This window comes from Eupeodes corollae, chromosome 3 (assembly GCF_945859685.1).
Source record: "Eupeodes corollae chromosome 3, idEupCoro1.1, whole genome shotgun sequence".
Taxonomy (NCBI): Eukaryota; Metazoa; Arthropoda; class Insecta; order Diptera; family Syrphidae; genus Eupeodes; species Eupeodes corollae.
This window is the reverse complement of record NC_079149.1, coordinates 24,078,956-24,523,132: the sequence shown is the minus strand read 5'-3', so window position 1 is coordinate 24,523,132 and position 444,177 is coordinate 24,078,956. Positions and strand designations below refer to the sequence as shown.

General features: G+C 33.8%; 12 protein-coding genes, 2 long non-coding RNA genes and 2 other non-coding genes across 21 annotated transcripts; 6 read left to right on the top strand and 10 right to left on the bottom strand.

Moving 5' to 3' along the window:
• Window positions 1–17,696: 17,696 nt before the first annotated feature.
• Window positions 17,697–47,663, bottom strand: LOC129950133 (hyccin). 3 transcript variants are annotated; one of them, XM_056061965.1, is made up of 6 exons: window positions 47,626–47,663; window positions 46,888–47,066; window positions 43,834–44,094; window positions 43,261–43,747; window positions 37,894–38,013; window positions 17,697–18,934 (listed from the first exon to the last, which is right to left on the bottom strand). In XM_056061965.1, exons 2-6 carry the CDS (start codon window positions 47,035–47,037, stop codon window positions 18,198–18,200), a joined length of 1,755 nt encoding a protein of 584 aa, XP_055917940.1. In that variant the 5' UTR covers window positions 47,038–47,066; window positions 47,626–47,663; the 3' UTR covers window positions 17,697–18,197. The 3 variants fall into 3 exon arrangements, with proteins under 3 accessions (XP_055917940.1, XP_055917941.1, XP_055917942.1); XM_056061966.1 differs by lacking the exon at window positions 47,626–47,663 and adding an exon at window positions 47,569–47,623; XM_056061967.1 differs by lacking the exons at window positions 17,697–18,934; window positions 47,626–47,663 and adding an exon at window positions 34,725–36,738.
• A 4,011-nt stretch (window positions 47,664–51,674) lies between these two features.
• Window positions 51,675–52,400, top strand: LOC129949748 (NADH dehydrogenase [ubiquinone] 1 beta subcomplex subunit 11, mitochondrial). The gene has a single exon (XM_056061383.1). It carries the CDS (start codon window positions 51,759–51,761, stop codon window positions 52,194–52,196), a length of 438 nt encoding a protein of 145 aa, XP_055917358.1. The 5' UTR covers window positions 51,675–51,758; the 3' UTR covers window positions 52,197–52,400.
• A 7,998-nt stretch (window positions 52,401–60,398) lies between these two features.
• On the bottom strand, window positions 60,399–62,773 carry LOC129951342 (Golgi reassembly-stacking protein 2). Its single transcript, XM_056063439.1, has 4 exons — window positions 62,605–62,773; window positions 61,451–62,528; window positions 61,231–61,388; window positions 60,399–61,173 (listed from the first exon to the last, which is right to left on the bottom strand). Exons 1-4 carry the CDS (start codon window positions 62,665–62,667, stop codon window positions 60,916–60,918), a joined length of 1,557 nt encoding a protein of 518 aa, XP_055919414.1. The 5' UTR covers window positions 62,668–62,773; the 3' UTR covers window positions 60,399–60,915.
• Window positions 62,774–64,659: 1,886 nt separating this feature from the next.
• LOC129951787 (arf-GAP with dual PH domain-containing protein 1-like) lies at window positions 64,660–91,079 on the top strand. The gene is made up of 4 exons (XM_056064106.1): window positions 64,660–65,088; window positions 76,272–76,497; window positions 76,556–77,334; window positions 89,794–91,079. Exons 1-4 carry the CDS (start codon window positions 65,007–65,009, stop codon window positions 89,856–89,858), a joined length of 1,152 nt encoding a protein of 383 aa, XP_055920081.1. The 5' UTR covers window positions 64,660–65,006; the 3' UTR covers window positions 89,859–91,079.
• Window positions 91,080–93,131: 2,052 nt separating this feature from the next.
• LOC129951612 (uncharacterized) lies at window positions 93,132–94,607 on the bottom strand. 2 transcript variants are annotated; one of them, XR_008782206.1, is made up of 4 exons: window positions 93,990–94,606; window positions 93,758–93,810; window positions 93,432–93,544; window positions 93,132–93,242 (listed from the first exon to the last, which is right to left on the bottom strand). It is a non-coding gene; the product is annotated as an uncharacterized LOC129951612 (long non-coding RNA). The 2 variants fall into 2 exon arrangements; XR_008782205.1 differs by lacking the exon at window positions 93,132–93,242 and having other exon boundaries at window positions 93,250–93,544; window positions 93,990–94,607.
• Window positions 93,884–93,954, bottom strand: LOC129952995 (small nucleolar RNA SNORD31). The gene has a single exon (XR_008782426.1). It is a non-coding gene; the product is annotated as a small nucleolar RNA SNORD31 (small nucleolar RNA).
• LOC129952996 (small nucleolar RNA SNORD31) lies at window positions 94,133–94,199 on the bottom strand. The gene has a single exon (XR_008782427.1). It is a non-coding gene; the product is annotated as a small nucleolar RNA SNORD31 (small nucleolar RNA).
• Window positions 94,608–97,268: 2,661 nt separating the features above from the next.
• Window positions 97,269–98,844, top strand: LOC129950908 (lysosomal aspartic protease). The gene is made up of 2 exons (XM_056062848.1): window positions 97,269–97,407; window positions 97,475–98,844. Exon 2 carries the CDS (start codon window positions 97,525–97,527, stop codon window positions 98,671–98,673), a length of 1,149 nt encoding a protein of 382 aa, XP_055918823.1. The 5' UTR covers window positions 97,269–97,407; window positions 97,475–97,524; the 3' UTR covers window positions 98,674–98,844.
• Window positions 98,845–101,144: 2,300 nt separating this feature from the next.
• Window positions 101,145–102,355, top strand: LOC129950377 (uncharacterized). The gene is made up of 3 exons (XM_056062320.1): window positions 101,145–101,374; window positions 101,567–102,102; window positions 102,174–102,355. Exons 1-3 carry the CDS (start codon window positions 101,145–101,147, stop codon window positions 102,353–102,355), a joined length of 948 nt encoding a protein of 315 aa, XP_055918295.1.
• A 3,577-nt stretch (window positions 102,356–105,932) lies between these two features.
• Window positions 105,933–108,317, bottom strand: LOC129952329 (lysosomal aspartic protease-like). 2 transcript variants are annotated; one of them, XM_056064864.1, is made up of 3 exons: window positions 108,231–108,317; window positions 107,312–107,481; window positions 105,933–107,244 (listed from the first exon to the last, which is right to left on the bottom strand). In XM_056064864.1, exon 3 carries the CDS (start codon window positions 107,210–107,212, stop codon window positions 106,052–106,054), a length of 1,161 nt encoding a protein of 386 aa, XP_055920839.1. In that variant the 5' UTR covers window positions 107,213–107,244; window positions 107,312–107,481; window positions 108,231–108,317; the 3' UTR covers window positions 105,933–106,051. The 2 variants fall into 2 exon arrangements, with proteins under 2 accessions (XP_055920839.1, XP_055920840.1); XM_056064865.1 differs by lacking the exon at window positions 108,231–108,317 and adding an exon at window positions 107,752–107,770.
• Window positions 108,318–115,495: 7,178 nt separating this feature from the next.
• Window positions 115,496–115,923, top strand: LOC129950324 (uncharacterized). The gene is made up of 2 exons (XR_008782100.1): window positions 115,496–115,579; window positions 115,635–115,923. It is a non-coding gene; the product is annotated as an uncharacterized LOC129950324 (long non-coding RNA).
• On the bottom strand, window positions 115,908–117,504 carry LOC129950323 (putative nuclease HARBI1). 2 transcript variants are annotated; one of them, XM_056062217.1, is made up of 5 exons: window positions 117,247–117,504; window positions 117,013–117,188; window positions 116,730–116,963; window positions 116,516–116,654; window positions 115,908–116,456 (listed from the first exon to the last, which is right to left on the bottom strand). In XM_056062217.1, exons 1-5 carry the CDS (start codon window positions 117,275–117,277, stop codon window positions 115,936–115,938), a joined length of 1,101 nt encoding a protein of 366 aa, XP_055918192.1. In that variant the 5' UTR covers window positions 117,278–117,504; the 3' UTR covers window positions 115,908–115,935. The 2 variants fall into 2 exon arrangements, with proteins under 2 accessions (XP_055918192.1, XP_055918193.1); XM_056062218.1 differs by having other exon boundaries at window positions 117,013–117,184.
• An 8,308-nt stretch (window positions 117,505–125,812) lies between these two features.
• On the bottom strand, window positions 125,813–127,561 carry LOC129951270 ((Lyso)-N-acylphosphatidylethanolamine lipase). The gene is made up of 2 exons (XM_056063353.1): window positions 127,265–127,561; window positions 125,813–127,133 (listed from the first exon to the last, which is right to left on the bottom strand). Exons 1-2 carry the CDS (start codon window positions 127,313–127,315, stop codon window positions 125,994–125,996), a joined length of 1,191 nt encoding a protein of 396 aa, XP_055919328.1. The 5' UTR covers window positions 127,316–127,561; the 3' UTR covers window positions 125,813–125,993.
• A 3,344-nt stretch (window positions 127,562–130,905) lies between these two features.
• Window positions 130,906–159,527, top strand: LOC129951317 (serine-threonine kinase receptor-associated protein). The gene is made up of 3 exons (XM_056063412.1): window positions 130,906–131,448; window positions 158,253–158,918; window positions 158,986–159,527. The coding sequence occupies exons 1-3, from the start codon at window positions 131,331–131,333 to the stop codon at window positions 159,183–159,185; spliced, it is 984 nt and encodes a 327-aa protein (XP_055919387.1). The 5' UTR covers window positions 130,906–131,330; the 3' UTR covers window positions 159,186–159,527.
• A 6,130-nt stretch (window positions 159,528–165,657) lies between these two features.
• On the bottom strand, window positions 165,658–166,595 carry LOC129950309 (eukaryotic translation elongation factor 1 epsilon-1). The gene is made up of 3 exons (XM_056062204.1): window positions 166,386–166,595; window positions 165,985–166,287; window positions 165,658–165,913 (listed from the first exon to the last, which is right to left on the bottom strand). Exons 1-3 carry the CDS (start codon window positions 166,464–166,466, stop codon window positions 165,770–165,772), a joined length of 528 nt encoding a protein of 175 aa, XP_055918179.1. The 5' UTR covers window positions 166,467–166,595; the 3' UTR covers window positions 165,658–165,769.
• A 9,655-nt stretch (window positions 166,596–176,250) lies between these two features.
• On the bottom strand, window positions 176,251–431,348 carry LOC129950062 (streptococcal hemagglutinin-like). Its single transcript, XM_056061850.1, has 12 exons — window positions 429,483–431,348; window positions 194,019–194,411; window positions 181,816–184,478; window positions 181,640–181,757; window positions 180,338–181,574; window positions 180,086–180,280; window positions 179,855–180,022; window positions 179,285–179,792; window positions 179,050–179,224; window positions 178,790–178,983; window positions 177,393–178,720; window positions 176,251–176,710 (listed from the first exon to the last, which is right to left on the bottom strand). Exons 2-12 carry the CDS (start codon window positions 194,067–194,069, stop codon window positions 176,637–176,639), a joined length of 6,711 nt encoding a protein of 2,236 aa, XP_055917825.1. The 5' UTR covers window positions 194,070–194,411; window positions 429,483–431,348; the 3' UTR covers window positions 176,251–176,636.
• Window positions 431,349–444,177: the final 12,829 nt, after the last annotated feature.

The following is a 444,177-nucleotide window of genomic DNA, read 5'->3' as shown; positions in this document are numbered from 1 at the left end:
TCTGCTTTCTAGTCCCTTACATACATAATACATATGTCGTGTGAACCTGCCCAATCTTGGAAAGAAATGTTCCTAAATAATCTAACGTTTTTTGACCTATAAATTTGGCCTAACAAATTATTTTCTTAGCATCTTAAGGGAGTGGTAAGCACCAACAGATTGTACATTACCTACTAATATTTGGAAAAAATTGTGAAAAGTATTTTTGAAAATGTTTGTGCGTATTCAGTTGAAGCGGAGTGTATATGTATTTATTCAACTGAAATACAGTAGGCTCCATGAAATCTTACCTTACTTTGAGAAAAACTACAGCGACTACACACGACTTCATTTTTATTTTTGTGGCATGATCTTCTTTTTGCGTAGGATTGTCATGCCAGAGGTCTTAGGTTTAATCCCAATCTGTGGTGACGAATTGGAAAATCTTTTTTTTAAAGTAATTCTTGTAACAAAAGTGCTTTCTCAAATTAGCCGCTCGAAGTTGGATAAAAAGTGTTGGTCCCTCTATCCCTGTCATTAATCACCCAGTGTATAAGTTGCCAGTTGTATCCAAGTCACTATAGGTCCTGGTTTTCTTCGAGCTGTTGCTCTACATGATTTTGTGTGCATGATCTTCTTTGGGCGCATGCATATAGTTAGTGACTACGTTGTCAAAATCCAACTAGCTTTATGAATGTAAAACTACACTACAAAGCTAGTCAGTCTGGAACTGTCATATTATTGACAAGTGCAAATATTGACTTATTTATTATGTTTTTCAATTCAATAAAATCAAATTTAAGACACAATTTGAATGATTTATATTTGTATTTAAATACTAAACGTTTGATTTCATTTTGAATTCGTGTGTCTTTACCGAGCAGCTGATTGTTGAAACGTCAAATTCATTCTTCACTAACTTTTTAGCCGAATTTTTTACACTACGTCGCACAGTGGGGAAAATGCGCAAAACCTATTTTTCTGAAAGTAGGATTTATTTTTAAACAAAATGTGTTTCTTATAGTTATTCATTTTTCAAAAATCAGACCTGTAGATTTTCGCTTAAAGTTCAGATATCGTGAAAAATGATAAAATATTAGTATTCCTTAAATGATCAATATATTGTGAAAATTGGAATTTTTTATCAATTTTTTCTGTTTACATGATTGAAATAAATAGGAAAATAATACCGTATGTTATTTTTTGAAAAAAAAAATTGTATAAGGTATTTTTTGACGAAGAAACACTCTATTTCAGTTATATTTTTGATCGCATAATGGTTTTAACTACTTCCTCTGTTTGCAAAATATTTTCAATAGATAGTGTACATTTTCCAGGTGCGGTTTTTAGAGCAATTTTAGTTTGGGAAGTCGTATAAAAAAAATAACAATGAATTAATAATTTAGATTATGCAATTTTATATTTATGCCTTTTAACCAGTTCTGACGATCTTCTATGGTAAAAAGACGGTTATGTGAATAAACCCTTAATTAAATCAGCACTGAGTTAACAGAATTATATCAACAAGTTTCGTAAAAAGTACTCCGATTTTCTGAAATTGAAAGTGAAAGTGTCTCGTAATATGATATAAAGGGTGTCCCAAAATTAGCGCAAGATTTGAATTTGCCGCCATTTATGCAGTTAAGTGTTGGTAACCCTGAAAAAAAGCAATTTCACAGCTAACAGTATAGGGTTATTAAAACTGGAGCGTTACACGATAGAACAACGTGTCTTCATTATTAAAGAATATTTCAAAAATAGTGAAAGTATGGCGGCTGCAGTTCGAAAATTTCATAAAAAATTTGGTCGGAATAGAGTTTTAACTTCCTCAACTGTGAAGAGATCCGTTGGAGACGCCAAACACACTGGTCGTCCAAAAACAAGCCGTTCAAATGTGAATGTCGAAGCAGTGTGTGAGAGTATTGCTGACAATCCAGGAACTTCAATTCGACGTCGTGGACAAGAATTGCAAATTTCAAGAACCTCTCTACAGCGTATACTCACCAAAGATCTGTTTCAATTAACACAACAATTGAAGCCTAATGGACAGAGAAGAGAGTTCGTTGAATGGATTATTGAACATCAACAAATGGACCCTGATTTTTCGAGCAAAATCATCCTAAGCGATGAAGCACATTTTCATCTTGATGGCTTTGTCAATCGCCAAAATTGCCGCATTTGGGGTTCGGAGAACCCACATTGTGATTGTCGAAAAACAAATGCATCCACAACGCGTGACTGTATGGTGTGGATTTTGGGCTGGAGGCATAACTGGGCCATATTTTTTTGAAAATGATGCTGGTCAAGCAGTGACTGTTACTGGTGCTCGATATCGCGACATGATTACACAGTTCTTTCTGCCAAATTGATGATGTTGATGTGTCCAATATGTGGTTTCAACAAGACGGTGCCACATTTTGCATTTGGTCTCTTTCTCTTTACCTTAAAGCTATCTATATATGGACCGAATTCGAACTAATTTTTGGTTTATAAAGAAAACTCTTAATAGAAAGCAATATCGCTTATTGTTTTTGTTTTGAAAATAATAAAACACGGCTAATATTTAGAAACTTTAAAATGTCAAATTCAAACCGTTATTTTTATCATACTCTGTTAGCTTTCATCTATTTTGGTTATTTCCAAGAGTTTGCAGTCCCAGTTCTTTGTAAGACAATGTCAATAAGTATTTTCCAATTTTGGTATATAGGTTTTAGTTTCCTTTTTTATTTCCGCAGTCAGTGGGGTATGGTATTGTATGATAAGTTGCATTGACCTGAATTTCAGTTTCTCAAAGATTCAGAATTTCAGCTTTAACACGATCTTTGTTTTTTCTAACTTCTTCCGGAGTTTTTTCCGAAAAGGAAAATTGAAGAGCTGGTGAATGATCGGTTAATAATGGTGGAGTATTTTTGCAAATTCGTTCTTCATTTTCTAGTTGAACAAGTTTTAATGGTACCAAAGATTTAAGAAATAAATGTCCATCAGAAATACCTTCCATTTATTCTTCATAGATTTGCTCACATCAAATTAAGTTTATTTGAACTAATTTGAATTTAGTTTATTTGAGATAAGATAGCTTAATGAATTTGTTTTTATTTTATTTACTTGAATTATTTTTTTTATTTTGTATTTAATTTTTAAGCTGATTTTATTATAAATCAAACGATAAACTTTGAAAACACCAACTATCTACAAATATCATTATAAATGCAATCTGTTATCCTTGGAATTGCAAACAAAAAAAGGCTGGGATGCAACCCACACTGATAACTTCCCATCCCGTCTGTCGATTTGTCTTGCTTAAAAGTTTGTCTATATGTACTAGTATCAATTTTACCAAATTTGCGTACTATTTTTTATAGATTTTATTTTTTATGAAGAACCGGACTGTTGGATTTTTATATAAAAATCACTGAATATCGAAAACAATATTTTCTGTAAAATAAAATAAGTTTGAAGCCAATATTTTTAATTTTTGAAAAGCTATTTGATTCGAAAGTTTTAGTATTGTTTTTTTTAGAGTTTTATTTTTTGTAAAATAACCGTCAATTCGATTTTCTTAAAAATTCTATCGAATGTTGAAAACATTATTTTCTATAAGATAAAATTAGTTTGAAGCCAATATTTTATAGTTTTGAAAAGATATTTGAGTCGAAAATCAATTTTTACCAACTTTTGTTAATTTTTTTTTTGGTATTAATTTTTTGTACAAAAACTATCAATTTGATTTTTTTCAAAATTTTACTAAATGTTAACAACAATATTTTTTGAATGATAAAAGTAGTTAAAAGCCAATATCTACAAGTTTTGAAAAGATATTTGAGTCGAAAATCAATTTTTACCAACTTTTATTAATTTTTTTTTAGGTTTTTATTTTTTGTAAAAAAACTGTCAATTCGATTTTTCTCAACATCTTTCAGAATGTTGAAAACAATATTTTTTATAAGATAAAATAAGCTTGAAGCCTAAATTATAAGTTTTTGAAAAGATATTTGAATCGATATTTAATTTTTAACAACTTTGAGTAATGATTTTTATTTTTTATAAGAAAAACTGTCAATTCGATTTTTCTCAAAATTTTATCAGATTTCAAAAACATTATTCTTCGTTGCTCAAAATTTTTTTGGAGATGAAATCATATGTTAGTCATTAAATTTAAGAGGTGACAAATTTTTTTTTTCAGTTTTTTTGATTAAGAAAAAAAACCGTTAGATAGATTTTTTTCAAAAAATATACTTCTTTGAGATCACGTTACAGTTTATTATATAAAATTTAATTCAAGTCTCTAGCGTGTTTGGTTCGTAAGATATTTAGGGTTAACCAAAATTTTCACCTTTTTTTAACTTCCCATAGGAAGTTATTGTAATGGGTCCGATTTGTCAAATTGAAAATTTTGACATTTCTCGACGTTTCAAGGTCCCTAGAGTTGAAATAAAAGATTTTTAGAAAGATGTCTGTACGTGCGTGTGTACGTACGTTTGTACGTCCGTACGTCCGTACGTTCGCGACGTTTTTTTCGTCGTCCATAGCTCAAGAACCAGAAGAGATATCGACTTTAAATAAATTTTGTTAAACAGATAAAAAGGCAGAAAGATGCAGAAAGGGCTCTCAAGAAAATTGCGTGGGTGGTTTTTTTACCATAGCAGTTTAAAAAAAAGGTGAAAATTTTGGTTAACCTTAAATATCTTACGAACCAAAATCGCTTAAGACTTGAATTAAATTTTATATAATATATTATAACGTGATACCAAACAGGTATATTTTTTGAAAAAAATCTAATTTTATCTTATAAGAAATATTGTTTTCAACATTTGGTAAAATTTTTAAAAAATTCGAATTGACAGTTTTTTTACAAAAAATAAAACTCTAAAAAAAAAAAACAATACTAAAACTTGGTAAAAATTTACTTTCGGCTTAAATAGTTTTTCAAAAATTAAAAATATTGACTTCAAACTTATTTTATTTCAGAGAAAATATTGTTTTCAATATTCAGTAATTTTTATATAAAAATCCAACAGTCCGTTTTTTTCATAAAAAATAAAATCTACAAAAAATAGTGCACAAATTTGGTAAAAATACATATAGACAAACTTTTAAGCAAGACAAATCGACAGACGGGATGGGAAGTTATCAGTGTGGGTCGCATCCCAGCCTCTTAAACTGCTATGGTAAAAAAAAAAAAAAAAAAAAAAAAAAAAAAAAAAAAAACCGCATGATGGTTAGTGCGTTGGACTGTCATGCTAGAGGTCTTGGGTTCGATCCCTGCCTATGCCATCTAAAATCTTTTCACGGGTACTGCCTCTTGCGAGGAATTGACAACTTCTCCAAGAGTAACTATTGTCATGAAAAATTAGCCGTTCGGAGTCGGCATATAAACTGTAGGTCCCCTCCATTCCTGACAACATTACTCGCACACAGGAATGGTTGAGAGTTGTAAGTCACTAGGCCTTGGTTCTCAATGGACTGTCGCGCCACCCAATTTATTTATTTTTTTTTATGGTAAAAAAACCACCCACGCAATTTACTTGAGAGCCCTTTATGCATCTTTCTGCTTTATTATCTGTATAACAAAATTTATTTGAAGTCGATATCTCTTCTGGTTCTTGAGCTATGGACGACGAAAAAAACGTCGCGAACGTACGGACGTACGGACGTACGAACGTACGTACACACGCACGCACAGACATCTTTCTAAAAATCTTTTATTTCGACTCTAGGGACCTTGAAACGTCGAGAAATGTCAAAATTTTCAATTTGACAAATCGGACCCATTACAATAACTTCCTATGGGAAGTTAATAAACATAAACATTTGTTTTACACATGAACCATTCACTTGTACGCATATTAAAACTGAATTTTTAGTAATTTACAATGCTTTTTTTCGCTATTTATTATTTTATTATTTATTATTTTATTCTTAATATACATACGTTAAATTTGGTAAACAAATCTTAATTTTTATATATGTTCTCCGAAAAAAAGCTATTTTCTCTTTCAGTGGGCGGGGAAACGGTCAGAATTTTTTTGCTCAGATTTGTCTTCCTATTCGCTATCATTCCTGAAAATTTCATCAAAATCGGTTCATTACTTTAGATTTAATAGAGTTTTGTCCGCTCTCCCATACAAGGTGCCCCACTGTGCGTCGGAGGGGAAATTTTAACTACTTTTGTAGTTAGATTTAGCCAATCAGAATCCTTTGACTACGTAGCCACTAGCTTTGTGAATGCGACCTTTGTAACGATACAAACCATATATTCTATAAACAGTATGAATGTTTTGTTTCTATTCTTTCCATAACTTACCGAATTTGAACATCTGTTTGTATTTCTCATAACATTAAAACAATAAAGTTTGTTCTTTTAAAATCAAAGTGTGTTTTATATATTTTGTTTTTATAACTTTTAAATAAAATGGATTCTTTTAAATATATATATATACTCGTATAATACATTATAATTCCCTCTTAGTTTAAAATGTAATAATACAATAATTATTATTATGCATGTTTAGAACATATTTTTAAAATGGCATTCATCCAGTGTACTTTTTCTCTACGTCTACTGCAAATGACAAAATTATGATTTCGACTGTTTAACAGTTGATTTTGTTTTTCTAATACAACATCTCCAAATTGAATATAATATATATATCTGTTTGTTTTCATTTAAAATACAACAATAACATAATTAACTTGATCATTTCATCTGAAATTTGTTTAATAATCATAAGAGATATGATTGTACAAATATATTGCAAATAAATTATGCTACAATCATCAATCAATAAAAAATAAAATCAAAACTTAAAATCAAGTGTTACACATATTACATTTTTATAATCTATCTAAAAGTGCTTTACAGAGAGTATCAAAAACTATCTCTCATAAAATAGATAATTCGAAAACATCAAATCAACTTTTGAAGTCTCATATATGAGGAGTTCAGAATAAAAGCAATCCTATCCAATTCCATTAGCTTCAATTTAAGTGAGTTTTTTTCCAATGAAATTCCAAAATTTTGTTTGTTTTATGTTTCTTCAAAAACAAATAACTTTGTTTTCTAAAAGCTTTAAGATATTTTTGTTCTGAACTCCTTATATATGTATATGTTCACATGTAAGTATTAATAACATTTTTTTTTTTAGAAAATTTTGTAATAAGTGAAAGGTTTTTACACTTGTGAAACAATATTGGATAAAACCTTAATTTTTGTACAGTGTTATATGGTTTTTTTTTTCTAAAATTGTTTGTACTCTTTATAATACATTTAATAACTTTGATGAACAAATTATTTATTTCTGTGTGATAATTTATTTTAACGTTAATGACTTTAATGTGTGGGATATTTTGAAATCAAAATTGTATCAATCTTCGAAAATTGGGAAAATGTTAATAATGCCGAAACCGTGCTTTTGTGAACTACGGTTGGTTTTTATTTCAACTATAAATATAAATTCAGTGGAAAGTGACAACATTTTTGGCGTTTCCAATTTTCGAAGATAACAAAAGTTTTATAATGAAATTTTGTTCACGATAGCTTTGAAAGTTTTCACAAAAAGACTTGAATGTACATACGTTAACAGTTAAGGTGAAGTTAGAAATTGCATTAATTTATGTACAATCTAATGTTTCTATCATCTAGGTTGCCATCAAAACATGAAAAACTCTTTTAACTTTATAACTATTGAAAAAAAAACTTCAAGCGTTTTTTTTTTTTAGAAAAAATAAAAAACGCATTTTGCCAACTTTTAAGCTATAGACGGTTGGAAGATCTTCTATCATTAGCACATTTTTCGAAAAAAATCTATATGTTCAGAAGACATAGGGGACTTGACTTATTTCTAGCATCTGATTGACCAGCTTCCAAAAAAATTGCTTTCCAATTAAGGCAACTTTATTGGAAAGCTGAGTGGAAAGTTAGACAAGAAAAATCCACCTAAATATCAAATCGATTCCAATTATGTCAGAATGACAGCTAAACATTATTTTTCATTCAACTTAAAGCTGAACTTTATTGCTCTTTAATCAATTTATTTTCTGTGTAAATTGGCTCCTTGTCAAATTGAAAAAGGAATAATTAATATCCAAAATACAAAATTCAGGCCGAGATGGAATTGTGACTTGCCTGAGGAGTGATTTGTAGACAGTCATGTTTTTGGTAGTTTTAGCTCGATCAACTGAAGGTAGAGGTTAGTGAAGTAAAGTTCTGAGTTTGAAGTTTATGACACTTGAAAAATTTACTGCAAATGGAGTACCTACATATGTTGTTTGAACACGCCCAATTTTAACCAATTTTCTATCAACCATGTAAACACACAATTTTATGTCAAATGTAATAGAAACAATTGTCACACAATCGTTGGCAAATTTTCTATTAAAAAATTGGCCGGCTTCTTGCAATCGTTTGTATAAGTCTAAACATACAATGGCTTGTATTTTTGAATAATTAGACGATTGTCCACTAATTGCATCCAATTATAAATTGGCAGAAAGTTTTTGAGCAGGAAACAAGCTACGAAAATCGAAATAAATAAGAAATCATTGTTCGGTAAAATAACGAAAAAAGTTATACACAAACATGTTTATAAGGATGGGACACATGAACAAATTTTGGGCTGACTTTCCATTACACGAATTTCCTTCAGATTTTTTTTACCGTTAGGTAGGGGTCCCTGTAATAAGCTAGGTAATGTACACATACCTTAATGTAAAATAGTTAAGATTAAGAATGCAAGCATAATGTTAAGATTAAGAACGCAAACATAATGTATTCCTACACCTGAAAGAAGAAACTACTTTCTTGCTCTTGTCTGGATTAAGATCATTCTATTCTCGACCGCTGTTAAGATAAGATAACTTAAGATAATAAATTTGTATTTTATAATTAAATTATTAGTGTTTTATTTCATTAACAATTAACATAACTGTTACAGTCCCAATAGAACATGGTTTAAACCCACTATTTTATATTTCGTTTTTTTGAGCCTAAAACAAGTTTTTTTGAACTGCACGGCCGGCGCGGCGTATTAACAGCTAGGTATGTAACCTGCAACTCCCTGCTTGAGATCAATATAGGATTTGGGTTGGGTGCAAGTTTGGGTATATGCAAAGTACTAAAATCAAAGAAATCCCAAAAAATAAGTATGGCAAAACTGAACAAAAAACAGGGAATAAATGTCAAAAACAAACATTTATTCGTGTTTTGTATGTGAAAAAGTGAACTTTGAAAATGAATTTAAAATAGAAATAAATGTTTCCTCGCTCTAAAATTGCTATATTTATTATTTATTTCCTTATATCTATCAAATAAAAAAAAAAATAATGCCGAAATTCGTGCTGCGGTAATGGAAAGTTAGGCTCAATTTTTAAAAGATAGTCTTTGTTGCCTATTAAAGTAGTCTTCTGGCCACCCGTAACTCGGGAGGATCTCTAAATTATAAAATTTGAATAAAATAATGTAAAAAATAAAACTTTTTACTATTTATTTATTTGTTCACCTTTTTATCTTCAGACATTTTATTTAGTTTCTTGATCTATTCGCCTGCTTGATGGTAAGTGATAAGTTTTGACATTTGAATCGATGAACTTATCGACTTTCAAAGATACAGAAACCCATTTTATCACATTTTTCCAGTATTTCTATTCCGTTTGTTTCAGTCGATAAAGCTATCGACTGTCAAAAGGTACAGAAACCCGATGATGCGATAAATTGACTTTTGTACCGATTCTCACCGTTTCTCGAAGAATTTTATCGATGCGATAGTTACAGAACATGGGTTGCTTCGTTATTGTTTGACTTTTTTTATATTTTTATATTTTTTAAATGTTTTTCCACGACCTATTGTTTTCATTTCTAAAATGAACTTCCACATTCTCTGTCATCTGCAGTGGAAATTGTCTTCCAATGAGTCTTCCAATTTTATTGTTTTCTATAAAGCATTCCAACCGTGTAAACAGACAATTATTAACTAGAAGGTGAAAAACTGTCTAATATTTGGATAAAATAAACCAATCGTCATCAAGAATGTTCACTTGATAGAAATTGGCGAGTGTGAACTAAAAGGACGTTATTGAAAGACTTTCGACAGTTCGGCCAATATGGGGTTACTTAATGGCTGCGTTCAATCTCGTGCTCGATGGGGTATCTTGGATTGGTGGATTTTTGAACGAGATGGATAGCTGCATTCAGATAGCTGTCAAAAAATAAAAACAACTTTCAGCTGTTCACAAAAAGCAGAGAAACATTTAAGCTTCGAAGTCAACATGTACTCAAATAACAACTTTCAACTAATTGTATCTTTTTGTTTACCAACAAATACAAAAAGCTGAAATCAATTTTCAAGTTTCTTGAAATTCAACCATGTGTTGAATCTGCTGTTCTGTCCGATACCTACAAACCGAAGAAATTCTTGGATACCTTTCGATTTGGATTCCTTATTTGACATCCCACCTGTTTTTGATCAGTTGGGGTGGAATCGGCTAAGGTAATTGTTGACTATCAATTTTTTGATAGTCAAATTGACTATCATTTTCATTCCGTTTGTGTAAGATGATTCAACTCAATTCGATTGAACAATTTCAGATTCAAATTGTCAAAATTCGTTGTTGCCTTGGTGAAGTTTTAAATTTATTCTTATAAAATATCTCAATAAAAGTATCAAATTGGCTGATTTTGAATGAAATTCTTACTTTTCTTCCTTTTATTAAATGTCGCAAGCGTCTGGTAGCTCTATACGGAATAAACATATTTGTTTCGAAAACGACTATCACATTTTTTGTGACAGCTTTTTAGGTATCAATTTTATTATCACCTTATGTAAATCAAATTCGATCATTTTGATTGTCATTTATCAACAATCACCTTAGCCGATTCCACCCCTGTTATTTTACACGTAAAACACTAACAAAAAGGTATCCGAATACCCTATCTGTCTGACATTGAACGCAGCCAATGGGTAAACTCAGATTTCTGTCAAAAATTGATTTTTTGTTCGTGGTTCATGGAATACTATTGGAATTATTTTATTTGTTTGTCAGTTGCCGAAAATCCAAATCTTCAGATTTTAACTAAATCAAAAATAAATCAATTTATTTTGCCCCATGGAATGCAAAAACAAGGACATTTTTTGTTTCGACAGATCTAGTTCAAAAATAAATGAATGGGTAAATTACCATGGAAAATTCCATTAGCTTCAGTTGTGGCGGAGATTCATAGCCTTAAAATTGCTCTTTTATATTTCTAGAGCTAGTTGAGCTGACAAAAAACTTTTTTAAATTAATATCACATCAATAAGTAACGAAAATATTAATGACTTTGGAAATCTATTTTTGCTAAAATGTTATCGCTTTGCGGCTGCGAGTTTATAGGACATCAATTTTAAATAAGACCTTGGTCTTTTTCCTGCCATATATACTTTTGTAATAAAATTTTCAATTACACCATGAAAATCAGATCTTCCACACAAATATTCCTCAAAAACTTCAATTTTATATGTGCTTATTTTAGTTATATTGACATCTAGATATCCCATCCCATGGAAGACATCGAAAATTATCCCCATCCTAAAACAAAAAAAAAAGAAGGAATATAGACCGGAGCTATCCTATCTTTTCTATCTAAAGTTTTTGAAAGTCTGAAAAGTAACCAGATAAAATATTATATTAAAGACAATCAATTATTGAAACCTTTGAAAATCTGGATTTCGGTCTGGACATAGTTGTGCTTCAGCTTTACTCAACGTATCTATTGACATAAGACATGCTTTAGACAATATATTTACAACTGTGATAACCTACTCGTAACTTGACTATTCAAAGGCATTTTATTGTGTAAACCATAATCTTCTCTGTGATAAATTGTCGACCCTATTAAGCTTCTCTGACACAACTAAAAAACTTATTTACTCATATTTGACCAATCGTATGCAAGCGGTGTCTTGTAATGGTAGAATTCCCTCGTTCCTCCCTGTTAATAATGGTGTTCCTCAAGGATCACTCCTTGGACCTTTACTGTTTTTATTGTTCATTGATGATCTGCCCTCTGTTTTGTCTTACTGTGGAGATGATGTCCAAATATATATTAGTTTTCCTATGATGATGCTTAGGGATGCAAAATCTAAAATGAACATTGATTTACAGGCTATATTTGATTGGTCGACACTGAACGGACTTAAACTCAATCCTGAAAAAACGAAAGCTCTTCCAATCTCAATAAACAAACCAAACCCAGATAATTTCCCTTCCGTTATGTCGAATAATTGTATTATTGAATATGTTGCCCAAGTTAAAAATTTATGTTTGGTCTTTAACAACAGGTTAACTTGGAATAACCTTCACTTAGAGGACTATCTATTACTAAATCCGTACTACCTACCCTTATTAAATTAATGCTGGTAAAAGCACTTATCCTACCTATAATAACATACGGGTGTGAGCTGTTTGCTGATCTTGATTATCAATCAGCTCACAAACTAAAGGTGGCATTGAATGCAATAGCTCGGTTTGTTTTTAACCTACCTAGGTTCGATCATGTCTCTTTTCAAGCTCGTTAGCTTTTCAATTGCGATCTGGTATCATTCTTCAAATATCGTTGTTGCATTTTACTCTTCAAATTAATTTTTAAAAAGACTTCTTGTTGGATCTAAAAGCCAACGTCCAAACTTTTTTATAACTGAAACAATATCTTTTTGGTTTCGAGTTACAAAATCCTTTATTAAATAGAAATAGAGTAGATATAAAATAGAAATAAAAATTATAGGAATAAGTACTCACATCTGTCTGGATTATAATTTTATTACTTAGTTAGCTTGAGTTTGAGAATAAACTTAATGACAACCGGAAAAGGTTCAATTTAAACATGTGCAAATTAGAAAATTAAGAAAATGGATACTTAAGGAGGAAAAGAGATAATACAGGGTGGATATACATTTGAACGTGTAGGTTTACACCTGACATCTGCTAACACTTCTAGTTATCTATGTGACAGACCTAATTTTTGTGTTTCTAACCGTTTCATTTTATTGCGCTCGTCCACCTTTACGTATTTGACATCGAGCAGCTGATTTTTCGTTAATGCCGTTAGACTGTAGAATAACCTTCCCAGTCACATGAGGTCTGGAATCGAAAACAGAAAGTTTCAAAATATTTGTTTTAAATACTTCTCAAACTTGAACTGAACATATTTTGGGTCTTGATTCAGATAACTTTTAATTAACATGTCCTTTGTTTTTGTTTTGTTCTGAAATCTTTAATACTTAATTTTTTGCTAATTTTGTTCCCACAGGTTTGTAAATATTTCTTTTGTTAATTGTAAATTAAATCAGTGTTTTATTTCCTGTACTATTTTTAAGTTTTACTTGACGTACAGCTGACATACAAATAAATAAATATCAAGGGTTTACTTAAAAAAATATATATAAATTGTTTGATCGATGGCAACCCTAGAAAATAGATTGAATACAAAATATAGATACTTTTATAACAAAAAATATGAAATGATTGAAATTTTTAAGCAAACCTTACAGTTTGATTCTAGACTATAATACAAAAGAAATGTTGTTTTTTAAATTAATTTACAAACATGAATAGTTTTTATACTTGTTGTTGTTCAGATTTACATTGGTACAATTGTTTGATTAATATACATACATAAATATTTGTTTAGAATTTTATTTCATTTAAGTAATTGTTATTAATTTTATTATTTAATATAATATAATATAATATACACAACATAGTAATACATTGCAACAGTTCTTTATATATAACATTACATACAATTAAGTTAAAATGAGTTAATAATATAATTATGTCATATTATGTTATGTTATTGATAAACTGGATATATTGTAAAAATTATTGCCACCAATAAAATATTATTATTTTTTATTTTTTTAGGAATTATATCTTAAGTCTGAAGGTCGAGAATAAGGTTTTTCTTTTCAGGAAGTGCGATTATGAAATAAGTAGGAACAACAAAAATAGGAAAATTTAACTTAGGAATATGTTGGTGAATTATAAAAAGGTAACAAAGTAAAAAAAAAGTTTGTATTATGGTTTAAAATGTTATGAAGATTAATTATTAATATTATTAGAAAAAACCTTAAAGAATGAAAAGTTACCTACATTGAAATTAAAAAAGAACTTAAATTATTCAATAGTCCCCAAAAACTTCAGTACAAGTTTTCAAAATTCATTTATCTGGCTACTTAAAATATTGAAATTTTTCGGTACGTTTAATTTTTGTTAATGAACTGGACAGGAAATTTAAAATAATTTAAGAGACTTTTTTGAGTATAGGGCATTTTTCCAGACTTCAAATTTATGCTTCCCAATTTTAGATCCTTAAAAGTATTAAAAATGTAAGAATGTAAAATTAAAGAGTTACTTGATTTAGGGTATGATATATTCTGAGCTCCAATTTGAATCACTACTTAACAGTATTAGATCTAATTGTTTAACTTAAGTTGTTATTACAACCAACTAGGGCTACCTAAGAAAAGAATAAAGATCATTATTGAAATATTTTTACACAAAACATTTAAAAAAATAGTATTTTGTTGAGAAAAGTGTATAGGATTTCTTTTGCACAAACTAAATCGATGACAGGGAAGTCACTTAACTCAGTCTTTTAAAGAATTTTGCTTTGATCTACTCTGTTCTCAACTAACCAAATGGCCCAGAGTCTATTCCAAGTAAGTTAACACCAGATACCAGATAGAAAAGTAGGATAACTAAACATTGTTCGTATTTAAATTGATTTCCATTGAAAATACCTTTCATAATTACTTTGACATTTATTTCAAAATAAAACAATTTTTTTAAAGTCTCGAATTAATTTCAGGTTCAAGTCAAACGCCAGTGAACCAAAAAAAAAGTTTTTCAGTTTGCTTTTTTACGCTCTTAAGTTAAATATCTCTGTAACTACACACATAAGATCTATTAAATGTTAAGCACATTAAAAGTTTATTATTTTATCTTTTATAGGCATAACATTTTAAATTATTTAGACACACCCGTTAAACATAACATTTTAAATTATTTAGACACACCCGTTACTAAAAGATTGTAATAATGATAAACAGTTCATACACGACAGCCAAAAAAAAACTTGTACACTGTTCCTTTTGTCCTCTTCTAAATACCGTTATGAGATAATTGTCAATGTTTCAATTTTTTTTACTTAAGCTCTCAGTGTCTTCTTCTTTTTATTAGTTATGAAAAGTGTTTTGGGTAGTTTAAAAAAAAATAAAATGGAAAACAAACAAACGTCAATTGATTTAAAGAAACTAATCGTGAAATTGTGGCAAGAAAAAAAAAGTTATAGGAAAATTGGAGACATCGTAAATAAACCACATTCTACAGTGCAGTACATAATAGATAAGTACAAAAAAAAACAGACCTAGTGGAAGTGGATGCCCCAGTAAGATCGCGACTCAACAAACTAAAAGGCATATTATCAGAATCATCAAAAATAATCCCAAAATTTCAGCTGTTGAAATTGCGGATAGCCTAAAAGAAAATTAAATTGTTGAGGTACATCCACAGACTGTTAGAAACTTTCTACATTCGGAAGAATTCAGAGGTTTTACACCTCGAAACAAACCGCTTTTGTCCTCAAAAAATATTAGAAAACGTCTGGATTATGCAAAAGAATATGTACGAGGGGCGTTCAATATATTCTCGGTATCGGGGTGAAGCTGCGGTTATATATATAAATTGAATTATTTATCAAGTAATACTATTATTTTAGTGCATTCATGTAAAATTTCATATAAATGTGATTATTATTTACCGTTAAATCTCTATTTAAACAGAATCATAATGGCAACTGAGACGATGATGGTGAAAATTGAGCATCGCGCTGTAATTAAATTTCTTACTAAGCAAGGAAAAAGTAAAAAAACTATTCATGGCAGTTTACCAGGGTTCCGCACCTTCATTATCAACTGTGCAAAAGTGGTCAAGTGAGTTCAAGAGAGGCAGAGAGAGCATTGAAGACGACCCCCGCTCCGGCGCTACGGCTTGTGTTTGTACGGGAGAAAGCATCAAAGAAGTCGAAAAACTTGTTCTCGAGGATGCCCGAATAAAGGTGAAAATGATGGCAGAGATCACCAAGCTTTCGACTGGTACCATTCACACCATCCTTCATGACCATCTTAACCTTTCAAAGGTCAGTGCAAGGTGGGTGACACGAATACTCACAGCGCCTCAGAAAAAAGTGAGAATCGCATGCTGTAGGGAACTTTTGGAGATGTGTAGTGAGAACGCGGACGGTGTTATGCATCGGATTGTTACTGGGGACGAAACATGGGTTCACCACTATGACCCTGAAAGCAAACAAGAGTCCATGCAGTGGCATAAAAAAGGAACAGACCCCCCGAAGAAGTTCAAAGTCACTCCGTTAACCGGGTAGCTCATGGCCACAATTTTTTGGGACTCAAAGGGAATCTTACTCAACGCCAAATCCTACGCTTCCACTTTACATAATTTGCGGGAGGAAATTAAAAAGAAAAGACGAGGTAAACTCGCAGCGGGTGTGTTACTTCTTCATGACAACGCTCCTGTTTACACGGCGCGAGTTTCCAAGGCTCCTGTGGGAGACTGTGGTTTTGAAGAAATTCAACATCCACCCTATAGTCTAGACCTTGCCCCTAGTGATTACTTCCTCTTTCCGGATTTGAAAAAATGTTTTCGTGGAAAAAGATTTTCGGATGATGAAGAACTCAAGTCGGCAATAAATGGGTATTTTGCAGGGAAAGAGGAAACTTATTTTTTTGAGGGTTTAAAAAAGCTTATCTCAAGATGTAACAAATACATTGATGTTAGGGGAGATTATATTGAAAAATAAAAACAATTTAAATTGAATTCGCATTTTCCTTCATATCGATACCGAGAATATATTGAACGCCCCTCGTATAAAAGCCCACAGAGTTTTGAAATTCGGTTATCTTTACAGATGAATCGAAATTTAACATATTTGGATCGGATGGCCGACGTTTTGTATGGAGAAAGCAAGACACAGCTTTAGATCCAAAAAAATTGAATTGTACAGTAAAACATGGTGGTGGAAGTTAAATGGTGTGGGGTGCCATGGGAGCAAACGGTGTTGGGAATTTGGTGTTTGTTGAGGGAAACATGAATAAAATGGATTACCTCAACATTTTAAAAAATAATCTGCAATCAACAGCCGTAAAATTAGAAATCTTCGTTTGTTGTAAGAGAATGGCTGCTGTACAATGTAAAAAAGGTACTTAATCACCCTCCCAAAGCCCAGACCTTAATCCTATAGAGCATCTGTGGGCTCATATGGAAAAAAAAATTGAGAGAAAGGACGGTTAAAAACAAAACTGAACTAAAAATCGCATTACAAAACATATGGAATGAAATAAGTCCAAATGTTACCAAAAGTTTAGTTCTAAAAATGCCTAGAAGGTTACAGGCAGTTATAGATGCTAAGGGACACCATACAAAATACTAAATTTTGAAATCTTTTCACAAGATTGTGTTTTTTTTACCAAAAATAATGAAGTGTACAAGTTTTTTTTTGGTTTGTTAAAATCGACTATTTTTAGTTTTCTGTATTTTTTTCGTCAAAAATTGTTATGTGTTTGAAATTTGATAAAATTCCTTTTATTTGCAATAAATTTCTTTTCGCTGTTGCATATAGTTTTCGACATTTCTGTAAGCACTAGGAGAACAACTGTACAACATTTTTTTGGTTCACAGGTTCAAGTCAAACGCTTTTATTTTTAGAAAACGCAAAAAACTGAAATGTTTCTAGGAATACTCGTAAATAAAAAAACATAATTGATTAAACTTGAATTAAAAAAGTTTAATTTTAGTTAAGCTTAAAATTTATATTGCCATAATTTTTGATCTAAAGACCAATAAAGTTCAAACTTAGAAATTATATTGGCACTACTTATAGTATACATTTTTTCTAAACTTTTTTTAAAAATTAATTCAAAAACAAATCGCACTCCCTTGCCAAAATGAAAAATTAAAACAAAAACAAAAAATAATTTTATAAATATCTTAACAACTTACCCAATTACACAATTATACGTTAATAAGTGGACTTTTGAAAGCCTATACCGTGGAAGAATTTTATTTTTCATTTATATTATTCAGCAACTATTATGCCAACAACCTGGACGAGCACGAGATGAGACGAGCCTGTCTTACCTATGATGAACATTGATATAACATAAAGGAGCTTACAGTTGACTATTTTGCACTTGGTCACCGATGGCACTGATAACTGGCAAAATTGGTCTTTGCTTAGACAAATCTATGCTATTTCCCGAGTGTAATGAATCACTTGCATCACAGGTTGTGTCTATGGAATCGTTGGTCATATCGCTGTCGTTATTGAAATTGCCATTGGTAAGAATTGTTTGCATTGGAACCATTTCGGCGGTGGAGGTAGTGGCTGATGAAGCGGTTATATTGCTCAAGCTACTGCTGGAATCGAAATGTTTGCCAGCCTTGATATTCGGACCGGGACTCTTGTCGAACGAATCGACAGTCGTTGAGGAGTCCTGAGAAACTTGAATAACCGAGCTACGATTTACATGTTGTTTATCTTTGCGAATTGGAGGTTTGGGTACTTCCTTTGGTTCGGCATTGATATTGCCATTTCTATGCAGGGCACCCTTACCTTCCTTATCTTTGTCTTTATCCTTGTCTTTTTCCTTATCCTTCTCCTTTTCTTTTTCTTTATCCTTGTCTTTGTCTTTGGATTTTTTGAAGCCTGCAATTAGAGCTTTGTGAGCTTGAGCCTTGATGCCTTCTTTGCTGGTTCGTATAATCGAATTTCGACTGCTAATAGGTTGCTGTACTGTTTCGCCACCACCGCCGCCGCTCTCTTCGGTAATGCTCGACAAAGCTGGCGGCTGATTTTGTGTTTGCGACTGCAAGAGATGTGGATCATCACCCTGGATTGGTATGTCGTCTGGAATAGTTTGTTTTGTTTTTATTTTCAAAAAAAGAATTGCGACAGATTATCGTCGAAATAATAATAAATTCAATTGTTTGCTTGGTTTTGAGAAAAATAATTTTGAAACGCGTTTTGGGTGAAATTAAGCGCGCACAGAGCAACTTTGCATATTTAAGAAAATAGTTCTTAATTTTTAAAAATGAAATTAATAAAATTTTGATATAAGCTTTAAAATTGGTATAACAAGTTTTTGCTTTTATTTATTAGAGGAAAAATAAATTATTGTAACGTGTCATTATGTTTTTTAAAAAAAAAGAAACAATATTGTGAACTATTGAAAGATTAAAAACAAATATTTTGGAGCTTTTTTTTTAGAAAATGTAGATAAAATGTTTGATACAAAAATCATGCTTAGCAATTGCAAAATGTTTAAGCTAAACTTAAGCTGGTTAAATTGGTTTCAAGGTATGAAATAATAAAATATAATGAAAAGAGGCATCCCATGGGTGTTTGATTGTGTATTTCGATTCATTTGTATCTAGATAGCGTTTCAGGCATAATCAAAAAATAAAAAATAAACCATTTAGTCAAAAAATTCAATTCAAAAAGCAAACTTAAAAATGTTTTTTTTTGGAAAAGTAGCCTAAAAACAAAAACATGGATATGGTGTATCGAATATTAAAAATATACTCACTCTTTTTATTTCGATAGCTAAAAAAATATCAAACTTGTGGGGCTATATAAAGAAGGTACATAAGTTTACCTTAAAAACTTGTAGGTTTGGAGGGATTTGGACGTAGAAACTTTTTGAAGAAGGCCAGGTCGTTAATCGATCCCGATGATTACGATTATAAAGAATACTACTACTTCAGGTGTAGACACACATTATTCAATAAATAAAACTGATATTTTTAGTTTAGTGTTTTTATGAACAATAATGGAAAAACTAGAAACGAATTGGTAGCAATTTAAAAAATGCTTTTCGAATCTCTTCCTTTAAATTGTTAAAAAACAAAAGACAATTAAGAAAAGAAAAACAAGGAAGTATTTGCATTTATTTTGCCTCCTGGAAAAAAAGGAACTCATCTTTAAACCATCATCAATGTTAATTGTATTGTTTTTTGGATCATACAATATCCCCATTTTTGGACTTGAAAAAACTTATCTCTCTTTTAATTTAATTTCAAAGATGTTCCATTATGTATTTTGCTCTCTAAGGCGCCAGTTATAGCTATCATTAAAATCGGTTCTGAATCAATATTTGACGGTGTTTCCTTTGATAAGAAATGAAAATTATATACTGATCGATCGGAAATCACATACAGAATTTTTTTTTTGATCAAAAAAGTGTAATTGCTCATTTATTTTTTCTAAAAATGTTTTTTTCTATTTTTCGGACGGAAAATTATTTTCCTGAACAGCTGATAATTTTATGTTCAAAAGTGAAACGAATCTTTCCACTGATTTGTGTGGAAATTTTGTGGATTTCAATCAGGAAATTATTTTAAATGACAGACATTTTTAATGGTAGCTTAAACGACCTGCCAAAAAATGCCAATGTTTGATGAAAACCAACGATAGCTATAACTGGCGCCTAAGATCAAGCATTTTTTTTACTCCTACCAGACAAAATTGTGTTTAGAATGTTCTGCTTGAAAACAGTGCGTTTATTTAGATTTTAAAATTATTTAAAAGCCGCCCCAGCAGTTTATCAAAATGTAGCCTTGTTTTTCGTTTTCTTCTTCTATTTTTTGGCTTTCAAACTTAAATTAAGGATTGTGAGAACTTGCTTTTTTTGAAAACTTTAAACCTACGAGTAGACGGTATATTTTGCGGTTCGGACGTCATTTTTACATCATAATACGCGACTATCGACGCTTATCATCTAAACACCCTTTTGGTGCAGTCTTCACATGCACGCAAATGGTTTGGTAGTGAAGCAGTCCTGATAGCCAAGAAACGAAAGACTATATTAGTCAGTCCGAAGCGGGAATAGTTGGTCGAATTTTTGTGCTAGTTTTTTTCGATTCTTGGCAATATTACGCTTAGTAGATCAACAAATTGATCGGCAGACATTCGGACGAAACTGTGGTATAATTGTGCTTCATTTCCACGCAGTTCCAGTAAGAATTTCGTGCGGAATCCTTCTGCCTGGCGATGCAGAAGTCAGTCATTTGTTCACACACTGCGCACCCATAATTTCTCCACTCCAGTTTCTGTTTGACGTTCATTTTTGTATCTTCTTTAATCAATCTTTCCGACATTTTCAATTACTTTCACCAGTTTATTAATTTAATGACTGTTAGTTTTAAGCTTCGTCAATCAGAAACCTTGAGCAAAGCAATTCCAACGTAATTGCAAAGTTTTACCAATCCCGAAATTAGTATTACCAAAAATTCATAAGGAAGGTCTTCCTCCCGACCAATATGTTCATCGACAAAAGTACCTTGCTACAAATTGGCTAAATATTTGATAAACATTTTGAATAACATCGCCTTTAATTCGAAATATAATGTCAAGGATTCTCTCTTATTTAAATCGAAGCTCAGCGGGTTGAGCATTGACAAGGGCGAAATTTTAGTATCTTTTGATGTTGTTTCCCTCTTAACTAATATTTCTTGAAACTGGCACTCGGACCTTATAAGTAAAAATTGGGACACAATTAAAGTACACACTACAATAAAAAAAATCTATATTTCTTAAGCTAGTACATTTCATAATGGTAATAAAATATACCAACAAAGATGTTGGCAATACTGCCACAACATCAAAAACGCCACCAAGCAGCGAAACCTTGAACCTCCAGTTGATATGATGAAAAGAGACATAAGATTTGATGAGAAAGAGGGAAAATACGAAAATTTGTCCAACGATCTTTTCTGTTTGATATTATATTTCGACGAGACCCCATCAGCGGAAGAAAAACACAAAATTCAAAGTCTTCGGTTTTGTATTTTTTTTAAATAAATAAATAAGTTGAAATTATAATTGCGAGTTCTATTATTTTTGTTAATTTCCGGATAAGATTTTTAACAAAAGGGATGGAATGCCGATGGGAAACCCTGCATCTCCGATTATGGCAGACATCGTGTTCGAAGAACTTCTTGACAATACTCTGGACAAACTAAACCTAAAATTCTCACAAAATATGTAGACTACATGTTTGTAAAAGAAGAGGACGTAGAAAATACATTAGCCACCCTCAATAGTTTTCATAAAAAGCTTCAACTCACTGTTGGAAAGGACAAAAATAACCGACTACCGTATCTTGACACAATTATTATCAGAAAAGAAGACAAATGGATTGATTTCAAAAACCAACTTCATCAGGAAGGATCGTTAACTTTAATTCAAAACACCCAAAACAAACTATCATAAATACTGCTGACAATCTTATAAGAAGAGTTTTCAACGTCAATAAAAAAATCACGATCAACAACTTTTTACTGAACAAAAACTTATAACCAACCTGATAAAACAATATCAACACCAAAAACCTTAGACAAGTAAAATAGATGATAAATTGTAAAGGCAACTCGGACGAAGAATGCAACCATATTTAGTAGAGGGACACCCCTAGGTGGTGTTCTATTCCCTCTCCTCTGGAACCTAGTGGTGAATGAAATCCTAACTAGTCTGGACGCGGAGGGTTTCAGAGTGATAGCCTATGCGGATGAAGTTGCTATAGCAGTTTCAGGAAAGCATCTTAATATCCTAAAAGAACTCTTACAAAATGCCTTAGACAGACTAATACTTTGGGCTAATCGGTGTGGACTGGGTGTTAACCCACACAAAACCGATCTGGTCTTATTTTCGAGGAGATACAAAATTCCATTTGTCAACCCTCCTTATATTAAAGGAATCCACTTAAAATTCTCAGACGAGGCTAAATATCTGGGTCTTGTCTTAGACAAAAAACTAACTTGGAAACGCAACGTACAGGAAAGAGTCAAAAAAGCTACTGTAGCTCTCTTTTCTTGCAAAAAAGCTATTGGTAATAAATGGGGTTTACAGCCCAGAACCAAGCATTGGCTATACACATCGGTAATCAGACCGATATTAACGCACGGTGTGGCAGTATGGTGGACTGCTTTAGAGAAAGGTATAAACAGGGATAAGTTAAATAAAGTCCAACGTTCAGCCTGCCTATTTATAAGCGGATCGCTTCGCACGACCCCGTCTGCGGCACTGGACACCTTGCTCTACCTTACCTACACCTCTTGACATATTTAGTAAACAAATAGCTGCAAGCTCTGCTATTCGCCTCAATGCTTCGTCGCAGTGGACTAACAACAACATTAGCCACTCCGTAATTCTAAGGTACTTAGAATCAATTCCAAACCACACAGACTACACCATCCCCCAACTACAATTCGACAAAAACTTCCAGATTTCTGTACCTACCAGATCTTTTTGGGAGGATAGGACATTCTTGGAGGATGAGTCAATCCATTTTTACACAGATGGGTCAAAAACCAAAGAAGGGGTTGGTGGAGGTGTGTACTCTGAACGACTGAAATTAAGTCTCTCATTCCGCCTTCCCAATCATTGTAGACTTTCAGGACATAAATCAGACTAAAAAAGTAATGACTCACAGAAGACAGCACTGGCATCGCACTGTATTACTCTTAATCACTCTCCTGACTTTGAAAATGTAAAATTAATGCAAAGAGAAGACAACTATAATAAGAGAATGATAATCGAAACGTTGCATATCATCAACGCCAACAACACCATGAAATGAACCAAAAAACTGACGTGGAACGTGGAAGAGATAAGCCCTCAGTAAAAACACTTGTTAGAGAGTACGAGAATAAAAACCTCTAATATGCTCTTTTGACACTAAATCTTCTCTAAAAAGGTGGCTGCCAACTCATGTGTAAGGGTTAGAGCCACCTCTCAATGGACCAGTAACAATACTGGACATACTTATTCTAGACAATTTCAGATCTATCCCAGATCGCTTAGACTATACCACCCCAAAAATGGTATTTGGTAAAAGATTCCATGTGTCCATCCCTTGAAGATCCTCCTGGGAAGAAGAGAGACCCCTGGAAGACCATGCGGTACACTTCTATACTGACGGTTCAAAGACCGATCACGGAGTTGGAAGTGGTATCTTTTCAGAACAACTGAATCTCAGTCTATCCTATAGACTTCCCAATCAATGTAGTGTATTCCAGGCCGAAGTAATGGCAATTAAAGAAGCACTATCATGGCTCAAAGAAAACGTTATATCTTGTAAGGATATACGAATCTTATCAGACAGCCAAGCCGCTCTTAAATCTCTCGCGTTTGTCTCCACAAACTCTTAAACAGTCCACGATTGTCGATCATCTCTGAATGAGATGACGGAACAGTTTAACATTCACCTCATTTGGGTGCCGGGCCACAGAGACATTCCGAGAAATTGTAAAGCCGATGAGCTCGCCAAAAACGGAACACTTCTGCCTCATGTTAGACAAAAACATAACATAGGAACACCACTTGCTACATGCAAATATCTTCTCAAGCAATATGCTCTAGAAACAACAAATGCTAGATGGTCACAAAGTACCACCTTTCTAGCAACCAAGCAAATATGGCCAAGTTTTGACTTAAAACGGTCAAAAGGCATCACTGAGCAGACAAAGTATAAGCTCTACAATTGGAGTAATAACGGGACACTGCCTCTTAGGAAGACATGCTCTGAGGCTAGGGGTCTACACAAATGACTTCTGCAGAAGCTGCATGGACGAGGAGGAAGAGGAAACGGTCCAACACCTTCTATGTACATGCCCAGCACTCTCCATTAGAAGAAATTACTTTCTCGGTAATCCCTTCTTCGATAGCACCAGTGAACTGGCAACGATTGACACAAAACGTCTCTCTAACTTTATATGGACAGCCACTCCAACCTAACCTAACCTATAGTTTTTCAATGTTGAGTACGAGAATAAAAACTTCTAATATGATCTTTTGACACTAATTTTCCTACGCCTGTTATTTTTAGTTGAACTTTGTGTAGTTAAGTCCAATTTTTTTTTAATTTTTGTAAAAAGATTTTAGATTTTGATGTTCAAATGGTAGACATGTGCATTCAAGAGGACACAAGCGTCCACAGGTTTTTCTCAAAACCCACCTCTGTCTATCAACTCCTACTCTCACCTCCCCGTGGTGAACATCGGGTGCCTAGTACCTCAACTGGAAATTGGGTTCCAACCCCAGGGGAAATTTGTTGGGGGCAGCAAACGAGAGAGGGGGGGGAGAGGTGTTTCCACTAAGGCACCTCTCCTTATCCAGGCGGCAGCGGACGAATTCTCGAGATGGAATCAACGGTGGAGTCTACAGTTCCAGTAAGGTTGAACTACTTAGTGAACACCTTATAGGGCTTCTTCGACATATTCGGAGCCCAGGCCTGTAAGGAGCGGTTTATCCGGCTTCCCTTCCTTGGAGTTATACTAAGGATCTGGCCCTCCAGGTTGGGGGTTGTGCCGTCGGGGTGACTTCCTGCCCACGTAAAAAATACCTTAAGTTTCGAAGCACCAACAAGCCTCGGATACGGACGGATTCACTGTTGACAACCCACGCAAACGAAATAAGGACAACGAACTTCGGATATATACGTGGAATGTTAGCGTGGAATGTTAGCGGAAGCCCTAAACTGCTGCAAGGCAGATATTACAGCCATCCAGGAAGTGCGATGGAATGGACCGGGCAAACGCAAACTAAAAGACTGCGATATCTACTAGAGGGATGTCACAACAGGAATGAGGTTTGTAAATTTTACCAAAAGGTAAAAAAAAACTCCCAAGGGTACCAGCTACGAACCGAAGCCTGTAAAGACGATCAGGGGAACATCGTAGTAGAACCGCAGTCGATGCTGAGAATATCACTTCTCCAAATTATATAACGGCGATGACGAACCGAATTCCGCTGTAAGGGAGATACAACGACTCAACCTCGGCGACGCAGATCAACAAGACGAAGTGAAGATGGCTATATCTAAACTTAAGTCAAACAAAGCTGCTGGAGCTGGCGGCATCGCTGCCGAACTATTCAAAGCAGCAGGCGATAACTTGGTAGGGAGCATACACCAACTCATCTGCAAAATATGGTCGGAAGAAAGCATGCCCGATGAGGGGAATCTCAGCATAGTGTGTCCGATACATAAGAAAGGAGACCCTCTAAACTGCGCCAACTACAGAGGCATCAGTCTCCTTAACATTGCGTATAAGATCCTCTCTGCCGTATTATGTGAACGTCAGAAGCCATTCGTCAACAACCTGATTGGTCCTTATCAGTGTGGCTTCAGACCAGGAAAGTCCACTATCGACCAAATATTCACACTACGGCAGATCTTGGAAAAAACCCAGGAACTTCAAATCGATATCCACCATCTCTTTATCGATTTTAAAGGCGCGTATGACAGCATCTATAGGGAAGAGCTCTACCGACCAATGTCTAGTTTTGGCACCCCTGTCAAACCTATCCGTTTGTGCAGAATGACGATTTAGAATGCACGCTGCTCTATCAAGGTCGGAAAAGATCTCACCGATGCATTTGATGATAAAATTGGTTTTAGACAAGGCGAGGCACTGTCATGCGACTTCTTCAACATCGTTCTGGAAAGAATTCTGCAAAATTCAACCGTCAACACTAGAGTCACAATCTTCCAAAGGTCCATCCAATTACTCGGATACGAAGATGATATTGACATAATTGGAAGATCAAAGCGTGATGTCAGTGGAGCGTTTTTGAGCATTGCGACGGAAGCAAAGAAGATGGGTTTAGTTTTCAATGAGGGCAAGACCAAGTATATGCTGTCATCAAAAAAGGACACGGAACGACGACGTCTTGAACAAAACGTCACCATGAACAGCTATAACTTTGTGGTAGTTAAGGACTTTGTCTATCTAGGCACCGCTATTAATGCAGAAAACGAAACCAGTGCTGAAATCAAACGAAGAATAACTCTTGCAAATCGCTGCTTCTTTTGACTTAGAGTAGTAAATTCCTCTCTCGAGTATGTAAAATCACCATCTATAAGACACTCATCATCCCGGTTCTCATTAATGGCGCTGAGGCCTGGACCCTGTCAAAGAAAGATGAGAGCGTCTTAGGATGCTTCGAGAGAAAAATTCTTCGGGTGATTTTTCGTCCCGTACGCATAGATGGAGAATGAAGGAGAAGATATAACGACGAACTGTACGGGCTGTACAGCGACACTGACCTAGTTAGCAGAATTAAAGTCCAACGGCTTAGATGGCTAGGTCATGTAGAGCGGATGGACATCAACGCTCCAGCCCTGATTCTGAAGATCATTATAATTAAAATTTACCTTTTCCATTGTTGTTATTTTTTTTTCAAAAACATAAAATCAAACCCAAATTTTCAAAATACCAACCTCTCATTCAAAAATATCTAAAAGCCTTAACAAAAATCAAAAGAAATCAGCAATTTTATGCAATCTTGGAATAAATTAATTATAACAGAAATGACAATTTAGCTTCACTACATTAACAAATAATCTAGCAAAAACTTATTTTGTAATAAATAAAATTAAATACAAAAAAGAACCCAACTCAAGCCCAGCTCCAATAAAATATAAAATTTGATTTGAATGTCAATGAAAGTTGTGGATGTGGTGCACATTTTCAAAAGTCATTTTATCAACAAAAAAAACATAAACAGAAACATAACCAATTCATTAAATATTAAAAGTTTAGAAAAAAAAAGAATTAAAAAAAATATATTTATATAAAATGTATTAAATTTTAAATATTTACCCATCCAGTCTTAGATTGTGCTGAGAAGTTAACCCATTTTTGCTTATAATGGAATCAATTCAATAGTTCAATGTTTTTTTTTTTTTGTTTGGTTTGATTTGTTGTATTTTTCGTGTTTAGAGGTAAGTTTAATGTAAATAATTATGTAGGTATATTAATTTAAATAACTTCTTAACATGCGTTTAATATTTAATTATTTAATAATTACTAAATTAAAAAGAGTATATAAATATAAGTTAACTTTGTTATTTTGTACAGCTTTTGTTTAAAAAGGGATAAGTTTTGGAATTGGATTTCAAAAGTTAATTGTTTTTAATATTTTGTTTTTGGTTATTCTGATTGGACTGATTTCCCAACTGCTTTAGTAAAGAAATTGTGTATTTTTTTTTTAAACTAAGAATTTTTATATTTTGTTTTTAGTTTAAGATACTGATTAGTTTATGTGAGTGAGTGCGTTTATATGTAGGCATGTATTGCTATGTAATGTTTTTTCTTTTAATTTTTTGTTTTATAAACTTTTTTGTTTGTATATGAGAATATAATATTTACTCTTGGTATAAACAATAAACTCTTATGGTCTTAATCTTATTTACATAATAACACAAAAGATTTTTTTATTTTTGATTGCTTCGTTTAATTCGTTTTTTTTTCTAATTTGTACGATTCTTTTTGTTAAATTTTATTTATCTACTAATTAAAGAGGATTTTCGATATTAAATGAGTAATTTATATTCAATTTGGAATGTCACCTTGTTTTTATTTTTATAAGGGTCTATCTAATCTGAAGGATATAAAAAGTTAACATTTATAAATGCTGGTAAACACTCGGCGAATCATCAACCTTACTTTACTTTTAAATCGAATGAAACCTAGAATCCAGTGAATAATGTAGATTTATCTTTAAATCTGAACTCAATTGGTTTGAGTCCAAAGAAAACGTACCTACAGCTATGGCCAAAATAATAGGAACTAGCAGTAGGTGCAGCGAAGCACTGCACTGAGATCGCGAAAGTAGACCAAAGTTGTGAAAGAATGTTATTTTATGTCATTCGAATTTAAAAAAAAATCAGAGGCAGAGCAACTTTAATAAGAAAATCTAGAGCTAATATATTTATCGGCAATGAGATTTTGATCCACATGTCAGTTCTAGGACAGCTTTTCTTATCATGCTAACCTTAAATCAGACGTATTGTTAAGCGGACTCATTTTACAAATATATATAGTTGTATTCATAAAAATAGCAGTGCTGGTCACACTTTATTAGATTGTCAATTATTTAAATAACGGAAATTCTTAGAACAAAAATGAACATGTTACTTGCATATAACGGTCTTTCGTTTTCATATTAGAGACATATACTCTACTTTTCCCGATGAACACACATTATTTCAAACTCTCTGGATATGGAGTGTTCATAAAAATAGCAGTGCTTTTGATTTTATTATTTTTTATTTTTCGATAAGTAAATATTTTACTATTTAAAGTTTTAAGTATTTGTAACATACTAGCATATACAAAATTAATAAATATTAGTTCAAAAATAAACAATGGATAGGTCAAGACACTGCACAGAAGAAATTCGAAAACTTATTCGAAAACTGCGTTTGGATGGAAAAACCTACCAAAATATTCAAGACATCAAAAATGGTCAGTAACGCCTTAACCCTAGTTTACAGCCCCAAAAAACTTACTACTTTTCTTGCCTGGGGTGTGTTACACCCCAACAATTTCAAGCGACTCGAATTGTTTAAATTAGTGTTCTGTTGCCTTGTTTACGTTTTTTTCCAATCGAGTTGGCATTGGAATAATTGTTACTGTTTATGAACACGTGTATTGTTCTGCAAAAGTTAAAGCGATTTTGTAGAGAAGTGCAAAAAACTTTGGAATTTATCAAAAAGTAAGTATGAAAATATTGTTTTATAACACAAATGTTAAAAGTTAAAGAACTTTGTAAATGTATACCTAATTTGTTTTAGTGTCTAATTTAGATGAATTATTGAAAAAATATAATAAAGGTGATGAAGAAGAAAGGGCAATAGCGTTGAGAGCAATGCTAGACTGGGAATCAGATGAAGAAGGCGAGACTGATCCATTTTATGCTGGCGGTGATGACGAACAAAATGATCCAGATTTTTTGGCAAATGTTGAATTCGATTGTATTTATTTTCTTTTAACATTCTGTATAAATCGTTCTTTGAATAAATTTCGATGAAACTTCGGCAGAGATGTTGGGACCAATTGAAAGTTTGCCTGAACCTGATGAAGTTGAAAGTGATATTGATCAAGAATCAACGACTCCAGTTTCAAATGACGTATGTTTTCTTGCTCATAATGGTCGAAAATGGATGAAAGATCCGGAGACAGCAGCTCTGTCTCGTGTTCAAGGAAGCAATGTTTTCAAGCCTGGTGGAACTGTTCGACCTACGATTAATTTGAAAAACTCGTCTCTTATCCAAATTTTTAATCGAATTTTTAACCTGGATATGAGAAACGAAATCATAAAACGGACAAACGAAAAGGCCAATGATAACTACGAAAAATTAAATGCAAAGCGAACAAAGCAACGTTTTTGGAAGCCTTTAAATATGAATGAACTGCAGGCATACTTTGGGGTTTTGCTTTACATTGGAGCAATGAAAGATGGTCACCTCCGTCTGCGTACACTTTGGGATCCAATACATGGCCATACAATTCTTCGCGCTGTGATGTCATTTACACGCTTTGAGGAGTTGAATTTATTTTTGCGATTCGATGATTCAATTGGCGGTCGAGGACAATCAGCCGCAAAAAAAAGCAAACCTGCTAAATATGGTATCAAGTTTTGGTGGCTCAATGAGAGTTCAACTGGATATCCATTGCAAGTTTCAATATACACTGGCAGTAGTGATCAAAGTGTAGGCCTTGGCCGTGGATACGATGTTGTGATGTCATTGATGCCGAGATATTTTCACACCGGAAGGAATCTTACAGTGGATAACTTTTTTACTTCTGTAAATTTGGCACTAAACTTATTGGACAAAAAAATTACTCTTCTTGGGACTATTCGCAAAAACAAACGCGACATTCCCAAACCATTTGTTGTCAAGGAACTCCTAAATGAGTATGATGTACCAATCAAAATAAACAACAAAAAACAATACCGTCCACTTTATTCTTCACTTTTTGGATTTTCGGAGAAAATGGCATTGGTTTCATATGTTCCAAAACCCAGGAAACAAGTTGTGCTGCTTTCAACACAGCACATTGTTGAAAAGGTAGTTTTCGGACCTCAAAATAAACCTCTCATGATATTGGACTATAACAGAACAAAAGGAGGAGTCGACGTGTTTGACCAAATGGTATCTATATACTCATGTTCTCGTCAAACCAATCGGTGGCCCATGGTTGTTTTTTACAATTTGTTGGATGTTTCAGCTTTAGCCACAGTTATTATTTTTCGCCATTTTAACCCTCCTTCAAAAAATATAAAGGTATTTAGAAACGAAAAGCTTATCCAACTTGCACAAGAACTTATGGAAAAGGAGTTGGATGATCGTTCGCATCCTTCAATGGAAAAAAGGTTATCCAAAGTTAGTCTTGATGCTCTCCGCGCTATGGGAAGACAGTTGCAGGTTTTTCGTTCAGTTGACGAGAAGCTTCCACGAAAACAGGTATTGATTATTGTAAAAAAAAAACAAAATGTTTCTAAAAAGCTTTTTTATTTTCAGGCCAGATACCACCTTTGTCCGAGAGCAGACGACAGGAAATCGGGGTCAACTTGTGATGTTTGTGAAAAACACATTTGTCATCGTCATCAAAAAAGTTACAAGCATTTAAAAGTCGTCTGGGGTGTATCACACCCCAGGATGTAAACTAGGGTTAAAATGACAAAATAAACCGAAAACGCGAGGCCCAAAAAGGATGACTATTGAAAGAACTGACAAAAATTATTCAGTTAGCAAAACAGAACCCTTCCATAGGCTCTAGGAAAGTAAGAAATGGTTTTCAACTGTCAATACGAATCCGTCTTTTATAACCGAAGTTACCATCCAGAAGTCCACGCAAGGTACCATTCTTGACGAAAGGCATGTGGCAAAGAGAATGCAGTTTGTTAAAGCGCATAGAGATTAGACAAGAAAAATGGAGGAATGTTCTGTGGAACGATGAAAGCAAAGTCGTCCCTTTTGGGTCCAGAGGTCGTCGAGAATATGTGAGAAGACCCTAAAATGCAGCATACGATCCACGGTACACTATTAAAACCGTGAAGCATAGTGGAAGAAAAATTGGGCTTACTTTTCATACTACGGGGTCGGGCCTATTTATCCCATCGGGGGTATAATTGATGCAACCGAATATACTCGTATGAAAATTCTCGAGGAGGTTATGCTAAAGAGGAAATGCCTTTAGTTTGGGTATAGGTAGGTAGAAATGGCGATCTCAAGGCAACCTAGCTTGAGATCCAATTAAGGCTGAAGTGCGCCGTTTTGATACCAAAAACTCGTTTGACCTTTGATTGAAAGGGATATATTAATAGAGAAGCTTCATAGCGATTATGTTAGAGCCATTTTGTCGCATTGAAAAAAAATTAGGTCTCTAATCTTTGTCTCAGATAGCTCATCAAGTTCTTGAAAGAATGCTCTTCCAAAGCATTTCATTCTTGTGTTTGCCAAAGCAGGACATTTGCAGAGGAAATGGATTATGGTTTCACTTTCTCTTTGGTCACTACAACTACGGCAAAAGGTGTTGTAAGATATACCCAACTTCTCTGCATGAACTCCTATAGGCTTTGCTGGACCAATTTAGATGAGGATATAGCCGAGTTAATGGCTTTGACAGCTGCCTGACTGTCTGTAAAGATAGCCACATTTCGGTTTTGGGTTTGGAGTTTGTTTAAGTATCTTACATGCCTCCCTTATTGCCAGCAGTTCAGCCTGAAAAACGCTAGCAAAGTCAGGAAGCCTAAAGGATTTGGCTACATTTAGGGACTCAGAAAAGATCCCAGAACTAACTCCGCACTCCATCTTTGAGCCGTCAGTAAAGATGGTTGTGTCGAAACCTATCGACACGATGTCATCCTCCCAATCTTCTCTCGATGGGAAAATAACCTTAAAACCCTTACTAAGTTTTAAAGTAGGAGTGCAGTAGTCAGTGTCTACCGAGATAATATCTGAGGGAATTAATTTCGTAGTGTTGCTGTGACCGTAAGGTTTTGACAACCAGCTATTTGATTCCTTCAGCCTAATAGCGCTGCAGGAAACTATGTATGTATTTAATAAAAAGGTCGATTGATTGGTAGAAGATCCAAAATAACGTTTAAGGCGTCCGTTGGGCAAGTACGCATGGCCCCTGTGGTGCCCACGCAAGCTGTTCTCTGAACCTTCTTTAGCTTATTAATTTTATAGGCTTTGCTAAGAGCAGGCCATCACACAATGGAACCATATGTTGAGATAGGGCGTACTACGGCTGTGTACGTCCATAAAATCATCTTCGACTGAAGTACCCACTTTTTGCCGAAAGTTTTGCTGCAGGCGTAGAAGGCAACACAGGCCTTCTTAACCTGTACTTCAATATTTAGTTTCCAGTTTAGTTTAGGGTCGAGTATAACTCCCAAATATTTTGCACTGGAAGACAATGATAGGATTTGACCATTGAGTCGAGGTAGCGTGAAGGGCGGTACTTTAGTTTTGGTGGTAAAGAGCAACAGTTCAGTTTTACTTTGGTTAACTCCTAGTCCACAACTAGTGGCCCAGTTGCTAACTTTCTTCAAAGCTGACTCCGTGATTTCACTTATCACAGATTTGTACTTTCCTGACACCAATGGCACCAAATCATCCGCGTAGGCTACCGCCTTCACTCCACATCTCTCTAATTTAACGAGAATTGTATCCATGACCAGTAGCTATAGAAGAGGCGAAAGAACACCACCCTGGGGTGTTCCGCCACTCCCGTGTTTTGTTGCGATTGTATTGCCTAGAGAGGCTCGAATATTTCTACCACTGAGCATGGAAATAATCCGTTCTCGAATCTTCCTACCACTGAGCATGGAAATAATCCATTCTCGAATGATAGTTTGGGTATACCAACAAGACTATGACTCAAAGCATAAGTCAAAAAAGGCAATCATGATTTGTGCAGAAGAAGTTATCCGTTATGGAGTGGCCCGCTCAATTCCCCGACCTTAACCACATCGATTTTTGAAATTTGTGGGGGGATGTTAAGAACGCAGTTCATAAAGCAAACATACAACATACATTTAGAAAACGGTTTTTACTGTGACAAAGCTAACGGTAAAAAATCTATAGTACTTACTTATTTTCTATTATTATGAGTAAAATATTTTAGTTAGTTATTAGAAGTTTAATGAAATATATTATAACGTTGATATTAAAGACCTTTTTGTTTTATTTGGAGAGCACTGCTATTTTATGAACACAACTGTGCTCCATAAAACATGAAGAAGGGGGGTGGGAGCACTTTAATGTATTGAAACAAACTTTAATTTATTTGGAATGCATTGGAAAATGATTGCCCGTCATCCAATCGAAGATTCTATCAACCCCAATAAATTCATAAAACCAATGTTCAAACTTGCAACAGAATGCATAGTACTTAAAGTTTACTTCTCTTGAGTTTCTAAGGTTTACAATATTCGTTTTGAATGGAATAATTAAGATAAGTCGTATGTTTTAACACGCTATAAAAAATATGGCTCCTAGATAGTTTTTTTTTCAGCTGGAACGTAATGTTTACGAAGCTCTGATTTCAAAGGAACAAAATTTGTGGTACACGAACTGGCATTAAGTTTTGTGAAATGTTGTTAAAACATATTCAAAAATTTAGTAAAAATCCCCAGACGTCCAACTTTCAGCTTTCCTTCCAGACATCATTTAAGAGGCAGGGGGGGGGTAAGAAATTCTCTTCTTTTTATTTCTATATACACATAATCCAAAAAGTCTCCGTACAGCTGCTTTTCATTTTGTTGGTTCTGAGATAAAATATTCATTATTAAACAAGTATTTTGAAATTCATTTTTTTTCAGTGTTTCCACTTTGGTTTTTACATAAATTCCTAATACTTAAAACAAAAAAAAACACTAAAATTAGGCTGCTGTACGGAGGCTTTTTGGATTAAGTGTACAATATATTTGTTGCCATAAATTCTGTTACAAAACGTCAAGACCTTGTTGCTTAACCAGTTCAATATAATTATTAACGAAATATTAACTATAATCTATCAACAAATAAAATTAATTGACTTTTCTGTCGAAATGCATTTTTTGAAATTTTCAATCAAATGATCCTATTTTTTGGCTCTACTTTTATGAAGCGTGCGGCAAACAAACTTCAACATTTTTGACAACAAATTTTACTTTTTAAAAATCATATATTAAGAAACATTAAACCAATATTTTAAATTTTAGATTTGTTTCTTTAGAAAAATTACGTTATGTTCATATTATTTTGGGCATAGGTGTACATATTTAGTCTTATAGCTAAAGATTTGGAAATTTATTCAAAATATTATTAATCAAACTTTCTTCTAAAATAAAATGCATACAAGAGAATGTTTTTTTTTTTTAGTTCTTATCTAATCATTATATAAAAGTTTGCTTTTAATTCAAAACAAAATGATAATTATAAATGTAAAAATTTAAAAATATGATAACATGTGGTAAACATGCCAAGTAAGCTTTGCCAAACTTGGTCAGTTGGGCGGATTATTTGAGGATAAAAACAAGGTTATTAAATACACTCGACCCGCATTGTATACAGTAGAGTTACACGAATTTTAGTCAGCTTTCAATAGACGTGAACTTTTGGATCAAACTTAACAATTAATTTTTATATATTTACATACGTATACCTTTTAAGACAATTTTTAATTTTCAAATTAAAATCTACTTATTAATTGACTGCAAACAAATTTAAATGCATTTTACAAAGAGTTTTTCACATTCTCAGATTAGATAGAACCTTTATGATTACATAGATTTGATTTAAATTAATAAAGTTCTGATTTTAAAGACAAATCATATTCAAGATTTCCTTCGTTTTCTTTTTGTAAAAATGAATGCTCAAATAAATATCAATAAAACAATAATAAATTATAGTCAATTAAAGCTAACGCTCACATTCAATTCCTTAGGCGGCACAAAGCATCAATTTAATTTTGTTCTAATAGATATTGAATTCAAAAAAAAAAAAAACAACACGCAACAGGAATTACAATAATAACAATTAAAATATGAAACCGATCTCGACAAGAGCGTGGATAAGTGATATACATAACATAAAAATAAAATGTAACAAACAAATTGTGTACATACTGACAAAAATATCAACTTCACCTTAAATTTTTTTGTTAATACTATTGGCGCGTGTTTGTAATTGTTGTTGTTTTCTTTTTGTTTTGATTTTTAAAAATGTATAATTTTTTATTCGTATAACAACTATTTATTTATGATCGTGTAGCCAGATGCTGTTTGTATAATATGTATACTGGCCGGTCGACCGTTTGATAGCAAAGCATCTTTCTCATCAGCCGAATCGCATGCATCCTCAAGTTGGCTTATCAATCGAGCACCCGCACTAGATCTCAGTTCGGGCGATTGTTTGGCAGGCGATGAGGACTTTTTACGGCGAATTGCCGCCACCACTGATGAATTGGTAAAACTGTTTAAAATCTCTTCGGTTGATTTGGTCGAGAGTTGGGATTTTCGTATTTTTGGCGATGCATTTGGCGATGAGTTCTTTGACGATGATACAGATTTTTTCGGTGAGTCAGGTTCTTCTTCAATGCTGGATGTCTTACTGCCAGGACTGTATTTCCAGCCCCACGTTTTCCATCGCAATGGATTAATAAGGCTGCCATCACCACCGCTGTTATTATTGCTATTATTATTAGTCTTCTTCGAGCCGTCTCCTCGATTTTGTTGATTTGTCATGGTGGTGGGATCAGGATTGCCATCTATTTGCATCATTGCATCGGGATTGTTGTTGTCCAATGTGCGATACTGATCATTGGTATTGGGCTGATGGGGCAAACTAGCCAGAAACTCCATGTCCAAATCGTCTAACAAAATTTTTGACACACAACACAATATACACATGGAGATTTTATTATGCAATAAATATAGTGATTCTTTTAATTTTAATTTTAATTTAATGTTTATTGTTTTTAAAACAGATAAGATTAAAAGACAGAATACTTTAAAATACAGTAAGTATTATATTTATGAAATAAAACAAATTGGAAAGAAGGGTTGTTTATTTTTTTTTATCTTTTGGGGGTTGGTGTGGTGTGGGGTTGGTGAAGACAGAAGAAACAAAATTTGGTACAAACAACAGTGAATATTTAAAGTTTTGCTTTTATTTTTGTTTTTTTTTTTCACAGAATAAAATGAGGGAGAAGTATCAATAAAAAATATAGTAGGTTTTGTATAAAAATAATTTATATTGAATTATGTACATTACATCTTTACTAATACAATTTCTTCTGTTCTTATGTACTAACGTTTCTAGAATTTTAGTTTTTGGTTGTTTTTTTAAATTATTTATGGTCAAAAAGTCGTTATAAATTGTTTTATATATATATAAAGTGAAAGCAGTTAGGATATTAGATTTAACGGTTTGTTTGTGAGATTAGAAGACACAAAAATCATAAAACAATAAAATATATTTGGTGTGCTTTTTTCAAATGATATATAAACTTAACGATAATGAAATAACATGCAACTAATGAAAAATAATAATATTTAAGCATCTATGTAAATTGGAAGGGGAATTTGCAACATGCTACTTATATAAAACTTATTTTGTCTATATACACTAAGTACACTAAATTTTATACTATTTTCTAGATGTTTTCTATATTCTATATTTTTTTATCAACAAAAATACGAACGAAACAAAAAACAAAATTAAAGGGTAAATGATATATCTTTAATGTGAGAATAAAAGCTAGAAGGAGGGGGATCAAGAGAATTGGTTTTTGTTTGTCTGATTAGAAACAATAGAAACTAATATTTTTATATAATATATTATATATATCTAGTGCTCTGAACCTAGTATTCGAATCTTTTTTTTTTTCTTCTTTTAGATAAAAACAATTATAATTATTTTTGTATTATTTATATCATAATTTGAAAAAAAAAAATAGTAATATTGATTTTAGAATAATCAAATAGAGTATAAATTTTGCGATAGGAATTAAAACTATAGAACTCACCTGGAAGTTTCTTGGTACGAAATGATGCATTTGTGATCATTGATTTTGATACTATAGGCGCTGCATTTGTTGAGGGTGTCAATGCCACGCTAAGTCCCATTGGGCCATCGCTCGGTTGGCCTGCAAAATTGTTATTAATTTTTGAGTATAATTTTTTTAATTGTTTTGAAACTATGATTTTTTTTCTCTGAAAATACGTAAGTGGCAGTGTCTGAGAAAATGGACCCCTTGTGTGTCAAAAATTGGGTTTTAACTATAAAGATTGTTTTGGTTCCTAAAAGTGTGTAGAATGAGTTATACTTGTGTATACTAAGGTTAGGTTAAGTTAAAGTGGCTGTCCAAGATGGAAACGGACACACTTAGGCCAGTTCAATGGCCCATTGTGATACCTCATGAATCTTGAGGCTTCCTCTTAAGTTCAATGGAACCCGTTTGAGTCCCTTACGAAACGTGAGAGGCTGATTATGCTGATATGATTTAGATCGTTTAGATCCTTAAAGAAGAATTCTCCTAGGTTATTCTTGCCTTTTATAGCTAGAGCAGTATATATACAGAGAAGATGAAGAATTTTTTTCTCCTTTTCCTCGTCCATACAGCTTCTACAAAAGTCATTTGAGAATACGCCTAGTCGCGAGGCATGCTTTCCTATTACACAATGTCCGGTTATGACACCTATTATCGAGCTTATATTGCTTAGGGATATCATCACCTTGTACCTGCCCTACTCACAGCGTCTTGTATTAGCAACAGTTTACTAAAAGGTAGATACATTTTAAGGGCCGATGTTGAATGTGAATGGCAATAGTAGATGATCAATTTCCGAAGAAAATCATCTTCAGTTATGAGACATATTTTCACCTGAGTGTATTCGTCAGTAAGCACAATTGCCACATTTGGACGAATGATAATTGAAGAGTGATTGTGACTGTCGAAATATCAATGCACGGAAAAAGTGACTATTTGGTGCGGTTTATGGGCTGGCGGTATCTTTGGACCGTATATTTTCCAAAATGAGAACGGTCAGGCAAGATCATGTGATTTGACACATTAGACTTCTGCCTTTGGGGTAATTTGAAATAATAAGTGTACGTAGATAAGTAAACAATAATTCAAAAACTAAAGGATCAGATAGTTCAGCACATTAATGGCAAAAAAGCTCAATTATAGCTCAGCGTCATCGAAGATTTGGAACATCGGATGTAGGTGTGTCGTGACGCCATTTGGATGTTCAAATGATAGACATGTGCATTCAAGAGGACACAAGCGTCCACAGGTTTTTTATTCCAAACCCACCCACCACCACTAGCAACTCCTACTCTCACCTCCCCGCGGTGAATATCAGGTGCCTAGTACCTCAACTGGAGAATGGGTTCTAACCCTAGTGAAAAGTTGTTGGGGGCAGCAAACGTGAGAGGGGGAGAGGTGTTGCCACAAAGGCACCTCTCCTAATCCAGACGGCAGCGGAAGAATTCTCGAGATGGAATCAACGGTGGCGTCTACAGTTCCGGTAAGGTTGAACTACTTAGTGAACACCTTATAGGGCTTTTACGACTTATTCGGAGCCCAGGAGCGGTTCATCCGGCGCCCCGTCCTTGGAGTTATACTAAGGATCTGGCCCTCCAGGTTGGGGGTTATGCCGTCGGGGTGACTTCGTAGCCACATAAAAAAATCATGTTTGCGAAGCACCAACAAGCCTCGGATGTGGACGGATTCACTGTTGTGAACCCGCGCAAACGAAATAAGGACAACGAACTTCGGATCTGTACGTGGAATGTTAGGTCCCTTAACAGACCACGTGCAGCCGAACAAAACAATTAGCGGAAGCCCTTATCTGCTTCAAGGCAGATATTACCGCCATCCAAGAAGTGCGATGGGATGTACCGGGCAAACGCAAACTAAAAGACTGCGATGTATACGACAGCGACTGCTACCGAGAACAAAGACAGCGTCTATTTGGGTGTGGATTTGTTGTTGGAACTAGACTCAGGCAAAAAGTCTTGAGTTTCAACAGTGTGAGCGAGCGCATCACGACAATCCGCATCAAGGCTAAATTCGCCAACATAAGCCTTATATGCGCGCATGCCCCAACAGAGGACAAAAATGAAGACACCAAAGACATATTCTTCAAGCTCTTGGACAAGGCTTATGAGCAGTGCCCTGGCTATGACATAAAATTATCTTAGGAGATTTTAACGCCAATCTAGGAAGAGAAGACATCTTTGGTGGCACAATCGGGAGATACAACCTGAGTACATGGAAATCTCTTGATCAATCAACTGTCAACCAGATTGACCACATTGCGATCGACGCACGACACTTCTCCAGAATACAGGATATCCGAACTTTCCGAGGGGATATCCTGGAGGTACGGCTACGGATATCCCGGTCCAAGCCAAATAAGTACTGTGAAAAGTTTCGACGTTAGACGGTTACAATCGCAAGAGACTGCCATGTCTTTTCCGATCGAGTCTTTAGTAACCTTTTAAGGAGTCCTACGCTGCCTGCATTAAGCATTGAAAACCAGAGGCAACATTGCCTTGCAGCCATCAGAGATGCGGCCTCTGAAGTGCTAGGTTTCAGACGGCCACCACAGCGAAACCCCTGGTTTGACGACGAATGCCGGCAAGCGCACGCAGCGAAACAAGAGGCATACAAATCGGTGCTGTACAGAAGGACCAGAGCTGGTCGCGAGCTCTACGAGCAGAAGAGGAGAGAGGAACACCGGCTTCTTAGATGGAAAAAAAAGAGATCATAAGAAGCACGCGATCGAGGAGAAAAAGGGGTGGCACAACAGGAATGCGGTTCGTAAATTTTCCGACTAGGAAAGTCCACTATCGACCAAATATTCACTACGGCAGATCTTGAAAAAAAAACCACGAGCTTCAAAGCCTCGTTTGACAGGATCTATTGGGAAGAGCTCTAAAGAGCAATGTCTGAATGCAGCTGCTCTATCAAGGTCGGAAAAGATCTCACCGATGCATTTGATGTCAAAAAAGGTTTTAGACAAGGCGATGCACTGTCATGCGACTTCTTCAACATCGTTCTGGAAAGAATTGTGCAAAGCTCAACCTTCAACACTAGAGGCACAATCTTCCAAAGGTCCATCCAATTACTCGGATACGCAGATGATATTGACATAATTGGAAGATCAAAGCGTGATGTCAGTGGAGCGTTTTTGAGCATTGCGACGGAAGCGAAGAAGGTCAATGAGGGCAATACCAGGTATATATTGTCATCAAAAAAGGGCATTGAACAACCATATATTGGACAAAACGTTACCATGGACAGCTATAACTTCGAGGTAGTTAAGGACTTTGTGTACTTAGGCACCGCTATAAACACAGACAACGACACCAGCGCTGAAATCAAACGAAGAATAACTCTTGAAAATCGCTACTTCTTTGGACTTAGAAGGCAATTGAGAAGTAAAGTCCTCTCTCGAGCATCTAAAATCACCATCTATAACACACTCATCATCCCGGTTCTCATTTATGGTGCGGAGGACCCTGTCAAAGAAAGATGAGAACGTCTTAGGAGTTAGGACGCTTCGAGAGAAAAATCCCTCGGGTGATTTTTGGTCCGGTACGCATAGATGGAGAATGGAGAAGATACAACGACGAACCGTATGGGCTGTACAGCGACACTGACCTAGTTAACAGAATTAAAGTAAAACGGCTCAACCAACTTGGCGTGCGAAACAGAAAACAAATGTGTGTTTTATTCATAATCAACAGTGAAAGCTCTAGTAACAGAAACATCTCATACGATGTTTTTTTACGACCGTGGATTGAAATTCCATTAATTCTATATTCCCTTAAATTTACACTGCCTTACCCGAATACAGACTGGGACATAGACCTCATGTTAGTAAATTTAATTCTCTTAAGTGAAAAAAAGCTGATCAGAAAACCTTTCATGTTGCTTAATTTTGTTCAAGGTGTGTAGAATATAAAAATAAAAGAATATTACTTAAGGAACTATACAATTAAAATGGTAAAGTATATAACGCTGCAGAAGTACAAGTTTAAAACATCGTCAACATCGGCAGCACCTCTAAAAATGGCGAAGTTTCAGAGGTATTCGCATGAAATAACAATCCTCTCATTTGGTAAAAAGGAAACAAAGATCTTTTTGATGGCGCCGTTTTATATTCTAAACTTAAAAACAAGTGGCGTGGAAAGAAGCTAAGCTAAATACTTAGTGTCAACTTGTGAACCCAAACGAATTATGTAATGATGCATTTTTAAACCTCAAGTGCGCTTTTCTCGAAACCTAATTTTAGCACACCACTGGGCCTCTTTTTTCGGAAACTGCCACATTCAAGTTATAAAAACATTTTTTTTTTAAAGAGGCTTTCTTGTTTTTCTCAGCACAATGTATTTTTCCCAACCACATGCATTTTTTCTTAATTGCAATTATTTTGCTTGAATACGAAATTAACTATATTTAAATAAATACTTATTTACAGAGATACTGCAGAATTTATATGTCAAATTTTAATAAACCAGACGAACAATAGTATTGTGATTAGTGGAAATATAGTTTTCCGTTGGCTTTTTTTGTCGCTGTAGTTTTTGCAATGAAACAATTAAGTTACATTAACTTTCCCAAGGTTTTGGCAGGATTGCTGCCTTCTTCAGGGGAACTTTATTAACACAAACAAATATATTTAATTAATAGTAAATAAAGAACCTCTGCAGAAGGCAGCAAACCCTACCGAAGCGTTGGGAAAGTTAATGTAACTTAATTGTTTCATTGCGAAAACTACAGCGACCAAAAAAGCCTAAGGAACTATACTTCTACTAATCACAATAATTACACAAATTGGTCAATAAATTAACTCGACCAATATTATATCTCCTTCAGTAGTAGAAGATTCTATTTAAAAGTCAATAGCAAACCAAGCTGAAACAAAAAATAATCATTTAAAAGTCTTGCGACTTTGCTAGTAAATAAATGTTTGCCATTTCATCGCTGGAACAATTGTGGTCAATTCCTGGATTAGGTAAACTGCCCAAGATAGATAATTTCTGTAAAAATATCGACATTGACTGCGTACAGTTTTTAATTGAAGCGTCTGTGAAGTCACATTTTTAATTCATTTATATTTGTATAGTTTATAAAGGAACTGGTAAATATTATTTACACATGTTTTTTTACTAGCATAGTATTTCAATGGAAACTATTTATGAGACACGTACAAAACTTCTAAAACATTTATATCGATTAGAATTATATGTATGTGACCTAATTTTGCTACACACTTAGCGCAAACATATAAATGTACACACATGGTTTTAGTTCAGCATAAGTTAGAGACGTTTTTTTTGTTGTTAAAGTTCAAAAATAATTTATTTTTTAACTCACCTGATGGATTTGCATGTAATGAATTCTTAACAGCACTTGTGACCAAAACAACATCAGAATACATTTCAAATATTCCTCTATTATGTATATCCTCTAAAGTTTGTATAGCAATTGTACCAAATCCATTGAACATTGCAAAATAAATTGCATGTACCAATTCAACAAGAAAATTAGATGATAATGGAATTCGCGGTGGGGGTCTCGGCACAAGTACATTTGTTGGATCTGATCCATATGAGGTTCGATGGGCATGACCGGGTTTAGTGAATCCCTGATTGACAATTTGTGATGCCATCCGGCATAAATGCAGCAAAGTATTTTTCTGTGTTAAGCTTAAGTGATGGTTGTAGGAGAATAACAAAGCGGTCATCACTTTCATTCGACTCTGGGCGTTGATTGATTCGATTTGTGAGAAAGGTCCCCATTTTATTTCTCGATTACAATTCTCTTCCCATCGTCGCAGATCTGTTAGGGGAAGATTTTTTTCCTTAAAATGAAAAAAAAAAAAAAAAAAATATATATGATGTTTAGTTTAATTATTATAATTATTTTTTTTTAAATAGAAAAACTTACTTCATGATAAATTGATGCATGTGCCAGTAATGGCAATCGGAATGAAACTACTTTTGGAGTGCCATCTTCAGCGGTTATTTCAGAATTATATATGCATATGAGGAGTGTTTCAACACTCCGACAGCCTTTCTTGTCGCCCATTGCGACTGAGTTGAGATACACGTAAATAAGAACGGGAACAAATTGCATTGGGAATTTTTTCAGTCCATCTTCATTTGATCGATAAAAACTCAGGAATTGGTTACAAATTCCATGAATTAACTGTGAAATAAATATAGAAAATTAGTTAAGCTAATGTAAATTTGCATTGTTTTGTTTTCAGGTACTGGCCAATCCTCTTTAAAAAAAAAGTCAGTCAGCTTCAAATTTCTTATTCTATTTTGTTATAAATATACATAAATATTATTTTAAAATTCATTCTAAATTTGATTGCAACCTCTTGGATAATCGACTTAAACCTTCTCCTCTTAGTTTATTTCTTTTATAAACTCAAGAAATTAAAATGATTGTTGAGTGGTTGCGAAGCACATTTTGGTTTCAAACCATCGAACATTCTGAACCCATCAGTAAACCACCTGATGGCAAGTAATAGATTCAACAAACTAACTCTATCCCGATTTCTAACACCAAGTGCATGTATTTGCCTCAACTTGATCACTCCAGCGGAGATCAGATGTGCCTTCGGAGCTTCGATGTTGATTTGCTCAACATGCCCTAGCAATCTTGACCGTTGAAGACAGTTTACTGCTCGTTTGCTTTTTTCTAAAATGTCGAAGTCATCGGCATATCAAAAATACTGTGTGGATTAGCCGTAGAATTAAGCACCACTATCTGGAGAACTGTAATGAAGTATCAACATGACAGCTCATCACCTTGTCGTAATCCTCTGGTGGTTTTGAAGGTTTCTATTTAATTTCTTTGAATTTTGACGGTGCAGCGAGAAATCTCCAACGTCATTCTGATATCGAAACTTGACATGGCATACTATAGTTCGTCCTTATTGACAATGTCATAGGACATACTATCTCTAAGCAGATCGCATATAAGCTCGATAATAGGTGTCATAACCGGACAGTGTCTAATTGGAAAGCACGCCACGCGACTAGGCGTATACTCAAATGAATGGTCCATTCAATATTAGAATTGTCTCTTGTAGAGTGAGGGAGAATTTTTTAAAATATGAGAATCTCTTGTATCTAAAAATTGAACATACGCTTATAAAATGGAAGCAGTCTTCTTTGGATTTATGATTGCAGAGTGTACAGAACTGTTTGAAATTCCCATTGTATGGTCTACCGTTGAGACATAAGACTTCGCATCTAACTTTGAAAATCAAAGAAATATCTTTGTAGCTTAAAGATTCATTGAAATAGTTATTGTTATTTAGATTAAATTGTAACTGGCTATATAAAATTCGACTTTCTGATTCAATAGCTGTTTTTATAAATTGATTCCGAACCGAGTCTTCCTTAAGCTGGATAATTTTATACATTTTTTCCTTAACATCAAGAATGTTACTTGTATTAATTTGCATATCTTCACCAAATGAAGTGGCAATTCGATGCCATTTGTCATACCACCAGTCTTTGTTCCTTATTTCGTAAAGCAGCATTATTTTGCTCAGTCGCTCATCTGGAAAACCTAAGACTTTAATAATATAATCCGCTTGTAGTTTCAATGTGCTTGTAAATAATTTTGGTAAGCCAGTTTCGAAGTAGATCGCATAGTTCGGCGTGTTGATTGGTAAGTTGAAAATTTGTTTGATGAAACTCCTCTGAAATTTCTCAATTTCCTCATACTCTTCCATTCCCCAAACTTGAGCTGCATAACATAAAGTGGACTTCACAACTGAATTAAAAATTTGGTCTTTGGTAGATAAATATACAAGGTTGTTTGAGAAGATCTTTCTGCATGTTAAGTTTATTAGACTTTGACTGATGTTTTGGCTTTAATGTCAAGGTGCTTACTAAAATTCAGCCGTGGGTTGAGGTTCACTCCAAGATATCTATATTCGTTTGTCACCTCCAAACTTCTTTCTTTGTACTTCCAATTACTTCCAGCTTCAGTCCGATTAAATCGCGAAAAGATCATTATTTTTGATTTTTCTGTATTGATTTCTAATCCCCATTTATCGCAGTATGCAGACAGTCGGTTTATCATCAATTGAAGATTTTCTTTCGATTTCGATAGTATGACCATGTGGTCAGCATAAAGTAAAGCATTTATCCGGATTCCGGCCATTCTAATTCCTCCAGGTAAGTCGTTAACTATGTCATTAATGAATAGTGAAAATAAAAGTGCACTAAGCGGACATCCTTGTTTGACACCAGAATCAGTACTAAACCATTCAGAAAAATGCGCTCCATCCCAGACGTTAGCTTCTGTGTTTGTATACATATTCTTGATGACATGTACAAATCTGGTTGAAACACCGATCTGCGAAAGTTTGTATATTAAAGCTTGCGATTTACCAAATCAAACGCTGCTTTGAAGTCAACAAACATCGAGTAAAGATTCATATAGTATCACAATGGGCCATTCAACTGGCCTAAGTGTGTCCGTTTTCATTTTGGGCAGCCACTTTAACCTAACCTAAACTAATACTTCTACATTTGGTGCAGAGAAGCCGATCACGTTTTTTATGAATCGGGTAAAAGTTCAAGTTCTAACTGTGGGGCATACTTTATTCCGAAACAATTTGTACTACTACTAGTTGCTATATGCTCTTTACCAAACCAAGGCAGATAAATCTCTTACATCTTATTTTTCAGAACAATATACAATATAAGTCCTAAAAATTTCAAAACTATAAATATATACCTAATGAAGCTGAACTATTTATGTCTTGAAAATTGAATTAACAAGAAAGTAGACATTTCAGAAAAAGTTGTTAAGCTGGAGGTTAGCCTTGAAACACTCGCTTGTGTCTTAAATGCAATTTTAATTTTAAAAGCAATATACAAATTTGTATACACCCACTTTTAAGAAAATAAAACTTCCCAATCATTAAGGATAACCATAAGAAAGAATTAAAACTGAAATATCATAACTCACCTCTGGATACTTAAGCCTTTCATTAAATATTGTATATATTGCTTCGGCGATTTCTTGGTTATTTTCGTGCAAACTTGCAAACGATTGCATCTCAGATGGCTGCAGGCTTTCATATTCAGCCAACCAATCTTGAACTATTGCTTCTGCCATGTTGCACTTTTAAATATCACGATGATCTACTGTAAATAGAAAATATAAAAATTAACATTGACACATAAAAATTCCTTATCATTCAATAAGAAACCGAAGAGAAAAAGAAAAAACTACTCGGGGTGAGGTAATCATTCAAAAACACAATGCAAACTGAAAATGAAAACTATGATGATACATCAGAGTAAACTTGAACAGACAACGTTTCTTTGATTAATTGGTGATTCTTTTTAAGGAAGTCCGGAAAATCCGACTTCTTCACCCCGAAATTGACCTTTTGCACTCATTTTTATAATTGAATTGAGAGATACTAGTTTTTTTTTTTTGCTTTAATTTAGCCTTGAAATAGGGCCTCGGCGCTGGTTGGTTGGCCTTTTCCTATCGGTTTTGTATAGTGAAGTGCACTAAGTTGAGTAGTTCTTTATTTTTCACTGAAACTTTGTGAGGTGATGGCAGAAGATAATTTATATTTTTTTCCAATCAATTTGCACTTTGAATGTTGTTTAACTAATTGGAATTGATTTAAATTACCAGCGATATCTTTAAATTGCATAATTAACACAACTTTATCAGACTTCGGATACATACCATACAAAATAAAATTAATGTTGATGTTTTGACGTAACTTCTTTGACTGAAGGCTGGAGTGCAAAATTGATTTTGGCTGGAGTTCAGAAATGAGACTTAGAGGGATATGTTCGTAAGGTAGAAAAATGCCCAAGTCACGCGAAGGTGATATTTTGACAATGAACTAAGAGTGACAGAGCTATTTTTTTTTCATCCTTATACGTTAGACCGTGCGGTAATAAAGTGACAATCAACTTTTAGATAACAAATATAGATATACAAAGAAATGTTGGCTTCAATTTGAATAGGCGGATTTTTGAAGTTGTCATTCTTTAACATTTGACATATTAGAGAGGTAAATTCTTCAACAATTTAATAAATCAATAATACAAAAAATAGCTCTTCATGCCACACAACCAACGAAATCACAATTTTGTAAGAAAAGTTGTAAAAGTGTATGATATAAATTGACCGTCGAGATGTTGTGATTTAACACCTTCAGACTTTTTGTTGATGTTACGCAAAAGACAAGTTTCATTTAAATGATCCCCAAGCTAAAAGATGCAATTCTAGTTATAAAAGATATAAAGCCGAAAATATGTGAATGGGTTATGGAAAATCTCTAAATAGGATATTTTGCTCCAACTTTAGCTGATGTGGTCAATCAGCTGACATCGTTTTTCTTTATCTTTAGAATGAAAAAACATAAACTTATTTCTTTTTTAAACTACTATTTTTTTGTATACAAATTACAGCCTCTTAGGCTAGGCGCGCACATGCAACTTTTTCTAAACCAAATAGTTTGATCGTCAGTTGCCCAAACATCGCGCACATAAGCAACTCCAAAAGTAATCAACGAAATAAAGCAATACACAGAAAACATTTATTCACTATTTCTATCTCATATACACGAAACAAAATAGTTTCAAATTTGTCCTACTCTTTTGCTTATGAAAGAAAAGAGTAGAAACAAATTACAAAATTATATAAAATATATTTTTTGTTAATAAAATGTTCTAGGCATGGATTTTTACGAAATGGCACTGATATGTGCGTTTGAATTAAAAAGAAGGGATAAACATGCAATCAAAAGGCAATATTGGGTTCACCCGTTGAAGTCACAACGCCTTCTAAAAGGACAATTTCAAACAATTTATCTAGACCTCCGCTTTTTTCTACTGCGATGAAAATGAAACATCTTTCAATTTTGCTTTACTTATTTATTTTAAGTGATAGAAATATAATAGATCTTTAGTAACTAACTTTATACTTATATATATATATGGAAAGATACATCAAATAAATGAAATTCTTATCAAACGAATTATAAAATGACCTTATTCATTTATTTATTATTACTTTTAACTTAATAAATAATCGGATTAGAATTTCTTATTTTACATGAATATTTTAGGCCAACTGATTACTGAATCACTTATTTCATCAATCACTTGTGAGGCATAATCAAACTGCTCTTAAGCGTATATGTACGTCCTTCCACAATTGGAGTGGCAGGAAACCCAACTCCAACAACCGCTACCTTACAGAAATTTTGTGTACGACCTACAAAAATAAAATAATAAAATTTATATAATTCACATTTTACAAATAAATAATCAAATAATATTCGACTCAAAGTGAAAGCTTGGGATAACTAATATATTCTAGAAAAGAATTATATTTGTTTATTATAAACCAAACATTTAGCAGACCACCAAGAAAAAAAAAACAAAATATTTAAAAACAATGAATTTGTTTTGGATACGATTGGCACCTATTAATAAATCTTTACCTTTGTTCCAGCAATAAAACCACCAGCACTGCCAAAGCTCCTTTTAAATTTTGCCATTAGAATATCAACATCTTTCGGATCGGAGCCATAATAGTCGACAATACCGCGACCATTTGGCCCCATCGCTACCACACTATGCGTCTCATACAAATACAAATAAGGTTTGTATTTCTTTTTCAATGCAATAACTTCGGACAATCGAACACTCCAACATACTTCACAACGGGGACTGCCTAAAGCCAAGCCGTCTGTTCTGCAACGCTGTTCAAGCATCTTATTTCTTTTAAAGTGAACTCAAATGTCCAACCGTAATCCTTGGTAATGCGATCTGCAAATTGAGAAATTCCAGCAATCTCGGACCTTCCGATAGACATACCCTGAATAGAAGCCCTCGGAGGCATCGTATAGCGTAACATAGCCCTGGAAAAAATGGAATTTCAGACTCAGTCTGTCAGTTCATGAATTTCAAATCGATTCAAATCGTCATCTTACCTCTCGATTATTTTCTTTAGCTACTTTTGGGGCACATATCAATTGATTGATGTAGCCCAATATCATGAGCAGGTAAAAGCCAAGATATACTAGGAAGGCTATGTGTAGAGGAACCTTTTCGAATGAAGATTTGCTCCGATTAGGATCATCATAGAATCCTCCTCTTCCTGATACTGCTGCTCCTGTGGGTGCTTTTCCGTTTCAGTGTTGTTTATGTTACTCTTTATTGTATACATTTCCATTTGCAGTCTGGTTGATAGCATTCGACGGCGACAGCGTTGTTTTACTCTTGACATTCCCATTTGTGAGACGCGAAACTTCATTTGAAATAATTGTGCTAATAATAATAACCATCTCCATTCAGTGCATAAATACATTTGACGTTTAAAAAGAAGCAAATTAAATTATGAAAACAAACTTACGAGGAGGATATATTATTCTGCGCGTATGGAAGTATCCTACTAGCCTCGTCACACTTTAAAGAATCATTCGACTGAAATGCACTAATATATGCATACCAAAGAAACTATTTAGTTGCATGTGCGCGCAGTTACATGTATCATAGTAGGATACATACATTTTTTATGGGTTTAAGCAACTAATAAATTTTCGCAATTTAGAATTAGAAACCAAACAGTTTCGAAACTTATAGTTGCATGTGCGCGCCTAGCCTTAAGCAGCATTCACATGAGCGCGACCAACGAACGACGAATGAATTACAAAATGTGAGTTTGAAGACATATATCCACCTAAATTCTTAACAAACGATAGCAATATAATTTCTATTTGATTTAAAATGCATACTTTTACTTTTCAATATCATATATTAATAAATTGTAGTATCCGTGTCGTGATGGTTATTTCGTTGTGGCACCTAAAGTTTTATTCTGAAAGCGAAATTCTTGTCATGAAAAAGTGCTTTCTCAAATTAACCATTCGAATTCGGCATAGTAGGTCCCCTCTGTCCCTGTAATTACTCGAACACAGAAATCTTTGAGAGTTGTAAGGCACTAGGCCTGGTTCTCTACGGATTGTTGCACCGCCTAATTTATTTATTTTTATATTAATAAATTTAAGAAAACAAATTTATTCGTGGCAAAGTAGTTGATACGAACTGTCAAACTTTATTCGCACTCTACATTATCCACACTCACAACGAATAAAATAACCGCTCGTACTTAACCTAAAAAAATCATTCTTGTTTTATTTTCGGTGGTGAATGGTGTTTGGCTGAGACCGTCACCATCAAACTTCATTCGCGATCGCGACGAATTAAAAACTCTCATGTGAAAGAAATGTCAAAATCGACGAATGCTCTTTCATTCGTTGGTCGTGCTCATGTGTATAGTGCTTTATTGAGAAACTTTACATAAATATTCAGCAACTAAAGGAATATTCAGAAAACTTAAGTTGCATTTCATTTTTTTATATTCTTTTCAAGTTTCCTTTCGAAAGTCCAATTCAATATTTACACACAAATCTGTCAAGAATCCACATTTTACGATTCCCTGAAAGATAAGTTATTTCTTGGCAGAAACCGTAAATTTAAGGAAACATGCTTCGATATTAGCGATTTCGCATTTGGACCCCAGTGCATAGAAAGAATTTTAATTATATTTTTAAATTGAATATCTTGGAATTTAAAGAAAAAAACTGGTATTTAAATTACTGAATATTGGGGTTATCGAATTTTTGTTCAGATAATGTGGTTGAACGCAGCCAATAAAAAGACGAAATTTTCAAACACTTCCTTTCAGAATGACGTTTTTCTATTGTCATTTTTGACACTTATCAACTGTCACTGTCACTGTCCTTGTTCAGTCGTAACAAGATTCATTTTTTTTAGAAAATTAAAATCTTTTTTCCAAAAATGTCGGCCCTAATCCGATTGAATAATCGCGCTGTCTTGCGAAACATCATTGCCCAAACGCGTTCCATCAAAACATCTCCAAAAAACCGTGAAACAGCTGCTGCTTCGCCAACTTTAAATCAAGCCAAAGAAGACACAACCACCAAGAACAAAAATTGGGTTAGCTGGGGATTCGATCACCACGATGAAGCAACCGATCGCAGCTCAACCAAAGCTTCGTTCTTCTTCTCTGTAACATTGTGCATTGTTTGGGGAACATTCTTTTGGGCCTACTCACCCGATAGCAGATACCGTGATTGGGCGCAACGTGAGGGATTCCTCGAGTTGCGTCGTCGCGAGAAAGCTGGACTGGATTTAATAAGTCCTAATTACATTGATCCCAGTGCTATGAATCTGCCATCGGATGAGGAATTGGGAAATACTGAAATCATTATCTAAACGTGAGAAAATAAATGCCTTTACTTCGTGAACACACCGACCTTTGTGGTCGGCCTTCCGATTAATGTATTTCCCTCAGCTTGGTAGTGAATGTTATGTAATTGGATTTTAATTTTAACGAAAAAGCCGAAAAAACACTGTTGAAAAGAATGTATTGCTGGATTTGTAAATAAAAAGTGCAGCTTATGATACATAAACGAATAAGTTTGAATTTTATTTAATGATTATATTTGTTTTAATAAAAAGTATAGAACTACAAATTGGGTTTTTGTAAAGCAATATTTACAATTTTGGAGAAATTAATTTTAGCCTGTGTCCTAACAGGCGCCGTTCGTCGAAAGCAATTTGTGATACGAATGGCAACAAAAAAGTGCTCTAGCGCTCATCCAAACAAAAACATTTTAACCATCAATTGAAGTTCTTGAAAAACGGAGTCTAGTCTGGAACATAGTGTCAATATTTTAATTACCACTGAAGCTATTATAGTTTTTTTACCATTTGTAGTACAAATCTGTTTTAAGGCCGATTAATGCATAGAGTTTGCTTAATGGTGAAAATATTATTGATTAAAATCAGTTATTTTGTATACTGGTATTGATGCTACATTACTGTTAGACCTGCAAACTATCACCATGAATACAATTTTTATTATTACATTTCTTCCGCAGTGATAACACAGATAATTTAGTTTACCGTTAAAGATCTATACGATAGCGTATAAAAGAAGCAAGTGTAAAAAAAAATTGCAAAGCACAGATCTTTATTTTCTAAATACAGTTAAAATAACTTTTGTATCACGCTTAATTTTCGGAAATATAAATTCTCATTAGTTATGAGATGACTTATGAGTTTTCATTTGACTCTATTTGAAGTTTTGAATGTTTTTGTTTTTTGGACGCTGATTGTAGCATAAATATACTAATAGAAAACCTAACTCGAATTTTAACAAAGTATATAAAAATATCCGTTGTACAGTCCCTAGCCATATTATTAGACGCTTTGCAGAATTTTTATAATTATTAGATTATACGCAGTATTCTTAACGTTCAAGAATGGTAAATGGTTACATTTTTATGCAAGATGGAGCTCCATGCCTCACAGCCCGGTCCATCAAAACTTATTTGAGGGAAGAAATTATCCCTCTGTAGGACTGGCTGGAAACAGCCCCTTTGCTATTAAAGCAACAAAATATTGAAAAACATTACAAAAATTAAAAATATTAATTTAAAAAAAAATCTTTAGATCTGTTGCTTCATTTCGGAAGTAGTTTATATTCTGCATACAAAATAATTTAAATGCCTTACAATATTCGAAAACCTGATTTGCCATAAAATCTTAAGTGCGTCTAATAATATGGCCAGGGACTGTATATATCTATAAACTTATTCATACGACGAATTTATTTCAAGAAGGAAATTAAAATTTTATTACGTTTTTGTTTTTAATTTTTTAAAAGCCGTTTTAGCATAAATGCATCAGTGTTCCTTTGTAGGATAAATAAAGAAAAAAAGACAAATCTAGCAAAGTTCGATTTGTAACAGAAAACTGGTTTTGTTTAATTTATTATCCTAAATCGCGTTCTTGATTTGAAACAAAAATTTAAAATCTGTTGACTTTTGAGACTCCACATTATCTAGCTTATATTTAAAAAATAAACTATAAAACTTATAAATCAGCGTGATCTAGTATACCGACGCTCGGTGAGTTGTATAAATCATTGCGAAATAAAGTAGTTCAAGAGGTAAGACACGCAAAAGTACATTTCTACTCTAACCGTCTAGAACTAAAATCGGATAGTCGTAAAATATGGAACAACCTCCGTAAGCTAGGTATAGGCAAACAAAGAAATAATTTTCCAGCTGAATTGAATATTAATGAGCTAAACAGTAAATTTGTTTCTACACCCATAATAACTATAAGAGACCATGTATCTCTTAATACCATACCTCCACCTTCTACAGAAACTTTGTTCAATCTCGATTGTGTGAACGCCTTAGACATAGTTGAAAGTTGCATAAGTATAAAGTGCTGATGATTTGAATCCTATTTTCATTAAAGCTATTCTTCCTTTGCCTCTATCCTATTTTACACATGTAATAAATTCAATCCTTAGGACTGGCATTTTCCCACATCAATGGAAAAAAGCAAAAATAATTCCCATCCCCAAAAACTCGCTTTGCAATGAACTTAGACCAATTTCAATACTTCCATTTCTGTCTAAGGTCTGTGAGAGGATAATGCAAAAACAATTAAGCAACTTCGTCAGTCGCAACAACCTTTTAGTCGATGTTCAATCAGGTTTTCGTTGCCACCATAGCTGTATAACGGCACTAACTAAAATAATTGAAGACATAAGGACTGAACTCGATATTGATAATGTAACTTTTTTAGTCCTATTAGACTTTTCAAAAGCATTCGACATCGTGAATCACTCGATACTTCTGAATAAAATGCGTCACAGGTTCAACATATATTCAGAAGAAACTATTTTCTTCCTTTTTGAATGATAGACAGCAAGCCGTTTTCTTAAATGAAAATCTCTCCGATTTTCTTCCGGTTCAACAAGGAGTTCCTCAAGGATCAATTTTATCCCCCCTTCTATTCTCATTGTATGTGAATGAAATCGGTTTTATTATAAATGAAGCATCAAAACATTTTTATGCCGATGACATTCAAATTTACAAAAGCTGTCCGTTGGGCTTAAGTGACGACTGCGCTTTCACCCTGAACCAAGAACTAGAAAAGATATCCTACTGGGCGTGGTGCAATGGGTTGGTTCTCAACGCAAACAAATGCAAATGCCTGGTTATATCAAGAAAAGAATTAGACTTAACATACTTTCCTTCCATATTTCTAAACCAGAACCTATTAGAATTCGTAAATTCCAGTATAAATCTAGGAGTAATCTTCAATAAACCATTGACCTGGAATGACCACATCAAGCAATTAGTAGGTAAAACTCATGGAACGCTTTGAGCGATGTGGACCGCCCAAAACATCACTCCATTTAAAACCACACTAATGCTTGCAAGGACCTTGGTAATACCTGTTCTCACTCATGGATGCGAATTTTTTTACAACTGCGATTCCATCAGAAAACATAAATTAAACATAGCATTCAATAGTATCATTCGATACATCTTTTGCTTAAGAAGGTACGACCATATTTCACATTTGCAAGAGATTCTGCTTAGTATGCCTTTTAATAACTTCATGAAGCTTCAAACATTAATACTGTTTTTTTAAATCTTGAAAACACGCCAACTAGCTTATCTGTTTGAAAAAAACCAGAATGTCAACATCGAATAGATCGACATCGGTAATTTTGCCACACTTTTCGTGATTGACCTCAGAAGGCAATTTTTTATCGCTGCATGTCGCCTCTGGAACTCACTTCCAACTCATTTGCGGGATATAAGTGATATACATACACTGCCCGACAGCCGATTAGCGCCCCCTATGATTCTTATCTTTGAAGCTTAATATCAGCCAATCAAATAAACCATTTGAAACGAACTTTTTGCCCATGAAAGTTTGTAACATTATCCTCGAAAATAAATGAAAGTTTCGGTACGATCTCAATAAATAACATTTTAACAGAATTTTAAAAAATTAAATAGGAAAAATCATCTTTTTTCCGGTAATTTGATTAGAACCCCCACTTGAAAATGCCAAATAAGATAAGAAAATGGGCAGAGAATACTTCCAAGTTTTTTTTTTTTAATTTGAATTCCTTATATTTACAACTTATTCCTAAAAAAAATAATAATGCGTTGTAAATTTAGAATGAAACAACAACTTGTGTGTGCTACCACCAAGTTCATAGGCTGGAGTTATAGCTATTTCACGGGGACCAACCCGATCATCAGACTCCTTTAGTGGTGCGGGAGGTTTTTTGCTTATGCTTAGCCATTTAGAAAATATAAAAAATATGAAGTGATGCTTTTCCTTGATCACATAAAACAACTTTAAATAGGTCTGCCCATATACCCTGAATTTCCTCCGTAATTTTCTGGCCTTAGAAAAGAAACAAATCGACAGAACAAAGGGTTAAAAAACCCTGAAATTCTCTGTAAACAAAAATCTTAACTTTTAAATCTGTTTATTCTTAATGCTATTCATGCTAATTGTAGTACCCGTGGCATGATAGTTAGTGCGTTGGACTAGAACGGCCCGAAAGGTTGAGGTTATTAGAATTCTCTTGCAGCGTGATTTCGACAAGATTCAGCGATATTGCGACGACTGGAAACTGAAAATAAATGTCCAAAAGTCGGAGACAATTCTGTTCCGGACTCCGTTGGCTGGGGCCACGAGGGATACGTGCAAGAATTGGCGCAAGATGGTCATCGTTGATCTTCATGGGCAGCCATTAGCGAGCAAAAGTGTAGTGAAGTACCTCGGTATCTGGTTAGATCAGTATTTATATTTCGACAGGCATATAAATGCTGCTCTGACCAGAGCCAGAGGAGTCTTTGCTTTGACGAAACGGCTGTTTTATAGCAGTCGGCTTGACCCCAGAGTGAAGGTAATTTGCTACATGGCCCTCATACGGCCAATGATCGTTTATGGTTGTCCTGTGTGGTTCAGCGTTGCCCCTTCCCAGATGGAGAAGTTTCGGGTGTTCGAGCGGCAGTGTTTACGACGCTGTACCGGCTTATATCGAACAGCCGAATCTTCTTATGTGCATTACTATTCCAACGAGGTCCTATACAACGGGGCTCGAATCAACAGAATTGACAATTTCGTGATAAAACTCGTTCGAGGTCACATTGCAAGAGCTATGTCTTCGACCAACAATTTAATTTTCGGGGCGTTCTATCCGAACGACGAGTATTTTGAAAGTGCACGCTTGAGCGGGTTCATTCCACCAGAGGCATTCCTCTTTTTAGACAAATGCGGTCTGATGCAGGATAGATTGGCAGTTCCGTTAATCTACCACGTCAGACGAAGAACCGTGGATAGGCGACTCCTGTACAATCGGGACGTCATGGCACAAGGTGGAGCAGAGCTCCTTCGGTTCAGTAGGGCTGTGTCCGAACGGGACCGAACTGATAGGGTGAAGCAGGAGAACCAGTTTTGGTGGCTTCAATCGGCACTTGATAGTGGGTAGTCGGGATGGGGTTTTAAGCCTTGGCCGGCTTACATACTTGTTTAATAGTATTAGGGTTTAGTTTTAAGTAGAATAGGCATGGTGGCACGAAAAGAAATAGAAAAAAAAAATACAAAAAAAAATAAAAAAATAAAAAAAATAGACAACAAAATATGAAAAACAAAAATGTTAGATAGTTAGATTAGCTGCTGTGGTTGTTCTAGTTTTAAGTAGTTTATAGGTAGAATAGGTAGTTTTAGTTAGTTTTAAGTTTTATTTAAGGACCTTATTTTAAGTAGTTTTTAAGCAAAAGTAAAAAAGGATATTGATATTAGTTTTTTTTTCTCAAACTTTTCTAATAAATACAAAAATAAATAAAATTTAAATTGAAGTAAAATAGATCTTAGGCCCGAAAGGCATTAGTATTAAGTGTTATAGTTTAGCTTAGAGTGTCCGTATGGGACCATTAAGTTAGTTGTAAGTTATGGATAATTAGGCTAGTTTTATGAATTTTTGTCTAGCTTTAAGATAGGTTTAAGAATGAATTAATAAAAATTAATTAAAAAAAAAAAAGTGCGTTGGACTGTCATGCAAGGGGTCTTGGGTTCAATCCCTGCCTGTGCCACCTTAATTTAAAAAAAAAATTAATTTTCGCGGGTACTGCCTCTTGCGAGTAATTGACAAATCCTTCAAGAGTAATTCTTGTCATGAAAAAGTGCTTTCTCAAACTAGCCGTTCGGATTCGGCCTAAAATTGTAGGTCCCTTCCATTCCTGACAACAGTACTCGCACACAGGAATAGTTGAGAGTTGTAAGTCACTAGGCCCTGGTTCACAACGGACTGTTGCGCCACCCCATTTGATTTGATTCATGCTATAATGCTATAACTTTGCCCATCATTGAGATGATCTTCAAAAGTTGTCTAGATCTGGTCTATGTACCTCAGCAATGGAGAGAAGTAAATGTAGTTTTCATTCATAAATCGGGCAAATGTTCGCATGTCAACCCTAAATATCTAAGACCTATTAGCATATCATCATTCATTCTCAAACCTCTGGAACGATAGATTGATATCCATACGTAATATCATTGATAAGAGACTATCGATGTCTCAGCATGTTTACTGCAAAGGGAAATCGGTAGAAACTAGAAATACTCCCTAGAGCAAAAGGAATATACTATGGTGGCCTTCCTGGATATTGAGGACACATTCTAAACGTCGAATCTAACGCTAAAAGCATAATCATCAACTCTAAGTTGTGGGATTTTTGCTGTCAGCAGAGGCACACCGCAAGGTGGTGTTCTGTCCCCTCTCCTGTGGAACTCAGTGGTTAACGAACTACTAATATCCCTTGAGAGGGAAGGCTACATAGTGGTTGCGTATGCCGATGATATTGCTATTGCCGTCACAGGAGAACATCCTAATACACTGACAGACCTCCTTTAAAACGCACTCAATATGCTCACTAGATGGGCTGATCACTGCGGACTTAGTATTAATCCTCAAAAAACGGACGAGGGTCCTTTTTACACGGAAATAATGAAGATCCCAGTAATTGTACCTCCTTCAATAAAAGGTGTACCACTAATTTTTACCAATGAAGCCAAATATCTTGGTCTGATATTGGACAAAAAATTAAGTTGGAAACCTAATATTCAGGAAAGAGTTAAAAAAGCTTCAGTAGCTCTTTTCCTTTGCAAGAAAGCCATAGGAAGCAAATGGGGCTTTCAACCTCGCATAACCTACTGGCTATACACATCGGTCATCCGACCAATACTTATGTACGGGGTTGCACTGGAGAAAGTCACATAATACGACAAACTCAGCAGAGTCCAACGCACTGCATGTCTCTGCATAAGCGAGGCATTGAGGACCACACCCTCAGTAGCGTTAGACACTCTCCTCCATTTGACAACCCTCGACATCTTCAGTAAACAAGTAACAGCGAGTACAGCTATAAGACTCAACGCCTCATCTCAATGGACCAACAACAATGTGGGGCACTCCATCATTTTGAACCTCTTTGGTTCTATACCAAAGTACATAGACTACACTATTCCTAAACCCCTATTTGGAAAAAACTTTCAGGTATCCATTCCATCCAGTGATGAATGGGAAGACAAAAAGCTCCTGGATAACAAAAAAAGTATTCATTTTTATACAGATGGATCCAATAGAAATGAGGGAGTAGTGGTGTGTACTCAGAAAAGCTTAATCTAACCATCTCATTCCGCCTCCCTTATCATTGTAGCGTCTTCCAAGCGGAAATTTTAGGGATCAAAGAGGTTCTTTCCTGGCTAAGATAAATGTGATATCAACTCCTGATATCCGCATCTTCTCTGACAGTCTGGCCGCTATTAAATCTCTTGACGGTATCTCAACCAAATCTCAAACGGCCTTCGATTGTCGATCGTCTCTTATGGAGATGGCGTAGTAATTTAACATTCACCTTTGTTGTGTGCTGGCCACAGAAACATCACAGGAAATTGTACAGCCGATGAACCCGCTAAAAATGGAACCGTGGAGATGGGTATACCTATAGCCAGATGTAAACTTCTGCTAAAAGAAACAGCTCTTACGAAAACAAACTCTAGGTGGCACAATTTACCAACATGCGCAGACACAAAACTCATATGGCCTTCACTGGACCTAAAGCTCTCTAAAGACTTATTGTCTCAAAGCAGACTTCATATTAACTCCCTAATAGGTGTCCTTACGGGACACTGTTTTATAGGCAGACACGCAATACGACTTGGTGTAGCCTCAAATGACTTCTGCAGGAGCTGTATGGACGAGGAAGAAGAGGAATCAATCTCTCACTTTCTCTGCACTTGCCCTGCTCTTCCACTAAGACGCAAACTTCATTTGGGAGACTACACTTTTGATAATTCCAGTGAACTAGCTAAAAAGAATATCAATTATCTTCATCGCTTTATAAAAAGCCGAAAATGGTTCGACTAGTAAGGAGTAATTTTCTAGATTTATGTGGTATCACAATGGGCCTTTTCTTTTACCTAAGTGTGTGGATTCTAAATCCGCAGCCACGTTAACCTAACCTAACCTAATGCTATTCAGCTAAAAATATGGAGCTATACAAAAATAAAACAAAAATATTTTAAAGCAAAACATGAAGAAAAAACATAAAAAGAAATTTTCCTCTAGCATAACAAATTTATTAATATTGCATCTATATAATGTTTGTTTTGATTCTTTCCTTTTGTTTGTTTGTTATTCGCTTGTTTTATTATTTAAGTAATATAGTCTTTAGTTTAGTTTATACATATTATATTATATTATACATTATAACATTTGTTTTTGTTTGTTTATTTTCGAATGATTTAAAATTTATTATACTTTGTAATGAAGGAAAATAAATTGGATATTAATTTACCAAGCTTAAGCTGGGATATGGGACTTAAACGATGTATTCTTGTTTTCTATTCGGTCCCTTGTCTCGATCCATGTCTCCAATAAAAATCATTCTATAATTAATTTTTATTTAGATTTGTTTTTGGATGTTGCCGTTATTTTAAAATACATTGAACCACGTTCAACAAAATAAAAAAGAAAAACAAAAACAAAATACAATCTACCTACAACCGGGTCGATATAGAATTAAGATTATAAAACTCAATTGGAAACGGGTGGATATCCTGAAGTTGGTTGCACGTTCAAGCCCTCGAGCGCCTGTGTGGGTATGGTTGTGTTAACGGTAAGTGGTGGCATACCTGGTAATGAAATCGGGGTGACCACAGATGTTTGCTGTACCTGAGGGTAGGATGCGAATGTCTGCATATAGGGTAAGCTAACGTTCGAAGAATTAGTTTGATAGCTAGTTGGTGGTTGACTTGGGACAGGGTAGTTGTTCGGATTATAGAACTGCGGTTGCTATAACGGCAAAATGATAAGACAAATTTGGTATGGAAATTAATTTAAAAATATTACTTGTTGAGATGCAATGAATGAGTTTGAAGCCGAGGGTGCAGTTGGTTCGTTATATTGTCCGGTCATATTTCCAATCGATGCTGGTGGAGGTACATTTGAAAAAGGTGACTGCTGGGCGAACATCGGAATTTGACTTGGTGGTGGAACTGATGATGGAGCTGGAAAATTTTTAAGGAAATTTAATATTTTCTTCAAACTACTAAACTAAATCAAAACTCACCACCAATGGGATACTGATCTGGAGATTTTTGTAGAACTTGTTGGGGTTGCATTTGTGGTGGAAATTGTGCTGCATTCACATCGCTCGGCTGCTGAAAGAATGTGCTTGCACCGCCGGCAACTTCGGGCATAACTGCACTCACACTTGACGATGGTGGTGGTGGTGGTTGCAAAGCATTTTCGGGAACTGCACCAGTTTCTTCGCTTGCCTTTGGTTGCTCCGCATTAGGTACTGTAGTGGTCGAGGTCGACGACGTTGGTGTTATATGAAGATTCGCCAAATTGCTAATATCGCTTGGAGCTGTTGTTGCCACCGCTGCTGACGTTTGTGCATTGGCATTAGTCGGCGGCAAGGTAAATGCATTTGTTAGAGGCGGTATGTAGGGGAAACTGGGATTAACCGAAGTCGCCTGAGACACTGCCGGCATCGGTTCTGTGGGCCTAGCAGCCTGCAAGGCCACATTAGTGTTGACATTAGCGTCGGGAGTTGGTAATTTTAATGCTGATTTGGTTTCATTCGATACAGCTTGAATAGGAATACGATGGAGGTAGCCAAAGCCGATGCCACAACCCAAACTGCCATCGCCTCCCCATTTGGAGTTCGGTTTCAAAGATACCTCACGACAAGCGTCGTCTTCGACGTTGTACACATAGATTTTCAGAATTTGATTTTCGTGTGTCTCGATCATGGTAAAGAGGTCGTCGGTCTCATGACGAATTGCATCAGCTCCTATGATGTAGTCTGTGAAGGCTCTCAAACCAGCAGCTTCGGCTGGTGACGATGGATGCACTTCGAGGACGTGCCAAACATTTTCGTTTGCACCTTCGAAAGAACAAAATCGAATACTCACACCCAAAAGACCTTGTCCACCCCACGAAGTACTGGGGGTAATGGAAATATCGCGTACGGTTTGGGTTTTGCTGCTGTAAACTGTCATTTTCGTTACTTTGTCAAGGTTTTGCTTGAGAAGTTCCTTTAGGGTGTCATTATCCTGATCTAAACGAGTGTTTCCGATTGCTACTATAAAATCAAAAAAAGCTTCCAGACCAGCTTTTTGTCCCGGTGAGTTGTCTTGAACCTGAAGAGCAAGAAAAAAATTGTATAGACAAATTGTTATTGAACATTTTGGGACATTTTTAAGGTATTCTGATTACCCTTAGAACATGATAGCCTTCGGTACCACCTCCGGGAACTTCTACACTATGTCCGGCACCCATTATTTGTTTATATTTTAAAGTTTTTATACAATTATTTATTAAGAGAATACAAAAAATACGTGGCACTAATTACAAAAATTGAAAATTTCTAGCAAAGTGTATGAGAATGACATTTGCCTTGACAAAACTGACATTTTAGAATAGGGATGACGTTGAATCGGCGTTGAATGGTTTCATTTTTAAAAGTGTATAGTAAAAACAGAAAATATGATCTCCTACTTTGTATGGTACTAACGAGCAATGTGCTATAATTTTTTTAGAATTCCAAATTGATCAATCGATTATTTTTGTCACAATCCGAATCAACAATTTTAAGTCAAATTGTCTGTTTTATTTGATCAGCTAAAAAATATCGTATTTATTTAATTTATATATATAAAAATAATATATATTTATTTAAATTATTTAATAAGGGCTTTTCAAACGGCCTTAATTTTTGGAAGCTGCCACTTTTGAATCTGCCATCATTTTATATTTGAAGAGTAAAACTACGACATTACTAAAGATTATTGAATGAACTATGCACTTTTCAAGTACGCTTTAAAATTATTGAAAATAAATAAAATTAGGTGGCAGAAGAGTCCAATAAGAACTTGGACCTAGTGACTTACAACTCTCAACCATTCCTGTGTGTAAGTTATGCTGTCAGGGATGGAGGGTACCTATAGTTTTAAGCTGAATTCGACGGCTTATTTAAAAAAAAAATTAGGTCGCACAACAGTCCATGAAGAACCAGGGCCTAGTGACTTACAACTCTCAACCATTTATGTGTGCTAGTAATGTTGTCATAGATGGACCTACAGTTTATATGCCGAATCCTAACGGCTAATTTGAGAAAGCAATTTTCATGACAAGAATTACTCTTGAAGGATTTATCAATTCCTCGCAAGAGGCAGTACCCGGGAGAACTTTTTTTGTTTTTTTTTTAAATTAAGGTGGCACAGGCAGGGATTGAACCCAAGACCCCTTGCATGACACTCCAACGCACTAATCATCACGCTACGGGTACTACGGCTTATTTGGGAAAGCAATTTTCCATGACAAGAATTACTCTTGTTAATTTCTCGCAAGAGGAGTTGGCGCAAGCAGGGATTAAACCCAAAACATCTGGCCTGAAAATCCTACGCACAGTCACGCGACAGCTACTACGTGTTGAAATTTTCTTTAAAAATGGCGCTACGTGCCATAGAGGGAAAAATTCGTGATTACGTTTGTCCATATTTTCATTTGGGCCACAAATTAGTGAAAGTTTAGATCTATACCTATGCTTCACTTCCGATTTAAGATAGAATTCGTTTGTGACCTATTTGCAAATTTGTGAATAGGTCTTGGAAATATCCATGAGGAGAAAATGGCGCTGCTACCGTAGTGACAATTTCACTGATATCCTTCCAATTTTAATCACATACATATCTTCCTATTTACAAAGAAATAAGAGTGCAATGATTTCTTTTATTAAAATTCTGAAGCTTTTATTTGAGAAAGACAAGAATTCTATAAATCATTTCTCTTTATCTTTAATTGTAAAAACACGATATAAAATTAATGTTATCTAACCTGTAGCATAATTCTGGCAGCGTATGTTTTTCTGTGTTCACGTCAAACCTGGCTTTTCTTTCAAATTGAAGTTCCATTTTATTGACAGTAAACATATACACTGACAGACAATTTTGTTCTCATATTTTTTAGGACAAAAGTTTGAATGCAAAATGATTCCTGTTTGCGGGTGTTCGAAACAAAATAAACAACATAATCTTTATCATTAGTGTACACAATTCTTATCAGAAATTTTAGTACACACAAATAGAAAAGAGTAAACCAAACATCAAACAAAATACATTCTTTCCTTTTCTATACTCCATCATATTTTTGTAAATCAAAAAATACTACTTTCTCTCTCCCTCCAACAACAAAGGCTCATTTGGCGCACTTACCAAACATCCAGCCATCTCAATCTACGATCCACTTCACGAAACGGCAAAATGAAATAAACAAAATAAAATACAATCGTTGTCCTCGTCGTTGCCGTCGGAAATTGGAATCGCTCATTGTTGCTGTCAAAAAATTTATTATGTGATTTTTCTTCGTGCGTACTTTTCATCGTTGCGTTGTGCGTGTTAATTTATTTGTTACGAATTTTTTAATCATAAAGGAAATAAATAATTTTCTTTTTCTCAATTGGAATTGGTTGTTCAAGATAAATAAAATCGGCTCCCTTGGGGGCAGTGTTTTTTGTTTTGTGTGTATTTAAGAGGAGTCGTGAGTAAAATCAGGATTTGACTGTCACAACTTCAACTTCGTCTAAGCACAGAATAAAAAGTAGTCCTTCATTCTGCAGAATGGCCGAGCAAAACGAAAAATTACTCCAAGAACTTTTGCGTCTTAATGGGAATAATAAATGCGCCGATTGTGGAAGCAAACGTAAGTGTTGTTATAGTTGGGCTTTACCTAGAGATTACTATATGCAAAATTATGGTTAGCAAAACTAATTAATTAATTTGTCGGAATTCAGTATTTTTCTTGTGATATTGACAAAGCACACCTAGGGGCGGGTTTTGGTTCGCTCACAGTTTGTATTCATATCTATTTGTCGACATCATCCGACAATTTATAGGCTTACGTTTAGGTTTGTTTTTGAATGTGATGTTGATGTGCATGGGTCTGGGGCTGGGACATGGGACAGGGGTTTTGATCGAGCGGTTGTTTTTGTTGCTGATGTTATTTATTCATCCCAATGTGAATGCCTGGTTCTTATGATCACATCGAAACACAAACGCCACCCTGCCGCCTGTCGTCTGCCACAAAAAAATTAATGTCTTGGCACAAAAACAAACTAAATTAAATTGAAATTCTCTTCTCGCCTCGGTTGACGGAGATGTTTTTGTTGTGCTTTCATTCAATTTACAAGGTAAACTTTATTTTGATTTTACTACACATCACGGAACGAAGGAAGAGTGTGGTGTGTATAGTGTAAAGTGTACCTACCTACCTATTTCTTTCTTGATTCGTGTATTTTTGTTTGGATTGCCTTTTACAATTTTACAAATGTTCATTCATAAATTTCCGTGGTAGTGGCATTGGCAGAAAACTTTAATCAATCATCTGTGCGAGGGAAACAGTCTAATGGTGTATGGTCAGAGGAAAAAAGAGAAATAACTATATGTTAAACGAACGAAAAAGGCTTAACAAAATACTAGAGTAGAGATAGAGTACAACTTAACTTGGTGCAACTTTATGATAGGTATGATGATTATGTGGATGAGCAATGGGAAGTGAAGAGAAGAGAATAGGATAGGCAAGAGGCGGTTAGAAAAGAAGAAAAATAAAATATAATAAAAATAAAGTTTTGCCACAGAGATTTTGTTTTTATTTTGTCAATGCTATGTAGGTCGAATGTAGCCGCCCTCGTGGGATTGCTTAAAGTGTAACACATTGCGCTTGATTCTGGGTATCGTATGACTTGACTATGACAAATAATAACTGCAGAAGTGCAGAATGAATAGCAAAAGGTTAATGCACTTTTCTATTATAGATGGGTTAGGGTAGTTACCTACCCACATAGATAATGTTGTGATGTTTTTGACATATTTCATTGAAATATTATATACTTACTCTGGTTGCTATTTAAGAATGGAATTCTTGAAATGTGTATTTGAAGATTCTATAGATATTTGATTGATTTGTGCATTGAAACATATGAAATTATATCTAATTTTTATATTTTTGAGACCAAATGTTGTGGTTTACCCCAACCATGAAATTGGAATACCTACCAGCATAAGACATAAATCACGGTTTTTGTTTATAAGGGGTGGGCCAAAAATCAATTTTATATCCAATAATGCAATCAAATATAAAATGAAGACAATCAATTATGTTTCTGTGCAGGTATTATGACTTTATTAAGTAAGAGAAAATATTGTTCTAAATTTGTCCACTAGTCAAATTTCATTACATACATAGGTACTAAGTTGAGATTCTACTAATTCTAATGTCAAGCCTGTGCTATTATACGATCGTGAAACCGGGAACGTCTCAGCTACCATCTCGAAAAAGTTGCAGGCTTTTCTTAATTGCTATCTACGTCACAACCCACATTCCGCTGTCAGGCAGGATGATCCATTCAACATAGACGTCGAAAGCCAACAATCCTGTTTTCCCGACTTAGACGAAGTAAATATTGCCATATCTAAGCTCAACAAAGCCGCTTGAGCAGATAGCATAAATGTCGAGTTTTTCAAAGCAGCTGGAGATAATTTGTTTAGGAGCATCAAAGTATCTGTAAGAAAGCATGTCCGATGAATGTAACCTTAGTATTGTTTTGCCGATTCTAAAAAAAGTATTAACTGCGCCAACTATAGACACATCAGTCTGCTTAACATCGCTTACAAAATCTTCTCTCCAGTAATATGTGAACGGCTAAAGCCCATCGTCAACAACCTGATAGGTCCTTATCAGTGTTGTTTTAGGCCAGGAAAGTTCCAAAGTTAGAAACAACTTAACCGAATAATATTAGGTTTTTATTCTTAAAAATACTTTTGGTGTTTTTCTCATAGTAAAACTTGAATTTAGGTTAATTATTTGGTTATTTTATAAATTAATATATTATTTCCAAATAATTTCATTAAAAATATGGTGCATTCACTTAACTGCATTAAGATATACGATGCACAACGAAGAAAGGACACATGTAAGTGCTTCATTAATATTCGTTTTTTTGTTTTCTTTGCTGAGTTTGACATTTGCCCCGATTACCAGTTCGTCTATTTAAGAGTACCGTTAAAATAAAGTGTTCACTATACGTTTGCATACATTTTTAAAACAATTAAGTGTAAGATCGTTTGGTTTTATTTAAAAAGTTAATCATGTAGCCTTAAAAAAAGAAACCTTGTTATTTTTCACCATAATGAGTTTTACTTTCATACAAAAAAATTGCTGATATTTTTGATATGAAGCCAAACACTGTCGGTGATATTGTTCGAAGGTATAAAAGAGAAGGAAGGATCGAACCAAAGAAGCAGATGGGTCAACCAAAAAAGTTAACCACGAAAGAAGAGCGGCTTATAGTAAGAAAAATTAAAGCAGATCCTCGTTTACTTACTTACTTAAGGTGGCGCTACAGTCCGGGGCGGAGCTGGGCCTCAACCAACAAGCGTCTCCAGCCAGCTCGGTCCCTAGCTAGCTGTCTCCAGTTTCGCACGCCAAGTTGGTTGGTCCTCTCCCACCTGCGTGCGCCACCTGAGTCGCGGTCTTCCTCTATTGCGCCGTCCCTCGGGATTGGATTCGAAGACCTTCCGGGCTTGAGCGTTAATGTCCATCCGCTCTACATGACCTAGCCATCTAAGCCGTGGGACTTTAATACTGCGAACTAAGTCAGTGTCGCTGTACAGCCCGTACAGTTCGTCGTTATATCTTCTCCTCCATTCTCCATCTATTCGTACGGGACCAAAAATCACCCGAAGAATTTTTCTCTCGAAGCATCCTAAGACGCTCTCATCTTTCTTTGACAGGGTCCAGGCCTCAGCGCCATAAATGAGAACCGGGATGATGAGTGTCTTATAGATGGTGATTTTAGGTGCTCAAGTGAGACGACTTTGCTTCTCAATTGTCTTCTAGGTCCAAAGAAGCAGCGATTTTCAAGAGTTATTCTTCGTTTGATTTCAGCGCTGGTGTCGTTGTCTGCGTTAGTAGCGGTGCAAATAAACAAAGTCCTTAACTACTTCAAAGTTAAAATTGTTTATTGGGACGACATCGTTGTTCAATTTCCTTTTTTGATGACAGCATATACTTGGTCTTGCCCTCATTGACCACTAAACCCATCTTCTTAGCTTCCGTCGCAATGCTCAAAATCGCTCTACTGACATCACGCTTTGATCTTCCAATTATGTCAATATCATCTGCGTATACGAGTAATTGGATGGATCTTTGGAAGATTGTGCCTCTAGTGTTGACAGTTGAGTTTTGCACAATTCTTTCCAGAACGATGTTGAAGAAGTCGCATGACAGTGCATCGCCTTGTCTAAAACCTTTTTTGACATCAAATGCATCGGTAAGATCTTTTCCGACCTTGATAGAGCAGCTTGCATTCTCCATCGTCATTCTGCACAAACGGATAAGTTTGACAGGGATGCCAAAACTAGACAATGCTCGGTAGAGCCCTTCCATATAGATGCTGTCATACACGGCTTTAAAATCGATAAAGAGATGGTGGGTATCGATTTGAAGCTCCCGGGGTTTTTCCAAGATCTGCCGTAGTGTTAATATTTGGCCGATAGTGGACTTTGCTGGTCTGAAGCCACACTGATAAGGACCAATCAGGTTGTTGACGAATGGCTTCACATAATACGGCAGAGAGGATCTTATACGCAATATTAAGGAGACTGATGCCTATGTAGTTGGCGCAGTTTAGAGGGTCTCCTTTCTTATGTATCGGGCAAACTATGCTGAGATTCCACTCATCGGGCATGCTTTTTTCCGATCATATTTTGCAGATGAGTTGGTGCATGTCTCGTACCAAGTCGGCAGCGATGCCGTCAGCTCCAGCAGCTTTGTTTGACTTAAGTTTAGATATAGCTATCTTCATTTCGTCAAGGTCGGGTAGGCGGAATTGTTGATCTGCGTCGCCGAGGTTGAGTGGTTCTATCTCCCTTACAGCGGAATTCGGTTCGTCATCGCCGTTATATAATTTGGAGAAGTGATCTTTCCATATTCTCAGCATCGACTGTGGTTCTACTATGATGTTCCCTTGATCGTCTTTACAGGCTTCGGTTCGTGGCTGGTACCCTTCGGAGGTTTTTTTACCTTTTGGTAAAATTTACGAACCTCATTCCTGTTGTGACATCCCTCTATCTCCTCGATCGCGCGCTTCTCATGCTCTCTTTTTTTCCGTCTAAGAAGCCTCGTTTAAGTGCACCAAAAATTGTGCAAGAAGTGTTAATGGAATGCACAAACAAAGTATCTGCATCAACGATACGCCGAACCATTAATACAAATGGCTACAATGTTCGAGTTGCCCGAAAAAGCTATGTATTTATATGCGCAACAGGCAAATTCCAATCAAATTTGGGAGGGTACACAAAAATAAGGATGCAACTTGGTGGGATGATGTAATATTTGCTAACGAGAGTAAGTATAACCTCATTGGATCGGATGGAAGAGTTATGGAGTGGCGCAACACCAAATGAAGAGTTTAAAAGCGGAAACTTAAAGCCGACAGTGAAGCATGGAAGCGGGCACATCATGGTTTGGGTGTGCATTTCGGTAACAGGTATGGGAAATTTAGTATTCACCGACGGTATATTGAATAGGGAATACTATTTGAGGATCCTTAAAGAAAATTTAAGGTAAAGTGCTGAGAAAAAGGGCATTTCAAGGAATTTCAAATATTACCAGGACAATGACCCGAAGCACAAGGCGTATGATGTTAGAAAATGGCTTCTGTATAACTGTCTAAATATTTTCGAAACACCTTTACAATCTCCAGACCTTAACCCAATCAAGAATTTGTGGGATGAATTGGACCGTCGAGCTCGCGAAAGCCCTGTCTCGTCAATAAGTGCACTCAAGACACGGCTTCTAGAAAAATGGAGCAAAATAGGCATTGAATACGTGCAAATATTTATAAAAAACATACCCTGGACGGAGTTTTATCCAATCAAGGGTATCCAACGAAATATAAAAATCATTGGTGAGAAAGATTAATTAAAAAATTAATATACATAAGCATTAAAAAAAAACGAATATTAATGAAGTGCTATTTTTTGAGTTATCGTATTCTTTATTTATTTTATTTTGTTAATTTGCTATTTTAATTGAAAAATTTGTATACAGTTACTCACAAAATTATTGGGTCAAAAATTATATTTCAAAACAATAGTCCATAAAAAATATACACTCAGAATTAAGTGCAACCAGTTTGCATTTTATTTTGTTGCTTGCACTATTGTGATATTAATTGTGTTGAAAATAGTTCTTCTCGTTCTTTAATTTACCGTTACCTTACTCAATGAACTTCACTATACGAAAAACAACATCACATAATTATTGGGTCAAGTATTCATTTGTGTATTTAACAGCATCAAGTGAGGATAACAAATTGAGCGCAGGAAAAAAAAAAAAACTACAGTTGTTCAAGTCCGTTATATTAGTCGATTGAATTGATTTGTTTGCATTTTTTAACACGCATTTTCTGCAGTAAGGGACGAAAAGGCAAAAATACTTTTTTCGACAAGAGGCTTCTTGTTACTTTTCACGATGCCAACGGGAAGACGCAAAGAGAAATCGCTGATTTGTTGAAAATTGGCTACTGAAGTGGATGATTATTGCGGAAAAACTGTTAACCCAGAAACCATACCCCGCGTTCTTAGAGAAAAGGGCTATAACGATAGAGTGGCTAGAAAAAACCATTCATAAATGAAAAAAATAGAAAAAATTTTTAGAATTTGCTAAAACCATTAAAAACAAGCCAGTGAATTTCTGGAAAACACTTAAATGTATTCGGATCGGACGGCCGAGGTAAATTATGGGGCAAGGTAAATACCGAGATAAAGAAAGAAAACATTTTACCAACCGTAAAACATGGTGGAGGTTCGGGGATGGTATAGGGCTGTATGTCGTATGCACTCCTACTTTTAACCTTAGTAAGGGTTTTAAGGTTATTTTCTCATCGAGAGAAAATTGGGAGGATGACATCGTGTCGATAGGTTTCGACACAACCATCTTTACTGACGGCTCAAAGATGGAGAGCGGAGTTGGTTCAGGGATCTTTTCTGAGTCCCTCAATGTAGCCAAATCCTTTAGGCTTCCTGACTTTGCTAGCGTTTTTCAGGCTGAACTGCTGGCAATAAGGGAGGCATGTAAGATACTTAAACAAAACCCAAACCCAAAACCGAAATGTGGCTATCTTTACAGACAGTCAGGCAGCTGTCAAAGCCATTAACTCGGCCATATCCTCATCTAAATTGGTCCAGCAATGTCGCGATGAGCTTGCGAACCTGAATATTAACCTCGGTGTCACCCTGATCTGGTTTCCGGGCCATAGTTGTATCGTGGGAAATGAACGGGCTGACGAGCTAGCCAGGCAAGGATCGGCCCCTCAAAGCTCACTGGCGGAAATGGCTAACATTCCTCTTGGTGCTATGAAGGGTAAAATCTTTTCTATCTACCTAACTGAATCAAACCGAAGGTGGAGCAATTTACCCAATCTCTAGGAAGATATGGCCCACCTATAACAAAACCCGTACAAACGATCTTCTATGCAGGCCAAGGCAAGACATAGCCAGGATTGTTTAGTTTGTACCGGACATTGGCCTATAGGAGTTCATGGAGAGAAGTTGGGTATCTCTTACAACACCTTTTGCCGTAGCTGTAGTGACCAAAGAGAAAGTGAAACCATAATCCATTTCCTCTGCAAATGTTCTGCTTTGGCAAACACAAGAATGAAATGCTTTGGAAGAGCATTCTTTCAAGAACTTGATGAGCTATCTGAGACAAAGATTAGAGACCTAATCTTTTTTCTCAATGCGACAAAATGGCTCTAACATAATCGCTATGAAGCTTCTCTATCAATCTATCCCTTTCAATCAAAGATCAAACGAGTTTTTGGTATCAAAACGGCGCACTACAGCGCTAATTGGATCTCAGGCTAGGTTGCCTTGTGTTCGCCATTTCTACCTACCTACCATGTCGCATGCGGGGGTTAGTAATTTGGTTTTTATCGAGGGGATAATGGATCGAATGGTGTATTTAGACCTTCTAAAGCAAAATTTACGACAAAGAGCTGAAAAAATGGGTATTCCAAGAACTTTTCAGTTCTATCAAGATAATGATTTGATTTTTTTGTTTTTCTTTCTTAAATTTACATTTAACTAAATAAATACATTTGACACAATAATTTTGTGAATAACTATATTGAAATTATGAAATAAGAAATATGTTGAAGAGAAACTAGTTTTTAACTTTTTTTAAGTTTAAAGTGAAAAGTAAAGTGTTTTTAAGAAAGAAACAAAAAAAAACGAATATTAATGGCACTCACTGTACATAGTTTATAGCCCTATTGAAGCTTCAATGTAAACACTTTATAATAGCTTCAACTTAAGTTCAAGTATAGTCTGAATCATCAATAAATTATAGTTTCAAGCAACGCATGTACATAATAAAATTTGTCTTCCAATATCTATTTTTCTACTCTTTAACAAAGAATTTTTCAAAATTCTATATACGACATGATGTAAAATCTAGATGTTAAATTTTTGACCGTTAAAAATGCAATCCGGAACATTCTTTAAAGAAACAAAACAAAATGTACCTATTAATATCTTAAAACACACAACAAAAGCAAAAATAAAACAATATTTTTCTTTACGACCATCCTAATATGCACACGTAATATGTTTACCTTTAGTTTTCAATAAATACATTAATGTTTGTTGTTGATAGGCAAGTGTCGTCTTATGGCAAATGTTTTTAAAAAACAATAAAGAATAATTCAATTTGAATAGAAATAGAATCGAATTGCTTATGGCGTATTTAGGTATTTTATATAAAAGTAATGTAATAAATAAGGGACGTACTTATAAAAATGAAACAAATTGGTTTTGTTGTTTGGGATTTTGAAAAAAAAATCTACTTTCACATAACATTTTCCGGTGTTTTCCGACGACAAATAGAATTAAGGTCAATTGAGAATTTGTTTAGATTAAAAAAAAAAGCAAACAAAAATATTTTAATCTTCGTCAAGAAACAGACACGATGACGGCCCACGACACCAGACAACAAGAAAGATGAACGAGGACGAGTGATATTGTTGTTGTTTATATCAAAAATTTGTTTCCCGTAGACAATTTAAAAGTTGATGTTGGTACATATAGTTTCTTAGCAGACCAAATAAATTGCTTAAAGTCATAATAATATATTTAAATGTCTGCATACATATAAAATGTTGGCGTAGGCGTTGAGAATTCTATTCAGTAGATAGTGTAAAACGTTCTTCATTCATCATGTTTAAAATTGCTATTTTTCAAATGGAAATGTGGAGCGTGTACTAGCCCGATCAAAATGATTTTTTAAGGTGTCTTTGGATAGAAAAGAACATTTAGTTTTTTTTTTACAAATTTAGTAAACCAGCATTTTAAAACGAAGTTAGGTTCGAAAAATAGTAATTAAGTAACAAATTTAAACTCAACCCTCAATGTCGGGAACATCTTAGACAACTGGCACACGAGTCTTTGATTCTAAAACCAAACTCAAAGTATCGATAGGAGAACTTACTGGCGTCTTCCAGGCAGAAGATAGTCTTTAAAGACTAAGACAGATAGCCAAGCTTGCTTTAAGCTCCAAACTGGTTTAGCCATGCGTGGGTAGACTGAATGAGCTAGGCTAGCAGAACAATGTGTAACTGCACTGGGTTGCCCCGATGTTGGAGTCCAGCAAAAACGGGACTAACAGAACTTTTACCGGAACCCTTTTGATGTATAGGATCAAAAACAAGATTAAAAACAAGATGAAAAAAGATCAAAACTTTTGAATAAACTCTCTTTTTTTTATAATAAGCACACACTCAAGGGGATATTACTTCCCTTATTATACAGAGGCACAGTGTGAGCACTAGGAAGAAGAGAGGGGGTTTAAAAGGAGATATCGGTGCACATTGGTTTTTAATTCCTGAATATTGCAATGACTAGAAAAGACAGAGTGTGTTTAGGCATTCCACATTCGCGTAGTACGGCTAAAGAACGAATCTCTGTATTTAACAGTACGACCAAAGTTGGGCTCGAGGGTATACTGATGAGTATCCCTAGAAGCGCGAGTATTACGGTTGAACTGTTTAAGGGGAGGAATGCACCTGGTAGAAAGGGTCAGGCAAGAGACCTTACGACGATGTTCAAGCGAAGTTAATGAACTTTTGATGATATTATCATTTATCAATTTAAATGCTCTACGTTCAATACTACTCAAGAGGCTTAAGTAAGTTGCAGCAGCACCAGCCCAGAGATGGGAGTTATACTCAAGCTCTTTGGACGTGTATAAGTCTTTTAGATAACAGCCAGATCAGAAGGGGTGAAATATTTCTTGCATCGCCTAAAGAAACCCAAACACCTTGCCGTATTTTTGGCGACATCGCGTATGTGATCATTCCACAAGAGGTGGTTGGTGACACACATACTGAGAATATCGAGGTGTTCAGTCTCATTGATGCAAGTGCCATCCATGGATAATGGCAATGGGGATTTATCTCGCTTTTACGATACAAGAAAGCATTGCGTTTTCGAAGCATTAAATTCCACGCGGTTTTTTAATCCTCATTGAACAATGCTGTTTAGGTCGGAATTTAATAAGCTTATCATACTTTATCGTTGCAGTTCCACATCCGCAGAAGAGGGATGTGAGTCTGAAAACGAATATGAAAAGCTAAGAGTACTATCGTCAGCGAAACAATGTAGAAGATCATTAATAAAAATGAGAAAGAGTGTTGGAAATAAAACAGAGCCCTGGGACACACCAGCATTTATTTTATGGTTTTCAGACTTGAATCCATCCAATACTTCTTGTGTTGAACGATCCGAAATGTAATTACTAATCCAATGAAGCAGGGATTCATGAAAACCGAAAGCACGCATTTTCGATAAGAGAGCCTGATGCCAAACCCTATCAAGAAATAATCTTATTTGCTTCAAAGCGATGTAAAGATTTGCTCTGCTGTTCGGTGAGAAGAACCGTGAGATGACCAGTGGACCTATTGCTTCGAAAGCCGTATTGCCGGTCATTAAGAAGCTTTCGATCTTCCAGAAGGGGCGTAGGTGCAATAGGTCGGTATTTATTTATTTTGGAAACATGCTGGACAAATGCAGTTTTCTATACGCTCGGAACGAGACCTGAGGAGTAGTACAAATGAAAAATCGTACGCAGTGGTTTTGCCAGCGTTGAAGAACACCTCTTCAGAACAATTGCGGGGATACCATCCGGATCAGCGGATTTATGTGTGTATAGATCTCTGGCTAAGACAAGCCGAACTACATCCGTAATTGGTCCCAGTCTTTGTATCATTCTTAGTAGAAATAATCTAGGATTAATCACAAGTCTTCTCAATGGTCACTGCAAGATGAATAGACACTTAAGCATTCTAGATCAGAGATTCTGCAATGAGTAATAGGAGACACATGTCATATAATGTTATGTCATCATTCACATAGATATCTGGACATAACTTAATAAAAGGAAAGGGACAACTCCATCTTAAAATACTCCAAATATTGAAGTTCTACAGAGGAATTCGTTTGTAGGGAGTCCCTTTGAGTGGCACCGTAGATACCCCATTAATATTAATTCATTCAATCCAACAATTTAATAACCCTCTCTATTACTTAAGTCTTAGAAGAAAGAGCCATGCACTGCGTAAGAACTAACTTTTTTCAAATCTAACACGGTTGGAGTCCATTCTCAGCATTTTGCTCATCAATTTTGTATATAAAAAGGTATTTTTGAGAACTTGGAATCGATACTTAGCTATATCTATGTCTTCCGGAACCTCCTTAAAGAAAGATAAAGCTTTATTCAATTAAACTATACAAATATAATATGATAGCATTTTTTTTCTTCTTTTATAGATGTCGAATGGGCCTCATACAATATTGGTATATTTCTGTGTACCCGCTGTGCAGGTGTGCATAGGGCTATGGGTGCACATATTTCCAAAGTTAAACATTTAAAACTCGATAAATGGGAAGACAGTCAATTGGAACGAATGAAAGAAGTCGGCAATCAAAGAGCGAAATTAAAATACGAATATCGAGTACCGCCCTGCTATCGACGTCCATGTGAAAACGATCCACAGTAAGTTAAGACTAAGAACAATTTAATGACCACTTTTGTAATGTATTTTTGTTTACAGAGTCTTAATAGAACAATGGATACGAGCTAAGTATGAACGTCTTGAATTTTCACAAAATGGTCGACCAAGTTACATATCCGGACATATGGAAGGTTTTTTAATGAAGCGTGGCAAAGAAGACAGTCGCTATCAGCCGCGCAAATTTATTCTTTCCGAATCCGATGACACCCTAAAGTATCACGTAAAAGAAAGCAAAGATCCCAAAGCTGTGCTTCGAATATCCGAGCTGAATGTTGCATTTGCCCCAAGAAAAACCGGTCATCAGAATTCATTGCAATTTACATACATGAAAGACGGTTCAACGAGGCATATTTATGTGTATCACGATGAACCAGAGGTCATAAACAACTGGTATATGGCAGTTCGATGTGCTAAACTACATCGTTTGCAAGTTGCATTTCCAAGTGCATCTGAAAATGAACTAACCCCCCTGCTAACAAGAGACTTTGCCAAAGAAGGTTGGCTATTAAAGACCGGTCCAAGACCCTCGGATGGCTATAAAAGACGATGGTTTACTTTGGATAATCGAAAACTAATGTATCATGATGATCCAATGGACGCGTATCCAAAGGGGGAAATTTTCTTAGGTCATAATTTGGATGGGTATAGCGTGAGGGTGGGTGTTCCGATCGGTGCTAAAGAGCAACGATATAGCTTTACATTGTTTACACCTGAGCGAACGTATAATATGTGCGCGTATAGCGATAAGGAACGAGAGGATTGGATGAATGTGATTCAAAATGTTCTAGAAAGACCACTGACGCCGCAAGATAGTTCAAGTAAGTTTATTGTTAATAATTTAATTGATGGACATTCAGTAGAGGATCCAAGGGGGGAGGGGGGTTGTGGGTAATAACACCTAAACCGTAATGTTCATAGAGTTTCATGTATAGATTTGTTAGTGGTTCTAAGATAGTTTTTGAAAAAATGGGTTTGTTCTTTTGATCTTATCAAAAACCACTAAATTTGTGTAAAGACACTTAATGTGTTTCTAAAATTCAAAGTATAGAAAACACCAATTAATATTTAAATACTTCAATCAATTTTTGTTCTCTAATAAATATTTTGATAACACATCGTGGATGTGATGTAATATAATGATTGAGGCTTTAGAAAATAATGCGGTCTTTTGTAAATGCAGTCTTTAAAAATTATTTATTGGATTCAATTAAAAGATTGCATTAATTGATTTCATTTTGGGTCTTCAAATTATGCAATCACCATTCACTTGTATTTTTCACTCTTTCTTAATTCTTTTAAAACCCTGATATGTTTTAAGATTTGGAACTTATGTTGGTTAGATATCCTGATAAATAATAGGATCACTTTGGATTTTCTTTACGAAAACTGAAGTTGGCCTTAAATGCAGTTTTTACTCTATTCCAATTTCCGAAATTTACGAGTATCTTCTTATTTTTAAAGTTATTGGTTTGCATTAATAATGTGGGGCTTTTGAAATTTCTATATTGCTATAATAGATAAAAAATAAACTCTAAGTATCTTGAAAAGCCCTAGCAGTGCAAAATTTAGAAAAATATTTGTTTTCCTTTTTTCGAAATATTCAAAATTATTCTCTAACAATTTAAAGGTCCGCTATTCTGTCCCAAGTTATATAAAATGTAATATTTGGATATGAAAGTAAAATGAGAAATCAGAAAACACTGCATATTCTTATTTGCGAATCATTTAATCTCTTAAGGAGTTTCATTCTTGCCTCATTTAGGAACTAAGCTCCACATTATATTTTTCTCCTTGAATTTGAACCTTCCGAAGCTATTGTTTGTTCACCTTTATGTTGATATTTTAATAAAAATTACACTGTCGCTCATCTGAAGGTTCGCAAATATTTTCACCACACTGATGGCCTCCCTTCATATTTATTGCAATGACACATCTTTTTATATGTAATGAAAGAGCATCATATCATTATGTGCTTGTTTTGGGAGTACATAATTTGTCTTAAAGCTTACCGTTATTCTCCCACGGTAGCTAGACTAAATGTATTCTTAGAAACAAGCATTTTTTGTCTCATCTGAATACCTTCAACAGCAAAAATTGCAGTTTGCGTTGAGTTGCGTGTTAATTTTAATCGAAATTTTATCTGTCAATAAATTTAGTGTGTTTTCCTATTATTTGTGAAAATGGGTAGCGGAAAATCTTTAAGCGAGGAAGAAGAGGCAAAATAAAAGCATTTCGGGAATCAGGCATAAGCCAACGACTTATTGAGAAGAAAATAAAAAGAAGTCAAAATTTGGTAGGCAATTACTTGCAAAATATCCAAAATTATGAAAAAAAAACATGAAAGGAGGAACTTATACGGCCACATCAATGGCTGATAGACGTGCTATCATCAGAGCAGCTTCTAATCCTCATTATTCAATTGCAGTTTAGCTACAGTAAAACGCGTTATTAAAAGTGGTTCTTATTTGAAAAGAACAAAAATCAGAAAAAACACCACTTAACGAACTAGAAGAGAAATTCGTCTCCAATTCTGTAAGAAATACATGTCGTGGAAGTCAGAGTGGCAAAAAGTGAGGGCCCTGACGGCTATAATTATTGTTTTCATGACCTTCGAAAAGAGGAGTATAATTGAAGGCCGCTGTTATGATGTGGGCAGCTATTTCCTTCTACGGAGCCTTGGAGCTCCAATTTGTTACATCGAGAATGAATGCAAATTCTTATAAAGGTGTGCTTGAAAAGGCCTTCCCACTGTATGACCTGTTTAGACCAATATAATGGACATTCCAACATGATAATAACCCTATCCTTAGAGCGTGGACAGTAAGGCAGTGGATTGAGAGTCAAAATGTAGAGATGCTGGTGTGGCTGCCATACTTCCCTGACCATAACATAATAGAGAATGAGGGGACTTCTCTCACGTAAAGTATACGAGTTAGGTAGGATATTCGAAGACATTAAAAAAAGCCTGGTCAGAAATTTCTCTTCAATACCTGGAAAAATTGTATAGTTCCATTCCAAATAAAATTTACGAGACTATATTAACTCGCCAATGGTGACCTACTGGTCTGTGCGAAAAAATGCGAATAAATTTCGTATCCGTTATTGTTTTTTGTTGAATTTGAATTTGTCTAATTTAATAAAAGAGCTTCTGTTGATTTAATATCACTGTTTTATTTTCAAGGAACATTTATTTAAAAAAAGCGAAATATTAGACACATTTTGAAAAATCTTTAGCTGATAAACCCGGTCCATGAGACCGGCGTCACCATTGATCAAAGTCAAATTTGCGTCACCAATGGCGGGTTAAAAACAGTGGCAACACTCATTAATAACTTCCGTTAAGTAATCATACAATACAAAAGGGTAAAATAAATCTTTGAATTCAAATAATTTGTATTGTTTTATTCTATTTCATCCGTTGAACCTATTCAGAGCCAAAACAATGGTTGATTTTATGAATACATTTACTCTAGCTACCGTGGTAGAATAACGGCAAGCTTTAAGACACATTTTTTGTATAATTGTGAACCTATTCAGATGAGCGGCAGTGTATATTAACAAAGCATATTTCTTTCAACTTAAATTGATTTGTTCCTCATTTCATTTTGTTGAATTCTTTTTGATCAAAATACAATTAAAACCTGCACGCAAGAAATACAAGTTTTCAAAAACAAGTGAATTTTTGATATCCCTTGATAAAAATGTGCAACGAAATTGTAGAAAATAAAATTCTCTACAAAATACTTTCTATCATTAATGACAAATAAATAAATAAATAAATACTAAATTCTATCATTAATGACAAATAAATAAATAAATAAATACAAGTTATTTTATTTGTTTTTATTTTAATTTTTAATATTACAACTTATTTTTATTTAAATATTATATTTGCGACGCGTTTCGGAGATGCTTCTCCATCATCGGGCGCAATACATTTCCCTTCTATAAAGGTGCGTGTCCATTTGAGAGTACTTCTGCTAGTTAAATCTCGAGAGCAGCACTCGGGAGAGTGTCCATTTGAGAGCCAAATTTTAGGAGTTTTACTATCGCGAGCTCTCTGCTAGTAAATTGAGTTTTCTTGCTGAGAGTACTCATAATCGTGTCCACTTGATAGATTTCTTCTTCTAGCATATTATCGGTTGGCCATGTATTCTATCCACACTGATAACTTCCCATCCCGTCTGTAGATTTGCCTTGCTTAATAGGTCTGTAGGTTTTCGTGTTTTGTTAAAAAAGTTGACAGTTGAATTATTCTAAAAGATTTTAAAATTACCAACAACATTTTGCATTTTATGACATAGTTTGATATCGAAACCTATTTTTGTAAACGAGATTTTAAGTCGAAAAACAATTTTTACTAATTTTAGTAGCATTTGATTTTATTTCTTAAATAAATAAATACATCTTTAATGAATGAATCTAATTTAAAGTCAATATCTTATATTGTTCACGAGATATCGAGAACCGAACATCATTTTTTACCGAATTTGCGTACTATTTTCTGTGAAATAAAAAAGTTTGAACACAATATTTTTAATTTTTAAAAAGCTATTTGAGTCGAAAGTAAATTTTTACCAAGTTTTAGTATTGTTTTTTTAGGTTTTTATTTTTTGCAAAAAAAACTGTAAAATAATTTTTCTCAAAATGGTTGAAAACAATAATTTTCATAAGATAAAATAAATTGGAAGCCATAATCTCAAATTTTTTAAAAGTTATTTGAGTCAAAATTCCATTTGTAACAACTTTGAGTAATGTTTTTTAGATATTTATTTTTTATAAAAAAAACTGTCAATTCGATTTTTCTCAAAATTTGTTAAAAGAAGTATGTTAAAAACGTTATTCTTTGTTGCATAAAATTGTTTTGGAGATAGAATCATTTTTTATTCGTGCAGTTTTTTTTATTTATAAAAAAACCGTTCATTGTTTTTTTTCATAAAATATACTTGTTTGGTATCACGTTACAATATATAATATACAATTTAATTTTGTTTGGTTTTTGGTTCGTGAGATATTGATATTTTCACCTTCTTTTTAAAATGATATGGTAAAAAACCACCCACTTGATTTTTTTGACATCCCTTTCCGCAACTTTCTGTAGTCGATATCTTTACTAGTTTTTGAGCAAAGGACGACGAAAAAACGTCGGATGTACGAACGAACGTACACACGCACGCACAGGCATCGTTCTTAAAATCTTTTATTTCGACTCTAGGAATCTTGAAACGTCGATAAATATTAAAATTTTCAATTTTACAAATCGCACCTATTACAATAACTTCCTTTAGGAAGTTAAAAATGTATATTCAAATCAAATTTATATGCAAAAAAAGACATAGTTTCCACTGTTTGACATGTATACTCTCGACAGCTACTCGCAAAATACGAACTGTGTTGGCATTCCGCGAGCTTATCTCGGATAGTGGTAAACACATGTGTCCACTTGCGAGTGACTTTCAAAAAGATCGATGTCGAGAGTAATTAGTCAGCTCTCCGCGAGCTACTCTCCAGACTATGTCCACTTGCGAGATCGATCTCGAAAGCAGCTTGAGCACGTTTACTCTCAAATGGACACCCACCTTAAGTTTTCTGACTCATTTCTATCGTCTTAAAGTTACAGGACATTTTGGTTCAAAAAGTATTTTTTTGATTCTGTATTTTTATTCGAATCAAATTTGTTCTATGTACAGTTGTTGTGTTCATAAAAATAGCAGTGCTTTTAAAATAAAACAAAAAGGCCTTTAATGTCAACGTTATAATACATTTCATTAAACTTCTAAAAACAAACTAAAAATGTATATTCAAATCAAATTTATATGCAAAAAAAGACATAGTTTCCACTGTTTGACATGTATACTCTCGACAGCTACTCGCAAAATACGAACTGTGTTGGCATTCCGCGAGCTTATCTCGGATAGTGGTAAACACATGTGTCCACTTGCGAGTGACTTTCAAAAAGATCGATGTCGAGAGTAATTAGTCAGCTCTCCGCGAGCTACTCTCCAGACTATGTCCACTTGCGAGATCGATCTCGAAAGCAGCTTGAGCACGTTTACTCTCAAATGGACACCCACCTTAAGTTTTCTGACTCATTTCTATCGTCTTAAAGTTACAGGACATTTTGGTTCAAAAAGTATTTTTTTGATTCTGTATTTTTATTCGAATCAAATTTGTTCTATGTACAGTTGTTGTGTTCATAAAAATAGCAGTGCTCTCAAAATAAAACAAAAAGGCCTTTAATGTCAACGTTATAATACATTTCATTAAACTTCTAAAAACAAACTAAAATATTTTATTCATAATAACAGAAAATAAGTATTATAGATTTTTTACCGTTAGCTTTGTCACAGTAAAAACCGTTTTTAAACTATATAGCTGTAAGAAGTAAGAAAAATTGTAATAAGTTATATGAAAGTCTACAAATAATGATAGCTTACAATTAGTATTTTGTTGCATAACCATTGTTTTTTATGATGCTTCGCATCTACGTGGCATCGAGTCCACTAAAACCTGACACCTTTCGACTGGTATTGCGTTCCACGCACTGCTTCGCACAATTATTTTGAATTCTGGGGTTTTGCTTTATAAATTACGTTCTGATAAACCCTCCACATATTTGCGATGGAGTTTACGTTGTGGGATTGAGCGGGTCACTCCATAACGAATAACTTCTTCTGCGCAAACCATGGTTTTGCTTTTTTTGAGGTATGCTTTGGGTCATAGTCTTTTTGGTATACCCAAACCAACGGCATTTCGTCCTCAGCATAGGGTAACATAACCTCCTCGAGAATGTTCACATACTCGGTTGCATCCCTTATACTCTCTATAAGATATATAGGCCCCACCCCGTAATATGAAAAGCAAGCTCATATCATAATTTTTCCTCCACCATGCTTCACTGTTTTTTATAGTGTACCGTGAATAGTATGCTGCATTTAAGGAACTTCCCACATATTATCGACGACTCTTGGACCCAAAACTTTGCCTTCATCGCTTCACAGAACATTCCTCCACTTCTCTTTTGCCAAATCTTTATGCGCTTTAATAAACTCCATTGTCTTTGCCACATGCCTTTTCGTCAAGAATGGTACCTTGCGTGCACTTCGGGCCTGTAGCTTCACTCTTATGACGTCTTCGTATTGTGACGGCGCTAACAGACAGTTGAAGTCCATTTCTTATTTTCCTAGAGCCTATGAAAGGGTTCTGTTTTGCTAACTGAACAATTTTTCTGTCAGTTCTTTCAGTAGTCATCCTTTTTGGGCCTCGCGTTTTCGGTTTATTTTGCAAATTAAAGGCGTTACTGAACATTTTTGCTAAATATTTTGGTAGGTTTTTCCCTCCAAACGCAGTTTTCGAATAAGTTTTCGAATTTCTTCGGTGCAGTGTCTTGACCGCCCGATTGTTTATTTTTGAGGTAATATTTATTAATTTTGTATATGCTAGTATGCTACAAATACTTTATATAGTATAATACACTTTTTAATTATAAAATCAAAAACACTGCTATTTTTATGAACACTCTTCAAGCTAAAAGTCTCTAATATGGAAACGAAAGACCGTTAGATGCAAGTAACATGTCAATTTTTTTTTTTGTAAGAATTTCCGTTCTTAAAATAATTGACAATCTAATAAAATGTGACCAGCACTGCTATTTTTATGAACACAACTGTAAGTTCCAAAAAGCTTTATTACTGTTTTCAACACAGCAAAAGCTGTATTTATTGCAGTTTTGTACATTTTTCTATTATTTTGTGTTTCAGCAAATTCAGCCGCTTTTAAAAAACAAAATAGTTGACTTTATGTTATTAATATATTTTTTCTTACTAATATACTACAAAATTACGAAATTTAACTAAATGCTGTTCGCGTATTTTAAAATTTCATAGTTTTTCGTAAAAGAGAGCGCTCACGAGAAAGTAAAATATTTCCCCAACATACGAATTTTATTCCCAGAAATTTCTTTGAGCTGATTTGTGAAAAGTGTCAAATTTGATAGAACTTCAAACAAATAAATAATTTTCTCGCTTTTGCTGTCACTTATAAAATTAAAAATTCAAGTTTCAATTTAATCAAGTTTTTTTTTCATAAAAAAAAACAATGGACCAGCATGATGTTGCTTGAAATTTATGTTGCCTTAATTTATTTACAAAAAAATAAATAAATGCTAAACACAAAATGAAACGATTATGTTTTAAAATGTATAGTTTTTTTGACAGTCAAATTTTGGGAAACATTTGTTGTTTTCCCGTTCGCTTACTTTTTTGTAGTTTTGTCTTTTTGTGACAGAATTTTACACTCACTCTTAAAAATATCTCTTTTTACAAATATTAGTGCAGAAAGTAAGCGAACGGACCTACAGTGGGTCACAGCTTATTTGACCCACACCTCATATATACTTTTAATCGAGTATGGCTCCTTAACAATAAAAGTTATTTGGAAAATACAAACACAGAATGGTTTATTAGGTTTTTAATTTGAACATGACATTTGAATAAATTAAATTTATTTTAAAACACCATGATTACCTTGACAAAAAAAAAAGAAATAAGTACATTTTTTAGTACTTCAGCTTATTTGACCCACAGTGTTTAAAGATCACCTGCATCAGAAAAAATATCGAGATAACGGTGATTTTTGCATCTTTCTCTTATTTATTTTATATTAAGATAAAATTACCAGTTTTGGTTATTTTTCGCAAAAGCAACACGTGTTACGAATCTAAGAAAACGAACAACATTTGAACAGCGTGAATTAGTGCTTCATCATCATAAAAATGGACAGCGAAAAATAGCCGAAATTGTTAACATACCAGATGACACGGTCAAAGCTATTATCCACCGTTTTGTATTCGAGAATCGAATTGGAAATAAAGGTAGAAAACTTCCGAAAAAAATATTTAGTGCATCGGATTAACGATATATTGTGCAAAGAGTAAAACAAAATCCAAAGCTATCGGCAATAAAACTGGATAGTGAGATGCCGCCGGGTCCTTAGAAATAATGATTTGCAGAGTAGCACGGAAGAAACCTATTATCAATAAAAAAATAGAATTAGTCGTTTTCAGTTTGCAAAGGAGAATATAGCAAAGGATTCCACGTTCTGGAAGAGTGTTATATTCGCGGATGAATCCAAATTTCATATATTTGGATCCGATGGGAGGTCTTATGTGTGCCGAAAACCGAACACAGAGCTCCAACATAAAAACTTAAGAACAACAGTGAACCATAGAGGAGAACATGTCATGGTATGGAACTGCATGTCTGCAGCTGGAGTCGGCAAGTTGCAATTTATTGAGAGTACCATTGATAAATTAGTGTACCTCAATATTCTCAAAAATAATTTGCTCCAAAGCGCAGCAAAACTAGGCATAAAGGATACATTTCGATTTTATCAAGACAATGATCCGAAACATACATCCGGTAATGTTCAAACTTGGCTAATTTACAACTGCCCTCACGTTATTAAACCGCCGGCACAGAGTCCAGATTTGAATGTCATCGAAAACTTTTGGTCAATTTTGGACACAAAAATACGCGAGCGCCATATTTTTTAACAAAAATGACCTAAAGATGGCTTTAGTTGAAGAATGGGCAAGAATACCTGTGGTGGAAACGACAAAAAAATTGGTGGATTCTTATCGAAATCGACTTGAGGCAGTCATTAATCAAAAGGGAGGACATACCAAATACTAAAGTTATGGAAACGTGTCTTTTTGTTAATAAAAAGTAATCATTTTACTCGATTTTTAAAATAGGTCAAATAAGCTGTTACCCTGAAATAAAATAAATAAATTGGGTGGCGCAACAATCCGTTGGGAACCAGAGCCTGTGTGCGAGTACTGTTGTCAGGAATGGAAGGGGCCTACAATTTTAGGCCAAATCCGAAAGTGCTAATTTGAGAAAGCCCTTTTTCATGACAAGACTTACTCTTGGAAGGATTTGTCAATTCTTCGCAAGAGGCAGTACCCGCGAACATTAATATTTTTAAATTAAAGTGGCACAGGCATTGATTTTTCATGACAGTCCAACGCACTAACCATCATGCCACGGGTACTATTTACTTACCCCGAAATATTGATTTTGTTATTTTTTTGTCAAGTTTTAATTAATTTAAATAAATGAAGTTGTTATGTTTTAGTTTAAAACTTAATTAACATTCCCGCGTTTTTATTTTGTTGATCACTTGCTTCGTTAAAGAGATATTCTCTTTTAAAGTTGTGAGCAAAAGGTGGGTCAAATAAGCTGTGATCCACTGTATATTTAAGACGAACACTACGGAAATTATTGTTTTTGCATATGGATGGGTAAGAATATAATCAGTTGTAATAATTGAAAACCGAAGCAAAAATGTGCAGTTGTAGATCTTTGAGATGTTTAACAAAAATTTAAAATACACAAAAATATCCCGAAAACTTGAATAATAAAATTGGTTATCCAAACTCCAAACTTATTTAGAGCAGAGGAGTTAATTGTACAAAACAGTTTAAAAGTTCTCTTTAAATAAATTTGGCTTAAAAGTACCCGAAATTTATCTAAGTTGTTGTATGTAAGCATTGACGCTTGAATGGGGCATGTACAAAAAATAGTTGGGGAATGCTTTCATGAGAAAGGAATCAATGGCGGATCCAGGGGGGGGGGGGGTCGTAGGGGTCATGACCCCCCCTGGGAGATAATTTGTTTGCTTTTTCGTAGGAATTCCCTTCAATTCAAAACTAATCGTATTGCATTAATGGATATGACCCCCATTATATTGTGAATTATTTATTTTTTGGATATGAAAACAACATTTTTATTTTACTTCCTTAAATTTGTTGCTAAAAGTACTACTTTTACAACTACTTCTACTGAAGATTGGACCAGGAACATAATATGAATCGGATATTCAGCCCAATTTCATGAACACAGCACAAATTCATCAACTTTTTACCAATTGACGATCTAGGGGGGGTCATATGTGCCAAAAAGCTTATACAGTTAAGTTTTATAACTAAAGATTTATTAGTAATTTAATGACACTCACCAAAAAGTGGTTTGCTGTCATAAACAACTCAAATTTTGATTTTCGCTTAATTTACAACTTGAAAAACTTTATTCATGCTTTAAATTATTTTCATAAAAATTGTTTCTAAGAAAAAGAGCAAATATTCAGGTTCTTAAGAAGAAACCTTGAATAAGAGATCATCAATTTTATATTAAGTTGCCTTTGAATTCCTTAAACTAGCCTTCAATTTTATTATTACATTTTTTTGACACACATAAATAGTGAACATTGAAGTGATTTTTACTTGTGACATATAGGAACTTTATAGCAAGTTTTGCATTAGTAAAAAATTTCAAACTGGAGTTTTTAATCAAATATGACATTACCACGGTAGAGAAGTCGAAAAAAAGTGGGTACCTCGATTCCTTCCGTCTGTCCGTCTTGGCCGCTACAGTCCAAACAATAGTTCTGATTGAAATTAAGATTGTCAGCTGATTATCATTTTATTAATACAAAAAATAACAGCAGTCCCCACACAAATTTTTTGATTCAAACACGTGAATTTTCTAAAACTATCTCAAAATTTTCTGTTCTTAATTTGGCTTTTTTCTACAAGAAAAACGTATTTTCGTATTGCTCCAGAAGGGAACCCCTCAATAATGGAACGATTTCAAAATTCTTCTCTTTCTGTGCAAGCTCTTGTCAATGATCAAATTGATGATGATTTTTTATTATCAAAAATGTATTTTTTTTTTATTTTTAATACAACACTAATTTTGTTTACAAAACTCAATATCTCAGAAAGGGGACAACATTTTCTTACGAAATTTAAATGTAAAATGTTCAAATATTTATAAGTCTTTATTTATTGCTTATACCAAAAATATTTTTAAGACAAAATTTAAAATGATTTCCGAAAAAAAATATGTAGGTTTTGACATATAAAATGGCATTGAAATTTTTGAGAAGAACTTATTTTGGAGGTACATACATTTTTATATCTTAAAATATAGACAATATTTTTAAACAGACTTTTTGGAAGAAATTATCAAGTCCTTGTGACCCAGTCGTGCATTTCATTTCTTGCAAATTTGGTTTTCTGTTGAATACAAAAGATCTTAAAAAACTTAATAAAACTACTTTTGAAGTAATTTGCTTTGGATGCTCTAGAACTGAGATTCAAACATGAATTTCAATAATACAAATGTCCCAAAAAATCAAGTAACACTTTTGTTAAACTAATGGCTAAATGAAAAACATAATAAACGTTTCATATCTATTAATATAAAAGCTTTGAAACGTGTAATTTGTGAGTGCTACAAAACTTTTCTTCCCAACTTATTTGTTTACTTACCTTACTTTGTTTTAATTTAAATTTTTTAGATAAATTATGTTCTTAAATACAACTATTTCCTTAAGTTCAACAACCAAACCTTTTTGTCTTTACAATTTTTAAGTTTTGTTCACGCTTTTATAAGATCCAAATACGAGTAAGCAGATTGCTAACGATAGTAATAAGTGACTCCCGGAAATTGAGTTCGAAAACACTACGTCAAAATAAGCCCGACATGTTTACATTCAGATCCTCTCTCATTTTCTAGATTTTTAAATTTTTACAGCGTTCTTCGCATTCATAGAAATGAAAACAAGAAAAGTGTGTTTTGTTTTTGGAAAAAAGCAACGTTTCAAAACAATTTCCTACATTTCTGCGCGAAATGCAACAAAAACCCTATAAGCTATTGTATTTTAGCTCTTAAATATGGCATATTTAGACAACTGTTCAAATTAAATAGTTAGACCATAACTTGCTGGACAACAGTGTTCTAAATAATTTGACAACCAAAGTTGTCATTTTAGCAATTATTAAATTTTGTTAGCATCCTTTACAAAACATTAGAGAACATTTTTAAGCAGATGGAAAATCTGGATCCGCCCCTGCAAGGAATTTACCCAATATTTCATTATTGTGATCTGGGCGTAGGATCAGATCGTCTAGTTTCCATTTATGTAACTATCTTTTCATAAGGCACAAAGTTATAAACCAAAATCCTTGTTCAAGCTTTAAAAAGCTGTATGTCGGTAAATACGACTTTTAAAGTTGTCAACACTTGAACTCGTTAATTTCATGGCCTATGCCAACAAGAGGGCTGAAATAAAAAATTCAAGCATACTAAAATTGTAGTAAATGCTTGATCTCCTCTTTAATACCTGAATATACCCTTTTATACAGGCTCTAATAAATAAATAAAAAGTTTTTTTTGTCAACTGGTCTAATATAATTTTTTTTCCATTTGCAGTGTCTGCTCGATTAATACGAAAGCGAACTGGAACCCATGCGATGAGCATGTTCTCCGGCAGATAAAACCAAACTCGCCTATAAATAAACATAAACAAAAACTGAAGCTACCACTACCACTCAATAGCAATAGATTTCGCTTTTAAATAATAAATTATTTTGTATAAACAAATAAAAATACATTTTCAATATAAAAACAATTAATAAAATAAAATAATAAAGTTAAGGTCACTTCAACTACACCACTAATAATAATATAATAAAACATACCTACATTTATATATATAGATTATATACAAAAACAAAAGTTTGCATATTATACAAATTGATTACAAATCGTGTTCGTTATACCTATATACCTATATTATATAATAAATAAAATTATATGTATACAAACATTAATATTTATATTTAATAACAAAAAGAAGAAAAATAAACAATAGCGAAATATTATACATCTGTCCCAGGGCTAAGACGGATCATATTATACTATTAAACAAAGATTTAGAAAAAATAATAATAAATAAACAATTTGCAGAAACCCAAGAAATATAAACAAAAATAATATTATAATAATATGTTTGTTTCTTTCTGTGCTGGTTTGTTTTTTTTTTTGTAATTGAAATGTTAAAAATTAAAATAAAAGAAAAACAGAAGAGCTTTTTCATTGTTATAAAAGATATTTTGTTGTTCCATGTTTGTTTAATGTTTTTTTGTTTTATAATTATCTTGAATTTGTACATTAAAAAGGAGCATATCAATTTAATTTCAACAAAATATTAAGTTTTCATTAGAAAAAATATAATAAAAAAAAATTACATTTAAGATTAGAGTAAACAAAATAAATGCATTAAAACAAAACTATTGATACATTTATAGTTAGCAAATACCTACAAAAACAGCACTTTACAGGAATATTTATACAATTTAAAACAAAAAATTAAATTAAATATAACATTTATAGCGTAAAATACCTTTGATACGTTAATGAGTGTGTTGAAAATAAACTTGGTTTGATGAATGAATACCAAACCAAGTGTTTTAAAAGTTGTTCAGCTAAATCGTTAGAAAATAAAACCAAAAGGCATAAAACGTACACTGCCCTTAAAGTTAAAATCCATATAAAATACGATATATATTAATTATTCTTTTATTTTCATTTTGTGCAGAATTTTTTAATAGTAAAATATGTTTTAGTTTTCGTATTCAGATTGTAACGTACCTACCTAACTATTGTATTTTTTATTAAATAAACATCATCGCTGTTTTGTTTACATACCATTGAAATAGTCTTTATATGTTTTCTTTATAAACAAAAGGAAATTATTTATCCACGATCCATTTATTGACGTCAATGGTCAAACGAATTTAATGTTTTAACCGCGGAAGGTTAAGGGTTTGCCATGAGAAGTATTGCCAAAAAAATAGACCGAAGTGATCATGTTATAAGGAATTACATAAAAAACAGTGCTTCATATGGAACGAATTACAGGGGACGGACAAAAACCGCTTTAACTCCTCTGGAAAAAAGAAAACTTATAAGAATTGCGCCAAATTCAGCTGCCTCCACCAGCAAAATAAAGGAAAAAGCGAAGCGGGGATAACTGCAAGCATATCCACTGTTCGGATAGATATTTTGATCGCAGACCATCTGAAATTAAAAAAAAACTTGAAAAAAACCTCCACTAAACGCCGTACGAAAAGAACAGTGGTTGGAATTCGCACGCCTTCACATGACGTGGGATACCGAACCTGGAAGGGTGCTGAATTGGCGAAATGTCGTTTTTTCAGATGAAAACAAAATTAATTTGGATGGCCCTGATGGGTATAACTACTATTTCCATGATGTAAGAAAAGAGGAAAAGTTTCTGACACGTTACCATTCGAGGCAAGGAGGAGTAATGGTTTGGGGAGCCATGTTGTACTATGGGGCGTTCGATTTGGTGTTCGTTTCTAACAAAATGACAGGACTTTCCTACAAAGCTCTTTTGGAATCAGCCTTCCCCGCTATGAAAGAACTGTTTGGACCTATACCTTGGATTTTTCAGCAAGATAATGCGCCAATCCACAACGCTCGTGTTGTCAAAACCTTTCTGGCCGTCGAAAATGTGGAATTGTTGTCATAGGAACATCTTCTTGTGTAACTCACTAATTTTGCCATTGGAACTGTATGTTTTCTTGAAACGGTATTCCATTTCTTCATAGCCTAAACTGCCTATTCAACCCTATTGCAAAGTTCTCTTTGGATTTCAATTTTTCGTTCCAAACCGACGTTACAAGTTATGCTTTTTCGCGGCTTTTTTGTATGACGAGGAGTTGAAGTTCTGTTTTCAATGTTCAGCTGGGAGTCTAAAAGTTAAGCCCCTGGGCATTCTTCCACCGATTTTCTTAAGGCACAAATTCGTATTATCGTTTCCTCCAAGGCACTAAATTTATACTCCTTGTCTTTTGTTTTCAGACATTTTCTTACTCACGCACTTTTTTTATTTTTATTTATTGTTTAAGAACAAAATCATGGTTATCAACTTATCACCTTCTTTCAGAAATAGATTTTGTTGGTGGGCCCAAACTGTTAAGTTCTTTTTCTATTTCTTTCCAAAATTTTGAAAGATCCTAGACCGATTTGTTGTGCATTAAAATTTGATCTGAATAAAAATTGGACTTGGCGTGTATTTGTTGAATTCGGCCTTAAAAAGATATATTTTTGTTAAGAATTGCTTACAGTTTGCTCCGCTTTCAATTCCGACAACTAACAGGATTTTCCATGAAAAAAAAAGTTGGCGATGGGTATTCTTCAATTATAGGATTTTTTTCCCAAAAAGTATGGGAACAAATCTATGAGAAAAGAAGTTTCCGTTAACCCCAAGAAAAAGAGAAACCAAATCGAGTTTGAAGCGATCATTATATCAATGAGGCATTAAAATGAGGTTCATTTTATATGCCATAGTTTCATCAAAGAGCGACGCTTTCCACCGCAGACTCGGTCGGAACGTGACCATTGCTCTCGTTCATGCGTGAATCACGCTTTGTGCAATTGAAAATCTCATCCATAAGTTCACCTCTCTATTTTCCCGCTCAAATAGAATAAAGATGTGCCAAGCACGTGTGACGGCGCAAATATCATTAACAACTTGGTGCTTCGTTCTACAAAAAAAGCGGGTAAGTCCAAAAAAGAAAATATTTTTGTTGATGACTTATAGGTGTTTCCTCGACTTAATATTGAATATATGTTCTATTGAGACCCCTACCTAACTGTAAAAAAAATCGGAAGGAAATTCACGCTGCGGTACTGGAAAGTCGCCAATACCTTACTCTCAAAATAAAAGACCACATATTTTCATTGAATTAAATTTTTAATTACTTAGTTTTTGAACAGTTTCTCGTTACATTTTTAGTTAAATATCTTTTAACTGAATATTTTGTCTTCCTTCGTAGGTAAGATGCTCAAATCTGAAACAAATTAAATAAAAACTTATAAGTAATATGTCCATTGAATAATGTCAATTTAGAAAAGATTGAATGAATTTTCAGAGTAAACATTCTCATCAACTTTGTGTATGACAGGGATAACTGTTACAAAAACATTCATCATTCGCTTAAATAAATATTTTGATATTAAAAATTATTAAATTTTATTACCTTTGGCATTATTTCTACCGGATACTGGGTTTCCCGGCGCCAAACACTAACCAGCAGCGTGGTTTTTGAAAAATGCTCCCGACTATGAAACAATCATTTTTAAGATTCTTTTCCTGAAGAAGAAAAACAATTATTTAGAAAATTGTTGAAATAATTTAAAATAAAAGTAAATTTTTTTTGGTTAAATCAGACGTAAGTAATCCACACAAATATTCGGTTATATGCTTGTCTACTTAAGTATCATCATTAAATACTGCTTAGAAAAGTATTGTTAACAAACTATGTCTGAATTTAACGCAAAGGGCTCAAATCTGTAGTTAACTTACCTTTTATTTAAAATTCCATTTGAACACGTGGTTTGACTTGCAGAGGAGTCATTCTGAAACAAAAAAAAAGTAAATTTGTTAAAATTAACTAAAGACATCTCCCACACATGTGGTGGCTTTAAATTAAATTTCAGAAATTATAGAACCAATCGTCACAATTATCGGACTGGGGCGGTATCAAACACATCATGAAAAATTATTTTAACTTTAATAAAGAATTATCGAAACTTACCACCAGATTTTACAACATAGCTTTCCAGCAACACCAATTGGCATCGAAACATGAAATGTTCCATCTAGAAAAGAAATTATAAAATATACAAGTTTATTAGTTGTCTTTAATTTATTACCTAAGCAAGATAAAAAGAAAGAATCTTCAGATCTTAAAAAACCAATCGACATAAACGTTCAGACTGGGGCGGTAACTAATCATCATTGTAATGAATTGTTTTGCATTAATTGCATTTACTTTAATTTAATTACCTTTGTGTATTGTGTTGATTTAGCAACGCTTTATTATAGTTTTATTATTTAGTAGACCACGAGGGCTTTCGCAATGAATATGCACGATATTTAAATGAAGAACCTTTTCTTTCGGAGTTTAAAATTGAAGTGGCAGATCGAATGTCCAAGTTCGAAGCAAGTAGAAAAATTAAATAAAATATGGCTTCATTTTGGCGCCATTTTATTTTGTATGTGCTGCCAGAAGTTGATTATAATAGTAAGGCCCCCATCACATTTAGTCAATATGATGAATTAGTTCAGGTCTGAATTAACTGAATACGGAGGTCAGTATGAAACTCGTTTTCAAGAAAGGAACTTGTTTTTACTTTTATTTCTGATTTCATTCAATAATAAAAAATGTTGTCACTCAGTCCCAAAAATGTCGTGGATTATGTGCAAATAAATAATCCTGTTCTATTGATACCCCTACCTAACTTGAAAAAAATCAAAAGTATACTCGTGATGCGGTATTGAAAAGTAAAGAAAACTGCACTTTTTACTACATCAGTAGGAATTGGATTAAAATCTGGTCAGAATCCTTCATTTTCTTGACAAAAAAACTAAAATCAAATGATAAACCATCTTTTTAAATTATAAAAAGATGAATGAAGAAACTTTTAACCTGCTTTTTATTGAAAACGACATTAAAAAAATAAAATTTTGAGAGACAGAAAAGTTGACTTTGTTTCACTTTGTTTCAACGGTTGAATCATTCCAAAACTTAAACTACCAAGCTAGATTCTTTTAATCATTCCTTTATTTATGGCTATCACTTTGTTTCAACGGGTGAAACATTCCAATGCTTAAACTACCAAGCTAGACTCTTTCAATCATTCCTTTATTTAATTTCATTATAAGGTCTTTGCTCCACTTGAATTAGTCCGGTGGAATATTTCTAGTTTACTAGGTAACAATAGAAAGAATAACAAAGCAACGCCAAAAAAACAAAGAAAGGAAAGAAAGAGAAACGTCAAAAACCATCGAAGAATCCTGAACCCAAAACTCTGTGGGTTGAGACTTTTTAAAGTATTTCTATTTCAACTTCTTTCTCTTTCGCACTTATATGTGTCTTTCCAAAAACGTCTGAGTGTAATAACACACATATTCTCGAATATGCATAAATGCGGATTTGATTGACTCGAATTTAGGTATGAATCAATTATCAAAAATGTAATGGCTTGAAAGCTTATCCAATCTGAAACAAATATATTTTTAAAGAAAAATTTCAAGCTGTACATGTCGTAAGAAAAGGAATGATTATTTGTATTGTGCTGGTGAGAGTGATATTTATTTACTTTTGCTGTGGACATCTTTTAAAATTGCATATATTTCGTATCGTTCAAAATTTAAAAAAAGAAGTGATTTTGAATAATGTGATCGCTAATGGATCAAATATTCATCAAACCATATTTATCAAAGATATTTGAGCAGTTAAACCACCCTCACACTGGAGAATATCACTAAGTTGCTAGCAACTTTAAGTTGTTGCTTAGGTAATTTATTTGAAGACCAATAGATTGGGATCTGTCATTTGCTTAATTAAATTTAATAAATTAGGTGGCGCAACAGTCCATGAAGAACCACGATTGCTCGTCCTTTTGACAGTCCCTCTGGAGTTCTGGGGGACAATTGAGGATGCCGCTTTAAAAATGCATAATATCAAGTTTTTTTTCACGGAAGACCGACTTTAAATGGTGTCGGTTTTTGTCCTCCAATATGATTTTTGAACGGTGCTTAAAGTTGCTAGCAACTTTAAGTTGTTGCTCAGGTAATTTATTTAAAGACCAATAGATTGGAATCTGTCATTTACTTAATTAAATTTAATAAATTAGGAGGTACAACAGTCCATGAAGAACCAGGGCCTAGTGACTGACAACTCTCAACCATTCCTGTGTGAGAGTAATGTTGTAAGGGATGGAAGAGGCCTACAGTTTATATGCTGAATCCGAACGGCTACTTTGAGAAAGCACTATTCATGACAAGAATAAACTTTTGAAGGATTTGTCAACTCCCCGCAAGAGGCATTAACCGTGAAAAAAGTTAGGTGGCACAGGCAAGGATTCAACCCAAGACCTCTTGCATTACAGCAGTCCAACGCACTAACCATCACGCTACGGGTACTACTCTGTCATTTACTTACTTATCCAAGCCTTAATTCAATTCATTGTGATCCGAAAAGTAGAATAATAAACAGAAAAGCAAATCTTTACTTTAAATTGACGCCTCAAAGCAAAAGCAAAATCAAACTTAAAAATTTCAAGAAAATAAATAATGAAAACGACAAACAAAATAAATTAGTAAGAAAAAAACACAAACATTCTCACATATTGCAATTCATTTGATTTACTGTCAAACCAAAGCAAGAAATTAAATGAGATAAAAAAACAGAAACGGGAATAATCTCAATAAATCCCTGTGGTCATGTCTGATGTCTCGTCTCTCTGGTTTCAGTGTGGTTTTGTATTTTGTATTTGAAAAATATGATGTTTTGACAGTTGAAGCAGAAGTCTTTCAACAACGTTTATGAAGTGTGTGGCGAAGCATCAATTTTGTTGACAACTAAATTGAAAATAAAATTGAATCGTGTATGGAGTGCATTAGTGGCACAGAATTACACTTTTACACCGAGCGTACATTTATCTCTTTGCGTGAATACTCGTTCTTTACGTCTAATTATACAGTACACAGCTGTGAAATAAATATAATAATAATGTAATATAAATGTCCACACATTTTCCTTCAAAATCTACTCAGTGCATTTATTATTAAAAATAGAAAGATTTATCTTTATATATAAACTCAAAAAATTCAATTCTTGCAATAAATTTTTAATGCAAATTTAAAACTTCACGAAGTAAAATATAAAACTAAACATATCTATTGTTAAATGTTCACAATAATTATTTAAACAACCTTATTACAAAAAAGTTGAAGCGCGAAAGCTATCTAGTGCGTGCAAGACCTAATCGAAGTATTCGAGTCTCGTTTTATTGCAAGGTGCTGCACTGCACTTACACCTGATTAAAAAGAAAAAGCTTTTTGTATGAAAAGAAGAATTCTCATTTTCTCAGTTGATTTTGATTCAATCATAGGCCGTCTTTTGTCAGAAAAAGTTATAATATAATTATTGAATTGTCATATAAACGGTAAAACATAATTGTCTATACGCCATCGGCCTTTGTTTAATCAATATTACTTTCTTTTTTTTATCAGATTCTCATACTCAGAAAAACAAAAAGTGAAAACTTTTTTTTAACTACACTATGCTGAAGCTTGTTTTAGCTGTGAGCTGCCTTCTTGTGGTGGCAAATGCAGATTTTGTTCGAGTCAAACTTCACAAAGTCCAAACTGCACGCAATCATTTCCACGAAGTGGGCACTGATATCGAGAGACTAAACAATGTAGCTGGGCCAACACCGGAACCCCTATCCAATTACCTTGATGCTCAGTATTATGGTGTTATCAGCATTGGAAACCCACCACAAAGCTTCAAAGTTGTCTTCGATACTGGTTCCTCCAACCTCTGGGTACCCTCGAAGAAGTGTTACTTCACCAATATCGCCTGTTTGACTCACAACAAATACGATGCTAAAAAGTCGTCTTCTTACATTAAGAATGGCACTGAATTTGCAATTCAATATGGATCGGGATCTTTGTCTGGGTATCTTTCAACCGACGATGTAAACATCGGAGGATTGGACATCAAGAAACAGACTTTCGCCGAGGCACTTAGCGAACCTGGTCTGGTCTTTGTCGCAGCCAAATTCGACGGAATTCTCGGTTTAGGCTACAGTTCGATCTCAGTGGATGGTGTCGTTCCACCTTTCTATAATCTATTCAACCAAGGATTGGTGCAATCCCCAGTATTCTCATTCTATTTGAACAGGGACCCTAGTGCGTCAGAGGGAGGAGAGATCATCTTTGGAGGATCCGACCCCAAGCATTATAAGGGTGAATTCACCTACCTGCCCATCACCCGCAAGGCCTATTGGCAAATCCAAATGGACTCTGGATCAATTGGCAATGTGACTTTCTGCGAGAAGGGTTGTCAGGTAATCGCCGATACCGGCACCAGTCTTATTGCCGGCCCCACCTCCGAGACTGCAGTGATTAATAAGGCCATTGGTGGCACAGCATTGCCTGGTGGACAGTACTTTGTGAGCTGTGATCTCATTCCCAATTTGCCAGTTATCAAATTTGTTCTCGGCGGAAAGACATTCGAGCTCGAGGGCAAGGACTACATTCTGCGTATTGCCCAAATGGGTAAGACAATCTGCTTGTCTGGATTCATGGGAATCGATATTCCACCACCAAACGGACCCTTGTGGATTCTTGGAGATGTTTTCATTGGCAAATACTACACAGAGTTCGATATGGGCAACAATCGTGTTGGCTTCGCTGAAACAGTTTAAAACAAAGAAGAGAGGTCTTTAAAAGTTATCATTGTAGGTATTTTGCTATCAATCAGTCGAATGGCTATTTGAGTGCATAACACCAGATACAGTCATTCCAGTTGTGACTTATTTTTTTGCTTCATTTTGTGTTTGTTTTGAAAATAAATATTGAGATTGACCTATCTTAAAGGGTTATCGCGTTTTATTGTTTTTTCCCCCAGATCATTTTATAAAAGTTTAATGAAAATAAATCTAAGCTCTATATATTGCAACCATTGACAGGAGGAGCTTGTGAATTGAAGCTTTTGTTTATTTTATGAATTATGTACGAAACAAAGAGAAAGTGAATCATATATAGAATGACGCATATCACACCGTCCTCCATCTCATACAATGACAGTAGAGTACTTAACACTTATAACAACACTTAAAATTAAATGTAAAATATACCTAACTTTAAAATATGTACCAACTTTCTTAGCTACCGATCTATTGCACTCAGGAATCTTGTGATTTGCGAAAAGAGGGAACGAAGCATTGCACATATTACAGAAGAATGAATAGGTACATAGGTTGGTAAAAGGTTACCATTATGAGAAGGTTAGGCCCTGTTCGTAATGCGTTTACATTTCCTTCCACTAGTTAAATTTTGACGTTTGGTGATATTTGCTCTCCGAACTGGATTTAACTAGAAAAGGTTAAATGGTTTTTTTTTGTTAGTTTTGGCAGTGTCGCTCGGATGCACTAAGCTTTCCCTAAGATCAACCAGACTGGATGGAATTGGGGATGAAACAGAGCTTGAAATATAAACGACGAGGAAAAAAGGGGACGTAGTCGGATCAGACTCTGTTTCTTGGGGTGAAGAAACTGCCTACTGTTGAAAAATGAATTCATAAAAGAAGATAGGTGATGTCATGTGAGGTCGGCCAACTCCAGTAGTCGGCCACCAAAATTTAGATGTAAGTTTAATAGGGAACATATACATAGAATTCATATTAAATACTATTTTTTATATTAACGGATCACAAAAAAATGTAGACAAATCAGCTGCTGCTATTGTTGGACAAAAATTTCATTTGTGTTGAAGTTCTTGCAGGAAGTGTACACGTTAATTTAGTTAAGGAAAAAATAGTGAAAGTATTCTGCAAAAAGGTAGTACCCGCGGCATGATGGTTAGTGCGTTGGACTGTCATGCCAGAGGTCTTGGCTTCGATCCCTGCCTATGCCATCTAAAGTCTTTTCAGGGGTATTGCCTCTTGCGAGGAATTGACAAATTCTCCAAGAGTAACTCTTGTCATGAAAAAGTGCTCTCTCAAATTAGCCGTTCGGAATCGGCATATAAACTGTAGGTCCCCTCCATTCCTGACAACATTACTCGCACACAGGAATGGTTGAGAGTTGTAAGTCACTAGGCCCTGGTTCTTCATGGACTGTTGCGCTACCCAATTTATTTTTATTTATTTATTCTGCAAAAAGTGTTTTTATTAATAAAATTATGTATAATAATATTTTTGTTAATTGTTTTTATGTTGTTTATTGCTTGTTTTTTGCATAAAAATATGAAAAAAATCTTTATTTTTCAATAAACAGAGGGGCCGACCTTAGAAGACATTTTTGTACAGTTCTTCTATAGTCGGCCGCCTTGGCCGACTGCTGAAGAATATCAGCCCTATTACGGTTGTCAATTATCAATACGCTAGTTGACATTTTTCAATAAAATTGATGAATTGGTATTATCGCGTTGTCAGCAATCAAAATTTTTGATAAACTGAAAAAAAAATTGAATAGCACCATCAGTTTATTGCAAACTACTTACATTTTTAATCCAAATCAACCAAAATTCGTCACACGAAACAAAAGCCAATCCTAGTCCGTTAAAAAATTGTAAATGAAATTGAAACGTCAAAAGTAAAAGTCACTATTCACAATAGATTTTTGATCTTTGTTCACAATGGACCAAAAAATGATCAACTCGCGTTCATAATACCAATTTATCAATTAATTGACAAAATGTTTCAATTGTCAATTAATTGATCTTTGACAACCGTAATAAGGCTGTATGATTTTTTTTGTTTTGCTTATTTTCATATGAAAATCGAATGCATACATACCTAAATCACTCTTAATTTTTAACACAATTTTCGAGTCTTTTTTCCTATCTTCAGTAGTCGGCCCCCTTTTTAAGTAATGATAAATAATTAGAAGGACGACTATAAAAGAATGGTTTTCTAGTGTCGGCAGTGTGTATTTGAGATGAAAACGAACAAAATTTACTAAGAAACACTTATTAAGAAATTCCCAAAACATATTTAAGGTTTTAATACAAACAATAAATGGATGGTTCTAAGCTCGTTTTTTATAAATATTCTGAAGAGGCGATAAGTGAAGCTCTTTAAAAAAATGGGAAGACAAATGGATAACAGTATAAAGTCCCAAGAACAACACTGCAGGACAGACTTCATTGTCGAGTTGCTAAAAAGCCTAGGTGTATGGGCCCCGACACGGTTCTTAGCAAAAATGAGGAAAAGTTCTTGGAAGATTGGATAATCAACCTAGCAAAATGTGGATTTCCACTTAAGCCATCTGACCTTCTGAACACCGTTCAAAAAATCATATTGGAGGAGAAAAACCGACACAACATCCTTAATTGTCCCCCAGAACTCCAGAGCGACTGTCAAAAGGACGAGCAATCGTTACGGAGGAAGTACCTCGAAAATGGGTTTGAGATAAACAGGGATATTTGCAGGAGATAAATGCTGCAGAATCCTTCCAGAATCTTTAATAGAGACAAAACGTCATTTTGCTTGGCTCCAAAAACTGGTGCAGTTTTGGCTCCTAAGGGATGGAAAAATCTCTACAAGGTTAATGCAGGAAATTGAAAGGAGACAATAACCGTTCCATTTTTATTCAGTGCTGATGGTCAAATTCTACCGCCTTTAGGCGTGTTCCCATATGTGCGCTCTCCACCAGCTTTGGTGAAAAGCATGCCGGACAAATGGGTATTGAGAAGATCGGAGACTGGTTGGATGCGATCCGAATCATTTTTCGAAAATGTGGCCAACAGTTTCGTTGACTATCTTTCTGAAAACAATATTAAGCGGGTAGTATTATTTTTGGTCGATGGTCATAAATACCATCTTACCATGGAACTGAGCGACTTCTGCAGGAGTAGTAGGATAATTTTATATGCACTTTATTCAAATAAAACACACATTACTCAGCCAGCTGATGTGGGTGCATTCAAGGGGCTTAAAAGTGACTATAAAAAAACGGTTCACAAATGGCAGAGCATTCCAGCAAATGAAAATAAGGCTGTGACGAAGACCAACTTCTGCGAACTTCTAAAAGCGGTGCTGAACAGCACAGACACGACGGAAAGCATTAAAAACGCTTTTAGAAAGTGTGGAATTTTTCCATTCAATTTAGATGCTATCGATTTTGCTGAATGTGCCCAGAATACGCTTGAAAAAATCCAACGGAAAGAGTCACAGCTTCAAGTTTTTACGAAACAAAAAAAGGTCTGGCCTTAGCAAAAACTTATTTTGAGGCACAGGGAATCGACTTTGCATCTGTGATGCGAATTATAGACAAAGTTCAGAATGAACAGCAGCCCAATCAACCGATTGCTAGTATTGAAGATGGAACAGCCGAATTTCAAGAATTGCTAGATGAAGCCAACATGAAAGTTGAAATTCCCTAAGTCAAACCCCTTGATGAGAGCATAACCGGAACTTATGTTATAAACGATACTGGAGAACTCAACAAAATTTCTGCGACAGTTTCAATACCAACTCTATCACCAGTTAACGAGGAAATGCATTCTATAACTGATCTTCTAAAGGAAGCAGATGAATTCTTATCTACAATTGACAAACCACCAATCAGTGGTAGGACTTGACAGACATTTTATTTATTTTATTTCATCTAGTTTTATTTTCCTAACAGGACCATCATGCACCCGAAGTTACTCGAAATCCTTGACAGTGATAGACAAACTGCTGCAGAACATTAATGTCCACACGGAAAATTTACTCATTCAGAGCTCACCAGCGACTTCCTCTGCATTAAGTACTGCAGAAATAATTCCCAAATCCTGCAAACCTCCACGCGATGATTAAGATGCACACATTTTATCGAACGAAATTTCGAAGACATACAAAATGAAGTATTCTTCTGTGAAGCATGTGACAAGTGAATAAATGTACCTGAGTACCTACCTATATATTTTTACTTTTAGAGTTATTCTTTTATTTTATTAATACTACACATGTACCTACCTGTATGTCAAAACATACAAACTGTTGATGTTGTTTTTTTTTTGTTTTTGGAAAGTGCAACATATTCTATGTACGTAAGTTGCAATCAATTTTGAAATGAATGTTTAATAGTTTATGATGGTTTTAATTATCTTGGTCAAAAGAGAACAAAATAAAGAACTTACAATTTGGAGCCGACTACTGCAGACTTAGATGGCCGACCTTTGGAGTTTAGGGGGACGACTTCACAAGATTCATGGTTTTATTTAAATTTTTGAGAATATTTTCATTTTCATGGCAAATTCACTAGGTTAGGTTAGGTTATAGTGGCTGTCCAAGATGGAAATGGACACACTTGTGTTACCACATGAATCTTTAGGTTTCCTCCTAAGCGCAATGGAACCAGCTTGAGTCCCTTACGAAACATGAGAGGCTATTTATACCGATATGATTTAGATCGTTAAAGAAGAATTCTCCTAGATAATTTTCTTGCGTTTTCGAGCTAGAGCAGGCATGTGCAGAGAAGATGAAGAACCATACAGCTTCTGCAAAAGTCATTTGAGAATACGCCTAGTCTCGTGGCGTGCTTTCCTATTAGACAGTGTCCGGTTATGACACCTATTATCGAGCTTATATGCGAACTGCTTAGAGAGAGCAAGCACCTTGAACGTTTTAAATCCAGTGCTGGTCAGATGTTTTTAGTGACTTGACACGTAGTAATGTTGTTCCACCTGGTGCCTGCCCTCCTCACAGCGTCTTGCATAAGCAGCAGTTTACAAGTAGCGATTTGTATGCCAGTACTTGCCAAACGTGGTAGAATGGGCTGTACTGTACCGTTCCTGGCGAGTTCATCTGCCATATAGTTACCTGGAATGTCTCAATGGCCCGGCACCCAGCAAAGGTGAATATTAAACTGTTGGTCCATCTCCATTAGATATGATCGCCAGTTATGGACTGTTATAGAGTTTGTAGAGACAGAGTCCAGAGATTCACTAACAAAATAAGATAAACTATGTTTTGTTAAAAAGTTAGATGGCCGACTACTGGCTCCATCACCTTCAATAATATTTATCTTCCTACTTAGTATTTGCATGCAATATTTTTCCTGACTTCGAGTCAGCTTTTATAGCCTCTTATTGCGGATCTTCAAAACATTCTCGCACACCAATCTGAAATTTAATCATTTTTGAACAAACCACCATCCATCATGCATTTTTTGATGTAAAAGATGATCGAGCTCGATTCTTATTTTTGCACGTCTCGACTTTTCTCCTTCCGACCGTAAAGAAACAAGAACACAAAATATTCTTGATCTAGATCTATCAAAACATAAAACTCCCCTGTTTTTGCATTCCATGGGGCAAAATAAATTAATTAATATTTCCTCTAAGATCAAGTCTGCAGAAGTTCTTGGTTTCCTTGTTTGTAGGCCCATTGTTGCATTTTCTTCAAATTTTCTCTCTTCCTTGAGAAGCGTGAACATTTAACAGCTAATGAGCAGGTTCAGTCAACATTAGCGACTTCATTTGCAGTCCACTGCATTTTCTGAACGTACATTTTGACCAAGACAACTAGTTAGTTTTTCAACTGTCATAATCTCCAAACTTGGAACTTTACTTCACTTACCTCTGCCTTCAGTTCATTGTACAAAAACTATTAAAAACATTATTGTCGCTCCTCAGGCAAGCTACAAATCCATCACGATTTGTATTTTGTATTGTAGAGAAATATTACTTATTTCTCTTCCAATTTGACAAGGAACCCTTTTACAGAAAAGATTAAATGAAACTGTGCAGAAAATAAATAATTCATGGAATAATTAAGTTCAGCTTTCAGTTGAAATAAAAAACATTCAACTTTCCAGTCAACTTTATAATAAAGTTGCCATAATTGGAAGGAAATTTTTTGGCAGCTGGCCAATCAGATACAAGAAACTTGCTTTACTTTCAAGTCGCCTGAACCTGCCCAATGTTAAATTTAACCAAACGTCAAGTTTTAATCTACATTTTAAACACAGTTCGTACACGGCCTTGTAAATAAAATGTATAGGCCAATAATGTTATGCCGAACGTATAATTTGAGTTTAGTTTTTTACTATTAAAATGGTATGTGAAAAATTATGTATCAGGTGCTAATAAGTCTAATGACTGAGGTGGCTTTGTCACGTAGAACGAATACAAACCATTGTTCCGGCCCGGAAAGTTTTCGAATCCACGCATCCAGGAAGACTTTGGTTCAGGTGGCTCTCTATAAAACAAGTTAAGAAGGAAGAAAACAGCTGAAAAGGGAGCTCTATAATAGTGTATGATGCAATAAGTTACATAAGACAATGGATAGGCTCAGAGAACATAAGGGACTTGAAATTAACACAAGTTTCTAGTATCTGATTGACTAGCTGCCAAAAAATTAGTCAAGAAAAATCTCCACAACTATTAAGACAAGTCTACTTATGTCAAAAGGACAGTTGATAACGCTTTTTCATTCAACTGAGGGCTGAACTTTATTACACTATGGTTTATTTATTTTCTTCACAATTCCATTAAATGTTTTGTGTGGAAGGCTTCCTTGTCAAATTGAAAAAGAAGTAAGTAATTCCCTAACAACATACAATCTAGCATTTACAAACAAAACTAAATATTGGAGGAATCTAGCATTTACAAACAAAACTAAATATTGGAGGAAACGTTAAAGGAATGCATTTAACTGCGAATGAAGTCCCTTATATGTGGTCTGAACCTGCCCAATGTATTGACATTTATTTGGAAGACTCATAATGTCCTTAATAGCTTCAAACTGTTTTACCTTCCCCAACAAGAGGGAGGTATTTTTTGTTTATTCCTCCTGCTGCATCTTTTTAAGGCCATTACTCGTATTCTTAATTCATTCAGTATTAGTTCTAAATCTAAAAGAAACTTTTTAAAAATTTGAATTCGATAATTTTCGATGAAAAATTTATTTTCCAGTCTTTTTTAATTGTAAAGACTTATTGATTTTTTTTTAGAGTAAGATAAAAAATGATAATTTCAAATGCAAACTATGTAACTTAGTTTTATTTTACAAAAACTGCAATTACTTATATGTATGAATAAATTCTTCGACTTTTCGGAAAAACTTAAATAAAAACAAAACAGAGTTTCCTCTTAAACAGCTTCTGCGAAGCCAACACGGTTTTTGCCTAAATCAAACTCAGTGTAGAATTTTCCAATGAAAACATCTCCAAGAATCCACATTGGTTGGCCTAGAGAATATTGATCCATTGCACTGAATCCCGTCAAGCACGTTCCATTAGAAATGTTAATAACATAGTCCTTGCCTTCTAAACTAAAGGTTTTCCCACCCAAAACAAAGTGAGCTACAGGCAATTCGGAAATCGATTCACAATCTATAACGTATCCTCCACTTAATGGGATTGCTCCTAAAGCCTTGGTGATAGCATCGATTTCAGTTGTTGGACCAACAATCAGACTGGTTCCGGTATCAGCAATAGCCTGGCAACCATTTTCACAGAATTTCACATCACCAATTGATCCTGAGTCCATTTTGAACTGCCAATAGCCTTCTTCAGTTACTGGCAAATATGTAAATTGACCTTTGTAATGTTCCTTATCAGATCCTCCAAAAATAATTTCTCCTCCTTCTTCGCCATCTGGGTTTCTGTTCAAATAAAATGAGAAAACTGGTTCTTTCACCAAGCCTTGTTCATAAAGATTATAAAATGGAGGAACAACGTCATTCTCAGCAATTGAACTATAACCCAAACCAAGTATTCCATCGAATTTGGCTGCAACAAAAACACTTCCGGGTTCTTGTATGGCTTCAGCAAATGTCTGTTGCTGGATTTCCATTCCTCCAATATTTACATTGTCAGTAGATAAAAAGCCAGTCAAGGAACCAGTACCATAAGCAATGGCGAATGGAGTGCCATCTCGAGTGTAAGTGGACGATTTCCTTGAATTATATTTATTGTGTAACAGACAGGCAAAATTTAAGATGCTACACTTTTTCGAAGGAACCCAAAGGTTGGACGATCCCGTGTCAAATATTACTTTAAATGACTGTGGTGGAGTTCCAATGGTTATTTCACCAAAATACTGAGTGTCAAAATAATTGGTAAGTGGTTCTCGGTGAACACGGCCTGATGCTCCTCTAGTAGGGTGATCCAATTTACGGATCTCAAATTCTGTACCGACTTCAGCAAAATGTTTACGTACAGATTTGAATTTCTGAATTTTTACACGAAAAAGATCAGAAGAACTTCCAGCAACTATTAGGCACGATAAAAGTACAATAAATTTTAACATTTTGGTTGTTTTTATCGAAATATCCTATTATCCTATATTGAAAACAAATATTTTATATTAATGAAATTTGTATACCCAAAACTATAAAACCGAACTTACCGTTAACGAGTTAAAAAAATTGAAAATCAACGTTTATTTTTCGCAATATGAATTGCAACTGAATTCGCTATTAGCAGCTGTGGCTATTTAAATGAATTTCGTTTAAAAAGTTATTTAAACTGTAGCCAGTTTGATTTTACATCAAAATTATGCCCTTTGTACAAAATAATCTTTAAAGATAATATCATTTGTTTTTGTTATTAAATCAAGAACATTATGGGAACTTTAAGATATGGTTTTGATTGATGATATTGTTTTTTGGTAAACCCAGACAATATGTCATGTTAATTCAAAATTTGACAATATCATAAAGAACTTATTGTGGTTTTGAGGTTATGCCAATAAACTTTAAATAACTACTTGAAGTCTGGAAACTGCACTCATTTCGTAAAACATTAAAAATTAATAAAAGAATAAAAAAATAGACTCGAGGATTGAACCTAAATACAGTAAAATATATTTGATTGTAGACCACCGAACTTTGTCTATTTGAAAAAGAAGCACTTTTTAAAGAGCTATTATTATTTTTAAACAAATAAAATTTGAACTTATTCCAGCATTAACAAGTACTTTAAACTTTAAACAAATTTAACTTATGAACAAATTCAATTTTACTTTAATATAGTTTAACTTTATTACAGTGACAAAGTTAGTTTTTAGAATTTTTTCCACACGTGAATTGGGAAATTTCGGTGAAACATGGAGAATGCATGATTTAAGTTATTAAATATGTGTCTGTTAATACTCAACTTAACTTAAGTAAATTATAATTAAATAATTTTATCATGCACAATTAATAAACTTTGCTTTTCAATAAACATGCAATTTATTTCAAGTGTGTTTTGTTTACAGTAGACTTAAGGCGAATTTAAATGAATTATTATTTTTTTAGTGCGAAGTTTTATATCCTTGGTCTTACTTGAGTTTAATTTAAAGCTTAGTGTTTAAACTCCTAGTCAACGAGAGACTTAATATAACTGAAGCAAAATGAGTTAGTAAAATGTGAAAATAAAAATTGAAATCAAAAATAGAATAAACAAAATAAATTAATATAATGTAAACCTAAGGAAGTTTGAAAATTAACAATAATTCCTATAATCAAAACCAATTAAGAACTTTGTTTAGAAAAAAAGGTATATTATTAAAGTAAAAAATATATTTTTATGAGTTCAGTGCCCTGGCACTATGTCTTTTCAACGATACTAATTCACTTCTATTGTAACCTTCGCTATAAGTAAGTAAATATTTATTGATGTATATCAGATATCAACTCCTACTCTCACCTCCCCGCGGTGAACATCGGGTGCCTAGTACCTCAACTGGAGATTGGGTTCCAACCCCAGTGAAAAGTTGTTGGGGGCAGCAAACGAGAGAGGGGGGAAGAGGTGTTTCCACTAAGGCACCTCTCCTTATCCAGACGGCAGCGGACGAATTCTCGAGATGGAATCAACGGTGGCGTCTACAGTTCCAGTAAGGTTAAACTACTTAGGCCTGCAAGGAGCGGTTTATCCGGCTCCCCTTCCTTGGAGTTATACTAAGGATCTGGATCGGGGTGACTTCCTGGCCACGTTAAAAATACCTTTAGTTGCGAAGCACCAACAAGCCTCGGATACGGATGGATTCACTGTTGACAACCCACGCAAAGGAAATAAGGACAATGAACTTCAGATATGTACGTAGAATGTTAGGCCCCTTAACAGACCACGTGCAGCCGAACAATTAGCGGAAGCCCTAAACTGCTGCAAGGCAGATATTATACAGCCATCCAAGAAGTGCGATGGGATGGACCGGGCACACGCAAACTATAAGACTGCGATATCTACTACGGCGACTGCTACCGAGAACAAAGGCAGCGTATATTTGGGTGTGGATTTGTTGTCGGAACTAGGCTCAGGCAAAAGGTCTTGAGTTTCAACAGTGTGAGCGAGCGCATCACGACAATCCGCATCAAGGCTAAATTCGCCAACTTAAGCCTAATATGCGCGCATGCCCCAACAGAGGAGAATGATGAAGACACCAAAGACTCTCTTGGACAAGACATATGAGCAGTGCCCTGGTTTACTTACTTACTTACTTAAGGTGGCGCAACAGTCCTGTGTGAACTAGGGCCTCACCCAACAAACTTCTCCATCTAGCTCGGTCCCTAGCTAGATGTCTCCAGTTTCGCGCTCCAAGTTGGGTGAGGTCACTTTCCACTTGTGCCACCTGATCCGCAGTCTTCCTCTACTGCGCTGTCCCGTGGGTGTGGACTCGAAGACTGTCCAGGCTGGAGCATTGGTTTCCATGCGCTCTACGTGACCCAGCCATCTTAGTCGTTGGATTTTTACTCTTCTGGCTAAGTCTACGTCGCTGTACAGCCCGTACAGTTCGTCGTTCCATCTTCTCCTCCACTCCCCTTCGATGCATACGGGACCGTAGATCACACGAAGAACTTTTCTCTCGAAGCGACCCAAGGTGCTTTCATCCGCTTTTGTCATGGTCCATGCTTCTGCACCGTATAGCAGGACGGGGATGATAAGGGTCTTATATAGCAACACTTTGGTCCCTCGAGAGAGGACTTTACCACTCAATTGCTTTCTTAGTCCAAAGAAACAGCGGTTAGCAAGAGTTATTCTGCGTTTGATCTCAGCGCTGGTGTTGTTTTCTGCGTTTACAGCGGAGCCTAGGTAGACAAAGTCCTTGACTATCTCAAAGTTACGTCTGTCGATTGTGACGTTTTGACCAAAACGTCGTTGTTGTATGTCCTTTCTAGACGACAGCATGTACTTTGTTTTGCCCTCATTAACCGTTAAACCCATTTTTGCCGCTTCTGCCTCAATACTCACAAACGCCCCATTGACATCACGCTGAGTTCTTCCGATTATGTCAATGTCATCAGCATATGCCAGTAATTGGACAGACTTTTGAAAGATAGTGCCTCTAGTGTTGACGTGTGAGCTTTGCACTATTCTTTCAAGCACGATGTTAAAAAAATCGCATGACAGCTCATCAACTTGTCTAAAGCCTTTTTTGACATCAAAAGGTTCTGTTAAGTTGTTTCCAACCTTTATGGAGCAGCGTGAATTCTCCGTGGTCATCCTGCACAAACGGATGAGTTTGGCAGGGATGCCAAAACTAGACATGGCTCTATACAGCTCGTCCCTGTAGATGCTGTCATATGCGGCCTTGAAATCGATGAAAAGATGGTGGGTGTCGATTTGGTGTTCTTGAGTTCTTTCCAGGATCTGCCGTAATGTGAATATTTGATCAACTGTGGACTTTCCTGGTCTAAAACCACACTGATAAGGACCTATCAGTTTGTTGACGATGGGCTTTAGACGTTCACATATTACGGCAGAGAAGATTTTATAGGCGATGTTAAGTAGACTTATTCCTCTATAGTTGGTGCAGTTTAGAGGGTCTCCTTTTTTCAGGATGCCCTGGCTATGACATTAAAATTCTCTTAGGAGATTTCAATGCCAAGCTAGGAAGAGAAGACATCCTTGGTGGCATAATCGGGAGATACAGCCTGCACGACACTACCTCCGACAACGGATTCAGGCTGGTCGATTTCGCTGCGGGGCGAGACGTTCTGCTAGCTAGTACGCAGTTTACGCATCTTAATATCCACAAGGGGACATGGAAATCTCCTGATCAATCAACCGTCAACCAGATTGACCTCATTGCGATCGACGCACGACACTTCTCCAGTATACAGGATATCGGAACATTCCGAGCGGCCAACATTGACTCGGACCACTACCTCGTTGTAGCCAAGGTACGGCTACGGATATACCGATCCAAGCCAAAACAAGGAAGTACTGTGAGAAGATTCGACGTTAGACGGCTACAATCGCAGGAGACTGACATGTCCTTTTCCGATCGAGTCTCTAATAACCTCTTAAGGATTCCTATGCTGCCTGCATTAAGCATTGAAAACCAGTGGCAACGTTGCCTTGCAGCCATCAGAGATGCCGCCTCTGAAGTGGTAAGTTTCACACGGCCACCACAGCGAAACCCCTGGTTTGACAACGAATGCCGGCAAGCGCACGCAACGAAACAAGAGGCATACAAAACGGTGCTGTACAGAAGGACCAGAGCTGCTCGCGAGCTATACGAGCAGAAGAGGAGAGAGGAACACCGGCTTCTTAGACGGAAAAAAAGAGAGCATGAGAAGCGCGCGATCGAGGAGATAGAGGGATGTCACAACAGGAATGAGGTTCGTAAATTTTACCAAAAGGTAAAAAAAACCTTCGAAGGGTACCAGCCACGAACCGAAGCCTGTAAAGACGATCAAGGGAACATCATAGTAGAACCACAGTCGATGCTGAGAATATGGAAAGATCACTTCTCCAAATTATATAACGGCGATGACGAACCGAATTCCGCTGTAAGGGAGATAGAACCACTCAACCTCAGCGACGCAGATCAACAATTCCGCCTACCCGACCTTGACGAAGTGAAGATAGCTATATCTAAACTTAAGTCAAACAAAGCTGCTGGAGCTGACTGCATCGCTGCTGAACTATTCAAAGCAGCAGGCGATGACTTGGTACGGAGCATGCACCAACTCTTCTGCAAAATATGGTCGGAAGAAAGCATGCCCGATGAGTGGAATCTCAGCATAGTGGGCCCGATACATAAGAAAGGAGACCCTCTAAGCTGCGCCAACTACAGAGGCATCAGTCTCCTTAACATTGCGTATAAGATCCTCTCTGCCGTATTATGTGAACCTCTGAAGCCATTTGTCAACAACCTGATTGGTCCTTATCAGTGTGGCTTTAGTATTCCCACTACGGCAAATCTTGGAAAAAACCCAGGAGCCACCATCTCTTTATCGATTTTAAGGCCGCGTATGGCAGCATCTATAGGGAAGAGCTCTACCGAGCAATGTCTAGTTTTGGCATCCCTGTCAAACTTATCCGTTTGTGCAGAATGACGATGGAGAATGCACGCTGCTCTATCAAGGTCGGAAAAGATCTTACGGATGTATATGATGTCAAAAAAGGTTTTAGACAAGGCGATGCACTGTCATGCGACTTCTTCAACATCGTTTTGGAAAGAATTGTGCATAACTCAACCGTCAACACTAGAGGCACAATCTTCCAAAGGTCCATCCAATTACTCGGATACGCAGATGATATTTACATAATTGGAAGATCAAAGCGTGATGTCAGTGGAGCGTTTTTGAGCATTGCGACGTAAGCGAAGAAGATGGGTTAAGTGGTCAATGAGGGCAAGACCAAGTATATGCTGTCATCAAAAAAGGACACTGAACGACGACGTCTTGGACAAAACGTCACCATGGACAGCTATAACTTTGAGGCAGTTAATTACTTTGTCTATCTAGGCACCGCTATTAATGCAGAAAACGACACCAGTGCTGAAATCAAACGAAGAATAACTCTTACAAATCGCTGTTTCTTTGGACTTAGAAGGCAATTGAGAAGTAAAGTCCTCTCTCGAGCATCTAAAATCGCCATCTGTAAGACACTCATCATCCCGGTTCTCATTTATGGCGCTGAGGCCTGGACCCTGTCAAAGAAAGATGAGAGCGTCTTAGGATGCTTCGAGAGAAAAATTCTTTGGGTGATTTTTGCTCCCGTACGCATAGACGGAAAATGGAGGAGAAGATATAACGACGAGCTGTACGGGCTGTACAGAGACACTGACCTAGTTAGCAGAATTAAAGTCTAACGGCTTAGAAGGCTAGGTCATGTAGAGCGGATGGACATCAACGATCCAGCCTGGAAGGTCTTCGAATCCAATCCCGAGGGACGGCGCAGTAGAGCAAGACCGCGACTCAGGTGGCGCACCCAGGTGGGAGAGGACCTCAACCAACTTGTCGCGTGAAACTGGAAACAGTTAGCTAGGGACCGAGTTGGCTGGAGACACATGTTGGTTGAGGCCCAGGTCCGCCCCGGTCTGTGGCACCACCTTAAGTAAATAAGTAAGTTTAACCTCCTAGTCAACCAGAGACATGATATATCTGAAGCAAAAGGAATAACTACTACAAAATAAGTTAGCAAAATGTGAAAATAAAAATTGAAATCAAAAATAGAATAAACAAAATAAATTAATATAATGTAAACCTGAGGAAGTTTAAAAATTAACAATAATTCCTATAATCAAAACCAATTAAGAATTTTGTTTATAAAAAAAGGTATATTATTAAAGTAAAAAATATATTTTTATGGGTTCAGTGCCCTGGCACTATGTCTTTTCAACGATACTAATTCACTTCTATTGTAACCTCCGCTATAAGTAAGTAAATATGAATCTATATCATATTAAAATTAGTTGTTTAGTTCAACAGGTAACTATATATTTTTTCTATTTTAAAAAGATTAAAAATCTGAAATATTTTAAATATTATTCATAATGTATATTTAATAAATGAACATCACGGGCAGTATACAAATATGTATGTAAAGGGTGGTTAAATTTGAAGGGCCTTTGTTGAATGTAGACCACACCTAAACGTCAATTTTTTTTTTTGCATTTTATTTGACAACTTCTAAATTTCAGACTAATTCAATATCAACTTTGGAATGATACACAATCGAGCAACGCACTTCGTGATTTGAAACGGTAATGTAGGAAGAGACGTCCACAACAACTCGTCGTTTTGTCCTAGAATTGCAAAATTATGCATAAAGACTTGCATTTACACGCTAACAACGTAAAAGCTTTTTACCATTCGGTGGCAAGAAAAGTCAACAGTAGATGAACAATTTTCGAAGTTGATAAGGCATATTGTTAATGTTTGTTTCCTCCGAGGCACTCTGCTCACCCAAGAATTGAAGGCGATAGAGTGTGGCGTGTAACGGAAGAGGGAAGATAAGGCACATTTCCACGTTAGTGATAAGGCACATTTTCACCTCAGTGCCGCTTTTTGGCGAACGATAATCCAAGAGTGATTGTCGAAAAATTCACAAAGAGTGACTGTTCGGTGGGGTTTTCGGATTATTCCATTGTGAATACGTGTACATTTTTAAAATTTGAATATGATCTTCAAATACGTTTGTTCAATAAACACAATGGATACTTTTTTGACAAAGATGAGGAGTTAAATGATCCCGTTTTTGTGGAAATGGCTAGACTCCCGAAATATCTCAAATGATGAATTTTCCATTTTAGATCGATTTATATTCTCCGCTCTGAAGTTCGTTCTGAACGACCTAAGCTGTACAGAATGTTTTTCCTACTTTGTACTAAATTCAATGTCATGTTATATCATTGAACAATGGTAGCATTAAGAGCATTCACAAAGCTAGTGGCTACGTAGTCAAGGGATTCTGATTGGCTAAATCCAACTACAAAAGTAGTTGAAATTTCCCCTCCTACGTAGTGTAAAAAATTCGGCTACAAAGTTAGTGGAGAATGATTTCGACGTTTCACAATCAGCTGCTCGGTATTATAACACGAATTCAAAATTAAATAAATTGTTCAATATTTAAATACAAATTTAAATCATTCAAATTGTGTCTTAATTTTGATTTTATTGAATTTAAAAAAAAGAGAAGTTAAAGTTATCAAATCAAAAATGTTACTTATTTTATATATTTTCATTTGTCAATAATATGACAGTTCCAGATTGACTATCTTTGTAGTGTAGTTTTGCATTCACAAAGCTAGTGGTCGCATTCGAAAAGCTAGTGGCTACGTAGTCAAGGGGTTCTGATTGGCTAAATCTAGCTACAAAAGTAGTTGAAATTTCCCCTCCGACGTAGTGTAAAAATTTCGGCTAAAAAGTTAGTTGGCACTGATTTTGACGTTTCACAATCAGCTGTTGAAAAAATTTAAAAAAGATACAAACATTTCAAAATGTAACTTATTGTGCAGTATTTAGAAATAAATTACGAAATAGAGGCAGATGAAGAAATTTGCAATAAAATCTTAACAGGTAATGTTTTTTAAGTGCAATAAACAAAACAATTCACTTAACAATTTTGTTTCAGATCCAGTGTATGCCGCAGCATTCATGGAACAAAATTTGAGTGCACAAAATGCAGAACATACGGAGGAAGGTAAATTTGAGTTATTTTGAAAAATCTTAAATTATTTCAATGTAGTAAGCTAAAAAATATATCTAACAATATTATTACAGATTCAGTGTCTACTCCAACAAATCTTGATTATGCACAAGAAAACACAGGCAATATAGAGAAAGGTAAAATTAAATTGTCTCTTATTTAAAAAAAGAATTGAAGGAAATGCGAGTTCTAAAACAGAAAAGGTTGGAATTCGAGATGCTTAAATACAAGGAAGAAAAAGAAAATAGAACAAGTAAGTTAATATAATTTCTTAAAATATATTCTCCTAATATCATTTTATTTTTTAGATAACTGAGAACTTTGCAGAGATTGGATGGAGAGTTATCGTGTGTATTTTTTGTTAATGAATTTTATAATTTTTGTTTTTAACTGTGATGAAATACTTTTTTTTTAAATGAATTGTTTTTTTTTTTGTTTAGTATTAAGTGTGTTATTTTTATTTTTAAGAAAGCTTATAGTTAGGTTAAGATTAGTTTATAAGTTTAGTAATAAGATTTTTAGTCATGAAGACAAACTGAAGTTCCTTTTTTTGTAAACAAAACAAAGTACAAATAAAAAAATTAATTGAAAAAAGTACATATTTTATTTTTAAAAATTGTTCAACAAGAAGTTTCTTTTTCTAGCACAGCTGCTTCTTTCTTGGTTTTCCATGTTTTGACTTGAATTTAAATCATTTCCCAGATCGTCATCATTTTCAGATTCGATGTCAGAAAAATTTCCAGATTCATTAAATAAATGAATGTGGTTGTGCAAAATGCAACTAGCTGTTATAATTTTATTGGCCAGCATAGGACTTGAAACATCCAAATATTTCAATCGACGAAATCGGCCTTTGAGAAAACCAAAAGTTTGCTCTATGGTTATTCTGGCACTGCTAAGGCGTGTATTGAAATTGATTTGCCTTTCGAGAAGGTGTCCATTGTCACGGAAGGGAGTTATTAGGTTTTGACCTAGAGGGTAGGCAGCATCTCCTACAAGATGGTAGTCGGCAGGCAAGAATTGAGCCAATTTATCAGAGAGAGGGCTATTTCTAAAAACTCGAGCATCATGTAGTCGACCAGGAGCGCCTACATAAATATCGATGAAAACAGCTCGATGGTCACAAACTCCTTTTAAAGAAATTAATATGTAAATATATTTGTTAAAATTAATATAATATTAAGTGTACCTTGTAAAATAATCGAATGCGTATTTTTTCTGTTGTAGTAGTCTATAGGGTTCTTGACCGGCTGTTTTATTTGAATGTGACACCCATCTATCGCACCAACGATCCCGGGAATATAACCTCCTGATTTTTCTCGAAATACCTTCATTAGAATATTTATGTATGTGTTATTTCAAAATGATGAACTGAATTTGTCAAAAATTTTATGTACACATACCCGGGATATATCATTATATTGGCTTATTGATGGCCACTTAATGTATTGAGCCAAAAGGGAACACAACAAATCCAGAATCTCACAAAATGAATTGTGTGCTGAACTTGGTGCTAAATTGAAACGATCGCCAGATGACAAAAAACTCTCTTGTTTGCTTAAAGTCCAAATAGTATACAAAAGTTTTTTTTCCAACTGATGAACACACTTGAGATTTCCAATCTTTGTCATAAGATCCTTTAAAGAACTAATTAATAACATACTTATATAAACAAAAAAAAATTACCGAAAAACAACTTCGACTCATTCGAAAATGGCACCGGAATTCTTCTAAACTGTAATCTGGAATTACTACTTCATAATAGTTCGTATTCCTTACGCGATCTTCTTTAATGTTTTCTTGAAGTTGGTCAGATAAGGAACCCACTGCGAGGAGATCGTTTACGACAATCACAGCTCTAGCTATTTGGCAAATATATGAAGTGTCTTAAATTGACCACAATTAAACTATTTTACATACCTATGACTTCATCTTCTTCCGAATCGCTCATTTTATCTAATTTTTTGTATTTGTTTTTATTTAATTTAAAAATATTGTTGTTATTTGTTTAAAATTCTTAAAACTTTCTCAAATGTTTCCGATTTTGCGTTTGTTTACTTTTGCATCTGTCATTAATATGACAGCTCAGGATTGACTAGCTTTGTAGTGAAGTTTTGCATTCACAAATCTAGTTGAATTTCGACTACGTAGCCACTAGCTTTTCGAATGCGACCAGTGGCTACGTAGTCAAGGGATTGTAATCGGCTAAATCAAACTACAAAATTGGTTGAAATTTCCCCTCCGACATAGTGTACAAAATTCGGCTACATAGTGGAGAATGATTTTCACGTTTCACAATCAGCTGTTCGGTTAGGACACACGAATTCAAAATGAAATAAATCGTTTAGTATTTAAATACAAGTATGAATCATTCAATTTGTGCCTTGAATTTGATTTTATTAAATTTAAAAACACAAAAGATAAGTTAAAGTTATCAAATCAAAAATGTTTCTTATGTTATATATTTGCATTTAACAATAATATAACAGGTCCAGATTGACTAGCTTTGTGGTGGAGTTTTGCATTCACAAAGCTAGTTGAATTTTGACTACGTAGCTACTAGCTTTGTGAATGCGCCCAATGGCTTCGTAGTCAAGGGATTCTGATTGGCTAAATATAACTACAAATTTAGTTGAAATTTCCCCTACGACGTAGTGTAAAAATTTCAGCCATAAAGTTAGTTTACACTGGTTTTGACGTTTCACAATCAGCTGCTCGGTAAGGATACAAGAATTCAAAATGAAATGAATCTTTCGGTATTTAAATACAAATATAAATCAATCATATTATAAGGAAAACTATTTAAAGTTCTGAAAACACTAACGTTTCTTATTTTATATACATATTTGTATTTGTCATTAATATGACAGTTCCGAATTGACTAGCTTTGTAGTGTTGTTTTGCATTCACAAAGCTAGTTGAATTTTGACTACGTAGCCACTAGCTGTGAATGATTATTGTAACTTTTTTAAAATGAAAGTTGTTAATATTATTTTTGTAATATTAAGTCTAGCCAGCTAATGATCACTTTAAAGATCATTTATTTTTTCCAAAATTGAATTTAAATTAATATTTGAATTCGTTAGTACCTTGTCCGGAAGTAAACAAAGTATACATTAAATACTGCGTTTCTTATTTATAACCCACTTTTCAACTTAAATTTTAAGATCTACTAATGTTGGATTTTTCGCAAAACATTTAAACCAATCTTCTAGCTAATTTGTATCTGTCAAAAGTAACAGGAAAACAATTGTCAGACTTCTTGCAACCGTTTGTACTCTTCTTAATTCCCAATTTCTTGTATTTTCAATAATCCACTAATTGGAAAATCATCCAATTTTTAATTGGCAGAAAGTATTCGCGCAGGAAGAAACAACAAAAGTTTACAGAATTGTAAAAGAAACTACTAAAATCGAATAAGAAATCACCGTTAGGCAAAGTAAAGAAAAAGAAGCTATTCAAATAGGGTCAAAAAGGATTGGACGCATAAACAAGATTGTCGTCATTACCTGCTTCATTCACAGCAATAAACATGCTTTCTATTTCCACCAAAAATAAGCTGACGAGATTCAAATTTGCTCGTGACCACATCAATAAGAACGTTAGAAAATGGAGAAACGTACCCTTTTTGGACGAGTCCAAATTCAATTTTCAAGGGTTCAAGCCAAAGAGGAACTAAATCCACTTTACACCAAAGCTTCACGGAGGAGGTAACGTAATGCTGTGGATATGTTTGTCAGGGCATGGACTGGGACCGATTCATCAGATAGATGCTACAATGGATCGTTTTATGTACCTTGACATTTTGCGAAATGTAACACTGCCACACATTGAGGATCAGTTGCCTTTGAAATTGATATTCCAGCAGGACAGCGACCCAAAGCACACGTATAATACGGTTAAGACGTGGTTTTAAGAAAACCGGATTAACGTATTACAATGGCCAGCACAGTCTCCAAATCTCAACCCCACAGAAAATGTATGCTGAATATTGTAGATCGACGAATTATATGGACTAATTCAAAAAAAAAAACAATGATCTCATTGATAAAATTTAATTGGCTTGGGAAAGTATCGCAAACAGCAAAATAAGCAATTTAATTGACTCCATGCTCCAGAAGATGTGATGAAGTGATTAAAAACAAGGGGTTTGCTACCAAATAAAGGGTGTCCCAAAATTAACGCAAGATTTGATTTTGCCGCCATTTGTGCAGTGAAGTGTTGGCAACCCTGACAAAAAAAAAGCAATTTGACAGCTAACAGTATAGGGTTATTAAAAATGGAGCGTTACACGATAGAACAACGTGTCTTCATTTTTAAAGAATATTTCAAAAATAGTGAAAGCTTGGCGGCTGCAGTTCGAAAATTTCATACAAAATATGGTCGGAATAGTGTTTTAACTTCGTCAACTGTGAAGAGATTAATTGAAAAATTCATGGAGACTGGATCCGTTGGAGACGTCAAACACACTGGTCGTCCAAAAACAAGCCGTTCAAATGTGAATATCGAAGCAGTGCGTGAGAGTGTTGCTGAAAATCCAGGAACCTCAATTCGACGTCGTGGACAAGAATTGCAAATTTCAAGAACCTCTCTACAGCGTATACTCACCAAAGATCTGTGTCTTCATATCGATATCGCGACATGATCACACAGTTCTTTCTTCCAAAATTGGATGATATTGATGTGTCCAATATGTGGTTTCAACAAGACGGTGCCACATGTCATACAGCCCGTGAAATAATTCAATTACTGCATGAGACATTTCCAGGTCTCATGAATTATAATGCAAATATTTAAATTGCAATTGTTCAAATTACACTCCTCGCCACATAGTTCCATAGTTCCCAAACCAAACTGAGACCTATTTTTTATTTTCAGTTCATTGTTTTCATTTCACCTAAAAAAAACATTTAATGATTAGGATTTAAATATTAATGAAAAATTATTGATCAAAAACACGCAAACTGCGAGGTCCAAATTTCGCACCACATGAATAGGATACTTTAATAAAAAAAAAAACATTTTAGAGTATTACTGTTCTTTTTATTACGAACGTTACATTAAATGTAGGTAACTGGAGTATTTTATTTAACAAACAAACAAATGTTTTAATAGTGAGCCAAAACTTCACACATCCTGTTTGGAAGGGATGCATACAAACTGTCCAAATAATTTAGCGAAATCGAGCTCCAAGCCAATTCGATGGCTTGAGTTGGTTCGGATATATTCGGTATAGTTGAATATTGTTTTCCTGATTCGTATACTTGACGTGTCAGCCATCCCCAAACATTTTCTATAATATTCAAGTGCGGTGAGTAGGGCGGGCAGCTTAATAGCTCCACATTTTGGCTCTGTATATATGATTTGACAAACCATAAAGGGTTTGAAAGTATGAAAAGGCCTCTTTCAATATAGGTACCATTGTAAGACAACGCATTCATTGTGTTTGACACAAAATGCAGTTTGCAGGTGCCATAATAGAGACCATTATACCTCCAACTATGCTATGCAGTCGGTCTAGATAATGAGTTTCTTTGCGGAGGTCATGGAAATAGTAGCTATATCCATCGGGACCTTCCAAATTATATTTCGTCGGAGAAGACCACTCGATGCCACTCAGAAGTCTAGGTAACATTTGCGCGGCAAAAACTGAGGCGTTCCTCTTTTCGAAGGTTAAGGGGTGGCTTCTTCTTGATTTTAAGTCTTTTTATGTGTTTAGCTTTCGAAATAACACGACGCTTGGTTGTTAGACTTGCTTTAACACCACATTTTTCCCTGATTTTTGCCAAAGTGTCGTGAGAATTTGACGCTTTTCTTAATAAAAGCCGCCTTTCCGCATGCGGCCTTTTATGTTTTCCCATATTTAATGTCATTATCTAAAAAATTGGATATCACGTGTCGGCTTCTCTCGAATTTTTTAACTATTTTGGCAATAGATAAGCCAGCGTCCTTATATGCTTTGATTTGTCCTTTTTCCACCTCAGTCAAAACTTTTCCTCGACCCATTTTACGTTTTTTTTTTAAATTTAATAATGAAAATTTACAAAATAGTTCGATCAACGAAAAATACAATTCCGCGTGGCAAAGATAACGAAACGATTAAACTAAAGAGGGTTAAGGTCTAAAACTTCTGCCGTCTTTAATAACTCCCAAAACCTTCCTTATGACATATTTGCTCTTACCGAAACCAACCTCACACCTGATATCCTTAGTACTGAACTCTTCACTAAGGACTATTCCATCTATCGAATGGATGTCGTGGAATGTGCAAGTAATACACACGGTCGTGGTGTGCTTTTAGCTATCGCTAGTGTCATCAAGCCAACGCTTTTTTAACATCAACTTACTTTTTTACTGTATTTCAAAAACACTTTGCTTAATTTTTTCAATCATTTTTAATTGCTTAAATTTCATTGTTTTTTCTAATTTTTTTGATACAATATTTTCATTTGTTCATCAACTGTTTTCAACAATCAAACAATATTTCAATTCCTGTTTGTTTCGCCCTTTATAAAATACCAATTTGTAAGTTTTATTTATGTACGTATTTTACTTTTATTAATTAAAGTATTTATTCTGTTTAGAAAATAAAATTGGACAATTCCAAGAATATTTCTTGTTTTTGCGTTTTGAATTTGGCCCGATATTTATTGTTTGGAAATCCAATCGGCGAAGAAACAGCTAGTAATTTTGAAAGTTCATTACTCCGTATTCCCACTTCAATCGAATTTGAAGGTGTATCAGCTAAGGTTACACTCCCTAAGTTTTGTCTTTTTGTCCTTTGTTGTTATATTCGACCAGCCCAACAAATTAAAGCATACCAAGCCGCTGTTAATGCAATTGATTATCTGCTTGAACTAGTGCAACCTAATGATTTAATCATCGTTCTAGGTGACTTTAATCTTCCCCATCTCAATTGGTCCACCTCAGATGATCAGACATCCTTCTTTCCAACTAACGTCTCTTCTGAATCTGAATCGCTGTTCATTGATCGTCTGTCTGAATGTGGTCTTTTTCAACTAAATGGAGTAGCAAACTTTATGGGGAGACACCTCGATCTCATATTCTCATCTGATTGCGATACCTGTGTTGTCTCCCCGAGCTATCATCTTCTTTCAACCTTGGATCGCTATCATCCACCCCTTAATCTCTCCTTCCCCATTGAATTTGAAGACAACTTTTTTGAAATGGAAAATTACTGTTATGATTTTCGTAGGGCTGATTTCTCCAAACTTAACAATCTTCTTAGCTCAGCCGATTTTGAATTAAGATCCCTCCACTTAACAGTTGAGTCCCTTACGAATTGGTTTTATTTGATTCTTTCGTACTGTATTGAAGAATCATTACCGTTCTCTCGTAGAAAAGATTTCACCTCTGCTCCCCCTTGGTACAACAGAGAGCTCCGTAGCCTAAGAAATACCCGTAACAAGCTTTGGAAGATCTTTTTACAGTCCAAATCTGATACTGATCACAACAACTATCTTCTCGCCTATAATTCTTTCTCTGAATTAAGGGAATCCCTTTATAACCAATACCTTAACCAAATGGAAAATAACCTTCTTTCTGATGCAAGGACATTTTTCAAGTTTATAAATGTCAAACGAAAATCTGATGGGTTTCCACCTTCAATAAGTTTCTCCAACATAATCTCCTCTGATCCAAAAACCATATCAAATCTATTTGCTAATTACTTTAGCAAATCGTATACTGAACATCTGCATGATCCTGATCCACACTACTTTAGTTATTTAGATGGTTGCACTCAAACCTCCCTTTCATCGTTTACAATAACTGAAGAAATGTTACTTGCCAAAATCGTAAGCCTCAAAGAAAACTTTAGCCCTGGTCCTGATGGCGTCCCATCAGTTGTTCTAAAAAAATTCTCTGTCAAAGCCTCTAACTGCACTCTTTGAACTCTCTCTTTCCCAAGGTGTGTTTCCTCATATATGGAAAGATTCATTTATATTTCCCATTCATAAACAAGGCAATAAAACTGAAATTAACAATTATAGACCTATTGCTAAACTTTCATGCATTCCAAAACTTTTTGAAAGCTAAGTTTATGATTCCGTTTATTTCCATTGCAAGCCTTTATTCTTCCCCGCTCAACATGGTTTTCTTATAGGTAGATCCACTACGACTTACTTAATTGAATTTATATCCAAAGTTTTGTCAGCCCTTGAGAATGGCAAAGAAGTTGATGTCGTATACACTGATTACAGCAAAGCCTTTGATAAATATCCCATAACATAATTTATCTAAAACTAAGAGCTCTAGGCTTTCCATCTATATTTATAAACTGGATAAGCTCCTATCTTGCGAATAGAACTTATAGAGTCCTTTTCCGTAACTCAGTCTCCAGTCCTATACATGCAACTTCTGGAGTCCCACAAGTTAGTCACCTTGGCCCCCTTCTCTTCGTCTTATCTGTTAACGATGTCTGTCTTAAATTAAAAAACTCAGATATCCTAATGTTTGCGGATGAAAAGAAAATGTTTAAGATGATCTCTACTCCATCTGATTCCTTACTTTTACAAAATGATCTTAATATCTTTTTTGATTGGTGCATGCATAATTTCCTAGAGTTAAATGTAGGTAAATGTAAACAAATGACCTCTTCGCGCAAACAAATCCCATCTCATAGAGTATACTACTTCCTTAATGACGCCGTCAATGTAGTCGATTCTATTAGAGATCTTTGTATTATGGGTGACAAACACCTGAATTTCCATTCCCATTTTGACCAAATTATTAATAAAGCTAATAGATCTCTCGGTTTTATTAAGAGATGGTCAAAAGAATTTTCTAACCCCTATGTAACTAAAGCGCTTTACATTTCCCTAGTCCGTCCTCATCTTGAATATGCATGCCAAGTATGGTCTCCCTTTTATGAAAACCATTCACTCAGAATTGAAAATGTTCAAAGACGTTTCGTTCGATTTGCCTTACGTGGCCTCCCCTGGGATGATACATCCAACTTGCCTCCTTATGCCGATCGACTAAAACTGATAGGTTTGCAGCCCTTATATATTAGACGCAAAAACGCTGATATATTATTTGCTCACCAATTGTTAATGGGCAATATAGATTCCCCGGCACTCCTGAGTGATATTAATCTTAACACTAACCCTCAAAATCTGCGATCTGTTTCCCTTTTCTATATCCCTCATCACCGCACTAACTACGGGCACTTTGAACCAATGTCCAGAATTCTTCGTCACTGCAACGCTGCTATGGTAGTTTTCGATTTCAACATTTCCAAATCCCATCTGAAAGATACCCTTTACTTTTTCCCTTTTTGAGTCCGAATTCCCCGTCCCCTGTAATTTTAAGTTAAATAAAATCAAAACTGTTAGTTCTTGTACATTAAAGAGCTTTTATGTGGGCCTTAGGGCCACACAAAAAGATAACGGGCAATGTACCATTATTTTGTCATTCCGCTTTTCAGTTGTAAGCAAAGTAAAAAGAGTTTACAGGGTGTCCTATTCAAGTGGAGATGATTGTAATAAATGTATAATAAAATAATGGATCAGGTCACCCAACTGAAGACATCTAGCTAGGGACCGAGCTAGATGGAGAAGTTTATTGGGTTAGGCCCTATTTCATTCAGGACTGTAGTGTAAGTAAGTATTTTTTTTGGTTTGTCTGAGTCAAAGATGTTCATTTAACGCTTTTATTGAAAATTGTATCTTTCTTGTATGTTCAATGAAGCTTTGGATAAATCGACAAACTAAAAAACTAAATCTTGGACTGTACCATTAAAGTAATGAAGTACAATTCCTTAGTACTTGTAGTTGTAAATTTCAAGAAACAAGTACGGGCCATTACCTACTTGTATGCAACATTTTTAATGTCTAAAATATTTCAATTCCTTTTTTAACTACAAAAGTAAATGCGTCTCTTTTTAGATTATTATAATTTTGGTGTTCTTTAATCGCCATTTAATCATCGATTTCTGATAATCAATCAAGTTGATAATTCTTTAAAAAAAACGTATTGAATGATATCTACAACTGAGCTATGTTGAAAACTAAAAGCTCTGTATTTTTTTAAATTAAGAAACTAAAAATTGTTTGCTGAAAGTGACCGTTAAATCAAATAGAAAACCGTTTCTCTCAAGATTTATTCAAATTACTTTGATTTGATTACTCATCTCAAATTCGACAGAGATAGAGCTATAAAGAACTCATCTAATCGGACACAGAATGTAGATACCATGTTGTTGTGAAATAATCTACAAACACAACAAATGTTGAGTCATTCAAAATGCTTATGTATATCCAACGAATCGATTTCTAGCTGATTTCATAAATAATCGAAAATTATGGAATTAAATTTCACTTGACTGACTAAATTTTATTTCGTTTTAGATTCGATTCACTATTATTTTCTATCAATCAAAATATTTCTGGAGCATAGGTATTTGAATTATGAGATTCTGTCAGTAAAAAAAAATTCGAAGAATATTATTAAATACATAATAGAATATTTTTGTGTGTGTTTTATTCAAAAGGTGAAACAAATTATAAATAGGCATCAATCTATCTAATACATTGTATAAAGTAAATAGTTTGCTTTCAATATTTTTCTCTTATTTACATAAATAAAATAATAATACAAAGGAAGTTCTCACAGTTTAGGCCATAACCATAAATAAACTGGCAAACCTATTTTCTCTTCAAACTCGGTTGTGCGGCATTTTCGTGTTCCTCATCTGACTCTGTCGACTCTCGGATCTTATGGCTCTGTTGGGCTGCTTCGGCTTGTGCTCTTTTAGTTGCGTCACAAGCTTCATTTACATACCTATTGAATACTTCGGGTTTGTCGGCATAGACGTGGTGTCCGGCACCGGAAACTACTTTTATGTCCACAGAACTGTTGATCCTTTGGGATTTTATCAAAGGTCCAGACGAACTGTCCATCCAAGAGCGAGACCCGTAGATGAATGTTATGGGGATGTCTTCACGAATGTCCTTCAAACGTTTAACCATGGGATTCTTGGCCCAGCCAAAGCCTTCCATCATCGAGTGGAATGCACTCTCCCCACTGGGGGTTTGAGCATTACACTGGTGGATGTATTGTGCTAGGAGACTGGTTTCTTCCTCAACAGCCGATGAGAACTTTCGCATAATGTCAGGGCGGGTTTTCTGGACTACCCACTGGCCAAATGGACCAGCAGCTCGAAGAGCCCAAAGAGGATTCAGCGGTGTGAGCACAAAAGCTATTGCACGTACCCAAACGGGAATAGATTTCGCCGTAGTACTGTCAGGACTCGGTCGTTCGGGGAATCCCCACGGGTCAGCCAGAACAAGGTGCTTTACTCTATCGGGGTAAGATAAGGCGTAGCTAGAGGCTATGTATCCACCCATCGAATGACCCAGCAGTATCATATTAGGAATATTCATTTCTCGCCGCCATTCTTCCACCGATTTAACAAATTGTTTTTCGCACACATAAGCATCAGTCGAAAACTGCGGCCTAGAGCTCCGGCCAAAGCCAAGTATGTCCATCGCATATACGGGTCGTTGTTGGGCCAGTGCATCTAAATTCATTACCCAGAGAGCAATTCCAGCCCCCAAGCCATGAAGCATGACCAAAGGCACTTCTTTCGATTCGGTATTCATCTCGACTGTCCATACCTTATCGGATTCCCCGATGGCTGGGCCAATGTCTACATAAAATCCACGGTATGGCTTTTGGAGGAACGAGAGGATCCTCTTCTCGACGGCGCGTAACATGTTCGGTGAACTTTGTGTCCAATTAAAAACCCATCCCCAGAGCCACGAACCAACTCCCTTATGTTGTTTCTAAAAGATTCGTTGTTTCAAGAAATAGAACAAAAGATTTAAATTTCTCTAAGACTTCGATTTAATTGCAAATTGATTAGAATCTTAATTACAGAATAAGTTAATGCGTAGAGCAAGATTTTTCAACAGACCTCTATTACGTCCATATTAGCCTGACAGCTGCGATCTGTTGCTAATGTCATATTTGTGTGTGTCGTCAGAAAACTATCTATACTCTCAAAACATAAAATTAAACTTTGGTTTTTTGATAAGCTTGATAAGACAAATGATATTAATAATGATTTGCGAGAATACTTGCTTAGCTTACTACTAACTAGCAAGAGCAAGTAATTTATTATACTAATGAAATGAAATGAACTACCATTTGTATTTGTTTCGTTTTAGAATTAAATCGATGACAACACAAAAATGAAAACAAAATGAAAAAAAGGGTTGTTGTCAGATTTGTGTTTTGTGTTGTTATCACGAAACGAAGACGGAGCTCGTTTTAGGTTTGTTCGCTTTCAGATTTAAGGAAAGATCTTTTTGTAAATATGGTAATTTATGGTTCGATATTTAAAAATTGTCTTACATTACCTGCTTTTCAAATATTGCAGAAAAGTTGAAGGAAGCACATATTATGTGAAAACCCGAAAGTTGGGAGAGAATGCATCACTGTTAATTCATTTTTACTTCCCATATAAATATACATTTTTGTCACAAGACTTCTAGAATGCGTAATGAAATAAATCAAAGTAGTGTAAATGAGAAAAAAATATTTAATTTTATGTATGAATTTCGCAATTAAAAGGAATTTTGAATTAAATTCTTGAAAAAGTGTAACAAAAAGTAAATAATATAACATAGTAACAAAATTAAAAAAATAAAGCAAAAATGTGCAGCTTTTGTACCACTAGTTACTTTGTGGCATCACTAATGTAGACGAAAATGCTATAAAAAAGATGAACATGTTTGACTTCAATATACTCTTGTCTTTTGCATTTTATTTAATTTCCTATAATACAGAAATATCTTCTACATTTCGCGGTCTTTTCTCTCTATCTCTCAAACATGGTTTTTATGTAGCAGAATAGTTTTTTTTATTAGTACCTATGATATTTTCATGAAAGGATTTTAAATATTCTTGTATGAAAATCAGGTTAAACCAGCAATACACACCCAAAACAGCAGAGACAAGGCATAAGTCACTTTTGTATTGATACTTTTTCTTGAAAAATTATGAAATCCACGTTTTATATAACCAAATATACTCCAATTTTCTTAAAAAAAAAAGAATTGAGAGTAAATTTTGTATAAAATGATACAACTATTGCAAAGAGTACGAAAGTGAGAAAGATAACATAAGCAAGCACGTAAGCAAGAAATATCAGTGCCACATAGCCAAAGTCTAATTGTTGTCAAACATGGACCTAATCTTCTAAACCTGTTGCTATCCTATAAAGTTTCTGTAAAGCAGCTCACATAGCCCAGATCCAAAGGAATACAAGCCGATCAAAAATCGAAAGTGTGTTAAGAAACTGAGGTGGCTCGGTTTGACTCTGCCGATTCAGTTGGGCTTTCAGCAAGTCAAAAAAAGCTTGAAATGTTTGATTTATTTTATACAAACCCTTTTTTATATTTGTTATTATCTAGATATACATTGAATATTATGTCCAAATGGCATGGATTCATTGTCATTGGTATTGAGCATTTAAATATTTTATTAAGTTCTTTTATAATACTTCGAAAACGAAATCTATTGAGAAACTGGCGAACTTTTTAAAACCACAATTGTAAAAGATCTTAAAATTTGTTCGAATTCTTGACAGTTCATAACAAATCTTATAGTAGATTTCATGACAGATTCGTGTATGATAATTTGTTATATTATTAGATGGCGCAACAGTCCGTAGAAAACCAGGACCTAGTGACTTACAACTCTCAACCATTCTTGTGTGCGAGTAATTGCAAGGGTGCTGAATACCTAAATAAATAAAAAAAAATAAAAATAAAAGAAACATTTTGACAATTCATACACGACAAATTATAGCGTAATAAGCTTTCCACACCAATTCCAAAACCTGGTTTTCACAAAATTATCGGTTTTGGTCGAAAACCTACATCGAAAACTCAAGTTTTCGTAAATCACAAGTTTTATATAAAACCTCTCGAAAACTAGTAGCAATTCAAAGTTGAACTAAACAATTAAACCTTTCGAAACATTCAGCGCTCAAATTAATGTAAACAAAACAGCTGATGGCTTATTCACATCTTTTCTCACAGACCAGTAGGTCACCATTGGCGGGTTAAGCGAGGAACCGGAAATCACTGTGGCTACTGGCGTGACAACCCCAAGAACGAGGAAGACTTGCTTACAGTTCTTAATGACGTTTAAAAGGGATGCGTCTTCGAACTCATAACCATAAATCTGGATGAGTGTGATTTTGGTACGAATCTGGAACTAGGAATTTACCTTTTCTGCTCCCGCCAGAAGGACCTACGCGAAATCGTTCAGAATCTTCTCAAGCCCGCCTAAAAAATGCTCGGACGGATACAATATATGGCGATTCTAAAGGCACATTTGGACAATAGAAGCAATAGTCATAATCTTAGTATTTTGGATTGAATTTGTTATGAAAGAAGAATAAAATGTTTTAAATAAAATTAATAGTTATTGTAACAGTTTTGTTTTTGTTAATTCTATATTATATTGCCTACACAATTAGCTTAGTGAATTGTTTGGACCGGTTGAAGTGAATAAAGAGGATAGCTGCAGCCAAAGAAGCTTGTAGTTATTATTGGTACGTGTTGGGCTCAGGAGCCCTCTCCCCCCGTCCCCAGAACTTCCGTTGAAACTCTTCTTCGAGACGAGCTAGTGTTGCGGCCTTGTCTGCGCTGATGTGCTGCTCTATCACAGCACAGGAAAGGATTATGTACTTATCGACGGCAAAGATAAATCCGAGACGGCCGGCGCGTGGTGATATACTGGGAGTTTTTTGTATGTTAGTATCGAAATGTTTGTTAAACCACTCAATGAAGGGATCCCATTTTGGACCTCGTATAGATCTTTGTCTTCCTGAAAATCTCCTTCATAAGTACCTAAACAAGGCTTAAGTTTGTATCTTGCATTTCTAGATTCTTTAGTTTATTGCAGAGTATATCAAAAGTTCTTCGGTTCATTCTAAAATGTTGTTTAAAATACTCATCATCGTTTACTAACATTTTACGTTCCCAAAAAGTGCTGGTACGTACCTGCATAAAATATTAAAGCCTTTCTTTACATTTAAAGTTTCAGGATTTGCAAAAGAAAACGACGTTTTTTTTATGATAGAGGCTTGAGATAATGAAACAAAGTTAAAAAAAATCTTTATATTTTGTTCAACTTTCTTTTTATGTATTAATATCAATTTAAATTGGTTAGAATTCATTTTATTTTCACAAATTATTTGAGAAGAACAAAACTCCCAAAATTTTTCAATACAAAATTTGACAGCCGGTGTTAAACAAATTTAAGTGTCAAATGAAAACGTGTAAATGTTCGTTGTGATTGATTTTCGGGTTTTTCAAAACTTTTTGGCGAAAATTTGGTTTTTGGTTTGTTTTGAAAAGGCTATAACCAACAATATCGTCAAATAAACCCAATTGTCTAGAAATCGCAATGTGAAATCAGTTGGCTTAAAATATTTGTTTCTAAGCACTGAACTCTTCCCATCCTCCTTCACTAAACACACTCCATCGCAGTGCTACCAACACAATTCACAACTATAAAAGTCAAGCTGCTTTCATTCGAGTTGTCATTACTGTCATTTCGCTTAACAGATTCGGTTCGATATTACTGATCGTCCGTCATCAAATATTTTTCCTTTTATTTTTAAAATTTCCTTCACATCATCTCAAAATAAAAAGTGTAAAATCAATTTGAATTTATTAAATAAAGAATTTCCATGGCACTAGCATAAATTTCCATCTAATCATAATAACCAAGCAAACGATTTTACAGTATCAAACAAAATACAAGTTTTAGTTTCGGCAAAAAGAAAAGTTCCTCCAACCAGAACCGTGACAAAAGAAAACACCTTTCCAATAATTTAAAAAAAATATAAACTAATCCAACTTATTACCTTTATACAAATTAAAAACAAAATCTACAAATTCCAATTGAATTTTATTTTTTTGTAAAGTTTGTGATAAATCGTTGCAACTTAAAACCACGCAAACATGTCATCAAATCTCCGGCAAATCCCATTGACCTGCAGCGGCCATACCCGTCCAGTTGTTCACTTGGATTTCAGCGATGTCTGCGACAGTGGATATTTTTTAATATCAGCATGTAAAGGTAAGTTTCCATTGCTATTGATATCTATTTGGGATTTAGATGAATTCACAGAATTGTGTCCTTAAATGGATCTTTAGTTAAGTGTTCATCCGAAGGAGAGAGAAAAAACAAAAACAGATTATCATTGAGAATTCAGAATAAAATAAAATAAAATAATAAAAAAAGACAACGACTACGACGACGACAGCTTTGAACAAGACCTTGACCCACATATAGAAAAAAAACTAGTGTTCGTAAATGATTTGCGCTATTCGCGTAAATCGTGATTGGTCTTTGTGCTGCAAAGCGCTTTCTCGCAATCAAAACTTACACTATACTCGTACACTCTTTGCACTTGAACAAATAATATAAACTCTGATCCAAAGGCACAAAAACCAAAAAAAAAAGAAACATTGAAATCAGGTTGTGCTATTGTTTTGTATTTTTAAACTATGAAGAATAAAACTACCACATATTGAGGCATTCAGGAAAAGGAAACACCTTGACACTTCGATTAGGTTGTCCATTGCTTTGCAGGAAAGGAACATGACCAGAAAGCGATGGGAGAACAAACAAAAGAGTGCAGCTCAGTGCAGCGATTGAACAAGCGAAACTTTTTATGTTTTCATATTAATTTTCATTTTCACTACTAACTGAGAAGCTATAACCAGTTTTTCGTTGATTTTCTTTTGTAAAGTTGTTGCAAGTAGGTAGGTATACTATTTGATATACCTATATGTATATTTAAGTTTTAGGAAATCGCGTGAATTCGGCATTCTACCTGTAATGCGTTGCACACTCAGATTCAAGGTTAGAATGCAACGCGCTGCCAGGAGGTCATACATGTAATTTTTGTTTTCTCTGTTACTTTTGTACATTAAAATTATAAATAATTCATCAAGATAGAGATTGCTTTTTTAATACGATCATAATTCTTAGGATTTTAAGTAAAAATTATGAAAACCAGGAAGCTCAGTGATCCAGTAATGAAACCGAAATTTTGTTAAAAAAGACTGTTGTGGCTTCTTGATAGTTCTTTTTTCTCAAACTAATTATTTCAAGTTGAAAATAGTAAATTTGGGTTTTTAGGATAGTAATATTTATGTGTCGCATGCTTCAATACTTCCACTATGATGAAAAATGTAAAACCCTCATTGTAAATAGAGAGCAACATCTCTGTTGGAAAACCTTTGCCCTTTGAAGCCAATAAATAAATTCGAGCTTCAAAATTAGTTATCTCAACAATATTCACTTTCATTTGAACAATCGACTTGCGATTCATAAATGAGTTCCTTAAAAACTTCGTTTGTCTACTCAACCCAAAAATAATTAATGAACTGCTACTTCGCACGCTTCTTACTGGCTATCATAAGATTCGGTGCTGAACTGGTTGGGAAGAAAAATAGCGAGTGGATGAGCAAGTTAGAAGAGTTATTAACGGTACTCATTACAGTTTTCTCACAATTAACCGACACCATCAAAAACAAAGAGCTTCTACATTAGAACTACATATTTATACAAAATTGTTCTTTCCAAAAAACGGTTCTCTTGCTGTTGCATTTTTTTAAATTTGTAGGTTTTTTTTTGTAAAGAAAATATTTTCTTATTTTACTATAAAAATGCAAATGCAATTTATCAAAACTATAATAAGTCGAAAAGAAAAGGAAAATTGTAGTAGGGGAGCCCAAGAGGGGTTTTTGGGATTTACTAAAGCGTGGCAGATTAATATAAAGGGAAGTACCTAGTACCCTATTGAATACCTCCACAAAGTATTAGCCCCGTATATGTGGCCGCGCGTCAAGGATTAAGGATCAGATTAGTAAAAAAAATTGGTCATCTGAAATTCTCGAACGCGTCAGATAAAGGTAGGGTAAGTTAGTTATATGGTAAAAAGTGTATATTCCTAATCTGACAATTTTCGATTGCCAATAAGAAGTAGGTGGTTTACAAATTTGTAAAAAAAAGAGGCTGGGATGCGACCCACACTGATAACTTCCCATCCCGTCTGTCGATTTGTCTTGCTTAAAAGTTTGTCCATATGTACTCGTATCAATTTTTACCAAATTTGCGAACTATTTTTAGTAGATTTTATTTTTTTACGAAATAACGGACTGTTAGATTTTTATATACAAATTACTTAATATTGAAAACAATATTTTCTGTGAAATAAAATAAGTTTGAAGCCAATATTTTTTATTTTTGAAAAGCTATTTGAGCCAAAAGTAAATTTTTACCAAGTTTTAGTATTTTTTTTTTTAGAGTTTTATTTTTTGTAAAAAAAACTTTCAATTTGAATTTTTTAAAAATTTTACCAAATGTTGAAAACAATATTTCTTATAAGATAAAATTATTTTGAAGCTATTATTTCAAAGTTTTTAAAAGATATTTGAGTCGAAAATCATTTTTTATCAACTTTTGTTAATTTTTTTTTCGGTTTTTAATTTTTTGTAAAAAAACTGTCAAGTCGATTTTTTTCAAACTTTAACTGAATGTTGACAACAAGATTTTTTGAAAGATAAAAGAAAATTAAAGCCAATATCTCAAAGTTTTGAAAAGCTATTTGAGTCGAAAATCAATTTTTACCAACTTTTATACATTTTTTTTTAGCTTTTTATTTTTTGTAAAAAAACTGTCAATTCGATTTTTTTTTAAATTTTACCAATTGTTGAAAACAATATTTCTTAAAAGATAAAATTAGTTTGAAGCCAATACTTAAAATTTTTGAAGAGTTATTTGAGTCGAAAATCAATTTTTACCAACTTTTATAATTTTTTTTTAGGCTTTTATTTTTTGTAAAAAAAACTGTCAATTCGATTTTATTCAAAATTTTTCCTAATGTTGAAAACAATATTTCTTACAAAAAAAATTAGTTAGAACCTATTATCTCAAATTTTTGAAAAGATATTTGAGTCGAATTAAATTTTTACCAACTTTTATACATTTTTTTTTAGGTTTTTATTTTTTGTAAAAAAAACTGTCAATTCGATTTTTCTCAACATTTTTTAAAATATTAAAAACATTATTTCTTATAAGATAAAATAAGCTTGAAGCCAAAATTTCGAGTTTTTGAAAAGATATTTGAATCGATATTCAATTTTTACGAACTTTGAGTAATGTTTTTTTTAGGTTTTTATTTTTTATAAAAAAAAACTGTCAATTCGATTTTTCTCAAAATTTTGTCATATAATAAAAACATTATTCTTCGTAGTACAAAATTGTTTTAGAGGTGAAATCATATTTCAGTCGTAAAATATTGCAGGTCACAAATTTTTTTTTTCAGTTTTATTGATTTATAAAAAAAACCGTTATATTAATTTTTTTCAAAAAATATACCTGTTTGGTATCACGTTACAATATATTATATAAAATTTAATTCAAGTCTCTAGCGTTTTTGGTTTGTAAGATATTTAGGGTTAACCAAAATTTTCAATTTTTTTTTCAAACTGCTATGGTAAAAAAAACCACCCACGCAATTTTCCTGAGAGCCCTTTCTGCATCTTTCTGCCTTATTATCTGTATAACAAAATTTATTTGAAGTCGATATCTCTTCTGGTTCTTGAGCTATGAACGACGACGTACGGACGTACAAACGTACGTACACACGCACGCACAGACATCTTTCTAAAAATCTTTTATTTCGACTCTAGGGACCTTGAAACGTCGAGAAATGTCAAAATTTTCAATTTGACAAATCGGACGCATTACAATAACTTCCTATGGGAAGTTAAAAACGTCATCTTGACTTTTTCGAGCGTGGCTAATTTTTGTTTTATTTTGAAGGCAATAATTCAAAGTTCACGAATAATATAATCGATAAAGTTTAATGCGTGCAGGAGCAGGTACATGATGCTGGTATTCCCCTTCCCTCGTTTCTATTGCTCTCTCACTCTTTCACTCTCTCTAACTATGGCTCTCTCACTCCGTCCCCACTGTGGGTTCTGTTGCCATGATAACTGATCCCGCAGTTGTTTTTTCGTTTACAATGTTTTTGTGACGCCTAAAATAATTTTGCGATTTTGATGCTTATTATGTAAATTAAAATTTAAAAAAAATTTAACTAATTCACAAAAAACCATTAAAATTACGTTAGATACATTACAAAAATCTATAAATGTATTAGAATATCGTCAGAGTAAGCCAGTTCTCCGAAAATCCCTTACAGGATATGAGAATCCGAGGCTTACAAAAGAATCTTCATTGAATAAAGTACAAATACCACGCGCAGTGCTACAAATTATTTACAGCAATAAAAATACCGCGAGATGTTCAGTATTTACAACAAAATTTATACTTTTTGTACTTATTTTCTCATAAATAAAAATTTTGTACTTCAAAGAATATAACTGTTTTCTTTGCATGCTATTTTTTCAGCTCTTCAATTCGTTAAGTTAAAAGATTTGAAAAAATACGAACAAAAATTCTTGCCATTGTCAGATTAGGCGAATCCCTCCAGATAATCGTCAGATTATTAGGCAGCACTTTTAGGGTATATTAATGAACCATATATATCTTAATGTGACGCGCTCGAGCATTTCAAAATGACGATTTTTTTGCAAATTCTAATTTTAAAAATCTGACGCGCTCGATTAAATTTTTTTGTTTTCCCTTTTCAACAATTACTAGAATAAAATTAAATTGGTTTGAAATATTAATCTACGATTAGACTGTCGACGTGAATATTCAATGTGTTGATTACTTGACATCACCTTAAAATCATCAATAATCACAGTGCTATCTCTAAATTTATTGACGTGTGATGTGTGTTAGGACTCGCCCAAAACCAAAGCGAAACATTTGATGCGAAAACAAAACTTTCGTCATTGGTCGGGTTTAAAGGCTCTCCCAAACCAACGCGAAAGTGGCACATTTTGTTTGTTTGTCATTTTTGTTATCATTGTGAATGATTCGTCCTGATTCGCTTCGCGTCAGTTATCGCAGTGTAAGTTTATTTTGAGAAGAGAGTTTAAGTGTGGCGCTGAATGTTTCGCTTTGATTTGTCCCCTTTCACACAAGAAAACTGAGTTGCCAGCTACTGGGAGCTTGTAGGCAAGACTGGCTACTGGCTTTTGGCGTTTTCGGATTTTTTAGTGCCTCTCTACATTGGATTTTTAATGCTGGGTTTTATTATGTTCGTTGTGTCCATACGATGAAGAGAAAATCAATGTGCACATCCCTATATCACACCCTGGAAATCTATCTATCTTTCACTCATACAATACAAAATCTTTCATGTTGAATCCAAGAATATTGTTTGCATTTGGGCTGTAATCTACCCACCTCTCTCTTTTTCACTCACATATAATCTACCTATCCCACTGCTTGCACCTAACAATAAAAATTTAATGTGGACAGCCACTCTTATGTCATTTCAATCGTTCAATTCTCAATGTTATTCTGACTGGACGTGCATGAACACATTAACTTGAACTCTTATTCAACTCTACATAAAAACAACGATACTTTTTTAACACATCCTTTGAGTACGTATTTAAAATAAATAGAAAACGCTTTTATATTTTTCAATAAATAGTTAGATGAACCAACAAGTTGTTCACCTATCAATTTCTCTACAGTTGAGGGATTCAACATGAAGTGGGATTTAAAATCGGGCTCACTATAATCCTTGATAGTTTTCATAAAATTCGAAACGCTTGCGTCCTTCTCATAAGATGAAGAATCATCAAAGCTCATTAAGCGATCAAGTTCTGATGATGAACTGCATTCTTCACTGCTTGATGATGAGTCCAATAAATACTCTAATAAGATCTTAAAAAAAAAAAATTTCAAGAAGTTTAACATATAATAACTTTTACTTTTTTTGTTTCGTTATATATTTTAATTTTTTTCTTTCAAGTAATTATTCTTTTTGTTGACAGCTGATTTTGACATAAATATGATTGCGCAGATACCAACTTGGAGATATAAAATAAGAGTGCATATAATAGTGAACATACGTTTTATGCACACTTTCCATTACTGCATTTACTTTCCATTACTGCACTAGCTATAATTTACCAATAAAATACGCCTAGTGTATCAATTTCATATCCGTATCCCTTCAATAAAAAGTTTAAATGTTTTCCTCATCCAAAATGACTTCAAGTACAAAAGTAATAACAAAGTGCAAATTAGGCACGTTCATGGTTTATATATTTTAAAGGTTTTCTATAGTTAGTACAATTCATTTTGCTTGAATAATTTAAAGAAAAGAAAAAACTACAGTAATAGTGGGTCAAATTCGTCTCAAAACCCTGTTTTAATCAATTAAAAAATGTGGCTTTAATATTTTGTAGCATAACCTTTGGAAGTAATTACAGCTTTTAATCATTGACCTTACCAATTTTTCAGTTGTTTCCGAGGTTATTTGTGTCCATTCATAGAGAATTTTCTCCTTAAGGTTGTTTTTGTTCTTAATAGTGCATTTGCGGATTCTGCGGTCCAGCCTGGCGGTTCCTTCTTAGTATTGTTTTCAGCAGTTAAATCGGTATTTACTGTGTTTCTGGGTTTGTCTCTAGCTGATTTTTTTTTTCTTCTGAACTCTTGGAATTTTTTGGCAACTGGGCAGCCTCTATAGCTTGCCGGGTGATTACCCTGGCAGTTCACAAATTTTGCTTTCTGATCTTTGCTCATAGGACATTTTTTAATTGCATGTTTTCCTTCGGACTTTACACAAGCAAACTCTCGGTTGCAGTATTTTTGGGTATGACCAAAAGCTTGGCAACGTTTGCACTGCGGAACAACTTTAGATTTTCGGAGTGGTTCAATTTTAATAGCTATGCTCAAGATTGATTTTAATTTATAAATCTTCTCGAGACTTTGTTTGATGTCAAAAGTAAGCATGAATAAAGGTAGTCACCTCTTACTTGGTCATCGATTCTCCAGAGGAGTTTTTAATTGTCTCATTCTTAAATATATTGACTGCATCAAGGGCTTGGAAGGCTTTTTGTACGAGATCTTCTACTACTTCCTCGGGAGAGCACGAGGAATGAAGACCTCTGGCTACTACTTTTATTGACCTTGTAGCTTTGTTCTCATATGAGTGCCATTGTATTTGGTGTTTGCTCAGTTCTTCAGTGATAGATCCATACTCGTCAGCTTCTTCGACTGTGACTTTCCAGTTGTCTTTGTTGTACGATGTGCAACCTTTTTAGAATGTTTTTTTTATTATTTTCTTAAGATCTCCAAAAATTGCAAATCCTGAGATCATAATTGGTGGTGGTGTAATTTTTTTGCTGACTTTATCGTGAGATATTGATTTAGCAAGAGCTACCACATTATTCGCTTCTTTAGTTCCTGTAATCAACTCTTTGTTATTTTCGGTTTTAGAGCTTTTCTGATTTCTTGAACGAGTCTCGGGACTGCGTTTACGTTTCTTTGTGGTATGCTTATTTTTCTTTTTCTCAGTTTCAAACAAGAGCTCTTCTTCATCAGTTTGATATTCAGTTTCAATATATTTTGGACTTAACTGAAGCGTGGACTCTGAATCTTTCTTGTCAAGCAAGGAAACTTTCTCTTCGAGTTTTTTCACTTGCAGCTGAAGACTTTGGACTAGAACTTCAAGTTGTTTTCTTGCCGCTATTTCAATTTGCCATTCTTCAAAGTAGTTCTTTGATTTTGATTGGTCTTTCTCTTTGACTTCGTTGGAACTCTGTTGATCTGTGATGTCGATCTCTTCATTGATCTTGGTTCCTTTTTTGCTGATGTTTTTAACATCTATAGTATTGTTTGAGGTTGTCGATGATGGAACCCCTGAAGTAAATTTGTTTGGGGGAGTTCTTTGCATCTTTGAACTCCGTCTCTCAATATTTTTAAGCAGTTGGTCCAGAAAAGCATTTAGCATTATTTTAAAATTTCATAATGCTTTTCTCTTCTCTATAATGGTAGATCTAGCATTAATAATGCCGCTATGGGAAGACTGCATGCAACTGTTTTTCCTTACATTTTTGAAAATTTATAGCCGCTCCCCCCACTCATGAAAGTGTATATATATGATATGACATTTTTTCTACATATCATCTAAGCTTGGCAATCCAAAAGGTCTCTTTGGCGCTCGAGTACATTCCGATTTAGCACCATGGGCTCCCCTACTATTGGGTCCATAAAAAGATATATTTAAAAGTCAAAGAATATTGGAAAACCTTAAAATCTAAAGCAATTATCGATCAAGATATTTATTAAAATTCTTTTTTCTCCAGTACCTTATAAATTCATTAACTTACAACAAAAGGAGTTCAAATTAAAAATAAAGCTTTTATGGAAAATAAATAAAAACTTTTTTAAAATCAATTATTTCACGATTGTTTAAAATAATATGGTTTTAAAAACTATGAATGTTTTTCCATTTTTTAAAAATCATCTTTGAGGTTAGATAATAAATGAAAGCAATTATTGTGGTGGTATCTGTTGCGTGAATGGTTAATCTGTTATGTCAGAGGTCTCGACTCAATCAACGTACATACATATATGCCACCTAACAAATTATTCCACGGGTACTGCCTTTTGCGAGGTATTGAAAATGTCTCTAAGAGATTAAAAGAGCTTCTCAAAATTATTGGATCCGATTTTACATACAACTTTAATGAATGCTCTATTACTATTCGTCCCGAAGAATGAATTTCATTAAATTTACGTTGAGCAGTTGTTACATTCCCATTGTCTTTGAAGGGTGAATTAAGTCAGTCAAGATATGGATATGCTGAGTCGCCAAGCAGAAACGAGTTAAAAGGAAAAAGTTCTTCTGTCCTCTCGCATGCGTCCTTGTAAAGATCGGATCTACGTAGAAGTCGGCTGTGGTGCAAGCTCCCCGGTTCTCTACAGAAAATATATATACATTTTTTCTTTGCATTAACAACACCTTGCAGTAGAATGCTATGCTTTCTGTTGAAATAATCTTCTTTGTTTGAAACCGGGCCTTGATTCTTATATGTGATCCGTCAATGCATCCCAAAATTCCTGGCATCTTTGTTTTTGCTCCATTCTAGCCATATTTTGGGCAATTTCTTCTCTGCTTGGCCACTTCACATATACTTCACATATGACCGATGGATAGAAGCCACAAAGTCACCCTCTTCACAATACTCCAAGCGTTGGAACGTGATATGCCAAATAAATTCCCAATTTCACGAAAAGTATTTGTGTTCGCCATATAGGTACCACAGAAATGTATGTATTTCTTTTTCAGCACAAGTTTTCGGCAGCCCTCTTCTTGGTGTGGTAACAAATCGTGGCAATAATTCTAGAATAAATTTTAATATTTACATGTAAACGTTAATATTAAATAAGAAAAATTTTGTGTATACCTATCAAAATGTGGACAGTTGACCTATGAAGCCGAAAGTGGTTCTTAAAATCTGCGTCGCAAAACGTATGCACAGTTTCCAAAAAATTTGTTATTTTATTCGGATGATTTGGAGGCGTATTTTCGTCTGTTGAGGAATTGGAACTACTCGTATCATCTAGTAGTTCGGACAAATTTGACGAGAGTGATTCATCGCTATCATCGCTTTCAAATAAGAACAACAAATATGAACGTTTATTATAAAAAGACAAAAAAATAAAAATAAATACTTCCATCAACCACAGCAGCTTCCATTTTCGGGTTTTGATTGTTTTTTTGCTTTATTTTGAAATGTCACTTTTGAAAGAACGAATTTGACACTGCTACCAAACTTTAAATAATAAAAAATATGATGATCCAATGCCGTTTTAATAAGTGCGTTTTGTTCGCATTTCATATATAGTAAAGTGAGAAATTCCCAACAAAACGATCCGCAGTGGCCAGATTTTTGTATTTAAAAATTGGTACAACTGAAAGAAGATCTGTCAAAATAATAATACAAAACTTCAAAAAGGGGCTTTGTTCGTAGACTACCACATTAACATGTGGTGTTGAAGCGAGCCTCAATTCTTTATATACCTGAATCGAGTTGAGATTTATCTATTCTAAACTGAGATAAACCTTTTTTGAAAACATAGCAAAACATAAATATCTTTTCTATTGCTTTTTCTTGCAAAATAAGCCCAGTTGGTCCATTTTCACTAACAAAACTAAACAATAACAGTAATAGATTCGTTTTTTCCGCAATGAAAAACACACATGATTCCAAATTCAGAACTACTCAACGAACACAGCCATCGGGATACAAATGCAATATCAATCGTACCAACATTTAAGAACGAAATGACATAAGATCCATTCGAGGCTCGTATAAATGTCAAAAACCTATCCATAGTGAGATTCTACTCTAACTTTTATCGGTGTTATTCTCACTATGGATATTGTTTTTGTTATTCGTTTAAAATCTTACTTTACTATGGATAGATTTCCCAACAAAACACGGATATTATCATGATTTGATCCGGATCAGATCATGGTGATAATAAAACGCGGCTATTATTATTTTCATAGGAGTTTAAAAAACTATAAAATGTAAATTAATTACAGAAGAGGCTTTAAATATTTAAATGTTATTAAAAAAGAATCTAAACACACTAGAAGTTGTCCTATTGTTTTTTCCGTCAATATAATATACAGATGAGAATTTTGATTTATAATTTGCACACGCTAAAAAGATTATAATTACAAATATCATTATTTGAACAGAGTGTGAACGTAAGGGAAATAAGGAAGCCTCTTAAAGATATAAAACATTTTTAGAATTTCCCTCAAAAAAAGTGGAGACTACACGAGTTTTGACTTCTTATTTAAAGTTGATATTATGTACATACATATGTATATTTAAATAAGAGAATATACGTTTTAATAGTTTGAAGATTATAAAAAGAATAGAGATTTTATTTTATCAGTAATAAAATTAAATAAACAATTGATATGCTGGTGAAAATCTAATTCTTAAGTGTATAGAACAACAGTTTTTTTTTAAACACTCTCATTGAATTAGATAAAACCAGGAGAATATGAACAAGTAATATGCTTCGAGCCAGTTAGAATGTAGTCAATAACTCAGCTGCCATTTCTTTAGTGCTGACGTATTTCAAAATAATCGTCGCTTTGTCAATTGTTTATTATGTTTAACACCAATGTATTTTTTCTCTCATGAGATGTGCTGGTAGTAACTTTATTATCACACCGAATGATAGTTAAATCTGGAGAATTTAGAATGAGCTTTGTGTAAGCCTATCAACCAGGTTGCTTCTTAAGTCACTGCAGTTAGTGTCATATATTCTCTTTCTGTCGTCGAGGTGGCGACTGATGTCTGCTTTTTCGAATTCGTGCGCAGTCTTAAAGGTTTTCTAGTTCGAGCTATATATTGACCCCAAACTTCCAGGAATCCCAATTTTCACGACCTTTAAGTTTTTGGATAGAAGGAAGCGCGTTATTTAATACCAAGAAAACTGCAAAAATATTCAACTTCCAATAAAAAATAATGGTTTTTGAATTTTCTGAAATTATTCCTTTACTTACTTACTTAAGGTGGCGCTACAGTCCGGGGCGGACCTGGGCCTCAACCAACAAGCGTCTCCAGCCAGCTCGGTCCCTAGCTAGCTGTCTCCAGTTTCGCACGCCAAGTTGGTTGAAGTCCTCCCCCACCTGGGTGCGCCACCTGAGTCGCGGTCTTCCTCTACTGCGCCGTCCCTCGGGATTGGATTCGAAGACCTTCCGGGCTGGAGCGTTGATGTCCATCCGCTCTACATGACCTAGCCATCTAAGCCGTTGGACTTAAATTCTGCTAACTAGGTCAGTGTCGCTGTACAGCCCGTACAGTTCGTCGTTATATCTTCTCCTCCATTCTCCATCTATGCGTACGGGACCAAAAATCACCCGAAGAATTTTTCTCTCGAAGCATCCTAAGACGCTCTCATCTTTCTTTGACAGGGTCCAGGCCTCAGCGCCATAAATGAGAACCGGGATGATGAGTGTCTTACAGATGGTGATTTTAGATGCTCGAGAGAGGACTTTACTTCTCAATTGCTTTCTAAGTCTAAAGAAGCAGCGATTTGCAAGAGTTATTCTTCGTTTGATTTCAGCGCTGGTGTCGTTGTTTGCATTAATAACGGTGCCTAGGTAGACAAAGTAATTAACTTCCCCAAAGTTATAGCTGTCCATGGTGACGTTTTGTCCCAGACGTCGTTGTTCAGTGTCCTTTTTTGATGACAGCATATACTTGGTCTTGCCCTCATTGACCACTAAACCCATCTTCTTCGCTTCCGTCGCAATGCTCAAAAACGCTCCACTGACATCACGCTTTGATCTTCCAATTATGTCAATATCATCTGCGTATCCGAGTACTTGGATAGATTTTTGGAAGATTGTGCCTCTAGTGTTGACGGTTGAGTTTTGCACAATTCTTTCCAGAACGATGTTGAAGAAGTCGCATGACAGTGCATCGCCTTGTCTAAAACCTTTTTTGACATCAAATGCATCGGTAAGATCTTTTCCGACCTTGATAGAGTAGCGTGCATTCTCCATCGTCATTGTGCACAAACGGTTAAGTTTGACAGGGATGCCAAAACTAGACATTGCTCGGTAGAGTTCTTCCCTATAGATGCTGTCATACGCGGCTATAAAATCGATAAAGAGATGGTGGGTATCGATTTGAAGCTCCTGAGTTTTTTCAAAGATCTGCCGTAGTGTGAATATTTGGTCGATAGTGGACTTTGCTGGTCTGAAGCCACACTGATAAGGACCAATCAGGTTGTTGACGAATGGCTTCAGACGTTCACATAATACGGCAGAGAGGATCTTATACGCAATGTTAAGGAGACTGATGCCTCTGTAGTTGGCGCAGTTTAGAGGGTCTCCTTTCTTATGTATCGGGCACACTATGCTGAGATTCCACTCATCGGGCATGCTTTCTTCCGACCATATTTTGCAGATGAGTTGGTGCATGCTCCCAACCAAGTCTTCGCCTGCCACTTTGATTAGTTCGGCTGCGATGACGTCAGCTCTAGCAGCTTTGTTTGACTTAAGTTTAGATATAGCTATCTTCACTTCGTCAAGGTCGGGTAGGCGGAATTGTTGATCTGCGTCGCTGAGGTTGAGTGGTTCTATCTCCCTTACAGCGGAATTCGGTTCGTCATCGCCGTTATATAATTTGGAGAAGTGATCTTTCCATATTCTCAGCATCGACTGTGGTTCTACTACGATGTTCCCTTGATCGTCTTTACAGGCTCCGGTTCGTGGCTGGTACAATTGGGAGGTTTCTTTTACCTTTTGGTAAAATTTACGAACCTCATTCCTGTTGTGACATCCCTCTATCTCCTCGATCGCGCGCTTCTCATGCTCTCTTTTTTTCCGTCTAAGAAGCCGGTGTTCCTCTCTCCTCTTCTGCTCGTAGAGCTCGCGAGCAGCTATAGTCCTTTTGTGCAGCGCCGTTTTGTATGCCTCTTGTTTCGCTGCGTGAGCTTGCCGGCATTCGTCGTCAAACCAGGGGTTTCGCTGTGGTGGCCGTGTGAAACTTCGCACTTCAGAGGCGGCATCTCTGATGGCTGCAAGGCAACGTTGCTACTGGTTTTTAATGCTTAATGCAGGCAGCATAGGACTCCTTAAGAGGTTATTAGAGACTCGATCGGAAAAGCACATAGCAGTCTCTTGCGATTGTAGCCGTCTAACGTCGAATCTTCTCACAGTACTTCCTTGTTTTGGCTTGGATCGGAATATCCGTAGCCGTACCTTGGCTACAACGAGGTAGTGGTCCGAGTCCGATCGCAATGTGGTCAATCTGGTTGATTGATCAGGAGATTTTCATGTCCCCTTGTGGATATTAAGATGCGTGAACTGCGTACAAGCTACCAGAACGTCTCGCCCCGCAGCGAAATCGACCAGCCTGAATCCGTTGTCGGAGGTAGTGTCGTGCAGGCTGTATCTCCCGATTATGCCACCAAAGATGTCTTCTCTTCCTAGCTTGGCATTAAAATCTCCTAAGACAATTTTAATGTCATAGCCAGGGCACTGCTCATATGTCTTGTCCAAGAGCTCGAAGAACATATCTTTGGTGTCTTCATCTTTCTCCTCTGTTGGGGCATGCGCGCATATTAGGCTTATGTTGGCGAATTTAGCCTTGATGCGGATTGTCGTGATGCGCTCGCTCACACTGTTGAAACTCAAGACCTTTTGCCTGAGCCTAGTTCCAACAACAAATCCACACCCAAATAGACGCTGTCTTTATTCTCGGTAGCAGTCGCCGTAGTAGATATCGCAGTCTTTTAGTTTGCGTGTGCCCGGTCCATCCCATCGCACTTCTTGGATGGCTGTATAATATCTGCCTTGCAGCAGTTTAGGGCCTCCGCTAATTGTTCGGATGCACGTGGTCTGTTAAGGGACCTAACATTCGTTGTCCTTATTTCGTTTGCGTGGGTTGTCAACAGTGAATCCGTCCGTATCCGAGGCTTGTTGGTGCTTCGCAACTAAAGGTATTTTTAACGTGGCCAGTAAGTCACCCCGACGGCGTAACCCCTAACCTGGAGGGCCAGATCCTTAGTATAACTCCAAGGAAGAGAAGCCGGATAAACCGCTCCTTACAGGCCTGGGCTCCGAATATGTCGAAGAAGCCCTATAAGGTGTTCACTAAGTAGTTCAACCTTACTGGAACTGTAGACGCCACCGTTGATTCCATCTAGAGAATTCATCTCTCCCCCCTCTCTCGTTTGCTGCCCCCAACAACTTTCCACTGGGGTTGGAACCCAATCTCCAGTTGCGGTACTAGGCACCCGATGTTCACCGCGGGGAGGTGAGAGTAGGAGTTGATAGACAGAGGTGGGTTTTGAGAAAAACATTTGGACGCTTGTGTTCTCTTGAATGCACATGTCTACCATTTGAACATAAAGAAAGCAATAAAGTTTTTGATAGTTCAAAGATTCTAAAAAAAATAAAGAATTATTTGTATCAGTAATAATAACAAGTAAAAAATGATAACCGATGAAAATCTTATTTAAAAGTATTTAAACAACAACTATGTATATTTAAACACTTCCTTCTGTCGAACCTAAACATCTCCCACCTCTCTCTGTTCCAAAAAGAGTCAACAGCCTGAAAAATGGTTAGTTTAAGGTAAAGACCGTGCTTTGAGGCCCTATCTTTCATTCAAACATATACATAGGTAGTGTTTACTTTAAACATCATACTCGTATATCCACATAAAAATACAATTTCGTATGGGAAATCCACCGCATGGAGCGATATTAAAGAAAAGTAGAGCTCCATTAACCTTAACTATTGGACAAATAGTTTCACTACAAAAAAAAACACTGTTTAACCGACCAACTCATCTTGACAATTGAAACTACAGGTACAGCCAAGGTCAAAATAATGGAAGACCACACTCCAAACACAAAAAAGAGAAAACAAAACTATGTCACGGTTTTCGAACTTCATATTTATTATTCTTTTTCGTTGATCCTAATAAATGATTTTAAACAGAAACTTAAATATATTTTTATATAAAAATAACTTAAGGGGGCCATCCCATGTGACGGTCCGTATTTTAAGGAATTTTTAGGATTTTGTTTAAGACCAGTAAATAGATACAACTTTATTAAGTTTATTATCATTTAAAATTATGAATACAATTTTAATTAAAAATATTGTAAAGAATACGAGTTACACCGGTGCATAGTGTTTTGTCCCTTAGTAACAAATTAAAAGATGAGCTGTCACGTACAAATTTTGTCGATACATAAACTAGATTATCACTTGTCAAGTCATATTAAAACGGTATTTTTCCAAAGAAATTCTTATCACTGGATGAGATCTAAGCTCTGGAACTTAGACACAAAGGAGAAATGGAAAACACAAAGAAAGTTGATGCCGATGTTTTAGTAGTGTTCTTTTCATAAATACCAATTTTTTTTTTGTTATAAAATGTTATATTTATTTTAATTGTGTTAAGCTATTGAAGTAATAATAAAAAAATAAAGATTTTATAAGAAAATGGGTAAGTTATAAGCCATTTTTCGGACGACTTTAAAAAATTAGTAAAACTGATAATATTTGTATATTTTGTTGCCTTAACCTAATGCTTGATGTTGGCAAAATTTTTTTGCGTCTGTTTTGCGTTTTCGTGATATAGGTATTCGCTTTTTTGTACAGTCTTTCAGGTACTCGAAAACAGAGCTTGTTTCGAGAAATGGCGGTTAGTTAACTCCAAAGTCAAGAGTACACCCGTTTTCGATTTTGTTTTGGATTTTTATAAACTCCATGATGCTCTAGATGTAATTAAAATAAGTATAAAAAGATCCGTAAATTTATTTACTTTAAAAATGTTCAGTTATTGGAGGTCAACAGGAAGAAATGTCAAAAAATGTAATACAAAATATTGTGTTTATTTAAATAAGCCTTTTAAGATGAATGAAGATGTTTTAAAATTTTTTAGAAAATAGAGCAGCAGAAATTCAAAGTTCCAAACGAGGTAGACCACGCAAAGATTTTGAAGGCCTTAATCTCTTGTAGAAAAAACGAAGAGTGGCGGATTTACTTCATGGCACAGATCACAATGAAATCAAATTTGCTGCAACTGTATCAAGTAAAAAGGATGATATTAAAAAGTCTTTATCATAATTAGACGCTTTAGCTTTGTTCATCGATCTTGATCTTTCATATCGATCATATGAAAGGCTTAGAAAGGTTATAAATAGCATTCACCTTGATACATTCCCGAGTTACTATTCCATGATGAAAACCAAAAAGGATTTACTACCTCAGAATATGACTACTGATGGATCAAATGCAGAAGAAAATCTACAAGAGCTTTAACATAAAACTGCTTCATCTATAATTCAATCAAGCGAAGAAATACATTTCAATTCTTCTGCTCCCCTTAAACTTATCTGTAAGTGGGTTCTTCGGGTCATAGCAACTAAACGGTGATTTTTTAAGAGCTTGAGAACTTTTTTTTTAAAAAAAAACCATAAAATTTGCAAAATCTCATCGATTCTTTATTTAAAACGTTAGATTGGTCCATGACATTTACTTTTTGAAGATAATTTCATTTAAATGTTGACCGTGGCTGCGTCTTAGGTGGTCCATTCGGAAAGTCCAATTTTGGGTAACTTTTTCGAGCATTTCGGCCGGAATAGCCCGAATTTCTTCGGAAATGTTGTCTTCCAAAGCTGGAATAGTTGCTGGCTTATTTGTGTAGACTTTAGACTTGACGTAGCCCCACAAAAAATAGTCTAAAGGCGTCAAATCGCATGATCTTGGTGGCCAACTTACCGGTCCATTCCTTGAGATGAATTGTTTTCCGAAGTTTTCCCTCAAAATAGCCATAGAATCGCGAGCTGTGTGGCATGTAGCGCCATCTTGTTGAAACCACATGTCAACCAAGTTCAGTTCTTCCATTTTTGGCAACAAAAAGTTTGTTAGCATTGAACGATAGCGATCGCCATTCACCGTAACGTTGCGTCCAACAGCATCTTTGAAAAAATACGGTCCAATGATTCCAGCAGCGTACAAACCACACCAAACAGTGCATTTTTCGGGAAGCATGGGCAGTTCTTGAACGGCTTCTGGTTGCTCTTCACTCCAAATGCGGCAATTTTGCTTATTAACGTAGCCATTCAACCAGAAATGAGCCTCATCGCTGAACAAAATTTGTCGATAAAAAAGCGGATTTTCTGCCAACTTTTCTAGGGCCCATCCACTGAAAATTCGACGTTGTGGCAGATCGTTCGGCTTCAGTTCTTGCACGAGCTGTATTTTATACGGTTTTACACCAAGATCTTTGCGTAAAATCTTCCATGTGGTCGAATAACACAAACCCAATTGCTGCAAACGGTGAAGAATCGACATTTCACGGTCTTCAGCAACACTCTCAGAAACAGACGCAATATTCTCTTCTGTACGCACTGTACGCATTCGTGTGGTTGGTTTAATGTCCAATAAAGTAAAATCGCATTAATTGTTTGCTCACTTGGTCGATTATGTAGACCATAAATCGGACGTAAAGCGCGAAACACATTTCGAACCGAACACTGATTTTGGTAATAAAATTCAATGATTTGCAAGCGTTGCTCGTTAGTAAGTCTATTCATGATGAAATGTCAAAGCATACTGAGCATCTTTCTCTTTGACACCATGTCTGAAATCCCGCGTGATCTGTCAAATACTAATGCATGAAAATCCTAACCTCAAAAAAATCATCCTTTATAAACAAAGATTTTCGGATTCAAATTTATTAGTTTTTGTTCATTACCGCCTTTGTCCCTCTTAAATTAGACTTTTGGGAGACATTTAAATTTTGAATTTTGCGTTTTTTTTTTTGTTTTTTGTTTTGCTATAAAAAAATAGAAATTTTTGGAATTTTTGCTAGTCGGTACTTCATTCCATGCGTTTACATGTGCTGAATCCAACTCATCAAATTTCAAGTCATTCGGTCAAGCCGTTTTTGAGATACGATGGGTTAAAGTTTGAAAAACACAGTTTTGAGAAAAACTCGTTTAAAGTTTCAAGTCGTCTTAACTATGAAAATATCAACTTACCTTCCAATCGGCCTGGTTCATACAGTATTCCTTCCTCTTCTTCTTGAAACTCTTTCAAAGCAGATTGTTCAGCTCTTGAATCAATTCTGGCTTGTTTTACAGCATCATTTACGCGCCACTCAGAACGTAGGATTCGCTTTTCATCACGTTTCTCAACATACATAAGTATGGGCTTCGCGGCCTATAGGGCATCCCATAACCGGCATTACTTTCAAATTACCTTCAAAACCTTCATTAAAGATTTCCTGAATAACTTTATCAGTAAATTTACCTGGTCCTTTTTCACCGATTCCTTTATTTGTTTTATCTTTTTTAACAGCCCGAAGTCGTATCTTTAAAACGACTTCGAATTTCGAAAAAACCGTATTCTAGACATATTAATCTAGCAATTTAAAAAAAAAATCGGTTTTTTGAAACCATCACATGGGATGAACCCTTAAAAAACTCATTGTGACAGTTTAAAATTTATGAAAAGAGAATGTTAAGAAATGTACATCATCATAAAAATTATTTAAATAAGATATTTAAAACCTTAATGTTTATTTCCTTCGCCACTTATCACAATATTATTTAAATATTTTTTTAAGTGGTGTCAAAACTTCACCCAGCGAATACTCAATATAGTTTCCTTGAAGGAAGCGGATACTCTCAAATAAATACATAAATAAATATAAAAGATATCAAGATAGAAATACTAAAAACTGCTACCTAAACAGCAGGTGCACTATGTTATTTTATTATTATTATTTTTATTAGTGGTAACAATAAAACATTACTTAGAGATTTTAAGAAAAAACACCCAATGGTCAATAATATAAAATATAATAAAAATAAAAATTCGCATTGTATGTTCATTTATTATTCATAACAATTGTTCGTTGGCTAGCTGGCTGGCTAGCAGGCTAGCTGACTGGCTACTAGGAACGCAGCAGTTATCCCAATCCCAACAACAAAGGGGAGGGTGGCAGCGTTGGAGGTGCAGGCACTCACACAATTTATGGCCGCAAGCGCTCTCGTTTACCTTGATTTCGCTTCATTTGCAAAACATTAATATATACAAAAACCGCTTCAGTTCTATAGAGTGGAGTCTATAGGTACACTTACACTACACTCTAAATAATCAGCTTTAGCTAGCTGGCTATGGCTTGGCTAGGCTATAATGTATTATTGCTGTTGTTGTTGTTTTCAAGTTGTATTCGTGAATTTTATATAGTACATACAAATATATATATATTTTTTTTTGTATTTTCAATTTCAAGCTCATTGACGATCGACGTCGACAACGACGACGACGACGGGTTGAGAGCTGTTGCATTATGTGTAATAGCTTTGTGCGTATGACGGTATGAGCAAGAGCGCTTTCCTAGAGCTGTAAGAGCTATATGCGAACAACAGCCGGCACTTTGCTGTTCATAATAGTCAGGCCCTGACTAGAGCAGCAAACTTCCAGAAAGAACGCCTTGCTTTTTAACATTCACATTAGCTTAAGCTTCAGCTTCAGCTTTAGCTATAGGATAAGATAAATTCGTGACGACGATGATGCCAGAAGGGTATATCTAGTCACATATTATACGACTTATAGAACTACTTAAGAGAACAAATCTTTTCATTGAAAGCATAAGAGAGATATATATACCTTTGTAGGAGATAAGTTAGCAACCTACTGTAGATAGGTATAAGCAATCTATAAGTTGCGTGCATTCGAATCAAATCAAATCGATTCGGATCAAAATCGGAATGTAATTCCTGTCAGTGTGTCGTGCAGTCTTTTTGTTCGCTTTGAAGCACCAGTTGCAGTTGCTGTTTACAATGCTGCTTGGTTGGCTGGCTGGCTGGCTGGCTTGGCTACCCGATTGTGGCAGGTCGTTGGCATTGGTGCAGTTATTGAGTCAAGGTTCCTTCCGCTAAGTTGTTGCAATCATGTGTGCACAACTCGTTTTATTTTTCTTTCTTTCGAGCTTTTGCTTCTGCCTGTCTGTCTTGTCTGTCTGTCTGTTGTTGATGCTTGTTTCTTTTTGTTTGTGTTTTTGTCTTTTCACAGCTTCTTTCTAGCACAGTTGAATGTTGTTGTTGTTGCAATTCAATATTCTATTTAGAATTAATTACATTTTTATTAATGTTGAGATTTTTTCAGACAAAGAAATAATACTATTTCTATTCGCTATCCGCCTTGCGGAAGCATTATTTGATTTGCATCTAAAGGAAGGAAGGTGTGTAAATGGATTGGTATCTTTTATAAGTAGCTATTAGTCTGTATAGCAAATAATATGCTTTTTTAACATTGGAATTAAAAATCAATGAATAAACTTAAAAATTGTAGTGCCAAGAAAAAATAAAACTGATTATAATATTTATACATTTACTTCATGATTTTTGATATGAAGGTACCTTCTCTTACCTAGCTAGCTACTCTAAGCTAACGAGTATAGAACAAAAACCAAATGATTATATTATTTTTGTGACATGTTTACGTATATTTCATCAACTTGTAGATAATTAACAATAAATAAGATAGTGCTGAAGAAAATAAGTTCAGCTTTTACTTCCGCGTATGCAATTAGATTAATGGCGAAGTTTCAATGTCGTTTATTTCCTTTGCTTAGGAAATATAAATTATTATTATTATTAAATTGATAAAATATTTATGAACGCTTTTGTATCGAAAGACTTTTATTTAATTTAGTTTTATCTTATTTGTGATGTATTATTAGTTTTACGTAAAAAAAAGTATTTTTATATTTTAATGAGTTTTGGTGAAGTTGTTGAGAATTATGGCTGAATCACAAACACGCTTCAGCGTGGGCCTCGCCTGACGTTTACGAGTTCAGCCATAGGAATTCAATGCATGCTATCACAATTCACAATGGAGAATTCGACCTCACGTTTCGTTTGACAATAGTAAGGAAAAGAACGTAATGTAACGTAATGTGACTCCAAACGGAAGCCCTAGTTCATTTATATGAACATTTGCTTTGTCTGACAGCTCAACAGCTGTAAAAAATATCAACAAACAAAATATTTGCTCTTTGGAGGGATGAAACAATAGAAATGTCATTTAAAGCAACCTCGAAGCAGGCCCACCGTAACGCAGACGAAGCCGAAGCTGAAGCGTGTTTGTGATTCAGCCATTATGTCTCTTTAAATTGAGAGTTAGGTGGACTTTGCTTTTATTATTTATTTGATTAGAATCAAAAAGACTCAGACTGGAAAATAATTTAGAACTTTACCGGCAAATAGTTTTACATTAATTGCAACAAGATTCGTTCTTTCAAGAATTTTGGAAAGAAGTCAAGAGTATTGGTTAAAGAGGAGATTCTTCTATATCCGATGACAAAATTGATTTAGAGGAGTTGAATCGAAAGTTCTCTACTCCCCCAACCCAATTCCCAACTGGCAATCTGGTGTTTCGGAAAACGATAGCTTTTTTTTTTGTTCAGTAGATGAATATCAAGTAGGTAAAGCAATATTTTCTACACCCAGACCTTTTAAAAATCCTTCTTCCTTTCATACTTCGTCACAAAACCCATACTTTCAACACCATCATAATGACCGCCATTTATCCCACCTCCTTTAAAAAATCTAAAGTTATACCCATCCCTAAACGAGGAAAGAAAATGGAATACAGGCCAATAGCTATTTTTTCTTCTTTATCTAAGGCTTATGAAACTATCTTAAGTAACATTGAAGATACACGACTTCTTAACCCTCTCCAATCGGGATTTAGATCTGGTTACAGCTGCATCTCAGCCCTTTTAAAAGTTTCTGAAGATGTAAGACAAGATTTAGACTATAATTATATACAACTGTGATAACCCTACTTGACTTTTCTAAAGCATTTGATTGTGTTAATTTTAGCTTTCCCTGTGTTAAACTGACGACTTATTTCAATTTTTCTGACAACACCAAAAATCTTATTTATTCGTACTTGACTAATCGCATGCAAGCTGTATCGTGTAACGGTAAAATGTCTTCGTTTATTGCTGTCAATATAGGTGTTCCTCAAGGATCTATCCTTGGTCCTTAACTGGTCTCTTTGTTTATTAATGATTTGCCATCTGTTTTATCTTACTGCAAGTTTCACATCTACGCTGATGATGTACAATTATATATAAGCTTTCCTATCGGTATGATTGAAGATGCGATCGCAATGAACTTGTACTTAATCCAGAAAAAACAAAAGCTTTTCCAATATGTAAAAATAAACCCCACCTTGAAAATTGTCCACTCCTTTACTTAAACGCCTGCCAAATTGAATATGTCACAACTGCAAAAAAAACCTAGGTATAACTTTCAACAGTAGGCTAACGTGGGACACCCTCACCCATATCGATACTGTTATCTCCAAAATGTTTGCTTCACTCCGAGGACTATCTGTCACTAGATCAATTCTACCTGGTCCAACTCGCTTCGTAAGCTAAAGGTAGCATTCAATGCCATTGCTCGGTTTGTTTTCAACCTCCGAAGATACGATCACGCTCGTCAACTTTTAAATTGCAACTTGGAAGCTCTTTTTAAATATCGGTGTTGTTTGCTTCTCTTCAAACTAATTTTTAACAAGACTCCAAATTATTTGTTTAATGAGCTTGATTTTTGCTCTTCAAATCGCTCCCCCAGGTTTACCTGTTTGACATCACGGAGGCAATTTTTCGTTTATGCTGTCAGACTGTGGAATAATCTTCCCAGTCACATGAGGTCTGGAATCAAACATAGAAGGTTTCATTAACTTTTTTGTAATTAGGTAACTTTTTTGTAATTATTGTAATTTCTTCTTCTTGCGACTTTAGTTTTTGATTTTGTTTTTAATTGATTCTTTATTATTTGATAAATTATTAATAGTTTGCTTAAATTGTTTTAAACATTTTGCATATGTCCTTTTAAAACGATAATAAATTATTCTTAAGATGGACTAAATTGTCTTCAACAAAATCATTTGAATTATGATTAATGTGCTGTTAAAACTGAATTCCAAAGTACATATTGGAAAGGGGCATATATAGGCCAGAAACTTCAAAATTGACATCTACGCTTATCATATCAAGTCTTATAATAGCTGAAACGCAAACACGCTTCGGCTTCGTCTGTGTTACGTTAGGCCTGCTTCGAGGTTGCTTTGAATGACATTTCTATTATTTCATTCCTCCAAATAGCAAATATTTTGTTTGTTGACATTTTTTTACAGCCGATGAGCTGTCAGACAAAGCAAATGTTCAGATAATTGAACTAGAGCTTCCGTTTCGAGTTACATTACGTTACGTTACGTTCTTTTCCTTACGATTGTCAAACGAAACGTGAGGTCGAAGCTCCATTGTGATAGCATGCATTGAATTCCTATGGCTAAACTCGTAAACGTCAGGCGAAGCCGAAGCTGAAGCGTGTTTGTGTTTCAGCCATCAATTATCTGAACATTTGCTTTGTCTGACAGCTCATCAGCTGTAAAAAAATGTCAACAAACAAAATATTTGCTCTTTGGAGGGATGAAATAATAGAAATGTCATTCAAAGCAACCAACCAAAGCATAACGTAACGCAGACGAAGCCGAAGCTGAACCGCGTATGTGTTTCAGCCATAAATCGTTTGAGGATTTCTGGGAACAAGGAAGTGAATGCGTTCAGAAAGAGTTGACTTGGTTGAATTTTCATAATTTTGAATTTTTCAGTGAATGCATTCAGAGTGAGTGAATGTGGTTGAGTATTTAAAATTTGAATGCATAAGGCTCAAAATCACCAAAGTGCAGAATTTTGTATACAAAATCTAGTTTTAGAAAGGATACTAAAATATTATTTATTTTTAGCTATAAAAATGCAAAAATAGTTTGTCCGATACCGCATAAGTCATTTTAGTGAACATATCGAAAATCGATCAAAAATTATTATAAGTAAATGCAGCCATTCTTTGTCAAACGTCATTCGAGGAAGAGAAAAACAACAAAGCCGGCTGTCACATAAATTACATCTAAATTTTTAGTTCCTTTCTGTTCATTATTGAATTATTCGTAAAGCGTACATTAATAGTATGTCAATTCGTGAACGTATTTATTACATTTAATTATTGATGAAATTCTTTTTTACGGCTAGAAATAAATAAACCTCAAATATGTTCGTATTGACAAAGTCAGATCGCATTTAAGATGGCCGCCGAATAAAACTAACGAAATATTTGCCGTTACTTACATTCTTTACGAGTCAGTACCGCTTCGTCCTTTTTGTGGTTGTAAGAATGATTTTAATAATTCCCGCTCTTTCTGCAACCAAACAAATTTAGCTGCACAATCTGCCCGACGCTGACGAAAGTCTGACGTCTATGAACGGTAGGTACTGCAGTTTGACTAGGTAAGTTCGATCGAAAATCAGACTTTATGAGTGCAGATAACGCAGGTCTTAGTTAGGCTGACGTTTATGAATACACCCGTACTTTGCTCTGCTGCCTACATCAGGGGTAGATTTAAAAAGTCATAGGGCTGGAGCGGCGATGTTCTTTTTTTTTAGTACTATAACGTGTAGTACCCGTAGCGTGATGGTCAGTTTGTTGGACTGTCAAGGAAGGGGTCTTGGGTTCAATCCCTGCCTATGCCACTTAACTATTTTCACGGGTACTGCCTCTTTCGAGTTATTGACAAATCCTCAGAGAGTGATTCTTGTCATAAAAATAGCTTTCTCAAATTAGCCGTTCGGATTCGTCATATAAACTGTAGGTTCGTCCCATATCTAGCAACATTGCTCGCTCGCAGGAATGGCTGAGAGTTGTAAGTCACTAGGCCCTGGTTCTTCATGGACTGTTGCGCCACCTAATTTATTATTATTTTTTTAACGTCTACTCAGCCAAATATTGCGCAGTAGAGTGCTATTTTTTCGACGAAACGGTTAACTGTAAACGTTACAGGTAAACAAATTTGTACTGTCGGAATTAGATCGAAAGATGACACTAAGCAAGTTTCAGCCAGCAAGGGTCTCTGACCCTTTTCCTCATTTTTATAAATGATCTCCTGTCTGCTACTTCTAATACAATACATTGTTTCGCTGACGATAACACTCTTAGCTTTTCATATTCGTTTGCAAACTCATAACCCTCCTCTTCGGATGTGGAACTACAACGGCAAAATATGATTAGCTCATTAAATTCCGACCTACACAGCATTGTACAATGGGGAATAAAAACCGTGTGGAATTTAATGCTTCGAAAACCCAATGCTGTCTTGTATCGTTAAAGCGGGATAAACCCCCTTTGCCACTATCTATGAGTGGCATTTGCATCAACGAAACTGAAAATCTTGGCATCCTCGGCATGTGCACCAGCAACCACCTTTTGTGGAGGGATAACATACGCGATGTCGTCAAAAATGCTGCAAGATGTCAAAGTTTGTTTTAGACGATTCAATTAATTTTTCTCTCCGTCTGATCTGGCTAGAATCTACAAAACCTATATTCGTCCGAAACTTGAATATAACTTTCATCTCTGTGCTGGTGCTCCAGTAACTTATTTAAGCCTCTTGGACAGTATTCAAAGACGAGCTTTTAAAATGATTGATGACATTAACATCAACAACTCGATTACGTCACTCGAACATCGACGCAAGGTTTCTTGTCTCACCCTTTTTTACCGTTATTTTAACGGACTATGCTCTAGAGAAAAGGCCAATTGCATTCCTCACCTTAAACAGTTTAACCCAAAATTTCGTGCTTCTAGGAATGCCCATCAGTTTACCCTTGATCCCAACTTCGGGTATACTATTAAGTACAGAGATTTATTTCTTAGCCGTACTACGCGAATGTGGAACGCCTTGCCACGCTCTATCTTTCCTTATCATTCAGAAAGTCAAAATCAATGCACACCGACACCCCCTGTCCACCCCTTCCCTCTTTTCCTAATGCTCACACTGTGTCTTTAGGATATTAGAGGTACATATATAAAACCCTTTAAGTGTTCGCTAATAATAAAAAAAATAAGAAGGTGAAACGTGGCAAGTAATTAAATTTCTTGTACAAACTACGAACATTTTGTGTAACGTTTAGGTCAATGATGGAAAATCAGGGCGCTCATCTGAATGATGTTATTTTTAAAACCCAGAGCTTTCGAAATAAATGTGAATATATTAAGATTCGTTTTTCTATCCCAATTAGAAAATGAATCCAGGTGGGGCAAAATTGGGTTATAATTTTTTAAAATCTCTGACGCAGAACCATAGTCGTCTATATAAGCAAATTTTGTAATGATAGTTAAGTTGTTTGGACGTAAAAAAGCTTTCTCATTTTTAAAATCATTTTTTTTTTTATTTTTGAATCTGTTTTGATGCTCCCTCATTGTTTGACCATACGAAATATTACAAAACACAAGTTATTCTCTTACTTCATTCAAACTCTAACCTACAATTCTATTTTCTGCTTAAATTTTAGATGGAAGTCCTATGCTTCGGCAAGGTGATACCGGAGATTGGATTGGTACATTCGAAGGCCATAAGGGGGCCGTCTGGGGTGTTGCTCTAAACAAAAGCGCAACCCTAGCTGCATCTGGTGCAGCCGATTTTACCGGAAAAGTATGGAATGCCGTAACTGGCGGCGAAATTCATAGTTTCCAACACAAACATATTGTCAAGACGGTTGCATTCGATCAGACGTCCGAAAACATTGTCACCGGCAGTAATGAGAAACTAGTACGAGTCTTTAGTTTACAAAGTCCCACCGCCGATGCTGAATTATATACTGGTCATACGGGGGCTGTTAAAAGAGCATTGTTTTGCCGTGATGACAAGTGCATTATAAGTGCGGCCGAAGATAAGACTGTTAGGCTCTGGGATCGTTTGACTGGCAATGAAGTGCAGCGTTTGAATTTCCCAAATAATCCCAATAGTTTGGAAATCTCATCGGATAATCATATTCTAACAGTAACACATGGATCTAGCATTAGTTTTTGGGAAGTTGATACCCTTAAGAAGCTTAAGGAAGTCAAAATGCCCACTAATGTTGCTTCGGCTAGCTTGCATCCCGATAAGCATGTCTTTGTGTGTGGCGGTGAAGACTTTAAAATGTACAAATTTGATTACATAACAGGAAATGAAATAGGTATAACTTTTGCTTTTAAAATTTGTTTTTGATTTTCTTTTTAACTGATGTTAATTTGTTTTTATAGAATCTTTTAAGGGTCATTTTGGGCCGGTGCACTCAGTGAAATTTAGTCCTGACGGAGAGTTGTATGCAAGCGGTTCTGAGGACGGTACATTAAGATTATGGCAAACGACTGTTGGCAAGACATACGGCCTCTGGAAGTGCACGGAACCTGGTGAATTGAACAATTCTCTAAATTCTCCACGCGAAGTTCATGCCAATTAAATATTTTATTGGTTTTTAATATTTAAAAAAAATGCTGATCGTGCAAATGGCCACAAAGAACTTCAATTTTTCTCGATACAACAAAAACATATAATGCAAAAAGAAAAGAAAAAATACAAACAAAACAAAACATCATCGTTAACATTTATATTATTTTGTTCGTTTTATCATTAATTCATCATAAATATTATTATTTTTTTTTTACAAAACAATATTTTTTATTTTTGTTTAAATTGTGTTGATTTATTCAATTCAGTTTTGCGAGTAGCTGCCACATTTTTCAATTTTTAAATTGTGACTTTTAAGAATAAAAAAGAAATAATTAAGGAATTTATAAAAAAAATAACTATATTTTATTCTTTTATTTAATTGTATGGATGAAGGAAATAGACATGGCAGATCAAAAGCTTGAATTCAGTTTTCGAAGAAAAACTAAATTCCAATTTAAATTTAGAAGTTGTGACACTTCTTAGCGTTCTAATTATTAGTTTCGATTTCTTATATATTGTATGGTATATTGTTTCTGCAAGCGAAAAGACAATTTTTTAACGTTGAAAGAAGAAGAATCGGATCCCTTAAGTTACGCCAGAAGTTTTTATCAGGTTCAAATAAAAAAAAAAACAGATTTGTTTTTTTGGAAGTAACTAGGCAAACCTAACGTAATACCGCGGGGGGGGGGGGGGGTAGCACGCCTCCTTGGACACAACTCTGAAGTAACAAAAACTCGCACCTACCTCAAAATTACAGCAAAAGTTGGCTCTCTATGTAACGTAGCAACCGTAAGGGTGCTGAAGACGGCGCACAATGGGGCAAAATCCAAAAAAGCTGGCATTTAATCAAATTATGAAGTCGAGCTTTATTTTAAATAACCGTTCTATTTCTCTCCGAGATATAACAAAGAATTAGAAATGAGACTTAAAAAGTTCACATCGTCATAATTTACCGGTTTGCGTTGTTTTACTAAATTGTGTATTTTTTTATTTATTACGTGTATCAAATTAAATCTTGTTGCAATGGAATCAGTAAGCTCAGGTGCATTTTTATATGTTAACTTTTTTGAGAAAAATATGTTCGTGTTGTTTTAATTTGTAGTTAAAAATGAAAAAAAAAGGAAAAATTGTGTATTTTTTTTTTTGCTTTTTTTTGATATCTTTATGCGAATAATTGTGTTTCCCTTGGAATCCCAATGTGATCTATACGTCATTTTATTCTGTGGTTTGTCTTCTTTCAGAATATGTTAAATTTACTTGCTACATTTTGCTCCCCTGTGTGTAGCGTTCGTTTTTTGTTGGTGACGTCATGATTTGAAAATATATGTTTCTGGCCAGAGTTATAATATTTTTAAAAATTCTTAGGCCGAACAACATCCAAAACGTTATCGGTAACGAGGCAAGACCATTACAATATAATGAGGACGTCAGGTTGCCAAGGATTGGATAGCCAGATAAAGTTTTTAAAGGAAGAAGTTGTTAGGCGGACTCTGGTACCTTTGAAAACGATATAAACGTACAAATTTACAAATTCAAATGGCAATTTAGAGCGCGTTGGGAAAAGTCTAGTTGTGTAGAGCCAAGATTTTTAAAAACCAATAGAATTTGGCTTAACACTCCCATTCTCTTCAAATATAAATGTCCCTTAAAATATAAACATGGTCGTCCGTCTGTGTCTTTTGAAGAAGGATCAGAAAGAACAAAACGACAAAAAACTGAAGAGCTGAGAAAATCAAATTCTCTTTCTTAATTAACATTTACGACCGAAATGAGTTTGCGACCATCTGGGCAGTCGGGAGTTTCGAAACTAATTCACGATATAACCACAAGTCCTTTAAAAGTTAAAACGTGCAGCAAAGCTTTAATAGAGTCCATTGAACCTACTTCAATGACTGGTGAAGAAGCCTTAGCTTTAATTATTAAAGCAGACTTATCTCGCTTCCAATATGAAATAATCAGCTCCTAAAGTATTTCCTTCGTACAAAATAGTTCAGGAGTGCAAAAAAACTGCTATCCCAATCCCGAATGTATGAGTGTTTCGGAGACTTGTGTGAGTACAGATTTGCAAAGTTTGCTAAACCTAACAGTTAAGCGTTTGGTAACTGTCCAAAAAGACGTGATTGAAACACTAAATACCGAAGAGTTGCAAAGTTTGTGCTTGTTCTCTAAATGGGGCTTAATGGAAGCTCTGGGCACGGCTCATATAAGCAAGCCTTTCATGGATTGAACGCAGATGATTCCGCTGTTTTTCTTAATTGTCTAGTTCCTTTTTGCTTAGTATCTGGTGCAAAAATCATATGTCAAAATCCTCGTCCAAGCTCAACCAGGTATTGCAGGTTTTTAAAGATTGAATTTTTAAGAGAAAACTCATCAGTATCTGTAGCTGAAAAGGTAAGAGTAGACAAAGAAATTAACGAGGGAAAGTGGCAATACAATTTCAATTCAACACAATTTGATCTTCACCATGGTTGACGGAAAAGTTTGTAATTCCATTTCAGGAAACACATCTTCAAAAAAATGTTATATTTGTAATGCCACACAAAAACAATTTAATCTTGTAGAAGAAATGATACAAAGGCCCAGTAAAAACGGAGCATTTACAATTTGGTTCATCCGTGTTGCATGAATGGATCTGGTTTTTTGAATGTCTTCTTCATTTCTCATACAAATTAAAGATACAAAAATGGCAAATTAGAGGAGAAGAACATAAGAAAATAGTTAATTAAACAAAAAAAAGAAATTCAAAAAAAGTTTCGAGAGCGTTTAGGTTTAATCGTGGACAAACCAAAGCCTGGGTTTAGAAATTCCAATGATGGAAATACGGCCAGAAGATTTTTCGAAAACGCTGAAATTACTCAAATTGATTGATAGTTTTAATTAAAAAAATCATACCATCATAATGATAGTTTTTTCATGTGTGAAATTTAGAAATTTTTCCCATGAAACAGCAAAGGAAAAATAGCAGAGAAAACGCTAATGCCGATATATTTAATTTTTTTACTATCATCAGATCCAGTTTTGACAAGTATGCAAAAGCTCCCTAAAAAAAACTACAACATCTGCCTCAGGAAGCCTTTGAATTATTAATATCTCCCTTACCAAATGAAGATGAAATGTTGGAAAGTGATGAAGAAATCTAAGTTCAATCTATCAGAATTGTATATTTGTAATTATAAATGTGTTTAAGAATTAAAAAGTTGGTAACAACAATAATACAAACCAAAAATAAAAAAATCTCATAAGTGGCAATCATTTTTTTAATTTTATTAGAAGAATTTGCATTGCAATTAGTTACAAAACACCTAGAATAACAATAACTTATAGTACAATAAGTCTTATTAACATTTTGGAGCCGTTTATGTAAATTTCGAAATCTGAAAACATTTTTGTATGGGAATGGCCATTAGAAACTTTGACTATTTCAGCTTCCTAGCTCTGTTGGTTGATTTATTGCCAACTTTTCGTGGCCCCACTGTGCGGCCGGCGCCGCCGCGGTGGCGTTAACCATCGGTTCAGTGTATGAATAATGAAAAACTTTACCCAAACCTTGTCGAAGGATGCCAGGAACGGGGCCCGGTTATCAAGCTCACTGTGAATTTATCACTTTTTATCTTAGTTTAGTCACCGTTTCACTAATCAAGTCGCGGCTCAGGTCAGATAGCCTACGGCACTTGAACCACCAACGGCAGCAGTTACCTCAGCGGATTTTGCATTTTATTTTGATCCGAAATCGAATCATTAAAGAATCAACTTCTAGTGATTTTACTTGAACGATTTATGGAAGGATTTAAAATCAATTCATTGAAAACAATTTTACTCAATTGAAAGAACCTATTATGTAAGGCTGCAATTTTAAATAGCTGTGCATTTCAAATCCTTTATCTTTTTTAACAATTTAATGACCACATAATCGATGTTTGGCATCGCTTATGACGGAAAAAATAATTCTCTCTGTAATTCTTCCATTTAATTTCAATTTTTGCCGGGAAGGTGAAGTCCAATTTTATGAAGAACAATAATTATAATTTTAAAATTAGAAAAAAGTTGAAAATATAAGAAATTGCTAAAATACTATTTTTAGAACGTTGAGGAATGAAATATTTAGTAGACAAATGCATAACCCGAATCATAAATAACAATGGTTGCCTTTACAAAGCTAGTGGCTACGTAGTCAAGGGATTCTGATTGGCTAAATCCAACTACAAAAGTAGTTGAAATTTCCCCTCCTACGTAGTGTAAAAATTTAGCTACAAAGTTAGTGGAAAATGATTTTGACGTTTCAGAATTAGCTGCTCGGTAAAGAAACACGAATTCAAAATGAAATAAATCGTTCAGTAATTAAATACAAATATAAATCATTCAAATTGTGTCTTAAATTTGATTTAATTCAATTTAAAAACACAAAGTTATCAAATTAAAAATGTTTCTTATTTTATATATTTGCATTTGTCAATAATATGACAGTTCCAGATTGACTGGCTTTGTGGTGTAGTTTTGCAGTCACCGTTAAATTATATACGGAGATATAGAAAAAATAAAAGAAACAAATTTAGTTTTTACTGATCCAGCCATGTTATAACTCTTGTATAAAATATTAACTCATGTGCCCTACTGTACATAAGTGATCGAAACGGTACTTTACGAGGGTTGCCACTTATATGCCTAGCCTAGGTAACAGTAAGTGTTGCATTTTCGTGATATTATTTTTCATAACTTTTCACGTGGATTATTAAGATAAGAGTGCAGCGACAACTTAATTCTTTCTTCAACAATGAAGAACTATCCTACAGCACTGTAAAAAACTGGTATAACGAACTCAATTATGGTCTTCGTTCGCTCCAGGACGAATTCCATGAAGGTCGTCCAAAATCGGTTGTTGTGCCACAAAATATCGATGCTGTGCATGAACTGATAAAACAAGATTGACATGTTACATATCGTGAGATATAGTCATCTTTGGGCTTTAGTATGACTAGCATCAATAAGATATTACATGAACATTTGGCCGTGAAAAAGATTTGTTCGCGTTGGATCCCGCATAATCTGACAAACGCTCAAAAGATGTGTCGATTGGTGCAAGGAAATAGTGAAAAAACACGGTCAATGTGCATCAAAGGCTGTTTATAATATCTACACAGGTGACGAATCAAGGATCTATGCATTTGAGATCGAAACAAAACAGCAATGGACTGTATGGGTCTTCCAAGATAAGCCAAAAGTTGTTCACGAAAGAAGCACATCGAAGCAAATGGTTGCCTGTTTCTTCGGCATTACAGGTCACGTGGCGACAGTAGCGTTAGAGCAACGCAAGTCGGTCAATTCTGAGTGGTATACGAAAATTTGTTTGCCAGAAGTCATTGGAGAAATTCGAAGAAAGCAGAAGAAGTTGCGAATCATTCTTCATCATGACAATGCAAGCTCTCACACATCGGCTCAAACAAAGGAATTTTTGACTAGCCAAAACATCGAAATAATGGGTTATCCGCCGTACAGTCCTGATTTGGCACCCAATGACTTCTTTTTATTCCTACACATTGAACAAAAAAATGCGCGGATATCGTTTTTCGACCCCTGAAAAAGCCGTTGATGCATTCAAAAACTATGTTTTGGAGGTACCTCAATCGGAGTGGAAAAAGTGCTACGAAAATTGGTTCAAACGCATGAAAAGTGTATTGCTCTTCATGAAGAATATTTTGAAAGACAATTTTAATCGAAATTCTTTGTTTTTTCATAACTAGACCAGAAATATAAGTAGCAACCCTCGTATTATGCTATAGCTTTTGAAAACAATTCATAACAACCTTCAAAGTTTCGATGCCTTATTGGTTCGTCGGAAGACTTAAGCTAGGAGCTAAGTGCACCAGTCACAAGCCGCAAGAAAAGTTTCACTGCAAGAAAAGTTTCACTGCCCAGACCAAGACATTTCAAAAATCGAATCACTTTTCCGAACGAAAATTCAATGCAAATTTTTTTGGTGGGCAGACGAGAAAAATATTAATTTTTTTGGATCCGATGGAAAACCCAAATTTAGGCGCCCTAAAAACACTGCATAGATACGATACCAAACATTCGATAAAGACCTTTAAGCACGATGGTGACAACATAATTTTTTCGGCTTCAGGTGCGGGACCAATTTATTGTATTAACGATGTTTTGACGGCCAAAGTTTACGTTGATATCCTTAAAAATGCGTATGCACCACAATAACCCCAAACATTCATCCCGATTTACAAAAAACTGGTTAAATGAGAACAGGGCTTTGGCTAAAAAGCATGTTTTTTGCGCATTTATAGTTGCATTCGGTTTCTACTTTGAACTTTTAAGCTTGGACCACAAATGGAAAAACTTTTACGGAAAGCAACTCACAAGCAGTCAGCATCTTTTAGCCTTCCTTCAAATAAAAAAACATCTTTTAATTCTACAAATAATTTTTTACGGATATAGGAATATGAATTTACTAATATAAATTAAGACGTCTAAAATAATTGTTTGTATGAAACATCTATTTTTCTTGTCATCGGAATACAATCATCATATAATTAAATGCTTTTCAAAGAACCATGCGTGTTTTTTTTAATGATTTTTCAATGAAATCTATTTGTGTGTTGCGGATCCATGGAGGTAGACAGTGGTGAAATTAACTTCACTACCTTGATTAACTTCTGGTCTATGTTGGATGTGATTAAACCATCTGGAGAGATTCAAGTAGTTCTCTTTCTCAATAGGCGATAGCGATTTCTAGAATTTAAAAAATGAAAATTTCAGAAATTTTCAGTGGTTATAGTAAAAGAATTAGAATTTTTACTCACAATGAGATCAGTAATGGCCACAAAAACAGCCAAATCAGCTAAAGTAAGAGTATAACCAACCAAATAAGATCTCGACACAAAGTAGTTATTGAAGTCCTTGAGTAAATGCTGTGCTACATGCTTGTCCTTAGATCCGGGAGCTACATAGAGGATGGCATATTCAATCCATTGCTGGACTTGAGCTTCAACTTCCACTGAAGCTAAACTATTCTTAGCAGCTTCAGAATTACTTTCCTTGGCTAATATCGATAGAATGTTGGCAAAACCAGTTGCTGTTTCATTGTTGTTAGTTCTGGTGACAATCTATTTTAATTAAAATATTCAAATAAAAATATATTAGTAATAAATTAAAATACGTTTCAAAGGATAGGTTATGGTTTTGGCTTATGGTAGGCACTTACTTTTTCGCTATTGTACCCGACTTTTCCAATTGGAACGCCAAGGCAAGAAGCTATTTTGGTAACAGCTTCAACGTCGCACATTTTAGATGATATTTTTTTAAAACTACTTGTTAATTTAGGGTAATAATTAAATAAATGTGAAACTATCACCGGAATCGGAAAAGAAAAACAGTCTCACAACTTAACTTTTCGGTTTTGACAGAATCACAAAAATAATCGATATGACGTTCGGATACGTACCATTGCGTTACGTTTGGAGCATGTGCATTTTGGTTGCACAGTACGGGCCATACAAATTGATATAAATAAATGAAAAAGATGAAAGTTAGAAGTTGCAATAACACCCGTACTTCATGAGAATTCTTTAAAACGGCTGGCGTACATTTTTCGATATTTGGAATTATTTTGGTTTTTCTTTTAAATTGCTTCTCACAAAAGAAAAACTAAAATACAGAAAGTGACAGCATGTTTCGAACTGTTTGAATTTGAGAATTCAAACTTCAAAAGAATGTGTTAATAATTTTCTACAGTAATGCGTTAAATATCATAAGTGATGTGACAATTTGCAGACTAGATACACCTTTGACGTTTGATACGAAAACATATATTGTAGATAGAATTTCTTATGAAATTCTCATAATAAAGATCAATCTTTTTTAACTTCAACACGTCAAAATTATTACTTTTCCTTCCCGTATGTGAGCAATAACGCACCGAATATTTATTTTCCAAGACGTCAATCGCCTCACAGTTTATCTCAATATACAAGCGATATATGCCACATGCCCACGACACGAGATAATATTCTTTACGAACAGCTGTCAAAAAGACGAACTCTTAAAAACACTAGTCTAAAAAACAACAATTTGACTCCTTCCGCTCTAATCAAATACTGTAATCGACTTGATTATTTTAATGAGATTAATACATTTGTGTATAAAAATGGCATTTAAATTAAGTTTGAACTTCCTTTTTTTCTGTCAGTGGCGGTTTTCACATTGGACAGGTTCAGACGGCACAAGTGACTTGAAAGTAAGGCAAGTTTATAGCATCTAATTGACCAGCTGAGAACAAATTGCCTTCCAATTAAGGTAATTTTATAGAAACGTTGACTGAAAAGTTTGTCAATACAAATTTCCCTTACTATCAAGTCAATTCGACTTATGTCCAAATGACAGCTAATCACGATTTTGCATTCAACTGAAACCTGAACTTTATTAATCTGTAATTAAATTATTGTCTGCACAAATCCATTTAATGTCTTGTGTAAATTGGAATTGATAATACAAATCGTGATGGACTTACAGCTTGCCTTAGGAGTGTTTTTTGACAATAATGTTTTTGTATTTTTTGCTCAATCAACTGAAGGTAGAGGTTAGTGAAGTTAAATTTCAATTTTGAAATATATGACACTTGAAAACATCACAAATTGACTGCAAATAAAGTACCTTATTTTGTTTTAATCTGGTCACTCTTTTCAGACGACTCATTTTGACTTTTCGTCATTTTCTCTCAACTGCTGTTAATTTTTCTCAAATTGGAAAGTAATAATTGTGAGTTATATAGAACTAAAATGTATATTTATATTTTAAAAGATTCTTAAAATTCCAAATAGATTGTTTCAATGACATAAAATAATGACATTTTAAATTTATCGTCAAAAAGCCTTCTGAACACCACCAAATGACAGTTCTTCTATTAGATTTAGATCAGCCCGAAAAAGCTCTCAAATTCTCTTTTCTTTATAAAACGTGTACTTGGGGATATGATTGATCTAAGATATTTATAAATTGTTAATTAATTTATAAAGAGCCTAGCACATGAGAGCGAATGAACGAATGGACGAACAAACGTGATTTTATGCATTTCAAAAAGTCAATTTCAAACAAAAACACATTTTAATTATAAGGAACCAATTCAAATTTATGTTAGGATAATAAAATTTGCTTTTTGTTTCCTATAATAAGAGAATTTTGTAAAAACAATTTGGTAGTAACGAATTGCACTGTGTTTGCTACGAATTGTCAAATTCTATTCGCGTTCCACATACCATCCACACTGCAACGAATAAATTGTTCGCGCTCACCTTAACCTCAAAATTATACCACTCTTGTTTTGTTTGTTGAAAAGGGTAATTATAAATTGACACTTCGTCGCTGTCGGCGAATAGATATAAGGCTCATGTGAAAGGAAAGTCAAAATATGCAAACATCCACAGCTCGAGGAGTGAAAGTTGTCACTTAAATGATATAACCTTCAGCTTCAGTGTTCTCTTCGTTCTTCACACCTCTTCAAACTAAAGTGAAAATCCACTTGTTAAAAAATCAATTATCGCATCTTCTAGTTTTCGAGGGCCTTTTTATGAGGTTTGCTGCGGATCGTTTTTAATTCGACCTTTTAAGTTCGACTCTCGTTTTTTTATATTTTTTTATGGATTGTGGATAAATTATAAGAAAATTAAAATAAAGCTAAATCAAATTTGTATGTAATTACAATCAAGAAAGAATCCACGAAATCGAACAGTGAATAATAATAAACACTCTTTCACCTATGAATCCGCAAAAAAATAAAGCTGTCGGATTTTAACTCGCCAACAAACATTATGACATTTTAGATTCGCCTTCGAATTCGTTAATTGGTCGAATTCAAAACGAAGAATGCGAAAGCGAAAGCAATAATTGAAAAATGGCAAACTCGCTAGCAAAACGATCCGCCGCGAACCCCATAATCACGCCCACGATTGCCACATGAAAAAAAAATTGCATGACCAAAACTGAAAATAAAAATGACCAATCGCACAAAAAAGGACCAAAATAATTTGTATCCGCAGCGGTTTTTAACTTCAAATAAGAAGTCATTGCAATCGGTTCGATTTGTCGAATTGAAAATTTGAGTGGGTGTTTTCTTAACCGCAACAATTAAAAAAAATAGTTACCCCAAAATAACTCACGAACCAATAACGCTACTTGAATGGAATATATTTAAAAGAAATTATGTAAAAACAATATTTTTTTTTTTAAATTTTTGAAAAGACATTTGTCGAAAGTAAATTTTTACGAACTTTTAGTAATTTTTTTTAAGTTTTTATATTTGATTTATAAAAAAAACCGTAAATTGTTTTTTTTTTTTGCAAAAAAGTAAGTCTTTTTTATCACAAAAATTCCATTCAAGTAGCGTTATTGGTTCGTGAGTTATTTTGGGGTAACTATTTTTTTTAATTGTTGCGGTTAAGAAAACACCCACTCAAATTTTCAATTCGACAAATCGAACCGATTGCAATGACTTCTTATTTGAAGTTAAAAACCGCTGCGGATACAAATTATTTTGGTCCTTTTTTGTGCGATTGGTCATTTTTATTTTCAGTTTTGGTCATGCAATTTTTGTATAAATTGTATTGAGTAAAATGAACATGTCAGAATTTTGGGTCGGTTATCATCAAAACGGTTTAAATGAATATTGTTTTTGAAATGTAAGTAGGTTTGTTTATAACTTGATGTTACTTCCTCACAGCTGAGCTGCTGCTTAGTGGACATTTTTTTAAATTAATTAAATTAAAACCAAAGATAGACCTAATTTCGATGCCATTATAATATAATGCTCATTGGCAAGCATTATATTATAATGGCATCGAAATTAGGTCTATCTTTGGTTTTAATTTAATTAATTTAAAAAAATGTCCACTAAGCAGCAGCTCAGCTGTGAGGAAGTAACATCAAGTTATAAACAAACTTACTTACATTTCAAAAACAATATTCATTTAAACCGTTTTGATGATAACCGACCCAAAATTCTGACATGTTCATTTTACTCGTAAGATTATGATGATTTTGAGATGTTGAGCCATCTGTCAATAAATTGTGAAATGAATGCATTCAGCGTGTGCATTCAATGATCGTGCATTTGTTATGGGGTGCATTCAATTAAATACATTTTTATACCGTTTACAAATGAAAAGTACTTTAGGCTTGCATTTTATTTTTAAGAATGGAGTGAGTTTTTTTCAATTTCTTAAAAAATAAGAAGACCATGCAACCAAGAAAGAAAATTATGACCAAATTTGGTGGTAAACGACCAAAATAGAAACCGTGATCACGCCCCAGATTCCAGTTGCTTTGAAGAAACGACATACGAAGAAAGAATGTTTTGATTTTTGTAGTTCATCGGTTGAATGCATGCACATGTATGAGAAATGGCGCCCAATGCCAGGTGCAAGTCATCTTCCACTCTCATTAACGTATTAAATCGTTTGGGGATTTTTTAGATTCTTAAAACACCGCTAAAAATGTAAAATGGAACTTTATAATAGTCAGCCTTATCACAGGCCTAGTCATAGTAGATTCGTAGGACGAACCCAGAAAAAAAGTATCATAGCTTCCGTCGTACTAAAAAACTTTGCTACGAAATACGAAATTCGAATGAATAGGAAGTTTTACAGTCTTTTCTAACAGTTAAATTGGTAGGAGTTTAATTGAACACGAAAAAAAAAATTATTTAACGTCTCAAAACGGCTGCCAATCTGCTGAAAGGGTTTGATTGAACTCGAAAAGACGCTAGGGTCGAGTTCTTGATTCAGGATCTTCAATATAGTATGTATAAACGCTGCCTTATTCTACCGAAAGTTTTTTTTAAAACTGCAAATCAATTTTCTTTGTAAGCAGTGGAATGTTTAAAATATTTCACAACACTTTGTCATCAAGAACCAAGGGCTTAAACGCACCCCTTAAAGTTTTGCGCTGCGTTTTTAGTGTTCGTCGTCTTCGTGTATTTTTGTGGCAATATTATCCACTTTTAAAGACAAAAACAAATAGAACTAAATCGAAAGATAAAAAACGAGCTTTTATTCGGCCCTATCGAGGTAACCGTCGGAGCGGAACTTTCTCCGCAACTCATCTCTTTTCGGCGATTGAATTCCGGTTTGAGGTAGCTGTCATCGGAAGAAATTTTACGGACATGAACGACGCAATGCGATGGATATAAATTTAAGGCAGAGATGTGCAAATTAACCGATATATCGAAAATGCGATATATTCTCGATAATATGTTATAAAATAAAGACAATAAGCGTTTTAAACCATACAAAAATTGGTGACAGAATGTAATATATTGCTTATAAAAAGTAATTTTTTCAATTATAATATGCTAGCATTTTTAAGACATTTAATTAGATGCAACGATTTTTAAATCAAAACTATCGAATAAAGTCCCGTCCCTATTTCAAACATATAGTGTCGAGCATAAGTCATGGTACTCAAAGTGCCATGTCATTAAAAGCTTTGAAAGAGAAGAAAACTTAAGGACTTAATTTTCATGCATCAAGTTATTTATAATGATAAAACGTTATTCTTTGTTTTACCAATAGAAAAAAATCAAAAACACTTTACTAGTTTAGTTTTTTTTTTACATGAAGCTTGTAATATGACATGTGTGTGTCAATCAGTACAAAGCGATCGGTCGTGCAGGTTAAAGAAATGTTGTTTTTTAAAACCAAAAAAGCGATGGTTAGAAAAGAATTAACGGTAAATGAGCGTCAAATTATTTTTAATTGCCATGAGCAAGTTAAAAGTTATGCGGATACTAATAAAATAGTTGGACGACCCAAATCTACCATACAAAATGTGATTAACCGAAAAAGAAAACCGAATCAAAAATAAAGTCAGGTCTGGTCGTCCGCGCAAGCTTACAGAAAGATATGAACGAAAAATCGCGAGTATAATAAAAAAAGAACCATTCAAAAGTGCTCCAAAGATTGCTACCGATATACAGATTAGTTTAAATAAAACAGTTTCTCCGTGGACAGTTGCAAGATCGCTCCAGAGATCTGGGTTTAAGTCGTGCACACCTCGTAAAAAGCCGTTTGTAAGTGAAATAAATAAAAAGAAAAGACTGGACTTTGCAAAGGATTATTAAAATAAATCAAATGAATTTTGGGATAACGTAATATTCTCAGATGAGTCGAAATTCAACATTTTTGGTTCAGATGGGAGGATTATAGTGTGGAGAAAACAAGGCGAAGCCTTGAATCCTAAAAACGTAATTAAAAATGTGAAACACGGTGACGGTGGTGTAATGGTATAGGGGTGTATGTCATCCAGTGGTGTCGGGAATTTGACAATAATTGATGGAATTATGAATAAGGAAGTTTATTTGAACATCTTAAAACAAAACTTACAACAAAGTGTAGAGAAACTTGGGATCGTAGACACATATTACTTCCAACAGGATAACGATCCCAAGGCTACAAATGTAAAGTTGTGGTTCTCCTACAACACGCCCCACATGCTAGTTACACCCCCCCCCCCCAAATCTTAACCCAATCGAACATTTATGGGATTTCTTAGAGAAACGACTTCGAAAACACAATATAACGAGCAAAACCCACCTCAAAGAGCTCCCGGTATCAGAATGGCAATTAATAGGGTCAGATGTCACACGAAAACTTGTGAACTCTATGCCAAATCGTTTAAAAGAGGTTATTTGGCTCAAAGGTTTTCCCACAAAATATTAGGTAATTATTCTTAACATAAAACATTCGAAACCGAATTAAATTCTTTTGTCCTTCTAGGGTACCAAGACTTTTGCACTATTGTTGTTAGGGACTAATACTTTTATTTTAACTTTTTTGAGATCCTTGAAGGATATTTTTCTGTTTTTCTTGTGTTAATTTGTTAAATAAACTTAAACTTGAATAAATCAAAACATAAATTGAAAATTGTGTCTTTATATCATTTACACAACCCATTTTTCAAGAATACCCACACGGGTACCAAGACTTTTGCTCGACACTGTATGTTTTTGTTCCCATTTGAAGTGTCAAAGAAAAAGATTAATTTGAAAAAAAAACTGTTGAAACATAAGTTTTATTTATTTATTTGACTTTATACAAGCAATAATAATAAGAAACGTATAGTGTTGGTTTATTTTCGGACGCTGAATCAAATGAGATTAGGGCACAAAATAAAGAAAATAGGAGAACATAGCGAAATGAAAGCAATATAAGTAAACTATCTGACGCGGTGTAAGTAAACTTATTTTCTAATCTAATTATTATCTTCTAATAATTCTAAGATTCTCTTCCAGATTCAAGAAAAACTTTCGCCTCAATAAAAATGCGTTTGCTTTTGTTTTTGAGCAGATTCAACACAAATACAAAACAAATCATCGGTCTGATTGTGTCACTCCGGAACATAAATTAGAAGCTTGCCTCAGATTTTTTGCCGTGGGAAACTACTAACATGGTGTTGGATTTTCAATGTTCAGTTGGCCAGTCGATGAGAATAAGAGCCGTTAATGCTAACTACCAGGGAGCAAACCACGACTCTCATGTTTGGGCTTTGAGTCCTGAACGATGGTATTTCGAAAGAAATCATTTAAGTACAAGAAATAGCTGGTTGCTGGGTAAACATATTTTTTTTTACAACAATACAGACCATCTGAATTTCTTTCATTTTGTAGGTGATTCAGGATATCCATTGGAGCCCTGGCTTATGGCACCATTCAGGACTCCTAAACCGCAGAGCGCAGAGAGCCGTTTTAATATATGTCATAGAAGAGCTCGTAACAGTTGAACAGTAGTTGAACATTCAATAGGATTATCGAAAAGCAGATTTCGTTGCTTGTTAGGTGCAAGACAGTTGCACTATGCACCTTTGAAATCTGCACAAATCGTTAACGTTTGTTGCGCTTTACACAACATATGTTTACATTTTGATTCAAGTTATGAAATTTTCGAGCATGAAGATTTAAACAATACGGAAAAAGAAATTTATGAAATTCAGACTAATTTGCTTCGAAGCCAAGCAGCTACAATTCGAAATGAAATAGTTCAACTCAACTTTGATGCATAAACATTTATTAAAAATAAATTTATATATTTGAAAACAAAAATATCACAAGCCTTCATGGTGTTTCTCTTTGGTTCTTAAAACTATTTTTAAAAAAAAAAGAAAACACTTTCCGCAACAAGAACTTGTCGGAGGACTTCGAAAAATTGTATGTTTGTATCTGTCAAGAATAAAACATAACAAGTACTTCATCGGAAAGCATGCAAATTGCATGCGTTGAATTTTGTCGGAGAGAATGTCCGATAAGCTGATCGGACAACTACCTTGAAGTAAAATGTCTCCGATTGGAGAGAATTCCGCTCCGACGGTTACCTCGATAGGGCCGATTTTGACTCAAATCAGCTGATTTTAACACTTCGAAATTAGTATTTCTGTGTTGCAATTCTTTTTTGATTTCGTTCGTAGCGTAACAACATTTTCGAGGACACGCTAGGAGGGACTCTGTGAAAGGAGTGAGTGTCATAGTTCCTTAGATATCATCCGCCTAAGAGTTCGCTTTCAATTAAAAGTTCCAAGATACAAATAAATAAAAGATGCTTACTTTTGTATTTTATATTATATGTATTTCTAGGAAAATTTTAAATTCCTTATTATAATTCTAATGTTTTTTGTTGTTGTTGTTTTTAATAAATTTGTAATTACTCAATATATATATATATATTTATATACTCCACATGGTATTGTTTTTTTTGTTATCAATTACATGAGAGAAATTTAGTTTTGTTCATTTAAAATAATAAAGTTACAACAATAATTAAAAAAAAATAAAAATAAAATAAAAGTATGTATAAAAAAAAATGAAAACTTAAAATGGATTTCTTAAACAAATAATTAAACAAATAAGTTTACTATTTTTTTTCTTTTAAATACCTTAATTTTTTGTCTGTTTGTTTAAAAATAGAAAATAATACGTACATACTTAATAGCGCGATAATATTCATATTTTGTTTGTTTTTTTTTGTTGTTGTTTAATATATATATATATATATTATTTTTATTATGTGTAAATAGTATTTAGAGTTTAGCTATATATATATATTAATTCGAAAACTTATTCATTTATTTGATTGATGAATATAATAACACTCAAATGTATGTATGTTTGTTTTACAAAATTAACTTACATTTCTTTTTATTTATTTTATTATTATTATGTACTCGTATATTAATATACTATATATTTAAATATTTTCATTTTTTGTTTTGTTTTTCTTTTTTTAATTATACATAAATTATTATGTTAATATATATTTGCCTTGTATAGTTTTATTTTTGTTTGCTTTTGCTTGTGTGTTGTTTTCTTCTCTTCAATCGATTTAAATTTTATATAAAAAAATAATTACATATGTTTATTTAATTTTTACACAGAAATTTACCATAATTAAGGTTTTTGTTTTTTTTTTTTTAAAGATTTTATCTATACTATTTATATATGCGTTCAAAAAATGTTACTTGTCAGCTTCTCTACTTCTCTACTCTAAAATAATGAATTAACTTAGGTTTTTATTTTATTTAAATTTTAATTTGTTGTTTTTAAATTTACAGTTAAGTTAATGTGTAACCCTACGATACTAAATAAAATAACGATTTCTTTCAAAAGTTAATTTTAATTTAATTACTACATAATAATTATAAAGACAGTTTTCTTTTTCCTTTTTTTAAATTGTTTTTCTTGTTAAAATTTATTGTAATGTTATTTTGTTTGTTTATAGTAAATAGACACGATGATTTATAATTATTATAATATTTACTGAGATATATACAGTTAGTAATTAAAGTTTATTAAATTTCTACTATGTGCCATAGTTAAATAATTTTTGTATTATTTTAGATGTTTTTTTTTTGTAATATAAGTAAAAAGGAGAAAACATTAATAATATTTTTAATTATTTTTTTAATTATGGTAGTTTCAAATATTATTAATTAATACAATTTCTACAACATTCATATATTTATATATTTAGAAAATGTTTGTTTATTTTGTTTTTGTTTTCTTTATTTGCATTGAATTGTATAAAGCTCTCTCCGAGTTACGAGTTTATTTTATTTAATTATAATTAACTTACTTGTTCCTTATAAAATAGTGTTTTGTATTAATTATTATTCACAATTACAGTCAAAAAAAATAAAATAAAAATTATTAAATTAATTTAAAAAAAAAGTTATATCATTTCCCAGATGGATTTTGAGCGCAACTTATTCTGTTGGTTGCTGCTTTGTTTGTTTTTCTCTTTCTGTTGTTGTAGATTTTTTTATTTTTATTGTTGTTTTGTTCGCATGATAAAAATCGTCAATGAAGTTTAATCGCCATTAATTAATTGTTTTAAAGGTGGTAAGTGGTGGTTTTTAATGGCGATTGAGGTTGATGTTCTTTTTACTTCATGTATGGATTCTTATCACTTAGCTGATCTCATTTAGTGGGTCCAGGCGGGAATGGGTTTATCACAGCTACGGCGGCAGCCTGTTGGCTAGCTAAAACGGCAGCTGTTAAAAAATAAATTGAACAAATTGTTTAAATTTAAATTGGCTTTAGTTTGTTTTTACTTATTTTTGTTTTTAACTATTATTACGGAGGGTCACAAGTAAACAAATTAAAATAAGCTACTGTAATAGAAAAACAACAAAGGTGATAATGTTTAAATTAACTAAAAGTTAACCGGATCAATTAATTTTCTCAACTTTACAGAGACTTTTTAAGCAATCAAAATTAATCGGTACTGGGAACTTTTTGGTGGTTAGATACAAATTAATTTGACGTGAATTATCTACTCAAGTTTTGATATACTGAACTTTAAGATTTTAACCCACTGGCTTCAATGGAGTAACAGAGGTTTGACCTGGGTTCAGGTATGTAAAAATGGACTTCCCTTAAACCCTCGTAAAACCTCTCTAAAAACACGGATTCTGATGGGTTAAAATCTTAATCATTTGCTCAACTTTCTTTAGCTACACAAGTCCTTATCTTATGAAATTAATTTACTTTATAATCAACTGATTTATTTAAAATGAAAAAAACAAAGGAAACAAAAATAAAAGTAATTAAAAAAAAATGAAACATACATGACCGTTATTTTTTGTTAATATTATTTTTTTGACGTTGAGATCGCGCAAGTTTGTTTTTTATTTTTTTTTTTTTAAACTGAAGCAATTTAAAGCTAAAGCTCACCTCCATAGGGCGCCGGATACATAGGATAGCCAAGTCCAACATGCGTATGATGGTGTGTGTGCACATGTCTCTGGGGTGGCGGACTTCGACTATCGGCTGGATTACCACTGCCACTGCCAGGTATACCAGCAACACCGCCAGGTCCCTGCTGCTGTTGTTTGCTTAGCAGCGGATCAACAACCATTGATTTGGTGTTATCACCTTTTTGTGGCGGTCCCAGGCCACCACCACCACTCAGGCCTGGAGGCATTGAGTTTGAGGGTGGTTGTAGGTTTAATGGACCCGACGGATTGGCCGACGGTATCCCAAGTCCTGAATTGGGTCCCCCTGTCACGGGATTATTGCCGGGCGATGGGCCCATATTGACTGGCCCACCCGGCCCTCCGGGTGGTAGGACACTACCGCCCCCACCAACGCCACCACCACCGCCGCCGCCTTGTTGCGACACATTCGGACTAGAAACACTGACTTTGACGTTGCCACTTGTTGGACTCTTGAGAGCACGCTCGCTTAGCTCGTGAATCTTATGCGTTGTGTAATACTGGCTGGCGGCATGATGCAATGCATCGAGGGCCTTAGTACCGGGATTCCGGGAGAGATCTTCGGGAGCGTGGTAGCGCGCCATCGGTAGATGATACGGTGGTGTGTTGTAGGGCGTCGACATTAGCACGTTCCGATACATGGGATGACTTGCATCGAAACCGAAGGGACTCGGACTGATGTACGATGGATGCAAGAAGTATTGCGATGTTGGCGGAGGAGGTGGACCTTGCGTTTCCATTGTGGGCTTTTGTCCTTCCTGCTTGATTTTCACATCCTTTTCTTCCTTGATCGAGTCCTTTATGAGGTTTGTTGCCTTTTGACCCATCGATCCTGACGACGAGCTTGACTTGGAACTCTTCTGACTACTTGAGTTTTGTTGTTGCTGCTGCTGCTGTTGTTGTTGTTGCTGTTGTTGTTGTTGGTGCTGCTGCTGTTGTTGTTGTTGATGTTGTTGCTGTTGCTGCTGTTGGTGTTGTTGCTGCTGCTGCTGCTGTTGTTGCTGCTGCTGCTGTTGTTGTTGCTGCTGCTGTTGTTGCTGAGCTTGTTGCTGGGCCTGTTGTTGAGCTTGCTGTTGAGCTTGTTGTTGAGCTTGCTGTTGAGCTTGTTGCTGTGCCTGCTGCTGAGCCTGCATTTGTTGCGATTGCTGGTGGCTAAGCTGCTGCTGCTGTTGGGCCGACATTGGTAGATCCTCTGGCTTCATTTGTGAGCCAGGTGGCGGTTGATGTGACCCAGACTGAACTTGTTGCAGAAAATTGTTACGTCTCTGCTCCGAGAAGATATAATACCTACAAAACAAAGTGTTTGATCATTAGAATATATATATAAGTGGCTCTTCTAAAGTTATGATAATTTACCTTCTTAGTTCCTCATTCTGCGCAAGATGCGGTGAATGCTGGTGCGGCATACTCAACTGCTGTCGCTGATACATGCCCGGATAGCCGCCAATCGATTGCACTGGAGGATCCTTAGGATGCATTGGGTGGCTGTTGGGTTCCTGTTTGATCTCCTTGGTCACTGGCTCGCTCTTTATCAACTTCGATGAAATCATCTAAAAGCAATCATAGCAAGTTAAGGTCAAGTCAAAGGCTTATGAGATCAAAAACAAAGAATTTACCTGCGTCGATAATTTAGCATTCTCGTGAGGGCTTTGACTCTCCTTGATGCGATCGTCCTTCAAAGTTGGTGGTGGATTTTGCAGAGCATGTCCGAGTTTATTTTCATCGGAGACCATGGATACAGGTCCATAATTTGGCTCAACATTGTAAGGATATCCTTGGGCAGCCATGTAACTGTAAAAAAAATTGTTAAACCTCTTTCTTTGATAGTTTTCTCTTTTTTGTTTCACTTACTTGAAAGGATAGAAGTGCGTAATTGGCTTTGCAGGCGAAGGATTTGGCAGCGAACCTGGTGCTCCAGCTCCTCCTGGAGCATTGCTGGACACTGGATTTGGTCCACCACTAGTTAAACTCATTCCAGATCCAAGAGTCTGCACACTGTCTTTGATATTCTGTTCTTGTTGCTGCTGTTGTTGATGTTGCTGTTGTTGCTGCTGCTGTTGTTGATGCTGCTGCTGTTGTTGTTGTTGCTGCTGTTGTTGCGGCGAGGGCTTTGTCATCAAGTCCAATGGAGGATCCTTATTCTTAGTGTATTCGATTTGCGGCGATTGTGGAATAACCGATGGTGGTTGACCAGGTGCTCCATGCGGACCTTTAACCTGCTGATGCTCCGAAGGAACCAAATATTGTTGCTGTGGATAGAACTGATACATTCCGTAGTTGCTCAGAGGTGGTATCGGAGGTGGAGCACCTTCCTGCGGCTTCTTTATATCAACAACATGCTTGGGAGCTTGAGATTTGTCTAAAAGGAAGAATAAATAATTAACAATTGTTCCAATTGTTCGACTGAAAGAAAATACTAACCAATCATCTCTGTGTCTACAACCGGTGTAGAATCATCAGATATATCACTGTAGGCGGGACTTTGGACGTCGTCTCTTGACATGGAATTATCAAAGTCGCCTGGAAGCGGTGATTTGCGGTTTTTCTTTTGCTTGCCAAATGGCTGCTGGGATTTGCTCAATGGAATGCCTAAGAAGATTCAAATTTGTGAGATGGCTTCGTTTTTTTTTTTTTTTTAATTAAAAATCATACCTTGTTGCGATGCTTGAGAAGGAGCACCAGGATAGCCAACAGGTTGGTGGGCTGTTTCTGGTGTACCTGGAGGTCTAGACTGCGGAGCCATAGCAGGAGTCGGGGTAGGTCTCAGTGGACTCTGCACTGGCAGTGGGATTGGGTTGACCTGAGCATTATCAGTTTGAGGACCAAATCGAAGAACTCCTGGTTTAACTGTTAAAAAAAAGATTAGGAGTGATTCATTAAAAACTGGTAAATGGTAATCCTTACGTGGCCCAGAGTGCATCTGCTGCTGTTGTTGTTGCTGCTGTTGTTGAGGGGATGGCTGCTGTGGTTGCACGATCTCGCCCATAATTTGATTAACAATCGAATGCTGTTGGTGCTGAGAAAGAGCCTGTCCTGAAATGCCAGCAGTGATGCTGCCACCGGGAATCGCGTGCTGTGGGGGTAATTGCGAAATTGGAGGCAAGCCAGATAGTGGTTGGTTTGCAATGCCAATTGATGGGGCAGATGTCTGGACTGCGTTGAGGAGGCCACTGCCACTAATAGTAACCGAAGCAACTGGTGCCGGAACTGATGGGACACTTATTATAGGTGGCGCTGGTGGCACACTAGGTGTTGGTGCTACCGAGACCGGCGCCACAGGCAATGTTGTCTGTGGCGGCGCCTGTACCTGAGTGACTGCTGCTGGTGGCGTTGACGGAACAGCAACTGCTACGGGCGAGGGTGGCGCAGCTATAGGTGTCACAGGAAGAACCCCACTTGTGGGTGTTGGCGGGGCGGTGATTGGCGCAGCCGTTGGGATTACTTCGGGAGCGTCTGGTGCTGCTGTCGCTGTTGGTGTAGCCGGTGGCTGAGGAGTACCAGCGGGAGCTGGTGAAGGTGTTGTCGGCGGAGCCGAACGCACCGGTGACTCTGGCAACTGCAACGAGTCTTCGTCCATCGATCCGGATCCATGAGCGTGGCTCTGATGATAGCGCAGACCATTGGCGTGCTTGAACTTCTTGCTGCAGTCTTGTTCCGGGCACTCTAACAACACCGGAGAGATCGCGCACGGCGACGCAGTCTTACATTTCTTCGTGGAGATTTGAACATTCAATCCGGTTACCGGATTGACAAGACTCTGAGGCTGTGCTCCCAACAAACCTGCGCTTAGAGCGGGCGTTTGAATTCCACTGGCATTGGCCAAAATAGGAATGGCGCCATTGCCACTGGTGCCGCCGGAAGCACCACCACCACCCGCACTTGCAGCTGAGTCGCCATTCACTGGGGATGGACTCTCGTCTTTGGATTTGAGCTTCTCTGGCCGCGGAGGCAGGAATGCCGTCGGCGAGGTCGATGGCGTGTTGGTTGAGTTAGCGTTCGATGACGACGTCGACGATGTGGACGACGTCGATGAGGATGCAGTGCTGTTGGTAGTGGTATTGGTGGTTGCTGCAGCACCAGCTGTTGTGACTGCACGACCGCCACGACCTTTGGAACCGCCATTGCGGAGTTTGGAATGAACCTGCAAAGATAAAAATGTCAGTTAGCAACGGAGGGTCTTGTGTTTTGATGTTACTCAAGACTCACAGAGCTACGAGTCTCGGTGAAGTTGCTGAGATCCGGAGCAAGGACTGAACTACGTCCGCGCTTGCCACGCCCTTTCGGAGTTCGTGAATCAAGCTCTTCAGTTGGTGAATCACAGAATCTGTTAAGAAAATATAAAAATCATTTCAAATGCACATTTTTCAAATATTTTGACTTACCTTGGAGGAGCCCAATCGTGTCTGGTGCAATCCAACAGTGTTCCGACGTAGGTCTTGCCACGCCAAGTGACATTAACTACGAGAACGCCACCCTCTGTCTCATGCCAGACAATTCCTTCGAGAGTGACCGAAGTGCCCGGTTCACATGGACCCAGGCAGTCCGGTTCGGTGATCGTGCCTACAGAAGTGCCCACACAGATGTCGATCATGTCCTTGTTGTCGCACTTGGCACGTTTAGCCGGAGGACTCTTGGTGCCGTCATCAGTTGCAGCAGCTGCTGCTGCAGAGTTCGCGGGTACCGAAATCGTGTGGTGAACTGTGGCTGAGATCATGCCGGGTGCTGTCGCTGACATCGACTTGACGATGGCACCGGGATTGCCGGCGGAGCTGGTGCCACTATTGCCACTGGCATTAGTTTGTGCAGCCGAATTGCTATAGGATGATGCGCCCGTCGACACTGAAGCAGAATTCGAAAGCTGGGAGTTGCTAGCACCTAGAAGTCCCGCCGATGACATTTTTGTACTGTCTTTTGGGGGCCCGGGAGCGTTCGGTGACCCACTGTTCGATGATTGAACATTTCCAGCGCTGCTGTTCGTCGAGGGTGTGAACACTCCGGGGGGAATATTTGAACTGGTTGTTGAGCCGTTGTTGCCACTGTGGGAGTTGGAGCCATTCCCACTGCCACTATTCATTCTTTGCCCTAGTGCATCCATACCGCTGGTTCGGTTACGGATGCAGGATAGATTTGTGCATGGCCCTTGAATACTTCCGCCGCCACTTATTTCGTGGCCACAGTTGCAGGATGACACTGAGTTTGATCCTCCTCCTCCAAGAGCCCCAGATGATGAGTTCGCTACTGCGGATAGGGAAGAAGATGGTGTTGAGCTGGACGACCGATCGTTGGTCGAATTGCTGCTGTGAGAGTTTGAGGAATTGTTGGCGTTGCCGCCGGTGCTTCCATTGCCACTGCCATGGTCCGATTTGTCCCGGGAGTGTGGCGTTTTGTCCTTTGTCTTCTCGCGACGGTGGCCGCTGCTGCCACGCTTAGTGCCTTGCTGTGCAGGCACCATTTGCACTGACGATGATTGATTACTCTGACTTCCAGAGCTACTGCTACTTCCGCCAACGCTTCCACTTGCAGCGTTGCTATTGTTTTGATTATTACCACCACCACCGCTGCCGCTGTGCTTCTTGCCTGACGACGAAGAAGAGGAAGACGATGAGGATGACGACGATGAGGAAGAGGATGACTGAGATGTGGAATTAGTGCCTGGGGAGGCGTCTTCTAAATTAGGTGTGTTGCCGTTTTGCTGTTCGGCCTTGACAATTTCGTGTTTTGCCTCTGAGGTTTTTGTACCGGGTTTGGTTCGCTTGATTTTCATTTTTAATCCTTTGTCCAATGTAGCTTGATGGTCTATTGACATTTTTGTGGCTGATTTTCCAGCACCTTGTCCACCGCTCGGCTGTGATGACATGCTGTTCGCTTGTGCTTGCAGCAGGGATTGCGATGTGGCAACCGATGGCTTGTTGCTACTGCTCTTCGGGCCACTAAATGTATTTACGCCGGAACCGGCTGACTGATTCACCAGATTCCCACCTTTGGAGAATCCGGCAAATGTGGATGTGGCTAACGAAGTTGAGCTACTGCTATTGCTGCTGCTGCCGGTATTGTTGCCGCTCCCGCCGCTAAGTGACTTACTATTGAGCTGTGCCACCAGCGATGGTTGCTGCAGCTTCAGACTTTTGCTACTACTATTCGTGGATTTCTTCTCCTTGCCCGATCCACTGATAAGGGTATTCCGCAATTGGGACAGGGTACTGTTTTGTTTTCCCAACTGCGGTGGGAACACCGACGATGGGGATGACGATGAAGCTGACAATGCTGCGCTGTTTGCGGATGTATTTGCCGATAATGAAGACGAACTTGACGAAGATGACAATGCTGCACTTGAAGACTTCGCTGTTGCATTTAATTGACCTACTGTCGCTGTTGTTGTTTCTGTTACTGTTGCTGTTGCTGTTACTGCCACCACCGTTGTGGGTGCAAGATTGTTTGTGGAAGCAGTGGTTGTTATTTCACCACTACTGCCACCACCACCCGAAGAACTAGAAGAAGCTACTGCTGCGGCCGCTTCTGCGGTCGATGAGGACTTTTCAATATCTGCGTCCAAGTCGATTATTAATTCTGGTATACCACAAACGTCCCACTCGTCTTCGTATTCAAAGTTTGTGTCTTTAGATTCGGTACTCGATGCCGATGATGAGGCTCCTGATGATGATGTTGATGAAGTCGACGATGAGGCTGACGATGATGACGTCGATGACGACGACGATGACGACCCCGATGACGAGGACGTTGTTGACGCTGATGATTGCGAGCAAAGGGATACAATTTGTTCTGTTGTATTGTTAATCCCTTTATTTATAGATTGCGTCGTCGTTGATACTAATATATTATTATTGCTTGATTTTGTACACGTAGAATTCGATAAACTATTTGCTTGTTTTACATTTGTTGCTGATGCTGTTGTGGTCACAACAACCGCTGCTGCTGCTGCTACTGTCGCAGAATTATAATTCAATTTATTATTATTGTTCAATTGTGATGAACCACTACCACTCGATTGTTTATTGCTTTCCGTTGCTAAGCTGTTAACGGCCACCTGAAATTCAGAACAAGAAAAAACAAAAATTACAACTTACTGTAAATATTATATATGTCGATTTAAATATAATGATAATAAAGTCTGATTTTTCCGAGAAAATCCCCCGATTTTCGGACTAAAAAAAATAATGTAAGCCGAAGTTTTAAAGGATTAAAAGGGTGATTGATGTTTTGATTTATATTTAAATAGTGGGGAAGATTTTGTAACAATCCGATTGACTGACAGACATTAAACGTTTTTCCGATTGTACAGAAACCCAACCCCAAAGTCTCCATAATCTTCTCAATGCATTTTATACTTGCAATCAAAGACAAGAAGAATGAATGCTGGTGAATAATAATTACTGATTTCAAGGTAATTTAGTTTGAAATCAATGGTTCCCTTTTCATAGGAAATATGAATACAAAAAATACCGAACAGCTATTAGAAACACCCTCACTTGGTTTATAACATTTCAATGTTCATGAAATGCATATAATTTGAAAGTTATTTACATCTAACAACAGGAATCGATTCGGAGTACTTCTTCTTAGCTATAAACAAGTCTTTTTTTATAGCTACTTGTCCTATACTTTCGACATTAAAAAAAAAGGAAAGTACCGCAAAAACATCTGAAAAGACTGGCTTTGGAAAGTCAACAATGATAGCTGAACGGAAAAGAAATAATTTGGAGTCTCCACGTGATTTGGAGGACGACCAAGAATTCTGACGGATAGTGACGCTCGTGAAATGGAACGGTTGCTTCGTAAAAGCTCCAAGCTTACACATAAAGAAGCTACACTGGCCAATAACAAACCAACAAGCGAATAGACAGCCAGAAGAGCATTGAAGAGAATAAGGTTAATCGCGTCTATAAAGCAGAAAAAACCTGCGCTTTACAAGTTAACATATCAGCTCGATTACAAAAAACTATTCATGAAGAAATGGTGGCAGTTTACCAGGGTTCCGCACCTTCATTATCAACTGTGCAAAAGTGGTCAAGTGAGTTCAAGAGAGGCAGAGAGAGCATTGAAGACAACCCCCGCTCCGGCGCCCCGGCTAGTGCTTGTACGGGAGAAAGCATCAAAGAAGTCGAAAAACTTGTTCTCGAGGATGCTTTCGACTGGTACCATTCACATTATCCTTCATGACCATTTTAACCTTTCAAAGGTCAGTGCAAGGTGGGTGCCACGAATGCTCACAGCGCCTCAGAGAAAAGTGAGAATCGCATGCTGTAGAGAGCTTTTTGAGATGTGTAGTGAGAACGCGGACGGTGTTATGCATCGGATTGTTACTGGGGACGAAACATGGGTTCACCACTATGACCCTGAAAGCAAACAAGAGAACATGCAGTGGCATAAAAAAGGAACAGACCCCCCGAAGAAGTTGAAAGTCAATCCGTCTGCCGGGAAGCTCATGACCACAGTTTTTTGGGGCTCAAAGGGAATCTTACTCATTGAGTACAAAAAAAAGGTGAAACCATCAACGCCAAATCCAACGCTTCCACTTTGCATAATTTGCGGGAGGAAATTAAAAAGAAAATACGGGGTAAACTCGCAGCGGTTGTGTTGCTCCTTTATGACAACGGTCCTGTTCACACGGCGCGAGTTACCAAGGCTGCTGTGCGAGATTGTGGTTTTGAAGAAATTCAATATCCACCCTATAGTCCAGACCTTGCCCCTAGTGATTACTTCCTGTTTCCGGATTTGAAAAATTGTCTTCCAGGAAAAAGATTTTCGGATGATGAAGAACTCAAGTCGGCAATAAATGGGTATTTTGCAGGGAAAGAGGAAACTTATTTTTTGAGGGTTTAAAAAAGCTTATCTCAAGATGTAACAAATGCATTGATGTTAGGAGAGATTATATTGAAAAATAAAAACAATTTAAATTGAATTCGCATTTTCCTTCATATCGATACCGAGAATATATTGAACGCCCCTCGTAAGTCTTATTATTGGCACCGACCCGGTGACCAGTTTTAGCAACACAAAGTCAAATAAACTATGAAAGATGGCGGCGGTAGTATAATGGCGTGTGCATGTTTCACTTGGTGGTTCGTCGGTCCTATCCATAAAATAGCAGGAATAATGAAGAAGGAAGACTACCTTAACATTTTGCATACATATTTGCCTGAGTTTGTTGATCAGTGTGCATATCCAATTGAGGAAATTGTATTCCAACAAGACGGAGAACCCAAGCATACCTCAAAAATAGTAAAAGAGTGGCTTAAAAACCAACCATTTAAAACATTAAAATGGCCTGCAAAAAGCTCAGATCTCAATCCAATTGAGCATTTGTGGGCAATTGTTAAAAGAATTTTGTATCAGCAAATTTGAACGAGCTATGGGATTGAGTCCAAGTTGCCTGGACCAATATACCAAACACAACACTTGAAAATTTAAGGAAAGTATGCCGAGGAGAGTGAAAAGTGTTTTAAAAAGGTAGGGTCTCTGGTCCAAGTACTAAAATTTTGTTTAAATCGTTGTTTTTTGCATGCTGAGTCTTGCGTGCAAAACTGCACGCATTGACTTTTTTTTTCTAAGACATTTGTATTTTTATGTTTGTTTAATTACTTTTTATGTTATTTAATGATGAGTGTAGTAAATAAAGAATTAATAACTGAAAACCGAAAGCAAATTGAGTATTTTTTACAAGTTTAACAGTAATATGAACTTAGGTTTAACAAACATCCGACCAGTTTTGGCCGCCACTGTACATATAGAGTTATATTAGACCTCCATTTTTAATAATATTTGATGTGTATTTAAGAATAAGTTCGTAATTTAGTCTTCCATCAAACAGAAAAACATTTTAAAATCATTAAAATTTGCAATTTTGTTGACCTTAACTGAAGTTAGGTATGTATAGGGTCATTCATTTGAATTTAGGAGCGCTGATATTTGACTACTTTCAAACTGAGCTGTCATTTAAAGTATGACAGTATTATTTAAATGTTTGTCATTTACGATAGTGAATGACTTAAAAATCCCAAAATTCAAATTATTAAAACTTGCTTCAGGGTGGTTAAATTTCAAGGGCCGATTTTGAATGTAAACCACATCTAAATGTCAAGTTTTTTCTGCATTTCATTTGAAACGTCAAAAAATACACAATCGTTTAAGTTATTCAGGTTTATTTTAAAAATGAGCGTTCATATAAAAGTATATTGTGAACTTCTTGATTTTTTCGTCAATTTCATCGTCTAAATGTGCTTAAAAGGATAAAGCTACGATTGTTTCACACAAATGTCGAATCTGTGCTTCTTTATCAGTGCAGCACTTGGAACGTTACTTCACCCAATACAAGAAAGCTGCAAAACTTCGTGAATAGATGTCTTCGTAACATCTTAAGGATTTTCTGGCCAAACCGTACATCAAATGAGGTCCTTCATAGGAGGACAGGCCAGGAACCAATAGACTCTTTAATACGAAGGCGTAAGTGGCAATAGATTGGACATACATACGCTTCGAAAAGGTAACGACTGCATTGCAGGCCAAGCAATGCAGTGGAATCCACTCACACAAGAAGGAAGAAGAGCTGGACGTCGAGGAAACACATATCCGGAAACTGTATACGATGGCGTTAAGGGGTTCCTAACGGACTTAACAGGTTTGAGGACCTAACTAAGTAAATGTGCTTAAAACCGGAAAATCGTGCAAACATTTAAGCAAACCGGATTGGTAGGAGATTTAAAAAACCATTTGACTCAAGAGTAAAAGCCCCTTGGTCATTTCAAGCGTCGTCAATAGCCAAGAGTGATTGTCGAAAAACCAATGCACCCACAAAGAATGAAAGTTTGGTTTAAGGTTTATGGGTATTAGGGATCATTAAAAATAAATAAATTAGGTGGCGCAACAGTCCGATGAGAACTATTGCCTAGTGACTTATAACTCTCAACCATTCCTGTGTGCGAGTAATGTTGTCAGGAATGGATCATTGGGCCGTATTTTTTCCAAAATGAGCCCGGTCAGGCAGTTAGTGGGAATGATGTTAGCTATTGCGAGATGATAAAAACATTTGTATGGCCCGAGTAGAAAGATTCAGTGATGATTTACTGAACGCGCAAGCAATTTGTGAAATTGGGAAGAAGGACAGTAGAAACATTACTGATGATTCCAATTTATCGATTTACCGGCGATTACAACAATGGACCGGCTATCAAAGATCATGACTTGAACAACTACAATCCGGCGCAACAAGCTACACAATACGACCAATCCTATGGCTTTATTCTGTGAGAAGTTTTTAGGTCGCTTTATTTTACGTTTTAGCGATGTCATTTGGTTTCCTAGATAATGCGATTTGGCACTATTAGATTATTTTTCTGGGGGATTACGCAAACTATAGTAATTTTGCAAATGTAGTCACGCTCGACTCAAACAAAAATTGCTCAAGTTGCGACCGAAATAGCGAGAAAAGGCGAGGAAAAAGCGTTGAAAGATTCACTCAAATCAATCGCATGTTGCGTAAACTTCCAAGGCGGCCATTTGGATGTTATTGTTCTTCACACTTGAAGACAAAGTCGAAAGTAATAAAATTAAATTTTAATCAAAAAGCATCGTCATATTTGTTTTAGTTAGATTAATTTTCGAAAACGAAAAATTAGTGACACGTACCAACTATGTACAGTGGTGGACACGAATTTAGCACATTGAAAAGAGTACAAGTATTTTTCTACTTTCAATTATTTATAACTTGTAAGTAACGGTTCATTTTTAAAAGATTGAAAAGTAAAATAAATTTAGCCCGTTCTGCAATCAAAGAGTGTATTTTTATTTTTTGTGTTTTTTTTTTTAAAAAGAAAATAATAAATACAAAAAAATGAATTGGTCATGGCAACAGGAAAATGGTGCTCAAAGGAAAAAAAGAAGTCTGATCTTGAAAATTAAGTCAAAAGGACGGACGGTAACAGACATTTCTAAGTTGTTAGAATGCTCCACGAAGGTGGTTTATAATGCCCTTCGTCATTGGAGTGATTGATTGTTTCCTCAAGGACCATAAGACGTCGATTAAATGAAAACAATCTAAGTGGGTACGTTGCTCAGAGAAAACTGCTTGTATGAAAAAAAAAACTGAAATCTAGGTTACAGTTTGCCAAAGCCCACCTAGACAAACCAATTAGTTTTTGGGAAAACGTGTTCTGGAGCAATGAATCCAAATTCTGCCAGTACGGATAGGATGAGAAAAAATATGTATGGCGTCCGAAAAAACAGGGAATATGATCCAAGGTACACCATAAGACGGTGAAACACGGTGGAGGCAGCGTTATGGTCTGGGCTGCTTCGTAAAAATTGACACCAAAATGGACCAGAACGTGTACCGAGATATCCTCTTGGATCATTTGATACCCTACGCAGAAGACAATTTGCTGTTATTATGGCGCGTCATGTACGACAACGACCCTAAATACACTTCAAAGTTAGTGAAGTGTGCCTCAGGAGTGAATAAAATCGCCGTTTTGAAGTTGCCAGTAAAATCAACCGATCTTAACCCCATTCAGAATTTGTGGAATGATGTTAAACATTACATTGAGTAAAAAAAACAACCTCTTTAACACAATTGTGGCAGGAGATTCAAAATGCTTGGTATGCAATTCCAAAGTCACGATGTGAGGCTTTAGTTGAAAGTTTGCCGAGAAAAATTGCTTCTGTACTGCAAAATAAAAGGTTCCCTACCAAATACTAAGAAAAACTTTGAACTGATAAAGCTAAGTAAAATTTTATCAAGAAACTTTTGAATGTGTTAAATTCGTGTCCAGGCGAAAAATTGATGTTTCTACATTCCATACTTTTTTCTTCTTACAGATGTTAAACATATTTAACTAATTTTTTAATAAGAAAACAAATTGAAAATTAAATGGTTTTTATTTTCTTTAACAATTGTGCTAAATGACGTTGAAGAATGACGTCGCCATAATTTTTTAGTGAATTCAAAATAATAAAATATTTATCAATTCTTAGAAAAAACCATGGAGATCGGCATGGATGGGAATGGGGACTAGAAATGAGAGAATAGGAATGAGAAATAGGAAGCGTAGACATCTCGGTCAATCAGGATTTTTCTGTTTAGAATATTTAATTACATACATTGTATGTTCTAAAAAACCTTTTGTTTATAATTTAGCCTGAAAGATTTATCACCATTCAAAACATTTAGAAAGACATAAGCCGTTCATTTTTATTGTTTTATAAAAATAATGAATTTAAAAGCTATAGCTTTACCTTCAGTATCGAGATATTTCGTATCGCAGAAGTTTGGAACTGGGTGAAGTGTCTCTACGAGTTTAGAACCATAAGAATCTCGACAGTATTGTTTCTTATTTTCACTTCTTATTTGTTATAACAATTACCCTAGTCTGATCTGGACTGTACCAAACAAGAGTTATACCTACTTATGTATACGTTAAAGAAGTAGAGATAAAAGGTCCTGACAATTAATTAAGTTATTAAAGTTGTTTAACTTTTCGTCAAAAACATACATACATATGCATTAATAAAGTTCCAATGTTATGCATCTGTTCATAGAAGACACGAAACCCAGGACCTGGCATCTACTCAAATAAGTTGAAGTAAACAAAACCACTTCGTTAAAATTCGAATTGTGTGGAGCACCCACAAACACAAATGACCACACCATGGTTAAGTTAGCTTGTTTTATTAATTACATTATAACTCAAGTGTAAATTTGTAAAATAATCCCATTGCATTATAAAAATTAATAAAACCATAAAATTTCCTTAAATAACTTTTATTTGTCCAGTTTTTGTTTAATAAACAATTTCATGAAATTCATATCAATAACTAAACTATTAATTTACCTTGCAATCTTCCATCCGAAATAAGCCGACTTGTTTTTATTGTAATCTCAAGCATCACATAAAAGTTCGGCATAAATGCTTTGCTTGATTCAAAAAACAATAAAAAGAAAACACAGAGAAATAAAATAATTTACGTATTTCCCCCCTGCGCGATGGAGTATATATTATTTTCTTTTTTGTTATTTTTCGACTCACTCACTCACGTTTGTCGATATATTCAATTTTTCTTGTCTCCCTCATCCACTATTGTTATATTTTCATTTTGAAAATGTTTAAAAGTTTCTCGTTTTTCTTTTATGTATGTTCCATGATTGTTAACTCATCTACATTTTGTTTAATATAATAAACAGATAATGGATTATTAAGCAAAATAGCAACAAACTTATTTAATAAATAAACACAAAGTAAATACATCGTTTCGTTTCTCTTATTTTATTTTAATTTTTTTCATGGCGGCTTTTGCAACTGAGTACAAAAGAAAAAAAGATGTGAACAAAATTCACTCGCACTGGCACTCGCTTCGCGTTCGCTCGCACTCACAGCGGCGGTATGGTATGTTTTGTGTGTAGTGTAGTGTAGTTCAGTTCTTCTCGTCTCGATTTTCTTTCTTGTTTCTTCCCCAGAACCAGAACGAACGAACGAACAAACGAACAAAATGACGCATTTTTGACAGATGCCTGTTTCTTTTTTTGTGTTTTGTTGGTGTGTTTCCAGAAAAAGGTTTGTTTGGTTTGTCAGCTGCTTGTGCGCCATGTATTCATTGGTTTGTTCATTCGCTACTGTTTGTTCGCTCGATGGTTCATTTGCAGTGTTAGGTGAGGTGGTTAGTTTGTTTTTTGGAAGAATGTATACCCATTAGGGTGAAGAAACAGAGTTGGATGTTTTGGAAATTGAATAATTTTTAAAGATAAAATAGTCCATACTTGAAATATAATTCTTATTCCAGAGAAAGTCTACAGTATGGAAAACATTATGAATAACATATGAGGGGGTAAAAAGTAACTTCTTTTTGATGATCCAGAAAATACTATGAAATGAACGAACTCGTCGAAAAGTTGTTTGAATTTCGAAAAATTCTATCAATATTATTGATGCTTTTGATTTTAAATTTAGGTTTCGTGTCTTCAAGTAATGCAATAAACTACTTCGTATGTGTTTATTCGAAACCAAAGATATTGTATAAAATCAATACCGAAAAGTATGAGTTTGACATTTTTTATAATGTCATTTTGATGTCATATGAAGAAAATTCAAAATTGAAATCAAGTTTAAGAAAAAAAAAACATGAAAAACAAACAGGGATAGCTAAAAATGTATTCTAGCTTGTACAAAACTGTCGAAAAGCAATAATTATACCTAATGTTAATTATATTAAATAGGATTTTAGAGAAAATACCTTACAGCATATATCTGTGTATTTATAGCTGTTAAAAACTAAACGACCTACTATAAAAATGATGTTTTTTTTTAAGTTTGAATTTCATTTGATTAAAGGTTTTTATTGTCGTCATTTTGGTTCAATATAATTATCAGTTTTATTTAACTGAAGCTAAGCGAGTTAAAGAACTGAAAGAAACTTATATCATAATTTGACAGCTAACATACGATGTCCTTATAAGTGCACATTCTAAAATTATATCTGTACTTCATTCCTGTTTTATCTCTGACTTCAAATTATTTTGACTTTTATTATATATAGCTTCATATTTTTTTGACACGTAGGCAGGAAGAAGAGTAGAACAAAAACTTGAAAGCTCACTCAAGCGTTCAATAATTCTTCTAAAATTCAAAATAACAACTCGTCGTATATTCTTACATATTTTACGCAACATTTCAATTTTTGCTTTTAACACGTTCAAAAACAACCAATGACCCAATTTAACAAAAGGATCTACCTATCGTTTCCTTTTGCGATTCCAATCGACCCTTTTTGCTTTTTTTTTGTATTTTCATTTAAATTATCATCCACTTTTACCCTCGTTTGATTTTGCCTGTGTCTGCTGCTTTGTTCACCCCATTTGCGTTTCGGTTATTAAAACCACTTTAGAGGAGAATCTTTGTTATATGGCAGAACGGAGCACAGTGTTTAGAAAAATATACACAAAGTTACCTTCGAAAATACTACAAAGGAGATTAAGAGTAAAAAAAGATCTATGGTAATGATAGAACTTGGGTGCAAAGTAAACTATACTACGTAGATATACGTCAACAATCGACATAACCACGTTTGGTAATTTAACCGAATGTGAACGACAGCAGCAGCATCATGGGGAGGATATTATGAATTTAAATGTTTTATTTGAACTATGGACATAATCCCAATGCGTGGACAAACGAGTTATTGGGAAATTTGAAAAAATAACAAAAGGTTTTGTTTTGATATGAACGCGATAGATTCAACCCTTGTCTTTACCCATTCCTTCTTAAAAATAAAAACAGGGACTACAAAAAGGTATGATTCCCACTTCGAAGCGGGACGTCATATAATTGGTGTAATATAGTTCGGTTTCGTTCTTATTATAAGGTAATTGCAGGTTGTTCATTTAAAACGACATCAATTATTTATCTTTTACCACCATTCAACTTTTAATTTATAAACGGACACAATTTTTGAAGTGAGAAATCTTCAATTTATCCTGATAACCCTAAAAATGACGTTTATTGTCTGACATTTGAGTTCGAATGATGACAGAATTTAAAAATACACGTAAAATATTAATAAAAGAAAGTATTATACTAACCTTATTCGGGTGGTGGCTACTATTCGCCTCACTACGTCTCATTGACTCCATGCAGACAAAAAAGATGGGGCTGCCGCACAACGCGGGCCCACAAAACTCAACACTTCGTTGCCGTTGACTACTAATTGCTCAGTTTTTATATTTTTAATATTAATTTCTAAGCGAAACAACAACGACGATATAAATCCAATATTAACAATATTTTCAATTGATTTAGAATGAATAAACACCAATGATCGAGATGTTAAATTTTTATATAATTTTGATAAAATATGACTTTGAGCAAGAAGTTGTTTTGAAATAGTTGTAAGAATGTTGTTGTTCAAAAATTTAAACAGATGGTGGCGGGAGACACAGGGCCCCGGCCCTTGGGCCAAACCGTTCATTTTAAAACTGTAATGATAAAAAAGAAAATTTTGTTGAAATAAAGAAAATATTATTTTAAAAAGGATTTTTTTCTATAATTTATATTTAGTTAGATTGAAAACGTCAAAGTTAAACCTTTTAAAACGTCAAAGTTAAACCTTAATCTAAGTGAAGTGTTTTTGTTAAATGGCGGCCAATCAACAAACAACTTAACTTTCGGACTGTTTAATAGTTTTGGTATAAAATCTCATTCAATTATTCACCGACTGCGAAAAACTGGACCTTAAACTAAATTCAGACATGGCATACATTTTTACATGATAACTTTGAACTTTATTAAAATGTTACATTTCTATTTGTATTATTTTCTTATGGGTACATTTTGAGTCGACCCGTCTTGTCAAAACGTATTAAAATTGATAGACTCGATAATTATGGCAAGTAAAACTTAATCAGCGGAAGCAGAGCTGGAGGCATATTATTTTATAGTAATGGGAGTCTGATTAATGGTTTAATGAAGTTTTCGTTTCGATTCGTTAGATAAGTAGTACACACAAAAACACATACATCATACATATGACGGGATTTTTCTGTGTTCTTTTTCTGATAATAATATACCATTAAGACGTGGTGAATAATTCAATTTGTGGTTGGTTTTGAGATGTTTTATGTGGCGCCATTTCTTAATAAATATAGCAAGTATGGCAACTTATGGATATAAGTTTACACTATATAGATAAACCAATTGTTGAGATAACTATGTATGTCAAGTTTGAAATAGCCATAGTTACATTATTTGAAGTATTCACAACTTTTCCAACAAGTTGTTCCACTCGCTATCTTTTGAAACCAGTTCAGCAACGAGTAATTTAAAAAATCCACTCGCCGATGTAGCCTCGGGTTTAGGATTAAGGAATGAAAAAGAAAATGATTTTCATTTCTGTAGTGCGTTCAGATTAAACATTTCATTGGCTGTATTCAGCAAACACGAACGACACAATTTGAAGGTACTTACTCTATTTTTTAATCCGCTCTTTTTGACATTTACTTTGAATAACGTCAATCAAAGTTAAGCTTTTAACATTATGTTGTGTTAATTTATTAGAAGGTACTAAAACAATAATTTGAAAGTATATTCCATTATAATGTTTATAAATATTCTGACAGTGACATAAGGTAAACGCTTATGAAAAAAGACATTGAAGTGATTTAAAAATGTATCACATCACGTCATAAACGCTTAAATTTTTCTTGTTTTACATAAATTCACAACTCATACTTCAGATTGAATTTAAATTTGTTCACATAGGCACTTTTTTGTATATTTTTGTTTTCTGTATGTACCTAGATACTATTCATATTTTATTATGTAAATTTCCCAAGCTCACTGCGAGATAATTTTAACTTTGCGGCTTGCCATACTGTGGGGTATATTATAGGTAAGATATAAAAGAGAACACGTGTTTGGAATTTTGTATTGTTTTTGTATAGAGGGAAGTGAAAAGTGATTTTGAATTTTCCCATTAAAATAACAAAAACGTTCAGGATTTAGGTGCTATAAAATATTAAAATTAATGAATGCCAAGAAAGTTATTGTATCATATAAGATTCAACGTTTTAAAATATGTATGAATCTATCTTTGTACATGTACCTATGTCTATTATCAGAAGAATATTCATTGTTTTCAATATAATTTTACACAATGGTTGTGTTGTGAAGTTAGGTGTAAATGTCAACTTGCTGCTGAAAGAGATGCAGCTGTGACCTTAATGTTTTATAGTAATTTTATGACCATTTATGGAGTTAAATCTTTTAGCATTTTCGGTGTGATTCCTTTCAGGTGTTTTTTTTTTTATAGTAAAGAGATATGTAAGATTTGTATAGTGTTTGAAAAATATTTACAATAATGTGTTTAAGAACATGATGTTCTATCCACTTCAGATTTGGTAAGATGTATGCTAAATTTTGTAGGAGTCGTAAATGTTTATTATACCAATTTGAAATAAAGCTTAATCAATAAACAGAGCTAATTTAATCGTTAAATGGAAGTAAGATTAATATTTAACAAGCTTCATAAACTTGTTTTGGTGTGAGCAAGGTAAAGTATTAAGATCTTATAAAAGATACAAAAAAATCAACTAAATAAGGTAATTTTATGTACATAACATTAACTCTTTGATGTAGATAAAAAACAACAATCAAACTAATGGCAAATGCTTGAAACTATAATTTATTACCTCTTAACGATTAACTTGTAAATTGATTGATTTTAAATATATTTACGATGTTGCGACTCAAGCGCCATTCAGGCCAAACCGACACAAAATGAATATTTAGCATTTGATTAAAGATGAGTGAGTAAATTGAGCTCTTAAATGTGTCTATAAGTAATCAAATTTGTATAGATATTTCTTAATTCAAGAAAAGTAAAATGATTACTATTTCCAACCCAAACCTAGTTTACATGGGTTGAAATCTATCCATACTCTGTTTGGAACTTATACTCTATTTAAAGTTAAGATGGTTTTGGTTCTTTTAATTGAAGCTGTCAAAATGATCAATATTCCTTGTGGTTAGATTGTTTCTTTTATTCATCGATTAAGATTTCAGTAAATTTTCGTTTCTTATTTTAAAACAGAATAAATCCAAACTGAATTTCTTAGAGTTTGAATTCTAAATTATTTTAAAGTTAACTTTACACTTGTTGAACTCGGTTTGATTCTCTTGAATAAAGTTTGTAAACTGTCCTAAGCTTCAATTCGAAATAGCAAAAGATAACCTCCTTTTCTCTCTCCCATGTACAATCTTAAGTGTAGGTTACATTTCTATTTTTCTTGACTTTGACATTATCATATATAATGTTATGATAAATGTTAATTTATTTATCTCGAAGTTAGTGAAAAATACAAAGTATTAAATCATTTTAATTAACCATTAATTTCTCTTCTTTTCCTTCTTCTTCATCGAAGAAATCTCATTCATATCTATGAATACCACCCAACTTATAAATATCATCTAAAGCCTATACTTATATTGTTATACATAAATCATCCATTGTTCTTCTCAACACACAAAATACAAAAAAAAACGTGTGTTTACGATGAAAGCAATTTTTCATTAAATGAGTTATGGCGTCAAAAAAGAAATAAAAGAATTCTCTGCGTTCATTTATTATAACAGTGTGTATTATTTTCTGAATATTTTTTAAAAATTATAATTAAATACAATTTCTAAATTTCACGCATGTATTGTTAAGAAAAAACAAACAAAACAAAAAAGTTATTAAAAATTCATTAACGAGTAGTGAGAAAAAATAGTTACTTGAAATTAATAAAGTATTCGTTCAATTAAAGTGCTTTCATGTGTTTTCAATGAGTTTTCACCCACTGACTCCGATTTGTTCAAGTTATAAATTTATTTATAAATTAACTTAATTGTTGTTGAATGCTGCCACTTTAATCCAACGGCGTGGTGTTAGTGACAGATAACAAGCATGTTAATGTCAATTATTCAGATTAATTTAAGATAGAAATTTGAAAGCTTCCAACGTGCTATAATTTTGATAGACTTTATAGGAAAGAGCACCTTATTTTTGACGTCACCTCTTTAAATCAAGAAACGATACCTTATTTAAATTAAATGTTCACATTAAGTTAAAAGAAGCAAAGAATTATAGGGATTTTTAATTTTACACTTTAAAACGTAATCCTTTGACAAAATAATTATAGCAAGATCGAAAGCATGTTTGTTTTAATTATGCATGTTATTTTCTTTTATATAATTAACAACACGAAAGTATATTCAAATTCAAAGAGTATGACTTAAAGTTCATTAAAAACTTACAACAAACCCATTCATTTATATTTTATATATATTCATATTATTACACACATGAAACTTTATTTTGCTCCCATTCATCACCAGCGCCATCAGCATTTTTTTGTTCCCAAACAAATATAAAAAGCCCTCTGCCACCACTCGCGCTTGATATCGCGTACTTACACTATGCATAACTAAACTCCCTTTTTTTCTCTCTTTTCCCAATGACAAATTGTTGAACAAAACAGCAGTAAACTGCAGCAATTTACCATAATAATTTATTTACCATCATTGAGCAACAACAGCTCGTTTACAATTTCAATTGAAATGCAAATGCGATCCGAATAATTCCATTAGAGAAGCCAATTAACATGGCTTCTGGTTGCTTTTTATTTTTGTTTATGTTCATTGCTTTATTTTCCCGCTATATACGAGTATATTCCTATACTTCCATCATTATTTATTTAATGTGTTTTTTTTTAAAGCTTTTTCTGTTTGCATTTATTCGCAACAATAATTGTATGGATTATTTTTCTGAATCATAAAATAAATTATTTCTACAGCTCTTTTTTTATGGTATCGCATCTGCATTGTCATTGCATGTAATGTGTAGTATAATGCAAACTCAGCCTTAATTAAATTATTACTTTTATTATTGCTGCTTATTTAGTTTTTGAAGTACATGTCATTTTATATTATATTTATTAATTAATTTTTGCGTGTAGATTTGTACTAACTAATTCCAAAGTATCGACAATCTAAATTGATGATCATATTGGATTATCAGAAGTTATAACACACAATTGTTAATTGGGGTCATATAAAAATGTAAATATGTACGTATGTTTTAACTAATAGAAATAAACGAGGATTGTTGTAAAATTAGATGACATTTAGTTTTGTGTTTTATAATAACTTTGACGTCTAAACTGAAGTAAGTAGTCAACTCAAATTATTCATTAGACATCGTAACGTAAGGAACTAGGTTCTACAACGTAAACAAACTTCAGAATCTATTAGAACAGTTTGTAGCGTTGTACAAGTAATTTTTCTTTTGGATTAACAATCAAAAACAAAATAAGACTGTGTATTGGCAGTCACTTGTGACATGGGAGTTTTGAAAGTTGTTATTAGTTAATTCGATTATTTTTCTCCGCTCCGTTTGTTTGATAAAAATGAAGTAGGTACTCAACTCAAATTTTGCATCAGACATCGTTACGTAACGAACTAGGTTTTCAAACGTAAACAAACTTCAGAATCTATTAGAACAGTTTGCAGCATTTTATGCGTAATTTTTCTTTTGGGTCACCAATCAAAAATAAAATAAGACTGTATATTGGCTGTCATTTATGATATGGGAGTTTCAAAAATTGTTGTTAGTTAGTTCGATTGTTTTTATCCGCTCCGTTTGTTTAAAAAAAATGATGTAGGTATTCAACTCAAATTTTGCATCGGACATTGTAACGTAACGAAATAGGTTCTAAAACGTAAACAAACTTCAGAATGTATTAGAACAGTTTGTAGCGTTCTATGCGTAATTGTTCTTTTGGATAAACAATCAAAAACAAAATAAGACTGTTTCGAAAATTGTTGTTAGTTAGTTCGATTATTTTGATCCGCTCCTTTTGTTTAATAAAAATGAAGTAGGTTCAACTCAAATTTTGCATCAGACATCGTAACGTAACGATCTAGGTTCCGAAACTTAAACAAACTTTAGAATCTATTGGCTGAATCACAAACACGCTTCAGCTTCGGTTTCGTCTGTGTTACTGTGGGCCTGCTTCGAGGTTGCTTTGAATAACATTTCTATTATTTCATCCCTCCAAAGATCAAATATTTTGTTTGTTGACATTTTTTTTCAAGCTGTTGAGCTGTCAGACAAAGCAAATATTCATATAATTGAACTAGAGCTTCCGTTTGGAGTCACATTACGTTACATTACGTTCTTTTCCTTAAGATTGCCAAAAGAAACGTGAGGTCGAAGCTCCATTTTTATAGCATGCATTTAATTTTAATGGCTGAACTCGTAAACGTCAGGTGAAGCTGAAGCTGAAGCGTGTTTGTGATTTAACCATATTAGAACAGTTTGTAGCGTTATATGCGTAATTTTTCTTTTGAATAAACAATCAAGAACAAAATAAGACTGTTTCGAAAATTGTTGTTAGTTAGTTCGATTATTTTTATTCGCTCCGTTATTTAATAAAAATGAAGTAGGTATTCAACTTAAATTTTGCATCAGACATCTTAACGTAACGATCTAGGTTCCGAAACGTAAACAAGCTTCAGAATCTATTAGAACAGTTCGTAGCGTTATATGCGTAATTTTTGTTTTGGATTAACAATCAAAAACAAAAAAGACTGTATATTGGTTGTCACTTGTAATATGGGAGTATCGAAAATTGTTATTGGTTAGTTTGATTATTTGTGTCCGCTCCGTTTGTTTAATAAAAATGAAGTAGGTATACAACTCAAATTTTGCATCAGACATCGTAACGTAACTATCTAGGTTCCGAAACGTAAACAAACTTCAGAATTTTTTTTTTGGATTAACAATCAAAAACAAAATAAGACTTTATATGTGCTGTCACTTGTTATATGGGAGTTTCGAAAAATGTTGCTTGACAGTTGGATAGTTCGATTATTTTTATCCGCTCCGTTTGTTTATTTATTTTAGTAATGTAGACAAATAGTGAAATGCATTGACATACTATACCTGAACTGCTAGTAGCCAACTTCACGATGGTCCCACTGTTAACGGACAAAACACTAGCGCAAAGAGGGCTATGCGGAAAAATTATGTAACATTTACATTTAATACTCACAGTCTCAGCGCACAGCCTGCTTCTGCTTCATTTTGCACGAACTGTCAAAATTTTCCAATAACATACAAAAAAACATGGCATCGTTTGTCTTCAACAAATTATACTAGATGTCAATACTTTCTATGTCAGAAAAAGCTTATCTCAAATAAATACAGAAACAGATGTCGCTAAATATTTAATACCTTTTTTTGCCACAAGGCCTAGGAGGGCTAGTGTAGCTAATTTGAAGTGGAATCATTTTTCTTAAAATTTTGTATGGAAAATTCACACCACTAGCAGTCAATGTATATATGAAATGTAACTTAAAAAGTCATGCTCTAGAATTTTAAATCGTTTAGATTAATGTTAAACAGTCATGCAAACGATTAGAAACCATATTTCACCACACCTTGATTATTAGTGTTACAGTTGTGTATTATTACCTTCCATCAATTTAAATATTGTTTTACTATTTTAGATCAAACAAACGTCAAACTTGTACCGTAAGACTAAACTCTATACTATTCTTACTTCTTTGGAAACCTTAGCGGAGTTAATTGTTTTCAGGTCAGTAAATTCAAGCCTTCAAAATAATTGTTTAAAATTGCTGTCATGTTTTAACAAAATTTGCCTGAAGGCCCACTGGGTATTCAAAACCCCTTTCAAATTGATCGAACACAAGAGACAAGACTCATTTCTTGCTATTTTTGTTAGTTTCATATGTGGCTAGTGAATTGATTGCTTTTTCTTTTTTTAAAATTGCAATCAAAAACTTATAGTTCGCAATAATACATAGTATCGAAATCGATATTGGTCAGTGAAATGTATCACGCAATTGGGCGTATCAATTGCTTATCATCAGAAAGCAAAACAAAAAAAAGATACAACAACACAAAAAGACAACAATGCCTACACAATGTGTGAACGAGGGCAGAAAAAAGATTTATCCCATATACACGACTCAACGACTCCACGAGTAAAACGTATCTCTACAATCTACATAATTGAGAATAATTGCTACAATATCGCCACAGCAGCACCAGCGCCACCACCACAACTACCACCACCAGCAAATACCCATGGAAATGGAATTGGAATTGGTATAAATTGTGATGGAAAATAGCCAAAAAGGGTGACAAGCCGGCTAATTGATGTTTCAAACTGACTGTCAGTTTTTATTCTCTTCAATACACCTATCACATTCGTTTTTCTTGTATAAGGTTTGTGGTTAAATGATTGTTTTGGTATACGCAAGCTTACATTTATTGGGCGCCATTTTGCTCATGGTTTTAATTAGTTACTTTTTGAGATTTGATATTACTTTAAAGTAAAAGCGATACTCATATAATTTAATCGAGTAATTAAAAAATTGAAATAAAATATACATGTACTTTAATCAATTAAGGTGACAAAAATGGGCTGTTATAGTTGCTTTGAAATATAATTACACTTGATAAGGTTATAAAATGTGAATGTTGTTTTGATATTTGAAATAAAATTAAAGTATGGCTAACAATCTACTTGAAGGTTTTTAAAAAACAGCCATATTGAATTTAAGTTACATGTAAAAATGTTGTTGCAATTCTTTTGAGTTGAAGTTTGCTTTTTTTTCAAGTCATAACAATATTCAATACAAGGAAGAAAACTCCAAAACTCAATCTGTCCTAAAATGACCAATTCCATGGACAAATTTGAAAAAAAAAACTTTCTGACAGCCACATCACTTGGTAGAGGAGATAAGGCTTTTTGATTGGCCGTCTAGAAGACATCTTAAACCTCATGAGCAATAATTGACAGTTCTTCTGACAGATAGAAGTTGTGACAAAACTTCAGAATAATGGGGAAATCATTATCCAACAGCTTTGAGCTAATAATATGGCATTAATTTGTAGTTAATTAAAAGTTATGAGAAGTTTAATTATACATGTTTGACCTTAACTTGATGGAATCACTAGTTCCTATCTACCAATCATATGCCCATCTCTTTTCATCTCCAACCCTACATTATACAAAACAACATCATTTTCTTAATTAATTGTCACGCTTAGACTCAATCAACACAAATAAAACTATAAAATTTATCACCACAACTTTTAATCGCAGCATTATTAAAAGATCTCCAGTTCAACTACTACTATAGGTTTTTGTAGTCAATATGCACAATATTTTATTACACCCAAAGCTCATATGCCATCGAGATACAAAAAAAAGAAAGACTTCAATGCCAATTATTAAGATTTATTAGACTTGTCTCTTTAGCTAATACGTATATAGATTTTTATGGAGGCAATCAAACCATATGAAAATAAAGTCATAAACATTATAATACGAGTAGTTACTCTAATAAAATATAGATGTCTATACAGTAGGAACTTCAAATGCCAACATTTGACGTTAAAAGATCAGTCTCTAAAGAAATGGACATACATCAAAATGGATGTGGATATATGACAGTTACTTGTAGAAAGAAAATTATTTATTTGTTTTTTATTGAGTTTTTTAATTAATCAATAGACAAAATAATAAACTTTTATGGAATTACGTAACTACAACAAAATGTTTAACTTTAAATTCATCCTCGTTAAGAAGAAGATTGAGTTTCGTTAAGTTATCTAATTTGAACGATATGAGAGCATGAACTGTCAAACTGACAGATGCAAATTAAAATGGAAGTTTCTACTTAAAAATAAACAAAAATTACTCAAATTTATACAAATTGATTAAAACATAATATTAATTAATTTATAGCTACACACGTTACATTTTGTATACAACAATCAATTATTGCTGATGGCTATTTTCTTGCCGCACACAGTTATTATAAACTTCGAAAATTTCCGAAAGGAACGGACCCAGCTCGAAAACACTGATTCATCATCATATCCTCCTATTGACAATAAAATATAAGCTATCTATAAATTTGATATAATCGAATCATGTAATCGCATTAAAAAACACAACAGCAAAATAAGAAGTGGACAAAAAAAAAAGAACACACATCACGAAAACAGTGTGTCCGGTCTTATTAGGCTTTCGATGAGTGTAGTAAAAGGCTTAAAACAACAACAGTTGGAACCAAACTAATGGCTGCTTTTGCAATTGACGCTGATGAAGCAGCCATCGTCGTTGGGTTGTAAGCACAATTCACCGTCTATAGTCGTCGCGTCGTCGTCATCGTCTTGGTCCTCATCGACGCGACGTTGCTGTCGAAGTCCACCGTCACCATCGCCGTTTGTGGAGGCAAATTGGTTATTGGCTATGGTCTGACCGGCCGGCCAGGCCAATGGTTTAGCTTGTTGCATGAATACAACACAACACACAAACATGTACATATATGTATAATGTATATACTTTATCATTTAGTTCCACATACTTTCATGCTCTCCATTTTTAGTGTCGATCTAACACGTACATGTTGTGAATTACTGCCAAATGCTTGTAAAGCATAATGCAGTTAAGCTCTGCCTGCACTCGCTCTTGGCTATCATCAAAATCTCGTGTGGTGCATTTTTATGGCATTCACATGGTATATACGAACACGATAAACATAAAAGCAGTGTGTTGATGTTGATGATGACACGTTGAAGTTGCACCGCTATAATATACCTGATGCTTGAACTCTGTTGTTACTAAAAGGAGATGGTTCAATGATTGTTGTTTTGTCTGTTTTTGGCTTATTGAATTACTGAATTGTAGATATGTACATATATACACTAAATTAAATATAAGTATTAAGTATGATCAATCAAGAGGTTTCTTTGAATTTTGTTTGTCTTTTATTAATCGGTAAAAACCTACAGTGTGAACTGCAAAAGAGAAACTTTAAAACATTTCAATCGGAGTTCGATTTTTAACATTTTAAGAGAGTTCTAGTTAAATGGCGCCCAACGTAGTATCAACAAGTTGTTTTCAAATCAAATATCTTCAACGCCAGTCATTAAGGTAGTTTTTAATGTAAATGAAAGGGCATAAAACCAACAGAAAATAAATCAGGCTTCTTTTCATATACATTAGAGAATCATAATTTAATTAATTGGCGCCCAATGTAAGGACTAAGAGTGTTAATTCTACTTCGCATAAAATATACGAACATTAAACAACATTTTTAGGATCTATCGCACATAGTTCAGACGAAAATTCAAAATCAATTTTCGGAGTTTTTCATGACATATCAACTAAATGGCGCCCAACTTAGGAACAAAATAGTGTTTTACCTCTTTTCTAGTCTACTTTTTATAAGAGAATTCTTCGTGTGTTTGAACAGATAAAGATACATATTTTAATCTAATTATATATTTAATTATAGTTAAATGGCGCCCAACGTAGTACCAGCCAGTTGTTTTCAAATTATTATCTTCAACACCAGTCATTTAGGTGGTTTTTTATATAAAGTGAAGGGGCATAAAACCAACAAAAAATAAATCAGGCTTCTTTTCATATACATCAGAGAATCATAATTTAATGAATGGGCGCCCAATGTGAGGACTAAGAGTGTTAATTCTACTTTGCATGCAATATACGAACATTAAACAACAATTTTAAGATTTATCGTTCACAAGAAAACTCAAAATCAATTTTCTGAGTTTTTCATCACATATCAACTAAATGGCGCCCAACTTAGGAACAAAATAGTGTTTTACCTCTTTTTTGTCTAATTTTTTTGAAGAGAATTCCTCATGTGTTTGAACAGATAAAGATATATATTCGAATCTAATAATATAGATTCTTAATGATTGAAATTCATAAATGGCGCCCAATTTAGGATTTTAAAGAAATCCTTTTAATTTTGTTTTACAATGTCAGAAATGTATATGCTTTAAGTTCTGTTGTGCATTTAATAAAAATGCGGCACCAAAAAACCCAATTGCATAAACTCTTTGTTCAGTTAAGGGATTTGATTTTTTCGAAGGATAATAGAAAAAGTCCTCGATTGACTATAACAATCTCTTTTATGTATATACCATATCTTTTATATATCATACTCCATAAAATCCGAGAACAAATCGAAAATCCAGTTTCAACGACTCTACGAAGAAGAACATCGCAAGCCAACAAAAACAGAGTAGCTCGTCTATGAAGGATCCAGCAACAAAGAAAGAAGAATAAAACTTGTGTATATATATTTCTGTGAATTTACTTCTTCGTTTCGTTTCAATATCAGTTTAATTAAAATTGATTTTCCATTTGTGTGGATATTTTTTTTTTCTTCTTCCTTTGATACTTTGGATTTTCTTCTTATTTTTGTATTTTTATTTCATTTTCATCCACAGCACTGCAGCACTGTAATAATCCTACTGAGATAGATATTTTTTTTAATACTCCCAGAAAATAGAATAAAAAAAGATTACAAAATGCAGAATGTAGAATAAAAGGGAAGGACGTGATTTCAAAGAACTTGTAAGCTGCATCGTTTGATAGAAAGTGGAGGTACGGGGGAAGTTGGTTGTTTGGGGAAGACGAAGACGAAGCAAGTGAATCTTAGAGTCAGATACATACATATTCTGTTTTCGTGTTCGTACTTTTTGTGTAGATACGAATATGCCTTAGAGATTCAACTGAATATTGCAGTTGTTGTAAAGGAACAACGAAGACATGAAACTTTACCTTAGACAATAATCAATCGCAATGTTTTATTTCGTTTTAGGTAGCAATGCAGTAGACAAAAAAATAAAAACATCAAAAGAAGATTTGATTTGATATTTCTTTTTCAAAAATAAACAGCGATGTACTATTTATTTATCTTTTTACCTTAATCAAACAACGGAGTTGACCATGGTAAGTTGCACGAAACTTAGGCAATAATAGAAAAGAAATTGATTTTCCATCAGTCATGGCCACACACAGTAAGTCATTAAAGCGATGTAAAAGGAGCTTAAAGATGCAGTAACAGTGACACCTTTCTATTAACCAGCCTTTTGATTGTGACATTCCTACGTTTTATACATATCCTATTATTCAAATAATGTCAATTTTCTGAGTAACTAATGTCATTATTGATGACAATTTTCCATCAGTCATGGCCATACACAGTAAAGTATTAAATCGATGTAAAAGGAGCTTAAAAATGCAGTAACAGTGACACCTTTCTATATACCAGCCTTTTGATTTTGACAGTCCTACATTTATACATTCTCCATTATTTAAATAATGTCAATTTTCTAAGCAACTAATGTCATTATTGATGACAATTTTCCATCAGTCATGGCCACACACAGTTTAATATTAAATCGATGTATAAGGAGCTTAAAGATGCAGTAACAGTAACACCTTTCTAGTCCACCCTTTTGATTTTGACATTCCTACGTTTTACACACACCCTATTATTTAAATAATGTCAATTTTCTGAGCAACTTATGTCATTATTGATGACAATTTTCCATCAGTCATGGCCACACATAGTAAAAGCTATGTAAAAGGAGCTTAAAGACGCAGTAACAATGACACCTTTCTATTAACAATCCTTTTGATTTTGACATTCCTACGTTTTACACATATCCTATTATTTAAATAATGTCATTCTTCTAGGCAAATAATGTCATTATTGATGACAATTTTCCATCAGTCATGGTCACACGCAGTAAGTCATAAAAACGATGTAAAAGAAGCTTAAAGCCTAGTACATACTTCCTCGTGAAGTGAACGTTCGCCAGTGGAGAAAATGAACTTTTGACATTGCTCACTGGTACACACTTGTGAGTACACGTTGTGAACATTTGACTTCAGCTTCACCAACAGTTCCCGTACATTTTGCACGTGAATTGCCCGTGAACGAAAACTCTCCACTTTGTTCTCCACTCAGCTTCACGAGCAAGTTCACGGGTGAACCAAAAACTGAAATTTGTATGGGTTCACGAGATGGTTCACAAGTATGTACTAGGCTTAAAGATGTAGTAACAGTGACACCTTTCTATTAACAATCCTTTTGATTTTGACATTCCTACGTTCTACACATGCCCCATGACAATTTTCTGAGCAACTAATGTCATTATTGATGACAATAAACGTTTTCTAATCTGTCAAATGGTCAAATGTCACTCAATACAGGGTAAACATTAATATATGAGCACTAAAAAATATAAATTGAAGTTTTATTATAATTAAAACAAATATATAACATAACAAAGCAACGAACGAAATGCACTCAAATTCATTTATTAAAAACAAAAAAAATTAATGATGTTTATTAATGCGATAGAATAAGTAATGGAAACTGCATACCATTTGAATAATTTATAAAAAGAATGATAAAACTTTCATTCAAATATGCATTAAGGTACATTTCAAACATAAAACGTTTCTGCTACTTGGGAGGTTTTTTGCTTTGTGATAATGTTTTGCATAAATTAAAAGTTAAATGTAAATTTGAATATTTAAGATGAGATTAATGATTTTTAAGCGTTTAAACAAACAAAAATTAAGTCAAAACTTGAAAAATGTGTATGAGTTCTTTTGAGATTTTAACACAATTCAATCCTAATACATTCTTGTTTTAAAATGTCATTGGAGACAGAAGAAAAGATTTATATCCGGATAACTTTGAATGCTCATAAAATTAACTTAGTCATTCTACTTGATTGCATGGATTTGTCATTCTGACATTTCTCCAAAGTCAGCGATTTGAAGTTTGGAAACGTCAAAAGGGCCATTAAATAAGAAGAGTGGCATATATTCATTTGTAAAACAATGATATTTGAAATTACGCTTTCAAAATGATGTTTGAATCTCCTTGTACATTTTTATTATTCGGTTCTTTTGAATTTAAATTTTGACAGTTAGTGAGACATGTATTTATATACAGATTGACAGAACTTGGGACTAAATTAAAACAGATAAATAATAGCAACCACATATAATCTACATAAGGTCTACAGAGTTTCTAAATAAGGTCTTGATTACACTTAATTAACTAATATAAAATTTAAAATATGTAGGCAAGTATTTACATAACTTACGATTTTTTAAAATCTTCTTCCAAAACTAACCTGTAAAGAAAAGAACAAACATTAGTATAGGTTCAAAATGCAAAAGATAAGGTAATTCTTAACTATTTATAAATATTTCTAATTTCCTTCTAAATCTTATCTGATATTTAAACTTTACCTAAATGAATCACATTAAAAATACACAAAAAAAAATAATAGTTATAAATTGAAAAACAACCTCTTTATTATATCGATAACGACAACACCTCATTTTATAACCTGTCATTATCATTGTCGTTCGTCTGCATTGATTAATGAATTATTCATATAGGTAATAATATTATTTTTGTTTTATATATATTTACAACTGACATAAAAATTGCCTTGAGAATTATTATTTTCAACGTGTATATTATCGTGTATTAAAATTTAAAACAATAGAACATGAATTCAACTCTTATAAAGATTTATAAAAACAACTTGCTTGCTTGCCAAAGGAAATCAAATTCAATTAAGACAAAATTGAGTTTAATTGAACGCGCGAGCGTACACACCCAAACGTCATCGGTTGTCATTTTCATTCGTTTGTTTTGTTCGTTCGTATACCTATTCCGTTTTCATCGTCGTAAATGTCGTTCATGTCAACACCATTATTGCCAGAGTCTATTGAAAGTTTGTTATTTTTTCACATCGAACAGTCCTCATTTTGTTTACACAAGCAGAACAGTTAATGGTACGACGACATGATTGATTTTTCTTAAATTGACAAGAGAGTTTGTTGAAATGAAGTTTATAATAAAGATCTGTTTGTTTTTGAAATAAATTGAAAATGTTATATCAAAAACTGTCAACCCCTATGAATTTAAAGCTCAAGTTCAATTTAATTTGTGGTCCACCGCCTCGTTTGTAGATCTAATAATCCGCCGACGCCGACACAATTTGAAATCTGATTCCGTAAGCAACGGTAGCAACTACATAACGTGTAAGCTAAATACACCGCACCGGTTATAAACACTGTGTCTGTGCGCGCATACTGTAAATTTATCTGCGATTAAAGTCTTTCATGTGTACCTAATAACTTTTTTTAAGTTGAAGCCTATGTGTATTTAAAGCTGGAAGTTCTCCGAAACAGCGCTGATCTAAAGTAGAGATATATTAGTAACTATTAAGCAAGGGAATCATTTGCGATGCATGAGAACGCGGAGTAACGTGGCGGCGGCGGTGGCGGGCATTTGACGACGTTAATTATTCTTCTTGTGCTTTATATATTTGTGGTGTCTCGTAAGATTTTGTTAAGCCAAGTAATTTACGACATGGATAATTGTCTACCGCAATAAACATACAGACACTGGAACCCTGGGGCTATTCAAATACGCTTTTTGCAAGTCAATATGTTTTATGACTATCACGATTTAGATTTATTTATCGGTAAAGTAGTCCGCTTCGATACGATAGTAAAATAAAGCAGGGCGATACTATACATCAACGAACTTATAAAGTATTATTGTGGTTGAAATAAATGTTGAAAGACTTCCAACTTTGCAGGTTTTGGTGTTTGTTCGCATTTTGATTCAATTGAAAAACACCTCATTATTGAAAATACATATTGTTTCATGCTACTCGAGTTTATGATTTATGTACAAGTCAAATCGAATATTCAAACTTTAATATTTGTTTTTGCATTGACTGATTTAGCATTTCTTTGATCTTTAAAAAATGTGTCATAAGATTTGACATTTCTTACGAGTGTCACACACGACTGTGACAATGTTTTTGATTTGTAATCCGGAAGAAGAAAATCAATATACTACTCAAACAGATCTAATGGAGTTTTGTTTCATTTCGAAATTCATATTGCAATTCCCTGATTCTGAAAGTGTTTTGGGTTAACTCTGTTTTGAAATTTAGAAGTTATTTCATTTTTATTTACACAGAAGAATAAATTTCCGGATGGATTAGACTTTTCAGGCAGTGTAGAATTTCAAAAATTGAGATAAAAGTTTGTCAAAAAAGAACTGGAATTACACATAAGTTGGTTGCAGTTCCTGAAATTATGGTTGTTGCCAGATGAACAAAAACAAAACACTCCTCTAGAACCACAACGAGATTAATAAAACAAAGTACAAAACATATACCTACTCATGACGAAGAAAATAAATGCACTCTATGTTATGTGTATATAGAGGGCGCTACTTTCGAATGCAACTTGTGCAAATTGAGCATCTTCACTTCTTCAACATCACCAACCGACAATATAACGAATAACGACGACGATGAGGATGAAGATGAAGTACAACAACTCAAGACTATGATAATAAATCCCTAAGCAGATGAGAAACATGTTTTCTTTCTTCAGCAGCTCAGCTCCTCATCACAATTCACAATAGCAATCACTTTCCGTCCGTGCGCCAAGGATGAGAGGTTATGTTACGAAAAGTCTGAATGCTGATAGGTGGCGTTGGTAGGTCGTGAAATATGACGTTGGAGTTTTTGCATTTTTGTTCGTTTTTGTTGTTGTCTGTTCATGCCTTGTCTTTCTCCATCTTTTTTATATTTTTTTTCTTCGCTTTTAATTTAACATAGCTAAAAGTATGCATGAAAAATAATATCAGTTTATGCGCTGCGCATGCATTTGCATATACGAGTATGTATCCACTCTTTATGCAAGAAAAATTTCCCATAGTCTTCCGTTTATGTTTATGTTTTTATGTTTTTTTTTTTTTTTTTTGTTAAAGAAATTGTATTCTTTTGTTGTAAGCTGTTTTTTTTTGTGTCATGAAAATGTTTTCATAACGAAAAGCCATCAAAAGCAATTTGTTATTTTGTGCTGCATGCTGTGCTTGTGTAGTTTGCAGTGTAAAGATGATGTAGGCACAGCTTTAAGGTATATTCATAAATGCGATGTTACATGGTGTGGAAGAAATATGAAAACAAAAAAATGTATGGCGTTTAAGAGTGAAGAAAGACTGTGAAGTACATTCATTACATTTAAAACATTATGTAGGCAGTTACATAGGTAGGCACCTAGGTAGGTTGGTATAGTGAATATGAACATGAATATAATTATTTATTTGCAAAGCTACATTGAAGATTGAATGGCTTTTTGGTTTGATGAGGAGGTGGTCGAGGTACATATAGTATGGTGGTGACTTTTTAAAAACCGCTTATGAGATTTTAATTGAAGCATTAGCCTCGTGTTAATTATGCATTTAAGAAAAAAAAATAGAAGGTGTTGGCGTTGAGGAAACAAGAAATTTAAAGTATGTAATTAGTCACTAAGATTAGAATTATTACTGTACCTATTGTATTTTTTTACTGATGTCCCTTTTTTCTGTTTTAAGTCATTTAGGTTTTTTACACATGTGAAACATTAAAGTTAACAAAAAGTTATTGGGAAATTGTCTTACTAAATTACACTAAACTGTCAAATGTCAGTTTGATTTTCGACGAATTGACTGGTGTGAATGAAATGTCAAAAATGTTTACCACAAAATGTAGTCAAATTTCCAATTAAATTTGAATTCTTTTGAAATAAAAAGAAACAACCCGAAATGATGCATTGTGTGTAACTCAAACTTTCCATATTTATTTCACTGAGTTCCTCTATTAGAGTTAAACAATTCAAAACAAATAATATAAATTAATTTAACTCATATAATATCTATTAAATAAATTGACAAATTGTCAATTTTAATGTTTTCAATAATAATTTCGTTTCGTATTTGTTTGCACAATAAAATAAAATAAAAACAAACTAAACCAATTAACCACTACTCAATCAAACAGATCACAGAGCATCAACCAATCTGTCAAAGTAAAACAGTGTTCTTTATTTTTGTTTTGTATTGTTAAAGGCATGTACACATTTTAGACACATAAATAACAATGTTGCAGTTCCGATAAATAATAAACTGTCAATGCGCTTAACGTGGACTTCGATTTGATTTGTATAAAATAAATTTGATTGTCATAGAAGGTATTTTCAATGTTATTTTTTTTTTCATACACATCAATAAACTTAAATGTCACATTTAAATTGATTTTATATAAATTTGAGCAAGAATTGATAAAATTCTATAATTAATTTGAATTTTTCTCAAACAATATTTTACGTTTGTAAAAATGTTCACAAAGTCAGAAATTAAAATCAAATTAGCTTCTGGTTCAAGTATAATAAAGCAATAAACACGTGAATACAAAACAGATAAATTACTTTAAACTTTATAAAATATTCAGTATATGGATCCATTAGAAGATATAAATTTAAAAATAAACATTTTATAATTCTCTTAATTGATTATCATAAAGTTATAATGAAACTTTCAAACTAAAATAGATTTTAAAATTGTATCTCTTTAAGAAGGTGGGACTATTGAATGACAATAACTTTATAATGTGAATTGGATATGAGTTTTAATTTAAGATTTATAAATTGAGTAAGAACAAAAATATTCGCTATTTTGTCAGCTGTCATTTTTGAGTTTGAACGCGCAAGCGTACATACCCAAACGTCACCGGTTGTGATTTTCATTCGTTTGTTTTCTTCGTTCGTATATACCTATTCCGTTTTCATCGTCGTAAATGTCGTTCATGTCAACACCATTATTACCAGAGTCTATTGAAGTTTGTTATTTTTTCAAAACGAACAGTTCGCATTTTGTTTACACAAGCAGAACAGTTAATGGTACGATGACATGATTGATTTTTCTTAAATTGACAAGAGAGTTTGTTGAAATAAAGTTTATAATAAAGAACTGTTTGTTTTTGAAATAAATTGAAAATGTTATTTCAAAAACTATCAACCCCTATGAATTTAAAGCTCAAGTTCAATTTAATTTGTGGTCCACCGCCTCGTTTGTAATACTCGCTATTTTGTCAGCTGTCATTTTTGAAGATGACATCTTTTTGACATTTGACAAATAAAAACTCTATTAATAAAAATGGAACAATAAAAGCTTTAATAACGCATTGAAATTGTTAAAATTCACTACAAAAATGGCAAAAAAACACACCAAAGCCATGAAACAATTGCAATTCTGCAAGACAAATTTCCTGACACTAATTTTTTGAAGATGTAATCATCCTTTAAAAACATATCCTTATGACATTTAAACATTATCTGTAAACATTTTTTTTTAATTTCACAACTGTATTTTGACAACTAAAATTTTCCGATTGACACTTCAAAAACATGTTCCAATTCTATTTATTCCTTTAACGATTCGCTTCCTTATTTATACTCTCAGAAAGAAGTGTGATAAAAAAACAAACAAATTACGGAAAAAGACATTATAGCTATCATTAGTTTTCATCATTGAAAAGAGACATTGGAATTTTTTGACAGGTCGTTTATAGCTATAATTAAGAATGTCTGTCATTGAAAAAAATTTCATGATTGAAATCCACCGACAAATTTTTACTGACAGAAATCTGTCATTGGAATTGTGTGAAATTGGAACACAAATCTGTATTTTGACAGATCAAATTTTCTCCTTTCACACGTCAAAAACATTTTCCAATTCTATTTATTCCTTAAACTATTCGCTTTCTGATTTACACTCTTAGAAAGAAGTGTGATTAAAAAACAAACAAATTACGGACAAAAATATTGTAGGAGCCAAATCTAGCTATCATTAGTTTTCATCATTGAACAAAATTCGTGATTGAAATCCACTGAAAAGTTCTTATTGACAGAAATCTGTCATTGAAATTGGAACACAAATCTTTATTTTGACAGATAAAATTTTCTCCTTTCACACTTCAAAAACATGTTCCAATTCCACTTATTCCTTAAACTATTCGCTTCCTGATTTACAGAAAGAAGTGTGATAAAAAAACAAACAAATTACGGAAAAAGACATTTTTAGGCGCTAGTTATAGCTATCATTAGTTTTCATCATTGAAAACAGACATTGGAATTTTTTTGACAGGTCGTCATAGCTGTCATTAAAAATGTCTGTCATTGAAAAACTTTCCTGATTGAAATCCACCGACAAACTTTTACTGACAGAAATCTGTCATGGGAATTGTGTGAAATTGGAACACATATCAGTGAAACGATTAGTCTCACTTTTGAATATAAAAGTTTAGGAAAATGAATTTTCATCAGAAAAATAGAAAAATACATTTTTATAGAAAAATAAATGCGAATTGTAGTACCCGTGGTGTGGTATTTAGTGTGTAGAGCTTTCACTCTGACGAAATGGCAGCAGTCGGCTTGTCCCCAGAGTGAAGGTAATTTGCTACATGGCCCTTATACGGCCGATGATCGTTTATGGTTTTCCTGTGTGTTTCAACATTGCCCCTTCAAAGATGTAGAAGTTTCGGGTGTTTGAGCGACAGTATTTACGACGCTGTACCAGCTTATATCGAACAGCTGAACCATCTTTCGTGCATTACTATTCCAACGAGGCTCTATACAACGGGCCTCGAATCAACAGAATTGACAATTTCGTGATAAAACTCGTTCGAGGTCACATTGCAAAAGCTTTGTCTTCGAATAACAATTTAATTTTCGGGGCGTTCTATCTGAACGACAAGTATTTTGAGAGAAACTTCATTCCACTAGAGGCATTGCTCATTTTAGATAGATGTGGTCTGATACAGGATAGATTGGTAGTTCCGCTAATCTACTACGTCGGACGACGAACGAATCGGGACGTCATGGCACAAGGTGGAGCAGAGCTCCTTCGGTTCAGTAGGGCTGTGTCCGAACGGGACCGAACTGATAGGGTGAAGCAGGTGTACCAGTTTTGGTGGCTTCAATCGGCACTTGATAGCGGGTAGGACTTGGCGGCTTACATCCTTGTTGTATAGTTTTGAGGTTAAGTTTTAAGTAGAAAAGAGATGGTGGCATAAACAAAAAATTATGAATAAAAATGAAATAGAAAAAAAAAACAGTGCAGGGCTGTGCCACCTCATTTAAAAAAAAAAACACAGGTACTGCCTCTTGCAAGGAATTGACAAATCCTTCAAGAGTAATTCTTGTTATTAAAAGTGCTTTCTCAAATAAGCCGTTCGGCTTCGGCATAAAACTGTAGTGCCCCTCCATTCCTGACAACTTTACTCGCACACTGGAATTGTTGGGAGTTGTAAGTCACAAAGTCAATATTGAGATAGAAAAAAACAGATAAGAAATATTGGTATGATTCTGAAAAAGCAACAATGTTAATTCAAAAAATAAATCATCTCAAGTCGACTTAAGATATTTTCCCATTTCAGTTGAGATTTGAATCTTCTTTGGTGTCAATTTTGAAAAAGAATTTACATAGATGTTATAACGTATTAAGAGATGAACAAAACTGAAATGAAATAAATGTCTTATTCAAAGAATATAAAATCGGGGAAGAGGGGGGGGGATGGTGTACTCTCTTAATGAACTGATGAATATTTTCCATTTTCTCACATTTCCTCTAAAATAGGAATGCTCTGTATGATTGTATATATTGATTATCCAAAATTTGAGCCACAAATTTTGGAAAATCCATTTCAGAAAACAAAATCTTGCCCATGCAAAGCACACACATAAACATACATACATAATTCAAATGCAAGGAAATGCATTCATTTTGTAGATGCTTTCTACTTCCATCAAATTAAGAATGCTCTAGTTTGTTTTTTTTTTTGGTTATTTCCTATCAATGCCAAAAAATATTCAACTTCTTACTTGGCAAGGTATCTATCTATCTAAGAGTTCACTTTGCCTACTTAAAAATGGGAACGAAAATAGAGTACAACATTTTTGGCTGAGGTTTCAAAAAAAAAAAAAAAAAAAATAGTTTCTTTCCATAGGCAGTGATGGGATTTTTTTTTGAGTGTGTGGGGCAGAAACTAGTGATGGGATCTTACGTTATTTTGCCATGTTAATTAACCTTAAATTAAAATTTGGTATAATATCCTATTGCCAAAAACACATGTTCTCTCCAGCTTGTTGTCCAAACTTCAACTCCTACCCTGATGATTAATGATTAAAAATAGGTTTTGATGAAATATCGTCCCTTAAATTAATTGATCGATTTCTCGGTATAGCCAAAAAAAAAATAGGAAATAGTTTGGGTAACATGTCATTCACATTCACCTCAAACATCTCCACCCAACAAAACATAACAATCTCATACCTAAATAGCTACATACATACAACATACACAATACAGTGTATCTATATCCTCTCTCTGTAGTTGTGTATTCTATAACATCGAGACTAAGTTTGAGCTCATTCCTAGCTGATGTAATTGAGTTTACCTCTCGTCTCTATCCCAATTGCTATTGCATACATAAACACATTACTAACGGAGGTGTGGTGTTTTGTATGAGGAGCATGAGTATGATGGGAATGATGTTGGGGGTTGGGGTCGTGTATGGTGGTATGAAGGTGAATAGGTTTGTTCAACATAAAAGTCCTTGTCATCCTTTCCCCAAAGGCGAGGTGATGTACTGTATCGTTCATTTACCATGCACAAAGTTAAGTTGGATATAAATGGGTTTTGAGTTGAGGCTGGGGGAATAGATCCAGAATAGGTTGGTTAGAGATGGGAGTCTTTTTCGTTCATACATATGTGCATACAATATATACATAGTTGGCCGACTTGGGACGGGTTCGTTCACTCGTATTTATCTGGCATGTTAAATATGTCTACCTGTGTAATTAATTTCATCATCCAGGGAGTAAAGGACTACGAGCATAGTATAACTTAACCTAGGTGGGGGTATAGCTGAAAATTGCTTGGAATATTGTGGTTGCAATGGAAGCGACACCATCAGAGAATTGCCAAGAATTATTGGATTAGAATTTAGATCAAAGTAGGTTTGTGTATTAAGCTGTATAGAGTTGTATTCTGTGTATGAAGATAGATATAGGAAATGCTTGCTTACTAGTTTTGCTGAATAATTAATTAAAATGTTAATTACTTGAAATCGAGTGTATGTAGGCAAAACGTCATCGCAAGAACAGTCATCAAAATCACTATGCTCGTAACTTCTCTACCATCTAATACCTATATAGAGTCTAAAACTAGAACTTTTGGTTTAAGTTGTAGATGGAATCATCATTATACTATTATAGTCTATCTTCCATCATATAGATAGAAACCTGCCTTGATGGTTTATTTTTGAATGTTAAGAACAATATTTACTTTCATTGCTTTTATGTATGGGTGCCTACCTACACATGTCTGCAAAGAACATATGACAGTTTTATTTACGTTTATTGATTAAATCGAGATTTCAAGTGGAAATTATAGACACTTAGAGGCAAAAAGCATTTGCATGATTTTAAGTTTATTGTTTATTTAAGTTCCATCATAAACCCACATTGAAAATGAGTGAATATCTTCAGATAGTGCTTATGACTTTGTATATGTGGTTCAAATTAAGATTGATGTTTAATTTAAGATAGAAATGTATGGAAGGATGATGTTATTTGGCAATAATTTGATTTTTTATTTATTTAAAATTGATTTGATTTAATTGTGACATGATGAAGACAATAACGTTACCAATTGACAACAATAAGTTGGAACTTTCTTTAAAGGACACTAACAATTCCTAAAACATATAAGCGATTTTAATGCCAAGCTAGGAAGGGAAGACATCTTTGGGGGAATAATCGATAACACTTCCGACAACGAATTCAGGCTCATAGATTTTGCTGCGGGGCGAAACGTCATGGTAGCCAGTACGCATTTTCCACACCTTAACATCCACAAAGGAACTTTGAGTTTACCAGATCAATCTACCGTCAACCAGATTGACCATGTTGCTATCGACGCCAGACACGCTTCCAGCATCGTGGATGTCCGAACTATCCGAGGAGCGAACACCGACTCGGACCACTACCTCGTTGGAGCCAAGGTAGCACTTCGGGTGTCCAGACCCAAGGCAAAACAGGGAGAAGCTGGGAGAAGGTACAACGTCAAACGGCTGCAATCGCAAGATAGCGTCAAATCGTTTTCCGACGGAGTTACAAGTAACCTCTCTCAAAGTTCTATGCCGCCAACACAATGTATCAAAAACCAGTGGCAACATTGCCAAGATGCAATCAGAGAAGCCGCCTCTGATGTGCTGGGTTTCAAGCAGGTTTGAAATTGGTTTGATGAGGAATGTCGGCAGGCAAATGCAGCCAAACAACAGGCACGCAAAGCGTGGAAACATCATAACGGAACCGCAGTCAATGCTGAGGATATGGAAGGACCACTTCTGCAGATCAGGAAGGATCATCCATTTAACATAAACGACGAAAGCCAACAATCCCGTCCTTCCGACTTAGACGAAGTAAAGGTTGTCACATCTAAGCTGAAGTCTAATAAAGCCTCTGGAGTGGATAGCTTTAAAGCAGCTGAAGATAAGTTGGTTAGGAGTATGAACCAACTTATGTGCAGGATATGGTCGGAAGAAAGCATGCCCGATGAATGAAATCTCAGTATTGTTTGCCCGATATTGAAAAAAGGCGACTTAACATCGCCGTAATATGTGAACGTCTAAAGCCCATAGTCAACAACCTGATAGGTTCTTATCAGTGTGGTTTTAGACCATGAAAGTCAACAGTCGATCAAATATTCACATTACGGCAGATCCTGGAAAAAAACCCAAGAACACCAAATCTACACAAACCATCTTTTCATCGATTTCAAGGCCGCATATGACAGCATCTACAGGGACGAGCTGTATAGAGCTATGTCTAGTTTTGGCATCCCTGCCAAACTCGTTTATGCAGTATGGACCATGGAGAATTCACGCTGCTCCATAAAGGTTGGAAACAACTTAACAGAACCTTTCGATGTCAAAAAAGGTTTTAGACAAGGTGATGCGCTGTCATGTGATTTTTTAACATCGTGCTTAAAAGAATAGTGCTGAACTCACACGTCAACACTAGAGGCACTATCTTTCAAAAGTCTGTCCAATTACTAGAATATGCTGATGATATTGACATAATCGGAAGAACTCGGCGTGATGTCAATGGGGCTTTTGTGAGTATTGAGGCAGAGGCGGCAAAAATGGGTTTAACGGACCTACAACACCGACGACGTTTTGGTCAAAACGTCACCATCGACAGACGTAGCTTTGATGTAGTCAAGGACTTCGTCTACCTAGGCTCCGCTGTAAACACAGAAAACAATGCCTGGGCTGAGATCAAACTCAGAATAACTCTTGCTAACCGCTGTTTCTTTGGGCTAAGAAAGCAATTGAGTGTTAAAGTCCTCTCTCGAGGGACCAAAGTGTTGCTATATAAGACCCTTATCATCCCCGTCTTACTTTACGGTGCAGAAGCATGGACTATGATAAAAGCGGATGAAAGCACCTTGGGTCAGTTTGAGAGAAAAGTTCTTCGTGTAATCTACAGTCCCGTATGCATAGAAGAGGAGTGAAGGAGAAAATGGAACGACGAGCTGTACGGGCTGTACAGCGACGTAGACTTAGCCAGATGGGTAAAAGTCCAACGACTAAAATGGTTGGGTCACGTAGAGCGCAAGGAAACCAATGCTCCGGCCTGGAAAGTCTTCGAATCCACACCCACAGGACAGTGCAGTAGAGGAAGACTGCGGATCAGGTGGCACAAGTGGAAAGTGACCTCACCCAACTTGGAGCGCGAAACTGGAGACACCTAGCTAGGGACTGAGCTAAAAGACTGTAGCGCCATATTAAGTGAGTAAGTTTTTAAACTACATTGATTCTTCCTATAAAATAACCTAAAAAAAAATATTTTTGAAGATAAACCCGCCAAAGTTGATCAAACTACCAAAAACCGATAATGGCTCATTGATACACTATTAATGTTTAGAATAGTAAGCTATTCCCATAATACCAGCCTTCTTAGCAGTTTTAAATGTTGAAAAAGGGAAGAGAAAAGATCTTTTCCTGACCAACACAAATGGCGCCCAACGGGGAATCTCTTCAATCTTAATTAAATAGCGTAAATAAAAACTAAATATTTCTTACAGTCTGTTATGCCAAAAATTTAAAGTCTTAAAGGTGACCAAACAGCCATAAAAAATAAGTTTGAAAATTTTAAAGTTGACCAAACAACCAGAAAAAAATGATAAAGTCTTCCTGACTCACCATTAAAGTTTATAATATTAAGCTTTTTAAAGTCAAGGAAATAGTCATTCTCTTGCTACCAGCTTTTCGCAGATCTGAAGTGTTAAAAAGTGAAAGAAAACTGCTCTTTTTTAATTAAACACAAATGGCGCCCAACGTGGAGTCTCTCAAATCTACCTTAAATAGCTTACAAATAAATAAAATAATCTTCCAAACCACCATGCTTGAATTTGAACCAAACAGCTACAAGAAATAACATTTTCTCACTGACTGACTCTTAAAGTTTATAATAATTTTAAGCTATTTGGGGCTTAGAAATAGTCACTCTTTTGCTATTATACTCTCCTCAATTTTAAGTGTTAAAAAGCCATTAACCTTTTTCTAATTCAATCTACTTTAAATATGTAAGAAAATAAACAAAACATTCCCACAGAAATCAAGAAAGAAATGTTAAGAAAATCTCTCCAGAAATGTCAAGTCTCAAAATTCGCCAAACAAGCATAAAACGACAATATCTCACTGGCTGACCGTAAGAGTTCTGATTATCAAGCTGTTGGGGGTCTAGAAAATAGTCATTTTATTATTACCATTGAAAAAAAGACAGAAAACAGCCCTTTTTCTGATACAACATAAATGGCGCCCAACGTGGAGCCAGTCATTTTCAGAAGAAAAAAAAAACGAAATCCCTTAATCTAAAGCTTACAAAATTTAACGAATAAAATATAACAACTTCTTCATATAAACACCATCCACTTCCACTTGTTAGGAATCACAACTCACATTTCACAGTTTTTTTTTTGTTCTTGGTTTGCCTTTCATTCAAACAACCATCATGTTTTTTAATGCATATTAAGTGCGAAAGAAAAACAAAAAAACATCTTTAAATAATAATCTAACCGAAAGGAATAAATACTGCTGCATGAGGACGTAACACCTTTGTTCGCTACTCATCCAAAACACCATCATCCACCATCAGAAGGCCTCATGGACGACATGGTCCCTAACCCAAGTCAAAGCCAAACTTCGTGTTGAGCATCAATCCAAATTTTAAACACTGACATCTCAGACCATAGTTATTCTAACTGGAAAAAAGCAGAATACTTCTGCTCCTGCTGCCTGCTTGTCCAATCTGCATAATTAATGAATAGCAGAGTCCACTGTATCTTCATCACCAGTGGATGTTCATAAAATATATACCAACTGACTGTGTTTCGAAGGCTGATGGTGAAATGTTGGAAAACCAGGGACTGAATAGTGAGGAAGTAAAGAGGATGACTTCCACTTTAGTAACTCTTTTCTGTAGTTACATGCACAACACCATACATTTTGGCTTTGGACGAGTAGAAGAAGAAACAACAACACAAAAAAGTTGTGTCTTGTCAGAATGAGCTGAGGCTATTACTTCTGGAGTTCTGGAGTTGGACTTTTCTACTCCTAAATAATATAGTTATAGCTTATAGAACTGATGTGTGTGCAATTTTGCAGTTCTGGGAGGCTGTCGAGCGAAGTTAGAAAGGAAAGGTCCAAGAGAGGAGACCTAAAAATACATTAAAACTTTTGCCAATAGGAGAAGCCACTTGATGGTATTCCTTCGTTTGTCATACATTCAAATGGAAGCAGAAAAGCAACTTTTTCGATCCAATCCCTTCGTTTGCAAAATAATTTTGTTCCTTTTTGTCTCGCTTGACTCTTGTGTATGGAGGAAGGTCTAAGCATTTCTAGACAACTTATGTACGTATACATTGTAACACTCTCTGTCGTTCGTCTTCTTGCCAACGTCTACGACGACGATTTGAAGTGAGTCTGAGTACATAGCCCGAAGCACGAAAGGAGAAGACACAAAACAAAAAAATATGTTTCAATTGAAAAAAGGACTACCTTTGGATTTCTTAAGATGTTGACTCCACTCTTAAGGTAGGTACATATATCTGTGACGCCGAGACGAGTGTGTCACTGTTAGAAATTTACTTACGATAAAGTTCTCGTGAGGATTCAGAAAAGATGGAAGCAGCGAGCGGTAGCAGAGTCAGCGGCAAAACTATGTCCTTTCATATATAAAAATAAACCATGCGTTCCTTTAAGTCTCGTTCTATCTAAATCAGACACAAATCCATTCCACCCCTCGCTTGGTTCGTCCCTTAAACTTAATAACCAGAAGTTTAATCAAAGGAAACATCAAAGTCAAAACCACACTCGAGATGGAAATGTTGTGTGTTGCTGAGGGTTTTGAAATGTTTGTTTGTGGCATTTAGAGTTCAGAGGAAAAATATATTTAATTCCTCTTTTATTTCTTACTGGTTTGGTGAGGTTGATGGGTTAGAAGATAATTTTATTCCCTTCGTCATGTGATTTATTTTAAAGTAAAAAGAATTGGTTTTACAATATTTATGCTTATAGATAAAAGGAATTTGCAACAACAATTCTTGCAACTTTAGGGTTTTAAAATGTTCAAATTTTTTAGGGGTGATGAGTACACTTCAGATGATTGAACCCTGAACACTGCCACAATCTGACAAATTACACAATTGGTTCTTATCATTGTGATTTGGTCTTACAATAAAAGATAATTGTGAACAATGAAAATATAAAACTGTCAACGATCATAGTACGTATTTTATTTATTTAAATGAAGAAGAACAAGTTAACTCATAGATTTCTTCCTCAATGAAAAATATTGACAGTTCATAAAAGAAGATTCTTAGTGTGTATTCCACTTGTGAGCGGTTCACAAATATCATTGTCATTCCATAAAGGTAATTTTTGCAAATGGCGGCAAATGTCAAATCAAATCAAAATCCACAAAACAACTGACAACTTTGTGAGCCACTTTTTAGTCAGGAGATAAGGCACCTTTTACATGAGCAACGCTAAAAGTCTTAAAATGACAGAAGAAATGCGTTGCACAAATGTCATTTAAGGCATAACATTCATTTTTGTAAATGGGGGGAGATGTCAAATATCTACTTTGACATTTGTGTAAGAAAAAATTGCGAAATACACGTCAACAAAACAAGTGTCAACTTTTTGCACTACTTTTTATATGCTTTTCACATTGACAACACTTAAAGTAAAATACTTGAACTGATAGAAGAAATGCGATATGAATATGAATATGAATATGAATATGAATATGAATATGAATATGAATATGAATATGAATATGAATATGAATATGAATATGAATATGAATATGAATATGAATATGAATATGAATATGAATATGAATATGAATATGAATATGAATATGAAAATGAATATGAATATGAATATGAATATGAATATGAATATGAATATGAATATGAATATGAATATGAATATGAATATGAATATGAATATGAATATGAATATGAATATGAATATGAATATGAATATGAATATGAATATGAATATGAATATGAATATGAATATGAATATGAATATGAATATGAATATGAATATGAAATTGAATATGAATATGTAAATGTCAAATCAAATCAAAATTTGACATTTGTGTAGAAAAAAAAGCAAAATGCACGTCCATAAAACAACTGACAACTTTTTGTGCCACTTTTTAGTCAGAAGATAAAGCGACTTTTACATGAGCAACGCTTAAAGTCTTGAAATGACAGAAGAAATGCGTTGCACAAATGTCATTTAAGGCATAAAAGTCATATTTGTAAATGGTGGGAAATGTCAAATATCTAATCTGACATTTGTGACATTGACAACACTAAAAGTAAAATACTTGGAGTAACAGAACAAATGCGAAATAATCTCAGCAAAAATATTTGTATGAGTACAAAAGTGACAGTTCAATAATAAAAAGCTGTGTTAGACGAAGACAATACGCATAGAAGAACTCGAAACATGTGATGAAAGTTTTTATCTTTCAAAATTGTATACAAAAATGATAACCTCAGCTTAGAAGACTGATAATTTACTGTTTTTACGTTATCTTTATAGATATGTGTCTAACCGTTTACCGAAATAGATTGTCTGTTATCAAAAAATCACAAGTTGAAGTGCGTATAAAGGTATACACGCGGATAACCATTAATTTATTGTGTTTTAATTAAGATTGTTTGATAAAGAATATATACGGACACTTAGTTTAATCTTTTATTGAAGAGTTCGGTATAACAAGTTGTTTGTATTAAAAATGATTTATAATCTAATCTACACTTTAAAACGTATGCTTTTATTTTACTTGTCACTTTAAAATCATTAAAACTTAAGTGTCAAATATTCTATTATGTTTTTTTTTTATTTCATAAGCTCGGTAAATTATTTTCGAACATTAGCCAAGCGGATTTGTTGTTTTATTTCTCTAAATGTGAAATTTTATCTTAACGTCATTTTTAGATTTCTGCAAATAAAAACTGAACAAACTGTCACTTTTAACAGAGTGAAGAATTTGAAGTTCTAAAGAGATTTTAAACATAAAATTCATATTTTTGTTGAACAGAATTAATTTGATGGTATTTAAAAAATATCCTTCAAAATGTCAATCTCAACAAAATGGCGGTTACCGAGTTCCCATTGGATGATAAATAATCCATCTTCTGTCAGCCGATGTCAGATGACAAGCAGTTGACAGATGATAAGAACTTCAAAGCGGTTAATCCCAAACAATCTATTTTATACTTAGATTAATTGATGTTAAACTTCAGACCAAAATGTTCATTTCTAGAAATCATTAAGTCTTTCCAACAACAAATCAAATGGTAGGTATAAAGGTTAGACAACACAAAACAATAAACATTCTAATGAACTATGCACCAATCAAAAAATTCGATTGAAAATATGTGCAATATAAAAACTATTTATAGAGATAGATGTAGCGTAAAAATAATGATGTGATTTTAAATTATTATCTCTAACTAGATTTCACAAAATCATGCCAATTTCACTCTTCCTATAAATTTTCCCCTTCTATTATAATATTTTTACCATAATAGCTGTCAGTTGGCTATAGTTGGATGGAGTGGCGCTGGCGGCGGTGGCAAAATTGTAGATGAGGCAATCAAGCGTCAATTGATTTTCAATAAATTAATTGGAACAAACTTGCTATCAATTTTCTAAAATATTAATAATAATTATTTTCCGCAATCAATTTTGTTTTTGTTTTATTTTTTTTTTGTCTGTGTAGTTTCCTTCATAAATAAATAATTTTCTATAGATTGAAAGATAAATAAATTCAATAATATGGGATTACGTGATTTATATTTAATATTAGATTATTTTTTTTTAATATTATAAAATACGTAATACATTTTGTGTTTTATGGTAAAAAATATTTTGCGGTGGAAATAGATAGAAGAAACTTCGTACTGGAGTAAAAACACTGAATTGAATCGAAAATAGATACATGTAAACATACCCTAAGTAATTGGTATTTCGTTGAGTTGTGTGAGAGTGATGGATAGATAATCGAAAATTGGTGTTAAAAAGCTGGAATGACATCAGAAAGTGTCACAATTGCTGTCAATTATTTAAATGTACTTTTAAACTACCTAAAGCATCATTCACATGAGCACGACCAACGAATGAACGAATATTCGTCAATTTTGACATTTCTTTCACATGAGAGTTTTTAATTCGTCGCGAATAAAGTTTGACTTTGACCACCGAAACCAAAACAAGAATGATTTTTTTAGGTTAAGTACGCGCGATTATTTTATTCGTTAAGAGTGTGGATAATGTGGAACGCGAATAAAGTTTGACAATTCGTATCAACTTCAATTTTTTTATATAATGCTGTGCTATCAAAGCAGAATAAGCTTGTTCAGAGCATGTTTTCATGTAAATACAGTTCAAGAATTCTAATGAGTCTTAATTATCTGTCAAATAGACAATGCTGTCAAATAACTGCTAATTTTAAAGTTTGAAACAGTGCTGCCAATGTGAAAAGAAATAAGTATCAATACAAATGTTGATAGAAAATCTAAGTAGGACACAGCAGACGCGGTTTTCACATCTTTATGTGTCTGTGTTATCAACACGTCATAAAGAATAATGAAAATAATTTGGACTATTAAGTAAAATTAATAGTTTTTCTGACATAAACAAGAATTTGTTAAATACTTTTGTTTATTTTTTTTTTAATCAAACGGTCCTTAAAGATTAAACAAAATAAAAATAAAACAACATTTTTTCTGACAGTAATATTTTGTGTGTTGGATGATGGATTTCTGTTTTTAAAATAAACACATCTCAATGTATAAAGCATTACCTTATAAAAATCATTTTAAGAAAATATAAACTCGTAAAACAACCAAAGCGGAAGTTGTGTTTTGGTTTTTGTAAGCAACTTTAAATTCAAATTTTCCGCACCTCTTTTTTGTTGCATTTCCCGCTTAAGTTTTTTTTTGTACTGTATGCCCATCACTATGCATATGCATCCATTTATTCATGCTCATGCAATGCACATGCATTTTCATGTATGGCATACATTGTGGGATTGAAATAGAACATGTATGAAGGAAAAAATTCATTTTTGAAGCTTCTCCCTTTTGTTGTGGGAAGTTTTATTTTTTATAATTCTGGAATTCAAAATTCTCTCCAAAAAAATAAAAACGTAATATGCTTTTACGGTATGTTTTTTGTGTAGATTTGTCGTGTATGCAGGTTGTTTTTCAGTTTTCTATATAAAGGATAAACCTTTGCCACATTGGGAATAAGGAACGGTTGGTTGGATCAAATGGAAGATAGACAGAGACGGAAAAGGGAGTGCTTGGGGGAGCTTGGATGTTTTTATGATTATGATGGTTGGCAAATTGAACGAAGCGAACATAAAAAGTTAATACAAAGTGGTTTTTGTCACGTAAATTGTTATTCCTCGTTTCTGTTTTTGTTTTTTGTATTCAGAACGTATTTTGTGCTTCAACTTCACTTCGTGTCAACAATGAAAACGTCAAATAAGAAAACAACAAAAATGTCATCTGTCAGTGCATTTGGATTTGTTTGTATTCAAATAAATTTGTTGCAAAATATTTTCAAATTTAACACTGTTCGAATTTTCTTGTCGTATAAACAATTTTAGCAACGTTTTTGTTAACACGTAATCATATCGAATGAAAATACAATAATTGATGGAAATTGTATAATAAAGTCAATAAAAATTTGATTAACTATATCCTCGCATACCCCCTACAACAAGACGATGTTTTCATCCTTGGTTTGGAATTGTTTACAGAAAATAAAAATGAACAAAATTGAATGGTGTGTTGTAAAGCGCGAGGATTTGTTATGGTTTCACTTTATGTACAGTTATACTCGTACATATATAAGCAGACATAATAGAATTTAATAATTTATTTTTCTTATGATTGTTTTATTTGGAACAACGACGTTGACGTCGTTGATGATGAGATTATGAGACGATGAAGGCAATGAGTGTTTTAATCATACGATATTATGTTTGTTTTTTGTTATTTTATATCCAGCTCATGATTGAGTTATTATGGTATATATTTTTGGAATTTGTAAACAATCAAATATTCATAAAGCGTTGAATAAATAAACAAAAATATATAGTCATAAAATGTATATGAAATTGACAGAACAAAAAATGGCTGCCAATTTCAAACTCTGAAAAATAACCCCAATGCATGTGCAAACGAAATTAAATGCCCCAATGAATCACCATCTTGTTTCCTGTAGTTCAAATGTTCAAGGTAAACATAGAGACTACGAGTATTTGAAAACAATTATTGGAGTATTAGAAGATTGTGGTTAATTTGTATTATGGGTGTTTTATTTAATTGGCAGCACTGTTTTTCTTTTTGGAAATTAATGTGACAGATGAATAGAACTACGAAGTGTCAGAATTATAATTAGCTGCGTTCAATCTCGTGTTGGATAGGGTATCTTGGAAAGCGGGTTTTTATTTACGTTGTTGAACAAGTTGAATATCTGTATTGAGATAGCTGTCAAAAAATAAAAACAACTTTCAGCTTACCAACAAATACAAAAAGCTGAAATCAATTTTCAAGCTTCTTGAAATTCAACCATGTGTTGAATCAGTTGTTCTGTCAGATACCTACATACCCACAGAAATTCTTGGATACCTTTGTATTCCGTTTTTGACATCTCAGCTGTTTTTGATCAGTTGTTATTTTACACGTAAAACACTAACAACAAGGTTACCGGACACACTATTTGTCTGAGATTCACAATGTTTACAGAATCCAATGAGAATGGTGTGGAAGAAATCAAATGTAAATTTTGACATTTGTACCGAAGTAAATATGTCAAAAAACTATGGATGACAGATTACGATGTCAAATGGAATTTTAATTTTGATAGCACAATAAAACCGTAAGTTCAATTATTCTGAATCAATCTGAATTACTGTGTTATTGTCAATTAATTTTGTAAAAGTTTGTTAATGGACCAAAACTGGATCCAGATAGTTAATGGGCTATTCATTTTTTGGTTCAAAAATTAAAGAAAAGAAATACAGCGGTGCTTTTTTGAACAAGTTATTATTTAGTAATAAATGGACCTTGCAATTAAGTTTGAGAAACACTACCTTTGGAAGATTCGCAACTTGTTAATTGTTTGAGGTAGTGTTTAGCCACTTCTTCGAACATTTTGGTAAGCATGGTCGACATATGATAATAATGAGGTCTAAGAGTAATGAAGAGTTCTTTCGCAAAACATCTGTTCGGATTCGCATTAAAATATTAGGTCCCCTTCATATGGAACAATATTTTCTCACACAGGAATGGGTGAAAGTTGTTAGTCACTAGTACCTAGTTCTCAACGGACCTTATTAACTTCCCATAGGTGATTATTGTAATGGGTCCGATTCGTAAAATTGAATTGACATTTAATCTACGTTTCAAGTACCCTAGAGTCGAAATAAAAGCTTTTTAGAAGGATGTCTGTGCTTGCGTGTGTTCGTGACGTTTTGTTCGTCGTCCATAGCTCAAGAACCAGAATATATATCGACTTCAAATAAATTTTGGTATACAGATAATAAGGCAAAAAGATACTGAAAGGGCTCTCAAGAAAATTGCGTGGGTGTTTTTGTTTACCATAGCAGTTTAAAAAAAAGTGAATATTTTGGTTAACTCTAAATATCTTACGAACCAAAAACGCTAGAGACTTGAATTAAATTTAATATTACATATATATTATAAAAAAATCCAATTAAAAGTTTTTTTTATAAATCAACATAACTGAAAAAAATGTGTCACCTCGAAAATTTTACGAATACAAAATGATTTTATAACCAAAACAATTTTGTACAAAAAAATAACGCTTTCAACATTCCGTAAAATTTTGAGAAACATCGAATTGACAGTTTTTTTGTTTAATTACTTAAAGTTGGTAAAAATTGATTTTCGACTCAAATATCTTTTCGAAACTTTGAGATATTGGCTTAAAACTACTTTTATATTTTAAAAAATATTGTTTTCAACATTCAATCAAATTTTGAGAAAAATCGAATTGACAGTGTTTTTTACAAAAAATAAAAACTTAAAAGAAAATTTTACAAAAGTTGGTAAAAATTGATTTTCGACTCAAATATCTTTTCAAAAATCAAAGATATTGTCTTCAAATTCTTTTTATTTCTTTTTATTATGACGTCCTTATCACCACGAAATACGAGAAAAGTGGCTACGTTTGAATCACCAGTTTCTGTGGTGTTTTAATCATTTTAACGCGTTGTTAAAACATTCAACTAATAAATATTATGACACTTTAAATGACAGCACAGTTTGACAGGTGTCAAATGACAGCGCTACCACCTAGAAAGTACCAAATAAATGATCATATAATAGTAGTAGTTTAAGGAAGCATTATAAATTATAAAGATTTGATTAGAGAACCAACGCGGAAAATAGCGTATTCATTAAAAAACCCTTTTTATTGTTAAAAGACGTCTGCTCTAAAATCCGTGTCCCATAAAATTAAAAAAAAATATTTTCCCTGTCATTTTTCATTCTAGATAAAAATAGACGAAGCAAAAGAAAAACAGAAAAATAATCAAACTTCCCATTAGGTCATTTCATATCTGCAATAAAAATTAGTATAAAAATAAATTTCTACACCAAGTCTAATACATATAAGTTTATGAACGAATAGTCTGGCGTTTTTTTTTTTTTTTTTTTTTCTGAAAAGACCAAGTACTCTACTTGTGGTTCTTAATTTCGTCAAAATCTACCCAAGCGAGTTAGCATTATATTATGTTTATGGGAATGAAGAGAAGGCGGTAGCAAAGCGCCACCACAACTCAACTCTGTGCTGATACTATTTTGTAGATGCCGTTGGCATCGTATAGTGGATAGGGTAACACACAATTTTCTACGGATACTTTTCGCATAATAATTGTGGCATATAATAATTTTTTTTTTTTTAAATGTACCTACAGTCGTATATAGTTATATCTTATGGTAGTCATGATCCACCTAACCATGAAATACTCGCTATGTTGGTTTTCAGATAAAGATAAAGCAGAAAAAATGTAGATTTCAGCAACAAAAATACAAAATAAAAATCTCTCATCTTGTCGTCGTCGTCGCAGTCAGTCGTTTGGAGTGGCGGATCGGCGGCAAGTTTTGTTATTTAAATGATTTTTTATTATTTAATTTTGTTTTTCAATTTTCTCTGCCTCTTTTTTTGCAATGTGCTGATTTTGTTCATTTTTTTTTCTTTATTATAATGTGGTTTTCTTTTGTAATCAAATCGCATTAAAGCGCAAATTAGACAAGTTTGTGCGGTTGGTTTTTCTTGATTTTTGTTTTTATTTTTATATTTTTTTATTTTAAATTTTTATTATTTTTTAAATGACGACCAATTCACTTGGAGTTTTGTTTTATTGTTTTTGTTGGGAAAAGTGTTGCCACATTCTCAGAAATTTGTTTTTGAAGCAGTCTTCAAGTTCTTACCTCATTTTATTAAAGTTTGAAAGATTTGTAATAAATTCTAGTGCAAATATTGTTGAAAAGAGTATTATTTCAAGTCCCTTTAGTCCAAAATATTGATAGTTTTAAAATTGAATACATTTCATGTTTTGAATGTTGGGCGCCATTTTGCTTGAAATTAAAAAAAAAAAACATTTCAGCTCACTTTAAACGAAAATACTTAACTCACTTAAATGGAGAATTTTGAAAGTTTTAGAATTAAATACATTTCTTGTTTCGAACGTTGGGCGCCATTTAAGTTGAAATTAAAAAAAACTTGTACTTTAGGGGGTTTTAACATTCTAAAAACTGTGAAACTGTACCTAAACCCTTTAAGAAAATAAAATAAAAGTTTTGAACTCCTGAAACTCTTTATCTGGCAACCCTAGATGAGGCTTAAAGGGAGCATCAGAAAAAAAAGAAAAATATTTATAATAATTCAGTTGGATGAGAATGATGTTCTTGCTGCGGAATGTTTTCAAATGCTTTCACATACAAACCGACAATAAAGATGATGATACTGGGAGGATGTCGTTGCTTGATATGGAGGATGATGGTGATGGTCGGTCGAGTGTTTATATATAGGGTCGAGGAAGAGAAAATCTGGTTTAGTCAGGGAAATAAATTCAACAAAACTCTGAATGCGAAGATACACAAATAAAACAGAGTATTAAAAAGGAATAGAAAATAAAGAGAAACAAAATAAAAAGTTCAGAAGAGGATGATGATGGTTTAATGCTACCAAAGCCTTAGTCAGTGTTTTGATCGTATCTTCATAAGGTATTTATATGAAACCACTTAGTGAGAATAAAAACAAAAATCTTTTGATACACAAAACAACCCAAACATAAACAGAAAAAAGATTTAACAAAAAAAAATAAAAACAAAATATTAAAAGATACCAAACCAAGTGGGAATCAGGTTGAAAGTAACTTGTTTCTTTTTTTTTTGTGTTGTTGTTGTTGTTGTTGTTGTTATTTTTGTTATCTCATCATCGTTCGTTGTCGTCGTCGTTGAGATTCTTTTTCGATTTAATTTCGTTTTTTTTTTTTTTGGTTTTATTTTTTCAAGTTAAAACACTCGTTGTGGGTACTGCGTATAAATACATATGTATATACACCAACTTCCTACCTACCTGTACCTACCATAATAAAGGTATATGTATATTCAATAATAAAGTTAACAAGCGACATGTTGTCAGAATAAATTTGAAATTAGCTTATAAGATAAATACATACCTTACCTACCTACGTATCTTTCAAAAAAAAACAAAAAACATACAAATTTCCACTTGAGATTCGTAAATATGATTATTTAAAAGCTACTGTAAAATTAGTGATGTGTATATAAAAGGCGTGTTACGCCTGCCCCACCATGCCACCGGAGAGTTTCTCTGTAGGCAGGATTTTATTTTATAAATCTTCTGCTGTTGATGTTTTATTAAATTGTTTTTTTTTTTTTTTTTTTTTTTGAACAGTCTTATTTATGATAAGATATTGTTGTGTTTATTAAAATGGTAAAGGAATAATATAGTCTTTATTTTTTTTTCTTCAAAAGAGAGCCCTTGAGCAGTATAGGTATATGAAAGGCGAAAGGTGGTTTTGTTATTTATATAAATGGCGCCCAACGTCCAATAATGCTTTAAATGGATGGAAGAAATTTTGTATACTTTTTAACTCATCTTCTTGTGTATATCTATTTATTTAATCTTATTAGATAAAGTCAATTGTGCACAACAGATTGTAGTAAAAAATAATCAATTTTCTCACAGACCGACACCATAGCAAAAATGAAACTATAATGAAATTAAGCGATAAAAAGGGATTAATTTCAATTCCAATTTTATTTTATTTGACATGAAATTAATTCTTGCAAACTGAATTTAAGTAGATTCATTTTGTTATTAATTTTATTACGTTTTTTAAAATTTCAGCAATTTAGTTTTAAGTCACCTTTATGGCTTGTTCAAAAAGTTTTGAATAAAATGGCGCCCAACGTTCGAAACTTGAAATTCAGTTTTGAAACTTTAAATGTTTTAGACTAGACATTGCATAATATAAGCTTCTTCCTGCAACATTGATATCAAAGTTTTAAGAAAAATTAAAACCATTAAATGGTACTCAACGTTGAAAAACTTAAAGTGCAAATGGCGCCCAACGTTGTGACTTGAAATTCAGTTTTCAAACTTTAAATGTTATAGACTTTACATTGCATATATAAGCTTTTTCCTTGAATACTTATATCAAAGTTTTAAGAAAAATTAGTATAGTTAAATGCACTCAATGCTGAAAAACTTAAAGTCCAAATGGCGCCCAACGTTCAAGACTTGAAACATAATCACTTTTAGAACTTATTATTTTTTCGACTGGATTGAGCAGAATTCATGCTCTTTTCTATAAAATGCATACATTTTTATTATCAAGTGCATTAAAGACTTTCAGAATTGTTAAATGGCGCCCAATGTTAAACACCTCAAAGTGCAAATGTAGGCCAACACTTTCAACACTTGAAATATGTATAACCATTTTTAGAATTCTTCATATATTCAACTAAATTGAGCTGTAATCATGCTCTTTCCCATAAGATTCATACGTTCTTAATACCAAATTCGTAAAAAAAATTGAAAATCCGTAAATGGCATCCAACGTTTAAAACTTGAAATGTATTCATTTTTAAAACTTTTAATGTTTTCAACTAAAATCATGCTCTTTTCAACAATATTTATATCGAAGTATATATAAAATTTTGAAAATCGTTTAAATGGCGCCCAGTGTTGAACACCTTAAAGCACAAATGACGGATTACTTTCCACACTTAAAATGTATTTAGTTTTAAAACCTATAATGAGCTAATATCATGTTCTTTCTAGCAAATATTTTGTATCAAAGTTTATACAAACAATCCTTAATCATTAAATGGCGCCCAACGTTACACATCTCAGAGTGCAAGTAACTCAAAACGTTCGACACTTGAAATCTAAATTCTCTTAGAACTTTTTATATATTCGACTAAATTGAGCTGAAATCATGTTCTTCCCTACAATATTTAAATATTTTGATTATCAAATTCATTGAAAATTAGTTAATGGCGCCCAATGTTCGATATATAAAATGTATTCCATTTCAAAACTTTCAATGTTTTTAACTAAAGTGAGCTAAAATCATGGTCTTTGAAACAATATTCATATCAAAAAGATATTAACCTGGATTATGACCAAACCGAAAAGCACCTTGGGTCGTTTCGAGAGAAAACTTCTTCGTGTGATCTGTAGTCCCGTATGCATCGAAAGGGATTGGAGGAAAAGATGGAACGACGAGCTGTACGGGCTGTTCAGCAACGTAGACTTAGCCAGAAGGGTAAAAGTCCAACGACTAAGATGGCTGGGTCACGTAGAGCGCAGGGAAAACATTACTGCGGCCCGGGAAGTATTCAAATCCACACCCACAGGCCAGCGCAGTAGAGGAAGACCGCGGTTCAGGTGACGCGCACAATTGTAAAGTGACCTCAACCAACTTGGAGCGTGAAATTGGAGACATATAGCTAGGGACCGAGTTGGATGGATAAGTTTGTTGGGTGAGGCCGTAGCTCACACAGGACTGTAGCGCCACCTTAAGTAAGTAAGTAGGTTAAATGGCGCCCTATGTTGAACTCTTTAAAGTGCAAGTGGCGCCCAATGTTCGACAATTGGAAAATATTTGAGACTTCAGTGAGTTGAAAAAACTGTCTCTCCTACAGTTTGTTTTTTATATATTTAATACTAAGTTCATTAAAAATGCCAAAAACCTTTAAATGGCGCCCAACATAAAACACCTTAAAGTTAATTTATGTTTTAAAAGTAATTCTATTGTTTTCGAATAAGACGAATTATTATTAAAGCTCTGCCGATGGTATATTTAAACTGTGGATTTTTACAGATTTTCTTATTTCGGAAAATGGCGCCCAACGTTCATAGAACTTCAAAGTATTATTGAATTATTTATTAAATATTCAGTAAATGCACTCAAAGCTCTTCCAAATAAAAAGATCAATTTAAAATACCCATAGATTGCTTACTCAATAAACAACAGAAAAATTCCACCTTGTGATAATTAAATTAAAATCCATAATAATTATAATATTTAAACATTCATGAAAACAAAACAAAAATGCCAACGCCCTCATTAAAAATGAACAAATGATTTTATAATTTTTTTTTTCCAGACAGAACAAATATAACACTCACCCAAAAATACAACAGAAAAATAAAATAAAAATAGTAATAATAATGAAAAACAAAAAACCAAAAAAAAAATATTCAAGCCAATCGAAATGAATTTCAATTAAATTCGAAATATTTCTACAAATATTTGCATTAAATCGAAAATTTTAATTTATCATCATCAACATCATAGCTTATAGATTTATGTATATGAAAGTTGTCGTGTCAATGATGCAGTAGGTATACGACAAATGACATGACTATGAGTATGAGTACAAGCATAACTCCTCGAACTGGACGGGACGACTCGACTAGCTCCTCTTGTCAAGCTTTTCATTTTCATTTTCTACCTTACTACTACCACTACTACTGTTGTTGCTGATGAACAGCAGCAGCACCCTGTTTTCCTTGATGGCACTTATAATTGAATATTTACCTCTGCATGACTACAGCCTCGCCCAAACTTTCGAGTCTCAGAAAATGGCATTTGTATGAATGCTATGTTTGTCCTCTGGGTCTGGGTTATTGTGTAGCACATTCAATATGCATGGAAAATATGTATCTGATGGGAAGGACGAAGAGCATGGGACAGAGGAGAAATGCAAATTTACATCCGGATGTAAAATATTTTACCAATATTCAATGATGAATGGGTATTTTGGAAAATTCCTGTTTAAATATGAACAGAAAAAAACATAGAATTGAACGTACCATTGGATTGCCTCAATTTATTCATTGTTGTCATTCCGAGAAAATTTCTGTTCAAATATTTAATTAATATGGCAAATATAACGAGTATAGAAAGCAAAATAATAATCCAACTATGTATTGTATGTACCTATAAGTAAATATTTATGATGGTTTGCATTGTGATTTAATTTACAATATTCCCAGAATCGATTTAGTACATTTATTTATTGAGAAGTGAATATATTATTCTAAAGACATAATTTTTGTATTAAGGAATAATAAAATAAGTAAAAGCTTGAAAACATTCACTTTTAATCGTCTGAATGAATATAAAACAATTTATTTACTTAGAGAAATGATTATTTTGTGTTTTTAAGAAATGGCGCCCAATGTGAAGACCAAAACAACTTTTATTTTTTTAGTTTTATACAAATTTAGGTGTGAGTTTCCTTTTTTTCTTTCAAAAGTCTAACGTATAACCAATGCTTTACTGGAAAAAAAACTTTATACCATACAAACTTTATACATGAAAAATCAAAGACCATAGTTCCATTTTTACATCTTTTAGAGCCGATAATTTAAGCTATACTCTCTGATGTTAATGTATTTTTCATTTAAACTCAAATCTTATCCTAATTAGAGCAATTAATTAAATTTCCATTGAGTGGCGCCCAACGTGGGGAACAACGTCAAATGGTTTTTAGCTTTTATCTTCATGAAGGGTGGTTACATTTTAAGGCCAATTTTGCATGTGAAACACATCTTAACGTCAAGTTTTTTTCTGTTTACCATTTGACATTTCTCAAGTTTAGAATAACTCAATTTGAATAATGGAAAGATACAGAATCGAGCAACGCGTTGAAGTTATTCAGGCTTATTATGATTTTTTATGATTTTTTTGCTAAAATTAACAATCCAAATGTGCGTATAATGGGAAAATCTTGCGAAAATTTAAGCAGACCGGGTCTGTAGAAAATGTTAAAACACTAGTGCATGCTCTCTTACAGCTCTGTTCGCCATAGAGTGGCTGAAGAGCCGGCCATCTCAATTTTTCGTAGTATCCAACTATTGCAACTCTCACGCTAGTCGTTGATGAACATGATGTATAAAGACACGCTAACAAGTTGTAATTGACTTTAGAAATAAAGCTACTTGACCATTTCAAGCATCGTCGTCAATGGTTATAATGGTGGCAAGATATGGCAACAGTGGATTTGTCATCAAGCAGAGTTGCCAATGATCCAAGAGTAATTGTCGAAAAAGCAAAGCACTCACCCAGAGTATCTGTTTGGTGCGGCTTATGAGCTGTAAATATCTTAAGTTTGCTTTCAAATCCACATTTAAATGATATTTTCCTTTAAACTCCAATTGTAGCTTAATAGGAGCAATGAATTCAATTTCTTTTAGTGGCGCCCAACGTGGGAACTAACACCAACGCTGCATTATTTATCGTGTTTATCTTATGGAAAATATTTGACATTATATACTGAGTTAAATGTGTATTTGGCAAATAAATAAATGAATAAAATATATATAAGCTCTCTTTTCAAACAAAAGTCCTCGATGTAAATTCGTTGGCAACATTTTTAGTACATTTGTGAAAATACTTCCTAGCGAAATATAAACATTTGCAACTCAAACCTTTTCCAGTGTCCAATTTGAGTTGAATTTTGATTTATTGTAACACAAAGCAATTGAGAAATACATATTTATAAAGATCTGTTTTAAATGGCGCCCAACGTGAGCTTCAACAAACATAGCTTAGAGAATATAATTGATGCGATTTTTGCAATAACTGTTCCTGAAACTTAATTATTTTCTTTACACAGACTCAAATCAAATGAAAACCCACTATTTACTTATTCCCTGGAAGCAACAGAAAAACATAAAAAACACGAAGTTCTAGGTACGTACTTCCGTGAATAGTGTATACTCTACGATTTGTCAAAAGAAATAAAAACAAACATAAAATTAGCTACCAAAAGGAATTCCAACCTTTGCATAGTCTTTGTAGGAGAATGTACGAGTCTCCATCCTAAGGTAGGATTCCCTAAATTGAAAGCTAGAGAGAGATAGGAATATCATCGTTGTCGTTTGTCTGTCGTGTCGTGTAAATTTGAATTCAACTAAACCAAGGGAATAATTAATTTCGTATAACGCTTTCATCTATTCCGGGCACGTACTAAAAATATTTATATAATTCCATGCATTCACTAGCACTCTCTTCTGTATGTCGTTCCGTTTGCCATTGCCTTTCAAATTCACCGTTGTCGTCGTCGATGTTGTGTCAACGAAAAGGACCATGGAGGTTGTTTTTTTTTTTTTTTTTTTTTTTTTAAATAGGGTATCTTTCTATCTTCAGCTACAATTCATGAATCTTTTTTTTGAGTTTGCATTCGAAGAGAGGAAAAGAATATCGTCCGTTTTGTGTAGTTTTCTTTCTTTGCTTACTTTTTTTTTAGCAAGTGTGTTCTTATATGCAAAAGTTTTTTTTTTTTTTTTAATTTTACTTTTTTCATCATTCATTCATTCCAGGAAGAAAGTCAAAGGGATGGAGGATTTCATTTTCAACATTTACATTTTGCCCTCTAGGAACGAACACGTTTCTAATGTAGCATTGATAGAATTTTACGAAACTGAATAATAATGAAGGCAAGAAACTAGAGAAGAAGAGAGAGATAGAATAAAACAAATAAGATACCTACAAGGACATGAAAAAGAAATCCAATGAACAAAAAAAAAAAAAAAAACAAACATAAAATAGAAAATGAATGTCCTTTTGTGAAATGAAATGGATGTAGCGCATCAAGGGAGGAAAAAACGTCAGGATGAGGAAGAACTGGGATTTGTATCTATCTCAAGCGATCGATATGATTTTGCTCAATTTGAGAAGTTTCTAAAAGATAAATATATTCATCCACGTATGAGTATATGTTTTATTATAAATCTATAAATAGATACAAATTGATGAAGAACTTTGACGACAAAGCAAAAAGGATACAGTTTTGTCAATAAATCTCATCTTTCAACAATTCTCTTAAGTTTATGATTTGATTTATAAATAAGATGGATTTATTTATTGTTCTAGTTCGCCCACTTTTTTAAGATTGTCAAAACCATTTGTTTCCATTTTTAGTGTAAGACTTTCATTAATAAAGAAGTCGACTAAAAAAATAGAAGCTAACTTTTTCAAGAAATCTGCTGAAAAGAACATCGAAGCATAGAAAAGTTTCAATTACAATGAAGCTCTGTGAAAACTCATTAGAACAAGTGCTTTGTTGTTAAATTATGGAAGTTATTTCTTTCTTAACGCTTCCTTCATTTCTGAAGAACTTCTTTTAAAGACTGCTCTCAGAAACTTTCAACGAACTCACTTGGCAACATCTCTAAACTTGCATTGATCGAAAGTTTGTATTTTCAAAAAAGCTTTACTTCCGTAAAACTTCTTTTAAATTTGCAAACTTTTACCAACAACAGTATTCGACTTAAGAAAATTAGAAGTTAGATCGTCTCCAGAGATTTTCTGAAAAGCACATCGAAGCATAAAAGAGCGTTTGTTATAATAAAGCTCTGTAAAAATCTCCATAGAAAAAATGGTTTGAATTTGAATAATAGAAGTTATTTCTTCCTTAATACTTCGCTTATTTACTAAAAGAATCTTTTAAAGCCTGTTTTCGGTAAAAAAGCGTATTAAATGCTTCTAATATGAAACTCTCAACGAATTACATTTGGAAACATCTATAAACTTGTATTGACCAAAAGTCTGTATTTTCAAAGAAGCTATTACTTCTGTTTAAACTTTAATTAAGTTTTGCAAACTTTTACTAACAATGTGTTCGACTTAAGAAATTAGAAGCTAGGTCGTGTCTAGATTCTCCGAAAAGCACATCTAAGCATAAAAGAGCGTTAGTTACATTAAACCTCTGTAAAAATCTCCATTTATAGAACTTACTTCTTCCTTAATACTTCGTTTATGTCCTAAAAGTTTCTTTTAAAGACTGCTCTTGATAAAAAAAGCATATTCAATGCTTCTTATATAAAACTCTCAACGAACTACATTTGGGAACATTTCTAAACTTGCATTCATCAAAAGTTTGTATTTTTAAAAAAGTTTTACTTCTGTAAAACTTCTATTAAATTTGCAAACTTTTACTAACAACATATTCGACTTAAGAAAATTAGAAGCTAGATCGTGTCCAGAGATCTCCTGAAAAGCACATCGAAGCATAAAAGAGCGTTAGTTACAATGAAGCTCTGTTAAAATCTCCATAGAAATTTATTTAAAGAGGTTATTTCTTCCTTAATACTTCGTTTATTTACTAAAAGTTTCTTTTAAAGATTGATCTTAGTAAAAAACGCTTCCCATATGAAAATTTTAACAAACTGAATTTGGCAACATCTTTAAACTTGCATTCATCAAAAGTTTGTATTTTCAAAAAAGCTTTACTTTTGTAAAACTTCTATTAAATATGCAAACTTTTACTGACAACTGTATGCGACTTAAAAAAATTAGAAGCAAGCTCATTTCTGGAGATCTCCCGAAAAGCACATCGAAGCATAAAAGAGTGTTAGTTACAACAAAGTTCTGTAAAAATCTCCATAGAAAAAATGGTTTGAATTTGAATTATAGAAGTTACTTCTTCCTTCACACTTCGTTTATTTCTTAAAAGCATCTTTTGAAGACTGTTTTTGGTAAAAAATCCCATTAATTGCTTCTGTTATGAAACTATCAACGGATTGCATTTGGTAAAATCTTTAAACTTGTAACAGTCAGTTTTGAATCACCAAGAAAGCTTTAACTTCGATAAAACTTCATTTAAGCTTGTAGTTTCAATTTTTTGTGACTGTTGAGGGATCATAATTCAAATAAGACTTCTATGAAGCTTGTAGCATCAGTTTCCATTGAGAGCTCCTTAGAGGAGTATATTATCTTAAGGCTTAGAAAGCTTAATGAAATCTTCTGCTATTTAACAGTTAACAATTTGGCTTTCATTAAGTTTGTAGTTTACATTTTTTGTGGCTGTAAGGACCTTCTTATTCGATTATGACTTCCATTAAGCTTGCAGATTCAGTTTTCCGTGACAGCTTCTTAGAGCAGTAATTTATCTGAAGGCGTAAAAAGCTTAATGCAATCTTCTGTTGTTTAACTTTCATCAATTTGGCTTTCATTAAGTTTGTAGTTTAAATTTTGTGTGGCTGTAAGGACCTTCTTATTCGATTACGACTTCCATTAAGCTTGCAGATTCAGTTTTCCGTGAAAGGTCCTTAGAGCAGTATGTTATCTCAAGGCTTAAAAAGCTTAATAAAATCTTCTGTTATTTAACTATCAACAATTTGGCTTTCATTAAGTTTGAAGTCTAAATTTCTTGTGTCTGTAAAGACCTTCTTATTCGATTATGACTTCCATTAAGCTTGCAGATTCAATTTTCTGTGAGAGTTCTTTAGAGCAGTGCGTACTGTTAGGCTGTCAAAAGTTTCAATTCCGAATATGCATGAGGAAATTAAGATAAGCAACATTTTGGAAGATGTTTTGGACATCAATGAGGAAGATATTACTTCCATAAAGCTTCCATTGCTTTTCTTAAGCATAAGATGATGAATTTCTATTATGTGTTTCTTTCTACTTCCATAGATATTTATAGAAAATATACATATGAATAAAAATGGCAACAAAAATTAACTTGATCCCCATAAACCTAACGTCGCAAGTGCATTACCAACAAATCCACTTTTAATCTTAAAATAGTACTTAATTAAATTTAGCAAAAAATGTGCACATTTCATTTGTCATCTATAAATTTTTTATTTAATTAACCAATTTATGACAAACGATTATATTCAATCATTATAAAAAAAAAATTATATATCCAACCACATTAAATCATTTATAAAAGTTCGGTCATATCTCCCACGAACCATCATCAATAAAATTTACTCAAACCCGGCAATTATTATAAATAATTAAAAATAGCAATATAATGACAAACCAAAATAAAATATCAAAACAAAACAAATATCATTCTGCCAGTTGAATAATTTAATATTAATTGCACAAACATATTGTCCAGAATATAAAATAAAAGTGTGGATATTGATGGGTGTGGGTGGGTAGGTGGGTGTTTGGTGATGATGGTTTAACCTACCCTTTATATACGCTTTTCACCCTCACATCCCTCACGTCTATCCAATTGCTCAAATAAAAATATACAAAAATATTTTTAAAATTCAAAACACACCAAAAATATACCAAAGATACGAGTACTACGGAAATATTTGCATTTTGAAATTCATAGATAAAAGTTGGAGATACAGTAAAAAAGAGAAATATATGTGCACAAAAAATATATAAATATAAAATTCCGACATATTAAAATTTATTATTTATTTATTTGCTCGCCTCTTTGTGTTTAATTCATTGCATTTTATAACTTTTAACGAATTGATTCAAATTAATAATTCAAAAAAATTCGCACAAAAAAATAAAACAGAGAAAAGAAAATATAATTTGTAAAATAAACAAAATCCCATAATGCTACTTTATGGGTTGACCAATTCCACGTATAAATATCTACCCTCTCTCATACCTCTGGGTTTATAGTTTGTGCAGCAGGGGGGCTTTTAAAATTCAATTTAAAATTATATCCTTCTCTCGTATTCAAAAAAGACCAAAGAACGGTGGCGCTGCGGCGGCGATACGGATGTCGGACGGGTGGCGGACATGCAAAGCAAACACACACACACAAAAAAACTGCTAAAGGGCAAACAAACTTATTGAGACATAGGCTGATTTAGCAAAGGCGTGCCGGGTTGGGCGAAATAAGTTATTTGACAGCTAATGTCAAAACGTAATACCCGTGGATGGGGTTTTGACATTTATACGAGTCTCGAATGGATCTTATGTGATTTCGTTCTCTGATGTTGGTACGATTGATATGGCATTTGTATCTCAATGGCTGTGTTCGTTGAGTAGTTGTGCATTTGGAATCATGTGTTTTCCATTGGGGAAAAAATCAATCTGTAACTGTTGGTATTATTTAGTTTTGTTTTGCTATGTTACCACCACAGTTTAGATTAAATAAATCTTCATGGTGTTTCCACCGCACAAGAAGATTTAAAAATGATTAAGTTTGACAGCACTTTCTAAAATGCAAATGGTGTTTTGATGTTTCTTATGAAGGGTGAGTGAGATAGTTTGATTCGTGTTAAACAATGAAGAACTGGATACTTCTGCACCATATAAGAATATGCTACCTACTCAATGTGCAATTTTCTTTAATTTGATTAAAACAAAACTATATTTTTTGTGCACAAATAAACCAACTTCTCCATACGGGGTTTTCTTCGCAAATTTTGATTAGACTCCAATCCCTGACAGGAGTCGAGTCGAATCAAGCTTATTTCAGCTCGATTCAGGAATAGAAAGAATTCAGTAAAGCTTCAAACTCGATTCAACACGTAGTAGTCTACGAACAAACCCCCTTCTTGAAGTTTTTATTTTATGTCAAAGCTGCAGTTATTAAATGAACTTTTTTTATAGAATCTCAATTTCCGGATGTTTTCTTACCATTTCTTCTTGAAAATTGTCCACTTCATTAGTTTTAGTTTAGTTTTTTTGCTAAGTTAATTTTAACTTTTGATTTTCACAAAGCTTTCTTCAATTTTTGTCTGTTTTTTTTTTATTATTATTCTGACAGATCTTCTTTCAGTTGTACTAATTTTTAAATAAAAAAATTTGGCTATTGGCAGGGCGTTTATAGCTGTCATTAAAAATGTCTGTCATTTAAAAAAATTTTGATGAAACCAACCGAAAAATGTATACTGACAGAAATCTGTCATTGGAATTGTGTGAAATTGGAACACAAATCAGTGGAACGTATCGTTTCACTTTTGAAAATAAAAGTATCAGCTGTCCAGGAAAATTAATTTTCATCCGGATAATAGAAAAATACATTTGTTAAAGAAAAATAAATGTGCGATTACACTTTTTTTTCTCAAAAAAACTTCTTTGTGTGATTACCGATCGATCAGTATATAATTTTCATTTCTAATCAAAGGGAAACATCGTCAAATATCGATTCAAAAATATTTTCGGATCGATTTCAATGAGAGCTATAACTGGGCCCTTAGTCGGTTTTTAATCGGGGGTAAAGTAACAGGAAAAAGCTTGTTGACATTTATCTATCCTAAATGGAAGGAAGGTAGATATCCCAACGGTTTTTAACAGGTTAAGTGGAACCCAATTATTCAGGTCAAATATAATCCAAATCAAATTGGACTTAATTTTCTTTTAATCGGGATATAAACGATATTAAATGGAACATTTGTTCTTCCAAAAATCAACGGAAGATATACGGACGAGGAATAAGAATGGCAGCCATTTTATTTTGGTGACATCTGTCAAATCTTTTGTTTATTATTCAGTTGCTTTTTCCAAATCATCATAGCAAGTTACGCGATTGAACAGCACGTTCAAATGATAAAGCTTTATTATCAAAATAAGTGTTTGTTAACGCAAACGTTGCGCGCATTGTGTCCATTTTACGTCGACTCTTCAACGTTTGGTGGTCAAATTTGAGACGACCGTAACCGATTTAGTAAACAATCAACCAACACCCGTACTTTCAAGGAGCACAAGATCGGCCGAGAACATAGCCGCAGTCCTTGAAAGTGTACAGCAAAGCCCGAGGCAGTCTATTCTTTGCCGTGGACAAGTACTCGGTCTTTTGCGGACTTCAACTTGTCGGGACTTGAGTCTACACCCGAAGATACAAGATCTAACTGACCCTAAAGCTAAAATTTGTACGACCATAGACAACGCCATTTGTTCACTGGTCTTGGAATCGTTTGGAAGAAGAACCTGTACTTTTTTTAAAACGACGTTAGTCACAGTCCACAGCGAGTCTTACATCACGATGATAACTAATTTATTATGGCCCAAGTTGAACCATATGGACCCAGACGACATGTGGTTCCAGTAGGACAGTGCTACGTGCCACACAGCAAACGCCACTGTTGACGTTTTGCATGAACGATTTGAGGGTAAGGTCATGCGATTTGTCCCCGCTAGAGTTTTTCCTCTAGGGTTTCTTGAAGTCCCAGGTCTATGCAAATAAACCACAATCGAACTATGCCCTAAAGGTGAACATAACACAGGCCACCATTCAAATTCAGCCGGATCTATGCGAAATAGTCATTAAAAATTGGGCAACTTGGATCCGTGCCACCGTAAGAAGCCAATCTCATTTAACACACTTAATGGCGTACAATCTACCCGCCCTTATTGAAAATCCTTTCATGGGATTAACTCAGGTCAAGGTCAAATCAGGGTTAGTGTAATCTCAAATCCTATACTAAAAAAAAGAGTATTTTTAACAGAAATTAACCCCAAAAAATATTTGCCAAATGGTGGCCACAACTGCGGTTACAAGACCAATTTAAAAATTTATGGCTATATGTCCTCGATACATTTAAAAAAGTCAATTTTTAAGATCTTGAATTTATTGTGGAGAATTAGTACAAATTTATTCTTCCACGTGGCCCAAAAGTAAAAGAAAGTCTAAGACCTAGTGCACACAAGCGGCATTTTGGTACGTGCGGTGATGCTACCTTGTGCCCCAATAGTTCATTGCAGACATGTGGTTTTTTCTTATAGGAATCAATCTGTAGTTCGCGTTTGGTCTAAAGCAAAGAAGGTTTATAAGACAAAAAAAAACCTTGTTAATAAAAACTATGTTCCAAGTGCCATTTTGACGCGCGGAGACACTACTGTGTTGCAATTCTTAAGTGCGCACAAGCGGCCTTTTCTCAATCAGCAGTACGCGTTTGTGTTTAAAGCAATGAGGGTTTATAAGAAGAAAAGGGTAATTTTTATGTACCTCGTTAAAAAAAACTATGTTTCTGAAAGGAAACAACGTTATTGGGTGCGTCGTTTATAATATTGTTGCGAAAATGACTTAGTCCACCATAAAAATAAACAACACAAACAGATCTTTTTTTCTGATCTCATCAGAAACAACGTTGCTGTGAAGTGTCAGATGAAGTAGAATTGACGATTAGTTGAGATAGAAAGAGACACCTGTTTATTGCAAAGAAGACGACTACAGGATTCAAAAGGGAATTTTCGTGGAGACTTCAGAAGGCGCAGCTAGCACACTTTCGTAACATCAATCCTACAAACCAATATCACAATTTATCCATAAAAAATACACCTCTCCGGAACCAAAGGCTTTAAACAAAAATATGACAATTTTAAAGGTGACAGCTGTCAAAAGAGAGGGCTTTTCAAAATGAATAAAACCACTTATTGGAAAACAACTTAGAGATAGTTGTTTATATCGAAAATTTGTCACTACTCGAGCACAAAGTTCCAATCTTAAAACTGACATAAGGTCGTTATAAATAATTTTGTTTTAGAAATCCACCCCTGTCATGAGAAAATCAACAAGAGGCAGGCAGGCAGAGTAGCAGTTTGATGATTGAACAAAAAAATGATATCATGAGGTTTTATAAAAATAAAATCATATTTCTTTCCCATCGTTCGTGTCCGGGTCCGTCCAACCAACCAGCCCAACCCAACCCAACCGAACCATCCATCCACTCTTTCATCTATCTATCCGTCCTGACCTGAATGAAGATTAATAACATCAAAGCGTTTGCCCCAATTAAAATAAAATTCATTGTAGCGAAAGAGGAGCAAAAAATAAAAAAATAAAAAACTAAAATAAGTTTGAAGGAAATTGGGGGTGACTGACTGTATATGCGGGGATAGAACGATGACAGTTGGGGGATGGATGAGGTATACCTTTTAGCACGAACAGATCTATATACAGTGGCGATGATGTTGAAGTATAGGGGGATTGGGGGCTTGAATGCTGATAGAGCAGTGGCTTAGTTTTATTGTAGCCCCCTCCTTTTCTCTGTGGAACAAGGACATAGGTATGCACTACTTCTCTATGCCATAAACTATTAAAGTCTTAAAAAAAAGACTGAAAAACTAGGTACAATTTTCTTTTAATTTTTACTTTGTATTTTAAAATTACAAAAATAAACAAAACAAAAACAAACCAAGAGATAAAAAGAAAAACAAATGAAATTGATTTTTATTTTTAATTTCAATGAAAATAATTTAGAAAGCAAAAATGAACATCACTTTATTTTATTTTAAATTAATTGAAATAAAATTATCACTTGTGAAAATAAAATAAATTTGTTTATTTTTTTTTATTATTTTATTTTTCAAAAGGATTCCGGTGGTGATGATGGTTGTTGTTTTTGAGTGTGGGGAGAGTACTAGAATCTGGCAAAGGATGGTAAATGAAGGGTAGGTAGGGTAGGACAGAGTGGGCTAGGAAGGTATTCGAGGAAAAATGATGATGTTGAAACCTAATAGGAATTAATGTTCATATAAATGGAATTAGATTTTTAATTAAAAAATTGTACGTTTAGCCTGAATTTTATAAAAGCCAATTGTTGGTTTAAATAAAAAGCCAAAAGCAATATATGTAAATGGGGTTGATGATTTTGAGCCTGTTTTTGAGGAAGAGAGAAATATATTTGATTGGGGCGGTTTAACTAAACGCAAATTATTTGATTTTAATTTAGTTACTTTTACAAAGGGAATTTTTTGTTTATATTTAAAATAAAATTGTTTGTGTTTTGTTTTTGTGATTTGTTTATAAAAAAAATATTTATGTTAAATTAATTAATGGCTTACCAAAGTGACTTTATTATAAAATTCCCTATATGATGCTTACCTGAAAATAAAGAGGAAAAAGAATATTTTATTAAGTTTTTGTATTGTTGATTAAATTATGTTTTAGAAAACTAATTAAAAAGTTTGTTGCTTAAATTCTAGATTTTTTATAAATAGGTTAAAAATAGGGGCCAATGCTCTTGACGGAGTGAAATCATCTAAAAAAGAGGCTGGGATTTGACCCACACTGATAAATTCCCATCCCGTCTGTCGGGTTAAAAAAGTTGTCAGGTAAATTATTCTTAAAAATTTTAGAATTACCAACAATATTTTTTATTTAAGGAAATAGTTAAGTTTGAAAATCTTGTTTTGTTAAATAGATTTATAGTCGAAAACAAATTTTTACCAATTTTATTAGCATTTCTGAAATTCTTACAAATTGGAAAAATGGAATTAATTTGAGAGATATCAAGAACCGAACATAAATTTTTACCAAATTTTCTTGCTATTTCTTGTAAATTTTATTTTTTTTTTGATAAAAAATGGACTGTTGTACTTTTATAAAAAAAACAACTGAATATCGAAAATAATATTTTCTATGAAATAATAATTTTACTAAATGTTGAAAATAATATTTTTTAAAAGATAAAAGTAGTTGAAAGTCAATATCTCGAGGTTTTGAAAAGATATTTGAGTCGAAAGTACATTTTTACCAACTTTTATTTATTTTTTTGTTTAAGTTTTTATTTTTTGTAAGAAAACTGTCAATATTGAAAACAATATTTCTTGTAAGAAAAAAAAAGCTGGAAGCCATAATCTCAAAGTTTTGAAAAGATATTTGTGTCAAAAATCAATTTTTACCAACTTTTGTAAAAAAGTTTTTAAAGTTTTTTTTTTGTAAAAAAAAACTGACAATTCGATTTTTCTCAAAATTGTACTGAATATTGACAACAATATTTTTTAAAAGATAAAAGTAGTTTAAAGCCAATATCACAAAGTCTTGGAAAGATATTTACGTCGAGAATGAATTTTTATCAACTTTTATTAATTTTTTGTTTAGGTTTTTATTTTTTGTAAGAAAACTGTCAATTCGATTTTTCTCAAAATTTTACTTAATGTTAAAAACGTTATTTTTCCTTGTACAAAATTGGTTTTGTTATAAAATCATTTTGTATTCGTAAAATTTTCGTTTTTTCATTTATAAAAAAACCGTTTATTGGATTTACGCCCACGCAATTTTCTTGAGAGCCGTTTTTGCATATTTCTCCCTATTTATTTGTATAAAAAAATTTATTAAAAGTCAATATCTCTTCTGGTTCTTGAGCTATGGACAAATTAAAAAACGTCGCGAATGTAAGGACGTACGAACGTACGTACACACGCACGCACAGACATCTTTCTAAGAATCTACTATAGGGACCTTGAAACGTCGAGAAATGTCAAAATTTTCAATTTGATAAATCGGACCCATTCCTATAGGAAGTTAATAAAAGCTTTAACACTTCGAGCCACTCAATTTCATAAAATCGATTTCATTTTGAAAACCGTTGATTCAAAAAAAATTTTCTATAAGAAATTGAAGAGTTTTTATGTTTTTTGGTTGACCCTAAATACCGAATAAATAATAATATCGATGGCAATTGAGTTTTATTGTTCACATTTTGACGTCACATAAATAAATTTAAACAAAATCAACTACCAGTTTTATAAGGGTGATTTGTTTGTTATTTTCTGTTTTGGAAATACTGGTTTTGACAGCTGACGTTCATACGTATCGCGTTTTGTGTCACTGTCAAACATCTTCAGTTTGGTCCAATGAACAACCCTTTCAAATTATTATCGAATTTTATTAGAAAAATACGTAAGAGAGTCTAGTTTAATCGACCTACTGAGGCGGCTATTCGGCCAAATTTATATTGTTGGCTTACGTAAAAAGCGAACTGAGAAAAATATTGCAGCTGCATCAGTGCCGCCATTTTGCAATATGTGTAAAATTTTGTTTAAAATTGTATGTGGAGCCTATTTCGGTAACATTTACAATTGTGACAGACGACAATTTTTTAATTTACAACTTGAACAATTGACAAAATCAATTCCATTAAAAATTTGACAATTCGTTGAATTTTTCGAAAATACCCGACAATTGTCATCTTTTTGCTTTTATAAAGAAACTATCATGACAATGAACTGTCAAGAATTTTTTCACAAATGTCAGGAATTTTCCGACAAATTTGTATTAACAATTCTTTTATGAAATGACAAAAAAGTACAATTTACATATTTTTTGTCAGTATTTAAATGACACTTGCGACAGGAAACTCAGAAAGGGTCAAGTCTTGGAATCTGGGCCCTATTTCATAAACATTCACAATTGATAAAGATGAAAATTGTTATTGTAAGTGACAATTTTCAAAATCGATTCCATTAAAAAAATTTGACATTTTGTAGACTTCTTCGAAAATAACTGACAGTTGCAAACTTTTTGTTTTTATAAAGAAACTGTCATGACAAATGTCAGGAATTTTCCGACAAATTCATATTGACAATTCTTTTGGGAAATGAGAAAAATGCATATTTGCGACAGGAAACTCAGTTAAAGTCAAGTGTTGACAGCTAAAAGATCAGATATGATAAACGATATATGTATTTTCATGTGAAATTGAAAGTGAAAGTAAATGTGATTACGATTCTCAATTGGGTCTCCGTGATTACATACACCGTCGTGCGTCGAAATTTAAAACAAAGAATTGGCCTTATTTTGAGAATGTTGTCCATTTTAAAACTCTAGATTTCTTTATTATGGTTTATGCACTTCACTTTTTAATAATAAAACACGATTTTACAAACTGTGGCATTTTAAAATTTTAAGGATGACAACGTTCTGATTCTTCTAACATCGAAAAAGTTGGTTGAGAAACGATGAACATTAAAACACAATGCAGAGATTTTGAAACATATTTTATTGTTTTTCGATCACAACACATTTCAAGATATACACGACAAGTATGTCATTATACGACAGTGACAAAATTATCATTACAAATTCGTCATTACATTTTTCTGACAAACTTGTCACCTGTCAATATTTTATGAAACATTGAAGTGTCAAAATTTATAGAATTGTAAAACCTGTAAATTTTTTTGAAATAGGGCCCTGATGCCAAATTTGTGGTTAATAAGCTCTTGGAAAGTTAGGCGAAGATCCACTTGTATATACAAGAAAATTGTGTTCAGCGATGAATTTCAGTTCTGGTTGAAGGCAAAACAGGCGTTTTTGGCCGACTTGATCGCATGTTCTTCTCTGAACGTCTGAATCTTAGTTTCTCATTCCCCTTCCTTATCAATCTAGCGTGTTCCAGACAGAGCTTTTGGCGATAAGAGAAGCCTTGTCCTGGCTTAAAGAAAATGCGATATTTTCATCGGATATCCTTATTTTCTCAGATAGTCAGGCCGCTATCAAATCTCTGGAGTCTGTCTCTACAAACTCTATAACAGTCGATAACCATCTATGGAGATGACAAAAAAGTTTAACGTTCACCTTTGCTGGGTGCCGTGGGTCTTTAAGACATTCCAGTTAATCGAAAAGCAGATGAATTCTGCAGAAATGGTACAGTACAACCCATTCTACCACTTTTGGCTAATGCTGGCATATCAATCGCTTCATGTAAACTATTGGTAATGCAAGACCCCATGAAGAAGGCAAAAATCAGGTAGAATAACATCGACAAGTGTCAAGCCACAAAAAACATCTGGCCTAAACTAAATTTAAAACGCTCAAGGTGCTTGTTATCTCTAAACAGATAGCTTATGAGCTCGAGCTCGATAATAATCAATGTCATAACCAGGAGCTGTCTTATAAGCACGTCACATGGCCAGCTGTATTCTCACATGCCCGCAGCTCTAGCTCAAAAATGCAAGACTTACCTATGAAAATTCGATCTAAATAATCTCAATCACATCAACTTATTCAGTCTTTCACCTTTCGTAAGGGACTCAAACTAGTTTAATTGAACTTAGAAGAAAGGGCCATTAAACCGACCTAAATATGTCCTACACTATCACGGAAACTTACTTATCTTAATCCATGTTAATGCTGATGTCTCAGCGACAAGCCCCCTTCCATGGGCGAACTAAAAACGGCCGAAATTTTAGAAAGAGTTCTACAAAATTGGACTATAATGCAGATTTTCCATTAAAGGCTCAGCCGCAGCCATCTTCTGCTTGAAATAATCATCAACCATTAAATTATTTTAAACAAATAAAGATTTCATGCATTTTCTTGAATTATATGTTTGTCAGGTCCAAAATTCAGAAAATTCCAAAAATTCAGAAAAATATAATTAACAGTTTTTTCACAATAAATAATAAACTTTTAAAAAAATTAACTAAAAATTTGTCAACATTGATTTTCGACTCAAATATCTTTGGAACAAATAAAGGTATTGCTCTTAAATCTTATTTTAACTAATAAAAAACAACTGTTGTTAACATTTGGAGAATTTTTAAGAAAATATCAAAACCTTCTTGAATATATCGACGAAAAATTGCTACTTTTGGCTTATTACATAGTTACGAGTAAGAATATTTTTGTTTAAATTGAATCTTAGTAATCTGACGTTTATTTTTTTAAATAGTGGATAACGCAGTGGACATTTTTGATACGAATTTAGTAACTAAACTAATTCAATTTTCTTTAGTATAATTTTACTGCACAAAAATTATGAAGAATTGTGCAATAAAAGGTTGCACTTAGAATAAACCACTATTTGACAGATGTCACTTTTCAGCTGACTTCTTTTGACATTTGATAAGTAAAAACTAAACAATTATAAAAAATAGAAAAGTAAACGCTTTAAGAACGCGTTCAAATTGATAATGGCTGAAACACAAACAAGAATCAGCTTCGGCTTCGTCTGCGTTACGTTGGGCCTGCTTCGAGGTTGCTTTGAATGACACTTTCAATGTGACATTTCTAAAATGGCACTTCTTTCAAAAAATATGAGTTTTGAAACCGAAAAAACTAAAGCTTACACAGTCTATAATAACCAATGGGAATCCCTCCAAAAGCAAATGTATTTTGTTTGTTGACCTTTTCACAGCTGTTAAGCTGTCAGACAAAGCAAATGTTCAGTAAATTTGAACTAGAGCTTCCGTTTGGAGTCACATTACGTAGTATTACGTTATTTCCTTAAGATTGTCAAATGAAACGTGAGGTCGAAGCTTCATTGTGATAGCATGCATTGAATTTCTATGGCTGACCTCGTAAACGTCAGGCGAAGCCGAAGTGTGTTTGTGTTTCAGCCATAAAACTACCCACCAAAATGGTGAAAATTTTTGCAGTCACAGTTCGCAATTTTACAAGAAATGTTTCCTAAACGTGATATTTTCAACACTTACCAAAAAATTGTAGTTTATTTAGACTCAAAACGAAGAAAAATATTTATATCTTAAACTTTTGTGTTTTCAGTCCAAAAAAGTCTTGAAAAATACAATATTTTACGATTGTAATAAATCTTCATAAAAGAAATACTCGGCTTTGAGACAAAAATGTCGTTAGTTTTCTAACTTTCATATATCGGTGTTGTACTGTAATTTCCCTACAAAAAACATTTTCATTTTCTAAGATTTTAATTTTAGCTCAATTTTTTTTAATAGATTTTTGTTCGTTGTTCTTTTATTACATTATTGTGTACCTACATTTGTACAATGTACACTAAATGTACTGCATTTATATTTAAATTTATAAAAACAGAAGACAGCCAAAAGTAGGACCACAAAGTTATTTAAAATGTTTACAGTTTATCCTGGCAGTGAACCAAAAAATGTTGTTTTTTAAACTTAATGATAGATGTTGAGGGCATTAGAGATGAACATAATAAAATGAAATATTTTTGTTTTCTACATTCTGTCAAAATAATTAACTAAATAAATAATTTTCGTCTATGAGTGTTCTAGTTCATTTGACAGATTAGACAATTTAAGCCTAGCATAATATAATTATAGAAATTATAATAAATAAAACATTGTTGCGTGTGTGTACCTAAAAAATGTTTTAACAAACTAAAATAAAACAAAAAAAAATAAATATTTTAATTTATTCATCATCAGATTCGTAAAAAAAACAACAACAAATTGCAATCCAAAAAGTGTGATGGAAAAATAAATCATGTGGGTGTTTTTTTTTGTGGTCGGTGCTCTTGTGTTTAGGGATTTAATTTTTGTTTTATTTAAATTGAATCTTTTATTTTTTTTTGATTTTATGATTGATGAACTTTTCAACTCGGATGTTCTTATACAAATAAATGTATAATTATATGAATAATACATCAAAAACAAAAAATGGAATTGAAAATGGAGATAAATTGTTTTATTATTTGTGGTTTTTATTTTTTTTGGTGCTAAAATGAAAATTATGTTGAAAATTAACTGAAAGGAATTATCTATTTTTTTTAAATATATAAATGATTACAAAAATGTATAAATAAATTCCATTGAAATGTATGTTTTTACGTTTGAGATAATTAAAATAATTGATATATCAGCGTAATTAAATTTATTTAATTGATTTAATAGAACAAAAAAAATGTAGTATTCATTTCAAATGCCTACGCAAAGTATTTCGCAAACTTTTTATACAATTTTTTAATTGTAATGTTTTTAATTTAGTGCATTTTAATATAATACAAATTTGCAGAAAAATGGGAAATTCTAAATTCATAAAAATGTTATATTAATCTTCTCTCGAATTTAAAGGGAAATGACACTAATTTTGTAAAATAGCGTGATTAACCTCTGTGTTTCAATATTAATTGTATTTAAAAATATTAAATAACGTCTATGATATTATATTCTCTATAAAAAATCTAGCATACAAAGTGCCTTTATTTATTTTAAGGGTTATTCATTTTGGGGCTTCAAAAGTAAAGAACTGGAATTTGACATCTGTCAAACTAAGTTGTTAAACTAATTTTTCTGTTTCAGTTAAAACTCTTACTTAAGCCGTGTTTTTTTTTCGTTCAGTGAGAAATTGCCAAAGAAACGATCCGCAGTAGTCCGGTTTTTATAATTGAAAGTTGATACAAGTGAATATTTGCCAGAATAATTTATCAAACCATTCCAAAAAAAGAGGCTGGGATGCGACCCACACTGATAACTTCCCATCCCGTCTGTCGATTTGTCTTGCTTAAAAGTTTGTCTATATGTACTCGTATCAATTTTTACCAAATTTGCGTACTATTTTTTGTAGATTTTATTTTTTATGAAAAAACGGATTTTTGGATTTTTATATAAAAATTACTGAATTTCGAAAACAATATTTTCTGTGAAATAAAATAAGTTGAAAACTAATATTTTAAATTTTTGAAAAGCTATTTGAGTCGAAAGTTAATTTTTACCAAGTTTTAGTATTGTTTCTTTTTAGAGTTTTATTTTTTTTAAAAAACTGTCAATTCGATTTTTTTCAAAATTTTATCGAATGTTGAAAACAATAGTTCTTATAAGATAAAATAAGTTTGAAGCCAACATTTCAAATTTTTGAAAAGATATTGGAGTCGTAAATACATTTTTACCAACTTTTTTAAATTTTTTTTTGGTTTTTAAATTTAAAAAAAACTGTTAATTCGATTTTTTTTCAAAATTTTACTGAATGTTAATAACAATATTTTTTAAAAGATAAAGTAGTTTTAAGCCAATATCTACAAATTTTGAAAAGATATTTGAGTCGAAAATCAATTTTTACCAACTTTTATACATTTTTTTTGGTTTTTATTTTTTGTAAAAAAAAACTGTCAATTCGATTTTTCTCAAAATGTGTCCTAATGTTGAAAACAATATTTCTTATAAGTAAAAATCAATCAGAAGCTATTATATAAAATTTTTAAAAGATATTTGAGTCGAAAATCATTTTTTACCAACTTTCGTTTATTTTTTTCGGTTTTTAATTTTTTGTAAAAAAACTGTCAATTCGATTTTTTTTAAAATGTTACTGAATGTTGAAAACAATATTTTTTGAAAAATAAAAGTAAATTAAAGCCAATATCTCAAAGTTTTGAAAAGATATTTGAGTCGAAAATCAATTTTTACCAACTTTAATTAATTTTTTTTTAGGTTTTTATTTTTTGTAAAAAAACTGTCAATTCAATTTTTCTCAGTATTTTTCAGAATGTTGAAAACAATATTTCCAGTAAGATAAAATAAGATTGAAGCCCAAATTTTAAGTTTTTGAAAAGATATTGGAATCGATATTCAATTTTTACCAATTTAGAGTAATGTTTTTTTTTGGATTTTTATTTTTTATAAAAAAAACTGTCAATTAGATTTTTCTCAAAATTTTATCAGATGTCAAAAACATTATTCTTCGTTGCACAAAATAGTTTTGGAGATGAAATCATATTTTAGCCATAAAATTTTAAAGGTGACAATTTTTTTTTCAGTTTTTTTGATTTATAAAAAAACTGTTAAATGGGACTCTAGGGTCCTTGAAACATCGAGAAATGTCAAAATTTTCAATTTGACAAATCGGAACCATTATAATAACTTCTTATGGGAAGTTAAAAATAGCAAAATTAAAACATCGTCTAAGCAGATTTTTGATAGATGACTATCACTTCGTAAGAAACATCGAAGCACCATTTGCATTTGAGAAAGTGCTGTCAAACTTAATCATTTTAAATCTTCTTCTAATCTGAGATAAACCTTTGGTGGAAACATAGCAAAACTTTATTATCTTTTCCATTGTTTTCTCTTGCAAAATAAGCGAAGTTAGTCCATTTTCATCAACAAAACTAAATAATATCACCAGTAACAGATTGTTTTTTTTTCCCCAATGAAAAACACCTGATTCCAGATGCACAATACTTAACGAACACAGCCATCGAGTTACAAATGCATTATTAATCGTACCAACATTTGAGAACATTTGAGAATTAGCGTTCCAAGATATTAAAGGAGCTTTCAACAACGTCAGTTACCAGGCGATCACAACAGCAATGGATAAGTCATAGATCTTATAAGTCTCATGCTCAAAAGCAGGACAATAAATTCTAGCATGAGAAGTTTTACTATTATCAGATCGGTGAATCGAGGCACCCCCCATTACATTCATTGGAAGCAGATGGTTTCAAGGTGATTGCCTATGCTGACTACGTTGCAATCCGTATCTGGGAAGCACCCCCAAGTTCTCTAGGCTAACGAAATGGGCTAAGCAATGTGGCTTGGACGTAAATCCACATAAAACAGAATTAATACTCTTTTCGAGAAGATATAAAATTCCTCAGATTAGCCCACCCAAGATAAGAGGAATACCATTAAGCTTTTCCGACCAAGCTAAATATTTAGGCCTCATTTCAGACAAAAAACTAAATTGGATGGCAAATATTGATGAAAGAGACAAAAAGGCTACTGAGTAACCACATTAGTGGTATCACAATGGACCCTTGAGGTCTACGTGCGTTAATGACATCAGGACAGCCACTCCAACTTAACCTAACCTAACATTTGAGAACCAAATCACATAAGATCCATTCGAGACTCGTATAAATGTCAAAACCCCATCCGTAGTAAGATTCTTCTTTAACTTTTATCGGTACTATTTATACTGCGGATATTGTTTTTGTCATTCGTGTAAAATCGTACTATACTATGGATAGATTTTCCAACAAAACACGGGTATTTACGAAAATGGTTCGTTTGAAAAGCTATGCATAACGCATACAAATTGTTGAAACTTACTGCAAAAACGGTGATTCTGCCACAGCAAACAAATTTTAATATATTGGAATGGTTAAAGATATATTAAGGGCAGTGCATCATCGTTTCGCTGGTACCATTGAAAGTGTCGCTGATGTGAGTGAAAGGGTTGAAGAAGAATATTATGGCACATTATGGCGTATTTTTCATTCGGATCTATACCTACATCGATACAAAGTCCAATTCACACAACAACTGAAGCCAGCTGGCCATTCACAACGTCGTTGTAAATACGTCGAATGGGTGCTTGAACAACGGGCTTTGGACCTTAATTCCTCGAAAACGACGATGAAAAGACTGTCACTGTCACTTCGGAGCGTTATGGCTACCTGATAACCAACTTTTTTGCCTGCTTTTGAAGAATACGACCTGGAAAATATGTGGCTAGAATTAGCCGGTGCCATATGTCACAAACTCGAGCTAATATGGCTTTATTGCAAGAGACACCAAGATCAAGCGTTTTGACACCACTGGACCGAAAGATAACCTTGTATAATACAGATTTTTCAATCAGCTATCACTAATGGGCAGGTTTAGACAACATACTCGTAAGGGACTTGAAAGTAAGGTAAGTTTCTAAGTTTCTTCCAATTAAGACAACTTTAATGGAAAAATTTTCCTAACTATCAAGTTAGATTACTTCTGTCAAAATGACAGTTGATCATGTCTGTCATTCAGCTGAAAGTTGAACTTTATTACTCTTTGATTTATTCAGTTTCTGCAGAACTTCATTTAATGATTTCTGTAAAAGGGTTCTTGTCAATTTGGAAAAGAATTAAGTAATATTTCTTTAAAATACAAAGTTTGCCTGAGGAGGATTTTGTTGACTAATAACTGAATCACAAACACGCTTCAGCTTCGGTTTACCAGTTCAGCCATAGGAATTCAATGCATGCTATCACAATGGAGCTTTGACCTCAAGTTTCGTTTGACAATCGTAAGGAAAGGAACATAATGTGACTCCAAACGGAAGCTCTTGTTCAATTATCTGAACATTTGGTTTGTCTAACAGCTCAACAGCTGTAAAAAAAAGTCAATTAACAAAATATTTAGTCTTCGGAGGGATGAAGTAATAGAAATGTCATTCAAAGCAACCTCCAAGCAGGCTCACCCCACCGTAACGCAGACAAAGCCGAAGCTGAAGCGTGTTTGTGATTCAGCCATAATGGTTTTGGTAATTTTTGTACAATGAATTTATAGTAGAGGTTTGTGAAGTAAAGTTCAGAATGAAGTTGACTGCAAATGAAGTCCCTGATGTTGTGTGAATTTGCCCATTGGTAGCTGTCACTTTTGAAGATGTCATACTTCGATATTTGACAAGCAAATACCAAGTCTACTAAAAATGCAAAGCGGCGATGTCAACTGGCCACTTAAATCATGTGATTTGACATAGCTGGACTTTTTTGTGGAAAGACCGTGTAACATTTGTTAAGTTATGGATGAGATACCGTACAATATGTGTCAAGAACCTAAAAAATCATTTAAATGATGAAATCAAAGTTCAAACTATAAAATAACAAAGAAATATCATAAAACAAATTTTGTATACATATGTGTTTTATTTACGTTTACTTTTGAAACCTCAAAATGGGTAACCCTGTTTAAATTAAGTTCATTTTATAGGCGTTGCTACGTAATTGTTTGTATTTTTACCTCTCACCTGATAATATTACCTTACAAAGGTTTTTTTAGACTTAAATATCTTGTTTTTTTTTTTTAAATTTATTTATAATTGATCAATTATCGTCACAGCAATTAAATACTTAAACAGGTCTTTGAATTTTTATTTTTATATCTGTAGGTATTTAGGTATTCTAATGAGCTTATCAGAAGTCCATGTTAATTGTCAACTTCACTTTTAATTGAAATAATCTGTTTATTCTTTGTGCAATGCAAATATTTTTTATTGAAATGATTAAGCATTTATTATTAATTATTATGTGTATTTCTATATCAAGTAATTTTTCTGATTAGTGACAAGGGCTATTGAGATTCTAAATGGTAGACTATAATTGACAAGTTGTAAAGTTGATTTTAACTTGGTATATACCGAACCTAAGCAAATAAAGTTCTTAAGTTCGTAATTTAAAAAAAGTATGTATATAAATGTTTAAACTAAATTAACACAATAAAAAAGTTGGGTAATTTCTTATCGGTTTTGGTTCAAGGTAGTTGTTAAACTTGTAACTAGGAAAAACATAATTCAACAATAACTATTGAACAAAGATAAGGAAAATATTGCTTAACAAATGTGTGCAGTTTAAATTATTAGTAAAACATATCTTTTGAAGTTTCTTAAGTCAATCATTGGGAATTATTGTTTTACAAAAGCATCAATTTCGAACATAAGGCACATTTGAAATTTCCTCAAAATCTTTGATATTTCTTGAAGTTGTATGGTCTCTAGAACTATAATCCATAATTCATAATTTATTAGATTATTAAGACAAAAGTGACAAAATTGGTTGACTCCAAAAATTTGATATTTTTAATGTTTTACGAACAAAGACTGATAATACCTTTGGAATAATTACCACGAAGAATAAAGTTTTTGACATCTTGTTAATTTTTAGTAAAATATTATTGACAGCTTTGAAAAAAAGAAAAACCCAACAAAAAAAAACTACTAAAAATTGGAAAAAAATAATTTTCGACTGATATATGCAGAAAAAAAATTGGCGCAAAAAACTGATTTCTAAATATTTATCAATTTCTTAAGCGACTCCATAATTTTAAACCTTTTTTTGAATTTTTTCGAACTAGTAAATTCCTAATTCTCTTTTATTAATAGCTGGCATCTGAACATGTCTAAAAAGTGACAGTTCGTGAAAATAAACAAAGCAAATACGCCTAAACGGCAATATTAATTTTAATTCTCAACTATAGACTGGACCATTCCAAAGAGTGTTTTTAGAAGATTAATTGCACAGATGTCATGTGGATTTAATAAATTTCCAAAAGTTAAAATAGTCATTTCTGGATTTTAACTTTAGAAAAGCAAGGCAAGACATGGCTACGCTCTCAGTCCTGGCATGTTCGCACTATTTATAAATGACATCACTGATGCATTACCAGGAGGTGTTAAATATTCTGGAGAGGTCATTAAAGCCTTAGCCTTGATAAAGTCTTGCTGGCAAACTCACATCAATCCTTACAACTTATGACAAATCGACCTTCGGAATACTGTAGACGAGGGAGCTTGGTAGTAAACCTGAACAAGTCGAAAGTGATGGTTATCAAGAAAGGTGGAGGAAGGTTAAGCTCAAGACAACAATGAGATAGAAAGAGTGAAAGAATACAAATACTTAACAGTATATTTTACCCAAAACTTGAGTATGAAAAAACACCTCAACGAAAAACTTCTTAAGGTTAAAACCGCGATTAGAAAGTACTGAAAATGCCCAGCAATCGCTTACCAAAAAAAGCAGTTTTACAAGTGATACAAAGCACAACAGGATGACTTAAAGAGTGGATTGGGCTAGCAGAAGATACAGGTGTAACTTTAAATCTCAGTGAACAGAGTATATGGAATCGTCAATTTTAGAAATGTGTTTACAGAACAGGCATCCAGCTCACTTCATCGGTTGATCTACAGCAGGCTAAATTATAATCTTACTGAAAGAAACTTCTTCCAGGAGATAAATACTGTAGAGCAAATCTCCAACATGTTTCGGCTAAGAGCTGAACTGCTAAACACGTTCCTCATCGCGAAGATCTTCCACTGCTATGTGATATTTGCAACATGACTGAACGAGAGGATATTTTTAATTTTGTCGGAAGGTTTCCAGTCCTGAGAGAAACTAGAAGAAATGTACTTGGTAGAGACTTTTTATCAGAAAACGAAACTTTAGCTCTCTTAAATGAAGTAGATGTATCTAAAATGCTTATATATTGCAAAACAGCACTTATTTTTAGAAAAGAATTAGAGAGGAAAATTTTTAGTTAACACAACTGCAACTTCATTAATTACAAAACTTTAATACTGTTAAAAATTTGTCAATCAGGCAGGCACAAAACCTTAAAGATTGTTAATGAAATTACAAATAATTGCAAGTAAATAAAAATCTATCTAAATCTAACCTAAATCTGTAAACAATTGGGGGCTCCCCCCAACACCAAATGTTAATGTAGTAGTCTACGAACAAACCCCCTTCTTCAAGTTTGCATTTTATGTCAAAGCTTCAATTGTTAAATGACCTTTTTTTATAGAATATCAATTTCCAGATGTTTTCTTACCATTTCTTCTGGAAAATTGTAAATTTTATTAGTTTTAGTCAGTTTTTTTGCTGAAGTTAATTTTAACTTTTAATTTTACTAAACATTCTTCTATGTATTTTTTTTATTATTATTCTGATAGGTCTTCTTCCAGTTGTACAAATTTTTAAATACAAAAATCTGGCTACTGCCGATGGGTTTTCTTGGGAATTTTCTACTATACTATTTATAGAATGCCAAAAAACCACGGGTAATAACTTAAGATCAAATACGGACATTGACTTTATACTTATTCTGTCTTATAAAAATATAATTTTGTTGAATATTGTAAGACCTCCAAAAAAAGAATACAAAACTTGGTAAAAATTAATGTTTGGCTGTTTGGTAATATCTTGGGAACACATTTAAATATTGACTTAAAAATTATTTAATCTTTAAAAAAACTTGTTTTTTTTTTAAATTAGGACATTTTTGAAAACATGTACATAAAAGCTTTAGTTTTTTTACAAAAAGAAAAGTCAAAGTCGTAACAAAAACTAATTCGGTTTTATGTCCCCAATATCTTGAAAATGGAACAAAATAAAAATAATACTTTTTTTAAGGATTAAGAAGTCCCGAATTTGAATCTTGCTTTTGAATTTTTCTATCACATGAGGTTTTTAAAATACGCCATTTCAAAAATGGTAAACATAACTTAAAACCGGTTTTATAAATTGTATCATGATCTTGGAAAGCACAAATGCTTATCGTTATTAAGCTTTAGTTATGAGAACTTATTGGTCTTCATTTGAATCTATGTATCTAAAGTTTTAAAAAACCTTGAATGTACATAATTGCTTAATTGTTTTGAATAATTCGTTTAAGAGTTTATTTTTAGTGTTCATTTCGACTCCAAACTCAGATATGTGTTCAAATTAAATAATACCCGTTTTCAACACTTCAAAAACTTGATGTTTTAAATTAACCATTAAGAATTCAAAATAAAGTTGAGTTTTTATGTGAAGAAGTGATTTAGCATAAATAGTTCAGTGTCTTTTTAAGGTAATTGAAGACTTATAAATTCTGAAATTTTTTTGAAAATCAAAAAGACATTGAAAACATTTAACTGGAATTCTGAAAATCATTACAAATTTCAGTGCCAAAAAAAAAACAACTTCATGATTTTACATAACACCAAAATACCTAACATAAGGTTTTTTTCAAATTATAAAACGCCGTATCTCTTAAATCTGACGTGAAAGTTGATTTTGCAGTCGGATTCTATCTGGCATAAAAACCCTTAGATAAAGTATAATTAGACTGCCTTCTAAATTACCTTCTTGACCAGTGTAACCATTTTAAAGGGCACAAATGGGTTATCAGTCTGGGTCGCATCGCAGCCTGTGTTACAGATACCTAATTTGCTTGAGCCGCTTTTTGTGGCCGATGTTGAATGTGAACCACACCTTTACTTCAAGTTTTTCTACATTTAATTTGACATATCTCAATTATAGACAAACTCAATTTAAACAACGGAAAGATACATAAAGCCTTTTGACTATTTCAAGCTTCGTATCGTCAATGGTCAAGAAATAAAAACAGTGGACGATCAATTTTCGAAGAAAATCATCTTCAGAATTGTCGCATGGCTCATTTAGGTAAATGATAATCTAGGAGCGATTGTCGAAAAAGCACAAAGAGTGACTGTTTGATGTGGTTTAAGGGCTGTTGTCCATTTTTTTTTTTTTTTTTTCAAAATAAGGCTTGCAAGGTATTTACTATGAATGTTGTTCGTTATCGTGGGATAACGAAATGGCCCGAATTGAAAGACAAGGACGTAGACGATATGTGGTTTCAACAGGACGGTGCCACCTGCTACACAGCTAACAAAACAATGGCTCTTTTGTGCGACAGATTCAATGGCCGTGTTATCTCACGTGGTGCCGAAGTCAATTGGCCGTTACCGAACTCGCCTCTCAATAAGTCCATTGTTGCGCGTGCTGTGTGGCCCCCTTTTGTTGAAACCACATATCAATTAAGTCAAGCTCTTGCATTTTGGGCAAAAAAAGTTAGATATCATCACATGGTAGCGCTCCCCATTCACAGTAATGTTACGATTTGCATCATCTTTGAAGAAGTACGGTCCAATGATGCCACCAGACCATAAACCGCACCAAACTGTGACTTTTTCTGGATACATTTGTAGCTCTTGCAATGCTTATGGCTGATATTCAGTCCAAAATCGACAATTCTGCGTAATTAGGTACCCATAGAGCCAAAAATAAACTTTTTAGCTGAACAAAATTAGAATGAAGGAAGCGCGCGGTGAACTTTCTTAACAGAGCACACATTTTGATAATAAAATTTGCAAGCGTTTTTCGTTTGTAGAACGATTCATGGTTAAATTATATACCAAACTAAAGATGTTTGACAGTGAAACAGCATACGAAAAGTGCGTCAGCTGTTTAAACCAGTGTTGCCAAAGAGATAATAGCTCAAAAATCACCATACGTATAGCCTAAAACATCCAGCTTAAAAATTAAGTATATAAGCTTAAGAAAGTTTAAACAATTCTTTGGCAATCATTATATAAAACAATTTTATTCTAAATTTTAACAACGACTTGACGTTTTAAAAAGTCATTCATTGACATATCCAGCTGTATAATTGTAACAACGACTTGACGTTTTAAAAAGTCATTTATTGACAAATCCAGCTGTCAAATTTTAAAAAAGACTTGACGTTTTAAAAAGTCATTTATTGACATATCCAGCTGTCAAATTTTAAAAATTAATAACCTACATATAACTCATATATTTGTGTAATAAACAAACACACAAAAAAGAAAGAATTAACTTCAACTAATTACAAAACTTAAATCAAATATTGGCCAAACAAAAATAACTCATAATTCACTCTAGTACCAAACAAAATTTATTTTAGTAGTTTTTTTTTTTAAACAACTGTTTCTATAGCTATACAAAAATGGAGGAGATGCAATACCCCCCATCACACCAAGTGCGGCATAGTGTCGTTTTACTTTTTCATTTTTTAAATGTTCAAAACAAAAAAGTTTCCTGTTCAAACATTCACCCTATTCCCCTAAAACATTGTAAATATATGCGAAAGAGTAAAAAAATGAACTAAAATGTTTAAAAATATGAAAAACAAGAAAACGCTTTAGAGAAAAACACTAAATCCTACATATAGAAAAACCAAAAAGCAAAACTCTTTTAATACTAAAATTAGCATATTTTCCAAGCTCAGTTGAAAAACTACAACAACAACAAAAACACCACTAGTAGCACCATACTCGTATCCAGCACCCTATGCCTTGCATGTATTTTGCATGCAGTGCAATTTTTGTTTGTCTCCTCTCTGTCTCTGTCTCTAGCCCCTGCCTTTTTTACAAAGTACATTGTGTACAACTTTCAGCTCAGATTGCACTTGTAACACCTATTTCGCCTTCAAGCTACCTCTCTATGGCTTGTTTTTGTTGTTTTATGTTCTGTTATAGCAATAATAGCCGAAATAACAACAAAAACAAAAAACCATTTGCATTTTAACATCGGATCGTTTGGTGTCGCTGTTGTCGTTGTTGATGTTGACGTTTGTTTTCGTCATCAGCAAGTAAAGTGCACATGAATCCGGGCCGGCTACCATAATACGATACGGGAACAAACCTTATACCTAGAGAGAAAGAGAGGGAGAGAGTGGTTTTGGTGGGAATTTACGGGCTCTATAGTCTATGTGCCTATACTGAAAGTTAAAAAAGAGCGAAACAACAACATGAAACTCAAATGCAATTTAATTTTTGTGTTTTTATTTTTATTCTTTTTTAGATGAATTAAGGCCAATTTGCATTGTGATCCTTGGCGCGCACACACAATTGCTAATGCAATTTACTTTGTCGTCGGCTTTTTGAGCTATATACTCTTCTAGAGGTATGAGATGGATAGTCAAAGGTATAAACAAACATACCTTATGATGCTGAACGAGTTCATTTTACACATAAGGATAGGTATAGAAGTTTGTTCGTAGTATGAACGTAGTTTGTACATTAAAAATTAATGTGGCAGAGTGGCACTGGCACTGGTGATTAAAATGTGTGCATCTTCTCTGGGCTTTTGAAAAATATATGGTGGTGATATGTGAAATGTGAAGACAGATAATTTAGATATAGACAGCAGCTGTTAGATGAATTCATTTGGCTTCAGTTCTTTCTTGTTGATTGATTGAGTGGTGGTATTTGTAAAATTTTTTAAATACTTTAAATAAATTTCGATAGAGGTAAAAGTTTATTGCATTAACCATGAGACTTAAGTGAACACTTCAAATAAGTATTTTTTTTAGTGAAAGCTATAATATACCTGAAATACGCCCTCAGCACTTATATCAGGTGTTTTAAAACAAAAATCTCAACCGAGTGTTTCTTTAATTTCTATCGAATGTCAGTAGATGGTTTTTAATCAAGAGGTTTCATTTTGAATAACCAACTTTTTTGGCAGCTGTCACTTTGTAGCTGTCATCTTTTGACATTTGACAAGTCAATTACGAACATTTCAAAAAAGGGGAATATACACGCTTCAACGCATTGAAATTGTTAAAATTAATTAAACAAATGGTGTACATATTTTAATTTAAGTTCGATAAAGTAAACCACCTTCTTGTTTGTCCTGAAGCACCTTCCTGGCCGGCACTTTTGAGCTTTTGAGGGAATTTAGTGATTTAAAGATTCTAAACTTCGTGTGTAGCTCAAGAATAACTGAGAAGACTGATTCTGTAGCTCTGGTTGTGTCGACGAACACAAAAGTTTGTTGTTGTTTTCGTTGATCTATTATTTAACTAATTTCACATTAATACGAATTTCGCATCGAAAAATTAGGTTAATTTAAGTCTTTTAAAGTTAATTTAATACATAAACTCAAGCCGGTTGGTCACCAGCAACTTATTGTAACATTTTTTTCCCTGGATCGGCCTTTGAAATATATAAAAATGATCCGTATCTTCATCGTAGACAAAATTTATTCAGAGATCAATATTTAGGTGCCGTGAAATAAAGCCAAGCCCAACAAGACCAACCTTAAGAAACTTGGCCTGATTGCCCTTAACAAAGGTAAAATAAAGCCAATTTTCAGAAGTAAGTCATATTGCACTTTGACAAAGTGAAAAAAAGTCACATTTTTTGAGAAATAAGACCATCTTGTTTTCGTAGAGAGTATAAATATTGAGGTATGTGCATCCTGCTACACCCCTGGTTGGGTCAGCGCGAAGTTGAGTGTATTTAAGGCCCGTTTCACACTACACGGTTTTGATCGTACGGAAAAAACCGAACGGCGACATTTTGTTGAAGGCGCGATGAAGAGCATATACGCTTTCATATTATACGGTCACGGCAAAATGCCGGCGCCACGCCGCGCCGCCATGTAGCAACCATCACTATAGTATACGGCAGCCGGAGACGGCGCGATAAGCTTAGTGGCTTACGTGAAGAAATGCATGTTTTCACATCATACGATTTTATTCGTGCGGCAGAGTTCGATCAGCCACTTCAAGACACTATGAAAAAGTATACTAAGCACAGGAACCCTGCATATATAGTGTTTTACCGTAGGGATAAAACCGTATAATGTGTAATTAGCCATTGATCCGGTTTATGCCGTACGGTCAAAAGTGTGTAACGAGCCTAGACCATATTCTTGCCAATATGGCTTCTTTTTTTTTTAGTTTAAGTAATAAGACCAACTGCTTAAAATTGGCTCTATTGTACTTTACAAAAGTGAAATAAGGGCAATATCTAAAAGTTGTGCTTATTTTAATTCATCAAGTATTTAGAAGATTTGTGATATTTGCAGTTCGGAACTTTCAGAAATTATTGTACAAAAGTTTCTCCATAATCAAAGGTATCACTATTTTGATGCGTTTTGGGCTGAACGGAGTTATTTGGACCTCACTTATTCGAACATTTAGCTTGTATAAAGTTAAGGAACCAGAATATATTGATGAGGAGCTGTGATAATTGCCACAATCAGAGTTCTACTAAGATAATGCGACCACAATTGACAAACGAGAACTTGTGATTTACTACCAACTTTAGACCTTCTCAACAGATTTGAGCGTAAAATTCATCAATTCTTACGAACTTTCGGAAACAATTTTTGTGAATTATATTTTTTTACAAAAACTTCGAATTTGATATTTTGAAATTGAAAAAAAAAACTGATTTTTTCCAAAAGCCCTGTCTGCACATTTTGATTTAATAATATGTACATAGTCATGCCATAAATACTGTTTCAATTTTTTCAAGCTGCAAAATTTTGGCGTTAAGCATAAAAATAATTGCTGTAAAATAAAGAACTGCTATAAAATAAAGAACAGTCTTAGTTCTACTTAACAATGCAAAAATGAAAAGAGGATTGGAGTTTTTGTGCTGCATAATTCTAGAAAATCCAATTCCTTTATTTGCAAGCCTTGAGCGTAACAGATAAGTCTCGGCCGGGTCGTCAACGAAGTGTGAGGACAATAAATTCCGATAGAGTAGTGGCAGCTCAAATTTGTCGAAATACTCTCCATAAGCTAAAAATCATGCCACGATCAATGTATATTTCAACAAGAACTATGTAGCGGCTTATTAAAAATAATTTTGATATGGGTGCCTATCGCTGAGTAACTGGAAAGAAATTAAAGACTTGAATAAAACCGGATAAGAAAGAGTAAAAGTATTGCTCAAGCCAGGCGTAACGGTGATAGAAGCTATCATTAAATCATATTTTCGGATGAGAACATTTTTACAATTGAAAAAAAATTCAATCTCCAAAATGACAAGGTGTAAAGTCAGAGTTCATAGATAGCCAAAGAAAAAATTGACAGAGTCAAAAGGGCTATTACCTGAGTCCGGTCATGGTTTGGTGGGGAGTGAGATACGAAGGAATTACAAAGTTAAGAACTAAATCAAAAACTACCAAGAAGAGGCCTTATAGAAATTGGTGAAACATTTCAACAATCCCTTACAGCAGGACTCAGATTTAGCCCACAAAACCAAATCGGCCCAGCAGTGACCGGAAAAGAATGTTCCTGAGCGTCAGGTTGGCTCTCAGGCAGTCCCGATCCCAAACTTCTCAATCATTCCTTTTTGACAGAGTTGGAGCTGATGGCTTGCTACAGAGGACATCCGAATTTGGAAATACTAAAATCAAGTCAAATGGTGCCACTTGCCACAGATGATTGGCCGAAGTGACTTAAGGACTGTGTTAAGTTTAAGGGTTTGCTACTTTGATTAGCAAGTCAATTATATTATTTCGAATGCTTTTTATATCATATTTAATACTTTTTTGATATTTTTAAAAAGAATGTGTAACAGTATTTAAATCATGACTAGGTTTTTGATATTTCTGCTAATTGAAAATTAAATGACGAAAGAAAGTGTTCAGAACCTAAGAAAATGCGTACAAACAAGATATCCTCAAAAACAATAAATTTAGGCCCCAGTTTTTTTTCTTTTATAATTTGTAAGAAGTCGTTATTTAAATTTCGTAGTTTTTCACAAATTTATCGATTTCTAATATTTTTTTTTGATTCTGAACTTATTAAAACACAAAAATCAGTAGCCATTCATTGTTGTGTGCACCCAATTGTAGATTCATATCTTAGATACAAATCGGTTCAAATTAGTTTAAAGTTTGTTCAAACTGCATTCAAATCTCTAAATTAGATCTTTAAAAATTTCAAAGTCTATATGCTAAAAATATTTGAATAAAATCTTGTTAAAAATTAACATATTTATACAAATTGAATGTACTATACATAGAAACGCTAATGGATATTTAAAGCATGTTTACACTACTTTTTTGTAGTTCAATTTCAAGCACAAAACTCCTTACGAAAAATGTTTCAATCAGATTATTGCTTGTCGTCGTACGTTGGTTATAAAAACTGTAACAAACTCTAACATGTGTGTACCATAGAATCTTTAAAAAAAAGTTCAACGAAAACCAAAACAAAGTCAATTTATTTAAATTTTTAGATGTATTTGTTGTTGTTTACTTCTCAAAAACATAACTTCTATAAACGAGAGGATAAGAGGCAAGTATTGGATTCTTAAAAGAGTCAAACTCAAGTTTTTAGTCAAGTTTTTTTGAACGATTATGGAGAAAGTGATAAAAAGTGGATGTGTAAACTGTGAATTTAAACCCTACCATCCTTAACCTAAAATTTAAGACTTTTTAGAGTAACTCCTTAAAAGAGAAATTGATAATAACTTAGATGATAACATGACACAAAGCACACGTCACATGCCACAATGCAGCACAACGCACACATTCTTAAATGGAGCAACCTTGCGCATCTCTCGCTTTGACATTTCATTTCTAACTCGATTCTTATGTCGTGCTCGATTGGTATCACTAACACTCCATATACTCCATTCTGAAGTTTACTGTCAGTGTAAATTAACAGTACATTGATTTTGACATTTGATTTAATTTGACATTTAACGTGTACATGATGATTTTAAATCTAGTAGCAAAGAACTGTCAAAAAAAATGAAGAAGCCTTCTGAGCTTCACTCGGTACTCGCGAAAGGTTTTAAATTACATTGTCACCGGTCTGACCTCAATTTCCTAATCAATTTAAACCATGACTAAACATTCCTTACAAACCGTATATACTATAAACCTTCTATAGACTTGAAAGACCCTCATTTATAATAAATTAATGTCAAAAAATTTAAATCAAAATTTTGTTCTCTCGCACATTCACAAAATAAGGCAATATTATGTCAGGTGGTGTTGCATGCTTATAAAGAGCTAAGTACTCCAACAGCAGCAGCCTATACCTACCATACCCCTTACCTACAGAAGCCAATCAGCTTTTCTATAAAGCAGAGTTAGATAGGCAAAGATATACGTAGATAGTATGTACCTTTCATAAACAGTAGCTGTTTGCTTAGGGGCCAACCACACTATGCGGTATATTGCTGTATAGCTTTTTTGTTTTTGTTGCAACACAAATAACACACAACGGTATACGTACATAGTTCCACTCAATAAAAATGATGTAATGAAAAATTGTATTGTGATTGCATCGCGCAAAAGATTCGTTTGTCGATACGGCAGTGAGGCTAAAAGTATGGTACAGTCGTCGCCGTCGTAGTCGGGTTATCGGTACAGAGGGGAATTGTGTCTGGTTTTGTTATTAAAAAAATAAAAATATGTTTTGTTTCTATATTTGTGCAATGAAATTGACAACAGCAACAACAACTACTATACAAAAATATTGTTGAAACAAGAGATTGCAGCACACGCAGAGTAAATGATGGTTGTTAGAAGTTATACATATTTTTTTTCTTTACAGGATTTGAAATTGAATAAAAATAATGTATACTTTTTTTTTGTTGAAATATCTACAACGAGTGTATTAATTGTTCAGATTTCTAATAGATAAATATTTAGACAAATAAGTTGATTTGATTGTACGAGTATGTACTTATTTATACTCGCAGAGGTCTATAGAATTGTGTAAAACAAAAATTAATTGCAGGTGCATAGGTGCTAATTGGATTGTTGGCTTAAGCATTTAGGTGGGTGAATTTTTCAAATTCTTTTCTACTATTGACTTTAAAGAACAGTGGAAAATATAGTTGTGGAGAGAATGCAGTTTGTAAATATGTACATAGTTTGATTTTGAATTGTTTTAACTTTTAACAATACATACATTTATCGAATAAAATGAGATTAGACCGACCAATATTGGGTTTTCTAGAATAAGTTGAAAAATATCACTCGTAGAGAAAAAAGTGTTAGGACTTAATCCATAGATAATTAAGTTCTTAACGTTTTTGTGATACACGTTTTTGGTCCTAAGTTGAAAATAAAAGAGATATTCAACAAAAACGAACATTTTAAATGGCGCCCAACGTGGGTCTTTATAAATTATTGCTCAAAATTAATGAAACAAAATTAAAGAATGATCAATCGGCACACAGATCAAATGGAGTACCAATCTTACTAGTATCTTATGTTTCTAAGGACAAAATTTAATGAATGCAAGAGACAATAAACATGCTTTTGAAAATATCACTTTTCATATGTTATACACGTTTTTCGTCTAAGGTTAAAAATAAAAGAGTTATGCAGTAAAAATAAAAATAGTGCACAGCACTTCTTTTGGAATTTATCAATCGATAAAAAAAGAGAAAAAGTGTTCAAGACTTAATTTATGTTTATAATATCTCGTGGCATGATGGTTAGTGCGTTGGACTGTCATGCCATGGGTTCGATCCCTGCCTCTTGGAAGAAATTGACAAATTCTTCAAGAGTAATTCCTGTCATGAAAAGTGCTTTCACAAATTGGCCGTTCGGATGCGGCTTAAAACTGTAGGTCCCCTCCATCCCTGACAACAGTACTTGCACACGGGAGTGGCTGAGGGTTGTAAGTCACTATGCCCTAGTTCTCAACGGACTGCTTTGGAACCCAATTTATTTTTAATATGTATCCTTTTCATCGCTTGCATGTTTTTTTTCTAAAGTTCGAGTTTTTCAACATAAACGAAAATTTAATATGGCGCCCAACGTGGGTCTTTATGAATTATCGATCAAATTTAATAAATTATAGTGATCGATGCAGAACCAATCTTTGTAATATCCTGTGTTTGTAAGGAAGGAATTTATTGAATAAAAAAGATTTAGAATAACCTTTGATTTTCAAGTTTAAGCCTAAGAGGCTAAGAAAAGTAGAAAAATATCACTATTAGTGAAAAAGTGTCAAGGTTTATTATACAGAGAACTAAATTTTAAACGTTGAAAGTGTTAAATAAACACGTTATAAAACGTTATTCAATAAAAAAATTGTAAATGGCGCCCAACGCTTCAGGATTTTTTTAAATCGCTTAAAAAGAACAAAAACTTCATGACTAAACTTATGTAAAATTTAATTTTTAATGTTTGTTATGAACATTTTTAGTTTAAAGTTAATATTAAAACAGTTAATCCATAAAACGAACATTTTTAACTGCACCCAACGCTCTTGAAAACCATTTTTTTATATTTTTTTTTAAATTTTTCTCAATCGATCAGATAATAGAAAACTGTTTTAGAATTAATTTATAAAGAATTTAATAATCATCGCTTTCTATGAACGTTTTCGGTTTTAAGTTGAAAATCAAGGGGGATATTCAACAAAAACCAACAATTTGAATTGGCGCCCAATGCGGGGCTGTTTGAATTATCGATCAAAATCAATGAAGTAACATGGAACATGAGAGGAACTCGGACTTCTCAAAAGTAAAAAAGAGAGAGCGTGAAAAGCGTGCGGTCGAAGATGTTGAGAGGTTTAAAAACAGGAATGAAGTTCGAGAGTTTTATGAGCAGGTGAAACAAAATACACAAGTACATAAACCTAGAACCAAAGGCTGCAAAGACGAAAGTGGAGTTTTAGAATAGGAAAGTCCACAGTCGATAAAATATTCACATTATGGCAGATCCTGGAAAAAAGTAAGAACACCAAATCGACACCCACCATCTTTTCATCCATTTCAAGGCCACATATGACAACCTCGTCCGTTTGTGCAGGATGCCCTTGGAGAAAGATAAAGGTTAGAAACAACTAAACAGAACATTTCGATGTCAAAAAAGGTTTAAAACAAGGTGATGCGCTGTAAACGCAGAAAACAACAACAACGCTGAGATCAAACGAAGAATAACTATTGTTAACCGCTGTATTTTTGGACCAAAAAAGCAATTGATTGGAAAACTCCTCTTTTGATGGACCAAAGTGTCGCTATTATCCCCGTCCTGCTTTACGGCGCAGAAGTATTGACTTTCACAAAAGCGGATGAAAGTTCTTCGCGTGATCGCGAAGGGGAGTGGAGGAGAATATGGAACGACGAGCTGTACGGGCTTTACAGCGACGTGGACTTAGCCAGAAGGGTAAAAGTGCAACTACTTAGATGGCTGGGTTACGTAGAGCATGGAAACCAATCTTCCAGCCCGGAAAGTCTTCGAAGCCACACCCACAGCCAACTTGGAGCTCGAAAATGGAGACATCTAGCTAGGGACCGAGCTAGATGGAGAAATTTGTTGGGTGAGGCTCTAGTTCACACAAGACTGTAGTGAAACCTTAAGTAAGTAAGTAAGTAAGTAAAGTTAAAATTAAACGCATTATTTACCAAAAAGAACATTTTAAATAGCGCCCAACGCTTGAAAGTCGTTTTTTTTTTTAATATTTTCTCGATCGATCAAAAAAGAGAAATATGTAAGTTGAATGCTTATTTATAGAGAATTAAGTTTTCATCGCTTATTATGCATGTTTTTATTTCTAAAGTTTAAAATAGAAGAGCTTTTCAACCACAATGAACATGTGAAATGGCGCCCAACGCTTTTGTAAATCTATTTTTTTGTTTGAATTTTGTTGAATCGTTAAAAAAGAGAACAAAATTTAAACTTTAATTTGTAGGTTATTAAACTTTAAATAACTGTTATGTATGTTGTTGGTTTAAAGGTAAAAATGAACGAGTTATTCAATAAAATCATAAATCAAAAATGGCGCCCAACGCTCTTGGAAATAAATTTGTTTTGTATTTATCTAAACCAACTGAAACAAGAACATTTTTAAGTCCAATATGTATATTTTCGGTTTAAAGTTGAAAATGGAGGAGTAATTCAACAAGAAAAATTTAAATGGCGCCCAACGCTCTTGAAAGTCGAACATTTTTTGTTTGATCTTTATGAACTATCAGTACAGCAACATCGACTATTAGAACAAAATATTATATCTCATGTTCCTAAGGACGTAATTTAATTCCTTTAATAAATTATAAAGACCCCGAAACGACTTTGATTACTTATGTAAGTCTTGCTGAAAGCTGCTAAAAAGTAACAAGGTGTAGGTAGGTACGTCAAAAAAAACTCTTTAACCTAATGCTGCATAAGTGACTTAAATTCTTCTATATACTAAATTATTCTCCATTCTACTTAAAAGCTTCTTAATTAAATAAAACACAAACCCTCTGTTGTTAAACAAGAGCAATTAAATAAGTAATTACATACCTAACCTTACTTTTTATTGCCTTAAAAAAACACAAGTAAGGTTCCCTAGTACGAAGACGACGTTCCGTACCTATACCAAAAACCAACTTGCAAAGCCCCAAACCAACATTCCGTCTGTCAGGTTAGGATTTTTTCTTTGTAATTGTCAATGTCCTTGTTTCAATCTTCACTAACAAGCCAAAGAACTTAAGTACTTAATTTGTTTGCGATTATTTTCAAAACAAAAAAAAAAGTAAAATATAAAAGAATATTAAACAAACTTAAAGTCGACTCCCTGCTGAATGCACATTTTCATAGCCACAGCAATGCCACTGTCTGATGTCCATCCTTTTTTCAACTGAATTTGTTGTGCAATCAAAAGGAATATAATACGCAAACATACAGAATGAAAAAAGAAAAAAACTAAGACTCCATTGGACGGCACTATTTTTCGATTTATGGCTACTAACCACGCGACCTGAAAAAGGACGACAACGACAGCGACAACAATTGGAACGACCCATGACGCTACGCCCAACCAACCGACCGAAGACGACGACGACGACGGCAACGATGATGACGATGGCAACGACAGAACACCATCATCAGAGAGGCAGAATGGACAATGACGACGAGGACGAACACGAGGACGAGGACGAGGACGACGACGAAATGAACGAAACGACAAAATATATCGCGACATAACCCGAAAGGAAGCAGCACCATGCCATTTTGAATTTTATTTTCGCCTAGGTTCCGGTCGGTCCCTCTGGACTCGCCATACGGATGGTCATTTTCTTGTTCCCAATCGTATTTGCCATCATTCGCATATATGCCCAAGGGGCTTTTTCCGCCGTGCGTCGCACTCGTCGTCGCGTCGTCCGCAAAAACTGATGATACACACAGGAACAACGAGAATAAAAAAAGCTAAATTAATTTATGGATATTCCTTCAGTGTTGTTGTCGTACCTGCCATGCTTGGCTTGCTAGCCTGGTATAGTAGTTAAGTCGGACGAGCCTTAACCGAAAAAGGAAGGCATTACCATTACGTGAACGAATGTTGGGAGGAATATGTTGGGACTGCTGGTTGCGAAGGTTGCGCTGCTGCTATATGTTATGTTAATGATAATGATGATGACTGAACACAGGGAATTGTATACCTCTGGACAGGACAGAAAAGAAAATACTTGAAGCCCCAACCAAAAGGTGTGCGCACCCTTTGGAGCGTATAGACCATCACAGCGAGCCAAAGCGAAGCTAAATAGGGTGCGGAGCAACATTATTTAATTCACTCTTCATTTTATTTCTTTTTTTTTAGTTCTTCTACATCATCATCATCATCATCATCATCATCATCATCATCATCATCATCATCATCGTCGTCGTCATTTCCTTAAAAAGGGGGCGTTCATTTACATTCACAGCACCTTACATTGAAAGTTAAGTGTGAGCTGAAGGACACCCTAAAGGGTATAAACAATATACCTACAACACCGTCGTACACGAGTATACATGCTGTGTATGCTGCAGTGCATGGCTATAGGGTAATTATGGGTCCGGTGGTGTAATGTGTATAATTTTCCAAAGTGAAAAATTTCAGGTGAACATTATAAAAAGCCGAAAGTAGCAGCGGCAGCAACAGCAACAGCAGCGCTAGCTTATTGAGGTAAAACACTCAACGCCGTCTTCATCCTCGTTGTCGTCATCATACTCAATGCGCACAGTGAACGTGTAATGATGTACGTACAAGTGAAATTACACTTTTATCACCCCGAACAGGAAAAACGATATAATAATACAAAAAAACAACATCAATCTGAAGAGAGTGTAAGGAAACTTAATGTTAAATGAGGACAATTATAATGATACCCTATTATGTTTTTGTGTTTCGTATACACATACACATTTGCATGGGAATCAATCTTGAATGTTAAAAAAACGCCCACCAGGATTGGGAGGAGTGGTCGTGGTCAATCTTTTTGGTTTCTGTTTTGAATTATATTATTTAAAGATTTCTGTATAAAGCTGTCACTGTATAAGCTGTCACTTTTAAAGCTGCCATCTTATGACTTTTGACAAATACAAACTATGTCATTTTTATAAATGCTGCGACAATGCATCAACATTTTTAAAATTCAATTCAAACATTTTGAACACTTTTCAGTGACATTTTACAGTTTATTTAGAAAAATTTCTTGACAGTGTTTTTTTCTCAAAAAGGTGACACAATTTTCCACCGAGATCTTGTGATTTGACACTTTAAGACTTTTTCTTTGGGCCGTTTTTATTCTTGGAGGATATTTGGCTGATATCGTTTGTCATTGTAAATGGCATACTTTCATCTTTACAGTGAAAAGAAACACTATTTTTTTTAAATCTAAGTGAAACCTCACCCGTGGCGTGATGGTAAGTGCGTAGAACTGTCATGCCAAAAGTCTTGAGTTCGATCCCTGCCTGAGCTATCTAAAGTTTTACTGCCTCTTGCGAAGAACTGACTAATTCTCCAAGAGTAATTCTTGTCATTAAAAGTGCTTTCCATTCGCATACAAGAATGGTTGAGAGTTCTAAGTCACTGGGCCCTAGTTCTTAACGGACAGTTGCACCACCTAATAATAATTATAATAAGTGAACCTTCTTAGTGGAAATTCGAGTAACTAGAGTAGTGTCAAAATATCAACGCATCTTATTTATACAAACTCTGAGGGTCCATATTATTTAACCAGGTTGGAAGATTCTCTGATCTGACTGACCAAAATTTGGTCTAAAAGCGCCCTAATGCTGGCAGCAATTCTAAGTTGTCTTACATAAGTGAGTAATTTCAATAATTTCTATAAAACCAATCTCATTTAATCAAAAAAAATGTTTCGGCAGCAATCTCAGTGCGATACATGATAACGTAGAAGTCGAATTCAGACTTAAATCTTTCCAATTTCAGTTTAAGTTTGCAAAACTAAATTCAATCAACTCACCAAATAATTGACAAGGTTTTGAACTGTTGCAATTTGAACTTGTGAAAGTTTAACACTTTTTTTTTTTAATATTGTATTTTAAAGCAACACAGAAATGTCGGAAATTCAAAATGGCTATTTTAGTACACTACATAAATTGTAACTGCGTTTTCGATTACTAAATCTGAAAGATAAGTGCGAATGGACAATTAAATCGATTTTGGAAATTATGTATTTATAATCTGTTTTGAAATTTGGTTTCATTTCACAAATGACATTTCAATATAATTATGCGGTTCTATATTTTAATCTAAAACGCATTTATGTTATTCTGTTAAAAATCTTCTTAAGCGACCAATCGAAAACGCTAATAAGTTAACCGTTTTTCAGCATTGAAAACTACAAGAAATTCAAAATGGCTGTTCAAGTTACAAACTGACAGCTGGACAAAAACAAAAATACATTGAAATGTGACAGTTATTTGGGCAATGGCGGATATGCATTTTTCTTTTTTTTTATCGAGGATGTTCTGCGAATTCTCTGAACACAGCTCGTTCTGAGCGCACAGAAGTATTTTTCAAACACAACCAAGAACTTAGTTGTCATTATTTGACATTTGTCAATTTGTTTGTCATTTCCTTCAACAAAAACAAGAAATGAGAGTCAAAACTTATATTTAAATAGAAAAACCAATAAATCATCAAACAAGCCTTAAAATTTGAAGAAATTGAGAATGTTGCTTGTGTTCAGCATTAAACTGCGTCTGATGCTCAGTTATTTTATTCTAAGCTCATAAAGCCCGCTATAAATAACCACAGAACACGTTTAGAATGAACAAAGACACACAAAGTTAAAGCTCTGAATTTTCGGGGAGAAAGAAACACAACTTTTTGTTTGACAGTTCAAACTCTGATTTGAACTAAAAATGAAAAAAACAACAACTTATATCCGATTATTTGTTTTGCTTTTAAAACAACAATGACACATTTGGAATAACAAAACGCCCATCACTTAAGGTCTGTCAACACCACTTAAATAGACGTACTCTTTTTTATCTCAACAGAAAGACGAATTGAGTTCATATCAACTGTCAAACTAGTCACTAGTTTTTGCACCTTAAACAGAAGTGGCAACGAGTTGCTTAAATTTAATTTTGACGTCGAAACGAACTCAAACCAGTTTTAAAACCAAATTCAATTCAAACTAATGTACATTTTAGTGATTTTGTTGAACTGCGATCTTTAATTCTAGTTCAAGTAAAGTATTTAAGCGGAATAAGGAATGACAGCTGAGTAAAGAACGAATATTATCATTTGAAATGTGAACGGACCCTTAATCCTCATATTGCAATGTGCAATAGGGTGGGCAACACTTGTATCGAGAAAAAAAGTTTGATTTCTTTACGGGCACAGTGATGCCAAATAATGAGTAAAACAGTGGTATTCAGTTTCGCTATCATCAGACTTTATCTTATTCCTTCGGTTTAGTTGTAAAGCTTACTTGAATCGATTAAAAATCGATTATTTTCCAAATGTTTGTATATTTATTTAAGAAACAGTGATATTAAGAATATCACATATTCGTAACTCAAAAATAATAGACCAATTTGATAAATTAAACTAAAACTGACTGAAGCTTCAGTCACAACTTTTACAGCCCGTTCAACAGCTTGAGTGTGACAAGGAAGGCGCATCCAATCTTAATTTCCATCTCCTTTTTGTTCAACAAACATTCTGAGACTTTCTTTGGTTATGGATTTTAATATCGGTGGCTCAGTAATTTGGTCTTGCCAACTCAAAAAGTTGTAATATGTTGAAGCATTGAAATTTACTTTCGGGAGTTGGAACAGGCGGAATTTTTTTGAAATTGTTGATATATGTAGCTATTAAATTCGACGATCAGCTAATTCATGAATATATAGCTGGGGATCTGTGATCACTGCAAGCAATAAGTTTTCCGGATGTGCGAAATAGCTGTTCTTTTGAATAACTGGGTCGATAACAGCTTTTGAATTTGTTGGCAAATATCTGGTATGGAAAACCATACAGTAGCGTTAACCTTGACGATGTACGTTGCAAGGTTGATAAGTGCAGAAGCAGACTCTGTTGAAACATAAAGCCGAAGAATTCTGTTGGCACGAGTTAGCCATCGTGCATGGTACATTTTGCCTGGTGATTTGTTTGCTAAATGACTTGGAATTATGCCGGATGCAACTGCTTCAACTATTCTGTACAAGTATTTTTTGTCTGTGCTAACATCATCAGCAGAAAGTGCAGGTAAGGTCGTTGGAATAGGTTGGAAATAAATTACTGGTAGTTTTCACATTTTTCGAGTTCTTTACCAATAATGCCTGAAAACGTCTTTGGCCCAGAAGTACTGCCATCAACATGTTGAAACAGATGCCTAAATGTTAATTCATTCATATGCAATAAACAAATGATCCACTGCAATGGCCTATTAAATCTTTTTTCCAGCATCTGTATGATTCCGCCGTTTTTACCAACAATTACATTTTGTCTTTCTCGACGCAGCTTTTAGTCTATTATTTTATCTGTCAATGCATGCAGAACTGCTGAAGATTGCTTCAGCAGCTGCTCCCGCCCTGTCTCACTCCAAATCTATCGCATGTTTTTGAAAGTAAAGCGAAATCAACTGAAATTTTCGCTGATTAAGTCACTGGAGTCACCAATTCAATTTGAAAATTTGGTTCCTCGCAATCCGTTTGGACACATCCGGGTTCAAATGTGCTACTCAACCTTTCCGTACATAGTTAACTACTTTTTGTTGTTTTTTCTCTTCTCGTAACGATTTTCTTTTCAGCGCTTTTGTCATCTATTCTGTTGTATCAACGTCAATACCACCTATCACCATTTGCCTAGCTATTCGCTGGTCTATTATGAAATTGCGTTCCCTAGTTTTTAGAGCAAGTACATTTAAGTTAGTTTTGGCATTTGCCAGCCGAAATATCAAATAAGACAACTTCAACTTCTTTTCCGGTATTTTTGGGTGAGACTTAAGAAGGTTCTTGCACTTTGAATGGTACTCGTATGTTTGCAGCAATAGAATATTTCGCCTATACGTCAGCTTATTTTGCAACTACCACAATTTCAGAACGATATATTATAATACCAATATTATTAAGTCTTGGAAAGGTTTTACCAAAAAATCAGGCCTCACTTCTAGTGAAATGTGAGATTTTAAGGCAAAGTTCAGCTTTTCTTTAAACCTTAAACAACTAAGAAAAAATAAAATGAAACTTCACGTATAAGCTTACGGGACCATTTAGCACCTTTTATTGAAATTCGGCCCACCCTAATGTGCACCTAATTCTGATTTTGACATGGTTAGTTGTTACCAAGTTACTTTTTAAAATTAGTCCAGGTGAAGTATTTTAAGAATGTCTGTACTTTATAGTACACCCAACCTAGTGACGGACGAAAAAAAGTGATATTTGACAGACTGCATCCAAAGCGGAAAGGGAAGAGAGAATAGCCTCTAATGAAAGCTGAAGACCATCGTAAACACTAGCGCCACCTTTCAGTCTATACACTGTTTCTCTTAGTGTTTAAAATCCAAACAACAAACCAAATTCACACTAACCAACAAAGCACTAATAAAGGGTGATTTTTTTGAGGTTAGGATTTTCATGCATTAGTATTTGACAGATCACGCGGGATTTCAGACATGGTGTCAAAGAGAAAGATGCTCAGTATGCTTTGACATTTCATCATGAATAGACTTACAAACGAGCAACGCTTGCAAATTATTGAATTTTATTACCAAAATCAGTGTTCGGTTCGAAATGTGTTTCGCGCTTTACGTCCGATTTATGGTCTACATAATCGACCAAGTGAGCAAACAATTAATGCGATTGTGACCAAGTTTCGCACTCAGTTTACTTTATTGGACATTAAACCAACCACACGAATGCTTACAGTGCGTACAGAAGAGAATATTCTGTCTGTTTCTGAGAGTGTTGCTGAAGACCGTGAAATGTCGATTCGTCGCCGTTCGCAGCAATTGGGTTTGTGTTATTCGACCACATGGAAGATTTTACGCAAAGATCTTGGTGTAAAACCGTATAAAATGCAGCTCGTTCAAGAACTGAAGCCGAACGATCTGCCACAACGTCGAATTTTCAGTGAATGGGCCCTAGAAAAGTTGGCAGAAAATCCGCTTTTTTATCGACAAATTTTGTTCAGCGATGAGGCTCATTTCTGGTTGAATGGCTATGTAAATAATCAAAATTGCCGCATTTGGAGTGAAGAGCAACCAGAAGCCGTTCAAGAACTGCCCATGCATCCCGAAAAATGCACTGTTTGGTGTGGCTTGTACGCTGGTGGAATCATTGGACCGTATTTTTTCAAAGATGATGTTGGACGCAACGTTACGGTGAATGGCGATCGCTATCGTTCGATGCTAACAAACTTTTTGTTGCCAAAAATGGAAGAACTGAACTTGGTTGACATGTGGTTTCAACAAGATGGCGCTACATGCCACACAGCTCGCGATTCTATGGCCATTTTGAGGGAAAACTTCGGAGAACAATTCATCTCAAGGAATGGACCGGTAAGTTGGCCACCAAGATCATGCGATTTGACGCCTTTAGACTAGTTTTTGTGGGGCTACGTCAAGTCTAAAGTCTACACAAATAAGCCAGCAACTATTCCAGCTTTGGAAGACAACATTTCCGAAGAAATTCGGGCTATTCCGGCCGAAATGCTCGAAAAAGTTACCCAAAATTGGACTTTCCGAATGGACCACCTAAGACGCAGCCGCGGTCAACATTTAAATGAAATTATCTTCAAAAAGTAAATGTCATGGACCAATCTAACGTTTCAAATAAAGAATCGATGAGATTTTGCAAATTTTACGCGTTTTTTTTTAAAAAAAAGTTCTCAAGCTCTTAAAAAATCACCGTTTATAACAAAAGTATCACAAAAGAATTACTTGCAACGACACGAGACGCGACGCAACGCACACGCCAGGAGGGAGGACCATCCAACCACCATCATCAGGCCAGGGTAGTCGAAGTGAGTACATAAATTGCAAATGCCTTCGGCTTTAGCATATAGCATGTCCGATGGCCGTTGACCATGGAACACATGCAATTCCCTCATGTTATCGAACTGTGGAATGTGTTAAGATAAAATGTGAACCAAAGCTGAGGATTGACACCATGCCTCGTAGAAGCGCCGCCGCCGCCGCTGCTGCCACCACACCACCATGACCACAGAGCCGCTGCTCCGCACAGAGCTGCTGAGTGAGTTAAGTGAGTATATAAGTGTCAGGGTGTTATAGTAAGTTTCAAGCTGTGCTGTTGATCTGGTTTTCCCCCTTTTAGGTGTGTGCTTTTCTTTATTGGTTCTTTTTTTTCCAACCTCCTTTTACAGCATATTTTCATATTTTCCTAACATCATTCCAGTTTTCATTACAACAAAAACTACACACAAAGATAGATAGATACAAACGTGCGTGGTTGGTGAAATTAATTAGGGAAATGATAGCACGAACAGGATATTGCTAATTATTATCAGCGCACTCTACATGTGAGAGTATACAAGTAAAATCTACGATTATGTGAAAACTTAAATGTAGACATGAAAATGAAAATTGAGAAAAAATTGATTTGTTGTTAAGTTATGGACATAGTTTGGTGAGTTTTTTTTTTAAATTGACGATTTAATCCAACGACTTCAAAAACAACCACAAATAATAAGAAGTCGATAACGTGAGCTAAATAGTAAAAGTGATAATTTTATTCTTCTTCTTTTATTTTTATTAATTTTCATTTAAATAGGATTTATGATAAAAGTTATTAGGTACATTTATAACCGACAAAAAAAAATATATAAAATGGAAAATTGACTTTTAACACGCGCGCTATTAAACAAGTTGTTTTAATAGTTTTTTGTTTTTATTTCTTTCTTGTTTTATAGCTTTGACTAATTTAATAGTGAGTTGAATAGATAACGTTTAAAAATAAGCCCGGCGGGGGTTTTGGTTTTCGGTTTTCTAGTTTTAGTTTTTGGTTTAATGGTTTTAGCCTGTTTTGTGTTTTATATCTTTACTTAAGCTAATAAGTTTTGTCTTTTTGTGTTTTTATGGTGTTTAGAAAAACCAGCTTAAGTATTAGTTATAAGCATGTCATTTTGCCTAAGGCTTTCGGTAATAATTATAGAGCTTAAGCATATGTAATGTATGTCATCAATTATGATTTAAATAAATCGATGTAAGAAACTATTTTTAAAAAAATAAGTTGCAAATCTGATTTGACAACAGAATTTATTTTGAAACTCTTTTGAATTTAAGATTTGGTTAAGTGTTGTGTGAAACGACTTTTTTATGTTAAGGAGTAGCTTGAATGTCTTAAACTTTGAGACACTTCAAAATGTAATAAAATTCGGGTAATTCAATTATGGTTTTAAATTAAGATTACGATACTTAAATAACCGTTTTTATTATTATTATTACTGTGGAATATGTACACAATATTAAATTTTTGTATCAATTTGTTGGCCATAAAATATTATTTAATAGAAATATAATACAAATGCAAAAAAACAATATTTTATAATACTCGATTTGAGAATATTTTTATTTAATTTTATAGCAAAAAGTTATATAATAAACAAATTAGACATAAAAGCTTAGTTTCGTAATTCTTTTTAAAGTTTGTAGTTGGTGGCGCTGGTATCTGTACCTGGTACCCGTCAAACTCAAGTGCAGAGTTGTAAAAACTGCAGTCTTTTTGGGACTGCAGTTAAGTCACTACTTAAACTTTTTTCCTTCAGTCTTTTAACTTACAAACGTACTTTAACTGTAACATAACAGTCAGCAGTTAGTACTTACTTTCTGACTGGACAGTTAAAAGAAGCAGTTCATTGACTAAAAGTTAAATAACTGCAGTTCTTTTAACTGGTTTTAGTCAGTAGAAAATTTCTTTGTACTGGGGTATCCGAATTTTTAGTAAGTAAGTCTTTTCACTGCAGTTAACTAACTTTAAGTCAATTAACTTTTTTTTTAGTCTTTTGACTTCTTTTAGTCTTTATATTAAGAGTACGTCTACGTTGAGAGTATATTGAAAAAGTTTGAATATTGATACGTTTTGAAAACGCCTTTAAAAATGTTTTTCAGATATGTCATACATTCTATAGCAAACCTCATTGTTATAAGCCAAACAGCATTGTTACCTCATTGCAGTACCCCTGTAGTATCTTAGTCAAAATACTAAAAGAATTTAATTGCCTTAGAGTTAATTAACTGCAGTAAAAAGACTTACTGACTAACGCTTCTAATACCCCAGTACAAAAGAATTTCAACTGACTAAAAAGACTAAAACCAGTTAAAAGAACTGCAGTTAATTAACTTTTAGTCAATTATTAGCTTTTTTTAACTGCCAAGTCAGAAAGTAAGTACTGACTGCTGACTTTTGTTTTTGCAGTTAAATTTACCAGTCGCAGTATTAACTTACATTAAAAAAATTAGTTAATTAACTGCGACTTAACTGAATGCATTACCCAAAAAACTGCAGTCTTAACAACTCTGCTCAAGTGTCACTTGAATTGTCATTATATCAGTTAAATATTTGCTATGTATTTTAATATATCGTTTATTATAGAAAATTTAATAACGTTATTTATTAAAACTTATTTCAAAACTGGTTGTTCAAAAGTATTTTGGTCGTCATATAAATCATAGTCGACTTACAACGTAAGAAATCAATAAAATTTTGAAATTATTTGAAGGGAGTGAAAGCGTTACTGATGTCATTTGGAATCTGCATAACGGTAACGCACGATCAGTCGAAAATATTGATCCAAATTTTATCAATTTTCCGGCATTTCCAAGAATTGACCTTTTTGCATGCGTTTTAAACAAGAACTGATCGCGAAATACGATCTGGTCACGAAATCTGACGTTAAGCGAAGTCATTAGTCAACAAGATTATGCGATTTGACACCTTTGAAATTTTTTCCGTGAAGCTATGTAGGCTTCTATTGAAACCAGCAAATAAATGATCTTCTTAACTTCCAATAGGAATTTATTGTAATCGGTCCGATTTGTCGCATTGAAAATGTTGGCATTTCTCATCGTTTCAAGATCCGTAGAACCTAAATAAAGTATGTTAGAGAGATGAGAGATCTTATTTAGAACACTTAGAGATATCGTTTTTCCGACTCTAATATCTCGAGAATAAATTAACCTATTCAATATAATAATTAAGTGAAGCAACAGACCGTTAAAACAAGGGCCTTGTGACTTACAAATCTCAACCATTCCTGTTCCAGTTTTAGGCCGAATCCGAACGGCTGATTCGAGAAAGCAGTTTCCATGTTTTCATTAGTTTACTTCGAGTTTCAATAGGGATAAAGTATGCTGAGGACCAACGTTTACGTAAGCATCCATAAATACGACCAATGACATAATTAGTGTGTCTATAGCTTGACAGATGACGCTTAATAATATATCCAAGGATGGTGCAATGATCCACTACTATACTTAAACGATCACTTCAAACTTTTTCTTTGAAATTGGAATAGGGTCTTGAAAGGATTTAAGAATAGGCCTTTTGCAATGGACCACGCATTAATTTGGTTAAGATCCTCGTTGATAGAGAGGGACAGTTTATTGAGCTCACGAAAAGGCCTGGCAAGGTGGAGTTGACCATCGTCAGCATACAGGTGAACCGAAGATTGCGAACAATATGCAGGCAGATCATTGATGAACATACAAAAGAGTATTGGACCAAGAATCGAACCCTGTTGGACTCCTTGCGTAACAGGTCTGAGAGCTGAACATTTCCCCCAAAAAAAAACCCTTTGTGATCTGTCAGATAGGTAGTCACCAATTAGCGAGCATGCAAACTCACTGAAGCCAAATAAGTTTACTAGTTTCCACTTTTGAATACTGTGATTCACTTTGTCAAAGGCCTTTGTAAAGTCGAGTAAGCAGAGGAGATTTATTTGTCCCTTATCATAGTCCACCCTTACATCTTCAAGAAGATTAACCATTGCAGTAGAGCAGCTAGGATTTGCTCTGAAACCCGATTGTTTTTCAAACAGCAAATTGTTAAGTGAAATATGACTTAAGGTCTGCTGCTCAATTATCTTCTCAAAGACCTTAGAGATGATAGGTAGGATGCTTATCGGTCTAAAATCAGTTGGAGAATTAGAGTCACGCTTCTTAACCGTTGGAAGAACTCTTGGAATTTCCCAAGAGCGAGGGAAAGTAGAAGTGACAGTGCACCAGTTTATAATATTACGACTTCGTGCAGCCGAACAATTAGCGGCAGCCCTAAACTGCTGCAAGGCAGATATTACCGCCATCCAAGAAGTGTAATGGGATGGACCGGGCAAATGCAAACCGAAATACTGTGATGTATTCTACGGCGACTGCTACCGAGAACAAAGGCAGCGTGTGTTTTGGGTCTGGATTTGTTGTTGGAACTGGACTCAGGCAAAAAGCCAACAAGGGGACATGGAAATCTCCTGATCAATCAACCGTCAACCAGATTGACCACATTGCGATCGACGCACGACACTTCTCCAGTATACAGGATGTTCGAACATTCCGAGTGGCCAACATTGACTCGGACCACTACCTCGTTGTAGCCAAGGTACCTCTACGGATATCCCGGTCCTAAGGCTACCATCGCAAGAGACTGCCAGGGCCTTATCCGCTCATATCTCTAAAAACCTCTTAAGGAATACTATGCTGCTTGCATGAAGCATTGAAAACCAGTGGCAACATTGCTTTGTAGCTATCAGAGATGCCGCCTCTGAAGTGCTAGGTTTCACACGGCCACCACAGCCAAACTCCTGGTTTGACGATGAATGACGGCAAGCGCACTCAGCGAGCTACGAGCAGAAGAGGAGAGAGAAACACCGGCTTTTTAGATGGAAAAAAGAGAGCATGAGAAGCGCGCAATCGAGGAGATAGAGTTATGTCACAACAGGAATGAGGTCCCTAAATTTTACCAAAAGGTAAAAAAACCTCCCAAGGGTACCAGCCACAAACCGAAGCCTGTTAAGACTATCAGGGAAACATTGTAGTAGAACCAGTCTATGTTAAGAATATGGAAAGACCAGCTTTCAAATTATATAAGGGAGATAGAACCACTTAATCTAGGCTACGCAGATCAACAATTCTGCCTACCCGACCTCGACGAAGTGAACAAAGTTGGTGGGGCATCAGCATCGCTGCCGAACTATTCAAAGCAGCAGGCGATGACTTGGTAAGGAGCATGCACAAACTCATCTGCAAAATTTGGTCGGAAGAAAGCATGCCCGATGAGTGGAATCTCAGCATAGTTTGCCCGACACATAAAAAAGGAGACCCTCTAAATTTCGCGAGCTACTGAGGCATCATTCTCCTTAACGTTGCATATAAGATCCTTTCTGCCGTATTATGTGAACGTCTGAAGTCGTTCGTCAACAACCTGATATTTCCTTATCAGTGTGGCCTAAGACGGGGAAAGTCCACTATCGACCAAATATTCACACTACGGCAGATCTTGGAAAAAACCCAGGAGCTTTAAATCGATACCCACCATCTCTTTATCGATTCTATAGGGAAGAGCTCTACAGAGCAATGTCTAGTTTTGGCATCCCTGTCAAACTTATCTGTTTGTGCAGAATGGCGATGGAGAATGCACGCTGCTCTATGAAGGTTAGAAAAGATTTCACCGACGTATGTAATGTCAAAAAAGGTTTAAGACAAGGCCATGCACTGTCATGTGATTTCTTTAACATCGTTCTGGAAAGAGTCACAATCTTCCAAGGGTCCATCCAATTACTCGGATACGCAGATGATATTGACATAATTGGAAGATCAAAGCGTGATGTCAGTGGAGCGTTTTTGAGCATTACGACGGAAGCGAAGAAGATGGGTTTAGTGGCCAATGAAAGCAAGACCAAATCATGCTGTCATCAAAAAAGGACATTGAAGAACGACGTCTTGGAAAAAACGTCTTTAAGGTAATTGAGGACGTTGTCTACCTGGACACCGCTATAAACACAGACAACGACACCAGCGCTGAATTCAAACGAAAAATAACTCTTGCAAATCGCTGTTTCTTGGGACTTGAGTAGTAAAGTCCTCTCTCGAGCATCTAAAATCATCATCCCGTTACTCATTTATGGCGCTGAAGCCTGGACCCTGTCAAAGAAAGATGAAAACGTCTTAGGATGCTTCGAGAAAGAAATTCTTCGGGCGATTTTTGGTTTTGTAAAGATGGAGAATGGACAAATTGTAGGGGCTGCACAGCGACACTGACCTAGTTAACAGAATCAAAGTCCAACGAGTTAGATAGCTGGGTCATGTAGAGCGAATGGACATCAACGCTTCAACCCGGAAGGTCTTCAAATCCAATCCCGAGGATTGGCGCTGTAGAGGAAGACCGCGACTCAACCAACTTGACGTGCGAAACTGGTGACAGCTAGCTTGGGACCGAGCTGGCTGGAGACGCATGTTGGTTGAGACCCAGGTCTGCCCCGACTGTAGAGCAACTTTAAGTAAGTAAGTAAGTAATACTTGCCATTGCTTATAATGTCGTAGGCAAAAAGTATCAAACGAGGCACAAGTACTTAATAAAAACCAAATTTACAAGAAACTACAGTTATAAAAAAATAACTTACAATTTATGCGTCTTTGTTGATTTGACAGAGTGCTTACCTAGAAAGAGATAAAATAGAAGAAAATATTAATAAGGAGTTTAAGTAAAATTATATTTTAATAAAATAAAATTAGTAATCTAAAAATATTTGTGCATCCCCATGTATTTCCAAAATTTGCATATTCAATTTTTGAACGATCATTTTCAAAACTTATGTGCTGCCATATTTTTTAAGACTCCAACTTCGAGTAAACACCTTTTGTGTTTTTCAAACCCAAAGTGAACAACATGAATCATAATTTTAAAAAAACATTTGTTTGAAATTGAAATAATTTTGATTTCAAAATTTAAACCCACGCAAAATATGTTAACTTTTCAACATATTTTGAAAAACAACTTTCTTTTTTTCACCAATCACTCCCACAAAATCCAACATTTAATTGAAAAAGTTTAACAAAAAAAAAAAAAAACAATAATAATTAAAATAATAAAACAGCAACAAAAACAAAAATAAAAACGATTTTCATTTCCCAAGCAAGGTACACAGTGGCAAAAGGATTCTCAAACAAATTAATTATGACTTTTCTCTCATTACTTTTTGTTTTCCCTATGGAAAAACATTTTCTCATTATTTAATCTCTTTCCTTTTTTATTATTATTTTTTTCTTATTTCATTTTATTTTACTTTTTGTTGTTTTTGTGTGTGTTTTGTGTTTTTAGTAAGGAAAGGAAAGGTAAGTTTCCTGTAGTCTTTATTTTTATTGCCTTTTTGTTGGGAGTTTTGGGTTGTGTCGTTTTTATTTTTCTTTGCAATTATTTTAAGGTTCACCTGCTGCTGTTTAACCTTCTTCCTTTCTTTTTTTGTTGTTGTTTGTTTCTTTGTTTTTATTGTGTAGAGAGTAAAGAAATGAAGAAAAAGTCGTAACTTATTCTAGAAAATCCTCTACCTATATATTCTATTTTAAGGATGTTACCTTTCTATGTATACAATATATAAGAATTCAACCTTTTATCCTTTTGGCTATTAGGACAAGAAAAATAAAAAGGATACAAAAATCATTTAAAAAAGGTAGCATCTGTTGTTTGTACGTTTAATTTCAATTTCAATTCCTTTGCTATGCTAATGAAAAAAGGGAAAATAGGTAGGTTCAAGTCCCTTCCTTTCGCAAAATGACGAAATATAACATTTTCCTTGGTATCCTTGTTTTTCTTTTAATTTTTTGAAACATATTTTTTTATTTTTCTTTAACTCTTTGACAGTCACAAAGAAAAATGTATGTAGGCCCCAATGACTATGAATAATCTTATTTTATTATGGAAAAGCAGAGAATATATAAATATTTTCATAAAACGGTACTATACACATTAAGGATCCTCCCTTGTGAGTATTTTTGTCTGTCTACCTATAAAAGGGTCCTTTAGAGTTGTAAAATGAAACCGCCCCATTAAACTAATGACAATGTTAGCGCAAACATTAATTTGAATGATTTCAATGTTAATGAAGGGATGAAAGGAAACGACGACGCAACGCCAGGGACACACGTGAGTCAAGTCGTTGCGTCGCGTCGTTCGCGGTAAGTCGTGTATATATGGATGGTTTCTCCAAATAGCTTAGAGAAACAAAAAGAAGGGAATGAATGACATTTCCCAGTTCAAAGACCAAAGGAATAATCAAGTGAAGATTTCCATATTTCTCTATGAACTTTAAATAGGGAAGTACCTTTGTAGCTCGCGCTAAATCATCATCAACAGCTTAAACGCATAAACGCACAAACTTTGAACCCAATATCGACCTTATTCTTATAGTCGTTGGTATGGTATTAATTTTGATGAGGGTTGAATTTTTGCTGAGTTGACTTAACTGGCTGAAGAAGTATATTTTTGTCGTTGTTCAAAACCTCACCCCGATCTTAAGCAAAACCAAACCAACAACTCAACCCTTTTTTGGAAAATGTTCATAGTTTCAAGCAATCACTTAAGCATAACCTTCGTTTTATGTATATTTTTCACAACCACCTCCACCATCACCTCCTCCTTGAACCCTTTTTTCTTTTTCTCATAAAACAAGAAAAGAAAAAGGATCTTAATTTTTCACAAGAGGAAAGGGTTTTCTCAGAGAATGAAATTCATTGCTTTTAACGACATTTTTTAACGTCGTCGTCGTCGTTCAAGGGCTGTTTCTTTCATATCCTTTTTTTTTTCTTCTGTACACTTTTCATAAGGATCTGTACTCTACGCAGAATGTACACTTTCGAGCTGTGTATATGTGCTGAACTGCATAAAGGACACTCTTTGCCACAAAGAGTACACATTCTTGTTTTATTTTTAAGTGTACCTACTTCACTGACGATGGTTATATTTATGGTTGTTTGTTTGCGTGTGCGTGTTAACTTGCTTCCATTTTATTTCCCTTTTAAAGTGCTTTACAAAGAACAAAAAAAAATGGCGCGGGCTAACGCGGCTAACGGTTGACAGGAATTTTATATTCTTTTGCGTTTTCCACCCACAGCAAAACAATGTAAATGAAGAGAGGTCCTTTATTTTTATATTTTGTTGCTTTAATTTTTCATCGTGGAATGTTTTGAGTGTGTAACTGTTTTATCTCTACCCTTAACATGCACACAAGAAGGGAAGGAGTATTATTATTGATGAATTTTAATTAGGTGAATAAAGGATATAAAGGAAGTGGTTTGTTACACGCCCATGATTTTTTAGAATTTGTGGTGGTTTAATTTCATTTCTTAAGTTATTTTTGTTTCATATTTTCATTGTTTGATTTGATTAATGGTATTTTACTAATCCCTGGTTTTTATTTTTTAGGCGTTTGGAGCTTTAAGTTGGCAACACTATTTTAGTGGCGGCCATTTTGTCATCTGTGGTTTGACACTTCATTTTAATTAGCAGCCATTTTGTCATATGTCAAGTGATAAGTTTGGTTTGACATTTCAACATGAATAGACTTCCAAATTTTGCAAAATTATTTTGAAAATGATTGCTCTGTTCGAAATACTACATACTCAAATTTTTAGCGATAGAGCCCACTTTTGATTGAATGGACACATCAACAAACAAAACTGCCGAATTTGAGGTGAGAATAATCTTCAAGAATGTATTGAGACACCGTTACATCCACAAAAAACTTAATTTATGGTGTGCCTTTTGGCTGAAACACAAACACGCTTCAACTTCTCCTGACGTTTACGAGTTCATGCATAGGAATTCAATGCATGCTATCACAATGAAGCTTCGACCTCAGGTTTCATTTGACAATCGTAAGGAAATAACGTAATGTGACTGCAAACGGAAGCTCCAGTTCGAATTTGCTGAAAATTTGCTTTGTTTTACAGCTGTAAAAAAAGGCAACAAATAAAATACATTTGCTTTTAGAGGGATTCCCATAGGTTATTATAGGCTGATGTAAGCTACTTTCGGGATAAATTTAGTTTTTCGATTTCAAAACCTATATTTTTTGTTATTTTGAGAAAAAAACAGCTGCCAATGACAGAAGTGCCATTTTAGCAATGTCATATCGAAAGTGACATTCAAAGCAACCTCGAAACAGGCCCAACGTTACGCAGACGAATCCGGAGTTGAAGCGTGTTTGTGTTTCAGCCATTATGGGTTTGTGGTTTAATTGGTCCTTACTACTTGAGAAACGATGCTGTCCAGAAATTTATAGACAATAGGGACTGCTCTAGAGCCATAATGATTCACTTTTTCAATTAATCAATTGAACATCCATAAATGTGCGGTAATTATGATTTTAAGAGGACGCAGACAACGACGCAACGTGTTACACAGCTCGAGTAACATTTGATTCATTGCATGAAACGTTTAGTAACCGTAAAGTTTCACGTTACGGACCCGTGAGCTGGCTTTCGACTACTTGGAGGACAATATTCACCGCTTCAAAAGTATCGAAAATTAAACTTTTAGATTAGACAACGTTCTAATCACCCGAGGTGGTCATACGCCAGAAAAAATAATCAAATTATAATCTCAGTCCTGCAGTTTTCGAGATAATAACAGAATTGTTTGAAAAATTGGTTTATTGGACTGCAAAATTTCAAAATTTAAGTCTTTTAGTGACTGTAGTTAAGTCATGACTTTGAGTTTTTTCAAAATTAAAAGTCATTTTGACTGAGCTCTCTTTAAAGTCATTAGTTAGTTTTGAGTTTCTAAATATTGCAATAATTGAAAAAGACAGAGTGTGGTTAGGTATTCTACATTCACGTTGTGCGGCTAAAGAACGAATCTCTGTACTTGACAGTACAAGCGAAGGTGGAGCATTCCTAGGAGCACGAAATTTATAGGCTTTGCACACCAAGTCCAAACCCGGTTTTCGCGAAATTATCAAGTTTTTCCATACTTTTTTGGTAAACCACAAGTTTTAGTAAACCACAATTATTTACTTACAAAATAAGAATTATTGCTTTTTGTTTTTTATTTACAGAATATGAAAGGGAGAAAAAATAAACTTTGGGGGAGCTGCATGGCAACAGAAAAAAATATGTTAACCGGAATTCACTATGGCTACTGGCGTTACGAACCCCATGGACGTGGAAGACTTGCTCATAGTTCGTAATGACGTTTTCAAGGAATGTGAACTCGTCGCTACAAATATGTATGACGCTTTTACTTACTACCTGAAGAAAGGCTTTCCGGTAACTCCGTTCAATCACAAGGGTTTGGGAGATGTGAGAAAGGCGATAAGTTTATTTGTGGAGGAGAATACGTATGAAAGAAAACTCTCGTGGAGGCTTAGTCGCAACGGGCTAGGAAAATTTGCACCAAAACATTCCAAAACGTGGGAATCGTTTTTACAGTGAATAAAACCACACTAGTGGTATAACGCCCCTAGATGGACAGCGATGCCAACATCAAGAAGATCCTCAATGCTTTGGACAAGTCAGGCGAGAGATAGTCATGAAGCCCTTCATAACAGCTTCAGTGTGATTTTGGTATGAATCTGGAACTACGAATTAACCTTTTCTGCTAAGGTTCTGGGTTTGTTTGTTGTTGATTCTATTTGAAGAACAAAACTTTTTACTCACAAATTATTTCATCAATACAAGATTTGACAGCCGGTGTTAAGCAAATTTAACTGTCAAAAACTTTTTACCGAAAACCCGGTTTTGGGTTTGGAGTTAAAAGGCTATTAGGGTTAAACTGTTTAAGTTGAGAAATGCAACTGACTTTTTCTCTAGAGCATAAACTCTTCAAAACGGTGAGATAAGATACTTTACTACAAAGTTTTAACAACGTAAACGAATCAACGATGATTATCATTAGTCAATTTGAATGCTCTGCTTTCAATGCTGCCCAAGAGGCTTAAGTAAGTCCCAGGAGCACCAGTCCAGAGTTGGAAGTTATACTCAAGCTTTGGACGTACATATATAAGGCTTAAAAATGACAGCCAGATCGAAAGGAAAGGCAAATTTCTTGCATCAGTTTAGGAAACCTAGAAACACTTTGTGGAGACTTAAATCAATTGAAATAAGAAATTTAGGGTTGGTAAATTCCATCGTAATCGAAACTTAAAAGGATACCCAAAGAAACTGTCACCAAATCCACTCTGATATGAGGTCTTCTACCAACGTTTTAATTAATAGTTGTTTATCGGAGCCTTAAAGTTTCCGATAAAATTTGTTATCATATTTCTTACGTCAACGCAAATTAATTTAAGAGGAATTAAAATGACTCACTGACTTTAAAAATCAAGTCACACTTAAATTTACTCTTTAATGACTTTGAAGACTTTAAAAGTCAAAGACTTTATTCTTTACAACTCTTAAGCAGTATTCACATAAGCGCCCCCAACGGACGACGAAGGAATTACAAAATGTGAGTTTATATACGTTTGAAAACATATTTCCACAAAAATTCTTAACAAAACGATAGCAATATAGTTTCTATTTAATTTATGATGCATAAAATAAATTGGGTGGCGCGACAGTCCGTTGAGAACCAAGGCCTAGTGACTTACAACTCTCAACCATTCCTGTGTGCGAGTAATGTTGTCAGGAATGGAGGGGACCTACAGTTTATATGCCGACTCCGAACGGCTAATTTTTCAGAAAGCACTTTTTCATGACAATAGTTACTCTTGGAGAGTTTGTCAATTCCTCGCAAGAGGCAGTACCCGTGAAAAGACTTTAGATGGCATAGGCAGGGATCGAACCCAAGACCTCTAGCATGACAGTCCAACGCACTAACCATCATGCCACGGGTGCATACTTTAACTTTAAATATCATATATATAAATTATTATAACGAATTTATTAGTCGCCAAAAAAATTGTAGTTGATTCAAACTGTCAAACATTATTCGTGTTCCACATTATCCACACTCGGGCATACTTAACCTAAAAAAAACATTCTTGTTTTGGTTTCGGTATTGAATGGTGCTCGGCTGTGGCTCTTTGAAAAAAAAATATGGATAAAAAGGTAAAGAAAATTTGATTGATAATAAAATTCAAATGAGTATCATAAATATATAAAATAATTCCAAGAGTTTCATGAACGGTTTTTCCGATTTGCATTAAATGGATGCACATGAAATCTTTTTCTTGTTTTGTTTGTTAACAAGGACACCAATAACTTTTTTTTTAAACAAATATAGCTTCGACCGCATTTTCTTAATCGTTTGTTTTCAAAACAAAACACAACAATGTCAAACCCAAAAAAAAACAACTGTCAAAGTCAAACTTCATTCGCAACGAATTAAAAACTCTCATGTGAAAGAAATGTCAAAATCGACGAATATTCGTTTTCATGTGAATAGCGCTTTATGGTCTCTTACTATCCCTTTGCTGCATTTAAGTTTGAAAAAAAAAACTTCAATAGGGAGCGAAACTTTAAAAAGTTAAAGAAAGAAGTTCAATTGTCAAGTGTATTTCGTATGGAAAGCTTGAAATGCCGAGTAGTAATGATTTTTTAATCGATGTGAACAGATTAAAAAAGACAATAGGTTCCACAAATCAAGGAGTCTGGTGATGCCGAGTTGGCACCTGTGAAATTGGTAATTCTTACCCATGCAGTAACACAATCAAGCTGTTCTTATATCATGCAATTCTTTTTTAATATTCAAATTAAAATACGAATTACCCTCGGTAAAAAAATAAAACTGTGCTCATCAAAATTCCAGGAAAACTTACCCTATGGTTTTTTCAGTATCAAGGACCTTTTGGCATTTATTGAAATTTATAAACCACCTCAAAAGATAATCATTTTACACCCTACAAAATGTATGCAATAAATAATTTGAGATATATAAAATCCCTTGTTGGGCGCCATTTACACCCTAACTTCGCTCCTACTTCAAAAAATGCCCTTGAATAATAATTAAATTTTCAAAAACTATATAAATACATCATCTGCATAATCTCATCCATAAAATAAAAGACCAAAAAGCAATAAACTAATTTTCCACGTATTTTTGTTTGTTTGTAAAGTAAAAGGGCAAATGGTCAGCCCCTCAATTGTTCGTCTTTATTCCTTTCTATAAAACGTATTTATTATTATTTTTCACTAAATACTTATGTATATATGTATATATATATGTATTGGGTCAACAATGAAAATGAAAAAAAAATGAAAAAGAAGAAAAAACCAAATGAAAAATTTAATGGAAAACTATTATAGGAAAATCCATTCAAGTTTATTATTTTTATTTTGAAAGTTTTTTTTTTTTATTTAATTGTTTTGTGGCATAAGTTTTTTTTTTATTTTATTTGTTAAAGTTGAACAGTTCAGATTATACATAAATATATTTATTTATATGCACGTATAAGTTGTTTTTTTAATGGATGAATATATTATTAAGTAGAATTTTGTGGCAGCGAAATAAAATTTGGGGAGAAATGAAAATGATGATATTTTAATTTAAGTGAGCGCAGAGATAATAAAGTTCATTTTTGTTAATTTGTTGTGTTTTTTTTTAGTTTGATAATATGTTTAATGGTTTTTGTTTTTTTTTTTTTTTGAGTTAATAAACATTTATATATAAATGTATGTACGCAGTTTTGAACTAAAGGAAACAAGTATTATTAAAATGAAATGGTGTTAAGTAGTATTTTATGTGAGGATATATACAGGGATTATAAATTCCTCAAATTAATAATAAAATACGTTAAGTGGATTTTTGTTTTAAATTCCTACTTGTTGAAATCGATTTACGCCATCTTGGATTTTTATTTATAAACTTAAGAACTTAAGTCGTAAAAAAACATCGTCGTATTGAATATATTGGTTTTATGAGGCCAAAGAATATCTGCTAAATATGGCTAAAGAGTTCGTCCTGGATGGATCATAAAAACTTGGTGGGTGTTAAATAATAATTTTCTTCTAGCTGTGAAAATTTGAGACTAAGTTTTATTGGATATTTCAACATAAAGAATTTTGATCAACTTCAATAAGGTGTCTAAGTTTTATTATTTTTTCTATTTGGCTAGTTGTCATTTTTAGAGCTGTCGTTTTTGACATTTAGCAAGGAAAATTTGCATCATTACTTAAAATTGAAAAATACAAGCTTCTTTAATGCATTAAGATTATTAATTTGCACAGAAAAACTATCTTAACATTTTGCTGTTACAGTTCGAAAGACTCGAGCAATCTGGATGATAGTGATATTAGTGGAAAAATTTGAGCTGATAACAATCAAAACCGCTCAAGAATAACTGAGAATATTGCAACTGCAACGAAAACTTTGATTTGTCGATCTTAATGGCTGAAACACAAACACGCTTCAACTTCGGCTTCACCTGAAGTTTACCAGTTCAGCCATAGGAATTCAATGCATGCTATCATAATGGCTGCGTTCAATCTCGGACAGTTATGCTATTTTTGGTAGTGTTTTACGTGTAAAATAACAGCTGATCAAAAACAGCTAAGATTTCAAAACAGGAATCTAAGAATTTCTGGGGTATGTAGGTATCTGAGAGAACAGCCGATTCAACACATGGTTGAATTTCAAGAAACTTGAAAATTGATTTCAGCCTTTTGAATTTGTTGGTAAACAAAACGATACAAAATATAAGTTGAAGTTGTATTTCAGGATGTTCTGTACATAATAGACGATGATGAAGCTATTTGTGTCCGAATTTTAGAACATTATCACTTATTTATTAAATTGTTAAATATCAATTCATCATCGTCCGACGAATCAGTTGTTTTATCTTACAACAATTTTGACCTCGAAGCCTTAATGTTTCTCGGTTTTGCGAACAGCTGAAAGTTGTTTTTATTTTTTGACAGCTATCTCAATACAGCTTTCCAACTCGTTCAAATAGGTATCTAAAAATCCACCTATCCAAGATACGCCATTTAACACGAGATTGAACGCAGCCAATGAAGCTTTGACCTCACGCTTCGTTTGACAATCGTAAGGAAAAGAACGTAATGTTACATCATGTGACTGCAAACGGAAGCTCTAGTTAAAATTTGGTGAACAAACAAGTCAACAAGTCAACAAACAAAAAACAAATTAGATTCAGAAAAATTGAAAAGGTAAGTTATTGAAAATATACATAGAATAAATATTCAATTTTTTTGAAAACGTTTTATTTTTGTAGAACAGAAAATTAGTTTCCAAGAACTCCTCACAGATCAAAGAACTCCGTAGATTGAGCTCCCGGAACCACCAAAGTCTCTCAGTCTGCGTTTTTTCTTGCTCCATGAGCTGAATATACCAAAATTCATATCTTTTACTGCACGAAAAATCAAAACAAACTTTTGAGAAAAAATACCAGCTGCTAATGACAGAAGTGTCATTTTAGAAATGTCATTCAAAGTAACTTCGAAGCAGGCCATCGTAACGCAGACGAAGCCGTAGCTGAAGCGTGTTTGTGTTTCAGCCATAAGGATCAGACCATAGTAGCCTTCTAAAAACGTTAAAGAAATTGTGTCTCGTTCTTGTGGATCTCTTTAAAAGGAGTCCAATCTGGAATGCATACTCAAGATGGGGTCACACCAAAGTGTTACATAAAGCGAGAGTAACATAAGTATCCTGAAACTCTTTAGACCAACTTTTAACAAATCCTGACATAGAATTGGGCTTGCTAACGATCGAATAACTCCGTGAAATCAAGATTAGAATTAAAAAGAACTGAAAGATCTTTAAAACTATCAACGCAATATTTTAAAATCAATCAAACTAGAAGTACGATTTTTATTGAAAAATAAAGCCTGACATTTAATTGGGTTAAGGTTAAGCCAATTCTTCTTGCAACAAATAACAAAACTGTTAATATTATCTTGAAGTTGCAGTCGATCGGTTACAGATTTTATGCTTTTGAAGATTTTCATAGCATCCGCATAGATTAAAATGTACATCATTGATAGTTAAGATAAAGAATAAAGTTCCTTAATGACAACCCTGAGGAACTCCGTTTTTAGCAATGAAAGGCTAAGTGAAAGAATTTTTGAGTTTAACTTGATAAGACCTTTTTTTAAGATTAGATGGAATCCATGTGATAAACTGAGTAAGCAACCTCATTGCTCTTAGCTTAAATGTGATGATATCTTGAGAAAGTTGGTCAAAAGCTTTAGAATAATCAGTGTAAGCATTTTGTTGTTATTTTTTTTTTGTTTGAGGATTTTTTTTTTGGTGCAACTCTGACTGTCCCTAACCTAATCCTTAAACCTTGTAAACCTGCCAATTCTCAATTTGAAGCTACCAAAACTGGTTCTCCTGCCTCACCCTATCTCTTTGGACTCTATCAGAAACTGTCCTACTGAACCGAATGCGCTCGGCTCCGTCCAGTGCGCGGACGTCTCAACTGTAAAAGAGTCGGCTATCTATAGTTTTACGGCTGACATAGTAGATTAGTGGAACCGTGTAAATAGAGAAAAGCTGCGGGCGGAATGTTGCCACTTAAACGTTCACTTTTGTAGTACTCATTGTTGGGGTAGTAAGCCCCAAAAATTAAGCTGTTAGTTGACGTCATCGCTTTCGCAATGTGAACCCTATCAAGCTTCAGCAAGAAATTATCGATTCTGTTTATGTTGGCTCTCTTGTAGAGAACCTGGTTGTACTAGTAATGTTTGTACTCCGACTCTGGTGTTCTGTGTAGTACAAGGCAACGTCACAGACATTGTCGCCCAAACACCCGAATCTTTTCCATTTGAGATGGGCAACGTTGAACCATATGCACATCAAATCACCTTCACCCTGCTGTCAAGACGGCAGCTAAAAAAACAACTGTTTTATCAGGGCAAAAGCTCCCCTAGCTGTGGTCAGAGCAGCTATGTCTGTCGAAATACAAGTACTGATCCAACCAGATGCCAAGGTACCTTACTACACTTTTATTCGCCAGTGGCTGTCAATTTGGTCCAACGATCACTTAATCTTTCCAGTTTCAAGAATGCATCAAAACTGTTAAAATGCACATTTATTATTGAACATTTTGCAAGTCACAATTGTCACCCTTTTAGGCCGATTATAGTAAATTTGGTGAAAATATTTGAGATGTTGACTTAATTAAACAATCGAGCTCATGTGCGTCAATCAAAAACGATTGATCTTTGAAATGACACATTGCAGAAAGGAAACTTACACCATATTTTGTATAAAGGTTTTTAAAATACTAATATTACAAAAACTCAAGAAACGTAGTAGTGGGGCCTATTTTTACTTCAGAGCTTACGTTGTTATCAGAATTGCTTAACAGATGTAAGAAAATTATTGATAATGTCAATTCCAATGCTCTACATTCAATTCAAGGCATGAAACATACAATTTGTGAATTAATCGAGGACTTATAGCCTCAAATTTGTGCTTCGATGAAAAGATTATGGTGCTCTAATGGTATCTGTGGGTGCCATTTTGAATATATCCTGACAACGAGAGTCAAATACCTTTGACAGTGTACCAGTAATTTTTTCGAAGATTTATTTTATTAAATTTCGTATTTTCGAAACTATTTTTGAAAAATGGTCCTGGTGAAATTTTGTCCGTAGTCCAAAATGTTTGATTGGAATTTTTGCAGATTTGTGTTTCGAAACAAGTCGAGACTTTGTGTTTAGAAGCTTGTCGAATTCTTATCTCTTGGTTATTCCTCTCTCGAAATTAAGTCTTTTCGAAGACTTATTAGTAGCTTTGTCTTTGTAACCTCTGTTGTTAAGATAAACGCCATTCAAGGTTAAAACTTATTTCTGTTTTTGGTATTATTTTTATGTAAAGATGGACACATTAGAGGAAGGTGACTCAGTCTCTGAGATATTACCAAATCCAAAATTGAATAATAAAACTTTTGAGTCGAAATTTGACACAAATTTAAAATTGGTCAAGCTTCAATTTTATTTCTTTATCATACTAACGGTCATCCTCTAGTTTTAAAAACTTTTCAACTTTTAACATTGATTTCAACTTTCTGTTTGTTATACTCAAATAGTCAAATTTTTATATTTTTAATACATCCATTTTCTCTTGAGTTCTTTTTACTTTTTGTTTTTGATTTTTGAATAAAATCTTGGAAACTTATCCCAAAGTTTTTTATTGTAAATATGTAAATCAATGAATTTTGTTGTTTTGCAAATTCTTTGAAAAAATTTCAACAAATAAAAAACTTTTTAAAAGTTACAAAATGGCAACTCTAACCACCAAAAGCTAAAACCCTAAACTCACTTAAAAGAAGAAGAAGAAAGGTAATTCGTTTACACACATACATTTATAAAAATTCATATATATATTTCTATGTACATATGCATGAATATATGTCGTACGACGTTTGAAACAGGAAAACTTAAGACTTTACACCAAACTACAAAAGATTTAGGTATAGGAAGGTACACAGGCAAGACCAAGGACCAACGCCAACGCAAATGCCAATGCCATCGTCTTCGTTGTTGTCCTCGTCTTCATCGTAGCATCCTCGTCGTTGTTCGTTGTCGACAGGATGGGAATTCTTGAAACGTGACATGTAGTTAAAATGTAACAAATTTTCCTCAAACACACAATTCTACACAAAACTTTTATATATTCATACAACGAAAACTTTAGCTGATGCTGCTGGTGCCGCTGCTGCTGATGCCGTTAGAAGGACTCTATTCTATATTCGTTTTGGAGTTCAGAAGTGGGATATCTACACAGCAAGGAAAAATAAAACAACAACAACAAAAAGAATAAGAATAAAAGCAAGGAGTCTTCTCTGTGGAAAAACACTGTGAAAAGACGTTACATAAAAAGCAAATCTCGCTCCTTGACGCCATTTTCTTTTTAACATAAAACGAAGTATATACAAAAAAAATAAGAAAAAGATAAAAAGGGAAAAAAGAACCAGAAAAAATCAACAAGGAACAGAAAACGAAAAAAAAATAAACAGGAAAAATAAAGGACGACGAGCAATTTTTAATGTATTCCCTTCTTCTGGCAGCTATTTTACCGCTTCACTGTAGCTTTTTCTATTATTTCTGTTGTTTTAACTCAGAATGATGCTGATGAAAGAGATAGAAAGAGAGTGAGGACATGGCAGAGAAAGAGAGAGAAAAAGGATGGTTTTGGCATCAGGATGGAACCTTTTTGAATTTTCTCTAGAAGCGCAAAAATGCTTAGAAAACTTTGTTTGCACTTTGAGATAAATCTACCCAATATCAGAAACGAGAAAGAGTGCGGAAGGGAGGGCTAGGAGGGTGTGGGGGAGGATAGAAATAAACTTCCAGATGGTTTTTTTTGTACAAAAGGACCAAAAAGGGCTTTAAGCGCGCGAGACATCAACGACAACGACGGCAACGATGAGGACGAGAAAAGGGAGAGAAAGCAAATCAAAAGAAGAAAGTCTCTTATTGTCTTTTTTTGTGCAGTTTATTTTCGCCTTTGTATGGTTTTTTCCACTTTTCCATTTCATACAACCCCTCCCCCTCCCCACATCACCACCCTTCCTTCCATCAAACATTCTCAATTTATAAATCCGGATGATGCACATACTAGCAAAGACAGCTCTAGCTTTAGCTATACACAGGACTCAGGGCAGGACTTTGAGTGCAGAGTAGAACGAGAGGAATTTTCAATTGTGGGGGGTAGCAAAGAAAAGGGTGTTTCTGACAGTTTACTTTGGGAGGGTGGAAGAAAATGACAACGACAACAACAACGACGACGACGACTCAGCAACGATGGACTGACTACAAGGATGCGGGCTGACGAAAAAGGGACGAGAAGCAGATTTAAGCTTTAGTTTTATACTCTGGGGTTTCTTAACAGCGTTTATGGGGATACTCTCTACCCCAAGTCCATATGTACATCCAATTTCAAACGCAGCAGGATATACCCATTTTGCTTTGTTTGAATTTGTTGTTGTCCTTGTTGATATTTTTGCTGTCTTTTGCAAAAAGAAAAGGAATCAAACAAACAACAACAACGACAACAGACCTTTAGCTTAATATTACACAAAAATTGGTATTAATGCTTAATGTTGGTACCTACATATATTTTTACAATCTGGCAATAAGACTACACTCTAACTCTGACTCTAGCTCTAGGTTCTAAGATTACGACGAGTATATCGTTGGATGTGTATAAATGTCATTGGAAGGTCAGTCGTGACAGTTGGTTTATAGTTAGTTGGGTGGTTCTACAGTACAGGCTCCTCTATTAGAGTTCTATGGTTGTAAGTTTATCGACCAACCTTATAAAACAGAAGATATTTCTATTCGACCAAAAATTCAAAGGACAACGAAGTGAAATGGGTAGGTAAGCTATAGATACTGTTATTTGTATAGAAATGTGTATAAACATACCTAAGAAAGTATGTGTAATTGAATAAGGGTGATAAAGGATGGCAACGGAAACGGAAACGGGCATGGGATGGTATGGTATGGTATGGATACCGTTGTAAATATAGAATGGAAGAACATTGTTATAAAATACAAAGAAAAGATATTTATTTAGATTTTATGCTTCAAACACAATGGCAGTGACAGATTTTCCCTTAATTTTAATTAACTTGGATTTCGTTTTATTTTAGGGTGGGATTTATTTTCTATGAGATGTTTTATATAGTTATATCTTATATATGTTATGTTATATGGGGTTTAAGCTTTCCATCAATGTTAGGGGTGATGTGGTGAAGTCGAGTATAATGTTGAAGAAAGACAGAGGGTGAGATTTCGTTTTTGATGATGGATTACAATGGAATTGATGGAATGAAATCCAATGAATATGTTTAAGTGTAGAGAATTGATATGGAAATGGATACTGTAAGGAAGGCGGTTTGGAGGGAAGGTAATGAACCAAATTGACATAGCAATAAATTAATCCTATTTTTATAGATTTTATTTTTCAGATTTGATTAATGCAGCGGACAACAGTGGTCTTAGGTATAAACAAGTTTGGAGTTTTTAAATTCTATTTTGTCAAAAGATTTGTTATGACTGTTTTTTTTAGCAGTATTTCAGCCATAGCTTTGTTATGTTGGTTTCAAAACGTTTTGTATGGAAATTATTTGTGTAGGCATGGGACTTCCATAGCCTCATAGAGAACAAGTCTAAAGGTGTTAAATCGCATGATACAAAGGGTGATTTTGTAGCTGTTATCTTTTTTGGCAACACTGGTTAAAAGAGCTGACGCATGCTTCGTGTTTTGTTTAACTGTCAAACATCTCCAATTTGATTTATAATTCGACCATGAACCGTCTTACAAACGAACAAATCTTGCACATTTTTGAATTTTATTATTAAAATGTGTGCTTTGTTAAGAAAGTTCATCGCAGGCTTTTTCCATTTTATCAGTCAGTCATCGACGAAGCTCATTTTTGGCTCAATGGGTACGTAAGTAAGCAGAATTGTCAAGTTTTAAGTGAATATCACTCAGAAGCATTGTAAGACCTACCAATGCATATAGAAAAAGTCACAGTTTGGTGCTGTTTATGAGCTGGTAGCATCATTGGACCTTATACTTCTTCAAAGATGATGCGAATCATAACGTAACTGGTGAATGGTAAGAGCTACTGTGAGATGATATCCAACTTGTGGTTTCAACAAGACGGTGCCACATGCACCACTGCACTCGTAACAACGGACTTATTGAAAGGCGAGTTCGGTGAACATTTTATTTCACGTTTGGGACCGGTCAATTGGCCACCTAGATTCTACGTTTTAACGCCTTTAGACTATTTTTTGTGGGGCTATGTTAAAGCTCATGTCTATACAGACAAGCCCGCTTCAATTGACACTTTGGAAGACTACATTAAGCATTTATTCGTGAGATACTGATGACCGAAATGTTGGAAAGGGTCAAGGTCAATATTTGCATGAAATAATCTTCAAACATTTGATAATAGGGACGTATTATTGATTCAAATAAAGATTTCATGAGTTTTTCTAAATTGTATGTGTTTTTTTTTTAAACTTTCCTATAGTTTTAAAAAATCACCCTATACGAGGTCAATTGACCATGTTCCAGCTTTTTAAAATTATTTTTTAATAACTTGTAGGCACTCAAGTGATAAATTGTATTTAAAAACACAGTGCCAGCGAAATAAGGTTAGGAAAAGTTTCAAGCTTAGAGAATTGGTCTTCTGAATATCAAAATGAGAGGAAGAAAAAGACTTTAACAAAGTATTCCACATTCTCGACGTGCGGTTAAGAAAAGAATCTCTATACTTGACTTTACGTCCGAAATTGAAGTAAAGGGTAAATTGATGCATTCTTGCGACTATTACGTCTGAATTTGTTTAAAAAGTGAAATGCAATTGTTGAATTCGACAAAACAATGTTTGTAAAAATATCGGCAAACCAACTAAAGGCATGAAACATTGCGTTGGTATAGTTTGATAGATGTTAATAATATTTCGTTTATAATTCTATCGCATATCATTTTCGAAGGTCTTTTTTGGATTCTATTCAAGGGATTTAAAGTTGATTTTGGAGCACCTGCCTATATTAATGAGTAATATTCAAGCTTTGGACCAATAAAGGACTTGTAAATTATTGCCAGATCAGAAAGGGTGACAAATTTCCTGCAAAGTTGGAAAGATCCTAAGCACCTAGTAGCAATTTAGGCAATGTCGAATGTATTGAAAGGTGATGTGTGATATACTGAAAGTTGATAAGTTGCAAATACTACTCAACGGTCATAACGGGTGGGTTACGCTTTAACGATAGGAGACAGCATCGAGTTTTTGAAACATTAAATTCTACACGGTTCGTAATTTAATTTCCCTTTGGACAATGCTGCCTTTGAAGTTCCACATACAAAGAACAGAATTGTAAATCTGCCAGCAAAGATCATTTATGAATATAAGAAACAGAACTGGACACAAAGTGGAGTCCTGAGGGACACCAGCATTTAATTTATGAATTGGAGACTTTAACCATAAAATACGATCGATAGATAATTCGATTCGATATGCACATTGCTTACAAAAAAAATTTAGTAAAATCGTTAAGGCTTGGCTATACCGTCTGCCGATTGAATTCTGTTTGAAAATTAACAATGTTCATCTAATTGAAGTTTTTTTTTGTTTGAAGTAGCATTTAGAATATAAATTAAAGAAATTATAAATAAAATAAATAAATTGGGTGGCTCAACAGTCCATAGAGAGAACCAGGTCCTAGTGACTTACAACTCTTAACCAATCCTGTGTGCAAGTTATTGCAGGGATGGAGGGAAGATACGGTTTATATGCGGAATCCAAACGGCTAATTTCAGAAATCACTTTTTCATGACAAGAATTACTCTTGGAGAGCTTGTCAATTCCTCGCAAGTGGCAGGTTCCGTGAAAAAAAAAACTTTAGGCGGCACAGGCAGGAATCGAACCCAAGACCTCTCGCATGACAGTTCAACGCAAAAATAATCGTGCCACGGGTACTATTAATTGTAGAAATTACTGTTTTAAAAGGATTCGCTTATACTTTGATTGCGGTAAGACATTGTAGTTCGATAATAATTAAATAATTGATTTACTTTTCTTTCACAGTTGAGGAGGCGAATATTTTTTTAGGTGACTTGACTTTGCTGCCGAACAAATTTCTGCGTAATTCACATAAAATTGGATAATTTCCTACGAAATGGATTACATCTTCCCTTACTCTTAGGTTACAAAGACTGCAATTGATAGGCAGGCCCTCCCGATGTGGTATTTAATTAAGATATATCATTTCTTCTCTCATTTTGAAAATTGGTGATGTGAGCTCATGTTTGTTCCCGTTTTGAAAGTAGCTACGTTCGCAAAATCTGTGATGTAGATGGTTGTACGTTGATCTATGCAATAACGTTGACTCTCAGTTTTTCATCTAAATTTGCAATAAGATTCCGGAGGTCGTCATCGCAGTATTTACCATTTTCATCAAATATTCGAAAGTCCGTTCTACAGTAGGCAGCATGGTCTTCTAGCTTCTTATAACAGAGATTTTTCTTCTCAATTGTTTTCAATGCCAGAATTTTGGGGAGTCTTTCATCTGGCTTCTTAAAAACTTTTTTGATTTAATCAACTTGACTTTTAATAGTTTTGATGAAGAGCGGTAATAGTGCTGTCTCATTTGAGATCATTATAGTTTGGGGGTCTTTTTTGGAAACAGAAACCATCTTTTAATGAAGAACCTTCTGACGTTTTTCGACAGTATCAAATTTCTCCCCTCCTGCATACATCATAATAGATTCCGCCACTGCAACACAGACCTTACATTTTACACATTATTTGTTATTGACTGGTTTGAGAAACATTTCTTCCATGTTGCGAATATTGCACTTTTAGATTTATTAAGCTTTTCTTTAAGGTGTTTTTAAATATTAAGATTGCTGGTTATGGTACATCCTAAATATTTGTAGGCTTAAACAATCTCGATTGGTTCTCTGCCATAGTGCCATTTCTCATTCCAGGCTGTTCTACCAGAACCATTCCGGAATATCATTACCTTGAATTTGCTAAAATTGACTTTCAGATTCCATAAACTGCAATTCACATTTAGTCGGTTAATAATCAATTGTAGGGTTTCGGGAGAGTAAGCAAACAGTATGACGTCATCTGCAAAAAGCAAGGCTTTAATGAGTGTCCTCGATATTTCAATTCCACCAGAAAGTAAATCAATCAGGTCCTCTGTGAACAAATTAAAAAAATTTGGGCTTAAATTGCATCCTTACTTGACTCCCATCTTCGATTCGAAACTCTCCGACTTTTCGGCGCCATTCAATAACGCTGCCTTATGTTCGTCAAAGATGCTTTCTAGTACCTGCCCAAATTTGTCTGATACCCCATAATTTAAAACTTGAAGAATAATGATCGACGTTCAACGGTATCAAAAGCGACAAAACAAACGTAGAACTTCTTTTTTTCTTTAATACAGGTTGCCGCTATGATTTGTAGTACAAAAATATTGTCTAATAGTCCAGTAGCCACTTCTAAAACCTGATTGAAATTCCATAAGCAACTTATTATCATCAATCCAACGGTCAAATCGGTTATTTAATAATGATGCGACTATCTTGCAGGTGGCGTTGAGGAAGGATATCCCTCAGTAGTTGGATGGATCATCAATGTTGGTAGTATTCCAGTATCCAAAATAGTATTGAAAGCCGATGTTAAATTTAAAGTTAGCATTTCTGTTAGATTTTTAAAGAATTCCAGTGTTATACCATCAGGTCCTGAAGCTCTTCCGTCCTTAAATTTCACTAATACGACCATAGTTATAAAGTTAGTTTCTGATCCAACCAAGAAGAGATTAATCAAAATAAAAAGCAAACACTTTCGATAAAAGAGTTTGGTGTCAAACTCTATCAAATGCTTTCGAAATATCAAATGCGATAATATTAATTTCTCAAAAATGATTTAAAGATTGAGATGAGCTCACCAGTAGACCTATTGCTACGAAAACCATATTGCTGGTAATTAAGAAACTTTCGTTCTTGGAGTTATTTTTTAAGCTAATAATCAATCTGCGTTTTCATCATGACTTTGGAAAGAAGGGACGTGAGGAGTGCTATTGAACGATAGCTAGAAGTGTTAAACTTTAAAACTACCAACTTAAAAAATTGCAGAAACAATCTTTTAATAGTTCATCACACGGTAGAAAAAATTCTGGCAGAAAAAAGTTTGATAGAATTTTATGTGAACAATTTTGAACCGAATTTTCCTTCACCGAAATAACTTTCTAAAAGGCATCCCCTTCTGTATCCTTGATAATGATAACGATTTCAGGGCCAAATTCGTAAATTGTTTTTGAAAGCAATGACAAATCTCTTCTGATTTATAAGTTTTATTCCAAGAACTTGTTTAACCAATGTCTTGCCATAATTTACCATAAACCAGCATTTTCCCTAATTCTTCAAAGTATTTTTCTCGAACTCTTTAAATTCTAGTTTTGGAGATTATTTTTAAAAAAGCTTTACTAAAAGTACACCAAAACCTTGAACTTTCTATTATTCAACTCTCGGTCCTCTCTTTCGGAGCCAAAAACCTCGACCAAAAAATCTTACTTGACACATGCTCCTACGCCTTCCACATAAATTGCTCTTATCTCATATTATATTCAAATAATATAATTTTCCTACAACGTCAAGCTAAATTAATGGCTACTTCCTGTTTGTGTTGTTTCAAAATAACAAATACATACGTACTTCTTTTTGTTTTCTCATATAAATCAATCCAAATCCCAGATAATACCTATACCTAAAAAACATTTTCACACTTTGTCAACTTGTTTGATGCCTTAACAAAAACCTCTAAATAAAGCTTTTTATACACACCTTTGAAGCCAGCTACATGTAGGAAGGTATAAAAGCAAAAATGCAAATCCATTTTAATGGCCAAAAGGTAATCCGTTTTCAAAAACGAAAAGTCTTGTTCACCAATTTTATGTGTAGCACACGAAAGTTTGTGTTTTTGTGGGGCTTTTAATATTCCGAAGCCACGCATTAATAAAACACATTTATTATCGTTAAAATGTCGTAATTTGTCAAAAGAAATCCCCTTTAACGGCCAAGGCGAATCGAAGCACCTACAAAAGTATAAACATTTAAAAAAAAAACCAACTAACTCATCTTTTTGGAATGAAAAGTTCGTCGTTAGTCGCTCAGGCTATACAAAAAAATATGTTTATTTGTTTGTTTATAAAAACACAATAAATATGCGTGTTTAGCAAATTTATTTTTTGAAATTCGTCGTAAATAGTTTTTTATACAAATAAAATGTTATTAATAAAATATGATTATAAATTAATCGTTTGAAAGAGAGAAGTTTAAAACTCAAATTTCATGTGTTAAACGTCATCGCCGCTAACCATTATCGTAGGCTCACGAGGCCTTTCAACCCGAAAATTATCAAGACATCATTATTAAAGCTCAAGCTTTTTTGAGAAATTGATTTTTGTTTATATACTTCGCAAAAGTAAAAACTGCGCCACTGATTGACGGGTGATAAAATTAAATTAATTTACATTTAAAGTAGTTGCTAAAATACCAACCGCGGATTGTGGTTTTCTATAAATATAAACTTAGCCATTTCGAAAAAATCTTTGCTGCAATCTTGATTGCAAAGTGAGACGAGGTATAATCGGCAATCGTTTCAAGGTAATTTAAGCTAATCGTTTGTATTTTTTCGTTTTTTTTCGGTCTTTGTTGGCAAACAAAAGTAATTTCATTCGAGACTATTGGCAATGTAATCGGACAAAAACCAGATTGTTTAAAGTTGCGACTTGCGCGAGCTAGTAAAGTCTTATAAACTGAATGTGAAGTGTTTGAAAGTTCGCACCTTTTGGCAGTTTTTCGTTGTTTGCTTTTTTATATTTACAATGTGAAATACACACACCCCCGCAAGTCTGTCTATTATTTTATTTGGGTTTATATTTATACGTGCTTTGAATTTTATGATGATCTAAATTGATGTGAGCCATGTGCTTGGAAATTTTTATTGAATAGTTCTCGAGAAATTAAAATTTTTTGAAGTAATTTTTGGGGAAATTTATAAGTTCAATATTTACACAAAAGCATTTTGGATTCTAGGAATAATATAAATTAGCATATTTCTATAAGTAATTTTTGAATGAAAACTACATCATTGAAATTCATTGTTTCCTTTGAAAAATTCGAGGAAAATATGAATTTTTATGGAAACGTTTTTGATTTCAAAGTAAAAAGAATTACTTAGGTATTTATGTATATTACTAAGGTACATATTCCATTTGTTTGTTTCATGCTAAATTTATTTAAGAATTATGAATGAATGACTTAAAGTTTATTTTAGTGAAAAGTGGGTGTATAAGAACTTAACTTTATGGGTTCAAATTTCTGACATTTTGCAATTGAAAATTAAAAGCTTAAAATGATTCTACGAATAAGATGTACAGTACATTTGATTAAAGCTTAAAATGCAATTTTTAGGCCCACAATAAATCGACTTTATTAACATCCAAGATTTTTAAAGTCTTTACAATTTGCTTCTATCACAATGATGTTCAAAAAGACTTTTGAAGTGTTATTTTTTTTGTATGTTAAGAATATTTTTCCCAAAATCATTTATCAAGTTGTTAACTTCAGAAAAATTAAGATTCTTTAGAAGATTCCAAAGACACTAAATTAATGACAAAAAAACACTATTTTCTAGAACAACTAATATGTTCAAATAAAACAGACATTAATTCAGTGATTTTAAGATGGCATCGCTGGGATTTCACACCTGTCAAACTCCGCTTTTATTTGATTTTATGACGTTCGCAAAAATCGCCGTACACATTTTTTTTGGCCGGAAATTGAAGATCTTGATTTGGTATTGTAGTCCCAACAAAGTTTTAAAAAATGTCACAGTGAAGTTACCTGGTGGAGTATACTTTTACGTTTTGACAACATCAATAAGCTTCCCAAGTAATCATAACCTTCGATTTATCTTTATTTACTATTAAATTCCATAGCTGACAATACTGGTAAACCTCATGAGCTGCAGAGTTTTCAATGAATGCGCAAACATGACTATATCGTCTGCGAAGAGAAGTGTCTTAATCCGCATCCCTGCGAAATCCACTCTACCCGGCAGGTGGTCTTAAAGGTCGTGCAAACAAAATAGGGCTAAATGTACAACCTTGTCTCACTCCCGATGAGGTTTCAAACCAATCTGAGAGTTCTTCACCTGTCCACATAGCCGCCCTTGTTCCTCTTTATAGGTTCTCAAGAACGCCGAAAGCGACCAAACTTCAATGATATCCCAAGACTATACAACTTATATAGAATAGTGCACCTCTATTGATTTACCAAAAAGCTGCTTCAAAATCGATAAAAAACATACAGTTTTTTTTTTTGTTTCAAAAAATTCTCTGCCAAGCTCCTGAATATGAAAATGTTGAATATCCTGTCTAAATCTAGCCTGGAACTCCCTCTGCAAGTTTTCGGTCTTAATCAAACTAACAAGACGCTTATGCATTATCGTTGTAAATATCTTGTAAGATGCATTTAAAAGGGAAATCCCTCCGTAATTAGCTGCATCAAATAACGATCCTTTTTTGTGAATTGGAATATAATAATAATCTAGAAATTCACCAAGCGACAATTCTTCCTCCAAAACTGTATTACAAAATTACACAGGTTTTAACGGTGCTCTTTGAGCATGACAGTCCCATATTTAAAAAATTCCACTGTAATACCATTCGAACAGGCTGTTTTTTCATCTTTAAGCCTCTCCAGCGTTTTTTTCAACTCGCTAAATGTAAATGCACAGTCCAGACAGTTCGACTACGAATCCATGTGCTGCGAATTGCCACTTTGTCGGCGTTATTACAGGATTTAAAAGATCCTTGAAATGGGAAAGCATTACATTTGAAGACTGTTCTGTAGGGATAGTAAAACGTTTTCCATTCAGCTCCCTAGCCAGTTTCCAAAAATCAGCGGAGTTTTTACAAGATGCTAATCGTATTGTTCCCGTATTTTTAGACTTTAATATTAAAAGCTATTTATAGATAAAATGGTATAGATAGAGAGAGGACTACGTGCCGTTTGCATCGCGAATTTGTCGTACGGGAATATATCCGTAATAGTGGTTCTGCGATTACTATCGTCTGGCCGCAGCAGCCCTTGGATTGTCTGATGGGAGTGTAAGACGAATTTGGCGCACACATCTTCATATGCATCCCTACAAAAAGATGATCGCACAAGAATTAAGAGAGAGAGATTTTGAAACTCGTAGAGCTGCTTGTGAAGACATTCTTCAAAACATTCCCGTTGGTGCTGTTTTAATTTCGTCTGACGAGGCCCATTTCCATTCATCGGTTACTGTAAATAAACAACAGAAAACCCTCAAGAAATTCATCAACAACCACTTCACAGCCCTTATGTGACAGTTATGAGTGCGGTTGCTGAATTTGGTGTCCGTATTTTTTGAAGAAAATGGGCAAAAAGTTACAGTTAACTTAAATCAGTTTACAAGGAACAACAAAGAAGTCTAGTTCCAACAAGATGGAGCCACAGCACACACTTCACAGCATTCACTACCCATTTTGAGAGAGATGTGTCCAGGGCATCTTCTTTCTTTAAGAGGAGACATTACCTGGCCACCAAGGTCCCCCGATTTATCACCTTGTGATTTTTTTCTTTGGGACATTTAAAGGCCCAAGTCTACACTCATCGCCCAACATCTTTGAAAGCACTTAAAAAGGCAATCACTCAGGAAGTGGCAGCCATTACACCACAAATGACTCGACGAGCAATGGAAAACTTCCGGCAAATGCTTCGTAAATGTATCAATAATAGAGGACAATATTTAACGGATGTAATGTTTAAAACTAAGTAATTATTTTATTTAATGTAACAATAACATTATTCTGTTAAATTGTTTATTTATTTGTCATTGCCTTTTAAAATATGGTAGATCTTTTTGCCGGACCCTGTATATCACGTAAGGTTTTTGAGATACAACTTTTTAAAATTCGAAAAAAACACGTGTAATATGCTTTTTGAGGCTATCTTAATTTAGTGAATAACTTTTGTTTTCAATAAAATTCATGATGGTTTACCAAATCTATAGTCTTTTTCTTTAATACTCAGTTGAAAAACTTCAAAAGTTGTTTGGTTTCACCAGTTTTACAAAACTCGAAAAGAAACGCTTAACCATTTTTACTAAGATGCTTTTAAGTCGTGTTTTTAAGGGAAACACGAATTGAAATCTTTTATTTGTTCTTGTTAGGAATGTGGTATCTTAAAAATTCTATCATATCAAGGTTTTCAAATATATTAAAAAACCTAAAAATAATGTTAAAAACGGGTATTTTTAAAACATGAGTAAATAATTAAAATTAAAGTTTGGATTCATAATCAACACTAAAAATTAAGCCAAAAACGTATTTTCCAAAACTATTAAAGCATCAAATTTAAGTGTTTCTCGAAACTTTATACAAGTTTAAAAAAAAAACTAACAACTAATGAGATAAATAAATAAGTTAGATATTAAAATGCTTTAAATTGTAACTAAAAGAAAAAGACTTGTATTTTTTAAAATCATCATAAAACTTAGTGTTAAGAGTTTTTTGATTTTTTTTAGCTTTTCAAAATGATGATAGCCCTGGGGTAAAGAACACAACACGAATACTAAATTTCTCATGTTCTTGCTCATCTGTCCAGATTTGACAAATATGGCGGGTTATCTTATACCAATCTATGTATATTTCTAGTTTCTTTTATGGTCACTCAAAATGCTGTTAAATCCTAAATTCATATACTGAAATGCACTTTCTACTATTATTAACAATTGATTTCAATTTTGTCATTGCACATTTCTTCAACGTCGCGTCCGGTAGAAAAATTCTTCACTTGATACAAATAAAGCCCACTCTACATTACCGACGCAATATATAAATTGTATTGTTTATTGAAAACAAAGCCATACAATTTCATATTTATGTTTCTTATAGAAACTAAAACAGCTTCAAAGTCTATTTTTCTTCTAAAAATACAATCTATCGGTTCTCATGGAAGCAGCCTTATTATTTCCCACCAAAATAAACCCACTTAAACTAATCAAAGTTCATTTCGGCAAACAAATACAAAAAAATACCACCAATCCAATTGCCAATGTCCAATAGAGTGTATATTCTAAGTCGCGTAGCTCAAAGTCGTTCATGTCGTCGTCGTCGATATCTCTTCAAAAAACTCTTAAGCATTATCATTTTAAGTTGTCAAGCACTGATGAAGTATCAAGTAAACAAAAAAAAGAAATAAATACAAAAAAAAAATTACGATTAAAAATAGCACCTTAAACAAAAAGAAAAATAAGACAAGAAGAAAGCTCCATACTGTGCGACTTGAGCACTTGTCAAAACAAAAGAAATCTGTCCAACAAATGACGCACAGGGTGGAACTCCATTAATGAGGGGCGTTTCAAAAAATAAAAAAAAATATAATCAAACGAATAATAAAACTATCAATCTTATAAAAACGTATAAATTTATTCTATAAAGTACCAAAAGACGAGAAAAAAAAACATAAATGAATTCAATGACTGCGCTCTGCTGCTGCTCTACAATGACCACTCGACCCAAATGGAAGGAAGAAACCCCCTGCTGGTTAAGGCTGTCAACCACTTATCTTCTAAGTAGCTGGAACGAAGAGCAAACCATATCTAACTAACGAAATATACATACAAGACACAACAGCACAGCACACCGACTTCAAAGTTTGTTTGACTCTATATATGTGACTTTGACTTCGACTTCAACTCCGCCGGCAAAACCAACAAAACAACAACGGACAACCGACACTCCCTGGCGGCAGTCAATAACTTTTTTTTTGTGTTAATTTTTGTTTGTATCTTTTCTCAAAATGAATATACAGCAGTTAAACGAACAACAACCAAATAACACACTCGACATGAGTTGAGTATCATAAAAGTAGATATCTAGATATTGTATCTTTTTTAGCTTTGCGAGCTCTCTCGCGTATCTAAACAACACATTCATTTCTATATTATGTATGTAATAATAAGATAAACACTCGTAGATACGATAGACACTCGTTTTCAATTTGGAAGCACTACTTGATGAATAATTCTGTTCGTCTAGTATTTTGATTTTATTTGTTAAATTTGTTGGAACAAGTATCTATGTATCTTTTGGAATTAAAAAAAAGCTACTTGATCATGACAACCTCAATTTTAAAATCTCTAAGCATTTAAAACGAAACGAAGCGAAATTAAGAAGAATTATAATAGGTACCTAGGTGGAAAAAAATATCTCACACTGAATTCGTATCTTTTTATGTTAGATACACTTAGACAACAATTTTCACTTCTACAAGTCATCATCGCTTCGTCGTCTTAAAACATCTATACACAACTAATTGGCTATCTATCATTGTAATCTTTTTGTGTCGCGCACGAGCACTATACAGAAATTTAGGTAGGCACCTATAGATAGATAAGTAAGCCGCAATAGCAGGTATAGATACAGGTTCACCAAAAAAAGATACAATCCGATAGAATGTTTAGATAAATGTCTTAATGTTGTTACTTTTATAGAAATAAAGAATATTTTGCCATTTACCTATGCTAGAAGTTATTAGATAGATACATTATTGTGATGATGATGATTACGATAATTTTGTATCTCAACATCAGAATCTGATGCGATGAAAAGGGAGGGAGAGAGCTTAATTCATAAAACGGTCTTGAAACGGTCTTTGGTGTTTTAAAGTTTTTTCTTTTAATTTGTTTGTATTCACACAGAAGGTGCCCAACTGTGCGAAGTAAATTTATGGTGTTGCACATTTTGATTTATTACTTTTGAAAGACATTAGGCTTCAGATGATTGCGGTGGAAAAAGAAATATAAGAGTTAGAGATACACTAAACACGGCGGCGGCGCACAGAAGTTGTGTGATAGTTGTTTTTTTTCTTAAGTATCATTGTAAAATGTTTTGATTACCATTTTTAGAGAGCCAAGTGTATAAAAGAGAGTTGGTTAATATGAGAGGCCGTCGGGTATTTTATTTTTCTTATAAGACAAGGCTTTTTATGGTGGTTGATGATAATAATGCGCTTATAGCTGTCAAACTTAATATTGTATTGGGAGACTTTAATTGATTTTGAAGGGGTTTTTAATACTCAACAAGTTGTATTGCTTAAACTGTTTGGATGTTAAATGGTGATTACTGCTTAAGTAAAAATTATGATGTGTAGGTATACAATATAAATACATATATTTGGATGTTGTCAAAAATAAAAATAGTGTTAAATATTGTATAATTGAAACTGATCCGATTTGTGGAATTGAGAATTTTGACATATATTTAGAGATATTGAAGTCCGTACAATCTAATGTCATCATCGATTTGTATGGTTTTTTCCAATAAGAGGTTTCATTTTGAAAATCTGATATTTTAGCAGCTGTCAGTTTTAAAGCTGTCATTTTTTGACATTTGGTAAGCAAAAAATACGCCATTATTAAAAATTTAACAATACACTTTTCAACAACGCTTTGAAGTTGTTTAAATGCACAACAAAAATAGTGAAAATTTGGCAGTCAAAGTTACCAAAAAACAGCGCTTTTGAGTCGTTGTGAAGCACCTTCTCAAATGATCAAAAGCTTTTCCATTCACAACTTGCCACTGTTTTGTTCGGTTTTTAGTCTGGTATACATTTATTCAGAAATGAGATTGATGCAACTGTTACGGTGAATAAATTGGGCAATTAAACTATGATTAATAACATTGGTCGAAAAGGTTATGTTTATGGCAGACGAATAGAACTTTTTTGGTGAGTTTTGATGGCCTTAATTCAAATCCGGATTTTAAATGACTCTATCACTTCAGGGTCTTGAGATATTACTTTACAAAATTGAAGGAAAAAACTTTATATAACGTTCTTTGTGAGGCTTTTAATTTTTTTTGTCAATAAAATTCATGATGGTTTTCCAAATCTAAAAATCCTAAGCTTACATTTTCAGTTTTGGTATTTATGGTATTTCGTTAAATGTTCGAAAAATATTCAGAAGTTTTTGGAACTTATCTGTCTTACATTAATCCTAAAAAAACGCTTAATTATTTATGCTAAAACGATTTTCAATGGAAATAGGTAAAACGGTTTGAAACTAATTTTTGTTTTGTAACAACAAAATCGTCGTCTTACGATTCTATAATATCAAATTTTTGAAATATATTTAATTAAAACATATAAAAATAATCACCACTAAAAATTAATTCTATAGCGTATTTTTTTAAACCATGAAACCTTTTTATTTATTGTTATTTCTCAAAACGAAACAGAGCCAAATAAAGATCCATAAAAAACAAAAAATTCCAGAAACTAACAAAGACAGTAAAATGATAAAAATTGACAAAGACTTTTAGGGCTGAAGTTGATTTTGAATGAAACACAAGTTATTTAGGAAATAACTGTCATTAACACCAAAAAAGAATTCCTAAACGTCAGATAAAACCACCATTGAATTTGTCATGAATAAGAGCCATTGTTTCGTAAGCTGTGTGACAGGTGACAATTGGAAAGTAGCACCGTACCGTTCTGTTGAAATCACATATCGTCTACATCCATATCTTTCAATTCGGGCCATAAAATGTTAGTTATAATTTCACAATAGGGATCACCATTCATAGTAACTACCTGACTGGCTTAATAGTGAAAAAAATACTGCCCAATGATGCCGCTAGCCCTTTGGGGGTGTATTGGTTTTTCGACAATCATTCCTGGATGGATGAGTCAATTTGGCTTTTTGACGATTTTGAATTTTTTCGAAAGTTTATCATCCACTGTTGCTATTTCTTGAAACAATATTCTGACTATTGACGACTCGATGCTTTAGATGGCCAAGAGGCTTAAGTTTTTGAATTAATTGCACCTATACGGATGAATAGGCCCACAAAATTACGAACGCCCATTTCCATCAAAAGCTTGAATAACTTTAACGCTTTGTACATCTTTCCATGGATCAAATTGAGTGAGTCTAAAATTGAGAATGTCAAATGCGATGTTGGAAAAAAGCTTGACGTTTAGAACATCAGCTCTTTAAATGTAACCACCCTTTATTAAAAAATAATGTAGCTAAGTGCCACACAACCAACGAAATAAACATCCACAAAAATGAAAGACCTTTTAAAAATATATACAGTCAAACTTCCCTATGACGAACATTTACATAACGAGTATCTCTTTATTACGAATTGATTTTGAGTTCACATCTTTTTGGTTACTTTTTTGGTGTGCTTTGATCTCCTTATAACGAATTTTCATAAAGCAAATTTTTCTCCGCAACGAAAAAATTTTGTTGCTGAAAATCCAAATCTCAAACATTTTTGTTTCCACATAACGAACTTTTTGAAATTATTTTCTGTGAGAAAAAAAAACGTATAAGGGAATTCCCCAAGATTTTAAATGTTAGCACTTTATGTTCAGGCTTCAGTGGATATAATTGAAAAAGTAGCATTTCTCTTGAGAAAAAGTTGTTGATAATTAATAAAGTTGAAGAAGAAATGTAGAAGACGAGGAATTAAACGCAAAAGACTTTGAAAATGTCATTTCGAGGATATTGACGAAGCAATGCTGAAATGGATAACCACTGCTCGTGGTAGGTATCTTCCTATCTCTGGACCATTGATGAGACAGAAAGCCAAGGACTTTGCCAATGCAATAGGGCGTGAAGAATTCGAAGCAACTAAAGGACGGTTGGACAAGTTTAAGAAACAGCACGGAATCGTTGAAAAAACCTTATGTGGGGAAAGTGCACAGATGTCAACAAACAGGATCGTGATAATTGGGGACATCTTTAGTGGTTGTGAGACTGGCTTGTTTTCCAAATGCGTACCCAATAAAACGCTGGCAATTAAAAATAAGAAATGCTTTGGTGGCAAACAGAGCAAAGAGATAATTACTGTCCTTGTATTTTAATCAAACATGATATTACGATGGTAGAGAAGTAAAAACAAGTGGGTCCCGCGATTCCGTCCGGTCTGTTTTGTCTGTCTGTCCACGCTCCTACAGCCTAAACCATTGGGTCAATTGAGTTCAAACTTATAAGTTAAGATTTTGAGCAGATTTGCGTTGGGGGCTTTTTTTTAAATTATTTTTTTAAGCTCAAAACTAATAGTGGCCCCCGTACAATTTTGTTGTTCAAAAAACGATATTGCGAATTTGCTCTAAAATTTTATTTTCCAACTTTGCTTCTTTTAATAAGAAAAACATATTTTTGTATTGCTCAGAAAAGGTACCGTTCCTAGAACCCATATTTTGTTTCTTGATTTTCTCAGCAATATATCAACCGATTTCAATAATTTTTCTATGACTAAGCTCTTATATTGCCTTAACAATATTTAATTGTCAAAAGAATAATTTTTAATTTTTTGGATTTTTAAAAAAATATTGATTTTTTTTTCAAAATTCTATATCTTAAAAACGGGTCAACATTTTTCTACGAAATTCAAATTTACAATCACTAAACAACTGCATACCAAACATATTTTTAAAACAAAATTAAAAAAAATTATATATAAACAATTAATTTAAATAAAAACCGCTCTAACGATTTTCAAAAAAAAAGTTTAAAAACTTAAGGATTTTTTTATTAAAAAAATGGCATTTAAATTTTTGAAGACAAACTTATTTTTCAGGTAAAATTTTGAATGCTAAAATAGTTTTTTTTATTATTATTTTAACTGTGCATGAGCCCGAAAGATCGCATTATTTTGACAAAATTGTGATTACATTCCTAACTTTTATCCAAATTAATGCATTTGGTATATATTTATGTATTTTTATAACTTTAACTATTGTAAATACCAACGACTTTAACTATTGTAAATACCAACGAAATTTCATAAACATTTCTTTATCTACCTATCTGCATAAAGCTGATCACACCAATCAACTATTCTTTATTCGTTTTAGACACCTACCTAACTATACAACCAATAGGCGATCGCCTTACAATTTACATAAGCATACATGTTCTGCCTCTTTCTTATCTTTAGATAATTTACTTTCCATCCTGTTTCTTCTAATATGAAATTAAAATAAAGCTATCCAAAGGAAAAAGCTTTGGACGAAATAGTTGAATACACAAACAATTGTTTTCGTTAAGTATGCTTACAAGTATTTTTCATTTCCAGGATGAGGTGTCCTGGGATTTGTTGTGTCTTGGGACCAATCGCCCGGTTTTTGGGACAAGTCAAATGGCATTCATATGCTTGAAGACAAACAAAAAGATGCAAAAAGATAAATTGAGAACCATTGACTTCTTTACTTTAGTCAATGGACCGAGGCATTATCTAAATACAACTTACAACAAACATTACTAACAACGTATTTTGACGAACATATTGACACAAATGGACGAGAGCAATCCTGTTTCGGTCATAGACTTGCTACAAGTTGCTAAGCAAAGTATGGAATCTTAAATGGAAGAATGTAATCCAAGCTAGAATCACTTTCGTCTTTAAATAAAAGTCAAAACAAAACATTTCTTTATAACAAGTTTTCTATAAAATGAAATAATTTTCTGGTACCGTTCAAATTCGCTTTAGGGAAGTTTGACTGTATATTCAAATATCTATAGTAAAAACATAGGGTAACGTCTCAAAAACACTGACAGAAAAGTGATTAAACTAAAATGTTTGATTCCATACTTTTCAGTTTTTTTCAATTAAAATGTTGCTTATTAAAAAAAAATCATTTGCAAGTTTGGTGAGGTCTTTTTTATTGTAAAGTCGTATCCTAATTAGGCTGAATATTTCCTACAGTTTAAGTAAGAAAGGCACTAACAACCTTGTTTTCTTTTTGATTTTATTATTTTTAACAATACTTTTCAACAAAAAAACAAACCAAACGTCAAAAAGTCGTAATAACTAAATTATACGTAAATAATATGCAGATTTTATCCTTTATCACGAAAACCTCGTAAAAATCTTTCCCTCACTTAAAAAATAATACACCAAAAAAAAACTCAGTAAAAATATGAACAAAAACAATAATACATAAAAACAACAAAAAAAACAAGTAAAGTCAAAAAGAGTACAAATAAACAAAACGAAATTATTATTATTTTATTTCCTTTTTTTATTTGTATAAATTGTCCCGAGAAATAATTTTTACGACAGTGATTTATTACGGACATCCAAATCTAAGCCACAACTTTTATAACTTTTAGCTGTGTGATCACGTAAAAATGCGTACACAATATTTTTAATATCCAACCCAAGTAGTACCCCCCCCCCATAAAAAAAAGTGCCGGAGGGTAGGTTAGTTATGTATTTAAAGGTAAAGATATTTATATGGAGAATATAAACGAGAGGAGAAAAATAATATTAACGACAACGAAAAATATAAAAATAATACACAAAATCGTAAAAGTAATCGTTTTCCTTTTGAGTTTGGTGTTTTCATAATTCGTGACATGATTGCAAATTATAGCCATTAATGTATATACGGTACGGAGAGCAGACCGATTCCAAATCACGCCGCATGTTGCGCCGCGCCGCCACCACCAGTCGGACTGTAGAGCTTGTACTCATAAAATTCCAAGACTTCGTTTCGTTATAAAGTCTTGACAACAAAATCGAGTACATTAATTAAAGCTGTTAATTTACAATATTTTTAGCTACATACAGTTTTACTTTTTTTTTTAATAAATTAATATTATTTTATAGATGAGGAAATATTATTAACATGCTAGAAGGTTTTATTTGAAACGCAAAGGAGAGATAGAGGGAGGATAAGATTGCTGACAGAAGGTGTTTGACGTATCATGAAGTTTATTCGTGTTTTCACGCTTGTTAAGCTTATATAATTAATTTTACATTAAAAAACAATAATGTTTCTCTAGGAGTTAAAATTAATTGATATTCAAATTTTATTTATTCCACAAATCTTTGACGAATGAGAGGAGATTATTTTAAGATTAAAAATGTTTAGTTGATTTTTGTTTACAAAAAAGAAGAGATTTCGTACTTAATTTGTGTCTAATCAAAAACAAATGAATTCTTAAATCTCTTAAGAAGATTATACTTATTTACTTTTATTATTATAAAAAGTGTGTATTTTTTGTTACTAACAAATTGTACAAACGTAAATACATAAACATGTGTTTATGTGTGCACAGGCTATTATCACAACTTGTATTGGTTTTAATTGTTTAAAGTGGCGCCCAACAAAAAACATGATTTTGCGCTTATAAAATTAGACATTGTTAGTCAATTAAGATTAAATTTTTAATGGCTTCATTTTGTTTGTTTTTCTTTTAAATATTAAAACTGATTTAAATGCAAAATGTTTATATCTTTAGCATTGAATTGACGCCTTACAACGAATAATGAGATTTAGGCTTTTAGTTAAGCTAAAACAAAATTGTAATAGAGTTATTTTATTACTCTAGTATATATTAAAGTACAAGTTTCTATATGAAACTCCATCTAATAAAAATGGAATGAGTAGACGCCAACCGTTATCTCCATTCAGAACACCTAGACATTCTTCAAGTGATAGAAAACTCTTGTTAAAATAACGACGAATTTCCTGCAAGATTGGCCACAATGCAACAAAGTGGAAAATGTTTTCAACTTGAAAAGATTGCACAAAGTGCAGTTTGGGTTGTTACCAGTTCTGTGTGGTCTGTGATTAAGCTCTAACATCTCCGTGCGTGCTTTTGAATAAGTGATCATCAATGGTAGATATACAGTCGTAGAAAGCGCTTCTCCACGTATCTAAACTATCAACAGATAGAGACAGAGGAAAGTTGTGTGCCGAGGCCAAATCATAACAGTCTTTAAATGGTGTATACCAGCATCTAAAACAACCTGATAGGACCCTATTTTGCAAACTGTTTCACAATAAATATTGGAGCAAGTCCCGATTCAATATGTATAGCTAGCATAATTGGGCGTGTTAGTTGGGAGTCTAAAGATACGCTTGAAAAAATATCTTTGGACAGCTTCGATATCTTCTATTTGGCTGTACCCATAGACTTGGTTGCCATAACACAAACAGCTTTTGATGGTTGCTTCAAACATTTTGAATTTAGACATAGGATCAACAAGTTTGTTATTAAAAAAGTTTAACCACATTTTTTGCAGTTTTTGCAACTCTCACCTTATCTTTTATGTGAACACCAAAATTCAGGTTATGAGTTAATGCCTAAATATTTAAATTCTTTCACCACTTCTAAATTGGAACCATTGGTCCAGTTGCGGTCGGTTCTAATGCTACGATGTTGGGACCTAAAGACCATAATCTTCGACTTTGAGGTGTTTATTTGGAGATCCCATAGATCACAAAATTGTTTTAATTTGTTTATTTGAAGCTGAAGTGTGACTGCATTTTTTGTTAAGATCACTAAGTCATCGGCGTAGAGCAAAATTTTAATAGATAAACCACCAAAAGTAACACCACCAGGGATATAGTCTTCAATATCATTTAAAAATAGTGAAAAGATAAGCGGGCTTAAAATGCAGCCTTGAGGCACACCTGTATTACAACTAAACGATTTCGATTTGCTACTACCATTTGAAACTACAGCTGTCATATTTGAGAGCAGCTGCTCATAGATTCGGATAAATTTTGTCGATAGCCCGATAGCTGCAAGTTTAAATAGTAGAGATCTTCTGTTAATGGTATGTCAAATGCTGATTTAAAGTCAACGAAAAAAGAGTAAATATTTATTTTTTCACTCGTAAGAGTGAAAATTTGGTCGATTGTCGAAAGATTAGCTCGAAAGCCCGCCTGAAAAGAACTTATTTTGTTGTTTTGTTCGACCCATCTTACAAGCCTGGAATAGAGAATCTGGCTGAATAATTTCCTTAGAGAACTCAACACAGAGATAAAATAGGGTAAAATAGTGTCACCTTTTTTAAAAATTTCAGAGATAGATGAGGACTGAAAAATTCCTGGAAACTGCTCCTCCTCAAACATTTTGTTGAAGAGCACTAAAATAAATTCTAAAAACTGCAAGGTTGCGTTTTTGTAGAACTCAGCTGGTATTGCGTCCAGCACTGCAGCCTTGTTGTTCTTCATTTTTTTAGGGCAACAACCAGTTCTAACATTGAGAATGGAGCGGCTTATTCTTCAATATATATAAAAGGCAGTGCAAAGCTTATATACTTCTGGCATGGATCAGCTATGAAAAGTTGTTCAAAGTGCAATGCCAGTATATCCACTCCAATAGGATTTATAACTGACCTATTACTGTCACTCAAAATGTGCACATTGGCCCAAAAATCTTTAGAGTCATGACTACCAACCAAATTTTATGCAGTTTTTTTTGTAAAGCTCTTTTTTTTTGCTTACACAAATCTTTATAAGCGTTGTTATAATGTAGATATAAAGTCTTATAAAAAACATCATTTGAGTCTCTGAAGAGTTTCAAAAACTTAACTCTCCCTACTTTTTCTTCATTCGTTGTCATACCAGCTAGATTTAAAAATTGTTCTATTATTATTTGAATAGCTGACCGAAGACAGTCTTATAGCTTGAAAAACAAAATTTGTAGCTAAACGGTGATTTTTTAAGAGCTTGAGAACTTTTTTTTAAAAAAATGCATAAAATTTGCAAAATCTCATCGATTCTTTATTTGAAACGTAAGATTGGTCCATGACATTTACTTTTCGAAGATAATTTCATTTAAATGTTGACCGCGGCTGCGTCTTAGGTGGTCCATTCGGAAAGTCCAATTTTGGGTAACTTTTTCGAGCATTTCGGCCGGAATAGCCCGAATTTCTTCGGAAATGTTGTCTTCCAAAGCTGGAATAGTTGCTGGCTTATTTGTGTAGACTTTAGACTTGACGTAGCCCCACAAAAACTAGTCTAAAGGCGTCAAATCGCATGATCTTGGTGGCCAACTTACCGGTCCATTCCTTGAGATGAATTGTTCTCCGAAGTTTTCCCTCAAAATGGCCATAGAATCGCGAGCTGTGTGGCATGTAGCGCCATCTTGTTGAAACCACATGTCAACCAAGTTCAGTTCTTCCATTTTTGGCAACAAAAAGTTTGTTAGCATTGAACGATAGCGATCGCCATTCACCGTAACGTTGCGTCCAACAGCATCTTTGAAAAAATACGGTCCAATGATTCCACCAGCGTACAAACCACACCAAACAGTGCATTTTTCGGGATGCATGGGCAGTTCTTGAACGGCTTCTGGTTGCTCTTCACTCCAAATGCGGCAATTTTGCTTATTTACGTTGCCATTCAACCAGAAATGAGCCTCATCGCTGAACAAAATTTGTCGATAAAAAAGCGGATTTTCTGCCAACTTTTCTAGGGCCCTTTCACTGAAAATTCGACGTTGTGGTAGATCGTTAGGCTTCAGTTCTTGCACAAGCTGTATTTTATACGGTTTTACACCAAGATCTTTGCGTAAAATCTTCCATGTGGTCGAATAACACAAACCCAATTGCTGCGAACGGCGACGAATCGACATTTCACGGTCTTCAGCAACACTCTCAGAAACAGACGCAATATTCTCTTCTGTACGCACTGTACGCATTCGTGTGGTTGGTTTAATGTCCAATAAAGTAAACTGAGTGCGAAACTTGGTCACAATCGCATTAATTGTTTGCTCACTTGGTCGATTATGTAGACCATAAATCGGACGTAAAGCGCGAAACACATTTCGAACCAAACACTGATTTTGGTAATAAAATTCAATGATTTGCAAGCGTTGCTCGTTAGTAAGTCTATTCATGATGAAATGTCAAAGCATACTGAGCATCTTTCTCTTTGACACCATGTCTGATATCCCGCGTGATCTGTCAAATACTAATGCATGAAAATCCTAACCTCAAAAAAATCACCCTTTACATCTATTGTGGACGTTTTTTGATTTAGCAAATTAGCTGAATACTGATTTAAGTTACTTTTGTAAACTTCACATATTTTTTCGTTCCAACGAAGCCTTGTATTAAAATTTCCTTCGCGAGTTCTAATAATACTTTCTTGAGATTTAAACTCACATGAGACATAGATAGGCAGGTGTATTGAGTATTTGGCAGGCAATACTAAAAAATCTTTAACGATATTCAGCCATTCACCTTTTGAAGTCAGTAGTCAATGACAGAGCAACCCTATCACGATATTAACGTGAAATTCCCATTAATATCCCCGTGCGGTATTTCAAAGTTGACTTTGAACTTATTTGATTCGCAACACTGATACTGATACAGAATAGTAGAGGACCCAATATCGACTCTTAAGGAACACCGGTTGAAGAAAAACTAAACAAACAGTAAGAATTTTGAACTGCTTGTATTTTGTTAAGCAATTGAGAATATAAAGGGTGATTTTTTAGTTATTATCTTTTTAAAATACTGGTTTAAGCAACTGACGCATGTTTCGTGTTTTGTTTCACATCTTCAGTTTGGTCTATAATTTAACAATGAATCGTCCCACAATCGAACAACTATTGCAAATTATTGAATTTTACTATCAAATATGTGCTCTGTTAAGAAAGTTTATTGCGCGCTTCTACCGTTTTATCAGTCAGTCAGCGACGAACCTCATATTTGGCTCAATGGGTACGTAAATAAGCAGAATTGTCGATTTTGGATTGAATATCAGCCAGAAGCATTGGAAGAGCTACCAATGCATCCAGAAAAAGTCACAGTTTGGTGATGTTTATGGGCTGGAAGCATCATTGGACTTCTTCAAAGATGATGCGAATCGTAACGTTACTGTGAATGGTGAGTGCTTCCTTGAGATGATATTCAAATTTTGTTTTTGACCAAAATGCAACATCATGATTTGCATGACGGTGAATGGTGCCGCATGCCACAGCACGAGCAACAATGGACTTATTAAGAGGCCAGTTCCGTGAACATTTTATTTTACGTTCGGGGCGGGTCACTTGGCCGCCCAGATAGTGCGATTACGCTTTTGGACTATTTTTAGTGAGGATATGTTAAAGCTCATCTCTGTGCATACGAACCTGCTTCAATTGACGCATTGGAAGACAACATTGAAGCATTTATTCGTGTCGAAATGTTGGAAAGAGTATGCCAACATTTGACTAAGCGGATGTACCATTTAAGACGCAGTCAAATTTAACATTTACATCAAATAATCTTCAAACATTAAATTACATGGTCTGTACTATTGATCGAATTAAGATTTCATGCATTTTTCTCAATTTTAGGTGTTTTTTTTTTAAACTTTCCTAAAGCTTTTAAAACATCACCATATACAAGCTAATGGGGACTTGCAGACAAAAAATTAACTTCTGCATAAGTTTTTGACAGAAAACGTTGTGACATATGGCAAAAGTCTTAGAAAAATCAAGCAAGACTAAGAAAGTTACATCGTCCTTATCCTTTTTTATGTGTCCTATTTTTTCAGTCACGCAAAGGATAGCTGTTGCTTAGGTGTGCTTTTGCCGGAAGCTAGATTGGTTGGGTGTGAAGAGTTTGGTGAGATTTTACTGTACAATTATCGTTGATTTGTATCTGATTTGTATTTGGAACCATCAAAGATTCAACTTAAAGTTTGTAAATCATAGACCAATATGAGAAGTAGGTCTGCAACTTGTAAGTTCGTCTTTTTTTATTTTTCTTAAGCAAAGCAACATTTCCAAATAGATGGAAACACTCAACAAAATATGAAAAACTTTAAATGAACCATGAAGACGACAAATAACGTATACAGTCTTTCAAAATAGCAAATAGCATACAAAAAGGACCTGTTATTTTGAAATAACGTCTACAAAATTGAGTTATAACCCTTGGATCGCGACTTGAACAAAATGTTCTTTTATTATTTAGAATATTCCAAAAATGCTATTGTAGATTTCTTCCCTCTTTCTGTACGTTATTAAGATAATTTAAATTTCAAATTCTGTTGAAAATATCTTTTGAATCACAAAAACCATGCAATTTATTTTCAGTTTGAGAAACTTTGAATGCTGACTACAATTTTTGTCTTAGATTTTTAACACTTTTGATAACACACTGATAACACATTTAAACATGAAAAAAAAGAACTCATTGTTACATTTTGCTTCATTCTTTATTTATTAAATTTGTTTTTCAAATTGAATAAAGAAATTCAACAGAAAAACTCTAATTTTCTTAAGTGGCGCCCAACGTTTTTAACTTTTTCTTTTTTTTGTAACAAATGGATTTTTAAAAATTGATTTAATCTTGTATAGTTTTCGACACATGTTTATCTCTCTTTATTCAATTTCATCATATAACTTTTCAGGGAGGGACAAAAGTCTACTCCATATGTAAGAAGTTAGTAAAATCAATTTGCAAATAATTTCATTAGTTTTTAAATGGCGCTCAACATTTATCTTATTTTCATTGTGTTTGATTCTATCTGCAAGCCACATTTTTCAAATTCATTTCACAATTTCATTTATCATATGCATATAAAATAATTGTAATTTATTATTTGTGAATTTACATTCATTTAATAAATAGTTGACCAAATGAAATTTTCCACATTATCTATACATCTACAAGTAAACCTCATATGTTTAAGGTCCTTTTCTCAAATATAATAACATTTATTTGAATATTAATACAATTGTAAATATATACTTTGAAAATTTCGTAAATATTCTTCGTATATTGTTAAGATATATTCATAGTTATGTACAAATATTCAAAATCAACCACTAAAATAATTTAAATTCCAATTATTACTCCTTTTCAATAATATGCATTGCATATCCAAATGTGTAAACAATTCTTATTGCATTTGGTATTTGAGCATTGTTTGAACGAGCATCAGAAAGGAGAAAACATAAACCACAGATATACAACCAACAACTAACATCTAGCCTTTTGTATTTTGCTGTTTCAAAGCATCGACAGGGTGTTGCAGTTAAAAATTCAAATTGTGTTTTAAATAATTACAAACAAATATTATATTTTCTCAATTTTCAAAGAAAATTCTTAATTTTTGAACCATGTTTAAAAATTGTTCCTGGCGTTGGGCGCCACTTTTCAGAAATAGTATACCACCTTTCAAAATTAAAAAAAAATAACTATATTGAAATTAATTTTTGTACAATTAACATCTCATGAAAACTTCTTTTTTGAGAAATTTATACAAAATTGTTCTTCGCATTGGGCGCCATTTTTGAAAAAGTGTACAATCTTTTAAACTGAAATAAAAGAACCACCTACGTTAAAATTTTCTTTTGGACAAAGTGCATGACATACAAAACTTGGCTCTTGAGCCATGCATTCAAAAAGAGTTCTTCACTTTGGGCGCCACTTTTGAAAAAAAACATGGACAATCTTTCAAAGTAAAACAAACAACATTCAAGTTAATTTTTCTACAGTATATACAAAGAAAATTAAGGAATGAGTCCAAAAAACTAAAGCCTTCTGAAGCCAAAGAATATAAAGTTGCAATCTTATAAATATGTTCAACCCTGTTGAACTAACTCTCCATTAAAATTTTCAAACTCTAAAACTGTGCAAATATTTATTCCAACTTACAATACTCCGAAACAACACAACAACTTTGTTGTGCCTCCTCATGATGATGCATACGCCGCTATTGAAAAAGATTGAAAAATGAAAAAGGAAAATAAATCATAAATAAGCGGTTATCAAATGGAAAGGCAATTTCCAATTCTATCCTAACAAGACCAGAAACAATTTTCCAAGTGGGCAATAAATTTCGTTTAATGACTTCTCTCACTCTTTTTTTTTTTCGTTTTTCGTTTATTTGTGTTTGTTGCGAAAAACCTTATCGCCAAAGTGGCCCACTATTCTACGTCTCTTTGAAATTTCCCATCCAGACCAAAGTATAAGCCAAGCACAAAGTGTATCTCTATCTCTCAATACTAAAATGTGTGTTTCTATATCTATAGGTACACATACTCGTAGTATATTTTTGAGCTACAATCGGATGATGTATCTTTATAGATACAACATAACGTAAGCAGAAAACCTACACACCTCTATCTATATAGTAGATGTGTACTTACTCTTGCAAGCTTAACGGTTTATGCATAAATAATAACTTGGATGGTCCTTTTTTCCTAAGGCTATGTTTATGTATGTATTGCATACAGATCCATTTACATTTTAAACATAAAACAACAAAAACAACAAAATAACTATTCATTTTCATTCGTACTCGTAGCGTAATCGTAAGCTAAATGGCAGAAGGCCAAAGCTTCGTAATGAGACGAAAAACTCATAAACATTTCGCTTTTAAATATAAATTACTATTACCACGCTAAAGCTTTATGACCTCCCATATACAACGTGATCCTAAAACGAGTGTAAAACGACAGTGAGTGTGAGTGGGTGCGAAGGGTGAGAAATTATTCGATGCATGTTCGTTGTTTCGTTGCTTGTATGGTCGTAGGGATGGGATGGGTTTTTATTTTTTTTTTGTGTATTCTGTTTCATTTGGGTGGGTTTTCTTGTGTTGGCACTCAAAACTCATTCACCACACTATACACCACACATATAGTCATTAAAGTCACTCTGACAGTTATATAGCGCGATGCCGATGTTGAGGACACGACGACGACGACGACGACGCAAAGAGGGGTTATTTATTCTCTGTTAAAGGAGATGACCCCATTTCGGAGTCATTCAATTTAATTGAATAATTCATTTGCACATGCAACATAGCTGCTGGGTATGTGTATTATGTGCTGTGCGCTGTTGTCGGTAGCGGCGGCGGCTGCTATCATCATCAACAACATAGCGTTGCAAAAATGATGATTTATACATTAGTCTATTCCATCAACTGACAGGTGTCAAGAATTCCACCACACAAATTCACCCATCTTCTCTCCCATCACTGCTATTATTATATACACGAATACGATTATGAATGATACGCTACTTTCTGTTATTCAAGTATCTATACTCAATGTCGATATGTGTATGTGCATTGGTATTATGTAAGTATTTTAGTTGAATTGACATCTTAAGTGTCATCGATTGCGGTTTTTTAATTAAAGTGTCATTAGGCAAATGTCAGTTGGTGTGCACGGAGTGAAGGTATAACAGATACATTATGTGATGTGAGTTGTTCAAATGTAAGTGGCAGTAAAAAATAAAAAAGACAATCTCTCAATACATTTCGCATTCTGTCATTAAGGTACGTTTGCATCGATATATTTATGTTTTATTTTTAATATGATATTATATGAGTAAATATGTAACATTTATGTGTCAATTGATGGGAAAATATTTATTTTTCTGATTTATTTGGAGAGAGTGATGGTTTGATTTGCAATGTAAATATTTATATTATTCTTTTTTCTTGGAGACGTACTTATGTGGAATTCTTTTTTATTGATAGTAAATAGATTTTTTTAAATTGAAATTCATTTTAACATACCTTTTGTGTCTTTAAGTACATTATTTATATTTATGTTTTAATACTTATAAATTTGTCTGTTTTTGCTCACCTGGAATAAAAGAAAAAGAAGAATATTAGTAAACAAAAATTGACTATTTCAAGGAACGTGAGTAATAATATAATATTAAAGGTTTTCCAATAAGGGATTTCATTGGTCAGCTGTCACTTTGACATTTGATAAAGAAAAACCTGCGTCATTACTAAAAATGGAATTATATACACTTCAACAACTTATTGAAATTTTTAAAGCTTACTACAAAAATGGTAAAACATTTGCAGTCACACTTCGTTAATCTTTTTACTTTTGTACTTGAGTAGTTCGTGAGACATATTCATGGCGAAAAACGGTGAAACTGTTAAAAAAATTTGAGCTGTTGGAACAAATAAGTGAAATTAAAAGTCAAAATCGTGTGTCACAGTCCAAGAACAACTGAAAATACCAGAATTTGTCGATTCCTCATTGATATTTGAAATTATGCATGCCAAAAACACTAAACTCCAGTGTATTTGGCATCCAGTTAAAGCTTAAGGCTTTTAGAATTGAGTTAACACAAGAATTTAAGCCATTTGACTACCTTTTACGGTGAATAAATTTTGCTACCAAGCTTTGATAATTGATTTTTGTATGTCCAAAATCGAAAGGACATTAAACCTATTATTTTATATTTATAAATAAGGGAATGAATTCCTGAACGAATGCATTCGATTTACTATTTAAAACAGAAGTTAGAATGAAAGCAATAAATTACACTTGTCGACAATTGTCTTATCTTACGTAAAAAACAAGACTTTTTTCAAGGGTTAATTCAAATTTTGCCTTCAAATTGTTCTATCACATCAGGATTTCAAAATATGCAACTTTAAAAATGGTAACATTAAATTGTATAATGATTTAGCAAAGTACAAATCTTTGCCTCCTAGATACAGTCTTATCAGTAGTTAGTATTTTTTATCTAACGTTTATTTGAATCTTTATCAAATTTTGAGCAAGCCTTGAGTTTAAAGAATTCACATTTAAAAAAAAGTTTTGGATTTACTTTTTTGTGTTGATTGCAAATCCACACTTCGATTTTAACTCAATGCTCAGATTTTAAAAATACACGTATCTTTCAAAAACTAGATATTATAGAATTGTTTAGACTTTGAGTTTGTTACAAGCACAAAAAGTACTTTCAAACCCTTTTCTGTTAAAAACGGTTATAGCACAAATGCTTCAGCGTATTTTTTATCCAGTTTTTATATTTTAGGTCCAGTGAAGGCCGTATAAGTTTTGTGGCTGCGCATGTTGGTAAATTGTGTTACCTAGAGTTTGTTATAGCAAAAGCTGTTTCTTTTACCAGAAGTTTACATGTAGCTATCGGAAAACCCCAATTGCTTCCTATGGCTTTCTTGCAATGGAAAAGAGGTACTGTAGCTTTTTTAACTCTTTCCTGAATATTAGATTTCCAACTTAAATTTTTTCACCGATATCAGACCAAGATATTGGTCTGATATTGGTAAAAATTAGTGGTACACTTTTTATTGAAGGAGGTACAATTACTGGAATCTTGTGTTTCCATGTAAAAAGGACAAGGTCCGTTTTATGAGGATTAATACTAAGTCCGCAGTGATCAGCCCATCTAGTGAGCATATTGAGTGCATTTTGGAGGAGGTCTCTCAGTGGTATTAGGATGTTCTCCTGTGACGGCGATAGCAAAATCATTGGCATACGCAACCATTCTGTAGCCTTCCCTCTCAAGGGATATTAGTAGTTCGTCCTATGTTCCACAGGAGAGGAACGTTTTTTATTTGACGTTTAGGGTAATCATAGCAGAAGTGATAGCGGATGGGTCAACGTTGTTGAAAGCAGCCTCAATGTCCAAGAAGGCCACCATTGTATATTCCTTTTGCTCTAGGGAGTATTCGATAGTTCTTACCAGAGTGTTCAAGGCTGTTTCTACCGATTTCCCCTGGCAGTAAGCATAGTCTCGTATCAATGCTATTACGTACATGGACATCAATCAATCATTCCAGAGTTTTGAGAATGAATGATGATAGGCTAATAGGTCTTAGATCTTTAAATCTTATCCCCGCCTTGGGAATAAAAACTACCTTTACGTCTCTCCATTGCTGAGGTATATAGACCAGATCTAGACCACTTTTGAAGATCATCTAAATGATGGGCAAAGTTATGTTAATGGTAAGCTGTAGCTCAGCTGGTACGATTCGATCTAGACCTATTGATTTATAAGGTTCGAAACTATTCAGAGCCCATGTCAATTTTACTTTTGTAAAAAGACCTTGGGGAAAAGTTTTGTTAATACTCGGTCCAGGACGGTTTGTTGTATTAACGGATTGGGAGCTATTTGGGAAGTGCGTGTCTAGTAGCAGGTTTAGCGTTTCTTCGCAAGAGTTACTCCATGTACCATCTGAGTTTTTAAGATAACTAAGCAGGGTTGGATTTGTCGAGGGAATCTTCCTTGGATTCTTCTATTGAGCTACAGAAGGATCTCCATGAAGATCCTTTGGCTATTCTCAATTCTTGTTTATACTTTTTGAAGGATTTCTTATAGAAGTCCTAATCTCGGGGGTGTCTAGTATTTTTTGCACGATTGAAAAGCCCAACCAACCAATTAACAACTTGAGAAGGTTTTTCGAAAATTTTATGAAATACTGTACATTTGTTAACTCAATATTGGAGCTAGGAATTATAGATTTGTAGAACCAGTAAGCTATGTCATTAAGTTAAACAACTTTAAAAAAAACTTATATGCGTGTTTTTTTTTTAATTTTAAAAAGAAATATCTCAAAAACCTTAAGTAATTTTAAAGCCTCATATTAATAATTTGATTGCCAGGAACAAAACCTCATCGACCAGTATTAATTATTTCAATTCAATAAAACTTCATTAATTGATTTGCTTATTCAGCAAATTTAAAGAAAGAGAGCAGGTCATACGGCACTACCTTGTGGAACACCATTTATTTTCTATTTAAAGCTATAGACATTGATTGATTGATAAAGAAGTAATTTATAATTTTATCAAACAAATGTTAGAAGTGTTTGATAAAGTAGACATAGGACTTAAAATAATCACAATTGGAAGAAACTTTGAAGTGTTTCTTTAGTTTCTTGAAACTTAATATTGAACAATTTACAAATATCTTTGTTGATAAGAACACCTTCATACTTCTTGAGGACTTTTAAATATATTCTTAACAACACTTCAGCATACAAATTAAAATCTTAGATTACTCGAGCACTAAAAAATGCATTAGTCATCATAATTTAATCGCCTAGCCCCTTTCTTAATTTAAATATTTGTTTCCACTTAAGTTTGATATGCACTAAACTTATCTTGTTTTTAAATAAAAACAACTACCAACTCGTTAAGCTTAAGGAATATAAAAGATATCAGAGAAAAAATAATAAATATTCAATTAACATTAATGTTTAATCCAATCGTGGATGAGTTGATATCTTCATCAAAAATACTTGACCCCTATGAGTTTGCATTTTATCACCATCGGTTTCCTACCTTAACATGATAATAAAAAATGTTAACACCATTTTTAATTTACTACTTATGAGTTAACAGAAATGAAAAATCTTTATTTTTCTTCAAGGTATTTCATTATTCATGAAGTGAAAATTAAATTTAATAGAAACAAAAAAGATATCCCAAGAAGAAAAAAGAAGAAGAACACAAAAACGAACTAAATTATTTTATTAATTTATAAAAAGAAACTAAAAAAAACTAATTAGCATCTTTATAGGAAAACGGTGTCGAGCTCGGATATATTTTTGTATAAATTTCAACTCGACCATGTTTCATTCGTTTTTGTCTCGTACGAAGTTGTCCGTCCTCATTGTATCGTCCGTTTTTCAGTTTCTTTGGATGTCTTTTTGTTTAGATACGAGTTTGTGGATTTATTTTAAAAAGAAGTTCATTTCACATTATAATAAACGAAAAATGCCTAATGATTTCTCAAAAGACGTGATAATTGAATGAGAAATATTTGAATTTAAGATTAATGTGAATAATTAAAAAACAAATAAAATAATGGGAAGATAAGTTTATTTTTTCTCATTTTGTCGGACACAGCTAAAGCAATGGACAACGAAGACGCCGACGAATGGCGTTTGATAGAGACTACAACGACTGAGGTATAGGGGCAGCGTTGCGTCGTGCGTTGGTCCGTCGTCGTTGGCGATATGAGATGAACAAACAATGCTGGCTGGGTTAATTTTTAGGTTACATTTTTTTTCTTTTGCTTATGTTTATGCTAAGAGGAGCTGACTATAAGATTTATTTGAGTTTCTGTTTAATTTGAGAATGTTTAGCTATGCTTTTTTTTAGCGAAAAATTCAATAAACTAAATGAAGTATACGTTAACTATTTTAAGAGTTTCAATTTAAGAAAAAATATAAAAAAATGCATAGAAGATTTTACGTCAAAAATACCATATAGAAAAAAGTGATGAAACGTTGGGCGCCATTTAATATGCTCTTTTTAATTTGGATTCATAAACTGCGTTAAATGTTTTAAACTAATGCCTTTCCACTATCATCAAAATTACTTGTTTTTCAATCAAAATAAATTTAGCATTATAACATCACGTGCACACCAGCAATCATGTAAAAATTGGCTATATGCAAATAAATACACAAACGTTGGGCGCCATTTCATATAGCTACTTCAATTTTTTCTTCGTAAATTTAAAACGTTTACCTTTTTACTATTATTATTAAAAATAAACATTTTTTTAACATTATTGATCACTAATAAAACGGTATTTGGATAATAAATTAGGTAACGTTGGGCGCCATTTAATATTGTTGTTTGAATTTAGCTTAATATTTACTTAGAAGTTTTGAAATCAGCAATCAATTAAAGCCGTAATATCTAAACGTCTAAACCCCATCGCCAACAACCTGATAGGTCCATATCAGTGTGGTTTTAGACCAGGAAAGTCCACATTCGATCAAATATTCACATTACGGCAGATCCTGGAAAAACCCCAACAACACAAAATCGACACCCACCATCTTTTCATCGATTTCAAGGCCGCATATGAGAGCATCTACAGGGACGTGCTGTTTAGAGGCCAGTCTAGTTTTGGCATAGAATTCACGCTGCTCCATAGAGTTTGGAAACAACCTTACAGAACCTCTCAATGTCAAAAAAGTTTAGACAAGGTAATGCGCTGTCATGCGATTTTTTTAACATCGAAATTGAAAGAATAGTGCCGAACTCACACGTCAACACTAGAGGCACTGTCTTTCAAAAGTCTGTCCAATTTCTAGCATATGCTGATGACATTGACATAATCGGAAGAACTCAGCGTGATGTCAATGGCGCTTTTGTGAGTATTGAAGCAGAGGCGGCACAAATGGGTTGAACGGTTAATGAGAGCAAAACAAATTACATGCTGTCTTCAAGAAAGGACCTACATCACCGACGTCTTGGCCAAAACGTCACCATCGACAGACTGAACTTTGAGGTAGCCAAGGACTTCGTCTAGTTAGGCTCCGCTGTAAAACGCAGAAAACAACACCAGTACTGAGGTCAAACGCAGAATAACTCTTGCTAACCGCTGTTTCTTTGGACTAAGAAAGCAATTGAGTGGAAAAGTCCTCTCTCGAGGGACCAAAGTGTCGCTATATAAGTCCCTTATCATCCCCGTACTACTATACGGTGTAGAAGCATGGACTTTGACAAAAGCGGATGAAAGCACCTTAGGTCGGTTCGAGAGAATAGTTCTTCGTGTGATCTACGGTCCCGTATGCATCAAAGGTGAGTGGAGGAGAAGATGGAACGACAAGCTGTACGGGCTGTACAGCGACGTAGACTTAGCCAGAAGGGTAGACTAAGATGGCGGAGTCACGTAGAGCCCATGAAAAACCGACGCTCCGGCCCGGAAAGTTTTCGAATTCACACTCACAGGACAGCGCAGAAGAGAAAGACCGCGGATCAGGTGTCGCACACACTTGGAAAGTGACCTAACTCAACTTGGAGCGCGAAACTGGATACATCTAGCTAGGGACCGAGCTAGATGGAGAAGTTTGTTGGGTGATGCCCTAGTTCACACAGGATTGTAGCACCAGCTTAAGTAAATAAGCAATCAATTAAAGCATCTCTATGGAGTATAAATGTACAAATGTTGTGCTCCATTTAACGTGCTTATTTTAATTGAGGTTAAGGAAGTTAGTTTAATACTTGAAATTATTCTCCTGTTATTATTATTAAAGAAGTATTTTCATTAAAAATAATAATTTAACATTATTTATTTGTTTCTATAACAACAATTATGTAAGAAAAACCTAATTGGGGAATAAATGACCAAACGTTGGGCGCCATTTTAATATGTTTAATTCAATTTAGGTTGATGCATTTAAAACTTTTACCTGTTCACCGTTATTGCTACAAATAGTCTTATTGTTAACACAGTTTTAACATTAAATTATTCTTTGTAAATCAGCAATCACGTATAAAATGCATTTTGAAGAATAAAAGACCGATAGTTGGGCGCCATTTAATAGAAATATATGAATTTAACACAATGAAGTGTGTTAAAAATTGGCAACAATTACATTTTCAGTTTTATTTAAATAATTAGTTCAATAAAGAATAATAATGCAACATTAGTTACCTGGTCGTCTATCAGAAATCAAGTAAAAAAGTGTTATGGGCAAACGTTGGGCGCCATTTAATGCGGTTATTTGAATTTATTTTGAGAAAGTTACCTTTATTTCAATAACTAGTCTTATTATTTTAACATTATTTAATTATTTCTACACCAACAATCATATAACAAAAAACTATTTGGGGAATAAATGACGAAACGTTGGGCGCCATTTTAATATGTTTGATTCAATTTAGATTGAAAAATTTAAAACTTTTACTTTCACCATTATTGGTTTAAACAGTCCTTTTGCAAATACAGTTTTAACATTATTATTACTATATTATTGTTTGTAAATTAACAATCATGTAAAAATGATTACTAAGCATTGGGCGCCATTTAATATGGTTAATAATGTTTAGCTTCCAAATTTAAAACTTTTACTTTTTCATCATAAAAACAGGCTTTTTAGAAATATTGCTTTAACATTATTTAATTGTTTCCAAACCAGTGTTCACATAAAAACCTATATTTGGAAAATAAATGGGAAAACGTTGAGCGCCATTTAATGTGGTAATTGAATTCAATTAAATGAAAAAGCATAAATATTTAAACGAAACAGCCTTTTTTTTATTATTAAAAAAAATAAATTTTAGTATAAATACTGTTTTAACACAATTAAGTTGTTTGTAAATAAACAACCACGTAAAAAATACTGTTTGGAGAACCAATTACAGATCGTTGGGCGCCATTTATCACAGATATTAAAATTTAGTGCAAAATAAAACCACAATTTCCCTGAACTGAGTGTGTTCATAGTAGATTATACCTGGGGAAATGATTTACACAAAATTTCAATCAGATATTCTTTTTTAATGCCTAACATTACAATCTATGTCTATGTGCTTTAAATTGTAAATTGTAATTTTCTTCTCGAATAACCATTACTTCCACATTTAATTTAACTAGCCAATAACAAGCCAACTATAGAAATAGGTATACCCGTTCATAATCAAGCCAGTAGCATTTATTATAAATAATCATCAACCAATCTACAATTGCTACTTTATTATCCATTTTGTCCCAAGTAAATTGATCATAAAGAAAAACAAAAAACAATCTCAGATAGCACAAGTATAGTTAGGTTTTTATTCCATACTTATATACATTTGTGTGTATATTTTGTAGGAAAATATAAGTTTTCCATTTTTATGAGAAAGTGAATTGAAACCGGTCCCGGTCAAGATTCAGATTCAGATTGAAGATAAATCTAAACTAATTTGAATGCTTTTAAGTGTGCAGCGCCAGTGATGTTTAAGCGCACACACCCTTTAATGGAAAGCCATGTAGATGTCACATGCAGTATATTTAGTATTTGGCTTTGTAGCCGACAGACGACGCTGATGTCGTTTTTATCATTTAAGTATCAATAATTTTGAAAGTAAGGAAAGTTAGGTTAGTTCAGAAAAGAGCAATTTCATGTTAAAATATGGAAGTAGTTTTAACAGTCTGTAAGATTCAGCAGCTGTTAAAACATATCGATGGCAGTTAACTGAGGGAATAATCAATCGTAAATTTTGATTCGTTACAATCATGGCTTAAATAAACAGATCATTCGTCAATAGTAAAACAATTTGAGCGCGTTTACGACTTTTTAGACCTTGAGCCACTAAAAAAAGGGTTTACAATTTATTTATCAAAACATTTGTGTTCTATAAAATGCGTTTAACTTTAAAGAGCAATTTCTGCTATTAGCAATGGAAAACGCTATAAGTCACAAGTCCGTCACAGCTGATACCAAAGATCAAAGATTTCATGACCAATGTCAAAATATTGACATCTACATATCCCATCCTTTGGAAGACATCGAAAATTATCCCCATCGTAAAACAAAGAAAAAAGTAGCTATCCTATCCTATCTTTTCTATCTAAAGTTTTTGAAAGTCTGATAAGTAACCAGATAAAATATTATATTAAAGACAAGGAATTATTAAATCCTTTGCAATCTGGATTTCGGACTTTAGACAGTAAATTTACAACTGTGATAACTTTATTTGACTTTTCATAGGCATTTGACTGTGTAAACCTCAATCTTCTCCGTAATAAATTTACGACCTATTTAGCTTTTCTGACACAACTTAAAAACTTATTTACTCATATTTGACCACTCGTATGCAAGCCCAGTCTTGTAATGATAGAATGTCTTCGTTCTTCCCTGTTAATAATGGTGTTCCTCAAGGATCAGTCCTTGGACCTTTACTGTTTTCATTGTTCAATAATGATCTGCACTCTGTTTTGCCTTACTGTCAGTTTCATATCTATGCAGATGATGTCCAATTATATACTAGTTTTCCTGAGATGATGCTTAAGGATGCAATATCTAAAATGAACATTGGTTTACAGGCTATATATGATTGGTCGACACGGAACGGGCTTAAACTCAATCCTGAAGAAACAAAAGCTCTTCTAATTTCAATGAACAAATCAAACCCAGATAATTTCCCTCCCGTTATGTTGAATAATTGTATTATTGAATATGTTGCCCAAATTAAAAATTAAGGTTTGATCTTTAACAACAGGTTAACTTGGAATAAATATGTCGAAACAGTTGAATTATCAAGGAGAAAGAGGTGAGCTTCCGGTGTTTTAAAGCCAACCCAACTGAGGAAAACCGGAAAAAGTCTAAGCAAACCATGAAGGCCTGCCACGCCTATATTCGAAGGACCAAATTTTTACATGACCAAAAATTACGGCAAAAATACTGTAATGTCCCAAAGGCAGTAAGAATTTTTGGTCATTTGCAAAAAACATGAGGAATTCTTCCTCTTCCTCGGTTCCTCACTTGTTGTCACTGACACTCCTTTAGTTAGCTCTATTGATAGAGCCGACTTATTTGCAAGGCAGTTCGCCGAAAATTCCATCTTACCAGATAGTGTCATGACCCCCCCAGTTCTTGAATCGTAAATGATTCTATGGGACCAATCTTTGTTCTCAGCCGAACTGTGGCGAGAGTTCTTAAAGATCTCAACATTCATAAATCCGCTGGCCCAGATGGTATCCCCGCTATTATTCTGAAGAAATGGTCTTCCACTCTAGCAAAACCACTGCGTTAGCTTTTCCATCTATCCTATTCTTCTGGGCTCGTTCCGAGTAGTTTGAAAACTGCTCAGCCAATCCCAAAAAAAGGCGAATCTTCTTCTTATACAAATTATCGACCGATAGCACTAACGTCCCTTTTCTCTAAGGTCATGGAAACGCTGATTAATTATCAGCTTAAGAAAAATTTTGAAGAACGGAAGCTTCTTAATGACCGGCACTACGGCTTTCGTAGCAATAGGTCCACTGGTGATCTCATGGATCATCTCACCAAACAGTGGAACAGATCTTTATATAGTTTTGGAGAAAGTAAAATTATTGCACTTGATATTTCAAAGGCATTTGCTAAAGTCTGGCATCTTGCTCTCTTATCTAAAATGCGTGCTTTCGGTATCGACGAATCTCTTTTTCGTTGGATTAGAAATTTTATTCCGAAATGTTCAATACAAGTTGTTTTGGACGGATTCAAGTCTGAAACTCATGAAATAAACGCTGGTGTGCCACAGGGCTCCGTTTTGTCTCCGACCCTCTTCCTTATTTTTATAAATGATCTCCTGTCTTCTTCTTGTAATCCAATTCATTGTTTCGCTGACGATAGCACTCTTAGCTTTTCATATTCGTTTCCAGACTGCTTTTCGCATGTGGAACTGCAACGGCAAAATATGATTAGCTCATTAAATTCCGACCTACGCAGCATTGTACAATGGGGAATAAAAAACCGTGTGGAATTTAATGCTTCGAAACCCCAATGCTGTCTTGTATCGTTATAGCGGTATAAACCCTCTTTGCCACTATCGATGAGTGGCACTTGCATCAACGAAACGGAAAATCCTCGTAATGTGCATCAGCAACCACCTTTTGTGGAGCGACCACATTCGCGATGTTGCCAAAAATGCCGCAAGATGTCTAGGTTTTTTGAGACGTTGCAAGAAATTTTTCTCTGGGCTGGCGCTTCAGTAACTTACTCGTATTTAAGCAAAAATTGCGAACTATAACTGCAATACTTTCGACATAGTTGTAGTAAATTTAACAGTTTCAATATATTGTGAAAGTGCGTATTGTGCCATTTTCAGAAATGGCGTAGTCGCTACTTGTCAAATGTTAAAAGATACCAACCTTGAAAGTGACATATTTTTGATGCTTTTCCCAGAAATTCCACTGCAAAAAATATCAAACAGAATTTAAGTTTATTTGAGCTATTTAAATCAACAGCACGTGTCAAAGCTGGCCCTTTTATTAAAAACCTAAGAATGCAGTTATTGCGTTTTCTTAGAATTTTCGAATCACCAAATTAAATACTCAATAAATAAACGTTTGACTTTTGAATTTTTTCTCAATAGATATTAGTTTTTTGTGATTTCCATTCAAACATTTACATGCGTCAAAATATTATTTTTTATTTTTTGTAAAATTGACGGATGCACCCAGAGAAAAAAATTGTCAAAAACTGAACATGAAGCGGACAAAATTTACATATCCATGTGTATAAAAACATCATTCAAGTCAAATATGTAAAAAAAAAATATATGTAGATACATGTACTTATACATGTATCTAATTATTAACGGCTAGAATTACATATATCCGTTAATATCTATCTATCTATCTATCTACAGTATACAACTTACATATAAAAGCAATTTCAAAAATGTCTCTAATGCACAAAAATCAATCATACGTTGCTTGTACGCACACCACACACCGTATATACAACATAGATATTCAAATCACTAGAATTGCGGACCGCAAAATTGTGGGTTTAACGTTCAGTTGCAGTTCAAACCGTACAGAGATGCGGGAGACGGATTGACGTTATTTTGAATTTCTCGTCTAACCGTCAACCAACAAACAAAAAAGATACATTTTCATTTTGGTTCGCAACGAATTCGGATTGAGTGCGCTTTCGAATTTTTACGTCGTCGTGGCTCGTCCGTCTGGACAAAGCTTTTGTGTGACTTGAATTCAACGGCGGCAGCAGCGTTACCAGCAGCCGCCGTATTAATTGAATGTGTGTGCCAATTTTTTGTTTGTCCATACTCGTCGCGTCGCGTCGTCGTCCGTTCAATATCCCATTTTAGATATTGTATATTTGTATCTACGAATTGAGATAAGTCGTAGCTGTATCTATGCTGCAGTTGTTATATTTGAAAATAGACAAAAAGAAAATTATAGTAAAATTGAGAGGCAAAAACCAATCCCCTAGGATATGTTGCACTGCCGTCGCGTCGCGTCGTCCGTGTCCAGTCCACAATGTGAATATACGTTTGCATTGCGTTGCAGAAATGTAGACACCACTCGCTACTATTATTATGGTGATTGGCTTGATTCGGGGGCACTTTGACAAATTATCGATCCGTCAGAGTCACTCGCTCGAATGAGCGCGTTGCAGCGTTATTCGAATACAGCAAGAGACAGACGCGCTGTTTGCTTGCTATACACACAAACGGACACCAGACGTCGCGTCCGTCGCTCGTTCGTCATCTGCATTATGCGTATTTGACTATCTATAGATAGATACTTCTTACAATGACGCCGTTATAGATACACATAGGTTTGGTTTGGTTTGGTTAGTTGGTTGGATGGTTTTGAAGGTAGGTAGGTACCTATTCGTCTATCTCTTTGAATCTATTCATGTTTGCTTTGGTCTCTGACAATTGCACAAATTAATCGCATGCATTGTTACGTATATGCGCATAGACGTCAGATCGCAGTTAGACTACGTATACTTTACTTTACAGTACATAGCTGCAAATGTACTGTACTGTATGCTGCTATGCATATGCAACGGCATTCATATCAATCGTCTATATGGCATCAAGTCGAAGCGGAGCTATTCACTATTTTACGACTTATGCAACGCTTTTATGGCATGTCGACATGGCGCACTGTCAATAGGTAGTAGGTACCTACCTCTAAAGTTTTTCTGATTTTGTTTTTATAAATTGCATTTTATTCGTCGTCGTGTCGGTTTGCCGGTCTGTTAGCTGATTGTATATATTTTCCTTTAGTCAAATTGGTAAATGGTGAATTCTACACAGAAAGAGTGACAATTTGCATTAAATTGAATGTTCTATGTTCAATGAAAAAAATCTGAAACAAATGATGTCTGTATACGAAGTTTGTTTGTACACATTCAAGTCTGTGATTGAAATTGTTCATGAATTTTAAGGTAAGTTGAATTTTTAGACAGTTTAGAGCCGTTTCTAAAATTACACACGAAGTGGCGATGAAAGGTATAATGGCTAATGGAGACATAAATAGAATAGGTACTCAAAAAGCAAAACTGCTATAGTTTTACACAAAGATTCAGTATCGTTACTTTTAGATAGTGGAAAGCTAAATATTGACAAACAAATGGTATCTTACCTATCCACCTTGAAGAATAGGCGTCTTTTAGATGAAAAGGAAAGAAGTGATCTCTTTAACCTTTCCTTGTATTTTTTTAATTGGACCTTTCAATTTCTTAAAGTTTGCAACTTTAAACCTACATCGTGCAAACTATTACCAGAATATAGGAAAAGAAAGTCGGTAATGTCTATGTTGACAAAATTAATGAAGCTGTTCAATAGGAATGGACAATTTACTTTTAACTTTTTTAGATGTCTTGCTTGACTTTCATTTGTCTAATTGCCTCGCGTTATAAAAAAGGTATAGATGTTTGAGAAAAAATAGCTTGAATTTTGTAAATTTGAAAGGAACTGAGGTAAGGATACTTTAATTGGCCTTTTCTGGATCCTTTTCAGCTTTTTTTTTAAACTTTATCAAATCAATCAACACATGAATTTGTCTACTGTGCTGGAACAGGCTATCTGTCGAAAATTTGGGTTAGAGATGAGCTTTAGCGTTGCATTGATGTTATCGAGCTTCAGCTTCGAATGCTATTAACATAAAATTGACGTTCGGAAGTAAGAGAAGAGTAACGTGGGCTGATAAGTTGACAAGATAATAAGAGACAGCTAGGTGTCTGTGAAAGTAGGATATTAGAAAGCTCAAAAGTGGAGCATGTTTTCAAATGACATCTTTAGAATATGATTTGAAATTTCTGAGATGTAATCAGATCTTCGAAGACCAATAATATAGCGGGCAATATTTTTAAATGCGAATGTAAGTTTTCGTTTACATTGGTTACTACAAGAATAAAAAAATTCGCATCCATAAGTAAGAATTGGTATTATTAAGGTTTCGGCAAGTAAAAGAAGCGTTTTTATTTGAGTATACTTTTAGTCTTTAAAGAATTTAGTTGAAGCCTATTTGCTGTGAACCAATTCTGAATCCCTTCAAGATCCTCATTTAAGCATTCAACGTATTGTTCAATCAAACCGAGGGGAGAATTTAAGTAAAGTAAATTTCATTGAGTTTGAAGTTGAATTAATGTACATTGAAAACAACAATGGACCAAGAATGGAGCCTTGCGGAACACCATTTGAATTCAGAAGGAAATCTGATAGTGACCTAATTTATTTCCACAACTTGTGATCTACCTGTAAGGTGAAAAAATTAAGTTTGCTGCCGAAGAAGAAAAAATTAATTAATTAATAAGTTTATTGTATAATAATGTGTGGTCAACTGAATCGAAAGCTATCGAAAAATCTAAGAGCATTAAAAATGACACATGATCTTTATCCATTCACATTCTCAAGTCTTCAATAACATTGATTAGGGCAGTGATACAACTATGTGTCTTTTGGAAAGTAGATTGCATAGGAGTAATTAGATTGTTAGCATTAAGAAAATTATCTAATTGTTTTTGAATGAGTCTTTCAAAGATTTTAGGCAAAAAGGACGAAATAGAAATTGGCCTGAACGTTATGCCTTTGGAATTTTTTGGTATAGGTAAGATTTTTGCTACCTTCCATTGCATAGGATAGTGACCAAACATGATGATAAGGTTAAAAATATGGGTTAAGTATGGTAGAAGAATAGGCAGTACAATTTTGAGAAATGATGGATATATATCATCAATGCCAACGGCTTTTGATTTAATTGAGAGAATTGATTCAACAACATTGACAGAGTAAACGGATTAAAAATCGAAACCAGAGACTGCAATTGGTTCTATTGACGCAGGCCCAGCAACTTAATGTTAATGAGAATTTGAATCACTTGAGGTTTCAAAAGAAGAGCTAACAAATCTTTCTTTTGGCATATTTTTATCTATTTCAGAGCTGAGGCACAATTTACTCTTGCAGAAATCAAAGTTTTGCAGACTTGCCCATAATTTTTGACCTCCTTGCGAGTGGCTTAGGTTATTTGAAAAACAACGCCTTTTGGCATTTCTTTAATTCGGTCACCACCTTGTTACGAAGCGAGTACTAAGTGGGCCTTAGTTCTAATAGTCGATATCGTACCCAAACCTTATATGCAAGATCACGCTTTTTCATAAGGGAACGGATATACAAAGTTAACCAAGATTGATATGCCGCTTCTACGATTTTTGGTCGTATCATTCAACCTCTTAACATTTTTGTTGAGAAAATCGACTTGAAGATCTGACGAGGGCAGGTTATAGATGGTATCCCATTTTGGTAACTTTGAGTAACGACCTGTAAGTCATAGCCATAAGTTAAGTAGATTAAATCATGTCTAGAAAAGGCTGGGGCAGATAAATGATCTTAAAGTACAACCTTTCTTAAATCACTTACCCAGAATAGGTCTAAAAAGAGTAGAAAAATGAGTAGGTAGGATAGAGTTAACGGGGTGTAAACTGAAGGTGCGTAAGCTATCCAGTAAATTGTTTTGGGTTAGCAAATTACTATTAAAGTCGCCACATATTAATATATCAGGACATGACAGAGTCAGAACTTCGAGTAATGTCATAAGCGGCAGAAAATGTATATTATTATAAGCCGACCCAACCAGAATTTTACTTTGAGAGCCTACAATTTCTATAAACAGATATTCAATTTCACTTCCTTGTTCTGAGTTGTAACGAGGTTTAAATTGTATGTCACAACGAAGAAATATTGCAACACCCTCAACACGGTTAGCACTGTCATATATAAACGGTTTTTGATAGCCTTTTAATGAGCACATGCTTCTTTTTTTTAGTTTGTAAATAAATGAGGTCCAATGATCCAGCCATGCAGTTATCCGAACCAACAAGAGCCAATCTTTATGGATGGATTATTAAGGTTTTTGAAAGTATTCGGAGTGTTCAACAAGTAAACTTTTGGCAGTCTTTAGGCTTCTAGCTTCGATTTTTGCATCTGTTTAATCTTATAAGACTATATTTCCAGTAATAGGCTTTATTGTGGCTGTAACTTTTGAACCTGTCCTCTTTTGTCACTGCAAAGTAAAAACTACACCAATACTAAAACTGATACAGTAAGTGTTCTAGAATCTTATGAAATTGTTCAAACCGATTCTTGCAGTTTTGAAGAAAAAATTTTCCTGAATGTTATATTTCCGAAGAGGTGATCACAATTGCTCACAAAAAATCTTGTGATTTAACAACTTTTGACTTTTTTTTTGGGACCGCCACTTGAAAAAATGAAACTCTTAAAGTCAAAGAAGATTCTATTGGAGAAATCTTTTATCGAACTCGTATATTTGATAGAGTAAATAATCTGCACATTCACAAATTTACTGGAACAGATAGTATCCCCGCTATTGTTCTGAAGTGTTGTTTCTCAACGCTGACAAAACTACTGAATAAGTTTTTCCATCTGTCCTATTCTACAAGCTTCTTTCCAAGTTGATGAAAAAAGCATTTGCCCAGCTTGTCCCTAGAAAAGCCGAATTCTCCTCTTCCTCTAACTATTGTCCAATTGCACTTACGTCTCTTCTTTCCAAGGTCTTGAGAACTCTGATTAATTATCAGCTTGAGAAATATTTCGAAGAACGAAAGCTGACTTGTAGTTTGACTTTCGTAGCAATAGGTGTGACCTCACGGTTTATCTCAACGAACAGTGGAACAACATCGTTTTGGAGAAAGTAAAATTATTGCACTTGATATTTCAAAGGCAATTAATAGTGTTTTTTTGTAGTATCCGTTGCATGATGGTTAGTGCGTTGGACTGTCATGCCAGAGGTCTTGGGTTTAATCCCTAATCACGGGTACTATATCTTGCAAGGAATTGACAAATTTTCCAAGAGTAATTATTCTTGTCATGAAAAGTGCTTTCTCTCAGCCGTTCGGATTCGGCTTAAAACTGTAGGTACCCTCCATCCCTGACAAAAGTACTCGCACATAGGCATAGGCGTTAGTTCTATATGGATTTTTGAACCACCCAATTAATTTATTTATAGATTTGATATACACAAAATGAATGATGGTGTGCCACAGGGCTCCGTTTTGTCTCCGACACTCTACCTTATTTTTATAGATGATCTTTTGTTTTAAACTTCTGACCCCCTTATTGCTGAAGACAGTTCCCTCAGCTTTTCATATTCGTTTTTAGATTCACATCCTTGTGGACTTTCAATGGCAGCATATACTAAGCTCATCAAATTCTAATCTTGATAGAATTGTTTAATGGGGATTTAAAAACTGTGTGGAATTTAATGCTTCGAAAATTCAATGCTGTCTACTGTCGCAAAAGTTTAACCCTTCCCCAATACCACTATCCATGGGTGAACTTGCATTGAGGAGACTGAACAGCTTTTTGTTCTAGATATGTGCATATCGAACTATGTCTTGTTTAGTAATCACATAAATCAAGTCTCTTAAAGTGCTGCTAAGTTTTTTTACCCCTTTTGAACTGGCTTTAATTTACAAACCATTTATTAGCCCAAAACTCGGGTATAATTCTTATATTTCCACTGGCGCTCTTATAACACACTTGAGTCTCTTGGAAAGAATTAAAAAAGAGCTTTAAAATTGATAGGTGACGGTTGTTTAACTAAACCTTTTGTATCTCTTGAGCACTGCCGGAAGTTTTTATCTCTGTCATCGCTATTTTCATAAACAATGCTCTAGCGAAATAGCCAGTTGTATTCCTACCCTCAAACAATTTAAAAGTAATACCCGTTCTTCAAGGAATGCCCATTAGTTTACCCTTGAGCCCAATTTCTGACGTAGAGTAAAGTACACAGAGTATTTCTTTAGCCACACTACACGAATGTGGAATGAGTTACCAGACTCAATCTTCCACACTCATTCTTATGTGAAGACATTCAAAACCAATGTGCTAGGTATCTCCTTTCTAATCCTGTCTTTCCTTTCCTAATTAATAGCACTGTTTTCAATCATTATAAGGGTATTCATAACCCCTTTAGTGCGTGCTCAATATACATACAAAAATAGCCTGTGATTAATATTTTATGATATTTTGACCTCCATTAGCGTGGTGAAGGCTTTACTGAGTACCTAATTGAATAATATGACAGCTAAACGTCATTGGTCACTTTGACATTTAATGAAATGTAATGGTTGACAAAAAAAACTACAATTGCGCCATCTATATAATCACCCTCTAAAAATTCATAGTCTTAATGATTAAAAATAAACATACCGACAGTAATTTATATACCTCTTTTTATTTTTAGAATATCTTAGCGTTCAAGTTTTCTACCTCTCCAATCAATCTAGAAATACTTTTACCCCTAATGACACTTTATTCAAAATGTCCTCGTCTACACTACTTTTGTCACGTTTCAACTATTCTCGTACAGCTTAAAACTATACACTTATTTTTTTTATTTTGTTATAATCTAATTAAAGAACAAAGGTTAATTAACATTTTTTAGTGTTCAACTGCGATAACTCAGCTCTGAAATGCGTTTTGTAATAATACAAAAACAACAAAAAATCAATAGCTCATAAAATTAATCTTTCTGTAGGGTAAAAAGATAATTATTATTATATAAAGAACATGGGTTGTGTGTATAGGAATTCATGTCGTCTCGAGGCGAGGGTAAGACTCAGGTTATCGCTAGATTTCCAGAGACTTATGAATGACTTTTTCAAGTGCTTACATATAAAAGACTATAAGAGCGAACAACTTAAGTATACTTAAAATAATAAATTATCATTACTATTCAGGAATGCTTCTGTAAGTTGGGTGCTTTTTTGGAATAAGAAGATTAAAAATAACAAAATGAGGAAGTAATAAAAATTAAGCACAACAAATGAAATAATAACCTTTAAAAATTAATTAAGTTTAAGATTTATGGTTAAACCATTCATCTTTTTCTTTAATATTCTCGCTTTATAACAAATAAATTTATGACCGATTTCAATGAAATACTTTAACCATGTTTTTCGCAAAATTTTAATAGCATTCCCCATCTTCTTACAACAGTTAAATTTTAAATTGATTTTTAGATTAACCTCTATCTCGGGGATAACTTCTTCTTTTTTAGTGACTTAGGCTTTCTCGGCGGCCGGTTTATCACATTGATTTATTTTTAAGAACCCTTTTTTTTAACTGCGCCACAACATTTTTATCAGCCTTTCGTGCGTTTTTCTTCAAATTTAACTGAGTAAATTGTTAAATTTAATGAAATGAAATTTATGTGTACCCTCGTAAAAGAAAAAATCCAAACGATTTTATCTTTTATACATTTTTAAAACATAAAAATCACAATTTACAAAATACACGTCGTAGTCAGTTTGCCTTAAGGATAAGTCGTATTTATATCTACTTTATGGCAACCCCAATAAGAAAGCAGAAGAAGTCAACAAAGAAAAAAAAAAAGAAACCCTTTTTTATTTTTATAATTTTCAGGAAGCAATTTGGGTAGAAATTAAACGACCCTATAAGAAATTGGTGTTGAAAAATCGTTAAAGGGTTTGACTTTAGTCAGTTTGATGACTGTTTTCCAAATGACTCCTAAAGCTAAGGACAAGGGACAAGACGTAAGAAAAAAAAAATAAGGTATTGAATTACGAGGATGTTTCCGTTTTCTAAATTAGTCATTCTATCACTGAAACCCTTCGAGCGTTAAATTCCCCTTAAATAACAGCAACAAAGCAAAAAAAAAAGAAAAACAATAATAAATGGAATGACACCCTTAAGGGTTATTCTTTAATTCACTGTCCTTTGGCTACACTACGTAAATCCTTGTGTGTGCCAATGTGTGTGTGAGTTTGTGTTTCAAAGGAGAGAAAGAGTTGCTGTGCCACTTTTGCCGCCTGCCATTGGCATTTTAAAGGGTACTTGGTTTTCAAAACAACATACTTTCCTTTCAAATTTTTACTGCTGTTCAGTTCACTTTACAAAGCCTATAAGTTAGCAAGGACCAGGGAAAGGCTTCATAAAAGAGAATTCCCTTTTTCGGTGTGGCGGTGGGTGATGAAAAACAGAAACCAGGAAAGAAAAATGCGCGTTAGTGCGTGCTAAAAACATCGTAAACAGACTATACCCGTATAATATTTATAGAGATATACCTTCTTCATGGAAAAACAAGGATAAAAATGAAAACTGATGGTAACCCATTGCATCACATCGTTTGTCGTCATCTTCGTCTTCGTCTTCATCGTCATCGCCTTCATCTTTGCCTTTGTCGTCTTCATTCCTTTTTGCGTTTTGTAATTTTTATGGTGAACATCGTAGAAGAGTCTCCTTCTTCTCTAAGAGTTCAGGAAAATGGTAGAGGAAAGAGTTGTTTATGATTTAAGATGTGTTCTTTTTTTATTTCAATATTTTTTTTTTACGATCCCAACAGAAGCCCATAAAGAAGCTTACCTACCATCTACTAAATATCGCATCAAGACAACTCTAAAACCGCCCCAAAAGGTATAACCTAACCAACCTAGAGGGGTGCCATGATGTTGGAAAATTTCAATACGGTTCGTGTTCTCTGGCAAAGGCAGACTTTTTTTTTGTTGGACTGTGTGTTTGTGTAACGATGCAGAAATAATAATTTCAGGCTGAATTCTTTTGGTGTAATAAGCACACCATATGTCGGACTAATGTCCCTTTTTTTCTTTTTTTTGCTTTTGGTTAGCTTCCTCTTATATTAATTCTTTGAAAGTACAGATATGGGTACACTGTAGACTCCATGCATGCGAACTGAAGTGATGATAATTTCACAGGGTGTATTTGGATTGAATAAAGTCGACAAAGTTGTAAAGAAATGTTCCAGAACGATAAAAGGCTTTGATATAAGAGATTTCAATACATTTCTTAAATGGCGCCCAACGTGCGATTCAATCAAAATGTTCTTTTATGGAAAGAAATGTCAATATTTTCTTTTTTACTTAAGAATTGAAACGCAGAAATGCTATTCGAAGTATTAATACTGCCGAAATCTGTAGATGTGTTTGTTTTTAAATACAGGGAAATCATTTTTGAGTTAAATTGTTGATTTTTGTGTTTTGAAAAGCTGTAAATGTGATTATTCTTGTTTATGTAACGATTTCTATTACTAGTTGAAGCTGTAACATATTTATTTCAATGAGAAAAGTGAGTATACTTTGATATAAGGTTTCTGATTGGGCGCCACTTAAAGGTTTTGGTTTTCGTTGACTTAAATGACTTTTGATATTTCCTTAAATATCGTTTACTTGAATTTAAAACATGATTGATGAAATGTGATAAAGTATGGAATTCAGTTTACAGAATACAAGCCATTTAATGGTTTCTGATTGTCTGTTAACTTATTGCAGTGAAGTAAAACGCCTTATTCAATGAAATTTGCAAATGGCGCCCAACGTGAGATTTAATCCAACTACTTTTTCATGGGAAGAAGTGTTAATATGACTCTCTTAACTCAAGAAGTGACACAAAAAGTAGATTTCAATGAAATTCTTAAATGGCACCCAACGTGAGGTTCAATATAAATGCTCCTTTACGAAAAGAAGTGATTTTATTTATTTTTTAAGTCAATAAATTGTGCACATAAATTTTAACCGATTTCGGCCAATTAGTTTCTTTTCAAATGTTAGGAAGCCATTTTCAGGCTGGATTCATGCATTTTGTGCGTTAAAAAACTTTAAAAGTCAATAATACTAATTACAAACAGTTTTGTGGTAATAACTGAAGCTTTAACATATTTTTTGATGAGAAACTGACATAAGGTTTCTGATTGGGCGCCATTTAGAGGTTTTTGGTTTTCTGTTGACTTAATTCACTTTTGCTATTTCTTAAAACATCGTGTACTTAAATTTGAAACAAAATTGATGAAAAGAGATGAATTGATGACTATAGTTTACAGAATAGGCCGCATTTAGTAGTTTCTGATTTTCTACTTACTTATTTACCTGATAAAAAACTTCTTATTCAATGAAAGTCTTAAATGGCGCCCAATAAAAAGAAGTTTCAAGATATTAACTATACACAAAAATGCTACTCGAAGTTGGCATAACACCAAATTCGGTCAATGAGTTTGGTTCAAGATACAAGGAAATCATTTTTGAGTTAAATTTGTATTCTGTTTAGTCTGTTTTCTATCAATAACTGAAACTACAACGTTTTTGTTTGTATGTATATTGGGAGCCATTTAGTGGATTTTGGTTTCCTTTTAACTTATTTCTGTGGTATGAATGAAATTCCTTAAAGACTTAAGATTCAATTTAATGCTCTTTTATGGAATGAAATGTTTTAATGAAATTCTTAAATGGCACCCAACGCGAGATTCAATAGAAATCACCTTTTAAACTAAGAAGTGCGGAGGCCATAAATAAATATTTATAAATAGTTTTATATTAATAACTGAAGCTCTAAGATATTTCTTTTTGTATGAAAAGTTAGTAAGAATGGCCATAAGGTTTCTGATTGGGCGCCATTTAGAGGTTTTTGTTTTCCCGTTAACTCAATTCACTGTTATTTTTTCTTACGACATGTAAATTTTAAATTTGAAACAAATTCAATTAAATATGAAGAGTTACCAGAAGGTATACACATGAGAAATGATGACTAAAGTTCACAAATTGGGCGCCATTTAGTGGTTCCTGATTTCCTTGAATCTTATTTCACTGATATTAAAATCTTTGTACAACGTAATAACTTTTTAGTTATTTTACATACATTTGATATAGTTAAAGCTTATAACTCCCCATACCTAAGGGATCAAACAAAAAAGTAACTATAGAAACTAAAGTTCACTTAAATTAGTTTAAAATGTTCAAAAAAAAAAAACATTTTATTAGAAAAACTTTCTCAAATTATTTGAAATTCTGTTAACATTTTAATTACTTCCAAAAACACCCTGCACTATCTATCTACCTATTATATAGAAATTCATATAAGTACTCAACTTCTACCGATAAAATTTCTACCAACTCCAGGTTTAACAATTCTATTGCCCTTTGGGATGAACGAACATGGTAGAGTAGCTATAGCTGTTAGATTGTTCCGCATGTAGTAACCTCTAACTATACCCCTCGCAACCTTGTTTCCAATTTGTGCCTCGTGTCCATTGTTTGAGCAAAGGCACACAAAAAAAAGAACACGTAAAACAGCATGACTTCGTATCGTAGGTATAATGTAGCGTAGTTCGTGTCCGTGTTTGGTTTTCAATTCACGTTCCATGCATTATTTCAGGACCAACGACGACTGCAACGACCGACGACGGTGACGGTGAGTGTCATGGTTTCGTTTTCGGGGGTAATTTTGTTGTTTCATATTTTTGTTTGCTTTAAGTTCTTGTTGCCCTCATAGAGTCCTCCTGTGATATGGGGATGTGTTCTCCCTTTTATTTGCTCTTATAAAATGTATACACTTCTAAACACATTTTGACAATTAAGTGGAAGGTATGAAGAAGATCCGTTCTTTTTGCCGCGTTTGCAGCTGGTCTAATGACACTTCTAACCCACCACCACCGCCGTACTGGAAAGAATAGATGTTCTCATTGTGATGTGGTGTAAAACTTAAAACGGTGAATATGGTGTCGAATTAGAAATTAATAATGGAATATGCAACCCGACAACAACCAAAGATAGACCTTTTGTGCGGTTTGGTTTTATGACCGCAAATATTAACGACCCAGGTCATTCATAATAAATCTATCTACATATCTATACCGACCTAACGATATACCGACTCGAATGCTATATAAACATCGACAAAAACATAATAAATTAAAACAAAACAAAAAAACACAGAACACGTAAACGATAAGCACTTAATTTATGAGCCGTATCCATGTGTGGGCTTTGGCATGAGACAGATAGAACAGAGGGAATAAATAAAATGGTACGAGTGTGTATATTTTTGGAGTCAAATAGGGGAGGTGGTTTTATTTTTGTTTTATTTTTTAACATTTTTGGGTATTCACATTTTATGGAGGGTCCCTCCGAGGGACCAAAGGAGTGTTTTATGTTATTCCATCGCTTTGTTCTTTATTTAGTTTGATTTACCTCTTTAGTTATGCTTACTTGTTAATTCGAATTACCCAAAGCAAGTTTTAACCTAAGAGAAACATGAATCCAATGAAAAGGTAGCAGAAAACTCAACGAAAAGGTGAGATGTACTTTAAGTGGCGCCCAATGTGGGAATTTGTGTAAGCCACCTCAAGAAATGTGACTTATTCCTTCTTGAACAGTTAAGTATATATTTTCAATTGATCTAATGTTAATTAGTTGTGAAAATGACGGTATTTAGATAAAACTTAAGTGGCGCCCAATGTGGGAATATGTTTGTATTGCTATTTTCGTTGCGAATCACCCCAAGAAATGTGACTTATTCCTTCTTGACAAGTTGAATACATACTTACAACTGGTCTAATAGTAATTAATTGTGATAATGTCTGTATTTGTAATGCGATGTTTTCTATGTTTTTTTTTTCTAATTTGAGGACAACTTACTGAAACACCTTTAAAAGTACGTTTAGAAATCTCTTATTTACCTTCTTTATCAATAAGCTAATTTATTTTTTAAAATTGAATTAGACGTGCGATGTTTTCTATGTTTTCATTTAAATGTCAAACTTAATTTCCGATTTAAAATGTTTCACTTATTTTCTTATTTGAGATATTAATTGTAATTCCCTCAGTTGACAAAACAAAAAGTCTGATTACAAATGTCGTTTTATTTGTTACCTGTCATCCCAATTGACAAGTGAACTAACATTCGATTATTTTGGATCAATGCCATCTCTGTTTTCTAAAACAAAAAATCCAACAAAAAGAGAAAAACAAAGAAGCAATACCAATATACAAATAAGTTTGTATATAAATAAAAATAAATAAATGTAACAAAATCCACAAATTGATTTATTTGCCAAAAGGTCAATGTAATTTAAATTGCTCACTTCTAAACAACAGCGCCAATGAACACATACCGATTAATCACTGTGAAAAATCCCACGATCATGTTAACATTATATGTGTCACCTGTCCGCTATAGCGCAAGAACACATCAGGGACTGCAGCAAAAATTTTCAACATCACAGAAAAAAAACAACAACTTAACAAAACAAATAAATAAAGGTGTATACAAATACTCGTAGTACGAGTATACGCCACCACCGCCGCCGCCGCCGTAGCCGCTGAACCATTGCGCATAGCAATTAAAAATAAACAAGACCTCATTAAGACTTCCAACGAAACACGTGTTATAGTTTCCCAAATGTCAAACTAATTGCTTCATTTATATATATGAAATTGAAATGAATGAATTGTAAATCAACTTCAAGCGTTCGTCGCAAGCGATGACGCGACGGAGAAATAGCGAAACACAAATAAATTAAACATCAACAACAACAAAAAAGAAACTCCTATGTAGGGTTTGGTAGAAAATCGATTAGACTTGACGTTTGGGGTCTCTGCAAACACTACAGAGACAGACTACCAAACTCTGACAGTCTCTCTATGGGCATTCACAATGGAGTTGGAGTGCAAGCGGCAGTGGCAATAAGGAAAAGTCAGCCTTAATGACAGTTGGTGTTATTGTTGTTGTTATTCGCGCAACAAAGGCGACATAGACACAGCGAAAGAGAGAATATAACATAACAATGGTGGTGCTTGCTGCTGCTTACAGAGTAGTTATGTAGTTCAACCTCTTGGAAACACCTATTCCTACCGGATTTTCAAGCAATGGACGCCGCCGCCGCCGCTTCTACACACCGCACCGCACTGTTGGCAACAGTCGCCCATAGACAAACAACTTAAACAATAGGAAACCGATTCCCATTTGGCATATTACTCGTTCACAAGTTGTCGCAACAGTCAAAGTGACACAATGACAGAGCGTCGACGATAAAGTTTGTTTGGGGCTCGGTACGTCAACTGGCTGTCATTATGTGGGTGTTGACACAGAGGTTTTTGTTCGCTTTTTTGTTTAATATTTGTTTTTCTCTTTTGAATTTCCTTTTATTTTTCATTATCTAAAAATTTGTTGACTTCAAATACGCCAACGCTACTGTGACGTGACTGTTCACAATGGGGACCGTGTCTATCCCGTACCACACACAGTGGCCGAAATGTGCACAATTTAATTCGCATGAGAACGCTGATTGTCTGCGATAATCGCACAACGCTCCATAGATAATGGAAATGGAAATGGAGACGAGAGAGTGGGCTTGTCCCCGTCTTCGCGGCGCGTTCCGTTCGTTTTCCTTACGTTGTTGTTGGCTCATTCACTGTAGGTATGTCATGTGGTTGTGGCAACGAAACGACCGATGACTACGAAAACGACAACGTTGATGGCAAAGCAAACGCTATTTTCAACAACAATTTCTATTTCCGGTCATTAAAAGCCAATCTCTGAGGTCAGCTACTCGAGAATCGTGTATATAAAGTGCATTTTGAATAGCGGTACGTATACTCTCTACGGCGGCGGTTCTGTGGATCAGGCTCGGTCTCGGGAAATTGTATGTGATGGTTGAAGTGCGCTGCGCTGCGCTTCACTTCGCATAGCGATGGCAAACAGAGCCATCTCTAAATCCGAGTGACTGATCACCCGATATGAGCCTGAGCGATTGATAGTAGCAAAAGATGAAGTTGCAGTCACAGTCACTCAGCGAAAGAACAATTGAGAACTTACACCACGACTACATCGCATGGTTTTAGCTGAGAGAACAAGAAAATAAATCACAAGGGAAAAACTGTATAAATCTATACTTATCATCGTAGGTAAGGTTTTAGATGCCTATAAATACGTTTGGTTGATTGGTTTGGTTCCATCCCAGATTGAAGTTTAGTTCCAATGAAAACCCATGGGAAATTAGGTGATTACCTACCTTAGACCACTTTGTTGTATAGAGACTGTGAAAGGGAACAGCGAAGAGGATAGATGAAGTTGGATTTGCGGATTTAGAGGAAGAATAAATTGGGCATCGGATAGCTAGCTTTACCGTGATTTTCCAATAAGAATAGATATTTATATGTATGTCTTGATAGAAACTGGATTGTTCTAACTTCGTTTGAAAGAAGCTACACCGTAGCGGCAGATGAGGTGAAAAGGGTAGAAAACGTTTGTTTGGAAGACGACTTTATTTTTTGTTGTTCTACTTTGAGAGTGAAGACCTTTTGGTCTTGTTAATTGACGCTGATTGCTGAGTCGTTTTTTTGTTGTTGTCTATTTTTCTTTTGTTTTGTTGTTCCAATTCAAAGTCTTTCTATTTAATAAAAGTTACAAAAAATTCTTCCAGTTTGTTGTTCTTTTTTTCTCGAAATTTTCTGTAAAAGAAGCTTTAAGACTTATATCGTAGCTTTCTGAAATTATCTCGAGGCATGATTTTATCTTTTTGTTTATTTGATGTGATTATTATTTATGTCATTACGTGCTTTAAGCAAAATCATGAATTCATACAAAAAGTAAGGGTTCTAAGTGACTTCCCTGAGGAACCCTTGTTTTTTGCAATTTAAAGGATTGTGAATTTAATCTGGTAACCCGCATTAAAGGGAATTGGGATTGACTTAACAGTGCAGTATGTTTAAAGAAAATAACTAGATTTTACAAGGGTTTTTGTATACCCTAATTAAGCCTGAGACACGGTGTAAGCATTCAAAAACAGGACAGGTTAGAAAGGTGGTGTAAGTTGTATGTTGGTTTTAGGTCATAGGTTTTACAAAGACAGAAAATTACAGAGCTTGGTAAAGCATTCCTGTTATTTGGTCAAAGAACGAATCTCCATAATTCATAGTACAACCGAAGTTGACCTCAAGGTAAAAATTAGGCTTGAGTATTACGACAAACAAGTTTTTCGGTGGTGCATAAATTTGAGTGAACCGGGTCTGTAGGAGATGTGAAAACATCAGTTAAGTGGTACTGCTGAAAATATTGATGCTCAAATCGTCATCGTGCTCTACCAGGAATTGATTGTTTGTTGGGGTTTATAGGCTCGCGGCATTATCGAGCCGTATTTTTCCAAGAAGAGGACGGGACGGTCAGGCAGTTGCTGTGAATAGTGTTGGGAGATGATAACGTACTTTTAATGGCCCGAATTAGAAGACATGGATGTGGACGATATGTGGTTTCAACAGGACGGTGCTACTTGCCACGCAGCTAACGAAACAATGGCTCTTTTGCGCCATAAAGATCAAGATTCAAAATCATGTGGTTTGACTCGGTTGAACTTCTTTCTTTCGGGTTATTTGAAGAGAAAGTGTACGTCGATAAGCCAGCAAACAATTCAAGAGCCAAAGAATGAGATAAACCATCGAATGGCCGATATTTTGTTCCATACAAAATTTGACCAATATTATCATACAAGAAAGAAATGAAAATAATTTCATAAAAATGTTATGTATTATTTAAAATCAACACCAGCCCTTAAAATTATACTAACCTTTATAAAGAAGACCTATAAATAAGTGAAAGAGATACGTTCTTCAATCTTAAGCCTGAATTTATATAAAAAGTAAGGGTCTTAAGTGACTGCCCTGGGGAACCCTTATGTTTGCAATATAAATATGAGAGAACAAAAGCATTGAGTGTATTTTAGGTACTATGGATTAGAATGACAGGCTCTAGTATAAAAATGACCTTAGCTTAACATATTTAAAGATAAAGATAATATGGTTGCCTAAGACTAAGACACAGTGTGAGCATTCGTAAAGAAGGAACGGTAAAGAAAGAAAGTGTCAGTTGAATGTTTTGAATGCAAATAATGGACATTGCAATAACAAATCAAGACGAAGGGTATTATGGCATTCGTGTAGTACGGCTAAGGAATGAATCTCTGTGCTTCACAGTGTGGCCTTAATATTTCGAAATACCGCTAAAAAAGGCGTAAGGAAACATTATATTAACTTAGCTTTGCATAAAATTCGGTAGGATCGGAACCAACTATTAAAGCAAGAGTGTTTCCAGCAATTATTTAGATGAAGGGATAGTGTGGATAGTTAGTTCGATAAAGTTCAATTGTATGTCATTGAAGAATGGCTTAATGAAGAATGCCAGTCCAGGACATAGGTAGAAGGACTTATTGAAGAATACTAAGCTAGGGCAGAAACAGAGCTTCAATTAGCTTCAATTTCAATGCCCATGATGATGAATTTAAAAAAAATTTGGAAACTGTAGTCATTTAAATTTTGAGACGACAAAGTCATACTTACAAATCCATTAGATGTTTCGATATTTACCTGAAATTAAGGAAAAAAGATACATTAATAAATTTTCATTGCATTTAATAAAAATAAATATGGTTGATCTATTTTTTATAAGTCTTTAACTGCTTTATAAAAATTGCATATGTTTGCACCTAAATTTGCTTCTGGAGTTAACTTTTTCTTGTCCTACGTACAGCTCAAAAGATAGGCCTTAAAGTAAGTTAGTTATAGGTTATTCTTTACCTTATAATATTTTGAAAGATAAGAATCTTCCCTGCCAAAAGTAAATAATTGAATAAGAACTAAATAGCAAAAGAAAACATATGTAATAAATTTCCCATCCGGAAAAATTTAACTTAATAAGGATAATTACTCTATTCGTACAAATATACGACTTTTTTTCAAGATTGATCGCAATCTAAATTCATTATCGTATCTATAACAATCTATCAAACAAGTTCCTAACTTGTAATAATATAATCGATTCCGACTCGGGAAAGACTCAAGACCTAACCCAACCATAAGTATATAATTTAATTCAATATGCACACAACACGCACAGCAAAAACCCTAAAGGCAGTTAAGTGCTAGATTTTCACTTCTACCATGCATCGCCATCGCATTGCTAAAATGACATTCATCATAAAAACCCTATCGCTGCCTATCTTGAATTATAAATCTTCTGATGTTTGCATTACCCTAATGCCATAACAATTGATCAAGTTCCGACCATAAAGAAGAAAAAGGAAAAAAAAAGAAGTTTCACATTAATGAAATCCATATGACGCATCAGTTTTCTTCTTTTTCTTTCGCAATGACCGTGTCCCTAATGACTCTCAAAGAAGGGTCAAATCCATTGTGTTTTTGCTGAAGCTATATTATTCCATCAATACAATTACTTTCCGTTATTATTGATGAGCTCTCAGTCAACGACCACGACAGTAACAACTATACGGCACAACGCAGAACTACAGAGACGACGGATGGACGCTGACGGAGGTGACGGATGAACGAAGTGAATTGGCAAAAAGGAAATGAATAGTTGGACAGCGTGTAGAAACAGAGACAGAGGGAGTAGGGTACACATCGATTACAGTTGAACAGAGCTAATTTGTCCATTTGTAATAGCTAGCCTTCTGGGATACCTTCCTATAGTCCGTCGCGCCGTCATGCCATCAACGTCCGTCTCCGTTGTCGTTGTTACTCGTTGGGTTGGCCCGGAGGACGGCCTAACTGATGATGATGATGATGATGATAGCTGCTATAGAGATATTCCCATGCTAACGTTTCACTTAACGAAGTATGAAATTTTCCATTGTTATGCGATGACAACAACAAAGTGAAATATAAAATGAAATGAAATGAAATGAAGCGACCGACCCATTCGACCGGATGATACGAGTATTCCAAAGGACGACACAGACAGAACGACTGTGCAGGAATATGAACGAATGAAGGGCTGAAAGAACAAACAAATGAAGACCAAAGTATTTCAATCGAAAACTGCTATTTCTGGTTCTACTGGTAATTTGCTTCCTTTTTTTATTTTTTGTTGTATTCTTATTTTCCAATAAAAAGGACTCTTCTTCATTTTTTTTTACGAACAACAACTGCTGCCAAAGACAGGCAAGGTACTTTCTTTTTGTATATTATTGGATTGTTCTGGTTCGTCCTTCTTATAGATTGTTGTAAAAATAAGGAAATTATTTTATACCTTTTCTTCTTCAATTTTCTTTTTCTTTGTATAATACATTTTTACCGTTTCGAAGGACTCGACTCTGTCTCTCTGTTTCCATCATCATCGTCATCTCTATGGAAACATAAAAAAGGATCTTTCTTTCATTTTATTCAAAATTCAAATCGAGGAGTCCGCACCAGAAGGACCAAAAACAAGTATAAGTAGAAACATCTGGTATAGCGGTAGTAGGTATGCAATTTATTTATTTTTTTGTTGTTGTTTTAAATATCATACAGAAGAGAAACTGAAGATGTGAAAACACTCCTTCTGTCATACGACCTCCTTTATACGAGTTAGGTTGGGTACCTTCTGCGTATCGGAGATTGTTTTGCTCGGATAATTTCATAATACCTTCAGAAGCGGAGGTATTTAAAAAAAGGTTGTTTTTTGATACAATTTGATAAGCAGAGTAAAAAGCCAAGAGTCGATGTTCAATGTATAAAGTTTAATGATAGAATGCAAGTTACAAAAGATTATGAAAGTAAAGCGATTAAAAAGTTAATGTAACAACAATGTATTCAAGTGTAGACTGGAAAGCTAGTTCATAGGGTAGTGTTGAATAAATTGTCCTCACACTCCCACTTTTATTCAAAAAAAAAATTTCAGTTAATTTTAGGATGAATGCCAATGGCACCACGAAAAAATTCAAATTTTTCTTTAGGCAGGCTCTTCGTGAATATGTCCCCAAGTTGTTCATCTGTACCAATATAGCTTAAAGTGAAAGATCCATCCTCAAACTTGTCGCGGATGAAATGGTACCTCACGTCGATGTGCTTGGTCCTTTTATGATACTCTGGGTTCTTAATGAGTTTGATAGCGCTTTGATTATCCACGTACAGCGTTGGTGATTCCCCCAAAATGCTTGGCGAAATGTCTTGCAAAAGTTGACGTAACCATAGTAATTGCTTTACTGCTTGTGCTGCTGCTATATATTCCGATTCGGTTGTCGAAAGAGCCACCGACCTCTGCTTCTCCGATGACCAAGAGACAGCGCCAGAACCCATCATGAAAACATAGCCTGATGTTGACTTTCTAGTATCAGGATCACCAGCAAAATCAGCATCGCTGAAAGCAGAAAAATTGTTATTGAGCTTTGAAGTAAAAAGTATGCCATAATAGATGGTTCCTTTGATGTATCGTAGTATACGTTTTATAGCCTTAATATTCTGATTTGATGGATGTTCCATATATCTGCTTGCATTGTTAAGAGCAAAGCTAATATCCGGTCGTGTTGCTACAGCCAGATACATCAAACTGCCGACCACCTCGCGATATGGGAAAAGACCTCCCGGTGCATCAGAATTGTTATTTGAAAGTTGAAGTTCATTGGTTGGTGTTGAGACCGGATTGCAATCCACCATATGAAAACGTTGAAGAATCCTCTTAGCATATCCAGACTGACAAATATGCACTCCTCCATCGGAAAGACGGCTTATCTCCAACCCCAAAAAACACTCCGCATCACACCACTTTACATTGAACTCCTTGCTCAGGTAATCAATAAGTGGATTAAGAAGATCTTCAGAACTTGTCGCGATTAATCCATCGTCTATGTAGATTGCCAAGTACATTTTATCTTTACCTTTTCGGAAGACAAAAACACATGGATCCGCTTGAGAAGCTTGAAATTCAAAATTTTTGATGAAATCGGTAAATTTCTTATTCCAGCATCGAGATGCTTGTTTGAGTCCATAGAGACTTCTAAGTAGCCTGCAAACCTTACCACTCCCGTCCTCATATCCTTTGGGTTGATTCATGAAGACTTCATCCTGTAGTTCTCCATACAGGAATGCGGTTTTTATATCAAATTGTCGGAGAATAAGATCTTCTGCTGCCGCTATCGATAAAATGACCCTAATTGATTCGAATTTCACTACTGGGCTGAATGTCTCACGAAAATCGATCCCATACTGCTGGGTGAATCCTCTGGCAACAAGCCTTGCTTTATATCTGTCCACTGTTCCGTCTGATTTGTACTTTATCTTGTATACCCAGCGATTATCAATTACCTTTTTATTGTCAGGCAAATCAACAAGAGTCCATGTTTGATTCTGTAACAGGGAGTTGAACTCGTCATCCATCGCCTCAATCCATTTGGTCTTTTGGTTAGAGTTGATTGCATCCTCAAAACTTAATGGTTCTTGGGCACCTGTTGAAGATGAAAAACAATCTGATGAGTAAACGTAGCTTACAGGATTCAATTTTCGAAGTTTGTCCCTATAATGGCTGTTTTCCTCAGCATTATCTGTAGTCTCATCACTGGCCGGTGTAAAATCACTTGCTTCTTTCTTGGGTTCACGATCGTCTGAAACAATGTCACATTTTTCTATTGGGTTTGTTGTTTTAACAGTTACTTGTTGGTTTATTGGGTTTTCTTCACACTCTTTAAAAATAACATCTCTAGAAACAATAATTCTAGTTTGCGATGGACTCCATAGCCGAAAGGCCTTGACATTATCAGAGTATCCTACGAATACGCATTTTTCAGACTTGGAATCCCATTTTTGACGTCTCTCTTTAGGAACATGTACGTAAACCTCAGATCCAAATATTCTTAGATGATCAAGTTTCGGTAGAGTATTGAACCAAATTTCAAAAGGACTTTTACCAAACACTGAACTCTTACCTGTGCGATTTAGGACATATACCGCCGTGTTTACAGCCTCCGCCCAAAATTTGAGTCCAATGTGACATGAATAAATCAACGCTCGTCCTGCTTCGACTATTGTCCTTATATCACGCTCCGCTCGGCCGTTTTGCTGCGGTGAATATGGAGCGCTACGCTGGTGACGAATGCCTTTCTTTTGTAGTATCTCCTCCATACTCTTGTTTACGAACTCCAGACCATTATCGCTTCGTAAGGTATTGATGTAGTGCCCAGTTTCATTATTAACAGATTGCAAAAAATGATTAAAAAACTTAACGACCTCCGATTTGTGTTGCATGAAATAAACAGTTCGAAAATTAGAAAAATCATCCTTGAAGAGAAGGAAATACCTCGAACCACCCAAGGACGTTTCCTGCATGGGTCCACAGACATCGGCATGGATAAGCTGCCCACACTTTGTTGATTTGCTTTCGCTGCGAGGAAAAACTGCACGATGCTGTTTGCCGAAAATGCAGCCTTCGCAGAGGAAATTATCTTCGTCCTTATATTTAATCTTCGCAGTTTCCAGAAAATTTCTCACATGAGCCACAGACTGATGTACCAGTCTCTCATGCCACAACCTCAACGACTGACAAGAAGCAACATTAGCGTCACAAACCAGACCACCACCACCAACTTCCTTGTCTGCACACCTTTTTCCCAGCACAACCTTGAACATCATTTCAAAAAATTTGTCTTTGCGGACTCCCACTGCAACCGTACGATCACCCATTCTCAGCTCACATTGATCTTTGTTTGAAATACAATCAAAACCCTTATCCAAAACGCATCCTGCTGAAAATAGATTAAGTCGGATCTGCGGTACAAATAAAACATCTTTTAGTTGTTTTTCATTCCATTGATTTCCATCAAAAGCTAATACATCTATAGTACCTTTACCATGCGCATAAATTATGCTACCATCTCCAACTCTAACGGGAATGGCATCATGCAAAGCTTCATAATGACTAAACCAACATCGTTTGTTGGTCATGTGATCGCTTGCCCCCGAGTCGAGAAACCACGCGTTCTCGTTCACACATTCAGATAACATGAGCTCACTGATAAAAGCGTCACTGGTTTTCTTGTCAAATCTTGAAGACTTACTCGTATTACCTTGCCGCCTTGGGCAATCGGACTTGAAATGACCTCTCTCGTTACAAAAGTAGCACCGAAGGCTGCTTCTTCCTGGTTTAGTGAAAGGTTTGTTGTTGCTGCTTTCTTGCTTGCTGTTTCTTCCAAAACGTCTGAACTTATTCACAACTAGGGCTTCACTTGGTGCTGGTTCCTCTTGTGATATCATTCGGGTCTCTTCAATCATAAGACGTGTAATGAGGTTATCTAATGTGCGCTGACTTTTGTCTGTGGACTCCCATGCACTGTGGAAAAAATTAAAACTCGGAGGAAGAGTCATTAATACTTTTGTTATAACCATAGATTCTGAAATAGGTTCACCTAAATCCCTGAGTTGCTGCACGATCTTTTCCAATTTTGAAATGTGACACGCCATACTATCACCAGGATTCTTCGAAAAACTGTAAAATCGTTGTTGTAGCATGTGAACCCCAGACTCCGATTTTTGCTCGTACACGCTGTGGAGTTTATTCCACATAGCATTGGAACTCTCACAATTGATGATGTGCAACATGGGCTGCTGTCCAATGGTCGAGATTATTTGCTTTTGCGCCAAGACATCAGATTTCCTCCATGCTACTAATTTAGCTTCATCGGTTGGCCTCAAAGAAAGTCCAGTTGCAACGTCTAGTAAATCGCTAGCGCTCAGCAAAATACGCATTTGAAATTTCCATACGGACCATTGACTTGCATCGAGAAGCTTGTCAATCTTAAACGTGGACTCATTCTCCATGATTATTCAAAAAAATATATGCCGTGAACAAAAAAAATATTTGATATAATAGAAAAATTTGTACACTCGTTAGAACAACGTTTTTATTATATTACTGTTCAAGAACAAAGAAATCGCAAGATCAAGAACTGTTCTATCGTTAATCTTTATATACTCTCAATATCGAATGATATTAAACCGTAACCATCAACTCTTCTCTACCGTTTTTTTATGTATAGCAAAATAAGAGATTAGTCAAAAATTGCTCTGCCCACGAAATGTCTATATACCGAGTTACACTTTTGCAATAATGTCTATTTCCAAAAAAACTCAAAGACCTGGGCCCATAACCTGATAAGCAGAGTAAAAAGCCAAGAGTCGATGTTCAATGTATAAAGTTTAATGATAGAATGCAAGTTACAAAAGATTATGAAAGTAAAGCGATTAAAAAGTTAATGTAACAACAATGTATTCAAGTGTAGACTGGAAAGCTAGTTCATAGGGTAGTGTTGAATAAATTGTCCTCACACAATTTGAGTAGCAATTTTATTTTTCATTGTTGTTTTTCTTTTTGTTGTTGTCGTTGACTGTTTGTGGACGGATTAAAAGATATGACATTAAAAAAAAAACTAAAAAAACATGAAGGTACGTTGACATAACCCTGCCTTGTGAAGATGAACACACGACGACTTAGTCGTTGAAGAAGTTGAAGACAAATGAGTTCGAAGACCTTAATACTTGATGTAATTGAGAAAGGTTCAAACTCTTGTTTAGATACTTTTTTTTTTAAATAAGGGGGCAAATGACGCATGAAAGGATTAAAACACATGGTTGATTCTCATGTAAATTACTACCGAATTATTGTTATCTTGATATAATATATATTTTTTTTATTTGAATAAGGCGCACATGTTTTATTGTTTAATGGAGGGCAATTGTTTATTGGAATTTTGTTAATTTTTGATAAATATCTATGATAGGATAAGGAGTGAAAGGGTGCGCATTAAGCAATTTTCAGAAGAAAACAGAAGAAGCATATGGGCTTAACGGATAAAGAAATGGAAAAACAAATTGAGAAATTGATTGGCAGAGGAATGACGTTGAAAAATTGTACCAAGAGGTGAAAAGTAATTCAAGAAAGGTGAAAAAGGATAATGATTAAGTTTGAAGGGAACTTGAATTTTTAGTAGAATATCAGTCATTGTCTGTTAAACGGTACGACCAAAGTGTTTCTGTCTAAAAAACTACCAAACTGAAAGCCACCTTTAAGTCATAATAATAGAAATAGGCTAATGGATGATTTTTGGTCCATTGTGTGAGAAATGATTTCAACATCGGCAACGTTAGAACAATGAAGTTACCTCGATGTAGATATTGTAAAGCCGGTAGAAAAGTCAAAGTTGACTTGGACAATCCTTTTTTATCACATTTTGTGGTAAATGACAGAAGGGCCAACCATCTTTAGGCTAAAAAGATGACTTAAATCATAATGACGAAGCTTGTGTGGATATAGAACATTTTTTAAAGAGGTCAGGTCCATCGGTTGAGGAGCCAATAATTGTTGTTGTAATTTTCTGGCTTAGAAAAAATATATTGGAGAACAAGTTAAAATTTAAGCTGATTCAAGTTGAAGCGAGTAATAAGTAGTTATCGATGTATTTAATAAAATGCGACCCACACTGATAAGTTCCCATCCCGTCTGTCAATTTGTCTAGCTTAAAAGCTTGTAGGGTTGGGTTAAAAAAGTAATTAGTTGAATTATTCTTAAAAAAAATTTAAATTACCAAAAATATTTTTCATATAAAGAAATGGTTTAGTTTGAAAATTAAGTTTTGTTAAATAGATTTTTAGTGGAAAACAATTTTTACCAATTTAAGTAGAGTACGAGCTAAGCTTTTTTTACTCGCTCTGCTTAGAATTTAATCGCGAATGTTGATCTAATTAGCAAATCTTCACAGATAATTATTCAAATAGATATTTCTATTATTTTTTACTTACTTACTTCAATCTGAAAGCCTTCGAAAAAAAATTTACCAAAAAAGAGCGATGGCGACGGTGAGCGGAGTAAAGAAAAATGCAAAACAAATTTAAACTTTATAGTACGATGGTCTGAGCTTGAATGCCAGATCCTTCTTTTATTTTCTTCTTTCTCTTTCTTGTTTTTAATTTTAGTACATTTTTGTTACAATAAAAGATGGCCGCTGATTTTCAGTGGCGGCGAATTTGAAAAGTTAAGAATTTTAGTACAAGTTTATGATCTTGACATTTTAAGCTATAATCGCAATGATTTTTTATTTACATTTCAGAATTTTAATTCAAATTGAAGTTTTAAGATTAAATTCAAGTTAAGACTTTAAGTTTTATATTAAATTTAAAGTTTAAGTATTCAAAATACCAAATTAAAAATAAAGTAAGTTAAAAGTTAATTTAAATAAAGAGTTTAATTGAATTCAAAAATTAAGTTTAATAAAATTCAATAATAGGTTGATGAAAGTAGCGTTTCTTAAATTTTACAAATTGAATGAATGAAATTACTTTGAGAGATATCAAGAACCGAAAATCAAGTTTTATAAAATTTGCGTACTATTTCTTGTAGAATTTATTGTTTTATGAAAAAGCGGACTGTTGGATTTTTATAAAAAGCTACTGAATATCGAAAACAATATTTTCTGTGAAATAAAAAAGTTTGAAGACAACATTTTTAATTTAAGAAACGCTATTTGAGTCCAAAGTAAATATTTACTAAGTTATAGTATTTTTTTTTTTTTATAGGTTTTATTTTTTTGGAAAAAAACTGTCAATTTGATTTTTCTCAACATTTTTTAAAAAGGTTGAAAACAATAAATTAGTTGGAAGACATAATCTCAAATTTTTGAAAAAATAATTAAGTCTTTCTTTCAAATTTTATTTTTTGTAAAAAAAACTGTCAATTCGATTTTTCTCAACATTTTCAGAATTTTGAAAACTAAATTTTTTATAAGATAAAATAAGTTTTAAGCCTAAATCTTAAGTTTTTGAAAAAATATTTGAGTCAAAATTCAATTTTTACCAACTTTTAGTAATGTTTTTTTTTAGGTTTTTATTTTTTATAAAAAAAAACTGTCAATTAGATTTTTCTCAAAATCTCAAAATTATCAGATGTCAAAAACATTATTCTTCGTTGCACAAAATTATTTTGGAGATGAAATCGTATTTTAGTCGTAAAATTTTCGAGGTGACACATTTTTTTTCAGTTTTTTTTTGTTGATTTATAAAAAAACGTCGTGAACGTACGGACGTACGAACGTATGAACGTACGTACACACGCACGCATAGACATCTTTCTAAAAATCTGTTATTTTGACTCTAGAGACCGTGAAACGTCGAGAAATGTCAAAATTTTCAATTTGACAAATCGGACCCATTACAATAACTTCCTTTGGGAAGTTAATAAAAAAGATATCAGCCTACTTTGGCTTCTCTCTCGCTAACTTCACGAATTCTATAAGGCTTTGAATTGATTGTAGATCATTGGGATTAATCTTATTTTCAATGTGGTTTCAAAGAAAATAAGTATTTTGATATGAAATTACGAGGTTTAAGTTAACCAATACCACGTTAAAAGACTACTTTTCTTAAATTTTGATTGTTTCGGTGCTAACTGAAGCGTTTCACGTAGAGCTGTCTATCTTCCAATTCTGGAATCATTAAGAATCATTGATAAAAGGTTGGGAACTCAACCCATTCAACTGTTGCACCAGCCTCATTTTCGAATAAGTAAAGCCTAATCACACCGCCGTCGCCAGCCCGACAATTGCACCAAACAGTAACATGTTAAAGTTCGAGAAGCCTTTTCACAATCATTCTTTGATTTTTCGAACATCAAATGCGACAATTCTACTTCTTAAAGTGGCTTTCGAAGTAAAATTGGCCCTAAACATTTAAGACATTAAAAATCTGCATGATTATGATTATTTTATGGCAAAGATACTAAGTTCCTATTGACCGAAGACTTAAGTTCTTGTTGTATTTCATGAGAAGTCTGAACAAACTTGGTTTTCGTCAAAATCACAAAAGACAAGAGCAATATCCTTATTTATTCTAGAGCAATTCACAGGATTTTTATTCTTCACATCGCTAAGCTATCCCAATAGCCCAAATTTGTCAACTGGTTTCACTATTCCCGGCCGATTAAAAGCTCGAAGAACCCAAAAGTGCCTTAATTAAGCAAATTTGATCTGTAATTTTAACAATCATTAAAGATTGGTTGAAGCTTGTATCGTTCCATTTTTAGTAATAACATTGTTCTTACTCGCCAAATGTCAAAAGATGACAGCTTCAAAACTGACAGCTGTTGAAATACTAAACTATTCAAATTGAAACCTTTTATTTCAAAACCCTTTACAAACAAACTTTGAATAATTCATGCAGAAATATCTAAACCGAAAAACAATACAAAAACTGCAAAATAATCTTCAAAGGAAATCAAGTGGAAAAATACACAAAAAAGTGTGTAAAACAAATAACAATAAAAAATCGAGGTCGTGGACCTTTTTGTCTTGAAAAAGTTCAAGCTCCAAGTTGAATTTAGAGAAAGTGGCAAAATGTTTCCACTATAAAAATAAAAATATAAAAAAAAGATGTATAAACTAAGATTAAAAACAAAGAAGGGTCTTTTTTTATTGTCACACATATGAATACGTAAATATACGCATTTCTATTAATTTACTCATGAAGCCCCATAGATAGAAATATAGGAAAGGTAAAGGTAAGTTTAAGTATATAAGATACAAAATCTATAAAGGCACTCCCCTTTTGTTTATTTTGTCAAAGAAACTTCAAAGAAAAGTTATTTATTTAATTTTTCGTTTTCTATGTTTTTGTTTTTGCTAATTTCATAAAACATTAAAACACTACCAGTTTTTGGAAAAGAAATAAAAATAAAACAAAAAACCAAACAGCAATAAAAACAACCAAGCACGCACACAATTTGGCCATTCTGCATGAATAAATTTTTGTGACTTTGCAAAAATACCTCGAAGTCGTATTAAAAACAACCCAAACCGACTTCGAATTGAGAAGGTATAGTCATCTCTGCCATGGAACTACCATCGCTCCACGCCACTTCTGCGCCGCCACTGCGCCATCACCACTTCTCGACTCGAGACTCCATCGCCAATTTTGCCAATCATGTGTATATTTTAAATGGCTATAATAATGCGAACGCACGCAGGGTAAGAGAAGAATAATATTATTGCCATGAAAGATACATTAATATTATACCTTTTTTGTTTGTGTCACATGAAGTTTATATGGATATAGCAGCTACTCACTGTAGGTAGTGTGTCTCATGCTAAATTACCACAGAAAAACCCTCAATTTACAACTCGAAGTAGAGGTATGAGCTTCAATGATGGAAGCCGATGGAGGGGACTCCTTTCAATGCTGACTGAAGGCATCTCAATTACACTCGTTTGATGGAATTTTCATTTTATAACTTCAAAGAATTTGTGGCTTCACAACTTTAATTTTATGATGCGGTCTACAGCACACACCACTTAGAGTTTTTAGTGCGATGATCAACTTGAGAGGGTATTATAACAAATTTTCCAAATGCCTAGGTCTTGAAAACAACAAAAGAACCATCAACATACACAAATTCAAAACCCATAAATTTCATTCAAGTGGACATTTAGTGGATTTCTAATGCGCACTTCCCTGTGGTGCTGGTGCTTCGACAGTATATGTAGCCAACCCCTATCTGTAGTACGAGTCGAGCTCACTCTTCGTCCTTACATCGCGAGATCTATAGATACTTTTATGGTTGTTAAACCTAGGTATCTAAGTTCCCTACTTTGCTCAGTCTGACTATTTGATCATTTTTCTCCTTCTGCTAAAAAAAAAGCACAGGGAGTGATAATTTTAAAATCCAAGATACAAAGATAGATTTGTATCTTTAGTGAATTAAAATTGTATCTATGAGCAGAAAAGGGAAGGATATGAAGTGAAAAATAGATGAACCATTTCAGAAAGTCTTCGATATTAACATCGAAACATAAAACGAGGAACATTCTCTTTCAGAAATAAAAGAAAAAGAGGAAGAATCTTGAATCAGAGAAAATGGCATCATGAAACGAAACGATATAGCTACGCTCTGGTCTTTTGGTCCTCTGGACCTGATACTGATGGTACTGGTACCTATACCTATATCTTGTTTCCCTTCAAGAGCCACTTCGATAAATATTAAAAAAAAAAAAATAAGAGGGACTTGGAAAAATGAACAAAAAGAAAAATACCAACCCAACAACCATGATAAATTTACTGGGTTGTCTCTGCGCTTGTTAAAGCCGACTTTAACAAAACAGGACGCAGTTGATGATGATGATGATGAGGGCATACACAGAGATCTTATAAACCAGAGAACATGGAGGAACGATTCCAAAAAAACAAAAAAAAAAGACACGGTGCACAGGAATCTGTGTAAATTCAACGCGGACGCTTGCTGCTATTGTAAAATGTAAAGTTGTGAAGGAGCAACTTTTATGTATGCTTCTTGTTCTTATTCATCTTCTGAGTCTTCGTTCTCGTCTTCATGAAATTCCTTTAGCTGGTTTTCCTTGATATTTTTTTTTAAAGTTTTTGTTTTTTTTTTCTTAAACCATGAGGCATAGCAAGCGTACAGAGTCCTCTTCTGGGCACATCAAAACATAAATACCATTGCGGGTACGTGATCATGTTACAAAAAGTTCACACTCTTTAGTTAGGTATTGCTATATAATATGCCATCGGCATAGAGAGCAGCAGCAAGAGACCCTCTGGGCTACATAAAAAAAAAATAAGTCAAGAAGTGGAAGCAACGACACAGAGCAGAGCTTAGCAGGAGTCGAGGTAGAATATTTTGCTTCGCGTCGCGGTTTCTTTTGTTCGTTCATTGGTTTTAAGTTTTTTTTTTTTTTTAATTCAATACCAACTTCGCTACTCAGTTTTTTGTATTCATTTTTTTTTATTTTATTTTATATTCTCAAGTTAATGTTTTTATTTTTTTTGTATTATTTTGTATGCTTTTTATTATTCGCAACGTGGTGGTTTGGTTTTGTTTTTTTTTTTATTTGGATTTTTTGATTTTTTATGAACCTGATCTTTGTAGAAGGGTTTTTTGTTACTCGATTGGTATGGATATTTTATCGGATTATTTATGTTTGTAAGGAACAATGAGTCGAGGTTAATTTTAATAATTTTTTTTTCGTTGTTGAAGTTTTATTTTGCAAACATGCTGGGAACAATAAGAAGAGAGAAAAATAAAGATTGATATAAGTTTTAAGAAGAAAAAATATAATAATTTGTTTGAGAACGATTTAGATTGGTTTAAAATTTAAGTTTTATATGATTTGCAATATGATACTTTTAAAGTCCATTCAGCTTATCAGTTACCATAAGTAGGTATGAATAAGGTACCAAATATTTTTACCCTATATGAATAAATATCGCGTTTTAAAGAAGAAGAAAGAGCAACCTATTTGACCAAATTCGGAGACTGAGTTTTACGTAGTTTAAATCATTTTTCTTCACAGGCATAGTGTTTCGGGAAATGTAAGTTACTAAGAACTTGGCTTGAATATGCGACTTAACTTTAAAATATAAATGAGTAAAGTAACAGGTCCTACAAAATATTCTGTTAAGAACTTCTTAAAATATAAATGAGAAAAGTAACAGTAACGTTCAGTTAAAAACTTCTTAAAACAAAAATTAGCAAGAGTTTGGAATAAACAGTTTCCAATCAACTTATTTTTATTGTTTGAAAAAAGCACATTATTACTTATCCGGCTTCTTAAGATAAGTGTTAGAGAACACAAGTTAAAATTGTTTAAGACTTACATTGATTAAAACAAACGAAATCTTTAGAAACTCATAATTATACATTAAAAGTTACGTATACGCCACAGTGCACCGTCCATATGTTTGTTCATGTAATTTCATTAGTACAGAAGAATTAGACGCATAGTTAAATTAACCGAATATATTTAATTAATTCAATAGGAAACATTCTTTTGCTTTTAATCTATTTTAAACCTACAACTAAAGCTTCATTCGATTTCTTGCAGACAAAAAAAGTGTCTTTAGAACTAAAACCTTAAAAAATGTTCATAAAACTTATGGTTTCTATAATTTGGGATTCAATTTCATAAGATCCAGAACCAATTCTAAAATTTGGACTTATGTCGTTGGATTTTGTGGTGTAATAAAAGTGAACAATTTCTGCCTGAGATGACAGATATTTGTCTACTTACTATAACAAAAATTGAAATGCGACTTAAGTTGGATTGATATCCATCATATACATCAGACAATGCACTGAGACTTAAAAGTTGAAGAAGGGTAAAAAAGATCCATTAAATATGTATTTTCGTATAATTCCAAAGAAGTTCTTCTCTATTTCATTGTTTAATTTCCAGAAAAATGGTTTTAGAAAAACACAGATAAGTTTTATTTAAATAAATCAAGAAGTTAACACTTTATTTGGTCATCAGCTGGGACTGAAAAAGGCCAAAAATAAACCAAAAAACAAGTTCGATAAGTTTAAAAGAAAGGGTGTCTAGTTAAGTATTTAAACTTTTAAATTCAATTTAAAAATACTATAACGTTTATATTTATTTTAATTTTAATAAAATGCAGAGTAATAATGCAGGATTCGTGTTTTGAATTTCATGATAAATATTTTTCTGCAGATCCTAAATTGTATGGAGATTTTAAGTGAAAAATCTGAGCTCCCTCTCCCCCCCTGAACAAAAACTTAATAGGTTTTAACCAATTTTAGTTTATTTATTATTCGTTAGTACACGGCGGCGCGGCGTAGTAAGGTGACAATATTGTACAAGCATATTCCAGGACTGGTCTCACAAATGACACAAAACGTAATTTTTAAAACATATGGATCACGGAAATCAAGGAAATCACGGCCAACTCTCTTAATAAAACCCAGAACTCTATTTGCTTTTTTAACTATGAAGTTAATATGTTCATTTAATGTAAGTTTAGAATCTAAGACAAAATCCAAGTCAGAAAATACAAAAACTCTACTTAGAGGAGAAGAATCAAGGATGTAACCAAAAACGCGTGTAACTTTTTTGTGTAAAAAACTCATGGTCTTACATTTGTCAACATTTAATACAAGACGATTTTTATTATTGCACCATTCCCTGAATAATATTAAGTCTTCTTTCAAGAGAAGACAGACGAATTTTGTGTGATCGAAACCAAGTCATTTTTAAATAAAATAAATAGAATAGGACCAAAGTGACTACCGTGAGGGACATCACAATTCACAAGAAATGAACTTGAACAATCATTATGAAATTTAACACTTTAACGTATATCTTGCAAATATGAGGAGGTCCAGTTTAGGAAAAAGTCGTTCAAACTTTCCTGTGATAGTTTCAAAAGTAATGTTTTACGACATAATTTGTCAAAGGCCTTGCTGAAATCAGTAAAGACAAAATCTGCTTCTTAACGTTTTTCAAAAACATTTAAACAACATTTTATTTATTTTCCTGTTGTGTTTCTTGAATTAACTTTTGATTCATTTGCAATATCAAGAAATTGTAGTATAACTGTTAGATCATTTTTATGAATCACATGAAATGAAATTTCTTGCTTAAGATGTTCAAAATTCGAATCTTGCCTTTACACTTTTCTTTCACATCAGGTTTTTAAAACTAAAAACAACTTAAAGCAGGAATGTTAAAGCTAAGTTAAAACTCAAAATATCTCTTAACAAAAATTGTAAATGATGGTTTTGCAAAGAATATATCTTTAATATTAAATTTAAATCATTTAAGTATCTTCCTTAGTTTCTGGGAGTTCTCATCATTTTAAGTCTTCCATTATGAAGTTTTGAAAAAACCTTGGATTTTTATACTTTCATAGTTTTGAAGAGTACGTTTTTGGAGTTAAATTCTCTTGCGTATTAATAATTCGACCTTCGATTTTAACTATTTGCTCAAGTTTTAAAAATATACTTTGACAACATTATTTTAAATATATTTCAAGAAGTTAATATAATAGAAATGCTTAAAAAAATGGTTTTGCTACAAAAACAAAAATTATCGTATTTCACCTTTTTTCGTTAAAAACCGTTTAAGGGTTTAGCGTTTTTTTCAGATTTTTATAAAATCAAACAACTAATGAATACCATTTGAAAAAAGAGGCTGGGATGCGACCCACACTGATAACTTCCTATCCCGTCTGTCGATTTGGTTAGCTTGAAAGTTTGTAGGTTTCGTGTTGGGTTAAAAGGTTGTTAGTTGAATTATTCTTAAAAAAATTTAAAATTAATAACAGTATTTTTTATATAAAGAAAATCTAGCTTTGTTAAATAAATTTTTACCAATTTTAGTAAAATTTGTTAAACTTTTACAAATTGCATGAATGAAATTAATTTCAGAGATATCAAGAACCGAACTTCAATTTTTACCAAATTTGCGTACTATTTCTTGTAGATTTTATTTTTTTATGAAAAAAATTACTGTTGGATTTTTATAAAAACTACTGAATTTTAAAAACAATATTTTCTGTGAAAGAAAAAATTTGAAGACAATATTTTTAATTTTTTAAAAGCAATTTGAGTCGAAAGATAATTTTTTAAAAGTTTTGGTACTTTTTTGTTTAGGTTTTAATTTTTTGTAAGAAAACTGTCAATTCGATTTTTCTCAAAATTTTACTGAATGCTGACAACAATATTTTTTAAAAGATAAAAGTAGTTTAAAGCCAATATCTCAAAGTTTTGAAAAGATATTTGAGTCGAAAGTCAATATTTACCAATTTTTATTAATTTTTTTGTTTAGGTTTTTTTTTTGTTAAAAAACTGTTCATTGACTTTTCTCAAAATTGTTCGATTGTTGAAAACAATATTTCTAATAAGCTTAAATTAGTTGGAAGCCATAATCTCAAATTTTTAAAAAGATATTTGAGTCGAAAATCAATTTTTACCGAATTTTCTTTTAAGTTTTATTTTTTGTACAAAAACTGTCCATTCGATTTTTCTCAAAATTTCACTGAATGTTGACAAAAAATTTTTTTAAATATTAAAGTAGTTTTAAGTCACCATACCAAAGTTTTAAAAAGATATTTGATTCAAAAAGTAATTTTTACAAACTTTTGTTAAATTGTCTTTTAAGGTTTTATGTTTTCTAAAAAAAAAACTACCAATTTGATTTCTCTCAAAATTTTACCAAATGTTGAAAACAATATTTGTTATAAGATAACATTTGTTTGAAGCCAGAACCTTAAGTTTTTAAAAGATGTTTGAGTCGAAAATCAATTTTACTAACTTTGAGTAATGCTTTTTTTTTTAGGTTTTATTGTTTATAAAAAAAACTGTTGATTCGATTCTTCTCAAAATTTTAGCAGATGTTGAAAACGGTATTATTACTTGCACAAAATTGTTTTGAAGATAAAATAGTTTTTTGTTTATAAAATTTTTGGGGTAGAAAATATATTTTTCCCAGTTTTGTGTTGAACATTTTTTTATAAAAAAGTCAGTTCAAACCATTCATTTGGTATCACATTACAATACATAATATGAAATTTAATTCATTGGTTCGTGAGATATTTAGGTTTCACCAATATTTTACCTTTTTTTAAATTGCTAAAAACCATCGACACAGTTTTTTTGAGAGTCCTTTCTGAATTTTTTGAATTATTATCTGTAGAACAAAATTTACTCTCTACTCTATTTTGAGCAATGAACTACGAAAAAACGTCGCGAACGTACGTACTCACGCACTTACGGACAACTCTCTAAAAATCTTTTATTTCGACTCTAGGGACCTTGAAACCTATTACAATTAGGTACTTCCTATGGGAAGTTAAAAATATATCAAAAACCTGACGTGATAAATTAATTTTGAAATCGTATTTAAATTAAGGCTAGCAAAACCCTTTGAAAAAGTGCAATTTTATTGCTAGGAAAAAAACATTGCGGACCAGTGATTATTATGTTTATTATTATAAAGAAATCACCCTTTTAAAATTCTTTCTTATGGACTTTTTCTACCCATCCGATGTTTAGTTCCACTCGGATGAGACTTGAGATCCACAGCTCTTACGTCTTATTCAATAAAATATCTCTAATTTTTATATTTTTAGAAGCTTAAGATCATATTTGCCAAGTTTCAAGCTCTTTTTTTTGTTACAGAAAAGTAAGAAGGTATCTAAAGTTTTTCTAAAAATAAATATATTTCCATCTACCTTCATATTTATCACTCAACACTTCAAAATGCTATAAAGTTTACAATTCCTCCCATCTGCTCCTCGTCGAAACCATTTATCGCAATAATTTCCTTGATCATAAAAACAAAATAAATATTAATTTTGAACAAAAATAACATTATTACAAATTTTTATTATCGACCTACATTATTTTTATTGCACAAACAGTTCCGTAATGTATAAATAATTGCACCTTTACCTCCTATATAAGTATCTATCTGCATGCATACCAACCTACCTACTTACAATATCTTATCTTTGAGAACAAGACTCTTTTTTTTTATAAATGTATCTTTCATAATTCTCATTGATTTCGAACAAAGTACAAATACCCATAAATTCACATTGGTTATATGTACATACCTACGAGTGTTTAATATTTGCACAAAAATCGAAAATCAAAAATCAAAAAACAAATATTTACCCATCAAAATCATTTCAACCTACAAATAACCATCTATAAACGTACCATTTAAATTATATTTATCTAGATTGCAATAGATAAACAAAATGTCGCACAAATAGATATCATTACACACCTCATCGATATAATAAATCTACTTCAAATATAAACAACAATAATAAAAATAAATGTATCTTTTTTTTACAAAGTATATGTAATCAAAGCAAATTCCTAATAATAAATAAATACATAGGTAGATAAATATTATGTGTGAGAACAATAATCACCTATTAAGCCCTATAAATGTTTGTTTACAAGCTTAAAAGCATTGTGATTCCACCTTCAAAATATACAATAGATACAAAACAGAACGAAACAAATCGCGCGAGAAAATAAATAGATATAGATACAAACTTGTATCTTTTACCTGAAAACTCGTATACAGGTACTCTGCTATAATAGATACTTGTTATATTTAGTATCTAGATACAATATGGCTTTGCCTCTATTTCATTTTTTTTTCTTCTCTGTCCTCTGCCCCCTGCCCCTTTGTTATGGTGTGTTATATTGTGTTATTTTCACATCACGCTCTTTTGTGTGAATGCAGTCAATTATCACTCACGCAAGCTTTAACGTTGCGCGCGGGGTGTTGTGCGGAAGAGTTGTCAGGCGATATTAACAAAAAAAAAAAAAAAACCTACCAAAGCGTGAACACTGACAACCATCTAAAGCAACAACAACAACGAAAACGTTGGCAATGGCATCGACATCATTATTATAGTTTAATTATTATTCACCTTCATTTTATTTATTAATTGTATCTATACAACACACAGCAGCTCAGCAACTTGGCAGCAGAGACAGATAAGCAAATAAAATATCACTACCGGCAATCTTTGTGACAGCAAATTAAAAATAACCATTCATCAGCGAATTGTGTCATTTGATGCTTCATTGCTGTGTTCTGTGTAAAGCCGCATTAAGCCATTGTCAGTCTTATACTGTATCTACATGTATTTATAGATATAGTAATTTCATCTCGTATCTGTATCTGTATCTATGGCTATATATGACTCAGGGAGGGGGGTTGTGAATCTCCAACTTTATATATGTACATTTTAGATCCATCAACAAACATTGAAAAATCAGATAAAATATTTATTCAACACAGAAGCGAAACTAAAGTAACGAATGATATTTAATTACTCAGCACTATCTTTTTTTTTCTCTCTGTTTTTGTATCTTTCCTACCGCTGCTGTTGCTGATGGCTGTAATTTCCCCCAACCTTTGAAGCCCTCTTCAAGCTCGTTCATCTCCTCTCGTAGCGTCGCGTCACACTACCCACTTGAGAGTTCGTGAATGTGGAAATTATCCCAGAACAAGTTGAAAAAAATGTTTATCTACTCACATTTTTTGTACGTATATAAGTATCTATAACTTTATACCTGTTTAGTTGAGAAGTTGAAGAGTTGACTGCAGGCAAAGTATTCAGCAGAAGCAGAATTTCAACATTGAACATACTAAATCCTTGCATCGTTGTCGTGTCGTCCGCATCGTCGGTCGTTGTCGTTGAGATTTCACTGAACCAGAGTCAGAGTGCCATCCATGGCATTCAAAGAAATACAAAAAAAAGGGAGGATGATGCCATGCCTTCAATTTAAAATCCTCTGATTCCCTATCTTCATCTGAGGGATTCAGCTTTGTTCAATAAGTGATGCACTTATAGTCTGAGGGGTTGTGTTGCATTTTGTTAGTCGTATTTTTTTTTCTAATTTAAACTAATGTGCTTAGATCCTACTTAACTTACTTGAGTGAATAAATTATTTCAGGTATCAAATTAAGGAAAAATCCTCGATGGAAAAATTTCTTCAAAATAAACTTAATTTTCAAAATTTGACTTAAGATTATCTGTACAAAAATTTAAATTTGTAGGCCTTCACTAATCATCCTCCCAGTTAATGAACGTCAGAAATACATAAGGGCTTTAATGTTTGTAATTGAAATTTTGCAGTGAAAACATTTGGTCAATTTATAAACCTAAGATTTTTAACAATTTTAAGAGAGATTGACAAACCCAGGAGAATGAAATATCTATGCATTAAAAAAGAATTCACTATTCATTCTTATGGGAATCAAATTAAATTTGAAATTCTTTTGCTTCTTTTTGACTTATGCGATATTAAAGACTTATGAGAACACTTAAGAAATGGAATTATAAAAATTCGATTCTCAGAGTTTTGACAAGAATAACGAAAAATTTCAACGCCTATAAACAGGCGTTTTATTTGTAAGCTTAGAGCAAAGCACTCAGGTCCTTTCAGAAAATTCTTGCACAAGAATTATATTTCGAATATGGAGCTTAAAAAGTAATCCGAAACTATTCTGGAGTTTTATTAATTCTAAAAGAAAATCAATTGGCATTTCAACAACGATGAATTTTAGGGGGGATAATTCAACTTACATTAATGATCTTTTTGCTCAAGTTTTTGAATCAGTTTACTTAACTTCACAAGGAGACTTGGATTTTCTTTCAGATATTACTCTTAAAGTAGATGTTACCTCAATACACTTAGAATTATCTGAAGTATTTAATGGTCTTCAGAATCTTAATCCCAATCACATTCCTGGGGTCGATGGCATTCCTGCTCTTGTCTTAAAAAAATTCTCTAGTTCTGTATGCTTTCCATTGCAAATTATATTCAACTTATCTTTATCGTCCGGAATATTTTTGGACGAATGGAAATCTTTTTTTCTGATCCCAGTTCATAAGCCTGGTTCAAAAAATATTGTTGAAAATTACAGAGGCTTTTGTAAGCTATCCACAATTCCTAAATTGCTCGAAAGTTTAGTAAAGACCGAACTGGATTTTTTTGTAAAAGAACATGTAAGAGATGCCCAGCATAGGTTTATATCGGGTAGATCAACTGTCACTAATCTCCCATGTTTTTCCTCTTTCGTTATTAATTGTATAGAAAGTCAATGTCAAGTAGACGCTATCTACACGGATTTTAGTAAAGCATTTGATTCTCTATGCCACATACTGCTTCGTAAGCTTCATAACTTTTTTATTCACTCTAATCTCGTTCAGTGTATTTCATCTTTTTAAACTGATAGGGCACAAAAAGGAAAACTTGACAACTAAACCTCAAGATCTATTAAATATTCCTCAGGAGTTCCCCAGGGCAGTCCCACTTTTATTTATAATCTTTATCGATGATGTTTGCAAAAATATAAAATTCAGCCAATGTCTCATATATGCTGATGATCTTAAATTATTTTTAAAAGTGAATTCCATTTATGATTGCTTTCATCTCCAAATAGAACTCGATCATTTATCAAACTGGTGTTTGGTTAACAGTCTTAAACTTAATGTAAAGAAATGCTTCACTATCTCTTTCTCTAGGAAACTTTCAACTTATGAGTTTGCGTATTCTCTTAATCGTATCCCTCTTGATTCTTTGGTTCCCACATGAATTCTATTGTCGCTAAAGCCAACTCTATGATTGGTTTCATTAAAAGAAACTCAAAGGACTTTTCGGATCTCTATACGCTTACGTCTCTATATAACTCGTAAGTTAGATCATTACTTGAGTATGCTGATGTCATATGGAATCCTTTCCAACAAACATTTTCGGATAGAATTGAGAAAGTTCAGAATCGTTTCATAAAATATGTGTTTTTTAAAATGCGCTGGAAAGTTTGTCCAGAATCTCAAGCTCGACGTAATCTTTTCTCAAATCGCGAAGAACTATTCATGATATAATATTTGTGCGAGATATGTTATGTAACCATATAAAGTGTCCTAACATTCTATCGTTAATTTGTCATTATGCCCCGATTAGACCATTGAGAGAAAGATACCCTATTTTTCAACCTAAACATATAACAAATTTTGGAATGAATCAACCAGTTTCAAGGTCAGTTAGGGAGTTCAAGGAAGTAATTAGTCATATTGACATAGCATGGCCTAGAACCGTATAATATTACAAATTTAATAGCACCCACAACAATTTTATTGAAATTTTGTTGTTCTACGATTTTGGCAGTATTACTGAACCTTTGGGCCTTAATACGTTTTTGGGTTTTATGACTTCTCAAATAAAAAGAAGCTCAAAAAAACACCACCAAGATATTAAATAAAAAACTTTTTTAGAAGAAAATGCCACAAAGCTCAAAATCTAGTCAAATTGCCCAAATCAATTATAAAATATCATTACGTCCAAATTTTTGTTTGAAATACCCAAAAGATATAACGTGTTTCAACATTTGTTTATTTTGAGAACTACGAGATTTTGAGTTTTGAATTTTACTGCCCAACCGCTAACATTGAAAGAAAAAAAGATTGTCAGAAGATCAGAGTCTTAGCAATGAAACAAACTGGAGAAGTGAGCTGTCAATAGTTTTGGAATTTGCCATATAGGTCTGATATACCACACATTAGGATTTTTAATTTTAGTTCAGAGCAGGACATGAACTGTCAAACAAAAAAATGAGGTTCTTTCTTACCATTAAACGTTCAGAGCTTCCAGTTTGTTACTTTTTTGGGGTTTTTCAAAGCGTGGATGAGCTCAGAATGAAATAAATGAGCTGAGCGAGTTGAAAGCTGAACACAAGTATTTGACAGGTGGAAGTGAAAAAGTTGAAATTGAACATTTCACCCTTATTTCATTATAATTAGTTTTGAAATTTAATGAGTTTTAAAATTGATTTCTTGTATGTGTAGGATAAAAAGACAAGAAAAGTGACAAACGTCAAATAGTAATAGGTTTGTTCAAAAAATAATTCTTAGGTCTCAGAACTCGTTTTGTTCAGAGTGTTGTCGATTCGATATGCTTGGACTCTGTTCAAAACTCTTTTCAGTGCTTAAAACGAAAAAAATCTACAGATTAACTCAGTACAATTATTCAGAATTGTTTACCATTGCTAAAAAGCCTAATTGATTACGATCGACGCATGATTTGGAGTTAATTGGTCAGTTTATAATTTTGATTTTTGACAGCAAAAGCGAAAAACTTGAATGAGAATTTTTTTTATAATTTTACGAATACAGAAATCTCTGAAATTTAAAATATAAACAGACCTCATATGAAATCATTCTTAGTCAAATCTACTTTGACAATCTGTCATTTGTCAACTAAACTAAAACTCCTTACTAATAGTGGCTACGAAGTCATTGGATTAAGAACAATCTATTATCTTCAGAAACTTCAATAAAATTGTTGCTGATGTTGTATAAACTGTCAATTATGTTAGCATGAGAGAAAACAAATTTATTTAACTTTGGATGGATCTTTGAACACTTCCATTTCGTTTAGTAAGACTGAATTAGTTGAGGAATCATCTTTGATTTGTTAAAAAATAAACATTTGGTTCTTTTTAAATTAACAAACTATTTATTAGAGTCGCAGGAGGAAAATGTTCTTGAAGCCTTATTTAATCATATATTTTGAGTTGTTATTCTATATTTGTTAAATTAACTTCTTTTTCTCAAATTGGTATAAGTTTTGACATATGTCCCAAAGCACAATCGGCCATTTTGTATGTGTTTTAAATGTCAAAAGTAAAAATATGTCCTCGAACGCAGCCATTGTAGTAGTGCATTATACAAAATGGCGGATATCTTTTGACTTGTATTTTAAGTGTCAAAATTAACCATGATATGTCTGACCACTTTGTTTTACAAAATATATGCTACTCTTTCATAAGTTCATAAAACTTCAAAAATAATAATAAATCTGAAGTTTAAACAAAGAAATGAAACATAACTTCCCAGACTTTCATTCCTATATCGAACTCTTGTAGTCACTTTCGAGTTGTTTCTTATTTTTATGCCTTTCGCTCCCTGGAGGTGGCTCGTTTCTGATTTTGTGGATCGAATCAAAGCAATGTTTGTAATTTCAACTTTTATAGGTTGGGTGTGACGGATTCTTGGAGTTTCTCGCACTCTTTACGAAACGAGAAGCATCCATGGGACTTTTAAGCAACAATTAACGAGATTCTTCTAATTCGTTTTTTTTTCTTCTTTTTTTTTGAATTTTCTGTAGCAAGAAGTTGGATGGAATTCAAAAATGAAAAAGAAGACCAAAACGAAGACTATTATGCATCCATCGGAGGATGGATTGAATAGTCAGACATTAGCTATAGGTAGGTTCATTTTGTGTTTTTATTTAAAGTTGTTTTAATTTTCAAAAAGAATACCCTGGCGAATGTTTTGAAAGAGTTGGCGTGATGTTACTCTGCAGTGGGCCTTAACACAAAAATGGAAGCCCGAACTGTGACTTTTAAGGTCTTGACTCTTGAGTCGTCTGGTTTTTTGTAAGTAACAAACATGCAACCAAACCATAGTCAATAGTGTGACAACAGTGTTTGAAAGAACACCAGTATATATAATTAAGTGATGTAATTGACATTTTGACAAACATTTTACGCTATTTTAATTGCCCCCCTTCATTGGTTCATGGAATATATTTATATGGTGATGAGATAGGATGAGGGGCCTTTGTGAGACTTATACATATATAATGGAGTATTGAAAGATTTTATTCGATTGATTGTAGAGTTTTTTCTTTAGAGTTGAAGTCGAGCTCAAGGTGAATATTTGATTAGGTGATTTTTGTTTAGATAAGTATCTTTTGTCGTCTTTAGTGGACTTTGAAAATGTAAATTCTCAATACCACCTACAGTTTTTATGGGAAAGATTTGATGTTTTGATAGGGAAAATGTTGTGATTTTGAGATTTTAACCTGTGATATGAAAGTTAATTAAACAAAATGATTTTGATAGGATTTTTCTTTAAAAATCTCAAGATCAACTTCGTTAAATTATACATTTAACGATTTAGGAAAATGAAGTAAAGAAACAAGATTGTGTATAAAAACAGGGTCACTCAAGTATAGCTTAAGATTTGGAATTTGCCATTAGGTGTGGAAAACAATACGAGTACCATTCAAGTTTCATTATTTATACGATTCTTTAGAGGACATTTTAACCACTTTAGCCCCAAAGAAACAAATCTAATGGTGTCAAATCACATGGTTTTGCTGACCAAATGGTTTGGTCATGAAGCTTTTTCAGCAATGAAGTCATAATTGATAGTGTTGTGCATCCTGTTGCCACTTCTTTGTACAGCTAATTTTAAGCATTTAAAAGTGTTCTTCGATCACTTACCAATCCCTTACAATAAATGGCAAACTTTTCAGCTATTATTGTGACATTTCAAATGACAGCTGAGTTTGACAGGTGTCAAATTCCAGTGGAACCAACTTCAACCACAAATTCAATGAATTTACACACATACTGGAGGTAAGTCAATGAAAACCAATTAAATCACAAACTTCTTCATTTGAAAACTGATCCAACTTGGCCCTTTACCTCAATCAGTCAAACTTTTTTGGTTCACATGAGGTACCCATAAATTCCGTTTTGATATAACAAAACCATTGAAACGCATTTAAAATTGACAATGGGAAAATCTTCAAATCCTCTTATATGTATCTTGATGTATCTTTATCTATGGATATATGTATCTATAGTGCTTCTATCTACATTGAACATAAATATCTTTATTCAAATTGATGCATATAAACATCCAGCATCATCTGGGAACTATCAGCATTTCCCTCATCATCTCATATCAATGAATATATGTAGGTTGGTACCTTCTTCCATCATCATCATCATCATGAAACCTTATGTAGGTATACATAAGTATATTGTATCTATAGAAAGATGCAAAAAAAAGAGGAAAAAGACAAAGAACGTTCTTGGAGAGTAATAACAACTTGCCAAATGCAAAAGCATTCTTATCTTATACCTATTCTACTTTTTAGCTATAGCCAAATGCACAAAACCATTATGCTATATGCCACTAAAGGAGCTATTGTTTTCATCCCAACATTATGTAGACTCTCTCGATCTTCTTCTGGACTTTGCAAAAAGGTAGTTATTCAACTATACCTATCTATCTTTTCGGTTGGTCGTCGTCGTAGTAGTTCGGTCGGAAGGTTTGGTTGGTCTGTCTGAGACTGAGTTTTATTTTTTTTGTGCACTAAATGGGCAACCCAAGCTCTTGGAAATATTCCTTTTTGCTTCTTCTTTGGTATCACTCCGACTCCAGTTCATACTTTAACGCCCTCCTTTGTGTATGCTATACAACTATGGATAAGTACCTAGATATAGGATAGCTTTTCGTATAATAGTCATTTTCGTTTAGCCTCTCCTTGCAAAGAGCTAACCTCAGTTTACGTCTTTTACACATAAAGTTCTATAATATGGTCGGTGGTGCATGCCGGTTCGGTGGTACTGATGATGATGGTGCCAGAGTAGAGTTCTTGTGGTTCAAAGGGAAGAGAAGAAACGGAAGTAATCCACCTTAACCGACGAGTGTCGAATTATCGCTTTGAATATGTTAAGCTTTCATAGACATACATACCATACGTAGATTCACATACAGGGTGGAACAAAAGTTTCTTCGTTGTTTAAGAACGTCATAAACTTGTATTGCTGTTTGAAGGTGCTTAGAAAAGAAACTTGAAGGATTCACTAAATTGAACTACAGTGCTTTAAAGAGGACCGAACTAATTGAATTTAAGAGCTTATAGGTTGCTTAATTTTATAACAGGAACCCGTAGTTTATCTTTTAAAGTTAAGCTGGAAGACCACTAACTTGAAAGGGTTATAAAAAGTCCGAAATATTGAATTTTTGTTAAGTTTTCTTCGAAGAGTTTTTAGAAGAGAATTGCAGCTGTTTTCATAAAATATTTAATTTGGAAAACGATTGCTGATAATCGAAGTCCTTAGTGGTTTCAGCAGATAAGAGCTATTGCACACACTGCGTACATTTGGTACACTGTGGACACTGGGCACACTGAGCACACTGGACACACTTAGCACACTACGCACACTAAGCACACTACGCACACTAAGCACACTGAGCACACTAAGCACACTGGGCACACTGAGCACAATAAGCACACTGGGGACACTGGGCACACTAAGCACATTGGGCACACTAAGCACACTGGGCACACTTTGCATATAATGCAGGCAGTTGTTCTACAAAGTGTTATGGAACTCGTTCTAGAAAACGTCCAACTACCTAAACATGAGGCTTGTGCTTATTTAGAGGAGCACTAATTTTTGATAACACCTCCTGCACACGCTGCGTCCATTTGTAGACACATTGCGGACACTAGGCACACTAAGCACACTGAGCCCACTAAGCACACTTTGAACATTTTGCACACTACGCACACTGAGCACAATAAGAACACTGTGGACACTGGGCACACTAAGCACATTGGGCACACTAAGCACACTTTGCATATTTTGCACACTAGGTGTACATTGCTTAAGCTTCAATTGAAATGCAGGCGGTTGTTCTACAAACTGTTATGCAACTCGTTCTTGAAAACGCTCACCTATCTGAACATGAGGCTTGTGCGTATTTGAGGGAGCATTAGTTTTTGAGAGAATTTAAAAACAAAATGGGACTATTAAAAAAAATGTATTGTTAATATTGATATATGTAAGCCAAGTTAAAAAAGATCTTAAGAAATTTCATAAAAATCTCTCTAGCCGTTTTTGAGAACTTTCAAAAAACTGTGGGTTTTGTTTTAAAAATAGTTAAAAAAGCTTTAGTTAAGAAATTTTAACTCAATCGATCCAAAAGTTTAAGCTGTAGGGTCGTGAACACACAGACCAACTTAAAATTAAATATTATTGAAGTTAGTGTCACTTTTGACCCACCCTGTACTTAAATATATATCTTTTACACCATCATGTACGTATATATTTTTCTATACTAGGTACATAAGAGCATTTATAACCAACGCCAGGCTTAAGGCATTAATAAAGCCAAAGCACTGATGGACAATTGCACCGTCTCTAGTACCTTTAGCTCTAAAGACCTTATACCTACCTATAGGTACTCAATGTATACCTTGGTATCTATAAAGAGGGATATCAAGTTTCTACCGGTGTTTATTTTTGTTTGCGATTTGTATACTATATGTATATATGTATAAAAGAAGTAAGTAATGGAGAAACACAAAAGAAGGTGTTTTAAGTTTCAAGACTAAAACGACTACGATGACTATACGACGATGATGATGACGATGACTGTGGCTCCGGCAATGACTCCATGTTCTGAAGTTCCTTTATTGTTCTATACCTACCTATATCTATCTTACCACTTATATAGGTTGTTGGTGTTTATATCTCTGTAGAGACCTCTAGACCCCATAATATCTTCTATAGGAACCCTCTATCTTTTGCTTTTGCCTAATGGCGTTCTAATGCCAAGCTAATAGTGACATGAAAATTATCAGGTACGTGAATGGCTTGTATCTTTTACTATACATCTATAGCCGAGATATAGTCTTTTTCGCCTTAATCGCCTTACACTTCACTGCTCCACTGCTCGCTATCACCGCCGCCGTCGTCGTCTACCGCACCACATTAGTTTCTCATAATAATTTTGTACCCTTCTTCGTATCTTTTTGTTTTGGTATCTTGTATACCTGCCTACCTCTGCCTTCTTTTAGACCTATTCAATTCGTATCTTTTATAGAGATTATTATTTTATATTATTTTCTATGTTCTTTTGTTATTGATTGAGTGTGTGGTTATGAAATCAACACAAAAGAAACCAATTATTATATTTCAAATCGTTAAATACCTACAAGAAAAAAAGGAACAAATAGTTAAAGCTGTTTAAGGTATTAAAATGAAAAGAGTACAATTTAAGATACACGCGGGTGAACTTATAAACAACGAGTACGAATAGTATCTACATCAACCTAATGTTGACCTAAGATTATTGTATTTGTACATATTTAGCTTTCTGTGAATAATTTTAAGCTAAAGTCTAGATTGTTTTTTGTTTTGTTAAATCGTTTTATTGAGTGAGGTATTTCAATGAGTAGTTGATATAAAAATAGAAAATTAGATACAAATAATTTACCTTTGTACGGTATTATGACAAATCAACCAAATTACACAAGACTTTGATAAATTATGACAAATCAACTTAAATAGAAATATTATTAATTGTTTTCCATCCTCTAAAGAAGTTCTTGAGTGTTAGTTTTTGAAGCATATTTTTTATCTTTTTAGTGGTCTATCTGGACTTTACTATTGACGATTGTCATTTCCTTAATAAATCAAAAGATTACACAATAAAATGTATGATCGATAAGAAGATTGTTCCTAATTTGTGATGAGAATTCGAAATTTGCATGTAATTCACCTAAAACAGACATTAAAAAGAGTGCAATCTTATGCGAATGCAATCTTTTATGAGTTCACTTAAAAGATTGCATTCGTTTTATACTCGTGATTCCCAATGAAGACATCAAGTGAATGCATAGATTGCAAAAGAATGTAAGAATTGTTAAAGAAAAGAAAGACTTCAAGAGAATGCAAATGCCTGCATGAAGTCTTTAATGAGTACACTCAATTGATTGAAATCAAATGATTGAGGAACAAATGTTAAGAATCTTTTAAATGAAAAATTTTGTGTATCCCAATCTAGAGGTGAAATCAATTAATCCAATCTCTAAGTTGAATTCAATAAATGATTCATGACGATTGCATTCACAAAGGAGTGCATTCTTCTACGAACATGTCCTAAGGATAGTAATGCCTATGATAGTTTTAAATAATATTGATTACAAGGAAGACCTCAACCAACTTCGAGCGCGACACTTTAGACATCTAGTAAGCGACCGAGCTGGATGGAGAAGTTTGTTGGGTGAGGCCCTAGTTCACACAGGACTGACGGTCCATCTTAAGAAGAAGAAGAAGATGACAAGGAAGAATTTTTTGAAACAAGGTATTGAAATTAATTGGCAAAAGAAATTAGTACATGTTAAGATGTATCTTAAGTTCTTAATCTAGAATTTTATTTCATAAAAAAATTCGCGACTTAACTCAAATCTCACCTTATAATCTTCAAGAAAAACTGAGATACAAATTTGCTATCCAATTTTTTTATGTTTTAAAGCGTTTTTGAAAAATAATAGCAGCCAAAATTGCTAACATCATAAATTTCATTGTTACCCTTTTTCTCTTTTTAAACTTTATTCAAGATAAGTAAACAAAGTTTTGAAATAGTTAAGGCTCGACTTAGTTGTACACTTTTATTGTATTAAACTGAAGAATTTGAATTTGTAGGAATTGTTGAAAGTCTTATGAAAAATGAGAAATCTAGCAAAGCACTGCATTATTAATTAGCTATATTTGGAATTACCAAGTAACCTATAAGAATTGATGTTTTGATACAGGGTGGGCTATCACTAATTTTTGTTTATTTAGTTGCTTGGGATACATTGAAAGTTTGAGTGATTTTTGTCTAGCTTAAAAACTATCTTCCGAAAAGAAATGTTGGCCATTAGTAAATTTGTTCTAATAAATCTTGACATTGATAAGTTTTTTTGGAAAGCATCCATGGTTGCCAAAATAGTAGAAAAAGTTGTACTGGAACGCACAACACTCTATGCCGAAATAGCAGGTTTCCGCGCTGGATCTCCCTGTAGTGATCATATCAACACCCTTCGGATCATTATTGAACAGTGCGTTGAATATGGACCACCACTTCACCTGCTGTTGATCGACTTCGAGAAGAATTTTGATAGCGTTAACAGGGAGTATATCTGGTTAGCTTTACGGAGAAGAGGCATCCCAGAAAAACTAATTGCTTTTATTAAAGCAACATATGATGGATCTAAGTGTCACGTTCTGCACAATGGTAGGTTGTCATATGATTTTAAAATCCGTAGTGGAGTCAGAAAGGGTTATACGATGAACTGCGCACATCTTTATCACGTAGCGGAGGGATCCAATGGACTTTGTCATTCTATTTAAAGCACTTGGATTACTCGGACGATGTTTGCTTACTCTCTCATAGGATCATGGATCTCCATCAAATGACAACAAGTGTGGAGAGAGCAGCAGAAGTTGTGGAACTGAAAATTAATTCCGGAAAAACAAAAATGATCAGCCTCGGAACCAGACCATCCTCTCAAATAAATATTTTGTCGCAACCAAAAAAAGTGGAAAAAGTTGAGAGCTTTTAATACCTTGTAAGCATCGTTTCCATGGAATGCGAAACCAAACAAGACGTCATCTGCAGCATTGGCAAATCAAAAGCGTCGTTTGGTATGATGTTAAGAATTTGGAGGAATAACTCTATCAGCTTAAGAACAAAGCTACTACTGCTTCGCACAAATGTCGAATTTGTGCTTTTTTATGGGTGAACAACTTGGAAGGTTACTTCAGTTGCAAACCATCATGAATAGATGTCTTCGTTACATCCTAAAGATTTTCTGGCCAGACCGTAAATCAAATGAGGTCCTTCATAGAAGGACAGGCCAGGAACCTATATACTCTATAATACGATGGCTTAAGTGGAAATGGATTGGAAACTATCGACTGCATTGCAGGCCAAGCAGTTCAGTGGAATCCGCTCTCACAAGAAGGAAAAAGAGCTGGACGACTGAGAATCACATCGCGTAGGGCAGTAAAGCTGGAATCAGCGTCACTAGGCAAAAGTTGGAGGGATCTGAAACACAACTCTGGAAATCGTCACGTAGGGGTTTCCAACAGGAATTAGGATATAAGTCAAGTCCATGGTTTTCGTTTTCGTCCATTGAGCACAGTCTAGAATGTGTCAGCTGTAAACGAAAATATGAGACTAAATTCACGAATATCAACACACCATCGATCTCAACAATTCAACATTTCACTCGCTAGACTGATTATATAGTTTTGCATAAGGAACTTGAACTAATGGCTGACAAAGGTTCATTTAATTTATCTGCAGTCTGACATTAATTATGGGTGAAAAATCATCTGTTTGAAAAAGCACGTTTTCTTGCGCAAACAAACTAAATGATTTTCTTCGAAAAATTGATCATCCATTGTTGGCATTTCTTGCCACTTTTCTTAATATTGACGACGGTTAAAATGGTCAAATGAAGCTTTAGTTCTTCAGTCAATTGCATCTTGTTAGTGTGTAAATGCCAGTCTTTATGTTTAATGTTCATCAACTACGAGCGTGAGAAGTGCGGTTGTTGGGTAAGACCTCGAAGACGATTTGGGGTGAACAGTGGTGCTAGAGCCACACTCTCGAGAAGAGCAGCTGTACGAGCATGCACAGGTGTTTTTCTATCTCTAAAGGACCAGGTTTGCTCAAACTTTTGTACCTTTTTTCCGATTGTACTCACATTTGGAAGATTAAATTGCCTGAAAAATGACGTATTTTCATAACAAGTCTGAATAACTTTACCTCGATGCTCGATTGTGTATCTTCCCAAGTTTCAAATTGAGTTGGCCTGATATTGAGAAATGTCATTTTTTGCACAAAAGCTTAGTGTCTGCCTTGAAAACATTTGACAGTACTCTTTATAAATGAATGAGACATATTAATTAATTTTGTTCAGGATTCATATCGTTGTTTTGTCAATGCAATTATATTTACGATATTTTTACAGGCGCCACTTGATTTCACTTTATTTTGACATTTCATACTTAATTTTGACAGGTGTACAATTGCTTCCAATTTTACAGATTTTGGTCACAATAGAATACTAAAAAACTCATTTCGGTACAATAACTGATGGCCCTTCATTTGACACACGTCAAATTTAATACATTTAAAAGAATTGACCTCTAAAATCCAAGTGGTTTAACTGTTGCTTATTTTTGTACGTGTCAATTTTAAGACTCTGGACTATCAATACATTAAGAGTCAACATTTGTAACGTCATCATGATAAGTAGGCTTAAAGTTTTTCATGAACAGATTAAATTACAGAAAAAATGTAATGGCAAATAAGTTTTCCCGATTTGACTTTCTTTCTCCGAGAAAGAATTCATTTCAAAAAAACATCCTTCAATTAAACATTTTTCAAAAAAACCTGAACCAATGTATAAAAACATATGCCGTTGTTTCAATTTCAGCATTTTTTCATTGATGGTACACTATGGCGTATGCGTATTGTTTTTTTCATTGCTCTTTTTCAAACAATTCCCTTAAATATTAAATTCTCGTTAAACTATTTTATTGAACAAAATAAAAAAAGAGAAGGAAATCAATTTATACAATTTATGACTGATAGCTTATTTTATTTTTGCAATAATAAATTTAAACCATATTTGGCAGAACAGAAGTTGAAGAATGTCGATATACATAGAATTAATAATTTCACAACTATTGGAGTTTTGTATGAATATTTAATAGGTTAAATAAATATTCTTTTTATTTTCGAAGAACAAAAGAACTCAATTAAAATTTAAATCGTATCGTTTGCAAAAAAATAAAAAATTCCACTTAGCAATAAGTTTATTTATTTATTAACAACCTAAGCTACCTAATTTATTTTATATTTTTAAATATCATTATTGGTATGTTAATCGGCTTTGGCTACTTAATTAAAAATTGAACATAAATTCAATTTTAAAATTATGTTGTTCCAATATAAAACAAAATAAAAAATAATAATAAAACCCAAACGCAGCACAATTATTCAACAATAAAATTAACAGCAACAACAATATTAGTAACAAAAACTGGTCAATAACCATTTAATTATTCTTTAATTTATAATTACCATACCGACGATGATGTCGGTATCGGTGTCGGAGTTGGTTTCGATGCTGGAGATGACGATGATGATGATGATGGCAACAATCCGGATTAGTATCTTTATATAAATCCAAAAATAAAAATTATGACAACAACAAAAAAACTTATTTTCTCTAATTTTATCTCTGGCCTATAAATTGGTAGAAATAGAGATACTGTACAAACATTATAGATATTGAGATACATTATAATAAAATACCCAAATGGTTAAGTTTTTATATATCCATTCAAAACCTACCAACAATTTTAATTTGTATTTAATCTTTTAAACAATTTTATTATAGAATTATTTATAAGTCAATATAAATAAATTAATTTTTAAATAACCATAATTAAAATGACAACAACAACTAAGCAACTTCCATATGGATGTTAAATATTTCAAAAAAAAATTAACTTTAGATAATAAATTAATTATACACACCACAAGTTGGAAATTATAAAGTAGAAAAACAAAACAGACAAAAAATTAACAACAAAATAAACAGAAGGCCATCAAACAAATTTATTCTCGTTGAAAATGAAATTCCAAGAATTTAATCGGATTCATTCATCCACATCCACACACTATTATAATACCTCCCAGCTTCCAAAGGCCAAACCGAATGGCCACAGCCACAGCCCGGTCGGATGGGCATAAGCTCTATAGAGCAGGGTATAGGCTATAAAGATATGCGGGTAGGTGGAAAGATACTATGAAGGCGCATCTCCATCTCCATCATTGACTTGGCATAAAATAAAAATGAAAAAAAAGTATAAATAAATAAAAATGCCCACTGTAAATGTTTGCTTAATGGCGAGAAAGAAAATCTTCCACTTTAGCTCGCTCTATAGCATCACTAGAGACTACGCTGTGGGACTCTATATAGCCTCTAACCTCCTCCTTTAACCTTCCTCGTCTTGTCTTTCTGTGGTGATGTTTTGCGTCCTCTTTGGCTTTGGCTTTCAGATATACACACAGAAGCGCCTACTTCAAAGAATCTACCCATCAAATATACGAGAGGAGAGAATGTATCTACAAACTATGAGATACAAAAGGCAATCCAGAAAAGATACTCAGAGCCTATAAATAACGAAGGCACACAAGATATACTAAGAACGAAGGCAGAATGGATTCTATAAGCTGCGAGATAGATACTTTTCATTTTGTTTTTATTTTTCAATTTGAGTTTGTGTCGTGGAATAATCCTTAAGTCAATATTTGATTTTAAGTAGAATGGCAAAATACAATTAAGAAGCAGGGTTCAATTGTCAGAGCAGCGAGTATAGTTTTTGGTTTTGCGAAGCAGCGGCGGCGTTCTCAGACTGTAAGCCAAGAGCATATTCAATTATTAATACATATTTCTTATGTCAATTATGTTATCCACGTTTACATTTACGTACATTGTACATAAACCTCTAAGTAAAATGAAGATAAAACAACTTCCTATGTGAGAAGTGAGACTGAGAGGAGAAAGGCATATATACGGAGTTATGTATTTACATTTAGCTTAAAAGTGCCATTAGGATAATGTATCTATCACTTAGGAGTCTTGTTGATTTAGTTGATGTGTAAATGTTTGTTTATTTTCTTTTATTTTTGAAACGCGTACAAGTGTACATAATATCTGCTTATTTAAAAATATATATTTTTTAAAAAGGGGACTTAAGGGAAGGTGTGATGAGATGTTTGGTTTCTTATTTATTTTCAGAATAGGTGTGATAGTGAAAGTGAGAATTTGAGATTTTAAAATTATTTAAGTTCATGTTTTGTGTGCGTTCGAATTTTACGAAAAGGTTTGGGGGTCGAATTTAACTTGCCCTTCCAAAAAAAGAAAAGAAAACACTATTAGTGAATTATGAATTAAAAACTTATTGTATTTTCCATGATTCCAAACAAAATAAACATTTACGTTTCAATGCTTCAAAACAATGGAACTGTCACAACAGAAGCACTTAGGAGTATGTAAAGGGTTATTGACTTTTAAGGGCCGATGTTGAATGTAAACCATACCTTAAAGTCAAGTTTTTTTCTATATTTCATTTGACATTTCTCTATTTCAGACTAACTCAACTAAAACCATGTAAAATACACAAAAATATAACTATCAAATCAAAGTGTGTATTGGCCATTTCAGGCTTCGTCAAAAGTGGCAACAGTGGATGATCAATTTTCAAGCTTCTTCAGACATAAGGCACACTTTAACCTCAGTGGATTCATCAATAAACAGAATCCAAGAGTAATTGTCGACAAAAAAAATGAACCCACAAAGATTGACTGGTTAGTGCGGTTTGTGGGCTGGCGGAATTATCAGGCCGTATTTTGTGGCCGGTTAGGCAGTTACTGCACATGGTATTTACCGTTGTGAGATAATAACGATCTTTTTATGGCCCGAAGTAGAAGATATTAATGTGAACGATATGTGGTTTAAACAGGGCAGCGCTATTTTCCACTCAGCTGAAATGGCTCATTTCCTTAACAAATTCAATAGGCTTGTTATCTCACGTGATGGCGATATCCAAAATTGCTGCCAAAGTCATGGGATTTGACACTGTTTGACTGTTTTCTTTGAGGTTATTTGAAAAAAAGATTGAACTTCGAAAAGCCGGCTGCAATTCAAGAGCTAAAGGATTAGATAATTCAGTATATTAACGGCATATAACCCCAATTATGCCTCAGCGTCATCGAAAATTTGAATCATCAGATGGAGGTGGCCATTTTCCTGACATTTTAACTCATACATTATTGAACTATACCAATATTATCATAATAAAAAGAAATGACAGTAATTTAATAAATAATTAGTGTTTTATTAACTTCCCATAGAAAGTTATTGTAATCGGTCAGATTTTTCGAATTGAAAGGTTGACATTTCTCGACGTTTCAAGGTCCCTAGAGTCTAAAAAAAAGAGTCCATAGCTCAAAAACCAGAAGAGAATCGGCTTCAAATAAATTTTGTTATACAAGTAATAACGCAAAAAGATACTTTAAACAAATTCACAGTTTTTTAAAGAAAATAAAAAACTAAAAACACATTTCTCAAGCTTGGTAAACCTCGATTTTCGACTCAAATATCTTTTCAAAACCTATGATATTGGCTCTTAACTTATTTCATCTTTAAAAAAACATTGTTGTTATCTTTCACTAAGATTTTCAGAAAATCGAATTGACAGTTTTCTTACAAAAAATTAAAACCCAAAAACAAATTAATAAAAGTTGGAAAAAATTGATTTTTGATTTAAATATCTTTTCAAAAATTTGAGATTATGGCTTTCAACTTATATTTCATATCTGAAAAATATTACTGTCAACATTCAGTAAGAATTTGGGAAAAATCGAACTGACAATTTTCTAAGAAAAATAAAAAACCAAAAACAAATTAACAAAAGCTTGTAAAAATTGATTTTCCACTTTAATATCTTTTCAAAACTTTGATATATTAGACTTAAATTTTTTTTTTTTTAAATATCGTTGTCAACATTTAAAAAGTTTTGAGAAAAATCGAATCAAAAGTTTTCATACAAAAAAATGAAAATCTACAAACAAATTAACAATAGTTGGTAAAAACTGACTTTCGACTCAAATATCTTTTTAAAAATTTGAGATTATGGCTTCAAACTAATTTTGTCTTATAAGAAATACTGTTTTCAAAGTTCGGTGAAATTTTGAGAAAAATTGAATTGAAAATTGTTTTTACAAAAAATAAAAACCAAAAAAGCATTACTAAAAGTTGGTAAATATCGAATTTCGACTCAAATCTCTATTAAAAACTTTGAAATATTGGCCTTAAACTAATTTCAAACTTGAAAAAATATTGTTGTCAATATTCAGTAAGATTTTAGAAAATTTGAATTGACAGTTTGTTCACAAAAAAAAAGTAAAAAAATAAACAAAAGTTTTGCAAAATTAATTTTCCACTTCAATATCTTCTCAAAACTTGGAGATATTTGCTTTAAACTAATTTTATCATTCAAAAAATATAGTTGTCAATATTTAGTAAGATTTCGAGAAAAATCGAATTGACAGTTTCCTTACAAACAATGAAAACCATAAAAACAATAATAAAAGTTAGTAAGAACGGATTTTCGACTCAAATATCTTTTCAAAATTTAAAAATATTGTTTTCAACATTTAGTAAAATTATGAGAAAATCGAATTGACAGTTTTCTTACAAAACACTGAAAATCTAAACAAAAATATTAATAAAATTTATTAAAAATTGATTTTCGATCTAAATATATTTTTAAATCTTTGAGATATTGGCTTTAAACTATTTTCATCTTTTAAGAAATATTGTTTTCGACACTCAGTAAAATTTTTGAGAAAAATAAAATTGACAGTTTTCTTGCAAGAAATAAATACCTAAAAATGAATTACTAAAAGGTCGTACAAATTTTGTCGTTGAGATAGTGTGTTTAAATTAATTTAATTTTATAAAAAAAACTATTGGGAAAATTTTGGGAAAAATTGAATTGACAATTTTTTTTTACAAAAAATAAAAACCTAAAAAAACATTACTAAAAGTTGGTAAAATTGATTTTCGGTTCAAACATCTTTTCAAATATTGTCTTTAAACTCATTTTATTTTACAGAAAATATTGTTTTCGACATTCAGTTAATTCTTTATAAAAATCCAACACTCCGTTTTTTCCTATAAAATTAAAATAGATTTCGAAATTAAATTATTTCATTATATGCAAAATATTGTTGGTCATTTTTAATTTCTTAAGAATAATTCATCCGGCAAATGTTTTTAACAAAACACGAAAACCTACAAACTTTTAAGCAAGACAAATCGACAAATCAGTGTGGGTCGCATCAAAGCCTCTTTTTTAAAACACCATCTCTGACGTATTAACTTTTATAAAATTTTTTGCCAAGGTCTTTAGGCAATTTTATTTTTGAGTATGCTATTTAATCCTCTTGTACCTCAGAGTAGCTAAGAAGGTCTGTAGTACTGAGTTTTTTTGAGAAACTGTTGACTTTGACACCCTTCTTAAAAGAAATACACTCGCTACATAAAATACCTTTATTTAGTCTTGTTTTTCATTGGACAATTGGTACAACTTTGTATGTTGTTGTATGTTCTCAATAACTTAACGAATTCCATCTTAAAAGTGGTTTTGAATTGCAAGATTTCGGTTGCCAATTTCGATAATCTCTTCATGAAATAACACGGTCAAGGTTCCTAAAACATGGACATAAGACTAAAAAAATTTCCATAGTTTTGTAGTGAATTTCAGTGCGTTGTTAAAGTGTGTATTGTTCCATTTTTAATAACAAGAAAGTGTTTGCCTGTCAAATGCCAAAAGATGACAGCTCAAAAGTGACAACTGTTCAAAAAGCAAGCTAATCAAAATAAAACATCTTATTCGAAAACTCTATCTATAAAAAAACACACGAAAAATGTTCTTTTAAAAAGTCTCTGAACATGTTCTGCCTACCTCTAAATATCTACAGCCTACCTTCTGTGTACCCACATAATCAACTCTCCAAATTGTTGTATGGTAACCGTTCTATCTAAACCAATTATTAAAAACGGATCAAATGGTATCACATTCTAATTAACCAAAACGATTAAACTTTAATAACTTAAACAATAAAAACAAAAGCCAATACTAAAATATATTGAACCCAAAGATACACAAAGCACACCTTGAGTTGGCAAACAAAATAATAAAACACAAAACCACACAAATTATGTAAGCAAAAGCCTTAAAACAAAAACTTATAAAATGGAATTTGTATTTTACATATATAGCTGTAATTTTGTATCTTTAGGCATTTTACAATGTATCTATATAACACCTGCATATGTGGTGTCATAATTAATTCACTGCTACATTTTAACCGAGTAAAGTAAATAAATTCTTACATTCATCAACTTCTCTATACCTTTGAGTATACCTACAAAAATGTTTGTATGTGGATTTGTATCTAAAAGATACATTTTTTGTACTGCGTCATAAAAACCGTATAAAATGTTACGCACGAAATTCTAAGACCAGCTATAATTTCATTCAGTTTATACGAATTGACGCACTTACTACATACATATATAATCTTTCTGGGCTCTGTAACTATTTTCCGAACCAAGTACCGACTACCCACTGAGTCGTCAAAGCAAAGGAAGTAGAAGTATCTATGTACGTTTGACTACGGTTCATATTAAGATAGATACGAGTACGAGCATACGAAGCACATTCCGAGTGAGGCTACTTTATAAGAAACAAGTCGTATACTCGTACTCGTATGTACTTACATTCAGCACACCCTTCTGCCATTTTGTATCATGGAATTCCATTTCAAACGCTTAACGCTCTCATAAGCGTTTTTACGCTTCATAAATCAAATAAACGACAGGCGCGCGCAAAAGAAGTCAGCAAAATGCACAGAAAAAAAAATAAATAAAATAAAATAAATTTATAAGAAACAATTTCACCACAAAATACAAACAGAAACAACAAGAAGCTTGAAGCTTGAGAGTGTAACGTGTAATCGTGGTGCTACTGAAGAAAATAGACTTCGTTGGTCGGTGGGTCGCTCGGTGAGGGGAGAGGTTATAAGAAACATTAAGGAAACCATATTATTGTGTCAATATTTGTCTTTTGCATTCGTCCGTCAATATCCTGATAAGGCCTTCAGAAAAGGAAAGTCCACCATTGATCAAATCTTCACATTACGGCAGATCTGGGAAAAACCCAGAAACTTTAAATCGATACCAATCATCTATTCATCGATTTCAAAGCCGTGTAAGACACCATCTGTAGGGAAGTCCTTTACAGAGTAATGACTTGTTTTGGCATAGGTACCTGTCAAACTTATCAGTGTGCAGAATGACGATGGAAAATGCACGCTGCTCTATGAAGATCGGAAAAGATCTCAACAATGCTTTTGATGTCAAAAAAGAGACTCAGTCTTTCAAAGGTCCATCCAATTTCTCCGATATGCCGATTATATTGACATTAATGGAAGATCAAAGCGTGATGTAAGAAGTGTGTTTCTAAGCATTGCTACGGAAGCGAAGAAAATGGGTAAGTGGTCAATGAGGTCAAGAACAAGTATATTATATTGTCATCGAAAAAGGGCATTGAACGATAACATCTTGGATAAAATATCACCATGGACAGCCTTAACTTTGAGGTATTTAACGACTTTGTCTACTACGCATCGCTATTAATTCAGACAACAACACCAGCACTGAAATCAAACACGAAGAATAACTCTTCAAAATCACTGCTTCTTTGGACTTAGAAGCGAATTAAGTTGTAACGTCTTCTTGCGAGCATCTGAAGTCACCATTTAAAGCGCGATTTTTTAAAAGCTGTAGAAAAGTTTAAAAACAAATACATACTGTTCAGACAAATGAATGAAATCTTTATTTGAATCGATAGTACGGTCCATATAATTTAATGTTTAAAGATTATTTCATGCAAATGTTGACCTTGACTGCGACTCAAATGTTCCTTCCGTTAAGTCCAATTTTTGCATACTCTTTCCAATATTTCGGCCGGTATCTCACGAATAAATGCTTCAATGTTGTCTTCCAAATCGTCAATTGAAGCGGGCGTGTCGGTTTAAGCATGAGCTTTAACACAGCCCTACAAAAAATAGTCTAAAAGCGTTAAATCGCACGATCTAGACGGCCAATTGACCGGTCCCGCTCATGAAATATAATGTTCACTGAACTCGCCTCTCAAAAAGTCTATTTTTGTGAATGCTGTGTGGCATGTGGCACCGTTTTGTTGAAACCACTCTTGAATTTTGGGCAAAAAACGTTGGATATCATCTCACGGCAGTGCTTACCATTCACAAATACGTTACAATTCACATCATCTTTAAAGAAGTACTGTCCATAAACCGCACCAAACTGTGACTTTTTTTGGCTGATATTCACTGCAAAATCGACAATTCTGCTTATTTACGTTCCCATTGAGCCAAAAATGAGCTTCATCGTTGACTGACTGATAAAATAGAAGATAGCTCACGGAAGAGGTGGGATATGACCTCAACCAACTTGGAATGTGAAGCGGGCGAGAAACCGAGCTAGCTCACGACGCATGGTGGTTAAGGTTCAGGTCCACCTCGGACTGTAGTGCCACCTTCCACAGTTGATTTGAGGCCTTGAAGATGAAATTCGTAAATTTAACCGCAAATATGAAAATTGGTAACGAAAAGGTGATGGAACTGTAGCCGATGTGACCATTTGACCTGTTTTTTTGAAAACCTTTGAATGGCTTAAAATTAGAAAAAAAAGTTACGTATACGCCCCAGTGTACTTTTTTTTTCAAATTAGTTATTAGTTAACTTTTTTAACGTTTTTTTTTTAAACTATTTTAACGGAAAAGTAGCTATAGAGAGGTTTTGAATAATACTTTTTTCAGAAATTAAATTTAGAACTTTGAACTTGAAATTCAATAATTAAGGCGTAAGTTTACAATATCTAAAGTTTCAAACTGAAAACAGTACAGTTGTTGACACCTATAGATGGCTCGCATATTAGATTGTATAATTTATAAAACAACAACTTTATCAAATTTCAAGCTGATTAAATACTTAAATTGCTGACAACACTGAACATTATTGTAAGGCGGAAGGTTGTTTTAAGAAATTTGTGTGTACACATGTTTTGGAACTTTGAAATCATTAATCAAATATTTAAAGCTCAGACAGTTACAAGTTACATTAAAGTGTATTTATAATGTTTAAACAATACACAAACATATTTGAATTTATGTATACATATTTAGTTAGTTAAAAAATAAAAACAAATGTGTTTTTGAAAAATCAACAAGGCAATATTGACTTTAATGCCAATACGTTTTTTTGATTGCTGATTTAATTGTTTGAATATCGTTTTTATTGTTTGTTTAAATTTTTGGTGATGGTAACATCAAGAAAAATATTTTTATTAAATAATGACAAAATTTAGTCTTTCAAGATTTGTAAGGTTCCAAGCGAAAACCATTTCATGGTATTTTCAATAATGTTCCAGTAAAAAAAAATGTCCAAGCAGATCGTTTAAATATTCCTCAAAAATCCTTCCCATAAATTTTATAAAAAATACAATAATTTATACATTTTTTTACTAAGCTTGAAATAATGATAAAATTTTAAGACCTTATTTTTCTCTAAAGAAACCATAAAAAACAATTCGCAACATAACCAAACTATGCATACCTCTTTTGTATACATACCATGTATCTTTTTTTACGACTTCCTTCTAAAAACCAAACAATAGAATCATCTGAATAGGTCATGAAACATTTCCTATTTAATATTTTTGCACGTATACCGTACCTTATAAAATACTACGCAGAGCCGAGTCGAGTCGAGTAGAGTTGAGCCTCGCCCAGTAAAATTTGCTCGTAAATCATTTTAACGATAAGGCAAAAGTAGCAGCAAAAATATACAAAATAAAAAAAAATAATAAAAATGAAAAGAAATATACTTAGAAGGTTAAAGAGAAAATGAGAAGGAGAAACATAAAACTAAAAATAAGTAAAACAACAAAATGATAAATTTCCTTTCCTATCCTACATTTTATTTCTCCGGTCTTCTTTCTTTGATGTGGTGCGTTTTAGTTCAGGATACAGTCAAAACTCACTAATTGTGACTCAATAACAAATGTCAAAAATGACAGTTTCGAACACGTAGATGTCAAAATAATATACAATGTTTGCTTAAAACAAGAAAGAAGTTTCATTGGACTCTAGTTTCTAGAAGACTTCGGATCATATTTCAAAAGTCAAATTTGAAATTAAAATTCCGTGGGAAAAGTTTTTTTTGAAAAAACTTAAAATGGGGGACCTCAATGCCAAAGTTGACAATGGTGATATGCTTGTCGACTTTTGTAATGCCCGTCAGCTAGTGGTAGGTGGAACCCTTTTCTCATATGAGACCTGCCACAAAGTTACCTGGGTATCCCCTAATGGTCGAACAGACCCAAATACTTGTCGTGATTTTGCAAGCACTCTTAACGACAAGGCGTCAAATAAGGGGTTAAACGCAAATGTTCCCATTAAGACAATGTGGGCCCGGTAAAAAGAGTTTTTATTAAAGCTGGATCTGAAACGGTACCGAGGCAATCTAGAGATTAGGATTTGTGGGTATCCTGGCATCTGGGGCAAAATTACGCACCGCAGAGCACTCAAAATAAATATAAATAATGAAACTGATGCTCATCAGAAAACACTTTTGCGAAGGGAGTATAGGCTCAAAAAGTAGTGCAGAGGTGTGTGAGATGAGATAAGAGGGCCAGATTAGACAAGTTGGCAAAAAGCGCTGAGACAGCTGCAAGGAGAGGTAACGCGAGGACTCTGTACAAAATCACTTAAGATCTTGTAGGCCTACAAAATATTGTCAACCATCCTATTCGTAATACGAACGGTAGTCTTTTAGTGTGAATCGAAAATGAATTGCGGAAATGGAAGAAGCACTTCTGTACATTGCTGAACGATGACCAGAATGCAAATCATCAACTGTCGGACATACGTAGGTCTACCAGAAGCATTATTATTGACCCCTCGAAATGCAAGGAAATAAGAACCGCGATACATATCTTAAAAAGCAACAAAGCAGCTGGATGGCATACCTGCCGAGTTCCTCAAAGCAGACCCCGCCTTGGCCGCCGGTATTTTGTTGCAACTTGTAAAGTCTGTTTGGGAAAACAGAACCTTTCCCAGAGAATTGAAGGAGAGGGTAACAGTCAATCGTATTTCCAAAGCTAATGGGAACAATCATTCCAGAGAGGATTAAATCTAAGATCGAGTCTACGCTGTGGTCGATCATGTGTAGACCACATTAAGACCTTGCGAATTATTCTTGAACAATTGTCGGAGTACCAATCGCCGCTTTACCTCATGTTCGTCGATTTTGAAAAGGGCTTCTATCGCGTTAGTCGTGATATTATCTGGAGATCGATTATGTTTCTAGAGAAATTCCTGATAAAATTGTTGCTATTACAAAAGAGTCTTACAACGACGCATTTGAAGTGCGTCAGGGAGTGAGACAGGGTGATGTATTGTCGCCGATTCTGTTCTTGCTAGCTATTGATGATGTTATGATTGCTAAGGTGGGTGCACACGAGAGACTGGGTATCCAATGGCGCCTGAAGGAAACATTAAGCCATTTGGACTATGCTGACGAAATATGCTTAACGGCAAACAGAAATGGAGTCCTCAGCCAAATTTGCCACTCTCTTCAATAAAATGGGGAGGTGGTTGGCTTAAGGATTAATGCCATTAAGACTAAGTTAATACACACCAGCCTAACCCAACAACAACAGGTTATTGTAAGACAAGTGGCAGTAGAAGAGGTCACCCACTTCAGCTATCTGGGTAGCTATTTGGCACTCGATGGTGGAACGGTCCTGGATGTCACCAATAGAATAAATAAAGCACTTAGTCCATTCGGAATGATTTCTTCCATTAGAAAAAATTGGTACGGAGCCCAAGTTAAAGTTCTTGGATGCCAAAGTAAAATCCGTGTTGCTATACGTGAAACGTGGAAGTGCTCTGCTGACATCTCGAGAAGGTTGCAAACTTCTGTCAACATTACATCCTGTGGCTCAGGACTGGGCAAACAAAAGTGAATGTTAACATCACGCAGAGAAAGTGCCGCTGGATTGGCCATACATTGAGGAAGTCGGACGACAACATAGCAGAGCTGTGCTTTCAATGTAATTCTCAAGGTAGAAGACGGCCTTGAAGGCCAAGAGAAACATGGATATCATCTGTCATGAAGGAAGCTCGGTCCCAAAACTTGGAGACGTGGTCCCAGCTGAGGTATCGTACTAGGAATAGAGAGAGATGAAAGGAACTGGTTGCCGTCCTATGCTCCAGGAGGATTTAAAGTGCTGCTTATAACAGCCGGAAACGAAGAAGAAGAAGAAACTTAAAAACTGATAATTCAGTTTGAAAAAAATCACACGTTTTAATAAATTTGTGAAACCAAAAACTTGACTTTTATGGAAAAGTTTCCTGTGACGAATTAAGGAGGCATCACTGTTACTACTATGCTGTTTTCATTATTTCATTTTAATCCGCCCCTAGCCTTGTCCTTCTCTAATTAATGATGACGACTTAGTACGCTCGGAAAGTCCATTTGAGTTTAACTTATAAAGCTTGAATCTAAATATAAATTTAACTCTACACTCTTTATGCCACACCTTTCGTCAATATTTATTCTAGAAAGGATTTCATACCTATACATTTTATTCAAAAAGACGACTCTTCATCAATAATGAATCTTTTGACAAGCTATATAAATTCACAAATAACGACAACCAGTTAAACCAGTAGGTGAGCAAAAGCAAAAGATACAAGATACAAATTAAGAAAAAAGTATCTATCCAATCGATATCCAACAAAGAGGCTTACTTACGAATGAAATAGTTTTGTGCAAAAGATAAAAAAAAAATCAATCAATTGCCGCATGATTGACTGAGCAACAAATGAACAAATAAAAATACAACATTAAAAGTAGGCAGGTATCTCTACAAGATATTTTTATGGTTACCGCAACCATCTTTGTATCTGTATCTTGTTTTTTTTTTTTTAAGTGCGAATGTTGTGAATGTATCTTTCTTTTTGTAGCACATCAAGTGCACAAATTAAGCAGCACTTTGAGTGATTATTTTTATGCTCTGTTTCTCGGGTGTTTGTCATCTTGATGATAGATACTTTGAGTGCATCTAAACGCACTACTTTTTCTTTCTATGTATATCTGTATCTTTTGGATTTAAGATTTATAAAGTATGTATCTTTTATTTTGCCTTCGCATCGGCTTAATGAGGTTGACTGGTTGTCATGATTATTTTATCCGAAGCTTGTCCTATACTTGGTTTGCGCATACATTGAACTCTGATGGAACAAGTGTGCTTGCTGTTGGGCTGGTTCTGTTTTAGCGCGGCATAAAGAGATACAAATGTATCTACATTTTATACTGCTGGAACTGGGTATGTATCTAATATACATATCTGCTGACTAAATACATTCCATTCAATCAAAAGTGCAAATTAATTACCACATTCAGCTGCTATGCTTTTGCATTTATGGAAATAAAATCTTGGTGTGTTTTTATTTCATTTTTATTTTTTTTTTCCTTCTTCTTTTTAATTTGTTTTCTTATTTGTATTTTAATTCTACATTTTCACCGTTCGTTGAATAAAATAATTGCCAACGCGAAGTCTGAAGAACGATCATGATGAATGAAGGAAGGAAGGTTGTTGGTTGGGGGGAGGACGTAGATGATTGAGAGTAAGGAGAGCGTAAAGATACATTTTATGTGGACGACTGCTTTTGCTGTGATTTCATGAGTTTTGAGACTAAAAATGCCTTGAGCGTATTTAAATCTTTATTTAACAACATCTATATACATCTACATAGTATCAGAAACTAGATAGGTAGTTATAAGTAAGACTAAGCACATAAAGATACAGAAAGCATATGAAAAAAGAGAGACGAGAATTGAAATAAAATAAATCTGCTTCTAATTTGACATTAATTAATCAAATATCTGTGTTAGTTGGTTTTTTGATTTTGACGAGGCGCGCTTTTAGTCTTGAATTTTTATATAGTTTTATTTTATTATTATATTTTATGTGTTGTGTATGTTGTTCATTGAGTTTTTATGCCAAGATTCGTTTGACATCTCGCCTTAAGTGGTTCTATTTGAGGTAGACATACATAGGTATAGAGGTAGATTAATTTGATTGAAATGAAATAAAAATAAATTAACGTATGAATTTGATAAAGAGAGGGTTTGAATTTATTTGAGATCAATTAATCTTTTTAAAAGATGGGACATGGAAATTCACATTTCTTTTCAGAATTAAGTCATTTGATAATTCGTAGACAAAAATTTGGTCATTGATAATTCGTACACAAAAATTTGGCGTTTCAGGATTTTTGGTTAGCAGGATTCTTTTATTGAAAAATAACATAAAGATCCTAAGTATTTAAACATTTCTTAGAGAAAACTTGCTTTGAAAAAACTAAGTACCAATATTTTCAAGTATTTTGGTACAAGTACTCAATAAGAGGTTTCCAATTCCACGTCAGTTTATGGAAGGATTTTTTTTGTATTTCTACGGAAGAAAATACTTGTGAATTACTTGGAATTACTTTTAGAGTAATTGTGAGAAATACTTATAAGTATCAGGAAGTACTGTTTGAGAACTTGAATTCCAAAAACTTACTGCTGTTATAAGAGATTGGAGAGTGCCAAGCAGAGCTTCTTAAAAAAGTACTTACTTATGTACTGAAGTACTCAATACTTGTTACTTGGAGTAAAAGGCAGATAGAATTGAATTTTTAGAGTAAACTTGCTTTGAAAAAACCAAGTACCAATATTTTCAATTATTTTGGTACAAGTATTCAAAAGTATTTTGTTTTCCATGAGAAGAAAATACTTGTCAATTACTTTTCGAGTAATAGTGAGAAATACTTATACTTAGGAAATGCTATTTAAGTACTTGAATTCCAAAAACTTACTATTGTGTAAGAGATTGGAGAGTGCCTAGGTGATTGAAAAGTTTCTTAAAAAAGTACTTACTCATGTACTTAAGTACTCGGTACTCATTACTTATAGTAAAAGGCAGATAGAATTAAATTCTTAGAGTAAACTTGCTTTGAAAAAACCTAGTAACAATATTTTCAAGTATTTTGGTATAAAAGTATTATGAAATGAATTTATTTTGTTTTTCATGAGAATAAAATACTTGTCAATTGCTTACGCGTACTTTTCAAGTAATTGTGAGTAATACTTATAAGTATCAGAAAGTACTGTTTGAGTACTTGAATTCCAAAAACTTACTGCTGTGATAAGAGATTGAAGAGTGCCTAGGTGAGACTTTCTTAAAAAAAGTACTTACTTATGTAATTAAGTACTTAAGTACTCAATACTCGTTACTTGGAGCAAAAGGCTGAGAGAATTGAAGTACTCCTTCAAAATTTTAACAATAAAATGTTTCATTTTAAATGGCCGGTTATTTGGGTAACTATTACCTTTAAAGCTGTCATATTTTGTCATTACACAAGTTAAAACTAGACTTTTAATAAAAAGTAGATCGACAATTTTCAAACTAGCCATACAAAGGACGAACATTTTGCAGAGAATCTTCTCAGAAGGCAATAGTGAAACTAGTACAAAAATGTGTAAAAAGTAAAGTTGATGGAAACCCCTGTTTGGCGAGCTTTGGAACAAGTCATTCCAAAAAATAGGAATTAAGTTCCTGTGAATTATTGGAGAACTTAAAAAAGTGTGCATCACTCTAAAACAATCGAGAATATAGCTGATGTAGGAAGTAAAGTTGACGAAAACCCCGGTTTGACGATCTTTGGAATCTTTAATTTTCTTAGAACAGATAGCGGCCATACGGGGTAACTCATTAACCCACAAGAAAAAACTAATAACCCCAGGTCAAGGAAACTTAGGCTCGAAGTGCCACCACGCATTTTTTGGCTTATTATGTAGCGAAGTCGCTTCTAAAATTGTCTGTCACTGTCAGCTGTCATTTTTTGTTATTATTTGAAAGTTTTAAGACCTTTAATTCCGTTTTCTTAAGCCTGCGGTTAATTTGAAAGTTTTAAGACCTCTAATTGCACTTTCTTAAGCCTGGGGTTACTAGTCATCCCTAGTGGCCGTTAAGAGTTAAGTGCAATTGAAGCAAGAAATTAAAAATTTTGATCACCAGTAACGTCGTTTCTTCAATGATTTAGTCTATAAAATGCATTGAATTGATCTGGATTCTCTTGAAGAGGCTTCTTTAATCCTAGAAAGATTGTTAAGCCAACAATTTTTTGACCGGCTGTGTTATTGGATTTTACTTATTCGAAATTAAGACTGATGGAACTATGGCAGTAATTTGTGGAGGGAATGGTTAGATATTGATGTGGACTTCGTTTATTTTCAACAAGATGAAGAAACATGAAAGAAAAGTTTCTAAAACCTCTTATTGGAAAAGAATATATAAACGACAATGGGGGACAGTTGTAAGCATTATGAATCTGGTTCTTACGAAGTTTTGAAGTTCGAGAAAAAGTAAATTGCAAATTATGTAAACTACTCATGAAGACCTCTAAAAGGTTCAAAACTACACTATGAATTCTTCTTTTTCTGTTTGGAAAGTTTTGTACTAAGAGAACCCATGTATGTCGGATTGTATGTACTTACAAGACCCTTAATAGTTCGTATTTGAAATACGAACACCTGGGTTATATCTTCTTTCACAACAAATCTACGCAAAAACCTGCCTAAAGCTTATTGAAACTTTCATTATTTATTATTTATCCTTTCCTATAATAATAATTCTCATTTCCATATTAAATGTTTAGGCATTCATTGTATATTCATATCCATTAACAAATTATCGATTAATGGTTCAACTTTGAATGTCGAATTTCTCGAATGCCAACCTATCATTTTAATTTAATTATTTTTTTATTTCTTTGAAATTTTTGATGTCTACACTTTGTAGCACCTATAGCACCCACACAAAAGCCATTCAAAAATTTATAAGGTGCGAACTTGTTTCGACATCATAGCCGACGAACGTCGTTGTCGTAGTCGTCGTTGCCGCCCGTCCAACTCCATAAAGATACAAACTGTAGATATTGATAAAGATACTTTTGTTGTTGTTGAAATGTTGCCTTCTTAGTCTTCAGCTTGGGGCAGTTGTCGGCGACACCGACGCACGGCGGTGGCGATATCGGTTGGTACGATGAATATTTAAAGAGATTCACTGGCTCATTTGTTTTACATATACCATATTCCTTCTCAAGCCCCCCCCCACGACATACTTTCCCCGTATTACCATTCCCCTTTACAATGACTTAACTATAGCAACAGCTAGAAAAAATGTGTGAAAATATTTAAATAATTTATGTATTATTAAACTGATCCTACAACTTTAGTTTTTCTAAGTTTGACGCGGTGAAAAACCAAATTACAGAGCTTCAGTTTTTAGTATATTTTTTTATTTTATTCGACGATACTCCCCTTTGAACGCCTTTTATATTAAAATTTATAATAAATTTATGTTGACAACTAATTTGCGACAAACACGCGGCACACACTTAATGTGGTTTAGGCAGAATGTTGCACGAACTACATTATTTTTGTTTTGTGAATAGAAAATAAAAAAAAAAAACAAATTGATTTTATTTTTATAGCTAACCACAGGATTGTGGCAATTTTGTTGTGGGATTTCCATTTAGCAATAAAAACTTACAAAAAAAGAAGATATTTTTATAGCAAGAATCAGAAAGGTAAGAGAATGTGGGAATGCCAGAATAGTTCAGATGAAATCCATTAAAAACCATTTTGACAGATGGCGCCCAATGTGAGGCAAATGGCAGAAAGAAAAGTTTTGATGAGTCTGATAGATGCTTGTTCTTGGATAACAACTTTCTAGTACATTTTCTTACCAGAATGATGGAGTTTAAATTAATAATAAAGAAATTATACTTTTGAAAAGTGAGAGGCCTGATACTCTGTATCTTGGGACGAATTGATAAGAGCTACAAAAGTGTAAATGAGGCATAAGATTCTAAATCTCACTGTTTCAGAGTTTGTCACTGAGCTGATATTTCAAGAAATAGTGATACTTACATTAAAAAGTGGAGTGCCTTAGGGCTCCATTTTATGTCCATTGTGAACAACGGGATAAAAACTGTAAAAGTGTAAGCAAAGCATATGATTGTAGATCTCTTTCTTTCGGTCTAAACATAGGTTATTTGACAGTTAGTAATTTTGAGCTGAAACACCATAAAATGATGACACTTAAGCTATAAAGGTGGAGTGCCTCAGGACTCCGTCTTCTCTCCATCACTTTTTTTTAAACTCATATGTGGCCTTTCTGAATAAAATGAATAAGGTAATTTGACTTAAATCATTTTGATAGAGCAGACAACTTATTTGCATTAAATAAGTAACCAATAAAAAAGTAGAATTGGCATTATTCGAAATGTTTTTTTGATATTTTCTAAAGTGTCTGGAACATAAAGATTTTCTTGGAATTCTCTGCAACAAAGAAAACAACATAAAGCATAAAACAAACTATAAAAAAAAACCTCACCCATAAATAACTTAAAATGTGAATTTCATTTTACCTAAATTGTTTCTTCATAAATTTTATGTTCAATCTGATGTCACCCTAAACGAAAAAGAAAAACACAAACTAAAATATTTTCATTATTTTTCGTCTACCATTTGTCATAACATTTGGATTTTTGATGTCTCTCGGCCTTGGTCGTGCCTTAAAATGACGTTTTGTTTTTTTTTTCGATGGACAACAAAAATGAAATAAAGCCTTAAATGTGACATAAAAGTTATGTTTATTTTTTAAAAGATATAAACACTATGACTGCATCATAAATCAATACCGAAAATTGGAGCCTAAAATGTTATTAAAAAAAAAACTAGGGATATTTTTATTTTATCCCAAACCCAACCAAGAAAAAAAAAAAACAAAAACACACAGACTCAAAAATAATGAGATGATTATGTTAATTTTTGTTTTCTTCATCATTTTTAAATTTTTAAATTAAGACAGAACCGATTCGAATTGGTCCATTAATGTTTCTTAAAACAAATATACACAAAATATTTTGCGTGGGCTTTTTTAAGATACTTTTTTTGTTTTGTTTTTAAATCACTGTTGATGATTTTTAATGAGCTGAACGACTTAATGGTTTAAAACAAAAAATTCCTTTAGCTTTAATGGTTTCCCATAAAAATTGGATATTTATGGAAGATGTAAGGAAATAATTTTCTTTAAGGTGCAACCACATTGGTTTTTAATTTAAAATTATGATGGTATCGAATTTCTCTAACTGAAACTAATCGATAAGTTTTTGTATTTTATTTTAAAACATTTATGGCGGATCTTGTGGGTTGTCACACCGTCAACGACGATGAAGACGCCACCGCTACACCCGGAACAGTGAGTTGGTCGGAGGTGTTTGTGTTTTGGAATTTGAATCATTTAAAACTTTGAAGGTACTTATTTATTATGATGTTAACAAATTTGTTTTTTTTTCTTGAGCTTCTATATGGAAAATGTGGAAGTTCTACTTAATAAATTCATCTGTTTCTTCCACTTTTAGGGCTGATGTAAAGCAAAAGATATGAGGGTCTTTTGTTGAACTTGAGTTTTTATAATGTGGATGACACATGTTGACGTTCAACTTTCAACTTTGATGGTGGTAAACAAAATTATGAAAAACCCTTTTAAAAAAAACCTAAAAAAGAACAATTTCCACATACACATTAATAAACACAAATAAAACCGAATAACGAAAAGCCTTAGACAACCTATTTCTAAAAACTTATCACGATACTTTTATTTTCTTAAAATATATTTATCAGGTTAGAAATAATTATTTACTATTAATTGTAAATCATGCATCTAAACAACACCAAACAGTCACAGTTGATCAGAAAACAAACCTTAATCTGGAGAGCTGACCTAATAATTTGTTGCATCAGAAACTTGGAGGAAATATGGATTTAGGAAATTACTTAAAGTAGCGTTTTTTCATGGTTTTAACTTCAGTTAAATGTTTTTTTTTGAGTAATACTTTTAGATAGTTCAACTCTTCGAGAAAAAAAATGATCAAGAAACTTTTTTTTTCAAAAAAATGGACACTGCATAATTTCGCAAAATCTTTGTAGGGAATCTTAACAATTCTAAAGAGGAGTTAAAGTGTGTTCAGTTCCATTTTCAAATTAAGTTGTTTTTAATTGTTAAACGTCAAATTATGACAGTTTAAAGAGTGACAGCTAACCGAGTAGTGGGTTATTCAAAATTGTACTTTAAACTCGAAAAAACATACTATCATGTGACATTTCTGTTAAAAGATATGAAGCTGCCTGTTTGTTTCATGTTTTTTTGACGTCTCAAATCTTAGTTATGTAAAGTGATGTTTGCTATTTCAGACATTTATCTTGCATCTGCTAAAACAACGATGACATCTTATTAATTGAGTTTTAAGTAGTAGAGAGCATCAGCATCAATTAAAATTTATTAAAGTGACGTTGATTAATTGCAAATATAATTTAGTGACGTTTACTATGTCAAATTTTGGTACAATGACGTCTACTGTTTCTTTTGCTTTTTTAAACCGAAATTTAGTGAAACCTGTCAGTGAGATCTGAAATAAAGTAAAGAAGATTGTAATATTTTCCAATAGAATCAAAACTGTCAGTTAAGAAATAGTTTTAAATTTGAATCATGGAGCTTTCATTTATGTGTCACAATAAAACCACAAATGTCTTTGTCAACTGTCACGCGTTTACAACTGTGGATGTCGTTTTTTAAGACATCTGACAGTACCTGACATTTTTATTTCACTGTCATATACGATACAATTATAATAACGACAGTTTGATAAAATGGTGTATTAAATTCAAAGGTGTCAAGTCCTTTTTAGAAAACTCGAAAATCTGTCAAACTTGTGACCAAACAATTTTTCATGGAAATGCATTTGACTATTATCAACTCAGTGGCAGTTATTGTCAGAGCATGAGAAGGTAACAAGTCAGATATAAGCAACTATAGGCCCTTTGAAAAGCTTTCTTGCATTCCAAAAGTGTTTGAACAAGTTGTTTGTAAAAGTGTAGCATTTTTTAGTAAGAATCTCATTTCCGAACAGCAACATGGTTTTGTGAGAAAAAGATCAACCGTTTCAAATCTCCTCAAATTCTAAAACATATGTTCAAACGCTTTAGAACAAGGTTATCAAGTTGACAGTGTATAAACTGACTTTTCTAAAGCTTTTAACCAATTTAGCCCCAGAATTAATTTTATTTAACCTTAAGGCTCTTCATTTTAAACCACTTTTCTTAGCTTGGATCAAATCATATCTCGAAAACAGTTTCTATGAGGTAAAATTTAGAAATTATCATTCTGAACCTTTTGTTACTCAATCTGGTGTTCCCCAGGGAAGCCATCTTGGCCTTTTTCTGTTCATCCTGTCTATTAACGATGTATCGTCATGTCTCCGCTCAAGTGAACTTCTCATTTTTTCTGACGACATTTGGTGTGGGGAAAATAGCATTTCACACAACCCTTCAAAATGCCAGACGATAACTTTTACTAAAAAACTATCATTTTATTTTTTGTCAATAATAGTTGTTCTGACAGTATGGTAAGGTTTGCTTAAAGTGTCTGTCTGGGATGGATTAGGGCACACATGGTCCAGTTCATTGGCCAATTGAGCCTTTCTTCAAAGCTCAATGAAACTAGTTTAAGTCCCTTACGAAACTTAAAAGACTGATTTTGTTTCTTGCGTTTTTGAGCTAGATCATGTCATTTACAAAGGAGGTTAAGACTTATACATACAGCTTCTGAAAAATTCATCTGAGAAAAAGAGTAGCTGCGTGTCGTGGCCGGTTATAACACCGATTATCGAAGTCGAGCTTATACATGATCTGCTTTGAGCGCTATAAATTTAATGGAGGCCAGATGTTTTTCGTGGCCACCTGATGTTTGCGCTCTTTATAGCGTCTTGCATTCGCAATACTTAACATGTACCAATTGGTATTCCAGCATTAGCCAAACGTTGTAGAATAGGTTGTAGTGTACTATTTCTGGCGTATTCATCTGCCTTACAATTTCCTGGAATATTTCTTTGGCCAGGCACCAAGCAGAAGTGATTGTTAAACTTCTTTCCATCTCCATTAGGGACGATCGGCAAATATGGACTGTTAAAGAGACAAAGTCCAGAGATTTTATTAAAGCCTGACTATCTGAGAAAATAATATCACATTTTCTTTAAACCAGGGCAGGACTTTTTTTTATCGCTAAAAGCTTCGTCTGGCACACTCTACAATGATTGGAAAGGCGGAATGAGAGACTTAATTTCAATCATTCAGAAAACACACCTCTTCCTTTGTTTTTGAACCATTTGCAAAAAAGTCGATTGACTCGTCTTCCGAAATCCCCTATACTCCCAGAAAGATCTGGAAGGAAAATAAATCTGGAAATTTCTGTCGAATGCAGTTGGGGAATGGTGTAGCCTGTGTGCTTTGGAATTGGTTCTAGTGATCGTTATTGTTGGTAGCTCACTGCTATGAAAATTTAAGTCGAATAGCAGAGCTCGTAGCTATTTGGTTTCTAAGTATATCTAGAAGTGTAAGGTAGAGTAGGGTGTTCAGTGTCGTGTGGAGAGATCCACTTTTACCTGGGCAATCTGAATGTTGGACTTTATAGAGTTTGTCGTAGTTTAAAGCATTTTCTACAGCGATCCACAATACTACCACACCGTACAATAAATCCGTCCCATTACCGAAGTAAACCCCATTTATTACCAATAGCTTTTTCGGAAGTGAAGAGCGCTTAAGTAGCTTTTTTGACTCTTTCTTGAATATTACGTTTAGTTTTTAGTCTTAAATAAGACCCAAGTATTTAACCTCGTCTGAAAACTTTAATTGAATATCTTTAGTAAAGGGAGGGTTAACAAATGGATTTTAGATTTCTTCGAAATCCGACAGAGTGACATCAGCGCAGACTGACAGTGTACTTTAAGTTTAAGATGAAGATCGTCTCTATTTAGCCGACTTTAATTGAGTGGAAATAGGGCTTCTATCCTAGATTGTAATTAAGTTACAGTGACATCTGCTATGAATTTGTAACTAAGTGCGCTTCTTCAAATTTGTAAAAATTTAAAATTCTAAAGAAATAAAAGAGACATATATCTTTCAAATACAGAGTTTTGTAACTTCTTCATAAACAATTCAATTCTCTAAGGATTAAAATTTTGATTGATTACTCAAAAATTACAAGCAAATCAGATTCAATCGGTTGTGAAAAGAACTACCCTAGAAGAATTTACATTTTAACCTACAAATATAAATATATAAACATCTAAAGCCATAGTTTCCAACAATACTGTCGTATCGTGTAAGTACGGAAATATTAAAACCTAAAGCTATAAAGATATCCATAAAACGTTTGCACTATGTAAACCTTCCTACTTTTATAATATTTTTTTTTATTTTCATTTTTATTTTTGCAAAATTCCACAAGAGTTCACATGACAGACATGAACTCTGGAAATGGAATTATTTCCGCTTCTTTAACTATGTGGTTTTCTATAATACGCTTCGTTTCTCATAACTACGAGAAAAACGAACAAAAGAAACACCAACAAAAAAATAAAACATATCTAACAATCCCAACAATGAAAATGAAGATGAAGATACAATAATACCCCTAATCGATATTCTATCGTTCCGTCCGATTTCTTGTTGTTGTTGGTTTTTTATGATTATCATTTCTTAACGATTTACGTTATTGCTGCCTGATCAATTTAGATTCTATAGAAGTCTTTTTTGAGTGGATGTAAATTGTATCTGTATCTTTATACTCACATATAGAATATTAGAGGTTAGAGAAATCAAATTAAATTGCTTCTTATTTCGTTTCATTTGAGATTGAGATTTGTTTTTGTTTGTTATTAAATCCACAGAAGGAAAATGACAGCAATTATTTTATTACGTTATTTGGCTGAAAAGCTTAAGAAAAGTTGCTGAAAGTTGACAATTTTGTTTTATTATGCATCGTAAATGATAACGATGATGATATGGAAATGGAATGTTCTGAAAGTGTTTCATTGGAAATACAAGGGTAATGGTTGTTGTTGTTGTTGTTGGTCATAAACGCCAACTTCAACCTCATTAGAGAGGTTTTATTATACGGTTGTAAAATGAGAATGCTCAATGTGTTTGCGCGCTTAAGCACAAACAAAAATAAACTCTATGCGCGCTACTTTATTGTGACATAATGGCCTGTGATTAAGCTCGAGTTTCTTTTGAGCAAAGTATCTAACAAAATAAAGAACACCCACACATCAGTAAGAGACTTTGTTAACGCACACTCTTTAACTTTATACCTATACCATCACCATTGCCATAATCATCATTAACATCATCAACATCAACCTACGACTACGTCAGAAATGCGAACTCTATTAAAAAGCTAATGTTTGTCATTAGACGTGATTTTCATTTTAAGTAAATAGAGGTTTCAATTTCACATCAAAATGGAGTTTTGTAATTTTGCCTTTGACATTTCTATAAGAAAGTGACATGGATAATAACGGTGGAATTAAAACTTATTATTGACATTACTAATAATGGTTTTGACGTTTAATGATGACATTTGTAAACAAAGAAACAAACAGAAATGGAAACATAAATACAAAGTATGTGAAGTATTTAAACGATACAAAAGAAACATGAAAATGGTGTAAAGCCTTTTGTTAAATGGTGTTTAAGATAATTGGTTAAACTCTAATGACTTTATTGTAGTTCGTTCGTTTTTGTTCGTATTTAATAGACTCATTTTGTATTTAATCAAAGGGAGTTAAATGTCTAGGTAATTTTGAACTAAGTTCAAAGCGGCTTCTTATTAAAAAGAAATATCAAAGAAAACAATCTTCTGAAAATATTCCCAAATACACCCAAACGATTATATAATGAGATGAACTTGGAATTTTTAATGAGATTTTTATTTCACTTATTTTTTTACGGATAATTACGTATTTTAATTAAAGTCTTCTATTTTGTAATAATTAAAGTGAGAAAATATTTCTATGATTTAAGCATTATGATTATTTAATTATTTTTAACTTAGATTTAAAAGAATTTTAAAACTTAGCGATCTGGAATTCTCAACCTCTTTGATGTCGTTGCTCACATTATTCCGAGAAATGATAAAATAATTATGAGAATAAATTATTAGTAAGAAGACAAAGACAACAAAGTTGTTAAAAGAAATCTATACGTGGCGGGTTTTTGCTAAAAACTTTACAAAGTTGAAGAGCTGATTTAAATATTAAATTTATTGTACATATAATTTAAAATACAGTCAAAAGTGGCGCCCAACGTAGAAAAATTCTGATATTATAAACATTTTATTTTATTTATTTAGGACTTGAATAGTTCCAACATGAATCTGATATTGAAATTGAGAAAATCACTTTTACTTTGATTTAAAAAAAAAATTAGTTTCAAAAGTGGCGCCCAACGAAATTGTGAACTTCGTCGAATTTGAAAAAAAGAATATTTCTTATACAACTCGGACTTTAGATTTTAATCAGTATAACCAAATACGCCTTGTATACCTAAATCCATGATATACATCAGATTTAGAAGAAAAAATCCGGGTTGAGCCCCCAAAATGAATTATGAAGAGAATTTCAATTTTTTGTTTAAAGTTCAAACATTGACAAAGATAGAATCTTCCTTTGAGATATAATTTAAGCTTTTAAAGTGTAATAACATTTTATCGGTAGTATTTACTTCCTTATCATTCTGGACAGTGTTTGAATCATTGAAATTCGAATGTATACAAATACACCTAATAAACATTCATTCGACGCCTTTAATATAAAATTCCTACTCCTATAATAATTCTATTCATAAATTTTATGAACCTTGTACTGAATAATTTATTATTTATTTCCCCCAACTGGCAATACCATTTTTATCCTCCAGCAAAACACAAAAACGAGCTCCTATAACATAAGGCACACAACACACCACACCACAAAGTTGAAGTCGTTTCTTCCTGGAGATATTATGATGGTGTTTCTTTTGGGGAATTGACGACAAAATAATAGCAAGCGATTTCAAATGCCGATTCGAGCTAAAGGAATATGCCACCACCAACTCCACCGTCGCCGTGCCGCCACCGCGCTGCTGTGAAAACTAAAGCCCTCTGAAAAACAGCAGAGATACATGTATTTTGTTTGTGGAGCGAAGGGAAAGGAGATAGCTCCCATTGGCTCCAAACAATCACCCTCCTCGTCGTAGAAATACACAAGATAGAAAGATAAATACACTTCCATTCACTTACTCACTCAGTTCTATAGAGGCGCCCGCCCGTCAGCCCGCAAAAGGTGGAAGCGGGCTAAACTACATAAGCTAGCAGAAAGACAAAACCCCAACAGCATAGAACATAGAAGAAGTGGATTTCGATTCATAGACCGTTCCGTTGCCACTGCCGCTGTCACTGCCAAAAGCAATTTGTAGTTTGTTCTTTGTACACATGCGTTTGCTTTGCTAACGAAAAATTCTTTAAATGTATGTATCTGTTCGTATTTGTGTGAAATGTCAATGTGTATTTTGTAAAGTACTCGCAGGATTGGATTTCCTTTCCTGTGTGTTTGGTATGGAGTGCTATAGTGATATAGTACCGTTGTGTATTGATGGGGTGGCCCCTTGCAAGAGCTGTAAGCCTTCTTCTATGGTGGTGAAATGGAAAAGTGAAATGGGCAAGCATGGCCCATACACAGGCTGTGTGCGGAACGGATGTATAGAAGTGCGGTTAAAATTCAATTGAAAATTACAACTTGTAGTGCTTGATATTGAAAATGTATAGAGCGGCGTTGCGCGGTGGCGGATATACACAAACATATCTATCTATTTATCTACATTAATTCGCTAGAGATTTCGCTGTAGATTTTCATCCAAAAAACCACATAGGGGATGACTGTGGTCTATACACACATGCTTTTACTTCGAATAGTTAAAATTCCACACGGCAATGATGACAAATAGTAATTAATTGAAGTGTAATTATATTTTCTGGCAGCATCACGAGTATAGAGAAAGAGAGAGTGGGAGAGAGTAGGAGAGGAAAAGAGATGACAAAAAAAAACACATTTAACATGATTTCCTAGAGATACATACCTTGCATTTATACAAAACAAAAAATCCAATTTCAAGCTACCTACAATAAACCCATTAAGAGTCTCATCATGTATGTACATACCTTACCTACACACATACCTACCTGAAATGGATGGAGCAGATTTGTTTTTGTTTGGATTAATATTAAGTACTTTACACCTCATTATCTTGCTTATTAAGCTTAACACACAAAGCAGAGCAATATGCACACACACACAAATATATACAATCTACAGACAAACAAACATACATTAAATAGGTTAACTGTATAATCGGAAATCGGAAGGTGTGATTTTAAATGAGCTAGATTGATATCATCAACGGCAACGTTTGTTTTCGATAAAGGTTTAGATTTTTAATTGGATTTTTTTTTTTTTTAAAAGAAGATAAAGGCAATTTTGTTAAGCTGACAAAATAATAATAAGGGTTAGTTTTTGTTGGGTTTTTGTTTATGTTAAGGGTGTTGACAGAGGTCTTGAGTGCTTTAGAAAAAAAGGGTTTGAGGTCAGGTAAATGTTTTTGGGGTTAGGTTTTATTTAATGGAACTAAATCAAGGGATAGAAGTGGTTCTGTAAACACAGAAACATGGGTTTATTTATAAGAATAGTAGTAACTGGCGCCCAAGAAGGGATCATTATATCATCTTTGAAAAAACTTAGCAAGAATACAGTTAAACAGTAGAATTCCACTTAAAATCAAAAAATTATTTTTTTTTTAAATGGCGCCCGAGAAGAAACCAAAAGTGAAGTTGAAGTTGCTTATATTTGCATATTAAAGTACATCCTCATTAATAGTTGTTGTTAAATTAAAAATAAAATATAAAGGTAGTTATTTTTGATCCTTTACTAAAGTGTTATTTTGTTTTATTGTGAGAAAAAGCTATTGATTTTTTTAAGTGGCGCCCAACAGATAATTGACAACTTAAACAAAAACACTTAAAATGTGTAAAACCATAACCTTTGCACAAAAAAAAACTATTGATATATAAAAAATACATAATAACACCAACATTATAAGTGTTTATTTGCAAGTCTATAAAACTAAAAACCTAAATCAAAAACAAAGCCGAAATCTAATCTCTTATTTTTATTGAAACAAATAAAGGAACATTCATCATTCGTTTGACAGCAGTTTTTCACCACAAAAATAAATGTATCCATGGAATTGATCATAGACCCGAAAATTCCATGGATAAAAATACACCGAAACCTAAACCCTGTGTATATGCATAAGACCAATATAGTGATGTACCATTATGCTGATTATTATGTATAGAAACGAAATTCACGGTTCAAGTAGAAATGTTCAAAAATAAAAAGAAATAAAACCAAGAAAAAAAAATATATTATTGAAATGGGAATTAATATAACAAAACAAAAATTTTAAGTAGGTAATAAAAGAAAAATAATGAAGACGAGAATTCCAATTCAACATTAAAAATAAAAACCACTGTAGAAATAGAAAAAAGGAACCCTAATAGTAGATGCATTCAAAATTCAACAAATAAAATATGTTCTTTTGTTAATTTCTTTGGATGTTTTTTAACTTCTCTAAATGGAACTCGAATGGAAAAGAAGAATGATGGTGAAGTGTTGGTTGTGGGAAGGGAAAGAAGAATCTCTCATTTCTGTTTAAGTTTTTGTATTTGGTTTTTTCTGGTGTGACCATATTGCTAAGGATTTATAATATTCTAAAATATCAATTTTTTCTATTTAACGTTTTTGACATATGACTTTGACATATTAAAAACAAAATTTCCCACTGAATCCGGTAAAATATTTTACATTTTGTTGAATTATTTTTTGTTCAGAATCAAACTTTTTAAGTAAATTTAATAAAAATTTGTCCATCTCTGACAACATTACTAACACACAGGAATAGTTGAGAGTTGTAGTTCAAGAGACCCTGGTTCTTAATGGACTGTTGCGCCACTTAATTTATTTATTTTTTTAAATAAACATTTTTGAATGACACATTTTAGAATATTTTGTTAGCTTTCGAATTTGAAAATCTCTTTAGAATGTTGTGCATACAAACGAGAGAAATTACAAACACTTCAAAAGCACTCGTTTAGTTTGCTGCTTTTTCTATTTAACTTAACAAGCCTCTTGTTTAAATAAATGGAAAGGATTTTCTATTAATATAAGAACTTGAAGAGCTAACTACCTTCAAGAATTTATAAGTAGTTAGAGTGCATAAGTATTTAACATTAATTCCAATGTCTTAAGAAAGTACTTAAAAATAACAAGTTCTGAGTTCTACTTTCTTATTTGTTTTAAATTTTTAACCGATACTGATTATATTTTAGTAGAAAGTTTATAAATAAACTTCACTTAAGTGGTTTTTGATATTGTTTTTAAGTACATTTTTAAAAAACTACGAACTCAAGATGGAAATGTCTAATCAGAAAAATCATTTCAATAGCTCGATATTTGGGCAGCTGACACTTAAAGATTTGTCATTTTTAAACAATTGAAAAAGCAAAAACATGTTATTACTTGAAGCATTGAAATAAGTAATAATTTACAACAAAAATAATAAAGATTTGAAGCTATAGTTAGAAGGTTTTCCAAGAAAAATTTTCAGACTTAGTTGTTTTTTTATCGACTTGATTTAAGACTTATTTAGACTTTATCGTTAAGGTTACGAAAAAGATAAGTTCAATAGGTATGCTGAAGACATTGGTCAAGTTATCGATGTGTTAATTGGTCATGGAAAATTGTTACTATTTTTTCCAAAAAATTCAAAATTCAAAAATATTGTATATTTATCTTATGGAGTTGTGAAGTCAAAATACTTGCCACCTTTTTGTGTAAATTTATAAATTTTTGCTTTGCATTATTTCAAGACTTTTTAATTAAATTAATTCGAATATTAAGCAATATCAACCAAGATGTAAGCTATTCCCAATTTGTATTCAAATTTCGAAGTTTTTTGCTTAGAAAATATCGGCTTAAGACCTAAGACAACAGAAAAACACTATTAGTCTTTTTAATTCAGAGATGAAAACAGGAAAAACTAAACGTTGACTGTTCAATAATTTGAGTTTCAATACTAACAGTGTTGGTATTCTTCCAATTATAATATTACTTGTGGAAACGTTTAAGGTGATAAGTGATTATCATATTTTTCATTGTCAAGTTTCACGGAGATTTCCGTCTCTGTGAGGTTTTTCAACTCAATTCAATTCGATTGAAAAATTTAAATAAGAATCGTCAAAATAATGGTTCCTAGAGTAATATTAAAGTGGTTCCAAAAATATGTCGAAATAAAACTACCAAATTGTAGTACCTATGGCGTGAAGGTAAGTGTCTATGACCGTCATGACTGAGGTCTTGGGTTTAATCTCTGCCATTGAAAGTTTCTTACACGGGTACTGCCTCTTGCGAGGAATTGACAAATCTTCCATTAGTAATTCTTATCTAAAAAAGTAATTTCTCAAACTAGCCGTTCAGATTCAGATTAAAGCTGTAAGTCCCTTCCATCCCTGACAACATTACATGCACACTAGAATGGTTGAAAGATGTAAGTTAATAATCCCTGGTTTTAAAACACTTTTGCCCACATAAATTCAACTCGTCGTTCCATATATATGCTGACGACATTTAACTTCGATATAGCTGTTGTGTAGGTTTAATTAAAAATGGAGGTTATGAGATAAATGAAGACCTAAATAAAGTACTACACTGGTCTCAATCTAATGGGCTCTGTTTAAACCCAACCAAATCAAAATGTCTTATTATTTCCAGAAACCCATTAGAAACGACATATTTTCCTCAAATACTGCTTAACAATATTCCAGTTCAGTTTGTTGAATCTGAGATAAACCTAGGAGTAGTATTTAATAGAAACCTTACCTGTACAAACCACATAAACACGACAATTGGAAGAGTGTATGGAGGCTTACGGATGTTACCACCACCCAAAAAATTGCCCCAATTAAAAAAAGAATGACATTAGCTAAATCACTTCTCAATCCCCTTTTACTATGCGGTTGTGAAATTTTTAGTAATTGTGATTTCAGGGACAAAAGGAAGCTTAATGTTGTTTATAACAGTGTGGCAAGGTATGTCAAAAAAACCACCATATCTTTGTAACAAAATTCAATTTCTTCGTTCAACTAGAAGTTATGATCTGACTCCATTAAGCTATTCTTACCTTGTTTCTAGTCGTCAATTTTGTATACACGCGGTTCGATTGTAAAATTTCCTCCTCCTGCCCGCAAAAATGATTGGATGTTGCACTCGGTTCAAGACGAGACTAAGACAATACTTTGGAGACTCTCAATGATAAACTCTTTTGAATTTATTACTTTTCTAATGTTAAATGCAACTATTCTTTCTTTTGTATTTTATTTCTATTCATTTTTGAATCTTTATTTGGCAATTTTAATCAGTGTTTTTTTTTTACTTAATATTATAAATATTTTTAAATAGTATGTTAATACTGAAACTTGTGCTATCTTAAAAGATATTGTATCTTATTGCGTAAGCTAATTCCATCAAATAAATAAATTATTTATTTTTAAAAGTAACAATAAGCTGCCTTAGGATTATATTGCTAATTTCTATTGCCTTTTTTTGAAAGTCGTAGTGTTTTTCGACTATAAGAAAGTTTATGTTCATAGTGCAAAATTGATTTTGGTTGATCTTTTCCGCTATTTCAAAACTTGACCTTTTAAAAATATTGTTTGACTGAGAACAACTCTATTTTTCCAAAGATAATTTGTAAATCTTAAGGGATTTACAAGGTAATTACAGGGGTTAAAATTGTTACCTTAACTCAACTTTTTTTCCCCAACTTATTCAAAATTAGAACTTTCGAATTTCCCTTTTTTTAAACTGTGCGTATTTAAATAAAAAGAGCTTGACTAAATTAAGAATATTCACTTTGTAAAAGTAAAAATGTGTCCTTCATTTTCCTGTCACTTGATGGATGAGGCTCTAGTTCACACACAACTGCAGCGCCACCTTAAGTAAGTAAGAAAGACTTACATAAAATAATGAGACGTCAAAATTACTTGTTTCGTGATCAAAGTCCAATTAAAGTTGATCATCATTGAATTATTTCCATTTTTTTTTAAATACCAAGAAGCATATTTTTAAAAAAAGCAATTAATTTTCAAGAATATCTTTCAATTTAAAAAAAAAGTCTGAAATTTGGGATAGCATTTCAAATGTTTAAACAAAGTTTTTAATGAGGCAGGTGCAACTTTAAATAGGAGTAAATTTAGTTCCTTTGGTTTCGTTATTTGTTTAACAAAATATTTAAACCTAAAAAAAGAACACTGACATATGTGTTCGTAGTTATGACCTCAGCATTCATTTACTTAACCATTTTATTGTTAGTTTAGGTCATGGATCATAAATATTTAAAAGCACTTAAAAACCAATTTCTAAATATTTATATGCATCTCTGGTCACCCTAACCCATACACTGAATACTTTTTCTTATAGCGTATAGTGGCAGTGGCGGGCTAAAGTAAAGCATAGCATGGCAATGGGGTCCACTCCGTGTGTAGATAGAATAATTTGTTCATGTTCTCAGAGTTCTTCACTCTCATACAAGTGTATTTAACATTTTACGTATAAAAATATCGATACACAATATATTGTGAAGTATGACTTGACTGTGTGTGAGTGTGTTTTGGAATAGAGTAAGAGAATACAACCATTAAAATGTTCATATACATATGTAAATTTATATTTGTAACAGGTTTTCATCAAGCCTTAAGCATAAATCGCTTTGTTGTAGTACAAGATTCTCTTCTCTCTGTGTGTATGGTAAACATAATAAAGATGTCCTTTAAGTTTGAGGATGACTGTTAAAAAGTATCTATGTTCCGGAATTGGATAAATGAGGAGATGACTATTATTATGAAGAGAACAAAAAAGGGCATGTTCATTTTTCTTATTGTTTTTTTTTGTTTTAATTCGAATTGGTACAACATTTTAATCCAATAAGAAAAATAAAATATTCAATATCAAAATTAAAATCCTTAACTTACCTTTTTAGATATGATAATTAATCGCAATTGATAATCCACATTTATAATATAAACGAAAATATTGTAATCCTTTTTGGGGTTGGTCTTATTTTACTTTCTGTTTATTTCAAAATTTCTTTTCAAAAGAAATCCAAATGTATACCATATTTTGTTTTGTTCTTCTTATGGAACATTTACATTTGTTTTTTGTTGTATCTCTTTGATTAGCCCATCTATGATGTACATAATAAAAGAAATGGCGCTTTAGGTTGTGAAAAAAAAGTTATCCACAAAATTAGGTTCCAATTAAGAAAGAAGCTTCCTTTCATTTAACACGCGGGGGCGCTGCATTTACGGGTTTACACGTAAAGGGTTAAATAACGTAGTCTCGTTAAAGACAAGAAAGAGAGAGCAAAGGTATGTGTGGGGGGGTGGAAGGAGGCACGGCCAAAGGGTGTGCGAAATTTATACCCTTTTCGCGTTGTCTTTTCTTGTGTCGGTTTTTTTTTCAAAACTTTTTAGCGAAGAGATACGACTCGACCGCGGCGATGAGAAAACTTCAAGAGAGCGAGCGACAAAAGATATTTCTCTCTATCATCTATATCTATCTCTGTCTCTGTCTCTGTTTTTGAAATTAAATATAGTGTGTAATGTTTTTTGAACCTTTTACGATTTCGAGATAGGTACAAAAACCAAACGGATTCGAGGGAGAGAATGAGAGCGACGACGACGACGACTAAACACGACACCGATGATAATGATGATAATTTTCGATTTGTTTTTGTTGTTTTTTTCCTCTTAAAATTTTCGTGTTGTTGTTGTATTTTTCTGTCGGTCGGTTAAAAGGGGGGTTATTGTGTACTTTATTTTATTCGGAAACCGAATCCATACCCCAATGGGTCTGGTGGGTAATTTTTACTGCGCAGCCACTGGCTGGCATATTATTTCACTTCACTATGCTCCGTTTTTGTGTTGTTGTTGTTGTTGTTATTGCAAATGATGCAAAAGGCAAAAAAGGCGGTGGATGAAAAATAAAAAAAAAAACAACACACTCACTTCCACTGGGAATTGAACTCAAGAGAGGACACAAAACCAAACCAACAAGAACAAGAAACGAAAAAAAAAGTGGACCGAACGAACACCGCGAACTACGTTGATGAAATATCGTGAATTTCTATTCCTTTTTTTTATTTAATTTTTTTTCTTGTTTCCACAAAGAAATTTTTGACAAAAAGATACAAAATTTTGTATTTTATGTTGAACACTTTAGAGGGCTTTAGGCACCTACCAACTTTAATTTATTTTATATTTCTGCAATGCACATTTATTTTTGTATTTTTATATAAGAAATATAAGAACACTTATAATTTTATTTTTCCCAAGAAAAAGACACACAGCACTTTTTCTTAAAATTTCCATCTACATATATCTTGAGATACTTTTGTATCTTGCACACTTTTTGATTGTATAAATTTTGGTGGAATTTTTCCTTTCACTTGAATAAATATTTCTTTTATTCACCAATTCGATTAAGAATTAAAAAAAAACACAATTTTGTATCTGTGAGATACTTTTTTATTCCATTGATATCTTTTTATTGCAAATCTTGTTAGAATTAAACTGTTTGAGTATTAATTGATTTGTTGAGGATAAATTGAAATTCCAATTGAAACTTTTTTATTTTTTTTAGAATCTATCTATTTTTTCTGTTTTTTTGCTTTTATTTTAATTAATTTTTTCACAAAATTTTAGATATTTTTTTCCTTTCTGTTCGAACCGTCGTCGAACCGGGGTACGAACGTCAACGTACAGCGCGTACAACGAACGAGCAAAGTTCTCCCGTATCTATACACAAAGCGACGCGGAATTTCTATGAAAACGAAATAATATCTTTTTTTTTCTCAGCACTCAGCCTTTTTGGTGAGATACATTTCTCTCAATTGCTTCGACTCTGTAGATTTTCACTACATAGATACTCACAATCAAACAAACTCATGCATACCATCAGAGAATTTATGGAAGTATTGGAGAATAAAAATGGCGGAATTGGAAACAGTTTGAGAGTGACTATGGGGGCAGTTAGCTGAGTTTATGTGAGTGTGAACGGGTCATTGGCGGCCATGATGGATTTTGTTTATAGTGTTGTCTCTGTTTTCTGATTGAATTCGAAATAGTGTGGATTCATTTTGGAAATGTTTGTTTTCTTTTTTTTCCTTATTGCAGGGAGAGAGAGAGAATGGTGTGTGGTGAAAGAGAGTTTAATTTTGTGTAAGTTTGAATTTCATTGATTGTCAAACTTTATTACTCTCTTTATTTTGTAGATATTTTTTTTTAAAGGTATCTTGTAGTTTGTTTTCTTTTTTTTTACTGTAAACAATGAATTTATCCTTTCGAATATACAAATGTGTGACATGCTATTTTTCCATACGAACTATTAAGTATCAGAAGCTTATTGAAGGGCTAATTACTTGTTATTTTGTGTTTATTAATGAGGATTGTGAACGTAAATGGATGCCAAATTTTAGAGCAGTTGTTCTCAAACTAAACGAAACTTAAAGTGTACATATTAATTTCTCTATAGGTTCTACACACTGAGCATGATTTTGTTTTATCTGTACCGGCTTTTGTTGACAAATAAGTGCAAACTTTTACGTTATAGCCATGAGTTCCCTCTTTTGTGAAGGGCTTTACTATATGTAGATATGGTAAGGTAGGTAGGTAGGTAATTATTTATGGATAATTATGGTTCAATGGTTTTTAAAGGCAGAGGTTGATAGGTAGATATTATAGATACCTATTATATTCGTACATATATAGGTTGTTTTTACTTTTCAAGCTAATTTGTTTTGACAAGAAGGAAACCAATAATATATTTATATGTAAAGGGAGGAAGGTAATGTTTATATATTGGTAAAAGGGAGTATACGTTCGTCTGTATAATATTGACTCAAATAAAATTTAATAAATACCTACATAATGACAGAAGATTTAAGTCGAATTTTCTGACTTTTAGTACTTCAATCTTTTATGAAAATCTAAGGTGGATAGCAGAGTTTGCCTTTGGGTCTTAATTGGATCAATTAAAACATTATTTGCAAAATACGTACATATTTCATGGAAATTGGTAGATTTTCTGGGTTTCGAAGAAAATGGTTTAGCAAAAAGATTTTCTGTTCTGTGAAATAAAAATGAAAAATAAATTCGAATTCATTTGGTTAACTATAATGGGCAAGAACATGAAGGACTTTTTGGGTTTGAGCTTAAAATTTTAAGAAATCTTTGATGTTAGATTATTTGTGTTTCTATGGAATTCAGTCTTAAAGTTAGTCGCCTTGATTTGATATAATTCTGTACCAACTTAAATCAATAGGTCACACCACCTTAATTATTACTTAATGGCTAAGTTAAATTGTTTGAATGTTTTTATGATGCATTTTTAAATAGGGCGCACTGAAGACGGTTTTAGTACCATTTTTATGTCAAAGACACAGTACGAATATTAGAAAAAGTTGAAAGGGAACTAATGTAAGTTTCCCTTACATAGAATTGTGTAAAAGGCTAAGATTTCTTCAAATGAATATGTTAACAAATATAGCTTTAAAAATGATTCTTAAAAAAAGTACTACAAAGAAAACAATTAGGTAAATGGCCCAGAAAGATAGTAAAAAATCAATCTTTTGATTTTGGCTACATTTTTGATTGAAACTCTAAATAATTATCATTTTTTCGTTTTTAAATTGACCAATAGTCGAAGAAATATTTTAACAAAAAACAATTTTTAGGACATATCTCAGGAAATGTTGTAACAAACTTACTTAAGGTGGTACTGCAGTGCTATGTGAACTAGGGCCTTACCCAACAAATTGCTCTATCTAGTTCTGTCTAGTTCGGTGTGGGCCACCTGATCAATGACCAGTCAATGGACTTTTATACTTCTAGCAATGCTACGTCGCTGTACAGCCCGTACAGCTCATCGTTCCATCTTCTCCTCCAGTCATCTTTTATACAAGACCGTAGATCATCACTTTTTTTCTGAAACGACTTAAGGTTCTTTCGTCCACTTTTATCATGGTTACTCGATAGAAAGCTTTACTACTCAATTGATTTCTTAGCAAAAAGAAACAGCGGTTAGCAAGAGTAATTTTTTGTTGGATTTCAGCGCTGTTGTTGTTTTCTGTGTTTATAGCGGAGCCTAGGCAGACAAAGTCCTTAACTACATACAAATTATGTCTGTCAATGGTGGCCGGGACGTCGGTGTAATAGGTCCTTTTCTGATGATAGCATGTACTTTGTTTTGCCCTCATTAACTGTTAAACCCAATTTCTCCGCCTCTTTGATTATGTCAACGCCATCAGCATATGTCAGTTATTGGACAGACTTTTGAAAGATAGCAATCTATCATGGGAGTTCTAAACTATTTTTTTCAAATATAATGTAAAAAATCGAATGACAGCGCATCACCTTATCCAAAACCTTTTTTGACATCGAAAGGTTCAGTTAAGTTGTTTCCAGCTACATCGAAGAGCTCGGTATTGAAGTTATCTGCTCCTCAGGCTTTGTTACAAAAATTTTAAAACATTTTTGGAAAAGGTCTTTTCCTATTATTGGATAAGAGGAACTGACACCAAATCATTAAACAAAATCCATGCAGTGTTTTCAAATAAGACGTTTCATTTTAAATATCCCGTTATTTGGTCAACATTTACTTTTAAAGCTGCCATTTTTGACAGTTTACAAGTGAAAACAACACCATTCCATGAAAATTAAACGACGAACGCTTTCAGAACCCATTCAAATTATTAAATATCGCTATAAAAATGGTAAATACATTTTAGGCATAGTTCTCAAAACTTAAGCCTTTTTACATTGTCATTAAGAATTTAAGCTGTGGCATCTATTTGGCTTTTATGTTTTCCGTTTGTTACACACAACTTCCCGTTTATAACCAAAAGTTACCCCTCATTGGAAAACCCTACCCTTATAAACCAAATTGAAATTTATATAAAATCTAATCAAAAACAACATTTTCGCTTTCTTTTATCTAACGTTCTGAAGCTGAGCCACTGTCAAAGCAGCTTAAAAAGGTATTAATCTACTATCAAAACGTAAAAGGACTTCAGACTCCAGACAAAGACCGACATGGTTTAAAAAAAACGTTAACAATCTTCCTCACGATATCATAATATTGACAAAAACATGACTCAACAACTTTATCTCGGACTCGAAGCTTTTTGACTCCTCTTATATAGTCTTTAGACGTGATCGTAATAACTCAGACGATTCAAACGGCGTTGGTGGCGGAATTCTTGTACTCATAGACATCAACAATACATTCAACACACATCGTAGTACTGTGCTTGAAAATTGAAATGGCAACAGGACATTTATTCATTGTATCAGCATATATACTTCAACCTCCAAGAACGAGGTTTATGAAAAACTAAACAACCTTTTGAAACCTGAAAACGAAGTACGGGTTGTTGGTGATTTTATTATACCCAATCTCAAATGGATTCAAATTGACGACAATAACTTCTACGTTCCAATAAACGCGTCATCTTCAAATGAGCTTTTATTAACAGATGGTATGTCTTCATATGACTTAAGTCAACTCAACGGTGTGAAGAAACGTTTTGGAAAAACACTCAATCTGGTATTTTTTTCCGAAACCATATGCTCTGAAGTAGCTGTGATTTCTTCTGGTGTCAAAATTGTTGACGAAGATCGCCATCATCCTTCATTAGATATGCACTTAATTTAAACATGGCTTCACCTCATATGCTATCTAATAACAACAAACTGGAATTCAACTTTAGTAGGCGTAATTTTGAAAATCTTTTTAACTTATTATGTAGGATCAATTGGGATCACTTATTTTGTGACTTAAATATTGACGATTTGTGTAACATTTTTTAAGTAACTCTTTTTGACTGTTTCTAAAAAACGATTCCATTTAAAAAGACTCAAAATAACTTGAGTGTTCCACCATGGTTTCATTCTCACGTTAGAAACTTAAAAAACAACAGGAAAAAAGCTTGGATAAAGTATAATCAAACAGTAACTATATAACGTCCATTATAATAAAACAACTTTTCACTGACTACTCTAACATCTTATATAATGACTACATTCGGAAAATTGAATTAAAGCTTAAAAATAAACTTAACAGTTTTTAGAAATTCCTTAATCGCAAGAAGAAAGCATGAAGGTAACCTAACTTAATGACTGATTCGACATCAAATAATAATGAACCGAGATTAATTGCGAACATGTTTGCAAACTACTTCAAAGATGCTTTTGTAGATTGTAATACTATTGGTTTTCCTAACACATCTACCATTGTTTTAAATTGAATTCAACAAGCCCTTTGACAAATTGTGTCATAAAGCATTACTTTTAAAACTATCACAAAAAGGTTTTAACGACTATTTCATAAACTGGACGTCCTCATATTTGAAATATAGACGTTATAGTGTTAAATTTTGTAATAAGTGTTCAAGTTTATTTGTTGTGAATTCTGGTCTCCCCCAGGGTTGTCACTTTGGTCCTATTCTATTTGTTTTATTAATAAATAAATTGGTTTCGATCACAAAAAATTCGTCTGTCTTCTCTTGGAGGAAGACTTAATATTATTAAGAAAATGGTGCAATAATAATTGTCTCTTTTTAAATGTTGACAAATTTAAAACCAATCGTTTTTAGTTACCAGTTTGATTCTTGTCCTCTAAGTAGAGTATATGTATTTTCTGACTTGAGTGTTGTCTTAGATTCTAAACTAACATTTCATGAACATATAACTTTATAGTTTTAAAACGGCTAATAGAGTTCTGGGTTTCATTAAAATATTTGGTAGTGATTTCCGTGACCCATATAATTTAAAATTACTTTTTGTTTCATTTGTGAGACCAGTCCTGGAATATGCCTGTAAAGTATGGTCGCCCTACAACGCTGTGCACGTAACAACACTCGAAGCCATTCAGACAAGATTTTTGCTTTTTTGTCTCCGATCCGAATATAACTTAGTAGCGTTCCTAGATATTGAAGGAGCTTTCAACAAAGTCAGTTACCAGGCGATCACAACAGCAATGGATTAGCTGAAATAAGAGAAATCATTCGTAGATCTTATAAATCTCATGCTCAAAAGCAGGACAATAATTTCTAACATGAGAAGTTTTACTACCACCAGATCGGTGAATCGAGGCACTCCCCAAGGTGGGGTCCTTTTGCCTCTTTTATAGAACATGGTAGTAAACGACCTACTTTCATCATTTGAAGCAGAAGGTTTCAAAGTGATTGCCTATGCTGACGACTTTGCAATATCCGTATCTAGGAAGCACCCCCAAGTTCTCTCGGAATTCCTACAAAATGCCTTAAATAGGCTAACAAAATGGGCTAAGCAATGTGGATTGGTCGTCAATCCGCATAAAACAGAATGAATACTATTTTCGAAAAGATATAAATTCCTCAGATTAACAAACCCAAGATTAGAGGAATACCGTTAAGCTTTTTCGACCAAGCTAAATATATAGGCCTCATTTTAGACAAAAAACTAAATTGGAAGGCAAATATTGATGAAAGATTAAAATATTATACTGTAGCGCTTTTTACTTGTAAAGAGGCAATAGGATCAAAATGGGGCTTCTAACCAAAAATAACCCACTGGCTATACACTTCGGTAATCAGACCGATACTCATTTATGGAGCTGCCGTATGGTGGACCACACTGGACAAGATGGTAAATCTAAATAAGCTCATCAAAGTCCAGCGGTCAGCAGGTATGTGCATCACAGGAGCACTTCGCTCAACACCAACCGCAGCATTGGAAGTGCTTTTAAACCTAACACCACTTGACATCTTCTCCAAAAAGGTGGCTGCTAATTCATATGTAAGGCTCTCACCTATCAATGGACCAGTAACAATTCTGGACATACTACTATTCTAGACAGTTTCAGATCTATCCTACACCACCCCAAAAATGGTATTCGGTAAAAGCTTCCATGTGTCCATCCCTTCAAGATCCTTCTGGGAAGAAGAGAGACCCCTGGGAGACGATTCGGTACACTTCTATACTGACGGTGCAAAGACCGATCACGGAGTTGGATGTGGTATCTTTTCAGAACAACTGAATCTCAGTCTATCCTATAGAATTCCCAATCAATGCAGTGTATTCCAAGCAGAAGTAATGGCGATTGAAGAAACACTATCCTGGCTCAAAGAAAACGTTATATCTTCTAAGGAAATACGAATCTTCTCAGACAGCCAAGCCGCTCTTAAATTTTTCGCGTCTTTGTCCACAAATTCTCAAACAGTCCACTATTGTCGATCATCTCTGAATGAGATGACGAAACAGCTTAACATTCACCCCATTTCGGTCCCGGGCTACAGAGACATTCCGGGAAATTGCAAAGCCGATGAGCTCGCCAAAAACGGAACACTTCTGCCTAATGTTAGACAAAAACAAATATCTTCTCAAGCAATATGCTCTAGAAACAACAAATGCTAGAAGGTCACAAATTACCACCTGCCTGGCAACCAAGCAAATATGTCCAAGTATTGACTTAAAACGGTCAAAAAGCTTGATACCACTGAGCAGACAAAGTATAAGCTCTACAATTGGAGTAATAACGGGATACTGCCTCATAGGAAGACATGCTTTGAGGCTAATGGTCTACACAAATGACTTCTGCAGAAGCTGCATGGACGAGGAGGAAGAGGAAACAGTCCAACACTTTCTATGTACATGTCCAGCACTCTCCATTAGAAGGAATAACTTTCTCGGTAATCCCTTCTTCGATAACACCAGTGAACTGGCAACGATTGACACAAAACGTCTCTCTAACTTAATTAAAAGTACGAAATGGTTTGTTTAAGTTCATTACTCTCCCATGAGTAACCTCATTAGTGGTATCACAATGGACCCTTGAGGTCTACGTACGTTAATGACATTTGGACAGCCAATCCAACCTAATCTTACCTGTCTCCGATCCCTTCCGCGGTTTCATGGTATTCAAACATTTCCGACTTATTCACAAAGATTTTCACTCATAAATCTTCCTTCTTTGACAAATCATAGGATCTTTTTGCAGTTTTGTTTTATTGTTGGAACAACAAACATACAAATTTTATGACCATCACTTCTTGGTAGTTTAAACTTTAGTTTAAGTCGTTCAATTATAAGACTATAAGTCTGTAATAAATTTTTTTCTTCTATTAATTCACCAAATGATAATATAAAATGTATAAATTGAAAATTAATACTTTTCCACAGTCTCGTTAAGGTTTTTAGATCGTAAGTATATTTTATATAAATAAGACTTATTAACGTTAGTATTTAACGAATTATAAATGAACAAGAAAAATAATTAAAAAGTGATGAAATGACGTATTATTTTTATCTTATTACATTCAATTTAAAATTGTTTTTCCTCTGTTTTTGTTTGTGTATTTAAGTTTAATTTAATTTATTTCTAAAATACAATGAAATTGTTTTACGAAAACAACAACCTCAATTAATTTCTTAATATCGTGCTTAACACAAAACAAGAAATACCAAAGAAAATAATACTCTTACTTCCAGTTAAATGTAAATCTAAATATGTATCTATTCCCAAAACCATCGGCCACAAAACATAGAACATATATTTAGTGTCACTTTAACTAAATCTCTTTTGAGACCATTAACTTTGTTAATGGTAAATTCCAAAAGTTCCTTTTCATACAGATACACCTTCACTACCCTTAACACAATCACCCGAAGAAATCCATTCAAACCTCAGCTGAACATTTTGTGGTTAACAAATTTCCATATAAAATATTCCCCGACACACACGAACGATTGTATGTATTTATAAAAGTGTACTGTTATACATCCCTATGCACAAGGCACACCCAAAGGTCAAGTCAATAACGTTTATTTAATTTTTATACTCATACACATAATATGTAGAGGTATTGTATATGGCGAAAAGTTGTATATCCTCCCGGGCAATATAGAAATAAAATAAATCTAGCAAACTTCCCTTCGTTATACTTCATCGCTTGCGCCAAAAAAAAAAAAACAACAAATAAATAAATAAAAGGACGAAAAACACACACCCACACAAAACATAGTCACACACATGTCCTTGTGTCAAAAAACGTATTTTAAACTTACAATCCCATAAGAAGACGAAAAAATCCTTTAAAATGGCTTCCATTCATTTTCCTTTTTCTTTTCTTCAAAAGAGATTTTGTGTATGGTAAATAAAAAATATACATATACATACATATATAAAATATAAAAGAAAAAAATAAATATAATAATATAAGGAAAAAGGAAAAAAAATATAACGATGACAAAGAGAATCATTGCAAATCTCTTGGCAATCATTTTTCTTTTTCGTCCTTTTTTCCGTTTGTTGCTGTTGTTGTGTATAAATTCAATTCAATTTCTAATAACAATACCAGCACGCACATTTCTTCACTCAATTTCATTTTTATTAGCATAATACTTATACAGGGATACCTTAAAGGCAATGTGGGAAAATACGTGTGTGTGTGGGTGTGTCAAAGTTTTTTTTGAGCTTTATGAGGACAGAGCCGGATTCACATTTAAAAAAGCAAGACGTTTGATGTTTAAGATTTGATTTTACCTTTAAATCAATATGAAATTATGAACTGTCAAAGGAAATGTCACAAAACTTATGTTTCACAGTTAAAGCTTTATCTGACTTCTAATGACATCTAAATTTGCGTCACAATATTTGATTAGCTTTCGCAGAGATATGTCAAACTGTCAACAAAGTTTTGCATTTGAAGACAATTTTTTTTGTAAAAGTATGACATTCGCTCCATCAACTGCGATTTCATTGTGTTGATGAAAATTTCATTTACTCAACGAAAATATACATATACATAAAATTTAAGCCTTTATTTACAAACAAAAACGCTACAGTTCAAGACCTCTTAACGAATTTCTTGAACCACTTAAATTAAAAGCTTCTTGACTTTATAAAAAAAAATTATTAGAGTAACGTATAACGAAAAACTTCGTAAATGTATGAAAATAAATTCATTCAAAGATAACAGTCTAATACGATAACTTTTGTCATTGCATGTATTATGAATTTTCATTAAAAAAAAAAATAAATTGTTGAGAACTAGTGCCTAGTGACTTACAACTCTCAACCATTTTCTGTGCTACTGTTATCAAGGATGGAGGGGACCTACAGTTTTAAGATAAATCCGAGCGGTTAATTTTAGAAAGCACTTTTCATGGAAAGAATTACTCTTGAAGAATTTGTCAATTTCTCCCAAGAGACAGTGCCGTTGAAGCTTTAGACCCAAGACCTCAGCCTGGACAGAGATGTACTGTGCTAACCATCATGCCACGGGTACTACACGAATTTCCGATTTATGAAACTTTAGCATCGTGTAACGAATAGTTGCATAAGCCTTTTGGAATACTTCGTTGATTGATAAAATTTGTTTCCGTAATAATGAAATATTTTTTTCACAACCTAGCGAAAAAATATTTAGAAATATGTATTTTTACATTGAGTTTTCTAATCGTTAATTTAACGTAAGAATTTTAAAAAATGGTCGAAAACCTTAACTAAGGTATGAACATTTTTCGTCTTCCGTTAATTTTTTGCTTGACAACGAAAAAATTACTTTGGTCCTATATACAAAAAAATATTAAGCATTTCGTAAACTAATTTAAAATGTTCATAATTTAATCAAATTCTAGTTGAATAATAAAATTATTCACCATTATATTTATGAACAAATTTATGTGAATAATGAAATATAGAACGACTAAAGAAAATGAAAACCATTTGCTAAGTAATTTACATTAAACTACAAAAAAACATTCGTAAATAGAATGAATAGTTTCGTTGGCTTGTAAATACAAAATACGTTGATGTTTACAATTCTTAATGGTGGTAAAAAAGTAACATAAATCTATTAAAAACGCATTGATTCGACGAAAAGTATTATAAGCTATTGAATCTTTTTTAAATGAAAAACTCCAAGCAAAATTGTTCCAATGATCAATGCTGTGCTCAAAAGCTAAAGGCTCTTTAGTCAACTTAAGTGGTTTTAGTTTTTTACCCTGTCTATAAGGAATTTTTTTTACCCTCGTTGATAAGTCTCATAAAATAAAAAAATACAACTTTTGTTAAATAGCTTAAATTTAGTTAGCAAGTTTTTGTAAACGATAAAACAACTTAAGTGGGGGATGATTCGTCTTACGTATCAGTTTATTTTATGTGTATAATAAAAGGCAGGAAAGATTTTGGTAAAATATCTTTTATGAGCGCTAGTACCCGTAGCATGATGGTTAGTGCGTTGGACTGTCATGCAAGAGGTCTTGGGTTCAATCCCTGCCTGTGCCACCATAATTTAAAAAAATAATTTTCGCGGGTACTGCCTCTTGCGAGGAATTGACAATTCCTTCAAGAGTAATTCTTGTCATGAAAAAGTGCTTTCTCAAACTAGCCGTTCGGATTCGGCCTTAAATTGTAGGTCCCTTCCATTCCTGACAACAGTACTCGCACACAGGAATGGTTGAGAGTTGTAAGTCACTAGGCCCTGGTTCACAACGGACTGTTGCGCCACCCCATTTGATTTGATTTTGATCTTTTATGAGCAATAGTGATCAAGGAAGTAAAATCCATGATGTCAAGTTAAGATATTTTACCACAAAACTTTTTCTGCATTTAAATTTTTTTTATTGACTTAAGGCGTCTTACTATTTTTGATTAATAAAAACATACAATAGAAATAAAAACACAATACTTAATAAACGGAAAACTGTAAGATTTATTTTGTTAAAAAAACTAAAGTAAGAAAAAATACGAATACATTTATTAAATACTGCACTTATCAAAATTTAATTTTACTATTCAAATAATTGTTAAATAACAGTAGTACCCGTGTCGTGTTGCTAAGTGAGAAGAACTGTTATGCAAGAGATCTTGGGATCAAAACCTGCCTGTGTAATCGAAATTTTTTTTTCAGGGGTACTGCCCCTTGCAAAAAATTGTCATGAAATAAGCCGTTCGGATTCAACATAAAACTGTGAGAACCCTTCATTCCTGACAATGTAACTCTCACACTGAAATGGTTGAGCATTGTAAGTCACTAGGCCCTAGTTCTCAAGGGACTGTTGCGCCACTTAATTCATTTTTTATTTATTTATGAAATTAGCTTCATTAACTGCAATTTCATTATTAACTTACTTAAGGTGGTGCTACAGTCCTATGTGAACTAGGGCCTCACTCAACAAACTTCTCTATCTAGCTCGGTCCCTAGCTAGATGTCTCCAGTTTCGCGCTCCAAGTTGGGTAGTGTCACTTTCCACTTGTGCGCGCCACCTGATCCGCGATCTTCCTCTACTGCGCTATCCTGTGGGTGTGGATTCGACGACTTTCCGGGCCAGAGAATTGGTTTCCTTGCGCTCTATGTGACCCAGCCATCTTAGTCGTTGGACTCTTATACTTCTGCCTAAGTCTACGTCGCTGTACAGCCCGTACAGCTAGTCGTTCCGTAGATCACACGAAGAACTTTTCTCTCGACCGACCCAAGGTGCTTTCATCCACTTTTGTCAAAGTCCATAAGGGTAATAAGGGTCTTATAGCGACACTTTGGTCCCTCAAGTGAGGGTTTTGCCACTCAATTGCTTTCTTAGTCCAAAGAAACAGCGGTTAGCAAGAGTTATTCTTCGGTTGATCTCAGCACTGGTGTGTTGTTTTCTGCGTTTAAATCGGAGCCTAGGTAGACGAAGTCCTTGTCGTCAAAGTTACGTCTGTCGATGGTGACATACTGACCCAGATGTCGGTGTTAAAGGTCCTTTCTTGAAGACAGTCAAGTCAAAACTAGAAATGGCTCTATACAGCTCGTCCCTGTAGATGCTGTCATATGCGGCCTTGAAATCGATGAAACAGATGGTGGGTGTCGATTTGGTGTTCTTGGGTTTTTTCCAGGATCTGCCATAATGTGAATATTTGATCGACTGTGGATATTGGCGATGTTAAGTAGACTGACTCCTCTATAGTTGGTGCAGTTTAGAAGGTCTCCCTTTTTCAAGATTGCAATTTTATTGGCGCGAAGAAAAATTAACTGGCTAAAGGAAAGTACATAATTGTTCATAAAATTAAAACCCGGCCGAGAACATAGCGTAGTCTGTGAAAGTGTACAGCAGGACCCTAGGCAGTCTATTACTTACCTTTCGCAGATTTCAACTTTGCGCATTTTTTGCGTCGGGACTTTTGACTACACCCGTACAAGATCCAACCCATATGACCCCAAATATCAAGAAAATAGACAACGCCGTTTGTTTGCTGACTAGGCTTCGAATCGTCAATTTTTGGCGGTGTTTGATGTGGATTTTGGGCCGTTGGCATAATTGGTCCGTACTTTTTTGAAAACGAAGTTAGTGAGGTGGTAACCGTCTACAACGAGCGCTACATTATGATGATAAATAATTTCTTATGGCCCAAATTGAGCCATATGGACCTATACGACATATGGCCCAGCAGGACGGCGCGCGCTGCTCTAAGTTCCACACAGCAAACGCCACGACATCTACACACAACATCTACCAACCCTTATTGAAAAACTCCTTATGAACACTATCTGACCCGACAAACGTTGTTTTGTCATATAAATAATTTCTAGAGAATATTTTGATAGAAATAAATAACTCATTGTAAGGATGTGGTATATAAGTGGGA

Excerpts from the sequence above, each read along its gene's own strand:
- LOC129950133 (XM_056061965.1), bottom strand. The coding sequence starts at position 47,037 with ATGGCAGAAGCAATAGTTCAAGATTGGTTGGCTGAATATGAAAGCCTG. Across the intron at positions 43,748-43,833 it reads ATGCATCAATTTATCATGAA|GAAAAAAATCTTCCCCTAAC; the intron begins GTAAGTTTTTCT and ends TTTCATTTTAAG. Across the intron at positions 18,935-37,893 it reads TCGTACCAAGAAACTTCCAG|ACGACATACCAATCCAGGGT; the intron begins GTGAGTTCTATA and ends AAACTATTCCAG.
- LOC129949748 (XM_056061383.1), top strand. The coding sequence starts at position 51,759 with ATGTCGGCCCTAATCCGATTGAATAATCGCGCTGTCTTGCGAAACATC.
- LOC129951342 (XM_056063439.1), bottom strand. The coding sequence starts at position 62,667 with ATGGGTGCCGGACATAGTGTAGAAGTTCCCGGAGGTGGTACCGAAGGC. Across the intron at positions 61,389-61,450 it reads AGATCAGTATCCCATTGGTG|CTCCATCATCAGTTCCACCA; the intron begins GTGAGTTTTGAT and ends AAAATTTTCCAG. Across the intron at positions 61,174-61,230 it reads CATTCATTGCATCTCAACAA|CAACCGCAGTTCTATAATCC; the intron begins GTAATATTTTTA and ends TTGCCGTTATAG.
- LOC129951787 (XM_056064106.1), top strand. The coding sequence starts at position 65,007 with ATGGCCGAGCAAAACGAAAAATTACTCCAAGAACTTTTGCGTCTTAAT. Across the intron at positions 76,498-76,555 it reads CCATGTGAAAACGATCCACA|AGTCTTAATAGAACAATGGA; the intron begins GTAAGTTAAGAC and ends TTTTGTTTACAG. Across the intron at positions 77,335-89,793 it reads GACGCCGCAAGATAGTTCAA|TGTCTGCTCGATTAATACGA; the intron begins GTAAGTTTATTG and ends TTCCATTTGCAG.
- LOC129950908 (XM_056062848.1), top strand. The coding sequence starts at position 97,525 with ATGCTGAAGCTTGTTTTAGCTGTGAGCTGCCTTCTTGTGGTGGCAAAT.
- LOC129950377 (XM_056062320.1), top strand. The coding sequence starts at position 101,145 with ATGGGCCCCGACACGGTTCTTAGCAAAAATGAGGAAAAGTTCTTGGAA. Across the intron at positions 101,375-101,566 it reads AGGAAGTACCTCGAAAATGG|TGCTGATGGTCAAATTCTAC; the intron begins GTTTGAGATAAA and ends ATTTTTATTCAG. Across the intron at positions 102,103-102,173 it reads TGCTATCGATTTTGCTGAAT|GTCTGGCCTTAGCAAAAACT; the intron begins GTGCCCAGAATA and ends AAACAAAAAAAG.
- LOC129952329 (XM_056064864.1), bottom strand. The coding sequence starts at position 107,212 with ATGTTAAAATTTATTGTACTTTTATCGTGCCTAATAGTTGCTGGAAGT.
- LOC129950323 (XM_056062217.1), bottom strand. The coding sequence starts at position 117,277 with ATGAGCGATTCGGAAGAAGATGAAGTCATAG. Across the intron at positions 116,964-117,012 it reads TGAGTCGAAGTTGTTTTTCG|GATCTTATGACAAAGATTGG; the intron begins GTAATTTTTTTT and ends AGTTCTTTAAAG. Across the intron at positions 116,655-116,729 it reads AATATAATGATATATCCCGG|GTATTTCGAGAAAAATCAGG; the intron begins GTATGTGTACAT and ends ATTCTAATGAAG.
- LOC129951270 (XM_056063353.1), bottom strand. The coding sequence starts at position 127,315 with ATGACATTAGCAACAGATCGCAGCTGTCAGGCTAATATGGACGTAATA. Across the intron at positions 127,134-127,264 it reads CTAATATGGACGTAATAGAG|AAACAACATAAGGGAGTTGG; the intron begins GTCTGTTGAAAA and ends CGAATCTTTTAG.
- LOC129951317 (XM_056063412.1), top strand. The coding sequence starts at position 131,331 with ATGTCATCAAATCTCCGGCAAATCCCATTGACCTGCAGCGGCCATACC. Across the intron at positions 131,449-158,252 it reads TTTAATATCAGCATGTAAAG|ATGGAAGTCCTATGCTTCGG; the intron begins GTAAGTTTCCAT and ends CTTAAATTTTAG. Across the intron at positions 158,919-158,985 it reads CATAACAGGAAATGAAATAG|AATCTTTTAAGGGTCATTTT; the intron begins GTATAACTTTTG and ends TTGTTTTTATAG.
- LOC129950309 (XM_056062204.1), bottom strand. The coding sequence starts at position 166,466 with ATGTGCGACGTTGAAGCTGTTACCAAAATAGCTTCTTGCCTTGGCGTT. Across the intron at positions 166,288-166,385 it reads TCGGGTACAATAGCGAAAAA|ATTGTCACCAGAACTAACAA; the intron begins GTAAGTGCCTAC and ends TAATTAAAATAG. Across the intron at positions 165,914-165,984 it reads TGGCCATTACTGATCTCATT|AAATCGCTATCGCCTATTGA; the intron begins GTGAGTAAAAAT and ends TTTAAATTCTAG.
- LOC129950062 (XM_056061850.1), bottom strand. The coding sequence starts at position 194,069 with ATGGAGTCAATGAGACGTAGTGAGGCGAATAGTAGCCACCACCCGAAT. Across the intron at positions 180,281-180,337 it reads GCAGATGCACTCTGGGCCAC|TTAAACCAGGAGTTCTTCGA; the intron begins GTAAGGATTACC and ends TTTTTTTAACAG. Across the intron at positions 178,984-179,049 it reads ATGCTAAATTATCGACGCAG|ATGATTTCATCGAAGTTGAT; the intron begins GTAAATTCTTTG and ends GATTGCTTTTAG.